We start from the raw sequence: 576716 nt of genomic DNA, 5'->3' as shown, positions 1-576716 counted from the left end.
CAGGCAGTCCCCCCACCATTGTTCATGTCAGTGGGTCATGCATGTAAGTTCTTTGGCTACTCTATACCTTATACTGTACTTCATATCCCCATGGCTATTCTGTAACTACCTATTTGTACTTCTTAATTCTCTCACCTCTTCACCCATCCCCCTGCCCCCCAACCTGGCAACCATCAAACACTCTCTGTATCCATGATTATGCCTCTGTTCTTATTTGTTTTTTAGATTCCATTGTTGATAAATATGTATTTTTTGTCATTTTATTGTTCATAGTTTTGATCTTCTTTTTCTTAAATAAATCCTTTTACCATTTCATATAATAATGGTTTGGTGATGATGAACTCCTTTAGTTTTTTATTGTCTGGGAAGCTCTTTATCTGTCCTTCATTCTAGATGATAACTTTGCTGGGTAGAGCAGTCTAGGCTGTAGGTCTCTGCTTTTCATGACATTGAATATTCCTTGCCAATTCCTTCTTGCCTGCAAATTTTCTTTTGAGAAATCAGTTGACAGTCTTATGGGAACTCCCCTGTAGGCCACTAACTTCTTTTTCTTGCTGCTTTTAAGATTCTCTCTTTATCTTTACCCTTCGGCATTTTAATTATGATGTGTCTTGGCATGGGTTTCTTTGCATTTGTCTGGTTTGGGACTCTCTGTGCTTCCTGGACTTGTATGTCTATTTCCTTCACCAAATTAAGAAGGTTTTCTTTCACTATTTTTTCAAATAGATTTCCAATTTCTTGCTCTTTCTCTTTTCCTTCTGGCATGACATGAATGACATGGATGTTGGACCTCTTGAAGTTGTTCCAGCAGCTGCTTATACTCATTTTTTTCATATTCTTTTTTCTTGTTGTTCTGATTGGTTGTTTTGTGCTTCCTTATGTTCCAAAAATATGAATTTGATTTTCAGCTTCATCTACTCTACTGTTTTTTCCTTTCAAATTGCTCTTTATTTCAACTAGCATATTCTTCATTTCTGACTGGATCTTTTTCATGCTGTTGAGGTCCTCACTAAGTTCCTCGAGTGTCATTATAAACAATGTTTTGAACTCTTCATCTAATAGATTTCTTATCTCCATTTTGTTTAGTTCTTTTTCTGGGGTTTTGATCTGTTCTTTCATTTATGTCATATTTCTTTGTCTCCTCATTTTGGCAGCCTCCCTGTATTTGTTTCTATGTATTAGGTACAGCTGCTTTGACTCCATGTCTTGGCAGTGTGGCCTAAAGTCGTAGATGTCCTGTAGGGTCCAGTGGCACAGCCTCCTCTATTACCCAAGCTGGGTATTTGAGGTGAACACTTTGTGTGGGCTGAGTACACCCTCCTCTTTAGTTGAGCCTTGGTTGCTATTGGCAGATCAATGGAGGGATTTACCCAGGCCAGCCAGCTACAAGGACTGACTATGACCACTGACCACCAACCTCCACCATCCAGTGGAGGATCGGCTGTGCAGGGGCAGGGTGGTGGTGCTCCCACATGGTCTATAGCTGTCTACTGGATGTGCTAACTCTGGGGTTTCCTGGGTGGTGCAGGACAAGGTCAGCCCCCACCTGTGTTTTTCTCAGGGCACCCTTCCTGAGCTATAAAGCAATCTGAGATGGCCACTACTTGTGCTGGGCTTGGAGTTTCCCGGGCAAAACCAAGCTATGTATCTAAGCTTGCTGCTGCTTGGTCTGGGGCTCACTGGAGCCAGCTGTTGCTTTTTTTCCTAGGGTTTAGGAAATTTTGAGGCATAAGCCAAGACTAGCCATTCATATGGGAAAGCAGCTTTGGTGGGCCCATGAGTCATATGGGATAAAGTCTCTGGGGATCTCCAAGGCTGGTCAAACAGTGTTAACCAGGATGATGGAGTCTTATGGCACCAGCTTACCAGCTCTGTAGGGGAAGGGTTTAGAAAAGGGACAATGGCCTCTGCTTGCCTTGATGCCAGACTCTTCAGTTTCTCCCTGTATATAACTGGTGCCTCTCATGCTGCTACCCTGGTGCTGGAGCTCAGAGGGTGTGAGTCTGAGTAGGTGAGTCCATGTGTGGGTATTTTAAGGGAAACTGCTTGGGGCTTCAGAAGTTTCTTCCACTGACTCAATCCCTGCTGTTTTTTGATCCAGAAGTTGTGGGGACTTATCTTCCTGGCACTGGATCCCTAGGCTGGAAAGCCTGGTATAGGGCTCTGGTACTCCTCAATCCTGAGATATCCTTCCTGAATTTTTATCTACCACACATGGGTATGGGACCAGCCCACTCCACATCTGTGCCCCTCCTACCAGTCTGGATGCATGTAGTTTCTTTAACAATAATTGTGTAGTTGACAAATTTCCATTCAACTCAATTTCATAGCTGTCAGACTTCCATTTAACTCAATTTCTGATGGTTCTGAGTGATGGTTGTTCTATATTTTAGCTGTAATTTTGATATGGTTGTGCAAAGAGGGAGCCATGTCTGCCTAGGCCACCAGCTTGACTGGAAGTTTTATTTTCTTTTTAATGGGTAGTTTCCATTTTTTTCATTACAAGTGATGCTCTAATGAACATCCCTGTACCTGTTTCTTGTATACATGTGCAAGTGTTTCTCTTGGGTAAGTGGGGCATGAATACTTTAAATTTCAGCATTAACTGTCACATTGCCATTTGGACGTGTTGCCTCCAAAGTGGCAGTGCCCACCTGAACAGGGAAGCAGTGTTTGTGAGCAGAGATGGGTTTAGTGTGGAATGTGTTGAGTCTGAAGTGTTGGTGGAGAGCTTCTCTACTTGAACACCTTGGAGGTGGTGGAGAGAAGATGGTGTGGAGATTTAAGGCTGGAGATGTGGAGTTTTAACAGGAACTCCATGAGATCTGTGTGAGAGAGGCAGGTGAGCTGAGCAAAGACTTGAATGATTTTGGGGCAGAGGGGAAAGCTTTCTTATTATGCAGAAAGAGATGTGAGAAAAGATTAAGTTAAGGTGACCAGCTATCTGGCTTTGCTGAGACTGAGGGAGTTCCCAGGACATGGAAGTTTCAGTTCCCAAACTGGGTAAGTCCCAGGCAAACCTGGGTTAATTTGTCACCTTCCTAAGTGGAGGGATCAATTTCAAAGAGGAGGGATGCCATGTTCTGTAAAACTGTAGGGAAGGAAGCTCAAATCAGGTGACTTAAAGCAGCTGGAAAATATACAGAATTTGAAGGGGGAGGTTTAGCTTCTTTGTTGGAAGGGATTCTGGAAGCACAGTGTAGCTGTTCAGAGTCTAGAACCCTGTGCAGTTTTGGTTAAAAGCCATAGAACATGGCTCTCACTGACTTCAGCAAGAGGAAATGTGTTGGAAGAGTCAGAAATTCACAGAAGGAGGAATGGCGGGGAGGCTGGCCTTATCCATACTGGCATATATGGAGTGGAAGCGTAGCTGCCATTCTGTGGCTGAGAGAGCCTGGTCAGAACAATGGTAGATAAACAGCACAGACTTGCCAGCACTTTCAGTTAAGTTCCGAGAGGGAGTACCCACCCAGCTCAGCCCAATTCCTTAGCAGGAGAGAGTAGACAGTCTGGTCATAGCCCCACAATGAATCCAAGAAGAAAGAGATGAATCCTCCAAAGGAAATTAGGATGTTGTCAGGAAGAGAAATTGGTACTAGTCCATCAGAAAGATGAGCAATTGTTCTCCTTTCACTCCCTAATGATTGGAGTTCACTTTCTAGATATTCCACGTGCCACATGTATATATTTATGCAAATGAACATGAATATATTATGTACATAGTAGATGCTCAGTACAATCTCATGGGAGGTATAAATGAATGAATACTCCTGCAGAGGCACATGTGCTCCAGTTAGTAGCAGGCAGGATAAACTGTTATTCTCATATAAATGAGGGACAAACCCTCTTCACCTGGCTGGTCTCACAAGAGAGAATATAAAATGTCTCCAACTTGCTAACAGGAGTTTGCCCCATAGATATGGGTCACTATGTAAAATGGGCATCTTCCTAGGAAGTCGTCCCTAAACCTATTTTTTTTTTTGGAAGAGTGAAATTTTAGTTTTAGTTGGGGAACTTATTCTTTATAGAAATACTAACTACAGCAAATTTTTATAGCATATTATTTACTTTATAAATCCAGGTTTTCTTCATAGGTTGGGTTTGTTTAAAGCAGAATAAACCCTATGTTGAGGGGTAGGCTAATCTGAGTTACTTTTTTTTTTTTTAAAGCTTTCAACTTATACTGAATTTTCAGATAACACACAACAGCAATAATTGCTGACCCAGGGTTTCTGAGTGGAGGCCCTGCAGGGCCCCTTGGGGGATTCTCTGCAACCCATTGGTAACTGGTTGTATCCACCTCTATTCCAACCATTAATGTGCCAAACTCCTTAAAAACAGTTTGTTCTTGTAATTCCTTTAAATAGGATTTGTGCAATCTATTTTGCTTTGCAAACCCTTTTGTTGTAGGTAATGCAAACATGAACTTTACTCCCATTGCAAAGGCCTGATTAACAAGATTTAGGTGTAATTTCAGATATCAATCCATGGTGCTCTTGACTCTCTGATCATGGGGCCTGTGGTTTTTCTCTGTGACTCCTCAGTCTGAGTTGAGGTGGACCCCTGTGGGCTCCCATTAAGGGGTACAGGCCTGAAGTCAAGTCTCTCTTGAATATATTGCCTCTCTTTCTTCTTTGGGTTAGATACAAAGATCTGCTCAAGGAAATTCTGGGTTTTCTTATGTGCAGACAGGCTACCTAGTGATTCTAGTCTGCTTTTCCTTTGATGTCACAGCATTTACTTTCACCATTCCCCTAATAGGCAGGATTTGTGTCATTTTGGCATTTGTCTGGTCCTTTGGTGCTGTCACTGGGGATTATGCATACATCCAGAAAATAGCCTCAGTGTCAAGATTCTGAACCCATCTAGGTTTTATTTGGTGTTTATGATTAGGCACTATAATATGTCCCAAGGTGCTTAAAAAACCCACAGCAAGAAGGTGAGATTATTGGGTAGTGTCTCCAAAGAACAAATAACTCCAAATTTGGGCCATAGATAGGACCTACATAAACCTTTGTCAAACTATACTTCTGGTAGCTGGAAGGTGTCCTCTTGCATACTTCCAAGCTTCTGACTGAGGGGCAAATAGAGCCTTACCAATTCTCTGCCCAGTTGAGCTTCTGCCTATCATGTGCCATCCCTGTGGCTAAAGGGGACAGACCTGTATAGCAGAAAGGGGTCTCCTCACCAACAACACTGCTGACAAATGAGTTCAGAGATGAAAAACACCATGCATAGATGTTAGGCTGCTCTTACCAGAGATTTGGCTTCTGGACAGACACCCCATGACACTCTTCCTTGATGAACCTAAAGGTGGCTTCACGGACCTCACTACAAGCAACCCACTAATTATGGATGGGTCTGTAAATTGAAACTTAATCAAAATCCTTGTTTAGGTCACCAGGGCTTGGGAAAAGGATTCTAACACTTGGCAGGAGATAGGCTCTGATGATATTGAGTATTTCCCTGTGATTCTCCAACTTGGTTGGAGCAACATCAGTGTGAACCCTCCTTTACATGAAAAGAAAACATACCCATTTTTATGGGATGCCTACCATGCTTTGCCAGAGACTCTAATTTTTCCAGCTTACCTCCGTGAAGCTGTGCAGAGCCCAGGGTGACCTTGCCCAGGTTGGCTCTTCTGTGTTAGATACTAACACTAGAGACCCATCTGCTACTAACTGCAGCTGCCACTCAGGGTGAACTCACCAGCTGATCAAAGCCCTCCTTCTGAACATACAATGAAATCTGAACAGTAAGGCCATGGTGCTGACACTTTTTGGGGCAAAGCCTTTGATGAGGGGGAGATGTCAGTGTTGCTGAGTCCCATTTCCATTTCGTTGCCTGAGCCCTCGCAGCCCAGCGGGCAGCTGGCAGCCACTGAGAGGTACCAGGAGTGGAGAAAATCAAAGCTCTCTCTTGCTACCAGAGAGTTAAACCCCAAAGGGCCTGTACAGAGTGATTACTTGAAATGCTGCAAGGGGCTTTTTATTCTCTTTCAGGTCAGCTTTGCTGATATCCAAGGGCTAAGTATAACTGTAAGCATGTGAATTTCAATAAATACATTTCCTTCAATTACCCAGCTGGACAGTTCAGTTCACCAGAGCCTGCAATCACACAAAAGCTGCCAGGGTTTTGTTGTGATTTAGATAATTTCTAATCTCCTCTCTGCTTAACCTGCAGGGGCTGTGGGCAGCTTCAGGCACCAGGGGATGGAGAGAGGGAGGTGCAGAGAGCCTGTTCTTATCAACCCAGATATGCAGGTCCTTGGCTCAGCCTCAAGGACTGATGGTGTGTCCAAACAGAGAGGCTGAAAAATATTGGGGAGGATGATGGGGGGGTCTGTGTGGACTGGTTCAGTGGGACGTGGAGAATGCAGAGCGGCCTTTGGGATGGTAGGACAGAGCTGCTATTTAACTTGGATGCTAAGAAGCAGAAGACACCCAGTGAGGACTCAGATTTCAGTCCCCGATTTTATATTCAGAGAGGCTGTCCCTAGTCAGCAGAGACCACCATTAGCACTTAGTGTTTATGAATATAATATGGTAGATCATTATCCACCACAGTATTACCTGTGATGTCTGCTTAGCTAAGCCCATTAAATATTCACATTTCTCTTTAAGTTGCTTGGTGGTGGTATAGGGGGTGGGTGGAGGGGGATGCGGAGGTGGGAGTTGGTTAATGGAACAAGGGACTCTTGGTATTCATGGAAAAACTGCCAATGACAGTGGAGAACCAGGTGGAGGCAGAGCCACTGTTGGGGGCTGAGTCGGCATGCTGTGACCTTGGATGTGGTCCATGGGGGCACATGTGGCCCAAGTCTGTCAGGATTCTAGTCTCCCAGAGAAAAGGATTCCTCCTACAGTGGCAGCATGTGTCTCTCCTCCCTCACTGTTTTCTGGATGCTTGGCCATTGTTTCTATTCTGAAGATTCCTCTGACTGCCTTGGAACCACTGTTTCTTCCTTGTTAGATACTATCTGAATGTAGTGTCACCAGGGCCCAGCCCTTCCATGACACAGGCTAGCCCAAGTGGGTGATTCATCCCTGGCAGTGAGACAGGACTCTGAAAGTGGTGAGTGTTCTGTGCATCTTGGAGGCAGGGGCCTGGCCAGACACTCCTGCTACGGGACCAGGGTGGTGCCTGAGCACCTGCCTCTGGGGCTGCTTTATTTTCTGCCATTCCCAAGCCTGACTCATCAAACTTTCCTCAATCCCATATGACTACAGTGTCTCTTGTGCTTAACTTAGCCAGAATTATGCATTTGCTGCAACTTAGATGCCCTGACACTCAAAAGATCTGGATCTGGTCCTTTGGCATGGCTTTTATTCATTTATTGAAGCTTTTATTCATCCTCCCCCCATGGGGGAGGGAATTTAGAGATTAAAGAATCCTCCATGTTTTTTGTTATTGTTTCTTACTTTTATTATTATTATTTTAAATCCTCACCCAAGGATATGCTTATTGATTTGAGGGGGAGAGGAAGGAAGAAAGAGAGAGGGAGATATCAATGTGAGAGAAATATTGGTTGTCACCTGTATGCACCCTGACCAGGGATCAAACCTGCAACCTAGGTATCTAACTGGGGGAGCCCACCCATAATCTGTTGGTATACGGAACAGTGATTTAACAAACTGAGCCACCTGGCCAAGGCTGTTTTTATTTTTTAATAGATGGGGGAACTGAGTAGTGAAGCTTGGGCTGACTTGTCCAAGAACCCATGGCTTCTTAGTGATAGGGCAAGGACTAAAACTCAGGACTTTGGTTGAGTCTGCTGCTCTTCATGCTACAGCCCACAGACAGATTCCTTGGCTTGAACATTCTGGTGACTTTGTGGATGGTGAAATCCACTGGTTTGTGTCAGGGAGCAGTGACAGGAGCCACAGGGCGTGACTTGGTGGGGGTGGGGTGCAGAGAGCACTGGCAGGGCTTTGAGGGAAAGAAGGAAGCACCTTCATCTGCCCTTCTGCTTGGTCAGAGGGTTCAAATTGGTACTTACAAGTTGCACACAATGAGAGGACATTAATATAAATGGGAAATAAATAAGCAATAACTATAGCATGCATCCTTCAGGGTCACCTTAGAAGAAAGCCCAGGGGCTGGGCTCTGCCCCAGTGAGGTTTTCCCCCTCTGCCTGGGTTTAACATTTGCCCTTACCTCAAGGCCCCGTGCTGCTCCCTCTGACACTCACTGCAGGCTCCTGGCAGCAACCTGCCCTCTGGCACTCACCAGGGCTCTGGGTGGGCACTTCCTCCTGTGAATAGCCCCCACTAATGAGGGTGACATTTTCACTTCCCTTCCTGTTGGCTTTGTCTTCCTGAAACATCTCAGGTCTGGTCTCCTGGGGCACCTCATTAAAGGGTTGACAGTGCTTTTTCCAGTAGTCATATTTGGAGCTGAATATCCTATTTCTATTACAGAAAAAAAAAGCATCTTTGTATCTATCTCGGGGGCCTCTGTTCCATATAGAGAAATATAGCCCACATCCTGCGGACTGTGGCTTAGAGGTGTCAGAGAGAGTCCCAGGCCTGCAGCCTCTGAGGATGACATGCCTTATATAATAGCACAGGATACTAGAGGGTGGTTTTCATGAGAATGCTGACTGCATTCATTTGTGAAATCAATTAATCGATTAAATGTGAGCTGCATTGTATGTGCTTGCTTCTGTGTTGGGAGGTAAAGCAGTGCAGCTGAGTGACAGGAGGAGGCCCCTGCTCCCCAGAGGCTCAGCTGCACTGGACCTTTGTTGCTTGTGGCTCTCAGATCATCTACTTCTCCTTCTTTTGATAATTGCTCCTTAATTTCCCCCCTCCCGTTTTCTACCCACAGTGATTTGGGGAAGGGACTGATTCCATTCCCTGATTCCGCAGTTGGGCAGGTGAGCAAGGCCTTGCCTACAGGGTGCACTTTCACTGTTTCTAAGCCACCTGATTGCTTTAGGAAGGAGACATTCCCCAAGTCAGTATGAGAGAGTCACTCCTGGAACTTTTGCTAGAACTCTTGAGATTGAGGCATTCTCCTTTTGCCAGTGTTGCTAAGAGGCAGGATGGAAGCCTAGAGGTTCTGTGGGTCATCCTTGCTACCATCTGGGGAGTTCCTGCTTGAGAATGAAGACAGACCAAAGGAGAATAGAACTGGAGATGCGACAAGTCAGATTTCTGAATGTGTCATATTGGAGCACCTAGATCCAATGGGGACATTTATACCTATGAATTTTGCAATTACACAGTTAACCAATTCTCTTTTTTCCTTAAACAAATTAGAGATGGATTTCTGTCTTTTGAAATAAAAATCATCCTTATTAATAAAACTAAAGTAGAGGAGCAAGATGAGTCAATCACTTATTATAACACATCATGACATAAAAAGCACAGAAATGCCATGGGAGTAGAGGGAAAGGGGAGCCTCACCCAACCTGAGGGGTTTGGGGAAAGGATTCCAAGAGAAGGGACTACTTGTACTTAGTCATAAAAAGTGAGTGGGAATTGTCTAGGGACATGAAGCATTCCAGGAAGGAGAAATACCTAAAAAGCTAAAATTCGTTGACCATATTATGTCTTTGTAAGTTGCATCACACATCAGAAAGACTTGGATCTGGAATAATTTACTTTAAAAAAGTTAGGTGTTCAAAAGGAGAAACTTCAGTTTTATAAATTGATCATTATGGGACAGCTCATTCTGCTAAGTTGCCACAGAACTGCTGGCTGCACTGATGAGCTAACTAGGCCCACACATACCCTTGTCTTTCTTTCAGAATTCTGGAAGGGAAACATGCCCACCTGAGCAGACAGACTCTACACCAATGGTCCATGGACCAGGATGTTCATCATTCTCTTGGGAGGATAAAAACATAGATGCTCAAGCCCCCCAGTTCTAACCAAATGCAACTCTAAGTGAGATTTAATGTTCTATTAAACTTCCTCAGCTAATTTTGACATGTAGCCAGTTTTGGGGTGTACAGAATCTAAAGGGAGGAGAAAAAAATATGTCGTGATAGAAAGCACCAAGATTTGGAAGTTGAGCATATGTAGAACTCTAGTTCATCATTTATTAGCTGCATCACAATTTATTACTTCCTTTGTAAAACAAATAATTACATTCATTGAACATTCATTATTATTTGTGGGATGTTTCCTAGGCACCAGGCACTGCACTGCGTGCTTCAGATATAACAGTGACCAAAACAGATGCTCTCTGCCCAGCAGAGACAGACTGTGAAAATAATTAAATGACTAAGTTATATGTGTGGTGGAAGTTAATAAATGCTATGGGAAAGAAGAAAAGAATAGAAGCATAAGGAGATCGAGAGTGCTAGGGGAGGTGGCTTGATTAGGTGGAATATCACACAGGGCTAGGTGCATTGAGGAAGCTATTTAAGCAAGGACTTGAAGGCAAAGGGGCTCTTAGCTAAATCATTACCTTGGGATAGAACATGATAAGCAGAGGGGTTGGATACTGGGTTTCAGACTCTAGTCAGAGATAATTCCAAATTTTTGGCCTGAGAAACTGGAAGGATGCCATATAGAGATAGGAAATTGGTTGTGGATGAAGAAGGTTTGAAGGGAAGATCAGCAATTCAGTTTAGAACATGTTTAATTTGAGGTGTCTATTACATCTGCAAGTGGAAATGTTGAGGATGCTGTTAAGTGAATAGGTTTAGAGTTCAGAAGGGTGGTCTCAGCTGGAGATAAATCTGAGATTCAATATACATATATATGTTTTGAAAGCCTTGGAACTCTAAAAGCCTGACAAGGAAGTGGGCGCAGAGAAAGAAGAGAGGAGAACCAAGGATTTCACCCTGTAAAGCTCCCACAAGGAAAGGTCGCAGAGAAGAACCAGTAGAAGGGACTGAGAAGACTACCCAGTGAGGTGGTCTAGAAGCCAAGTAATAAAGTGTTTTTAAGGAGGAGGGAGTGTTAAACCACGTCAGATAATGCTAACAGTGTGGTTCAAGTAAGACAAGGGCCGAGGATTGACCACTGGAGCCTTGACCAGAGAAGCTCTGGAGAATTGGAAGGGCCCAAAGGCTCATTGGAAAGTATAAATTTCCTTTCTAGCATTGTTGTGAGGATTATACAATAGCTTTAATGTTATGTAAGTTAATCATTCTCTTGGGTGGTATTTAGGAATAAATCTGAAATATTTTTGATCTTGAAAATACTTTCCCATGTCTTCATTCCCAACTAAGAGTACTGCCCAAAACTACAATACTTAACATAAATCCAGGAATTTTGATTGTGTTGAATCTATAGATCATATTGGGAAGAATCTGACATATTAACAATATAGAGTCCTCCAATTTATAAACACAAATTATCTCTATTTATTTAGATCTTAGATTTATCAGACTTGTTATTTTCACATTTGAATCAATACACATTTTCTTAGATTCATACCTAAAGATTTCTCCTTTTGTGTGCTATTGTAATTAGTATTACGATTTTAATACTAATTACAATAGAACAGAGAGAAAAATAGAGGTGAACATCTGAAAGAGGAAAAAGTATGTAGATGGAGCGAGTGCCTGAGCTTTACAGAGAACTTGGAGGTCTCACAAACACACTGGGAGAGAGCCAGATGGGATGGATGTGGCAGCAGAAAGAAGTTACTGTCAAGGTAACTGTAACCAGTTGAATTGTGCACCCCCCCAAAATTTATATTTTGAATCCTAATACCCAGTAACTCTGAATGTGATCTTATGTGAAGATACTGTCTTACAGAGGTATTCAAGCTAAAGTGAGGCCATCAGAATGGGCTCTAATCCACTCTGATTGGAGTCCCTTACAAAAAGTGAATTTTTGATGCAGAGATACCACAGAGGGAAGATTCCTTGTGAAGAGACATAGAGCGAAGACAGCCATCTACAAGCCCAAGAGAAAAAAATGGAACAGACTCTTCATAGCCCTCAGAAGGAACTGACCCTGCTGACACCTTGATCTTGGACGTTCCACCTTCAGAACTGTGAGAAAATAAATTTCTGTTGTTTAAGCCCTCAGTCTGTGGTAATTTGTTATAACAGACCTAGCAAAGTAACACAGTGATGAACCAGGAAAATCCTTATTTACTGGAATATTTAAAAAGTAAAGGAATTAAAGTAGCTAAAATAGTAGATCAAAGTGATATAAGAGATCTATCTCTTCAAGCTCATATTTATGTGGAATAGATTTTTCTGGTAAAAACCCATTTACTAGAAACTATGCCAGTTTGGACCTAGAAGGAGAATATAGACTGATATCAATGAATGATGATAATAGGCATTAACATGTGCCCGGTATAGCATCATATGCTTTAAATAAGTTATTTTACTTGATCCTTACAACCAGCCTGTGACTAGGTTAAATTAATTTATAGATGAGAATACTGAGTCTCAGAGAATGTTCATTTCTGTGCCCAAGGTCAGGCAGCAGGAAGGGGCCAAGGAAGAATTCAAACCATGTCACCTTTTCTTCCCTCCCTTCTCCTGCCCCAGTCCCTTGATATAAGCAGATGACCAGAAAATCTGTCCTAAGCATCACATTAACAAAAATTGGGAAGGATAGAAAATGGAGTCTCTTTCTTGGACTCAAAGACAATATATTCTATATATAAAATTAGCCCTGGCTGGTGTAGCTCATTGGATTGAGCACGGGCTGTGAACCAAAGTGTTGCCAGTTTGATTCCCAGTCAGGGCACATGCCTGGGTTGCGGGCCAGGTCCCCAGTGGGGGCCACGTGAGAGGCAACCACACATTGATATTTATCTCTCCTTCTCCCTCACTCCCTCTCTCTCTAAAAATAAATAAATTAAAACTTAAGAAAAAGAATTAGTGTTCTCTCTCTCTATATATATATTTCTGTTTCTTTTAATAGCCAAAAGCAGAGCCACAAATTATCCACAGTAAGCAAGTGACTGGATTTCTCTGAGCAGCAAGTTTAACTACCTGATATAAAATGTCCTCCATTTATATATGAAGATTTCCAGAAGGAAATGCAGAGGAATTGTTATCAGTGAGCTAGAATGAGGAAGGATAAGCATTAGAGTGGAGCCTGCTGACTACAGTTTGCTAGCTATAGGATCTTGGGCAAGTCAGTTGACAATGCTGAGCCTCAGTTTCTAAATCTCACCAATAATAGCTACCTCACAGAACTAAATATTTATAATTTAAAATACGAATTGGGTGATTTTATTTTCAGCTTTAACATTTAAAGAGCTTAGAAATCAGCACTCTTTTCCTTGCAAAGACAAAAAGCTGAACAAATTGAGAATTCAAAACATTTTTTGGAAGTTGCCTGGCAAACTACCCCCCAACACTGAGAAACATGAATTCAGAGTTACAGCTGAGATCTGCCTGCCTGGAGCAGATGCCTTCATAGCCATAAACTGATAGAGACACTTACATGGTAAGTTACATGAATTGCTGGAAGCTGAGTGTGAACTTCGAGAGTTTCTCAATCTTAAGCTAGTCCACACTCAGTTTCCAACAATTCTTCTTTGTTATGGGGGCCTGCAGTCTTGGGTGGGGGTAGAAACCACAATTTCATGGTTCTGTCTCAGTGAACTTAATTAACTAGGGACTCACAGTGGAAGAGATAAGGAAGTTCCCTTCTTGGTTCTGTCAAGTTAAAGGCAAGTTCTGGCAAGTTAAAGGCACCATTGTAACACACCAAGAGCCTTCTCCATTATAAGGAACTACTCTTCAGGGGGAAGGACATTATTAGAGCCTCATCCCACTTGGGGGAAGGGCTTGGGTTCAACTCTAACCCCTCGAGCCTTCTGCTCTCACATAAGAGTTAAAAAAAAATGAAAGCTAAGAAATCCTTGTCAAGGTCAAGACCAGGGACACACACCCATGGAAAACCAAGATTTAATCATAAGATTATAGAATATTTCCATTCCTCAACTTCTTATGACCCCATCAACAAGTTTCCAGTATAATAATGGCATATTACAGCTAAAAGAGATGCAAGATACAGACCCTGCTTAAGGAAAAGTGCTCAGAGAAGCCCAAAGGTAAAAGAGGTAACAAAAACAGGGGCTCTAGAGGAATGTGAAGTTTCTGGTACCTGTAACTGCAAGCCAGTTCCTTGCCCAAGTCCTTGCCAGATTAATGTAAAACCTCATGTTAGGGTTCATTGACCTCAGTCCCTATAACCTGATGTATCATTTCCACCTTTCAACAACAAAAAGACAAGCCATGCTAAAAGGTAATAAAAAATGCAGTTTAACAACGTGAAGCAAGTGTGAGAACCAGACACAGAGAAGACACAGATTTTGGAATTAACGCACAAGGAATTTAAAATAACTATGATTAATATGTTAAGGGCCTTAACAAAAAAAAGTGATAACATGCAAGAACAAATGGGTCATGTAAGTAGAGAGGTGCATCTCTAAGAAATAATCAAAAGTAAATTCTAGCCCTGGCTGGTGTAGCTCAGTGGATTGAGCGCGGGCCTGTGAACCAGACAATCTCAGTTGGATTCCCAGTCAGGACTCATGCCTGGGTTGCAGGCCAGTTCTCTGCAGGCCAGTTCCCAGCAGGGGACGCACGAAAGGCAACCATACATTGATGTTTCTCCTCCTCTCTCCTTCCCTTCCCCTCTAAAGATAAATAAATAAAATCTTTAAAAGAATTTTTTTTAAAAAAGTAAATTCTAGAAATCAAAAACTCTGTAACAAAATTGAAAGAGACCTTTGATGGACTCATCTGTAAAATTCTTAAATCCAAGATGGTTGAAGAAAAAATTAAGGAACCTGAAGATAGGTCAAGAGAAACTTCCCAAACAAAAATGAAAATACAAAAAGGGATGAAAACATTTTTTTTAAAAAGTCCAACAATGGTAGGACAATTTCAAAAAGTATAACACACATGTATTTGGAACACCAGAAGAAAAAAGGAGCAGGAGAAATATTTGAAATATTAATACTAAAAACTTTTCAAAATTAATGACTGATACCAAACCACACATCCCAGAAGCTCAGAGAATGCTAAGCAAGATAAATATAAAAAATGTATACTTAAGCATATGGTATTCAAACTGCGGAAGACAAAAGTCAAAGCAAAAATCTTGAAAGCATTCAGATGTACATTAAGAAAGGAAAAGCACTGGAGAAGGAATAATTAAAGGTAAAATAAATGTTATATATTTTTTATCCTTTTGTTTTGTTTTAATTTTTCTATTGTATTTTTTCAATTACCATATATCCCCCTTATACCCTCCTGCCCTGCAATCAACACACCATTGTTCATGTCCATTCTTTTATTTTTTAAATATATTTTATTGATTATGCCATTACAGTTCTATTTCCCCCCTTCATTCCCCTCCACCCTGCACACCCCTCCCCCACCATTCCCCCCTTTAGTTTATGTCCACCTGTTTCAAGTTCTTCAGATTCTATATTTTCCATACTGTTCTTGCCCACCCCCTATCTATTTTCTACCTACCGTCTACGCTATTTATTTTCTGTACCTTCTCCTCCCTTCTCCTTCTCCCACTCCACTATAGCTAACCCTCCATGTGATCTTCATTTCTATGGTTCTGCTCCTGATATAGCTATCCTTTGAGTTTGTTTTTATTTTAGGTGTGCTTCTTAGTAACTGTGAGTTTTGCTGTCCTTTCACTGTTCATCTTTTTTATCTTCTTTTTCTTAGGTAAGTCCCTTTAACGTTTCATATAATAAGGGCTTGGTGATGATGAACTCCTTGAATTTGATCTTATCTGAGAAGCACTTTATCTGCCCTTCCATTCTAAATGAAAGCTTTGCTGGATAGATCAATTTTGGATATAGGTCTTTGGATTTCATGACTTGGAATACTTCTTTCCAGCCCCTTCTTGCCTGTAAGGTCTCTTTTGAGAAATCAGCTGACAGTCTGATGGGGCTCCTTTGTAGGTGACTGTCCCCTTATCTCTTGCTGCTTCTAGGATTCTCTCTTTCATTTTAATCTTGGCTAATGTAATGATAATGTGCCTTGGTGTATTCCTTCTTGGGTCCAACTTCTTTGGGACTCTCTGAGCTTCCTGGACTTCCTGGAAGTGTATTTCCTTTGCCAGGTTGGGGAAGTTCTCCCTTATTATTTGTTCAAATAAGTTTTCCACTTGTGGCTGTTCCTCTTCCCCTTCTGGTACCCCTATAATTCAGATGTTGGGATGTTTAAAGATGTCCTAGATGTTCCTAAGCCTCTCCTCATTTTTTTGAATTCTTGTTTCTTCATCCTTTTCTGTTTGGTCATTTTTTTCTTCCTTCTGGTCCACTCCTTTGATTTGAGTCCCAGTTTCCTTTTCATCACTATTGGTTTCCTGTGCATTTCCATTCATTTCAATTAGTTTAGCCTTCATATGTTCCTCTAATTTGTGACTATAATCAACCAGTTCTATGAGCATCCTGATCACCAGTGTTTTGAACTGTGCATCCGAAAGTTTGGCTATTTCTTCATCGCTTAGATTTATCGGCTCTGGGCCTCTGAGTTGTTCTTGAGCCATGTTTTGATCTGTTCATGCCTGTTACGTACGAGGAGGTGTTCACTAGGGTGGGGCCACCCAGGTCGCTGGTTTGTGATGTTGTATGTGGAGGTGGGATCAGAGAGGGACAATTGCAGTCCCCTCTGCCACTTTCTGCCACTGGGGCCTGCACAGTTTGTCTCACCGCTTCACTCCTTCACTGGTTTATCTGCACTGAAATGTGTGACTGTGGTCAACCCTCAGCGGGTCCGGCTGCTACTCCACACCTGGGATCCGCCTATGGCTGCCGGCATGCCTGGGTTGTGCGCCTGGGTCACGTGCCCGGGTTGGTCTGGTGGATCTTTCCTGCCGGACCCAGCTCTGCCGCTGGCTCTGCCCCTCTTACCGGTTTGGCTGAAGGGTTCGTTGTTGTCAGACTTCCACGTAGTTCAATTTTCTGTGGTTTGGCTGCATTTTTGTTGCTAAAACTTTGTTGTTTTTAAACTTGGTTGTGTGAGAAGGTGCAGTACCTCCACCTATGCCTCCATCTTGGCAGAAGTCTCTGTCCATGTCCATTCTTAATTTATCGAAAAGTTGCCTGTTCAAAGTAACAATGGTAAATGTATTGTGTAATTAGTGTTTATAAATAAGTGGACTGAATGACAGGGATACACTAGGGATGGGAGAGAGCAATTAGAAATACTATGTTATAAGGTAGCTGTACTACATGGTAAGTGGTATAATGTTATTTGAAGTTGGATTTAGATTACTTAAAAATGTATATTGCAAAGAATAGGGTGACAATTAAAGTTTTTAAAAGTGTAATTGATATAAGATATAATGGAATCATATAAAATGTTAAGTCAACTGGAACTAGGGAAGCCAAAAATAAATAAAAATAAGAGAGAGAAGAAAGAAATAAAGAACAAATGCAAGAAATAGAAACAGCTGCAAACATGCTAGATATCAATTCAACTATATCAATTAGCATGTAAATGTTAGTACTCTAACTACATCAGTTAAAAGACAGACATTGCTCAAGAGGATAAAAAAAGAAACAACCTTTAAAGATAAAGACTCAGGCAGAGTAAAAGTATAACAATAATTATACACTGCAACCAAGTGGTATTTATTATAGATAGGCAGTGCATTTGAAAATCAATCAGTATAACTCAGCATATCAACAAACAGAAGAAGAAAAAAATCACCCAAATTATTAATTAATTCAGAAAAGCTTTCAATAAAATCTAATACTGATTCATGATAAAAATTCTCTGCAAATTAGAAATATAAACAACTTCCTCAATGTGACAAAGAACACCTACAAAAAACTTATAGCAAACATCACAATGGTGAGAAATTGGGAGTTTCTCCTCCAAAGGACTATCTTTACTGACTTTTTCTTGATCCATTGAGGGGAAATTTAGTCACTATTTGGCTGTTCTTATGTTTTTGCTGTGTTTGTCTTAGTTTTGAACAAATTCCAAAAATAATTCTTTGTAACCTGTAATTTTGTCTTCAGGTTGTCTTTTGTTTTTCTCCACATTGCTGGAACCATGACAAAAGATTCTCAGAATAATTCTGATTAGAGGATATTCATGACCACTCCAAAAAAGCCATTTTCTCCTCAGGCAGATGCATCGGTAACTTTGCATCTCTTAGTACTTTTGGACATAATAGGGAATTCATACATAAAATTGTCTTTGAAATGCTATCTATTTAGATACTTAAACATTTTGTTTAATTTATTTTAACTCAACAGGTATTTATCGAGCACCCACAATGCTGGGGATATCTAACCTATAAAGTGTGGATGCTGAGCACCCAAAGCTCCTGGTCCAGCAGAGAAGGTGCCTGCAGGGACCTAATGGACACAGTGTGGCAGATGACAGGCCAGCAATAGACATGAATTGCAATGGGATGTGATGCTGCTTAGTTTTTTATTTTATTTCACTATAAAGTACTCTGGAGCTTTTTTTTTTCTCTTGGAGTTTTAGGATCGCTACTGGCCCAGAGTATTAATGATGATTTCACTCAACCTCATGTCTTTCTGGTGCTCTCAGGATATACTTAAAATCCTCAGAGTGGACTACAGGGGCCGATGGGAACTGGCCTCTGCCCAGCCCTCCAGCTTGAGCTTGAGTCCCCCTATTCCTAGCAGAGTGTTCTCCTAAATGCGGGTGGTCTTTCAGTTGGCCCACACTCTATGCTGTTTCTCATACTGACGTCTGAGCACAGGCATCTGCCTCGAATACCCTCATCGACAGCACTCAGTAAACACCTCTGTTCCCTACGGCCTCCAGATCAAAGCCACTTCTCTAAAGAGAATGCTCTGGTTCTCCTCTGCCCATCTCGATTAATTCTTCTCCATTGTCCCACATGCCATCCTGTCCTTCCTTTCCCTTCAGAGCACATACAGTGCTTCTATTTGTGTGACCAGTTCTTTAATGTCTAACACTTCCACTGGATTATAAGACCCATGGGAGCAGGAAGTCCATTTCTTTTGCTCATCTCTCCATTCCCAGGACCATGCTTGTCACGAAGTGGGAGCTGTTGCAATTTGTGCCTCTAGTCTTTTATGTCCATCTTCACATTCTCTGTGTTCACAGTGATGAAGGGTCTCAGCTGGCAGTCACACTCTGGTCCTCTGGCTCCAATCTCCTTCCTTATGGTCCTAATCACATCCTGAGATAATTGGATCATCTACTTCTATGATTGGAGACACACTATTTGAAAATTATGTCTGGCTGTAGCTTACAAATTGTGATCCTGTGTCGACATTCATCCTCTTTTAATATACACTAAATTAAGATAAGCAGATGAAAGTGAATCACCTGAAGGTAAATTAACTCTTTGTGAGCAATGTACCTGTACTGAGAGTACATGTAACTAAGCAAATGGTAGTGTTTGTTTGGGATGATGTGAGTCCCATTTAGCAAACAGATTTTATCTCATGCCAGTTCTAAAAGATTATTGGTGGCCACCTGGAGTGTTCTGCTGAAGTTTCTGCACAAGCCTTGCCTTGCTCAGAGTGGGAAGAAAATGCCATATTTGATTAGCAATTTTTGATTGATTGATTTATCTATTGTGGGGATAAAGAGGAAAGGCAGCAAGGTACAGATGGCCTAGGAATTAGGTTAACTTACCAGAAAATGGAAAAATCTACTCAGTATTTGTAGCAGATGCCAAGCAATGTTTTATCTCATTATTTCAAATTTCTGTATAATTTACTAACAGTACAATCCTCTCTTTTTAGGGTAGAGTTATTCATGTTTTGACAAATACATACAGTCATGTAAGCACTGGCATCTAATAACAATACACAAGAGCTCCATGCCCCTCAGCTTCCCCTCTGTCCTTGTAGGGTCAGCTCCTCCCCTCATTCCAAGCTCTTGGGGACTATTGATCTATTCTCTATTCTTGTACTTTTGCTTTTGAAAGATTTTATATAAGGTGGAATTAAAAGCATATGTCCTGTGGAGTCTGGCTTCTTTCACTCAACATAATGCATCTGAGTGTCATCCATGTTTCTGCATATGAACAGAATTTTAATGCAACTTTGTAAAAAATGATCAATAAAATAGATTTTCATTTACATATTTAAAATATGCATTGAACAAATAGATGACAATTAATATGCCTTATAAATACAAAGACTATTCATAGCATGGCCTTTTCCCCTTCCAAATCTTTCTTTCTTTCTCTCTCTCCCCCATCTATCATCTTTATATTTGTATCTCAAGGTAAGTTATCATAAAACAAACTTGAGATGAATGCTTAAAGACAGCAGGTTCATAACTGGGGGTGTTTCCATAAAGTTGGTGGCATTGGCATGGACCTTGCAGAGCAGCTGAGACCTTCCTTCAGGAAATGCCAGGCATCACTGAGAAGGAATTTGTTTGCTTCTCAGGGTTCATCAAGCATCATCAAGTCTTTTTATGAGTAGACTGACCTTATGGCTAAACAGGAAAAAAAACAGTCTGTAGGCTGAGAGATATTACCCCTTTTTTTTTTTACTGTAACAAACATTTTCTAACCATTTAGTAGTTGTAAAGTAAAACACAAGATACCCTAGGGAATGTAATATTAAACAAGACATAGTTTCATTTACTTGATGTATTACTTATTATATACACCCCACTTTCCTTTATTCTATCCTCATTTTTCCATTTTCTCTCTTCCTATCTTGTTTCATAAACAAGAGATAGCTTTAAAAATACATGGAAAATAAATCATTGGAAATGTTAGGACAAAAAGATAATATTGGTCAGAAAACAATCCAGGGTTAAATTTACCTACCTGTCAGGAGCATGTGCCAAATGGGTTTATAGAGCTGGCAGATATGGGCCAGAGATTGGGCTACACATGTTTGGTAGACCAGAGTGGGCAGGGAAATGGGGTCAGTTAAAAGATCCAGATTGTCCACAAGGTAAAGGCACATTGGTTGTTTAGATGCTCTTTTTACACCTGTGAAAAATTTCTCCCTTGGGTCTTCATAAAGATTCAGAGAACAACATCCTGGATTTCATCCCAGTAATAAATACCGGAGCAAAATTTGCTCAGTTGCTTCTTACAGCATCCCTTGATGTGAGCCAATATTGAAACAGCAAAGTTCAAGTCTGTCAAGTAAATTTGACAACACTCAGAATGATGCCATCCAGATATGCAGCTCTCAGAAGGTATGATTTGATCCAAGGGTAAAATTTTTTATTTCTGGAGAATAGATGAATAGCATGTCTTGCAGTCAATCCTCCATAAATGTCTAATCTCATAAACAGGAATTTGATAAGATTTGGAGAACAAAGAGTTTATCTAACACATAATTAGAATACATCTAATTTAGTGTTTCCATTCAGGGCTGGTATGTATATTTTGACACTGATCAGACAGAAGGTAGGATAAGATTACTTATTAAAAATCGTGGACACTGTGTATGATGTGTTTAAATATAGGTTATTCCTCTTTGGCACAAAGGTGCATGTATTTTAATAACAAGGCAACATGCTAAGAACTCTAAATGTGTCTTATTATTTTAATATCCTAGAGCATTCCTATGTAATAGCTTCTCTGTATTTTGATCTCTATTTTACAGAAAAGCAAGCTAACACTTAGGACAGTTCAGTGATTTGCTCAGCATTACACAGCTTGTAAGTAACAGAGCCAGGATTCAAAGCCAGGCATCTCTGGAATCAGAAACTATACAAGTATTTGCTTTTGTTTTTATTCACTTAAAAAAATTTAGCACAAACAAATAAGGTATACTATACTGAACATCTATTTTCCATTGCCTTAGCTTATGCTATAAATTATTAGAAATAAAATTCAGCCCTGGCTGGTGTAGGTCACAGTGGATTGAGCGTGGCTTGTGACCTGAAAGGCTGACAGTTTGATTCCTGGTCAGGGCACATGCCTGGGTTACAGGCCAGGTCCCCAGTGGGGGTGAGTGACAGGCAACCACACATTGGTGTTTCTCTCCCTCTTTTTCTCCCTCCCTCACTCTTTCTCTAAAAATAAATAAATAAAAACTATTTTTTAAATTTTATTTATCTATTTTAGACAGAGGGGAAGGGAGGGAGAAAGAAGGAGAGAAACGTCAATGTGTGGTTGTCTCTCATGAGGCCGCCCTATTGGGGACCTGACTTGGCCAGCAACCCAGGCATGTGCCCTGACTGGGAATGGAACTGGTGATCCTTTGGTCCACAGGCCGGTACTCAATCCACTGAGCCACACCAGCCAGGGCAATAAATAAAATATTTTTAAAAATAAAATAAAACCTTCATTAAAAAAAAGAAATATAACTCACACTCCTGTATACTCTCCCCAATCCCATTCCTCTCTTTTCCTCAAGAGACAGCCACCATTCTTGAAATCAGTATCATTCACATGCGTGCCTTTAAGATGATTTATCTACAAGTATAGCCCTGAATAATACATAATATTGTTTTGCATGTATCAAAATATTAAATAGTTTATATCATATTGTGTGTGTTTTTTCCACTTCCTTTTTCATTCAACTATATGTGCTTTAGATTTATTTATTTTGATAGTTGTAGTTCACACTCACTCACTGTCACTGCCGGGAAACATTGCATTGTAGGGCTTGCATACGTTCCTCTTCTGATGGCAACTCAGGTCATTTTCCGTATTTTGCTATCACAACAATGTCAGTCTGAACTTTCTCTTACCTGTCTCCTGGTACTCATGTTTAAAAGTTTCTCTTGTGCAGTGATTCCCAGTGGATATTTTGGAAAGTTGTGGGTAAGGTTTTGTTTGTTACAGTGACTGGGGTATGCTGCTGGCAATTAGTGGGTGTAGTCAGGAGAAGCTGGGTGTACTGTGAGGTACAATATGCTCTTAACAAAACTTATTGTGATCACACGTCTCATGTGACTTTGGAGTGTCCTGCCTGATCTTCCAGTAAAACATCAGTTTGTAATTACCTGAATCTAGAAAATAACTATTTTACATAAAATATAAAGTATTCTGAATAACTTTAATCTAATGAGTTTTCCAAGGATGTAACTACTATAGAATAAAAAAACCCCATTTTGTTTGATTTGGAACTTTACCAAATATTCAGCATTTAGAAAAATCACATCCCCAACAACAATTCTATGGGGGCACTTGAGTTGCCCTACGTCAAGTCACGTTAGTAACTGCCATGTTTGTGGTGATTCTCCATAAAGATATGGTCCAGTTTTAGTCAAGAGTAAGCATTTTCCATGCAATGGGAGAAAACAGTTGCAATTATATATGACTGCAAATCACAATTATAAAGAATTAATGAGAAGACTATATAAAGAACTTCTATAATTCAACAACCACCACCAAATAATCTTTTTTTTGAACTAGTTCTGTTTATTTTTTTTAAATTTTTTATTGATTATGCTGTTACAGTTGTTCTATTCCCCCTTTCATTCCCCTCCACCCTACCCCCTGTCCCCACCATTACCCCCCTTTAGTTTATGACCATGTGTCTCAAGTCCTTTAGATTCTATATTTCCCATGCTATTCTTGCCCCCCATCTATTTTCTCTCTACTGTCTATGCTACTTATTTTCTGTACCTTCTCTCCCCTTCTCCTCCTTCCACTCCCCTGTTGCTAACCCTCCTTGAGATCTTCATTTCTATGTTTCCACTCCTGATCTAGCTGTCCTTTTAGTTTGCTTTCATTTTAGGTGTGGTTGTTAACAAATAATCTTATTTAAAAGTGGGCTAAGGACAATTCAAGTGATGTCTCTCCAAAAAAGATATACAAGTGACCAACAAACACATGAAAAGATGCTCAGCATCAGTACTCAATGGGCAACACAAATAAAAACCTCAGTGAGATACCAAATCACATTAGGATGGCTGCTATCAAAAAAGCAGAAAATACATGCTGGTGAGGATGTGGAGAAATTGGAACTCTTTTGCATTGGTGGTAGGAATGTAAAATGGTACAGTCACTGTGGAAAAAAGGTACGATGCTTTCTCAAAAATTAAACATAGAATTACCATACAATCCAACAATTCCATTTCTGGGTATCTAGCCAAAAGAATTGAAAGCGTCGTACCTTTTATCGTATGTACAAATACCTGACTTCAACAGGTATTTGTACATATAGGTTCATAGCATTATTCATGACAACCAAAAGGTAAAAGCAACTGAAATATCTATTCATAGATGAATAAATATCCAAAATATGGCATATACATATAATGGAATATTATTCAGCCTTGAAAATGAATTCTGACATGGTACAACATTCATAAATCTTGAAGACATTGTGCTAAGTGAAATAAACTAGGGTCAAAGGACAAATAATGTGTGCTTCCAGGTATATGTGGTACCTAGAGTAGCTAAATGCATAGAGACAGGAAGTAGAAGGGTGGTTGCCAAGGGCTGGGGGGCTGCGGGGATGGAGAGTTTTTGTTATGGGGTTTGGCATTTCAGATTGGAAAGAGGAAAAATTCTGGAGATGGATGGTAGTGATGTCCTACAACAATGTGAATATACTTAATGCCACTGAAAACTGTAAATTTTGTTATGTGTATTTTATCACAATAAAAATACATTTAAAAAACAAATCACTTACACATCAAATATTATTTTATAATAATCTATTTCCTTAATTAAAGTTAGGTATCATGTTGGCTTTTTAATGACAATATTTGTGAAGAATCAAGTAATATCATAGAATCATTTTTTCTTCTTCATGGGCTTAATTCTCTGCAAAAGAGAATGTTCCTATCTCTCAGGGAAAGTAAAGTCTTTTTAATTTAATTTTAACTTTATTTACTTTTACAGAAGAAAAGCAAGAGAGAAAGAGGAGAGAAACACTGATCAGTTGCCTCTCTCATGCCCCCAACTGGGGACCTGGCCTCATGTGTCCTGACTAGGTATTGAACCAGTGACTTTTCAACTCTCAGGCTGGTGCTCAGTCCATTGAGCCACACCAGCCATAGCTAAAGTTTTCTTATTCTCCCATCAGTTGCTCAAAATCCTGCCACAATTTAGTTCACTTTGTAACAAATCCTTCACTCTATGATTTAGATTGACTTTTTGAAATTAAGTGTGTAGAGAAATTATATTATTTATGAATTTCACGTAAGGATAGTAAAGAGAATGTTACAAACTCTTTATTATCAAAGAACACATGGTGCCTGATAGGGTTGTGAACTGCTGCTCTGGGATAGGTACTTGGAGTGGAATTTTTAATTGTAGGGCATGAACATCTTTAATTACTAGAAAACAACACTATTTTTATAATAATTTTTAAGAAGATTGTTTTTATTTATCTTTAGAGAGATGGGAAGGGAGGCAGAAAGAGAGGGAGAGAAACATCCATGTTGCCTTGTTATTAGAATAAATGCACCTTTGTTCCAAAGAGGAATACCTTCTGTTTAAAAATGCCTTACATAGTCTCCAGGCAAGTGGCCTGACTAGGAATCAAAGTGGTGACTTTTGCTTTATGGGATGATGCCTAACCAATTGATCCACACCAGCCAGGGCTATTTTTATAGTAATTTTATGAAGTCATGACCCCAGCAATATTTTAGTGGTCCTATTTGCTGTTTCATATTCTCACCAGCATTTGGTATCATCATACTTCTATATTTCTGCCAATCTCTGAGTATGATGCAAATTAGATTCCAAGTTTATTTAACTATGAAAAGTCAATTGACTCAGCTCCCATTGATTGAATTGTTTATTCATAATTCACAAATTCATGGCTATTATATATTGAATTTCTCTACATATGTAGATTTGTTCCTGAGATTTCTATTGTTTTGTTCTATTTGTGTATTCCACAGAAAGATTCATCTGTCTACATTACTATAGCATTGTAATAGGTCTTTAGAAAACTTAGATTTTTTTTAATGCTAATATATACTACCTCCAAAAGAAGTTTAGTATTTAGCAGTGTAGCTTTATGTGAACCCTCTAGGAAAAATTAGTTATAAATTACACACTGAGGTAAATAATTATTTAAATTTTGAATAAAAATGTTGGAGGTAATCTAAGTAAGTGAAATCAAATCTGCCAAATATAATAATTTTTATTTTAGAACAGTGGTGTTAGCTTTTTTTAAATTTGACAATGATGACCAAATTGTTTACCAAGACTACTTTTAGTAGTTATTATAACAAGATCAATGTGTATAGAAATACCCTTAACTTTATGCTCTCATTGGTCTATAGACATGCAGCTAACCTATCTGGGCGTTGAAAATGAATGATATATGTTATCCATTGTTATATGGATAACAATAAAAAAGGCACACACATGTAATTTCATTGTTCAGAACTGCCATTGATCTTTCCAGAATAAAACTCCTGATGACAGTGGCAAGGGCTGTTTGCTCAGCCTGCTCCCTTGGTGTCACCAGTCCAGAGACAGCTGCATATCATCAGCTGTATCGTTTGCTTTCGGGAAAGATAAATTATAAAAAGGACCTGCTTCCTTCTGGCTAATATGGCATCTGGCCCACAGCTTGATGACAGAACAGGAGCAGTAGGCTAATTTACTCGGCCCACTCACTCTGTGCAATGCACAACTTAAGAGGATGAAGACCAGATCACACATTTCAGAAGACAACGTCAACCTTAATAGCTGAGATATGTATGCATCAAGACAAATATAATTAAGTTTCTCAGTGAACAAAATCAGGACCAGAAGATTCCTATCATACTAACAGGCAAGCTTAAAAATGCATCCCCACCTTGATCCAAAAAAGTCTTGAGCTGTTAGAAGCAGTCATCCCTTCCCTCAAGAAAGCTGAGAACCAAAGAAAAATATAGATTTACAGTAAAGATAGATTTATACCAGCAATACTAGTGCAAGGCTGAGGAAGGAGCCTCAAATGTGTAATAAGGATGAAGAGGGCCAATGTGAAGTTTCTAAAGTGGTTAGCCTTGATGATATCTTACTAATGTGGAGTAGGAGGTTGTCAACACAATTCTAATCAATGATCATGTTTTTGCTTTCTCTCCTGCTCTCACAAGTCACTTGAGCCTAGTGTTAGCCAAGAATATAATCCTTCTTCTTGAGAAGTCAGGTAGGAAACAGATGTAGTGACTATATGCTGATTTTTTTCATAATTATGTGTGATTCCTACAATTGGTGGTAAGAAAACAGCTGGTGATGAGCAGTCTCTGGGCAGATGATGACCAGTTAGTTTGTATTTTAATTGGTGTGGTTATCATGACTTGCTCATGCTTATCTAGAGAGGTGATAAGTAATTCTGTTTGAAGACAAAGGGAATGATGCTCAGTGTCCCCTGAACAAAGTTCTATACATATAGAGAGTGTCATGGTGCTACTAAGGTGCAATGCCTCTCCAAAGGGGGTGCATTTGGGTGACTGGGTGTATTTTATTTAATGAGAATATAATAAATAAATACATACATAAATGAATACCTGACTCTCTACCACCTTGCCTCCTAGGACTCATCTGTTAATGCTGTCTTGTCTCACAAGATATGACACTTTGAGTGATATCTTGGGCAAATTGGGCAAAAATTACCTAGTGAGAACTTTCTCACAGTGTAGTTTCTAGGATTTTATCATGTGGTCCACAAATGTTTTGGCAGCTTCAGAGGAAAAGTTAACAAGGTATAGATCCCTTTATCATTTGTGAAAAATATGTGTATCACAAAAGCGAAATGTGTGAGTTTTCTTAGAAATCCTGTCACTTTAGAATTCATTAAAACCCATTGTTTCTTGGCCTTTTGGCTAAGATCAAGTGTAGAATTGATTAAAACTTTGAAGGCTGCCTGAGTGTCACAAGGAATGAACTGCTTAGTCCGTCCTGGCTGACACACCAATCATGGAGTAGTTATCTTGTCACTGTTGCTTCATAGTATTTTTACTTATTTAGGTTTCGTACATTTGCCTGTTACGCTGGTTTTTTTTTTTTTTTTTTGGTCATGTTAAATTGTGTGTATCCTAAATGCACAAAAATAGATTAGTGATTCATAGTGATTCATTGGGGTGTAAAAATAGTATGACGAGGCTTCCAGTTTAAGTCCTAATATGTAAAGAACCAGAAAATTGTCACTGTCATCCTTAAAAAAGGAAAAGCTAGCAAATGAAAACTTGATGATTTTCCTTGGTTGTAAGGGGCTTGAGGGAGGAAGTGAGGAGCTTTTGGTTAAGGGGTACAAAGTTCTGTTATGCCAGATGAATAAATTCTGGAGATCTAGTGTACAGCAATATGACTATAGCTAATAGTACTGAATCGTATACTTGAAATTTGCTAAGAGGGTAGAGCTAAAGCTGTTTCACTATACAAACACGAAATGGCAACCATGTGAGGTGATGGATTTGTTAATTAGCTTGATTATGGTCATTTCACAATGAATACACATGTCAAACCATCCGCTTCTCTATCTTAAATGTATAAAATTTCGATTTGTCAATTATATCTTAATAAAGGTGGAAAAAAATTAAAATGAGCATCAAGGCTGGCAAAAACCTAGATGAATTTTAAATGCATGTTACTAAGTGAAAGATGCTAGCCTGAAAAGTCTACACACTGCATTATCGATGACATTCTGGAAAAAGTCAAAACTGCAAGGCAGTAAATAGACCATGGCAGTGAGGGACTGGAGGGGAAGCAGCACTGAGTAGGTGAAGCACAAGGACATTTTTAGGGTGGTGAAAATTTCTGTATGATATTATAATGGTGGCCGCATGATACCATACATTTGTCTGAACTCATAAAGCTTTACATTACATACAAAGAGTGAACCTTAGTATATGCAAATCTAAAAATTCATTTAGAGTTTAAGATATCTCAGGGTGGAATGCAGATTTTAAAAAAAGAATCTAACTGTTTTGCAAGCATATGAAACAAACTCAATGACAGAGGCAAGGGGAAGAGGTGCTGATTTCAGTAGCTGGAAGTTAGTAGAATCTGTAAAATTAAAAGGAAAAAAATATGTATATAAATACTGTATTCCAGTTGGTGGCATATTTTCCCATGATGATTCAGGTGAAAAATTCTGAAGCCACTGTACATGTGTACTGGAGCCGACCAATTAAGTAAATGGATGATGAGTGTGGGAGTCAGCGGTTTCAACTGTTGAAATGAGAGATTACAGAGAAGCAAGAGGAGGATGTTCGCATGATCCATGTGGCATTGGATCAAAGTTGGAGATATCTGCATGAGCTCTAGTATAATTACAGATGGATACACATAAGAATAGCACAGCATACACACAAATACTCCGCCACTCTGTTAGGTGAGAAGGCCTGGAAACAATGGCACCCCAGTAGCAATGAACACTCTCAGTGGCTTCAAATACCACTCTCCAATAAGAGGAACAACAGCCTCATGAGCAAGTGGCTGCTTCTAGGCTGGAACAAGAAATATATAAGATGATTCTGCAGCATTTTGGAGTGGCCAGAAAATAAGGACTTGCTTAAAGAAACCACAATCAAAGGGGCATGTTAAAGGATACAGGAGTCAACTAAAAGATCTCTCAGTGGCCCAAGTTGAAATAAGTTAAAGAACAAAACAAAAAAATAGTATTGAGTTATGACTCAAAGTATAAAATAATCATGAGCCCATTCTGATATAAATAAATAATTGAGAAAATAAATAAATAGAAGAGAATAGACAATCTCCTGTGCAAAAGAATTCCAAATAATTTATGTAGGTAGTCTACCCTCAAGGAAATGGAGCATAAGTCCTTACATCTTAAGTATGGGCCATGCAAGGTAACTTCCTTCTAAAGAGTGCATTAGGGAAAGTGGAGAGAAAAAAGTAACTTTACACTAGAAACTCTTAGAAGCACTACCTTAGCCAGATTATCAAAGTTAACGTCAACAGTGATAAGTCATGTTAACAGCATAAATGAAAAAATTATTTATTTTTAGAAAGAGGTGAAGAGAGGGAGAGAAGCATCTATGTGAGAGAGAAACATCAAGCACCCTAACCAGGGAGTGAACCTGCAACCCAGGCATGTACCCTGACTGGAAAATGAACTGGCAACCTTTCCTTTGGTGGGGCAATGCCTAACCAACTGAACCACACCAGTCAGGTCAATAGCATGAATTCTTGATAGGATGTGAAAAGAATAACACTTTACCTCTGTGCACTTCCTCCTGGAAACCAATAACCTTGGTGTAATCATAAGAAACACATCAAACTGCAATTGAGAGAATTTTTCAAACTACCAACTGGGACTCCTCAAAATTGCCAAGGTCATCAGAAAGAAGCAAAGTCTGAGAAACTGTTACAGACAAAAGGAGCCTAAGAAACATGACGACTAAATGTAATTTGGCAACAGTGGTGGAAATCTAAAAAAGGATGAACTTCATTTAACAATAATGAATCAATATTGCTTCATTAGTTGAGACAAATGTACTATTGAAATGGGAGATGCGAGGAATAGGGGAGACTGGGTATGTTGTAAACTTGAACTCTGAATAATCTTCACAACTTTTCTCTAAATGTAAAACTGCAAAAAACTGTACTTGAAAAATAACTAAATAAAATTAATTAAAAATTAAATAAATAAATAAATAAAATTGGAAAAAAAATTAAAAAAGATAAATGTAAAACTGATCTTAGAAAACATTGAAAGGATTACTGAAATAGTAATAAAAATAATGATGGAAATACTATAACTCAGCATAATGTTATAAAAATAAAGAGTGACCAAGATTCAATGGATCCAGTGACTTTGGACAAGAAACTGCAAAGGAAAGGGTCATCGGGCAGTTTAATTATGTAGAAAGGCGACTGTGAGAGCAGGAGCCAGTCCCCTATGCGCTGTGCACTGTCTGCCACAAGTTGTGGTGTGAAGCATCACAGCTTGTGTGTTGTTTGCAAACAAAGCCCATGACCTTTTTGCTAAATTAATTGAATTTTTAAAGAACAAGGACAAATTAAAATCTTCTAGTCTGGTGGTGTATGGATCTTATTTTTAAGGCAAAAAAAAAAAAAAAAAGAAAGCCGGAATTACAGAGAATCATTCAAGCCTGCATCCCTGAGAGCAAAAACAGGTGCCAGTCACACCATTGCTGAGAATTATGTAAGCCAGATGCTAAAGGAGTGATGAATCTTAAGCTCACACAGAAAAAGCAGAACAAACTATTCACAAGTTTCTTTCCTTAGAAGACACTCCTGGCTGTCATAGGTTCTCAGTGGATAACACATGGAACCACTGCTGTTCTCTCATGTGTAACCTCCTGACCTTTACCTTATAGTTGCACAGAACCATGATATGCTGAGTAGAGATGGATTCTTGGCCTGCGTATGTTATACATGAAGGAGACATGTCCAACATTTTTTCTATTGATTACTGAAAACTTGTCATAGAAGGCATAATTTAAAAAAATTCACCATTTTTTGTGAGCCTTGCTAAAGGCTGCAGAGTGTGTTGGAGTGAGCCCCAGGGAGTGTTCATAGGGGCTGCAGCCTGATCAGATATCTGTCTTGAATTAATAGAGGTCACACTCAGATGTCAACCAGAGCTTTAGCCACTGATAGCCCTTTGTGATCAATAACATTTTCTTTAACCTTAATTCAAGGTTGAAGAAAATTGCATAAATTGTGCATAATAAACTCATGGCAACTTTGAGTTTGTGTCTTTGCAGTAGGCTGTGTGATGGGATGGGCAGGGAGCATGTTCACCTGTTCCTAACATATGCTGGTATAGAGAGAAAGGTGCTCATGGGAGCTTGTTGGCTTTTGTTTTTTGTTATGTTGCTTAATTGGTTTTAAAAAGGTAATCTTTGAATACGATGAAAAATTTAAATGTCCAAAAGGGAATCTAGGGAAAGTATGGATTCATCTCACTCTAGAGTCTCTTTCCTAAGAACAATTGTGGCTACCAGTTTCTTCCTGTAAGTTGCTGGCGTGATGGATAAAATAAAGACTTGACCTTGTGACAGCTTGTTAAATGTGTCAGCTGGAACGCATGCCTTTATTGCAGTTTCCTCCTAAAGCCCCTAAGAATTAAAAATACAGGAATTAAAAAGGCATGCACAAAAAGGAAAGAGTGAATGAGGAAGGAAATAGCAGTAACAAAATTTTTGCAAACTAGAGAGCAGACAAATAATTGAGAGCAAATATGTCCTGAGCCAACAATGGAGGAAGCCTAGAAATAAATAAGACTGTTAGCTCTGTGGGGCTTCAGAACCTCAGAAAGGGAGGTTTCACGCCCATGGGAAAGGGGGAGTTCAGGTGTAGCTGGAAATGGGAGATGTAGTGGAAATCCTACCTGAGATGCAGTTAGGTCAGATTCCCTTCCAAATCTCTGCTGTCAGGTGAACCATCCACCAACCTGGAAAGTAGATTAGGGGTTTCCTTCTTGGAGAGTTGAACCAGAGAGATCTGGACTCAGGAGTTTCAGGCCCAGCTATGGTTAGAGGGTCTTACTGAATAGAGGAAAAAGTAGAAACATACATACATTGAATGATGAGACAACTCCACTTTCTTATTCCCCTTGGCTTTCTGGAAGGCTGTCAGGATCCTCCTCTGGGGAGATAAAAGCAAGATCATCTCTCACAAGTATGAAGACATGAAGAGAAAAGATACCCTAAACTGAATAGCTGGGAAGCTCTCAACAAAACAACAACCCCTTCACCCTGGCTGGTAGCTCAGTTGGTTGGAGGATCATCCCCTACACCAAAAGGTTGTGGGTTCAATCCCTGGTCAGGGCACATATCTAGGTTGTATGTTGGATTCCCACTTTGGGCAACCAATTAATCTCTCTCTCTCTGTCTAAAATCAATAAACATATCTTTGGTGAATATTTAAAAACAAAATAAATAAACAAAAACTTCTCAACTACTCAGAGTGCCATAGTCCAAAGCTCTACTCAGGAACATACAAATTCCCTTTAGCTTAGCTGTGCCTCACTGTTGAGGATCACCAAGCCCTATCATGAAAAGTACAACAAAGCAGAAAGAAAGAGTCTGAGAAAGCAGAAACAACATTTGCAAGAGAAGTAAAGCTTAGAAAACTTTTATTTATATCCATGGAGACATAAGAACAAATGTTGTACTGTGAAACAGAGACAGGATGCTGTTAAAAAGGAATATTAGATAAGTAATAACAAACATTTGGGAGTTAAAAATATGAGGAAAGATGAAAAATTCAATATAAATTTTGGAAAATGGTGTTGAGAGACTCCCTCACAGAGTGAAAAGATAAAAAGGAATAAGAAATATAGAGAATCAGTTTGGTAAGGTTTGACAGCTGAGAAATAGGAAAGATCAGAGAAAATGGATGGAGGGATGTATTACAGAAATATTTTAATAAAAATTCCCCACATCTGATGTGTATGAATTTTCAGACTGAAAAGGCAAACAAAGTAACTATTTCAATAGATTAAAAAAAATAAAAAGTCAAAGATCCATCATCACATAATTATAGAACAAGGAGAGGATGCCACAAGGGGGGTAGGGGAGAAAGAGAAGGAGAGTAAGAAGAAGAAGAAGGAGAAGATGGAGAAGGAGAAGAAAGAAGAAGAAGGTGAAGGAGAAGAAGAAGAAGGAGGAGGAGGAGGAGAAAAAAGGAGGAGAAAGGAGAGGAGAAAGGGGAGGGGGAGGAGATGAGGAAGTTATATACAAAATATCAGGAATTCTGATCATTCAACTGACATCCTTCAACAACAACCTGAAAGCTAGATGACAACAGAATCAGTGACTTCAAAATTCTGAGATAAAATTTTCATTTAACAGTTTCCATTGCTAACCAAATTATTAATAGATGATAATGTGGAATGAACATAACTTAGATATAAAAAGCCTCATATGTTTTATCTCTGCCCACTTGCCTACTTGCTTAGGAAGTTACCAGAAAATGAACCTTATAGACACGAAGGAGTAAATGAAAAGAAGACAAAAACATGATCCAACAAAGCAGGGGATCTCATACAGTTAAAAGATGAAGGAAACCTTATAGGATGATGGTGACTAGAGCTCCCAAGGTCATTAGGGATAGGGAGCCAGGAGTCCTGTCTGGTTGGAGCAGGGGAAGGAAGGGCTCAGAGGGGTGTGGGGTGTTACAGACAGGCTGAAATGTACCGTGACAGAATGTACACATCTGGTAGAGAATTGGAAGTGAATTGGTGATGTGTGTTCAGAAAGCAAAGCAAACAAAAGAACAGTAAAAATAAAACAGTATTCAAGAAAGGATTATCTAGCTCAACTATGAATAATAGTCATGTAGTAAAAATATGGTAAGTAATAAAATACATTTAACTAAAGCATAATAAATCTCCACTCGGAAGAATGGAAGTGGGATAGCCTCTGTGTCTTTCAGGACAGGGAGACTTGTATCAGGAGAGCTAAATTCTCACCAGCTGCTGTGACAGTTCAAGAGAAAATATTTAAAAACAAAAAAAAAGTCAAAGTTTATAAGTACCTTCTTTAGAAAGTCAGAGGTAAATACCAGGAGGGGTGGGAAAAGCTGGTGAAAGTAATTAAAAGGTGTTACCTCTAGGAAGTTCTAACGAGGGATATTGTGAGGTGAAGAGAGCTTTGTTCTTTTTTAATTTTGTTTGTTTTTTAAAGGTTTTATTTATTTATTTTTAGAGAGAGGTGAAGGGAAGGAGAAAGAGAGGAGAGAAACATCAGTGTGTGGTTGCCTCTCATGCACCCCTTACCAGGGACCTGGCTCACAACCCAGGCAGGTGCCCTGAGTGGGAATTGAACCAGTGACCTTTTGGTTCATAGGCCAGTGCTCAATCCACTGAGTCACACCAGCCAGGGATAATTTTGTTTTGTTTTAAGGTATGTAGAGCTATTTGACCTTTTCAACAATCAATCAATAAACAAATAAACAAAATGAGGGGATTCAACTAGTGGAAAAACTGATATATATTGGTAACTTGAATAGATTGGTCTGAAGTGGTGTTTGTTTCTCAATGACTTATTTAGTATTTTGAGTAGCTTGAAATAGCACCTTTAAGGGTAAAATATCATAATTTTAAGGTTGGAAAATCAGACATCATGATTTTCCAAAAAGACTTAGTACAAATAATTCAGTCATCGAAAGCTGTCACTTTCCCATCACTGACCGATTTTCTTTTAAATTGACAAGAACTGACTCAGTGACACATTCTTTAAAACCATGTACAAAGGCTGAAACAAATGTCAACAATTACGGGTCATTGAGTCCAGTTGCAGCATAGATTTAGAAATCATTTGCCAGCACCCCAAGTTGTGGTGCTCAGCCTTTTAGCTTGGTCTTTTGTTGTCTTGATGTCTAGCATAATGTGGGAAGTAGTTTTCCGTGAGAAATCTTCCTGTAACTTCTCTGTCCACCTTTGATCCAATTATTACCATTTCTTTTAAAAATAAGCAATGCTGGCCATTCCTGATGACCTACCAGTGACAATTAGAACTGTGCTCTTTGGGAGAAAGCAAGTGCACAAAAACTGATAGGATGAAGAATTTGGCTGAGCCATTGTTAACCTGGGTAACCTGGCTAAGCACAAGATTGTAAACAATATTATCTCACCCTGTGATATGAAATAATATTATCAATGTGAAATATATTTTTAATTGTTGGAAAAATTTGTGATAATTTTTAAATTTTACTAAACACTATTAGTTCAAATGTTGAGCAAATGTACCCATTAGAAGGTCTATGCTGTCATTCAGTCAGTAGAAACACTGCATCCTATCAGCTAGCATGCTTTTTGATGCCAAGTGTCTGTTCTGATTGGTTGCTAGCTTGGAGCCCTTTGTTTTCCCTTGTGTTGTTGTTTTTTTCATGGTTAATATACACTTAGTTCTAGTAGAGGGGCTCCCACGAATAGGTCAGAGTTTTTTTTTATCAGCATCACCATTATTTATACAGTCAAAACAATATCCCCTCCTGCTTTTGTTAAGTGCCAAGGTCTACAGTGGTGATGCAGAATAAGAGATAGCAGTGGCTTCTCTCCTGCTTGGAAACTTTACAAATTATTTCTCCTTCCACTTCCATATTCCCTTCACTTGGTAGTTATGTTAAGTCTCTGAGGAAATGAAAAGCCAGTCTTCTTTAAAATTCAAATTGGGGAATTTCCTGCTAGGGCACTAACAGCTCTTCCCTCCTTTTCTGAATGAGTCAGATCCTCTAGTCCTCTACTGAAGGCTTGAGAAGGAGGCAACAGAGAACTGTACATCTGGTTTATCCTTCAGAGACTTGGCCATCAGACGCTCCACATGTAATAATTCTATATATGAAAACAAATGAGATTCTGCTTGGTTAAGCTCAGCAGAGCTGTAAAGTTTTAAAAACTAAGAAGATGTAGGGCTTGGTGTGCTGAGGGCTTAGTGCCTGGTGAAGTGGCCAAGATATAGTGGAAGGAAGGTGGGTGCCCATCTGTGCAGAGGAAGGGAAATATGCTAGAGTGATGGACAGTAGAAAGGCAATACAATGTTCAAGTAGTTGAATACCTAGTATGTAAAAGAAAGTCAAGCTGTTTTTTTCAGCCTTGCTCCAGAAGGCAGCAGCAGGTGGACCTATACTCAGTGGAAAGCATAGTGTTGCTAGGAGCATGGTCCAGCCGACAGGGGTTGCATTCCAGGATCTGTGGCTGCCTACTGGCCATGCCACTTTGACATTGGACAAGTTATTTAAACTATCTGGATTCCAGTGTCCTCATCTATCCATTGGGGTGATATTAGTATCTGTCTCATAAAATTTTTCTAAAGTCGAAGTCAGTTAACATATACATAACATTTAGAACAGTGCTGGGCTTGTAGTAGGCATTCCCAAATTATGGGCCTTATACCTGATCCTTATGGAGAGTTAGCATGCAACACAACGTATGGAAGGTGTTCTGACATTTTCTGCTCTGAAAAGTTTGCTCTCATTGTAGGGCTCAATTGGACTCTGACTGACAGCTTCATGGGGACACTGGGATGGGAGGATTTGTGCAAAATGCAGGTGGTAGGATTAAAGAAATTTTAGTCTTTTCCACTTCCATTTGAGGTCGTCAAGTCTGAGCCACGTGGTCTTAGTGGAAAGTCAACACTGGAGTGCTGGCTTTCAGACTGTCCCATGCTCAGAGCCACTATCAGAGTGTCAGCTAGAGCTGCTTTTCATATGCATGGGCATCGTGGGGTCCAGACCCTGTGTGCTTTGTTCAACCACACGGTGGAAAGCAGATGCTGGAATGGAAAACAATAAGAATGGCATTTCTCCTTCAGTTCACACACGGAGCAGAGTTTAGTGGTGTCCTCTGGGTAATGAGAAACTCCACATTTCAGGATGAAGTCCGTATTTGGAAAACAACAAAAAACAAATGCTTTGAGCAAGCTTCACAGGAAGAAACTGTGTGTCTCTTGGTACCAGAAGGCAGAAAGGTGAGAAGTACGATGCATTCTAGCATAACTGACTCACAGGCACAAACGCACACTGTCTGCTGGCTCAGTCTCTGGTATGCCCTGCTACCTGCAGGTGGGAATTGCTCTCACCACAGAGCAATGGGTCAGCTGCAGGTGCTGGGCTCACTCAGTGACCGTGTTCAAAGGCATTTTATGTAATGATATAATACACTAAAATAGCCATGTTACACTGAGTGCTGGGAGTAGTGGGATTTTTTTTAAATGCAAAACCTACATTTCAATGTTATGGAAAACTTTTAGAACAGAAGCAAACATCATATAAAATATCACTGCTCATATATAATTTCAATAATTTGTCTTTATTCACAATTTTTCCTGTGCTTATATATTTTTGTACAGTTGTAACCAGCCTTTTTACTTAAAATTATAAGAATTTCTCCAAGTTTGACATTAGTCTTATCACCTAAATTTTTTTTAAAGTTACTCAATACTACCTTATTTTTTTCATTATATTTTAAATGACTAATCATATACTCTTGGGCTTTGAGTTGTTACCAGTTTTGCACTGTGGTAACATTCATAGTTTTAGTTCTTCCTGTTTTTTAAAAATTATTTACTTACCTTAAGTGGGATTCATGAGTTAAAGAGTATGATTATTTTTATTACTATTAACTGTTTATTTTTACATACATAAAAGCAATGCCCTTTCAATTAAATATTGTGGAATTGATTGATCACATGTGTTTACCTCTGCTTTCTGCCGAGACCTCACCAAATGGGATGAGGGAAAGGAAGATAGTCCATGTGTGCAAGGCCCAAGGTGGAGACTGAGCTGAGCAGTGTAGCTACAGCCTGCTGGGTGAAAGTGTGTGGAGGGCCCTGAGGACATGTGCAGAGATGGGGAGAAGACTGCCCACCCAGAAAAAGCAGAACATGGAAAAGAAGAGGCCATCACAGAACATGGCTCAGTTACTCGACCTCTCCCAACATTGAATGTTGTGAGGCTTAATTTTACATGTCGGCTTTGCTAGACCAAGGCGAACCAAAATATGTGGCTAAACATGATTTTTGGATATGTTGGTAAGGGTGTTTCTGGAAGAGATTAGTACCTAAATCAGTAAACTGAGTGTGAAATAGGAAAGAATGGTAAGTGTAAATATACATTGGTCTCTGTCCCTGGCTCCTGGCACAGAGCTTTCGAAACCCCTGTAAATGGCTAAGTGTTGAGAGCATGGGGATGGGGGACAATTTCTTGTTCTTATGAGGTGATTCTGGGAGGCTTCTGGATGAGGGGCTGTTACATAAATGCCAAGTCAGGATTAGAACATTGGAACTTTCAGCCCTCCCCATCCTCCAGAGAGGGGAGAGGTGAGAAGAGAGCAGGGCTACAAACAGAGTAGTAAATCATTGATCACACCTACGTGAGGAAGCTTTCATGAAGTCTTGATTGTAGGGGGGGTGGGAAGGGCTTTCAGATTAGGGAATGCTGGAAGGGTGATGCACCCTAACTCCAAGGGAAGAGAGGCCCATGCATTTGAGTCCCTCCCAGACCTCCCCCTGTGTATTTCTTTATCCCAATGTTCATCTGTTTATTCCTTATCCTACCCTTTAACAAAGTGGTCAGCATCTGTGGTGTTTCCCTGAGTTCTGTGAGCTGCTCCAGCAAACTAGTGACCCCAAGGAGGGGGCTGTGGGGATCTCTGATTTGTAGCCCATTGGTCAAAAGCACAGGGGACAACCTGAAGTTGTCATCTGGTGGGGGTGGGTGGGAGCAGTCTGTGGGACTGAACCCTTACCTTGTGGGATGTGCTGCTTTCTCCAGGTAGACAGTGTCAGAACTGAGTTGTGTTGTAGGGTCCCAGCTGGTGTTGTGGAGAACTGCTTGGTGTGGGGAAAAACCCACAGACTCAGTGACCAGAATGTTGTGGGTGTTCTGTAAGAGCAGTAGAGAAGAGACACACAAAAAGACAGACTTTTTCTACCTCTGGGGGCCAGGGGTCTGTGTAATTTTTCTCTCTGAATAAAGCAGATTGCTTCCCCAATGGGGATAGGCAATGTCAGATTTGTTGAGGGCCTGAAAAAACAAAAAAATGGGGGAAGGGAGAATCTGCTTTCTATGCTTGACAGCATGAGCTGGGACATCAATCTCCTGCCCCAGGACCAGGACTTACACATTGTCCTTCTGGTCCTCAGAACTATACCACCGACTTTCCTGAGTGCCCAGCTTGCAGACAGCAGGTTGTGAGACTTAGCTGCTATAATTATGGAAGCCAATTCCTTATAATAAATCTTATGTGTTATACAGGATATATAATATATAAAGAATATATATAATATATAAAGAAATGTAATATGTGATAAAAAAGAAGCATCTCTCTCTATTTTATCTATCATCTATCTATTTACCTAAACATCTATCCATTCTATTAATTCTGTTTCTCTTTTTGGTGCTATAAACAATGACCACCCATGTGCATGCCAACTCCCTGGGACAGATTCCTGAGCGGACTACAGGGTCATGATGTTCCACGGTTTTCTCAAGGCTCTGAGCACATGCTGTCAAGTTGCCTTGGTGAAGGGCCCCCCACTCACACCCCTCCATGTTGAGAGGCTGGTGTCTGAGCCTTGGACTGGTACTATCTCACATGAGGTCACTGGTGCCACCAGACCTTGTCATTTCCCTGTTCTCTCAGCTGTGGAGTCTTCACTTCTGCCTGCCTCATGACATCTGTCCAGTGCCTTGTGTTTCTATCAAATCTCAGATAACCTGCCTCTCTTCCTGTCTCCCAAAATGCACTTCATCAGGAGTGCTCTTACATGATCTATCTGTATGATTTGGGGAAGAGCACTTAAATTCACTGGAAACCAATTCCCTCATTTGCAAAGTGAGAGAATTTTACACATAATTTGTAAGGTCCTCTCAGTTATGGCTTTATTTAATACACTGAATAATTAAAATAATCTAATTGTTCAACAACAATTTTTGGTTAAATAAATTACAATATATCCGGATGGTGGAATAACCACACATTAATTTTTTAATATATTTTATTGATTAAGCTATTACAGTTGTCACTTTTTTCTTCCCTTTATTCCCCTCTGCTCTGTACCCCCCTCCCACCATCATTCCCCCACCTTAGTCCATGTCCATGGGTCATAAATATGTTATTTGGCCTCTCCATTTCCCATACTGTTCTTAACCTCCCCCTGTCTATTTTGTACCTGCCATTTATGTTTCTTATTCCCTGTATTTTTCTCCAATCTCCCCAATATTCTTTCCCACTGATAACCCTCCATGTGATCTCTATTTCTTCTAATCTGTTCCTGTTCTACTTGTTTGCTTAGTTCGTTTTTGTTTTTGTTCTTTTAGGTTTGGTTGTTGATAGTTGTGAGTTCAATGTCATTTTACTGTTGACATTTTTAATCTTATTTTTCTTAGATAAGTCCCTTTAACATTTCGCATAATAAGGGCTTGGTAATGATGAACTCCTTTAACTTGTCCTTATCTGGGAAGCACTTTATTTGCCCTTCCATTCTAAGCTATTCTAAAGGATAGCTTTCCTGGATAGATAAATCTTGCCTTTCATAACTTCAAATACTTCGTTCTAGCCTCTTTGGTCTGCAGGTTTCTTGGAGAAATCAGAGGATAATCTTATGGGAACTCCTTTATAGGTAACTGCCTATTTTTCTCTGGCTGCTTTTAGGATTCTCTCGTCATCCTTATTTTTAATGTAGTTTTATTGCATTGCATGGGAATGACTTATGTTATCACATTCAGTGAAGGTAGAATGGTACTATTCTACTATTCCAGATTTATACATACAGAGTTTAAAAGAAACATAGCACAAAGCTAACAGTGGTTGTCTATATGATTGTATTATTGATAATACATAGTTAGAAAAAATGCATTTTTAAATTGTTAAGAAGGGTCAGCTTCAGCTTCTTGGCCTTTGTGCTGCTTTTCTTGACCCCCAGCCAGGACCAGGGCCTATTGTCATGTTCCTGTCATACCTAGAACAAACCTTTGTTCCAGCAAACATTATTATCTTGCACTGCAATTGCGAGCCAATGTGTCTGCTTCCCACTGAATTCTGAGCCTCCAGACAGCAGAGTCCTTGTCTTGCCTCTTGATGTAGCATGATGCCCGGCACTTAGGACATGCCAGACATATGTTAGCTAAATGTTTAATAAATCTGTCAATGAAATAATTTCTGTTGAAACTATAGACCAATTCACTCAGATTTCATTCTGAGGCTTGCTATTGCCTATTAATTTTCAGCTTCTATGGTAAGTAATATGAGCATCTCAGATGATATTTTCCCCTAAATTCTTTGTCAACAACCAGGGTGAATTGCCCTCAGGAGACAGGGCTGCCTGAGTGAATGAGTAGGAAATCTCCCTTGAGGATGTGAAAGCATTGGACAGCCACACCCAGTGGCACCAATTACCCATGCACATCTCTGTCCTCATTGCTGGGGTCTCTTGCTTACCATTCAACTTTCAAGTTGTAATCTGGCTTCTTGTGGAAATGTCAAAATGAAGTAAAAGTGCTCACTGAGCTAGAGGATGTGAGAAAGTGTTCCCTTTAGCAGATACATTTCTTTGAGTAAATTAATGAGTTGGCAAAATTTTGTGAGCTCAGCCTTTCTGAACTCAGTTAACTTTGGAACACTGAGGAAATTGGATTTGGGGATCTGCAAGACTGAGGGTGAGATTTTGGATTCTGGTGACTTAAATGGGGTACTGCCACCCCTTGAAACCTCTCAACATGCTTTATACTTAGGACTACATCTATCTCCTTTCTAGCATCAGTGGAGAAATGGAGGGCTCATGGTCAGCATTGCTATAGAGAGGCTGCCCAAGAGAGAAGGGAAGCTGCCTAGCAGGACTTGGGACACAATTTAATAACTCTGAACAAATCTCAGGTTTCAGTGCAAGAATGTTTTTCATCTGGATTAATTCTACAGATGCAGGTTAAATCATGCAATGATCTATTACAGTTACATATAAGGGGAAAATATTAATCTGTACCTATCCATTTACTCTCTGAATTGTTTTTTTGCTTGTATTATAACCAGCCTAATTATTTTTCATATTTAGCTGTTTAAAATATTGTTTTGTTTTTATAAAGAAGGTCTTTTAAAAAAGCCACTAAAAGCATCCCTCTTTCTTTGTTAATGGTTTCCTCTTCTTTCCATCCCTCCTCTCATAGTTACTCTTCACTGCCTGAGTAAGCTAATATGTCAGAGCATTATTTAGGTTTGCTTTTTAAACAGGTCTCTGCCATCAGCGGCTGTTCCTTAATCCATCTGATCCTCAAGCCTTGCTTGGCCTCTATGAAGCCCTTCCTGACATGCAGGCAGAATGAAACCAAAGGGTATTTTCTTAGAAGGCAAATAGGATCATGCGCCCCCCCCACCCCCTGCCATGTGTTAAAAATCTTTGACTCTCTGTGAGTACTGCATGAAGTCCAAATTCTTGAGCTGGTACAGAAGGGTCTTCTTACTGACACCATTCCTCACTACATTGCCCACAACCTACACACAGTGAGATGCTCAGATCCCTCAGGTATGGCTTCCTGCCTCATTGCTCTTCTCTGTCTTTGCACTTCCTATTACTTCTGCTTGGAATGCTTTCCCCTGCCTTTTTGAAAATGTTATTTGCATCCTTCAAAACCAAGATGATCCATCATGTCAGCAAGCACAGTTTCTTGCTCCTTCCTTTGGGTTTTCACAGTCCTTTAAACAAACCTATCCTGCAGCAATTATCCTTGGTATTATAAATATCTATTTGCACAGGCTCATCTGTTACTAGACGATGAACTTTTTGAAAGCTGAGACCTGCCATTCATCTTTGTGGAGCCAGTGCTCAGCACAGTGTCTGACTCATCATAGATCCTTAATTCATGTTTACTGAATTTATTAATTAAGCCATAACCAAGGCATCACCATCCATTTAATTGCAAATGAAGTCCCAAAGATTAAATTAACAGCCTCATTTCTATCAGCCTCACTGATAAAGTGATAAAAAAACACTCAGTGTTTTTCACAATTCCAGTCAATGTAGAGCAAAGAAAAGTATCCGAGGGTGTTGGCCCTGCCCTTGAATGACTTATAATGTAGTGGGAAACATAAGCTTTCCATTCACAAAAGAAACTAAGGACAACAATAGGAATATTTGAAAGTCATGTTTTTTGTAGCAGGCATCTGAACTGTCTGGGGTTTGGGACCAGAAGAAAAAAGAGCAGCCCACCCTCCCTCCTGGTAATGTGGTGGAAAGGTGGAGCCACTTGGATCCAGTGTGAGAGAGAGGAGGGGCCTTTATGTTCAATGCATTCAAAAAAATTCCTATGTGAAGCTAGATCAGGGCTACTATTGAGAAATATGTGGTTTTAGGTCTGGGGGAAGAAGTTTGGGGAAAAGCATTCTAGAAAGGAGAAATGATATGAGGAAATGCTAGATTCTGAGGTTAAGAGGCACAGGTAATCTAAATCAAATCTCTAGGCAATTCTGTTGTGTGAAGTACTCTGTTGGGTTGAGTAGCCAGAGAATAACAATAAAATAATTCTGTTTTTTGTCTTTTGTCCACTTTTACTGTTACACAATGTTTTTATGCATCCTTGAAGTAATCATTGGGTCCTTATGACAATCTTATCTGATTGCCCATTTAGGGCTTAGAGGCTGAGTCTACTTTGACTCTATCACACTATACCCCATCCTAGGTTCCATGCTCCAGAGGTCCCCTGAGCTTCCCTCTGACATGGCATGTCCACACACTACTGTGTCCATTGGTTTATTCCTGAGGAAAGTAGATGATATACTAATCTCTGCCAAGCACCTGAAATAAGATGGAAGCTCAGTGTTTGCTGAGTTAGTATTTGAATGCATGGATGTAATACAATACTGGCAATCTTACTTGCCATTATTATTGTCTGTATCAAATGTTTCATTCTCCACCTTAGTTCATAGGCTGCTCATCAAGTCCCTAGCAGTGAACCTAAAGATTCCAACCCATCTCAGAATCTCCAGCCCACCAAACATAGTTGCTCAGCCATCAACTAGATATGTCTCTCCTCCAAGTATGGAGTTATTAAAGGCTGGATAATAAAGATAACAAAGCTTTGAGCCTGACATAGTATGCCTCCTAGAACACACAAACAGACATAATCCAGTAGCTTCAGGCTCTGCTGATAACAAAGACTTTCTGAGCAATGGCGCTTCAAAGCAACAAATCAAGACAGACAGCCTGCCAAAAACATGCCAACCCAGCAGACTCAGAATCCCTTACCCATGGAGAAACAGCCCTCCCAGCCCCTCCATCACTTAGACAACTCAAATTAGATGGTGAGAGCATTGAAGAAACAGAGTCCACCTCTGTAGCTGTAGGAAAGCTCTCTGCTCCCTGGGCAACCTTACCCCAAGTACTCCCCTTCCCACCTCTCAGGAAGCCTGAGAAATAAGTACCCATAGCTGCTTGTAAGATTTCTATTAATCCTTCAAGATGCAGCTCCAATGCCAACTCCTGTGATGCCTTCACCCATCTCTGAAGAACACATTGGTAGGTCAAGAGTAGGTTTTGTTGTTGTTGTGGCAAACAGTCTCTGCATTACCCAAATTGTGATCTTGCGATCCATCACCTCTTCCCTAAAAGAGATACACACAAGGAGAAGCTTTATGGTAAACAAAGAACTTCTTAGCACCCAACACCCTGCTTCAGAGCTTTGTGAAAGAGTAGAATGGGATTAGAAAACTTATCTTGAGCCCCCAGAAGTGCTTTATCTCCCAAAGAAAGCCAGAATCTAAGTTCTGGAGCTTCTGCCCCTCTCAACATAGCAAGGATGAGTCTCCGGTATTGACCAGCACTCTATAAAAAGGACATAATACAACTACCACATAGAGGTGCTGTTAGTATTGAGTAGGCTATAATTTGTTATATGCCTATCACAGTGCTAAGCAGGGCACCCACTTTCAATCAAAGGTAGCCAGTGTACCTGTCTCTCACGTGTTGCTGCTGGGGCCCTTTGCACTCTGTGCATCTATCTCCCTGGTGCTCCTTAAAACAACAGGGCAGGAACAACACTATTTTGGACAGAGCATGATATGATAGAAAGGCCTGGCCCTGGGTGAGCTTGTGAGTCCCTGGGAGGCACAGGAACAATTCCTACCTTATGCATCTCTTCAGCAGAATTTGACACAGCTGTGATTCCTCCCTCCTGAAACTCCCTATTCTTATGGTTCCTGGCCCCCATTGGGGGCCAGTAATGGATAAACTCCTTTACTGATTCCTCATGTTTTCCCAGATCTCTAAATGTGAGTGGACCCCAGGTCTCTTCCCTCTCACCTCCAGAGACTTTCGTCATCACCATTTGCTGGTTGTTGAGGCCAAAATGCTTAAAGCCATTCTTGGCTCCTGCCTTTCCAACACCTTTTCTATGCAACCCATCAGCAAGTCCTGTCAACTCCACCTCAAAGATGTATCTATTTTAAAAAGAGTTGTTAGTGATAGAGGTGTTGAGAATGGATCAGAAATGGTTGCAGCATATGCCATATGCTGTATCTGAAAAAAAAGGAATAACACGAAAAATTTCCTCCATTCTTGAAAAAGATGCAGGGAACAGGCATCAATCATACTCATTCCTGTTACTAGGACAATGCATGCTGTTGCTGCCTGGGGTTTTGCATTTCTCTAGGACTCCATTCTTTGGGGTGGGGTGTTTCTGATTCCTTTTCCCAATGCGGTGAGGTGGTGGTGCTTGTCTTACCATTTTATTTGCTCCAAGGAAGATCTCCCACTGCTGTATGAAGTCTGGCTGAGGCACAGGTTCAGGAGCATGCCTTTCCATGTCCCCGCTAACCTCATTTGTATGTCTATGCCCCCTCCTCTGAGTCAGTGTCTTTACAATGTGATGTTCAAAGAAGGGCCTTCCATGTGGAATAAGTTGGGTGGCAACCAACAAACATATGCACCAGGCATAGGAGGTGTCACTTCTGCAGGATGGTCATCACACAGTTGGTTGGACCTTCTGGATGATGTCAAAATGGGGAGCAGCAATGGAGTTTCATTCTGGTGTTTGTACAAAAGGAGACTGGGAAGTCTGTGGGGGCTCATGTGGCTCCTACCTTGTTCCTGCATACTGGCAACATTCAGAGCTTTCTCTATGACATGGGGTGGGGGTTGGGTGACTCCTTCCTTTGACTCCATGTTTTTCATTCTGGTCCCTCTGGTTTTATCCAGACTCTACCTTTCTCTTTCCTTTCCTAGTGTGGGGTTGGGGGTGAGGGAGAGAGGAGCCTTGCTTTGACAAAGTCCAGACAAAATATATCGCTGGGACTCCCACATTGCTCCCCTTCCTCCTGACACCTCACATTTCAAATCCCAAGAGCAAGACCATTATTTTGTCAATCCTCTTCTGAGTCAAATACATGGAATATCTAGCTGACCGAATGGTGATGTATGAAAAAAAAGAAAAAGAAAAACTCATATTCATATCATGGACATTGATGACAGTGTGGTGATTGCAGGGGGGAGGAGGCATAGGGGTTAAATGGAAAAAAACAAATCCAAAATAATGCCTCACAATCTCTCTACCAAGATTGCTTTGTCATGGAGGAAGGCCCAGAATTATGAGGAATGCTATACCTGTAACTATGAGACCATTGGCATTTATAAAGTCTCCATGTACATAATCTCACTTAATCTTCACATCAATGTTGTGAAATTAGTTACAGTGAATATAGATAGATAGATGACAAAGATAGAGTGTAGGGGGGCTCTGATCACAGGCTGCCCCCTGACCCCAGTTGCCACTGATGAGAATAAGTCTACCAAGATATGATCTGCTTGGAGAGGAAAGGTGGCCGATCTCTCAAAGGAGAAGGGCCAGGAGCCTTTTCCTCAACAGGCTTTTATTGGGTTTGTTTTGTACAGGAATACAGGTAAAGCTCATTAGTCATTGTCAGGCAATAAGGATTAAACAATAGATAACAAAGACCTCTGAGGACCTATTTTGAGTCAGGGTCAGACAGCTAAAGAGCTATAAAACTTTGAGGAACAAACTCACTTTTTGCTTGGACCCTTATTTAATCAAGAGAATTCTAAACAAAGCAGGTTTCACAGGATTTTACATATTCTTTCTTAGCCCTGATTGCCCTAGGGAACCCACCCTTTCCAGCACAGGGCAGTACCCACCACCAGCATTGTTTCAGGCTTAAGGCATTGTCTCAGGCTTATGTCAGGCAGGGGTAGTAAGGCAGCCAAGAGATTAGGAGACTTCTTGCAGACAGAATGAGGACTCGGGCTGTGTCAAAGCCAAGGAGTGGGGGTCCATCACCCCCTTTTGCTATAGCCCCTTTTGCTATATCCCCCTTTTGCTATAGCCCCCCAAGTCCTTCCTTGGGGCCTCCATGTGATCATGCCTGTCTTAGGTTGTGCCCCCTTTGGGGAATCTTACCCATCATTGGCTAACTGATCAAGCATTGGGGGCCAGTAATGGATGAAGTAAAAGGGGCTGAGGCAGCACCCCTGCCAGGTAGATAAGCTTTGTCTCCTTAGTGGTTTATGGTCTGAAGGGCACTCACTCAGCCTTAGCCATGGGGTTTACAGCTTCTGAAACCAGGCAGGGCAGTTCCCAACAATAGAGAGATGAGAGAGAAGAGATGGAGAGATGGGAGGGAGGGAGAGAGAGATAGGAGCTGTATGGAGCTGGGACATAAATGTTGGTTTCCTGCTTAAATTCAGTGCATTATTAAATCCCAGGGGGAAATCTGGCAATGATAACAACCCATTCTGCGGACTGAACCCTGGTTTGGGCCTTTGACCCAAGTGACCTTTATTCATCTGAGTTTCCCTCAGATAGCCAAGTGAAGACAACTTCTCCCTCCCTGCCTCCCAGATCTGGACAGCTCTGTGGTGGGTGTCCTGGGCTTACTGCCCAGCAGGAGTTCTGGCATGTTGCTTTCCCCCATTTCTTGGAGACATGGTGTGATCTGAAGCCCAGGAAGGAAGATGGGTCTTTAGACAGAGGTGGGGAAGACTCGCTGGTGATTCTGATGGGCGTGGGAGTGAGTCACTGCTTGCACTTTATAGAGCAATGAACAAACACAAGGCATGCCAAGCATCAGCAATATGAAGAGGATGGTGCTGATTTTTTTTCTCCTGACATGTTTTTAATTTGATGTTTCCCAAGGCAGTGGTGGGAACCTGCGTTGCTTCTAGGAGAGTCTACTGGGAGCCCTTTAAGGACACGGTTGGTTTCTACCCTTCTTCTTATGGCTGAGAAGTGAAGGCGCTTTTTAAAAGGCTCATTTAAAAAAAAAAATGGGGGCAGGTGCATCGGGAGCCGAACTCCTCAGATTTTTGTGGCAAAGAGGCCACTTTTTTTCCTTCTCATTTGCAGCATGATAGAGTGTACATGTAGGACTGGGGGGTAGGGTATTTCTGAAGCTTATGTAATTTTGGGCCTCTTTTTTAAAAAAAGAGAAAACTCATCCTTGCCACACAGAGTTGCTCAAAGATGGAGGCTCTGGCACAGTTGCGAGCCAGCTTCATCCCTAACGATGGCCAAGGCCAGGAAGGCCTTGCTGCTGGAGGTGTAGTGGGCCTCTCTTCTGCTTTCCAAGAGGTGCTGAAGACCCAGCTACTGAAGACCCAGCTGCTCTGTGATGGTAGCAGAGGGTTCACAAGGCTGCCCCAGCTTGAGACCACACCCAGCCCTCCCGTCCGGGTGCACCTGCCTCAGAGCTGTGCCTGTGGGTGTCCAGTTGGTGTGCGCCCTCCGTGCTGAACATCAGATGCTCCCAGAGCTAATGACAAGAAACCCGAGGAATGGGCAGGTCTCTGTGTAATCCGCAAAGTGGGCGACCTCGGGAAGGTTGTTGGCTGCAATGGGTGGTGGTTAAGGACTATGGTGAAAAGTCTACGGCTGGGGATATAATATTGTGGAGGAGTACTTTAAATGTGAGAAATGAACAACTAAATTTGGCTTTTGAGTCAGAAAGAAAGAAAGAGAGAAAGAGAAGAAAGAAGAATTAATTTTAAGTGGTAGAACAAATATTTATTCAGAATGAAAAAACAGAACAAATTTCTAGGGCCTTGGGAACTGAGCCACTTTTCTTTTAAAATCTCTTCTGACAATTTACCAAAAAAAAAAAAAATCAAGCTTAAATAAATAGAACATTTTGTGATTACAAGCTGGTGCCCCCCACTGCCCTGGAACGATCAACAGGGATTCTGCTGGGGAGGGAGCCTGACACTTAAGAATGGGGGGGGGAAGATCTGCTGAGGGGCAGTAGGGAGAGCAGTCGTGTGGGAAGCTGCGGTGGGCATCACAGAAAACTGCATGTTACTGGGGTTAACTCCACTTCCTCCCACCTTGGGGAGGAAGCTGTGGCAGAGGCTGCCGCCCATAACTCACCATACACTGAATAGGCTGGGCATCTCTGCTCAGGAGTCTAAGAACCCACCAGCAGCCTAAGCTGACTGAGGGGAGCCTTCAAGGCCCTGGTACCTTTTCCAGAGCATCTTAAATTTTCTCCTGAATGGATCCCTTTGGGAACATAGTCTCTTTCCCAATTTTTACAGTGGAAACTTCTCTCAGTTTTTTTTTTTTTTTTTTTACCTCCATGGGAACTTCTGAACTCTCTACCTACCTCGAGTAGGACTGGGTGCAGGACCTTTGCCTCCCTGCCAATCCCACCTACAGGCTCCTCACAAAGGCAGGAGGCATTGCTAATCTGACTGCCCCCCATTTTGTGGGCATGTATAATTACTATAATGACAGGAAACTAGATCAAGGTAGGTTCCGCCTCCCACCCTTGCACCCCTAACCCTGTCCCTGGGAGGCAGGCCTGTGTAAGACCCCACCTGCCTTTCCTGGCCGGCAAGCCAGGACCTGTGTGTTTGTTCAGCATCTCCAGCTGCACCTGGGAGGATGAGGCTGACCAGCAGTCCTTGCTTATGTGGCCAATGGAACAAGAAAGCTTGGTTTGATGCACAGAACCAGGCATTTGTATAAAAGGTGGAAATCCTGCTGGGCTTTCTGGGCTCATGCGCCAGTCTGGGCTATCAGAGAAACTCTGCATTTGGAAGTATCGGATACTGGCTCAGAGGTTCTGGTTTATAGCCAGAACCTCTGTATTGAGTGCCTTGTTGGACTATTTTTCCTCAATTGTCTCTCCTTCGGTTGAGCACCTAGAAGGAAGAAGGAATAAGTGGCAGGCTTCAAAGATGGCCTCTGTGCCCCAAACATTCATGCAATTTGCACATCATTCAGGGGTGTCCGGGTCTTCCTAAGGGAACCAAGAAGATTCTCTGAAGCAGCACTTCTCAAACATGAACATGCCTATAAATCATCCTGGGAGTCTTGTTCGAATGCAGGCAAGTTCAGGAGGTCTGTAGTGGTCTCTAGAGCTGCCAGCCACCCATGTTTCTGATGAGTGGCATCTAGATTCTTGCGTATCAACAAAGGTGGTCTTGGGACTAGCAGGGTCAGCATTGCCAGGGAGCTTTTATAAACGCTGAATCTCAGATCTATGGCAACAGAAGCCCTGGCCACATGGGGCAGCTAATTACTTTCTCAATTTCCCCCCTGCCGACTCATCCAGGATTATAATATATAAACAGTTACAGCTGGCCCAGGCAGGACTTGGTTAACTTAAAGGTTGGTCAAATAGGAAAATCATTAATTTCCCCAAGGAGCCTCAGAGACGAGGCTGGCAGCTGGTCCTCCTCTGTGAATGGTCAGCAGCTGCAGATGGGACCTTGTGCAATGTTTGTGGAAGGTAATGTGGCTGAATTAATGATGATGCAGGAGCCTTCACAGAGGTGATTCTTGACTCTTTTAATTGCACCATTTCTCAGCCTTAATACTGCCTCACTGCCATTTCTGAGTTATATATCCACACACAGCCAGAGACACACACGTTGTAGATTAATTCTCCCACTCAAACTGATAAACTACCCAACACATAATTTATACTCATTTATCTTTGTGCTAATCTAGCCAAACTCTTTTCCTCCTGCTCTGTCAACCAGAGTGCTCTGAGAACATTCCTCTTTAGATTGCCTCCCTCTCTGTGCCATCAGCATAAGGCAGTGTCAGAGTTGCATAATAAAACCAGGGCTGGTTACATTCTAGGCCCCTTTCCGACTTAATTTCTAACTTCATCCTCAGGAGGCTCTTTAACCACCAGGATGGTTCGGCACTTCACATGCTGAAGTTTATACTGAGGCAGGAGCGTGCAAAAGCAGGTATATAGTGGTGAGTATGTGAAACAGAGTTTTACTCTATTATTATTTATTAACTATTGTATGATTTCCCATGTGAACAACTGTAAACCTACTCTGGCCCCACCCTGTATTTTGTTCCACCACAAACAAAGCACGTTTCTGTCAGGCTGCCCTTTTCCACATCCCTGCCCCACCTTTCACTACCACCCGCATCAGCCCAAGCTGTGCATCTGGACTTTTAAACTAGAAATGCTGTTTGCCCGTCAGTGTGTCCAGCTGTCTTCCTGGCCTTCCTAGTCTCATTTGGTCAGATACCTTCCCTGACTCCAGGACTGCAGTCACTAAGAACCCCGGACTGTGTTCCTTAGCCAGAAATGGTTCTTGTCTCCCCTGCTTTCCTGAAGCTCAAGGAGAAAATATCCACAGCTTTGATCCTGCCTCAGTGGTCCTACCCAAGTGGAAGTGCTTCTGACACTTCTACTTGCCAGGCACATGGCACTGTCTGGGACATGTCCTATCCCAGCTAACACTTGTGCTTGTGTCTGCCGTTAATCCTGGACTTTCTGAACTCTTCCAGGTCCCTCAGGTGTTTCTTGAAATTCTCTTCTTACCTTTAGACACAGCCTCAACATTTGTCAGTGTCTCCCAGTCCACTGGACCACCAGTCTTTCGTGCTCTCCCAACAAATCCTGTCCTGCTCTGGTTAGGGCCTGGCAGGCCCCAGACTTCCATCAGAATCCAGACATGAGCTTCCTTTTCCCGCTGAGCTCCCTAAGTTCTTATGACCCTCCCCAAGTGGAGCCAAGGGACATGGGGGATGCCAGGTGTCCTGTTTGTGACCATTCAGTGAGTGGGCCCAAGAAACTTACAATGGTAAACCAGCAGACTCTTAATTTGGGATGGAGGGTGTGGCTCTGGGCAGGGAGAGTGAGGGACCCTCTCTCTTCCACAGACAATCTGTTGAAGACTTAGGAATCAGCACAATGTTCCATAGTAAAACCAAGTTAAGAACTGATCCAAGTATAGGGCCAAAGAGTTTTTCATCTTTTTTTTTTCTTCTTCTTATTTCTTTACTAGATACAACCAAACATGGTAACTTCCCTAACTGTGGCAAATCATGGAAGAAAATCAACTATTAGCTTTGGACTGTATCAGAGGAGAGACATGGGGTGGAGGGTGGGCATGAAAGGCGAAATTTCCAGAAGTTGTTCACTGTGGTCAATTTGTTCCCTTTCAGAGCCTTAACTTCATGGTGAGTTCAACCCTAACTGCAAAATTCCCATAGAGTTCTTGACCTCTTTACCATTTACGTGGCTGAGCCCCTGCTCTCAATGAACAGCATAACCCCTTTTCCTGCTCTTGTCTACAGGCTCTTTCTAGGGAGAGTTATGAAACTGTCTTGGCAGACCCCCCCACAGATCTGAATCTCAATGAGGCTTCATGGCTACTCATGAAGGTTCCCCTTTGCCATGTAGTGGGGATCTTACTCCTCACTCTTCAAGCCCCTGACTTCATTCCCAACTTCACATTCTCAGCTGCTGACCTATGTCCTACTTTGCAAAAAATGAAGTCATCTTGAGTAGGGCAGAGGGGAAAGGAAGGAGAATGTAAGTGGGAAGAGTCAAGAAAGAATGCAGTGAGGAAACGGGGCAGGTTGAGGAGAGGGTTTGGCAGAATGGTGGTGGATCAGCATGATCTTCCCCATTTTGGGGTATGAAAAAGCCACAAAATGCTAAATGCTCACAGAAGCTCAGCAGCTGCTGGACTCAGCCTCCTGGAGATTTTACAGCACCCTGCTTGTCACCCCCACCCCACCTGTGGCTCAAGGTTTTTGGTGGAAATGGAGGAGACTTATCCAGTGGAAGTTGGAACTTAAGCATTAAAGACACACTGTTTCTTTATTAGTTTTTTTATTGGAGAAGATGATATAAACTGCAGCAAGGCCAAGTAGATCTCAGAGGAGTTCCTGACACGTCAGATGACAGAGTCAAGCATTAGAGGTGTCTGGCTTCAGATCTGAATTAGTGCAAGGTAGTAGCTGAATGCTATCTTCAAATGAGAAGAACAGATGCAAGAGTTTGAAATGGAGCCCAAGAAAATTGTTTGCTTGGCTGTGTGTGAGATTACAGGATCATTGAAGACAGGTGGAGGGGTGGGGATGGAGGTCCAAACCCTGAGGCATCATTCAAAGAGGGATGGTCTTATTTATTTCAAACAGTGCCCTGAGGGCAGAGAGTCCTGTGATAGAATACAGATGTCTCCTGAATTTATGTACATTTTCAATCAGAACTGACCTTTGCTTCTGGTGACAGCACATGTTTCTTCTTTCCTTCATCTTGTCCTTCCCCCTTTTTTTTTCATGATTTTTTTTCTTTGTCAGTGAAAGTCTAACTAGAAAAACAGACATCTTGCTAAATATTCTACACACAGGGAACTACTAGATGACACACATTCTGAAAGCATTGGAAGGGCTGATAGAGCCACTCAGAGGAAGGGGAGATGCCCTGGAGATTAGTAGCAGCCGGGAGCTACCACTCCAGGCCCCGGGACTGGAGGCACCAAAGTTTGAAGGTTGCAGAGCCCAGCAGCACAGCAGTGCCTGCCACTGCTGCTGCTGCTACAATTCAAAAAACGCATTTAAGAGGCCAGGCCCTGGAGGCAAGAGCTATCTGCCACTGCTGGAACCGGGGCCACCTGCCCCCGCATCTGTTGGCCGCTTTCACTCTCACCCACTCTGCCACTGCTGGGGCAGAGAGGAGTATGAGAGGTCAGGAGTTGTGCTGAGGCCAAACAGCAAAGTGACCAGCACACTCCCTCACACTGTCCACCTCTCAGTCCTGCCTTCTCTGGACCCTTTTTTTGCTTTTCTCTTTTTCTTCCCTTACCACATTTCTTTGATCAGCACTAACAGGGCACCCAGCCTATGCCAGAAATTATGCTAAAATTGGGAGTTTAAGGGAGTATATTCAGGAATATAAAGAGCAACCCGTCCCCAAGGTGCTTAGAGATCAGAAATAACCCCTTCCCCAGGCCTTTCTTTTTCTTTTCAGAAGATCAAGAACTGCTTCTCTTGCTTGGGTACTTTTTGTTTAAAAATCCTAGGGTAACCTCTGACTGATTAGCTGTCAGTAGACACATACTGAGAATTTATAATATACATTGGACTCTACTAAAGGAAAAAAATTATGCAAAGTCTTTACCCATGAGAACTTTCACTACAGGAGGAGACACAGTGCATGGCAGTGAAAAGAATGTTAATTGCAAAGAGCTGATGGGCTGACATCCTAAAGGCTGCTTGTAGGACATCCAGGGGTGCCATGGGGCGAGTGGGGTCTGGGAGGCCTAATGGGGAAAGAGGCTTGACTTGGATATGGGGAGTGGAATGCAAGACAAGATAGGAAGATGCTGCAAACTTAGGGATCTTGCATACAAATCACCCCTGCCTCTTGCCTCAAGGCTGCTGCCCTGATCCACTTCTGGGCTGTGGAAACATCCAACATAAAGAGGCAGAAATGCAAACAGAGTTCTAGTTCTGTCCTTTTCCACACAGTCTTGGTCCAGTGACCTTGGGAGTGTCATCTGACCATTTGGGGCCTCAGGGGTCTCCTCTGTCAAAGGGGATACTGATTCTATTCCTATTCAGGGATCTGGGGGTGGCCACATCTGTGGCAATGCCCTGCCTTCCATCTAAGACTCGATTGCCCACCTGGGTTTGGGGTGGGTCGAGGGGTCTGACTGACCTAGTGTGCCTGGAGGAAAGTGGAACACTAATGAGGACCAGCAGAACAGCTGGACCTTGTCTCGAAGGCCATACTCTCACTGTGTTTCCTCTTCTCCACAGTAGCCCCTGTCCTGAAGCTGCTGGAAAGCTGAGGAGAGCCAGCAGCCCAGCATCTTTCTTCTTCTGGCCAGGCAGTGTGCAGGCCCCACCGTGCCTGCCAACAGTGTGGAGGAGGCAAGCCCCTTGCTGAGCAGCCTTCCTCATCACCTGTGGGAGGAAAGGCTGCCCTGTGGACATGCAGGGCAGAAGCTGACCTAGAGATGGACTGACTCCTCTTTGTCCTCTGCCCCCCTTCCTCAGCCTTCTGCCCCAGCACAGCCCCCATCTTTTCTGTTCCCACAGGCCTGTGTGTGCTCATGGATGCCTCTGGATCCACTGGCCGTCCCTGTAATGAATAGTGACAGCTCATCACATTGCCATTTGCTTCTCTGGCAGGGAGGTTAAGGGCTGGGGAGACTCATCAGCATCTGTCTAGAAGGGGACCAGGCAGTCCTACTTGTCCTTCTCCCAGACCACCTACCCCCATCCCAGGCCGCATGCTAATAGTTCTCAGTTGTGTGTCTCCTTCCACTGGTGTGTCATGAGCAGCTGCAAAGAGGGTCACAGTCACTTGTTGTTGGATAGTAGTGATGGGAGGAAAGCATGTGCATGATTTGCTTTTTAGAAATGGATAATAAATTGAAGCAGTCACTTCCACTCATTAGTATTCCCAGATGCTTTACTGAGTGGGAGAGGAAAAGGCGAAGTCACCCTGAGCCGGGCTGATACCTTGTGGGCTTGTCTCTGGGAACGTCAATGTGCATGTCATCCATGAAATCTGTGGTCACTGAAGGAAGCCTGAGACCAGGCTGCTGACCGTCCTGCCTCCTCTCCACACTGTTAGCTGGGACAGGAGGAGATGAAGCTAGAATGTCATAGATCTTCGTGAAGCCAAGAGTTAGTACATCTCTGACTGAGGGTACCCTTGGAAACAGTGTGTCTGGACATGAATGCCCTAGAAATCTCCCAGGATCTTGTTAAAATGCACACTTTGATTCAGTAGGTCTGAAGAGGAGGGTGTTGGAAATTTTCAGATACTGCTATAAAAAATGGGGTTATTTTGGTGAGGCCTCCAGAAGAAAACCATCCATACCTTTTTTTAGGTCCAATGTTAGATGTTTTCTTAGATAGCCTCTTTTTCTAGGGCAACTAACTGGCTTCGAAGTGCAAATCCTCAAAGAGAAAGTCTCTGCAGGATGCCAGTGACCATGACTGGGGTTGGTTATGCACGTAGATTCTTGCATGCTGTCTTGGACTGACTGGCCTACGAATGAAACATAGTTACATCACACTTCTCCAGAGTTCATGGTAATCAGAGATGGATCAGAATGTAAAGCTGGAGGGGACTGTACAAAATCTTGAGTTCAATTCTTTTATTTTAAAGATGATGAAACTAAGGCCCAAATGTTTAAATTATTGGCCTAGTACCTAACACAGGTCCTGACTCATTAATATCGATTGACCCAGCTGATGAAATGTCCCTAATGATGTCTTGCAGAGCTCATCAGAAGATGGGCTTTTCTTGTTTTTTTCAGCTGGGAGTGGCAACTCCATGTCTGCAGGGCTGAGGACCTTGTGTGGCTGAGGGGAATGGGGCCGGTGGAGGCCTCAGGAGATAGAGAAGCCAGAAACCTAGAGTTTAGGTGCAGCCTTATTTTTAAGTATTGGACACCGATTCCAATTTAAAATAGAATACCACGTGGCCAAACAAGACAAGTTGCCAAGGCAGACAAATCTGTTTGTTTCAGCCTCTGATTTTCATGGAAGCCAGGGATCGAAAGTGACTTTAGTTCCCATGTCTGCTTGGGTGTCACAATGCAGAGCCAGGGCTCAGGAAGTACTTCCCCTGTTAGCTTAGTTGGAGAGAGAATTTCTCCCCTACACAAAGAAGGAACACAGGCTGACAGTCAGGATGCAGACGGTGGATCAGACCGTAGCAGTCTTTTTCCATGTATCCAGGGTAAGGTAGATGTTTGAGAGATTTAACTCCGCTTGGAACATGCTTAGAAATCATCTTCAGGATGGGCATTTTTGTTACTCCAAGGCAGGTGACTGGGGATTTTTTCTAAGCATAACTGCTCACTAAATGAGAAATCCACAAGTGGATTCTCTTACCTACATACACACTAGCTTAGGAAATCCTAACATGTTGTGATTCCAGTACAGTTGGATCAGGTACAAACCGTAGTGTCTGTGTGTTCCATGGAGATATTTTATGACTGTTTTATCAATGCACATACAGAAAATGTGCACATAATCTACACAGAGGAAAGTATGCCTAAAAAATTATTCAGTGAATTTTCACAAACTGAATATACCTGTAAACCAGTACCCTAATCAGGACAGAACATGGCCAGCACTCCAAGAGCCACTTAAGTCCCCTTTTCTAGCTATTCTTTCCCCCTTCCTCAATCCCAGCAGGGTGACTGTTATCTTGACTTCTACCAGCATGGATCACCCTTCTTTGTATATACATTGTATCTGGTTTCTTTTGCTCAACATGGTTTGTAAAATTAACTCATCTGTATTGCATGTAGTTGTGTTGCTATACTGTATTATTTCTGCATAGTATTATGTGTTCATCACACTATTCATTCTGCTATTGATGTACATTTTCAGGTTATTACAAATGGTAATATAAATTGCTGCTATGAGATTTCTGGTACATTTATTTTGCTAAACATATTTACACATTTCTTCAGGTGTGTACCTAGGAATAGAATTGCTGGGTCATAGGGTGTGCCTATGTTAACCTCTAGTAAATGTTGCCAGTTATCCAAAGTGATTGTGTCATTTTCCATTTCCTTCAGCAGTATGTGAGCATTTGCTTGCTCCACATCCTTGCCCAAACCTGGCTGTTGAAAGACAAAAGCTTATCTGTGTTTTTCATTTGGTGGAAGTATAGTGTTTGACCTTGGACAGTTGCTTAACCTCTCTGTGCCTCAGTTTCTGAGGGGTAATAATTCTGCCTTCCTTGTGATTTTCATGCGAGTGCTAGTTGTGTTAATCCATATACAAGGTTGACAACAGTACCTGGCACAAACAGTTCTAAGGGCTAATTAGTATTATTGGGCCTAATTTAATAAGCTAAGGGAGGAAAAAGAATGAAGAGGAGCAGGAGGAAGAGTGGGAGATCAGCGTGCTGCAAATGGTGGGGAGGATGGAGTGGAAAGGACAGAAAGAGGCACTTGATTCTCTCCAGCTCTTAAGTTAGTTCATGGATCACAGACTGTCCAAATACAAAAGCCAGAGAGTGCCAAGTCCACAATGGGAATGCAGGATACCAAAGCCAGAGCAGCCTGGAGGCACCTTGGTCATATATATTCCCTCACCTGGGGCTAGGGAGCATAGGCCACACTAGCACTAATTATTTTAAGCAGAAAATAGGTAATGAGCTATTTAACCAGTTAATATGAAGAGCAACTGTGGTTTGGAAAGGGCTTGGTTCTGCTGATGGGCCAGCAACTCCGTTTTCTGCTCCAGCTTCTAGGAGGTAGACCCCCTACTGGGACTGAGAGCAGACCTGGTCCTGTGGGGAGAACAGACACTTTACCTTGAGCCCAGGAAGCAGAGGCTTGAGGACCAGATCTTTCATGAGTTGAATTCCTCAAGAGAATTTCTAGAATTATGTATATCTCTTTTCCAGGTAAACCTCTGGCACATTTAACATAATAACATACTCCTTAGTTCAGAATAGAAGTTGGCAAACTCCATTTGTAAAACTCCAGACAGCAAATATTTTGTGGACCCTATGGGCTCTCTACCATTGTGTCATGAAAACAGCCATAGGATGATGTAGATCCTGGCCAGCAGGATCTGTGTGTTGTGGTGGCTATGAACAAATACACATGGACTACAGAAGTACTGTGTAGAAAAAGGGATGGCATGGCCACTGTCTAAGTGAGAGAGAGGGCCCTGGCCCCTGCCTGGACAGGCTTTTATTACTTTTCTGGGTACATTACATTGGGGATGGCCCTCATTTACTATGCACAGGTTCACTGTAGGTGATTACGTTTTACAGATAACAAAGGAAAGAATGTTGCTAATTACTTCAAAGAGAAGGATATTACAGATCAAGGGGAAAAGTGATTGAACTGGTTATACTCCATACTGGGGAGGTTTAGCACAGACTTTAGGAAGCTGCAGTAAGCACTTGTTGCCTCCATTCAGGGTGAGGGAGTTTTAGCAAAAGCAAGTCTCATAGCAGCCTAGGTACAATACAGGCCTGATTCCCCATAGGGAGAACCTGTCTGTGAGCGTGGGTCCTGTGCATCAGACCTTGCTCCGCATTGGCCTTTCTGAGTGGGGGCTGGGCTACATTCCCACAACATAGGAAATGGTTTCCTATAATAGGAAATATGTAAACAAATTAGTATGTCTGTGTTCCAATTAAATTTTATTTATGGACACTGAAATTTATATTTGATATAATACTCACATCACAAAATACTAGTATTTGGGGAATTTTTCCTTAACCATTTAAAAATGTGAAAACCATTCTTAGTTCGTGGACCCTGTACAATGAGGCGGCAGGTCATACTGCCCCAGGGGAAGTACCCTATGTCAGTCAGACAGTGGTTTCCAAAGTGGGGATCTGGGAAAGCGGCATCAGCTCACCTGGGAACCTGCCAGACACAAGATATCTCAGGTGCTCCCAGATCCACTGTGTCAGAGACTTGGGGGAGCCCTCCAGGGGATTCTGATACACTTTCAAGTTTGAGAATCACAGGTCTAGAGTTCAAGTTCCTCTACACTCTTATTCTAAGCCAGTTTTATGCCAAGACCACTTTTGCCTCTCTGTATCTTTTTACACTGGACAAGCCAATCCACCTGACACCCTAAACACCTTGGCCACAGCTGAATGGAGGCAAATGGCTCCAGAACATCACTGGCTGAGCCCTTGTTCTTTACCAGATGAGTCTGACTAGCACTGGACACACAATCAAAAATGTAGTTGGCAACCGGCTGTGAGTCATTAAAGCTCATCAGGTTCATCTTGTGAGGCTTCCAACTGGATATGTAGGTAGAAAATCATTCATTTCCACAGGGAGCCCAAGTGTAAAACCAAAATGACAGAGGGAAGGGGTGATACACAGTTTTCATGAGGCAGAAGGAAATATGAGGAGGCAACAGTGATGCATGTGCTGAAATTGTGGGGTGATTGTTCATCAACCAGCACCCACCCTTCCTGAGGAGGGTCTGGAGGCAAAGGAGAACTGAGTGACAGGAACAGCCAAGTACCAGACTTGGGATCAGAAGGCATCTCTCCTGAGGACAGCACAGATGCCAGGTCACTAAGCTGCTTTGTGCTCCAAATCATGAGTCTGCCTCCTGAGCCTGGGAGCCCTGGTCTCACTACAATGCCTGGTCCCATGTGAGTCCTACCAACAAACAGGGGTGGACTGTCTGTTCCTTGGCACCAAAGAGTAGAAACCTCCCTCGGTGAACAGGACACTCCTCGCCACTACGTGGAAGATTCCCTGAATACAGCACACACGTGTTTCCCTGCTCCTGCTGACCTCCTTGCCTCTCCTCTCCTGGACTCCCCTAACTCTTCCTCTCCCAGACCTCACTTAAAGGCATCTTCCCAGCTAAGTCTTGCTTGACTCTCCCACTGCTCTTCTCCATCTGCTGAAGCCCTCTCTTCCTCTGAGCCAGCATCCTGGTATCCACAGTCCTCTGCTGTGCCCTCTACCCTGTTTACTGTTACCCACTGCAGCTCTGCACAAGTGACTTGAAGCTCCAGGTCTCTCTGTGTCCCTGCCATTGCCAGTGCTGGCCTTGCACGTGATCCAAGTTTACTCACAGGTGGAGGAGACCACAGAGGATTCAATCACCCCACCTCAGCACACCCTCGGCACCCTTACTGCCACAGACACTTGACAGACCAGAAGACCGAGATCCAGAAGGGTGACAAGATTTGGCAGCATCCATTGAATAACACTCTGGGACAGGAAAGACCAGATGTCCCTGGTGGGTCCCCTTGCCAAGTCCCAGTCTCCTTCACACTTCTAACTCCCTTTTCCACACTTGAGCTGAGGGGACCCAAGATAATTTCAAGGGCTTTCAATGACCATTTGCAATTAACTGCTTGGGAAATATCACCAGTCAATTAGTGTTGGCTTGTTTCCAGGGCTGTCACCAACCTGCTCTGGAGCAATCAGACTTAATTATCTTGTTGTCTTTTCTTTTTAAAAAATGTTAATCTCATTTGTGAGGCTTTCTGTAAACAATTAAATAAGCAGAGAATTTTAATTGGAATGAAGCACATTTGAATGAAGCAACTGTATTTTACCAATAGCTTGAAGGCTTTAAAAACTTCAGTTAACTCAGTGTAGTCAGTATAGAACCTGTATCTCCTTCTAAAATCACAAAAATCATACTCCCAGGGAACAGACACTTGGATAGGCCCAGAAAGCAACTCACTGTGTTGTTTGTTTGATTTTTTTTTTACCACAACAGTGCACAAAAGAGGACCAAGGGAGGGGACAACTGGTGTTTAGTTGGATTTGACCTTTTTAGACCCAACAATAAATTTACTGAGTTGGGCTAAATAGCAGGAACAGCTACCATAGTTGGTGGCTGCCTTGGGAGAAAACAAACAATGTTTCACAAATGAGTTCTATGGAAGGTTAGTGGGAGTGGACAGTTGTTTGCTCGCTTACCCATCCATTTTCTCTCTGGGAATGAACGTCCTTATTTTCTTTAAAACTTGGTCTTCTGCTATTTTCAGGGAGACTGACTCCTCAACAGGCAGCTCAGGTTATGAATGGCTTGTCAATTGTACTGCACTGTCTAGCCACAGTTGGTGGCTTAGAATAAACAAACAACCAATGCCGCCTAAGGAGAGGCAATCACAGGATGTTTTCTGGACCATGAGGCAAGAGCAGCTCTCTTTCTACTGGCTGTAAGAATGAGTGTCTGGTTCTATCAGCACTCATGTGGCCACTTCATGAGAAGAGTCAGTTTCATGAAAATGAAGGAAATCATAGGAGACAGAGACAGAGAGAGAGATACTGGACTGAAGGGGTCTATTCACCTGCATGTATAAAAGCCCAAAAATACACAAACAGGAATTTGCAGCCAAGAAGGTAAAGATTTATTAAGAAGATGGTGCCATGCTCTGAGTCACAAGTGGCTCATGCTCGAAGATCTTGTCCCCTGATGCTTTCTAGGGGATAGATTATATAGGGAAAGAAATCATTAATCACGGTGACTGGTAGAATTATGGTTGTGGTCTCTATCAGTTGGTTTGTGCCAGGGTAGAAGGTAATTGATCACTGCATGTGGTCTTGATATCATCCATGGAGTTGTTCTGTCCGATTTCTCAAGGATTAGTTCTGTGGGATCATTCTGCTTCCTGGGTTTGGAGCTAAAGCACAACTAAGGTGAAGATACCATGTTTAGTTTGGTTGAAAACTCTGTCTCAATAGTCAATAGACCCAGGACCTTGTTTCTAAGACTACTGAATGCTGACCACAACCTCAATGTCCTAAGCAAGGGAGAGAGACATGTGTGAGTCACGGTGCTGAGTGAGACCAGTTTAAGTCAAAGGAAAAAATCAAAATAAAAGACCAAATTAAAGAAAATGAGGTTTCTGAGCAATAACAAGAGTAATATTCCTGATGCAGTGTTGGGTTGATAACCTGATCAAGCTACATCCTTGACTTTTCAGTTATTTGGCCAATAATTTACTTTTTCTTCTTAATCCAATTTAAGTTGTGTGTGTCACTTACAACCTAAAGAGTCCCTACAAATACATTAAAAAATATTTTCATGGTCAAAATCTGTGACTTAACTATTTATTGTCAACCATACATGAGCAGTAAAAGACCAATTTCAATGGAAGCTCCCTTAAGAGACTGAATAATGAATCAAAAGGACTAATTTTATGGAAGGAATAACTTGAAATTTGCTTTTGTTTCCCCCTGAGCCTGGGGAGCCTGTAGCCTTTTTCTTCAGAATCCTCAAGAATTTTGCCAAGATGGAGGCATAGGTGGAGACGTCGTGCTTTCTCACACAACCAAGTTTAGAGACAACTAAATATTAGCAATAGAAAACATAGTCGGAACACAGAAAATTGAACTTTTCGGAAGTCTGATAACAACAAATTCTTCAGCCTGACCGGTAAGAGGGGCGAAACCAGCAGCTGGCGGAGCGGGGTTGCACAGGAAAACTCGGTCAGACGGACTCAGGGGCACAGAACCCAGGCGCAGGGTTGCAACTGGTGGACCTAGGGAGCAGCCCCGCGAGCGACCTCCGGGAACCAGCAAGGGGGCAGGGCCGAGATTTGACTGTGGTTGCGCATTTGTGCACAGATAGACCAGCGAGGGAGTGGGTGGTTAGACAGGACTCAGTGGGACCCAGCAGGCCCCAGCGGTGAGCAGCAGCAGAGGGCGCCAACATTTCCCCGCTCTGACCCCACCTCCACGTACAGCATCATAACCCAGCGACTCTGAGTGGCCTGGCCCTGGTGAACCACCTAAGGCTCTGCTCCTCACCCAGTGGATAGAAACAGCAGAGGGGGCTGCCATTTCCCCGTTCTGACCACGCCCCCACATACAGTGTCACAAACCCAGCGACCTGGGAGTCCAAGGCTCCCCTCCTCATACTTACCGGGCACAAACAAACCAAAACATAGCTCAAGAAGATCTCAAAGCCCCAGAGCCTATAAATCTAAGCAATGAAGAAATAGCAAAACTCTCAGATGCACAGTTTAAAACACTGATGATCAGGATCCTCACAGAACTGGTTGATTATAGCCACAAATTAGACAAACATATGAAGGCGAAACTAATAAAATGAATGGAATTGCACAGAAAACCAATAGTGATGAAAAGGAAACTGGGACTCAAATCAATGGATTGGACCAGAAGAAAGCAAATAATGGCCAAACAGAAAAGAGTGAAGAAGCAAGAATTAAAAAAAATGAGGAGAGGCTTAGGAACCTCCAGGACATCTTTAAATGCTCCAACATCTGAATTATAGGGGTACCAGAAGGGGGAAAGGAACAGCCACCAGGGGAAAACTTATTTGAACAAATAATAAAGGAGAATTTCCCCAATATGGCAAAGGAAATAGACTTCCAGGAAATCCAGGAAGCTCAGAGAGACCCAAAGAAGTTGGACCCAAGAAGGAACACACCAAGGCATATCATCATTACATTAGCCAAGATTAAAATGAAGGAGAGAATCCTAGAAGCAGCAAGAGATAAGGGGACAGTCACCTACAAAGGAGTTCCCGTCAGACTGTCAGCGGATTTCTCAAAAGAGACCTTACAGGCAAGAAGGGGCTGGAAAGAGGTATTCCAAGTCATGAAATCCAAAGACCTACAACCAAGATTGCTCTATCCAGCAGAACTTTCATTTAGAATGAAAGGACAGATAAAGTGCTTCTCAGATAAGATCAAATTCAAGGAGTTCATCATCACCAAGCCCTTATTATATGCAAGGTTAAAGCGATTTATCTAAGAAAAAGAAGTTAAAAAAACATGAACAGTGAAAGGACAGCAAACTCACAGTTATTAACAAGCACACCTAAAACAAAAGCAAACTAGGAGGACAGCTAGATCAGGAGCAGAACCATAGAAATGAAGATCTCAAGGAGAGTTAGCAATAGTGGAGTGGGAGGAGGAGAAGGTACAGAAAATAAGTAGCATAGATGGTAGGTAGAAAATAGATGGGAGGGCAAGAATAGTATGGGAAATATAGAATCTAAAGAACTTGAGAATGGTCATAAACTAAAGGGGGTAATGGTGGGGACAGGGGGTAGGGTGGAGGGGAATGAAGGGGAGAATAGAACAACTGTAATGGCGTAATCAATAAAAAAATAAATTAAAAGAAAAAAAAAGAATTTGAGCAATGACCTCCAAGCTGCTTTCCCCCCCAGCACGTCTCTGATTACTTGGCTTCTTCTTGGCCACCTGGAGTCCACAGCATCACTGCTCCTATCTGACAGCAATGTGAAAGACATGGGGCAACACTCCTGAGATCTTGCCCCTGTTCTGCCCATCACTACTGTTGGATCCTGTGAAAAGTATGCTGTTCCCCTCACTCTCTGTCTCCCCAATTCAAGGTGGTTTCCTGGAGTCTACTCTGTTATATCAGCTTCTCCCAGTGTGAGCTCCTTTCTACATCTTTCTTTGAGTCCTTGTGTTGTTTCTGCCCAGTCACAGCTTCTTCTTCCAGGGGTCTCACACACATGCTCCAATGAGATGTCCAACAGCCCTGCCCACTGCAGCCTGGGTTCTGAAGAACTCCTGGTTTTGCCCTATCAAAGCCAGTGTTGGCTCACAGACTTCACTGTGAAGTGACTTTAGCTGTTGTGTTCATACTTGAGCTCCCCTCAGTGTTGGGCATCACTCAGAAAGCAGAAAGAATTCTAACCAGGTTTTTTTTTAAATCCTTACACCAAGGTATGCTTATTGATTTTACAGAGAAGGGAAGGGATGGAGAGAAGGAGAGAAATATAAATGTAAGAGAAAAATTTCCATCTGTTGCCTCTTGTACGTACCCCAGCTGGGACCAAACTAGAAACCTAAGCTTGTGGCCTGTCTGGGAATCAAACCTATAACCTTTCAGTTTATTGAATGATTCTCCAACTGAGCCACACCCATCAGGGCTCCACTCAGGGCTTTTGCTAGGATTGGGATTCTGGTCTCTTGGAGGCTCTGGGGTGAAAGGAGCATGGAGGGAGACTGGAGTTGGCTTTGTATCTATTTCCACTGATACTCATGCCACAATTAAAAAGTGAGCAAGAAAGAAACCCTCAGTGTTCATTGAAAGGCAGACAAGAGAAGAACTAGTGACAAGGCATATCCTTGTGGGCTGAGGCAGCCTGGCCTTTCTGATGGGAGAAAAACTTTAAGGATTCCCATGTATCCTGCAGGGATGAGAAAGATGCTGTGCCTTAGTGGGCTGGCCTCTGGGACATATGTCAGCCCCTTTTATACAGTGCAGCTGGCCATCCTGGCTCTGTGCCCAGCTCAGAGCACCTCCTGGGTCCTGTCTAGCATACTCTGGGATCGATAAACATTTCAATTGTCATGCTTCCAGGAGCCATCCATCACAGTAAATGTTGTTGCTCAATAAATGTCACCAGAGGGTAACAAAATCTTTCCTGCAGAAGACCCCCTGGCCACATTTCCTTTCTTGACTCTCCCACAGGAATCATCACTGGCTGTTCAAATTTAATAGATGGAAGGCTGCTTCTGATTTGAGGCAAAGGGTGGTCTTTTTTCTGGAGAGCCCGGCACCCAGGAGCAGGCTTCCTAACTTCATGTACTTTGAGGTCATCATCAGTGCTACTGGCCAAACAGTTCCTGTTCTCTGCACCTCTGGGGCATGGTAGGGTCACACTTCCTGCTCCATCCTCCTCCACGAGTGAATGCATCTAGTTCTGACCAATGCATGTGTCACTTTCATGCTGGAACATTTAATTGCTGATATGAGACCCTGTCTAGATCTCTTTCCCTTCTGCTATGGTGACTCAGGACTCTTGATACAGTGGTTCCTCCATCACTCTGAGTTCCTGCGAGAGTCCAGTGAGCTGAGCCCTCTACCATCCTCAGTGGACAGGCAGCATCAGCAGAAAATACACTTTTATTACTTGAACCTAGTGAAATTTGAGGAGCCTTTTGTTACTGTCGCATAACCTATTATGACTGATACAGGTGCCAACTTACTAAGATATTTGAGAAAAAGGAGTAGATACCCACATAATCCTTCCCCTCATCTGCCCTGGACAACAAAAAGAACTAGATAAACATTGCAGCAAGAGTAAAGGCTGCTCTTTAAACCTGAGTGGATGTTTCTGCATCACTGGAGAACTTCTGGTGGCTCTACAGCAGAGTGCTGGCACACAAAGGAAGGAGGTATCTTCCTGGGTCCACTGGTGCTCTCTTCCCAAGTGCAGCACACCCAGGAGAGCATCTGCTCTTGACATGCAATGCACAAAGTTGTCAGCATTGTGGAGTTCTGGCCAAGATGGAGGCATAGGTGGAAACACTGTTTCTCCTCACACAACCAAGTTTAAAGACAACAAAGTTTTAGTAACAAAAATGCAGCCAAAACACAGAAAATTGAACTATATGGAAGTCCGACAACAACGAACCATTCAGCCAGACTGGTAAGAGGGGCGGAGTCAGCAGCAGAGTGGGGTCAGGCAGGAGCACAAGTGGCAGTTGGCTGATTCCAGGTGTGGGGTGGCAATTGGTGAACTCGGTGAGGGCACAGGGTGGCCGGCTGACCACAGTCACACATTTGAGCGTAGATAAACCAAGTGTAGGAGTGAACAGTGAGACAGATCGCTCAGGCTAGGGCCCCAGCAACAGGAATTAGAGCCTGAAAGCACCATTTGGAAAGACTTTCAGGGTTGAGGTGCCAGGAGAGTTTGTTGGAGAGACCCACAGGGTCCTGGAGGGTACACAAGCCCACACACCTGGGAACCAGCACCAGAAGGTCCCAATTTGCTTGTGGGAAGCAGCAGAGGGGACAGAAATCTGAGAGAGAATGGAACAAATGCCATTGCCCCTCTCTGACCCTGCCCCCACATACAGCATCACAACCCAGTGACCTGGGTTGCCCCACCCTTGTGAACAGCTAAGGCTCTGCCCTTCATACATAACAGGTGTGAACAGACCAAAACATTTTGGCTCAAGAACATCTCAAAGCCCCAGAGCCAATAATTCTAAGTGACTAAGAGATAGCCAAACTTTCAGATGCACAGTTCAAAACACTGGTGATCAGGATGCTCACAGAATTGGTTGATTTTAGTCACAGATTAGAGGAACAAATGAAGGCTAAACCAACTGTAATGAAGGGAAATGCACAGGAAACCAATAGTGATGAAAAGGAAACTGGGACTCAAATCAAGGGAGTCAAACAGAAAGAAGGAAAAAATGACCAAACAGAAAAGTATGAAGAAACAAGAATTCAAAAAAAAATGAGGAGAGGCTTAGGAACCTCCAGGACATCTTTAAACATTCCAACATCTGAATTATAGGGGTACCAGAAGGGGAAGAGGAACAGCACAAGTGGAAAACTTATTTGAACAAATAATAAAGAGAACTTCCCCATTCTGGCAAAGGAAATAGACTTCCAGGAAATCCAGGAAGCTCAGAGAGACCCAAAGAAGTTGGACCCAAGAAGGAACACACCAAGGCATATCATCATTACATTAGCCAAGATTAAAATGAAGGAGAGAATTGAAGCAGCAAGAGATAAGGGGACAGTCACCTACAAAGGAGTTCCCATCAGACTGTCAGTGGATTTCTCAAAAGAGATCTTTCAGGCAAGAAGGGGCTGGAAAGAAGTATTCCAAGTCATGAAATCCAAAGACCTACTACAACCAAGATTGCTCTATCCAGCAGAACTTTCATTTAGAATGGAAGGACAGATAAAGTGCTTCTCAGATAAGGTCAGATTTAAGGAGTTCATCATCACCAAGCCCTTATTATATGAAATGTTAAAGGGACTTATCTAAGAAAAAGAAGATAAAAAAGATGAACAGTGAAAGGACAGCAAACTCACAGTTATTAACAAGCACACCTAAAACAAAAGCAAACTAAAAGAACAGCTAGATCAGGAGCGGAAACATAGAAATGGAGATCACATGGAGGGTTAGCAACAGGGGAGTGGGAGGAGGAGAATTGGGGAGAAAGTACAGAGAATAAGTAGCATAGATGGTAGGTAGAAAATAGACAGGAGGGAGGGCAAGAATAGTATGGGAGATATGGAATCTAAAGAACCTGAGACACATGGACATAAATGAAAGGGGGGGGAGGTGGAGGAGGGGTTTACAGGGTGGAAGGGAATGAAGGGGGAGGAATAGGACAATTGTAATGGCATAATCAATAAAGTATATTTTTAAAAAAGTTGTCGGCATTGTTTCAGGACTCAAGTGGAGGTGTGACTGCAGTTTCATTTGCTGGTCTTGAAAATGTGTCTAGAAAAGGTGTCAGGCTTGCGGAAGTGACATATGGTGGGGCTATGCCTGTGGTGGTGGCCCAGAGTTTGAATGAGGACATGAGGTTGCCCAGTGTTCCTCCAGGGAGCAGCTTCAGTCCCCAAGTCCCCGCCTCTGCTGGTAGTTGGGGGCTGAGCCTGTACAAACTGTGGGAGGGGAAAAGGCCTGTGTATCTGGTAGTGTGGGATGTAGTTGAGGGCAATGAGGATGCAGGGCATCACTCCACACCTGAGAGACACTGCCCAGGCACTGATTTTAAGATAGAAGGTGAAGGAAGGAAAGTGCTAACAAAGACCCAAGGCTGGGCCTTCTCTGATTGTTCCAAGCCTGGTCCTGTCAGGGAGTGTCCTCTGTTGGGTGGAGGAAGGCCCCTTCTCTACAGCATGAAGAACATCAGGTCTGGGCCTTATGGCTCAGCTCCCACTCTCAATTGCTCCAGAGACTCCCAGGATGGCCTAGGATGGTGGATCACTGACTCATGGCAGGAGTTCAGAGCTGGCCTCAAAGCATACCCTTGCAAAGTGCCTTTGCCATTATGGTGGCACTCTCAAGCCCCATTTCCCACAGGGCTGCAGGCTGTGCCTTTAGACTTCAATGCCAAAATGGGGGTGGGAAGTGGGAGAAGGCAGGAAAGCCAGCTTTAGCCTATTATCTAGGAGGGCATTTAAGACAAGGATGAAAGCTGTCCTCCTGGCAAGAGTTGTCATGTCATTTTTCTGGTTGTTCAGAAACACCACCTCCCTGTTTAGGCTCTTGCTGAGCCCCATCTCGACCTCAGCTTATCCACACCTGCTCACCTGCATGGTTCACAATCATTATTGCCAAAGGGGTGACTCCTGGGTAGGCCAGATGGCAAAGAAAATATATTCTGTTTTAAGATATATTAGCTCTAAGCATCCCGCAGAACCCCAAGGGTTTTCCAAGGGGCACATCTCTCTCATCTCTGTCCACCTCTCTCCAGCGGCAGCCACCATCAGCAACTCATCACAGACAGCCACACCCATGTGGCTGGCACAAGAGTTCTGGGCTCGTTCATGTGTCTGGGTCCCTGGGCACTGGGAATGCTGAGCGGGCTCCCCAAAGTGAACTCTCACATCTCAGCAGAGCTACATTTCATTCTTTTCATGACAATACCATTCATTTGCAGGAGTCTTTATACTTTTCACATCTATTTTTGCATTCACTTCTCACAGGCTTTTCAAAAATTGCCAAATGAGTTTCCATAGTATGCGCGCAGCATTTGCAGTTCCTTTCCTACCACCAGGAAAATGAAAACCATTTACACAAACATTCTGTTAAGGACATCATGGCTTTTTGTAAACACAATAAATTCATTTTTTAGATTTTTCCATCTTTTTTCTCTCTCTCTAATTTTCTTTTTTCTCTTTTTTAAAAATAATTTTGTTTAGTTATTTTTCAAGTACAGTTTTTTGTCTATTTCTCCCATCCCAGCCCCCCCCCGCCCCATGCTCTCCACCTCTCTCCCATTTCCACCCCCCTTAGTTCTCGTCTCTGTGTCCTTCATATTTGTTCCTCCAAATCCCTCCCCCTTTTCCCCCTTAAATTCTCTTCCCTCTTCCCTCTGGTGACTGTCCCCTCGTTCTCTATTTCAGTGTCTTGGTTTTTATTTTGCTTGCTTGTTTGTTTTGTTGTTTAGCTTCCTGTTAAAGGTGAGATCATATGGTATTTGTCTTTCAACACCTGGCCTATTTCACTCAGCATAATGCTTTCCAGTTCCATCCATGTTGTTGCAAAGGGTAGTAGCTCCTTCTTTCTCTCTGCTGCATAGAATTCCATTGTGTATATGTACCACAATTTTTTGATCCATTCATTTACTGATGGGCACCTAGGTTGCTTCCAACTCTTGGCTATTGTAAATTGTGCTGCTATGAACATTGTGGTGCATAGGTTCTTTGAAATTGATGTTTTGGGGTTCTTAGGATATAATCCTAGTAGTGGAATTGCTGGGTCAAAAGGCAGGTCAATTTTGATTTTTCTGAGAAAATTCCATACTGTTTTCCATAATGGTTGTACCAGTGTGCAATCCCACCAACAGTGAACTAAGGATCCCTTTTCCCCACACCCTCTCCAACATTTGTTGTTTGTTGCTTTGTTTATGATAGCCACCCTGACCAGTGTAAAGTGGTATCTCATTGTGGTTGCAATTTGCATCTCTCTGATAGCTAACGATATTGAGCATCTCTTCATGTGTCTCTGGATGTTCTGTATGTCCTCCTTGGAGAAGTGTCTGTTCAAGTCCTTTTCCCATTTTTTAATTGGGTTAGATGTCTTCTTAGAGTGGAGTCCTGTAAGTTCTTTGTATATTTTGAAGATTAAACCTTTGTCTGAGGTATCATTGGCAAATATGTTTTCCCATACAGTTGGTTGTCTTTTTAATTTAATACTGTTTTCTTTAGCCATGCAGAAGCTTTTTATTTTGATGAGATCCCATTTGTTTATTCTTTCCTTTATATTCCTTGCTCTAGGAGACATATTGGTAAAAATGTTGCTGCATGAAATATCTGAGATTTTCTTGCCGATGTTCTCCTCCTGGACTTTAATGGTGTCAGGGCTTATATTTAAGTCTTTTATCCACCTAATTAATTTTGGTGTATGGTGTAATTTGATGCTTGAGTTTCATTTTTTTTGCACGTAGCTGTCCCTTTCTCCCAATACCATTTGTTGAAGAGGCTATCTTTACTCCATTTTATGTTACTGCCCCTTTTGTTGAATATTAATTAACTGTAGAGGGTTGGGTTGATTTCTGGGTTCTCTGTTCTGTTCCATTGGTCTATGTGCCTGTTTTTATGCCAGTAGCAGGCTGTTTTGATTATAGTGGCCTTGTAATGCAGTTTGATATCAGGTATTGTGATTCCTCCTACTTTGTTCTTTCTCAAAATAGCAGCTGCTATTCGGGATCGTTTATGGTTCCATATAAATTTTTGAGGTATTTGTTCTATTTCTGTGAAATATGCCATTGGTACTTTAATAGGTATTGTATTGAATCTGCACATTGTTTTGGGTAGTGTGGACATTTTGATGATGTTAATTCTTCCAATCCATGAACATGGTATATGTTTCCATTTGTTAGTGTCTTCCCTGATTTCTTTCTTCAGGGCTGTGTAGTTTTCTGCATACAGGTTTTTTACCTCCTTAGTTAGGTTTATTCCCAGATATTTTATTTTATTTTTTTTGCTATATCGAATGGGATTTTTTCCTTGATTTCTGCTTCTGCTGATTCATTGTTGGTATACAAAAATGCCTTTGATTTCTGGATATTGACTTTGTATCCTGCTGTTTTGCCAAATTCATTAATTAGTTCAAGGAGTTTTTTGGCAGGGTCTATAGGATTTTCCATGTACACTACCATGTCATCTGGAAACAATGACAGTTTTGTTTCCTCCTTTCCTATTTGTATGCCTTTTATTTCCTTTTCTTGCCTAATCGCTGTGGCCAAAACTTCCCAAACCATATCTAATAGAAGTGGTGAAAGTGGACATCCTTGTCTTGTTCCTGATCTTAGTGAAAAAGCTTTTAATTTTTGCCCATTGAGTATGATATTGGCTGTGGGTCTCTCATATATGACCTTTATTATATTGAGGAATGCTCCCTCTATTCCCACTTTGCTGAGTGTTTTTAGCATAAATGGGTGTTGTACCTTATCAAAAGCTATTTCGCATCTATTCATATGATCATGTGGTTTTTGTCTTTGCTTTTGTTTATGTGATGTATTACATTTACTGATTCGTGAATGTTGAACCATCCTTGCATCCCCGGGATGAATCCCACTTGGTCATGGTGGATGATCTTTCTGATATATTGTTAGATGTAATTTGCCAATATTTTGTTGAGGATTTTAGCATCTATGTTCATTAGCGGTATTGGCCTGAGGTTCTCTTTCTTTGTTGTGTCTCTATCTGGTTTTGGAATTAGGATGATGCTGGCTTCATAAAAAGAATTTGAAAGTTTTCCATCCTTCTGAATTTTCTGGAGTAGTCTGTGGAGAATAGGGGTTAGTTCTTCCTTAAATGCTTTGTAGAATTCTCCTGTGAAACCATCTGGTCCAGGGCTTTTGTGTGATTGGAGTTTTTTGATTACTGCTTCAATTTCTTTTGCTGTTATTGGTGTGTTCAGATTTTCTGTTTCTTTTTCATTGAGTTTTGGAAGATTGTATTTTTCTAGAAATGTGTCCATTTCCCCTAGGTTTTCAAATTTCTTGGCATACAGTTCTTCATAGTGACTTCTTACAATCCCTGCTATTTCTGTGGTACCAGTTGTAATCTCTCCTCCTTCATTTCTGACTGTGTTTATTTGTGTCCTCTCTCTTCTTTTCTTGATGAGCCTACTTAAAGGCTTGCCTATTTTGTTTATCTTTTCAAAAAACCAACTCCTGAATTCATTAATCCTTAGAATTGTGCTTTTAGTCTCTATGTAATTTAATTCTGTTCTGATCTTGGTTATTTCCTTCCTTCTGCTTGCTCTGGGCTGTCTTTGTTGTTGTTCCTCAAGTTCTTGCAGGTGCAGGGTAAGGTTGTTTGTTTGAAATGTTTTTAATCTTCTTTAGGTAGGCCTGTATTGCTATAAACATCCCTCTCAGGACTGCCTTCACTGTGTCCCATAAGTTTTGGGTTGTTGTGAGATCATTTTCCTTTGTTTCCAGAAAGTTTTTGATTTCATCCCTAATTTCATTCTTGACCCATTTGTTGTTTAATAGCATACCATCCAGTCTCCATGATTTTGGGTGTTTTGGGTTTTTTCCTTTGGGTTTGGTTTCCAATTTCAGTCTCTAGTGGTCAGAGAAGATGCTTGGTATGATTTCAATTTTCTTGAATTTGTTGAGGCTCCTTTTGTGTCCTATTATGTGGTCTATCTTTGAGAGTGTTCCATGTGCATTTGAAAAGAATGTGTATTTAGCTTTTTTGGGGTGAAGGGCTCTGTATATATCAGTTAGGTCCATTTCATCAAGGGTGTTGTTTAATGTCGCAATGTCTTTGTTGATGTTTTGTTTGGAAGATCTGTCCATTTTTGATAGTGGGGTGTTAAAATCTCCTACTATAATTGTGTTGCTGTCTATATCTTTCTTGAATTCCTCTAAGATTTTTTTGATATATTTGGGTGCCCCTATGTTGGGTGCATATATATTTACGATGTTAATGTCTTCTTGGTGGATTCTTCCCTTGAGTATTATGAAGTGACCTTCTGGGTCTCTCTTTATGGCCCTTTTTTTGAACTCTATTTTGTCTGATATGAGAATTGCTACCCCAGGTTTTTTTTCTTGTCCATTTGCTTGGAAAATTTGTTTCCAGCCTTTTACTTTTAGTCTGTGATGGTCTTTTGTCCTGAGGTGAGACTCTTGTAGGCAGCATATGTGTGGGTCATGCTTTCTTATCCATTGAGCTATTCCATGTCTTTTGATTGGACCATTTAATCCATTTACGTTTAAGGTTATTATTGATAGGTACTTATTCATTGCCATTTTGTACCTGTGTTCCTCTCTGTCTTCCTCTTGTCCTTCCTTTCCTTAAAGCAGTCCTTTTAGTATTTCTTGTACAGCTGGTTTGGTGGCAGCATATTCTTTTAGACTTCTTTTGTCTTGGAAGCTCTTTATTTGGCCTTCTATCTTGATTGAGAGCCTTGCTGGGTAAAGTAGTCTTGGTTGTAGGCCTCTGGTTCTCATTACTTGGAATATTTCTTGCCATCTCTTCCTGCTTGGAGCATTTCCATTGAGAAGTCAGTAGCTAACCTTATTGGTTCTCCCCTGTATGTTACTTCTTTTTTCTCTTTTGCTGCCTTTAAGATTCTCTCTTTGTCTTGGAATTTTGACATTTTAATGATAATGTGTCTTGAAGTGGGCCTCCTTGGGTTCCTCTTGATTGGGACTCTGTGTTATTCCTGGATTTGTGTGACTTTTTCTCTCATCAAATTAGGGAAGTTTTCTCTCATTACTCTTTCGAATATATTTTCTATTTCTTCTTCTTCTTCTTCTTCTTCTTCTTCTTCTTCTTCTTCTTCTTCTTCTTCTTCTTCTTCTTCTTCTCCTTCTCCTTCTTCTTCTTCTTCTTCTTCTCCTTCTCCTTCTCCTTCTCCTTCTCCTTCTTCTTCTTCTTCTTCTTCTTCTTCTTCTTCTTCTTCTTCTTCTCCTTCTTCTTCTTCTTCTTCTTCTTCTTCTTCCTTCTTCTTCTCCTTCTCCTTCTCCTTCTCCTTCTCCTTCTCCTTCTCCTTCTCCTTCTTCTTCTTCTTCTTCTTCTTCTTCTTCTTCTTCTTCTTCTTCTTCTTCTTCTTCTTCTTCTTCTTCTTCTTCTTCTTCTATTCCTATTATTCAGATATTATTACGTTTCATGTTGTCTTGCATTTCTCTTAATCCCTCTTCATTCTTTCTGAGCCTCTTTTCCCTTTCCTGTTCTTTCTGTGAGGTGCTTTCTACTTTGTCCTCCAACTCACTAATCTGATCTTCTGTCACATTAACTATATTTTTAATACTTTCAAATGTGTTCTTCAATTCAGAAATTGTATTCTTCATTTCCTCTTGGCCCTTGCTAATAGTTTCCATTTCTTTTTTCCTGTTGATAGAGTTTGCAATGAGATCGTTGTAGCTCCCCTGTAGTTTCTGGTAGTCCATTGTGAGCTCTTGAACTTCCTGATAACCAGTGCTTTGAATTTAGTATCTGATAGTTGACTTGCCTCTATTACATCTAACATTCTTTCTGAGGGTTCCTCCTTTCCTTTCATTTTGGAATTGTTTCTTTGTATTCCCATTGTTTGTGAGACTCTTCTTGTTAGCCTCAGCTTCTTAGATTGATGTGTTTTGACACCCTGGGTTTATGTTGTGAACTTTTGTGGTGGAATGCCTGTGAAGTTCAGTGGTGAAGTCTCTTTCTGTTATCCTGTCATTCTCTGCTTCCACCTACTCACATATGCAGCAACTTGTGGCTTCACCTCCTACAGCGAAGTGCAATTTGTCTCTCTGACTCTACTGTTGGGAGGCCTCTTCTATGGGTCCAGCTCTGGTCTTTTCATATTTTCAAGTTGTTTGTGTCTCTTGTGGGTAAAGGAAAGAAAAGACAAGGAAAGAAATAAAAGGAAGAAAAAAGGAAGGTAGGGGAATGGAGGAAAGAGCAATAAGTTTGGAAAGAAAGGAAGAAGGAATAAAACAGAGAATCCAAAAAAAGAGGACAAAATTATCGAAAGATAAAACAGTAATAAAATTTAAAAGAACTAACAGATTACTTTAAAAAGCAAAAAGATAAAGAAAAGGAAAGGAAAAAGAAATAAAAGTTAAAAAAACCAAAAGAAAAAATAAAATAAAATAAAATTTAACAAAAAGAAAAGAGAGAAACAACAATAACAAAAAAGGAAATGTTGCTTGTTCATTTCAAACTGGCCAAACGGTTTTTTTCTGGCTGCATTTGGCTGAGGGTGGATTGTTGTGCCATCCCTCTCCCAGGAGCCAGACCATTGGCGCGTCTCCCGAGCTCCCTACAATGGGGAACCAGGACTTCCTCTCAGCACTCTTTTCCTGGGGGTTACCGCTGTGGGTTGGGTTGCAGGGTGCGTGCAGGTGCTTGCTCTGGCCAAGTTGCCTGGTTCCCAGTGCATTGAGCACAGAGCACAGACCTGCCCCCATTCTGTGGGGAAGCTCCAGGCCCTCTGCCCAACCTCAGGTTCGCTGCCAGGCTGGGTGTGGTGCTGACTGGGCAGTTGTGTCTATTGGATTCAGAACCCCACACTGTACCTATCAGATCTCCAGGGCTGGCAAGCACAGAGTCCTCAGCACCCTCTCTGTAAACTCTAGCAAACAAGTCTCTCCTGGTACCCAACCTTGCTTGTCCAGAAAGGGAGGGAGTTGAGGATCTCAGCTCTTTCCCCAGGACCCCTCGGCAGGCCCGTGGCTTCCAGATAGTCGGAGGGAGATGAACTGAAAGCTGGGAGTCGATCTGAGGGCTGGGTACCAGTGAAACGCTGTGCGCATGCACATCCAGGCACTCTGCAGGTTGTGTACTGATCCCCCAACTGTGCGCCGGCTGAAATCCCTTCTGCTCCTGTCTTTGTTTGGGTCCCCTGGCAGGCCAGGCCACAAAATCCTAGGGAGGGAGCAGCACGGGGGAATAGGGGACTGTCCTGGTCGCTGAACGTTGGCCCAAGAGCACCCGGCAATTGCCCAGACACACTGCGCACCAGGTACTGGACCCCCGACCTGTGCGTCGGCTAAAATCCCTTCTGCTCCTGTCTTTATTTGGGTCCCTTGGCAGGCCCTGGCGGAAAAATCCTAGGGAGGGAGCAGCTCGACTGGCACAAGCATGCCTGGCAATGGCCCAGATACACTGCTCACCGGCACTGGCCCCCCAACCATGCACCAGTTGAAATCTCTTCAGCTCCTGTCTTTGTTTTGGGAGGCGGCAGCCTCCAGATGAATCCAAAATAGGAGTTTGCTTGGGTCACCGGTCCAGAACACTGGGCGCTCGTCAAGGGGTGCCGTGCGCCTAGCACTAGTCCCCGGACTGTGCACCCCCCTGAATTCCCTGCTGTTCCTCTCTTTGCTCCGTCCCCGAGACTCTACTGTACCACTTCTGTCTCCCTACCATCTGGTTCCTCCGTGACCGTCGAGATTTCTGGTCCCTTATTTTCATATATGCTGGGAAACTGCTGGCTTGCTGGCTTCTCCTCCACCCACAGGTTTCTCTCCCTTGTGTACAAGGAACTGGAATCTGCTCCGTCCTACTCCATTGCCATCTTGTCTCGGGTCTCTCTCTCTAATTTTCCACAATGCAGTTTACCCTTTAGAATGTCCTTCTCCTGATTACATTACATATATTCCCACTTCGGGGATTCTGTGATCTAAGGGAATATTTAAGCCACTGTCCCTATTCTTCATTCCTGTTTTACTCTCTTTCATCGCAATAAGACACTGTAAATTCTTTCTTTTTTGAAATCATAGCTTACTTTTTTTCCTCCCCAGCCTGCTCATTCCCTGCCATTTCTTGACTTGCTCCAAATCTCTTGTAGCACTTTCAGATGGTCAGCAGTTTCCTGTGTACTCTTTGGGTACCATGGGTGTTTCTTTCCTTAACCTTCTTAAGGCAGAACTAGTTATTTATTCATTCAACTATTCAACAAATGTTTATTGAGCATGTACTGTGTGCTAGACACTGTACCAGATACTGGAGACACAGCAGTGAAGGAAGCAGGCCAAGTTCCCACCTTCATGATTTTAGGTTTTTATAGGAGAGACTAACAACAATTTAAATAATTGAAAACCATTATGCCAAATAGTGGGCACAGGCTCTGAAGGAAAATGAGGCAGAGTCAGGTAATAAAAAGTGAGGGGGATTGGGTATTTTTTAAAGCTGGTTAAGGAGGCCTTTTTGAGGAAGTGAGGTTGAGGCAGAGATCTGAATGAGCCTTGGAAGCAGCTGTTTCCTGGAGGAGGAAGAAGAAGCTCCACACGAGACCCACTGGAGAGTGGGAAAGAAGGAGTGGCATAATTTGGTTCATGTTTTAGATGGAGCTCTCTGATCTCTGGGTGAAGAATTGAGAGCATGCAGGAGTAGAGACAGAAGGAGTCCTGCTTCAGAGTCCATTGCAGAATTCCAAGAAAGACTTGGACTTCATGGTCCTTGGACAGGATGGTGCTGGTGGACGTCTGGAGAGAAGTCATTAGATTCAAAATATACCTTGAATGTACAGCTGATAGTCATTGCTCATAAACTATACTTTGGGAATAAGAATTCTTTTGGTGTTAGTAAAAATGGGTGAATGGTGTTACCATGAACCGAGGTGTGGCAATTAGTGGAGAAATAATGCAAGAGGGATGGCAAGCCATCAAGGGTTCAGATTTAAACTTTTTAGGTTTTTAATATAAACTTGTCAGGTTGTGTATTAGGCTTAATATAAAAATGGAGATGTGGGATAAAAGCAACCAGATAACTAAGGAAGCTATTGAGGCTGGAGACGTGGACCAAAGAATTGTCAGGGTATAACATAATGTTCAAAGTCATGATGAAGAGGATCATCAGGGACTAAGTGAGGAGGGGAAAAAAAGGTGGCCCAAGGACTTAGCCTTAGGTAACTTTAAATTCTAAAGGTTAAAAAGAAAGGTGGGAACCATCAGAGAAGATTTAAAAGAAGCAGCCAGTGATACAGGGGAAAAACAAGCAGACTAATGGCTCTCAGAAGCCAAGTGAGCAAAATATTTCAAGAAGGAATGCATGATTAATGGAGACAAGTCCTTTGCACATTGTGACACCACAAATCTTATCTGCATCACCAATCCAATCTGGGAGAGTCTTAGGGGGTCCATAGTAAAAACAAAGGGCAAAGCCAGCCCAATTATGCTTTTCTCTGGTGGCCTCAGTGGACACTTTAACACCCTTACAAGTGAGACAGAGAGATGTGCATACTGCCTTCCCTTTCTCTGCCTGGCCAACTTTCAGAGGGAAAGAGGACAATGATGTAGTTAATAGGCTAGAAGCCTCCATTAGCAAGTATTTGTAGCTTTCCAGGTGGTATGGGGTGGCCTCCAAACCAACACAGTCTGAGTCATGGCTGAGCAGAATAAGGGTCTCTCTTTGGTTTGCAAAAAATCCAAGGAAATCCCTTAGGAAGAAGATTCCCATTCTCTTATGTTTAACTAGTCAGAGTAGTGGGGAGACATAGGTCAGGGGCTATTTGAAGGGTAGGCTAAGTGAAGAAAGGGGAAAACTGCAGCTCATGAGGGTTCACTTGCTTGATTTAAATTGCTGACTTGCTTACTCTGAACCTCTAAATGGAGAAAGTACAACAGGAGAGGTGAATCATCTGATGATAGATTCATACGCATTTTGTTCATCTCTAAATCATACCCCATTCCTTCCACAGTGATGGCCAGAAACTCAGGGAACCTCATTCTCCTTCACCCCTCATCCTGGATCTAGCCTAAATCCTGACAGTTTTACTTCCTAAGTGCCCCAGAACTGTGTATCTCCACTGTCACTGCTGGGGTCCAAGCCCACATCACTTTCGGCTGGACTCCTAATAAGTCTGGCCACATGTACTCTGAGCCCTCAAACTTTTCCATGCTGAAAAGTCCCTTACTGCCTTCTTCTTAGAAATGTCCAATGCCTTTCTATTGATCTTGAAATGGAGGCCAAATGCCACAGCACAGCCCCACACTTCACTCTGATCTCAACTCAAGCATCAGTCCCTCAGGATGACCTAGTTCATCACGGACTCCTTTGTTATCTGCTCTCATGGAACCATATTCCTTTCCTTTATAGCATGACCTCAATTTGTCATTATAAGCTTAACACTGTTATAATTTGATTGATATCTGTTCTCAGCACTTGACATGAAGTCCCATGACCTGCCTGGTTTTGCTTTCCATTATACCCCTGCCCTATCTCAGTGGCTGCCATGTGAAAAAAAAAAAGACAGTGTGAAGGGAGCTGTGCAGAGCCCAGATGAACTTATTCAGAGAAGAGACAGGTATAAGCAGCTGTGACTGAGGACCCATTGTCCTTGGAGATCTGGCTGAAATTGCCATGGACACCAGTTAGTTTTGCTCTCTTCTCAGAGTGCTTCTGCATGTCCTAGTCTAGGTTCCTCTGAGTCCAATAAATTCATTTGCAAATATCTGTTTGCCCTGCCTCCCCATCATAAATTTCATGTATTTTTTAGGTCTCCACAAAAAGCCCACTCCCAACAGCCATGCTGTAATTTCAGTAAAACAGGGGCTCATGAACCCTGACTAGTGTGGCTCAGTGGATTGAGCACTGGTCTGCGAACTTAAGGGTCACCAGTTCAATTCCCAGTCAGGGGTATATGCTTGGATTGTGCGCCAGGCCCCCAATTGGAGGTGGACCAGAGGCAACCACACATTGGTGTTTCTCTCCCTCTCTTTCTCTCTCCCTTCTCATTTCTCTAAAAATAAGTAAGTAAAATCTTTTTTAAAAAATTAAAAATTAAAAAAAAAAAACAAAAAAAAACCATGGGCTGGTACAGAGGAGTCACCTCACAGATAGCCCTGCCAGCCTTGCTTTTCCCGTTTCTGTTCTGGATTTCCTGCCACTGCTTTCTGGATTATCTCTCCATGCTCCCTATCACCAAAGACCTCCAAAGTCTTCATTTTTTATAGGGAGCACTTTCACCTTTCAAATGCCACTTTGATGACACCCAACTCTTAGACTAGAGGGACGTCTCAACTTCTACCCTCACACTTGCATGAAGAAACCCATTGAGAACCTGACAAAAAAAAAAACAACCCTCTTACCCTTGGTATGAAATGAACTCCCTGCGGAACATTAGGGCTTGTAAAAGGGAAAAGACTGCCCTTCCACCCAGTCATCAAGACCAGCTACCACACAAGGCTGGTGGAATCAAGGACACTTTAATAAAAACTGCATAAGAGCTAGTTCTTCACCTGTCCTGGAACATTGACCTGGTTGTGACTTTACTGAAAACATAGATCCTTATAGAACCTCCTGGGGAGTTTTAACAATTAAGGCAGCTCAGGCCTCAGGGCTAGAGATTCTGGTTGAATTAGCCCAGATGGGCCTGTCAGAGGTAGGTACTTGTAGGACTTCCAGGTGATTCTGATGGGTAGCCGTGGCTGAGAACCTAGCAGAACCTCTCCTTTCTTTTAGAGTTGAGGAAATTATCACTAAATCTGCTGCTCAACCAATATATCCTATTACTCATAAGATTTTAAATGGTTTGAATGCTTACGATTTGTTCTTTTAGCATCTTCATCCTTGGATTCATCATGTATATCTTTGAATGTCTTCTTTCAGGAAGGATAGATATTACACTTTTAAATTCTGGCATAATGTTTTTTTTTTCCATTAAATTCTCACTTGGATGGCTATTTCAGTAATATTAATACAGTATTGCTGGACAGTCATGTGCATGTGAATTCCTGGGTTTTCAGAGTCTGACTGAGGTCTAGGTGGTGGTGGCGATGCTGCATTTCTGTTTCTAACATGCACCCAAGTGATGCTGCTGCTGCTGGTGGTGCTCCATGGACCACACACTTGGAGCAGTGAAAGTGGGTTGGAGTGTAACACTTACTGTCTGCCCACCAGACTTTCCAACTCTTTTTGTCAAATGCCTTTAGGGAATTTCTTAGCAGAATCCCATCCTTAACCAAAGGGATTGCTATGTGATTATTGGAGGAGCAAAATCCTATTTCCCCTGAGACTGTTAGACTGAGGAGCACGCTAGTAGGAGTGGTGAGGAAATATTGTGACTGCTATCTGGTAAGATTCTGTCTTGTAAAGCCAAGTATAGTCAAGGTGGGATATGGATAGAAAGAGTTCTGATATATGATGACATCACTTGAGCCTCTGAATTTAACTGTACCTAAAGATTTATCTACAGAATTTCCCAGGTATCTCAGTTAATAATTTTTTCTTCCCCCACCCTGCCTTTCCCTGAGCCCCTTTCTCTCTACTTTTACTCTGGTCTAGGTGAGTCTTGAAATCCTAACAGGGAACTGACTAAGCTGAGGCAGTTTCTAAGGTGACAAGGATGCCCCCAATTCTTGCTGAGAATTTGGCAATATTTATTATTCAGTAGTGAAACAACTGGTTAAATGTTATCTGTAGAGCTGGAGCCCTTTCTGTTTAGGACTTATTTTCAGTGCCTATTGAAATTGGAGCTTTAGAAAAATTTCAGAATGTTGGAATGGGCTGGCTTTGTTTTTGGTAGACCAGTCAATTTTCTCAACAAATGATCATGTTTTAGTCTCAGCTTCTTGCATGAAAGCAGGAAAGGAATATTATACAACTGTGGTAAGAGAGGACTCTCTACTGTGGCCAGCTATTGGGGACAGTGGCCAGTAAGATCGCCATATACCCTGACCGATTCTTTGCATCAAACTTGAGTTAATGCAAAGCAGGCCAGTGTGTGAGGAAGGATCTATTGATGCATAACAAATTGCTCCAAAATTTAGCAGCTTAAACAACACATTTATTATCTCCCGCTCTCTGTGGGGTAGAAATTCCAGTGTAGCATAGCTGAACCTTTGACTTACAGCCTCTCACAAGGCCACAAACATGGTATAACCAAGGTACAATCAAGGTGTTGACTGGAGCTGTGGTCTCTTCTGATGGCTCTACTTAGAGTACAAGGGATATTTGATTCTGACATGTTTCCTGTGGCTGGCTGGCTTGCCATGTGAATCTCTCCACTGAGTTGCCTCACAACATGGTAGCTGGCTTCTCCCCAGGTGAATGATCAAGGAAGAGCAAGAGATTAAGTGCCCAAGACAGGGGCCACAGTCTTTTTATAACCAAATATCCTAGAAGCAACTCAGTAAGCCCAAGCTACACTCAATGGGTGGATGTGATGAAAACCAGGAAGTAGTAATCATTTGGGACCATATTAGAAGCTGCCTACACAGAAACTCATTGAGATATATGAGTGTAGTCCTTGGAGGTGCACCAAGTTCCTACCAAATGCCTTGTGCTGTATATCCTTTGTCATTATTGAAGTTTTCCTTTTACACGGAAGAAGAAGCACATTCATTCTGCCTGAGCAGATGGTGATGGTCAGAGACAGCACCCAAGAATGAGGCTGCAAAGTTTGGTTCTAAGTCTTGATGACTTTGGCCTATTCCTAACAACCAGAAACAGCATGGGTAGGGCCCAGATTCAGAGACTGACTATACAGTATTCATTAAGACAAGTGTTGGTAATACAGAATTTCAGAAATCAAACTGATCAAAGTTAACTAAGTTATAAGAGAATTACAATGAGGGAAACTCCAAGCCTGAAAAATTCACAAACCTGTGTCATCTAGCTAGTAAGAAATGGTCTGTTAAATGGGTGTTGTCACTAATTCTCCTTTGTATCCTTGTCATCTGTGGCGTGAGAGAGGATGGCCAATAGAGACAGGCCACCCAATTTGCTGACTGAGAAGCTTGTTCCCCTATTAGACTCAAGACTTTCTGTTTCTCACCAAAAGGAGCTAAAGGGACACCTGAAGTTGTTTTCTCTCCTTCCATTTTCTACATCAGTTACTGTTGTATTAATCCTATTTTCTCTCTAGTAGTGAGAACAGTAGTCTTGTCAGAAGTGACTAAATCTATAGTCTTGGGTTGCAGGGCTTTGGAGGTCCTACATGTAGACTTCAGTGAAAGGAATGTGTATATTCCAGAGCTACTGAACTTGTATGTGGATGCAGTACCCAGATAAGATGTTGAGTTGTCTTCCTTTGGGGAAGAGTTGTGTAGGTATTTAGATTAAATGTTAAATTGTAGCATCACGTTACTTGGGACCCTTTTTTTGGAAAGGAATATAAAGGAAAAGGGCAGTGGAATGTGGGATCACAGGGTGGAACAGAGTGAAATGTGGCAGCTACAGATATGGTCTTTCTGGCAAGACCCCTGTCATCTTTGTCCCTAGTCCTCCAGGGAACTTCTTTCCTGTTCTGTGGGGTAGTTGTGAGACAGCCAATCAGAGTCTGTTGCTCCTCCTCCTCAGGGCTCTGTCTCTAGAAACAAGAAGCATTCTAATGAAAATAGGTACTTAAAGAGTGTTTTGGTATCACTGCTTTTCCTCTATAATTTTGGTGACTACATTTGACATGAATGTTTTAGTGGATAATTTTGAAGTTACTCTGTTTTTATAAAACAGAAAGTTAGATAACCTGTTAAATCTATCTCATTTTATTCTTAAGTTTCAGATACATCTGTATCTAGTGGGACTTTTAATATTTATTGAAGTCTTTTGATCTGCAGCTTTTCCGTTTAAGAAAATGTTTCTTTTATTCAATCATTGGTATTTGATTCAGCTCTATTTGTCTTATTCTCTCCATTGAAAATACCATTAATCTATATTTTGGATCTCTCTTTCTGGTATCTATTTGTAGCACTGCCCCTGTCATGATTTTATTTTTTCTTTTCCTCTTGATTTTGGGTGCATTACTCAAAACTGTTCTGTACATTGCTAATGTAATTTTTTTATGCTACTGATTCTTTTCTTACTTTTTATGCATTAAAACACTCTTTTTTTACATATTTAATAGTAACATTATCTTCCTATCTCATTTAGTTCCCTTTTTATAACTCCCTCTTAGCAGCTGCCTTTTGATCTCATTGTGTTGTCTTTGGTTTTCATGTTCTTGACAAAACAAGACAAATGGCTAAAATCTATGTCTGTTTCCTGAAGCAAATATTTTTAAAAAGTGTTCTATTGCTTGGCAGGTATTATACTTTCTACTTGTGATCTCTGTTTAGGATCTTTTCATAGGTCCCATATTATTTTTTCTTTCTTTTTTTTTTTGGATAAAGTGGGGTTTTTTTAAAGATTTTATTTATTTATCTCTAGAGGGGAAGGGAAGAAGAGAGGGAGAGAAACATCAATGTATGGTTGCCTTTCATCATCCTCTCCTGGAACTGGCCTGCAACCCAGGCATGTGCCCTGACTGGGAATCGAACTGCAATTGTCTGCTTCGCAGGCCTGCGCTCAATCCACTGAGCTACACCAGCCAGGGCTATTTTTTCATTTTTAAACAATAAAGCTTCTAGTTGTGTCTGCAATTTGTTTAGCAACCTGGAATTATCCGAGTTCAGTAAATGCTCACAAATGAATTGAGTGAGGAGACTTACATACCAATAAACAGCATTTTCAAACTTTGGGTGCTTTTTTGTCTTTGGCTCCAGAAAGACCCCGGTGGTTGGCTTGGCAGATGGCTGTGACTGAAGTGGGAACTTCAGCTCTTTCACACACTCTCTCTGTGCTACATACCATCAGTGACAGTCCTAGTTACCAAACCCCGGAGCAGCCACCCCTCCCAACACCTCATCTTCTGTTCTTCACAGGGACATGGAGTTTGCAATCATCCCTCCAGCTCCCAGCCAGTCACAAACATGCCCTGCTCTCTGTTCACTAGAAGAGGCCTTTAACTCTAAAAAGAAGACAATATGCTTTCTTATGTTCTTGTTGCTATAAAACACACTATACAGCAAGGTGCCTGTCTTCCTTTCCTAATGGAAATGGAGAATTAAATATTCCTCTCTGCTAGATATACTTTATTTTCACTATTTCAACCAAATGTCAAAGAGACAGGAGAATATTTCTTTTCTCTAAGAAATCCATCTAATGGTTTTGGAGGAGGAATTGAGATGAGAACTTGTAGGGGCGACTTTCCTCGCAAGTCCCCCCAGCTGCCACAGATGAGAGTAATCATGACTGAGACATGATGTGATCTTCTTAGGGAGGAGAAGTGGCCATTTTCCCAGAGGAAAAAGGCCGTGGGCAGTGACCAGTTCCTCAGGGGAAAAAGGCCAGCAGAGGCCAGTTTCTCCAAGGAGAAAAAGGCCTTGAGCCCCCTCCTCCAGGGCCTTTTATTGGGTTGTAATACACAGGAATACAGGGCAGCAAGGATCAAACAGTAGATAACATTTCAAAGAAAGCTGAGGGCTTAGTATGAGTTGGAGTCTGTCAGGAACAGAGTTTTAGGGTTTCCTGCTTGAACCCTTAACGTATGAATGAATGCACTCTTAGCAGAACAGATTTCACAAGTTTATCAGGAAGTCTTTGTGATGCCAGATTTTTCCCCAGGACACGGCTCTAGCCAGGCAAGGAGCTGCACCTCTCCCCATCAGGTATTCAGGCTTTAGGGGATTAGAACCAGGAAGCGCTACTCCCAGAGAACATGGGGACTCAGGCTTTGTCAAAGTCGAGAGGTGAGAGTCCATTGCTCCCTCTTTGTTGCAGCCCCCCCCCAGTCCTTTCATGAAGACCTCCCAAGTGATCGAGTCTGGCTTAGGTTGCCTCCCACTGTGAGGGGTCTTACCTGTCATTGACTTCTGACCAAACTTTGGGGACAGGGAGAGGAAACTGAGGCAGCATTTCCTACCAGAGTCAAGCTTTGTCTCCTGTGGCTTGCATTCCAGGGGTCATCCCTCACCCTTAGCCACAAGGAGTCGAGATACAATTCCTAGAACCAGGCAGAGCAGTCTACAACAAGGACTGCTGTTAATTATATTCCAGCTTTTCACAGAATTGAGTGGTACACTGGGGAGCTAGCTAATGAGAGGGACTGAGTGCATTTAGATGCAGGAAGTACAGCCAATAAACAAAAGAAGTTACTTGCCTTTTTTCTTTCTTCTTTGTGGATTTATTGAGATATAATTGTTACATAAAAACCTGCACATATTGAGTGTACATTTATATCTACATCTATATCTATCTGTGAAACTGCCACCATAATTAAAACAACTTCATATGCTATCAGAATCAAGGGTCCTATACCCATAAGAGCTAATAAATTTTGTCAATTTTCACCTATTTCATACATTATTTTTTGACACATGGTTTTTAAGCTCTTCTCAGGTGTCACTGTCTCTGTTACCATAACTGCCAATATTGGAGTGATTTATGGCTTCTCTCGAACAGATGCTGGTTAGTCTGCAGCCACTGAAGTTGCCTGTGTGCTGGGGGGGTAGGGGTCTTATTCACTGTGGTCCTGCATATCTTCTCAGGTCATCAGAATTCTCTGAGCAGCCAAGTTTTTTTCTGAATCCTGGGGAGGCCCTTCATCATAATCCAACCACAGCTCCAGTCCTGGGAATGTAGTGAGTATTTTTACCACTTCTGTTCCATGGAATCGTTCCCATGGCTTCATGACCCTTTGCACATGCTGACAATGAGTTCTGCCTTCCTCCCAATCATAATGTCTTCACTGACTACAGGGTCTTCAGGTTTCAGCTATTGTGCTAGCAAGTTTCTAGAGGTGATTTTGTTTGAACATAAACTTTCTCATCCTTTGATGAACATGAAAGTTTTGTTGTATGCTTGGAAGGCAAAGAAAAGAAATGATACTTTGGGTGATATTAGGGAATCTTATAGGTTTAACCAGAGTGCAGAATCAAAAGCCTCCCACCTTAAAATAAGAAGTTGTTACTCAGTTTCCCCACCTTCACAAGAGATAATTTATTTAAGTTTTCACAGAGAGAATATTAGAATTAAATAAGAATCATAGGGTCTCAATTACTTTGCAATCATTTGTTTAGTGTATATAATGAAGTCAGTTCTCCACAGAAATGTGAAAATGGTTTTACAAAACATGTTTGTAACAAGCAGGTCATCTATTGAGGCATGGAATTCTTTACACTCTTCTAGGTATGATAATTAAATTTTGACTCACCCTGTGTTTTGTTCCTGTGGTTCATTCACTGCCTCAGCTAGTCAAAGCTGGAAGAGGCAGCAAGGTCTTACAAAGTTTGGGGAGATCCAAGTGTATTTGAAGATACAGGTAGCTGAAAAGAGAGGGAGGGAAGGAGAGACCAAAATGTGTGTTTTACAGGGTGTCTAGGTGATTGTGATGCAGTCTAAGATGTGAGAATCATAGCATTAGACCATTTTTAATGCCCCATCTAACTCTAAGATCCATCAATACAAAATCCACATGATTGTTAGTTCCTTAAAGATAGAGTATACCCCATAGTTTTCTTAGTTTCTTATAAGGAACTATAATTCTGGAACATGTCAGATCAACAATAGGAGACCATTAATGTAATTCAAGATGTTGGACCAGAAGACTTGAAGTCTCATATTCCAGTGACAGAGACAGGCACCCCTTTTATTTTCTGCCCTTTTTGGGCCTTTCTTGAGGTTGCAGAATGAATAAAACAGGATTTTATTCAGTCTTCCAGACAGGAATCTTGTAAAGTTGCTGGAGTTGCCATCCTTAGGATATTTAGGCCCACATGAAGAGTTAGTACTCTTACTATTTTGGGATTTGGTTTACATATGACCATTTTGCACGCAGTTATGCATCACTGAATGATGGAAATACATTCTGTCTGACTTATTTATATAGCATAATACCCTCAAGGTCCACCAACGTTGTCACAAACATTAAGATTTCATTATTTTTTATGGCCCAGTAATATTGTGTAAATGCACCACATGATCTTTATCTGGTTGTTTATTGATGAACACTTAGGTTGCTTTCATATCTTGGCTATTGTAAATAACACTGCAATGAATATAGAGGTGCCAGATGGGAGGTGGGTTGTAGGATTGGTTAAGAATGTGATTATGAAGTACAAACCAATGATTACAAAATAGTCACAGGAATATAAAGTACAGCATAAGGAATATGGTCAATAATATTGTAATAAGTATGTATGGTGCCAAGTGGGTACTAGAATTATCAGGAGGATTACTTTAAAATTATATATATAATCATAATATATAATATATTCCATGATAATATATATACACATGTAATTACCTGAAATTAATATAAAATAATATTGAATTCCAACTGTAATTGAAATTGTAAAACCTTCATTTAAATACAAAAAAAGAAAAAGAAACACATTCTGAAAAATGCACCATTGGGCAATTCTATCATTGTGCAAACATCGCTGAGTGCACTTACACAAACCCAAATGGTATAGCCTGTTGCACATCTGGGCTGTATGCTGCAGCCTGGTGCTCCTAGGCTATAAGCCTGTATAGATTGTTACTGTGCTGAGTCCTGTAGACAGTTATAATGAAATGGTAAACATTTATGTATCAAAACACGTGTAAACATAGAAAACCTACAGTAAAGACATAGTATAAAAGATAATGGGCGTGTGGGTGGGGCACACTTACCCCAGGAAGCACACACTCACATTGGAGGGGCAGGGGGTACTGTGAAGGGCAGCTCCATGGGAGAAAGACTAGACATTAGGAGGAGAGAGGGAGGAAGTGAGAGAGGGGAGGAAGAGAAGAGGAGAGAAAGGGGGAGCAGAAATGGAAAGAGACCCTTCAGCAGAAAGATAAAGCTTGAGATGAGAAATAATAAAAGGGAGAGGGAGAGGAAGGAAAGAAAGGGAGGTTGGGAGAGAAGGGGAGAGAGAGAGAGAGAGCTGAAGAGAACTAGGAGGAAGGAGAGATAAAGAGAAACTGAGGGAAGGGAAGTGAGTTTATGCGCATGTATGCATATGCCATGTGCCTATGTGTGCAGGGGCAGGTGTGGAAGGGTGGAGGTGGGCTCCCCAGCCTTGTCCCCTCACTTTCTTACCAACTTGGGCCTCAGCCTAAGGTGGACTCAAAGGGCAACAAAGTAGACAGCATGCTGAGCCTCCTCATCTATTTAAACCACCCAGAACTAGCAGTAAATTCAACATTTCAGTAGGGTCCAGCCTTTTCATTCAATATCACAAACATTTTGCTTCTAAGCCATTGTAATTCTATGGCACCACCATCAAACATGTGGTCCACTGTCAACAGAAACACCATTAGGTGCATAATTGTACTTCCCAGAAGTAACACATGTTATGTCACTTGCAGTTCTCATTTTTTGCTCTGTCCCTGGATGGCAAATGCTAATGGTCAGCCAAGATGAAGGTGTTACGAAGGGTCAAAAGAGCCTATGGAGGTACTTTAGAGGTGTTTCCTTTCCCAGATGTACCAACCAATACCCCAAGAAGTGAAATACTTGGCCCAGGGTTAAACAGCTGTTAATGGTACATTCGAGATCTGACCCCAAGAAGATCTTGAAGATTTTCTGACTTCCAGAGCAGAACGTTTACCCTGATATTAAAATTTTCATAATAGAATGAGTGAGGCACATCTCCATTTAAAAAGTACAAATAAAAGTATTTGTCAAGTTGCTTTTCAGAGTTTAGCAACAGTGCTGTATGCAAGTTGCATGTCTTTATTCAGAAGATCTAACATGTCTGGATTAATCTTCTCTATTGTTACTTTAAGTAGAAATGACTAGTCATGTATTTCACTAACTGAAGCATATTGAAGTGAAAATAAAATCACTGCCCCCCCAGCTCTTTCTGACACTAATGTATGCATGTTTATCTTTGCCTTCACTTTCTACTAGACAGTTGTAGCTGAGGATGCTTCTAAAAGTGGTTTCACTTTCAGATTTAACTGGTGGTTTTTAGTTATAGATGGGATTAAAAGGGCCCGTGGTGATAATTCATGGACTAGATTTTAGAGTATCTGATTTGCCCAATGCCTGGATTGGGCTCTCTGAGCACCAAGCAGCTGCTAAAATTAATGAGATGATTTCCTAACTCTGAAGCCTCTACTGTTTCAGGTATTCTATTTATTTGAATTCATTCAGTGAATTTTTATTATAAGGGCTATGTGGCCTGATGAGTCAGAACGCACTACTGAAGTTAGATTGAGTTCTAAGCCTACCTCTTCACTTGCTTTGAGGCCTCAGACAATTTACTTATCTTCTTGGAGCCTTATTTTCCTCATCTGTAAAATAGGACATATCAGTCAGTTAGGATTCAGTGAGAGCAGCAGACCTGTATGCACCTCGAGGACCTGGCCTTATTCGATTGTGGGAGCTTGTTACAGTCTCTGCAAGGCTCTTGTCTTCCTGTCTGTTGTTAGTACTTGAAATCTGCAGGGCAGATGGGCATAAGGTAGAGAGGAGCAAGGACAAGTCAAAACCCACAGACGAACAGGAATTTCCCAGGACTGGCTCAAGCCCACGTCAGCGCGCACTTCCTCCAAATTCAGCGAAGCGAATGTCCTGCTGTGAAGCTGGCCCCTTTTGTCACACAGTTAAACACACACCTGGTCCATGATATAATAACACTGAAGGAGGATCTAGGAGAATGTGGGGCATTGCAGGCCCAGGGGCTGCCCAGGGCCAGCAGGTAAGCCCCCAGATGGATGACAAGGTGCGGGAGTGTAGAAACAAAATAGTAGCCACTTCACTTCCACCCTCAAAATCTGGCATGAAAACTCTCCTGTGGCCCACCATAACCAGAAACACCATAAGGGGGATCTGCAATGTACTTCAGCCTAGCCAGGTGGACACATCAGAAAGCCATAAGGTGGCACTAACAACAAGACCACCATCGCAGACTTGTTACAAGGATTCGACAAGTCTGAGAACCCAGGACAATACAGTGATTATTGACGATGATAACATGTGATTCCCACCAAGAACAATAATAGTCTATTTTAAGTTTCACAGAGACCAGAAATATATCCACCCTGTTCTCAAGTTCCTTGTATTCTAACATAAGGAAAAAAACATTATAGTTTTAACAATTCTTCACTATTACAATATCTCAGAAATTTGTCTCTATTGAATGAGCCAATTGGGGTGGGGGGGCTTGCCCTTTAAGAATTGAAACAGTTTCTTACTTTAATCATTTCAATGAACATCTTTAACAAAGCATCTTACATTTTCAGACATATTATGTAGCATGAAGGAACCACTTAAGCTTTCTTTTATGACTCAGAGTGATCACTGGAAGTCCAATTATTATATTGTTGTATAATGGGACCTGTCACATTTGGGGCAATGCAGGCTGATGTTAAATGGCCCATGATTGATATTGTTCTCTCTTGCACTCAGCTGGCACTTCTCACTATTTTCACTCTCCTTGCCTGTAGCCCTATCTCTTCCTTCTTTTAATTTGCTGCTTCAAATTTGCTATAGATTGAGAAACTAGATAACCAAGATTGTCAAACCATGCACCAAGCTCAGTAACATCAGCCCTAATGAGAACCTCAGTGAAGCTCATCTTGCATTTGTTCTCCCTTTCGTGGGAGTCCTGTCATTTCAGTGACCCCATGATGTTCCGGCCACAGAAAACAAAAGTACACATCCTAGTAGGTGAGCCCATGTGGTGCCCGGGCTCCTTCCAAAGCCCTCATGGAGAGAACCAGTAGAAGGATGGAGGGATCCATGCTCAGCCACATCACAGGGTGGGCGAGATACATAGGTTCACAAGGACCTTTCTGCATCAGATGGGACCATCGTTACTCTAGCTAATGTAACTTAGTTTCAACAAAGTGTCATCTTGCCCATGACATTTATGTTAGGAATTTGAGTTTAATTTTCTATTTGGTTCTTATTTAATTTTTAAATTGTATAATTGTAAAAGACCTAAAATCATGGAGACTTTGTTTGGAGATTTATTTAGTGTGTGTAACTGCAGTAAGCATCTATGTACATGGGAAAGAGTTCCCTTTGACAAGTAAAAATAACTCCCCATTAAGCTGCCGCTCTATCTGTCAAATTACTCTAATTCTAGTGTTCTGCTTGTGTTAAAGAGAAATCTTTCAATTCTGCCAGTCTCTGGGCTACTTTGCCTTTCAGTCTTCCCATTGGGAGCATTTACAGTAATTCTGTTTTGTGACACAGTCTAGCATAATGGGCTCTGGGGACAGGCAGCATGGGTTCTGGGTTTCAATCTCAGCTCTGCCAAGTTACTAGTTATATGACCTTGAGCAAGTGAACCTCTCTGTGCCTCAGTTTCCTCATTCGTTAAACAGAGCAATAAACCCTCTAGGGTTGTTGTAAGGATTAGATGAAATGATACATAAAAAATTTTACAAAATAGTGCCTGGCAAAAAATGAGTGCTTCTTAAATGTTGGCTGTTGATATTCTGGTTTTTCTGTCACTTTAGAGCCTGAAAGCCTGAAACGATGCTGAAGTGAAAGAAAAGGAAGAAGAACCAACCCATGAAAATTAATATTGGCACTGTAAATCAAATTTATTTAAATATATGTGTTGTTAATTAAGGTCAAAGGCAGATGGCCATTGCCATCAGTGATTGGCAGAAGGCCTGTGGTTGGGAATAAAGAAAATACAAGGTGTATGCAATGCTTTTATGATAAAAAAAAAAACAAGGTTGGTCATCAATTCAAAAATTGTTCAGGAAGGTGAAGCCAGCAGAGAAAGAAAACACTAGGATGTGGGGGAAGAAGGTGGCAGAGTAGGATGGAGAGAATTTCACTTCCCCCCACACATGGGAGAAAAACCTGGCCAATCTGCAGAGGAACATAGCAAATAGCCAACAGTGCCTCACCATATAGGAAAATAGAAGTTCAGAAATTGGAGTGGACACTGAAAGACCAGACGGTGAGGAGATGGCTATAGGTCAATAAGGTCCCAGGGACTAGCGCAAAGGCCACAGGCCAAGGCTGCCACCTCCACCGGCTGGGTTTCAGGGGCCCCGACCAGGTCTGCCACAGACTTTTTGGGAACCAAGGGCTGGCAGCAAGATCCTTGGGAGAGAGCTGGGCCATCAGCTCCTTCCCTACCCGTCCAGGTGCAGTTTGAAAAATACTGGGACAGACCTATTTGCTTGAACTGTCAGAGAGAGGAATGGGCACAAAGAAGCAAACAAGGGGGCCTTGACCACCCGTGGAGTCTGTGGTTGCTGGCTTGGGAGAATTGAGAGTCACCCTTGTGTTCCCTGTAACACTGGGAAAAGTTTGAGCCCAAGCCTGTGAGAACAGGGAAGCCTGGCCGGGAGCTTGCACCATCACCCTGGCCCACAGCGGTGAGTCCTGGGGAAAGAGTTCTCTAAGAAAGACCTGGATTTTCTTGGTGGGGTGCTGGGGAGAGGTGCCAGTCTGGATCTTGGGAGAGTGCTCATGAGACTGACTGAGCACACCAAGAAGGGAGAAAGACCACACCAATTGCCCCTCAGACTGTTGGAGCCAGTGAGACCAGTAAAACAGGTTTGGCCAGCTGGAAACCAATAAGAGGTGTTTTTTTTTTAAGTAATCTTTTATTTTTCAATTTTACTGTTGTTTTATCTTTCAATACTTTTTTCTCTCTTTCCTCCTTGTTTTATTCCTTCTTCCTTTCTTTCCAAACTTTGCTTTCTCCTCCCTTCTGTGGCCTTTCCACCCCCAGAAGTGAGACAAAGAACTTGGAACTGTGAAAAGACCAGAGTTGGACCCAAAGAGGGGGCACCCCAACAATAGAGACAGAGAGACAAATTTCACCTTGCTACAGCAGAGAAACTACAAGTTACTGCATATTTGTATTATTTTTTCGTTATTTCTTCATTATTCTTACATCTTTTATTTTAATAGTACCTTTGTATTCCTCCTCTTTCTGTATAGTATTCTTTGCCTTGGCTGGATATATTGTATCATTTGACAGGTTTCCCCTGTCCCCTTATTTATAGTCTATTGCTAATTTACTGTCCTTCACCTGTGCTCCATCAACACACTGTTGAAGGTCCCATACTGCTTGTTCTTGGTATCTCATAGATTCTGTCATAGGATTATCGCTCTAATTTTATTGTAAATAATAGCTATTCCATACTATTGTAAATACTACACAATACGCCTCCCAGATCTTAGCCCACTTCACTGTTTCCTGAACTATAATACTGTAGTGGTTAACTCTATTCTCTGACACACTACACCTATTTACTATCCATTATTCTCACCTTATCTCAGAATCTGACCTCCCACAGCCTCACTGCTTTCTAGATCCAACTCACAAACCTTCCTTCCCCAACCAGAGCCTTATCTTCTTTCCATCCTTTCTAAAAAGTGGCTAGTTGGGTTGAAGATTACTGTTATCACTATACATACCCAAAGGATCTCCTATCTCTTCTCTACTGGCTGCTACTGTAAATATCATAGAATACTCTCCTGCTGTCATAAACCATTTTGCCTTACCCTCCAACTGATCACACACACACATACACACACAAAGAGTAGGTGGTAGCGGTGAACTCCAGGATACCCACTGGAAGAGGAAACCCAACAACAAAGGAACAACCAACAGATAACAACAGAAGAAGGTGAAGGAGAGAGTGGAAACCACACAAACCTCAATCCAAGACCTATCTGGAAATACAACTAAACAGTAAAGAAACTACCCAGTGCAAACAACTGAACAACAGCAAAAGAGAATCCTCAAAACCCTGTATACACAGAAGAATGAGCTTCAACACAACCACTGTCCTCACCAGCACAACAAACTAAAATGGATGGTGGACAGAGGGACCATCAGTTCACCAGCTGGTGGGAAGGACCCACCAAAGAAAGACCCCCAAACAACCAAAACCCAAAGACAAACTCATAGCCAACATAAAGGACAGCAAAAGACCAGGAAGCTGGGAAGATCGAGACTACACCACTGAATCTCACACATATTATACCACAGAAGTTCACACCATAAACCCAGGAAGCCAGAACAAATCAATTTAAGAAGTTGAAGCTAACAAGAAGAGAATCACAAACAATGGAAAGACAAAAAAACAACCCCCCAATGAAAGGAAAGGAGGAAGCCTCAGAAAGAATGCTAGATGAAATAGAGGCAAGTCAGCTATCAGATATTGAATTCAAAGCCCTGGCTATAAGGAAGTTCAAAGAGCTCACAATGACCTAAAAGAAACTACAGGGGAATTACAATGAACTCACTGCAAACTATATCAACATGAAAAAGGAAATAGAAACTATCAGCAAGGGCCAAGAGGAAATAACAAATACAATTTCTGAACTGAAGAACATAGTGGAAGGAATCAAAAGCAGGATTGATAAAGCAGAAGATCGGATCAGTGAGTTGGAGGACAAAGTAGAAAAAAAAAACAGAAAGAGCAAGAAAAGAAAAAGAGGCTCAGAAAGAATGAAGAGGGATTAAGAGAAATGCAAGACAATATGAAACGTAATAATATCCGAATAATAAGGCCACTAGAAGGAGAAGAAGAACAAGGGATAGAAAATCTATTTGAAAAAGTAATGATGGAAAACTTTCCTAATTTGATGAGAGAAAAAGTCACACAAATCCAAGAATCACACAGAGTCCCAATCAAAAGGAACCCAAAGAGGCCCACTTCAAGACACATCATCATTAAAATGCCAAAATTCCAAGACAAAGAGAGAATCTTAAAGGCAGCAAGGGAGAAAAAGGAAGTAACATACAAGGGAGCCCCAATAAGGTTAGCTACTGACTTCTCAATGGAAATGCTCCAAGCAAGAAGAGAATAGAAAGAAATATTACAAGTAATGCGAATCAGAGGCCTGCAATCAAGGATACTTTGCCCAGCAAGGCTCTCAATCAAGATAGAAGGCCAAATAAAGAGCTTCCAAGACAAAAGAAGTCTAAAAGAATACACTTCCACCAAACCAGCTCTGCAAGAAACACTAAAAGAACTGCTTTAAGGAAAGGAAGGAAAAAAGAGAGACAGAGAAAAACACAGGTATAAAAATGACAATAAACAAGTACCTATCAATAATAACCTTAAACGTAAATGGATTAAATACTCCAATCAAAAGACATAGAATAGCTGAAGGAATAAGAAAGCATGGCCTGCACATATGCTGCCTACAAGAGACTCACCTAAGGACAAAAGACCTACACAGACTAAAAGTGAAGGGCTGGAAACAAATTTCCCAAGCAAACAAATAGGAAAAATAAGCTAAGGTAGTAATACTAATTTAAGACAAAATAGTCTTCAAGAAAAAGGGCCATAAAAAAAGACCCAGAAGGTCACTTCATAATACTCAAGGGAAGAATCCACCAAGAAGACATAAACATTGTAAATATATATATATATATATATATATACTCAACATAGGAGCACCCAAATACATAAAGAAAATTTTAGAGGACTTCAAGAAAGATATTGACAGCAACAGAGTTATAGTTGGGGATTTTAACACCCCATTGTCAAAAATGGACAGATCTTCCAAACAAAATATCAATAAAGATATTGGGGCATTGAACAACACCCTAGATGAAATGGACTTAACTGATATATACAGAGCCCTTCATCCCAAAGAAACTAAATACAAACTCTTTTCAAATACACCTGGAACATTTTCAAAGATAGACCACATGATAGAATACAAAACAAGCCTCAACAAACTTAAGAAAATTGAAATCACCCCAAGCATTTTCTCCAGCCACAAGGGACTGAAACTAGAAACCAGCCCCAAGGGAAAAAAACCCAAACACTCAAAATCATGGAGATTGAATAGCATGCTACTAAACAATGAATGGAAATTAGGAGAGAAATCAAAAACTTTCTGGAAACAAATGAAAATGAACTCACGACAACCCAAAACTTATGGGACACAGTGAAGGCAGTCCTGAGAGGGAAGTTCATAGCAGTACAGGCCTAGCTAAAAAAGATAGAAACATTTCAAACAAACAACCTTACCCTACACCTATGAGAACTTGAGGAACAACAACAAAGACAGTTCAGAGCAAGTAGAAGGAAGAAAATAACCAAGATCAGAGCAGAATCAAATGACACAGAGATGAAAAGCACAATTCTAAGGATCAATGAATCCAGAAGCTTGTTTTTATAAAAGATAAATAAAATAGACAAGTCTTTAAGCAGGCTCATCAAGAAGAGAAGAGAGAGGACCCAAATAGAAACAATCAGAAATGAAAGAGGAGAGATTACAACTGACACCACAGAAATACAAAGGATTGTGAGAAATTACTATGAAAAACTGTATGCCATGAAATTTGAAAACTTAGGTGCGATGGATATATTTTCAGAAAAATATCATCTTCCAAAACTCAATGAAGAAGCAGAAAGTCTGAACAGACCAATAACAGCAAATGAAATTGAAGCAGTAATCAAAAATCTCCCAACACACAAAAGCCCTGGACCAGATGATTTCACAGGAGACTTCTACAAAGCATTTAAGGAAGACATAACCCCTATTCTTTACAGACTATTCCATAAAATCCAAAATAATGGAAGACTCCTAAACTCTTTTTATGAAGCCAGCATTATTGTAATTTCAAAGCCATATAAAGATACAATAAAGAGGACTTCTGCCAAGATTGAGGCATAGGTGGAGACGCCTTGCTTTCTCACACAACCAAGTTTAGAGTCAACTAAATATTAGCAACAGAAAACACAGCTAGAACACAGAAAATTGAACTTTTCGGAAGTCTGATAACAACAAAATCTTCAGCCTGACCAGTAAGAGGGGCAAAACCAGCAGCTGGTGGAGCGGGGTTGCACAGGAAAACTCGGTCAGATGGACTCAGGCGCATGGAACCCAGGTGCAGGGTTGCAACGGGTGGACCTAGGGAGCGACCCAGTGAGCGCCTGCCAGGAACCAGTGAGGGAGCAGGGCTGAGATTTGACTGTGGTCGCGCATTTGTGCGCAGATAGACCAGCGAGGGAGTGGGTGGTTAGATGGGACCCAGTGAGACCCAGCAGGCCCCAGCAGCGAGCAGTAGCAGAGGGGGCCGCCATTTCCCCGCTCTGACCACGCCTCCACCTACAGCATCACAACCCAGCGACCTGGGAGTCCAAGGCTCCCCTCCTCATACTTACCGGGCACAAACAAACCAAAACATAGCTCAAGAAGATCTCAAAGCCCCAGATCCTATAAATCTAAGCAATGAAGAAGTAGCAAAACTCTCAGATGCACAGTTTAAAACACTGGTGATCAGGATGCTCACAGATATGGTTGATTAAAGCCACAAATTAGAGAAACATATGAATGCTAAACTAATTGAAATGAATGGAATTGCACAGGAAACCAATAGCAATGAAAAGGAAACTGGGACTCAAATCAATGGAGTGGACCAGAAGAAAGCAAATAATGGCCAAACAGAAAAGAGTGAGGAAGCAAGAATTCAAAAAAAATGAGGGGAGTCTTAGGAACCTCCAGGACATCTTTAAACACACCAACATCCGAATTATAGAGGTACCAGAAGGGGAAGCAGAACAGCCACCAGTGGAAAACTTATTTGAACAAATAATAAAGGAGAATTTCCCCAATCTGGCAAAGGAAATAGACTTCCAGGAAATCCAGGAAGCTCAGAGAGTCCCAAAGAAGTTGGACCCAAGAAGGAACACACCTAGGCACATCATCATTATATTAGCCAAGATTAAAATGAAAGAGAGAATCCTAGAAGCAGCAAGAGAGAAGGGGACAGTCACCTACCAAGGAGTTCCCATCAGACTGTCAGCTGATTTCTCAAAAGAGACCTTACGGGCAGGAAGGGGCTGGAAAGAGGTATTCCAAGTCATGGAATCCAAAGACCTACAACCATGTTTGCTCTATCCAGCAAAACTTTCATTTAGAATGGAAGGACAGATAAAGTGCTTCTCAGATAAGATCAAATTCAAGGAGTTCATCATCACCAAGCCCTTATTATATGAAATGTTAAAGGGACTTATCTAAGAAAAAGAAGATAAAAAAGATGAACAGTGAAAGGACAGCAAACTCACAGTTATTAACAACCACACCTAAAACAAAAGCAAACTAAAAGGACAGCTAGATCAGGAGTGTAAACATAGAAATGAAGATCTCAAGGAGGGTTAGCAACAGGGGAGTGGGAGAAGGAGAAGGGGGAGAAGGTACAGAAAATAAGTAGCATAGATGGTAGATAGAAAATAGATGGGGGCAAGAATAGTATGGGAAATATAGAATCTAAAGAACTTGAGACACATGGTCATAAACTAAAGGGGGGGTAATGGTTGGGACGGGGGGGTAAGTTGGAGGGGAATGAAGGGGGGGAATAAAACAACTTTAATGGCATAATCAATAAAAAATTAAATTAAATTAAAAAAAGATACAATAAAGAAAGAAAACTTCAGGCCAATATTGCTGATGAACATAGACACTAAAATCCTCAACAAAATATTGGCAAACTGCATCCAACAATACATTAAAAAGATTATACACAATGATTCAAGTGGGATTCATCCCAGGGATGCAAGGATGGTTCAACATTCACAAATCAGTAAATGTAATACATCACATAAACAAAAGCAAAGACAAAAAATTACATGATCATATCAATAGCTTTGGAAAAGCTTTTGATAAGGTAAACACCCAATGATGATAAAAAAACACTCAGCAAAATGGGAATAGAGGGAGCATTCCTCAATATAATAAAGGTCATATATGAGAGACCTACAGCCAACATCATACTCAATGGGCAAAAACTAAAATCTTTTCCACTAAGATCAGGAACAAGATAAGGTTGTCCACTTTCACCACTGCTATTCAATATAGCATTGGAACTTTTAGCCACAGTGATCAGACAAGAAAAGGAAATAAAAGGCATCCAAGTAGGAAAGGAGGAAACAAAACTGTCACTGTTTGCAGATGACGTGATAGTGTACATGGAAATCTTGTAGACTCAACCTAAAAACTGCTCAACCTAATAAAAGAATTTGGCTAAACAGCAGGATACAAAGTCAGTATCCAGAAATCAAAAGCATTTTTGTATACCAACAATGAAGCAGGAGCAGAAATCAAGAAAAAAATCCCATTCAATACAGCAAAAACTAAAATAAAATATCTGGGAATAAACCTAATTAAGGAGGTAAAAGACCTGTATGCAGAAAACTACACAGCACTGAAGAAAGAAATCAAGGAAAACACAAATAAATGGAAACATATACCATGTTCATGGGTTGGAAGAATCAACATCATCAAAATGTCCATACTACCCAAAGCAATTTACAGATTCAATGCAATACCTATTAAAGTACCAATGACATACTTCACAGACATAGAACAAGCACTTCGAAAATTTATATGGAACCATAAACAACCCTGAATAGCAGCTGCTATTTTGAGAAAGAAGAACAAAGTAGGAGGGATCACAATACCTGATATCAAACTGTATTACAAGGTCACTGTAATCAAAACAGCCTGGTACTGGCATAAAAACAGGCATATAGACCAATGGAACAAAACAGAGAGCCCAGAAATAAACCCAACTCTCTACAGTCAATTAATATTAGACATAGTGGGCAGCAACATAAAATGAACTAAAAATAGCCTCTTTAACAAATGGCGTTGGGAGAACTGGACAGCTATGTGCAAAAAAAATGAAACTCTAGCATCAACTTACACCATACACCAAAATAAATTCAAGGTGGATAAAAGACTTAAATATAAGCTCTGACACCATTAAAGTCCTAGAGGAGAACATTGGGAAGAAAATCTCAGATATTTCATGCAGCAACATTTTTAGTAATATGTCCCCTAGAGCAAGAAACATAAAGGAAAGAATAAACAAACGGGATCTCATCAAAATTAAAAGCTTTTGCATGGCTAAAGAAAACAGCATTAAAATAAAAAGAAAACCAATTATATGGAAAAACATATTTGCCATTGATACCTCAGACAAAGGTTTAATCTCCAAAATATACAAAGAATTTACACAACTCCACTCTAATAAGACAAGCAACCCAATTAAAAAGTGGGCAAAGGACTTGAACACACATTTCTCCAAGGAGAATATACAGAAGATCCAGAGACACATGAAAAAATGCTCAATATCACTAGCTATCAGAGAGATGCAAATTAAAACCACAAAGAGATACCACTTTACACTGGTCAGGATGGCCATCATAAACAAAGCAACAAACAACAAGTGTTGGAGAGGTTGTGAGGAGAGGGGACCCTAACCCATTGTTGGTGGGATTCCAGACTGGTACAACCACTATGGAAAACAGTATGAAATTTTCTCAGAAAACTAAAAATGGACCTGCCTTTTGACCCAGCAATTCCACTGCTAGGATTATATCCTAAGAATCCTGAAACACCAATCCAAAAGAACCTATGCACCCCAATGTTCATAGCAGCACAATTTACCATAGCCAAGAGTTGGAAGCAACCTAGGTGCCCATCCGTAAATGAATGGATCAAAAAACTATGGTACATTTACACAATGGAATTCTATGTAGCAGAAAGAAAGAAGAAGCTCCTACCCTTTGCAACAGCATGGATGGAACTGGAAAGCATTATGGTCAGTGAAATAAGCCAGGTGTTGAAAGATAAATACCATATGATCCCACCTTTAACAGGAAGCTAAACAACAAAACAAACAAGCAAGCAAAATATAACCAAAGGCACTGAAATGGAGAACAGGTGGACAATGACCAGAGGGAGAGGGGAGGAAACTTCAGGGGAAAAGGGGAAGGATTTACAGGAACAAGTATAAAGGACACATGGACAACAACTAAGGGGGGTAGAAATGGGAGGGAGGTGGGGAGCCTGGGAGGGGTGGGCTGGGATGGGAGTAAGAGATAGAAAAATGTACTTGAACAACATTTAAATTAAAAAAAAAGAATTAAAAAATCCTAACAAAAAATTGTTCAAAGTGAAATCACATTTGCATGACAAACAACACAGTGTCTACCAGTTAGAGTCATGTGTGCATGGCCAGAAGTGGAGCATTCCTGGAACCAAATGCCAATTGCCCACCACAGAACAGCACTGTCTCTTATTTGTCTTTTTAGTCCTAGCATGAGTCCTGGAACACAAAAAATGAACTCAATTGGTATACAAAGAATAAGTTAATGAGTGAATGAATAAACAGAGGAAAGAACAAATAGGAGCTGTCTACAGCAGGTGAGAGTAAGTCTTAAAAACTACTTGGCTGTAATTAAAAAAAGAAGAAAATCTTACCTTTTGTGGCAGTGTGGATGGATCTGGAGAGTATTATGCTAAGTGAAATAAGTCAGTTACAGAAAGACAAATACTACACAATCTCACTTATATGGGGACTCTAATAAACAAAATAACTTGCCAGGACTAGTGTGGCCCAGTTGGTTGGTCATCCTCCCACAAAATGAAAGGTCACCAGTTCGTTTCCCAGTCAGGGCACATGCCTGTGTTGCTGGTTCAGTCCACAGTCAGGCACATATGAGAGACAACCAATTGATAATTCTTTCCCTCTCTTTCTCTTTACCTTCTCCTCTCTCTAAAAATAAATCTTTAAAAAATAATTTGACAAACAAACTAGAAACAGGAGCAAAATACATGGAATGGATTGGCACCTGTCAGAGGGGAGAGAAGTTGAAGGATTGGGTGAAAAAAGATGAACAGATTAAGAAACAAATATACATATGACACATAAACACAGACAACAGTGTGGTGACAGTCAGAGGGAGAGTGGGTGAGGGGGAGTGGAAGTGGGTGAAGGGGGGATAAGTGGGGAATGAAAGAGACATGACTTTCGGTGATGAGCACATGATGCAGTGTGAAGATGTTTGTTGAGTTCTACAGTTGAAACCTGCATGGTTTTATTAACCAATATCACCCAAATAAATTCAATTTAAATAGTATATTGAAAAAGATAACAAGAGAGAAGATTGGTGTAAATCTGTGTTATTCTCAAGCTGCATGTGTAAATTGATCCAACATTGTGATTCTCACTTTGGCTAGCCCTCCGTGGTAACTGCAGGATCTGGGGTGGTAAAAATGGTGGTGTGACGGTTTGTAAGCAGTTTGTGTAGTTGTCTGTGCATGGGAATGTGAGCACCTTTAAAGTAATGCAGCCTGGATGTCTGGACCTCTTCCACATGACTCCAAATCACAAAAGCCAAGTTAAAGGTCCTTCATGACCTGTCAGTCAGTCATACCAGCTAGAATCTGCTAGCTGTCCCCTTGAAGTTCAGTTCAATCTTTCTCTAACTAGGACTATTCTGCTATCTTTTGATTGTGAATGGGATGACCACAAGTTCTGGTTTTGCTCTTCTGTGTCACTACTCACTTCTTATCTGCATTAGAGTTGGAACATAAAAGGAGAGGAAGATCCAACAAGCTAACCTTAGGATGGCTTCACAAGCTGCCTTCCTCTCTCCTCCCCTCTTCCCTTGCTGGGAGACCTCAGGGTTTACTCTCCGGAAGCTGCTGCAGATTTTTTGCAAGAGCCACTGGTACCTGGTTCTTTCCTCTAAGCCTGTCTTCCGCTCCATATAAACCACAGAAAATCCCAGATACCAGGTAAAGAGATTTCCCACTGGACACAGGTCCTAGATATTTCTTACCTTCAAGTTTTCCTATCTCTTATGCACCATCAGCCCCTGCAGAGATCTATTTGAACTGACAGGCATGCATGTCACTTCTCTTGGCAGTTGTTCATGTGCCCACGGTGGTGCTGATTCCCTGCCCACTTGTCCTCCTGCCCTGCAGGCCTTTCTGAACCAGTGAAGCTAAGGCTCAGCCACAGCCAGCCTAGGGACTTGACTGTGAACCTCCATCCTCATGCTGACGGACTGTCTCCTGGCACAAAGACAGTAAAGTAAGAAGTCCTGAGTTTGGAGCCCAGCTCCAACTCTGTCTAGCTTCATGGTGCCATAATCATTTTAAAGTTTTTTTCTGTATGGTAGGATGTTTGGACAACTTCAAAAAATATTTCTGGCTGGGGAGAAGACTGACCCTTCCTGGCTGTCCAGTTTTTAGGGAGAACAAAGGACTCAGCCAGAAGTAGGCCTTTGATGTGCAAACTAACCAGTCCTGAGCCAGGCTCCTCTACCAGGTCCTTTTACCCCAGAAGGTAACAGTCATTTGGCTGCCTGAATCACCCCAGGGCCACCAAGCAGGCAAAGGTACCATCCCAGTAGCCCAAAGCCCATTAAAATTATACAGCCTAGTCAGTTCTCAGTTGTCCACCTTGCCCTACCTTGCTTCACCCTCAATAAAGACCAGTGGCCTAAACCTCTGCTCACTTCTACTTCCTGACCAAACGTGGTATTGCTCCTGTGCCCTCACCTGCATAACAGGCTCACATCTTGTTTCCAGGGGGAGTGGGAGTTACATTAAGCTTTTCTTTCAATGGCATTTACCTCTCAGTGTCATTACTCAGTCACCTTTATAAGCTAAGATCTGGACACCAACCATGTGGCTGTGGACAAGTTACTTAACCTCTCTAAGCCTGATGTCCTTACTGCAGGATGGAGCCACTGTCACTGAAGAAGCAGCTCAAAATGCTCCTGTGCTGTTTAATGAGACACTGAGCTGCTCTTTAGAGACAACAGACCCAAACCACAAGTCACGCAGCAGGAGCATGTGTGCAGGAGAGAACTGACCTCCAGCTGAGCCTGGAACCAAAGTCTGCCCCTCTCTATCCTCTCCTCCACCAACAGAATCAAAGGACCAGGGCATAACCAGAACTTGAATACTGAAACACTTTCAGAAGTGAAGTTGTTTTTCCAGGAAGGCGTGGTGCTGACGCCCCTTAACATGCATGGTCAAGCTCCATGGTCCTCCAATTGAACTTGCCCCACCAGTGCTTCTGCATACCTGCTCCCCTGGACCTCTTAGAAACCTGCCCAAGGCCTGAATTGTGAGGGGGGTCCAGGCTTTCCCCATTCTCCTAAGTGGTGCCATTCATAATAAAATCATTCATCTTTCTCTACTGCAGTTCTCAGTGTTTTGTTTTTGGCTCTGCTTCTGCTAGGTGGCCAAATGGGGTTTTTAGGAGGATCAAAAGAGAGGACGTGTGTGACCCTCCCAATACTGTGCTTGGCAGAGCACCTGCTCCAGAGCAGATATGCCACTGTTAGGTCAGTCCCCGACTCCCCAGGGGCACTGTTTGCCATGCATTCCTCACACCATGGGTCCCAGAGACATAACAATGTTCTGGCACACCAGGAGAAAGAGAGGAGGAAGTTCAAGCCAGAGGGTTCAGCTGCCTCAGACCTCAGCTTTCACCACATACTTGCAGCCCCTGGAGGACCTGACACATGCCACCAGACCCCTGCTGGGGAAGTGTCAGCTGTATAGCATAAGCTGGGGTGGCAAGTGATCTCTGAGATGGGGTTTCCTGCTGTGGTCCTCAGCACCCCCTGCACCATCCTCCATGTGGCATCCACATCAAAGCCAGGTGACACTTTTGTGCACAAAGTTAGCACTCCATCAGTGTTAACTGTCATTAGCTTTACTGTTAGTCTAATTTTAACCAAGTTTGGGCTAGTTGTAGGAAAAGTACAAATTTGTTTTTCTGTCCATCACTGTTTTCAAAATGCTGTGCCAAATTTCCTCTTTGTGTTTCTCATTAATGCCTCTGTCAGATCTTTTAGTTTCCTGGTTATTCTCTGGTGCTGAAGGTTCCAGTGTGACTTATTCTTACTCCAGTTTGTGCTCACCTCTTCTTCCCTTCAGATGGTCATTCCTTAGTGTGAATGAGTACAAAGATATCTTTTTTTTTTTTTACTCCTTCTTCCTTCTGTTCTGGTGTGTTGGGATTTGCATGTATGGTCAGAGAAGGAAGAAGCATGTTTTTGTTTTTTTATGAGGTAGTCGACACTGCAGCATCTCTCTCTCTCTCAGCTCTCCTGGTGGCTCCTGGTGGCTCTCTCCTGTCCAGCATAGGAGAGGAGAGGAGAGGAGAGGGTAGAGGACAAATGTGTGAGTTTTTTGAGGGAGGCCATGAGGGGCCTTAGGTGAGGATAAACTCTGGCTAACCTCTTTGGGCTTCCTTTAGCTTCTGCTCCTTTGGGGACAAAAGTTCTTGCTGCTCAGGGACCCCTTAAGCCCACTAGCCATCCAGGATAAGGTAACAACAAGATCTCTTAAGCCTGGACTCTGGGATCCATCACATTCTTGCCATGGCAGCCTGAGGGTGCTGGCCACTCCACTGCTTCCCCACCATCTACCATCACCTTCTGGTGCTGCCCACCACACTCACCTTCTTCACAGGAGTGGAGAACAGCAGATAATAAGATCTCAGGGACTGTGCTGTGGACACCTCATTTCTGCCAATAGTTTCTTTGGTGCAACTCATCTCCTGATTTAGGGTGAGGGGAGGTATGGCAGATAGAGAACAAAGTCATAGCATTCTCCTCACAGGGCCACCAGCACCCTAGAGCCCCTCCCAGGATTCCCTCTGGCCTCTTGGTGGGTGATAACAGTGGAGCCAGGCCCAAGTTCTGGACTATCTACCCTTCTGAAGAGTTCTCTTTAAAATGTGAAAACCTTACTCAGCTGTGAAAAGGAATGAAATCTTACCCTCTGCAACAAATGGATGGACCTAGAGGATATTATGCTAAATGGAACAAGTTAGACAGAGATAGACAAATATCATACGTGGAATTCCACTTATATGTGGAATCTAAAGAACAAAATATATGAACAAACAAAATCGAAACAGACTCATATATAAAAGAACAGATTGATGGTGGCCAGAGGGGAGGGAGGGGTTGAGGGGTTGGGTGGAAAAGATGAAGGGATTAAGAAATACAGATTGGCAGTTACCAAATAGTTAAGGGGATGTAAAGTACACCATAGGAAATATAGTGAGTAATATTGTTATAACTCTGTATGGTGCCAGGTGGGTACTGGAAATATCAGGGGAAACACTTGGTAAAAGTGTATAATTGTCTAATTGTTATGCCGTACACCTGAAACTAATACAAAATAGCATTGACTGTAAACTATAATACAAAAATATGAGAACCTATTGTTCCCAGTCTTGGAACTTGACTCATAACTGTTAGGAAACAGAAACTGTCCTCCTCCCCAGGACTCCTCACACCCATTTCAGCGCATGTACTGCCTCTGGGAGTGTCCGCCAATGCCTGCCTTCCTCCTTGTCCACTCCAGCCCTTCCCATTCCTGCCCTTTGCACCCTCTGACTCCTTCTCTTCCTTGTCTTTGGAAGAAGTAAAAAAGTGTCACTCACAAAAGTCTTAAGCAAATAAAGATTATAATCTAAAAGATTTTTAAAAAGTCAGGGCAGAGTGGAGGGTAAATGAAGTCATAAAGCAGCAGAGAGAGACAGAGACAGAAAGACCATCATGTAGGGGAATTGGCATGAATTGCTGAAGCGAAGCGAAAACTGATTAACAGAGGTTTTGTAACATCATACTCTCTCCTCTGTTATTATCCACCCAGGTGACATATTAGTCGGCTCAGGCTAGACATTTTCATAATATTAAAACTTCCACTCCATGAACACAGGATGTCTTTCCACTTTTCTGTGTCTTCTTTAATTTCTCACATCAATTTTGTGTAGTTTTCAGTATACACGTTTCCCTGTCTCCTTGGTTAATTTTATTCCTAAGCATTTTATTCCTTTTGATGCTGTTGTAAATGAAATTGTTTTCTTATAAATGAGATTGTTTTCTTAATTTCCTTTTTGGATCATTCATTATTAGTGTGAAATATGCAGCTAATATTGACTTTGTATCCCATGTTGAGTTTTCATCCTGAGACTTTATTGAATTTTCTGATTAGTTCTAACCATTTGGGGTGTGTGTAGGGTCCTTTGGGTTTTCTCCTCATGCTTTCCTCTTCAGGAGCCAGGCTTTCCATCCCCTCCACTTCTGATTTTTCAGTCTGGAACCAACTGCACTTCTGCTTCAGCTTTTGAGCATGCTTCCTCTCTTCCCCTCCTGCCCTCTGATATCCACGTAACAGCTAGAGTAATCCTCCTAAAAGATAAGTCAAATCAGCTCCCTCTCTTCCTTGCTTAACACTCTCCAATGGCTACCCAGTGCTCTTAGGATAAAGAGCACTGACATCTAGTTCATTTGTGTAACAGCCTTGTCAGCCCCGTATAATCTGGCATTGACTCCTCCTCCAACATCACCCTCAGAACTCTTGTTCTCACCCTCTGTCTCCAGCTCCACTGGCTATGCTGAGCAGGTGCTGGAGTCTTCCTCACCTCAGGACCTTTGCACATTACATTTCTGCCCTAATGTCTGTCTTCTGGTTCCTCACACAGTGATGTCTTCCCATTGATCACTTCAAGATCAAATATCTCTTTGAAGTTCCTTTATGAAGACTCCAAGCCATTCCAGCACCCTTTTCAGTTACTGAGCAGCATAGAACTCTGTTACTTTTTTAAACAACAACTTCCCATTTAATTGTTTCATATCTGCTTACTTGATTGTATTCTGCCTCTCCAATAATTATGTAAGCTGAGTGAGGATAACAACTTTTTTGTGTCCTGTTGTATCCCCAATGCCTAGAACACTGCCAGAAAAATATTGGGTACTTAGTAAATAACTGATAAATGGATAAAAATATGAGGCCACAGTTACTACCAGGAAGATTCACTATGAGTTCAAAACTGAGCATCTGTGAGCTGACTCTTCTGGTGGCAAGTAGACAGAGCAAGAAAGATTGGTAAAATCTTTCTTTCTCATCTCTACACCTACAATTGGGTGAATAGTTTGGGGCCTCCTTTGAAAACTTAATCATATTAAATTCAGGGAGGGAAGCGGCAAGAGGCTTATGCTGTATTTCCTATTCAACTTTGCCAAAAAGCCCTACAGTGGGCATACCAGGTATTTGCCATCTATTAAGTAGTGATTATTATAATTGTTATTCTTATGTTGTTCCTAATATTTAGGACCCTCAGTAATATCTGGGCATTTATATGCCATAGATGTAATAACATCATAGTAATGAAACCCTACAATGAATCAATAGTGTATTCATGCCTGATCTGGAGCCAGACTGGTAAAGATTCAAGTATTTGGGGCCAAAGCACCACCTGGGGAGATCAGAGGTCTGGACCCAGGCCTGCAAGCCAACTCTGGCTGGGCTTGCTCTGCAGCAGTGGTGCCAGTCATGGGATGTAGCAGGAGAGAGAGCTGACTGGGGCCAGATGAGGAGTGTCCTGGCGCTTATGCTGGCTCCTGGCTTGGGTGCAGGATCCAGAGATTTTTCATGGAGTAAAGCGAAGTGATTTTGTTATCCCTAAACCTCAGAACATGTCTATGAGAGGCAGGTCTCTTACTAGAAGGAAGGGCAGGGAAGGCTCACTTCAAACAAGTTTTAGTAACAGATTGTAGGCTTGTGACTCCCTGTTCTTTAATTAATTCTCCCTATCTGCGATAAAGGGATTTCTAAAGAGAGATCCAAAAATCAAGACAAGAGATGAAAGAAGGGCCCTTGCTTGGGTGGCTTAGTTGGTTGGAGTGTTGTCCTGTAACTGAAAGGCTGTGGGTTCAATTCCCAGTCAGGGCACATACCTGGCTTGTGGGTTTGGGTCCTGGTCAGGGCACACACAATTCCCAGTCTGGGCACATACAGGAGGTAACTAGTTGATGTTTCTTTCTCACATTTATGTTTCTTTCTCTCTTCCTCTCTCTCTAAAAAGCAGTTAAAAAGTGTCCTTGGGTGAAATTTTTTTAAAGAAAAGAGAGAGGGATGAAAGAAAAGGGTGTCCTATGATTGGACTGGTGAATTAAGGTTGGAACAATCAGCAATCAGAGGAAAGACAAAGTGAAAGAGAAGCGTTCGAAGTGAGGCCTAGCAGTGTGATGGAAGCTAGATCAACAGGGATAGGGAAAGCTCCATGACATTGGTCTTTGGGGAATAACATGTGCAAAGAGATTGCACATGTACCAGAAACAGCAAAAGGATTGACTGAGAGGTGTATCTGAATTCAAGTGGATATTAGGAGGGTGATTCAAGATGGAGAGAGATATAATATACTGGTTATGTAGTGCTCCATAAGTCACTACTCCAAACTGAACATTTTAACCAACATGTATCACCTCATAGTTTCTGTGGGTCAAGAATCTGAGCATTGCTTAGATGGGTGCCCTGCCCCAGGGTCTGCCACATGGCTGTGACTAAGGTGTTGACTGGAGCTGCAGCCCACTCAAGGCTCAATGGGGGAGAATCCATTCCAAGCTCACCCATACCTTTACTGGCAGGTGTCAGGGTCTCAGGGGCCACTGGCCAGAGCCAACAGTAGCCTGTCACGTGGGGCTTTCCATAGGGCTATTTACAATATGGCAACTGGCTTCCCTCAGAGGAAGGGAGGAGCAGGAGGAAGGAAGTGTGTGAGAGAGAAAGATAAAGAGAGTGGGTAGGGCAGAGAGAGAGAGAAACCAGAACTATTTTAAAACCTAATCTCAAAAGTGACATCCATCGCTTTTGCCTCAGCCTATTTGCTAGAAGGAAGTCTCCAGGTCCAGCCCACTTGTAGGGGAGGGCTGTTTTAGAGACTGCCTACCACACACATGGAACATGAAAGGCCTTACAGTGTTTAGGTTTCATTCAAAAGGCAATGGACAGCCATTAAATAGTTTTAAGTAACCAGATGGTGTGATCAGATACATTTTTGAAGAAACAGACTTCGTTTTTACTGATCAAGACCGATGTAATCTTTTAAAATTTCCTTATTTTGTAGATATTTTACAATTTTGGTTGCTTTTCTCTTGGCACAGGGGTTATTAGTTCAAATTTTCTAGATAGTAGGGCTTTATTTTTTGTCTTTTATGTCATTGTTCTTTGATATGTTCAGGAAACACACTCTTGTTATTTCTACTCTTTGAAGTGCTCCATGGGCACTTGAATAGATTTTTTTCTCTGTTGACTCTGACATATTCCTCTGTATTACATGAGTCTTGTTCATTGTGTTGTTTGGCGTGTCTCTGTCACTGCACGATTTTGTCCTACTCCATTTACCAAACACCAAGAAAGGTGTATTAAAATCTCCAATTTGCTGTACAAATACTGGTGCTTTGCTGTTTAATGTGTAACAACTCATGAAGGACATTCTTTATGTTATAAACTATATTCTTATTATTATATAGACCCTTCCTTCCCAATGCAACAAGTTTCTCACATTTATTTATTTATATACCTATTCATTATTTCATTGACTATGCCTTTATTTTTAATTCTTCATATCATTTTATTTTAGATACTTCTCTTGGGTTTTGCTTTTTGGCACAGTCTGTTAATATTTAGTAAAATAAAAGACTTTAAAAGATGAATTTATTTGATTTAAATTTATTGATGAGACAAATCATTTTATTTTTGTCATCTTATTTTTGTTTTTTTATCCTTTCTATCTTAATGCTTCAGAAAAAAACATTTACTTTTTAGTATTTGTTTTCTTTGTTTTAACTCCCTTTCCCTTCTGGTTGTTTAGAGGGTTATAAACACTTTCTTATTGTTTTATACTAACTATCTATAGTATATTTTCAAGTTTTACCTTCAAATAATATCCAATGGTCCCCACTACATAAGATAAGAAACTTAGTACACCTTAGTATACTCCCCCTTCTCCTATAACCCTGACTTTCCTAACACTTGATTTGATTTGGTATATTGTAATTTCTCTTGTGATTATCTGAATAAATATAACAACAAATGTGTAACTCTACTATTTTATGTGTCACCTCTGTATACTATCTTTTGACATACCTTCATAGCATGCTATGAAAAACAAGGAAGTCAGCCCATACATATGACCCCTACTTTCTTCCTACATTTCAACTCATGAGTTTGGTTAACTATATCATTGTAAGTTTTCCATAGCTATTTAGCTTTAGTTTCACACTACACACTGATGCACAAAACAATCCTTTTACTTTGGGGACTACATTCGCCTCTCAATGAGCTGGCTGACATCTTCCATGTTTACTGGTTCCTTTAGGAAGTGCTCCAGGGCCTCTAAACCCTGCACTTTGAAGATGTGCAAATATTTTTTGTGGCCTTTAGAGTTGAATTTCAGTTTCTACACCCCTATACATACCACACCAAGAATTTGTAGCCATTGTTTCACAATTTTGCATCTTTGAATGTTGCTGTAGATTATCTCAGCACATGCCTAATTTCGATTTAATCCTTGTATATGATTTGATGTGTGTGTGTGTATATATGGGGATGTGTATTAAGTACTTCTAAGGTGGGCTACAGTGCTCTCCTCCTCTTAGTGTTCAGTCCTTTTTAAAGTCTCCAATCGATGGGTATCGGCTATACCTGGTGATTTGCTCCTAACAAATAGGATGTAGCAAAAGCAGTGGGATATCACTTCCAACATCAAGTTCCAAGAGCCTGTGATTTCTGCTTTTCTCATCCTCTCTAGCTCCCTTACTGACTCGCCCTGGGTAGTGTTGCCAGATTTAGAAGATAAATATACAGGATTCCCAGAAAAATCTGAATTTTACATATGTAATAAATAATCTTTTAGTATGTGTGTCTCATTTAGGAGTTCCAGACAAGATGGAGGCATAGATAGAAATCCTTTGCTTCCTTGCACAACTAAAAGGAAGATAACTGTTACAGAACAGACCTGGTGGGGCATGAGTAATATACTATTGCCAAATGGGCCTACTCTTGTGCTCTAGGGGTCTCGCTCCACCATCATGCTTGGTTCACCTTGGCCACTAGGGAAAGACATCTCTCAATGCTAGAGATTGGTGAAAACAAAAGGGCTTACTTATTTTAAAAGTTATACAGACTTAGAGTAATGACTTAGTATCCTCATTAAAAATGCAAACTAAGAGGATAGCTAGATCAGGAGCAGAACCATAGAAATGAAGATCACAGGGAGGGTTAGCAACAGGGGAGTGGGAGGAGGGGAAGGGGGGAGAAGGTACAGAAAATAAGTAGTATAGACAGTAGATAGAAAATAGATAGGGGGGAGGGTAATAATAGTAGGGGAAATACAGAATCTAAAGAATTTGAGACACATGTTCATGAACTAAAGGGGGAAATGGTGGGGGAGGGGTATGCAGGGTGGAGGGGAAGGGAGGGGGGAATAGAGCAAATGTAATGGCATAATCAATAAAAAAAAATACAAGTCCTTTAGAATACCCACAAACACACCATCCTTCCTTCTCCCCTTTGCCCAGTCTAGGGTATCATATCTCAAAAAAAGAAGTAGAAGTCCGTGGTTCAGGCAGCCCCTCGGTTCTGGAACCATTAGCTGTGTTGCTGCCGAGATATCCAGTTAATCCAAAACCATGTGGCACATTCTCATGGCCCACCACCAAGAGTCCTTTCACACCTTTTTTCCAGGCAAAGTCTCTCCTGCTTCCTAAACGATGTGGCAAAAAGGGAGGACCCTAAAGCTGCACAGTCCCAACTTTTGCCAAGGATGAATGGTCTCAAAAAGCTCCTGCATGGCTTCTGTACCTTGCTTTAAATCCCAGCGCCAATCTTCCTTGGTAGCAACATTTCCGACTCCTCCCACAATCAGTTACACCTGCCAGCATTCCCTTATTCTTCCAGCTTTACTGGGCTGCCATAGTAAGTCCAGGCAGGCACCACCCCATGGCATGAAGCCAATCATCTGCAAGCTTTTATGTAGGTGCTGTAACCAGAAGAAGTTGCCTCCCAGTTACATCATGGGTTGAAGTCACTCCCATCTTCCTGGCCCAAAGGCTGGTCACAGCTATATAACATATCTATGAAACCAGTTAAAGGTTATAGATATGTTAAATGACCATTCTAGAGGTTATCTGCAAAATTGTTGCTATTCAAAACAACTCTCAATGGCCCTGCTCCATGTGTCCCATACCCCAGTTCAGAACTGTGGGAGTGAGGACATCCTATATACATATTTTTCCTAATATTTCCTGGACACCCTGAGTTCTGGACCCCATTACGAATCCCCACTTGGCTTCCCCCCACCCCGCCAACTGCACCCTGTTACATAACAACCAATCTAAAATCAGTAAACAATCAGAAGTGCCAGAAAATCAAACTGCATGAAACTCCAACAACCATGGAATTATAGAAACAGTCAGACAGGACAACAAGACCAGTAGTGCCACAGCATCGCAGCAAAGAGGGTTGCCCTGCCCAGATGGAATACCTAAGGCCCCAACCTCTGACAACTTAACAGGGACCTCTAACAAAGAAATATGGCCAAAATAAAAGAACAGAGCAAAACTCCAGAAAGAGAGCTAAAACGATAAGGAGATAGCCAACCTATCTGATGGAGAATTTAAAGCCCTGGTAATCAAAATGCTCACAGAACTGATTGAGCTTGGTCAAAAAATGAAAGAACAAATGAAAGATACCCAAAATGAAATAAAGCAAAATATTCAGGGAACCAACAGTGATAGGAAGGAAATGAGGACTTAAAGCAATGATTTGGAACAAAAGGAAGAAATATACAGAACAGAATGAAGAAACAAGAATTCAAAAAAGTGAAGAGAGACTCAGGAATCTCTGGGACAACCTGAAACATTCCAATATCCAAATTATAGGGGTTCCAGAAGGAGAAGAAAAACAGCAAGAAATTAAAAACTTATTTGGACAAATAATGAAGAAAAATTTTCCTAATCTGGCAAAGGAAATAGACTTTCAGGGAGTCCAGGAAGCTCAGAGAGCCCCAAAGAAGTTAGACCCAAGAAGGAACACACCAAGGCACATCATCGTTAAGTCACCCAAGATTGAAAATAAGGACAGAATCTTAAAAGCACCAAGAAAAAAGGAAACAGTTACCTACAAAGGAGTGCCCATCAGGCTATCAGCTGAGTTCTCAAAAGAAACCTTACAGGCAAGAAGGGGATGGAAAGAAGTATTTGAAGTCATGAAAATCAGGGAGCTATAGCCAAGATTACTCTATCCAGCAAAGCTATCATTTAGAATGGAAGGGCGGAAAAAGTGCTTCCCAGTAAGGACAAGTTAAAGGAGTTCCTCATCACTAAGCCATTGTTATAAGAAATGTTAAAGGGATTTATTTAAGGAAAGGAAGATCAGAACTATGAACGGTAAAATGACAACAAACTTACAACTATCAACAAATGAACCTAAGAAAATAAAAGAAAGAAAAACAATGAAAACAAAAACTAAGCAAACAATTAGAACAGAAACAGAATCAGAGAAATGGACATCACATGGAGGGTTTTCAGTGAGGAGGGAGAGGGGAGGAATAGGCAGGGGAAGGTAGAGGGAAGAAGAAACAATTTTGGGGAATTAAATAGAAAGAGGTAAAAAATGGTATAGAAAACAGAGAACTCAAAGAACTTGTATGCACAACCCATTGACATGAACCAAGGCAGGGGGATGTTGGAGGGTTGGGGGGTTCAGGGAGGACCAGGGATGAAAAGGGAAAAATTGGGAAAACTGTAATAGCATAATCAGTAAATTCTCTATACCTTAAAAAATAAGTGTGTCTCATTTAATCTTTGGGACATACACAAGAACTATTCACTGTTTATATGAAATTCAAACAGTTGGATATCCTGTATTTTATCTGGCACCTCTAGCCCTGGTAAGTCAGCTCTCATGTCCTGAGCTGCTTAAGAAAAATGCCATGTGGCAAGGATCTGAGGATGGCCTCCAGCCAACAGCCAGAGGAGAATTGAAGTACTCAGTCCGCCAGCTCTCGAAAACCTGAATTCCTCCAAGTATCTTGTGATGAGCTTGGAAGCGACTGCTTCCCGAGTCAAGTCTTGAAATGACAGCAGCTCTGATCAAGCCCATGGATGTTGCCTCATTAGAGTCCCTCAGCCAGAGGCACCAGCTACAGAAACTATACCATGATAGACGTTTGGTTTTTTTAAGTAACTGAGTTTAGGGGTAATGTATCATAGATGCATCAATAGTGTTAAAGAGAAAACCACAGGCCCAAAATGGAATTATGCATGCTAAAAAGAAACCCAGGATATCAAACCTAGATTTAATACCTGATCTAATTGCAATTTCATCTTCTCCCAGTCTGGAATTTTCTACTCAAGCAATGGTAATCTGTTGCATGGACCTTCTCCAGATTCCTATAGAAAAAAGAGGCAATCTGCATAAGAATCTTTCTCATTTTCTCCCCACCCCCTCCCAGATGTTCCAGGCCCACCCTTCTTCTTACAGAAACCTTCCATTTTGTACAGCTCCTTGGAGCACCCTTCTAGTTGCTAGATGGGATGCTGTCCAGTTCATGAGTCATTTAATTAAGCCCATTAGATCTTCACATTTACTCTGTTGTATTTTGTTTTGTAAAATTACATATATTTGGAACATATTATATATATATACACTCTCTCTCTCTCTCTCTCTCTCTCTCTATATATATATATATATATATATATATATATAGCATATACTACATGTAACTACTATACAGGATATTTAGGTAGAATTTTTTCTTAACTGAATTCTCCCCTAACTTCATTAGGATATTATTTTCTTGCTGGTAGTTATTCATCAGCCTCTTATTCCCCATGGGAGGAATCTGTAGATATACTGAAGATTTTGCATCTTATCTTTGAACAGCTTTTCTGATCTATTTTATTGTTTTTTTTTCTTTTAAATTCTTTTCAAATTAATTTTGATCTATCTTCTCAATCTTATTTTTCATATTCTTGACTATGCTTTTGCATTATCCAGTTTTCTTTTTTACTGCTTTTGGTGTTAACCATCATTTCTGAAAGTGTTTAATTTATTTCCTGAGCTTTATAAGCACACTTTTCACCACCTTCTATTGTACTCTTATTTCTTTCCAGAGCCTTTGTATCTATTTTTTGTTTCATGCAGAACATTAGAGCTTTTGTTTCATTCTGAACATTACATCTTTTATTTCATGTGGAACTCTGGTCAGAATTTGTATCTGCTCAGTTCTATTTTTCAAAGGTGTGTCTTTTGTTAGGTTCCCCTCTTCCTTCCACAGGTTTGTTTGTTTTCTTTTTGATTGCTGCTCTTCCTGGATGGAGTTCCTTCTTCCTGAGTGAGCTGCTTAGGACAATAGTGAGTGGGAGGCTGCAAGGTTGAGAGTGGCAGTGAACCACCTGGAGTTCGGGCTGCTGTCTCTAAGCACTTCTCCCTTGGCATTTTCTCCTCCTGTAGACAGGCAATTTTCCTGGCCACCAGGAAACTCCAAACATCACAGTTGTTTGGGCAGGGAGGACCTAGCCTTTAATTTTCTCCAGCAGTTCAGGGTGGCAGTTTTAGATATACTTCCAACATTTTGGTATCTCCTCCGTGATGGCTGACTGTTCGCAAAGGTGGCAGGTACATATAATTTCTCAGTCAGCCCCACCTTCCTCTATTCTGTAGTGTCAACTTTCACAGAAGTGTCCTCAACTGTCTGCACACCCCAAACTCACATTTCTAAATGATGGGCCAAGGCACTATCTACATGAGAATCCTGTGCTCTGCCCACTCTGTCCCCAGACCTCAGAGGTAAGAGTTTTTCCTCATCCTGAGGGGTTTTACCTGTGTGCATTAGTCCTTACTTGTGATTTATAGTTTGAAGTTAGGATCATGTCTTCATTTCATCAAATATGTGATTTTCTCCTGTTCCTCATTCTCTTTGTCAGGTAGCTTTAAGGTGAAAAGAGAAGCAGAGATTCTTTTATTTGATTATAAAGAAAAATGTACACTTATTATAAAAAATTTAAGCTACACAAAAATATAGAGAAAAGGTAAAATGCTAGATGAATTTATGTCCATAATATACTACCTCCTTATGTATATAAATAAAATTTTTAAACAAAACCCACCATTCATAAGCATAAACATGTATTAAAACTTACCTTATGCTTCCTTCCAGGTCAGCACACACAGATACAGGTCACCTGGGTGTGAATGGACACACTTATAACTCAGTTTATTTTTCTGGAAACAGAAGCTTTGACTTTGTCATCACCACTTGGGATCACCGTAGTACAGACCTTGAAAAAAACACACTCCCAACGTGGAATCATTGACAAAGCCATTCCTTTCCTTTCCCATTCCCTGGAGTCAAGATGTGGATCTGGCCATAGACCCTTATGGTGCACAGTCCTAATGTCAAAGTATATCCACTGGCCTCTGATTTCCTGCTGAATTTAATACTGCTCTATAGGAGAGCATTCTGCGCAGTGTGGACCCAGCTTCCACTCAGAAAAGCTAGTGGAAAGTGAGGTCTGATGCACAGGACCCATGCCCACAGATAGGTTCTCCCATGGGGAATCAGGCCTTTATTCTACCTAGGTCACTTTGAGACATGCTTTTTGCTAAAACTCCCTCACCCTGAATTGAGGCAACAAGTGCTTACTGTTAACTTTCTAAAGTCTGTGCTAAACCTCCCCAGTATGGAGTGTAACCAGTTCAACCACTTTTCCCCTTGGTCTGCAACATTCTTTTCTTTGAAGTAATTAGCAGCATTCTCTCCTTTGTTTTCTGTAAAAGGTAACCACATAAAGCAAACCTCTGCATAGTAAATGAGGACTGTCCTCAACATAATGTGCCCAGAAAAGCAATAAAAGCTTTTCAAGGCAAGGGTCAGCATGCTCTCCTCTTGAGAGAGCAGCTGTGCCATCCCTTTTTCTCCACAGGACTTGGTAGTCCATGTGAATTTGTCTCATCTCAGCCACAACACTGTGGACCTCATGAGCTGGGGTCTGCATCACCACTCTGTATCCCCCCTGGGTTTCCTGGAACCAACTTGATGTTTGCATAAAACCTACACTCTGAGTCTCTTCCTAGCACCTTTGCGGCATTCCTGGCATGCTTTCTTCAGCCACTGTGGACCAGCACTGTCTGCTGTAATGTGAAACAGCAGCAGAGAGAGAGGGAGAAAGACGGGGTGGGGTAAACAGTCTGCTAAGTAGCAGTTAACCTGAGAAAGGCCAGTATCTCCCTTTAGCACTTATTGGCTTTTACTCTTCTAGCTGGTATGCAATGGGGGAAATAAATTCTGCATTACTCAGACTTTTTCTTTCTGTTGCATAGAATTCCATTGTGTATATGTACCGTAATTTTTGATCCATTCATTTACTGATGGGCACCTAGGTTGCTTCCAGCTCTTGTCTATTGTAAATTGTGCTGCTATGGACATTGGGGTGCATAGGTTCTTTTGAATTGGTGTTTTAGGGTTCTTAGGATATAATCCCAGCAGCGAAATTGCTGGATCAAAAGGCAGGTCCATTTTTAGTTTTTTAGGAAAATTCCATACGATTTTCCACAGTGGTTGTACCAGTCTGCAATCCCACCAACAATGGATAGAATGGAATTCTATGCAGCAGAAAGAAAGAAGGAGCTCCTACCCTTTGCTACAGCATGGATGGAACTGGAAAACATTATGTTGAGTGAAATAAGCCAGGTGTTGAAAGACAAATACCATATGATCTCACCTTTAACAGGAAGCTAAACAACAAAACAAACAAGTGAGCAAAATAAAAACAAAGACACTGAAATAGAAAACAGGGGAACAGCAACCAGAGGGGAGAGGGGAGGGAATTTAAGGGGAGAAAGGGGAGGGATTTAGAGGAACAAGTATAAAGGACACAAGGACAATAACTAAGGGGGGTGGAAATGGGAGGGAGGTGGGGAGCACTGGGGGGGGTGGGCTAGGATGAGAGTAAAAAACAGAAAACTGTACTTGAAGAATAATTAAATAAATTTAAAAAAGTATTTTTCATGAATATACATCTGTGTTTTAAATATTAAGTAATTCAGAAGTGAACATCACTTTTATGAATCAATGGTCTCCAAGGCAGTGCTTAAAAGGTATGAGTCTAAGGCTAGGTTTTCCCAGACCCAAATCCTGAGACAAAAGTTTGATTGGCAGGTGATCCCAGGAAGCATGGGAAGGGGAAGGTAAAGACTGGAAAAGGAGGAGCCCTGGCTGGTGTAGCTCAGTGGATTGAGTGCGGGCCTGTGAACCAGAGTATCGCGGTTTGATTCCCAGTCAGGGTACATGCCTGGGTTGCAGGCCAGTTCCCAGCAGGGGACTCATGAGAGGCAACCACACACTGATGTTTCTCTCCCACTCTTTCTCCTTCCCTTCCCCTCTCTCTAAAAATAAATAAATAAAATATTTAAAAACAAACAAACAAAAAGACTGGAAAAGGAGGAAGCAATGCAAGGTACACTAAAGAGCAAATGCATACTGTTGGCAACCAGCACTCAGTCCCATTGGGGACATCTGGGAGATGGTATGGAACATGCCTCCAAACTATCGCACCTAAAAGCCAGGAAGCAAGGCTATTTATTCTCCAGCTCCCATCTGTCATTGTCTAAGGGCTATTTCTGAAGGTAGAAACTTCCCCACATCCTCACCTGCCCTGAGTGGGTTAAGAGAAATTTCACAGGTGGAGAATTACCAGCGTTTGTTGTTGGATGCTATTGAAACATAAAGTGCCAAGAGTTGTGAGCAGGGAGCCAAGAGGATCTGCTAGAGTTGACCCCAGCATTGCTCAAATCTGCATGTTCATTCTTCCCAGACACTGCCTCTTCAAGGAAGCTATGTTCACAGTTTTCAAAAAATGACTTATACCAAGAGGCTTGGTGAGACAGACTATCTCTGCTGCTGGGTTGGTCCCAATTAAACATCTCCTACTTTTATATTTTACCTTTTATTTCAGATAAGAGGTAGCACCCTCAGCCTCAGTCAGTACTTCATTCTTGAGAAGTCTGAGCTTCTAATTTCCTAGATCCTTGTAAACTCTTCATTGCTGCAGTTTCTCAGCTCATGATAGTCATCAGGAATAAAGGCACCAAGAGGTAACCCAGTCAATCCACTGAATCCCAAACAATTGTTTATGCCTCTATCTCCTCATGATGATCTTGATCAATTACCCTTGCCAGGGTAGTAAATTCTTTCTTTGCCTGGTAATCTATTGAAGTGAGAAGCCCAAAATCATCAGGCATCAGCCATAGCATTAGGTTCATAGGAAACTTACTGTTTCTCCTGGTGGATCTATCCTCTCCACACTAGTAACTAGTACCTCTGGCTCAGAAGGGCCAAGAATTATGGTGTCAAGAAGCACAATTTTCTCACTCGGGTCCTTGGCAGTGGTGTTGAGAAAAGCCATTCTTACTCCTACCTCTGGACACAAGAATACACTACCTCTTAAAGAACAGCATCCCATCTCTTCAGAGACCACCTTTAGGCTGGTGAATTCGCTCAAACTTTAAGAGGCTGTTCCAATATTCTATTAGTTGAGCCACTTTTGGATAAAGTAGTATATGATAAGACAAGTGGATCCCATGATCATGTGCCTGTTGTCATAACTCCTTTGCCTTAAGGTGGGTCCCTTGGTCTAAGGTGATATTATTCAGGATCCCATACTGGAAAATCAGACTCCATGAGCCCTTGGCTTGTGATGCTGACTGAGGCACTGTAGTCAGGAAAGCACACACATACATACCCAGAACATATGCTAATTCTACTAAGGATAAATTGTTGCACTTTCTAGAAAAGAATGGCTCCAGGGTAATGAACTTGACATCTAGTGGCTGTTGGTCTCCTGAAAACCCCAGGCTCAGTGCTGGGCTGTGCTGCTCTTAGACTAGGAAAATCAACAGCAGCAGTAATTAGTTCAGCCTTGATGATTGCAAGCTCATGCTGTGGGGGCCATGAATACCCTTCATTATGGATGATGGACTCATTTTGTAGACACTGGGTGGCTGAGGGCAGAGGCTGGCTATGATCTACAAGACATCCCAACCACCTGGTTTTTTAGTGACTTACCAGTGGTGGATGCTTTCTAGTTGTCACTGATAGGAGATACAAGGAACCGTGTTTGCCCATTTCTGTGTGTCTATCCGTAATCCTACCCTTCCCCAGATTCCTTATTTATGTTTTTTCCTGTCCCCTGCACCCCAGGTCCCTGACAATTAGGCAAGACATTTTCTACTACTAAGGAATCTGTCTACATCCCTACTTCAGACCACTTCTCTTTCCGTGCAGAGTTGACAGCCTGGTGTACTAGGCTCTGCCCCATGAGACCATTTCCCCTACCACTGTTTTAGAGCCATGCTTGTGTTGTGTTGTAGTGTGGCAGCACTCTCATCTCTGTCCATACCTATGTGTGGAGCTAATCCCTTGATGCAATACAATGCAATGCAATGCAATACAATAACCACATAGCAAGAGCCTACATTTGTGTAGATCTGTTCCAGTAAGTATACTAAAATGCCTAACAAAGCGGCAGCAGTTGAGTCCACCATTTGGTTATAATTACAGTGGTTTACTATCATCTTTTATGATCCATCTGGTCTTTGCAAGGAAATGGAGATATGGAAGCCAATCCCTCTGCAATCCTTCGGTCTTTTAGTGTAGCACTACTTTCTGTCCTCTCAGCAGGGATAAGTTTTGTGTCTAATTTACTATCTTGACTGGAATGGCAAACAGTTTCTGGGACTTCCACTTGGCCCTCCTACTATAAAGGTTTTCACTCTGCAGGTCAGGAGCACAGGTGAGATTCCTTCCAGCTGCTAAGTATATTCAACCCAATTAAGCACTCAGAAACCATGAAAATTATCACAGCATGGGATGGCAGACTTGTCGGTATTTATGAAATGGACTTGGGCCAAAACTCAATTTATCATCTGGTTTTTATGCAACTACTCTAAGGTTTCTCTGGTTGTGGTGTCATCTCAAACCCTGATCCAATAGCTTTGGAAATAGCTGGATGATTCCCTTTCTGCAGTGCACAATGTGAGTGTACACTGTGGCTATTTCTCTTTCTGTAGAGTAGGCCCCTTTGGAGAAGAACTGGGGAATTAAATGCCATGTATTTTTTTCTGAGGTTTTGTAGGATTTTTCTCTAAGAGGTTTAGTCACAGTACCCTCAGTCACAGTATTCTGGATCTGGGAACTGGCTCAGATTTGAAAACCAGACTAGGAATTATTATATTCCATTGAACAGCCAACTTTAGCATTCCAGTCCTTTGCTCTTGGTCTATTTTGATTATGTAAGTTGAGAAATACCCTTGTTGGCTCCCCAGCTAGCTGCCCCTAGCAATGCCATGGTCTATTAGTCTTTTCTACAGAGCCCGACAGCTCAGGGCCTCCTGCTTGTTATTTTAGCATTGCTATCCATTATGATCATTAAACCCACCTTGCCTCTTAGGGTTGCTAGCCACCACCTTGCATCAGCTACTCTGGAATTCAAGCCTGGTCCCCTTCACTAGCACATTCCTTTTTTCTTTAACGAAAGTATTTCCTTTTGGCTTTTCCAGGAAATAGAGTCAGCTGGTGAGTTGGGTGGTCTTCCTTAAAAATTCATTCTAATATGTAGACCTCTGAGCTCACTGACATCTTCTTCAAAATTCCGCCAAGGCACTTCCAATATGTCTGCTTCATTTTCCGTAAAACATCCTTATTTCTAAGCTTCAATGAAAAAAAAACTTTTTCAGCAATATATTTTGTCCAGCCCCTGGTATCTTCCCTAGGATGTTAAGTATGCTATTATTGGAGAACTTTATCAATAAACTTTCCACCCTCAGACTTATATTTTATTTTTGTTGGCCCAGTGCCCTCCGGAGCCCAGCTACATGCTTGCAAATCACTCCAGTGCACGTTAGCCATGCTCCGTTAGAAAGCCATCATTCTCTTCCCATGACAGCAATAGCACTGCCCTGCTTGAGTCATGCTGAAGCTTGACCCTCATTATTAGTCTTGAAATAATGAGAGGGAGCAGAGGTAGATCTTGAGGAGGACAAGCCTGCTTTTCTAAGGTATGCTTCTCAGGAGTCCTCTTTGCTAATCTCTAGGCAGTAAGGTTTATCTCCTCTAGCAAGAGGGCAAAGGCCACTTCTGCTGAATCAGAGTCTTCTGATACCGTCTATGGAATCAGAAGACTCTAAGTCCTCAATAGTCAGCAAAGGAGACATACTGGGTTGTGTCTTTATAACACCTTTATAATGTTGCTCCTCTTACAATAAAGTCTTAGGCCGGATTTTCAGCACAGGTCACCTTCTGCCTGCAGGAGACGAGAGTCCCTTTAAATACTACCATGGATAACTTCTGGCATTCTCACCATGTGCTTACTGGGTAACTGGTTGACCTGAGTTTGTTATTTTCTTCCTGTAGGACTTCTATGGTAGTAGAAACCACCCAACTTTATAACCCTGGTAATTACTACTGTGCCCATATCTTTCAAGCACCAGAGCTTTTGAATAAGTGTATGTGTATCCCCTTCCACCTATTATTCTATCCAAATAAACCACAGGTGAAAATCTTACTAAATGTGAGTCTATAGTATAATGAAGGTTTTGACCAAACCCCCTTAACATCAGAAGTGGACACAGGATCCCTGGTGTCATGTGGTTGAAGTGGGATCCAACTTCAGAAATCCATCTGGACGGTCTGATTCCTAGTATCACTTCTTTTATCAACCACCTTAGGCTGGGGTTTCCTCAGAAGTAGATCTTTTTTTTTTTTTTTTACTTTTTTTTATTTAGTTATTTTTCAAGTACAGTTTTTTGTTTATTTCTCCCATCCCAGCCCCCCCGCCCCTGTTCCCCACCTCCCTCCCATTTCCTCCCCCCTCCCCAGTCCTCATCCCTGTGTCTTTCACACTTGTTCCTCAAAATCCCTCCCCTTTTTTCCCCTTAAATTCCCTTCCCTCTCCCCTCCGGTCACTGCCCACTTGTTCTCTATTTCAGTGTCTTTCTTTTTATTCTGTTTGCTTGTTTGTTTTGTTGTTTAGCTTCCTGTTAAAGGTGAGATCATATGGTATTTATCTTTCAACACCTGGCCTATTTCGCTGAGCATAATGCTTTCCAGTTCCATCCATGTTGTTGCAAAGGGTAGTAGCTCCTTCTTTCTCTTTGCTGCATAGAATCCCATTGTGTATATGTACCACAATTTTTTGATTCATTCATTTACTGACGGGCACCTAGGTTGCTTCCAACTCTTGGCTATTGTAAATTGTGCTGCTATGAACATTGTGGTGCATAGGTTCTTTGAAATTGGTGTTTTAGGATTCTTGGGATATAATCCTAGTAGTGGAATTGCTGGGTCAAAAGGCAGGTCCATTTTTATTTTCCTGAGAAAATTCCATACTGTTTTCCATAATGGTTGTACCAGTCTGCAATCCCACCAACAGTGAACTAGGGACCCCTTTTCCCCACACCCTCTCCAAAATTTGTTGTTTGTTGCTTTGTTTATGATAGCCATCCTGACCAGTATAAAGTGCTATCTCATTGTGGTTTTAATTTGCATCTCTCTGATAGCTAACGATATTGAGCATCTCTTCATGTGACTCTGGATGTTCTGTATGTCCTCCTTGGAGAAGTGTCTGTTCAAGTCCTTTTAACCTATTTTTTTAATTGGGTTGGGTGTCTTCTTACAGTGGAGTCTTGTAAGTTCTTTGTATATTTTGGAGATTAAACCTTTGTCTGAGGTATCATTGGCAAATATGTTTTCCCATGCAGTTGGTTGTCTTGCTAATTTAATACTGTTTTCTTTAGCCATGCAGAAGCTTTTTATTTTGATGAGATCTCATTTGTTTATTCTTTCCTTTATATTCCTTGCTCTAGGGGACATATCAGTAAAAAAGTTGCTGCGTGAAATATTTGAGATTTTCTTGTCGATGTTGTCCTCTAGGACTTTAATGGTGTCACGACTTATATTTAAGTCTTTTATCCATCTTGAATTTATTTTGGTGTATGGTGTAAGTCGGTGCTCAAGTTTCATTTTTTTGCATGTAGCTGTCCAGAAGTAGATCTTGAGACAAAAATTTAAGTTCAAGTTTTTTATTAGGGTGCTTATTCCAGGAAACCTGCTAGGGGAGGGAGGAAGGAGACAGGAAAGGGAAAACAGACAATCGAGGTTATGCTAATGAGCAAGTTGCTTCTATAGACAACTTAGAATAAATCTTTTTTTTTTTAAATTTTATTTAGTTATTTTTAAGTAAGTTTTTGTTATTTTTCCATCCGCCTCCTGCCCCTTGCTCCCACCCCCTCCCATTTCCTCCCCCCTTGTGTCTTTAATAGGAATTTCAAATTTATTCTTTTTTCAAAGGTCAAGAAACCTGCAGTACTGACCCTGTAACTCCTCTCTGTCCCTGGAAAATGATTGTCCCTTGGAGTATTAACAGACCCTTTGGCCTGACCTATGAGGAGCTGAATGGGGGGGTGCTGAAAAAAAGCCCTTAAATCAGGGGCCAGCAAACCTCAGCCTCTAGGTTAACTCCAGTCCACCTCCTGTTTTTGTAAGTAAAGTTTTATTATATTTTGCCTATTGGTTGCCTTCCCACTACAGAGAAAGGGTAAAATAATTGTGAGAGGGACTGTATGTCCTGCAAAGCCTGAAATGTCTACTATCTGGCCCTTCACAAAAACATTTTTGCTGACTCCTATTTTAGATAGTCCCAATGCTTGCAAGTAGAATGTCAATGGCATGTTCCCAAGCCCTGGGTTCTAAGTTGGAATGGATGGGCATCGTGGACAAATACTACTACAGCTGATGTAACTACTCGTGTTTGGTAGTTACTTAGACTTTTTCCCAATTTTTACTTTTGTAGAATTCTGCAAAAAAAAAAATCATCCTATATGCCCTGGCTGGTGTAGCTCAGTGGATTGAGGACAGGCCTGAGAATCAAAAGATCATGGCTCAATTCCCAGTCAGAGCACATGCCTGGATTGCAGGCTAGCTCCCAGCAGGGGATGTACGAGAGGCAACCATACATTGATATTGCTCTCCCTCTCTCTTTTCCTTGCCCTCTAAAGACAAATAAATAAAATATTTTTAAAAAGATATCACCCATATGTATATTTTGCATACTTTTAACATATTTTCCAGTTCTTTTTTTTTTTTTACCATTTTATTAGAGTATAACTGATATACAAAGAAATACTGCACATATTTAATGTATATGATTTGATTAATTGGGTCATACACATACATTCATGATGCCATCATGAACATGGTAATAAACATGTCCATTATCACCCAAAGTTTTCCTGTTATTTCGCTTTGTTTTTGTGTATGAATGTGTGGTAAGAAGGTAGATCTTAACATAAGATCTACCTTCTTAAAATGTCAAGTGCACAATGCCATCTTGTTAGCTATAGCCACTAGAATGAAGAGCAGATCTCTAGAACTCATTGCTCTTATAGCACTACAACTTTGTACCCATTGGATATACTTCCCCAACTCCCCAACTCCCCCACTCCCTGGAAATCACCACTGTATTTTCTACTTCTATGTGCTTAACTATTTTATTTGTCTCATATATAAGTGCAATATTTTACAGAATAGATACTTAAAAGTGGAAGGATAGGTTCAACTCAAGTACAATGCATAATATTAGATTTGGTAGCATGGCCAAATTAACCTCCAAAATTATACAGTTTAACATGCCTTATGTATGAGGATTCCTGTGTTATCACTAATGCTGTATGCAAGCTTTGCTCACAGTTTGGAAATTTGGGTATTTAGGCCTGTGATTCAGGAGAGAAAGTTGGGCTGGGGACAGATGTGAAAGCTGGGGACAGATGTTAAAGCTGTCAGCATACAGATGGTAGTTAAAGTTAATAGGAGTATTTGAGACCAGTCAGGGAAAAATATGTAAATTGAGAAGTAAAATGTGTAGAGAATGAAAAAAATTAAAACCTCTTAAGATTAGAAGAGCAAACTAAGGGATCCTGGAGAAGCCAACGTGGAAAGTACCGCAGGAAGGAAAATGCTGCCCAGTGGTGGTGAGAGGTGGAGGCTGTGGAGGCTCACAGGGCCTGTCACCAAGGACAGCAGTGGTGGCCCCAGAGAGGACGGTGTTCATTGAGTGGTGGGACAAGATTCTTTGCAGTTCACTTAATGTTCCAATTAAAATTACTCCCACCCCATTCCAATGAGACCCCCATTCTGCTCAGAGTGTCAGGAATACGGCCCTTCTTCTAGAGTGCCCTTTCTTCAGCCTTCCTGTACAACAGTTTTGTTTTATCTATAGAAAGCCAAGGCTTTGTTTTTTGTTTTTAAATTAGTTTTTTTTTTTCTTCTTACAGAAATTCTCATGCCTCCCCTTGTGGTCAGTGCTATCACTGAAACCAAGAGAGTCCCCATTCACACCAGTTGACTGTCTTTCAATAGTGTCTGTCCTGGCCTTCTTTTCCTTGTAATCTGCCCTCTGGGTACTCCCCCAGGCCAGTTAGGGTCCCATAATTATATCCTTCAAGACTTGATCTTTGCATTTATTTATTCAACAAAAAAAATGTTAAGTGCCTACTCTGTGCATAACCATTTCTTTGCTTGCCCACAGGAGAAGTTCTAGCATTCTGATACCTGAATCTAGGTTCTCTGACCTTCAGGTTCTCAGAATCAAGCAGGTGTACAGTCTGGTCATCAGCCCAGTTTTTGCCATACCGGGCTGTGCACTCAGGGTCTTGTGCCATCCGAGGCTGCTTTCACATTTCAAGTAGTCATTGTCCCCTAGACCATCTGACACATTTCAGTAATTCTGAACCTCAAAGGGAAGAGTTTGAGGGTGGTTTAGGCTCTACCACTTCTCTCCCAGAAAAGAGCCTTTGCTTCAAGCAATCAAAATATAACCAAAGACACTGAAATTGAGAACAGGCTGACAGTGACCAGAGGTGAGAGGGGGCAGATTCACCCCTAGGGAAAAGGGGTGAAGGGTTTGCAGGAACAATTATAAAGAACACATGGACAATAACAAGAGGCAGTGGAAACAGGGGTGGGAGTTGGGGAGGGCTGGGGAGAAAGGCAGCAAACTATACTTGAACAACAATAAAAAATGTTGAAAAAACGTACTCCGTCTCAGGTCCTAATTTAGTCAAAATGAATATATATCCCCCACCATAGGATAGGTGGATATAGATTTGAATTTTGTTCAAGTAAATCCCATTCTCAAGTTTTTATAAACACAAGAAAGTCATCTGAGTAATAAAGGTTTTTTTTTTTTGTTGCTCCTATTTGGGAGACCTCACTTTATCCCTGCTTCTTACGATGGGTCACATGTCTATCAGGGAAGCTGAGCGCTAACTCCCTTCTAAATAGAAGGTGTGCAGGACCCTGCCTGACTCTTGTCAATTTCCTCATCTGATGTCCTGGATGCCCTCCACACTCCACCTCCTTCTTCCTCCCGATGCCCTAGCACCTCCCTGCTAGATGTTTGCCGCTTAGGAGGCAAGCAAGCATTTGACCCTAATATCTCCAGGTGGCTCACCCCGTGGGTAATATGCAGCCCCTTTCCCTGATTTTCTAGCATTTTCCACCTTAACCAAGCAATATTTTCTTTCCAAATCACCAGAGTTAGATTACTGACCTGATTTTAGACTTCAAGGAAATAACTATTTTCATCTCAATAGCAAATGATAGAGAGGAGGGTGATAGGTCATTTTCCTGAATCTTTATCCATTTCTCCCTAAACACTTACATTTTGAAATTGGGTAGTGTCTCTTCTAAGTACAGGAAAATTTTAGGGGCTCAGTGATGCAGAGTACTAAGTTGTATCATCATTCAGTAGCCTATTCTGCTGCCCTCCAAATCTCCCCGTTCCTCTAGGAAGCCATCCTCAGTACCCTCCTTCCTCTGGGATCCCAGGATTCCCTGCATTCAGGTATGCACTCCAGGCATAACTGAATGGGTGGCTTTACCAAATTGTGTTATAGTCATTTATGAACATTCTGTCTTTCTGCTACTAAGTGTTTCATTCCTTGAGAATAGAAGCTTTCTTATAAGAATAATTTATAACCTTGAGGTCTAGATTTTGACTGCAAAGAACAGGTGCTCAATAAAAACATGCTGACTGGGGATGCTGGGAAGATGGCGTCAGAGTAAAACGGAGCTGATGCTAGCTCCTGTACTCATGGGTGAAAATCCTGGCAGATCTATAGAGAAACAGCACAATAAACCATTGGTTACCCAGCATTTATGAAATTAAAAGACCAGAGATTGTGACCAACGCTGAAACACTAGACAGCGGCAGAGTCAGCTACTGAAGCTGGGACACATGTGGCCCCTGTGCCACCGCCATAGCAACAGGCTGGGATCTGGGAAGTCAGGTACGGGAGCCGGACACTCCAAGCCCCTGTGACGGTCCTGGGTGACACAGGAATCAGGAACTGGAGCCGGGACATTCTCGGCCCCTGTGCCACTGCCTTAGAGACAGGACTGGACACCGGGGAGTCAGGTACGGAAGCCAGGACGCTTGAAACCCCTGTGATGGACCTGGGTGGCAGATGAGCCAGCTACAGGAGCGGGACATCCTCAGCCCCTGTGCCACTGCCATAGCGAGGGGACTGGACGCCGGGGAGTCAGGTACAGAAGCCGGACACTCCAAACCCTTGTGACGGCCCTGGGCGGCAGAGGAACCAGCTATGAGAGCCAGGACATTCCTGGCCCCTGTGCCGCTGCCGTAGTAATGGGCCTGGGCGCTTGAGGAGGCGGCTACTAGAGCCGGGATATTCAGCAGTGGTAGGCGACCAATGCAGGGACCAGCGCGAGGACCAGCATGAGAGTAGGTAGAGATGGAGAACATCAAGAAATTTCAAGGAGTCTGCACCACTGAACCTCACAAGGATCATACCACAGAAGTTCACACCATAAAACTAGGGTTTCAGAACAGATCAATTTTAGAAGCAGAGACTAACAAGAAGAGTCTCAAACAATGGGAAGACAAAGAAACAATCCCCAAATGGAAAAAAGAAAGCAGAAACTTCAGAAAGAATGTTAGATGAAATAGAGGCTAATCAACTATCAGATAGTGAATTCAAAGCACTGGTTATTACGAAGTTCAAAGAGCTCTCAGTGAACTATCAGAAACTACAGGGGAACTACAATGATCTTTCTGCAAACTACATCAACATGAAAAAGGAAATGGAAACTATCAGCAAGGGACAAGAGGAAATGAAGAATACAATTTCTGAATTGAAGAAAACAGTAGAAACTTTCAAAAGTAGGACAGATGAAGTGGAGGATAGGATTAGTGAGTTGGAGGACAAGATAGAAAGCATCTCACAGAAAGAGCAAGAAAATGAAAAGAGGCTCAGAAAGAATGAAGAGGGATTAAGAGAAATGCAAGACAATATGAAATGTAATAATATCCGAATAATAGGAATACCAGAAGGAGAAGAAGAAGAACAAGGGATAGAAAACATATTTGAACAAGTAATGAGAGAAAATTTCCCTAATTTGATAAGAGAAAAAGTCTCACAAATCCAGGAATCACAGAGAGTCCCAATCAAGAGGAACCCAAGGAGGCCCACTTCAAGACACATCATCATCAAAACGGCAAAATTCCAAGACAAAGAGAGAATCTTAAAGGCAGCAAGGGAGAAAAAATAAATAATATACAAGGGAGCCCCAATAAGGTTAGCTACTGACTTCTCAATGGAAACACTCCAAGTGAGAAGAGAATGGCAAGAAATATTCTAAGTAATGAGAACCAGAGGCCTACAACCGAGGCTACTTTACCCAGCAAGGCTCTCAATCAAGATAGATGGCCAAATAAAGAGCTTCCAAGATGAAAGAAACCTAAAAGAATATGCCTCCACCAAAGCAGCTCTACAAGAAATACTAAAAGGACTGCTTTAAGGGAAGAAAGGACAAGAGGGAGACAGAGAGGAACACAGGTACAAAAATGGCAATGAATAAGTACCTATCAATAATAACCTTAAACGTAAATGGATTAAATGGTCCGATCAAAAGACATGGAATAGCTCAATGGATAAGAAAGCATGACCCACACTTATGCTGCCTACAAGAGACTCACCTCAGGACAAAAGACCATCACAGACTAAAAGTGAAAGGCTGGAAACAAGTTTTCCAAGCAACTGAACAAGAAAAAAAAGCTGGGTAGCAATCCTGATATCAGACAAAATAGACTTCAAAAAAAGGGCCATAAAGAGAGACCCAGAAGGTCACTTCATTATACTCAAGGGAAGAATCCACCAAGAAGACATTAACATTGTAAACATATATGCACCAAACACAGGGGCACCCAAATATATCAAGAAAATCTTAGAGGATTTCAAGAAAGATATTGACAGCAACACAATTATAGTAGGGGATTTTAACACCCCACTATCAAAAATGGACAGATCTTCCAAACAAATAATCAACAAAGATATTGTGGCATTAAACAACACCCTAGATGAAATGGACTTAACTGATATATATAGAGCCCTTCATCCTAAAGAAGCTAAGTACACATTCTTTTCAAATGCACATGGAACATTTTCAAAGATAGACCACATGACAGGACACAAAACGAGCCTCAAAAAATTCAAGAAAATTGAAATCATACCAAGCATCTTCTCTGACCACAAGGGACTGAAATTGGAAACCAACCCCAAAGAAAAAAACCCAAACACCCAAAATCATGGAGACTGAATGGTATGCTATTAAACAACGAATGGGTCAAGAATGAAATTAGGGAAGAAATCAAAACATTTCTGGAAACAAAGGAAAATGAACTCACAACAACCCAAAACTTATGGGACACAGCCAAGGCAGTCCTGAGAGGGAAGTTTATAAAATACAGGCCTACCTAAAGAAGTAGAAACATTTCAAACAAACAACCTAACCCTACGCCTGCAAGAACTCAAACAACAACAACAAAGACAGCCCAGAGCAAGCAGAAGGAAGGAAATAACCAAGATTAGAGCAGAATTAAATGACATAGAAACTAAAAGCACAATCATAAGGATCAATGAATCCAGGAGTTGGTTCTTTGAGAAGATAAACAAAATAGACAAGCCTTTAAGTAGGCTCATCAAGAAAAGAAGAGAGAGGACCCAAATAGAAACAATCAGAAATGAAAAAGGGAGGGAGGGGGGAGACCGGACAGGGGGGTGGGGTGGGATGGGAGAAATAGATAAAAAAAAAATGTACTTGAAAAGTAAGTAAATAAAATTTAATATTAAAAAAAAGAAAGAAAAAGGAGAGATTACAACTGATACCACAGAAATAGAAGGGATTGTAAGAAATTACTATGAAGAACTGTATGCTAAGAAATTTGAAAACCTAGGGGAAATGGACACATTTTTAGAAAAATACAATCTTCCAAAACTCAGTGAAAAAGAAGCAGAAAATCTAAATATACCAATAACAGCTAAAGAAACTGAAGCAGTAATCAAAAAAACTCCAATCACACAAAAGCCCTGGACCAGATGGTTTCACAGGATAATTCTACAAAGCATTTAAGGAAGAGCTAACCGCTATTCTCCACAGACTATTCCAAAAAATCCAGAAGGATGGAAAACTCCCAAATTCTTTTTATGAAGCCAGCATCATCTTAATTCCAAAACCAGATAGAGACACAACAAAGAAAGAAAACTTCAGGCCAATATTGCTGATGAGCATAGATGCTAAAATCCTCAACAAAATATTGGCAAATCGCATCCAACAATATATCAAAAAGATCATACATCATGACCAAGTGGGATTTGTCCCAGGGATGCAAGGATAGTTCAATATTCGCAAATCAGTAAATGTAATACATCACATAAACAAAAGCAAAGACAAAAATCACATGATCATATCAATAGATGCGGAAATAGCTTTCGATAAGGTACAACACCCATTTATGATAAAAAACACTCAGCAAAGTGGGAATACAGGGAGCATTCCTCAATATAATAAAGGTCATATATGAGAGACCTACAGCCAACATCATACTCAATGGGCAAAAACTAAAATCTTTTCCACTAAGATCAGGAACAAGACAAGGTTGTCCACTTTCACCACTGCTATTCAATATAGCATTGGAACTTTTAGCCACAGTGATCAGACAAGAAAAGGAAATAAAAGGCATCCCAATAGGAAAGGAGGAAACAAAACTGTCACTGTTTGCAGATGACGTGATAGTGTACATGGAAATCTTATAGACTCTACCTAAAAACTGCTCAACCTAATAAAAGAATTTGGCTAAACAGCAGGATACAAAGTCAGTATCCAGAAATCAAAAGCATTTTTGTATACCAACAATGAAACAGCAGGAGCAGAAATCAAGGAAAAATCCCATTCAATATAGCAAAAAGAAAAATAAAATATCTGGGAATAAACCTAACTAAGGAGGTAAAAAACCTGTATGCAGAAAACCACAGCACTGAAGAAAGAAATCAGGGAAGACACTAACAAATGGAAACATACACCTTGCTCATGGATTGGAAGAATTAACATCATCAAAATGTCCACACTACCCAAAGCAATATACAGATTCAATGCAATACCTATTAAAGTACCAATGGCATATTTCACAGACATAGAACAAACACTTCAAAAATTTATATGGAACCATAAACGACCCAGAATAGCAGCTGCACTTTTGAGAAAGAAGAACAAAGTAGGAGGGATCACAATACCTGATATCAAACTGTATTACAAGGCCACTGTAATCAAAACAGCCTAGTACTGGCATAAAAACAGGCACATAGACCAATGGAACAGAACAGAGAGCCCAGAAATCAACCCAACTCTCTACAGTCAATTAATATTCGACAAAGGGGGCAGTAACATAAAATGGTGTAAAGATAAGCCTCTTCAACAAATGGTGCTGGGAGAACTGGACAGCTACATGCAAAAAATGAAACTTGAGCACCAACTTACACCATACACCAAAATAAATTCAAGGTGAATAAAAGAGTTAAATATAAGTTGTGACACCATTAAAGTCCTAGAGGACAACATCGACAAGAAAATCTCAAATATTTCACGCAGCAACTTTTTTACTGATATGTCCCCTAGAGCAAGGAATATAAAGAAAAGAATAAACAAATGGGATCTCATCAAAATAAAAAGCTTCTGCATGGCTAAAGAAAACAGTATTAAATTAGCAAGACAACCAACTGTATGGGAAAACATATTTGCCAATGATACCTCAGACAAAGGTTTAATCTCCAAAATATACAAAGAACTTACAAGACTCCACTGTAAGAAGACACCCAACCCAATTAAAAAATGGGTTAAAAGGACTTGAACAGACACTTCTCCAAGGAGGACATACAGAACATCCAGAGTCACATGAAGAGATGCTCAATATCGTTAGCTATCAGAGAGATGCAAATTAAAACCACAACGAGATAGCACTTTACACTGGTCAGGATGGCTATCATAAACAAAGCAACAAACAACAAATGTTGGAGAGGGTGTGGGGAAAAGGGTTCCTTAGTTCACTGTTGGTGGGATTGCAGACTGGTACAACCATTATGGAAAACAGTATGGAATTTTCTCAGAAAAATAAAAATGGACCTGCCTTTTGACCCAGCAATTCCACTGCTCGGATTATATCCTAAGAATCCTAAAACATCAATATCAAAAAACCTATGCACCACAATGTTCATAGCAGCACAATTTACAATAGCCAAGAGTTGGAAGCAACCTAGGTGCCCATCAGTAAATGAATGGATCAAAAAATTGTGGTACATATACACAATGGAATTTTATGCAGCAGAGAGAAAGAAGCAGCTACTACCTTTTGCAACAACATGGATGGAACTGGAAAGCATTATGCTCAGCGAAATAGGCCAGGTGTTGAAAGATAAATACCATATGATCTCACCTTTAACAGGAAGCTAAACAACAAAACAAACAAGCAAGCAGAAAAAAAAAAAAAACCAAAGTCACTGAACTAGAGAACAAGGGGACAGTGACCAGAGGGGAGAAGGAAGGGATGTTCAGGGGAAAATGGGGGAGGGATTTGGAGGAACAAATAGGAAGGACACAGGGACGAGAACTAAGGGGGGTGGAAATGGGAGGGAGGTGAGGAGCAAGGGGCGGGGGAGGCTGGGATGGGAGAAATAGACAAAAAACTATACTTGAAAAATAACTAAATAAAATTAATTTAAAAAAACAAATATGCTGACTAAAGAATATTGATGGGGTTGATTGAGTAGAAATTCTTCAGAAAAATGAAAAGTGCTGGTGCCCTATGACTGCTCCCACCTGCCTTTGTCTACTGACTGTCTCAGTCAGGAAACTAAGGCAGGTTCATGCACGTGCTGTAATATTTTTAAGTATTATGTTTACCATGCACATATTGCTTTATAGTTTTTAATTGTAGTAAACAACATACGATGAATAGTATGCCTGCCTTCTATGCCTGTTTCCAAGGCCCTGTTTTTTATTCCTGAGAAGGAACTGCCTTTAACTTCTTTCTAGTGGACTTTCCTGAGCTGCTCTATACACGTCATGGCATGTGTTAATCCCACAACCCTGTGTTCCTCCACAGGATCCTGCCTCAGGTGCCTGTGATCTCCAGACTGATCAGATCCCCCTGAGTCTCCACATGGCCCTTGCCCACTGGAAGCACCCTGAAAGTGAGCAGGAGGGGGTGCCACCCTCCCTGGGCACACAGAGAAACTGAAGGTCTGCAGTGGCACTGTGCCAGGAGAGGGAGGACAAAATCATCACTGCCTCAATCCGGTAAAAACCAAGTCTGCATAGACAGCTCTGCAAGGTGGAGCTTCATATGGATATTTTAAGCTCCCCGTCTACCATGCCCTCAGTATTTATTTGTTCCTTTTATTTTGCCAACCTTAGCTTTTCCCAGCTGGGATTATTGTGTCCCTGCAGTCCTGCGATGCACCAATGAGACCTGATGATTTCACTATGCCTGTTCCCAAAACACCACCCCTCTGTCTACCCCAGAAGGCCTCCTGGGCAGGCCTCAAGGTGACCCTCACCCATACCACTCTCCTCAGCCAATCTTGGCATGAGAAGGACACCTTGATTTGTCAGAGCTCTGGCACAATTTGTGAAAGGCTGGTTTTGTAGGAGTTGAGACTGTGAGGCAGCCATTGTCTACTGTATTTGAGCCTTGGCCTTCCTAATGGCATCCAGCCTCAGGCTTCAGGCACACACACAAAAAAACCCTATTTACTAGCATTCCACGGGCCTCTGGGTGTTATTTCAGATGCAGAATAATTAGCAATATCCCCAAGAAGCAACAAAGCCTTGAATGGTATTTAGTGACAATTATTCAGCCAAACCATTGCTTACTATTATAGGGGCTTATTAGCACCAAATTGTTTCGATAGGAAGTAGCATCAGCAATAAAAATAATGGCTGCAGCTTGCTGTGCAATCCCAGAGTCAGCAGAAGGGGCTGTAATGTGTGTACATCTCTTTCATATCCTCCAGAAATTTGGGGGACCTACTAGAATGTGTTGGTAGTGACAGGAACTAACTCGGGTGGCTCCAGGCAGAAAGCTGAAGGGGCTGTTGAAGGGCAATCACTAGCTCGTTTCTCTTGATTCTTACTGAGTCAGGGAGAAGATGGTGTGTGGAGAAGACTCCTCCATACACTGTGGCCCAGCTCCTTGTGGGGCAAACTGTAGGACACCAAGGACATTCTGGCATCCCCTGGCTCATCTCTCTTTACAATTCTACAACAGAAATTAAAAAATCCGAGGGCTGCAAAGCATTTCAGAGTAAAGGCCTGTATTTTATAGATCAAAAGAACCCACACTCAGAAATGTAGTTTACCTTATATAAAATCACACAGAAGGGCTGAAAGAATCTGTGTAGGCTAGGTAAGTCTCTTACCCTTCTGGCAGCCTGGGTCACATTTTATACTCTTGTCTGCTGCACTTAGAATGTATAGTCAGGTTGGCAAGTCAGCTCTTCAGGCTGCAAATGGATTGAATACATTGTGATTTCAAGGGGTGTGTTATATGCAGAACCAAAGACTCAGAGGAATACTTGTTATTCAATGAACTTGGCTCAGCTTCAACTATTTCCAGGTTCTCTAATCTGCTTTCCATCAGTGCCACATTTCAACTGTTAGGCAGATCAGTTTTTATGCCCAATCCGGGACAGTATTGCTTTCAGCCTCCAAGATGACTCAGAAACCTCAGCCTCCTTCAGCTCTCAGCCTTACAAGACTTGGGAACAATTAAAAAAAGTATTATGAAACAATATTCAAGATTCCTATAAATAAGAAGATTGAATAAGATGAAAAGTAATAGGCATAAATATAAATCTTCACATTTTGGTTTTAAAAATAATCAGTGCCAAAGTAAGAAGAGGAGCTATGTGACTGAGTATTGGGAGGTCTCATGATATGCACTATGTGAGTCAATATCTTAGTTTGCATGGGCTGCTGTAATCACATACCACTGGCTTGGTGGTTAACAACAGCAGATGTTTATTTCCTCTTCCCAATTCTAGAGGCTGGAAGTCTAAGATCAGCATGTCAGTGGAATGGGGTTAGGGTGAGGACTCCCTTCCCGGCTTGCAGATGGCTGCCTTCTCACTGTGTGCCATACTATACGGCCTTTCCCCATGGCTTGCACATGGGGCTAGGGAGTGGAACGATAGAGAGAGAGAGAGCTCCCTCTGGTAAGTATTGGCACTAATCCTGTCATAACGGCCCCATCTTCCTGACCTCACATATAGTCAATCACTGTCCCCAAGGACCTACCTCACAATACCACTACATTGTGGGTTCAGGCTTCAACCCAAGAATTTTGTGGGGAATTAATCTTTTAGTTCCTAATAATCAGGATTGCTAAGTAAAATAACATTTTAAAAGGCCAAATGTAAGCTTTTGTTTAATTTACATAATCTAATATAGAAAGGAAAGGAAGCGATAGACCACTTCAACCTTAATGGGTCAGATTTCAGTTGGAGTAAATGGCTCCCTTGCTTTACTAAAGCTTTGCTGAAATAATATTTGTGTGAGAGTCAGGCCTGCAAAAGTTAGTTACCCTAGTGAACTTATGTGGGCTGTAAAGAGTTTTAGGAAAAAAACAGTCATTTTCTTGAAGAAGAAAATTATGAATTAGAAAGTGAATATTCATACTGCTTTCAGCAACACATATACCAGAAAGTGAATACTGAAGGAAAGTTGAAATTTTAAACCAGACTAGCAATTTATCTCCAGAACAGCAGTATTTTAACTCCAGGACACACACCACACTGAGGGTCTTCCAGGATGGGCTCCTGGGACACTTGTGCCAGAGGCTTTTCTTGGACAACCACAGTGACTGGCTTTAAAAAGTAGACGTTATGGGCAGGCTAGGTCCATACCCTGATCAGGGCAACTTAGACCATATCACTGCAACTCACAGCCAGGCTCCTTTATTTTTTCTCCTTGTTTTTATTTGTAAACATTCATTTTTATTTTTTATTCTTGTTTATTCTATTATAGTTGTCCCAATTTCCCCCTTTTCCCCATTCCCCTCTCCCATAGCTCATCCCCACACTGTTGTCCATGTCTGTGGGTCATTCACATGTGTTCTTTGACTAGTCCTTTCATCTTCTTTCCACCATTATCTCCCTCCTCCCTTCTTTCCTCTGGCTGCTGTCAGTCTGTTCCATGCTTCCATATCTTTGATTCTATTTAGTTTGTTAGTTCATTTTGTTCATTAGCTTCCTCTTACAAGTGAGATAATATGGTATTTGTATTGCACCGACTGGCTTACTTCACTTAGCATAATAGTCTTCAGTTCCATCTATGCCGTCACAAAGGGTAGGATATTCCTTCTTTTTGTCTGCTGTGTAGTATTCCATTGTGTAATTGTGCCATATATTTTTAATCAATTCATCTACTGATGGGCACTTAGCCAGGTGAACAAAGCAATAGTTTTAAAATATCAAGGGCACTGAAATAGTTTCCATCTTGAATCATTTCAAGTTCTATTTTTATTCACTTGTCTTTGTCTTAACTTTTCTTGGTTTTGTAAGTTTTAAGTAGAAATGGGAATCATTTTCATGTTTCAACAAACTGATTAAATAAAATGATCTTTTTAGGAATAAAAAAGTGTTTTCCTTGCAAAAGAGTATAAAAGTAACTAATAAATCAACTAAATAGACACCATAAACCCCTGGTGGCTGTTACTATCATCACAGGTCTAGTGCCAAGAGGGGCAAAAGGACCTAGGCACACCCATCAAACTCACCGATTTCTTGCAAAGGAGGTTCATTTTCTTCTAGGGTAAAAGAGAAAAATTATGGGGAAATCATGAATTCTAAGCTCATCAAACTAAATATGATAAATAATAAGTTAAAATAAAAATCATCCCTATCAGAGCCCTGACTGGGTAGCTCGAGTGGTTAGAACATTGTCCCAATGCACCAAGGTTGTGATTCCATCCCCAGTCAGGGCACATACAGGAATCAACTAATGATTGCCTAAATAAATTGAACAGCAAATTGGTGTTTTCCTCCTCCTCCTCCTCCTCCTTCTTCTTCCTTTATATAATTAATAGTAATAATTTAAAAACCTTCCCATTGTCAATAAAAAGAAACTTGAAGTCAAAACCTTTGAAAAGTGCTAGTCAGAGAAAGAGAGATGGAATGGGCAAAGAGTCTGCACAGCTGGGCACATTATGACAGAAGTGGAACCTCTTCCCCTCATGTCCCTTCTCCTGGAAATTTTACCAGAGGTTGAGAGGAGGTGAAATGAAGGATAAATGAAACATTCCTACAAACATCCCATTAATTTCCTCCAACTTGAGGAGAGGTAGATGAGAGCTAGGCAGATGTCCCAGTGTGTAGGTGCACAAGACCGGAGGGAAGAAACTCTATGCCACCACCTTGGTCTCACCAGACACCAGAAAAACAGACAGGAAAAATGGAGTAATTATAACCACTGGGAGCTAATTATCCCTAGGAATACAAAGAGAAAGGATTTAGAAAAAAAAAAACAACAGAAGACAAATGCCTAAGAGAAAACGCAGGAGGCAGGATGCTCTGAGAAAACTGGGGGAGGAAAATGAAGAATATACAAAGACACAGACCATAGAAGAGTTAACAGCAGACTGTGAACCCTCTAAAGCCAGAAGGATGACACACACATCCCCAAAGACAAAGAGAATGGAGATCACATAGGAAAACAGATGAAAAGGAAAGACTTTAAAGGAAGAACATATAACAAAATATGAGGAAATTAAGATCATATTCATCTTTATATGAATGAAAGCTAATGATATAAACTTATCTATCAAAAGAAAAAAAAACGTTTAGATTACAGGGATCCAAACCCTCAACATCATGCCAGAAACTCATCTAAAAAAGTGAGTTTTTAATAAAAACATAATAGAAGTGAGGTGCATGTGGGAAAAGAGCAGGTGTAGAGACTCTGAGGTAGCAGGCTGCCAGATGTGTTCCAGAAATAGCCTGGAGGCTGCTGTTGCCTGAGGAGGGTGGATGAAAGTGAAAGTAGTGATGAGTAGTAGATGAGTTCAGAGTGGTGATGGACAGTTAAACCATGGTGAAGATTTTGGCTTTCAGTCTGACATGGCCAGTTCCTGGATGCTTTCTGTGCCTTGTTATAATTCACTTTTAACAGCACCACAGTGGCTGTTGCTTGCAGTGTATGATCTGGGTGACTAGGAAGAAACCATGAGCGAATAAGAGGGTTTTTGAAATAAGCCATTATGGTGGCTTAGACTAGGATGGTGGTAGTGGAGGTGGTGAGAAGCAGTCAAATCCTAAATATGTAGTGACATTAGCATCGACATGGTTTTCACAAGTGGAAGAGTTGGCCTTAGCTGATGCAAAAATGGCTCATCCATGATAACTGGAGAAACAAGGCAAGTTCTGGGTGTAGGAGTCCAGAGGTATATGGAGATAATGTTGGCAGGAACATGTGAAAGTTCTCGGTGCTGCTCTTTTCTGAGTGAAAAGGAAACAAAATCATCAGCCAATAGTAGGATGAGGAGGAAGGTGTCACAGATTTGAGAAGAGAGAAAAATGTTAGAAATAGTCATCTAAGAGAATGGGGAGAGTGGGTGGACAAGGAAAATACCACAGCATGGTCAGCAATAAGGGCCCATGTAAGGCTAGTGATCATTAATCTAAAATAAGACTAATCTACATGCTTGTGTGCCTTATTCCAACCACATTTAGATTGAGAGATGCAGAAATTAAATGGGTAGGGGGTTGAATTTAGTTAGGGCTATGGACTACCCAAGATACTATGATGAAGTAGAGAGGAGTAAAGAACTAGAGTGATCATTATGATAAACCATGAATTCAGACTGGATTAGGTTGCCAGTAGGAATCAAGAGAGTAAGATTTAATGAAAATAAGTCTCTGTGGAAGGAGGTTTCAAGTTGGGCACTAGAGGAAAAGAATCTGGAAAGATGAGAGGCAGTGGTTGTTGATGAAAAATTAGTTTATGGAGATATTACTTTAAGTCCATCAGACTGATTAAAATCTAGACTCTCAGATAGTGCTAAGTATTAGTGAGGATGTGAACAAATAAGAATCTTCATACTTTGCTGGTGTGAGTGTAGCAATTCTTCAAAGAAAACGGGCAGTGCTTAGAGAACTTAAGTAAGCTTATACCCCAAGATCCAGCATCCTGTCTATATCCACGAAAAGCTTCCCATTAGTCTATAGAGAAACTCACAGCTTAGGCAAGAAAAAGCAACTAGCTAGCAATAAATAAGGTGAAAGCTCATTTATAGGAAACACTTTAAATAAGAACATTGGGATGCCCTTTATTTTTATGCAAATAAATTAGGGGAAAAACTGAGTTAAATAATTTCCTAGAATAATATAAATGGCCAAAACTAATTCTGGAATAAATAGAAATTCTGAATATATTGGTAATATTGGAAGCAACTGAGAACAACAACAGCAAACACTGAAATGCTCATTTTCATGGACAACATTCTGACCTTCAAGGAAACCTGTAAGTCCAATACAATGTATTATTATCTAGATAATTAAGACTTAAAGAGAAAATTTTAAGTACGTATACTTAGTATGTACACTTAAGTAGTATATATACAAAATCACAGTAACTCTTATACCAATATCATGAACAAAATTTTATTTCAAGATAAGATAAAAATAGCACAAAGAAATCTTACTTACAATTATGATGGGGAAATCTTCAATAAAATCTTATCAAAATAAGTTAGATAAATGTCAAATGGATGGTATACCATTATGGGTTTTTGTTAGTTTTTTGATGAGTATAAAGATGCTCTTATGGGTTGAATTTTGTCCCCTCGAAAGATGTTTAAATGCCATTGCTTGTGAATGAGACATTTGAAAATAAGGGCTTTGTAGATCTAGGTCAAATTAAATGAGGTCATTAAGGTGCGTCCTAATATAATATGACTGATGACGATATGAAAGGGAGAAATGTGGTCATAGACACATAACACATAGGGAGAATGCCATGTGGAGATAAAGACAGAGATGAGGGCATTGCATCTGTAAACAAGAAATGCCAAAGATTACTAGCAAATCACAGAAGTTAGAATAGAGACATGGGCAGATTCTCCTTCATTGTCCTTATATGGTTAAAAAGAAAAACCACATGATAATTCCAGTGGACGCCAAAAGTCATTTGAAAAATTTAACATTAATTCTTGACAAACTACTTAAAATAAATCCTTAAGAAAATTATGTAATGAACTATATAGCATAAATCAAAAGCCGCACCTTGCTTTCTAGGAAGACATTCTAATAATGCTCATTCAAGTCAGGAACAAAATAGTATATTTAACACTTTTTTTGTAATTACTAACCGATGTAACTAGAAAAGAGAATAAAATCATAGGATGCAAATTGTCACTATTTCCAGATATGATTGTGTATCTTGTATGAGCAAAAGTGTCAACTAATAAAATTATATAACAAATTTCAGCTGGTTCTGGCCAAGATGGAGGTGTAGGTAGAAACACTTCACTTTCTTGCACAACCAAAAGAAGGATAAAAACCAATTTAAAAACAATAAACAACCAGAAGTGCCAGAAAAATAAAACTGCATGGAACTCCAACAACCAAGGAGTTAAAGAAACATTCACCCAGACCGGTCAGTAGGAGGGACAGAGATGGGAGAGGGTCAGCCAAGTGGAGAGGATACATGGCAAGGCAGCAGACTGCACAGGTGAGGTGGGTCTGACTGAAACTAAAGACTTAAAGCTAGCTGTAAAATATTGATGGAGTTTGCCATGGTGGGAGAAACTCCCAGTCTCACAGGTGAGTTTGTTGAAAAGTGGGGCTAGAGAGGAGCAAGCTAATGGCATTGTTCCCTCTCTGACCCCTCCCACACAAACAGCACCACACTTAGCACAGAGGGTTGCTCTGCCCACATATATACCTAAGGCCCTGCCCCCTTATAACATATCAGGTATGCCTAGACAAAGAAATATGGCCCAAATGAAAGAACAGATCAAAACTCCAGGAAAAGAGCTAAGCGACAAGGAGATAGACAACCTATCTGATGCAGAGTTCAAAACACTGGTAATCAGGATGCTCACAAAACTGATTGACCTTGTTTGCAAAATGAAGGAAGAAATGAAGCCTACCCAAAGTGAAATAAAGCAAAATATACAGGGAACCAAGAGTGAAGGGAGAGAAACTGGGACTCAAATCAATGATTTGGAATATAAGGAAGAAATAAATATCCAACCAGAACAGAATGAAGAAACAATAATTAAAAAAATAAGGAGAGGCTTAGGAACTTATGGGACAACTTTAAGTGCACTAACATCTAAATCAGGGGTGCCAGAAGGAGAAGAACAAGACCAAGAAGTTGAAGACTTATTTGAACAAATAATGAAAGAAAACTTCCCCAATCTGTCAAAGGAAATAGACTTCCAGGAAGCCTAGGAAGCCCAGAGAGTCCCAAAAACTCTGGAACCAAGGAAGAACACACCAAGGCACATCATCATTAAATTATGCATGATTATAGATAAAGAGAGAATCTTAAAAGCAGCAAGGGAAAAGGAAAGAGTTACCTACAAAGGAGTGCCCATAAGACTATCAGCTGATTTCTCAAAAGAAATTTTGCAGGCAAGAAAGGGCTGGAAAGAAGTATTTGAAGTCACGAAAAACAAGGACCTACATCCAAGATTACTCCATCCAGCAAAGCTATAATTTAGAATGGAAGGACAGATAAAATGTTTTCCAGATAAAGTCAAGTTAAAGGAGTACATCATCATCAAGCTATTATTATATGAAACATTAAAGTTATCTAAGAAAAAGAAGGTTAAAAAATATGAACAGTAAAATGACAGTGAACTCATAACTATCAACAACTGAACCTAAAGAACAAAAACAAAAACTAAGCAAACAACTAGGACAGGAACAGAACCAGAAAAATGGAAATCGCATGGAGGGTTTTCAGTGGGGAGGGGAAAGGGAAGAATGTGGGGGAAAGGTGCAGGGAATAAGAAGCATACTTGGTAGGTATGGAAATAGATGAGGAGAGGTTAAGAATGGTATAGAAAATACACAAGCTAAAGAACTTATATGTACAACCCATAGACATGAACTAAGAGTGGGGGAAAGACTGGAAGGTGGAGAGTACAGGGCAGAAGGAGGATAAAGGGGAAAAATAGGGAAAATATGTTATAGCATAATCAATAAAATATACTTAAAAAAGAAATTTCAATATACTATTTGGTTAATTCCCAAGGGGTACAGGACTCTTTAAGTAAATGGGATAAACTGTTTGAGAGGACTGAGGGCAGGTAAAATGAATGACAGTGTGCCAGAGTTGATACTTCCCAAATGTTGGCAGTAGATCCCTGCCGCAGTCTCCTCAGCTGCTCAACCTGTAGCAACCTGCCCACCTACAAGACTCGCCCACTGCATACTCCTAGACTGCCTTCCAATTCAGTGGCATAGACCCAGTGGAAAACCAACCAATAAACACCAGAAATAAATGGCTCTTTAGAAAAATCAACCCTGTCCCTCATTTACTAAACTTAGGATAAAAGCAGCAGCACTAAAAAGAAAGATTAACAAATAGAACAACTGATGACAGACATTAAAGAACTTAAAAAAATTAAGAAGAAAAGAAAGCTTCAATTAGTAACTTTACAGTGATTGGGGAAGATATTATAAACACAGAACAAGAAAACTATGTCATAAAATATAGTATTTTTAAAAAATGAAAGCTTTTAGAAAGTAAACATATCAAGGCTAAAATTAAAAAATTAATCAAGGGCTGGAAGGGACCTTCAAAAATAACTCCCAGATCACAGAGCAGGAAATCAAAGACATAAAAAAATCTGAGTAAATAGATGATAAATAGAGGGTAAATTGGGTAAATAGAGGATGAACAGGATCTGAGAGGTGCACCTTCCACGCTGAGGCCCAGAAAGGGAGTACAGTGTGGAGAAAGTGGAAGGAGCACTAACACAACAATAAATGGAAGTCAAAACATTTCTAAGGCTGAAAAGAGGTGTGTCTGAGGATTCTAAAAGGCCTTCTTAGTGCAGATCAGCATAAATTATGAGAAATTCACCCTGACACATATCATGTGAAATTCTAGAAAACCAAGGGTAAAGAGATAATCCTCAAGACTTCCAAGGAAATAAAAAGGCCAAAATTATCCAGTCAACAGACTTCTTATTAGCAACACAATGTTAGATGGCAAAGTTCTGGGGGAAACAGAACTTTGAATTCTATGAATTCAACAGAATTCTATGACCAATTATACTATCAAACAAATGGAGATGGAGAGACAAAAGACTTTCTGATTTGCAAGAACTTAACATTTACTTCTTGTAATCCCTTTCTGAGGAGCCTGAATATTTATTCCAGAAAAACATGACTAGAAGCCAAGAAAGAAGATAACATGAGTAACGAGAAACGAAGAAAGCTGAAGAGAGGAAATTTCAGGATGACAGCTGCGCAGCAGGCCAAAATCAAACAGAAACACGAACGAACTTCAAGAAGAATGTCTGCATAAAAGGAAATGGAAATTAATCAAGCAATGGAATGATTAAGTGGCTGCATGATTATAGCAACATGGTAAATACAGTGTGTTTCCTCAGTAAAAGACCTCAGAATAAAACAAACATATAAAAAATCATAATCCAGATATGAAGTAAAATAAAATGAGGCACAGTTTTAAGCTACTGATGAAGTACAAGCAAAGATATTCACTTGATCTGGGTGCTTGAAATAAGTTTATAACTGAGCACTGCAACATTTGTGGCATTGACCCTATGCATTTGTCAGGGGTCAACCAGAGAAACAAAACCAGTGAAAGAGTCATATTAAGAGATTTATTGCAAGAGTTGTGCAAATTTGGGGGGCTTTTCAGGCAAATCCAAAATTCAAAGGACTGGCCATCAGGAAGGGCAGCTGGAACTCTTGGGTGTGAATCAAAGTGTCTGTCCAGACATGGAAGTTCATTGTCAGGGAAATCTAGCTCTGCTCTTAAGGCCTTTCAACTGTCAATTCAGGCTCACCCAGGTTATCTATGACAATCTCTACTTAAAGTTACCTGATCATGGACTTTAATTATATCTACAAAACACCCTCACAGCAACACCTGGATTTGTGTTTGGGTGAGTAACTGGGGGCTGTAGCCTAACCAGGTCAGCACATTGAACTCTTACAGCAGGTAATGAAGGAATTATAACCCTAGGTCACTGTCTGACTCTGCAATAAACATGCCTGGTGCAGTCAGTCACTAGACTACCAGTACATTTGGTTGTTTTTCAACTTTCATAATAAGCTTTTAAACAAATAATTATCAATATTTTTGTGGATCTTAAGAGAAAATGTCATCAACATTGTCATGTCAAGATATGAATAAAGACACAAAAGAACATCAAGATGCTTGGAGGAGGATAGTTATTGTAGAAGTAGCTGGCAGGGAAAAACTGCAAAACCCTGATCATTTAATGGGAGTCAGTTAAAATATGATGCATTCTCTTTTCTGATATGAGAATTTCAAATTATACTATTAAGTAAAAAATCAAAGTACAGGTCACTGTATTTAGTGTGCAGAAATATATGTATATATATGCATACATAATTCTTTCTAGATCATACCTATGCAGAATACACACACACATATTCACACAGAAATGTATACGATCATGTGCTGCACAATGACATTTCCATCAGTGAGGAATCTCATATAAGATGATGGCCCCATGGCTTACAATGAAACACCCAGTGATGTTGTAACTGTTGTTGTAACACCTTACCTCAATGCATTACTCACAGGTCTGCGGTATAAAAAACCTATTGTGCTGCCAGTTGTATAAAACCATACATAGTATGTGCATTTATGTATTTACTGTATTTACTATACCATACTTTTCATCATTACTTTAGAGGGTACTCTGCCTACTTAGAAGAGCTGTGAAACAGTACTCTGGGTTATGCCAGCAGTAGCCTCACACACCTCATATTTACCACATTTTTTGATTGCGTAATTTTCTCTTGTGCTTGATACAATGTCGTGTTGTTTTATACAGTGACATGCTTGCTGTACAAGCTTGCAGCCTATGAGCACCAGGCTACAGAACATAGCCCAGGTGTGCAGCAGGGTATACTACGTAGGTTTGCGTAAGTGCACTCGGTGATGTTTGCACAGTGGCAAAATCACCTAACAGTATATTTCTCAGAACATGCCCCCATCATTAGGCAGGATGTAACTATACATACACATTTGTGTGACTATGTTTAGACATGTGTGAACATAGTTCAAATTTTATATAAATGTATGTAAATGTTCAATTTATATAAAATAGATACATCAATTTTTACAAAGATACTCATGAAAGAATTTTTTATTGAAAGGGGGGCTGTGAGAAGGTAGAGGAAGAAAAACTTTTATTTTTCATTTTTGGTACCATATAAATTTTTTTTACAATGTACATGGAATACATTTATCATTATTTTAAGGTTTCCAGTTTTATCTGTGTAGTGAAATTAAACACTATTGAAATTTTCCTTTTATTTTCCAGGTTAAGAAAAACCCCACATAGCCTAACAAATATTACACAAAGTGTTTGCTGAACACTTCACTTACTTTGTTATATGATAAGCCAAACTTTGTTAGGTATGTAAGAGTTTCTGTCTTGAATGAGTGCCTATGGAGGTGGGTAGTACATGTATTCAGACAGAACATTATAAAATATTGTATAATGTTAGAAATAAGTTTGGGGTCTGATGGGAGCACCAAGGCTCTATCTAGCTGAGTGATTTTCAACCGTGCGCTGCAAGAACTTTTAAAACATGCAAAAACTGACTATTTATTTAGTCATGGGCACTGACCTCTTGTCCCTTAGATTGTCAAATTAAAAGAAATGACAACAGGTAATAGCAATCCAGTACAAATGAATCAAAACTATACCTATTTTTGTCAGATCAGCAAAAAATATAATGTATTTTTTGGTGTGCCATAGAATTTTAGTAATTAGTTTCTGTGTGCCACGAGATGAGAGAGGTTGCAAATCACTGCAATGGCCTGTGAAAAGTCCCAATTATGCACCTGGAGAGCATCAGGCATTCCTGTCTTGGCCAGAGGAGAGACTGATGGTGTGCAGTCTGGAGAGGGAGGGACATGTCGTCATGTGACTGGACTCTGAGGTTTGCTTTCTTATCTACAAAGTAATGACTAAACACTTGCCTCGAAGGCTGCATACAGACAAAATGAAATCGTATGTATAAAAAGCCTGGCACATAGTGGCATTCAAATCTGAGGGCTTTCTCTTTCCTCGTAGTCATACCAGAAGCTGAGAAATTGCACTAGGTAAGAGTTTTCTTTTTTCCAGGTTAGAACCAAAGGAAAAACCCAGAGGTAAATGACATGCCCAGCATGACTGGCTGATTAGAGGCATAGGTGGGGCAGCTGCACCGAGCTAACACCATGATGGGTGGATGCTCCCTGTGGGGCACATACATGCATGGTACCATTTCACCCTCTCAGTCTCCCATGTGTTGTGACGGAGCAGCAGAGGTGGTAGGGAGAGCAGATGGGTCACAGAGACCCAAAGCACAGACTATAGTATGCTTCCTGGAAAAAGGCCAGGCCCCAGGTCTCCAATGAGCAGTCTACCTCTGGGACTCCAGAACCTTGAGCTTTACCTGTCTTTTCTTCCCCTCCCCCTCTTCTCGTCATCTAGGGTGAGCAGAGGCTTCTGATCTTCAGTTCTAGAGAAGCTACTGATGTATATTATCATTATCACATGTACATAAAACCAAGTACGTTTAAATTGTGTATGTGTTTTAATGAGTTAAATTTTTACTGAGAGTCCTTAGATGCCCAGTGTGTAATAGAGATGAAGGTAAAAAACCAATTTCTCCATTTTGTAGCACTTATTCACACAAAAGAAAAGAGGCAGGTCTTCAACAGCCAGGTCTTAAATTCTTTAAAAAAATTTTTAAGGGTAGGAGCTAACAAAATAATTAGTGAGGTACTTCTGAAGGGCAACCCCAGACAAAATGCACCTAGGAGCCAGATGGGCATCTGCACAAGCTAAGTTGACAAAAAGGCCTCTTCAGACGCTTCTTAATGAGCTAAATTACAGATTACCCTGCAGAGAGGAGTTCAAAATGGTGCTAGTTAAATGTTATACTTTAGGATTACTCTGTGTAAAAAGCTAAGGTTAAATTTTATTTAAAATTTTTTTTAATTTTTTAATTTAATTATTTTTCAAGTACAGTTTTCTGTCTATTTCTCCCGTCCCAGCCTACCCTGTCCTGTGCTCCCCACATCCCTCCCATTTCCACCCCCCTTAGTTATTGTCCTTGCATCCTTTTTACTTGTTCCTCTAAATCCCTCCCCTTTCTCCCCTTAAATTCCCTCCCCTCTCCCCTCTGGTCGCTGTCCCCCTGTTTTCTATTTCAGTGTCTTTGTTTTTATTTTGCTCACTTGTTTGTTTTGTTGTTTAGCTTCCTGTTAAAGGTGAGATCATATGGTATTTGTCTTTCAACACCTGGCTTATTTCACTCAGCATAATGCTTTCCAGTTCCATCCATGCTGTTGCAAAGGGTAGTAGCTGCTTCTTTCTCTCTGCTCCATAGAATTCCACTGTGTATATGTACCACAATTTTTTGATCCATTCATTTACTGATGGGCACCTAGGTTGCTTCCAACTCTTGGCTATTATAAATTGTGCTGTTGTGAACATTGTGGTGCATAGGTTCTTTGAGATTAGTATTTTAGGGTGCTTAGGATATAATCCTAGCAGTGGAATTGCTGGGTCAAAAGGCAGGTCTATTTTTATTTTTCTGAGAAAATTCCATACTGTTTTCCATAATGATTGTACCAGTCTACAATCCCATCAACAGTGAACTAGGGTCCCGTTTTCCCCACACCCTCTCCAACATTTGTTGTTTGTTGCTTTGTTTATGATAGCCATCCTGACCAGTGTAAAGTGGTGTCTCATTGTGGTTTTAATTTGCATCTCTCTGATGGCTAGCGATATTGAGCATTTTTAGATGTGCCCATTATTAAACCAAAAGACTGTTCTTTTTAGTAAAAAGTAAGTGAAGATTATGTAGTATTTCTGCTCTCCACAGTTTTTTAAACTTAAAGAAAATTCAACTCCTACATTGAGCTGCCATAGGCCTTTATCAGACAGACTACTCAGGGGATGAGTCAGTTCTCACAGGGCTTCTACAGGTACTGACTATAGATGTACATTCACAAGTGAAAGAACAGTTGAGCATTGTGCTTGTGTTACATCTTCCCAGAGTTCCTTGGTTGAGGAGATCTTTAATCCTTGGAGCCCAGATTATTCCTGAATCAGCAAACGGCATGTCTTTTGTGATGATCTTTCTGTTGTAGACAGAAATTGCCTTAAACAGAAGGTCAACTTTTCAATGTACTTCAAAAGGCTGGTGCTATATGTGCAATAGATCAGGAAATATTATCATAGATAACATCACTTCTACTTTCTGAGCACTCCTATGTGCAAGGTACTTTTGTGATTGCTATGCATGTATCAGCTCATTGTATCCTCAACACTTCGGAGTAAGTGCTATTATTATTCTCATAATAATTCTCATTTGCAAATAAGAAAATGAGGACTTATAAACAACTCCCCCATACTACTAACATAAGTATTAGTATATTAGCTATCTCTTGTTCCATAACATCTCACAGTTTAGAGGCTTAAAATAATAATAGACATTTATCATCTCACACTATTCCTAGGTCAGGAATTCACAAGTAGTTTAATGGTATTTCTGGTTCAGGGTGTCTCACGAGGTCACAGTCAAGGTGTTAGTTGATGCTGCAGTCACTGAAAGGCTTCACTGGGGCTAAAGGGTCTGCTTCCAAGATGACTCATTGAAATGACTGCCAAGCTGATGCTGGCTTTTGGAAGGGAGTCTCAATTTTTCACCAACAGGGGCCTCTACAGGGGATACTCTAATGCTTTGGCCACACTGCAGCTGTCTTTTTCCAGAGTGACTAATCCAAGAGGCAGACAAAGGTGGAAAACCCAATGTCATTATATTCCAGTTCCAGAAGTCACACACTGGTACTTCTACCATGTTGGATGCACAAGCTTACTGTGATTCAGTAGAGGAAACTCCTAAATGTGGAAAATCTCTACAAAGGAAATCTCTGGAGGACATCGCAGAGACTGATAGAATTTGAATATAAACCTGGGTCTACTCTCTACAAAGTTGTACTCCTGGCCACCCTGTGATATTGCCTCCTTGTAAAAATTCTTCCTGAAGTGTTCAAGATATTTGTATAGCCCTGAAAGAATAAACAATGATAAAATAAAAAATACTAAAATGTACTGAGTACCTACTATGACTTAAGCATTATGCTAAGTTATTTGCATCATTTCCCCATCAGACTCAGATGTTCTACGATTTGCCCAAAGTCTCAAAAGAGAAGTCGAAATTGTCTTTATGAATATGAGTTCTGTGTAAGATGAATGAACAAGTATGAATGGAGGCTACCTATGCGAAGGGGAGGAAAATGAAGAGATATGTAAGTAAAACCTCCAGTGTCTGAGAGAGTAAGTGACGCAATGAAAAATAACTAAAAAGAGAGAGAGTGACCCTGTGGGACAGAGCTGTGGGTGGCAATATAATTGATTCTAGTGTAATGATTCCTAATGTGCGGCCCAAGTGACAGGTAGGGCCACTGCTTTAAACAGAAGAAAGGCATAATGGGGATTGTCTTAAAGCTGTAGTGCAGGGGGTGGTTATGAGATCAAAAGTGCCATGGGTGAGCTGGAGGGGTAGGGGTCTTGCAGAACACCCAGAGATTTGAGGAGCCATCTCTTTAGCTAGCTCATCCCAGAATACAGGGTCCTATAAAGATGTCTATCCCTTTAATAATAAGGAAAAAATAGACATTTATACAGAACACAGATATGCAAGTAGGAAAAGTGAAGAGAAACTGAGAGTACTAAATTTTCTACCTTAAATGTTTACCTTTTTTTTTGCCCATTCACATGAAGGAAGGGAAGAAAGAAGCCAATTGGATTGAGAGAAGACTGGCAGCAGAAACCAGAGTTGGAGTTGAAAATTAGCTTCACTTGGACTACAGAATATCATCACTCAGTTGGAATTTCATTGAGCTAAACTTGAGAGTAAAACCTAAGAAACAGATAAGGTGAAAGCATTCTCAGGGCACCAGCTATAATCTGCAGTTAGTCAAATATCTATTGACCTCACAATCAAGTCCTGTTCAGCTGTGTAGACTTATCTTGTTCAGAGACATACATTTTAAAAACCAGGAGATAAGAGAGAAGGAGATAGAGAAAACTTGGTTTATGAATATCTCTTTAGACTACATATATTCATTTAAATAGAAAATTCCTTAAAGCCAAGTATAATTTTCACACTAAATGAGATTAATTTTTCATCATTATCCATAGTTTAACTAGTGGATAATGGAAGTTCCTTACACAAGTTTATAGATACTGTCCATGAAGCAATCAGAGTGTCAATGGGCATTTGCTCAGCACTGTTATAGAGATTTTTAGAAGTGTAGTCTATGCTTAGAGAAGCTTAGATTTATTTGGAGAGGAACACTCAGGCAGAGAACCCTCTGCATGCAACTCTACATAGCAACTATTTTAAAGGTCAGTTGTTTATAGAGGGAGAGTAGAGGGATGTTACCCTAGAAGGCGAAGGTAGTAGGGGGAAGAAAGGGTGGAAGAGGAGAGATCTGAGTCCTGTTTTGATGATGGTGCAGTTTGTATTGTTTTCCTCATGTATTTGTTGGGCTTCTGCAAAGATAAAGCCAGAGACAAACACTTGAGTAGTTTATTTGGGAGATAACCACCCCCCAAAAGAAGAGTAATGAAGAATACATATAGCAATAGTGAAACAGGGAATGAGGAGTCAATAAAGCATGAACTACCACTGTGGGGTTGCTCAGCTCTTTGAGGATCTTGGAGAAGCATACAGAATGGCTCCCAGAATCTTCTCTCTGAAGAACAGGAGGCTGGGGCATCAATTCATGGCTGCCATTCCTCAGGGTTTGAAGGTTAATCCCAGGGGTGTTAACCTCTCTGCCTTTCCTGATGGTGACAGGATGTGATCTGAATTGAATGTTGTGACTTTGCAGGAAATCCTAAGCCAAAAAAAAAAAACCCCACAAAACAAAACAAAACAAAAAAACCCAAAACAAAACAAAACAAAACAAGAATAAGGAAACACTGTCCCATGCCCCTGAGATAGCAGTGAGCCTGGATTCACCCACCACGGCTGTGGTAAAATCTGAAGTGGGTAGAGGAAGTGTGATAGAGGCACAAAAATTGTTGGCTACCATCAGAAAAATAAAACTACCTCCCTTATACCCTCCACTTAATTGTCATCAGCCAGAAATGTGTCACATGGCACCTCTAGCTGGAAGGGGACCTGGGGAACAAGCAGTTTTAGTGAGATAGTCTCTGAGTGAGAAAACAGCCTATAAGGAAGAAGTGGGATGGATAATGTGCAGGCCACTCACATGGTCTGCTTAGTGTCCTAACAGAGTAGCCACTGTCTTCTCCTCCCTTGGGTAGAGCTGACCCAGTTCCCCCCAAATATTAAGTCAGGCAGTGTGGAGACAGCTACATTAGGAGCCATTGGCCACATGTCCCACCAGCAGAGTGTCACCATTTCACCTTAGTGATTTTTATGTCCATGTGCTCCATGGAGTATATGAAAGAGGTGGCAGCCATACATGTAATTCACCATTCAAATAATGATGTATCCACCCTCTTCCATAAATTTAGCTCCAAACTGCAATCCTGGAGAGGAGCATAAGGTAAAGGATGGTTCGTGATGGTGGCAAGCAAGGGAAAGAGGTGTGGCCAGCAGCAGAGCTCTTGGCACTCACCTTTGCTGCTTGACTGTCTGATGGGGGACAATGCCCCTGGGGGAAACAGCCCCAGAGGGTAAGACTGTAAGACTCTTGGGACAGTGAAAACAGGAAGGTGAGCATGGCCTCTGACTTCTTTCTCTCATTCTGTGGTGGCTTTCCTCCAAGAAGGAAACATTAAGACTCTTGCAATTTGATTTACTCCTTTCAGAAACCTCCAACACAGGAAGAGTGTGCAAAATAGGAAATTTGGTCTTGTCTTTTACCCATTTCCTCCCATTCCTCTCTCTGCAGGGAAATAATTGTGCAGAGGCTGTTGCTGCTGGTGGCTATGGTAACAGAATAATTGACATACAGTCTGAAAGTCATAAACTTAATGAAACTATAGTTTTTATTGCACTTCCCCCTCATCTCTGATTAAATTGGATCTGCATTGTAAAAACATACTAAATTTCCACATTTGTCAGTTTCTCTCCCCTGCCAATGGGAAGAAAGCTCTGTTGTGAGGGAACCCTGCCAGTGGGCTGGGAACATAGGGCTCTGGATTTTATTGGAGAAATGGTTTTTAACAATTGGTGCTGGCTGGCCCACAAAACAAAGCAAACTTTTGAGAAATGGTTGGATTCTGGCTCCTTGAATATATAGCTGCTTTCCTCTGGCAGGTAGAGACTTTGTGGAGGTTTGGAAGGGTAACAGAGGAGGAAAGAAATGTCAACAAGGGACAGTGCAGCAAGGAGACATCAAGATTCAAGAGCTAGCTCCAGAGCTCTGGTCTGGTCTATACGTGTAAAAGATCTAGAACCAAGGAGAGGAATGGGTTGGAGCACCTGGTGCCTTCTTTCAACAAAAACCAACAAGAATGGGGACTGGGGACGAATCTGGACTGGCCAGACAGTAACCTGCTGTGTGACTGTGTTTCAAGCACTGTGCTAGGTTTTTCAGGAATTTAAAGATCAGTGCTACGAATACTTCAATGATAAGAGCTTTCACACCATTTGGGGGGCTGTGCAAACAACTACCAAATGAGAGCTAATGTGATGAAGAGACAAAGTGCTATGAACATGTTGAGGAAGGAGCAGTTACTTCAAGCAGAAGTGCTCAAGAAGGTTTCTTGGAGGTGTTGCCCTTGACCTCATACATGCCAGAGGTCCAGCAAATGCTTTACTTCAAGGAGACTTCATTCTCTTGAATTTTAATTTACCTTTATTTCAGAGGAAAATAGAGCAAAACAGAGAGGAGGGCATAATAAGGCCCAACTGGGGATGATTTTGCTTCCTACCCTCCTCCCAGAGACGTTGAGATATTTTTAAATCATCACAATTGGGGGAGGTACTACCAGCCTCTAGTGGGTAGGGGCCAGGGATGCTATTCAAAATCCTACAGTGCACACAACGGTCCCCTGCAACAAAGTACTGTCCAACCCAGAATTTCAATAGCAATGAAGTTGGGAAACCCTGGTATAATGAAAAAAGCAGTGCTATTAACAAGCTACTGATGCCCTTGAAGACCAGGAGGCAGGGAGTTCAGGATATTCTTCAGCGAAGTCCCTGTCATAGCAGGACAGATAAGGGATGGTCAGGGCCAGGGTCATGCCAGATGAGAGAGACCAAACCTCTGCAGCCAAGGGTGGAACAAGGGTCTGTGAGGTCAGGGTCTACAGAATCATACAGTAGCAATGTCATGCCTCTAATTAGGCCATAGTGTCATCATGTAACTGGTTAAGATTCCTTCTCCTCCCTAGTTTCCCCAGAAGCCTGGACACTCCCAGCTGAGGTGGGGAGCTGGGAAGGACTCACAGTTAGTACTGCTGACTTTACTTGCCTGTGCTTATGTGCCAGGGACCCTGGTTTCCCTTCCCTCCCACCCCTTGCATTTACCTTTTCCTCACTCTTCTCTTCCTTTCTTGGATTACTTTTCCCCCCTATTCTCTGTTTTTCCAAAGATTAAGCAGAAGGTAGATAAGGATGATATGTTTTAAGTCAGGAATAGAGAGGTGAGAGGGGGAAAGGGTTCAGTTCCAGGGCCTCTTGGCCCTATTTTAAGACCTTGAAGCAAAGGAGAGCTGCCATTCAGTTTCTCAAGTGAAAAAGAAAATGGGGAAGAAATGAGAAGACTAAACATGAAAGTGCTTATAATCCTTGAGCTTAGATCTCTGATTTTAATTTTTAATAAGTATTCAAGGTAGTTACCATCCATTAATAGATGAAGAAGTGAGGCCTCAAAGATATTAAAGAAATCTTCAAGAGCAACACAGCCAGCAAATGATTATCTTGGCATCCTGTTATATAAACGAGCCAAAGTTGGCCCTATACCTTGCCTTTTATTTCCTCACTGTAGTGAGACCTATTATCTCAAAAGCCCTGCTGGTGACAAACTCAAATGTTTACACATCTAATTGCTTTAAAAATAGCCCAAACAAGCAGATTTGTAGCAATTTAGAGCTTACTCCTTTGCATATCCCAGGAAACCCCACCCTACATCTCCTGTACAAGTAAGCCCCCCACCCCAAGCCACGAAGACCTCAAGGAGCCATAGCCCTGAACCCAGGCCTTTCAGAGATCTCTGACTTATGGATCCCCGCTTTGCTGCTGAGTGACAACCCTAGACATAAGCCCCTTCTGTGATCTTAGCAGGGAGTTCCCAGACCTCCTACTCTTCTGATTCCTTCTGACCGTCCATGCTGTAAAGAGGTTCCCTCCTCAAGTGACCCTGTCCAATACAGCTTGTCATGTGTTACTGTCCCTTGTGGCCGTACTTTTCCCTTGATGTGCCCCAAGCCCCCTATATGCTCCAAGTCAGATTATCAGACTCTGAACCCAGTAATGTTTCTCTCTACCCCACAGCTTTTACTCTAGTCTCCACCTTTTCAACAGATGAAGGTATACAGAAGACAGAGTATCCAAGCAATATTCCTAGAGAAGGACCAGAGCTTTGTCCGAACCCCAATACATTTGGCTCAGTTCCCCCAAACCTGGGAGAAGCCAGTGTCACCTAGAAAAATCAGAAAGTTCTTTTATAAAAACTTATTACCATTAATATTATTAATATTGTTATTGTCATGGCTGTGATATCCACATTCATCCTCTGAAAGGAAGAGAACAAGAATAGTACCCAAGAGAGTTGATGATAATCATCATATTGTTAATAACTCCCACTCATTGAGCATTTCTTCTGTGTCAGGCACTTACTGTGCTGTCTCACCACAGCTCTGTGAGGTCAGGGTCTACAGAATCATACAGTGGCAATGTCATGCCTCTAATTAGTCCATAGTGTCATCATGTAACTGGTTAAGATTACCTCTTCTCCCTAGTTTCCCCATGTGTTCTATCAATTGGCCACCTTACCTAAATTTCCTGATATAGTATAAGGGATTACCCCCCAAATTAACTCCAAGTCAGTTGATCCTGACTTGGTTTCTGTCCTGATTCACTAGCGGTCTGGTCACTGAGCTACTTCTGTCCTTCTTAGGACCAACACAGCCACTCCTCTGACTGAAAGGGACTCTACTAGAGAAAGGAACCAAGGCCTGTTAGCAGACTGAAACCAAGGCTCAAAAACCCCTGCAGATTTGGGAGTTAGTGGGTATTCAAGGGAGTGCTGGACAGCTGTTATTTTCTAAATTTCAGCTCTAAAACATGTTATGTCTTCCCAACAAATTTCTTGCTTCAGGAAACTCAACACACAAAACAGTGGTTATGAATATTGCAGGCCGCATGGACCACTGAGGACCACAAGTCTTGGCATGGTCCCATCACTTTGGAATGACAGAAAGTACCTCCCAAGGCAGCACTGGTTTGAAGGAAACTTCTCACTCAAAGCGGGGCCATGTTGAAGCCAATTCTAGGCAGGGCCAGGCAGTTAGTTTTGGGAGCTAATGAGAGACTGGTGCCTAGGGTGTGGCTGAGGGTTGGCCTGAAGGGGCTTACTATGGGTCCATATCTGGTTTCTTCCTGAATCACCTTGATGCTGCCCAGGAACTTGGAAGATAACAAAGGTCAGCCACAATGTCCTGTATCAAACTTCTACAGAACTGCCAGAAACAAAAATTGAGTCCTGTGATGATTAATTATTATGGCCCATTCTGGCTTGGGGTTTACATGACTAGCCCTTCAGCCTTGGGTTTTGACTTCTGCCAAGGTACAATGAACACAGTTCCTGCCAAAAGATAAATAGTGGATATTATAATAATCCTGTTTTGATGCTTTGTTGAAAGTGAGGTTTTTTTTCTGAGTGCCTTGCATGTATTTTTCACCTTTTAGATCCTCACAACAACTCTATGAAGTAAAGCTTATTATCTTCATTTGACACTTCAGATGTGAGGAAATCAAGGCCCAAAGATGAAACAATCTACTTACATGTCTTGATGGAGATGCATGGGAACCAGAGCTCATGTTCTTTACCTCACATATCATGCAACTTCAGGTCAGGGCCACATGAAATACTGCCTGGCCTTTCATAGATATGGACAACTGACAAACGATAGAGAGGAAATATGGAGGATGTGAGCTGATCTGTTTTCTATTTTCTCAAAACAAAATTCTCACATATAATTAAAGTAATATGTAAAGTATTAACCAACCGTAACTTTTTTTAACATATCAGGGAAAATAGAACCCAGGAAAAACTTAAACAGAAAAATGTAGCTATAATGTAAGACCTTTTTAATAAATTTTTAAAAGATTTTATGTATTTTTTAGGAAGAGGAGAAGAGAGGGAAATATTGATGTGAGAGAGAAACATCAACTGGTTGCCACTCATACCAGGCATGTGCCCTGACTAGGAATCAAACAAGCAGCCTTTCACTTTGTGGAAGCACACCAGTCAGTACATTCCTTGCCAAATGTTGGTGAAATGTTTTTTGTTCCTCATCTAATCTTTTTCTCTTACTGTGGTTCTGTAGCTAGCTGGTTTGAATCCTGTCTAGAAGACAGGACACTTTGGGACATTTGAAGCTTTCCAGTTTGAGTGAGTAATTTCATGGATTTGAAAAAGCTTTGGGGTCAGATCTTATAGCTAATATTTACTCAACTTACCTTGTCTTACTAGTAAGAATTATTGGGGGTGTTAGTTCAACTACTAATTTCAGGCTTTGCTCTAGGCCTATTGAATTAGAATCTTCAAGAAGAGAAAAGTCTCACTCCATGGTCCTTGGTCATAATGAGATCCTTATTTAGTTGTCCTGAAATGGTACTGAAGCTCCAGTGTGTCTTTAAGCCATCAGGTGATAACCACAAGCAGCTGGGGTTGGCCACAGGCTTAACCTCTCCACATTGATCTGTGGCTAATTATCCCGAGTAGTGGCTTTGCTCCCAGCATACGTCTGCCATGCTTTTTATTTCCAGAAAGAAGAACTGACAGGCCAGGAAGTAAAACAGATGCATTTAGTCCTTGCATCAGTAATTGGAAATTTATGAGATCAGTACAAGTGTTCCCTCCCTGGGGAAGCAGTTGAAGGACGAGTGACAGAACAAGGAACGGAGTGTGAAGGAAACTGCAGTGATGTGAAGGAAGATGCTGGTGAACCCTAGGAGATCAATTTCAAAGTGGAGGAGTGGGAACTATGGACAGGTCACAGGTACCATGAAGCAGAAGTCTGAGCTCAGCCACAGAGCTAGGGTCTCTGTGTGCAGGGAGATAGGGTGTGTGGCAGGGAAGGTCCAGGATGCTGCAGGGCAGCCTGGCCAGGGCAAAGAGCTAGTGATAGGTGAGGGGGGCTCATATGCAGGAAATTCAGACCATTACATGGAAGAAGAATCAGCAACTTCATTACAGGAAAAGAGTCTGGGTCTGAAGAATGAAACAGAAGTGAAGTGGATGGAATTTAAAGAAATGAAATATTGATCAAAGAATCCCTTAATGCCCTTTCTCTAGGGACAAGGTGCATTCTAAAATCTATGGAGTGGAAGAAAGTACTTTCACAGAAGGTCACAAGATAGGGAAGATTCTGCTTGGAGGTTTAGAGATCCCCAAACCACAGACCAAATAGAATTTTCTGTTGCCTACCTGTTACTCTCAAGATACTATTCAAAGCCTCCCTGCCAAAGGCTGCTCACTGAACATTCCTTCCTGTTTAACCTGGAGGTGTAAAACACAAACAAACGACAACAAAACCTGCTCACACAATACTTCTGGTCACCAAATGTCTATGGCTTTTTCTCACACCAGGCAATTCTCCAATTTTCTGACAACAATTTAACTCAGTTCAGAAGCTGTCTCTCTGCAGTGAGCACAGACCCCACAGGTTAGGGGCTCAGTCTCAAGAGACTAACCCTACTTCGGACACCAATCACAAGTCAGGGTAGTCACCTGTACTTCCCACTAGATATAAACCAGAGGTTTTTACCACCCCCTCCTAAGGTACAATTGTGTGCCAGAGTGGCTCACAGAACTCAAGAAGACAGTTTACTTACTAGATTACTGGTTAATTTCAAAGACCGTAAATTAGGAACAGCCAGATGGAGGAGATGTTTAGAGCTCTGGGAGAAACGCAAAGCTTCCTGCCTTCCCTGCGTGTGTCCTTTTCCCAATGTCCATGCTCTCACCAATTTGGAAGCTCTCTGAAGCCCTTCACTGAGGATTTTTATAGAAGCTTTATTATATCAGCATGATTGTTTAAATTATTAGCTATTTGTGATTAAACTCAATCTCTAGCCCCTCTCCTTACCCAGAAGGTTGAAGTGGGGGAGGAACAAGGAGGTGAAAGTTCCAACCTACTAATCATGTGGTTGGTTTCCCTGGCAACAAGAACCTATCCTAAGGGACTTCCCCAAAGTTACTTCATTAACCTAAACTTAGTGTGCCTGAAAGGAGCTTGTTATATATAACGAAAGATACCTTTATGGCTCTTATCACTTACACATTTCCAAGGGTTTTAGGAGTGTGCCAGGAATTCTGGGTAAAGACCAACATGTATTAATATATTTCTTAATATAAACCACAAAATCACAGGAGGCCACAAGTGGGCATGGTGCTCCCAGCATGCATGCATCCAGTGTGCACTCATCCATGTGTTCAGATAACTCACATCCCACACCTTCTATTCTGTCCTCCTGCACCCTGCTTGGTCTGGATCATAGGTCAGCCTGGGCCAGGTCCATTTGCAGCTGTCCTTGAGCAGGCACCAGCTGAGGACAGCATCCTCAAAGCCAGTGTCTCCGCTTCTCCAGGTGCCATTCACATGGCTCCATTCTGTGACTAGCATCAGGGAATTTATACCCTGTGTAAAAGATACCACATAGCTTAGGCTTGTTACTCATCGCAATGACATAAGGAGACACTTCTTTTATAAAATAAAGCAAAGACATTTGGGGAGAAATTATCTTCCTGAAGAATATTCTTGAAAACCAGTGAGACAGACAATGCAATCCTCTGAGCCCCAGACACATCCAGTGCCCACCTCTTTGCCTTTTCTTCTGTTTGTTGCATGTGATAATCTGAGTACCTCTGGCCTCCTCCAAGGGCCGGAAGGGCCTGTCTCCAGGAAGCCCCAGCACACTCTCTCAGAACCATAAGAGGATTCCAGCATGTGTTCAGGCACTAATGAAGTCTCCTTGTGCAGAACTGAGCACAAGTACAGATTGCACGTGGGAGTAGATGTTCTCTCAGTGTCTGCTCTAAAGGTTGTTTCTGAGTTAATCATTCCAAGAGAGGAAAATGAATGGGGATTGCCTGAACCACACTGGAACTGAAACAGATTAGTTAACCAGGAATCATGAAACTCTGCAGGAAGGTGTTTTCTTTTGCTCTTTTTATCCCTAAGATCTATGGATAGCTTAGTGGACCAGTCAACTACTCTTTGCTGGCAGACCTTTTCCCACCCTTGCACCTCCTCTGATTCTCCTGGATGTCTCCACTATGGCCACAGATCCTGGGCTCTGAAAACATTACATGTGGCCCCTGTCCCCAAGGTAGCAGTGACTTCCCATTGTTACTAGTCTTGGTTTCCCAGATTTCCTATCCCCTGTGTAACCAATTCCCTGAATTATCTCTGCCTGTTATAAAGACCTCTAGCTCTTCCTCTTTCTTAGTTGATAAAGTTCTTAAATAATATCTAACACTTTGGGAGCATTAGTAAATGCTTTTGACTATTAATTCAGTTAATCCGCATAACTTTTTTCATTGAGTACTACCATTATCTCCATTTCATAGATGTGGAGACTAAGTAATAGAGAGGTCACAGTATTTAGTGATGGAACTAGCATTTAAGATGGGTTCCGAAGTCCATGCTTTGAACCCAAACTAAAAATGCAACAAACAAAACACACATGTACAAATAACCAAAAATATCTTGATGTACTGAATTTGTGAAGCAGGAGCTTATCAGGGTAAACAGTTCTCAAAAAGCAGCTCCTAGACCAACAACATTAGTATCACCAAAAACCTTGTTAAAAATATAAACCTGAGGCTCTCCCCTGACCTATGGGATCAGAAGTGGGAGGAGAGAAGGGGGAAACATTGTCTTTTAACACAGCCTCCAGGGGATTCAGATGCGTCGTGATGTTTAGGGGTCACTGCTTTATGGCATGATTCTATTCTTAGACACTGAGGTCCTAGAATCGCTTCTTGAGCCACTGTGATTCTCTCTCCAGAAACCAATTAGTAGCTTTGCCTCCTTCTCACCTCTCCATCACCTCTTCTTCTACTTGGTAGGGCTCCTTCAGGTGTTTGAGTATATCCTTTCATCTTGGAGAAAATGCTGTGGTGGGCAGAAAAATGACCCCTCAAAGATGTCCCATCCTGATCTTGGAGATCTGTGAATGTGTTATGTTACCTTCCCAGGGGCAATTAAGGTTGCCAATTGGATGATCTTAAATTGCCATCTGTAACAACATGGATGGGCCTTGACAATATCATGCTAAGCAAAATAAGTCAGTCAGAAAAAGCTAAGAACCATATGATTTCACTTATATGTAAAATATAAAACTAAAACTCATAGACACAGACAACAGCATGGTGGTTAGCAGAGGGAAGGGGTGGAGGGTAGTAAATGGCAAAGGGGGTTAAATATATGATGATGAAAGATAATTTGACTTTGGGTGGTGGACACAGTACAATATACAGATCATGTATCATAGAAATATACACTTGAAAACCTTATAACCTTAACCAGTCTCACTCCAATAAATTTAATTAAAAAGGTACTAAAAAGAAAGGAGTATCCTGGATTTCCCTGATGTGTCCAAATGTAATTATGAGGGATACTTTTATAAGGGGAAGAGCAAGGAAGATAAATCAGAAGTAGAGATATGGCTGGTTTTGAAAATGAAGGAGGGGGCCACAAGCCAAGAAATTCAAGCATCCTCCAGAAGTTGGAGAAGGCAAGAAAACAGGTTCTCCCCTAGAGTCTCTAGAGGAAACACAGTCCTGGAAAACCCTTGATTTTAGCCCAGGAAGTCCATTTTAAGCAACTGACCTCCAGAACTGTAAAATAACAAGTTTGTATTGTTTGAAGTCACTGAGCTCATGGTAACTTGTTATAGAAGCCACTGCAAACTAATCCACAACCCATAAAAGACATTCCAGGGAATATTTGACCCTCACAGCTGTAGTCCTAACCTGCCTTTTCAACTCATTTTTCACATCTCTTCCCCTCTGTCTTATCCTAGTTTATAATACTTCCAAATCAGAGTCAATTTTTCACCTCTCCTCTTAGCTTAAATGATGTTATTGTGTCATCTGGAACTTCTACACTATGACTAGTTATCTCCACTCGAACTTCAGTCTCCTCTTGAAACATTCCTTACCTGATGGTGGACACTATCTGAAAGCCCTGGTGTCTCTGAAAGCCAATCAAGCAGAGCCTGAGTTTTCTTTCACAACCTAAAGCCTCAAGGTAAGGGAGCAGTGTCCATATTCTCCTAATTCACCATTGCCACCTCCAGACTGTCCACTCCCCTCCCTCCTGCAGAATCTTGTTCTTATTTAAAGTTTATGTTAATTAGCTCTATCCCTCTCTCACCATTCTCCTTCCTGCCATCTATTAGCCTGCCCATCATTTATTGAAGATGTTAAGTCTTACAGTTTTTATATCTACCATCTTCCCTGTCAACATTCTTAATGATAGAAACATCTATGCCAGTGACTCAGATAGTACCCTGCCCTCTCAGCTCCTTGACTCATCACCTCCAAACTCCATATCACCAACTCTGTTCCATGCTAACACCTATTCCTGGTCACCCCTAATAACCAAACTCCTCTTAAAATTAACTTTAAGAGTCTGACTCTATGGCCACTACTTCTAGGTCTTTTACTCTAGTATTCCCCCAATGCTACAACCCTTTGACTTCACTGTGACTTCCAAACTTCATTTTCACTTTTCTAATTGCTCAGCTACATTCCATGGCTCATTAATTTAATCACTTCTTTGCAAATATTCTCAGTCCCTTGATGCCCTGCCCTCCCACCCCCAACTCAATGCCTTGCTTACCTGGTAAACTCCAGTCCTGGCTGAACTCATCTATCTGCCTTTTACACACTGTCCCATGGGCACCTAAACTTTGGGTAAAAAAATCACAGACTTAAAGGTCATGGCTGTTATCTGCCTGATGCATCTGTTTCCCTTCGTTACTAAATCCCCTCCTCCCTACCCTGAGGTGGCTATCTCATAGGTTCCTTTTGTTCTAACTTCCCCCACTCATCTTTCCCACACACTTAGCTGCTGATGTCCCCTCATGGTTACTGAAAAATAAATTTAGGCCAGCAGATGGGAATGTTCTCAACTTCCCATCTGGAAACCTATGAGCCTTTATTTTCTTCATCTTCTCCTTTTCTCTCCTTGTGTAATGAAAGAGCACTTCGCCACTAACTCAAACAAAATCCTTCCATTGCTGTCCCCAGTGCCATTCCCTTCTGCTTACTCAAAGAACTTGTTGCTTTGGTTTTCCTTCCTCTCTCGTACATCATAGAACTTTCTGGAGGGACATCCATAGCTTCAAATGTTTTTATTAGGAATGAAGAAAGGTCTAAAATCAATTATCTAAATGTTCACTTTCAGAAATTAGATGAAAACTAGAAAAATTGACTGAAAATAAATCAAAATCAATAATTGAGATAAGAGCAAGATTCAGTAAATTTGAAAACAATCTACAAAGCCAAAAGTTAGTTCTTTTGACCAAAAGATTAACAAAACTGATAAACCCCAAGCAAAACTGATGAAGAAATAAAGGGAGAGAACACAAATGATCAATATCAGAAATGAAAAGATTATCATTACAGATTGTGTTTATCAAATGATTAGAAAGGAAAACCAAGAAAAATTTTATGTCAACAAAATTGACAATGTAAATGAAATGGGCCAGTTCCCTGAAAAACATACAAAAATAATCTTATATCAACAAAAAAAATTTAAACTGATTATCAAAAACCTCACCACAAAGAAACCTTCAGGCCCAAGTGGTTTCAGTGGAGAATTTTACCAAATGTTCAAGGAAGATTTGGTGTTATACAGCATCAGGTTTACACAACCTATTTCAGAAAGTAAAGGAGGGATGAACTACAATAGAGGTTACAAAGAAGCAAATGGAGTCAGACACAAGAAAAATATGGTTTTATAATTCTGTTTAAGTTCTAGAATAAATAAAACTAATTTATTGAGAGAGTAACTGGAACATGATGTTAGAAACTAGTGTACATTCTAGAATATAGGAATAGGTCACATGAAGGTCAAAATTATACAATATGCATTTCAAAAAGAGTAAATTTAATAAATAAATAAGAGGGATAGAGAGTAGATGGAGGTAGAGATGGACCAGACAGGCAGAAGTGGGTTGTTGGAGTTGGGTGATGGGTGAATGGGGGTTTATTACTTTATTCTGTATGCATTGTGTGTGCTTTAAATTCTCTATAATAAAAAGTTTTAAATGGAGTAGTCATGAAGTTTGACTTATAAAGTGAAATATTATACTTGTATGTCACACTATTTCAAACCTGCATGCTTCAGGTTTTCACAAAATGATGTACATTTATATTTCCTTCTAATCTTATTTTTTAAATTGTTTTAACCTGTACTGAATATGCAATTTTACACCCAGCTTTCCTAGTCACATTATGCCATAAGCATCTCTGCACAGTTTTACAGTCTTGTAATGGCTACTCCTCTAGCTTCTTAATACTGAAACTCAGATTTTATTTCATTATTTTATCTATATCGAATGTTAGTATTACTTAGAATAATATAGCTTGAGTGCATCCCTCAAGAACACACATTTAGACTTCTGGCAAGTTGGAGGAGTAGGTGGAAGCACTGCGCCTTCTCGCACAACTAAGTTTAAAAACAACAAAGTTTTAGCAACAAAAATGCAGCCAAACCACAGAAAATTGAACTACATGAAAGTCTGACAACAACGAACCCTTCAGCCAAACCGGTAAGAGGGGCAGAGCCAGCAGCAGAGCAGGGTCGGGCGGGAAAGATCCACTGGACTGACCCAGGCATGCGACCCAGGTGCACCAGCAGCTGTGGGTGGATCCCAGGTGTGGAGAAGCTGGTGGACCCACTGAGGGTGCTAGGCAGTGGACCCACTGAGGACTGATCGTGGTCACACATTTGCACACAGATGAACCGGTGAAGGAGCTAGCAGTGAGATGTACTGCGCAGGCCCCAGCGGCAGGAAGCGGCAGAGGGAACCGCCATTGTCTCTCTCTGACCCCGCCCCCACATATTCATCACAAATCAGTGACCTGGGTGGCCCCACCCTGGTGAACAACTAAGGCTCCACTCCTCATACGAAACAGGCATGAACAGATCAAAACATGGCTCAACAACAACTCAGAGCCCCAGAGCCGATAAATCTAAGTGACGAAGAAATAGCCAAACTTTCAGATGCACAGTTCAAAACACTGGTGATCAGGATGCTCACAGAAGTGGTTCATTTTAGTCACAAATTAGAGGAACATAGGAAGGCTAAACTAATTGAAATGAAGGGAAATACACAGGAAACCAATAGTAATGGAAAGTAAACTGGGACTCAAATCAAAGGAGTGGACCAGAAAGAGGAAAAAAATGACCAAAGAGAAAAGGATGAAGAAACAAGAATTCAAAAAAATGAAGACAGGCTTACGAACCTCCAGGAAATCTTTAAATGCTCCAACATTCAAATTATAGGGGTGCCAGAAGGGGAAGAGGAACAGCCACCAGTGGAAAACTTATTTGAACAAATAATGAAGGAAAACTTCCCCAATCTGGCAAAGGAAATAGACTTCCAGGAAATCCAGGAAGCTCAGAGAGTCCCAAAGAAGTTGCACCCAAGATGGAACATACCAAGGCACATCATCATTATATTAGCCAAGATTCAAATGAAGGAGAGAATCTTAGAAGCAGCAAGAGATAAGGGGACAGTCACCTACAAAGGAGTTCCCATCAGACTGTCAGCTGATTTCTCAAAAGAGACCTTACAGGCAAGAAGGGGCTGAAAAGAAGTATTTCAAGTCATGAAATCCAAAGACCTACATCCAAGATTGCTCTGTCCAGCAAAGCTTTCATTTAGAATGGAAGGACAGATAAAGTGCTTCTCAGATAAGATCAAATTCAAGGAGTTCATCATCACCAAGCCCTTATTATATGAAATGTTAAAGGGACTTACCCAAAAAGAAGAGAAAAAAGATGAACAGTGAAAGGACAGCAAACTCACAGTTATTAAGAACCACACCTAAAACAAAAGCAAACTAAGAGGACAGCTAAATCAGGAGCAGAACTGTAGAAATGAAGATCACATGGAGGGTTAGCAACAGGGGAGTGGGAGAAGGAGAAGGGGGGAGAAGGTACAGAAAATAAGGAGAATAGATGGTGGGTAGAAAATAGATAGGGGGAGGGCAAGAATAGTATGGGAAATATAGGATCTAAAGAACTTGAGACACGTGGTCATAAACTAAAGGGGGAATGGTGGGGGAGGGGGCATGCAGGGTGGAGGGGAATGAAGGGGGGGAATAGAACTGTAATGGCATAATTGATAAAATACATTTTAAAAAAAGAACACACATTTAACTAGTTATGTTCTTTATGCCCATCTTATACTAAGGATTTAAGTTAGCCTAAAAACACACAAAATACAAGATAGAATAAATTCAAAACAGAATACAAAAGACAAAAGATTGAAGATAAAGTTAAATTAAGGATATTTAAGGAAGAAGAATCAAACACTAATATTTACCAAAGTAAATTTCAACACACCAAACTCAGAACATCTGACTTTGAGCAATGATGTTTCCTGCGTGTATTGGTTGGGACTGAGATGGAGAAAGCTCAAAGATTAACTAACTAGTGTACAAAAGGGGGACCAGAAAAAAGACCCTCCTATAAGAAATTGCTATCTTTGAGTCAGTAAAAAGTTAGGGAATATCCACGCAATTGATAACTTTAGAAGAGTTGATGACTTCAGGAATATTTTAGAATAGCTTTTAATCTTAGAATAGCTGAGAGGCAGGGGAGAGGAATAGGTTTAAGTCTCCACTCTGCTGCTTTGCAACCGGTTATCTTGAGAAAATGACTATATCTCTCTCATTCTTCATGTTGCCTTTGTAAAATTGAGGCCAATAAACATCCACCTTATAGTACTGTTGTGAAGATTCAATGCAGATTCAACAAATACTGATGAGCCACACTGGGTGGCAGGCACCATCCAGCCCTATAGGAAGGGGTGGAAATTAAGTTTCCATTCTTATGAAGTTGACCTTTAGTGGGGGTGAAAACATAGGGCAGAGAAACAAATAAGTAATGCAATTTCAGGTACTAATTCTTTTATTTGAGCAAATAATGCTCATGATAGGACTAGTATAAAATGCGTAAAATATGCATTTTTTATCAGATACTGATCAAGAAATTCCTCTGGGAAAAGATTCTTTGATATTTATTTATTTATTTATTTATAAATATTTTATATATTTATTTTTTGAGAGAGGGAAAGAGAGAGAGGAGGAGAAACATCAATGTGTGGTCGCCTTTTGAGCACCCCCCACTGGGGACCTGGCCAGCAACCCAGGCCTGTGCCCTGGTGATCTGATTGATGTTTCCAAGCCACTGTGTGGAAGATGGATTGTAGAGGGGCAAGAGTAGAGGCAGGGAGACCTGCTGGGAGGCTATCACTTATGGGTCAAGTCATACGTCAAGTCAGCTTGAAATGTTTTGTAAATTATTCCTTTGTGGACAAAAGAAGAGGGTCCTTGGAGGAAAGGGTCTGTTTTTGTTTGTTTCTCCCACCCTTCCTCTGATTTCTCCCAGCCCCTACCTTCTGCTTTTGAAAGCAGTTTTGACAGTCATTGATCATCATTGCATAAACCACTTTACTATAAGTGACTATGTTGGGGTTGGCTGAGCAGAAACAGAGAAAGAGCCTAGGCCTTGTCAAGTTGGGAAAGCAGCTTAACTCATCCTAGGTTTCTCACCTGCAAATCCTGTACTCTGTGGGATAACCAAATGTCTCTATGTATCATCCTCTATGGACTCAGTGTTCTATTACTTGCAGCCAAAGGCACTCCTAACTGACAGAGCCCCTTTGTCCTTCCTTACTAGATCCATGCAGAATTTGGCCTCATCAGCTTCAAGGGCTGGACTCAGTTCTTCGTCCAGGCTGTTTTTGTTGTTTATTTTCCTTTTTCAATAATAAAGTTAAGATTTTCCTATATAAATTGCAACATATTTGTCATACAGAGAAGCAATCACTCCATTCTTTAGACACATCAAGAAAGGTATCATTGAACTTACTACTTAAGGTAACAATCAGTTCCCAACAAATAATCAGTTCTTCCATGGATGTTAGAATCCATAAGGTTTAAGTGATCATGAAACAAAACCAACATCCTGACATCCCAAATTTGCAGTGGCAGGAAAAAATGAATATATAAATAAGTTACGTTCAGTTTTTAAGGAATTAAATCAAAACAGGCCAAAACAAAAACATATATTACATATGAACCAAGAAAACCCTCAAAATTACAAAGATAAGGCTTGACGATTTGTAGTAACTCTTTGCAAAAGTTCCAAGGTTCATTTACTGACAGCTGGCACAATGAAGATTTAAAACTCTGAATAGAAGGGAGGAGGTGGTTTCCATCTGTGTTATCACCTGATCCTGCCGATTTCAACTGCCAAGACTGACTCCAAGGGGCAGGTATGTTTTACTTTTAATTTAAAAAAAAATAGCTTATTATAGGGTCTTTCAAACCCAGAGAGCAGAAAGTAATACAACATACATCCATGTACTCTCTGTTGATACTTGACAAATGTTCAGATTTTGTTATTTGCTTTGGACTTAAAAAATGAAATTTTACAGAAACTATAGAATATTTGTAAGAATCCCACACAATCCTCTCTCCTTATTTATTTAATTTGTATTTCATGGTGCATGTCTTTGCAAAATTAGACCACCTATACCCCTCAAACTTCATCCATATTAAGAAAGCTGCTATGTAGATGTCTGTCTTCAAAATGTACTTTGGTTAGTAGACTCAGCAGTGCCTTGGCCTGCGTAGACAATACCCTGTTTTTCTTCTAATGCTTGATAATCCACATTTTGCATTACAGCCCAAACCATTAAAACTACACCTTTCTTCCTTTGTCTCAGCATCTTTCAATTAACTGTGGATCTTACGAGTTTCAAATGACATATAAGATTCCTGGAAACAGTGCCTGAGGCAACCCTCAAGGCTATTTAAGATTCTGATCAACAGTTCTAATCTCTGGAGGAAAGGAGGCTTCGGGGGAGGTGATGGAGGGAGGAGGGGCATTACACTACAGCAACCAACTCTCCTCAGAAACGTTTTACTCCTTTTAAAGTAAGAAGTAAAACACATTCATTATACTCCATTTAAGTATACCCCTCATTTATTATAAAAGGATATGAATCAAAAACAGCCAGATGGAAGAGATCATAGAGGAAGGTGTGAGGAAACTGCTCAGAGCTTCCATGCCCTCTCTGAGCTTGTCACTCTTTCCAATGTCCATGTGCTCACCAACTTGGAAACTCTCCAAACCTCTTTTGCATTTTTATGGAGGCTTCATTACCTAGGCATGATTGATTAAATAATTGACCCTTCATAATTAAACTTAATCCCTCTCTTCTCACTACAGGTCAGTGGTGGAAACCCTGGTGTTCCAACCTTCTAATCAACTGGTGAGCCCCATCCTTAAATTATCTAGTAGCTTTTCAGAAGTCACCACACTGATATAACAAAAAGCACCTTTATCACTGTCATCACTTAAAAACTTCCCATGGTTTTAGGAGCTCTGTGCTAGAAACTGGGTTGAAGACCGAATACATACATAAGTTTATTATAAATCACAATATCACACTGGTGATCTATATTATCACACTAGTCTTTTTGGAAGAAGTTGGTTTGAAAGAGTGAAGTAGGAACCTGCTTCTCAGGATGCTGCTCAGCAGGTGAGAACCCTTCCCCTAGCTGGCCTCACCCTGTTTCACTCCAGGAATAGGACCTGATGTGAGATGACATCAAGGCCAACACAGGGCTTTGAAGGTGCAGCACAAGCCGTGGATGACTACTCCACCCCTCAGGTCTACCTCCAGGGGTTCTTTCCACATCCTGCTTCCTTCCTGGGTACCCATGTTTATGTCACCAGGACTGCCCACTGCCCCCATCGTGGTTTGTCCCTGCTACGGACTCACACTTCACTCTGTCTCTTTGATGTTCAACTTAAGCTTTATCATCTTAGCCCTCTCTTCTGTTCCCAATTCTAGCTCTCAAAATGCCTGTCCTGGCCACAGCCATATATAAAACTTTCACAGAAGCAGAATTTGGACATTTACAAGCTTACCAAGGAATAAAGATGTTAGCTTTCCCATGATATAAACAATCAGTGAGTGTTCTTCCACTGTCTATAAGAGATATGATTCTTCCAAGTCCTGATATGAGAGAACTGACTTCCTCTTAGAAACGTGAAATCAATACTTTCCAATTTCTGAATGTACTGATCCAATGGGTTTTTATTAGTTTGGCATTTCCTTGGATCAGCCTGACTCCCTCACCCTTTTTCTGGTAGTGTATTTGTTCTTTTTGGTATTACTTATAGGTGTCTTTCACTCTTAGCTCAACTGAATACTTAACAAAGCAAAGGGTCTCTTACTTTAGGACACCTCATACTTAAAGCAAATTCATCCTGTAGGACCTGAGGTATCAAAAAGCAGCCTCTACCAGTAAGTGATGCTTCTACCACCCAGCACTCTAGGAGCTGAGCCTTGCTCAATTCAAAGAGGAGATGAGAAGCAAAGTTCTGAAGACAGTGAACAGTGAGGAGCAAAGATTCCTCGGGTTACAATGACAGGCTCATCCGAATTCACACAGAACTTCCCTAGTTTTAGTACTGACAGTCCAGCATCCTGGTAAACCCACTTGTCCTGAGTAAACCAGAAAGGTTGATCAACCTATCATATGTAAAAAAGATTCTTAATCTTATTGCAGGTATTTGATAAAAAAAGGAATCTTGAAATTTGAGGTTTTGCAAAAGCTAGGGTTACCAGCTATTGCATAATGGGTCACAGAGAATTGAGGTTCAATCTGAGAACTAAAGGATGATTTGAAGTCATAAAGGCAAACAATAGGAGTGGCAGTGTGAGAACACCTTACAATGTCACCCCAAATTCACCTTTTGATAAGTGTTCAACAGAAGTGGGTAAAAAGGAGAGCCCTGGAACCTGTCACTACATGTTATGACATTGCTCCATTAACTAACAATGTGTTCAGTTAAGTTTATCTGCATCAAAATAACACGATCAAGGCTATGTTGCATCTTTTGCAGCATTTTATCTGAGATGCATTTATCTCATGCACTGAGATACTGCATTTTATCTTTTAGTTCCTTCATTTTCTGTAGTAGACCGCTCTGCCTGATTTTAGGAATTGTATCTCTACCCCTTGTGGCTAAGGGCAAGAGATGACCTCTGGAATGCCAGCCACAGGAGACAAAGCCTGTCTCTGGTAGCAAAGGCTGGCTCAATTCCTCTCCCTGCCCCCAGAGCTTTGTTGGAAATCAGTGATGGGTAAGACCCCTCAAAGCAGGGGGAAACCTAAGCCAGACTCAGTCACCTGAGAGGCCTTCATGGAAGGACTCAGGGGATGCAACAGAGAGCAATGGACTCTCGACCCCCAGCTTTGTCAAAGCCTGAGTCCCCATGTCCTCTGGGAGAAGTGCTTCCTGGCTCTAATCCCCTTAAGCCTGAAAATCTGATGGGGAAAGGTGCAGCTCCTTGCTTGGCTAGAGCGTGCCCTGGGGAAAAATCTGGCACCAAAAAGACTTGCTGATAAACCTGTGAAATCTGCTCTACTAAGAGTGCTTTCATTCATATGATAAAGGTCCAAGAGCAAATGAGTATGTCTCCCAAAGTTTCTGCAACTATCTTCCTGACAGACCCTCACTCAGACTGAAACCCTCAGACCTCTTTGAAATGTTATCTACTGTTTGATCCTTTTTGCCCTGTATTCCTGTGTATTACAACCTAATAAAAGGCTATGGAAGAAGGCGCTCGAGGCCTTTTTCTCCTCAGAGAAACTGGCCGCTGCTGGCCTCTTTCTCGCCAGAGAAACGGGCCACAGCCCACTCCTCCATCCCCAAACAGATCTCATCTTGTCTTGGCCATATTTACTCATTCACGTGTGTCCGTGGCACCGGGGGGACCTCGTGAAAGTAGTAGCCCCCACAATTTTTTAGACCAGGAATCCATTCAATAAAAGCGTGAGGTTTGTTTTGCAAGGTGATACAATTCTGATTCTCAGTAATCTTTAATTTCTTGATCAAAAGCTCACAACTAATTGAAACATCATGAATAAATTACATTTAAATATTCCATTATGGAATTTTGTCAAGGAGAAAATCTATTTCGAAGAATTTAGTACCTCCCATTTTTAAAAAGTCAGGTCAGTATTTGCCCATTCTCAGCATTCTGTCACCGTACCTATGCTTCATATTTTTTCACAGAAAGCATTGATTCTTCAGTAATGTCTGCACATCCCTTTGGTTTCGTGGCTACAGTGTGTAAGCTCCAGGCCCTCAGATTCCTTGAGACTGGCAGGGAGTCCTCTAACTAGCTTCCTTCTTATCTGGGGCTTTAATAGTTTCATACTCACGGTTAGTCTAGCCTTCTTGATTTGAAGATAATTTCTCTAATGAAGAAGAAAGGAACAAAACACAACAAAATAGAAGTTGAATAGCCTTTTCCCTGTCATCTGTTAAGATAATAGCATTTGTCCTCAAGCAGTCTGATTAAATGTAATTAAGAGAAACTTTGAATTCATTTGAATGGCATTTATATTTTTGGTGATATATTTTCATTTTTCAGCTCTTTTGAAACACAGGCTTAGATTTGCCCCAGAAATTGTACTGAGAAAGATAAAAATGTGTTAGTAAGGGAATGGCAGAAATTACTCATAAATTTAAAGGAAATTAATTCTTTATAGACTGATTATACATTTCTACTGGGGGGGTACAAAAGTAGGTTTACAGTTACAAGTAAACAAAACAGTTTATTCTTTTATTATTTATTAATTGTATATTTCCCATATGAAAAACTATAAACTTACTTTTGCTCCACCTCTGTATATATATATCAAGCCAAAACAATGATTTAAAGATGAGGAATTCAATTAATCAAAAGAATGTGTCCGCCCCACTACAATCTGCACCTTGGAGTGACTTTGATTTGCACATAGAGCAAACTGTGGATTTACCAGTGGGCTGTGAATTTACTTCAATTAGCCAATTCTCCTGAGGGACCCCAGAGATGTAGTTAATTCATCTCTTGGCTTTTTATTTTTCTGAGTAGATATTTAAGGATGAGTACCTGGGCCATATATTCCCTAAGCCAGTGCATATTTACTCTTTTCCCTTGGGAATGGTGGTTTTCCCGGAAAGGGCGTTGCTGAGAGACCTTGAAGTTTTCTAAACATTTCTTCATTATTTTCTGGCATTTAACATTGAAGAAAAACATGAAGTTGGCCTCATTTCTTCTTTGCAAGTGACCATTCTATCTGGATGATGGTAAAATTTTTTATTCTTGAAATAATATCCTCACCAAAATATGACTGGTTTCTTTTTGTTAATTTTGCCTGAGAATTAGTGAATTCTTTTAATAAAGAAATTCAGATCTTGCCTAAATTCTAGAAATTTTTATATGTCTTTGTAACGTTTGTGTTCCTTTTGTTTTGTTCTCTTCTTCAGAGATGCTGAGTATATATATTGTTGAATCTCCAATGTCTACCCTTCATCCATCATATCATTTCCGATAATGTCCATCTCTCTGTTCTCTTTCTTTGAATTATGGGTGATTTTTATCAAAACTGTCTATATCATATAACTCAATTTTTGCAGCTTTGATTATTTTATTGGCTTATAAGTTCTATTATAAACTGCAAAGTGAAATTATTTTAACTCTATCTTTTTGTTTAAGTTCTTCATATCACTTTTCTTCTTAACATATTATCTTGTCATCTCATTCTCACTGATTCCACTTTAAAAAATTCTGGGTAGCTTTAGTCTAAACTTTTTTCAGATCCTCAGGGTAAGTACATCAATGATTCCTCATGTGTTGCTTTCATGACTTTTATTTCCTTCTTTAGTGTTTTAAATATTAAAATAAGTTACATGTTATTATTTACTGTTTACTGTTCCTTCAATTTATTCAGATCCACCCAGACAGATGGTTTCACTCTGTTGGACGGGTGGAGGGCCTATGAACCACTTTTTATTTCCCTGGGTCCTGCTAGTCTGCATCGGCAGTTTAGTTGTTCAGTGTTCTGAGAGGAACAGGTAAGGGAGCTGAGGCCGCAGCAGTCCCATCAGGAGAGTTGACTTGCATGTCTTATTTTCTTTGTGCTCACCAAAACTACAGCACTGTGGACAAGCTTTCTCCGTAATATTTTTATTTTTGTGAGCTTCATTATGTGTATATACACCTCATGGCTTTATCTCCTTTTTGCCCTGGGGGGGGGTATATGGCATTGTCTCTATGATTCTGAAAATACCTTCTCAGTTTTAAGTGATCCAATTGGTTAAGCTAAAAGCTCAGTTTCTATAATGTTTCTCACCAGCTCAAGTTGAAGAAATGGCTGTCAAGAGAGTAATCCCCAAAGATCTCCTGGTTTGCTTTTCTTCAGACTTCACCTATCACAATAGTGGATGTTTCCCTGCTCCCTTCCCTTCCACCCACTGCCACATCCACCAGAGAAATCCTAAGCAATGTCAGAGAATTCACTACACAATGAGCTTTTTTTTTCCAACACACTAGCATGGTCTGGGGATGCGCTTAACACAATGGGGTAGCCCCCAGCTCTCCCATGATTTCTTCAGGTGTTCTAATTCATGGAATTCAGTTGGATTTGACTGAGTTTCTGTATCTATTTGTAACAAGGCTTCACAGCCTTCCCAGGCAGAAAAGTTACCTGCTCATTCACAGTGAACTTTTTGAGTTCAGTGGAAAGTGCTCTATATCCATAAGTAACTTTATATGATTGGTTGTCACCAAAAGTGGTTGATACCATGCCCTTGTTTCTGCCCAGAGAAAGGTTTTAAAGTTTTTCTTTTGTTAGTACTTCCTTTTGTTCAGTTTCTAGGACAGAAGTTTAGTTACTCATTTTCAATTTATTCATTCATTTCATAAATATTTCCTGAGGGCTTAATATGCAGAATTACAGTCAATCAGAGACTATGTTGTCTTGAATAGTCATCTTTCAGTTCCAAACCCTACCCTTTGTGATTCTAGGTCTTGGACTCTACACAACAATCTCCTTTCTCCAGTGGGTACCCTAGCAGGCTCTGCCAGCAGGGGTGCTAGAGAAAGCCTGGAAGGATGGAGAGGGCACCAGCTTCCTCCTGCTTGCTTCTCTCTCTCTCTGTCAGCCTTGCTACACAGGGCCTTTACCCTGACAGTGACAGCTAGTTCCAGTTTCCAGTTCTTGCTCCACACTCCCAAAAGCAGCCTTATTACCTCCCTACCATCACACCACCCGCCAGCCTGTGCACGCACCCATGCCTCCCGGTCCTGGCTCTATGGGGCCCCTCCTCCCAGTTGCTGCACATCGGCATTGGCTAGCCAATGTCCTCTCCTCAGAGACCTGGTTCCCCTCTGCAGGCCCCTCCTCAAGGCCTTCGGGTTTTAGGCCCTCAACCTCTTTCTTTCATTCCCCAAGCCCTACGAATGGTAGCTACTTCCATTCACTAACTACTCCCAGCACGAAGGTGCTGTTCCTGTGTCACCTTAGTGTGCCCCCTTAGTGTGCCCCTTTTCCCTTTTCTTTAATACCTATTTTCTTGACTCCCTGTATTAAATTCCTTATTAAAATTACTGGTGTTGAGTCTGTTTGTCTCACTAGACCATAGCTGAACAAAAAATACAGCAAGCCCTCACAGAACTTGTCTGTATCAGTTGAGTAAAAGATACAGATATGTAAGCCAATAAATACAGAACAAGATGTGCTTTGGTAAAATAAAGTTGGAGTGCACCAGAGGCACCAAAAAGGGGGCACTAACATACACTTTAGGAGTGCCATGAACTACTTCACAGATGAAGTAGCATCTAACTGAAATCTGAGGGTAGGTAGGAGTTATTTAGGGAATGAATAGAGGCAGAAAGAGTGTTCTGAGTAAAGTCCCAAGTCACAGAAAACATGGAATGTTTGAGTCCCATAGGCAAGAAAAACATGGCATAGTTGAGACCACGAGGTAAGAGAGCAACTGGGGTGATTTAAAAGTTTTCCTGTGTTGCCAAAACACACTGCATGAGGTTAAGAGCATGTCAGGAGATAAATCTGGTATGTTAAATAAATTTCAGACCAGGAATAACCCTACTGTAAGCCACCGTAAAAAAATTGGAGGCAATTTGGAACCATGGAATGGTTTCAGGCAAAGAAATGACTTGATTAAATTTGTATTTTAGGAGGATGGATGAGAAGGAGACATGAGTGGAGTCAGGGAGACTAGAGAGGAGATTGCTCCATTTATCCAAAGAAAAAATGTCAGTGGAGTAAGATAGGATAGAAGAGGTGGGGATACAGGAAAGAAAATAGGTTTAAGTGACACAATGAAGTTAGGACTCAGGTCTTGTTTGAACAAGGTAGGTCAGGCAGAGAGAGGAGTCAAGGATTCATTTTTCAATAAATATCCCTTCAGAAAGAACTGTATGGATGCATCAATGAACAGATGACATGTAGACCTTTTGGCTTGGAGAACTTAGTGGAGGATGGGGTAGTTTTCACTGAGTGAAAAGTATCTCTGGTGTCACATGAGATCTTCTTGTGGAATTTGCTCCTCCTTCTAATAGCTCCATAACCCATGAGACTCTGGAGAATCTTCCACAGTGTGTGCTAATTCTTAGGGACATGCCCTCTTACTATTCCCAAGTTTTTTCCACCTTGAATGTTGTCTATGCTCTTCCCCGTGTTGAACAAGATAAGAATTTTTATACTTCTTTGAATAGCTACAAAGTAATGTATTCTCCCAAAACCTTTACTGAGTAAGAAGGATATTATTGAAGATTGTGTAGATGAGGGTTTGTGTTACTCATCCTACAATAAATAGTTTTTAAAGCCCTGTTAAGTGTTTTAGTTTAACTTAGCATCATCATTAAACAAGTCTTTATCAATCATTCTTGTTCTCCCCCCTACGCTTCCCACAATGTTCATCTTCCTGGATTCCATACCCAAACCCCTCAGACAAGAGCAACTTTACTCTTCCTTCCATCAAAATATATTGAGTTTCATTTCCAGCTTTTACCTCAACACTTGCATAACAAACTCAACTTCATGATGGTGATTGCTACTTGCAACCCTTCCTAGAAAGCACCTGTAGTGATAAATAACCATTTCCCTCATCATTACTAAAGAAATCCAAGAGGAGCAGTAGTTATGAGAGGACAGTGGGCCAGTGTGAAGGGCATGTGGGAAACCCAAGCAAAGACATCAGTGTACAGTTGGGTTTGAGATCTGGAGCTCAGGAAAGTTATCTGGGCTGGCAAGATAGACTTAGAATTTATGGCAACTGAAGCCTTCATACACCATTTTTCCATAATACCTTCCACCCTTATCCTTCTTCCTTTTAAATCCTATTTAGTAGAGATGAGATGTGTTTTTCTGTTTGTTTGTTTTACCATTTGTTCACTCTTCCTTCAATCCACTGCAATATACCTGCTCAGCAGTCAGCTGTAACCACAGTACTGAGCCTGCTAATTGTGTGCAAGCTAGATATTGCTTCCAAGCCTGGCCCCTGAAAATCTCTTATGCCAGTTCTCAATGTTCTTTGCACTTCTGTCAGCTTGAGGCAGACAAACATGTAACTTTGAGAGCCACATGCTGAAGATGGTAGAATCACAACTGGGACGGAATTTGGGTGCCATTGCATCTAGAAGATGCACCTGCCAATTAGGGTCACCCACATCAAACTTTATGTGAGTGAAAAATAAACTTGTATTAAGCCACAGATAGCCAACTGCTTATTTGATAGAGGACCTGAAGTTACCTCAACTTACTGGCCATATGAGATGGGTTACATGTAATTATAGCTGTTTCTAAAAGAGAGAAAAAGACCTAGGTCAGACCAATTCAAGGGGGCATGCAAGGGTTAGATGGAGGGAGAGAAACACTACATTAACAAAACTTAATAGGAGAATAGCAGGGACACAGAAGAATACTGGGTCTTAATCATTTATCCATTTGACATTTCATGAATATTATGAGCAAACAAATATGCTATACTTTATGGTAAATAAAAATATCACAGACTAAAATTTTAGTTAGAAAGACATAATCTCAATATTAAAATAAATTATTAATTTATATATATGCTACTGCATACATTTATCAAAGTATCATCTTAATGTAATTGTCAACTAATCCCTGAATGTTAATAGAACTTCATTATCTAAGCTAACATTACTTTCTCTATAATCTGCCTCTTCGGATAGTTGAAACTCCTATATCTGATTTTTTCTAAAAGTTTATTTCACCCTCCAGAATTGTTAACCATTAAAAATAAATCAAATGGATATTAAATATACATTCATGTTATGTATTATCTTATAATTAAGATATTAAATATCTTGTAGAGACATAGGCAATATAATATCACAGATCCATAATTTATACACAAAGTTTGAGCAGCTAAATGTATTTGCAGGCAAAAAGACATAGGCATATGATTAAAGTCTGAGGCTTCATCCAAGTCAGGAAGTGTGAAGGTGGCATTACGAAAGGGCAGTAGGGCCTCAAGGCAAAGGTAGTATCACTGAAAAGTAGACCTAGACAGTGGAGATTCCTTGCCCAATTGAGTCTTGAAAAAACCCTTTAAGGTATTTTGGGGAAGATCTTCTAGGTGGGGGGGCTGGACACTCCCTGAAGAATCAGGAGGAAGGTGTGGTCAGTGTTACTGATTTAATTGGGAGCTCACCAGATATGCAAATTATCTGTCTATACAAATGGTATCTCCAGTTCTCATTCCAGGCTTAATTACCCTTGTCTGTGGGCTTCTCAGGCAAGGTGTTGCTGGCCTCCAAATGATAGAGTACATCATCCTATCCTAGGAAGGGTGCTGTATGATAGATACAATATTTGTGTCTGGTTGTATCTTTACAGCTTCCCTGTCAACTGACTGGGGATATATGATGTAAGGATCCAGATGCTTAGTATGTAAAGTGTGTTTGCTAACCTCTTAAAACCTGGGAGCCTGTGTCTGAGGATTCATTATGAAACCTGCCAGCTGTATGACCTCTATTTCAGTGATCCAGAATTTGGATAGTGTGCCACCAGTTACCTAAGACAGTATTCTGCTATTAAATATCCATGAAGGGATCCATTCTGTTAAAGATGGTCAGAGGCCAAGGTCTGAAGCTTGGCTGCCCTTGCACTCAGATAATGTATACTTTTATTGGCAGTATGGGTATTCCAAAAAATAAAATAGAGAGAAACTGTGATTCTCTTAGCAATTGCTATAAAAATTTGATTTAGTGAAATTTTGCTTCTTCCTGGGAAAATGATTGATAACATCCCTGTTGGGAGTAGACACTGAGCCTGATGAGCCTACTGAGCCAGGTGTCCATCAGCCTGCAATAGATACTATGGCACCCCACCCAGGTCCCCTCTCCAAAGTCAACATTTCCATTCACAAGCTGCTAGGAATATCATCTACCAATCTAACTGAGAATGGCCTTTGGTTTCAGGGATATACTTTGCACAGTTACACCCCTTCCAAGGGGACAACCCACAGTCAATGAATAGCTGGTACAAGAATACAAATTCCCAGTCCCTTGTACAATTTGGGACAAGCAGGAAGGAGCACCCAATTCCATGATTCCCCATTGGATCTGTTGAGACTCCAGTTGCAAACACAGTGTGGGCCTACTTCTCCTTTTGTCCAAACCTATTTTCTCACTTTTTTGTATCTTCTAAGAGCACTGCCTTAAAAACTTGTGTGTAGTTCTGTCTCAGAGTCTGTATCTGGGAAACCCAATCTAAGACAAAGGCTGAAGCTTCAGCATAAGAGGTAAGTCACTCTGCTCTATGAAGGGGAACTATGAGCCCAGGGAGGTGGAGGCAATGGAGAGAAGGAATTGTGGAGAATAAAGAAGAGTGAGTAAGGGGGCAGAGTGTGGGTGCAATGGAATGTTACTGCTTTTTATGACTCCCCAGGCTTTCGTTTAAGTCTATAAAAATCATAAAATGTTAAGGCTGATTAGATTTCTTGTGGGAATGATAAAGAGCCTGATTTCCGTATCCTGTTAACACAGGAGTAAAACAGATGGCTTGCTCAGTTGCTCAGGCAGGGGGACCCCAGTCAGGATTTGCGTTTCACTTTGAGACACCAGTCTGAATAGCTCAGATTAAGGTGCCACCTCCTACTTTATCTCAAATTAATTCTCTACCCTAGAACACACCAGCACTGCATGTTCACTGTGTACATTAAACTTTTGGACACATGGTAGGGGAATATAGATATGATGCCAAGGCTGGCCCTTTAGACCATGGAAAAGGTGCAAATCAGCTGTGGAACAGCAAAGTGCTCATGTCTGTATTGTTAATGGATTAAGACAAACCCTTCTAGGTGGGTGCCTATAAGAGGGCAGGTGGACCCTAACTTTAGTCAGAGTGCTAATCCAGAATTTCCATATCGCTGGGAAGCCCCATGAACAAGCACAATTTATTGGAATTGTGTTTATATCAGAGTCTCTGCCAGAAACAGAACTCCTTGCAGATGGTTCAAATGAAGAGAAAGACATGAAACAACCACTTACAGAGGAACAGGCTAGGTTCTGGGGACAGAAGAGGGTTGACTAGTTACCCAGAGACCACCAACAGGAGGAAGCTGTGGCCACTTCCCTTTTGCCCCTCTGGGCCGAGGCACCCTGAGGAGGGGAGATGGAACCCCACAGGAGCTGAAGCAGTGGAGGGGACTGATGCTGAGGGGAAAAGGAAGAGACATATCTCAACCCTTCTCCCCTCCAAATTCTGGTCTCCTACCAGTACTTCCCATTGGTTGAATTCAATCAGAAGCCATCTGGAAAAAGAGCCTGGGGTTATACAGGGCAAGAGCAGAGCAGAGAAAGTTGAAGAATGAATGTTGGAGGTTGAGGGAGAGGAATTGGCAGATGGAAAATAATCACATGTGCTGCTGTTTGGTATTAAGTCCTGCTTTTAAAAAGAAAAAAAACAAACCCTCAGTTGTCTCAAGTACATGGGTTTGCGACAAATTGTTCCAGCAGGCACATGTTAGGAAAGATTGGTTGGCAGGAAATTAAACTCAGAAGGAGGTCCACACAAGGTCCCCAGTCCGATCCAGGAGAATGGGCTTGAACAGGACTCCTGGAGAAGGCAGCATAGTGGGTTTGCATCCAGGCTGCGATATCCCATGTGACATGTCTGCATCTCACTCTCTGTCATTTCCAGGTTGGTCCACTGCTCTGTTAGGATGGGTCAGAGAGGGTTCTCCTGATATGCCCCTACCACTGGCTCACTGCCCCCATTATTGTGGTTGAGGGAAGTTGGTAAGAGTAGACTTTACTCTGAGTAGGCTTGTAAATTTGACTTGCTTGCAATTTCATGCTGGAAAGCTCTCTTGTTAGGTTGTGTCCCTCGTGGGGCCACAGTGTCAGGTCCTAAAAGAAGTTCATTTTATCTGCAAAAAGTGATCCTTAGTCCCCTGGGAAAATTCTCAGAGTCTGAAGAGGTAACTATGGCTATAATTTTCCATCTTCTGTCCATGTCTCCAAGGGAACACAATGTGTTGCTCTTGGGAGAATAGAATACTTTAAAGATGTCTTTCTGCTCCTTTAAATTCCAGGATATAATGTCATTTCCACTTCTTTAATATACCTCTCTCTGTCTACAATACCACATTTATGTCTTTCCTGAATTAAGACAGTGGCTTCGTAACTGGTCTTAATGTCTCTGGTGTGACCCTCTACCTCCTTCTCCTTATGGCAACTGAAGGGACCTTCAAAAAACGGTTAAAACCCCTTTAAGGGTTTCCTAATGAAAATTCTTGTAGATGCTTTGTCATCTGGCCATTGCATACCCTCAGTCTCATCATTCTACAATATCAGTTCTCCACCCACCACACACGCACATGCACACACTACCAACCACCACACACTATTTATTCCTATGTTTCAGCCCTACTGAACAACCCACATCCTTTTTAAAAGTTAAATGGCCTCTTGCAGTTTCTTACTTCGGTATCAAGATGTAGAGACCCATTTCATTAATCTGGGTTTCCTTTATAAACATCTTGAAAGAAAACAACCTGAAATGTTTGCTACAAATGAAGTATGTGATCTTTTCATTAGTTTTTTTCCTTTTAATCATTCTAAAAGGAGTCTCATAAGTCATGCTTAGGATTCACTGGGGATGCATAATAATGAAGCCAGTCTCCCAATTTAGCAACACTCCTGGGATTTCTCCCTCTCCCACTTCAAGGCACAGATGCTGTACTGATAACAGATCAAGGCAGAGGCTTGGAACCCAGAGCTGTCTTGTTGATGAATTCAAGTGGAAAGGTCAGATCAAAGTAACGTGTTCAGGGAAATTTCTTAAGTATTATCAGAGAATACCAAGACACTGGGTATAGTTGGCATTCTATTTGATTGCTATTAAGTATATAATCAGAAAGTAAAAGCTCTTCATTACACAATAAGAGCAAAATCTTTGATTAACACATAGTAAGGGCTATTGTTTCATAGAACAAATTATTTAACATCCTCAAAAAATTAATTTTTTAAAAAGATAATGTAGGACTTCCAGGAAAGATGGAGGCATTGGTAAACATGTTTCATCTCCTTGTACAACAATAAAAAGAATTACAACTAAATATCACAACAAATAACATTCAGAACTGTCAGAAAATTGAAGTGTATTAAAGTCTGACAACCAAGGATTTAAAAAATCCACATTCATCCAGATGGACGCCTTTTACAGGAAGTCAAAGCAGCTCTATCTACCACACAGAAACAAACACAGGAAGGCTGCCAAACTGAAGAGACAAAGAAATATGGCCCAAATGAAAGAACAGAACACCCCCCAAAAAAAAAACCTAAATGAAATGGAGATAGCCAACCTATCAGATGCAGAATTCAAAACACTGGTGATCGGGATGCTCAGAGAGCTCACTGAGCACAGCAACACTATGAAGAAAGAAATGATGGTTACACCAAATGAAATCAAGAAAAATATTTACAGGGACCCAACAGTGAAGGGAAGGAAGCCTGAATTCAAATAAATGATTTGGAACATAAAGAAGAAATAAACATTCAACCAGAGACAAGAATTCAAAAAATGAGGATAGTATAAGAAGACTCTGGGACATCTCCAAACATGCCAATATCCTAATCATAAGGATGCCAGAAGGAAAAGAAGAAGAGCAAGAAATGGAAAACATAAAAGAAACAATGAAGGAAAACTTCCCCAATCTGGCAAAAGAAATAGACATATAAATCCAGGAAGCACAGAGAGTCCTAAACAAGTTGAACTCAAAGAGGACCACACCAAGACACATCATAATTAAAATGACAAAGGTTAAAGATAAAGAGAGAACTTTAAAAGTACCAAGATAAAAGCAAAGAGTTACCTACAAAAGAGCAGCCTTAAAACTATCAGCTGATTTCTCAAAAGAAACTTTGCAGGCTAGAAGGGACTGGTAAGAAGTATTCAACATGATGTAAAGCATGGACCTACAAGCTAGATTGCTCTATCCAGCAAAGCTATCATTTAGAATTGAAGGGCAGATAAAGTGCTTCCCAGACAAGGTGAAACTAAAGGAGTTCATCATCACCAAGTCATTATATCATAAAATGTTAAATGGATTCATCTGAGAAAAATTAGAAGATCACAACTATGAACATTAAAAAGGCAACAAAGTCACAACTATCACAACTAAATAAAAAACACCTCCCAAAACAAAAAAAACTAAGCAGACAACCAGAACAGAAAGAGAATCAGAGATATGGAAATCAGCTGGGAAGAGGAGGGGGAAGAATGGGGGAAAAGGTACAGGAAATAAAATGCATAAATGATAGGTACAAAATAGACAAGGGGATATTAAGAATATTATAGAAAATGGAGAAGCCGAAGAACTTATATGCATTATCCATGGGCATGAACTAAGGGGGAGATTGCTGGAGGAAAGGGGAGGGGGTACCAGGCAGAGGGGGGCAAAGGGGAAAATTGGAACATGACATAGTCAATAAAATAAACTAAAAAAAAATAATATAAAAATCTCCAGGGTCAGGCACTGTTGTAGGTGCTGAGGAAAAGAAAAGTAACAAAAAAGATAAAATCTGTGCTGTCCTGGGACTGGATTAGGAGAAAATAAATAGACAAACAAATAATTATGCAATGCTCAGTCAGTTGTTGATAAGAGCTAGGATGAAAAACAAAGCAGAAGAAAAATGCTAGTGTGTGATGAGACAGGATGCCTCTCTCTAAGGCATAATCAGGAGAAGCCTCTTGGAGTAACTGAAATTTGTTCAGAGACCCGAATGAATATTTAGAGAAATAGCATGCCAGGAAAGGGACTGGCAAGGTCTAAGGCCTTGAAATATTTGAGGAGTGACACGGAAGCTGCTGTGGCCAGGCTCTGTGAGCAGGAGTGGTAGTAAACAAGATCAGGACTGGCCAGGGCTGAGATCCTGTGGGCCTTGCAGGCTGTGGTGAGGACTTTGGATGTGGTCAGAAGTCACAGGCAGACTGAAGACAAAGAGCGACACAGTTGGCTGGTGTTTTTAAAAGATTGCTCTGGTTTCCACATGTGGAGAATGAACTATGGAGAGAAGAGAGGAGAACAGCAGCAGATAACCAATGAGGATATTACAGGCCTGTATGAACCATTAACTTAGCTTGAACTAAGATATCAATAGGGTGGAATATGAGAAGTGGTTGCAGTCAAAATGTATTTTGAGGGCAGGTTGGTAGTATCTTCCACCCAATGAAATGAAGGTATGAGAGAAAGAAATGAGTGAAAGATAACCCAAGATATGTGTCCTAAGAAGTGAGTAAATTATGTTGCTATTTATTGAGAGGGAATACAATAAGATCTGCAAAATTGGGGTGAAAATTAAGAATATGCTTTGGATATTTAAGTCTCAGAAGCGTATTAGGTACAAAAGTAGAAAAGTTCATTAGGCAACTGTATATTCAAATCTGGAATTAGAGGTGGAAGATGGGGACTGGAGATTCTGAGTCAAATAAATTCAGGGTACATATCATAATTAAAATTATGGGTTTTAATTTTTAAAAATATTTAGGGTATAAGGGTAGGGAGTAGAGGAAGTCTGAGGTATCAGATAAGAAAGAAAAAAGAATGCCCGGGAAGGGACTGAGAATGAATGGTCAACATGGTAGAAAGAAATACACAGTGGAATTCTGAAAGTCACATGGAACCAATGTTTTAAGAAGGCAGGGGTCAAAAATAATGTTTTAAAAATCACATCCATCAGGATGGCTATTAATTTTAACAGTAGATAATAACAAGTGTTGGTGAGGATGTAGAAAAATTAAAATATGTGCATTATTAAAGGGAATGGAAAATGGTGTAGCTGCTATGGAAAATGACATGGTGGTTCCTTCAAAAATAAAAGAATTACCACATGATCCAACAATTCCACTTCTCAGTATATACTCAAAAGAACTGAAAGCAGAAACTCAGATATCTGTACACCTATGCTCATGGTAACATTATCCACAATAGCCCAAAGGAGAAAGACACCCAAATGTCCATAGACAGATGAATGGATAAACAAAGTATATAATATATCCATACAATGAAATATCATTCAGCCACAAAAACAGAAGGAAAGTCTGACATATGCTACAATATGAATGACCCATGAAGACATTAGGCTAAGTGAAATAAGCCAATCACAAAAGGAAAAATACTATACAGTTTCACTTACATGAAGTTCCTTGAATAGTCAAATTTAGAGACTTAGAAAGTAGAATGGTGGTTGTCAGGGACTGAAGAGAAGGAAAAATGGGAATTATTATTTAATGGGTCCAGAGTTTTAGTTACAGAAGATGAGGGTAGCTCCGGACGGACGGCGGTAATGTCTGTGCACCATGCATGTGTGCACTGCACCTGGGCTACCCTGAAAAAGTGAACTAACTCTAAAACTGCACTGAAAAAGGCACACTAAGAATCTTAGCCAAAACTGCACATTTTCTGATATATATATTTGTTTGGCACAATGTTTTCTTTAAAGGATTATTATTATTTTTTTTCACAAATGTGCTAGCCCAAGTATCAATATTTTTTAAAAAGTAAACTTAGATCTTTGTCTCACACAATAAACAAAATCAACTGAAAGTAGATTTTAGTCCCAAATTTAAGAGCTAAAATGATAAAATACCTTATGAGAAGACATAGGAAGAAATTGTATGACTTTGGGTTAAGCAAAGATTTCTTAAATATGACAGCAAAAATATAATTCATAAGATAAAAATGAATAAACTGGATTTCACCAAACATTAAAAACTTCTCTGAAAAGACACTGTTTAGAAATTTTTTAAATAAATTATACGATTAGAGAAAATATTGGCAAATTGTATATTTGGAAAAAGATTTATATCCAGAATATTAAAAAAAAAGTGTAATTCAACAGTAAGACAACACAATTAAAAATGGTCAAGAAAATTCAATAGATAATTCATTAACAAATATATATGAATGGTTAATAAACACATGAAAAGAAGTTCAACACAATCTAGTCATTAGATAAATACAGATTAAAACGACAATGAAAAATAACTAACATTCATAAGTATAACTAAAATCCAAAAGACTGACCATACCAAATGTTGGGGGGCTGTGGGAACTGGAATATAAGGGCACAGTGGTGGGAGTGTGTACCAGTGCAACCACAGACAGTTTGACCGTTTCTTGAAAAGTTAAATTTAAAATTACCAAAGCATCTATCAATTCCACTCCTAACTATCCACTCAAAAGAATAAGAAGTTATGTATATACAAAACTTGTAGAAATATGTTCATTGGAACATAGCCAAAAATGTAGAACAATCCAAATGCCCATCACCTAGTAAAAGGAGAAACACAATGTGATATATTCACACACTACAATACTAGTTAGCAACAAAAGGAACAAACTACTAATACAGGTTGTGACATGGTTGAACCTCAAGAGCATTATGTTAAGTGAAAAATGTCAGATGCAGAAAAACCCATTTTGAATTATTCCGTTTACATGAAGTATTCAGAAAAGGCAAAGCTATCTAAGTAGAACATCAATAACTATCTGTGTGGAGGTTGGAGTGCAGAATGACTGCAAATGAACATGGGAAAACTTCTGGTGACAGAAATATTCTACATTTGAATTATGGTGATGGTTGCACAATTCTGTGCATTTATTAAAAACTGCTGACTTGTGCACTTACTGTGGTCATGTTTTATATGGTATGTAAATTACACCTCAATGATGCTGTGAAAACATTTTTCAAATATTTTTTAAATCCTTACCTGGGGATATATTTTCACTGGTTTTAGAGAGAAAGGAAAGGGGGGGAGGAAGAGAGAGAAACATCGATGTAAGAAAGAAGATCGTATGTGCCTGGACCAGAAGTTGAACCCTCATCCCTTCAGTTCCAGGAAAATGTTCCAACCAAACAAGCCACACCAGCCAGGGCTTTGAAAGACTGAAAAGGAGAGAGCACTTGTGTACTAAATGCTGCTGGGAGATGCTAAAAAGGAGACTGACAAGAGGACAGGTGGGACATTAGTGCCTTGACAAAAAAGGTTTTACCTTCCATTCATTAAGTGTAACAAATTAACTTATCTTTTTTTAAGTATACAAATAGCACATATTCACATCAGACAAGCAACAGTACAGGTAATGTAAACAATAAAAAAGAAGAAAATCACACATAATCACACATTATGAACATTTTGGCTGATAGAAGATAGAATGGAGGCTAATTTATACATGTATAGGACTTATGTAAAAATATGTGTGTATACATATAGTGGTTTGTACTCCTTTTATCTGCATGTTGTAAACATAATAACAACATATTTAATGTTTGTTTCATGTTATTCTCCAAATTGCAGAACAACTATATTTCTGTGACTTTGTTATCAATGGTTCATTGCCATCAACTGCATATATGATTAATATGTCATGGGTGTGTTCTGTTTATATGTGATATGTCAGTTATATCTCAATAAAACTGGAAATTTTGTTGAAAGATACTAAAGAAAACTTATGTTTACCCAAAACCTGTAAGAAAATATACTCTAACCAAATCACACTTCTTGAATACCTTTATTTCACCAATGAAAATCTATTTTCAGCATTTGTTATGCTAATTACATAGATGAAAAATATTCATCAGAGATAACTGAAGCACTCTGGCAGGTGGACTTTCTGATTAGAATACTAGATCACCACTCATGGTGTGAGAACCCCAGGGTATTAAAGCAAACAAGTGCAGCTCAGGCAACATTGAACACATGCACACTGATGGTGAAGCACCACATTTCATAAATCTAAGACACTACAGGTCTCAAGGTACACTATCATTTTCTACACCTATGATATAAAGTATGTTGTCAACCATAACTTTAAGATACCACTGTCTGTAAGATACATCCCAGTATCAGAAGTCTAAAAATGTGAAAAACAACAATAACTCTTAGAGTTGAGGACATAGTTAAAACTGAATTAGAAGCATCGCAAGAGGAGACCTTGGTGTTTCCTGTCCTAAGCTGCACCCAGACATGCTCCCATGGTGTTCCCCTCCTTGTGCCAGAATCATCTGGGTTGCTTGTTCAAAACACAGATGCCCCAACTGCACTGGGGCCACTTCACCAGAATTCCTGGAGTAGTACCAAGAACCTGCATTGACAACGAGCCTCTTCCAGGAATTCTGATGCCTATCAGGTTAAGGACAACTATACTAAAAGAAACACATGGCTACTCCAGTGAAAATTCCCTTCTCCATAAAAAAAGAAAGAAGAACTATTACAGCTTAGTCACCATAGGAACACACATGTTCAGGGTGGAGACACTATTATTAAAGTGAGGCGGAGACTGGGGAGATGCACCCCAAAGCCATACCAGTTAAATTGCACTTCACAGCCCGCAGGTAGTGGTGAGAGGACATGCCACTGAGGTATGACCATGGAACTGTGGGTAGAAAGATCATGGGTCGTGTGCAGGCATGGCCCTAAATCTCTTGTGAGATCTCCCACTTCTGAAGATGTAGCTGTGCTCCTACGGTAAAGGGAAAATGGTAAAATCAAGGGGGAAGAGAATTCTGAGTAGTGGGGAAAAGAGAAAGCCCTGTTCACCGATTACAGAGCTCTACCTTGTGAAAAACAATGGGCAGATGTTCCCAAAATGGGGAAGCCATCAAGGGTGTGCTTACTCCTATCCCTGCGGAGTCTGCCAGTGGGTGCCTCTACCCCACCTAGGCCCTGCTCAGGAGTGTACTTGCTCAAGGAGCATTTGTAGTTAATCAGACCAGGACATTGTCGTCAGGTGGACAAGTCAGAGAAAGAAAGGGCAACCAGAGACTAGTTCAAAGAGATAAATTAAGAGGGAATATAACACCTCACACAAAATAAAGTTTGGGAAGAGGGTCTTAAGAAAATCATGGGAGAACTGTGCCTGGGAGAGGGAGAACTGATGCTCTCCTGCTGGCACACATTTGCCTGGTTAATTCCACCTAGTTTACACATGGACTGATATCACATCTTCCCGACTGGTTGGTGGCAATGACACAAGGACACAACAATTGGTGAATATTTTCAACATCCTTCCTGGATGGGGGAGAAAATACACAGGAAGAAATCAGAGTGTCTGGAAGGCCTGTTCAGAGCTGGTTGCATTCAGAAGGCAATGGAATGGCTAGAAGAGCCCCAGGGGAACCTGCAGACATCACTAGAGGGCTGTATGAGGGTTTCATCATGGACAGCTCTCTGTAAATGTGGGGCTCCTAACCTTCTCCACCCATGTGCAAGCCCCCTCCAGACCTCCAGGGTGGGGCAATCTAATATGCCATCGAGGCTGCCAAATACTTACAGGGTAATCTGCTAGGGGGTTGAAATATGGAGGACTTTTTGACTTTCAAAATAGCATGAAAATCACCAGATAAAGCCAAGTGGCTTAATTCTGATTATTCTTTGAAATTCCTAGCAAGTACTCTATGGTACAGTGTGGAAGACCAGGAACAAAGACTCTTGGGAAAAGTCCCCCATTGTCAAACTCTCTGCCAAGAACTGGCAGAAATAACTAAAAGACAGAAATCATGAGTCTCTTTCTAGTTCCAGATCATTTGCCAGTTTTCTCAACTCCATTTGTTAAATAATCTACCCTTGTTTACCAATCTGAAATGCTAACTCCATCATGAAACATATTCTCATATTGTCTTGGATCTATTACTCAGGTTTCTATTTTGTTTCTTTATTCCCTGTGAAGTACAAAGTTTGCAACATATCTTTTTAATCAAGCTAATTAATTATATCATTCAGCTCTTTGACTTTCCTATTTTTGCCTATTGATCTGTCAAAGGTTTAAAAAAGTATAATAACTTCCTTACCACCACTCTAATTCTGTCAGCTTCCCTGTGAATATCAAATATTTTGCTTTTATATATTTTGATGCAACATTATTCCCCAGAGAAAAGTTTGTGTCAATTATATGTTCACTGTGAATTGTAACTTTTATCAGAACAAAATGAGATTTCTGGCTTAAAAGTCATAGAGAAAAGGTGGTTTGGTTTGTGTTTTTTTTTCCCAAAATCATATTAAAACAACAAGAAGAAACTGAAATTGTATGTTTGATGAAACCAGAAGACTTCTACAACCCCAAGACAGTACTACTTATGTGAAAAGGGAGCATGGATGGATGGCAGCCTAGAGACTTAGCAGTGAAACAAAATAGAGGTGGAAACTGGTGAGAAGTTGATGGTATTGCCTGGCCAAGTGCTGGGAAGCGTTAAGAATTGGAGAAAACAAATACCAAAGAAACAAGAGAAGAGATACAACCAACAACCAGAGAATTCTGAAAATCTTTAGAAGAAGGAATTAGATCTAACATCCCCTGCCTTACCACCACTACCCTACCCACCGCCATCCTACATAGTCAGGCAATTATTGCCAATATAAAGTAAGAGACAAATACTTATTTAAATTGAACTTGAGAATCTTTAAACTAAGATACGTTAAGCATAGAGCAGGGCCAGGGTGGGATGGAAGACTGAAAATATGAGAATGAGGTAAAAATCTGCATCATGAATGATGAATGCATCTATCGGCTTCAGAATTTGGGGAGCAAGGCTGGAGAAACTATGGCTTTGTGCACAGAGCCAAAGAAAAGACCGACTACATGGACATTTGGGCTCCTAAAGGAAAACCTAGATGGCTACTTGCTTACCATACAACAAAGTCACTAACTTTCATCTATGTAGCTTTCAATTAGTTATTTAGCACTTTGTTCTTAAACATGAACCTTGAGAGTCAGTAGACCTCTGAAGAAAGCTTCTGGTATGAAAGAGTGAAATTAAACAAACAAAAAGGAAATCAGCAGAAATAAACACAATGCAGGGGCTTTAAAAATTATAACTAACATCCTCAGAGGCAATGGAATATGACGTAGCTGTGACCTAAGTGTAGGGGCTGTTTACAAAGCAGGGCAGCAATCTGAGAACCAGAAACAGTCTTTGGAAATTGCAAATGTAGTAAGATATAAGAAATATAACAAAGAGTTTGGAAGACAAAGTTGAAAAGTCGTTAAGAAATTAGAATAGCCCTGGCTGGTATAGCTTAGTGGATTGAGTGTGGGCTAAGAACCAAAGGGTCACCAGTTCGATTCCCAGTCAGGGCACATGCCTGGGCTGCAGGCCAGGTCCCCAATAGTGAACATGTGAGAGGCAACCACACATTGATATTTCTCTTCCTCACTCTCCTTCTCTTCCTCTCTCTAAAAGTGAATAAATAAAATCTTTTAAAAATTATGTGGGGACAACTACTTCGTTAGGTCCCCCCGGTGCCACGGACACGCGTGAATGAGTAAATATGGCGAGACATGCTGGATCTGTTTGGGGATGGGGGAGTGGGCTGTGGCCAGTTTCTCTGGCAAGAAAGAGGCCAGCAGCGGCCAGTTTCTCCAAGGAGAAAAAGACCCCGAGCGTCTTTCTCCATAGCCTTTTATTGGGTTGTAATACGCAGGAATACAGGGCGAAAAGGATCAAACAGTAGATAACATTTCAAAGAGATCTGAGGGCTTACTATGAGTCAGTGTCAGGAAGAGAGTTGCAGAAAATTTGGGAGACATACTCATTTCCTCTCGGACCCTTATCAAATGAATGAAAGCACTCTTAGCAGAGCAGATTTCACAGATTAATCAGCAAGCCTTTGTGATGCCAGATTTTTCCCAGGGCACGCTCTGGCCAGGCAAGGAGCTGCACCTCTCCCCATCAGGTTTTCAGGCTTAAGGGGATTAGAGCCAGGAAGCGCTTCTCGCAGAGAACGTGGGGACTCAGGCTTTGACAAAGCTGGGGGTCGAGAGTCCATTGCTCTCTGTTGCATCCTCTGAGTCCTTCCATGAAGGCCTCCCAGGTGATCGAGTCTGGCTTAGGTTGCCCCCACTGTGAGGGGTCTTACCCGTCATTGACTTCTGACCAAGCTCTGGGGGCAGGGAGAGGAACTGAGGCAGCATTTGCTACCAGAGACAGGCTTTGTCTCCTGTGGCTGGCATTCCAGAGGTTGTCTCTTGCCCTTAGCTACAAGGGATAGAGATATAATTCCTAAAACTAGACAGAGCGGTCTACAACAAAATTAGAATAAAATAAAAAACAGATACATTGGAGGAATCCAACTTCTAAATGTATTATAATCTCTAGAAACAAAAATCAAGAAAATGTAGAAGACATTACCAAGGAACAATAAAATTAACCTCTTCACAACTGAAAAGGTGGGAACTGAAGTTCTAGATTACTTCTTAGTAGATGCAAGCACAACGGATAATACAATACATCCATACACACAGCAGTGAAATTTTAGAATACTGGGTGAAAGAGAGGATCCTACAGACACCCAAGGTGGGATGAGAAACAGGTAACCCACAGAGGATCAGTAATTAGAATAGCATTAGACTTCAAAGTGCAGATGTTAGAAAGCAGTGAGGGTTCACTTAAAAAATTCATGAGAAACCAATTCCAGCATGAATCCTAGACTGGCACCATTTTAAAATAAGTGATAGGGTAGAAATACAAAAGTGTAAAAAATAATAGCAAGTACTAATTTTCCTCTTTTTTCTTTCCAGAAACCATCTAAAGGATGTGCCTCACAAAATTAGGTGGGAATTCAAGGGGAAAAAAAGACCGCTCTGAAAAGTGGGGGAGTGGTTAGTGGCCAGTGTGCCCAAGGAAATGTTAAAACATGCATTGCCATGCCCTGGCTGGTGTAGCTCAGTGAATTGAGCACGGGCCTGCAAATCACACAATGTGGTTCGATTCCCAGTCAGGGCACATGCCTGGGTTGCAGGCCAGTTCCCAGCAGGGGACTCACAAGAGGCAACCATACATTGATATTTCTCTCCTTCTCTGCTTCCCTTCCCCTCTAAAGATAAATAAATAAAATCTTTTAAAAAAACAAAAAACATGCATTGCCTGACTAATTAGCCAAGGGCACTGACCTCTTCTCCCTTAGATTGTCAAACAAAAATGACAACAGCTAACACAACAATAGCCATCTGATTTTGTCAGATTGGCAAAAAATATATTTTTTGGTGTGTCACAGAATTTTAGTAATTAGTTTATGTGTGCCATAAGGTGAAAGAGGTTGAAAATCACTGATCCAGAGAACCACTGGCCCAGACCAGAGCAGAAGGATGGGGGGCCCAGGTAGTGATATCTCCTGAAAAAGGCTGTAGTGAAAGCTTATTTAACAGATTTAAACAGCTGTAAGTTATATGGAGAGACATCTTGCAGAGTTTTTAGTATTTATGAAAAAGCCAAAAGTTCAAGAATAAAAAGTAAGTGAATGGAAACTAATGAGGCAAGCTGTGGCTCTAGGCAAAACAAACAAACAAACAAAATATACAAGAAAGAAAATATCTTATTGATTAAGCTGTTCGCATGATGTAGTGTTAATAAGAACACCCATGGCAGACAGTGCTGGTTACTTTGCCTATTTCTACACTTCTGTCTTCCATAGAGCAAAACTTCAACTGTGTTCTAGAGGCCAGGTGCCTACTGATCCTGGCAATGCACTGAGAGCTGGCCCCTTGCACTGAGAGCGGGCCCATGACACAGAGCCTTACTATGAGATGTTAAGCTAAGAGCCCCTGGGAACATTTTTATTTCTTCTTCTTGCTTCCTTTTTTCCTGCCTGAACAATGGATGCAGTGTCAGAGATGCAACAGCTATCTTGTGACCATGAGGACAAAAAACACAAACCAAAAAACAGAACAGAAAAAAGAGAGAGAGAGAGTCTAGGTTCCTAATGCCATCATAAAACTTGTGCATCGGCTCTTGACTGCTTGAAAGCTACTGTTCAGAGTGTTTTTTGTTATTTGCAGCCAAGTGTATTCCTAACTAACACAATATTGGATATAGATACTCCCCCATATTGTGATATAACTACATCAGAAGGATGAAAGCAGTTACAAGAACAAAAGCCCAAAACCCTTTGTCAGGAATATGAAAAGACAATATCACCTGAGATCAGTTCATGTCCCATAATTTTAACATGGAACTACATATAAGAAAAAGCTAAAAGCTGAAAAATGTTGCCCTTAGAAAATTGGTTGGCAGTGAGGGGTAAGGAACTAATACATTTGTTATATCTTTTTAGAATTCTTTTATGTTCTGCTCACTGAATTTCAGTGTGGTGGAGAGAGGTCCCCCCTCACTGGGTAAGCAGACCATTATCCAACACCAGCTACAGCTCAACTCAATTCTGACATTCTCTGCTTAGATGCAGTATCAGAATCTACAGGTTAAGGTTTAGTTCTACAAGACTGTCTTGATCCCACTTCTGACACCAGTTGCAACCTATACTTCTGACTGACTGGTTATAAACCAGAGGTTCCCAATGCCCTCCTTCTTGGATTTGATTAATTTGCTAAAGCAAATCACAGAACTTAGAGAAAACTTTTAATCACTAGATCACAAGTGTATTATGAAAAGATAAAACTGAGGAATAGCCATATGGAAGAGATGTATAGGCAGAGGGCACATAGCTTCCATTGGCCCTCTGTGTGAACCACTCCCCCAGCAACTCCACATGTACACCAGCCCTGAGGCTCCCCAAATCCTGCCTCTTGGGGTTTTATGAAGGCTTCATTATATAGGCATGATTGATAAAATCAGTGTTCATTGGTGATTGATCCCACCTCGAACCCCACTTCCCTTCTTGGAGCTCAGCAGTGTACAGCTGAAAGTTCCAACCCTCTAATCACATGGTTGCCTCCTGTAGCAACCAGCACCCATTTTCAGGTGCAGTTCAAAAGCCACCTCATTAACGTAGCAAAAGTCACCTCCTTTCTCATTACTTAGGAACTACCAAAGGTTCAGGAGCTCTGCCAGATGTGGGGCCCAGTACCAAACATGTACTTCTTACTATCAATCACAGTTTCAGAAGAATTTTTAAAAGATTTTATTTATTTATCTTTAGAGAGAAAGGGAAGGAGAGAAATATCAATGTATGGTTGCCTCTCCTGAGTCCCCCACTGGGAACTGGCCTGCAACCCAGGCATGTGCCCTGACTGGGAATCAAACCAGGGTCGTGTTCTTCACAGGCCCGTGCTCAATCCACTGCGCTACACCAGCCAGGGCTGAATTTTTTTTTAAGTTTAGACTATGCACATTTAAATTTTTTTGTTAAAAATTAAATGAATTATAAAGTAAAATAAAAAATATTTTGTCTCATATCCTTACTTTGTCTTCTATTAATATGGTAATCTCCATTTTCCATATTTTTCCTTTTTTAATGCTTCTGCCATGTCTTTGTCCATACTCCTGTCTTAGCCTGTTTTGATTCTTTATTCTAGGTGTGTAAATTTTAGACAGTACCTTATCAGGTTTGGAGTTTTAACCCCATCTGTCTACCTTTTCACAGAGAATCTTAATCTGTTGTTTTTACTGATACAACTCCTACATTTGATCTTTATGCTGTCATCTATTTTTATGCATTTCACCTTTTTATGTTTTTTTTTGCTTTCTGACTTTTGATAAATGGATTTACCATTCTTACAGATGAACTCCATTTTAGCTTTTCTGATTCTTATCTCTAACTTTTCCAAAAAAATTTTAAAGGCATTTCTTAAACTATGGCCTTCATTGTCTGCATAAAAGCTGAGCATTAATCACCCAAGTTTTACATTTAAAACAGTACATGGAATTTCCCTATCTTTTTTTTTCAGTTTTTCTTTTTTATCTTTTCTCCTCTCTTAGGAACACATTACCTTCTTTTCAGAGCTCACTTTGCGATTTTACTTTTCATCAACTCATTCAGTATTATTCATATAACAAACCTTGTTCCATGTATTGTTCTAGATAATAGGTTTTGAGAAAGGAACATCATTCTGGCTCTCTGGACACTTGAAGGCTAACAGAGAAATGATTATAGACCAGGGCGAAGGGTAGAGCAGAGGTATGCTTGTGTTATGGGAGGCCCTAGGAGAAGCACAGCACCTGGACTGGTTTCTGAGAGAAGACTTCCTGGCAGAGAGGACACTTGAACAGTAACTTACAGTGAGCTGCTGATTATTTAGTCCAAAGAGTAGGTGAGCTCTTCCTAGGGCAGAGGGAATAGCAGAGGTAAAACAAGAAGTAAGAAGACAACTTGGGATTCAGAAACGAAACATGGCTCAGTGCAACACCAAACCGGTGGCTGCTGTGAAAGGGACATGTCAGAGAGGTGCAACATGAGGTCATCTCAATGCGTCACAGATGGCCTTGAATGTCAGTCTCAAGAAGGGCATGTTACAGAACAGAAAGAGTTCATCCACTCAGAGCCAGCAGAGGCACACACTAGACCCCGAGAACTGCAGTGAAGAAAGATGGTGATTTTATTATCAGTTGCACCACCCAGGAGAATGGGGAGCTAATGGCCCAAAGCTGAAACTCCCTGATCCAGAGCTTGGGGCAAGTTTGTAAGGGTCTATGGGGCGCAGGTCTGTGGAAGCACAGAAGGGGCACGTTTTAGCTGGAGGACCTTGGATCCTGGACATTCATGGTAAGGGATGTCAGCACCAGTCTTCCTGGACAATGATGGCCCTTTGCTTCTTAAAAGGGGTTTGGTATTCAAGTTTTGGTTTTGTCCTGGTCCTTTGGTTTCATAAGGGGGAGGGTGCAGGGCAGACTTTGGTTCCAGGTACAGCTGGAGGTCCGAGTTCTCTCCTGTTCACAGGCTTCAGCTGCATGACTTGTTTTGTGGTTTTGATCCATTTTCTCTGAAGAGCAGCTCAGTGTCTTGTTGAACAGGACAAGGGCATTTTGAGCTGGTTATGTGGTTACAAGCTACCAAAGAACTTTAAGCATGATGCAAATGGGATGGGGGTGGGGAAAAGTAGGAAAAATGATAGAATGTAGTAGGCTTTTCTGAGGGCATTTAAAAAGAAGGTGATTGAAATGAAGAGAAAGTGGTGGAACAGGAGAAATAAGTATAGTCAGGATACCTCAAGACTCTGTCCTTGGAGGGAGAGCAAGGAGGGAAACTCTCCCTCTGCATGTGCTACTCCATAATCTCTGGTCCAGTATTCTCCAGCTCCACGCAGAGTTCCATTGGAAATGGAATGAGACTTCACTGTTTATACCATGAAGAAATATCAGCTCCAAGGCCTCCTGGTCACAGTCCAGCAGTTTGAACCAGCTATCTTTTGTGGAGTAGGGGATTCAGGCAGCAGATAAGAGAGGTAGAAGTCACCTCAAGCCCATTTGAATGAGGTTTATGAGTTTGCTGGGTAAGAACCACTTCCCCTGCCTCAAATTCTTGCCTATCCCCTGTGAAACCTTTCTTCTCTTAAAGAGAAATAATTTAATAAGTTATGGCAATGTTATCAGTTGCAGTTGAAAACATGGTTCTTTAATCATCTCTGGGTTTTGCAGGGTAGAATGATATGGTTATGTGGGTGGTGAATGAGTAGCACACAAATAGGTACAAATCCTTAATCTGGTTTTCCAAGTCAGGTATATTACAGTTTTTGTTATTGTCCCACAGTCCTTGGGTAGTCTGTTCTGTCTTTTTAATTCTTTTCTCTCTTAGAATTTCAGTTTTGGACATTTCTGTTGACATCTTTAAGCTCATTGCTTCTTTTCTCAGCTGAATCCAGTTTATTGATGGTTCTGTCAAAGGCATTCTTCACTCCTGATTTGGTGGTTTTGACTGCTAGCATTTCCTTTTGATTCTAAGTGTTTCCATTTCTCTGCTTACATTACCCATCTGTTCTTGCCTGTTGTCCACTTTTTTCTTTAGAGCCTTAGCATATCAATCTCATTTGTTTTAAATTCCCATTCTGATAATCCCACATCTCTGCCCTACTTGAGTCTGGTTCTGATGACTCTGTAGCTTCAGTCTGTGGGATTGGTTTGGTTTTGTGTTGTTCTAGTATGACATGCCATTTTCTGTTATAAGTTGGACATGATATGCTAGATAAAAAGAATGTGACCCTGATTACCTGCAAAGTTTGCTTCTCCTGAGCTTCACCTCCAGTAAGTTGTGATTCTCTGTGTGCCTGTATCTTTTATTTGGGGGAAGCAGTTTTATCTCTGTTTAAAGATGCTCTATGACATCAGTTTTCTGATGGATCAAGAGTTGTTGATTTTCAATTTGTGCATTTTTTTGGCTTCTTGTGTGAATGGGAGAGACGACTTTTAAGTTTCTTATATGTTGGCCTGGAAACCCAAAGAAGTCCTTAATTTAGATTTGTATTTATCAGGAGATTATAAACAATATTAAGAAAGCTGGTTTTAGAATTTTAGAGTTGGGCTCTTAACCACTCATTTTGATTGTTTACTTGGTGAATGTCAGGGAATACCTAGGCTTCTGCTTTCAAATGAGGATGTTAAGCTAGATCCAGGTCTTTTCTCCCAGACACATAGAACTTCAGAGAACTCTCCCTCCTATTACACATAAGCCCACTAAGAGTCAAAGAGGCAAGGTGAGCCCTGGCTGGTGTGGCTCAGTGGATTGAGCACCAACCTGCAAACCAAAGGGTCAGCAGTTGGATTCCCAGTCAGGGCACCAGCCTAGGTGATGAGCCAGGTCCCCAGTAGGGGGTGTGCAAGAGGCAACCACACATTGATGTTTCTCTCCCACTCATTCTTCTTCTCTTCCCCTCTCTCTAAAAATAAATTTTTAAAAAAGAGGTAAGATGATTTTCTCAAGATCCCACAGCCAATGACCAGTTGGGGCCTGAGTCCATATCCCATCCCCTGATGGCCAGTTCAGCCAGTTCAGTGGTCTTTCCATGGCTTGTATGTCTTCATGGCCTATTCTCCTGAAGACAATGGGGTCCTTTAACCTTCACTCGAAGAAGAGACGATAACAAAAAGTAGAGAGGAGGGCCGCGTGTGGCCTTATAAAAGGGTAGGTGATGAAGAGGAAGTACTAGGATGATTCAGAACAAGGAATAAATATGCCAAATGGAGGGAGATATATTTTGAAAAGAAAAAAGAATTTGCTGGTTATAGGAATGTGAGCATCATCTTTCTCTATCTTTCTCCTTCCTCCCTAGAGCGCCACCACCCTGCCCAAGTCCAAAGATTGTCTGCACACTGATGCCCTCTAGTGGTATGAAGAAAGAGCTCCTTTTCCTAAAACTGACTACAGTGGAACCGTGAAGTGAGGACCCTGCGATCTAAGTGTGAGGATGGGGGAATGGAAGCCATAGAAACACACATGAAGCACATACCTATGGTGGATGCAGACTTCGTGGGCATTACAGGTTATAAAATTTTAGAAGCTCCCTTTGATAAAAAAATATTGAGAATACAGATTCAAAATTAAGTTTGAAGCATTGGGTGAGTCCCGCACATCAGTTTCATGGTGAATAATCCCCACACATGCCCACCTGCCCAAGCACACACCGTGGGCAAGTGAAAGTAGCATGCAGAACCCTTTTTACCCTTTACTATGGCTCCTGAAATCCTATATATAATGAAATTGGTCCACCCTGTGAAGTCACCTTGGAGAGCTGGACACTTAGTCTTACGGGGTTACCATCGTTTAAAATATATATGTAATTGTTCCTTGAAATTGCCCTGAGATCCTGTGATACATTCCTTGGAATATCATTAATAATGACAATTTTGATCATTTAAATATATGTTGTTGTTATTTTTCTTCTTCTTCTTCTTCTTCTTCTTCTTCTTCTTCTTCTTCTTCTTCTTCTTCTTCTTCTTCTTCTTCTTCTTTTGCAATAGCCAAATTCACAGAGCCATTCCCAATAAGTACCAAGACAGATAGTCAAGCTGGACAATGTTGTCCAACATTGTCAACAGTAGAGTCTTTTTTTTAAAGCCATCCATCTCTCTTGCCCTTTCATTGCTTCTATCTTATCCTGTGAAAAAGTTTTTCTGAAAAGGAACTCCAAAATGCTTTTAACAATGAAAGAATCACTGAACTAGGTATAAACATATGGTGGCCACAAGACTGTGCCTCGAAGTTCTCCAGCTGCAGGAACGACAATGGACCAGGGGCCCAGCTGTGGGCTGCACAATTGATTCACTGGTTCACCGGTAGGCCAGGCCTTCCAGCCCAGAAATGCTTGCAGCAGGGACAGGAGGGCAGGCCCATTCCTGGATGGAGCACCTCTGGTGGCTGACTATGGTTCAAAGACATCCCAAGACTTTGCTGACCTTTTATGCCACTACCTGGCAGCCTAGGAGGTTTCCATCAAACCTTCTCTTTCTTTGTCTTCCACTTGAGGTCACTCTGGCACTGCAGTCTGATGACTCCTCCCGATTGTCTGGACCCCTCCCTACACTTCCCTGATAGGCATCTTGCCTAAAAATCGTTGCATGGTTAATCCCATCTTCATGTTCGATCCTTGCAGGGCCAGACCCATCTTTCTAGTAACCACTTTGAAGGACAGCATCATCTTTATTTTCTCTAAAATCTAGGCAATAAAGAATCTGGTCCCACTTTTTATGTCTGACTACTGACAGCTTTTAAGCTCCAGCCCTCCCCACATTTGGAAAAACTGATAAGAAAATCTGGACACTCCTTCCTTGGCACCAGCAGGGAACTCAAGTCTCATTAGCTCCTGCACCTTCTCAGGAACGGCCACATTGGCCCCATTCCCTAACCACCATAAGTAAAATGCAACCCAGGCTCCTTCCCTCCATCCCTCAGGTTATTTTGGACCAGCTTGAGGGGCCTGCTGTGCTCTCCCTGGGGATCTCAATCCTAAGTAATACACATTTTCATACTCTCTTGGTGAATAGGTGGCATTATCAAGTGTTGACACCCAAACCCAATTTTGGGAGGGGGATGGTTCATCTACCTTTGAAGAGTGGTCACAACAGTGACACAATGGTGGTCAGTTGCCCAGTATTGGAACTGGTGACATAGGTCCATGACCAAGAATAGGCGTTGCAAATTGCCCACACTTTCCCAAGAGGATCACCCACTTCATGGGCAGCCTCCTTCCTTAGGGTGTACAGAACAGTGCCACCCAGTCCCATCAGCCCTGCCCACCCACTCTTCACATAACACTGTGAACTACAGTAGGAGATCTGGGGGAGAGGAGGTAGCATTTTGAAGAAGTGTCATGCTCATGAAAAGTAGCTCTTGCCTTTTCTTTCCAAGCTAAGGTGGGGGGGTGGTTACCAAGAGAATCACACTCCTCACAGTGATCAAAAGAATCAGTCATAAAGTGGGTTGTACCTGACCCTCCCTCTCTTCACCAAGCTGGGAACAGGGGATCATTCTGTCTGAAAGTCGACAAGCCAAGGGATGGGTAAAAAGGTCCACTGCTAGGGCATGTCAGAGGTGACAGAAGAGAGGTGGTATGGCCAAGATAGAATATGCCTGTGGGAGAGCCATCTGTCACACTGTGTATGACAGAGATGTATGTTTTTTGAGCAAGCATAGATAGCTCCACTAGTATGGCGTGGGGCCTTTAAACAAGCTATGGTGGGCAGACTGCCTGGAGTGGGTATGGAGAAAGAAGGGAGGCACTTGCACTGAGAGAACAGTTCAGGGAAATGTTCAGAGGACAGGGCCACCTAGGGCTCTCTAAACACCAACACATACCCTCTGTGGGTTAGTCAGTTCTTTCAGAAATGTGACGCACAGAGAGCCAATGGCTACTCAGTATTAGAGAAGAAACAGCAGCCAAGAAAAGAAGCAACTGTCTACTGGGCAGCCAGTAAGAAGACACATCACCTCCACCACCCCCCAGGGGGACCCACATCAGTGTGGTAGGTGCCACCCCCTATATTTCAAGCCACTGGCTGAAAATTTAGGTCCTGTGTGTTAGGTTGGAGTCACTCAAGAAATCACACGGATGCAGCGAGCTAAGAAGCAGGGTTTTTATTTGCGGGGAATAAGAGCCAACGGAGGGAGGTTAAGACTCACTCACTGGCTTGTTCTTAGGGTAGGGTTTTTAAGTGCAAAAACCCACGAAGGGTAACTGGTTGGGGTGTCAGAGTCTGACTGGCTGGACCTGGTTGCTGGGTGCCATTTCTGTGACCATTGTTCTTGATGCATCTTGTCAAGCTCAAGTTAAAACTGCATCCTGTTATGCCAGATAGGCTGACCCCAGACCCCAATCTTAGCCAACCCTCTGTTTGTATTGGGTAGGATCAGCAGGCAGTTTCCCAGGCTACATTTCCCACAGTATAGTTTTCCCGCCTGGTGATTTTCCATGCCTCCTGGGCCTACCTAGGTCTGTCACCATGGTTGGGGGAAGCCACTGCAGAAAGGCTGAGGCTGACTTTGAAATAACTATGAAATTAGCAATTTAACCAAAAGTGTCCAAAGAGTCATACAATTCAACTACAACATCATGAGAACTCACTATCACGTGGGGTGAGGGTTGGAGGTGACTGCAAACCAAGTAATGGCAGAAACGGGAAAACAGAACAACTTTATGTTTTCATGCCAGTGAGTTGATATCCTTCTCTAAATAAGCTACATTGAAATTTTTTATACAAAATCCATCTTTATTTATATTTTAATATATATTTTTTAAATTTCTTATTTAGTTATTTTTCAAGTACAGTTTTTTTGTCTATTTCTCCCATCCCAGCCCACCTGCCCCATCTCCCCACCTCCCTCCCATTTCCTCCCCCAGTCCTCATCCCTGTGTCTTTCATACTTGTTCCTCAAAATCCCTCCCCATTTTTCCCCTTAAATTCCTTTACCTCTCCCCTCTGGTTGCCCACTTGTTCTCTATTTCAGTGTCTTTGTTTTTATTCTGTTTGCTTGTTTGTTTTGTTGTTTAGCTTCCTGTCAAAGGTGAGATCATATGGTATTTGTCCTTCAATGCCTGGCCTATTTCACTCAGCATAATGCAAAAAATTATGGTACATATACACAATGGAATTCTATGCAGCAGAGAGAAAGAAGGTGCTACTGCCCTTTGCAACAACATGGATGGAACAAAATCCATCTTTAAAAGACACAATTAAATGTCATTTATAATTGAACTTCTGCTATATTAAACACAATTAATCGCTTTCACAAATTTAGATAATGGTTATTTAAACTGTAGGTTATGCCTGTTATTTCTAACCTCTGTGATGTGCTTACACTGTCCTCTCCCCTTGGAATATTAGTCCTTCTCCCACTCCAGCTCCTATGTCTCAATCCTGTCTCTTCACTTCAAATCGTCTGTTAGAAAAACAAAGCTCTCCTTTTCCTCTTCCTTCAGAGAGTCTGGGAAAGAGAACAGCCCTTGGCTAAGAATTTGATCCAGTTCATTGAAGAAGTAATTACAAAGCTCTGGTAGGTCTTTGTGTCACAGGCATAAAGCTGGAAAATGGGCCTGTTTCTTATTCCAACAGGCCAAGGGTCACAATTTGAAAGGTGGGGGCACCTACACTGTTTCTTATATAATTTGGGACTTACACTACACCTTATATAATTTGGGGATACCAAATTATATAAGGTGTTAATTACACATAGAGAGGGGGCTTTGAATACTACAGGGACATTAGAAAAATATTTCTCGTCTAGCTTATGGGTTTAGACTGGAGTATCTCTGACAATCAATATTGGTTCTTGGGAAATATGTGTGTGTGTTGCTGGAGGAGGAATTGGAGAGGAATCCCACAGCTCTCCAATGAGCAATCAATAGAATGGGAACTGTCTGCAACCCACTGTGGTGTGGAAACCCCTTGGGAGCTGCAATGGGAGTTTCTACAGCAGCCCTGGAGAGCTCAGCCTGAGGCAGGTGCATGAGAACCTAGGGAAACTCCCAGGCAAGGGCCGATGAGGAAACTGAAACAAATGGCTGAAGAAATGGCCTGAAGCCTGAGCAATTAATAGCTAGCTGATAAATCACAAGGCTCTATCTTCTCTAACCAAAGATACCTAAAGCAAGTGGTTTAAATCAACTTAGGGAGATAGATAATAACAACAACAACAACAACAACGAACAATTGGAGCCAGACCTATTCAAGGTAAAGGTAGAAGTAGCCAGAGAATGACCCCAAAATGACCCTCATTTTGATATATCAGCATTCTAAATGACACACCTGGGAATCTAATGAATATTCTTTTGAGATCCTCCCCTGGGACATCCCCTAAAATTCCTGCCTATAGAAAATAGATAAAACCCTCAGGACAAAGGGTGCCAGGGCTAACTCTTCTTTGACTACACTCATGTCCCTCTTTCCTTGGGCATGTACTTTGCTTCTTCTATCCAGATCTCTAAGGGTCCCCCCCAGAGACCAGCACCCAGGGGAGCAGTGGGCAGTGGCAGTGTGTCCTGGGCTCACTGCCCCCACCTTCCAGTGGGATTCTGTGTGCAGGGGCCCATGCTTGGCCTCACTATCCCAAGCTTTAGTAAACTTACTCTCACTATCACCTGGACTGGTGCTGTAAAACTTTTCCTGCACAAGTCAAGACCCTGGAGGTCACCAGATCTGTGGTGAAAAGTTCCAGCCCATGCAAGGGCGAGACCAGCCCCCAGCACAGAAGCAGCCCTGTAACAAGAGGAATGTGGACTGCCAGGGGCCACCAGTGACTCTTGCTGGGATGTTGACAACAGGGAAATGGAGCCACAGAGGCTCCAGGGAAATGGAGCCACTGAGGGCTGAGGGAGTGTTCTTTTGGCAGGAGGAAGGTTGTTACTGGGTTCAGGTCATTCCCTGTGGAAAGCTAGGCCCTGGAGCATGAGTAGAGAATCATAGGAAGGAGACAGTTCATGGAAGTTAGGGGGCAGACCATGAAACAAGAGAGCACAGCTGTGGGGGGATGTGGGGGTGATACAAGGTATGTGGAGAAACGGCTGTACCCCATTAGGGCTACAAGGACTACAGAGATAGTAAGACCAATTCCCAACACATTTATGGCTTAGAACCAACAGAAGACCAATTTGATCCAACATGTTGACTAATTTCACCCTAGCCTAATTATATGTACATTGTAATACATTAGCATAGTAAAGGACATACATACCCTGAGCCACTGAGATCAGAAATGGAAAGCCCATATAAGGACACAACGTGGCCAACAAAGCTCTTCTTAGAAGTCTCCACCCCTTTCCCCCCAAAAAATCCTGAATATTTCACTCCTTCACTGAATGCCCTACCCCTCAATTAAATGAACTTCAATGAAAGAAATAAAACCCACCAGAGAGGAGCTGCTCTGTCTGTGGAGTAGCCACTCTCTGTCTCACTGCTTCACTAAAAAACCTAATCTCAATTGCAACTTCTGGCCCAGATGGAGGTGTAGGTAAGTACACTTTGCCTCCTCACACAACCAAAAGAAGGACAACAAATTTAAAAAAGACAATCAGAACTGACAGAAAATCAAACTGTATTGAAGTCCAACAACCAAGGAATTAAAGAAATAATCATCCAGACCAGTAGGAGAGGCAGAGGCAGGCAGCCAGGGCAGAGAGGATTCTTGGCAAGGTGGCAGCTGGAGGGCTGGGGCAGGCATGGCAGCAGCTGTCGAAGCAGGTGAGGTGACAGCTGGCAGAGCAAGTGGTCTTACATTTGCATGCAGATAAACTGGAGGAACAACTGGGGAGTGAGACAGACTGCGCAATCCAGGGGTCCAGCACAGGAAAATAAAGCCTCAAAACCTCTGATTCAAAACCTCTGACTGAAAAAAACTGTGGGGCTTGCAGTGGTGGGAGAAACTCCCAGTCTCACAGGAGAGTTCATTGGAGAGGCCCACAGGGTCCTAGAATGTAAACAAATCCGCCCACCTGGGAATCAGCACCAGAAGGACCCAATTTGCTTGTGGGTGGCAGAGGAAGTGACTGAAAGCCAGTGGAGTAGAACAAGCGGCATTGTTCCCTCTTGGACCCTCCCCTCCATACAGAGTCACAATGCAGTGATGACATGGGTTGCCCCTCCTTGGTGAATATCTAAGGCTCCACCCCTTACTACATAACAGGTGTGCTCAGACAAAAAAAATGGCACAAATGAAAGAACAGATCATGAACTGCTAGAAAAAATACTACTAAGCAATGAAGAGATAGCCAATCTATCAGATGCAGAGTTCAAAACACTGGTAATCAGGATGCTCACAGAAATGGTTGAGTATGGTCACAAAAGAGAGGGAAAAGTGAAGGCTCTGAAAAGTGAAATAAAGGAAAATGTACAGGGAATCAACAGAGACAGGAAGGAAACCAGGACTCAAATCAACAATTTGGACCAGGAGGAGGAAATAATCATTCAAACAGAACAGAATAAAGAAACAAGAATTTTAAAAAAAATGAGGAGTGGCTTAGAACAACTTTAAATGCTCCAGCATCTGAATCCTAGAGGGGCCAGAAGGAGAAGAGGAAGAGGAAGACATTGAAAAATTATTTGAAAAAATAATGAAGAACTTTCCCAATCTGGCAAGGAAAATAAACTTTCAGGAAGTCCAGGAAGCTAAGAGAGTCCCAAAGAAGTTGAACCCAAGGAAACACACACCAAGGCACATCATAATTACATTACTCAAGATTAAAGATAATGAGAGAATCTTAAAAATGGCAAGAGAAAAGGAGAGAGTTACCTATGAAGGAATCCCCATAAAACTATTAGCTGATTTCTCAAAAGAAACAATGTGGGCAAGAAGGGGCTGGAAAGAAGTATTCAAAGTCATGAAAGTCAAGGACCTACAAGCTAGATTATTTTATCCAGCAACCTATCATTTAGAATGAAAGGGCAGATAAAGGGCTTCCCAGATAAGGTCAAGTTAAAGCAGTTCATTATCACCAAGCCTTTATTATATGAAATGTTAAAGAGACTTATCTAAGAAAAATAAGAAGATCAAAAATATGAATAGTAAGTAAAATGACAACAAACTCACAACTACCAACAACCAAACCTAAAAAACAAAAACAAAAATGAACTAAGCAAACAACTAGAACAAGAATAGATTCACAGAAATGGAGATCATATGGAAGGTTATCAGGGGATAAAGGGAGGGAGGAGAATGCAGGAAAAGATACAAAGAATAAGAAGCATAAATGCTAGGTACAAAATAGACAGGAGGAGCTTAAGAATAGTATGGGAAAAGGAGAAGCCAAAGACCTTATGTACATGATCCATGGACATGAACTAAGGGGGGAGGAATGCTGGTGGGAGGAGGGGTATAGGGAAGAAGGGAATAAAGGGGAGAAAATATGAGACAACTGTATTGGCATAATCAATAAAATATATTAAATAAATAAATAAGTAAAATTTAAACTCTGTTGGCTCCAATTTGAATTTTTTCCATTTAGAGGCCACGGACCCACAGTAAGTCACAGACCTTTGGGTCCTAGACCCCTGGCACACCTACCTCTAGGACATTGCCTGTGCGGGCCTAACGTTGTGTTTTGCCTTGTATGGGTATGAAAGTCATATCAGAGTTTTAAGTGTTTGTGCTCCTATGTTATGATGCCTTTTGGTTACTATAATCCTATATAACAGTTGAGATATGTATTGATATATCATAGAGTTGATATTTATATATACTTTCATATAGTAGATATACATATTTAAATAATACTTTCACATATATAATATTAACCATACAATATACAATAGTGGTTTGTGAAGGAGAAATGAACTGACAAAAGAAGGGAAGCAGAGCCTGGCTATTTCACTCTTAGAAGCCTCCTAAGCAGAACCTGCTTCCCAGCAAAGTTTTCTGAGGAGCTAGGTACCATGGGAAAGAGAGCAGGCTGGCTTGGGAACTAACCCTCCTTATTCCCAGGATGCATAAAAAGAGGGTGACCTTTCAAAGTGGGAAAAGACTGGTGTGTGGGTTACTCTATTCTCTCCACAAGGCCACCTTCTGAAATGCCGCATCCTTTACTGAGCCTTCCCTGAGCTAATCAAGCTAGAAAAAAATCCTTCACACTTCCGAAAGCTGAGAGCCATTGAGTTAGGTCCCACTTATAGCTCCAAATGCTGGTTTAAATGAGTGTTATTTATAAAGTAACTCTTTGCCCAGATACCTTTGGTTGGTCTTTACTTCCCCTGCCACAAGCAATCCACTCTTCCCTATTCTCCATCTTGCTTTTGTCAGTAGGATGCAGGGTTGTATACAAAACACCAACAGACATCCACACTCTCCAGCTTCTGTTGGCCCGTGGGGTGCTTTTTACAGTAGGTGGGAGGGAGGTTGGGATATTTCATCCCCTGGTTTTTCCCTGCGAGGTCACTTCAAGGTGGCTACCTCTCTCAACTGAAAGTCATTCCTTTCAAGATGCCTGACACTAGGAGACTCCACCCCTTTCTGGGTTCCAGGACCCACTAGATACCTCAGTTCTGTAGGGTTTAGGGAGGATAGATAATATCTGCACTGCTACTAGCCCAGGTAATTTCACTGTTCCTTATGCTTTCCCTATATTCATTGCTTTTTCAGCTTATCTTATTCCGTGTGAACCAAATGTTCCCATTGGGACCCTGACTGATACACTCCCTCACTAAATAAATCAAGAGAATAAAATGCATTTGGATTACCCTTATTTGGACCATAGTCTTGCATGTTATAGGTGCCCAATAAACATTTGTGCAGTGAACAATATGCCAACTTCTCTACCTCTAGAATGGAGTTTCTCACCACAGCACTGCTGACATTTTGGGACAGATAATTCTTTGTCCTGCTCACTACAGGATGTTTGGCCACATCCCTGGCCTCTGTTCACTAGATGCCAGTAGCACCCCAACCCCCGTTATGGCAACCAAAAATGTCTGCGGACATGGCCAAAGGCCCCTGGTGAGCAAAGTCACCCTCAGTTGAGGTTCACTGTCCTAGACATCTGTCTGCTATGCTTGTCATTTCAGCCTTCATGCTACAAAAAAAGAAAAGAAAATCCACAATAGCACTACTTCATAATTAACAGTTTATAATATGCATGTATGTACCCACATACTAACATGTATGAGCATGGGAATCCATAAACATGAAACCCTCAAAGTCACTCCATAGTGTGATCTATATGAATATATGTGAACATATAAAAATGCATTTGAAAGAAATTTTCAAAGTTAGGGATCAAAGACAACTTTTCTTTTTTTTAGAAAAAGAAAATCTTTATTATCAAGTGAAAAAATTACCCACAAATTTGAGATAACATTAAATGAGATTTCTTTGACCTTTACAAAGATTCATGTGCTTAGATCTTCAAAAGATCATAGACACAAGTACACATGTAGAAATGCTGAACATAGTACATGAAATGGAAAATTATCAAAAGAAACAAGGTGCTTCCAGGGACAATGACGAGAATACTGGTGTCTAATATTCACCCTCCCCCAACACCCAGGTATTCACAGAAATGACCAGGGACTTGCAAGCACAAAGAAACATATTAAAATGTCTTTTCTTTGGCTGCCTGCAAGAGAAGTGTGTTGGGGACCTCAACAGTACAAAAGGCACTTGGTTGGTCTTGGGATATTGTCTCAGTTTTTTTTTAAATTTAATTTATTTATCTTTAGAAGGGAAGGAGAAAGGGAGAGAAACATCAATGTGTGGTTGCCTCTAGTGTGTCCCCTGCTGGGAACTGGCCTGCAACCCAGGCATGTGCCCTGACTGGGGATCGAACCACGATCCTTTGGTTTGCAGGCCCCACTCAATCCACTGAGCTACACCAGCCAGTGCTATTCTCTCAGTTTTCATCCATCTTCTTCCTTCTTTTGTATCTGTTTGCTTCCTATCCAGTCCTTTGTTTCTCTCCCACCAATGGATATTGTGTCAGTGCCACCAGTTGCAGATATCCAGTGGACACCTTTCATTTTCTTTTTGGCATTTTTCTAGGCTTGAACACTCTCTCTTATTAACAAATCAGTACAGTGCCACCTAGTCCCTTGCCAGAGGGGCTGAAGCTATCTTGGTATTGTTTGGAGAAGTATTTCAAAGTTTGGGTGGTCATAGGTAACAGAGAAAAGTTTCCCAGGGTTTTGGTGCATGGCCTCAGGCACAATCACTGGAAAATCTGTTTTAAGACTTAAATAAGCAGCTTAACATAGAGATGCCAACTCACAGTGCTGGATGTACAGAGGAAACATAAACATAGAATACCACTGACATCAGCCACCAGGGATCCAACAAAAGAAAGGTAGGGAATCAATAAGAAGCCTGGGGTCATTCTTGAGCCTGAAAGAGTTCAAGAGCCAAGTACAAGGACTGTGGTGGCTTTTTATACAGTTCCCAAAGCAGCAAGAGGAATGCATTAGATTTTAAAGGATAATAATGTAAAATCTGCGATACTAATAACAAGAAGCTTGATTGACTTTCCACCAATCACACGCACCAAAGTGAGACTTTGACTGGAACCCAGGCAGGTATGAATCACCCACTTCACAGAGAAAGATAATGGCACCAGCTTTCTAAACATGGCCAAGGGAATAGTAGGCTCTGCTCCCTGTTTCTCACCCATCATTGTTTCTGGAAATTTAATGTACAACTGGTTCTACCAGCATCTCCAAAGATGTCCTAAGTTTATTATATAGTCTTTAAAAAATTCTTCCTGCTTAAGGTAGCTAGAGAGATGGTATGTATGGCCTACAACTACAAAGACAGTGGATTTTAATTCAAGCTGTGTGTGTGTGTGTGTGTGTGTCCTGAAATAACACACTCTACACTGCCATGAATTTGGATAACACATGGTTGGTGTTTGGGCACTCATCCTCTGGCAAGCCCCAAGTTGCAAACAAGAATGGCTAACTTTATTATCTTTTATTGGAGAAAGAATACAGTAAGAGGTGAAAGCCTTGTAAAAATTTTGGAATTTCTTATTTCAGTGCACAGTTAGTATTGTACAGTATAAGGTAATACAATATCATGGTAATATGGATTGGCCACAAAAATACTGATTTCTATTAACCTACATGGTACACAACTGAATTTTAGTTCCCACTTATTGCTCTATGATAAGTTACATATGTAATATATACACATGTGTATATTGTATATACGCATATGTATACACATTTGCTATAAGATAGTTGATTTATTATGATACCTCCTGATAACAAAAATTACATTACAAATGTTTCATATAAAAAACCAATCTCTTCAGTACTCTTGTTTCTCTTCAGAACGCACAAATCTTTCTCCTTTTACCAAAACTCAATCTCTCCAGAAACTGATTTGCAAAAGAAGGACTCTAGTAGAAAGTTTCTGACCAGGAGGCAGGTAAAAACAAAGCTTGGGAAGTTAAGAATCAAGTTTGCGGTCAGTTTTTGCTTGTGGGTAATTTCTGATTCCCAGAGGGTGGCTGAGAGAGTTAGAAGGTTAAAGATGAAAGTCTGGGGTCCACTCAGCTGGGCTCTTATGATGTCTGTCACTTTGGACTTAGATTTCAAAGTACAGGATCCTAGAAATCAGACTGTGACCAGAAGTAGGTAAGTCCTTTCAAAAAGGATGAAGTCCATCTTCAAGCCATTGGTATCTCTGATCACCCCCTGGGCTACCAAGTTCCTGGCAGTTGTAAATGTAAGTTATGTCTATAGAAATATGTCCAATAAAATGTCTACCACACAATAAAAACTGCACAAAAGATAAAAACCAATATAAACAAAACACAACAAGAATAACAAAGGATTAAATAGACTCATGTGGCTCTAGATTTTTCAGTTATTAGGCACAGACTTTAAAGTGCACATGCTTATTATGTTCATGACAGTCAAAAACACAATTGAGAATTTTGATGAAGAATTAAAAACCATGAATTGAAAGAACCAAGTAAATATTCTAGAATAAATCTAAAAAGTGGCATTAAGAATCCAAGAGTTAGACTATGATTAGATTAGACACAATAAAATAGAACATGGAGACACTATTCAGAATAAATCTTGGAGAACAAAATGGCAGAAAATACAAAATAGAGGATAAGATAAAGCGAGGAGAGGAACTCAGGAAGGAGAGAAAAGAGAGTGATGGAGCAATATTTAAAGAAATAAAGTGGCAATGGTGGTGAGAATTTGAAAGATTGGTTACCAAGTAGATGAGGACAGGGAGCACAAGTTTGTAAATTTATGAAGAATAAAAGTTGTGGCAACCACTTTGGAAAACTGTTTGACATTGTCTGCTAAGTTGCATCCCCTATAACCATGCAGTACCATTTCTAACTACATACTTAATAGGAGTGTGTATGTGAGTGCATTAGGAATGTGTATTCTATGTCAGAATCATGTACAATAATGTTCAGAGCAGCACTGTTTGTAATGGCTCCAAACTGGAAATAACAGACTGTGCATCCACAGTAACAGTGGATAAATAACCTGCAGCATAGCCATCCACTGAAATACCATACAGTAATGAAGTGAAACCAAATGACATGAAAACACACTGTTAAATGAAAGAAGTCAGACATGATAGAGAGAAATACACACTGTATAATTTATTTATATAAAGTTTAACAAATGGCTACAACTAAAATGTAGCATTAGGTATGTATACATGATGTTTCATATGTATATATCACACACATGTACACATAAGGGATACCAGTAAAAATCAGGAGAATGATTCCCTTTGGAGGGAGGGGTGGGGAGGGATTGGGCTTAGTTATGAGTGGGGCTGCTAGGATGCTAATGAGGTTCCATGTTCTGGTATGGGATTGGGTTCAAGGGTGTTTGGGTATTTGCTCAGTGATACATTTTTGAGCTGTCCATCTTTCCTTTTTGCACAGTTTCTTCTGGGTGCTGTATTTCACAATTTCTTTTTTAAAGGTTTATAAAAATAAATGTTTCAATACAAACAATAAGTAGTTAGGGGGTAGATCATTTCAGACTGACAATAAAAATTTATGTGTATGGCAGTTTTAATAATAAAAGTACTTCCATAATAATAAATCTATTTTTATTGTAAGCCGAAAAGAATAAATTTGTGGATAAAAATGGACCAAAACACATGAAATGCCTCTGTGTTTGTTCTTCAGCCCACACATGCAGGGTTCTCTGGTCTTTGCAATTTTGCCTGCAGTACTGTGCACTCCCCTTTTCCAAGGGGCTGAGGATCAGTTGGTGGGCTGCATTCATGATGAACCCACCCTGCCCAGCAGCTAGAAGCTGCTCTCAGGGGCTACATCCTAGAAGGAAACACTGAAAACACAAAGTGGGCAGGTCAGCAAGTGCTACATGCTGTCAGGGAAGAGACTGTTTTGCATACAATTCCCAGAAGGAAACACATGATGTAGGAAAAAATCCTATATTATTCCCTACATTGATATATTCACAACATATTCACACTATCATAGAGTGGTTTATATAATGAAACTTTCCTTTTCCATTTAAATTATGCTATGAATATCCTTCCATGTAACAAACACACATGCACATCCTCTGTGGAAGCCTGGCACCCAGTATCCACCCAAATGGGCCTCCGACTTGTTTTTGTTTGGTGCCTGCTGGGCCCTACCAGGAAGAGGTGGTCAGTACCTCTGCTTTCTGAGGTTTTCCTCTGTCCTGACTCTTTACTTGCTTTCTCTGCTCATTTCATGCTCACTCCCCAGCTGGTATGGATGTGACATGATACTGTTTGTCACAGCACCCACCCCTGGTGTATCCCCCACTCCTTTCTGCTTCCTGACACTGTTTCCTGGTTTGCCTGCTGGTTTCACAGGATCCCAGGTTGTATTTTGCTCCTTCAGGAAGCATTTTCTTTCTACAACACAGCAACAGTGGACAGCAGAAACCAAAGGCATTTGGAAAAACAGATTGAGGAACCGAGGGTCAGAATTGTGCAGGGATTTGTCTAAGTCCCTGCAGCCCATTACAGGTATATTTGAGGCCTGATTCCTAGTCCAGGGCTTTCTCTCTGTGATGATATGCTCTATCCCAAACCAACAACCCAGAGCAACTTTACTCATAATCACAAAAGTCAGAAGAAACCAGGATGTTCTTCAGTAGGTAAATGAATAAATTGTGGTACATCCAGACAATGGGACATTATTCAGTGCTATAAAGAAATGAGCTATCAAGCCATGAAAAGACATGGAGGAAACTTAAATGCACATTACTATATTAGCAAAGCCAGACAGAAAAGAGTATATACTGTATGATTCCAATCATAAGACTGTGAAAAGGGCAAAACTGTGGGGACAGTAAAACTCAGTGGTTGCCTGTGGGAGGGGGAGGGAGGAATAAATAGGTGGAACACAGAGGATTTTTAGGACAGTGAAACTACTCTGTATGATACTATAGTGGTAAAAACATGTCATTGTACATTTGTTCAAACTCATAGAATTTACAATACCAAGAGTGAACCTTAATGTTAACTGTGGACTTTGGATAATAATAATATGTCAGTGTGTTACCATCAGTGTTTAGCTAATTATTTAGAAAAAATAGAGGAAAGGGACTTAGACATGAAACTTAGTAAAATGGGGAGCCTGAGCCTGCTTGCTGAGCCAGGAAGCTACAACTTTTCACTGTCCAGGGACCGCAGCATGGTGCTCTGCCAAGAGGATTACCACTACTCCCTCCCCACTCCAGCATCACATTATTAGGGGGAGCAGAAGCTGCCAGGCTAACTAAAGGATGTGGACCCATCCAGAGCCCATGAAAGCCTGGGAAACTGGTCATTTTGAAAAAGCACCTGGTCTGTCCCAAACCCAATATAATCCCAGGGGAACAAAGAAGTCCTCTCTCTCTTGCCCATACTTGACCCATGGACTTGCACATTTTCTCTCCATGGCCATGTGGTCTTAGCAGCCGCATGGTTGGCAGCCATGCAGGCTCCAGGCACGAGCCTAAATAACTGAGCACAACAAGGGACTACAGCTGGAAACACATGGTAAGTCAGCCAGATGCTGAGCTGCACTGAACTTCAATATAGCACAGGATCTCTGGACATTGACTCTCTTTATGACCCTGATTTTCCATGGATGGAGAAGGAACCCAGGGGCAGCCTTCCACACAAATAAACCATCTAGCCTCCTCACAATCTCCCATGTGTGGGTCCTTGGAATGCTTTCTTTGAGATCCCGTGGAAGAGCATAATTTCTACCAACAACAAATGTAAGTTCGTCAAGGTGATAGATGACCATTCTGGTTTGGTACATTGATGGTGGGAGAGGTTATGCATGTTGTGGACCGCTCTGCCTGACCTTTGGAATGACAGCTACAGGAGACAAAGCTTGTCTCTGGTAGCAAACACTGCCTCAGTTTCCTCTCTCTGCCCCCAAATCTTGGTCGAAAGTCAATGACAGGTAAGATCCCTCACAGTGTGGGGCAACCTAAGCCAGACTTGATCACTTGGGAGGCCATCATGGAAGTAAGTACTCAGGGGGCTGCAACAAAGAGCAGTGGACTCTTGCACGACTCCCCCCCCTCCCCGCCCCCGGCTTTGACAAAGTCGAGTCCTCATGTTCTCTGGGAGAAGCACTTCCTGGCTCTAATCCCCTTAAACCTGAATACCTGATGGGGAGGCAGTGCAGCTCCTTGCTTTGTTAGAGTGGTATTGGGGTAAATCAGGCATAAGAAAGAACATGTAAAAATCCTGTGAAACCTGCTTTGTTTAGAATGCTCTCATTTAAATAATAAGGGTCCAAGCAAGAAGTTGGTTGGCTCGTTAGCTATCTGACCCTAAGAATAAGCCCTCATAGTTCTTTAAATGCTATCTATTGTTTGAACCTTACCTGTATTCTTGTACAAATGAACCCAATAAAAGCCCTTTGAGCAGGGGGCTCTTGGCCCTTTTCATTTGAGGTATTGGCCACCCCTCCTCCCCAAGCAGATCACATCATGTCTCAGTCATGTTTACTCTCATTCATGGCACACGGGGGGACTTGCAAGGAAAGTCGCCCCCATAGCATGTGTATGTGGTGGAGAACACAGGATATATGAGAACTGCCTGTGCCTTTCTCTCAATTTTGCTGTGAACCTAACACTGCTCCAAAAAATTAAGTCTATTAAAGCAACAAGAATAGAAAACATTCTTTCTCTCCATGACCGAATGTTGGCTCTGGGGAGAGTCTCAAAATTCATGTTTCTAGGATTTCTTTCCTGGCATTTTTCTGTATCTAGGAAGCAGAATCCTTTTCTAGGCAAGGAAAGGATGGCTAGACACCTGTCTGTCCTTCTCTTGGTGTCCATGGCATAGAACGGTTTTCAGAGGCTTACTGTTTCCTCGGGGTCCCAACTCATTTCCTGAGCTGCTCTATCCAAGTCACTATGCGTCTCACCATGGGAGCCTCAGTGGATAAAATGACTCCATAAGGAGCTTCCCCAGTCCTTGATTGGGGTTTAAAAGGTGCTGTGGCCTCCAGGACCCAAGCTCCCCTTTCTGCAGCTGGAAGCTTTGGAAGACTTCCATGAGGAAAAAGGCCAGCTGGGCCACAGCCGCACTGCCTTGTCAAAGTCAGGAAAAAGGAACCAACTTTGTTCGGTAGCTACTGTGTGTTAGGCTCCGTACCAGGCACTTGACATGCTTTATCTTATTAGATTTTTGTAACAACCCTTCAACAGCAATGTTATTCTCATTTTATAGTTTAAGAAACAGGTGCAGAGCGGTTACTAAATACCAAAGATGGGTAGTAAGTTGTAGAGCTGGGAAGCAATCTAAACATCTCTCACTTGACCACAACACAACAAAGAGCCTTTGTCTTAAAGGGATTGAGAATAAATGATGTTGAGATCAGCAGTTCAAGAAGAGTGTATGGGAACCAAGCCCCATCTTTTAGAGGATTTCTCACTTCTGGTTAGCAATTCAGCAATTCAGCAATTCAGCCAGTGGGGAAGAGGCTGCTGTTCCACAGACCTTTAGTCCATACCACAGAGCCAGCACTGCCAGCCTTTCTCTCCCTCCACACACTCTCTGGGATACCCTTGGATGAACTCTTCCCCCTTCAAGGTCACCAGTACTATTCTGTGATGGTTCAGGAGTGCCCTTACTCTTTGGACCTCTGCCTTCTCCTTAGTGTCGCTCCCCTGAGGAAATCAGAGTTGTAGGCTACAGAACAAGGGTGTGAGGTTGTTCAACAGTTAGCCATTGCAATAAAACTATGACCATTTGTCCTAAGCATGTCCGTCCTCTCATTAGGATCCTTTGGTATTGGGACCTAGCTGATCCTGGAGAGAATACCTCTCCTAGAGCTAGCTGATTCCTAGAAAAAGCAAACAACTAGCCCGTGTGCACCTTTCACGTGCAAACTAACCAATCCAGATTCCATTCTCCCCAATTACCTCATTTGCTGAACTCCCATTTATTGAGCTCTTACCCTCCAGAACTGAATGCGCCTGCTGTATTCATCACAGCCACTACCCAACCTGCTTACTCTGCTTCACTAGTCCTTTCCTGTAGAAACCACAACAAAGGCTCTTGCTCACAATTCCCTTTGCTCCTTCTGCCTGCTGACTGGCCCTGGTGCTTACCTGTGTGGCACACTCACTGTACTCCCTGCCTCCTGTTTCTGAGGTCTGTGAGTATAAAACTTCCTTCCTTATGACAGGCATTTCTGTGTCTGCGTGTAATACCATACCCGGTTAGAGCAAACCTGCTTATTAAAGCAGGGCATGTATTAAAATACAGTTACACAAAGATACTGCCCAATATCAACTGGTTTCACTTCGACCCCATTGAAAGCTCAGGAGCACCACTGGTCTCAGACAAATATGAGATGAGGATTGATGCAAAATAAGACCAGAGCCCATATCAGGGCCACTGAGTTCTGTGGTACCCAGGGTCCACCATGCAGAGGAGGGAGTTAAATGATGGTGACAACATGCCTCCCATCCTCTTGTTCAGCACCTATATTTGGAGGAAAGTCTGAGTTTGGAAAATGTGAGGGTATGTAGAGAGGGATTACAGCTCAGCCTCACATAGTCAAGCATCCTGGGTGTGGGATGGTGATATTTGCATATCTCTTGGCACAAACCGTTTGGAAGGTGCCTATGAGGCAGAAGGACTTTCCTGGGAGGGAAGGATGTGACAGAGATTTACTGTGGACCGGTCCTGATGTCTGCTCTCTCTCGCTGCTCTATGGTCAATGTCTAAGCCTGAAAAAGGAGACCAGCTGTGAAAACAGAAGCAACTGCTTCTATTTTCAAGGGTGTTTCGAGACTCAATGGACAAAAGAAAGCAGGGGAGGGGGTGCTTGCTCCCAGTGTGAGTGGAAGCCAGCCTGGCCCTCATGCTGAGGGCGAGAGTAGTGGGGGGCTCTGGGAAGGTGCACTGCCTTGGGAGCCCGGCAGCCCTGGCCCAGCCATAGACAGTGTCCAGGACAGACGGTGAGCAGGACAGACGGCAGCACTCTGACAGCTTCCTCAGTGGTGGCAGGGCTCTGGTCGAGCTGCCATGTGAGCACACAGATCAAGCAGAAGCTCAGGGACAAGAGGGCTACGGGTGGTGAGCTCCTAGGGCTGAGGGGGAGGTTACAGGAGCAGAGAGCCGCAGTCAGCAATGCCAAGTATCCAGTGCACACTAACGCAGCCTCATTTGTAACCATAGGATGGGACGCCAGGGGACAGCAGCAAGGAATTGAGAAAGCCCCGGGCTCATCTTTTATCAGTGAGCCGTGGAAAACGAAGGCAGCTCCTGAACCTGAGATCTCTTGGAATTCTATACCTTCCCTTGCCCCTGCTCAGGAGACCTCTCCAAAGTTGCCCTCTGAAAGAAAAATGAGAGTGCCTCACAGCCTGCCCCGGCCAGTAACTCTTTTGGAAACACTGTGCTTTGCCGATCTCTCTGGTCTGGGTTGTTTGCCGGCACCCCAGTTGGAGCGGATCCGAAGCGAGTGGCGCTCTCCGGGAATCTCATAGGCTGTGCGGTAGGAGACGGCGCGTTTCCATGTCTGCGTTAGCCGGTTGGGGGCCAATTACAATAAAATGAACACAGGGCTGCTAGATAGGCAGCTCCCCACTCCCCAGTTTTTCTGGAAAAAAGTGCTGCTGGGAAAGCGGTGCTGGACAGAGGGTGTGACTGCTGCTGCTGCTGCTGAGACCACAGGCCCTCAGATCTTCGATTCCGGTCACATTCCTCTCCCCGCAAACACCACGTAACAGAACGCACCCGGTACCTTCTGCCCTGGAGTCCCACAGTCCCTCTCTTTGTCCAGCACCTCTCAGGTGAGTGGACTTGCTAATACACTAATACTTCTTTCTCTAAAAGGAGTGGGCTGCTTGCTTGAGTTGCGTCCGCTGGAACACGCTGTCCTGAGGGTCCCATTTCTGATTCAGCTGTGCGTCTGAGCACCATCAACCAGCACACAAAACCTCCACTTCAGAAACCCTAGCATAAAATAAACTACTTTCCCATTCTTAAGTCTGTGCCAGGGCTGTTTTTCTTGCTAGGAATACTCATCTCCTTCCAAACCCCTATTGCTTTAAAATTGTTATTTTATTTTATTTATTTTTTAATTTATTGAGTTATTTTTCAAGTACAGTTTTCTTTTGTCAATTTCTCCCATCCCAACCCCCCCTCCGCCCCGTCTCCCCCCCTCCCTCCCATCCCCCCTCCCCACAGACCTCATCCCTGTGTCTTTCATACTTGTTCTTCAAAATCCCTCCTCGTTTTTTATTTTAGAAAAAAAAATTTTTAATGGAAATCAAAAAGAGAATTCACCCAGAATTGTACCAAAGAACTTATCCTTTACTTTCTTCCTTTTTTTCCATTCCACATTCGTAAGTAGAGAGTTTACAGAATAATAATCATGACAGATACTATGTTATTCTGGAATTGTCACTTTAGCAAACTTCAAGTTATTACACAGTTTTTCTAATTATAACTTTAATGACCATATAATATTCCATAGAGCAGGTAGTCTATAATGTGTGTAACATCTACTCAGTGAAACTGAGTTGCTCTAAAGGTGCATGTCCAGTCCTGCGTCTCTGGGGACCCTTGCGTGGACACCTGAGGTTGCAGACAGGCCCCCTCCTCCGAACTGCAGAGGACTCTGTCTGCCAGGCCCCTCACATGTGTCCCTTATATATTTTTTAACAATCCCGTGTGCAGATGTGTTGTTCTTCTTTCCAGATTCTGATAGCCTTGAAAACAAAACTAAGTTATTTCATTTCTTTATCACCCACACCTAGTTGAGTACGTGACATTTTATGCTGATCAATAAAAGTGCAAAGTTAACAATAGTGAAAATCCAATAGTGTGGATGCTGTTCATCACAAACCTCAGAAACAAACCAGCTCTGGGAAAGGATAACAAAAAAGGAGCTGATTAAAATTAAACATCTAACTTATGACCCTGCAATTTCATTCCTATGTATGTACCAGCAGGAAATAAAAACATCTGTCCACAAATTTTAAAAAAAAACCACTTGTACAAGAATGTTCATGTCAGTCTCATCTATAATAACCAAAAACTGGAAGACAGAACTTGTATCCATTAACAGGAAACTAGATAACAGATCTGCAGTATGTTCATACAACACAAAACTGTTCAACAATTGAAAGGAACTTGGATGGACCTAAAATACTTTACCCTGAGTGAAGGAAGCCAGATGTGGAAGAGCTCAAGAACAGGCAAAAGTAGCCTAATAGAGATGTTGCCTCATGTGCTTTGATATACATGGGAAGAGCTCAAACATTACTGAGCATACTAATCACTGTAGGGCAGGTGGCTGCTATTGAGGCCCTTTCAGCTGGATTATGTGTTGTTCCCTTGATTCTAGGGAAATATGTCAGCGTATCAACTGAATGACCCCTGATGACTGCAGGGGCATCTCAATGAGAAGACTTCATTGAAAGAATAACCACAATTGTAGTTCTGTCTGTGTTGGCAAAGATCCTTGGCACTCAGGGAACTGAAGTGGGGAGAGAAAAAGCACAGATTGCAGCTTGGTATGGAAGCCAGCAGCTGGCAGTGTGACCTCTGGTCTCTATAATCCCTACTGAACTCTGTTTCGTATACCCTGGTGGGATGTAGCAGTATGGGGGTCATGGGCATGTGGCATAGAGTGAGATGGACACCAGTGTGTTGAGGTACCCACCAGGGGATCCCTGGGTTCCAAGAGAAGAGGAAGAAGGGGGCATGGCTTTCCTATTGGCTGACTTAATCCCCACCTTGGTCTTGACTCTCATCAGTGAATGTCACTGCTTGTCTGGGTTGAGCCCAGCAGCTAGAAGTATATGGACAACAGACTTTAATTAAATGTAAGGTGTTCATCAGTTAGAAATGAACAATTTATTGCTTGAATTGATATCATCTGGATGGAGAGAACTGAGAGATTTTGCCTAGGCTGGACATAAGCGTTTCTAGTACCAGGAAGTGGAGGCTGAACTATCTTTTCTTCATATTTCATATATGAACCCATCATTTCCCATAACAGAAAAACTTACATTTTATAAGCCCCCCTGAACTTTGGAGACAAGTGAGGTTATCTAATGAATGACCTGGGAAACTCAGGTTGTATTGCAATGAGCTATCTAAAACTGGGGGCTCCCCCACTTCCAGTGAGGAGAGTTTGCACATGATCTCAACTTCCTCCAAAGTCTCGAGGGCTATCCAGCTGGCACATCCAACCACCTCTATGTATGACTGGCCCAGTTAAACTCAGATTTGGTTCCCAAGTCCATAATGTTTATCTGCTGCCTACAAAACCACTCTCAAGCCTGAGGTTCTTTCCTTGGTGCATGACCCCATAGTACATACAGCAGGTCTTGTGCAGATCTCAGCATGATGGGATGAGATCTGTAGGATGATGGAGGAAGGGATGACTTTGAAGGAGCTGAAACTTTTGCCCTTGAATCTCAGCATGTAGCAAACAATGCTTGCTGATGTTCACCTAAAACCAATGCAGATAGTTCTCCCACCAAGACCCAAAAGTGGAAAATGTCTCAGACATAGAAAGAAATGTAAATGATGGGCAGCCAAAAGAAATGGCAATTATTCATTAAATTTCTCATGACTAGAAGGATTTGGAGAAGAGTCCTTCAGAAAGTTCTGGTCAGTATATATGTTATTCAATTCAATTCAGTTCAGTATCACTAAGTCAACTTTGAGCAAGGGATTTAGTGTCAGAGATACTTGAATTTCAATTCTACACTTGCCACCCACTACTTGTGAAATCTTAAAATTGTTACCTAAACACCACGATCTGCAGTTTACTCATTTATAAACTAGTAATGATAACATCTACTTTAGCCATGTGTGATGCAACCTAAATAAAATAACCTAAGCATAGCACTTAGCACAGTGACTGAGAAATGGTAACTTCTCAATAAGCGGCAGTAATTAAGCAACATGAACAAAGGCAGTGAGAAAAGGGAAAGTAGTGAGTGTACAATGCTGGGTCCTGAAGGACTGGGTCCTCAAATCCATCAGATGTCTTCAAGCAGCTTCCCTCCTGAGCATGGGAGGGAACTGTGATTTACACATCCACACAGCCCCACAGAAACTGCCTGTTCCTGCCAGTGGCATCAAGACTTCATCTGTTCAATGACTTGGTTCTGGTCTCAAGCTTCCATCCCCAATGATGATAGAAAATGTAATCTTACTAATTCAAGGCACAGACTAAATTTAGTCTGAAACTAAACTAAATTTAGTTTCATTTAAGTAAATGCTCATTTAGTTTTAGGACTTTTCCTCATCTTGCTTCATCTTTCCAGGCATGTAGGTGTTTTCAGTTCATGAGAGGAGATGATGATTGGGGCATGTCCCCTCCTGGCAGGAGCAAGGCACCCATGGGACGGGTAGCTGCAGCTGAGGGAAAGCTGATGTTTCCCAGCCTTGGACATCTACCCCTGTTCCCCCAGGACTCATGGATATACACAATGGTGTGCAGACCCATCTGTCACTAGAAGGCTTTGACCCTTCCATCTTCTCTACTAAAACTCAGCTGCTCTTCTTCCTTTTAGGGAAGGATTTGGCTCTTCCTCAAATTCCTTTGCAATCTATTATTTACGAATAAACTTTGCCCTCTTATTTCAGACTTCACCTCTTAATCTTTTAACCAAGATTTCTACAGTTCAAAACATCACATCTATTGTTTTCCCTTTCAAGCACCTAGTTCTTCAAATAAAAATCTGTGGCATTCAAAGTTATTATATTTGCTATAGATTTACCAAAAAATTAATTAAAAGTTCAAAAGCCTTCAACCTTGCTCTTTTGTTCACTTTATGCCATTGATATTCTATGTGCAACATTTAGGGAAAGCCTTTCTTCAGTGATAAAGGGATAGGTAGAGGGTAATAGGAATCAAACTAAATCACTTATTTTAATATCAATATTACTTACTGTAAATAAGCTACTTTTGCTCATACCTTCTGCCTGTAGCCCAGCGCTATCCCAAAGGATGGCTCAGAAACTAGCCCCTTGGGAATCCCTACATACTTTGCATATGTTCCACCTCCACAAGTCAGGTACCAGATGAGAGTCAAAGAGTTTACCAAGTGGAATATGGAATGTGCATGATTGGGGGCATATTAGGGGGTGTCTGCCATGTTTGTTTCTGAGCTTGAAGAATGGGCTAAACACACCTATGATAAGAGTGCAAAACCCCTCCTTACCAAGGTTAGACAAGAAGATGTGGATGAAAAATTAGGATGTCTTCTGCAATTCAGAAGCCACTTTGTGCTTAGCTAATAATAGACCTCTTCCTTTCTACGTGTGGCAAGAGGTTGGGAGATGGAGTCTGTCAGACTCAAACCATGAGCAATGAGGGGCTGCCTTGGACTCTGACTGTCCTCTTTATTTGAACTTTTCTACCCAACCTACCTTGTTGAATGCAAGGGAGTCTGCTGCAGATATAGTGCCCTGTGATAGTCAGATTCTCCAGAGAAACAATAAAAATCGATAAGAGAATCATAATCAATAGGACATTATGTTTTAAAACTTCTTAATAAGAATTATAATCACACATGCAATTATGGAGGCTGACAAATTCAAAATTAGCAGAGCTGATGTCCCAGTTCAAGTCTGAAGGCCAGTAGACTGTAGAACCAGAAAGAGCAAATGACCCAGTTCTAAAGTGTCACACAGGAGAATTCTCTCTCATTCAGGAAACAGTCAGCCTTTAATTCTATTCAAACTTTCAACTAATTAGATGAGACCCACCTACCTTAGGAAAAGCAATCTGCTTTACGCAGTCTGCTGATTTAAACGTAAAACTCTTCTATAAAACACCATCACAGACACACCTAAAATAGTCTTTGACCAAGTATCTGGGTGCCCTGTGACCCTGTTAGGTAGACACAAAAATTTAACCACCATGGGCCCTTTCTCCCCAGTTGTGCTGTCAACCCAACCCCCTCAGTCAGTTGCAGTTCTCAGTAACTCCCAGCCTTGAGCATGAAGCTCTTTCTCTAGGTCAGATGAATGAATGTCTGTGTGTGAGTCAGTATGCCACGTTATGCCTCTCTCTGTCAGCGTTACTTTCCCCAGTGCCCATACAGCACCCCATTCTCCACAACCCCGAACTTTTTTTCATCCGTCTTCCAGCACGAAGTCTTCTGGAAACTAGCACACAAAATTGTCAAATCCAACTGGGAGGGTCCTTGGGAGGGAAGGGTCGTGGTGGGACCAAGATTTGAAGACAGAGGTCCTAACTCCAGGCCAGGAATCCTTTCTGCTGTGTCAGCCTAGAGCTCCCAATGTTTAGATCTAGCACAGTTCCCCCACCCCAGAGCAACCAAGACAAAAGCCATCTGCTGGACCCTCTGCGGGAGGCTCGGCAGCAGTTGCACACACAGCCTTACAACAAGCAATTGGCAGTGAGGCTGGGAGCGATTACCAAAGCTTGGAAACATCAGCTCAGATAAAATTAGATTTGACCTGAGAGATTGTTCCAAACACCAACTCAACAGCCTTTGATGTTCTGAATCCCATCAAACTGCACAGAGCTTTCTCTTCCTGGCTTTAAAGTCAGTCAGTCTCTTCATCAGAGAAATACAAAGGCCTGTTTTTTGTCAAAATCTTTAGAGCTCTTTCCCTGGAGGTGTTGTGGCAAATGTATCATCTGCTAGTTGTATCAAACCCCATGGCACTTTAGGCAGGGACACTAGCTGACTTATCACTTTGAAAGATGCTGCCCAGAGACATAGAATGTTGCCAAGAACAACAGTAGAATTAGTGGGGTGACCACATTTTAAGGTGCAAAACTATCTAATCACTACATTGTGTACCTGAAACCAATATAATCACTATAATATCATATACCAGTTATACTTAAAAATAAGTAAACAAATTAATGCACTCAGGAAAAAGACATAAGAAATGGACAACACAATAGCACCCCCTTGTCTTTGGGGGATATGTTCCAAAACCTCTAGTGGATACCTGAAACTGCCCATAGCACTGAACTCTATGCACACTATTTTTTTTCCTGTATACATACACCCGATGGCCTCTCTTTGGCACATCTGAAATGCCACCATCACTACTCTTGTGATTTTGGACCATTATTAAGTAAAATAAGGGTGACTTGAATGCAAACACTGAGATACCACTACAGTCAATCCAATAACCAAAATGGCTACCATGAGGCTAATGGGCTGGGAGTGTCTACAGTGGAGACACACAGGACAGAGGGATAATTCATGTCCTGAGTGGGACAGCATAAGGCGTCCTCATACCACTCAGAGTGGTACACAATTTAAAACATATGAATTATTTATTCCTGGAATTTTCCATTTAACATTTTCAGACCACAGGTAATCACAGGTTACTGAAATGATGGAAAGTGAACCTCCCTACTGTAGTTGCATTTTATAGATGGAGATATTGAGGGCCAGAGAGATCGTGTGACTTGCATATGGGTCAAAATGCCAGAGCAACACCCTCATTCTAGGTTTCTATTCCTCCTGTATTGTCTTCCTCTTTTATGTTATCCTAATGTGACTTCTCATATTTGAACTTAGAGATTTCAAAATTTGAGGAAGAGAGAAATTAATTGAGAGAGATAGGAATTGAACCCAAAAAGCTTGATATCAGAATCTGTTGCCTTTTCTTGTTATAAAAGGTAAAGGATGCTTGTGGCAAAGGAAGGTAAATCAGCAGGAGTGCAGAAAGGCAGTGGGCAAGAGGGAAGGAGAGGGAACGTTCCCTGAGAACAAAAACATGTCTGTCCTATTTACTGCTTTAGCCTCAGCAGCAGCCCAGTTTCTGGCACATCGTAGGTGCTCAATGAATATTTGTGGAGGAAGGAAGATTGAGAGGAAGGAAGGGAAGAAGAAAAGGAAATGCATAGGCTATTACCTGATGGCATTCTTGCGCTGAGTTCATGGGTTTTATAATCACTTCTTTCAGCTAACGTTGTTTTTCTTTAAGTCCTTGGGATTTTTTTGGAGGGGGGGTTAGTTTCTATGAATTTTTTTTTCATTTTGAAGTTTTTCTTTTTTTTCAAGTTAAAGAGATTGGGATTGCCAGAAATCTAACTTCTGGGTAAGTGCAGCATTGTGATTTTGGTTGGGTTATTTTTGTTGAGTAATTGTCCAAACTCATGTAATTATAGAACTGAGAGAAAGAAGGGTGGCCTCCATCAAATTACATAGAGTTCTATTCCAACCTTCTTCCCTTACAATCCTCCCTGTTGCTTTCAGGGTCTTTTTTTTTTTTTGCTCCAAGTAAAATCTCCCTGAGCTACATATTATACCCTCTGCGTCCAGAATTTCAATTAGAAAATCTCACTGAAAGGCCCAAGTTGATATTATTCATCCACTAATTCATTCATGCATTCATGCATTTATTCATCCACTTAGTCATTCAAAGAATATCTATTGTGCTTTTGTGTCACACATTTTGCCAGGTGATTCTGAAATGAATGGGACACAATTCTTGACCTCCAGCCCAGACAACGAAGAAGGGAAACAAAGATATATACAACCAATAATCAGTCTGAAGTGCCAAGAAGGTGGGATATAATTTTTCTGGTAATTGAGAATAAAGACATCATAGAAAAATGATATTAGAATTGACTTTGAATGGGATTTGAGTGGGTTCTTTTTAGAACAAGAGTTGCCAGGTAAGGAGAAATCATTCTAGGTAAAGAAGAAACCTCACCAATTAGAATGCAATCCAAAGTTCTTCACATGGCTTGTATCATGATTTGGTGCTTGTCTACTTGTCCAATCCCATCCTGTGTCACATTTACTTTTTTTTGGTATATATCAGACACATGAGCCTTCCTTTGGTGACTTGAATCATCTAAGTTTGTTTCCATCACAGGACATTTGTATACATTGCTAAAATATCCATCTCCAAAATATTCATCTTCATGAGGATGTCTCGGTTAGCATCTAGGTCTCAGCTCAAATCATCCACATGAAAGAGGTCCTATTAGAAAGAAAATCCTCACTTCACAAATCAGGAACCATTCTGTAATGGTTAAGTAACTTATCCAAGTCACCCAGCTAACAAGTTACCATGAATTCAGCCTAGGCGGTTTTCACCAAGAGACCCAGTTCGCATCCATTGCTCTACCCTGCCTCTCTCATATTCCAAGCTGATCTTATTTATATACTTAAGTGTTCCCCTCTCCTTGCGCTAATATACAGCCCATGACGGCAGGGGCCTCATCTGTTTGGGTCATGATCTTATCTCCACCATCTAGCACAGGTCTTAGCATGTAGGATGCACTCAGAACATATTTTTTGAATGAATAAATGAGCAAAAGCTAAGGGAAGAGAGTGTGCATAAGGAAAGGAGATTAGGGGTATGCTACTTATAGATAATGAAATAATAAGGAAGCTTATTTAGCTGTCACTTTGGAAAATTATGTCCATATTGTTATCCTTTCTCTCAAGGTAGTGACAGAGCTGTTGGAAATATAGAACATGTAGGGACAGGCACAGTGGTTGAGGGAAGTTAAAGGCTTTGGGGGTTGGGTAGAACCCTTGCAGTATATCCCAAACTGCAACACATAATGACTGCCTACTCCTAACCCAGGAAGGTAATGAGTGTCGTTTCATGAGGAAGAAGAGGTCCCTCCCACACAGCAGTGATCACTGAACAGCAGGAAAATAACTTCTTACAAGGTCTCCATGGTGTCGATAACTTAGGGGTTCTCCACAGCTGACCAGGTCTGGATGGCCATAGCAGATGGCGTTAATGAGCCTGAAATGACTTGGGTGTTTTCCATGCTCTGCTGCCTGCCAGACCTCACTCTTAGTCACAGGTCACTGATCTATTCCCATCAAAGTGCCAGGACTATGTCACCCATCTGGTAGGCTTTGCATGATGGTGGTTGTTGATGGTGAGAGCTGCTCAGGCATGGCCCAGACTTGCTGTGCTACTGAAGGGAGGGGCCTGGACTGGTACTTTGAGACTGATTCACATCACAGCTCATTCCTCCAGCTGTTCAGCACATCCCTTTCCCTAGCCTCCAGAGGAAAGTCACCTGACCTAATGGCTGGCCATTCTCCCAGCTTTCCAGCAAGTGGACCCTCACAGCTTCAACTGAAAAAGCAATGATGGTTTGGATTTAAAAAGTTATAGTGTGGCTTAACTATCCAAAATTGTAACTACCATATATTGATTACTTCTTTCTGTGCTAGAGACTTTTCTAAGCCCTTTACAGACATCATCTTATTGAATTTCAGAGCAACTCTTCAGTATAGAAAGTTTATTATCCCCATCACACACATGAAAAACTGAGAGATAAAAAATTATTAAGTGTTGCAAGGTCTTGCAGGCGACTAGTGGCATAACGTATATCTGTCAAATTTCAGTTGATGTTCTTAATAACTATTTTGCTGTATTGACATGTCCATGACTTTCAACTCTCCAAATGTACCTTAATCTGGGAGTTGAAGGCACATATCATGAGCTGTCATTGTACCTGTTGTGTTTGAAAAGGATTTCCAAAGGTTGGTTTCTTCTTTTAAAAAAATAATTGTTTCTTAACATGGAAACCTCAGCACCTGAAACCAAAGATACACAGACATCATTACTCCTAGCCTTGGGCAGAATTGATTTAAAAACTAAGTGTCACAAAAAATGATAAGTATTGCTGTGTGGTCCATTTACCAGATAGGTAGAGCACCATTAAATTTCAGATAAACTCTATTAAATCCAACAGAGATGTAATCTAATGGGGGCTTTCTAACTGTGCACTTCCTTTGCATTAGATAATACAAGGGATACAAAGGAGTATAACAAGGTGCAGTAAATATTTTATTTCTGGAGGGGGGGTGGGGTGAATCTAAGATTGATCAAGTTCAGCCCTACCTTAACTAAGAATATAGGGTTTTTTTTCCTAAACTACCACCATTTCTTTTGTTGTCTAAACCACTATATTACCCATCTTAGAGAGCTTCCAAGAGCTCTGAGTCATTCTAGGAGGACTGTCCACATGGCAAGGTGGAGAGGGCTATATGGAGTGTTTAATGCAGCTGGACATCACTCCTAATCAACGAGCAACATTTTGGCAGCTATTGCAAAGATTACTCACTGGATGGCAAAGAGAGAAAAATTCTAACAGTTCCTTGGCATACAGGATGTTCAGTTCTCATGTGAATGAGAAGGGAAGATCTTCAGGTGATGAATCAACTCTTACATGTCACTCTGGTACTAGGGACAGATGGAGCTCATTTGGGCATAGGATGAACAGTCTCTTATTAGTGGCTCAGCTCCTCTCTGTTTGATCCCAACCCAGGGTATGTTTGTCTAGTCTGGGACTGGGAAAAACTGTTTTGTGTATTCTCCTAAATCAATTGGTATTATATCCTGAATCCTGGCTTTAGAAATCTAAAAGTCAAAAGTTTGGTTCTGTTGTTTCTGCTTTGACAACCCTCCCTTCAAGTGAAAGGTGCCCCAAGTCTTGCTGCTTAGACTGGAAGAAAATTCTTCTATATGTGTTAACAATTGTCTTCCTAATATTTCCCTTCCTGACTAGGTACAAATACTCCCAGTCATAGGCACAGGTTGTGAACCACTGGCCTCCCCCTTGGGGGACTATCTCGTAAGCTTAAAGCATGGAGAGACAGAGAATGTATGCTCCTGGCAAGCAGGCTGAGTGTCCTCTCCCAGACTTGCTAATTAGACAGTTATTCCTGTTCCTCTTACGATGAAAATTAAGAGAGTGGAGAGTGGTATTCCACTCCTCTCTTGAAGCTTGAACAGTGGGAGTAGATACCACTCCTCCTTCATGTTCGGCACCAGAGTGGCAATGGCTGCACTAGAGACATAATAAAAGTCTACGGCTCCACACCAAAGATGGTTAATTTTAACTAGGAGGTTCTAAAAGGACAAAATGAAGGGACCATCCCAAAGTAACCCAGAGCTCCTATTTTTATTCCATACACTTAATTTCTACCACCATCTCAGAATGCCCCATTATAAATAAATAATAAAATGAAACAAAGCAGAAGATTAACTAGATGGAGTATCATGCTGTGTGCCTCTTTCCACAATTTAAAGACTTCTCTGGAGTGGACAAAAGATGTGCTGATGGGAGCCCTCTGGGAATTTGGGCGACAACTTTATCTGAGGTCTCCTAATCAGTTTATCAAGTGATCAATTAAAATGCCCTTACTGAACACCTCCTATCTATCAGGTGAGTATTGCCCTTAGCTGTGGTTGAACACAGAAGTGAGGTATTCAAAAACTGAGATTAGTATTTTAAAAATTGGAAACATTAGACAGAAAAGATAGTCACCCACATAGCATGTTATTATAATAAAATGACTGCATTTACTGAAGACCTACTATGAATCAGACATCATCTAAGTTAATCAAAGAGGAGGAATTGTACTTGATTAGCAAATTATAAAAATGAAGTTAAAGAGGTTAATAATTGTTTCAGGTTTAATAGTAAGTAAGTGAAGAAACCACTGAAGACCAAGTCTACTTAATTCTTCAACCCAAGTTCTTGTTTCTCCTACAGAGTGAATTTCCTTCTGTGGGGAAAGGAATTCTCTGTTGGTGGTTATAAAGCAGTGGTTTTCACACCCACATAATTGTTGGTCATATTATTATATGTTTTATATTTTTTAAGCCTGCTCACTAATTTAGCTTAAAAACAGAAATAAATATTTACTACTATACTCATGAATATGGTGTCATATCATAAATGGTGTAGCTGGAATTTGAACCCAATCGGGAGGGTTCAAGTCGACACAATATCTTACAGCTCTGTTCAGGTATAACAAGTTAGTGCATGGGGTACTATGTCCATTTTATCACATGCTTTGACCATGGGTTTATACAACCAGTAAGTGGTAGTTGCACAGTTCTTCCCTGAGGCATCAACCATACCTTATCTATTATTCAACTCTCTTAGATACACCAAAAACCCTGGTGATTATAGTTGGTGCTCCATAATAATGGTCAGTTACAATGATGATGATTGTAAATCATAAATGGTGATTTGCAATATGGTTGAATACAGCAGTTAACTGAACAAAGACCGGAAGAAGACCTGGGCTCACTAACTTAGAGTAAATACCTGGATAAGTCATCTACATTCGTTGTACCCCACTTTCCTCACCTGTAAAGTGGGTGTGTTATCTTTCTCTCACATGACTGCTGTGGGAGTGGTTTAGGGAACCAATGTAAACTATTCGAAAAGGGCAAAGACCTATGTGGAAAAACATTTGTGCTTAAAATGTAATTTCTAGGGCAAAAGACTTAAACCCATAGTTCATTAAAAAGATATCCAGTGCCCAAAACTTTTTTCTCACTTTTTCAATTTTATTAATTATGAAGAAAATGCAAACTGTAGTTACCTGAGACACTACCACACACCCACCAGAACAGCTAACATAAAAAAATAATAATAAAATGCCACGTTTGGGTGCTAAAATTAAGCTACTGGAGCCCTCATACACTGCCAGTGGAAAAGTAAAATGGTGCCACCACTTGGGAAAAATTTTGGCATCATCTGCTAAAGATGAATACATGCATAACCTATGACTGTGTATTTCATCAAAAGACATATAATAGAATGTTCATCACAGCACTAGTCATACTAGACCATCATGGGAAACTGGACACTGCCCAATGATAATAAAATGGATAAATATTAGTACACTCACACAATACAACACCACACAACAGTGATTTTCGACCTGTGTGCAGCAGAATTTTTAAAACAGGTATTACTTGACTAGTTAGGGGCACCAACCTTTTTTCTCTTAAAATATCAAACGAAAGAATGGAAAGAACCAACACAGTAGCCATCCAGTAATATATATGTGTGTGTGTGTGTATACACACATATATACATGTATGTGTGCATATACTTTAATTTATATAAAAGTCAAAAATAGGCAAAACTAATCTATGGCATTAGAAGTCTGGAAAGTGGGGCACAAGGTTGATTCTTGACATGCTGGTAATATTGATTCTTGCTTCAGGTACTGGCTACATTGCTGTGTGCAGTTTATGAAAGTTATTGATTTGTATAGTTGTGTGCTTTTCTGAATGTATAGTACACTTTCATTAAAAGTGCACACAGACACCCAGCCACACACTCAGATGCACAGAGACACACACAGATTTACACAAAAGCTTCATTCTCCCTGCCTCTCAAAAAACCAAATGGCTTCTGGGTATTAGCCCCTGACTATCTTTAACTTCCTCACTGAAATACCTATTAAGATAGTAAATAATAATAATAACAGTAATAAAAATGAGAAGAAAAATAAAAAAAGAAAAAGGATGCTTGCCATATTCCAGGTCTGTCAGTCAAACCTGTTGCCCCCCACCCCCCGGGGGAAGTTTTCCCTGTGCCTCCAGAAGGCTCCAGTAGGACTGAAGACAGTCCTGGTGGACCACATGTGTGATGCCACAGGTCAGTTTGTCCACTTGAAAATAGATGAAAACACATTTCTCCCTTCTTCAATGTCTTTACTTAAGACTTGCATTGAAGGGAACACTGAGCTCTGTTTCCTGCTCCAGTGTGGGGGCAAGATGGGAAAGTGGGGTCATTAACCTTGTAACAATATAAAAGGAGTTTGAATGGGTTTCCTCATTTGGTTTGGTTCCTGAATTAGGAATCCCGTTCTCTATCTATGCTCAGGTGAATCCTGTAGCCAGTGGGGGGAAATTAGGTCTACCGTGCTTTATTCAGAAAGTACTTTTATTCTTGGAAATGTATTTTTCTGGGAAATAAGTTTTCTTGTGCCATGTTGTCTACCTCACAATTCTTAAGTTTGTTCGCTATTTGAAAAGATTGCTGGTATTATTTTGTTATGCCATTTATTGGCAACAGTTTAACTATTTACATGTTTGGCACATTATACTGGAACTACTAAGTTAAAATTTCTAATTTTTGCTACCAAAAGAAAATTCTTCAAAAAGCAATATGCTTATATTTTCATTGTCTAGGAACTTGAGTGGAATTTTTCTGTTTAATTTAAAACTTACATTGATATAAATTTTTCTAATGCATAAAGTGTTTCTACAAATAATTAAGAAAATACATAGTCCAAAATAAAATGGGAAAAGGGTTAGAACAGCAAATGACAGGATAAGTGAAAGTGACCATAAACATAAAAGATATGAAACCTCATCATTAAAACTGTATTTTGCCATGTGTAATGTGCACCCAGGTTTTTGGCCCAAACTTTCAAGAAAAAAATATTTTGCTTTAATTTTTTAATTTCATATTTTATTTATTTATATTTAGCTACCTGTTTCTTATATTATAAAGGAATGTTAGCATTTATTTTTGAACATATTATGGTACAAGAAATTTTATGCAACAATAATTACAAAACACAAAACAGATACAAGATATTTCACGTACTACCCATGTGTAATGTGCATCCTTATTTTTCCCTCAAAAATTTGGGAAAAAAGATCATACTATACATGGCAAAATATAGCAAATACAAATTAAAATAATACAGTGGTATCCCCCCACCCCTGTCCTTATTCATGGTTTTGTTTTCCAAAGTTTGTTGTTGGTGGTCAAACATGGTCTGAAAATATTACATGGAAAATTTCAGAAACAAACAATTTATAAGTTTTAAATCGTGTGCCATTCCTAGTGATACAATGAATTCTCACTCTGCCCCACTCCCCCCTGCTCAGGATGTAAATCCTCCCTTTGTCCAGAGTCTCCATGCTGTGTCCATTCCTTGCTTATTAGTGACCTAGCCCTCTCTTTCATCAGATCTATTGTCAAGATATCACAGTGCTTGTGTTCAAGTCACCCTTATTTTACTTAATAATGGCCCCAAAGTACCGGAGTAGGGATGCTGGCCATTCGGATATGCCAAAGAGAAGTCATAAAGTGCTTCCCTTAGGTGAAAAGCTGAAAGTTCTCAACTTAATAAGGAAAGAAAAAAATGTATGCTGAGGTTGCTAAGATCTATGATAAGAATGCATATTCTATCTGTGAAATTGTGGCAAAAAAAGAAATTTGTGCTAGTTTTGCTGTCACACCTCAAACTACAAAGTTATGGCTACAATGCATGGTAAGTGCTTACTTAAGATGAAAAAGGTGTTAAATTTGGGGGTGGAAGACATAGACAGAAAATGTGTTCTGATCAATGGCAACGTGTCACACCAGAAAGCATTGAGCCTACATGAATAGCTCAGCAAGGGATTCCCTGAAATTAGAGACAACAAGCCATTCATTTATTGCAAGTAAGGGATAGTCACACCAATTCAGAAATAGGTTTTTATTATTTCATATTATCACAAGAGGAAGGAGGACTCTGGCATAAGATATTTTGAAAGAGAGACACAGACATCATTCACATAACTTTTATTACAGTATACTATTATAGTTGTTCTGTTTTATTATTAGTTATTGTTGCTAATCTCTTACTGCGCCTAATTTATCAATTAAACTATCATAGATATGTATGCATAGGAAAACACATAGTATATATGAGGTCTGTCCAGAAGATATCCAGCCACATAAGATACAAGAAATATTGTACATAGGACACTTCAGCCCCCTTCAAAGTAGGTACCGTGGAACCTTACACAGCTCTACCTATAGTCATAAGCTGGCCTGTAGTATTTTCCTCATCTTGTTGAGACTGACCATCTCATCGATGGTCAGAAACTCTTCCTTTTCAAAAGCAATTTTACTTTTGGAAAAAGCCAGAGTTGCAGGGTGCCAAATCTGGGCTGCAGGGGTGTTGAGTCACCTGAGTGACTTGATGTTTTGCCAAAAAAATCTGCACAAGAAGTGATGCTTGAGCAGGCACCTTGTCATGATGAAGCTGCCAATCAACAGTTGCCCATAGCTCCGGCCTTCTAAATCATCCAAATAGTTTCTGCAGAGGACTGTTCAAGCTTAATGCAAAATTCGACGCAAATTCTTTGCTCTACTCGCTCAGTCATTTTGAATGTGACAGTCACACAGTACACATGCTCACTCAATGGTGTCTACGGCCCCACTGACTAGCACAGTGAAGTTGTCATTGTTCACACATGCACATTCCAGTCCACTCTCCTTGGCTTGCAGGTTACATCAATGTTGCTGAAACCATTCTTGTTATATTAACAATGGCTGGAATTTTTTCAGACAGACCGTGTATAAGGTTTGGTACTGTTCATGGTTTCAGGCATGTACTAGGGATCTTGGAATATATTTCTCCCAGATAAGGGAGGACTACTGTGCTGAGATTCTTCGTTATCAGTTTCAAATATTAAAGATACTGAAAATATCCAATGTTGTCCAAGTAAGCAATTTCACACATCGTTAGTGAGTGGGACCGAAACATCCCCTCTGAAGGCAATATATCTGAAGACTTAAAATGTACATTTATTCAACATTGTAAAATTCTGAGTCTTTCAACTCTATTGTTTCTACAGAGATACTTATGCAATTTTGAAAAGACATGGTTAAAAGGATATTCCTTGCAAGTGTGTTTGTAATAGAAAAATGGGAAGAAACCTAAATACCAAACAATTGGAGATTTTTAAAAATAAATAATAGTACTGCCATATTAGATCATTAAATGCAAAAATGTATAGGAGAAGAGAGTATATGCTATATTCCAATTTTTAAAAAATGTTTAAATATATAAATATGCTTAAAAATTCTGGAAGGATACACAGAAAATTCTTATCAGTAGTCATTTTGTAGAGGACATAAAGGCAAGAGACTTTACTTTCTAGTTTACATATTTTTGTCTTATTTAGATTTACAGTATGTTTATACAACTTCTACAATTAGGGAGACAATAAAGATTTTTAGCACTATAAAATATGCAACAAATGCTAACAATGTTATGTTTAAATAATGAGAATTTGAATGATTTTAAATTTTTTAATTATATTTTTGTTCTTTCTAAAATTGTCTACAATGTGTATCAACTCCTTTGCATATCAGAAAAGAATAAGTAGAATTTTAAATCCTAACCATATACATTTTAAGCTATAGCATATGACCAAAATCATGTCTAAAACATGGACAGCAGAAAGCTTCCAAAGGACATGTATCTAAAAGTCAATGGTAATTAAATGGGTGGCCGAACTATAGATTTTTTCTTACTTCTGTTCATTTGCAATCAAGAGCTGAGTGATATGAAGATCAATGGTTGGAATGACAGTAAGTTTATCATTACTGTAATTGATGTGCTCATTAGTACCTAAGTACTCTTTCCTCTGGTTTCCTACATGCTTGTTAATTCCACACAACCATGTTAATTATGGTGATAAAATGCTAGAATAAATGGCTAAAAGTGAATCCAGTGGCACCATGGAGACAAAGCTAACAGAACGGAAAAGGGTCTTTATAGTTCCTTCTGTCCTTCCTCCTACCTCAAGAGGAGTAGATTTTTAAATCACTCCACACACGGAGTTGTGCTTGTCCTAAAAACACCCAAGGAAATGCACAATCTGAATACTGACATTCCAACAGCTGCTTACAATGAATTCAATCCTAAAACTAGTCCAGTCATCCACTACATCATGCTTTTCTTCTCTTTTATAAACAAAACTGATCAACGGTTGTAGGTCACTACTTTCGAAAACAAGATCAAAAGTTTAATGTTTACATTTGGAAGGAAACGCCTGGGGCGGGGAGGTCAAAATCATTTTCACCTGGGGCCACATCAGCCTCATGGTTGCCTTCAAAGGGAGGAATGTAATTTTAGGATTGTATAAATGTAACTATTACTTAACAGTTCAGGGAGGGCTCAGCGGCTGTGGCTGGGTAGAAACGAGGAGCTGGGCCGGAGAAAACAAGGTGGAGGGCCTGATTCTGCCCTCAGGCCTTGTGTTTGTCACCTGTGGCCTAGAGTGAGGAGGGCAGCTCCCTGGGCTCCAGCCCCAAGGCCACTTACCTTTCCAGGGTCTCTGCTGCTGATTCCCACTGCCACCACCACTGCTGTGTTCGGCTCCAGGAAACACTGATGCTTTTTTAACAGCCCAAGAAAAAATAAACACCTTTATTTTTATCCCTTTAACAGAATAGAATTTTCAAAATATTAATATAACCAGATGAGCTATGAAAAGAGCAAAGGCCACAAGGTTTTACCAAAATGTTAGCAATGGTTCTAACTCTGGTCAGATTCTGTATTATTATTTTGGCTAATTATTTTTTTCTAGGTTTAAAAAAATGAGGTGTATACATTTTTATTGTGCAGTAAATCTTTTACTATATGTAAGTCTTTTTTCATCTTAAGAAATTTTTCCTCTACTATATTTTTATTATTGTTTATAAATTGTTTTATGTTTTACTTCAAAACTAATTATTATCTGCATGCTGATTTATATCCTCTATTCTTGGTATCTCATATTTTGTTAATTGCATATTTCCCACATTTCCTCTATAATTTGGGGTATATTCTACAATTTGCTCCCTGTGTTACTTCTATGATTATTTTCTGCAGGATTAGTTTTATTATTTTTTCAACTGCTATTAAAATATTAGCTTCATTGCTATATTCTTCCATCTCCTTGTTTTTTTATCTTACCTGCTGCATTTTCATTTACCTCATTCTCTCCTTAAGGACACTTTTATCATGTGTCAGAGAAACAATGGCTTGTATTCTATTGTAAGAATAGAATTCTTGTAAGAATTCTCGTAAGAATTCTATTTTTGTAAGAATGTCATTCTTGTAAGATTGACAACTTACTTCCTAATAATTTGTCCTTGATTCTAAAATACATCACTTGTAGATAAAGGTTCTAATTTGTCTTTGGCTCGATATTACCATTTTCTTCTTCAGCAGCATTTTTCACAAATGGTTACTAAAATTTCTCCTGAAGCCTTGAAGTGGCATTCTGTGCATCTGGAGGATGATTAAAGCCCTTTGCTCAGACCTGTGGCTTCAGCAAGAGGTAACAAGGACGGTCCTTAAGCCAACCTTCATTTGGATGAAATGAGCTGCTGGGGAGCATAATCTGGTGCTGCTGAAACGGAGCAGCAGGAAAAGCCCTGGGAGATGAGACAGTTTCAGAAAGTAAAGAAAGAGTGCATTTTAAGCAAACTTTATCTTCTTTGCAAATTAGCCCTGGGCAGGCATTGGCCACTGGCCTTCCTTCAGGATCTTAGTGTCTCTGAGACATATGTGACAGGAAAAATTTTATGCACTGTGAATAAAGGTGATGAGGAAAAAAGAGGCTTGTGTGGTCAAATACTTGTAGGAAACAGGATTAAATAAACTTTAAGAGGTTTGTTTATTGTACCAATACTCAGACACTCAAATAAGCAGAATGCATTGTAAATTTCTCTCTCTGCTGGGCAGCCGTTTCTCACACTCTGTTGACGATGGTAACTATGTTGATGGAGTATCTTACTGAACAAACATTTCTTGAAAGACGCTTTGAGAAAGCATTCTCTTAAACAATCCCACCTCACTCACTCCCTTTCTCCACCTGCACAGGTAAGGTAAGGAGGACAGCAGAACAAGCTAGTTACAACATGACAGTTCCATTAGACTCCCTAGAAAAACCTGGGAGCATCTGAGGGGCAGCTAAGCCATGACCAGCTGTACATGGCAACACAAAGTGGAGAATGGATGTGCTCTGTGTCAATGGATGATGGTTAAGGGAAGAAACACATCCAATAACAAAAAGTCAGTAGCAGACAGCTCAGTTGTACACAAGACCCTGGGTCCCCTTTCCTTTTCACTTGACTTTGGCAAGAGAGCCTAGAAGCAAAGTATATTACTATTGAGTCTGAGGAAGTTATAGCATAGAGATATCCCCTTGATCTGATATGGCTTATAGGTTCTCATAAAATTAAAAAATTATCAGATTAGAAGGAAATAAGGGGCTCATTAATTACAATATAATTAACGTACAAGAGGAGAAAGTGTGGTCCTGCGAGCTAACAGCTTGTGATAGAGCCCCCAAAAGACCAGGGCAGAGGTGGAACCCCACTCTCCAGTGCTCCTTCCATGAAACCACGATGCCTAGTACGTAACTTCAAAAAATATGAGTGTGCAATTGAAGATGCGATTTTTTATTAAAAGCTAAATTTTTATTCTAAGCATTTTAGTCATCATTCTAAAACAACCACAAAACTTAAAGTTTTCTCATCCTCCCATTTGGCAGATAAAATATAAATTGTTATTTTATTTATTCACTCATTCACTCGTTCATTCATTCAATGAGTGTTTACTCAGCCTCTAAACAGCATGCCAGGCTTGGAGTATAATTGGACATCATATCAGCTTACCTTTTAATGAGGGAGCCATTAAATATTATCAAAATAATCACATAAACAAATATTAGGAGGTTGCTTCTGACAAATTGTGCACTTACTAGACACATGTAGATACATAAAGTTACACAGTAATTATGACTAGAATAAGCAAAATTAATACTGAATTGTAAATACAAAGAGTTCAAGTGGACTAAAAATAAAATTGTTTTCATGACCCAGGGATCCCATTTGCTGAATAGGTAGAAGCAGAAATTAAAATACTGACATTATCCTCTTGTCTTTGCAAGCGGCTCTGGGTAGACCCAATCCACATGATTGGTTTCACACTAATTCCCTATTTGGTAAACCCAAATGGTTCTCTTACCTCCTTTAGCAACACAGCTTCCTGATAAAGCAATAGTCATTTATAATTGTGAATCCTAGTAAAATTGCACCAGTGAGCCGAGGGCATAGATGCAAAGAATCTCAAAAAGTCTGACAGTCTTTATAATGCTTGCAGGAAATTCACCTTTGTGGATAATGTGTGTGGAGGAGAATTCCCAGCTAGAAGCCAGAAGCTGCTCCTGGGCAGCGCTAGGGGAGTGGAGTCCCTTTCATTTCTAGGGAAGGTTTTCCATTCTCCACTTCTGAGCACTTGTGTAGATGGGTTGGAGTGAACTTTCCAGATTTCACCAGGCTGTGGAATAAACAGCTGGGTCTTTGGAGGGAGGCCAGACAGCCTTCCTCCCATTGGCTCTTCCACTTTGCACTGTGCGACATTGTGCAAGTACTTCATCTATGTAGAGCCCTAGTGCCCTTCCTTTAAAAAAGCCCCTACTTGGGTGAAGCATTTTTCCATGCACTGAAAGATTTCAGGTTTGATCCCAGGATGGGAAGCAACCTATCCTTGTTTCTTTCTCATATCAATGTTTCTTTCTCTCTCCCTCATTTGTAAAATCAATAAACATTATCTTTGGGTGAGGATAAAAAACCCCACTACATGAAAATTAAATGAGATTACAAATTTTAAGTCTGGCACATAGTGATAAAAGAATGGACCCGTTGTGGGGATACAAGATACTGTTACTGGATGAAGCCCCACTCTCTTGGGTTACCCCTGTACTAGGTTTACCTTGCTTGCTGCCCTTAGGAATTGTGGCTCTCAGTGCCAGAGTTTGGTAAAAAGGAAAGGAACTCTTCACTCAAAATTATACAGACTTAGAGTAATGACTTACTATCTTCATTAAAAACCCAAAGTCCCTTAAACCACTCACAAACACAGTCCTTCCTTCCACTCTTTGCCCAGTCAGGGGTACCATATCTCAGGAAAAGAATAGAAGTCTGTGGTTCAGCTAGTCCCCAGTCCCTCCCAATTATCCATGCTCAGTTGGCAGGACTCCTGTGGTTCCCACCACCATCAGCTGTGTCACTATGATCTCCAGTTCTTAAGCCAAACCCATGTGGCACCTTTTCATGGCCCACCAGTGAGAGTCCTTTCACCCCTTTCCTTCTTGCAATGTCTCTCCTGCAATCTTCCAAACTGCTAAGAGAGAGCCTGCATTGCTGCTACATCTTGTTTTCCTCCTTCCTAAGCCCCATGGTTAAGGGAGCCCTAAAACTGTGTGGTTAGCCCCCAAAACTGCATGGTTCCAACCCAAAACCTTGCGGTCCGAGCTGCAAGGTTACTGCACCAGGGTTTAAATCCTAACACAAACCTTCCTCTGCAGGCCCATTTCTGACTACTCCTGACAGCATTCCTGTATTTTTCCAGCTTTTCTGGGCTGCCATAGTAAGTCCAGGCAGGTGTGACCTCTTGGTGTGGCGTGAATCATGTCCAAGCTCTCACACAGGCGAGCTGTAACCAGGGGGATTTGCCTCACAGTTACTATGTGGGTTGAAGTCACTCTCATCTCCCGGCTCAAAGCAGCAGTTATAGGTATATTTTTGCATATCAGATATGAAAGTGGCCAACTGTTGATCTGCAATATAACTCTCAATGGCCCTGCTCCATGTGTCCCATCCCCTAGTTTAGACTTGTGAGAGTGAGGACATCCTACATTTTTAATATTCCCTGGAAACCCCAAGTTCTGAATTCCATTACAAATCTCTTTTTTGGGGGGGGTCTGGCTGCTCCTTGTTACAATAATAGGAGTTCAATAAATGTTAGTCTCTTCTTCCACACTCCCCCTGCCTCCTAAATTAAATTGCTTCCTAACTTTGTGATTAAATGCCAGACCCAAATTTATCTGGGTCCCAATTTCATTATTTGCAAAATAAGAGTAGGGCATGAGATTATTTCTGGGGTTCCTTTTAATTCAACATTTTCAAATTTTATCATCTTAATTGATGTACCACATAGAGAAGAAACAGCAGAAACTAAGATTTTTTTTTGACTTTGGTCGTTAGGGGTGAGTTCCATGAGACTCCCAGCACCAACCATGACCTATGTATGCAAAGATGAGAAAAATAAATGACCAGGAAAAGTCCAGCCAGCACTGAGGTGTGCATGCCTGCGAACAATTCACAGGCTAGTGGAGGGGCTCTGCTGGAAACCAGCGTTTCATTTGCAGCAGAAAAGTTGGTATCTGCAATGATGTCAGTAACCTGACAGTTGGGAATCAGTGAGCCATCACCAAACAACTAATTTTCACTTTGCAAGTCAGAATGACCCCTCCAGTGCTTTTGTGCCACCAGGGAAGGGAGGTGTAGATCTCTGTTGGGACAAGTTTGGGCAGGGAGTCCATAGGGATTTCAGATGGCTGTTTCTGGCCTGTAGTTCTTGCCACTTTGTAAGCTCTTCACACCACAAACACATAGCTTTTCTTGTCCTGGGAGCTCTCTGGAGCCTACCTGTCTTTCCTAGAGTCAGAAAGAGAAGGGAGAAAGGCAGGCAATGAGAAAAAAGGAAAACAGGAAGATGCGGCTATTTGGAGCAACAAATAGAACATCAGATGGCCCCAGGAGTCCTGGATATTCTGCTCACATCTGCCACAAGGCAGCTGCATGCCCACAGCAGTCACTTCCTCTTTGTGGATGCAGTTTACACAGGTGGGAAGGGTTGAGGTTAGATGAGGTGGTCTTGATTCAGCTTTCGTCTCTTGCGGCCTATGAAGCAATTATTCTAAATGGGGAAAGATGAAGAAAAGGAGGAAATGGAAGAAGAGAACAAAGTGCAAAGCAGGTGGGTGAGTCTTCTGAAAAAAAGGAGGGGAAGAAAAATAAGGAGTACTGCCACAATAAAGAGGAAAACAACACAGAATTGCATAAAGTATTCCTCTCAGAGCTATAAGTAATCTCAACAGTAATCTTGATTACAATCATTATCGTAAACAACTGAAGTCCCAATTAACTTCTGAAAGGGCAACATCCTGCAGATGATTCAGGAACGCTCTCCCTCAGATGCCCCATTCTCTAGAATCCACGAGGTGCGAAGGGAAAATGGGAGAAGCACTTGGGATATGAGTCTGGCCAATTGGCATAGAGTTGCCCAGGGCTGCCCAATGAAAAGCAGGCCCTGCAGAGACTGGATTCTGAGTATGGGCACCCACTCAGATACCACCAGCATCAGCATCCCAGTGAAAAAACCTGCATATCACACTGACCAGCTTAAAACTGGTTTCTGCTCCCTCAGAGCAGATCAGTGACTAATGAAATCCTTGAATTATCTTATAGACAACACTACGCATGTGCCACCTCTGTCCTCCAGCTTCACCCAGAACCAAAGTCTCACCCCTCCTCACAGAACCAAAGGATCACATACTATTGAAACTTGGACACCATAACCCTTTTAGAAGTGAAGGGTCTGTTGTTCAGGATAATTCAGTGCTGATGTCCTTTACCATAAATGCCCAAGTTCCAAGGCCATCCAATTAAAACTTGTCGTACCAGCTTTTCACATTACCTGTTCCCTCTAACCCCTAACACCCTACCCTGAACTCCAGATCAGGGAGTCGGAGTTTTGAGCAAAAAGTTCCTGTTCTCCTTGTAGGGTGCCCAGCAATAAAGCAACTCTAATTTCTTCACTACAGTTCTCAGCATTTAGTGTTTGGCTCTGTTCTGTGCTGGCTGGATGAACTCTCTGTTTGGTAACACCATCCAGGGACTCCCAGCTACTTCCTTAAGCCTTTCGGACTATAGGCTAAAGCCTTTTCTTCCATAGAAGAACAACTTGTGATTTTCCTGCCTACCTTGTTCTGTTATCATTCTTATCTGGCTTTGCTTGAGCTATCCCCATCCGCCATTACTAGCTCATCTCCTACCTGGCCTGGCCCCTATGGCGTGTACTGGTCTCTACACTTGGATGCCCTTCCTTTTGCTTGTCTCAGAACTAACCCGGCCTCTGCTCCCACAACCACCCTCCCCCCAGCTCTGACCTTCAGAGCTCCTTGTGTCTGAGTCCTCTATTAACCTGTTTCAGGAATAGCTTATAGATGGCCCAGAATACCCTGACTCTAGCGAAGTATGAGAAATCCAATATAGGTCTTCAATTTGAAATTCATCTCCTATACTAAGATTATCTTGATAAGATTGAGAATGGTGGTAGTGGGGAGTGGGTATGGGGTCTGTCCATAAAATATTCAGCCATCTACTATGAAAAATCGGGACATTTATTGAAGAAGATACAAAGAGACATTGCACATAGGACAATGACTCCTCAGTCCCCTTCAAAGTAGGCACCTTGGGACCTCACACAGTTCTCCTAGCATCATGGGTAGCGGTTTGAATCAAATCATTACCAACTGCAGCATGATGTTCCTTCTCCTCTGGTAGCAGAAGCCACAGAACAAATTTTGCCATGACAGGTTTCATGCCAATATTCTGTGTCAAAATCTTGGACACAATAGTTTTTGGAGTTCCCAGATCAGCTTCTAGTTCTCAAACTGTCAGTCACTGATCTCTGTGAACTGCATCTCCTACACATTCAACATTCGCAGGTGTTCTGTTTGTTACAGGCCTTCCAGAATGTGGGTCACTGTCAACAGATTCTTGACCATCTTTGAAGCATTTGTGTCACACTTCTATTTGCACTGCACTTATTGAATCATCCCCAAAAGCCTTCTGAATCAGCCAAATAGTTTCTCTGGAAACTATTTGGTTTTCTGTTCAGCTGAATACAAAATTTGATACAGATTTGTTGCTCTACTCAGTCATTTTAAATGCGACAGCCCCATAGTAGACATGCTCACTCAACGGTGTCTACTGCCCCCACTGACTAGTACAGTGAAGTCGTCCTTGTTCACACATGCACATTCCAGTCCACTCTCCTTAGCTGCCAGGTCACAGCAATGTTACACAAACCGTTCTTGTTATATTAACAATGCTGGGCTTTTGCCGGACAGGCCTCACATATAACTGTGGGAGAGGGAAACAGTTTCCTTCTATTCCTTTAGGCTCTTGGCTGAGACCCCCCCCCACGCACACACCCATAATATAAGACAGATTAATGGGAGAAAGACATAGAAGTTCCATATGCGCAGCAGGTATTCACAGGAGAGACCCCTGAGAATGGAGTAACTCTCCAAAATGGCCCAATCCACCAGTTCATATATCAGTTCCAGCTTAAGACAGAAAGAAGTGTGTGTGTGTGTGTGTGTGTGTGTGTGTGTGTGTGTGTGTGTATGGAGGGGGCAGTAATGGGAAGTGACTGGGAAAAACACAGTGAGTAAAGGTAAGGTTGTTATACAAATTTGGGTCTTTGACTTCTCCACTAGTTAGAATCTAGAGTTTGACTCATCCTCTCCCTGGTACCTTACAAATGGTAAGAGAAAGATGACCTTACAAATGGATATTTTCCTCCATTTTCAAAGCTTCTCCTGTTTGCTGTCTTTAAAAGTAATCACCCTGAAATAATATTTAGGCCAAAAAGATATATTATTTTGGGATAGCGAATTCTGTTCCCCTTCATAATTAATTCAAAGATAGTCTCCAGAAATAGATCAGGTTCAAATAAAAAAAACAAGTGATTTTAGTCATTATAATTCTTCACAAAGACCTGCAAGTGTTTTGGGATTCTTCTGTAACCTGTTGCAAGGAAAACCCAAATTCAGGATAAGATCATCCTAGGAACTGTAATGGACGAGGCCATATTGGTTTATAGTATCTTGGGAGTAGGGAAAATTCCTTTCTTTCCCTCTTGATTCTTATAAGTGGTCAATAATTAAAATGAAATCATGGAAATTAAGAGGAGAAAAATCAAGTTTTCCAAAGACAGTCAGGCAAAATGAAGTGTGTGTGTGCCATTTGGGACTAAGGAGAAGCAGGTACGTGTCTGGGATGTCAAAGGGAAGTTAGTAATTCATAGTGTTGTTGGTAAAATTAGGCTCTTCCATGGGTTCACAAGGAAAGCATTGCAAGGACCCACACATGGGAGACTGTGGTGTGACCTGGTTGATTCAAGTGGAAATAGAAGCTGTCCCCTGGGTTTCCAATGTTCCATCTCCCCCTGTCCCACCATGGAAACAGTCCAACCATGTCTGCAGCAAGGCCAATGAAAGCCAATGTCAAGAGCTTCTGCTTCATATTAAATCTTGTCCTTTGGAGCCCACAGGCAGCTGCTAAGCAGTCTCAGGCCCCAACCAGGTGGATTAGCTTATTCCTGACTTGCTCTGCTGGTAAGTCCACATGACTGCTGGCCATGCAGCTGTGAAGGCTACATGGCTATGGAGAGAGAATGCACAAGTGCACAGGGCAAGCACATTCACAGGTGGAAGAGGAAGAGATAGGGCGAGGGCAAGGGCGAGGGTGAGGGAGATGGAGAGGGAGAGAGAGAAAGAAAAGAGAAAGAGAGAGAGAAAGAGAAAGAGGAAGAGGAAGAGGAAGAGGAAGAGAGCTTCTTTGTTTCCCTGGGGTCTAACCAGAAGTTTGGGTGTGGGAGAACCAGGTATCTTTTCAAAAGAAATGATCGACTTTCCAAACTTTCGTGGGTTTGGATAAGTTTACATCTCCTAGTTAGATTAACAGGCCTCTGTGGTACAGCACCTTGCCCTGTGCCCCCTAACAATCCTGTATTGGAGAGGGAGGGAGGAGTGTTAATCCCCCTGGCAGAGCACTATGCTGTGGTGTCCTGGAGTATGAAGTTGTAGCTTCCTGGTTGAGCAAGCACGTTACTGCTTCCCAGTTTATTAAGGTCAATGACTAGTTCCCTTTTGCTCCCCTTTTCCAGCTAAGTAGCAATGATATCACTGTTGAGGTCCAAAACAGATGTTGAAAAGGGACAATCCGATCGATCCCCGGATAAAGTTAGGCTGACCAGGAACAGGGAAATTTTTACTTCCTAAAAGGGCTAACTGCCAACTACACAAAGAGCCTTTTGAATTTCCCTAATAAGCCAATGGCAATCAGCTGTTTAGAGCTAGCCAATAGCTAACAGCCACATCTGCTTCTGTTCAAAGCTTGCTTGCATACTCCTATATAAGGACATAGCTGTAAGCGCAGGGGCGCGGCTCTCATCTGCAGCTCTCCTGAGCATAGTGTCCTCGGACACTCAGCTTGCCGCTGCGCAGGTAAAACTTGGCCAATAAAGTAACATTTTGAAAATTCTGAAAGTCTCCGAACCTCTGTTTCTCGTGACGGCGGATGCAACAATCACTAGAGAGTAAACAAATGTTTGTTGGGCCATCTAGAGATGAGGAGTCACAGAGACGACTTTGATCAGATGGGTCTTGCTAGGTTCCTCCCTATCACACCCATTTCACATTACGCCATGGTTATCTACGGTAATAGCTTCCTTCCTGGAACAGGCCCTCTAAAATTCTTTTAGACAGTTTGGGGGAAGGTCAAAGGTTCTTCCTGAATCTTTTGTTTCTTAAAAATAAAAGATTCTTCATGCCAGAGAAACACATTTAGGGGTGGCAAATTTTGCTTTCCTACAGTGTCTTGACATTGTCCAAAGGAAGGGGGAGTGATGAGTATGAATCAGAGAAAAATAAGTAAGAAAAAACAGTATTAAACCAAAAGCTGCCCTGGCTGGTGTAGCTCAGTGGATTGAGCGCAGGTCTGCGAACCAGAGGATCACAGTTCAATTCCCAGTCAGGGCACATGCCTGGGTTGCAAGCCAGTTTCCCACAGGCCAGTTACCAGCAGGGGATGAACTAGAGGCAACCATACATTGATGTTTCTCTCCCCCTCTCCTTCCCCTCTAAAGATAAATAAGTAAATAAATATTAAAAAAACCCCAAAAGCTAAGGTTAGAGTTGGGGTAGTTACCTCTAAAAAATGCTACCTGGGACAATTTAAAAGCATCCCCAATGATTACAGAAAGCACAAGCAGACTCCCCTCCCCCCACCAAAAAAGTCCATGATGTTGGAAAAAGATTTTTTTTGACATTTCTTTTTTTTTAATTTATTTTTTAAATTTATTTTTATTGATTATGCCATTACAGTTGTTCTATTCCCCCCCTTCATTCCCCTCCACACTACCCCCCGTCCCCACCATTACCCCCCTTTAGTTTATGACCATGTGTCTCAAGTTCTTTAGATTCTATATTTCCCATACTATTCTTGCCCCCCATCTATTTTCTATCTACCGTCTATGCTACTTATTTTCTGTACCTTCTCCCCCCTTCTCCTCCTCCCACTCCCCTGTTGCTAACCCTCCTTGAGATCTTCATTTCTATGTTTACACTCCTGATCTAGCTGTCCTCTTAGTTTGCTTTTGTTTTAGGTGTGGTTCTTAATAACTGTGAGTTTGCTGTCCTTTCGCTGTTCATCTTTTTTTAACTTCTTTTTCTTAGGTAAGTCCCTTTAACATTTCATATAATAAGGGCTTGGTGATGATGAACTCCTTGAATTTGATCTTATCTGAGAAGTACTTTATCTGTCCTTCCATTCTAAATGAAAGTTTTGCTGATTAGAGCAATCTTGGTTGTAGGTCTTTGGATTTCATGACTTGGAATACCTCTTTCCAGCCCCTTCTTGCCTGTAAGATCTCTTTTGAGAAATCCGCTGACAGTCTGATGGGGACTCCTTTGTAGGTGACTGTCCCCTTATCTCTTGCTGCTTCTAGGATACTCTCCTTCATTTTAATCTTGGCTAATATAATGATGATGTGCCTTGGTGTGTTTCTTCCTGGGTCCAACTTCTTTGGGACTCTCTGAGCTTCCTGGATTTCCTGGAAGTCTATTTCCTTTGCCATATTGGGGAAATTCTCCTTTATTATTTGTTCAAATAAGTTTTCCACTGGTGGCTGTGCCTTCCCCCCTTCTGGTACCCCTATAATTCGGATGTTGGAATGTTTAAAGATGTCCTGGAGGTTCCTAAGCCTCTCCTCATTTTTTTGAATTCTTGCTTCTTCACTCTTTTCTGTTTGGCCATTATTTGCTTTCTTCTGGTCCACTCCATTAATTTGAGTCCCAGTTTCCTTTCCATCACTATTGGTTTCCTGTGCAGTTCCATTCATTTCAATTAGTTTCACCTTCATATGTTTCTCTAATTTGTGGCTATAATCAACCAGTTCTGTGAGGATCCTGATCACCAGTGTTTTAAACTGTGCATCTGAGAGTTTTGCTATTTCTTCATTGCTTAGATTTATAGGCTCTGGGGCTTTGAGATCTTCTTGAGCCATTTTTGGTCTGTTTGCGCCCGTTAAGTATGAGGAGCGGAGCCTTGGACTCCCAGGTCTCTGGGTTGTGAAGCTGTATGTGGGGGTGTGGTCAGAGCCGGGAAACAGCGGCGCCCTCCGCTGCTGCTCGCTTCAGGGACCGCTGGGTCCCAGTCCAATCGCCCTCTCCCTCGCTTGTCTATCCGAGCATGAATGCGTGACCACAGTCAACCCACAGCCCTGCTGCCTCGCTGTTTCCCCGAGGTCTCTCGCTGGGTCTCTCACTGGGTCCAACCCTGCGCCTGGATTCCTCGCTCCTGAGTCCGTCTGACCGAGTTTTCCTGTGCTACCCCGCTCCGCCAGCTGCTGGTTTCGCCCCTTACTGGTCAGGCTGAAGAATTTGTTGTTAACAGACTTCAGAAAAGTTCAATTTTCTATGTTCTGGTTGTGTTTTCTGTTGCTAATATTTAGTTGTCTCTAAACTTGGTTGTGTGAGAAAGCACAGCGCCTCAACCTATGCCTCCATCTTGGAAGAAGTCTGGAAAAAGATTTATAATTCATAATTTAGGACTAGGAGAATACCTGCAATTTCATTAGGCAGATATTAAGAGCAACTGCAGAAGTAAGGGAATAAAATTTGTTTTAAGTTTTTTCATTCTGCAATATTTCTTTAATGTTATTTTAAATTTTATATATAAATATAGTCATTTTTAATCTCTGTTGTTATATTAATAACTTGTTTTTATAGATTTTGAAGCCTCGACATTTTGAATTTTTATATCTGTATGGTATTCATTTTTTCAGAGAACACAACAGTGAATGGACTTATGCCCATTTAAATGGGCTTACGCACTTAAATTGCATGGTGGCAGCTGCTGGGAGACTTTATACAGGCCGTTAGGTAGAGTCCTTAAGAGAGTGGAGTTGTGCAATCTCAGCATCAGAAACACCTGAAATACTTGTTAAAACTATGTATTCCCTGGACACTCAAAAGTGTTGGACTGAGACCCAGAAATCAGAATCTCTCAGAATGAGGCACAAGACTCAGATTTTAAACACGACTGTACAGCAAACTGTTTTCCAAAGATAGCTGCATTGATATCATCAAGCTGTAGGTCTGTGTTCCCCTCCCTCTTTCAATCGGGATAGGCTTGTGGCTGCTTTGAACTATAGAATGCAGTTGAAATGATACTGTGTGACTTTCCAGACTGGGTCAAAAAAGGTTGCAGTTTCTGGTTTGCTCTCTGAGGCACATACACTTTGAGTCCTGAAACACTGTATCAGACCAACTCTGCTGAGACTGCATTCTGTGTGGAAGCCAAGCTGCCTGAACAGGCTCATGCCGGTGTTCTGGTAGATAGTCCTATTCTTCAAGTCATTCAAAATATCAGACATTTGAGTGACAGTGATCCAGGTGATCCTGCCCTGGAAGATAAGCCTCCCAAGTTCAATGCTATTCAGAAGACAGGTGATAATACGTGAATTGAAATTGACATGAGAGTTAGTTTTAATATAAAGAATGATCATTGTTCACTTACTCTTATTCAACAAAATATTTATCGATTGCCTGCTATTGTCAGATTGTTTTAAAATTCAGAGACAACAGCAAAGACCAAGAAAAATCCCCCAGTGTCATGAAGCATATGTTTCAAGGGCGGCAGGACAGGTGTAGCTGGGTGGTGGAGAATGAGGAGTAGATAAATAAAACACGTAAATGAATACATTAACAAGATATCTTATGGCTATGTTCAGTGTTCTAAAGACAGTAAAAATGATGATGTGATGGGAAGACACTATTTTGTTTATTTGTATTTTTTAATTATTTTTTATTTTTACAGTTTTTATTTTATTTTTTATTTTTATTTTTTAAATTTTATTTAGTTATTTTTCAAGTACAGTTTTTTATCTATTTCTCCCATCCCAGCCTCCCCCGCCCCATGCTCCCTACCTCCCTCACATTTCCACCCCCCTTAGTTCTCTTCCCTGTGTCCTTCCTATTTGTTCCTCTAAATCCCTCCCCTTTTTCCCCTTAAACTCCCTTCTTTCTCCCCATTGGTCACTGTCCCCTTGTTCTCTATTTCAGTGTCTTTGTTTTATTTTCTGCTTGCTTGTTTGTTTTGTTGTTTAGCTTCCTGTTAAAGGTGAGATCATATGGTATTTGTCTTTCAACACCTGGCCTATTTCACTCAGCATAATGCTTTCCAGTTCCATTCATGTTGTTGCAAAGGGTAGTAGCTCCTTCTTTCTCTCTGCTGCATAGAATTCCATTGTGTATATGTACCACAATTTTTTGACCCATTCATTTACTGATGGGCACCTAGGTTGCTTCCAACTCTTGGCTATTGTAAATTGTGCTGCTATGAATATTGTGGTGCATAGGTTCTTTGATATTGATGTTTTAGGATTCTTAGGATATAATCCCAGCAGTGGAATTGCTGGGTCAAAAGGCAGGTCGATTTTTATTTTTCTGAGAAAATTCCATACTGTTTTCCATAATGGTTGTACCAGTCTGCAATCCCACCAACAGTGAAGTAAGGACCCCTTTTCCCCACAACCTCTCCAACATTTGTTGTTTGTTGCTTTGTTTATGATAGCCATCCTGACTGGTGTAAAGTGGTATCTCATTGTGGTTTTAATTTCCATCTCTCTGATAGCTAATGATATTGAGCATCTCTTCATGTGTCTCTGGATGTTCTGTATGTCCTTTTTGGAGAAGTGTCTGTTCAAGTCCTTTTCCCATTTTTTAATTGGGTTAGATGTCTTCTTAGAGTGGAGTCTTGTAAGTTCTTTGTATATTTTGGAGATTAAACCTTTGTCTGAGGTATCATTGGCAAATATGTTTTCTCATACAGTTGGTTGTCTTTTTAATTTAACACTGTTTTCTTTAGCCATGCAGAAGCTTTTTATTTTGATGAGATCCCATTTGTTTATTCTTTCCTTTATATTCCTTGCTCTAGGAGATATATCAGTAAAAAGGTTGCTGTGCGAAATATCTGAGATTTTCTTGCCGATGTTGTCCTCTAGGACTTTAATGGTGTCACGGCTTATATTTAAGTCCTTTATCCACCTTGAATTTATTTTGGTATATGGTGTAAGTCTGTGCTCAAGTTTCATTTTTTTGCAAGTAGCTGTCCAGTTCTCCCAACACCATTTGCTGAAGAGGCTATCTTTACTCCATTTTATGTTACTGCCCCATTTGTCGAATATTAATTGACTGTAGAGACTTGGGTTTATTTCTGGGCTCTCCATTCTAATCCATTGGTCTATGTGCCTATTTTTATGCCAGTACCAGGCTGTTTTGATTACAGTGGCCTTGTAATACAGTTTGATATCAGGTATTGTGATTCCTTCTACTTTGTTCTTCTTTCTCAAAAGTGCAGCTGCTATTCTGAGTCATTTATGGTTCCATATAAATTTTTGAAGTGTTTGTTCTATGTCTGTGAATTACGCCATTGGTACTTTAATAGGTATTGCATTGAATCTGTATATTGCTTTGGGTAGTATGGACATTTTGATGATGTTAATTCTTCCAATCCATGAACAAGGTATATGTTTCCATTTGTTTGTGTTTCCCTTGATTTCTTTCTTCAGGGCTGTGTAGTTTTCTGCATACAGGTTTTTTACCTCCTTAGTTAGGTTTATTCCCAGATATTTTATTTTTCTTTTTGCTATATTGAATGGGATTTTTCCTTGATTTCTGCTTCTGCTGATTCATTGTTGGTATACAAGAATGCCTTTGATTTCCAGATATTGACTTTGCAACCTGCTGTTTTGCCAAATTCATTAATTAGTTCGAGCAGTCTATAGGATTTTCCATGTACACTATCATGTCATCTGCAAACAGTGACAGTTTTGCTTCCTCCTTTCCTATTTGGATGCTTTTTATTTCCTTTTCTTGCCTGATCGCTGTGGCTAAAACTTCCAATACTATGTTGAATAGAAGTGGTGAAAGTGGACATCCTTGTCTTGTTCCTGATCTTAGTGGAAAAGCTTTTCATTTTTGCCCATTGAGTATGATATTGGCTGTAGGTCTCTCATATATGGCCATTATTATATTGAGGAATGCTCCTTCTGTTCCCACTTTGCTGAGTATTTTTTTTATCATAAATGGGTGTTGTACCTTATCAAAAGCTTTTTTTCTGCATCTATTGATATGATCATGTGGTTTTTGTCTTTGCTTTTGTTTATGTGATGTATTACATTTACTGATTTGTGAATATTGAACCATCCTTGCATCCCTGGGACAAATCCCACTTGGTCATGGTGTATGATCTTTTTGATATATTGTTGGATGCAATTTGCCAATATTTTGTTGAGGATTTTAGCATCTATGTTCATCAGCAATATTGGCCTGAAGTTTTCTTTCTTTGTTGTGTCTCTATCTGGTTTTGGAATTAAGATGATGCTGGTTTCATAAAAAGAATTTGGGAGTTTTCCCATCCTTTTGGATTTTTTGGAATAGTCTGTGGAGAATAGGGGTTAGCTCTTCCTTAAATGCTTTGTAGAATTCTCCTGTGAAACCATCTGGTCCAGGGCTTTTGTGTGATGGGAGTTTTTTGGTTACTGCTTCAATTTCCTTTACTGTTATTGGTGTGTTTAGATTTTCTGCTTCTTTTTCATTGAGTTTTGGAAGATTGTATTTTTCTAGAAATGTGTCCATTTCCCCTAGGTTTTCAAATTTCTTAGCATACAGTTCTTCATAGTAATTTCTTACAATCCCTTCTATTTCTGTGGTATCAATTGTAATCTCTCCTCTTTCATTTCTGATTGTGTTTATTTGTGTCCTCTCTCTTCTTTTCTTGATGAGCCTACTTAAAGGCTTGTCTATTTTGTTTATCTTCTCAAAGAACTGGATTCTTCTCAAACTCCTGGATTCATTGATCCTTAGAATTGTGCTTTTAGTTTCTATGTCATTTAATTCTGCTCTGATCTTGGTTATTTCCTTCCTTCTGCTTGCTCTGGGCTGTCTTTGTTGTTGTTCCTCAAGTTCTTGTAGGCATAGGGTTAGGTTGTTTGTTTGAAATGTTTCTATCTTCTTTAGGTAGGACTGTATTGCTATAAACTTCCCTCTCAGGACTGCCTTCACTGTGTCCCATAAGTTTGGGGTTGTTGTGAGATCATTTTCCTTTGTTTCCAGAAATGTTTTGATTTCTTCCCTAATTTCATTCTTGACCCATTCGTTTTTTAATAGCATACCATTCAGTCTCCATGATTTTGGGTGCTTTGGGTTTTTTCCTTTGGGGTTGGTTTCCAATTTCAGTCTCTAGTGGTCAGAGAAGATGCTAGGTATGATTTCAATTTTCTTGAATTTGTTGAGGCTTGTTTTGTGTCCTATCATGTGGTCTATCTTTGAAAATATTCCATGTGCATTTGAAAAGAATGTGTATTTAGCTTCTTTGGGATGAAGGGCTCTCTCTCTATATATAGCAGTTAAGTTCATTTCATCTAGGGTGTTGTTTAATGCTGCAATATCTTTGTTGATATTTTGTTTGGAAGATCTGTCCATTTTTTGATAGTGGGGTGTTAAAATCCCCCACTATAATTGTGTTGCTGTCAATATCTTTCTTGAAGTCCTCTAAGATTTACTTGATATATTTGGGTGCCCCTGTGTTTGGTGCATATATGTTTACAATGTTAATGTCTTCTTGGTGGATTCTTCCCTTGAGTATAATGAAGTGACCTTCTTGGTCTCTCTTTATGGCCATTTTTTGAAGTCTATTTTGTCTGATAGGAGAATTGCTACCCCAGCTTTTTTTTCTTGTCCATTTGCTTGGAAAACTTGTTTCCAGCCTTTTACTTTTAGTCTGTGATGGTCTTCTGTCCTGAGGTGGTCTCTCTTGTAGGCAGCATATGTGTTGGTCATGCTTTCTTATCCATTGAGCTATTCCATGTCTTTTGATTGGACCATTTAATCCATTTACGTTTAAGATTATTATTGATAGGTACTTATTCATTGCCATTTTTGTACCTGTGTTCCTCTCTGTTTTTCTCTTTTCCTTCCTTCCCTTAAAGCAGTTCTTTTATTATTTCTTGTAGAGCTGGTTTGGTGGAGGCATATTCTTTTAGACTTCTTTTGTCTTGGAAGCTCTTTATTTGGCCTTCCATCTTGATTGAGATCCTTGCTGGGTAAAGTAGCCTTGGTTGTAGGCCTCTGGTTCTCATTACTTGGAATATTTCTTGCAATTCTCTTCTCACTTGGAGTGTTTCCATTGGAAGTCAGTAGCTAACCTTATTGGGGCTCCCTTGTATTTTACTTCCTTTTTCTCCCTTGCTACCTTTAAGATTCTCTCTTTGTCTTGGAATTTTGCCATTTTAATGATGATGTGTCTTGAAGTGGGCCTCCTTGGGTTCCTCTTGTTTGGGACTCTCTGTGATTCCTGGATTTGTGTGACTTTTACTCTCATCAAGTTAGGAAAATTTTCTCTAATTACTCTTTCAAATACATTTTCTATGCCTTGTTCTTCTTCTTCTCTTTCTGGTATTCCTATTATTCGGATATTATTACATTTCATATTGTCTTGCATTTCTCTTAATCCCTCTTCATTCTTTCTGAGCCTCTTTTCATTTTCTTGCTCTTTCTGTGAGATGCTTTCTACTTTGTCCTCCAATTCACTAATCCTATCCTCCTCCTCATCTATCCTACTTTTGAAACTTTCTAATGTGTTCTTCAATTTGGAAATTATATTCTTCATTTCCTCTTGTCGCTTGCTGATATTTTCTATTTCCTTTTTCATGTTGATGTAGTTTGCAGAGAGATCATTGTATTTCCCCTGTAGTTTCTGATAGCTCATTGTGAGCTCTTTGAACTCCGTAATAACCAGTGCTTTGAATTCACTATCTGATAGTTGATTAGCCTCTATTTAATCTAACATTCTTTCTGAAGTTTCTGCTTTTTCTTTCATTTGGGGATTGTTTCTTTGTCTTCCCATTGTTTGAAACTCTTCTTGTTAGTCTTAGCTTCTAAAATTGATCTGTTCTGACACCCTGGGTTTATGGTGTGAACTTCTGTGGTATGATACCTGTGAAGTTCAGTGGTGCAGACTCCTTCAAGTATCTTGATGTTCTCTGTCTCCACCTACTCTCACGCTGGTCCTCAAGTTGGTCCCAGTGCTGGTGTCCTACCACTACCGAGTGTCCTGGCTCCAGTAGCCGATTCCTCCAGCGCCCAGGCCCATTGCTATGGCAGCGGTACAGGGGCCGAGAGTGTCCCTGTTCCCGTACCTGACTCCCCAGTGCCCAGGCTCGTCTCTATGGTGGTGGTACACGGGCTGAGAATGTTCCGGCTCCTGTAGCTGACTCCTCTGGCGCCCAGGACCATCACAGGGTATTGGGGTGTCCGGCTCCGTACCTGACTCCCCTGCTCCCAGGCCTGTTGCTATGGCAGCAGCACAGGGGATGGGTGTGTCCCAGCTCCCGTAGCTGACTCTGGTGCTGTCTCATGTTTTAGCGTCGGTCACAATCTCTGGTCTTTTAATTTCATAAATGCTGGGTAACCAATGGTTTATTGTGCTGTTTCTCTATAGATCTGTCAGGATTTTCACCCACGAGTACAGGAGCTAGAATCTGCTCTGTCCTACTCCGTCGCCATCTTCCCAGCATCTCCTATTTTTTATTTTTTAATTGCAGTTGATACCTACCTTGTAAACAACATATGTAAGGGTCTTATTTTCTTATTCATTTAGCCACCCTATGTCTTTTGGTTGGAGCATTTAATCCATTTGAATTCATCATAATTATTGATAAATATATATTTATTACCATTTTATTATTACTATTTTTATTATTTTTTCTTCTTAATAAAGATACTGTAACATTTCTTTTAATACTGTTTTTGTGGGAATGAAGACCTTTAGCTTTTTCTTATCTGGGAAGATTTTTATCTGTCCTTCAATTCTCTATAATAGATTTGCCGAGTAACCTTGGTTGTAGGTCCTTGTTTGTCATCATTTTGAATATTTTGTGACAATTCCTCCTGGCCTGCAAAGATTCTGTTGAAAAATCAGCTGATAGTCTTATGGAAGCTCCCTTTTAGGTAACTGTTTTTTCTCTTGTTTTTAAGATTCTTTCTTTGTCTTTAGCCTTTGGCATTTTAATTATGATGTGTCATGGTATGGGCCTCTTTGGGTTCAGGTTTTTGCAGACTCTGCACTTTCTGAGCTTGTCTTTTTTCTTCAGCAGGTTAGAGAAATTTTCCATCATCATTTCTTCTCCTTCTTGTACCCCTATGATGCAGATATTGTTACACTTGTTGTTGTCCCAGGAGTCCATTAATCTATCCTCATTTTACTAAATTCTTTTTTTTTCCTGTTCTGATTAGGTGTTTTCTGATGCCTTGTATTCTAAATCACTGACTTGATTCTCTGCTTCATCTAATCCACTGTTGGTTCCTACTAGTGTCTTCTTCACTTCAGTTATCATGTTCTTCATTTCTGACTGGTTCTTTCTTGGGATTTCTATGGGGTTTTTTTTATGGCATTGAGGCTTTTACTAAGGTCCTTGAGCATTCTCATAATTATCGTTTTGAATTCTGCATCTGGTAGCTTGCTTGCCACCATTTCATTTTGATCTTTTTCTGGAAATTCCTCTTCTTTCATTTCAGACATGTCTGTTTGTCTCCCCATTTTGGCTGCCTGTCTGGTTTTGTTTCTATATATTATGTAGATCTGCTTATCTCTCAGTCTCAGTAAGGTGGCCTTGTGTAGTTGGTGTGCTATTGAGCTCTGTAGTGCAGCCTCTCCTGTCACCAGAACTGGTTGATCCAGGTGTGCCCACTTGTGGGGGCTCTGTGTGCCCTCCTGGTATAGTTGAGCCTTGATTGCTATTGGCAGGTCAGTGGGAAAGATTTACCCCCAGGCCAATCTGCTATGGGGACTGGCTGCATCTACAGCAGAGGAGCAGCTATACTACAGCTGACCCCCTGGAGCAGGACTCACTTCAGTGGGGCTGAGTCTACCCCTTGAGTGTGTTTCTCATGGAGGTAGTTGGGTGGTGCTCCAGTAGTCTGAAGCTAGTTACTGGGTGCACTGACTCTGAGGGGCTGCACTATTCTAGATTGTGTGGTCAGTGAAGGCCTCTCACAGAAAGTATTATTTTGAGTATTAGTAAACCCGTATTAGTTTCCTGGGTCTGTCAAAACAAAGTGCCACAACCGAATGGCTTCAACAAGGGAAATGTATTGTCTGACAGTTCTTGAGGTCAGACGTTGTTAGAGTTGATTCATTCTGAGGGCCATTTGGGAGAATCTGTCCCATGTCTCTCTTAGCTTCTGGTGGTTTGTTGGCAATCTTTGCACAATTTTGTTTTCACAAGGCATCACCCTGACTCTACCATCATCTCCACAGAGTATTCTCCCTGCGTGCATGTCTATCTCCCGATATTCTCTTTTTATAAGGACATAAACCAGTTGGATTAGGGGCCTACACTACTCCAGTCTAACCTCATTCTAACTTAACTAATTGTATCTGCGATGATCTTATTTCCAAATAGGTCACATTCTGAGGCAGTGGGTGTCTTTATGATATGAATTTTGGGAGGGCATAGTTAAACCTTGAACAAGACCTAAAGAATGAAAATCTGGCTTGTACAGTAATCTTGAGCTGAGCATTCCAGGCAGAGAACACAGCAAAAGCAGAAATAAGTTCGATGGTCAAGGATCAGACCAAAAGTCAATGCTGGAATACAGAGAGGAAGGGGAGCTCAGTATTAACTTTGCCATCATTGTGAACATTCCCTTACACATCTGCATCAACAATGTTCTCCCCAGAAGTCCCAGCTGCCCTGCCATTATGTACAATCATCAGGCGTCCTGTCAACTGTACCTCAGACACATTGCTCATAACCTGGCCCCTCTCTTCATCCACACCATCATGGCTTGGAGTGTGCATTTATTTCTCCCTTATACTGTTTCAGTTGTTGTTTCATTGATCTTCCTGCCTTTAGACTCTCTACCCTCCTATCCATCCTTTGGAATACCTAAAGAATTATTTTTTAAAACAGAAATTTGACTCAGTCTCACTCATTCTGTAAAAAGAGTCCTCAATTTTCTTTCCATCATTTGCAAGACAAAGAACAAAAATCTCCAGCATGTCACAAAAGGTTATACAAAACCAGCTTAGCTTCCACCAGCATTTCTAGCCTTTCTGTATATTTAACTCACCTCCAATTCCCCAGACTCACTGTGTACTTTCAGGATATGTATTTTTGTTCAGCTTTCCCACTCTTTCTACGATTTTCTTGACAAAAACCTAATCTCTCAGAGGCCACTTTGCTACTCGTCTCCACTAAAAAATAGTTATCTTTCTCCACTCTTTCCTGAAAGCCTCCCCACTCTCTTGTGTCTGAGATGGGATTAATTGCTCCTTTATTTTTGTTCCCATAGGACTTTGCTCAGCATTTATCATCTTGGCTTACAATTATTGGTTTGAATACTGGTCATTCACCTCCCTTGCTAAACCATGAGATCAGTGACAGTGCCTAGTTTAGTAACTGTTCAATAGGGGTTCACCAGACCAAATTAACTGGAATACTAGCAATGGCATGAGTGCTGGCCTTCAGGTCCCCTCTCTCTTGGTCATTAACACACAGAACCAGGATCTGTGCTAAGAGTTACATCCCCATGTTGATGTGTCACCTTCAACATAGCTTAGCATATTTGGCATCTAGGTAGGAATTCAAGTTCCAGCACTGTCAAGGTCACAGGACTTCTCTTGGAACCTTAATCTCTCTGGGCCTCAGTTTCTTTATCTGGAAAATGAGTCATTTAGACCTGATAAGTTTTGGCTTGCTGCAGACCTGGCATTAACCCTATCTTTCATACTGGAGTCAGTTTCTGTATTAATTGTATCACCATCAGCGTTAACATCAACCTCCCTCGCTCTTCCTTTGCTCAGTTTCAGAGAAACAGGTGTGGGGCATGTTCCACTGTTACTCTCCCTCCCTCTCTCTTGTTTTTTTTTGGCAACAGCTCTTTTGACATTCCTTTTATCATTGTTTTACACTTGTGCATTAGGAGGACATAGTTTATAGTTTTGTAAATTTTTTAAATATATAAGCTCCTGTGTTATGATAAATTGAAGAGTTATTTTGAAACTGTGCCACACAGGAAGCTGTGCTGAACCCATGGCCTTCTAGACCCTCTTCCAATAATTTTCTTTAATTCTCATTAGCATGTTTCCACTGCAGACTCACTTGGAAGCAGAGAGGAATTCTTGTACAGCTAATTTAACACCTGCAGGTTTGAGAGTTAGTAGAGAAGCCACATCAATAAAATAATCACTTGCTTTCTCAGAGATTTTAAATTTGAACCTTTTAAAGGTTAGACTTTCCATATGATTTCTACTTATGTTTTTATATCAAGTCATATGTTAATGCACTTGTCTTTTCAAATGTATAAAGAGGGAAAAAATCTGAATGAAACCACTTTCAGTATATGAATGGCCACAGTCAGGAAAGTGCTCTGACATTTTGGGGGCAGATATGGCCTTTCTCTTCCTGGTACCACAGCCTGCCTTAGAAATCCCCAGCAAATCTAGGGGCTGGCTGGAGGGACAGGCAGGTGGGCACAGTCTGGGAGCTGTGTTAGGTTCTATTGTTTGGAGATTAGTCAGGCAAAGATGGAAGCTCTGTGCTCCATTGAAGTGCATGAGCATGAAGTGTAGCAAGAAGGGATAAGCAGGAGAATCATCAGAGGTTTGAAGTACAGCATCTGTGGGGAGTAATTACTCCTCTTTACCATGGGGCAGGGAGTTTATACATGTCCCCTTCAGAAAACCAACTAACCAGACAAAGAAAAACAAGGTAGAGGTGGGGAAAAGGGTTCCCAGAGCATCACTAGAAGGGACCAACAGGAAGAAGAGACAGGTGTGACGCTCTGGAGCTGGATGCCACCCTTGGATTAGGGCACTGTGAGATGATTCTGGAGAGAATCTTACCATGTCCCTGTGAGTGCTATGGTCACAGACATAGTTCTCTGGAGATTTCAGAAGGTGAGAAGCTTGCAGGAGGAGCCCTCAGCAGGGGGGCGCGGGGCTGTGGTGCAGACTGCATGACAGAGGGTGGAGGGGCTGCACCCCCAGTCTCAGGCCCTGCAAGAATTAGAAGAGGCACTTCCTCATAGCAGGGCATCACCTGGAGGTGATAATGGAGAAATTAAAATGGAATAAGCTAAGAGGGTCACTAAAAATGGAGTTGGGAGACCATTGAGAAAGTGGGGACTATGCACATCTTATGTGACAGTTCCTGAAACTATGTTAAGTTACTCACCTATGGCTAACCTTAGCTCAAGGTCAAACAACAAACATCCTGGGTCCATGACTGCTACATGGTCATTTATGGACTTTACTTCCTTCTCACCATGGTGACCAGACCACCTGCATTCTCCACCTCGAAAGGAACCAATCCATTTCAACAACTGGCATCCCCCATTTACATAGTGGGCTGAACCATATCCCAAGTGCCCCAGCCCAGGACCTCCAGTTGCATGGAGGACCTCAGTGAGAGTAGCTCTCATGGTTTTGCTAGTTATATATCCTGCCTTTGTTTTCGGTTCCCTTCAGAGCACAATTTGAGTTGCTACCTGAATCTGTGCCCTAGACTGCAAATCTTTTGCTCAAATGAATATTTTTATTCTTTACTACAGCCTATTTGTCATTGTTGTTGTTTTTGTTGTTAACAGAAGATTGCCTTAGAAGACTAGTAGATAAATATTGAGGGTATGCCCAGGGCTCAGCGAGGCAAGTATGGCAACACCCATCAGGAACAGGTTGAAGGGCATGGACCACTGGCAAGACCAAAGGGAGACAAGAGGAGCTTCGGTGACACAAGAGGTGAAAGTGAAGGTGCATATTCCCTTAGGAAAACCCTGTGTGCCTCTACACAGGTGGCACCATGATGAGATGGACCAAGCAACATCAGGATTCTTCACAAAGCTGACCAGTTAAGGTCATTGCTGATGTCTGTCTCACTCCTTCCTGCTCTTCCAGAGAAGTGGAACCTAGAAATGAGGTGAAAAGAAGAGAACCCAGGAGACTCTGCCCTCATCCTGCACTGCAAGGCTGGAGTGAGAGATTAGAACCCCCTTTCTTGGCCGGGTGGCTCAGTTGGAGCCTCGTTCTGTACTTCAAAGGCTGTGTGTTCAATCCCTGATCAGACCACATATCTAGGTTGTGGTTCAATCTTCAGTCAGGACATGTGTGGGAGGTAACCCCTCAGTGCTTCTTTCTCACATCAATGTTTCTCTCTCTGAAAACAAAATCAATAAACATATCCTCAGGTGAGGATTTTTAAAAAACACCAGTTCAAAAAAAAAGAAGACTAGAACCCCCTCCCACCACACCACTGCAAAGCTCCAAACCTGATTTTGGAGGAGATAGAGATTTTAAAATACAATATTTGATTAAAGCCATAAACCAGAAGAACTTTTAATAACCAAAAGCAACCAGAAAGTCTGCAATTTGCCCAAGTTGTGGCTAAGGGGACAGAAAACAGAATTAACAGGAATACCTACGGGAAAAATAAAGCTGATGGTGTACAGAACCTACCAAGTCTGACTTCTAAGGAAGCTTTTATAAAGTCATAATAAGGAATAAATATGATATTATTAAACATACACTTAGCAGAATTAAACTTCTTAAAAATTCTCCTTGTCCTAAATTTTCTTTCCCCAAACATGTGGTAGTGGGTTTTGTTTATTTGTTTGTTTAATTGTCCCCTGACTTTTGCTAGTAGTCCCTTCACTGTTGCACAGCCTCCCTTGGAAAGCCAACACTTCCCAACACTCCAAATCTACACGCTCACATAACCCTGAAGAGTAACTGGAATCCTTCTGCTAGGGCTGAATTTCTAGGGAGCAGGAGACCTATGAGAAATCTAGAGAATGTCATTGTCCTGTTGTGTTCTGACTGCTATAACAATAATGCTATGGACTGGATGGCTTAAATAACAAGTGATTTTTCTCAGTCCTGGAGGCTGGAAGTCCAAAATCAATGTGCTGATGAGTTTGGTGTTTGGTAAATGCTGTTTTCCTTGTTCCTAGATGGCATTCTTACCACTGCACTTTCATATGGTAGAAAAGTGAAAGAGTGTTCTCTGGGGTACAGTCAAACCTAGGTTCTGAAACGTCTCCCCTCTTGAATAATTCAGTTCTTGACCAAGATGTTCATGGAAAAAAATGCCTCAGTTGTCAAAAAAAAACTGATTCTTGACCCAACAATCCTTTCATGCTGATACCTGTATGATCAGTCTCACTTCCCCCAGGCAACAGAACAAATCTCTTTTCAGTCTTCTAGAATAAATTAAGTTCCAACAGGAGGCTCCACTGTGTCCTTTCTAAGGGCATTAACCCCATTCATGAGGACTCCACCCTCTTTTCAAAGGGCAGTAATCACATCCAAAAGCCTCATCCCCTAATTCCATCACATTGGGGATTAGGATTTCAATGTGTATGCTTGAGAAGGAATGCCAACATTCCATCCATAACAGTCACCCTTTACCTGGTTTAATTTTTCTTCTTTTCTTGGGACTTACCCATTCAAAATACTTGCCCATGTTTTAATTTTTATCCCATTAAAATTGTCTTATTAAAGTGCTTTTTATACTGAGAATATTAGTCCTTTGTTATATGTGATACAGATATTTATTCTGATTTGCTATTTATATTCCCACCTTATTTTTGTTGTTGAACAATTTTAAGTTTGAGTAACCACATTACTCAGTCTTCATCATTTCTCAGCAATCCACTTCAATATAGTCTCTGTTAATGTCATTCTTGCTTCCTCTATGTCTAAATTATACTCACCTGCTTCAACTCTGCATTTAATGTTGACCTTCTCCTGAAGTTGTGGGAGCACTTTGGTAAGTAGTCTCTCTACATATAAAGTGCACAGGTGACACACTTGCTGGATTCTTGTTTGTCCATAAATATCTTTTTATTTTTTGTCTCTGCATTTTATTGATAGCTTAGCTGGGTATAGTGTTCTAGATTCAAAATAGTCTTTTTTTGGAAGCTTGAATACATTGATCCTCTGGCTAAAACTCTGTGTTGCTGACCAGAAGTGGATGTCAGTATGCTTACCTTACACTGAGAGTGACCTTTTTCTCTCCAGAAGCTTTAAGGACATTCACTCCATCCTTTGAGTTAGGAAATTTCAGCAGAATATTTCATAACATGGGTTATTTTTTCACTTATCCTTCTCTATAATTAGTCAATGCTCAATCTTAAGAATGATGTATACTCTCAGCTAAGGGAATTTTATCTTTATCTTTAATGTCTATCAGAATATTTGACCTTCTTAGGCTTCTATTCTTTCCTGTAAAGTCTATTAGATGGCTGCCAGGCCTCCTAGATTTGTCATTTGTGTTTTTTAACTTTTTCCTTACATTTTATCTTTTTTGCCCAAAGTTCCAAAACATTTTTTTATTTCATTTTCCAGATCAAAAACTTAATCTTAAGCTCTGGCTGGTGTAGCTCAGTGGATTGAGTGCAGGCCTGCGAACCAAAGGATCGAGGTTCGATTCCCAGTCAGGGCACATGCCTGGGTTGCAGGCCAGTTCCCAGCAGGGGACACACAAGAGGCAACCATACACTGACATTTCTCTCCCTCTCTCCTTCCCTTCCCCTCTAAAAATAAATAAATAAAATCTTAAAAAAACCCTTAATCTTAATCTCTGTCCAATATATTTAATCTATCTAGTGAAATTCTTACTCTCATTGTAATACCTGAATTTTGAAAATTCCTTCTTATTCTCTGATTGGTACTATTTCAAAAGAGACTTCTCTTCGCTTGTGGCTTCACTATGTGCCCAAACCTGTAGGCAGACATTAGAATAATTTTTTTCAGAATGTTTTAAACAGCTCTTGTATTCTCCCTAAATTATCTCCTTTTTTCCTCTTCCGGATTATACACTTTGTATTTACTTATCCTTATCTTTCTCTTTCATGATTCTCAGTTCTTAAAAATAGCTTTGCAGTATATGTTTGCAAGTGTTTTTAATGAAGAACTACTTTTTAATATGTGCAGATAATTGGTGTGCACTTCCTCAGCATTGTGTATGTCTCTTTCATACCAGATCTCTTTTTTAGATAGAAGGATGAAATGTGGACTTCCAGTCAGCAAACGTAATTACAGGCAGGCCCTCTTGCAATGGTTGGGGACCAGGAACAAGAAAATAGACTAGGGACCCTATCATCGCCCATGCAAAGCCCTCTGAAAACAGAGTTCTGGAGTGATGCAGTTTTGCTCTGTTTCTCTGCAGTCTCCGATGCCTTCAACGGGAGCTCTCCTAGGGCGGGTGTGGCTCATTTATTTGCTCTTCTCATTCAAGGTGGAGTTTGATCCCCCCTTTCCTTGAGTCTCTAGGTATCTTGGACTGTTTTGACCATTGGAACACATCTGAAGTGACACATCAGTTTCGAACCTGAACCAGATCTCACTTCCTGTTGCGACTCCACCAGTCCCAGTCCCATCTGCTGGCACCTACATGAGACAGAGAACTATCAACCTGGGCCCAGTTGACAGAAATATAGAGGTGGTAATACATAATTATTTTTAACCATTAATTTTTGTAGTGATTTGTTACAAAGCAATAATAATAGATCCCCTATTTCTCATAGCAACAGAGCTCTTGAAAGCAGTTTTTAGCTTCAGCCTGAGCTAATACTGTGGCTACCAACAACTCTGTTAAGAGAAAAGGATTAACTGATACAATTGAAGTGCAGTTCTTCAATAAAGTCTTAAAGATGATCTCTAGGTCATTGTTCTTTTGGGGATTCTAACCTGGACCTCCTCGACCCCCTCTGAGAGGACTATGCTCAACTCTGGTGCCTTGGACTGCTGTTTCTTCTGCTTCTTATCTGTCCATCAGATAAAAACCATACTTTGTCTTCCAGATAGTCCTTAACATTTGAGTTACTAATGGCATCGATTTCTCTGTCCCTACTCTGTCATTGTGTGTGTGTGTGTGTGTGTGTAATTTCAGTGTCATCTTGGAAGAATATGTAATTAGCAACATGTCCTCAGGCAGCCATCTTCAACTAGAAATTTATTAAGTTCCTGAATAGAACTCAGTAGTAAGAGGGCTCATCTTGTATTTTAGACAGTTTGGGGGGGGGGATTCTGAGCAAGTAAATGCACCATCTGCTAATATCTCATAACAAGAAGTACCTGGGGGGAATTTATAAAAAAATGCACTTAGGTGAATATTCCTAAGGCAGAGTGGTACATTCATCCATGTTGCCAAAGGCTGCCCTTGTCTCTCACATATACACTGAAGCAGCTTAATGGGCAGCATCTGAGGGTGGGGAAAAAAGTGACAGGATTTTATGGCCAGTGTGAAAACTTTAGAGCCAAGGTGTCTATATTTCTGTGAGTTTAAAGTTTGTATTTTATATTGCAGGTTCTTTTGGAGATGGGAGAGGGAACACTGGAAAATTAACTGACTTTTTGCTTGGGTAAGTAGTTGAGATGAGATAAATCTTTCAAAGTTAAGAGACATTAGGCAAGTGTTCACTCTGAGTTGTGTGGTAGGGCTCAGAAACACTGGTGAGGAGAGAGAAGGTACTAAGCAATAGCCTGAGATGACATTTCTGTGTGAAGCCAGAAGAGCTTGTCATGCTTGTCAGATACTTCTTCAGAGATGCAAATAACTCTTATTTAAGGTTTTAGGGGATTAATTGGCTTCAGTTTCTATTTTTAAGGCAAGGACCCTGTGGTCTCTAAAGCCAGGATGAAACCATAGGAGAAAATTTCCCAAGAATGAAAATGAAAAATGAAAGAATTGGACAGTTCTGATGGGCCACACTGAAATATACAGGCTTTCTGGGAAAGTTACAGATTTGGTGGCTCTTAAAACTGATATAATTTGAGTATTTGTTAATTCATCTATTATAAGCACAACCAATTATATAGGTGGTGAAGCCATGATAGAAGGCCACAGGCATTGGGTCTAGACTATTCTCTCATCCAGAACATGGAGCTTTGGCCAAAATTTTGAACAATCCATGCAGAAGAACGGAATCCTTAGAGTTTACCATACTCAATCTCCTTAGAAGGCCATGGATTGTCATCATAATTTTCATCATCATCATTGGTATTGTTGTTATTACTTGGACAAACTTCTTGAAATATTTTCCTGTAAAATACTCACTAGATTACTCCTTCCAACTTACATTGCTGTCATTTCTAAGAACATTGCAGTAAACACAGTATTCTCCACTTTGTTTTATTTTCAGTGGTGTTTTAGTGGCACTGCTGGGCTAGTGCCCCATACAAATGTTCCACTGGCCTGCCTCTTAATCTGGCTATGTTCTAGCCTGACTTTCAGAATGAAAAAATCTTAAAAGATGAGTCAGGGAAGGCTTAAGAAGGCTCAGACATAGCTCCGCTGAAAAATCAATAGAGCTCAAGAGACACCATTGTTAAAAAACTTTCAAGACACCTTCTGTGTGGGTAGGCTCATCAGGATTTTCCCCCACCCCTCTGTCTGTTTCCTGTAGCAGTTATTGTCAAATTTCAATGAGTTTAAAAATCACTTTGGAATTCACTAAAACGTCAGATCACCAGAAATTCTGATTCACTGGCTTCAGAATGAGACCTAGAAATAGCATTATTAATAAGGACCCCACCTGAAGCAGGTAGAGCCTTGACTTCACACAAAGAATTAATAGGCATGCATTACATAGAATAAATCTTACATGATCAAGAAAGCTGGATGTATTTATTCAAGCTGAGAAGGGGATAAAAAAAGATATTGTTCAGCTACATCCTATACCAAATGACCTGCAGAGGCAAAAACCCTAGAGATAGAACTGAATGGTATTACCAAAAAGAAGGGCAAATTAGTGATTCAATGGCCATTACAGATTTGGGGACAACTGGTCAGGTTTAATAATAATTCTTGGAGGAAATGCTCCAGTAGGAGGCACCTGAGAGCCATTAGAATTACTTCACAAAGAAGAGGATTTGGAGATTGCCTAGTTCAGCTTAGTGGCTGAATGAGACACCAAATGGATTGTGTCCTTAGGAGAACATCAAAGAAAATGAAAATGGGAGAGGATTAGGCAAAAATTTGTTATGTCAACTAGGTTTTATCTTTATTTCCAAGTCTGATCAATCGGTAGTGGCCCCTTGAAGCACTTTGTCAGAAGAGATTGTGAAGTTATTTCTAGGCTTAGCAGAAAAGTAAACCTTGATTGATTAGTTATGTCTGCCACTGGCAAGGGTAAGAAGAATTAGATGCATCCTTGCAGTCTCTGCCTTGGCAGTGATTATAAAGTTATCTAAGTTTCACTCTAGTAGAAAGACTCTGTCATTCCTGGCACTACCTTCCCCCTGCTATTTCCAAACACAGAAAGGTTCACTGGGTGCACAATAAGATAAACACATGGTGAAGTTATGTTTACACTGGTAAGGATGGTTGCTATGCTAGAACATCTCAAATACTTACCTGGCACAAATCCAGGTCTGTTGTCCTTGCTTATCCTCCACCACAGACTTTCTTAATCAGGCCTCCCATACTATTTGCTATGCCCAATTTTCCAAGAGAGAAGGAAGGACAGTAAGCCATTGTGCCTCTTTCTTATTCCCTTTAATACCTTAATAGCCAAGCATTGCCACTCCTACCCCAGTGATCTCAATATTTTAAACAAGCAAAAATGAGCTGTACTTCATAAAATGGGTAGGCATGCTTGCCTTCAAAGAGCAAACACTTTTTAAAGTATCTACTAAAAATAAAAATAAAAAAAGATTGGTATACTTATAAATAATTGAGAGGCTAACTGCCAGTCAACCATATCTGTGCATTCAAGTTGAGTACCTGTCAATACTTTGTTGGCCTAATTTGAATTTCTGGCATGTGAAAGAAATAAAACTGAAGTATAGAATATTTTTAAAGAAATTGAGATTGACAGTCTTCTATAATTTAGATTTTTCTCCAGGTCAGATTTACCTTCCAGATTTACTGCAGTAAATATTTTCTGGTGGCTTTCTTGTCTGTTTTCACACTCTCCCACCTAGGCCAGGCCTAGGCACTTTCTTTTTTTTTTTTATCATCACATATTTTTAAATTTATTTATTTATTTATTTTTGGAGAGAGGGGAAGGGAGGGAAAAAGAGAGGGAGAGAAACTTCCTAAGAACTCCCAGGCTTTGGTTGGGAATATATGCTGTCCTAAGGAAGTGGATTTCTCTCCAGTTCTAGAGATCGAGCACATGACCAGTTGAGGCATTTGTTCAGTCTGGCCATGGCAATTGTCTTAATGTTGGCCATGTCATCTTTGCCACTCCAGTTAGAGTGATTCTTAGGACTTTTGCTGGGAATGAGGCTTTAGGAGAATGTAACTGTGAAGGAAACATAAAAGACCAAAAAAAAAAACCCAAAAATCCTGCTGGCATTATCAAGCTGTTCTACCTGTGGAATTTTCAGGCAAATGAATCATATTCATTCAGAAAGTGAAAATATATTTTCTCTATTGTTGAAGCCAGTTTTAATTAGCTTCTTCCTTCTCTGTTCCTTGTAACACTAGCTGATCCACCTAGTTAATCTGAGGTGAGAGAATCCATCTCATCAGCACTGCCTTGTTTTCCGTGACTCAGCTTTTCTAATTTTCTTCTATGAATGAGATTTGGGAAGCTGGGTAATAGACATCTGATAATGATTACGATGAAAATCTCAGTCTTGTTTCACGGGGATGCTTTGGAGAAGAATATGCATCTTCTGAATCAATACCATTTATATGATACTAACAGGAAGGGAGCAAGGAATAGGCTGGTTTTGTTGTAGAAGAAAATGCCTGCATACTATGGGGAGGAATTAATTATGCAAACTAGTGAAATATGTGCAGACAAATGCTAATTCATCAACCTGTAAACTGAGCTTCCTAAATCTTAGCTTGCAATAAGTCGAGTCATTTTCAAATATATTAGGCAAATGAGCTGAAACCCTAGTGTGATATATGTATCTAACCCTGATGTCCATGCAGGTACTACTTTCTATGCAACAGACCCTGACCTTCAAGGCCAGATTTTACTACATCTCTTGTGAATACATCTGTGAATTTTGCAACTTTTTCTTTCTGCCACAGCAACAGCATGGATGTCAAAAGAATAAAACAGCATAATGAAATAGAATTGCATGTAAGGGGGTGCAGAGAAGAGTCTCTCACCTGGAAGAGTCCTCCAGGTGACACCAGAAGTGGAGGCAGTGACTGTTGATCTAATGCAGCCTTAGGACTTTCTCCTGCAAATCACAGCAGAAACTGTAGCAGGTTCTCTGAGGACAGTTTTGGAATGAGTAACTAGAGACAAGCTTCTGCTGGGCAACTAACTTCAGAGTCTTGTACAAGAGGAAGATAGCTAACAGCTGTTGGCTTGGAATTGCTGTTACTCACCTCAGCAGTACAGTTAGCTGTGTATGGATGTCACGGTCTAGACCTAGATGTGTTCTTTCTTCTCTGGTCTTACAAAGCCAAGGAGACACTGAGGGCCAGGCTGCTGGCAGATACTCTGCAGAGCTGGATCCTCTAGATCAAGAACCTTTCACCGAGAAAGAGGCCACGAAAGACAGAGCTGTCCAGAATGCCTGTCCTAGGGGAGATGCAAGGGAAACAATAGTTGGAGTAAGAGCCAAAGGTATCTGTGCCTCTCATTTCAGGAAGAAGACACATGTGAGGGGTCAGTGAATGCACCCAGTGCACCATGTCAGGATGCAATGATATGTGACCCAGAAAACACAACAGAAGGTCTGCGATTACCCATTTTCCCTTTTTGTGATAAAGCAAAAGATCCACGCACCTCACCTGGAGACATTCCCACTTGCCCCAAGGACAACAGGGCACCATTTGGACAGGATCCTGTCACTGGATGTCACCCTGCAGGTGTTTGACTCTGAGGCCTGTGGCTGACACTGCAGTCTGCTCTTTTTCAGCTGGCCTTGTCACTGTGACAAAGGCCTCCTTTTGTTCTTGTTGGAGCTGCATTTCTCCCCAAGTCTCTGCTCTATATGGCCCCTGACCAAGGTGCCCACCACTCATCGTCTGTGTGGGCAGCTCACTCTGTGCCCAGCAGGCTTCCAGGCATTTGGGGCTGTGTTCATACCCCCTGGGGTTCAAGGGCAGCTTAGGGGAGCATGCGAGATCTACGCATAACCCAACCAATGTCTTCACCTTCCCAGCTATGTAGGGATGCTCCGTGATGCCTTAATTACATATATTGTAATTAAACAGACATTCTAGAAGGGGAAATACAGTTGCCTAATGGGCTCTAGAATCTCTTCCCACTCTCTATGTCCTCTTTTATCTTTGCCTTCCACTCCCACCATCACTCACATCAGAAAGAGCAAGTTTCCCTTTAATGCCTTTCCCACCTCCTATACTTAAAGATCTCAGAGTCTGAGCTGGCCTTATCCTCAATGCATTAAGTGGGAGCTGTGTGTTTAGAACATTGGTCCTTTCCCAACAATGCTTGGCTCTCAGGCCTATTGTGTACTTTGCACAGCACACTGTGTTGAAGGTCAGAATCTTCCTCTTTGCCTCTCTTCTCAAATGGTCCTTCTGCATTCCCTCCCTCTCAAATCAGTCCTCTCTCTCTTCCCTAGGTGGGCTAACACCTCAAGTCTGTCAGGCCGGCTATGGGCATAGGAGGACAAAAGAGAAAAGCACACTAAATTTTTTAAAATCTTGCTCCTACTACACACAAAACGGAGAGCTCTCTTCCATCAACACACGCATACCAACAACTCCCCTTTCTCCGTCCTGCTGAACCCTCTGGGCACTTAGAGACCAGGGCAGAAACCCTTGAACAGCAATGTCAGAGAAAATCTCAAGGTTTTTGTGGGAGATGAGGAGGTGGGCTTCTATGTTCCTGAAAATTTTGTATTTCTCAATCTGGATACGGTTAATAAAAAGTGTAAGAAGGCATCCAGGGCAGGAAGTCCTGCTGAAGCCAAACCTCTCTTCTGGGAACCACACTGGCTCTTGCCTGAGACTATGGTTGCTCAAAGACTATGGCTTTGCTGCACAGACCTGCTTCTCCCAGTCCTACCTGGGCCCAAGAACAGTGGTTCTCCTTGTCCACATCTCCACCCCATCTTAGATCCTTCCATCATTCCCACACTCCTCCCCTGCTTACTGCTTTGCATGATGACTGGCATTCCTTGCTCATTCCATGGCCTAGCCCCCTTGCTCCGAACTAGAATGGATTAATCAATGAGGACACCTGCAAGCTTTCACCAGACCCAGCCTATCTCTTCAATTCTAATTATTCAGTTTTGACAAGAGCCATCTTGGCTCATCCGCATTCCAAGCATTGCCTGGAATTTTATCACCAACCCAGGCTAAGTGACAGGCAGAAAAGGATAGAAAGAGAAGGGAGAAAGATGAGGTGGTGATTGTTGGCTGTATCATTTTGAATTAGACAGTCCTGAATTTAAGCATTTTAAAAATATATACCTTTTCTTTGAAAAGATAGACAACAAATCTAAAATAGTAGTTGCCTCAGAATTTTGGAAGGAAGAAGTATAGATAGTTTTGGGAAGGAGGTGGTATTCTTGTTTAAGGAAATATTAGCTTAATCTTTAATGTTTCATTTTTTAAAAAGAAGAATATATTCACATAGAATTTGAGAAATGACAAGATAATGAATAACTGGTCTACTTGTTTAGAAATGGAAGACTTTTTTGAAAAATAAAAAATGGATAAAATCCACAGAGTCTATGTGTATAACATAATGTGTAAATGCTGGTCTGTCCACTACAAATAACACATAGTCTGATGTCACCTGCTCATAGTCTAATGTCATCTCAGCACCGGACTGTGGGCTGTATTGGATGCTCCTTTGTACCTCTGCTATGACCCATAGATGTTGGTGTGCATTTGACCCTCAAGGACTGTTTGTTGAGCCAAACTTAAAGGCAATCACATGGCCTTCTTAAGGGTGGAAATCTGAAGAATGGAGAGTAAGGAACTTAGTGGAAGTGCAGAGAGAGGGGTGAGTCTCCCTGGGATCTCTGTTATTTTCCTGGAAATGAACAGCAAGGTGCTAGGGGGCTCCCTGCGAGCTGGGATTTACAGGGAGCTCATCTGGAACAAGTCTTCTGCAAAGTCCCTCAGCACGATGGAGAGTAAGAATTCCTGCCAGTTATAAGGAAATGTGTTTCTGGAGCCACCAGTTCCAGTTCCCTGAGCTGCTGCTACATTCTGACAGTCTGTATGTGCCCTGTTCCAAAGTGTACCCAGATTGGGGGTGGGGGTAGTCACCCCCTCCTTTTAAACTGCTGTTCCTCTCCATTTGTTGCTGCAAATGCCAACACAATTCTTGGTGCATTAATTTGGCTGGGAAAGGGAGAAAATGGCAGCAGCATTGATTAAAAATAATATGCCATCCAAGACATAGCTTGAGCTCACTTCTCTTAGTATTTCTCTGTACTGCTTTCTTTCCAACTTATAGCTCTCTAGGTGACAGGGAGGGAAAAATGTGATATTCAGTAGAAATGTGAATGAAAAGTGATAGATATTAGAGAAGGGAATCCAAATGTCATAGAAAATCTTCAATCTTAGAAGCATCTGTAAGGCATATTTTAAAGGAGCTAAAGAGAATAGTAAAGAATCAGGGGGAAAGAATTGGATTCCTAAGGTTAGGGTAATAATGGAGGAATTGGGAGAATACGTACACAAATCAACCAATGAATGCATCAATAAATGGAACAACAAATCTACGTCTCTCTTCGCACACGCACACACACACGAGGTCTGTCCAGAAAAAGTCCAGCCATTGTTAATATAATGAGAATGATTTGCACAACACTGATGTAACTTGGCAGCCAAGGAGAGTGCATGTGTGAACTGGAAAGTACATGTGTGAACAATGTTGACTTCACTATACTAGTCACATGTTCACTCAACAGTAGACACCATTGAGTGAGCATGTATACAGTGTGACCGGCACACTCAAAATACTGAGTAAAGCAATGAATCTGAATCAAATTTTGCATTAAGCTTTAACATTCCTCCACAGAAACTATTTATTTGAATGATTCAGAAGCTGCAGCTATGGGCAACTGGTGATTGGCAGCTTCATCACAACAAGGCACCTGCTCATGCATGACATCTCCTACAGAGTTTTCTAGTGAAACATCAAATCACCCAGGTGACTCAGCCCACCTACAGCCCATATTTTGTGCCCTGTGACTTCTGGCTTTTCCCAAAGCTAAAATCATCTTTGGAAGGGAAGAAATTTCAGAACATCAATGAGATTTAGGAAAATACATTGGGGCAGCTGATGGTGACTGAGAGAACTGGGTGAGGTCCCAATGTTCCTACTTTGAAGGGGACTGAGGCATCATTGTTCTATGTACAGTGTTTCTTGTATCTTGTATCTTCTTCAGTAAACGTCTCTATTTCATATTTTGTGGATGGATACTTTCTGGGCAGATCACATGTGTTTGTGTGTATATATCCCTTCCTCTCTCCCTCAAATCAATAAATTAAAAAATTAAAATTAATAAAAAAGAGGAAGAGAAACCCTGTCTGGGTGGCTCAGTTGGTTGGAGTGTTGTCCTGTGCACCAAAAAGCTGCAGGTTTGATCTCCAATCAGGGTGCAAACGGGAAGCAACCTATTGATGTTTCTCTCATACATTGATGTTTCTCTGTCTCTCTCTTTCTTCTTCTTTATCTGTAAAATCAATAAACATAGCCTTGAGTGAGGATTAAACTTTTTTTAAAGGGAGAGAGAAGTAATGTCATTCTTCAGTAAAAGGAACCAGAACTTCTTGAAGAAATGACTGAGTCTAGTACATGACATTAGCCTGGAATGTCTTATAGTGCTGGGAAGTAAGGAAGCAATCAAGAACAAAACAAAACAAGAAACCTCTCCACCTCGCCCATGGAGGAATGTCAAATGGACGCACGAGCCAACTGAAAGAGCTGCCAAAGACCTTGCTGGGATAATATGAGCAAGAAATGAAACCATGGTATTGGATTATAATCTAAAGTATACATATCCATGAATCCATACTGATATCAATGATTGAATATATAAATGAGTGTAGGAGCAGAAACAGATCTCCAAATAATTTATGTATATATGTCCCCTTCGTGGAGGTAGAGGGTAACTACTTACTCCTTGTAGGTGACCTACACAAAATGAGTTTCTTCCAAACAGTGCAGTGTGGAGAGAGAGAATAAAAGAGTGACTTCGTTGTGGAGAAATAGGACAAAGGCTACCTCGGCAGGGTGATCGAGGTTAACATCAATCTTGTTCTATCAGCTCCATGGCAGGTATCCTTGATATGAGAAGGGCGAGATACCTCAGTGGTCTTCCTCCCCAGAACCCACATCTCCAATCTAACCATGAGAAAAATCACCCAACAAACCCAAGTTGAAGAACATTCTACAAAGTACCTGACTATTATTTCTCAAACTGGTCAAGGTCACCAAAAACCAGGAAAGTCTGAGAAACTGTCACAGTACAGAGGAGCCTAAAGAGATGTGACGAGTAAATGTAGCATGGTGTCCTGAATGGAATCCTGGAACAGAAAAAGGTGCTAGGGAAAAGCTAAAGAAATCAGAATAAGGTATTGACTTTAATTAATAATAGTCTATCAATATCGTTGCTTGAAACCACAAATGTAACTACCCTGTGGAACTGGGTCCAGGCTAAAGAGAAAAGCCTTCCTGGTGCCATCAGAGCCTGGAACCTTCACAATCACCTTGAGAGGCACATTCACCTCGAAAAAATTATAATGCTTGCAAGCTGTGGTTTTAGAGTTTAATGTGTTATAAATGCCGACTATTTCAGTTAACCTCCTTTGGAAGTTTAAGCAATATTTTCAGCTATCCAACTTATTTGTTCTAGTCTCCTTGACAGAGTAGGATAACTGAGCCACAGAAGGAAAGAAGCAAATTAGGGAAAAGATCCATGAAGTTGAGATATGTATTATTGAAAATTAATGGTCCTCATAAACCCACATCTCCAATGATGCATCCTATGAAATGTGATTTGTCTTTTCCTGATATTCATAAGACTAACCTTTTCCTCTTAATGCTGAATTAATAAAGTTATTTTGATTTCACTATCTGTGCTTTAAGGGGACTTTCTAATAAATTCAGTTCTTAGGAGTTAGAAGCCTCCTTCTGTTTCACATTTTGTTTCCTGTGTGGCCTTTTGTTTCCTAATCAAAATCACAACTTCTAAATTAAGTGAGAAAAGGATTTTGTTTTCTCAATCCCATTTGATATGTGAGCAAATCAGAAGCAAGCATAAGGCTGCCACCTCTTTATTTGTTGTGTTAACCAATTAAAAGGTGTTACTCTCTTGATAATAAAGTATAGCCTTGTCCCTTGGGGTCCTGACTCTGGCCTCTTTCCATCTGACTCCTTGTTCAATTTGTTAGCTGGGATCACTCTGGTCTCTGACTCCAAAATCATCTGGACTCCACTGAGGTCAAAGCCCTTCTTGGTTGGAGGGAAAATATGGAACTAGCCCATCTTTTACTCTGAACTGGTTATCACTACAGCTGGGAGCAAAGGGAATGCCACTTAGAGCTAATTTCAGAAACCTCTTGGAATTGTTTTGCTCACAGGGCAGCTGTCCACTGAGTGACAGTAACATTCCCTTAGTAATGGTCACACACCCAAAGGGAGAATAGGGTCCAGAGAGCAACAGTGAAGCAAGAATACAGAACCACATTTGTCCAAATTTGCAGTTAAATGATTTAATGAACTGGGTAGCTGCCATGATGCTTCTGATGTGCACAAAGCTAGAGAGGAGCTTGGTGAGACTTAAATATCATCGAGGACACACGCGTGCTTGGAAAACAGCATGTCCCTTGCTGCCAGCACTGCTTTGGTTTGACTTTTGATCCATCCCTTATGTTTTTGCAATTTGGCATAATAAGAAAAATAAACACTTTTATCAAACTTGGGAGTTTCCAAAGTAATTTATCATCTGCGATCTCATTTGATTCTTATGACGTTGTGTTGTATGAGAAGACAGAATGACCTTCTCTACAGCACAGGATACCTTGCCCTGGGACGTCATGAACCTGTAGCTGAACTAGTAAAAAGTAACCTTAACACAGGGGTTCAGGTCCTATGAATTTGTTAGTGTTTTTATCCCACACATGTTTTTTCCCTTCTGGGATTTGAATTCATTTGACTATCTGATGAACTGTATCCTAAAAAGAGAGCATGCACATTCACGTGGTGTGCATGCACAAACAATTTTCTGTAATTTCAAGAGGGTCACCATTGTCCCAGGTTGAGAACAACTGTTGTGCACTATGTAGTCTCTATAAAGGTAACAGGGCAAGAAATAGGAAAATTCTGAGAGGACAATAACCACTATGAAGATAAGAATTAAGACCAAATTCCTAAATTCTTTTGCCAAATTTTCTCTCTTCTCCTAGAATATATTATCTCTCAGAGGGAATGGCATATCCTGAAATTAAATGTGTGAAAAATACCCTAGGGAATATATGCAAAAATGGGAACATGTTGATGGAAAAAAAAACTTGAGAAGATATCAGACTGAAAGAATGGGATGAAGGGCAAAGTGAAAGGGAAAAAAATAGTAGTCAATTAGAGAGTTTCAATAATGAACATACTGTACACTTGCATGAACTCCATCCAGGAGCTAGGGGTGGGACTTGTGCTGAAGGAACAGAGAAGGCTTTGAGTGCTGTCAACCAAATGGGATAATAGAGGCCAAGTTAGCACAGACCCTCATCACAGTTCCCTCAGGTCAGTTACATCTCTAGCTATTTTCCCCTGGAGATGCTCATGCTTTGGGATCAATAACTGCTCATGCTGAAAACTGAGAAGCCATTTTTTGGCCAGGGTCCTTGTCATTGTGACTGGGCCCAGTGGCAGTATCTTGCCCTGTCTGTCAGTTCTCATGGATGCCCTTCTTCCCAACTGCTGAATGGACACTGAATCATCACCTTTCCTGCTCCAGTCTTCTATGTCTGCCGGGTTTAATTCGCCATCCTGCCTTGACCTCCTTCTCTGGTGCAAGTTCTCTGGGCTGACTGCCTGGTTCTAAATGAATCCTCAACTTCATTTTCCAAGTGTGATTTCACTGAGTCTGTGCTCATTCTAAAAGGCCTGAGCACAACTCCAACATTGTGTGTTACTAGCTGTTTCTGGTCTCAGTTTCTCCCTTTGATCTGTAAATTGTCCACAAGGCTGCCTCCATCACCATACCAACACCACCATGACCTTGTTCTTCAACCCTTGGTAACTCATCTTGGTAGAAGAATTTAGAGGGAGTTCATCTCCTCTCCCCAAGCTCAGGCTTCTAGAAGTTGAAGTTGGAGCTGGGGGGTAGGGAATGAGCAGAAGGGTAAAATGAGCAGGGAGTATCAGGTGCTGAACTAGGATTTGAAAAGTAGTTTAGAAAACCAGACTGACCCTCAAACAAATGTCGAAAAAATGGTTCTTCAGCTCTCTGGCCAACTATTCCTGGAAATTCTCTTGCTAAGCATCTTCTGGCCAGCCCCTCCTCTTTAAATTGGTACGCGGCTCTAGCAGAGGGGTTATCCAATATCTTGATAAAGACTCAGGATGTCAGAATGCATGTCTGTCCACTGAAGTAATTCCAGGATCAAGTTAGTAATTTTGAAAATTGATGGAGTTAACAATAATAAAATTACTCTATTCCAGCCTGGTCTCCTCAGTTATTTTAATTATGGCATTTATCTATTCAATGACTGACCCTTAGCTTGGCACTCAACCAACACCTGGTGCATCCAGATAGTGTGTATATTCTGACACAGAGTCAAGAATTGATGTTTATTCATTTGGTTGTATTAATGACCAATCTGTGCATGGTCAACTGGATTAGATCAGTGGGTTAGATCCAATTGGTTAAATCTATTTTTTTCCTCAAAGAAAAAAATGAAAGCCACAGAAACCATTTTTGGTGGGTTTTTAAAAATCACATGTACCTAGTCTGAAGAAGATATCTATGGCATGTTTAATTAACTTCATGGAAGTCACAAACAGAATTCAAGGTGACCCAAGTGATAACAGAAAGGTGAGGCAAGAAGAATGAAAAACAGTTTATGCTGATCTAGAAAACAGTCAATACAAAGTGAATGCTAAGAAAACATCACATCTCTACTGAAGGTACTCATGGACCTCTTCATTTTACAGGGAAGCATATTTTTGTAGATTAATGCTTGGAGGTTTGAATAAAATATCAATAAATTCCAACCGAAGAGAAAAATGCAACAGTATTGCACAGAATACTGGAGTGGCTGTGTGATGATTATCTCTGGTGCACTCTTCATTATCACTGTTCAGAGGAAGTGCTAACCCAAGTGTGCATTTCTTTGGGCTATAAACCAGTGACATGTTTCAGCAAAGAGCACACAGGAACCATCGATGTTGGTGTGCCTTGTAATCTGACCCCCTTCCTTTCATATATGTTTCAGTTTGGGGCAAGAACGCTAGAGAATTAAGAAAGAATTCTAAAGCCATATCTACCTAAAGTAATAGAATTATGCTTGAACCATTCTGACAGACTCTTTTCATTGAACTGTTAGGCAAATGGGATTTATTCCTTGTGGCAATTTCAACTATAGTTAGTCTCTTCTGGCTATTTGGTGTTTCGTGTGTTGAATGGCTCTCTGAGGCTATCACTGGTCCCAGGAGAATAGGGGTCCATAATTGATTAGTGATGTCTGACATGAGCAAAGGAGAAGGGCATTTTAGCATAGAACACTGTTCTAGCCATGGGGAGTGACTGGCTGCAATGCTGTGTAAAGAAATCATATTCCATAGATCCAACTAAGTGTGTCCTTTGAAAATGGCTCAGTGCAAGTTCATCCCAAACACAGACAACTAAAGTGAGCTGTTTCATGACTCCATGTATGTTTGGGGGTACAGAACTGCTTTATATATGTTAGAAAGGGAAAAAGAAAACAAAATTCTCAGTCATTTCATGCTGTAAACTTACTTTTAAGATAGACACAACAACCAGATCAATTATAAGAGCAGGGGTATACATTTTGGAATTAAATATATAAAAGAGCAAGCACATTTGCCTATTATGGCTAATGATGTTTCAATGAACACAAAGAAAACTACATTTTAGGGTTCTAGATGATCACAGTAGAAAAGCAGCCCTCTCTGCAGGGATATTTCTCAAGAAGCCATGAAGAAATTGAGCTCATGTGTGGCCCATGTGCCAGCCTCTTCACTTGTGTTTCCAGGATGTCTCCTGAGGTGTTCAGAGTCTCTGAGGCATCTTCCTACATGAGGTTCATGACCTAACTGACCTAGGTAGCTGGCAAATATTCAGCTAGGGGAAAAATATTTTTGAAGTCCTCTCAGAAAGGCACTTGTATGTTTCAACCTCTGGTGTCTTAGTTAGCTTAGACTCCCATGACAAAATACTAAAGACTGAGTATTATCATTTATGCTGCCAATCAGTCCTTCGATAAATATTTAATGAGCCCCCACTATGTGCTAGTCAGTGTGTGGACCCCAAAGTACAAACAAATAAATTGCACTTTCTGACTTGCATCTGTAATCCAACTTAGAGCCTCATGGAACTACCTCCTATCTACCACATAGCAGATGTTATCAACAGAATGTTTGTGCCCTTCAATTCATACATTGAAACTCTAGCCCCCAATGTCACGGTGTTTGGAGGCAGGGCCCTTGTGAGGTAATTAGGTTTAGATGAGGTTGTGAGGGTTGGGCCACAAGGATGGAGTCAGTATGCTTATAGAAAGAGGAAGAGACTAGAGCCTTTTCTGCCATGTGGGATACGACAAGAAAGCAGCCATCTGCAGCCCACCAGTCTCAAATGTCATCACCAGACCCCCTAGGAGTTTCTTTATTATGGTTTTGCAGACTGAAAATCCATGATCGAGGTGCCAACAGGGCGGGGGTCTGGTGATATAAGCATACTGACTCCATCCTTGTGGCCCAACCCTCACAACCTCATCTAAACCTAATTACCTCACAAGGGCCCTGCCTCCAAACACCGTGACATTGGGGGCTAGAGTTTCAATGTATGAATTGAAGGGCACAAACATTCTGTTGATAACATCTGCTATGTGGTAGATAGGAGGTAGTTCCATGAGGCTCTAAGTTGGATTACAGATGCAAGTCAGAAAGTGCAATTTATTTGTTTGTACTTTGGGGTCCACACACTGACTAGCACATAGTGGGGGCTCATTAAATATTCATTGAAGGACTGATTGGCAGCATAAATTATAAAGAATGAATAAATAAATGCATAAAGGAGTTAATCCTAGGCCATACTAGCCACAGAGATAAGTTGAGGTCATTCTTGTCCTCACATGACTAGATATAAGCTCAGGAGAGTCTAGAGGATATAAATTCATGCACACTCATTCAATTCTGAAATGCCACAATTCTAGAGTTCCAATTATGCGTGACACCAGCTCCCTTATCTCCATCTCTAGGTAGGAAATGCCAGGGGAAGACATTCCCTTTCCTTTGCTTCCTATTTGGAATCTCTCTTATTTCACTGAGCAATTCCTTTGAGACTTGAAAAGGGTAGAAAAAATACCAGTCATTTCTAGTATAACCTAAACTGGAAATATCTAACATCTCTCTCATAATAAATGGTGGCAAAGATGACCTTTCTTCCTTGTTTTCTCATTTGCACACATTTTCATAATGTTTTATATAGACCACATCATTTAGAAGGTGTTATGGGTTGAATTGTGCATCCCCCCAACCTTTAGATTCGTGTGGTGAATTCCTAACCCCCAGTAACTCCTTATGTGACCTTATTTGGAGATGGGGACTTTAGAGAGGTAATAAAATTAAAATAAAGTCATTAGAGTAGATCTTAATCCAATATAACTTGTGTCTTTATTAAAACAGGGAAATTTGGAAACCATACTGCATACAAGGGGAACATTCCAGGAACATGAAGGTGGCTATCTACAGCCAAGGACAGAGACCTGGGAAAGACCTTTCCTTCATAGCTCTCAGAAGGAACCACCCTGCCAACAGCTTGACTTCAGTCTTCCAACTTCTGGAACTGTGAAACAAAGAATTTTTGTTTTATAAGCCACCCAGTGTGTGGTACTTTATTATGGCAGCCCTAGCAAACTAATACAGCAGCTATGAAAAACAGCTTCAAACATCTTGTGGACTGATGCTGGTTCTAATACACTTCTGCTTAGAGACTGCTATAATATGTAGATGGTGCTAACTGTGTACAATGTTGTAACAAACCATCATAAACACTTGCTGGCTTCAAACACTTAAAACAAAACAACAAAAGACTTTTACTTCTCAAGATTATGTGGGTTGGCCTGGGTTTGGTTGCATGGTTCTTCTTCTGATCTCCCTTGGGCCCGATTCTATGAGAATCAGATGTCAGAGATGGCACCTCATCTTTCTTCTAGGATCTCTCTCTACATGGTCTCTCACCATTTACTATTCTAGATAGCCCAGGCTTCTTACATGGTGGCTGGACCTCAAGAATGCAGAAGTTTTCAGGCTTCTTAATGGTTAGATTTGGAGTTCATGAGCATCATTTCTGCCACATTGAAGTCAAAGTCAAAGCAAGTCCAAGGCCAGCCTAGCATCAAAGGGAGGACAAATAGATTCCTTCTCATGTTAGGAGTGGCCATCAATAATCTGTCACAAAATGCTATTTGTTTCCTTGCCTTTGCCAGTGCTCCCACTCCTCTTAAAGTTGATCCCCCCACCCCATGTCTCACTACTGGTTTTGCCTACAGGATCTGAGACAGAAAACATGGCAGTGGCTTGGGTCACCTCCATCCATCTCAATGCCACTCTCAATCTCAACTAAGAACTAGCCATGGGTTCCGGCTCCCATGTTACTCCTCAAATCTCTGTTACTGTCAGCCACACAAGGGAACAAACCTCCCAGTTGAACCTCTTCATGCACCTCCCCATATTGGCTCAGTTGGCTAAACCTTTTGATCAGAGACACTGTCTAGATCCCCAATTTTGACTCCCCAGCATGGCTCTGACAAGACTCCATGCTGCCACCAGAATTAGGGCCCTGCTCCTGACCAATCCACTCTGTTGCTTCTGTGTATAATTGCTTAGATCCCCCAATCTTGTACATTGACTCTCTTCTAGTTATCTGAAGGAATAGTGTGTTTCCAGAAATTTCCAAAACTGATGTGTCCCTTGGACACTGGGTTTGGTAAGCTTGGTTGTACCTTGTAATAATCTTCAACAGCTGGTCATTCATTCCCATCTGACCTTGTCCCACTCTGATGTGGGTTTCATGCCAGGAACAAACTTGTCTGTATCTACACCTTCTTCAAGCTGCTTTCAGTGAACTAGATGACATAGCCTATATTCTCTGTTTAGAGGCACCTGATGACATTGGCTATGAGAGGCCACCTATTACATCTCCAACATGTTGACCTGTCCAGCTCCTTTCATCCCTAGCCCCCAGCCCTCCTCTGCTATAAAACAGAACAGAGGATGTGCCAGATCATTCAGAAAAGGGCAAAACCACTTAAATCAACTTAAAACTTTGATCGTGTTCATCAACTGTGAGGTCAACTGTATCAGTTAGGACCCTTCTAGTTGCAGAAAAAAATGCAGTAAAAAGGAGTTTAACTAGAGTAAGAATATATTGGCTCTGGTGATGTAAAAGTGCAGATGTAGGCAGGCTTCAGATGAAGCTGAATTCAAGGTTCAAATGCTGCCAGCAGAACTATGCTTCCACCATCTCTTGGTTCAGCCTTGTGTTCTGCTGGCTCCTTTCTCAGGCTTCTTGCGTGGCCCTACAAGCCCTGGGCTCTGCCTTCACAGGACAAGATAGATAACATGGTGCCAAGCATACCTCCTTCCAGGGAAAAGACTGAGCATCTCTCTCAGTACTGTCTACACAATTCCTGTGGGTCATCTGACTGGAAGACCTTCTGCCTCTGACTTACTCTGTCTGGATTTTTGGACTAAGGAGTTAAGATATGTTGTTTAAATTATATGTAGGTTATATGGAACCTCATGGAGACCCCAAGGAATGAGAGGGATGGAGGGTAAATCTCTGAATAAAGATCAGAGACCGTGGCTTAAAGAAAGGGGGAAGATTGCTGGAAGTTGAGGAATGAAACACCCACTATGTCGACAGAAATAGCATATTGGATGACAGGTTCCTAAAAGGCTTAAAGGTCTGGAATAATAGGCTCAAAATTTAAAGGTGACTAAAATATGTATGAAGCATTTCACATGGACACAAAAAGTCATCCTAACTAGCACAGGTGTGAAAAAGACTCTAGTCAACAATAAGCTCAATATGAACCAATAAATTGATTTGCCTATGAGCAACAATAATGAAACCCAATATACTCTTTCTATTAGAACTATTTAACATTGGAATTTTGTGGCCGTAGGAGATAGTTTCTAATTTGTAACTAGATGTACTAAAGCAGAAGCTATATAATCATTCACAGAGATGCCACTAAGGAAATTTGGGGATTATAGACTCATTCATTCATTTACCTATTCAACATATACTCACTGGTTGCCTATGTTGCAGGATTGAATATCTTGTAGCAGAAGCTGTGACAAACTTCAGCATGCAGGCTTGGCTCATTTTCAGAGATCAGCACTTGTGGAAATAGGAGAGGAAGCAGGAGTGGGTAGGTGCAATACAGACCCATCAAAGCCTTTGCCTCAGTGAGCTCTGGAACTTTGGAGAAAATACAGTTTGTCGGAGTTTCTGCATTGAGCTGAAATGGCTGGGATTTGATACCTTCAACTTGATTAGTCTATGGATGTGGACCACCCAGGGAAGGATAGCTGTGTTCCCAGGATGTTGTAGACTGCTCTGCCTGGTTCTAGGAATTGTATCTCAACCCCTTGTGTCTAAGGGTGAGGGATGACCTTTGGAATGTGAGCTGCAGGAGACGAAGCTTGTCTCTGGTAGCAGACTCTGCCTCAGTTTCCTCTCCCTGCCCCCAGAGCTTGGTCGGAAGTCAATGACAGGTAAGACCCCTCACAGTCGGGGGGCAACCTAAGCCAGACTTGATCACTTGGCAGGCCTTCATGGAAGGACTCAGGGGGGGGCTGCAACAAAGAGCAATGGACTCTTGCCCCCTGGCTTTGACAAAGCCCAAGTCCCCATGTTCTCTGGGAGAAGTGCTCCCTGGCTCTAATGCCCTTAAGCCTGAATACCTGTTGGGGAGAAGTGCAGCTCCTTGCCTTGCTAGAGTGTGTCCTTGAGAAAAATCTGGCATTGCAAAGATTTCCTGATAAACCTGTGAAATCTGCTCTGCTGAGTGTTTTCATTCATATGTTAAGGGTTCAAGCAGGAAACCCTAAAACTCTGTTCCTGACAGGCTCTGACTCATGCTAAGCCCTCAGATTTCTATGAAATGTTATCTACTGTTTGATCCTTGCCACCCTGTATTCCTGTGTATTAGAATCCAATAAAAGGCCCTAGAGGAGGGGGGCTTGAGGCCTTTTTTCTCCTTGGAGAAACTGGCCACTGCTCACGGCCTTTTTCCTCTGGGACAATGGCCACTTCTCCTTCCCAAGCAAATCACATCATGTCTCGGTCATGATTACTCTCATCCATGGCGGCTGGGAAGACTTGCGAGGAAAGTCACCCCCCCACACCAGGAGAGACAAATTGCTATATCTGAAGCTAACCCCCAAGGAGCTGTCAACTGGAGATGAGTCTTCTGTGTCTATCATAGCCTACTGTACACTAAGCACTGTTCTAGGCACTGAGAATCCAACAATCAAGACAGACAACAAAGGTCAAACAAGAATAGACATTCCAGTGGAAGATGAGAATAGAATTGTTTAAAACACTTACATGAAAGTTTATCATGAGCCAGGTGGCAAAAGACAAATACCATATGATCTCACCTATAAGTAGAACATAATGAACAAAACAAAACAAACAAATCAGCAAAATAGAACCAGAAACATGGAAGTAAGGAGCAAACTGACAGTGACCAGAGAGGAGGGGAGAGGGGGAAGACGGGGGAAAAGGGGAGGGGTCTAGTCAGGAAATATGTACGAAGGACCTGTACGAAATATGTACGAATGGACAACAGGGTGGGGACTGACTGTGGGATCAGGGAATGGGTGGGGCAGGGGAGAGCAATGGGGGAAAATTGGGACAACTGTAATTAAACAATGATAAAAAAAATTTTTAAAAGGAAGTGTATCTGTTGGTGGTAAATGCCATAATGAAAAATGCCTTATGACAGGGGAAAGATAGTTTATGATGGAAGAAGAAATGTTAGGTAGTGCTGTGATAGTTGTGCTATCTTCATTAGGATGGTCAGGGAAACCTCTTTAATCAGTAGTGTTGCAGTAGAAACTTAGAGACCTGCACTTACCTGGAGCCTAAAGGGGGTCCAGACAGACCACAAATGCAAAGGCTTTGAGGAGCAGGGAGGACACCAGTGTGGCTGGTGGGAGTAAGAAGGGAGCAGTTGGGTGCAGCTCAGAAGGACAGCGGAGGACCAGACCGTGTGGGGCATGGAGCCATAGTAGGAAGAGGCAATAAAAATGGCTTGTTGGAAAACACTCCATGCACGTAGAGGAAAAACTAAATTCCATACAGGAAATATGAGTAATACAAATTTGCATAGCTAGGCAGAAACCCTAGACCTGGAGAGCAAATTTGAATGGAGATGAAAACATATGTGTCCATTAGGATGACTTTGGCTACTTCAAAGAGAAACTCTGAATTCAAATAGGATTCCACAAGTGTACATTTTTAAAAATTGATTTTAGATCAAAAGAGGAACGGAGAGAGAGATTTGTTGTTCCATTTATTTATGTATACATTGGTTGATTCTTGTATGTGTGCTGAGCAGGGATCAAACCTGCAACCTTGGTGTTTGGGATGACACTCCAATGAACTGAGCTACCCAGCCAGGGCCCACAAATGGACATTTTATTTCACATTACTGGAAGAGCAGAGTTGGGAGAGCCCTGGGCATAGTTCCACGAGTGGCTCAAAAATGTTCTTTCCATTTTCCCATCTTCCATCTTCAGTGTATCAGTCAGGATGGGGTTGGATATGGTGTGGTAACAAACGCCCATTCCAGTGGCTTTAAGGATAAATAGTTCATTGGTACTCACACTACATGTCCACAGTGGGCTTTAAAAAAAACCACCTGTGGGATCTACTCACTGTCATCATTTATAGTCTGACAAAGCCACTTTCACAGAGGGCATTGCAGATCACTATGCCAGAAGAAAATGAGAACTTTAAAGTGTCTTGAAGTGGCAGTTAGGTGCTCTGGTTCAGAAATAACACACATCATTTCTACTCATGGTTTGCTGACCAGTTAGTACTAAGTCACTTTCCCCTTCTACTCACAAATCAGTAGAATTGCAATTCTACTATATGCCTGGAAGGTAGAGACAGTGAGCAGGACTAAGGACTATCACATTCACTATCAGTTTCCATTAATGACTGGTTTCTGCCACTCCCTCCCCCATCTCAAGGTCATACATCCTGAGAAACAACAGTCAAAAAAAAAATAGAGGAATCACCACTAGTTTTGAGAGCAAGGAAAATCTCCCCAGAATCTCTCAGCAGTTACCTTGCTTTGTATTGGACAGAAATGAATCACGTGTTCATTCTTAATCAATCATTGGCAAGGGGAATGAGATTATCATGGTTGGCTCAGACCAACTAGAATCTATCTTCTGGAGCCAGGGATTGGGTCACTCTCTACAGAGTCTAAGGGCTGTCTGAAGTTGGTTTAGGTGTTTAAAAAGATGATTCTTTCCTGGAACTTTTTAATGAGTCAAATCCACAAAGGAAGGACAGTTTCCATACTGTCAACAATTCAGGTATTGAAACTAGAAGTAGAAAGTAGAGAAATGGGTGTTGACAGGCAACCAACCTGGGCTACTATATAGGGGGCAAACCAGGAGGGCTGGGAGTGTCAGTAAGGGATCAAGAAGTACAAATTACCAGTTACAAAACAGTTACAGGGATGAAGAGTACAGTACAGGGAATATAGTCAACAGTATTGTAACAACTATGTATAGTGCCAGGCAGGTAGTAGACTTATCCGAGAGATCACATCAAGAGTTATATAAATGTCTAATCACTAAGCTATACACCTAAAACTAATATAATATTGAATGTCATCTGTAATTGAAAAAAAGGAAATACAGTGTATTGCAGCACGGGTTGGAATAAATAACCCTTAAAATCCTATCCAACTCTTTGACACTCTTATGTGTGAGTCTGTTGATGCCACTATTTGTGAGCACAGGGCTTCAGAACATATTTGTGGGTGGTGGTGGTCTGAGAAACCAAAGCAATTTCCCTTACTCACTGCCACTGATCAAATCTGGATAGAGTCCCACATGACAAAGACACACTTCTACCCACTGTGAGGATGCTTGCAGGTGTGAAATTCTGGAATAATGAAGAGGTGAAAGCTCTGGGAAGAGGCATGGCAGGGACTAATTTAAAACTTGCATACAATATGAGGGTCAAGAGAATATTATGATTGATTCCCAAACACATGTGCTTTTCTTATTTGCTCTCTTAAGCTTGAAATCCTTGTGCTAGATAGCTTCACTTAGAGCTCTTAAAGCCATTTCAACATGTCCATCACTACCGCTGTCCTGAACCTACTCTTTTGACTATGCTTGTCATTTGCACGATGAGAACCGACTACCAGTAATTTGCTGCATCCCTTCACAGACTTTTACCTGGGCTGTCAGAGCAACTTCCTTATTGCTCTTCTCCCATCCAGTCTTCTTTATTCCTGTTGACTTAGAGAGCCAGCAAACATGTAAGTTTGACAGTGTCTTCCCCTTGAGTAAAGCCCACCAGTAATTCCTGTAGAATAAATTCAAGTTCCTTGGCAGGGGATCAATGCCCTTCTGCCAGCTTTATTTGGAAGACTCCATCAGAGTTTATGCTAATCTGCTCTATCCCTTGCTCACAAGGCCCTCACTACTTCATGTCTTCCCGATTTTGCTAATGATGTTCCCCTCTGCTAGAAGTGTCCTTCCACTCTTGTTTGATGTATTAACTCTTACTCATTTTTCAAGATTCTGCTCAGCACCAATTCAAGAATGTTGCTTTTGACTCCCACCTTTCCTGTCCAAGGCTAGGGGGTACCTGTTACCTGTGCTCTCAGAACACTGTGCCCACCTTTATCATGGGACATAAGCACGATATGGTGATCATTTCCTTATCTATCCCGTCCTTGAAGAAAGGGACTGTCTTCTTCATCCATTATCTCAGCACTGACCACAGTGCTTGGTGGAGAGAAGGCACTAAATACATGGTTCTAGAACAGAACCATTAAGAAGAGGGTGGCAGCTGAGAGGAAGTCGAGGGAATGGGGGGGAGTACAGAGGGAGAAGGAGAGAACGGAGAGACAGCAGCAAGTGCAGGTTTGTGTACTGCCCGGCGAAGGATTAATGTCTCCTTCTTGTGCCTTGGGATCTGCGTTCTTGCTCCACTTCATCCACTGTGCAGTTCCCAGGAGACACCCTCTGTCCTTCCCTGGTGGAGAATCTTTGGTTGGGGTCACAAACCCCTCTGTCCTGAATGGACAGCCTTGAGAACAATTTCTAACCCCCACACTCTCACTTATCTGCTCTCTGCCTTCAGCCTAAGCCCTCTGGACCTCGTACACAAGGCCAGGCAAGCAGGATCTGGACAGTGGTCACTACTTATTGTCCTTATTTCCTCACCTTCTCCAACGGCACACCCAAAGAGGATCACTGTGACTCTCTCTTAGGATGGCCTCATAATGTTGAGAGTTAGACCTGGGCCTCATTCCACAGACCAGATCAGCAACCATACAGGAAGAACCCACCTCACTCCAACCCCTTCTGGCTACCAGAGTCTTAGTGGCTCAGACAGCTTTTCTAACTCTGCCCCAATGCTCAGTGCTGGGTGGGGGTACTCCTGGGAACAGTGAGTAAGAGGGGTCACCCAGTGCTAAGGCTGTCTAGTGCCTGAGTGCATGCTAGAGGCGGGGCGGTTAGCAGAGTACCCAAGGGGAAGAGAGTGCAGGCCCTGCACACTGGTATCTCCACGACTCACACAAGCCACCGGAACCTTGGCCTCAGTTTAGGAACCTGTAGCAATGGGTTTGACCTCATCTCTCCTCAGCCAGCGTCGCCGCTAGGGAGTGGCAAAGGCTTGTAGAAACCCCAACTCCCGCTCTGGCAGCGCGCGGCCGGTAGGGCAGGACTCGCCGCCGGGGCTGGACCCGGCACAGGCACGGAAGGTTTGGTCCTCCGCGGGCCAGCCACAAAGGCTGCACTCCCGCCCTACTCCCGGCTCCCTCTTTGCCTGCTTGGTTCGCCTTGTTGATTAACGGGTGTCCTGGGCTTTGGTGATGCGGATCTTCAAGTACCGCGAGGGGTAAGAAGCAAAGAGGAGCTCCCCCTCTCACTCCCCGGGCGTCCGCGCGTGTAAACGTGGGCGGCAGTGAGCGGCCACCCTCCCCCTCTCCCCTCCGCTCGCGGCGCTCCCGTGTGTGCGGGAGTGTGAGTGCGTGTGTCTCCTTCGCTCCTCTCGAATACGCTCCAGCACCAGTGCAGGCGGCAAGCCCGTGGCTCCCGACTCACTGGCTGCGGTCGCTGCGCTCCCGCCTGTTCGCCGCCTCTGCAGTCACAGCCCGGCATGGTGAGTGAGTGAGGTTCAGCAGCCGCGCTCCCCGAACCCGCCACCTGACCCCAGCTGCAGCCGGTTTCGTCCCGGAGAGCCAGCCTGCGGCGGGAGCGCGCCGAGGGGCGGGCGGTCTGGGGCTCCGGCGGCGGAGCAGCGGCTGGTGGGGCGGCTCGTGCGCCCTCGGTGGCCAGCGCGCGGGCCGAGGGGCCCCGTCTCGGGAGCGGGCTCTGCACCCCTCCTGCCCCTGAGCCTCGCTCCTCGAGGACTGCGCGCTCCCTCCCCGGTCGCAGCTCTCCTCCCACCTCCGGAGCGCCGGTCGCCCCACCCCGTGACCAGCTCCCTTTCTTGTCCCGCAGGACCCGCTCGGACGGGACCACGCCGCCGCCGCCTCCCGGAGCTGCGCCTCGGGTCCTGCCTGAGCCAAGCTGAGCGCCGGGCCGTGCCGCCGCCGGCGGGGGATGGGGCTTCCCGGGAGGCGCGCCGAGCCCGCAGGGGGAGCGCAGAGCCGGCACGCAGCGTGAGAGGAGCAGAGCAGCCCGCGCCCGGCCGGTCTGTGCGCACGGCGCGCCCCGGTCGCCGCTGCCGCCGCTCGCGCCTCGATGGCGCCCTCTCCTCGGTGCCACTGACAGCCCCACGCTGCCGGTCCGGCCCGCGCGGCCGCCCTCGGAGCCCGCCGGCCGGGGGAGCGGCCTGCCGTGAAAGCTTACCCGCGCCCTCCCGCCCGGCCCCGCCATGGCGCCGCGGTGCCTGCTGCTGCTGCTGCTGCTGCTGCTTTCGCTGGAGTCCCTGGATCTGCTGCCCGGCGCCCGCGCCGCCCGCGGCCGCGCCGCCAACCGGACCCTGAGCGCCGGCGCAGCTGCCGTCGGGGGCCGGCGTCCCGGGGGCGCCTTGGCCCGGGGCGGCCGCGAGCTGAACGGCACCGCCCGGGCGTCCGGCGTCCCGGAGGCGGGGAGCCGGCGGGCACAGTCCGCCGCGGCGGTGGCGGCGGCCAGCGCGGCCGTCACCTATGAGACGTGCTGGGGCTACTACGACGTGAGCGGCCAGTACGACAAGGAGTTCGCGTGTAACAACAGCGAGAGCGGCTACCTGTACTGCTGCGGCACCTGCTACTACCGCTTCTGCTGCAAGAAGCGACACGAGAAGCTGGACCAGCGCCAGTGCAACAACTACCAGAGCCCGGTATGGGTACAGACGCCCAGCACCAAGGTGGTGTCGCCGGGGCCCGAGAACAAGTACGACCCGGAGAAGGACAAGACCAACTTCACCGTCTACATCACCTGCGGGGTGATCGCCTTCGTCATCGTGGCCGGCGTCTTCGCCAAGGTCTCCTATGACAAGGCCCACCGCCCTCCGAGGGAGATGAACATCCACAGGTGAGAGCCCCCAGGCTCCCGTAGCCTGAACCCCTCTCAACACTCCCGCCTTGTCCCCTTCACTCTCCGCGCCGCCACGACTCTCCCGACTCTGAATTCAGTCTCGCCCTCCCTTCTCTGACATGCAGTAAATCAGCGCCTCTTGTACCCTCCTCTCCATTTCTTCGGAACTGGGAACATATGCTTGGGGTTGTAGGGGGATTTCTAAAGTAAGGACTGGTGCGGTCCATGACGTTTGAGTATAAGAATTTTACAAAATCTGTATTCCCGGATGGGGGTCCAAGGTTTAGTTTTTAGGGCATGTGGGCACTTTGGTGGAGGCTCTTAGTACATTTGGTTTTCTGAGTTAAACTAGTTTTTAGGGCATGTGGGCACTTTGGTGGAGGCTCTTAGTACATTTGGTTTTCTGAGTTAAACTGTAGCATCGACTTCAATCAAGGAAATTGGCCAATGGTTGGAACCTTACTGAAGAGAGTACCAACTGATTTAGTGTAAACCGGATGGTGTTAGAAATGGGAGCACTATTCAAAGGATGCCTCCTGGGGGAAGAAGGAATAAAGATTTATCCCTTCCATGTTGACCAAGGGCAGATGGTGTGTCCACACATCCTGTGGAGTGGGCTGCTTATCTTCCGTGCTGAGCCCGGAGGACTTGTTCTTTTAAACCCTGTAGGCAGAACTCTGAATTAACACTTCTTGCTGTGCTAACCTGCTGGGCATCTTTCACTCCTTACACTAGGGAGGTGGTGGGGGCTGCCGCCTACCAAAATGTATGCCGAGAGCTCAAAATATGGTAGGTAGTTTGTGTTTCACCCTCACTGCTTCCTGCCCCAAAGCCCAGAGAACAGGAAACTGGCCTCTTCTTACAACTCAAGGAACCAAGCACCCAGGGGATGTAGACTTAGCTTTGCTTCCAGTCCCCTTGTGATGATGGATGGCTGGACGTGGTTCAACAGAGACCTTTCAGGGAACAAACGCTGCCCTAGGGAATTCCTCCATTTCTGACACACAAGGTGTGCACTGCCCCAGTACCCAGGACCACCTCTCAGACCAGTCCTGCTTCTGAGTTCACGTAGCAGCACCCCCACCCCAAGCCATAGACCTTTAACTCATCTCTGCACTCTGCTTGCTCTCCTTTTCTCCTGAGAACCTTCTTTTCTCACTACTGTGGATGTTAGTCACCTGTACCTTGATGAAGAGAGGCAAGTAAACATTTCTGGGCATATTTTTCCCCCTTTGATACTTGGGATGTGGAAACAATATGATACTACTCCCTGGCGGGTCTAATTGAGTCAAGTCTTCAAAGTGTGGGTACTTCAGTACTGACAAGCTCAGGTGTTGGAATTAGGATGCTTCCAGGAGTCCTGTGGATAATCCTCATTTGTCATCACTGGAAGGGGCCACTGCCCTCCATCCCAGGCCCATCCTGTTTCTCAGGTAGTAAGGCTTTGACTGGACTAGTTCTGGGAGCTGATGGAGGAATCGTGACAAATGATCTGTGGTCAGAGCAGGTTCTCAAATGCAGAAGGCAGATGGGATGGATAGCAAAATAAGGACAAGATGTTCCCTTCTTCCGGTCTTGTCTGATAAAGAATTCTGTTTGCTCACCTTGGGATGCAGAAAAGGAACTGCCTGTGAGCAAGCAGATATACCTGGTCCTTACCATCCTGCCATCTCTGTCTTCAGCCCCAGATGGCTGTCTCCTTTCACGTTCTGTGGTCCTGGCTTCTTATCATCCCACTGTCCACTCTGGCTGTGGCCTTCTGGTTGATTTGCACAAGCCTTTCTTTGAGATGTTGTTCTCTGCTCTCTCAGAGAGAGTTGCCCCTTGCCCTGACCTTGCTACCTCCTACTGAGTTTATTCATCATCACCTAGAAGGATACTGATGGTGTTTGGATGCTGGCCTTGGCCTGGGTTCCACTGGCTTCTGACCCTGGAGATGTCATGGTCCCTCCTGGTGTTTTCTCCCCTCCTTACACCACTGATCTCCCTGCCCCGCACTAGGGTGCATAGGTGTATGGCTCAGTGATGATGCCACTGGGAGAACTTTTTCTGTGAAGTCCGGAAAGAGAGGTAACTATGGGAATGGAGATGAATTTCAACCCTTGGACCATTATGTAAATATGGAATGCTTCTCCCTCAAATTCAACTTCTGATTTTATTCAGTTCACAGCACCTCTTCAGCAGCTGCAGTTGTGCCTGATCAGTGCTTTGGAAACCATCATATTGGTGCTTGTTGAGTAGGGGACAATGCCCATCTCCGTGTCGGGGTTTGGGGAGGGAGACAGCATGAGAGAGCCATCTAGAACACTCCATGAGTGACCTTGGGCAGGCGGGGGGAACTTATCTTTTAGTTTGGGGTATTTCAGGCATACAGCATCTCCTGGAAACTTCCTCCCAGGCATGTCAGGGTGAGTGTGCACATTTAAGGGAGCTGCTCACTGACTCATGGGGGTGCAGGTTACCATGCTCATCTCACTTTTCTCACACTTTACAGGTCGTTGTTTGCTATTTTGAAGAGCAGTATGTGCAGAGTGTCTTGCTGGGGAATTGGGGTAGGAAATGGGAGAGAGTGACAGAGAATGAGGTAAATATTTGCCCCATGATTAGTTTTCCCTGAGGAGAATGGGGGATATGGAGAGTGGAGAAAGAGGAGCATGCACTTGGTTACATAGTCCTTGAAATAGTTCACCAAAGACATTTCCTTTCTGAAAAGGCAAGGAGCTTATTCCTGTGTGATTCTCTCTGAAGATGGTAGCTGGGCACACAGGGGCTCAGTGAGGACACTGGCCTCAATGAAAGGGACATAGGTAGGAGTGTTGGAAGGGGTGAAAAGAAAGATGCTGCCCCAGGACCAACCATCTGCCTCCTCCTGGGTCCCAGGCTGGCTGGCACACCCCAGCCCCCCACTCTGCTCCTGCACATGCCCATGCCTTCCTTAGGTGTCGGCTCTTCCTTTCACTTCTGTTCCTTCAGGAAAGAACCGATTTAGGCTTTTCCAGAAGTGATTAGGTGTTGCCATCCTGTCTGTAGGAGAAAAAAAACTACAGGGTCTGGCACAAATAGCTCCCCTTTTTTATTACAAACTCTTGTTTCAAAATCATAAGCATGTAATTCTGTAACATAATATCAGACTCAAGCACACTATAGGACATTTTAGGTGACATGTGTGAATAGCAACAATTATTGCACCCATATCATTACCCTACTGACCAGCAGGGCCCTACTTCTGCTGGACCCTCTATCAGCTCTGTGGTGATCCTAGCAGACGGGCACACTCACACTGAGTGTGAGCAGGGAGGAACAGACGGGCACACTCACACTGAGCAGGGAGGAGACAGAGCCCCGCAGAGGAACCCACGCTCTGTACCTGGAGAGCAACACCGGAGAAACAAGGGCCCCGCCTTTCCCAATCGAAACCTCTTTTCCCACCAGGATTCCTGCCTCGTCTTCTCTTTTTCACTTGCCCTGGCTGAGGCTCTAGCTGCTGGGCCACAGGCATCCACTGATTTTAATGCCTTAAAATTTTTTTATTGATTTGAGAGAAAAAGAGAGACATTTTCTTGTTCCACTTATTGATACATTCATTGGTTGCTTCTTATATGCACCCTGACCAGGGACCGAACCTGGGTATTGGAGACAACATTCTAACCCACTGAACCACCTGTCCAGGCATCCACTGATTTCCGTTTGATGAGCAGCTTCTACAGTGCTTCCCTGGGGCTGTGTGTTCAGTGAGGGGCTGTTGATATTTTCCAAGGGCAGGGTTTCTGCTCAGGAAATGCCCCAGGAGCCTGGCTTTCTTTTGACATTCAATTCCATAGGAGCTGTCTCACATTCGAACCTGTTATCCACGTCTCGCCCTGAGTTGATTCATTAGTGTCTTGGAGATGAGAATCATTCTAAGGGAGGAACTGTGAGCTTTAAGAAATGGCTAATTACCAGATGGGTCAGGAAGCTGTTAGGATGCTTTAGATGCTATTGGTGAAGTCAGAGCTGCCCTGCACAGTGACCGGGGTGGATGGGGCAGGGGGTGGGATGGGGTGGGGATGGAAGAATTTAGGAGTGCTGGTGGAGAATTGCTTGAGGCTGTGGAGAAAAACCCTGAGTAGGTGGATGGTTTTCGGCAAAAGGAAAAAAATATTAAGAGGTGACCCCTATAGTTGGCAGGAGGGTCCTTCCTCTTTGGCTTCCTCTGTTTATTTCTAGAAGAATCAGGGTGTACTTTGTTCCACTTTTTCTCTCTCTAGAAAGTAATTACAAATCCGAAGCTCTGTTTTTTCCTCACCAGGTTACATGACCGCTGAACCACTTTGCTGACTGATTTAGTGAGTTCTCTTCTTGGGTTCTTGGGCAATGAATTGTCAGATCACTCCAAACCCTCCATTTGTTGAAGCACCGTGGGCTCATTAGAATGAATTCCTCTGAGCAGAGAGTCAGCTGGGTTTTTTGCTTCAAATATAGCAGTTGGAAGGAAGAACGAAACCATCTTGCCTTGGACTGAAGGTCTTTGTCTTGCATGTTTTCCATTTTCTTTCAGCAAAAAAAAAAAAAAAGGTAGAAAAAAGCATGTAGGAGAAACAGTGAAATTGTGGAAAATTTAAGAAGACATATGGAGGAGTGGTTAGGAAGGACACCAGGAGAACAGAAAGTAGCAACAGTAGTAGCAGTAGGAAGGAAATCGGGTGCGATGTGGGCGGCATTGCTCAGAGGCTGTGCTCGGTTTCTGACACGCCTGCAGCCACATGCATACGTGTTCGTTCAGCAGAGGCGCCCTGCTCCCATGCTGTGGGCAGGATATGTTGAAACTGTAAAGTGGATGTTTGTTATCTTGGACACATGAGGCTAGCAGGGTTCATTCTTAATTCAGCTGGTCAGCCATGCAAATACTTTTCAAAAATTCCTGGACATGGCAGTTCTCCCAGGTATGTTACTTGCTGTCTTTGTGTCCTCTCCCACCCAGCCCCATGGCCAGAACGTATGCACTTTTGTCCCTCTTTCCCGCCCCAGGCTCAGAACACATGCATTTGAAGGAACCCACTGCTAAGATACCAAGAGGTTACCTACAGTTCCAGGTTGCCAAGGCACAGGCAGAGAAAAAGTCCAGTGCATTCTTTTCAAATCTATTTTAATGAGAGATCAGATTGACTGTGCAGTCGATCCAGATCAATTGTGTGGGAAGCAGTGGTTAAGACACTTGAAAAAGCGAACTGATAGAAAGCAGCTTATTTACTGGCCCTAGCCAGACATGCCCATGGATCCGAAAAGAAGGGACCCACACGAAAAGAAGCTTCATTCTTCTGGTTTCGCTGCCTGGTTTCTCAGGGCCTGGCAGGATCGCCTCTACATCTTAACTTTCTGGCTTCTTTCCTGTAGTTGGCGAGAACCTCAGCCTCTTGTTGGAACTAATGCCCAGCTACTGGCTACTGGCGGTTACTTCTCTTCTTCCCTGCCACACTCTCCCCATTCTGAGTCCTGGGTGATCTGTTTTTGGAATTATGGTGAATTCAAGTGCATTGCCTTATAATCTCTGTTGTATCCCTTGACAATATGCATCTTGTGGAACCACAAAATTATGGCTTGAACTTTTGGGTGTAGAAGATGTCTGCGATTGGCGATGAGGAGAGGGGCTCTGACAGACTCTACTAGGGACCAGGTTCAATTCATTTGTAAAATGCCTTCTGCTGTGATTTTTTTCCTCTTTTTTTCTGTCTTGGGAAACTCAAAGCCATTATATTTCCCTGAGTCATGTTTGTGACCTCGTGTGCCTAGTATCTTCTTTTGCAAATAAGGCAGAGATGAGAGCAGGGTTGGTGGAAGAGTTTACTAGTGAACCCCCAGAGGGTCTCAGTCCCTCAAGAGCAGGCTCATTTCAAAGCCATTCAGGACAGATTGCTAACCTTGTATATTATAGTTATTCTTATTCCTCTTCTTCTTCTTCTGTAGAAGTAAAAGCAGAATATTCTGAAAAGGCAAGGAGCACTCTTCTCTTGTCATCCATTACAGAATCATAGCATTTTGTTTTTTATTGTTGACACTATTACAGATGTCCCCCATTTCCTTTGCCTCCCTCCACCCAGCCCCTCCTTCAGCCTTCAACACATTGATGTCTGTGTCCATGGGCTATGCCTACATGTATATATGTTCTTTGGCTAATTTCTTCCAGTCTCCCCCACCCCTCTCCCCTCTGAGATCTGTCAGTCTGTTCCACGTATCCATGCCTCTGGTTTTCTTGTACTCATCAGTTTATTTTGTTCATTTGATTTCCCATATAGTGAGATCATATATTGTTTTTCTCTGACTGGCTTATTTCACTTAGCATAATAGTCTCCAGGTCCATCATGCTGATGCAGACGGTAAGATTTCCTTCTTTTTTTTTATAGCCATGTAGTATTTCATTGGATAAATGGACCACATCTTTTTTATCCACTCATCTGCTGATGGGCACTTGGGCTGTTTCCAGATCTTGACTGTTGTAGATAACACCAATATGAACATAGGCACATAGAATTTTTATTGTAGTTGTCAATTAATCTAACTTCCTATTTCTGTAAGTGAGACAACCGAAGTGCAGAAAGGCTGGATTCCAATGTCAACATTTCCCAGCTCGTGGTGAGTGAGCTCGTCTAGAAGCCAGGGGCCAGCATTCCTCCCACGGTACTGCACAGCCTCGTCTTGCCCAGGGCAAACCTATTCTGCTTTACCTCACATGCGTATTTCTTAGTCATCATGAAACAATGTGCAGATTAGAGATGTGAGTGACAGCTTGTCTACATTTTTTAGCCTTCCCTCCTTCAGGTCTTCCAGCCAATAAAATGATTTCTGTTAATCTTATCTGGTCTTTTTACAGTTTTTCTATTTATCTTTTTAAAGGGGCAATAGCCGATCTAAGTATCGTCAGATCTGAGTAATATAGACCATTGAAGAAGGAAGACATGGCACAAGCCAAAGAATTGTGGACCCTGGCAGTGGGTCACTGAATACAACCATGGGCAGAAATCTTAATTAAAACTGTGGTTGTGAATGCTCGCACATGCGCTCGTTCTTTCTCCCTCCATCCCTCCATCCCGCCCACCCCCCTCCCCCTTCCTGCCTCCCTCCAGAAATGGGTGAGAATACTGAGACCCACCAGAGCACTGAGTTTCAGCTTTCCTGACACCAGGCACCTGCATGTGGATGATTTCAGGCTTTTCCTCCAGGATGGCCCCTGCATGTCTAAGACAGCGTTGTAAGCCACAGATGTGCATCCAGTTGGGTCAGTCCTGCCCTTTCTCAGCTCTGGGCGTGGACGGCTCAGGGTCCAGGTGAATACAAGGTAAGGGGAGAGAAGTTACTGGCAGGATGGCTAATGAAGCTGGACATTTGGGTCCAATCGTTATGTGAAATTAATCTCCGTGGCATGCATCTTGAGGCCTTTGCTTGCAGTGTACCTGATTCTTCCTTTGAAAGAACCAGGGCATACAAATCCTAATGCGTCTTTCTTCCAAGCAGTCACCTTGGAGGCTGCACACTGATTCTTCCCAGGGAAATGTTGCCACCGTTCCACTCTTGGAAGTGCTTTCAGAGCCCATGGCACATCATTGTGACTCTGTATAATGGTAGCATATTTTTATCCTCTCAGGGTAGATTTGATTCTTGTAAGTAGCAATAAGTCATGGGGCTGAGGCCAATGAATGAAATAGGTGATCGGCTGGTTATTCATCAGAAATAAAGAGTTCCTCCAGTAATGAGACCCGCTCTCCTAGGAGCCACGTCAGCTGTCTCCAAAGGCAGTCGCCTAGAGGAGGCATTCCCATAATGAACAGCAACCCTGCAGACCGGGGCTTGGCTCTCCATGGGGACCCCTCGGAGGGGCCACTTCTCTTGTGGAAGCATAACTACTGACTGGCCTGAAGGAAATCAGCTTTGTGCTGTATCACTGTGTCGGGGCCAACAGTGGAGAAATTAGGAGAGGGGAAAAGAAAAGAGATGAATGTGCAGAAAACAGCCCGAAAACTGCCCAGAAAGGGTGGGGAACAAAAAGAGAGAATGTCCCACATTCCTGCATGAGACAATGGACAGAGAGCTCAATTTAGATTCCTAATTTAATTCTGAGGGTAAAGGGACCCAATTTTTCTGGGATGCATGTAGCCAGGTGTGGGGTCAGAGCTGGATGTTCTCCATGCTCCCTCTTCTGTCCATCTAAATGCCATTGCCTCTGCAATTTGGCATTCAGATGAGGTCACCACTTGGGCCAGGCAGCCATCGATGAAGTAAAAATGTTGGCAAACACAGGAAGATGGGCTCCCAGGGGGCATTGCCAGTAGATCCCTAATGTGCATTGGTGGTGCCTCCCCACGGCCTCCCAAAAGTTCCTTCATTTTACAAGATTGATTACAGCAATGGAGCCGGCGTGGGAGAGCTGAGTTCTGGGGTAGGTGATGTGGGGCCTCCAGGCGCCACTGTTGTCAGTTCTCATTCTTCTTTGCAGCTGGGGAGCAGCCGGCTGTGCTGCTATGGGTGGGATGGTGTTCCTTCCTCTCCATCAGGGTTAGTGGGAGGGGTGGGGCTGGGCACAGGTGTCACTGACACTGCATGGGCTGGGGCAGAGCCTCTGGCCCTGCTGAGCCCTCAAAGGGCACTCCCGGTCATGCTGGGTGGAGTCAGAGCTGCTCTGTGACTGGGGAGCCCCTTTGCCTCTGCTCAGGTGAAAGGAAGCATCTGCCAGATACTTACACAAACTCATCACCCTGCAACCCCAGAAAGCCGATGTTGAGGAGAATCTGAGATTTCAGTTAGGTGAGGACTCAAGTCATGTGGATGCAGCAGGGAGGGAAACATTAGAAGAGCTCCCATTCTCCAGGGCTTGCTCTATACTGGTACCCTGCTAAGCACTTGACTGGTGGTGTCTTATTGCATTTTTCCGTCACCCTCTGAGTGTAGGTGCTCATTTAACAGATGAGGGAATCAACTCAAAGAGGCTTAGTGTCTTGTTAAAGGTCATACAGCAAGTACGTTGCTGGTCTCCATTTCCTTGGGGGGCCAGTAGGACAGCTGGCTCTCATCTACCTGGATGTAAATCGTCAGTGATACTCAGATTACTTGAGAAAGCAAAGACCCACCTGCTTGTGCCCTGGGACAAGTTGTCACCATAGGGGATCAGAAGACAAATGGCCTACTGATGAGGTGCCTCAGAACTAGGATGATGACCTCACTTACACTGAGGTGCTGGGCACAAAGGGGCCCCGGGTGGCCTAAGAGCTCTTTTTCAAGAATGGATATTGGCTGACGATAGTGAAAGCAATATAAAGAAAATGTAAAAGCCCAAATGAAACACCCTGATTCTGATTGAGGAAAAAACCCCAAACATAAACTCTTTTACAGTATTTAAAGAGCCTGGAGCAATTCTGGAGGAGCCCTAGCTCCTCCAGAATAGGGGAGCTAGAGAAAAGCATGTGTGGGGAGAGGGTGAACCCTGGGCCCTTGCCAGTTTATTACTGCAATGTACAGCTCACAAACGGCTCCACTGATCACACTCCCCCTCACCCCACTTATAAAATCTAGCACTGTGCACACGAGACACAATTTCAGCCAGCTCACTTCTGCTTCTCACTCTGTCTCTGTTCTTTTCCTGTCTTGATCCTTTTTGCCCTGCTTTCCAATTCCTTGCTCTTTTCGTGCTTGCTCTTGTGCCCTCAAGCCCTCTGTCCTGAAAGGCAAATGAAAAGGAAGATACCCCAGGGAACCCCATGAGCCCTGGGTTCCACTCTCAAGCTCCTCTCCTCGTGGTCGGGGGTGGGGCTCCGGGGCCAGGGCCCCTGACCAGGGTGCTTATCCAACTGAAGTGGCTGTAGGCAGCGTTTCCTTGGCTCTCCCCAGGACCGTGGGCTCCTGTGCACTGTTTTCAGCCCTGACCCTGGCTCATTCCCCTCCTGGTAAGAGGGCAGGAGAACCCCAGTTCCTCCTTGTGGAAAGCGACTGTTCTCCGTCTCAAGACTCTTGCAGCCTGAGTTTGACCAGGCTTGGTGACTACAGCCTTGGCCCTGCTCCCCAGTGGTGTTTGGGAGAAGAGTCGCTGCTTTCTGCAGCCTTCCCAAACACTCTCATTATTTCTTGTTTTTTTGGCATTTGGTCTTGTGTTCCCATTAGCTCCAGCATTAAAGTCTCATTACTTGGGACATCTGTCCTCTGGACATATTTGTGATTGCCTTAGCCAAGTGTCCTCTTCTGGGAGGTATGCTTTCCATCCATAGTCACCTCTTCACTCTTCTCTGGGTTCTGCTGCTCCCAGGAGGAGGAATCTGGACCTGGAGAGGGAGTGCCTGGGCAGGAGGTGTGGCTGTTCATTTTGAGTGATGTCTGAGAGTGTGTGGCAGAGCCTTTGGAGCTCCTGGGAAAACAGGTCTGCAGGGAGGGGGCTGAGTCCATAATAGCAAAGAAGTTGCCAGGACAGCTTTTCTTCTCCAGTCCCAGGATCAGTCTCAGATCCCATCAGTAGGGAATGCTGATTTCCGGGCAGCTTTGCTGAGCATGGAAGGGCCACAGTAGCCCACCTCTCTGAGACGACAGGGCCTGAGGCCCAGCCCAGGTGCCGGGCTGCTCTAGGACATGCAGAAGAACAGGATTCCAGCCTCCGTGTTGGACTAGCAGTTGGCCCTCTCTGACTTTTTACTGGATCCTGAGAAATTTGCCTAAGCTTTCCCAGGGTTGCTGTCCCATTGGCCTGGAAAGCTCTTTATGCTATGGGAAATTACACAGCTCTTCTCTTCTCAGGTAATCAGCAGCCAATCTCACCCACCCCTGTGCCAGCCCCTCCTCCCCACCTCCAAGCATTTGCAAAAAGAATCCAGCAAGTCTTTAGCAGATCTGTCATTTCTGCTCTCTCTCAAGTTGCATCATTAAAATGTTTCTTCTTGTTCTTTTCAGTGTCTTTGTCCACTGTCACTTCTGTCTCCATCTGTCCTTCTTTTGATTCTTGCTCACTTCTGTTGAGCGTGTCCCCTTCCTCTCTCCCTCAGGTCTCCTTCTGGAACTTGTCCTGCTGTAACTGCATCAGCTTGGACACTGCACATTAAAAATTTCTCCACCTTGGACCTGGGGAAAGTTGTTTTCCTTTTCTCTCTCTGATAAAAAGCTGCGATGAAGAGATTAATGGCTCAGACAAGACTGCAAGGATTGCGCAGGGCTTGTACAGCATTCGGAAGGACAGATTTTTTTTTTCAAGCAGGCTCCTCCATAGACAATTGGCCTGCTAATTACAAATCATTCTTATCTATTCAATAGAGTAGCTCTCCAAAGATCAGGTGTTTTGTTTTGTTTTGTAATCCTGCAATGGCTCAGGAAGCAGTAAAAATGCATTTCCTTTAAAGTGTTCTGTAATTTCCATGTCTGTTTCATTGATTGGGATTAGCCTGCCCCCATTTCTGCTGATTGGTGATGCTTGACTCTAGGTTGCTTCGAAATCCCTTTTTAATTCCTCTGGGGGGGGGGGGCGCTCCTGCGAATTTCCCCTTTTCTTGTTTCTTTTCTTTCGTATTTTTCTGAGTTTGTAGAATCCAGAAACTCACTCTCTTTTGGCACTGGGAATTCTGTTACAGATTATGCCACAGCCCCTCAATGAGAGCTAACTTCGTTCTCTCCTGGTAGAATGACCAGGTGGGCAGATGAGTTTAGGAACCTGGGAACAGAGTTAGCACCACTTGCTCTGCCTCTGGGGCATAAGGGGACACTGAGCTCTGTCTTTCTCAATTGCCTGTGCTGCCTGAGGAGCCTGCTCCTGCATCACTGTCTCCAACACCCGTTTCTGGATTCAGGAGACAGCATCACGCCTACTGCAGGGTATGACAGGATGCACTTCTATTGTACCTGGGTCCTTTACGGAAAGCACTTTGACTCCTCTCCCTTTGCCTGCTTATGTGGCTCTTGAGGAACACCTAGCAAGGCAACATGTGGGTCTCAGCCATTCAAACACAATTTAAACATCTAAAGTTTTATTTGGGGGGAACTTGGCCAGTCTCCAGCCATTGGCACCAATCCATCTCCTCCACCACAATGTCAAGGGGACAAGTGTGTTCGCCTGTTTTGTTCATTCCTGTAGTGTGGTGACTAGAGCAGTGCCTGGCACAAACTGGGTGGTCAGCGATGACTGAGTGAATGAATGACTTAATCAAAATGGAGAGGATTTGGGGTGGTCTTTCCTCATACATCTCATTCTTCTGGTGGTTGCACTGATATGAAAGTACTTGAGCTTGGAAATGACAATGCTGTTTATAATTTTTTTAAGAAAGGAAGGAAGGAAAGGCAAGGAAGAAAGAAAAGAAAGCAAAAGGGAGGTGGGAAGAATAAAGAAAAAATAACTGAATCCTTTGGAGAAAATGTTGCCCTGGCCAATTTGATCCATTTGCCCTTTTATGCCCCAATAAAATCCTGATTTGTTTCACTCATGATGTGAATTCCTTTGCCTTTCACTGGGACTTTATCTCAAGGCATCCTTACACATTCTTGGAAGCACAACTTGTGATGACCTTTCAAAGAGAAGCAAACAGACACTCTTTTTGCATTTGGCTCACAAAGTCCAAGTTCAAGGTTCACCAAAAACTAGATGCATTTGCATCTTTGGGCCTTAGTAGGAAATATGGGTGTGACCAGTCCCTTCCAGGATGACCCATGGCCACAGCCATGCCATGTGGCAACTTACTCTCCATGCCAAGAGTTTTGCCATCTGGCATTGTTGAGTCAGTCTTCCAAGACTTCCCCTCTTCCACCTGTGCTTTTGTTTTGGTCCCAAAGGCTGATCCTCTGTAGGCCCTGGGAGATTGTATTTGGATGTATTTAATTAATCAAATACTTACATAGTGCTTACTAGGCACCACATTCTGTTCTAAGTGTTCTATAGATATTAACTCACTTAATCCCCATAATAACCCTAAGAGACCAACATTATTTTTGGCCTTGTTTTTTCAATGAGAAAACAGAAGCAGAAAGTACTTAAGTAGCTAGTTAATAATCAACACTGTATCCAAGGGGCTGGGGTTTCAACCTAGGCACTCTGGCTTCAGAATCCACATGTTTAACCACTAGGTTATACCACCTTCATTTTTCTTACCTATAGATTTAGGTCCATGCCCAGAGCATATCAAGGAGATGACACCAACAGTAACAATAGTAACAGCAGCAGCAGGTACATTTATTAACTCATCCATCACCAGGCTGCCGAAGTGATAGAACAGATCTTGGTAATATCTCTGTTTCCTCAGTGGGAGCTGCACTCGACACATCCAGATCTTTAATTTGTTCTCAGACAAATAATCCAAATATTTCTGAAAAGTCTGCGCATCTTGTTGACGTGACCCAATTTCCCAGGCCTGGGTGAATTTTTCTATGATTGGTGAGTCAAGGAATGGAGTGTGTGGAGATGATGCTACTGGGGGTGAGTGGGGCCCCAGGGGACCACATCCACCCTGCCTGGGTTGTGGCTGGCATGGAGTGACAGCCTCGGGACAGGCGCCTATCAGAATGGAGTGATTAGTCCTGCTTGCATGAAAAACAAAGCAGGCAGGCTGCGCCTTTGCTTGCTGAGTTCTGTGATGTTTATTGGCCACGAAGAATTCCAGTTGTGGGGGCACAACTCAGACCTGCAGAACAGCTCAGTGCAGATGCACAAACATTGTTACCACAACAAAGAGAGCACCCCATCCCTCTGGAGTCTGTCTGCCCGGAGAGCGGTCTTGTACGCACACAAAGCCGGCAGCTGTGTCTTTCAAGTGGACTGCGAGAGAACCGGGAATAAGGAGAACTAAATTAAGCCATTCTCCTTGGGCCATGTTTATTAAAAATATATTCACTTCTCTTATTCAGGGTGCATACTTCAGAGAAAAAAGGCCCCTGGCTGCCCAGTAGAGAAGTATGAGGACGAGGTTACAGAGAACACTCACGGTTCCCTGGGTATCAGTGTCAAGTGAAAACTCAGTTTCTGGGACTCACACAACCAACGTTTATTTAACTGGAAGAGGAGCTCTACACTCTACTTTTAGGAGAAAGCCAAATGAAGTAGCTATCTATGAGAGGTTTACTTAAAGGAAAAAATACAGCCTTCCATGGCTTGTCCTGCAGTTTTCATATGAATAGCCTCATTTCCTAAATTGTCTACATTTTACTTAGTTTTCTCTGTGAGTAGAACTAAAAATTAGACTGGTGGCTCACTCATGGAAGAACCTTGCATTCTTTAAAAAAATGTCTATTCAGTGTACTCAACTTAATTAGACAGGAATGCTTTTAGACAATTCTTCAAAAACAAGAGTGTTCTCATTAGTCCTTAAGAATAGGAACATTAACCAGGATAGTGTATTCAGGGAGTTCGTGTATTTGGCCTTCTATCATACCTATCCAACGGCATAAATTGCTTCCTTCTCCCGATGAAGAGAAAGTGCATGATTAGAGGTCTAAGCGAACCAGCTTGCCTTGCCCTTGGGACCGGAAAACTGACTGAATAGTAGCTGGACTTCCTTCCTCCCTTTCGTGTTATTCAAATGGTTCAGAAATCCTGACATCTTGGTAAGGAAGCTGGTTTCCATTTATTCCTCTTTAGTGACCAGTGATATTTATGGGGTTCCCATGGAAAGCATTTAGTTCAGATCAAAAAGTTTAGCAGATGAACTAAGGATCCCCAGGTTCCCAACTTAATTTGGGGGAACCTAAGTATCACCATTTGATCACTGAGTGAAAATTGTGACAAAAAATGCAAGGTTTTTAAAAAATATTTTATTTATTGTTTTTAGAGAGAAGGGAGTAGAGGGAGAAAGAGAGGGAGAGAAACACTGATGTGAGAGAGAAACATCGATCAGTTGCCGCTCATACATGCCCCAACTAGGGGTCAAACCTGCAACTCAAGCAAGCACCCTGACTGGGGATTGCACCTTTTGCTTTGCGAAATAACACTCAACCAACTGAACCACACTGGTCAGGGCCCGAGGTTTTTTTGTTTTTGTTTTTCTTCTTTTTGCAGGGGGAGGGCATCTTTTTGTTACATTTGTTTTAAGCTTGGAGTCTCTGTGAAGCCTATGGATCACTGGCTAGAGAGGGCAAAAGCTTGGTAAAGCAGGACTCCTCGCTTTGGTCTCATGCAGAGCAAGGGTCTAGTGAAGTATATTGGTGTTCTACCCAAATTTCATTTGACAAAAATGTTGCCTGGTAAAACCATGTAAAAACTTTCAAAGCTGTTTATGTCGATGACTCACTAAAGTGAATAGAACTGGGCAGTTGGAGGCAGCTGAGTTCTGTCTGTGTAGATTTTTTCCACTGCAGATTGAACACTCTGAAACCTTGTGTTCAGAGACCATTGCGGGGGTACAGGAGGTGAAAAACAAATGTGATTAAGTGATGGACTGTTAGAATGATGGGTGGGTGGGTGGGTGCGTGGATGGATGAATGAATGCATGGATAATTCAGTGATACAAAACCAGCGTCTGTAGTTTAACCTACCTATGTTTGAAATCTTGATTTACCATTTACTAGGTGTGTAACTTTGGGAAAAATAGCAAATCTCTCAAAACCTTACTTTTCCTCAGCAGTAAAATGCAGCACCTGCCATAAAAGGTTGTTGTGGGGATTCTATCATATACAAGTAAGAGTTTAGCATAGATAGTAACTGACATATAGTTTCTGACATAGAGTAACTGCTTAATGAGTGATAGCCTTCAATTTCCCAAGCAGGCAAGGCTTTCAACATTTTGCAAAGCAAAATTATGAACAAGGTTTTGTTTATTTTCCTGTTGTTAAGGGGAATCATGTGCTATTTTCAGAAAGATTTCATGTCTTGAATGCAGGTGGCAGCACATCAAAATGTTGATCGGCTTGGTCCCTGGTGTTGGGACAACTCAACATACAGGAAATTCAAGTATATTTTCATTTCCTTGGGACCACTGACAACCTCAAACAAAGTTTCAGGCAAATAAATAATTGGCTTTGACCAATTTACTAATTGTTTCACCATGCCTCCAAATTAACTAGCACATGCTAAATTAGCAGGACCAGGTGGAGAGAGAGACCAGGCGACTCTGTTCAAGCTGCGGGTTCACAGGAGAGTGTGATGTATGTGAGAGGTAGTCCTGGTGAGCAGGAAACCCAGACTCAAGCCATAAGCCCTGGGCTCAGATTCCTGCTCCACCATGGCCTAGTCCTGGGGCTGGTCTGAGCCTTGGTTTCTCAGTAAAAATGGAGGTGATGATCAGTAGTTACAAAGGCCACAGGGTTGGTATGAGCATTGCAGTGGATAAGGAAGATGAACGAATGTAGAAACTGTTATCCAAATGGAAGGTAGCCATGTCAGTTATGCAGGTGGTTAGTGTACAGATGTACTGAAGGACACTGACATTTCCTGGCCTGAAAGATTAGAACGACTGTTCTCCTTGCTCGGATTTGCTGCCCAGTTAATTTACTTTCCCCAGCCCATCACACATCAACACAAGCCAGCCGAGGTATCCATGTACAGAAGGGAGCTGAGAACGAGGGAGTTATCCAGATAATTCAGGCAGAAAGTGTTTTTTTAAAAAAAAATACATGTAGGTATTGTAGCCAAAGTGGCACTGCAGGAGGGGAGATGGGAACAGGCAGGACACTGAGCTGGTGGGGGTGGTGGGGACCCTGTCCTCAGTTTTCCCTTGCCCACCTCTGTCTCTCTCCCTTCAATTTTCTTTCCCCCAGTGTCTCTCGCCTTCTAAATCACTTTGTTTCTCTGAATTTCTCCGGGACTATTACTCATTTTGTCTCTCACTCCTTCTACCTACTTCTCTCTGTCCCTCTGATTCTGTGCCCCCCTCTCTCTCTCTCTGTGCCTCGCTCCTTCTCTTTCCATCTGTTTGGCTCCACTCTGTTCACCTCTGTCCTCCTCTTTCCTTTGTCTGTCTCAACCTCTTTCTTTCTGTCTCTCTCTGTCACTGTCTGTCTGTCTTTCTCTGTTCTCTTCTTTAGGGAGCCTGTGCCTCTCAGACCTGAAAGCTGCTGCCTGCTGTTTTATAGAATCTGTTCCGTTCCTTGGTGACCGGTTTTTTTCCTGTGGTTAGAAAGTAGCTCAGGCCTTAACCCATTTCCTCTGGCGTATCCAAATTAATTAGGTGAGACTGGGATCACACATTTCAGAATTAGAATAATATTTATCAGCCTCCCTGGAGAGAAGAGGATGGAAGATGGAGAGGAATGGGAGCAAGGAGAGGGGTCAGGGAGCTTAGAGTTGGAGGAGGGGGCTAGCAGGGGGGTCACTTCTAACGACACACCCTCTGGGAATTAGAGCCACCTTTCCAGTTGCCAGAGGGCACTGGGAAAGGATGAACCTTGGAGGATGTTCAGACCTGAGGACACACTGACAGCCCAGAGACCAGGCTCTTTCCTCCGGGATGGTCATTTCAGGGTGCTCAGCTCCACTGCTTGGCAGAGCCCATCCCTGCCTCCAGTCTCCATTTGGGCGGCTCAGGAGGCCCTGTCAAACTGGACTGTGTTGAGCCCTCATCTCAGACCCACTTCATCTAGTGCTGTAAGTCAGGGTTCCTTCACCCCTGCCACTGTTGACATTTGGGGCCATGCAATTCTCTGTGCCGGGCTCTCCTGCTGGACATTGCTGTTGTCCAAGGTCGGCATGGAGGATGACTAATGTAGGTTCAGGTTTGGCCTACTGAAAGCAGTGTACTCAACCGCAGGAGTCCCGACAAACTTGGGAGATAAGAAAAAGAAAGAAAGAAAAATAATACAAACCTTTCCTTTTGTAATATTACCTTTATTGATATATATATGTGTGTATATATATATATATTTCACATACCATAATATTTACTCTTAAATTTTAAACTGTACAATTCAGTGATTTTTGTGCATTTAGAATTGTCAAGGTATCAGTCATTACTACCTAATTCTTGAACACATTTGCCTTCCCCAAAAAGAAACCCTACACCTCTTAGCAGTCCCTCTCCATTTCCCCCTCCCCCAGCCCTGGGAATGCAAATCTGCTTTCTCTCTCCATGGATCTGCCCAATCTGGGCATTTTACATAGATGGAATATTTACGATGCGGCCTTCTGTGACTGGCTTTTTTCACTTAGCATGATGCACGATGCATTCAGAGTTTATTCATGTGACAGTGTGTGTCAGTTCATTGTTGCTTTCTAAAGGTCCAACAACAAATAATCCATTATGTGAACACAACATGCTTCGTTTATCTGTTCATCAGTTAAGGTACACGCAGGTTGTTTCCACCTTTTGGCTGTTATTAATAATGCTGGTATAACCCTTCATATACAACGTTTATGGGGACGTATGTTTTTATTTCTCTTGGCTGTATACCTAGGAGTAGAATTGCTAGGCCATATGGTACCTCTATGTTAAACATCTTGAGAGTCTGCTCAACTCGTTACCAAAGGGCCCTCACCATTTCGAGCTCCCTCCAGCAGCTTACAAAGGCTCTGACCTCTCTGTGTCCTTGCCCAGCCCTGCTTACAGCTGTTTCAGTGGGTCTGAGGGCATCTATCATGGGTTCCATGGACATTTTCCTGGTGACCGAAGGTGCTGAACTGCTCTTCATGTTTACATCTTTAGAGAAATGTCTGTGTATATCCTTTGTCTGTTTTTAAATGGGGCTGTTTTTTTATTGTTGGATTTTAAGAGTTCTTTACATATCCTGGATATGTCTCATCAGAAATATAATTTGCAAATATATTTTCCCATTTTATGCGTTATCATTCATTTTCTGATGCAGAAAACCTTATGATGAAGTCCAATTTGTCTTTTTTTCTTTTGTTGTTTGTGCTTTTGGTGTTGTAGCTAAGAAACCATTGCCAAATTTATGCTACAAAGACTTACATTTTTTCCTAAGAGTCTTTAGCTCTAATATTTAGACCGGTGATCTGTTTTAAGTTACTTTTTAGGTAAGGTATGAATGAAGAGTCCAGGTTTATTCTTTTGCTTGTGGATATGCAGTTGTCTAAGCATCATTTGTTGAAGAAATTGTCCTTTACCCACTGAATGATTTTGACACCCCTTTGGAAAACCAGCTGTCCATAGGTATAGATGGGTGTATTTCTGAGCCCTCAGTTCTAGTCCATTGGTCCATATTTCTGTTTTAACTTTTTATTCACTCTGTTCTGACTGTGTAGACATCATAGCAGGAAGGTGTGGTTGATAAACAGGAGGATGGAGGAATCAGGTAACTTGCCTACATGTGTAGTTTTAAAAATAAAATATCACATTTTGAAATTAGAAGACATCTTAGAGGTCATGCTAGTGTAAATCCTTGTTTTGCTAATGAGGGAGAAACATTTAAAATATAATTTTATTTATTTATTTTTGTCCAGTTAACATTGGTTAATAAAAATATGTAGGTTTCAGTTGTACTTTTCTATAAAACATCCTCCACATATTGTGTTGTATATTCACCACCCCAGGTCAAGTCTCCTTCCATCATCATTTCCCCGCCTTTAGCCACATCTTCCTCCCACCCTGTCCCTCTGGTCATCACTGTACTGTGTGCCTATAAGGTGTTTATATATTTTTTGCCTAATCTCTTCATCTTTTTTGCCCAGCCTCTTAACTGTCCTTCCCTCTGATAGCTGTCAGTCTGTTTGTTCTCTTTAATACATTTTACTTTTACAGATTAAGAGATCTGCCCAAAGGCTCATCAGAGGTAGAGCTGGGATGAGAGCCCAAATCTCTTAACCATCAAGGCCATTCCTTTTTCTTTTTCCCAGGCCACGCACCTCAGGTCTGTGATTCAGACCACGGGTCTGCCTGAACTCCCTTTACCAAAACTAACGAGCTTCTGTATTCTCCCCACTGCTGGTCCCCTGGAGAGCATGGGGGGTGGCATGAGTCTACTCCTCCCTGCACCACTGAAGGAAGAAAGCCATCGAGGGGGAAGCAATTGGAAAATCTGAAATTGCTGTATAAATGCCACTGAATGAATGATAAGATTGCCAGTGTGATGCTCTTCTCCCAGGAAGGTTCAGTGTGTCGGAGGCAGCAAAATGGAAGGAAACAAGTCATTTCCAGGCATGTTTTTAAACTGCCAGCATTGTCACTTTTCAATGGCACGTGGGAGCTGGGATCCAGGTGTGAATGGAGCCTTGGGGTGGGCTGGACTGGCTGGGAGGGGCCTGGAGGCCTGCCACCTTGTCCCACACCTCAGGGCCACCCCTAGTGGAGAGAAGAGTTCTGCGCCAGCTCGTGCAAAGCAGGTTCACTCAGACCCGGGTGCCTGGCCCCAGAAGGATAATATACAGATCGTGGTCTCTTGAGACATGTCTCCCTCATCCATGCCTTTCCAGAGTATCCTAGTGTGTCTCTTTTCTCTCAACACTGCTTGTCTCATGTGCCACACCACCGAAGTGGGTCCGGCTTGAAATCAGGTTGTGCAGTGATTTCCCCTAACTGTGAGCCTTCAGATGGCAGGAACTGGGTCCTGTTCACCTCTCTCTGCAGGGACAGATGCGTGCTGAGTGCTCAGGAAATGTGGGTTTGGTTGTTGACTGAATAACAGCTGCCCTCTGGGTAGCTGGGCCTCCTGCAGAGGGGTGGGCCACTCCAGCAAGGACTGTGGCATCTCTGCATCTCTCCTGCATCCTGAGTATTTTCCTCCCTGTGTTTGTAATTGTTCCTCCTCTGAGCTCCAGTTGTGCTCTCTGTTGGCACCATCCATGCATTCTGATGTTTATCTTTTTATCTGTACATTATCTTTGCAGCTAAATCACACCTTTCTTTGATGGTGGGAGGTGTGGGTTTGTACTTATTTGAGTTGCCAGCACAGAGTGCATGCTACTTGGTGCTCATTGTTTGATGGGGAGGTTGGTAGCTCTGATATTAGTAACCTGCTGCTGAATTTGAGGACAACAGTATCAGCCTCAACTGCAGTGGCCAGCTGCTATAGATACCTGTGGGGCTTGGGGGGAATCGGGGGAGGCCAATATTTTGAAAGGGCTGAGAGTTCCTTGATTGAAATGAATTAAAGAAAGAATCTATAATCACCCCATTCTAGTGCCCGTACCCCCAGACATGGCCACCCCTACCCTGTTCCTCCTAAGACCAGCCCCGATGAAGCTGTGGCTGTGGACTGAGTACCCTGGCTCCATGTGTTAAAGGGCCTTTGGGGCTATGTGCACTTGCTCAGGAATCTCACCATGTGATCTCCTCTTCCTTTAGGGCTCTGGCCGACATCTTAAGACAACAGGGACCAATCCCCATAGCACACTGTGAAAGAGAAACTATCTCGGCTATAGATACCTCCCCCAAAGAGAACACGCCAGTCAGATCGTCCTCCAAAAACCACTACACCCCTGTGCGCACGGCCAAGCCGACTCCAGGTAAGTGTGAGCTGACCGCCTGGAATCTTTGCTGAGGCTGTTGAGAAGTTTGGGGATGTTGCTGCTCCTGTGGGGAAGGTCATGGAGCCTGTGCCGTGAGACTCTCTAATAAGCAGATGAACTTATGAAAGAGTCTGGGGACTGTCCCCTGGGGAGATACTGGCATGGTAGAGATTGCCGCCAATGAATGTCCAGGCCAGAAACATGTTGATTTCGGGCATCTGTGATGTAGTGAGTGGCTGGTGTAATTGTCCTGTGTGAAAGGGAGCTTGTGGTGGTGGAGTCTGGTTACCCACTCGACCACGTGGGGCAACGTGTAGGCTGCCTAGGATTGCTCTGTGACAAGAAATTGCTGCAGGCCATGGTAGAGACTTCTCAACTATTAGCATTTCAAAAAGCACTTGCGAGGGTAGGGGTTATGTCTGTATGTCAGGGTGACCCTTCTCTGTGTGTTAGCAACTCCTGGATGGTTGATGAGCTGCCGTGGAATAACAACATACCTTCTACCCTCTACCTGGTCGCTGCTATAACTGTCTGAAGAAAATGGAGCAGGGCTCATGTTCCTTGTTGTGTGGAACAACAAATGAAGCGCAAGGAAATTCAATGACTTGGACAAGGTCACTACGATGTTAATAGTAGTAAGACATCATTAATGACAGTAATATAATCTCACATATATTGGATCTTGCTCTGTGCCAAAGTATTATGCAGAACATTTTGCATGTATTTCTCACTCTTCACAGCAATCTTCAGAGGATGTATATTGTCTCTATTCCATATGAGGAACAGGACAGTTCAGTAATTTTTCTCAAGGACACAAGGTTGTAAGGAAGAAAGCCAGGATTTAAGCTGAGGCATAAAGCTAACAACAATCAGGTCTAGGAAATCCTAATATCCTAACACAGTGGCAGACATGAGCCCTAAGTATCTGAATGGAGAGACTCCTCACAAGTACAGCTGGAGAAGTCATTTCTCATTATGAGCTTTACCAGACATCCTGGTGCTGACCCCAGTCTCCGACACAGCTGCAGTTTTGATACTTGGGTCTGAAATCTTCGCATCTCTCACCCTTTTCAAAGGATGGGTTATATAGTCTGAACTAAACCTGCAATAAGGATATGAAACGCTAGGTGGCAGTGGGTGTCTTACAAATTCAAAATAATAGTGACTACGCTGTTGGGATCACATTTATTTCTTATGCATCCCTGAATTTTCTTAAATGTATTAAATCAGAAACCACCTACTTGCCTTTAAGGTAATAGCATTAAATCTTTTGAGAATATGATAAAAGTTAAGGACATTCTCCTCAATAAATATACCTATATGTAGATAAATGTATTCATCCAACATTTTGCATAGAATTTAAGGGAGTTCACAGACCTTTCCAAAGTTAGAGTTCCCTGATTTAAAAGGACAGGTGAGAGACTCATCTTTGCAAAAAGTTTAAGATACATTTTTAGCCTTAATATGTGAGCAACAGAAGGAATCTCAGCAAAAAAAGAAAAAAGGAAAAATCACATCTGGGCCAGAGCTATCTACTCAGATGTACTTTATTTTTTTGTTTATTTAAGTAGTTTATTTTTTATTGTATTTTCCAGATGTACTTCAGAATCACCTGGTAAGCTATTAAAAAATGCTGGGGCCTGGGCCCCCCAAAGTAACCAGAAAACGTAGGGATGCTGTTGGCATCAGTATTGTTAAAACTCTCCGCACGGTGATTCCAGCATGTGGGCAGGATGCAGAACCATGGGGCCAGTGGAGTCTCTCATTTTATGAGTGAGGACACAAAAGGACTATGCCAGTGGTTCCCAACTTTGGCTACACATTGGAATTACTTGGGGAACTTTAAAAATTAAGGGGACCCAGGACCCAGTTCCAGAGGTTATGATTTAACTGTTGTGGGAGTGTGGCCTGAGCATGGTAGAGGGTGATGCTTAGAGCTTCCCAGTGATTCTAACGTGGAGCCAAGTTTAAGGCCCCCTGGGCTGTGGGAATGGCACCGAGGTGCCATGCTAACTAATCCTTAAAATCGTTGCTCACCGTTGAACCTAACCTTGGTATTTTGACTGCCTTTGAGTAGGGCATTATCTTTCCCTGAAGATTCACAGCTTGAAGTCAAGCTTCTTCAGAACCTTGTCTGCAATTACAGCACTTCAGGTCACTCTGGTACCCAAAGCATCCTTGGGAGTTTACCTTCACCTGTCTGCTCCAATTTTCTTTGACTCATTGATAAGCCAGCTAGTTGCCAGCCACTGAGTCAAGACTGATTAAGCAGACAGTTTTGATTTGCCTTTAATGCCTTTCACGCAGCAGGAATATGTGTCATTTCTTCTTGGTTCTATGTATATCCTCTCCTCTAGTGATCTGAAAAAGAAAGCAAGCTTAGAGTTATATGATTCATTCTTATGTTTGGAGAAAGCCCTGTTGGTTTTTCTAGGTTAGAACTCTTCACTGTACTTTCAGAAGTGGGGGTTGTTTCTCTGGTCCATGAAGCACTTGAATTTAAAAGCAATTTCATAACAACTCACAATATCTATAGATTATGATGGACACAACTGCTTTTCCAAAGAGCTGATATCCTTTGCCACAAAATATTGCAATTTGAGAAGAATTTAAACAGAACTTTGCCCAGTTGTTCAAAGTGGAGATTGACTGATTTTGCCCTTGACTGTGGTTCTCATATGATCACACCACCAACTGAAGGAGTTTGGTGGTGAGAGGCATTTAGGGGAATTTTAAGGAAGATATCCAGAAATATCAGGAAGCATCATAGCACATGGGTGGCTTTGCTACACAAAATATTCTTCAGGGCGACCCTTGAAGCATCATCTAGGAGTTTGTGAGAAATGCAGACTTGCAGGCGTCTCACCTGCTGATTGCAACCTGTACTTTAATGAATTCAGCAAGCGAAGTTTGAGAAGCACTGGGCAAGCATGGACTCTGCAATGTATCTCCTCAGTTTGTTTTCTGGCCCTACCTGCTGCCTAGCATTGTTTTGAGGAGGTAATGAGTTAAACCAATGACAGCACTTAAACAGGTCCTAATGTGTAGCAAACACTCAGTGTTAGCCATGATGGGTTTACTGAAGGCTATGTCCCAATCAGGGCGAATGAATCAAAATGAGAGAAACAGAGGCATGGGTGCCCTTCAACTAGGCAGGGGCCGTGGGGTTGTGTCTGAAACGAAAGCCCCTTAACCCACACTTTCCTGTGCTTGGCCCTTGCCTGGGGCGCATCCTCAGAGGATGAAAGCGCTTTGTAGGGCTTTGTACCACTTTCTCAGGGTCTTGGACATTGGAAGCACATGCTTAATAGATGTAGGAGAAGATCTTGCCTTAGTAATAATAGAAACAAGGATACCATGAGCAGCACAAGCACCACTGTGGAGTGCCTACTACGTCCTGGGTACTTTATATGTGAGCGCAGGTCCCATATCATTTCTTAGGTATAGAAGCCCCTGTTCCCACTTTGGCAGAACCCTCTTTCCTTCTGTAAAAGCCTTTCATCCTAACTCTTCCAGCAGTCCTTTCCAACTTGAAAGGGAGTTTCCTAGCTGACAGTTACTTTGGATGTAGAAAATCAGAGAAGCCCCCTTTCATGCCCATCCCTCAAATCTGGCTGCCTCTACTCAAAGCATGGCCCAGGGACCGGCAGTGCCTGTATCCCATTGCAGCTTGTTAGAAATGCAGAATCTTGGGCTCTTTCCAAAACCTACTGAATCAGAATCTTCATTTTAACAAGATCTTTAGACAATTTGATTGCACTTTAAAGCTGAAGAAGATCCCTTCATCACAATGATCCTCAGCCCTGGACACACAATGGACTCATGTAGGCACTCCTGAAATACTGATGCCAGGCCCTCATCTCAGAGATTCTGGTTTAATTGGGCTGGGGTAGAAACTGGACATTGGTACTTTTCAAAAGCTTTCCACATGGTTCCATTATTTGGCAAGTAAGAGCTGAAGCTGTCAAGCAAGGAAAATTCCTGGAGGACTGTAGAGCTTGGGTTCACATCAAGACCCATAGGATGGAGCCTGGCTGGTCTGGGTCAGGGGGCATAGAGACAGGTCCTGTCCATGGCAGGCAGGCAGAAGGGAATGGAGGACTCAGGCTCATCTGAGGGCAGGAGTCAGTTTGCAGCTGTGAATGGGGATACCTGGGCAGCAGAGGGCACCAGGAGAAATACTGGAATTGACTAGAGGGCCCTTCAGAGCCAGGCACAGGAAATATACCACATCTGGGGTTGCAGGTCTCCTGAACCCAGGATCTTTAAGCCTTGCAGTGAGCTTACTTGGTGTTTATGGATGGGAGGGTTGGAGACCTGGCCTGTTCACCTAGTCTGACTCTGTGACTCACAGCTGGCGGATGCTGAGGTCCCCATTCCTTGCAGTAGCAATGACATCATTTGTTGAAGGTTCCAAAGCTGATGTCCAGCTTCCCATTATCAAGAGTGGCTCCAGTTGGAGGAAATAAATATTTATGCTCCAGCTACACATCACTGGAAGTTGTATAAATGAGCAATCAGTTATCCTGATTCTTGTCAAAGCCATACGCTTTATTGGCAGACTAAGGGAGCCAAGGGATGTGACTTGAGGCTTTCTGGAGATTGATAACCAAGGCTGGACAGCTGACTGGGGGCGGGCACTGTGTCACACTCCTGTGTGGCCTGGCCCTTCCACGCTTCCTCACCTCAGCCTATTGCCCACTGCATCTGTTGTTGGAATCCAGGCACCCTGTCCTTCCTCGCACCACACATGCTCTTTCCTGGTGGAATTCCCCACCCCCTCCCTGTCCCACACCCTGTGTGGTGGCCAGAAACTGTTTGACTGTGGATGTCCATGCTGTGAAATTTGATGCTCAGACAGCACTACCTTTCTGAACCTCCTCATCTGTGCCTGTCCATCCCCTGCCTTATTTTCTTCAGCGCTCTTACACCATCTAACAACGTATATTTGCTGGTTTGTTGGTTTATTATCTTTGTCCTTTTCAGAATGTAAGCTTCATATAGGTGAGGGTTTTGTCTGTTTATTCACTGTGATATCTTGGCCCCAAGAAGATTGCCTGGATGATCATCATAGTTGCTCAATAACTCTGTTCAGGGAACAAATGAACGAGGACACTGTCCTTTCCTTGGGTGAATGTCAAAGTTGAGGCACAGGTATTGGTTGTAGCTGCGTTCAGAGAAGCTCTTATTAAGTCTTTGTGGCCCTCTGTGTAAAACTGGCGTGGTATAGGTCACTTGGACAGCCCAGCTGGTCATCTGGTAGTGAGCTGAGCTGAAGGTCCTGGTTTCTTCGCCAAACCCCAGGACTCTCTTCCTCCTTTCTTGGGATGACCCAGGTCTCTGTGGCTCCATGTGTCCAGAGGCTGTAAACCTTACTTCCTGGCTGGACTCAGAGTGGTCGTCACCCAGAAGACCTTGCCTGTTCTGCTTGCTCTTTCTAGAAAGACTACTTCACAGAAGTCTTGCCAGTCCAGGCAGCTCAGATTCCGTTTCCAGGCACAGGGTTAGGGCCACAGGTGAAGCCAGATAACCTGGGCATTATACCCAAACTTTAGGAAACGTCTAGTCAACCTCGGCCTCTAATAGAAAATGGGAGTTTTCTTTTCTCAGCTATCCCCTGGGGAATAGGGCTGTTTTTTTTTTTCTACAGGAGGCTGAGATTAGTGGCCTCACAAAATTTGGGTCTGTAAGGTGATGGAGAGATCAGATGACCCAACCTGTACTTGACCTGTGAGGAAACTGAGGCACATTGAGATTACCTAGGTGAGAGGAGGCAGGACCATGTCTCAGCACCCAGCCTGCAGTGTTGGAGATGTGGTCTGTCTACCCACTTACAAGTGTCAGGATCCCACTTACAAGTGTCAGGACTCAGGCTCCATTGCTTCAATTCCACATTCGTGAAATGGGAATGACTAACAGCCTCCTCAAATGGGGGGTTAAGGAGTTGAATGAAATGGTCCATGTATTTTAAGGGCTCAGCTTGGCTCAGGGTTCCTGCTCAGAAGTCATCTGCATTTTCATCATAATCATGAACACCATCTCTGTTATCAGCTGCATCTTCTCCATCTCTCTCTATCTGTTCTTTCCTTCTTTCTGTTACCTACCACTGCCCCGCTCTGCCTATGTTCCTTTTCACCATTTCCCTGGTTATATTGATCCTCCTCTCACCTTGGGGTTCTCAGCTCTTCTGCTAACACATGCACTAACTTAGCCTATGGTGGTCCTGCCATTTCATTCCTAGGTCTGCTTTCTTGGACATCCCTTGTCACTTCCAAGTTTTCTCTTGGCGATACTTTCTTTCTTAATCTATACCTGTTGTTTGGACAGTCTCCCAGCAGACTGGCATTGACCTTTCCCAAGTGGAGTCCTGTTACTGTTTGCCCAGATGTTGGGTTACCCCCATTGCCTCAATACCATACCCTTCTTCTTGCAGTCACTGTACTTCCTGTAGGTCTCTGCCTGGAGATGACCTAGGGTGACCAAAGGCTGACCACAGCAGCCACAAGAGTCAAATACTCTTTGACTATTGTCTCCTTACAGGTTCTGAAAAACCCAGAAAGTCCACTGAGTCAAGGCTGGTGGTAGAGGAGAAGTATCACTAATCCTTGATAATAGGAGTACATTAATTGGTGCTTATAATATAGTTAATGTGAAGTACTAGGCACCACTATATGTGCTTTACTCATATCATTTAATCAGCACAACTCTATGAGGTCAAATCATAGTTATCTATATTTTACAGATGAGAAAATGGAGGACAGGAAGACTGGAGGGAGACCTTGCTCCAAGTTCACACATGTAGTCCTTGGTAGAGAGAGGATTCTGGCCCATGCCTGGGCTTCAGACACTGCACTGTTGAGCCTCTCTGTTGTTACTGGCTCATTATACTTCACTTTGTGTTAAAGTAGACAGCAGCATATCATTCATCTCAGCCTCACAAAGAGCCTGCCATTATGTTCGACCCAAGCTTTAGACATGGCAGCATCTGCCTCTGAAAGGACCTAAACTGATTTTGTCTCAGTGTTTTTAAAAGACAAGGTAATTGCTACATATTACTCTGTATTCCCCAACAGTTCACAGTGAGCTTCTCATGTGGCCAGTGCTGTGTTGGTTCCTGGGGGTCCATGAATGGAGCCCTGAGGAGGTGCTGAGGAGCATATAGACATTCTCACGCAGGGTGCGGGTGCAGAGATGGGAGCGGGAAACCCGAGACTCCAGGGAAGCTGGAGTGCTCTAGTGGGCCAGAAGGACGCCTGGGAGTCCAATAGGCTGAAAAGGGTGGGCAGTGGGGAGTGAAAAAGGTGCAAGCAGCCTGCTGAAATCACAGGGATGGTAAATAATGCTTGGGAGGAATGTTCTGAGAGAGGGATGCTCTCAGGGGCACCCCCCACTCCCCGCCACCACATTGCAGAGCTCCAAGGGCTCTAGGGTCAGCTTCTTATGCTTTGTTCTTGTTGTTTCCTCCCTTGGGTTCAGGCAGTCAACTTACTCCTCAGCATGCCCCCTCCCCTTTCTTAGTCAAAGCTGTGTTCTAGGCTGAGCCGGCAGGCAGGCAGGCACGAGTCCCCAGGCCCTGACCAACTTCCTCAGTGGAAGGGCCTGCATTTTACCCATTCTTTTACATCAGTTTTGGTTGTTCCAATAATTTCTTTTCTTGCTTCCCTCTGGGTTTAGGGGACATTTCAGTTCAGTGTCATCTGGACAATGAGACCTTTACATGGTCTATTTCAGAGCCAGTCCCTTTGCATGGTTTTTAGTGGTTCTGTGTGATACTGGATCTTTTTGATGAAATTCCAAGAATCAGCAGCAGTTTAGGTGGTGATTAAAAGCACAGACTCTCAAATCAGACTGTTGTGAATCCAGACTCTGCCTTGATTTCCCCCATTGTAAAACAGGGCTAAAAATGGTATCTTCCTTCTAGGGTTACTGTGGGGGTTAAATGAATTTTAATATGAAGTGATCAGGGCAGCATCTGACATGTTACATGTGACACAGGGAAAACACTGTTTTAAATATGCACCTTCTCATATGTTGGTTACTAGGTCACATGTGACTATCGAGTGTTTCAAATGTGGTTCAGAGTCTTGCAAGATTTCAAAGAGTTGGTACGGAAAAAAGAATGTAAGGTATCACCACAGTTTTCACATTGATTACGTGTTGACATGATAGTATTTTCCATACATTGGGTTAAATAGAGTCTATTTGTGAAGTTAATTTCACCTGTTTTTATTTTTTAATGCGACTATTACTTAAAAATGTAAAATTGCATGTGTGGCTCACATCGGTGATTCACATGATATTTACATTAAACAGAACTGATTTCAGTGTTCGTAGTATTGAGTATGTCTACTTGAGTTCACCTTTCAGTCCTGAACAAAACAAAGCCTCTTGTGTGGGAGGAGACATCAAGTAAACAATGAAATACCTGCCAAGAATGCTAGGTGCTTGAGGCACCATCAGGTGATAGTGGAGCCTGGGGAGGAGCAGTTGCTTCTGATAGTGTGGTCCTAAAAGGTGGCATTTGAGCTGGCACCTGGCTGATAAGGAGGGGCCAGACATGGGGAGATCTGGAGGAAGAACATGACAGGCAGCGGAAGCATCATGTGCAAAGGCCCTGAGGCAGGAGCAAACCTGGCATGGTTAAGGAATAGCAGGGAGAGACAGGCATCAGGTGGTGGGTGAAGGACTGGGTGGTCCATGCTGAGAACACAGGAATAGACACAGCCTCAGAGGCCACATTAGGGAGAGTGGATTTTATTTAACTATGATGATCTTATTTCTGTTTGCATAAGATTGCCCAGTAGTGGAGATGGGCTTTGTTGAGAAGCAGGGTAGCCAGTTAGTATTTCTAATAGCAACATGGTTAAGAAGAAAAGTTTCTCACTTCCCCCTCCATAAGAAGACACCCTGTAAAGGGCAAGGCAATGCAATGCTGTGATAGCCTGTAGGTTTCAGAGTCAGACAAACAAGGTCAAAGTCCCAGCTTGGTTTGCACAAGGCCATAGACTTTAGTCCAGGGCTCTTCAACAAGGGTGGACACACTTTTCCTAAAAAGGGTCACCTTGTAACTGTCTCTGTTGCACTATTAATTTGTGCCATTGAAGTACAAAAGCAGCCACAGTCATGTGAAATGAATGTGCTCAGCTGAGTTCTAAGAAAATATTATTTACAGTAATAGGCCATGGGCAAGTTTTGGTCCTGGGGCTCTGGTTTATTAACTCCTATTCTTAGTCCTTCTCTGAAAGCCACAGGCATCTTCCAGGTGACATTTACTTCCCTGTGACATGTGAATGGAGACACATCCCTCTCCAGGAAACTGGGGGGGAGTCAATGGCAAAGCAGAGTCAGGAACCCAGGAGGTACTCCTTAAACAGCCCCATTTCCCTCCTTCCTTTCCTGTGACTCTGGATCCCAGTTTTCCATCTGGTGGGACAGGGCCTAATAAGGGTCAATGAAGTAAACACAGTGGGCACCAGGGTCCTCAGCACTGACCTTCTCAGCTTTGTCTGTCACCAGAGTCATGGTGAAGAAAGTGTGCTTATTTTTATTATATTTTATTGATTATGCTATTACAGTTGTCACCACGTTTTCCCCCTTTGCCCTCCTCCACCCAGCCCTGCCTCAAGCAATACCCTCACTGTCTTCCGCATCTGTGGGTCATGTGTATCTGTTCTTTGGCTATTCCTTTCACCTTCTTTCATCCAGTCTCCACCTTCCTCCTCCCCTCTACAGCTGTCAGTCTGTTCCATGTTTCTGAGCCTCTGTTTCTATTTTGTTCGTTAGTTTATTTTGATTATTAGATTCCACATATGAGTGAGATCATATGGTGTTTGTCTTTCTCTGACTGGCTTATTTCACTTACGATAATATTCTTCAGGTCCATCCATGTCATTGCAGAAAATAACAGCTCCTTCTTTTATACAGCTGTGTTGTATTCCATTGTGTAAATGTACCACAGAAAAGTACCCTCATTGTATTTGCAAGTGACATACCACTAAGACAGTCAGTCAGCACCTCCTGGGTGATGTCAGACTCAGGGTTCACAATGTCTTCATGTATAGACACCCCAAGGTCATATCAAACAAGCCTGCTTCTGCTTTTCAAAGTTCATCCTTCCACTGGGATCTCACATCCCATTTATTTCCAGTGCTCAGACACCTTGCTCTCTCATCTGTGTCCCCTCCCTTGCTTCCCACTGTGGTGCTCTCCTCCCCGACCTCAACACAGAGGGACAGCCCTCCCTTCATTTTACACCCTCCCACCCCCTTTTCTCTCCCTGACAGTGGAATTTTGCAAAACACTTGTCTACCCCTGTTGCCTGCCATACTTCCTCCTCTCCCACACTCTGTTTAGTCTATGGCCAACTGGTCTGGCGGCCTCCTTCATATAACTTTGGGGGTTCAAGGAGCAGCCTCCTGCTTGGCTCTGTAGCCAGAAGGGAACTCCCACTTCTTCCTTTATTGAAACCAAAGCTCTGGCCACCCGAACCCACTCAGTTCCTGAGGTCACGTTCTCCCACACATGCTGTGCTGTTCTCTGTGTTAGGAGCGTTAGTTTTTGTCCGCTGTCTCTCACCCTTGCCTGCTCCTCCTTACCTCCTAGGTCTCAGCTTAGCTTTCGCATCCCCCAACTCCCCACCTGGGTGAGCCCCTCCTGAGGTGCCCATGACAGCTGGGCTCCCTGTCAGTGCAGAATCAGTGGAGTGGGTAAAGAATGTTGGACCCCAGTTTGGAACCCAGCCCTGTGTCTTCCTACCCCTTGACCAAATTATCTAATGTCTCCATGCCTCAGTTTCCTGGTCTGTAAGTCGTAATAAGGGTATCTCCTCATGTGCAGTGAGGAGTAAATGAGCAAATAACCTCTCTGTTATCTGGTCTCCTAAGGCACATCTGGTATCGCCCCAGCTCACTCCTCAATCCCCAGTGCCTGGCTTAGGGCCTGGCACGCATGAACTACAGAGTGAATGGCACCTTGAAAATCCTGTCTGGGTCAGAAGGCCCAGGAAGTGCCACATGGGAAGCAGTAGTTCACGGGAGAGTCTCAGGGGATGTAGTTGACTCTGTTTCATGTGAACCAGCACAATCAGTGGGTAGCTGTGGAAGCTGCTGTTTTTAGGCCGCAAGGGAAGAAGCTTGAATCAAGGTTAGGGAAGTGACACACTCACTCTGCTCCTGGCTGGTGTGCTACCCTGTGCTCCTGTGTCCTGTTGTAGACACCTGTGCCCTGTGCGTGCCAGGAGGGGATAGGGCTGCTTTGAATGATATTAACAACGGATGCTACTTGGTAAAGTATTCCCCATGCACTAATTTATTTAAATCGAGTAGCAGCCCCGAGGCAATCCCTATTGTCAGGCCTGCTTTGTAGACGAGGAACCTCAGGCTGGAGGGTGGGGAGCTTTAGAATCCTGTCCAAATACACAGCCAAGAGGGGCCGGACTGGGTGCTGAATGCCAGCAGTCCGACTCCAGAGCGAAGCCCTGCAGTCAAACCATGCAGGAGTGCAGACAGGGTGCCCAGCCCTGCAGCTCTGTGGAGTCAATCCTGTGGTTGTGGGTCTGCACCTGCTCCTGGGGGTGTGTGGACTTGGACCACAGGGAGGACACCAGAGGAGGCCAGTGTTTGCTCAGCCCAAGGATGGTTGTTCTTTGGATAGGAACCCTCAGCTCCAGTGCAGACCACCTTGTTGAACTGGGCCACCCACCCCAGGGTGTGTTAAAGCAGCGGAGGGGTCACCGGGTCACTGGGCATTTTCAGCTTGGATGGGGACCCGCCTTGCCACTTGTACAGTTCTCCGTTTCTGAACCTATACTGGGAGTGCTGCTGGCTTGTGTTGAGGCCTGACTGTGCTCTGAGTTTATTCTCTGAGTCCCTAACTAGCCTGGCAGACAGAGGCAGCAGGGGCAGGGAGTTGGGGGGGGCAGGGGCAGCCCCCACCCACTGGTGCTAAGCTTGGCAGTGGCAGGCTGTGGGTCTGACCCAGGCTCTGAATCCCAAGCACACTCTCTTGCTCGCAATACCAACTTGTCTTTTTCTAGGAATTCTGTGGCCCTCAGAGCTCAACTGGGCCAAATCACCATCCCAGTGCCAGGCTCATCATGAGAGGGACAGTTCATTCCCTCTTCACAACTTCATCCCACTTATAGAGGGAATCTCAGGCCCCTGTATTTTATTCCTAGTGGGTGAGGGGGGACAGCAGGGAGGGGGCTGGATGGTTTTCCCTGTACAGGATTGCTTTAAGAAGGGGCCTGCTTGGACAGGGCAAGGAGCTTTCCAGAGCCAGAGGCACTGCCTTTGCCCCAGCCAGGCCGTTTGTGCCTGAGGGGGTCCTGCCTGCCCCCAGGGCCTCATCCTCCCTGGGATCTGCATGGCTCAGTCAGCCTGGCCAGAATGGAACCTCCCCGCCCCTCCCACCAGGGAAGCAGCCCAAGTGGGGGGCAGATGGAGCCTGATTTCACCATATGGCCAGCCCACTAATTACCCACACCTCACAGGAAGCAGGAGAATTTAGGGTACATTCTGGCTGTGACCAAAATGAGGAGCAGGGGAGAGGGAAAGCCAGAGTGCTGTGGACAGGGTTCGAATTCACAATTACCTCGGTGAGTTGGCAAAACAAAGGGACCAGCAGAGCATGGTGCCATGAGGACAAGAGCAAGAGGGTGCTGGGCAAGGGAAGCAAATAGCTGTTCCGCTCCAGGGAGGGTGGCCCAGGCTCAGGCCCTTGGGCCTTCGAAGGGTAAGAGCTTGAAAGGGGAGGGAGGCTTCCAACCCCTATCTGAGTGGAAGTTTTTCCCTATGCGGCTCCAAGTTCATTGCCCACAAAGTAAAGGCTCCCACTTCATAGGAACCTCCATCTTAGGAACCAGAGATAGAGGAGGAGGTGGCATTGAGCCATCCGCAGCTAGATGGGAAGCACCCACTATATGCTGAGTACCCCCTTAGGGCCCATGGGAGCAGGATGGTGGGTAGGATACAGTCCTGGCCTCAGGTGCAGAAAGACCAGGCTGCCCTACCGACCCTCCAGGCCATGTGTTCTGGAGGCTGCGAGAAAGGCTGTGGTGTTCAGGTGGCATCACCAGGCACCTTGAAGGGTGGGTAGGATTAAATGGGCCAGGAGGATGGTGGAGGGGGCTCCTGGCTGCGAACTGAGGGCAACAAGAGCCTAGAGGGCAGAACTGCTTGTGGGTCTAGCAGTTTGCATAGCAGAGCAGTGACTAATTACTTTGGAAAGGCTGGTGTGGCTCTTCTGTAAATAGACAATAATGATTAGAGAACCAAGGAAAAGGCCAGAAGGAACTGGAACTCTGTGTCCTGCTGGAGAAGGCTGCTGTGCGCAACAGACATTTTTTCCATCTTTAAACGTAGGGACTTGTCCCTGGGGAAGCAGGGATGTGGGCAGAGGGGGTGCCTATTTTGGAAGAGCCGAATGGCTAAGTTGGGCTAATGATGGGGGATGGGGCATGGCTGGACTCTGCAAGGGAGCCCAGAGAGTTGGGGAGACCTAAGGTGAAAGGTGTACACAGGAGGGGGTATAAGGACCACAGCCCATTAGCAGCAGGTTAGGAGGAAGGAAAGGGCGAGGCAGGGTAGGGCTCAAGACACTGATCCCTTTGTTCACACAAAAATGATTTTGATCCTTTACTGGGTATCAGCCACCAGGGATATGGGAGTGAACAGAACAAAGTCCCTGCTCTCAGTGCACTACCTCAGTAAGAGGAAACAGAGAATAAACCCATGGACATACAACATAAAATCAGGTCACAATAAGCACTTGGTAGAGATTTAGAGCAGGGAAGGGAAGTAGAAGGTCAGATGGGCGGTGGTAGAAAGGAGCCTCGTTTGGAGAAGGACTGAAATTACTAAAGCAGAGACTGAGTGCCGAGAGAACAGGCCACGAGTGACTGACCGTGCACGTTCAGGGTAGAGCTGAGGTTGTGCCTGGTGTGGCTGGGAAACTGGGAGAGCTGAGTGGCTGGTGAGGAAGGAGCCAGTGTGGGATGCCACAGTGGGCGAAGTCAGAGTGGGGGCTTGTGGGCGGTGACAGGGTCTTGGGTTCCATTCTGGGTGTGATGGGAGCCATTGTGGGGTTTGCAGCAATGGACTTTTGTGATCTGAGTTGTGTTTTACATCATTGCTGTGGCATTCATGCTGAAAATGCATCCTGGAGGGGCAAAGGTGGAGGAAAGGTGACCCTGAGGAGCAGGTGGAAGCTACTGTATCACTTGGGTGTTGGGAGGGAGATGTAAACTTGGACCAAGGTGGCAGTGATGGAGGATATAACAGAGACTTAGTTAGCTTCAGGGAATATTTATTCATTTCTAACTTCTTATTTTGAATAATTTTAAACCAATGAAAATTTTTGAAGTGATTGAATGATACAGTGAACACCTGCATGCCTTCACCAGCTGTTAACATTTGCCTCTCTCTTTCTCTTCCCCCCTCTTCTTCCTTCTCATTATCAACATCATCATCATTATTACCACCACCATCACTTTCATCATCTTCATCATCAGCAGCAGCAGCAACATCATCATCATGAGAACTGAATTAATGTGAGAGTAACTTCATATATCATGATATCATTACTCTTTACTCCTGTGTACTCCATCATTATCTTCTAAATTCAAGGATATTCTTTTATAGAACCATGAAACAATTACTAGACTCATGAAATGCATCTTTGTTACAATACTAGTATCTAATAAAGAGTATGGGATTTATCCATAAGTAGCAATGATAACATTTGCTGATGGAACATAGGGAGTCACAGGTGACTTCAGTGATTTTGGCCAGAGCAAATAGTTGGTGAGACTGGCCAGGCCAGGACCTGGAGTGAATACCTGAGAGCTCTTACCAGGAGAAAATGAAGAAATGTCTCAGCGTTGGCTGATGAACTAGCCTGAGCTGGGCTGCTAATTCTCCAGTGGATGTTGCCACAGCAGTTATAAGGTAAGTCAAAGAATCCTCTCTCTCTCTCTCTCTCTCTCTCTCTCTCTCTCTCTCTCTCTCTCACACACACACACACACCCACACATGGGCACATCTATATGTAATCAGACTTCCTTATCCCAGGGATGTAGACCTGAATTTAGCCCTAGGTATATATCACTCTAACTAAGCAGAACCAATATCCACCCATTAGGCTGGGAGTGCCTGAGGACAGAGACATGTCAGCTTTGCTTAATGTATTCACAATGCACATATCTTGGCACTTAGCAGGTATTCAATAATCATCTCTTGAATAAATGACGGCATGAATGCTCTCATTCAACATAGTAGATGAGGTGCAGCAATAATGAGTTCTTACAAATGACAAAATACCTAAAACTACAGTTGCTGATGCAAAAGAAAAGCTCCCCTCTTTTCTGTAGAGGAAGTCGGTGCCCTATGCTGAGGCCGCACAGTGTACAGAGCGCCTTCTACCTGGTGGCTCTGGCTTCCTGTGCACATGGCTTCGTGTCACAGCCCAAGATGGCTTCTAAGCTCATGCTGTTGTGTCTGTGTTCCAGGCATCATGAATAAGAAAAGACCATAAAAATTACATTGCCCTTCTCTAAGGACACTTGCTTGAAGTTGCCATACCACTCCCACATACATCATATTAGCCAGTGTGGCCTTTATTTTTGGATGGCCATGAGATCAGTTAAAATGTGGGACCTCTTTTACCGGAGAAAAATGACTCATGGGTGACAGTAACCAGTGTCACAGTGTGGCCTGGAAGGGGGCTGGGCTGTGGGATGCTTTCCACCATACATGATCAGTCTGGAAAGCCATCACATGTGGTGGGTCACTGGCTCCAGGGTGAGACCACTGAGGTGCCCCTGGAGAAGGGTCTGAGCACTGATGGGGTTGTGTTTCCCTGCTTTCGGTCCTGACATGGAAACCACAGACTGTGACCTTGGTAATGAGGCCAGCACATTCTGGAAAAGTTCTGTGGAGACTCCCCAGCTCCAAGTCCCTAGCTAGGAGCTCCTTAGACTGAGGCCGTGTCCTGTTTGGCTTTGGGTCCCTGTGCCGTCACTGCCAGGAACTCTGAGCTGTCCTGCCCCCTGTAGCCTAGCCCACAGTAGCTGGATGAGGAGAGGGCCACCATTTAGATCATTCAGGAGTCTTATAAGAGGTAACAGAGCCAATCTTTCCTAAATGGAATGTTTGTGGGGGTTTGCTAGAACTCTCTAGAAAGTATGTCATTGTGGACATTGCCTCAGCCCTGCCACCTCCCCCTGCAGAAGGACCCCTGCGTGGATGGAGAAGGCAACTGGTAGCTGGGCTAGAGCTTACCACGCCCCCCTGCCTGCCCCACCACACTGCTTCTTGATTCTGATCTGTATTCAAGCTTCATACTTCCCTTTGTGTGTGTTTAGCTCAGGGATTTATCACCGCAGCTTAGATTTGTGATGAAATAGATAAGCCTGCACTTTAATAAATGTGGCATTTCTTTCCCCATAAGAATTAGATGAAAGGAAATGGGGCCTCCAAAAAGGCCAGCAGGGCAAGCCAGGTAGAGCTGGGTGACCAGGCATCAGGCGATGTTCCTGGCAAAAAGGCTCCAGGATGGAGAATGCTGGGTCCCAGTGTACAGTCATTTTATGGGAGGCAGTAGGACATTGCTGTGGTGGAGAAACAGCCCTGCCTTTCCCATGGAAAAAAGCTATGGCAGCAAAGTCTTAGGCTTGTTATGAACCCTCCCTGGAGTGCAGGACGAGCAGCTTGGGTCTCGGACTTGACTCTGGGTGCAGCTTCTGACACTTCCTCATCCTTTGCGAAGGGCATGGGTATGAGTTCAGGGGTTGCAGGCCTCCATCAGGCCATGGCTTCAGCCCCACGGCCACTAGAGAAGTGCTATAGTAGTACAAAGACCAGTTAAGCTGCATGACCTTGAGCAGAGACATTGTGAAACATCTCTGGACCTCTGTTTGCTTTTCTGTCCACAAGGACTCTAAGAGCCATCTGTAGGATCCTTGTGGAAATAAGAGGCTATAAATATAAAGCAGCTAGCCCAGTCCTGGCACCTGTGGTGAGTAAGCATTGGTATTATTATTCTGGAGCTTGGATGAGTATTGTATAATAACTTTAGACTTTTCATTCCATTGCTATAGGATGGAGAACTCTGTAGTCTCCTTTGGTCCGTGGGAACTCGTTTTCCTAAGGGGCAGTTGCATAGGAATCCTGTGAAGCTGAGATGTGATTATCCTTTTTGTCACCTATCAGATGAGAGGCTAACTGACTTGCTCAAGGCCACATGGCCTGTATGTGGCAGTGCTAGGAGCTCTTACAAGAGCTGACACAGGCCCTCTGCATCCTCTCAGTTCAGCCTTGTCCCCAGCGCTCCTGTTATTTTTCATTTGCTGCTATCAGGTCACTGAGACCACGAATCTCAAAGAACAGAGAGTGCCAAGGCTGGGGTGGTGACCTGCATTTTCAGTTCTCATTAGCTGGCTCATGCTCTAGGTGCTGCTCTGGGCAGACACCTGGCTCCTTATATTTCTCTGTATGGGAAGTTCACAGTGACTTTGAGAGCTGTGAAGATTTAGCTGAGGCTGGCCAGCAACCTCCTGCGGGTTGGTGTGAGTGAGAAGGCCGGGTGGGTATCCTGAACCTTGTCCTTCTGTATGAAGGAGCTAAAAGTCTTCCTTTATAAGGATTCTCAAATGGAAGCCACGGCAGACACAAGCCTTGGTATCATTTCTGTTTACATTGTTGCCACATGAAGCTTTGCTTAAACCCTTGACACCTTTTTCTGGACACTTGCTCTAAGGTGTATGATGGCTGTGATTGGAATTTACTCCAGGTAGATTGAGATGCAATAATACACTATTTGTCCATCATTCTCTGAGTGCTGGCCATGTTCCAGGTGCTGTGGAAAGAATAATGGGACTCCACACCCATGCAGAACCTACAGTCTAGCTGGATAAGTAAGAGCTGTGCACATGAGGAGTTCCATAACAGTACGAGTTAAAACTGCACAGAATTATGATTAGGGAAGTGTTCGTGTACTTTCTTTAGAAATAAGGTGCTGCACTCAGGCCTGTGAAGAGAGAGTTTGAAATACAACATACATGAGTTGTGTGTCGGCATTACATAAATAGAAGCATGCTTCCCATTTCTTCATTCTCTCAGGCTTTGCTGAGCACCTGCTGCATGCCAGGCACTGTGCCAGACTGGAATGCATCAGGAGGTATCAGGACAGGTAGTGGGTATTGAATTTGACTTGGATGGGTAGATAAGACTGGGATGGTCAGAAAGTTGGGGAGGGATAAGCCAAGGTAGCACTCGTGGTAGATAACAAACTTAAAAAAATTAAAGGAATTTAAACACTGAAATTAAACAAAAACTTGTATAGCCTTTTCTCATCTTCTTTGCTCTCAATGCCTTATGCATATATCCACAGAAGCTGCTTCCCCAGCCCTTTCCTTTCTCACAACTCTTCCCAATTCAGCCCACTTGCCTCTGCAGCCCACCCTCCACCTTTCCTCTGTAAATCAGCTCACCTTGTCTTGCTCTTTGGAATTCTCTTTTTCACCTATTACCCAGTCTTTGAACATTAGAGTCAAGTTCTATAGCTGACTAATTGAGGTGCAAAGTAGAAGCAGGGGAAGGGGCAGAGGGCAAATGATTTGGACTGAACATGTTCTCATTTATAGTAATTGTATTCACCATTGTGACCCAGAGGTATAAGTGAACAAGCACCTTCCCCTGCACAGTCAGAGGGGTACCTGTCAAGGGCAGGTGCAAGCAGAAGCCTCCTTACCCAGCCTCTGAGTTGGCGAACTGGAATTTAGATGGAGGCATTCCCTCCGTTTACCCCTAAAAGCCACATTCCACATTCAGGTGTATAAAGTGGAGAGAGAGCTCCACACAGTTTGAAATAAAAAAAAAAAAACAGCCCTGCTGTTTATATGTGATTTGCTCCAGGATAGTTTAATTGAGCTAGCAGAGTGCAAAAACCATTGAACTTGGAACAGAAGACCTGGGTTTTTTCCCCAGCCAAGTCTTTAGATATTCCATTTGATAGATGAAGATAAAAATTCATACTTCTCAGGGTTATTGAACTCCACAAACTGTCCTCACAAAAATATTACTGTCAATGTAGGTAATAAAATTAAGTGCATTCATATGGCACTCTACAAAAGCAAATATATATATATATGTGTGTGTGTGTATATATGTGTATGTATACAAGTCAGTTAATCACCACATTGGTCTATTGAGGAAGAAGTAATTGTTTTTATTTTATAGGTGATTCTGTTTAATTATAGTATCCACAATCACACACGTTATAGGCATGAAAACCCAAGCTTGAACTCAGGTCTTCTGATTCCATGTCTGTGTTCCTTTCTCCCTCTCCATCCTGCCCATTATAACGCAGCCACTCATTTGTCTGCTACAGAGTTAAGGTCAAGTAGGTCTGAACCTCATGTTGAATAAACCCATTCACATGCCTGCTTTTCTGGTTTTTGAATCTGTATTAGGGAAAATAAGCTAGTGACACTGAAATGGTGTCAGTGGGTAGTGTCCACACACATACCCCATCACCATGCTTTGGGGACTCAGTATGTGCTGAGTGCAAGGATGCAGCAGATACTGAATCCCCATACTGTTGGAACAGGGAAGGAGATAGAATGGAAGAAAGGTGCAGTTTTGGATTTCAACAACATAAAACTTAAGCAGCTGATGAAGAAATCCCAATTTTGTTTTGTGCTGTGGGGGAACTTATATTTCTGTTGCTATTAGGGAAGCATAGCAGGAAATACTCTAGAAATTTCTTTAGCTTTAGCTTTTTTGTGGGGTTTGCACTTTAGATTTAGGAGTTTTGTTCATGTGTGTGGGATATTGCCCCCCCCAGTTCCTTTTTAGTTCTCCTAAATTTTCCTCACTCAGAAAATCTTGTACTTCCACCAAAAAAACCTCCACCAGAAGACTCTGACTCCCACCTAGCCACTGCAAAATCACATACACACACACACAGTCACACACCCCCTTACCTCGTAAGGAGTGGGAGAAGTGATTTGTATCACTTGAGATTATGTTGGGCTTCAAGTAGCAGGAAACTGACCACCCACGGCTGAAACAAGTACAGGCTGATTTTCTTACCTAGCCACAAGCCCCGAGGTGGGCCATTCATTCCTGGAGATGGTACAGCTGCTCAGCAATGCCCTTAGAGCAGGGGTGTCAAACACATTTTCACTGCGAGCCATATCAGCCTCACGGTTGCATTCAAACAGCTGAAATAATTTTAGGACTCTATAAAGGTAACTACTCCTTAACTGTTAAGGAGTTGAAATTACTTCTTTTTCGGTCCTTTGAAGACAACCACAAGGCTGATGTGGCCCCAGGTAAAAATGAGTTTCACACCTTTTCCTTAGAGAATCCAACTTTTCCCTTCTTTCCCTTTTCCTTCTTCACCCCGTGCTTATTCCCTCTTGATTGCAAAATGGCTGCCCCACATCCAGGCTTTTTATCTACATTTCAGGCAGCAGGAATGGGGGTAGGGCAAGAGCAGCAACCTGTATTTAGATGGATATACTGTTGCCCTAAATAATACGTGTTTTGTTATCAAGGAAGAAGAGCGACAGATTAACTATTGGGTGAATAACTCATAGCGTCTGTTCTATCTTTTGGGTATAGTTTCTTCTGTCTTGTTATGGGCCCTAAAAGGATTTATTCATTGGGGAGTTTCTTTTGGTTATGTGCTCACTTTAGCAAATCTCTGTAATAAAATATTTGGATGTCCCTTGGAATTCATTCTATTTTTACAACTTCATTAATGCGATATTATACTTCTACAGCACTTTATATTTTCACTAACATGGTCCCATTGAAACTCACCAACGGTCATGAGATACAAATATTATATTATTGTCTGCATCTTTCAAGGGAGGAAACGAAGCCCCCCTCATCCCGGGTTCCATCCTGTGCTGTTCCACTGTACTTCTCCCACCCACAGTGGCTGTGGCTCTGAGCAGATGCTACCCAGGACGACCTCAGTTCTTTGGTTTCTTAAATGAGCCCTCCCAGCTGGCCCAGTGGCCTGCCCCTCAGCTCAGATTGCTGAACGTGGAGCTGTTTTTTAGACATGTGGCATTTTTCCCATATGAATTCACCAAGGGGAAAAAGTCCTGGAAAACATCCACCTAGTTTTTGGTTTCACTGATATACGCACTCACACCCACACATGCACCTTGAAGCAAATCATAGATGAGGCTCTGTGACTGGAGTGCCTGCTTGTTCCAGTTTGGTCCAAAGAACTGCAAATGCACTATTAGAGAGTCTGAGCTGGAATTCGGTTTGCACATCTGGCTTGGTGTGTCACACAGGCGGAGACAGGGGTCTTACCCCGAGGCTGGCAGGTGGCGTGTGATTGTTGAGCGACTTGCTGCCAATTTCTTCCTTCTCCTCAGCTTGTTGCAGACACTCCTAGGAGACAAGGGGTGATGTTTTACATATCCCACCACTCCTTTGGGCCCTGAGAGGAGCTCACCTTCCCTTGCAGTTAGGAAAGCACTCATCTTAAAAGGGGGAGGATTCCTTTCTTTGTGTGAAACAATGATGTTGACACCTTGTAAAAAATGAGTGTGATAGCTCAGGGGCCTTTTAATGGGGAATTAGTCTGATACGCTATGCCTTTCTTGAGAGTTTAGTTTGGGCAAAGCAACAGTGGAACTGGGATTTCCCTTTCCTTCAGCGGGCACATGCTGCCTGTGCACCCATGCTTGCATGTTTACTGTTAAAATAACAAACAAAACCGGCAGAAATGGGTATTACGGTGGTGGGGAAGTGGCTCTGGAAACCTGTGTAGAATCTAGTGGCCACAGTGACAATAGTTGGAATGAGAGAGAGCGTGGCAGCTGGGTGTGTACCTCTTACTCAGCAGCTGGAGGTGAGGCTCCTGTGTGGGCAATGCATACTTTAACTTGAGCTGTGCCACTCACCGCCACAACGGGAGCAAGGGTGCCTCAGACAGGGAGGTCCTGTGTTCTGGTGGTCACCTCTTACCACACACCCACTACCTGCCCATCCTCATCCCCAGGCCTTGTCACTGACAAGGGGGCAGGGTACATGTGTGCGGTCTTCTCTACTGGAGCTTTAGGAAGAGATGGTAAGGGCACACATTCTTACCTCCTGAGCTTACACAAGGCTGCACCTTGTTTTTGCTATTCTCAGTGCCAGCAATTCCCTTCTTCCCTTTGACCACCTGTGGAATTTTTGTCATTTCCACCCCCCCAACAAGCATTACTTGAAATGAATGTCTCTGGGAAGCCTTCTAGGCTACTCCTCCTCCCCGTATCCACATCAAAGTTATCCTTCCTCTCTCCCATCATGCTGCCTTTTATCAGAGTTGTGTCTGGATGTTGCTGGAACATATCCAAGGAAAACCCTATCTGTCATTGGGAATAAAACATTACTGGTGAGGCAGAGAAAGATTTTTCTTCCATGACTAACATCGGCTTCCCTTTAGAGGAATCAGAACACTATCCAGGACAGACTCTTATTAGGTGAAATGTCTACTTAAACCCCACTGGACCACAAGGACATCTTGTCCAGACTCTCGTAATCTGTTAGCTAAAGGGACATGAATGTGGAACCCCTCCGATGCAGAGCCTTGGCAGCAGGATTCAGGAGAAAGAAGCTCACAGTGTTTATCAGAATGGTGAAAAAGAGAGGTGATAAGGTGATATCCTGAAGGTCTGATGCACATGGTTTAGTTTATGTTTATAGACTGGAGGAAAGAAGCATCCCAACTAGAAGATGTGACTATTCTGTGCTCTTCAAGGACATGGCTTCTTTTGGATTCCTCCTCTCTTTTTAATTACTCAAGTAAAATATTTTCATTATAGAAAACATTGAAAATACAATGAATAAAAAAACACTCATAACTTTACTCATAATCACTGGTTTACATTTTGGTCCTTATTTGCATATATATCTACATTTTTAAAAATAAGATTCTACTCAATGCAGTGTTTCAAAACCTATTTTTTCCACTTAACAATGTATCATAAGTACCTTTACATACTAATGAAAATACATGTAGAACATAATTTTTAACAGTTTTTTCTCTTTTCTGCTGTGGAAAATTTCAAATACATAGACAAGTAGAGGGAATAATGTGTATAATGAACCTCATGTACCAATGCTCAGCCCCCCAGATTGTCAGCTCACAGCTAACTCTGTTCATCCACAGCCTCTGTGCTACTCTGCACCTCAGCACACTCACACACACATTCATAACCTCATTATCTCTCTTAAAGAAATGAAGAGTACTTCCTTAATACTGCCAAACACACAGGCAGTTACAGAATTTTATTTTGTAGCTGCATGAGACCTGTTCATAGACTGCAGCCTAATTTGCTCATCTGGTGCCCTGGTGCTGGCTGTAGAAGATAGTACTCTTCCAGCAAATAACTTTGACAAAGAGTTTTGCCAACCTGTGTAATTATTTTCCTAGGATAAACTGTTAAAATTGGCATTGTTGATCGAAAGCTATGTAGGTTTTTTAAAGACTTTTATTCTAAAACACTAGTATTTTATTTCAGTTGGTTATGTTCATTTACACACTGACAATGTGTGAGTAGTGCAGAAGGCTGTCCTGCAGTTTTACTTTTATTCTTCTGTGTAAATCATTGTTTTGTCGAAATAAAAGTACAATAGAATTATTTTTTGTTTTTATTGTATTTTATATAATAGACTATTTTTAGATTAATTTTCATTGTAATACTAAGAATTCCCTTCCAAGAACAAGCATTTTTGTCCTTTAGTAAATATATTGAGTTTTGTTTGTAAGATTTCCCCATACTTCTTTCAAAAGACTATGTGTTTTATATAATTTTTTAAAAGATTTTATTTTATTTATGTATTTTTAGGCAGAGGGGAAGAGTGAAAGAAAAAGAGGGAGAGAAAAATGAATATCTGGTTGCCTCTTGCACCCACCCTATTGGAGACCTGGCCTGCGACCCAGGCATGTGCCCTGACTGGGCATTGAACTAGCAACTCTCTGGTTCTCAGGCCAGCACTCAATTCACTGAACCATACTAGCCAGGACATTATGTAACTTTCTATAATTGTTAATAGGATCACTATTTTCTTCCCTTACTCTTCTCTCACCCCCAGACTAATTTTTGCTGGTATAAAAGATTAATTTTTGTACATTTAGGAAAGATTAAATTTGTACCTTTTGTACAAAGTTATTGAAAACTCACTTTAGTTTGTTTTTTAATCAATTTTCTTAGATTTTCTAGAGTGATATCCATATCATCTGATAATAGTGATAATTTGGCTCTTTCTTATATATATTGTTACTTTCATTTGTCTGCCTTGTTTACTGAGCCAGTCAGCTCTGTAACCGAGGCTCACGATGATGAGGACCATTGGGGATGCTTCCCTTCCAACTTGAGTACAAGGGGTTCTCTTCATGGATCATATTTGCCTGATGGTGACTGCTGGTTTGTAATTAATCTCAGTTGAGGAGTTAATAAATATTGTAAAACATTTAACAGAGAACCTTTCAAACAGTAAACATGCAACAGATGTTTTTGTTATTCTATTTTTTCACAAAAAGAGGTATATTTTCATTTTCTTTCATTAAGATTTATTTTAAAGTTAAGACTGGATGTTGACTTTTACCAACTGCCTCCTTGGGGGCATTTATATAAATAATTACTTACATTTTTCTCTAAGATTATAGATAATGTATTAGCATTGATATATTTTTCATTCTTGGAACATAAGGTGTCCTTTTAAAATAACCTAAGAACTCTGAAACACCAATCCAAAAGAACCTATGCACCCTGATATTCATAGCAGCACAATTTACTATAGCCAAATGTTGGAAGCAACCTAGAGGTCCATCAGTAAATGAATGGATCAAAAAATGATGGTACATTTACACAATGGGATTCTGTGCAGCAGAAAGAAAGAAGGGGCTCCTACCCTTTGCAATAGCATGGATGGAACTGGAAAGCATTATGCTGAATGAAATAAGCCAGGCAGTAAAAGACAAATACCATATGATGTTACCTTTAATAAGAACCTAAACAATAAAACAAGCAAGCAGCAAAATATAACCAAAGGCACTGAACTAGAGAACAGGCTGACAGTGACCAGAGGGGAGAGGGGAGGGAATTTCAGGGGAAAAGGGGAAGGGTTTACAGGAACAAGTGTGGGGGACACATGGACAAGAACTAAGAGATGGAAGTAAAAGACAGAAAACTGTACTTGAACAACAATTAAAATAAATTAAAAATAATGCTTGATTCTATTTTTTAATATTTTATTTAGAGTATTATATGCATATAATTTTATGAGTTAAACTGACTTTTTTCATTATGTCTTTTTTCAGAAGTGTCTGTGTTAAGGTTTGAGATCAAGGTTATGCTAGCTTAGTAAAATGAGTTGGACATCTTTCTCCCTCTTCCTTTACCTATCCCGATATTTTGAAGGAGCTTACTCTGAAATTGTGCTGGTCAAGAACTTTAAATATACACATATATTTAATTTTTGTCAAATATGTATTTTAAACAATATTTTCAATTTCTTCAATGCTTATTACAACTCTTAGGTTTTCTACTTGTTCTTGAATTAATATTGGCAATTTATGCTTTCAAACAAAATCATTCTGATTTTGTTGGGTTTATTGGCATAGAGCTACAAAGCAGCCTTTCATTATTTAAAAATAGCCCTTCTGGATCAGCAATCACGGTACATACCTTTTTTCATTCCTGTCGCTGGGTCGCTGTGCTCTTTTGCTTCTGGCTGCCATTGTCAGAGGTTTCGTTAGTCGTTTCTAGAGACAGCTAGTGCACACATTAGAGTAGGATTCCCAGCTCTTTAAATTTTATAAGAGAACATAAAGTTTTAAATTCTTCTCTATAGCAATAACTGAATTCTGAAAGTTGTAATATTTTTGTTATTGGTGTTGTCAAAATATCTGTGGTTGCTGTTTTGGATTACATTTTTACCCAAATATTACTTTTATCCAAAGAGTGATCTTCAAGATTTTGACTTCATTTCTTTTTTTAAAATATTTTATTGTTGTTCATAGCAGCATTCTTTTTTATCTTCTGTGAATTTTATTTAGTTATTTTTCAAGTACAGTTTTTTGTCTATTTCTCCCAACCCAGCCACCCCGTCCTGTGCTCCCCACTTCCCTCTCATCTCCACCCACCCCCAGCTCTAGTCCCTGCATCCTTCATATTTGTTCCTCTAAATCCCTCTCCCCTTCTCCCTTAATTCCCTTCCCTCTCCCCTCTGGTCACTGTCCCCTTGTTCTCTATTTCAGTGTCTTTGTTTTTATTCTGCTTGCTTGTTCATTTTGTTGTTTAGCTTCCTGTTAAAGGTGAGATCATATGGTATTTGTCTTTCAACACCTGGCCTATTTCACTCAGCATAATGCTTTCCAGTTCCATCCATGTTGTTGCAAAGGGTAGTAGCTCCTTCTTTCTCTCTGCTGCATAGAATTCCATTGTGTATATGTACCACAATTTTTTGATCCATTCATTTACTGACGGGCACCTAGGTTGCTTCCAACTCTTGGCTATTGTAAATTGTGCTGCTATGAACATTGTGGTGCATAGGTTCTTTGAAATTGATGTTTTAGGATTCTTAGGATATAATCCTAGCAGTGGAATTGCTGGGTCAAAAGGCAGGTCGATTTTTATTTTTCTGAGAAAATTTCATACTGTTTTCCATAATGGTTTACTAGTCCATAGCAGCATTCTTTACAATAGCCAAGTGCTGGAAGCAGCCTAAATGCCCATTAGTAAATGAGTGGGTCAAAAAACGGTGGTAGCTTTACACAATGACTTTATTTATTAAATATCAATTGTTTTGCCTTTTTGTTTGTTCATATTTTATTATTGACAAGTAGTTTTGTTGCCCTTTGGATAAAGTGTGCAACCAATATTATTTTCAATTCGGGAAACTTTCAATTTTTTTTGTATGTGTGGTATTTGATATGATCAATACCCGTAAGTATAATGTGGACATTTAAAACTATTTATGATATAATTAATATATAATAATTAAAAGAAAGTCTTAATCACATCATTCAAATCTTTTCTACTCTTTTGTTCAGTTGGTCAAAGTTGATAAGAGCCTTAATTCTGTGATTGTGTTTTAATCTTTTTTGTATCATACACACAATAAATTGTTAGTTTTATAGGTCAAAATAATTAAATATTGTCAATTCCCTATAGCTTAACACATACTTACAATATTTTAAGTACATATATTTATGTTTGATATATAAGGGTTCATCGGGCCTATACATAGAGAGAGTGGGTCATAACCTCTCTTAACTCTGATGCTCTGCTTTTAGTGCGAACTCAATACAACGTCAATACAACATTCTTATTGCCAGGCCTGACTCTGAAGTTTTGCATTTTCCTTAAATACTTTTGCTCATCCCTCTTGTTAATCTCCTTATATAATTTTATTTTGTGTACAACTCTTTAATGCTCCTTATCTTTACAAATTTTGTCTTGTGTCTCTACATGAGAGGCTTTTATTGTAGTAGAGGTGTTAAGCCTATGAATATTTATTTAATAACCTATAATATATACTTGATTTTTATATATATTTTTATACTATTTGTTTGGTTTCCACTTCAAAAAAAGCTTTTCTTACTGTTCCTCTTTACTCCTTTTTCTATTTTTGTCTCTTTTATTCTCTAGTGATTTGGAACATATCCAGCTAATTTTGAATCTATTGATGACTCCCCTTTACACCCTCTCTTCCTCTAGTTTTTTTTTTTTAAGAATAAACTAGAGTGGAGAGGCCTGTGTTTGTTTACCCCTGGATATTTATTAAGGGATTTCTGCATGCTGTGCTCTGCTGTGGGCAATGCGAGCTAGTGGTGATCACATCCTTGCTTTTATGGAGTTCTAGTCTAATAAGGGGAAAAAGTAATAAGTAAGCAAATAAGGATATGATCAGAGTGTCCCTCCTATGCACACGAAGTAGGATGGCGTGGTAACAAGTTGCTAGAGGCTTCTTTAAACTGAGAGCCCAGGGAAGGCCTCTGTGTTAGTTTGCTCAGGCTGCCCTAACAAATACCACAGATCAGGTGGCTTCAACAATTGAAATTTATTTTCTTATGGTACTAGGGCCTTGAAGTTCAAGATCAAAGTGTTAGCAGGGTTGGTTTCTTCTGAGACCTTTCTCCCTGTTGTATATGTGGTCATTCTCTTCCTGTGTCTTCATGTGGTCTGTGCTCTGTCTGCACGCTTGTCTGGTGTCTAAATTTCCTCTTTTTATAAGGACACCAGACATAATAGATGGGAGCCCATCATAAAGAGCTCATTTTAATTTGATCATGCCTTTGAAGACCCTGTCTCCCAAATCACATTCTGAGGTATTGGGTGTTAGGGTGTCAATATAGGAATTTGAAGGGAGACATAATTCAGCCACGACAGCCTGTCTCAGGAGGTAACATTTACACTGAGATAGTTTTGGATGGGTTCTATTTGAGACATTTGGGTGGAACTGTTCTGTATGCAGTATGGATATGTGTCTGTAGAGCTCAGGTGCTCACACATTAGAATATAAATGTGTGAGTTATTTGCACCTAGAGAGAAACAGAAGTGGTGGGGTAGTCACTTTAGTAGAGAAGTATAGGGAAGAAGGCCAACAACTATGTGCTGAGGCACCCCAACACTTCAGGGTTGGTTAGAAAGAAAGAATCATGGACAGAATCATGTGAAGGAGGCAGAAGGAAAACCCAGAGTAGGGTGACCTGGGAGCTAGAAAGGAGAGTGTTTCCTCCCTGTCCAAAGCTGTGAAAGAGTCAGATAAGATGGGAACAAAAAGACACCCACTGGGAATCATCAGCATCCTCAGAAAGTGTAGCCTCAGTGGGGCTGAAGGGACTGAAGGGAATTTGGGTTGGTTGTTAAAAGAGATGGGTGAGGGGAAGTAGAAACTGTATACAGATGACACTTTCAGGAAGTTTGTTTAGAAAGATATTGCAGAAATGGTGTTGGAGGGGATATGGAGTCAAGAACGGGTCTGGTACAGGTGGGAGATACTAGAACATGTCTGTATGGCTAAATTCCCAGTCTGTTAGACAATAGCAAATTGGAGGTGGAGAAAGGACAGAAAATGAAATCTTAAAGAAATTGAGCATATTAATTAGTATATGATTTGGCTATGTGTATTGAGACTGTTAAAAATTCTAGCTTAAATAAGACAGAAAGTTATTTCCTTTTCAAATAATAGCCCAAGATAAACTTTCTAGGGCTGGAATGATGGTTTAACTGCACAAGGTTGTTCAAGTATCCAGCTCCTCCAGTCTTCTTGTCCCACATCTCTAGGGTCCTTGAGTTCAGGGTCCAGATAATCTATATCTGTATCCACATTCCAAGCATCAGGATGGGCACAGGGATAATGAAGGGGCCATCCCTGCCCTTTGTGAGGTTCTATTCAGGATGCAGCACACATCACTTCCCCTCATTCACACTAGCTAGAACTTTGCCACACTACCATGCCTAGCTACAAAGGAGACCAGGAACTATAGTATTTGTTCTTACTATCCATCTGGTCAGCTGAAAATGTAAGTTTCTCTTACCGTGGAATAAGTAGGGGGCAACTATTAGGAGTCTTCCTCCTTCACAATCTCCAACAGTTTCTGTTTCAGTCAAATAGAAATAGAATCCACAGGTAAAGTGGAGGAATTAGCTTTCAGCAAAAGGGTACAGTTCCTTTGTGTGAGCGGAAGAGGAAGTGAATGTGAATGCTGGCAGGTTTGTGAACCTTGCTCAAAAGAGGGCAAGAAAGTGACTGTCTTTTGAGGTGAGGCCATTAGCCAAGAGGATGGAATGCTGGAGAGTTTGGGCAAGTGAATAATATTGTTTTTACTTGTGGAGGCCTTACTTTGTGTCAGTCTCTGCTCTAAAATTTTTATGCATATTACTTGACTTCACCTTTTGAAGAACAGATGGGAAGCTGAAGCCCAGAGAGCTTTAGTTACTTGACAAAGATCCCACCGCAGGTGTGTGGTAGTCTGGGGCCTTGATTTCAGCACCTGTTTCTTACCCCCAGTGCATCCTGCTCCTAAGACGGAACCAGAGGTGTGGTACAGGCTTGTCCAAAGTAGGCCTATTTCAAGGCCTACTTGTTAAGACTGAGTGTTTAGTGGAGATCTATAACCTTGAATTTCCAGTGAAACCACAAAGCCCAATTGCACAGTTGTCTCTGAAGAAGTTTCACTGCAGAGTATAGGTATGGAGAAGGAAATAGGTAGATTTCAGCAAAATTAGGGTGTTCTGGGTGAGTATAACAAGGGGAGACACGGCAAGAAACTTGAGACTGTTTGCATTGCAGATATTATAATGCTAGATTATGAAGTGCAGGCCAGGCCAGCAGGCAAGGCTGCTGATGAGAAGGAGATGATGGCTGGTGGGAAAGCAGTGGGTCCTTTTTAATGAGGTTGAGGAATGTGGCAGCTGGTGGGGAAACTAGAGCAGCTGACCTTGCTAGGAGCTGGTGCCAGGGGGTGTTTGAATAGTGTTTTTTTTTTGAAGGGGTTTAGATTCTGGCCCCAAGATAGCCTTGGATGGGGGTGGCTGGGGAATGGCTCAGTGAGAACCAAGAACACTGACAAGAACCAAGAACAATGGCTCCCAGTGCACAATCCATGTGCCAAATTCGCTCTTGGCAGCCAACTCAAGGAAACACAAAGCTCATTGCTGAGCTAGGTAGGAAGGGGGCCAGCTTCTTCTCCTAGTTAAGGTGCTGTCTAAGGACAGGTTGACCTTAACGGTAGATTTATCTAGGGAGAGCAGAATATCACTAAGCTGCTGAATGTGCTTCAGTCCTAGCCTCTGTTTCCTCCTATGATCTAGAAGAGTTGAATCTTCTGTAGCTTGCATGTTCCTTTTGTAAATAAGAAAACTACTTGGTAGTAATGAGCTAAGAATGATCACTTTTTCTCATTGTGTCGTTGTGCACTATTACATATTACATGTTAAGGTCTATACTTTAATGGTCTCTCCTATAAAGTAAAGCAGTTGGACCAAGATACTCAAAGCTGATGTTTGTTTAGAAATCCTGAATGCCAGATGCTATTTTAAGTATTTTAAATATATTAGATTACATTTGATTATCCTGACAGCTCCATCTGAGGTGGATACTATTATTATTTCCATTCTTCCAAGGACGGAACTGAAATATGGAGAATAAATAACATGCTTTATTAGTTTCCTGCTACTGCCTTAACAAATTACTATGGATTTAGGGGCTTAGGATGATGCAAATTTATTCTCTTACAGTTCTGGAAGCCAGGACTCTGAAATAAGTCTTGCTTAGTTAAAGTCAAGATGTTGACAGAGCTGGATTGTTCTAGAAGCTGTAAAGGGGAATCCAGTTTCTGCTTTTTCCAGTTTCTGCTTTTTCCAGCTTCCAGAGATGTCTGTATTCCTTGGCTTGTGGCCCTCTCTCAAAATGCATCACTCCAACTTCCACTTTCCTCACCCCATTGCCTGCTCTCTCTGATTCTGACCTTTCTGTCTCCAGTTCAGGGGGACTCCAAGGTCACATTGTGTAGGATAATCCCCCATCCCAGGATCCTTAACTTAATCCCATCTGCAAATTTCCCTTTGCCCTAAAAGGTGACAAATTCACAGGTTTAGAGGTTAGGATGTGGACATCTTTGAGGACCATTATTCTGCCTGCCACCCAAGCTCAAGACATGGCATTCCAACCAGTGTGGTCCCAGCCCTGGGCACCACCCTGCTGCAGAATCAGAAAGGGCCACATGGCACGTGAGCCACCACTCCTGTTCTCGTTTCATGGAGCATCAGCAGTTTACTGCTGTTTGCCCTCTTTTCCTGAGAATCCAAATGCAGCTTCACAATCCTCAGCACAGTTTTCTAGGCATCCCCATCAAGGGACCTGAATTGTCATGCACGATGAAGCCTCTGGGCCATTCTCAGTTTTGCCCTCTAAGGTCCCACTCATATCTGGTAGCCAAGACTTCTCTGCATCTAGTGAGAGTTACAGAGTGACTTGTCACAAGCCTGTGTGCCCTTCTTGGGAGAAGACACATTTTTTTACAAGTTCAAGGCCATTTGTTATAACTCACCACCTCTGGGTATAAACATTAACTTCTTAAGAGGAGATGACTGTAGGACAGCTGTCTCCTTATTCTGATTCCATGGCTTGCTGGCTGGAATCACAGCTCTGTCTGAAATGTTAGTTGATCATTTCAGAGTTTGGGCTGTGGGGGAGGTACCAGAGCCCATGGGAAAGCCCAGCTCGCCCCTCCGCCCCATCTGCCTGTGCTTCAGGGATATACTCTCATTGCTGAGCCCTGTGTGAGGAGGAAGGAGAAATTACAACATGTTCAGCCAGAAGAGCAAGCAAACAGACTTCAGCATCAAGCAGGGAAAACACTTTTAAAGAGTATTTGCAAGGCCTGAAGCCAAAGGAAGTCCCAGCTGGGCTTACTACTCAGTGGCATCCTCAGCTTTACCTTGGGCCTCTGTACTTGCCATCGGAGCCTCCCCACTTGCTGGGTTCTCTTCCTGGAAGCCCTTCCTACACCAGACTTTAACATGCAACCAGAATCCCCATTCATTCTTATTTCCCTGCAGCCTGTAACGTGGTGGGTGCGGAGTCAGGCTGGGAATGCTATACTCTCAAATGGGAGCTGCACTGTTTACTCCCAGGGTGTCCTGCAACCTTCCGGACCACTTCATTAACCACACATTCCTCGGAGCATCAGATTTCCAGGTGGGCAAAAGTCCCATTTCAATCAGAGGGATGGTGCATTGACCTTCATTTCCATTTCTCTGTCCAGTTTCCCACCTCTTTGGGGAGCCCCAGGCTTTGCTACAGCTTCCTACGCTAATCCAAATTATTGCCGCACTTTGGGGTCAGTATCTGCCTTCATTCACTCCTTTGCAGGGTGCTGGCTAGAGCACTGTGGCAGCTGCTTTCCACCCTCAGGTCACACTGTGCATGAATTATCCTGTCTTCCATTACAGCATACTTGGTCTGAGCTCACTGCTGCTCCCTCCTTCCTACCTCCTCCAGCCAGGGGTGGCTTCCAGAAACATTCCAACATTTCCTGCATTTCCCATGGAGTTCCCTGCAGTCTGGTGCATCCTTGCCGTTCCACAAGTCAAGGTCATGAAGGTAGAGAGGCTAGGAATGCAGGTATGGCATGGTGAAGGAAAGATGCCACAAAAGGGAAAACTGTGAGCTGTTGGGATCCCCTCCCTTTGCATGTACTTGACTTTAGGGGCCTGAGCCAAACCTAAGGCTTGGAGTTTCCTGAAAGAATTTTTGTCAGGCTCAGTTTCCTGCCAGCTAAATTTCAGAAGTTACAGAGAGTGAAATAGATCACAGAGCATTATGCTGGAAGGCACCTTCCAAGTTCATCCAGTGTAAATCCCTAATTTTATGGATGAGGAATTTGCCCAAGGGCCAATAGCCAGCAAAGCCTGTGGCCAGAATCCAGGTACCAGGACATCCAGATCTTTCCACATGAGCACCTATGCCTCTGCTTTTGTACGTAACAGTGTCTGAAACAAATGAGCATTTCCTCACCAGACGCATATATGCTTTTCAAAGGAGGGGAAGAGAAAGACAGAGAGAGAGAGAGAGAACCTGATGCTGAGGAACTAGTCTGAGTAGGTTGGTGGCCTTTAGAGCATGTGGGCTGGTCCAAGTCCTATTTTGCTTCCAGCGTGAATGGAGAAGCCCCTGGGCCACAGCATGTGTATGTGGCTATAACCCAGACACTTTATAGGTGGGGCCAAGAGGCAGCCCCCAAGGTCCGAGCTCTCGGCTGCAGCCCTACCCAAGTTGCTATAAAAATTATGGGGAGGGGAAGAAAGAGAAGCAGAGACTTACCAAGATAGAGTGAAAGGAGAAGTTTGACATTTGAGGCTTCTTGCTGGAAAGTGGAACTTCTGCAAGCTCCGCTGAAGGTCAGTGGAAGACTGGAGACTGGTCTTTCCCACAAGAGGTGCTGCTGCGGCCCCATCTTCATGAGTCTGGGGCCTCCTGGGAAAGGACATCTGCAAGGAATGTGGTCCCAGGGTGATCAGGGCCCCACCCTAGTGCAGTGCTGTGACCTGCCTGCGTACTTCTGTGTGGGTTAGTGTGGGACCTGTATACAGTGGTGTCCTTGTGTGTGACTGTGGGTGTGATTATGTGTGATTGTATGTTTGTGTATGTGCATGAGTGTGATCTCATCTTACCCCACCAGGAGGGAGTCAGAAAACTGTCATCTGTGGGAGACCTATGCAGGACAGGGCTGTATCCAGAGGCTGTCTCCAGGACTCAGAGCTGGTTCTGTAGAGGCCTCCAATTTTGGTTGGCTTTATGTCCCCTCCAGAGAGCCTCCTCTGCCCTCAAACACCTGCAAACCCAGAGGGCAGAAACAACGCTCCTCAGTGGAGCTGTCTCCTTAGAGGAGTGTCTTGAGTTGGGTCCTTGAGACTCAGGGACAGAGTGGGGACAGGGTGAAGTATTAGGAATGACACACTCTTTCCATCTGTCCATTAAGCCAGGTTTCAGGTGTTGGGATGTGGACACAGGAGGCGGAGGATAGGATGGCCACCAGGGCAGGAGGTGGCATCCTAGACAAATCTTCAGCAGGGCTTGGGAAGTGCTCTCTGAAAGTGACTGACTGAAGGCATTCCTCCAACCTTATTTCCAGAAGAACAGAGAGGGGAAGGCATTCAGGAGTGACTTTTCCTTGGGCAGAGGCACCCTTCCCTGGGAAGCCTTTGGGCATTTTGCACTTTTCCTGGTAAGTGATGGGGTCCTGATAGGGCAGCAAAAACCTGATGGGTGACCTCTTTGCTTGGAGTTTTGGCCTCATGGGGATTTGCCCAGCCCTAAGGACAATGGGTGGGGTAGGTAGAGGGCAGCACTGTGAAGTCATGACAATGAGAAGGAGATGAGATGTAATAATGACGAGGACAGAGGGATCCAGTCAGACAGCCATGTGACATCTCATGCCTTGGAGTCAAGACCTCCCTCCTCCTCAACAGACTGGCTCCTAACATGTTGGTCAGGTGGGCATGAACAACATGTTGGAAACCTCATTACTAGTATGCTATAGGGAAGCCAGAGGAGAGAAGCAAGGGGCATGCATGCTCTAGGAGGTATGAGGAAGGACATTTTGAACTGATTGCAGAGGAAGTGAGTAGGGGACCCTAGAGGGCCAGGTTGGGGGGGTTGAGGAGTGTCAAAGGCGGAGATGAGTAAGGCCTGAGCTGAAGCCAAGACACAGCCCACTGTCAGTTCTGCCCTTTAAGGTGAATGCATCCATGATGATGCAGAAGAAGGACTGTCAGTGAGGAGAGAAGAGGAGAACTCAGAATCCCTCTGGGGACCTTCCAGGGACACTGCAGGGCTGAGTGCAAGGGGGCTGTCCTAGGACCTGGTACAACTGCCTCTGGCAGGGGTCTGGAATGAGGATTGTGCTCAGCTGGTCTCACAACCCCTGGCCTTCAGCAGGAGACCTCTCCTTCCTGCTTGGCTGCTGAGTGATGAGTTGGTTGGAGACCAGGGGGAACCAGGAACAGTTGCTAGGACAGTTGAGTTTTCAGACCGTGTTTTTTCCATGGAGAGCCACTTGTTGAGACTTTATGTGGTTTAGAGCCCTTCAACAGCCAACAGCCTAGCTGTCTCGTTGGCCTGTGGTGGCAGGGAGGCTTTCAAGGCTCTTCTGCATTCATCCCGTCTCATCCCTGGCTAAGCAAACTACTTGCCAGTGGTGTACCCTGGGGCAAGTTATTTAATACCTTTTGTACCTCAGTTTTCTCATATGAAAAACAGGGCTCCTGAGATTGACCTCTCTGGGGATATATTGGTTGCACTGCATAAGCAAGCATTTATAAAGCACTGAAGGTGATGTCAGCAGTCAGTAAAATAGCTATTTTATTAGTCTTTGTACAATCTTACTCACTCTAAATTTCTATTCACTGAGTACTGTGCCCTCACTGATTGCACACTGAAGCTCCTTGAATCCAGATTCAGATTCCACAGGTGAGGAAACCAAGATTCACTGGAAATTAAATAAACTTCCAAGAACAGTAGGCAGCACACAAGAAGGGAAAGAACAAAGATAAATAAAACAACAAAAGAATAGACTGTGCTGGGAAAGCTGTGCAGTGTGGAGGCAGGAGCGCCCTCAGCTGGGCTGCAACACCCAGGTGCCATTGCAGACCTAGGTGCAGCAAGCTGAAACTAACTGATGAGACCCCTTGGGATGCGACACAAGACCTGAAAATGCATTTTGGAGTAGAAGTTTCTGTCTGTCTTATGACAGTTCAAGTTAGCGATAGGCAGGAGGCTGTGCCATTCCCTCAGTCTAGAATGTCTTTTGTGTGGTCAAAGGTGGGTGGCAGCCACTTGTGCTCTGGGCCTGGGAATGAAGGAGAGTGGAGGAGGAAGACCTTCCTCCCTCCCACAGCCTTGAGTCTGGGTGGAGCCATCCTACTGCTTACATAGGTTGGGGGCCCCACGGCCAAGAAGGCTGAGAAATGTGAAGTGGCCAGTCCTGAGCCAGGCTCTGATTTTATTAGCACAGGGAGAGGGGTGGGCAGCTGGCAGGGTCCACCCCCACAGTCTGTTCCTCTGGCCACCAAACAGCTGTACATATGCTTCTTACAGACAACACACTCAGTCCTGCCCCAAGGAAAACCACACCAAGTCTCATCTGTTAGCACATCCAGGTCTGATCCAGGGTCCCTGATTCCTGGGCAGTTTTCCTTTCATGAGGTCTGGATGAATGTGTTCATAGTTCAGCAGTCTAGACACTAAAATAAGTGGTCTGAGGCCTTTTCCACTGAAGGCCCTCACCCAGCCTGCTCCCCCTCCCCTGCCCCCCACACAATATATGATGGTGGGACAGAGTCAGAAAACTTTCCCAGTAACAGTTTCTACTCAGAAAAGAGGGGATGGGGAGCCACAAGCTGGTGGACAATAGTGATGAGGTTTTGCTGAGGGCATTGTGAAGCCCATTTGCCTTGAGGAAGATTTCTGATCGAAAGCATCTTCCTTACCCATTCTGCTCCATGCCTGTCCCAAGTGGGCATTGGGGAGCAGACCCTCCTGGTGGCCTGAGAGCCTCACCACTTGCGTCCTTCTTGTGCACAACCAGGGCTTTGGTGGCTGTTGTAAGCATAGAACAGTCAGGCAAAGAAATAAGCAAAGAAACAAGTCCATGTTTCTTTGTCAATGCAATTCTCACAAAATCTTAGTAGGCTTCTTGTCTGCTTACTTCCAGTGAGTTCCATGTTACAGTAACCATACTTTGTATTCTTTCCTGGACATAGTTCCTAAGTCTATTGTCTTTGCCTCTTTGGACCTACATCCATTACTTTCAATTTAGTGGTGGCTGTCTTAAGGCCATCTGAAACAATTGAGGTTGGTGGGAAGGTGGGGGGTTGCCTGCATTCTTAAATGGATCTTTGCCAACGACAATGATGCTTTAGTTTGACTGAAAAGTCTTTTTTTTATTTTAATTAATTTTATTTAGTTATTTTTCAAGTACAGTTTTTTATCTATTTCTCCCATCCCAGCCTCCCCCGCCCCTTGCTCCCCACCTCCCTCCCATTTCCACCCCCCTTAGTTCTCGTCCCTGTGTCCTTCCTATTTGTTTCTCCAAATCCCTCCCCCTTTTTTCCCTTAACTTCCCTTCCTTCTCCCCTCTGGTCACTGTCCCCTTGTTCTCTATTTCAGTGTCTTTGGTTTTTTTTTTCTGCTTGCTTGTTTGTTTTGTTGTTTAGCTTCCTGTTAAAGGTGAGATCATATGGTATTTGTCTTTCAGCACCTGGCCTATTTCACTCAGCATAATGCTTTCCAGTTCCATCCATGTTGTTGCAAAAGGTAGTAGCTCCTTCTTTCTCTCTGCAGCAGAGAATTCCATTGTGTATATGTACCACAATTTTTTGATCCATTCATTTACTGATGGGCACCTAGGTTGCTTCCAACTCTTGGCTATTGTAAATTGTGCTGCTATAAACATTGTGGTGCACAGGTTCTTTGATATGTCTTAACAGGTCTTACAAAGAGACTTACTTAGAGGAAATCAGTCTGTCCCCTGATGTTCAGGGTATGGAAGCACATGGGTCTGACATTTCCATGCACTCCCAGCCATAATTTCTGGAAAGTTTTTATTCCCTGATATCTCTGTTTGCAAAATAACCACTGAGACAAGTGCCATCTCTTTAGCAATCTGCTTTCTGTACCAGTTAGAGTCTAAGCTGCTCTACCAAAGAGACCAACAAAATAACTGTTGCTCATTCACCTGTTTAAGATTCGCAAGCAGCCTCTGTGATGGCAAGCACCATCATGTGATGGTGTTGGGACCCAGTTTCCTTCCATATTGTTTCTCTGCCTTTGTCAAGTCATGGGCCTCATCTGCATGGCCAAAGCAGGGCTCCAGCTTCAGTCTTGTGGCTTTTTGGAAGAGGAAAGTAAGTGGGAGGAGGCAGGTCTACCTTGTTTCAGGCTTCAGACCATGAGTGGCATGTGGTAGTCTTACCACCTACCCTCAATGAGATCCTATATGCATGGCATACCTGGTGGCCAGGAGGGGGGGAAATGGAGTGGGGAGAATGGACTGAACTCCTAGTGCAACCTCTCACTTACCACATGAGAATATTTAAGGTGATATAACTGTCAAGTCTTTAATAATCAACAAGAGAATGGAGTATCCTTGAAAAGGGGTATTTTTTTTTCTGGCACCTTCCAATAATCCGCAAAGTTTAATGTCTGAGCTGTCGTCTAGCCTAACCTGGGATGCAGGAAGGATGTGGGCATACGGAGCTAGATGCTCAGGCTACTAGAGTTTTATCATGAAAAGGCAGGGTTACATAGACACTTAGAAAACCTAGTCCAACTTCCAGTTTTACAAAAGAGAAACCTGATGTCCAAAGGGAGGAATCTGCCTTGAATCTTGCCCAGTGTTCCGGCTTTTCCACAATTCTTGGGCAGGAGGATGGCCACGCAGAGGGCAGAGCAGATGACATGGAAAAGGCACAGTTAGTGGGTCAGGACTGCTGGAATTCTGTCAGTGGGACCCAGCCCCCTCTGCACACACAAGCATCTGCCTGTGCCCAGCCTGCACTCTCCATCCCATGTGTGCACACAAGTGCAACAAAGTGACTTTGCCTGATGGAGCCATGAACAGGGGTTTCTCCTTCCCACACCTAAGGGCACCATTCCCCCTCTACCTGAGTCCAAACATTCCAGGCTTCCCAAGTCTAATTTTAAGGATGTTTTATTAAATAGCTCACTAAATACCCCCAGATACTATACTTGCCTGTGTTTGCCCCCTTGTTTTACAAGCTGATCCAAAAAGCAATCAAGTTTGTCCAGCATGATTTGTTCTTTAATAAAGAAACTCCGTGATCTCACAGCTGATCTTTGCTCAGGGCTCAAGCTGCAGCCAGAACTCGGTTTCTGTTTGGTGAGTATCCCCTAGGGAGTCTCTTCTGGCCTGGTGGCTGCAGTGCAGGCCCCGGCTGTACAGAGAATGCTTGTTACTTAGAGGGAGGAGCAGACAACTGTGGGGACAACTTTGCCTGCAAAGTCCCCCTGTCTGCCACAGTTGAAAGTGAAACTACCAAGACACGATCTGCTTGGGGAGGAGAGGCGGCCAGTCTCTTAGAAGAGAAAAGCCAAGAGCCCCTTCCTCAATGGCTTTTTATTGGGTTGTAATACACCCAATATAGGCTGTATTGCCAGGAATACAGGCAGTAAGGATCAAACAGTAGATAACATTTCAAAGAAATCTGAGGGCTTAGTCTGAGTCGGTGTCTGTCAGGTAAGGGGGTTGCAAAAACTTTGGGAGACATACCCATTTCCTGCTCAGACCTTTATCATATGAATGAAAGCACTCTTAGCAAAGCAGGTTCATAGGACTTTAGGAATTCTTTCTTACACCCATTCACCCCAGATCCCACAAAGGGCTGTACTGCCTTCCCCACCATAGGTTTTTAGGCTTAAGCGGATTAGAGCCAGGAAGTGCTTCTCCCAGATGGAAATGGGGACCCAGGCTATGTCAGAATAGCCAGGGGGCGAGGGTCCATCACCCCCTCTTTGCTGAAGTCCCCCAAGTCCTTTCTTGAGGGACTCCCAAGTGATCGTGTCTGGTTTAGGTTGCCCCTCCTCTGAGGGGTTGTACCCGTCATTGACTAACCTACCAAGCATTGGGGGCAGAGATGGATGAAACAGAAGCAGCGCTGCTGCCAGAGACAAGCTTTGTCTCCTTAGTGGCTCGCAGCCCGAAGGTCACTCACTCAGCCTTAGCCATGGGGGGCAGTTACAACTCCTGAAACCAGGCAGAGCAGTTTTCAACAGACATCCTTTCAATGTGGGGTCTGAAGGCATGGTGACAAATGACCGTAGTAAATATGTGGGCTATCAGTGCCAATTTCCACCTGATACTGAACATTCAAAGGTTGGTCACTGCTGGTGAAGCACACACTGGCCGTGTGGTCATTTTTAAGCCAGGTGTTTGATTCTAGACACTATACATAATTAATTCACTTTCATCCTTTAGTTTAGGGAGAATTATGATGCTGTTTATGTTTAACTACAAATTGATTTCTGCAATAACTTCAATTGACTCATTTATTTTCTCTCACCTGAGCCTGTGTCTGTTATGCCTGATCCCATTTTGTCAGCGGTCTCTCTGTTGTGTTTCTTCTTTGGAGGCAGGAGGACCCCCATACACCTGGGTGGCTCGTTTCTAATTTCCCTAATTTTTGCTTTGGCTTTGGCTTTCATGCTCCAATGCCTTGATGTGTTAATTTCCAATGTTAGGTTTTTGCTCTTTGTTGGGCCAAAGGTTGCTGGGTTGTGTTAGGTGGCTGTGCTCTAAAGGATCATTGATAATTTACAGAGTGGTTTGTCAATAACTTTATTTGTCATTAAATCAGGGCTATAGAGGATTCCTATTGCAAGAATTTGCCCTGGACTTCTGTGATGACTTTCTTAATTCCCTTCACAAACAGCCCTTCTTTCTCCTCTATGAGTCTTCCCATACAGACAGATTCCTGTGGTTTATCTTGGTTTTGGATTTCCCTTTCCCTTTCCCAATCCTGGAATGGCAGTGTCAGGAGGACTGGTTCATTCATCTATCACTCTGGCACATTGAGGCATTGTCCTCAGCTGCTTGGCCACAGCTGGGCTCCAGCATCCATTCTCTACCTTTTGAAAGGGTAAGGGAGGAGGCAGGTCCACCATCTCTCAGGCTTCACACCAGAAGTGGCATATGGTACTCCTGTCACTTTAGTGGGAGCATAAGCACATGGGCACACCTAATGGCAAGGGAGATGAGGAAGTGTTGTGTACCTATGTCAGGTGTGTTGGGCTGCAGGTCTCTTCCTCTGGAAGTTGGAGAGAATGGATTGTGATGGGCAGCTAGTAACTTTCATCGTGCATAATGTTTGCAATATGTCTCTGCCCTCATGAAGTTTACCATGACTTGAGGGGGTGAATGCATATTCAAAGTTATAAGTTCACACAAAGACACTGTGCCAGACACAGTTTTTAGGCTGAGATTACAAGAGTGAGCAAGATGAAGTCTCGCTCTCATTGGTTCAAAATGATGGACAGTAAAGAGGTAATCAAGTACATAATATAACTTAGTGTAATGGCAAACTCTATGAAGGAAATAGTGTAAGGGGGTGCAGGATAATCACATTTACTATGTAGATAGGATGGTCAACAACAACAGAGGCAAGGAATGCCATGTCTTGAGCCTGGATCAAGGTTGGGTCCGAGGAACACCGAGAAGTCTGGAAAGGCTGGAGCAGAAGGAAGGAGCATGGTGGGAGAAGTAAGTGAGGTCAAAGAGGCCACTGGAGTCCTCATGAAGGGCCTTGTGGGTCAGAGCAAAGCTCGAGAGTTCATCCTTAGTGAGGTGGGAAGCTTTTGGAGAGTCAGGAGCAAGGGAGAGACATGATCTTACTTATACTTTCAAAAGATCACTTCTGCCTCCTGTGGAGAGGCAACTAGAAGGTATTTGGAATCTTTGCATTCATGTGTATGGCACTTGGTCTTTGGTTTTCTTGTTAGTGTGGGATATTGTCAGATTTCAAAGTCATGGTTATGCTAGTAGAAATGCATCTTAATTCATGCTATTACAAATCCATTGTCATAGGATACTAGTCAAATGAATTGGGATGCGTACCTCTTTTTTTCCTATTGTGAGGATAATTTAAATAGCATAAGTATGATATAGCTCCTTTGAAGTTTCAAAACTTCATTTCAGCAGAATATGAAAGATTTTTTCATAGTCAATAATAGCCTGTTTAAGTTATGTATTTTTTAAATTAATATTTCTTCTTTTGAAAAATAACACATCTATTTTATTGACCATCAGTTTTCGAGTGTATTATTGTCTTCATCAATTTTAATCTTCACATTTTAGTTATATTTGCTTACTCATAGATATATATAAATATATATATATATGTTAATGACATGTGCTAGTTTTACTGATTAAACTGAATTTTTCTCATTGAACTAGAAGTCTAGGACTTATTTATTATTATACTTTCCATGTTTTATAAATTTATTAATTTCTGCTTTTATGCATGAACCCTTTTTTCTCAATTTCCCTGAGTTTTATTTTCTGAAATACTGAGTTGAGAGCGTAATTGGTTAACTTGTGTTTCTGATGGAATTATATAAAGAAATTAACTCCTTTCTTTCTGCAGCTTCTGCCATGTTCCGTAGTTTTGTGCTATGTATTATTTTCTTTGTCATGATTTTTAAATAGCCTATAATTACAGTTTGATTATGTCTTTAACCCAAAAGTTAAGATTATTTTTCTGAAAACAGTATCTGATGCTGTTTTGAAAGTACATACAATTTGTAAATTAATAAATTAAAAAGCAAAACCCACCCACAGTCTTTCCTTTATTTGCCCTAAGGAACACCTACAGTTTGGAATGCATCTGAGTAGACCTTGTCCAAACACACATAAAACATTATACCATCAGCATATACAATTTCTTAAAATAAGATAATATTTTACATGTCCTCCAAATTCCTTTTTATTCAACAATAAACAATAGCAGTATCTGTAGATATAACTCATCCTTTTTAAAAGGCTATTTTATAATATGAAATAAAATTAATCACTTCCTTACTAATTGGCATCTACATGTTTAGATGGCCTATTTTTTAAATTTACTTTTTGTGTGCACGTGCACAATAATTTCTCCAGGAATTCTAGATCAAGATTATGCCCCGTTTTCCTTTTGATACATGTAAAGGCACTGGTGTGCTCATAAACTGGCTGTCACAAAACAAACAAGCCAATAAAATCAACCATCTGATTTATAGCACTTGCTGGTTTCTGTGGTGTAAACACTGCCACTGTGGCCAATTTCAATCAAGCAACTGCTCTCCAAAAAGTCCTGAATATTTAACTGTGGCTTCTTGTGAGCTGGCATAAGCCAGTTCAAGCTGGTTCCAGCATACCGCTGGGAAAAGCCAAATTGCCTTCAAAATTATTGGGCTCATTTACACTCCTGCAGTGTGTGGTGATGGTGCACTTCTCTTTATAACCTCAATAACTCTGAATATTAAGAATCTTTCTAATTTTTTTCTAACTGGATAGATTAAAAATTATATTTCTTTTATTTAGTTTATATTTCTTTACATGGGTTAAATACTTTTATTTCTTTTATAAATTACCTATTCATATTTTATTTTACCCTTTTCCATTAAAAAATTGATGCATTACATTTTATAAATGTAAAGATACAGCTTGTGACTTTGATCCACTTATATGTTATAATAGGATTGCCATTGAAGCAATATTTATTACATTACAGCATTGTAGTACAATATTGTTGTCTGTATTCATTATACTGTGCATTGTATCTCTGTGGGTTATTTTACTACTTGTTGCAAGTTTGCACCCTGGAACAACATCAATCTTTTTTCCCCATTCCATCTTCTGTAACCACTATTTTACACTGTTTTTTTCCTAAACAGGTTTGATTTTTTTTCTAGATTACAAATGTAGTCCTTGTCTTTCTCTGGCTTGTCTTGCTTAGCATAATGTGCTCAAAGTCCATTCACGTTTTCACTGATGGCAGGATATTCTCTTTTTTCATGACCGAACACTCTTTCATTATGTATGCAAAACACATCTTTTATTATCTATTCATCCATTGATGGGCAAAAACATTTTAATTGAGCACCTTCTACATGCAGTGCATCTCTCTAGCTGCTAAGGATACAGCCACAAACAAGACAGAATCTTTTCTCTGTACTAGCAGCGTTTACATTCTAGGGAATAAGATAAAATCATTGCAGGTTGACAACAAATTAAGAAATTAACAACCCAGGGGCTAAGCTAGAAAATAGAAGGGGCGCCTCTTTAGATATGACACCTAAGGAAGGCTTCTGGGGAGGTAGCATTTATGTTAGGTTTAAAGATACGAAGGAGCCAGCAGGCCAATGGCATGAGTTGAAGATTGGAGCCTAGAGATAGTGTTGATAAGCTTTCTAAAGAGCAGCAATAGCTATGCAAAATCTCTGAGAATCCAGGGAGACTTGGGAAGAAGATCCCAGAGGCTGGAGTATTGTGAGGGAAGAGGAGAGACAGATGAGATGAAGTAGGGAAGAGAGAAAAGGGCCCTGCAGACCTTGGAGAGGGACTGGATTTTGTTCTGAGTAATCAGATACTGTTTCAGGTAGAGAATTGTTGTAATCCCATTATAAATATATAAGTATCTCTTTCACTGCTCTGTAGAGAATGGAAGACAGGCAGGCAAGAGAGGAATCTGGAAGTCAGTTAAGAGGCTGCTGTTGTACCAATCCTGGTGAAAAGCATCTGCATTCCAGACCAGGATGGGCATGTTGCTCAACTTCAGGGGGCATTGTTGAAACTGCATTCTGTGCTCTGTTGTAACTGGCAGCCCTGTGGGTGGAAATGACGAATTGTGTTCTCCTCAGTGAAATTTAGCTATCTTTTGGATAATAGATACACTTTGGTTACTATATATGTTGTTCATATTTTTTCACAGTTGGTTATAACCCATTTCATGATTCAACGTATCACAGTTTTAAATTTTCATAAAGTTGGATTTGTCCAACTTTAAAAACAAGATTTGTCCATCTTGTTTTTTATTGCTCCTGAGTTTCTTTGTCATGTTTCAGACCTCCCCTTTTGAAAATTTATAAGACATTACTTCATATTTTCTTCTTGCAATATTTAGATAAAAAACATTTCTAAATGAATCTGGAAATTACTAGGGTATGTAAAAAAGGTAGGATAATTTTAATGTATATTTTTTCCCATGTACCTTTACCTCATTCATGCTGCTTTTTGAATGGGTCCTCTGCTGTGCGTTTTGATGTTTGGGGGTGCACCTCTCACATCAGACTCTCTTACAGAATGTGACTAGCTGTTCGTGTGCATTCACTTACCTGTGTGAGATCTGCAGTCAGCTTGTCAACTTCTACTTTTAACGAATGAAATTTCAAAAGCACTTAAATGGAATTCATGCCTTAATTTGGGGAGAATTAACATTTTCAACATTTTCAGTTGCTCTATCCAGTAATATGGTATGTCTTTTTGGTTATCCAGATCTTCTCTTTTTTATTCAGCAAAGTTTGCAGTTTTTATAGTACACTAGAGTTCTGATACTTCTGTTGTGCTTATTACAAGGTATTTTGTCTTTTTAAAAACTAAATAAATAGATTTATTTTTCACTGGATTTTTGCCTGTGTTTATGAAAGCTATTGATTTTTGTATACATTCTATCTGGTCACTTAATAGAACTGGTTCAGTTAATTGCCTTGTATTTTATAGGTAAAGGACTATATCACTTACAAATAATGACAGTTATATCTCTATTTCAACATTTGTTTCTCTTACTATTTTTCTTAGTACATTGAGTGTGACCTTTTTAAAAAAGAGAAAAAATTGTAGTGCTATAGGCACTCCTTATAGAAATGTCTTTTGGGATTTTTCATTAAGTTAAAGCTTGTCTTTTCAGGTTACTAAAAATGATTTTAAAATGATGCTTTTGTCACTTGAGGCAACAATTTAATGTTTTTTTCCTTCTTATGGTGTTTGACTTATGTAATTTATTTGATTTTCCACTGTTAAATTTTTTCTATATTTCTGGAATAAATTTACCTTGGCCTTGATGTTTTCTTGTATTAGTATACTGAGATTTAGTTTGCTAACATTTTATGTAGACTTTTTGCATTGAAATTTATAAGTCAGATTGGTTTAGAACTTTCATTTTTCCTAATATCCTTGTTTGTTTTCATATGAGGAACCAGAGCCTGACACTTCTCTTGTATTAATTATAAGACATTTATCACTTACACTTAAAAATGACTGGAAAAAAATTTAAATCTCTTTCTCTGTTCTGATGTAGTTTACATAACAAAAGTTATATACTATTTAAAAGTTGGGTAAAACACAGTCATGGTGAATTATGAGGCCAATATCTCTTTGGCTATTTTTTGCTTAATATTGTGTTACCTGATACAATATGTCCAGTCCTGATTCCTTATTAATAATAAATGTATAGTTTATCTTTGTTAATTCCTTTATTTTCTTCATTATCATTTTGTTTACAAAATATATATATAATGTTGAACTTGTTTTATTATTTCAGGAATCCTTGAAAAAGTAATTGAATGAGTTTCATAGAAGCAGTATAAATAATTATTTGGGTTTTAAAATTTTTACTGGTTTCTTTGCTGTAGTCCCTCCTTCCATTTTTCCTTTCTTTGTTTTTGTTTTGGTTATGTCTCCCTTGCTTTTAAGAAATAGATATATAGGTGGTAAATCTATTATTGTATTTCTGAAAAATATATTTTACTAGTCTAAATTTTAATTTTAACTGAAAATTCTGATTTTACTTTTTATTATAGAACACTTCAAACATGTGCAAATGTATAGAGATTAATATTATGAACCCTTTATCTGTATCTCTCAGTTCTTGTTTTCTCTCATTTTCCCCACCCCAGCCTCACACCCTCACACTGGGTTATTTTTCATCAAGTCCCAGAGATCAGATAATTTCATCTAGAAATAGTTAATAATTTAGTATGTACTTCTGAAGGATAATAACATAAAGAAGTTTGGAAATAACCACAATGCCATTATTGTACTAGAAACATTAATATTACTGCCCTAGCACTCAAGTTAGAGTAAAATTATTTGAGCTTCAATACTTGGAAGTCATTGCTCAGTTGTTTTCTCGCACCTACTTTTGCAGATGAAAAGTTCATACTGAGCTCTCTTGTAAATTAACTTCACTTTTGCTTTTTGGAAACTGGCGATATTTGACTTTTGTATTTGGGATTCACAAATTTCATACCTCTCTTTCTTTTCAGAGCTCTGACCACATTGCTTTGCTTTGTTTTAGTGTGTTATCTTGTCATGTCCTGGGGCCTTCGCACCAGTTGCCCCCTCTCCTTAGAATGCTGTTCTGCACATTCAGCACCCTGCCTCCTCCTGCTTGTGTAGCTCTGCATGAGCTTTAGGAGGGGCAAAGGCACCTCAACCCCGGTGTGCTGCCTGGGTGTGCTCCTGGCACTCACTGCTGCAGTACAACGTGCCTGTCCTTCCTCTTATCAGACTGTAATTGTGCATTTATTATGTGTTTTCTTGCATAATGTCTGTGTTTCCTACTACATCATAAGACTAGCTCCATAAGGACAGGGACTGTATCTACTTTTGGTCCTCATTGCTTGTGCAGTGCCTAACATAGTGCTTTGTACACAGTAGATGCTCAATAAACATCTATTAAATGCTTGAATAAATAGTGAATATCTTTATAAGGTACTCATTGTATCTTTATCTGAATATTTTTGGATTTTTTTATTCTCGCTTATTGTTTCTCTGCTTCTGAAATTCTCACTGGGTGGATACCAGATTTTACTCAAATTGTTTACTGTGGGTTCTAACTTGTCCTTACAATTTTACCCTGTTACTCTTTTCCGTAGAGTTTAGTAATTTGTGCTTCTGACTTGCATTAGGTTTTCTGGGATTGGTATTCAACTTTTTATGTGTCTTTGTTTTTATTATATTTTATTTTGCAAGAACCTTACTTATTTTTCTTGACACTGTATGCATATATAGATGTTCTCTCAAATATCTCTGAGGAGACTGATGTTACTTATTTTAAAGCTGTTGTCTATTTCTTAGGTTAACTGTCTTCAGGAATTATTTAATTTGTTTAGTCTGGCCCTTCTTTCTTATGCTAGTATTTTCCTCAAAGGGTTGAAAAGTACAGGCTACCTTCCCACTTTTAAAGTTAATATTCCAACCATCTAAGTGAGTCATTTTCTTTTACAAATGGAAGGAACATGAATGGTATATTAGCTTTATGATTATTCAGATTATTCTATTTTTCTAACCTTGAACATATAAGGATTATTTTAAATGTATTCATCAATTAAAGCATTTAACTAACATTATTTGAGTATATATTTGTTGTTGTTTTATTCTTTGTTTGGGTTCTGTTTCTTATATAGATTTTTCAGATATACATCCACATAATTTTGTGTGTGTGCTTGCTCTAGGTTTTACAGTATGCATCCTTAATCTGCCAGTATCTGCCATTACCATGAATTAATATCACATCCTTTGTGTATCATGTAAGGCCTTTAAAATACCATAATTTAATTTCATACTGAAAACTCTTGGACCCATCTGACACTATACATAGTTATTACAACATTATTGACTGTATTCCCTGTGCTGCACTTTACATCCTCATGACTGTTCTCTAACTACCAATCTGTACTTCTTACTTCCTTCACCCACTCATCCATCCCCCATCACCCTCCCATCTGGCAACCATCAAAATGTTCTCTGTATCTGTAAGTCTATTTCTGTTCTGCTTGTTTGTATATTTTACTTTTTAGATTCAATTGTTGATAGATATGTATTTATTGTCATTTTATTATTCATATTTTGACCTTTTATTTTCTTTTTAAAGAATACTCCTTAACATTACATGTAATACTGGTTTGGTAGTGATAAATTCCTTAGATTTTTCTGTCTGGGGAGGTCTTTATTTGTCTTTCAATTCTAAATGATAACTTTGCTGGGTAATCTTGGTTGTAGGTCCTTACTTTTAAACTATTTGAATATTTCTTGCCAATCACATCTGCCTACAAAGTTTTTGTTGAGAAATCAGCTTACAGTCTTATGGAAGCTCCCCTGTAGATAACTAATTCCTTTTCTCTTGCTGTTTTTAAGATTCTTCCTTTGTTTTTAACATTTGGCATTTTAATTATGATGTGTCTTGGTGTGGGCTTCTTTGGGTTTATCTTGCTTGAGACTCTCTGTGCTTCTGGGACTTGTATGTCTATTTGCTTAATCAGGTTAGGGAAGTTTTTAGTTATTGCTTTTTGAAGTAGGTTTTTGCTCTCCCTCTTTTCCTTCTAGTACCCCTATGATGTGGATGTTGTCGAACTTGATGTTGTCTCAGATGTCCCTTAAGCTATTCTAATTTTTTTTCAGTCCTCACCTGAGGATATGTTTATAGAGAATGGGAGCAAAGGAGGGAGGGAGGGAGGAAACAAATGAGAGAGGGAGGGAAGGAGAGGGACAGGGACAGGGATGGGGGAGGGAGAGAGAAGCATCAATTAATTGTCTCAAATACACACCCTAACCAGGGATCAAACTTGCAACCTAGGTATGTGCCCTGACTAAGAATCTAACCTACAACCTTTAGGTGCACAGGTTGATGCTCCAACCAACTGAGCCATCCAGACAGGGCTATTCTCATTTATTTTAGTTCTTTTTTCTTCTTGCTGTTACAATTGTTTGTTTTCTGGCACCTTGTCTTCCAAATCACTGATTTGATTCTTTGCTTCATCTAATCTACTGTTGATTCCCTTATATATATTCTTATTTCAGTGATTGTATTCTTCATTTCTGACTGATTCTTTTTTATGTTTTCTCTCTCCATTTTAATGTTTCCTATCTCTTTACCAAAGTTCTCATTAAGTTCATCTACTCTTTCCCTAAGTTCATTGATAATCCTTTTAAGCAGTGTCTTGAACTCTGCATCTACTAGATTGCTTGTCTTCATTTCAGTTAGTTCTTTTCTGGAGTTTTGTTCTGTTCTTGTATTTGGGACATAGTTTCCTTTCTTCCCATTTTGACAGCCTCCGGGTGTTTCTTTCTGTGTGTTAGGTAGAACTGCAACATTTCCATGGCTTGATAGAATGACCTAATGTAGTAGATGTTCTGTAGGGTCCAGTGACACAACCTCTCTGTTCATCTGAGCTGGACATTCCAGGTGCCGCCCCATGTTGGCTGTGTAGACTCTCCTGTTGTAGTTGGGCCTTGATTGCTGTTGGCACATCAATGGGAAGGATTTACCCCAAGGCTAATGGCTACAAGTAGTGGCTGCAACCACTGTGGAGGATCAGCTGTGCAGGATCCCACCCTGTGGAGCAGATCTTACACCACCAGAGCTCAGGTGTCTGCTGAGTCCACCCTTGAGTGTGTTGCTTGTGGAGGTAGTTGAGTGATGTTTCAACATAGTCTGAAGCTGTTCATTGGGTAGTCTGGCTCTGGGGCCTCCTGTGAGGTGCAGTCCAAGATCAGACACTATCTGTGCTTTGCCTGGGGGCACCCAGAATGAGCTACAAAGTGACCTGCAGGTGGCTGCTACTTGTACTGGGCTTAAAGGTATCTAGGTGAAGTCAAGGTGTGAACCAAGGCTGGCTGTTGCTAGTGTCAGGCTTGGGTCACTTAGCAAGAGCTATGGGGCATGCCAAGGCCAGATGCTGCTTGTTTGAGAGATTTTAGGAAAGTCTGAAGCATGAGCCAGGAAAGGCCATTTGTATGGGAAAGACACTGGAAACAGTTTGGGTGGTCCAGAAAGTTGGGGTAGGGCAGGACCTCAGGGAATCACCAGTATGAGCTAGGTTGATGGAGTCTCAGATTTGGGGCCTGCCTGCCTGCCAGCTCTGTGGCACTGTGAGAGGAGAGCTTAGAAAAGAAACAGTGGCTTCTGCCAGCATTTCTGTCTTGGAGAAAGTTGTCCCCTAGCTTTGGCCCTGATGCTGGACAATATAGTTCCTCCCCATATGTCTCTGATGCCTTTCAATCTGCTGCCTCTGTGCTGGAGCTCAGAGGGAGTGAGTCTGGGTAAATTTGTGTTCGGGCACTTTAACAGGAATGTCTGGGACTACAGGAGCCCTCTCACTCAACCACAAACCCTGATGTTTTTTGCAACCAGAAGTTAAGACTTCTCTTTCCAGCAATGGAACCTTGGGCTGGGGGCAAGTTGTGGGCCTGGGACCCCTCCCTCTTCAATGGGGAACCTCTGCAGCTGGGATAGCCTTCTCAATTTTTAACCACTACACATGGGTGTGGGACTAGCCCCTTCCATGGCTCTGCCCCTCCTATCTGTCTCAATGTGGCTTCTTCATGAAACCCCTAGTTATAGGACTTCCATTCAGCTAGATTTCAGGCAGTTCTGAGTAGTGGTTCTTCTATAGTACAGGTGTAATTTTGATGTGGTTGTGGGAGGATGTGAACACTGCATTTACCTATGCCACCATCTTGACCTGAAGACTCTTCTACATATATTTTAAACTCCCTTCTACATAGTTTTATTTTTCCTTCAGTCAATTCAGGAGTGTAACAAAAGAAAGAGAGATAGTCTTTATAATTTATTTGCATATTTTTCATTTCCAGGGGCTGTTCTTCCTTCTTAGAGATACAGATTTCTACTTAGTACATTTCGTTTTAGTAGAAAATTTCTTTACAATTTCTTTTTTTTTTTAAATCATCTGTGATATCGAGTGTGATGATTTTTTTAAAAGATTTTATTTATTTATCTTTGGAGGGGAAGGGAAGGAGAGAGGGAGAGAAATATCAATGTATGGTTGCTTCTGGTGCACCCCTTGCTGGGAACTGGCCCCTGCTGGGAACTGGCCTGCAACCCACGAATGTGCCCTGACTGGGAATCGAACCGCGATTGTCTGGTTCGCAGGCCCACACTCAATCCACTGAGCTACACCAGCCAGGTCTTTACAATTTCTTATAGAGTGAACTTATGGGTGATAAATTCTTTCACCTTGTATTGATCTTAAAATGTCTTTTGTGCCATAATTTTTAATGTTCTGTATATCTTTTTCCTCTTCATCTTAAAATAATCATTTAATTTATAACATCTCTGGAATTGCAGAAAAGTTGCAGATCCTATGTAAGGAGTGTAGTGTGAGGAGATCCTATGTGCCCCACACCCAGTTTCTCCTGTTATTAATTAGTATCTTACATTACTATGGTTCTTTTGTTATAGTTAACACATTGATTTATGATTACTACTAAAGCTCATGCTTTGTTAGATTTCCTTTCTTTATTTTTATCTGAAGTCCTGTTCTTGCTCTAGGATTCCATCTATGATACCATGTTACATTTAGTTATCTCATCTGCTTAGGCTATGACAGCTTCTTAGAGTTCCTTGTTTTTTATGCCTTTGGTAGTTTTGAGAAGGACTGATTAGATGTTTTGTATTATGTCCCTCAAATGGTATTTGTATGGTGTTTTCCTTATGACAGGACTGGGGTTGTGTGTTTTGAAGGTGAAGACCACAGAGGTAAACTGTCATGTACATTACAACAAATCAATGGTGTATATTATCAATATGACTTACTACTGTTGATGTTAATCTTGATGACCTGGCTTAGTGTTTGCAAGGTTTCTCCACTGCCCAGGTACTTGTCATTTCCCTCTATTTCCACCCTGTACTCTGTGGGAGGATGTGACTTTGTGCAGCCACATTTAAGAAGTGAAGATTTAGCACTGGCAGGGTAGCTCAATTGGTTGGAGCCACTGAAATCGTTATGGGTTTGATTCCCAGTCAGAACACATACTTAAGTTGTGAGTTTGATCCCCTGTCAGGCCATGTATAAGAGGCAACCTCTTGATAGTTCTCTCTTACATCAATGTCTCTCCCACTCTCTAAAAGCAATGAAAACATATCCTCAGGTGAGGACTAAAAAAAAAAAGAAATGGGTATTTATACACCACCTCTTTTGGAGTGGAATATCTCCATAAATTATTTTGGAATCTCATACTTGATAGATTTGTTTATTCTCCTCCATTTATTCATATTATTATAGACTTGTGGGTATTTATTTTATACATTTGGTGATATAGGTTATAATTCAGTACTACTTTGTTTTCTTGGCCAAATTGTTACAACTACTTTGCCTTCATTATTGAAAGGTATTTAATATTTATAGAATTCTAGGTTTACATTTTTCTTTGAACACTTTAAAGATGTTATTCCATTGTCTGTAGCCTTCATTGTTTTCCAATAAAGTCAGTGTAGTCTTCTCTTTGCTTTTTTGTACATGCTGATATGTCATTTCCTTATTCTGACTGCTTTTAAGATTTTTTCAAGTTTGTGGTCTTTAGCAGTTAGACTAGGATGTTTCTATGTATTATTATTCTTTTAATTTATTCTGTTGAGGGAATTGGGTTTCTTTTATATGTGGTTGCTTTTTAAAAAGAAAAAAATGAAATAATTTAGCCAATATTTATTCAGATTTTTTTCAGGACTGTTCTTTCTTCTCTCCCTGTTTGGCTCCATTTGCTTATATGATAGTTTGCTTGATATTGTTTCATAGCTTACTTAGGGATTTTAAGCCTTTTTTCTTGTTTTACTGATTAGCTCATTTCCAGTGAACTGTCTTTGAGCTCACTGACCCATTCTTCTTCTGTCTCCAATTTGTTAAGCACATTCATATCTTTTTATAAAAAATAGAAACATTTATTGAAGAAGATACAAGAAACATTGCACATAGGACAATGACACCTCAGCTCCCTTCAAAGTAGGCATCTTGGAACCTCATACAAGTTCCCCCAATTGCCATCAGCTGGCGTAGTGTGTTTTCCTGAATCTCACTGATGGTCTAAAATCTCTTACCTTTTAAAGGCAATTTTAGTCTTGGGAAAAGCCAGAAGTCATGGGGCACTACATCCGGACTGTAGGTGTCTTGAGTTACCTGGGTAAGTTGATGTTTTACCAAAAAACTCTACACGAGATGTGATGTGTGAGCAGGCCCGTTGTTGTGATGAAGCTGCCAATCACCAGTGGCCCATAACTGTGGCCTTCTGAATCATCCAAATAGTTTCTGTGGAGGCATGTTTTTTTAATTTTAAGTGTTTTTTCAATTAATAAATTTTTGTGTCACTTTTTGATTCTAGAATTTTCATTTCTCTGCTGAGATTTTTATGTATTATTTATTATCACTATATATTTTTTTAGTATTTGAACATACATTTTTTTATACTTACCTGAGGACATTTTTTTCATTGTTTCTAGAGAGAGAGGAATAAAAAGAGAGAGACATCTGAGAGAGAGACATTGATTGGTTGCCTCCACAATACGTGCTCTGACTGGGATGAAACCAGCAACTTTTCAGTTTATGGGACAATGGTCCAACCAAATGAGCCACACCAGCCAGGGCTGGAACACATTAATAATAGATGCTTTAAAGTCCTTGTTTTAAATTCCAGCTCTTGGTGTTTTCTGTGGCTAGTTTCACTTCACTAGTATTTTCTTTTGGTCATTTCCCAATGCTTCCCATGTCCAGTAATTTTTATTTATATGTTACATATTTTGGATACTATGTTGTTGAGAATTTGACTTTTGTCATTTTTTAGAGGACGTTGATTTTTATTCTTGCATGCCTTAGTTTGCTTGATCTTTTTGAAGTTTGCTATATATTTTTGTTCAAATACATCTAGATTAGAGAGTAGTCTGGGCCTAGAGTAGTCTCATTCCTTGGCTGTGGCCTTTTTAGCCCAGGTTGTGCAACAAGGAATCTTTGTTGTACACAGAACTCCTAAGTCTTTTAGTACTGTTCTGCACTTGGAATATTTTTCCAGCTTACAGCTCCCAAGCAGCTGTTCACTGTCAGGCTTCATGGACTCTCACCAGGTTCATGTGCATCTTGGCATTTGACCAAACCCTATACAGATTATGGGAACTTCTCTGTATTGTTCTCTCTATTCTAGCAGCCTTGCCCTGGACTCTGATCTTTCCAAGTTCGTTGAAACCCCTGAGCCCTGCTTGGCTTCCTCATTGTTCTGCAATCTGAAAAGTGCTAAAGGGAAGAAAACTAGGTGAGCATATGGGCTTCATCTTGTGCATTTCTCAAAAATCCAAACTGCTGCTTTATATGTTTTGTCTAGTTTGATAGTTGTTATAGCAGGAAGGCTAATCCTGTACCATTAATTACTTCATCATTGTTCTCACTTTGTTTGAGAAGGCTTAGTTTCATTTTGAGGTTTTAATCTCATGTATGTTTCTGAAATTTTTTCTTCTTTACCTCCCTCCCTAACATTTCCACTGTTCCTGGGCATAGGCTTAGACTATGTTTGGGTTTTTGGTTTTTATTTGTTCTCTTTCTTCTTTTTTAGTTTCCATGTATCTTCGGAAACTTCCCATCTCTTCACTCATAATAATTAACTTGGTCCAAAGACTCTTTAACACATTTTAGAGTTCTTTTTTTATTATTACAAAATCTAAGTCATTTATGGATTTGCTTTCATTAACTGATCTTTCTTTTAAATATTGATCAAGTATTTTTGCATGTGTGGTAATTTTTCATTGTATCTTGGATATTGTGAATGATGCACTGTAGAGATTCTAGGTTCTTTTATTTTCTGAAGAGTGTTATGTCTTGTTCTAGCAACTAGTTAGATTACTGGTGTATCAGGAACTTGCACAGGCTTAGTTTTGCACTTTGCTGGCCAAGTCCCTTGGTTTTGCCTTTAGTCCTGAGATGCAGTCTTTACCCATAAAGAATGGCCTTTCTGGGGTTATGTGAAAAAGTCCAACTTGTTGAGAGTCAAATTCTGAATTTGGTCTCCCCTGAGTTGGGCAGTAGCTGAAATCTTCTGAACTTTTTAACTTTACAACTCCATGCCCCTTTCTTTTTTTTTCATCTCCTTGAAGTCTGGTCTTTACATGTACAGTTCAGGGTTAGCCAAGGGTTTAAGGGGAACTTTTGTGAAAATTTGGAGGGGGTTCTCCTTCTGTGGCATCTCATTCCCAGGATCCCCCATTTCAATTTCAGCCCCTTAGAAGTCCATCCCAAACACAGTTCTCTGACTCAGGCTAATGATACTTGGGTTTCCTGCTTGAAATCCAAGTGTGTTCAGCCATGGGGTCTGGGGAATCTCTGGGAGAATAAACCAGTACAAACATAATTCACCAGACATGATTTTCTTCTTTCAATAATCAAATCCCTTTTATTTCCTTTATCTGGTACCTTCAAATAGTAGGGGTTTTTTAAATTTTTTCTCTTTTTGCTCAGAGATTATGATGAGTTAACACAAGCCACATTGGAGTTCAAGACTTAGGACACTGGAATCCAATTCTGTTTTAGTTATACTAGAATTCAAAACCTAACTTTTATAAATTAATTTGCAATATGTCCTCCTCTTCTTAGGGATACTGACCCAGTATATTTGATCTACTTGGAGGGAATTCACTGTATTTATAAATAGGTTCGTCCAAATGTAAAATGTCGGGTTTCTGTCAGAATGCTTTAATCAAATATCTTACTTAAAGATTTTTAGCTTCCTCATAAAAATGTGGAGTTACATCCATTCTTTAAAAGGTAAATTGGGCATGAGGATATCAGTATGATGCTCATTTTAGACATTAATTTTGAGTTTTAGATTTTGGGGGAACAGTTGAAGGTTTGAGGGAGAAAGAGTTAGACTAGAAGGGAGGAGTGACTCACTGACATTACTGTTTTTGAAAAAAAATATATATTCAAGTCATGTTAATCAGTCTTCCTCACCCTATGCCCACAGGAACAAATGTTTCACAAGTCCTTCATCAAGAAAGTTCACAAAGGATCTTGGAATTCCATTCTGTTCCTTAATCTGTCACTGAAAATGGGGTGAGTGAGTTCTTTAAAACTCACACAGTTCTAATTTTATCCAAACTTGATTAGCTTGTCTTAAAACAATTCCCAAACCAAAGAGTGAAAGAAAGCTAGCACTCTTCACATGCAACCACCTTTATTTTACTAACAAGGAACCTGAGACTCTAGAAGGGATGCCTCAATGTCATGATACTAGTTAAGTGGCTGACTTGGAACTTGAACCTGCAGTCTTCACTCTCTCTGGCCACGGTGTCATGTGCTGCAGCCATGCCACACATCTCCTGTCAATTCTTTTCCCTCCTCTTCCTTCTCCTTTATCCTCCAGGGACCCTGGCATGAATTTAGTTCCCTGATCCACAGTCCCAGCTTTACCGGGGTTTCACTTACTTTTAGAATATATATTTATGATTTACATACTATACAATGTACCCACTTTTAATTTAATTTTTGCTATCTGAAATCTGAATCTCATATCTCAGAATGTCGGATAGAGAAGGAAGGTGATTTCGACAAAGACAGTACGGTGTCCTAGACACCTAAGGGTGCATACCCAGAGCACCCCTCTGTCCTAAAAGCAGCAACCCAGGGAGGCCCATGCTTCTAAGTTTCTAAGCCCCAAATCTCTTGGAAATATTTTCCCACCCATGTGTGGCTCTTCTCAGCTTTGGGGCCAGGTTTTTCCTCTTACTTAAAGATCCCAGGCTTGTGCAGGCATGCCAGACTGGCCCACATAGGCTGTTGAGTCTGATGCCTGTGTACAAGGAAGGCTTTCCAGTTGTCTGTCTGTGACACCCTTCCTTTCCCCTGTAATGCAGCATGTGGAAGGGAAGTCAGCTGTGAGTTTCCTTTGGCATTACAGGGAAAGAAGAAACTCAAACTAATTTGTTCCTTCGGTAAAGAGTTCGTGGGCACTGCCTGAGTGTTGCAGCCTGTGCTGGGCACAGGGGATGTGCGGTGACTCAGACAGACTGAGGCCCTGCCCTCACAGAGCTCCCAGGAAAAGGGGTGTCCAACTTCCAGGTGAGTAGGAACTCTTTTTATTTGGAAATTCATAAATGCCCTTGGGTGGTGGGTGGGGGAGTAGGGCCAAAAGGACCCAGCTGTGCCTTGATTGAGAAGTGGAGACCAAGCCTGCCATAATCCCCCCTCTGCTTTAGCTCTTCCAACCCCACCTGGGATTTTCCACAAACTCTTGAGCATCTGGCTAGAGGATCTGTAACTAAATTCTGGAGATCTGGAAGGTGTGAATTCTAGGTTTACTTCAAAATCTCAAACTGTTGTCAGCTACCCTGCCCCCACCATTATGTAATAGGCCTTCTTAGTTTACAAATAAGGAAGCTGAAGCTTGGAGAGGTGAGTAGAGTTATCCAGAGTGATGTGGATAATTAGGAGCACAGCTGGAACAGGACGTCCAGTCTCCTGCCTCCTGGATCCCTGTGTGCGACCTCCCACCCTGCCCCAGGCCCAGTGGTTCTGCCCTGTACCTTCCAATCACCACCACTTCTACTGTACCCAGCCCAGTCCACCCCGAAGTCCTGGCTACTGGCTCCAGTTCCTCAACCAATAGGGTCTGAATATCCCTGAAAATATTTCGGAGAAATGTGCCATCATCTCACATAGCCACATTGATATGTTAGAATAGCCTTCATCCAGCCCAGGATCCCATCAAAGGATATGAATACTCAGGGGTGAGTTGAGGCAGGCGGGACCGTGGAGGCAGGGCTGTGTGTGGGCTGACCAGGCAGAAGGGGCAGCAGGGCTTTGTCAGGCTTCACTGCATGAGCTGTAGAAACAGGACAGTGCCAATACTTTTCTAGGACTGCATGCGATAAACTGGGACATCTGCAATATTTCCTAAGCAAACTAGGTTACCCTCCCGCTGCTGCGGCCACCCGAGGGCATTGGGCAGCTGGGTGACCCAGAAATGGTCATCTCCTTGTCCTCATCCATCTGGAATTCCAGCCCCTAATTCCAGGGCACTGACAGTCTCTCTAGGTGGAAGCGAGCTTTACAACAGCAAATGGAACCAAGCCCATTCTTGTTGTTGGAAGCTTTTCCTGAGCAATAAGGGAAAGAAGATTTCTGACTGAAAAAAAAAAAAAAGACAAGATTAGGAAGTGAAATAATAGTAAATCTTCCTCATCTACCTTTATGTTTTATAGTCTGGAGAAGCAAAATAATGGTAGGAAAGTGTTCCATTTAGAGGGGGAAAGGCTTGATGTCAAAAGACATCGATTTGGGTCATTAAACTTGGAAAAAAGTCCTTCCCAGGGCCTGTTTCAGTGGTAAAATGAAGGGGTTGGCTTAGATCATCTTGCAGGGGTCTTGCCTACTCCAAAAGTCTGTGATGCCACAGTGTCTTTAGGGGAGAGTGCCAAGGACCAATAAGGAGCACAGCCACAGCTGGGATGCCCCTCCTCCAGCCAGCAGGTGTGGATATCTGGTGGGTGGGGGACCCCACAGAGCATTACTGGAAGCCCCAGACAGGGCTTAGGTGAGTCTCCTCCTCAGCTTCCCTCCTGAGATGTGAACACTGCCCACTTTCCTCCTATTTCCAGGTACTCAGAGCCCTGTGTCCATTCGCTTGTGTATAGTGCAGCATAAGGGGGTCCTGAACTCTGAGTGAGGCTGATAATAAAGGGGAACCAGCAGCCAGTGACTTCCATAGATGATCACCAATAGGGCAGTCTTAGGGCTGAGGCCGATCTTACTGGCTCATTCATTCACAACAATATGGCAGCATTTTGGGCCAATTGCCCAACTTTCTGAATCTTAAGTCACCTGCCTGTCTTGATTAGCTTGTTCCAGAGGGCTCTGTGCTCAGACAAATATTTCAGCAAACATATGTTGAGCCTTATGAGAAGGCTTTGAACCCAGACCTATGTGCGAAGTGCCTCTGGTCTGGGAGACAGCGAGACCACCCATGGAAAGTGTTGAACTGCTCATGCTAAGAGTGTAGGCAGACTTCAGAGTCCTTTTCTCCCAGACCACATTTTCCTCTCCCAGCATCCCAAGTGTAGGGAGCAGCCCCTGGCATATCTTACCACATATAAGCTAATGAGGTCCCAAAAGAGCAAACACAAAGGCCATCTTTTCCATAAATGCAACAACTTTGATCCCTTATTTCTCACACCAAAATGCCCACTTATTAGCACCACCGTCCAAACATGTCCTTGCTCCAGAACTTTGGATGTTTTAACCCTGTGGATGAGAGCCAGGGGTGCTCTAGGGTTGGAGGCACCTACGACATGTAAGAGCATCATTTACCTGGGATTTATGCCCACATAAATGATGTTGAGGGTACATGAGTCTAAAAGCCGAGTGTTTGAAATTTGGGATGTAGGGTTGAGACCAGAGTCACTATCATCTCACTTCCAAACTCACCCAGGACATAGGAATCATTCCTAGGGAGTATGCCAGGAAAACACATGGATCTGTAACGGCCTGGCTCTGTTCTGAGTTAGCGTGATATGGAAACAATGCTACATTAGGATTTCTGCAGCCAGTGTGTCCACTGCTCACTAGCTTGATGGCCTTGGACCAGTCATTTCACTCCCTGACAATCAGTTTTCCCATCAGACAAATGAGAGGGCAGGACTCCAAGAGGAGGACAGAGGAGCTCAGTCTGCTGGGGAATCTTTGTCAGCAGTGGCAGCAGTAAATCCCATACATATCCAGGGGCACTGAAGGAAAGAGGCATAAACTCATGAGAAAAAATAATTAAAGTGGGAGATCTTCCAACCAGACTTATTCCAGAAGCATTATACACACATGTTTTAATACATTTAAATCATGTATATGTTTTAATATATAGAAAATGCATTCACTTTGGTGCTACTTACAATTTATTTTGAAAGCACTTTGTTGATTAGTAGTTTTGTGATCTCATCATGGTCTTTGAGCTCCCTAAACTTCAGTGCCTTCATCAGTCTAGTGGAGATCATGAAAACTGTCAAGGGGTTGATGTTGGCAACAGTGAATTTACAAGGAGCTGAGCATATTCATCAAGAAATGGGTCCTGGCTCCAGCCCCATGAGTGCCAGCAGGTTCTCATTGTGGCCTAGTGCAGTTTCCTCAACCATGGATGTGGGTCCCATCATCAGTAAGTAGTAATAATAATCGATAATAATAATAGATCCAAGAGCATCCTTCTGCATGTGGTGAGGTAATGAGGAACACAGCTCTGGAGCTAGACTTGTCAGGGTTCTAAGCCCTGCTCTAACACTTACTAGTTGCATAACCTCAGGTACCTTAATTAACTTTTCAGTGTATTGGTTTCTCCATTAGAAAATGGAGTGGCATGGTGCTCATCCTATGGGGTTTATTTGAATGCGTAGAAAGTGCTTAGAGCAGCTCCTGGTACTTAGTAAATACTGAATAAATAGATTATGTACAAGTGTTTTGTAAAGTATAAAACAGTCAACCAGAGGGATTTAACAAAATCTCTAATGAAAATTATAAGTAATAAAATAGTCTGTGATGGAGCTTATGTTCTAGAGGAAAAGGTCAGATAATACACAGGTAAATATGTAGACAGTAAGTAAGGTGGAGGTGAGGATGACGAAGAACACAGAGCAGAGGAAGGAGGGAGATGGAGTGGGTACCCTCGTATTGTCTTCCCCCAGAGGGTGGTCTTCTTAATAAGGAGCTCAGTGAAGTTGAGGGTGAGCCATTAAGCCATCTGGGCCCAGCACTCCTGGCAGAGAGAACAGTGAATGCTAAGACCCTGATGCTGAAATGTGATTCAGCTACTAATGACAATTGTGACAGTAATGGTAATAATGATAAAAGAAACATTGTGATTAAACCATGATGAGTGGATGCTTGGGACATTACAAGGCATATTTGCTCCTCCTGGCCATCTAAGGTGGTGTCATCAGCTGTGTTTTATTCTGAGTGGCAGGGCAGAGAAAAGATGGCAATGCTTTCAGCTGTTGCTGCCAACCCACCAACAGCTCTGGAACAGCCTCTTCCAGCTGTCTACCAGGAGACTTAGGCAGACCCAAAGTATAGCCACAAACAGACAACTGGACACTGGGCCTGGGAGTCAGCCTGCCATCCCAATCTTAGCAGAGTCCCAGTAATTACAAAGTTGTTCGCATTGGATTAATAGTGTAAATGGACATCAAATCTGTGGAGTTAAAGTATGTAGGATTAGCATTCACTGTTACTCAGTGAGTGCCCATTGATGAAGAAATTCTTGTTTCTAGACAAACTGGGCCTTTATGCTTTCTCCAAGTGACAAGTTTTGGGATTTTGCCTTCCTGAGTCTTCACCACAGACTCCAAAAAGCAGGAAAGGGGGAAAAATGGGTAAAGGCACACAGTACCTTGGAAGATACAGTCTCCACACCAGTGAAAAGGTTTAGGTAGGAGTAGGGTTAGGAAGAGCCTTGGGAACCAATGCTCTGGCCATTGCAGCTTTTTTGGACTGTTCTTACGAAGGAAGTCTTCAAGGACAAGTCCATGGGAGCAGAAGAAAGACCCATCCATCACGGTCCGGTAGGACCATCTGGAGTCTCAGTGGACATAGGGTAGAGAAAACCAACTTACAACTGGTTAAGTGGAGGAGGAATCTATTGGCTGATTGTGAGTAATGAATCAGGAACACCTGGGTCAAGGTCCTTGGGTGATGTTTTCAGATCCCAATCTCCCACCTTCACCCTTCCCCTCCCCCTCTCATCCCTGTCCCTCTCCTCTCTCTCTGCCTCTCCCACTGCTTCTCCCTTTGCCTCTTTCTCTCCCTCTCCATTTCCATCTCCCTCTTCTCTTCCCACTCCCTCTCTCCCTCCAAGTCTCTGTTCTTTTTTACTTCATTCTTGGTCAAGCTGTTGCCATATAAGGGGAATGTGGCCTCTATCAACTCCCAACTTGCATAATACTTACAGCTTCACATCCCAGAGAAAAGTGAAGCTTTTCCTTGTATTTCCAGCCCAAGTCCTGTGATTCTGGTTAGTGCTCTGGTAAACCTGTCTTGACTTGCTCCACATCTAAACCAATTTCAGGGGGATGAGATCCTCTGATTGGTCAACTGGTACGTGGTCACCTTTCAGGAGCCTGGGGAAGGGGAGCCAACCCATCTGAACCACATGGAATTGCAATGGGAAGGGGCTAAGTGGTTCCCTGGAGTTGGGGATTTTAGGCAGACACAAAGCTTACATCCAGGCCATCCACCATAGACCATGCCAAAGTGAATAAAGAAAAGTCTATTTAGTGACAAGGAGGGCAAATTAAGAATTTTTCCAAAAATTCTAAGGGTAATGCTAAAGATGAGAGAGAGAAAAGATTATAGATAGAAAGGACAGAGAAAAGGCAAACATTAGAGCTGATCCTGAAGAAACTCTACAACAATTTACGACAAGTAAGAAACAAAGATACAAACAGATTACTTTCCCCGAGCCTCCCCAGAGTCCATGTTAAAAGAATGCTCCTCATTACAGGAAAAATCCAAAGGAAAAGACCCATGGCCAGAGAACCTTGCCAGATCACTGGAGTATGTGATCAAAGTCAAAAAATTCAGTGAGCATCTAATATTTTAAGATAATTAAAAAATTATATATTCAAAGTATAGGCATTCCTAAAGAGATATTGCAAGTTTGGTTCCAGACTATTGTAATAAAGCAAGTTATTTTTTTTGCTGGTAAAAGGTCTTGCCTTCAATTAAAAAAACACCCGCAACATCTGTGAACACAGCAAAATGAAGCCAATAAGAGGAGGTCAGGCTGTAATAAAGTTCAGTTGGTCTTGGTCTTCTGTCTGGTATCAAAGGTCAGAAGACAACAGAGACATGTCCCACTGTTTTGAGTTTGTCAGCCAGGAACTTGATGCCCAGACCTACAGAGACAATATGAAGTCATTCTTGGATATACATAGTCTTAGAAAATAGTAAATCTGAAGTTCTAGCCAACAGTGGGACCAGTGAAGTTAGGAATACAAGCAGAGGTTTTGCTTCTAAGAACAGCTGGCATTCCTTGCAGCAAGGAGGACACACTGTCCTTGCCAGGCCTGGAGGGGAAACAACTGTGCAGTAACCCTGACCTGGGATGAATGAGCCACCCCTCAGGGACGTGGAGACTTGGGGCCTCCTGTCCCATTGGCATATGGATGAAGCTTTAAAAGGAGGGGTTTCATAATTCATCATTACTCTTTATTCAATCAACTCTGTGATTGAACATTGGAAATTCTTTTAGAAAAGCTTCTTCATCAGAAAAGTATAGGCCAAAAAATATAATGTAAACTGGCCACAGCATTTATTGCATGCTTACTTTGCAAAACACTTCATATGGGTTATTTCAGGTGAATTTCACCACTGAAGTCAGAATTCCAATTAAATAGGATTTATAACTACATTTAAGAAAAATGCAAAGCCTGCTTGGGATAGGTCTATGAATGATTTCTTCCTCCCTCCAGTTTTCTATGTATTCTTATTTCTAATGACTATGTACTACTTTTAAAATTAAAATAAGCAATATACAGTTTAAATAGAAAAGATGGCTTGCATTAACAAAACACATTGATTGAAGCACACACACATACATGAACTCACACACACACAGTAGCTGCCTGCTCTCTCCATCCTCACAAGCTTCCTTTATTCCTTTTCCTTCTCTCTCTCTTTTTCTGTTGCACAACTCACACACACAGTTTGTTCTCTGTTTCTCTGTTGCTTTCTCTCTCTCAAACACACATGCGCACAGACACACAGAATCTTTGGTGATTTCCTTATTTCCATCTTTCTCTTCATCCAGCTGTTTCTCGCACACACAAGCCTCCAGTCCTGAGGTTGCCCTCTGCCTCCTCCCTCTGATCCTCCCAGCTCTGCCCACAAACACAGCCTTCAGTAGCCGCTTCTCCTTCTCTGTGTCTCATTCATTCACAGACATGCACGCTTCCAGGCCGACCGCAGCCACTTCCTTTCTCTCTTTATCCCTTGATTTCCATCCAACTCACTTACATTCCCCCACCTCCTGCTGTCTCCTTTTCTCTCTAATGCACACACTATCCTTGATTAGTCTTATACACTTACAACTCTAGGAGTTATGGATTTAATTATCCAAACACCACAACCCTCCCCCACTCCTCTTGAAAAGTGAAGACAAGTGAGCATTCTAATTAAAATGTTGCCTGTCTCATTGGAACAAATAGAGGTGCCAGGGTTCAAGACACATGGAAAGACAATAATGTGTTTACCTTCTCCCAGCTGGATGAGTCATCTGGGGCCTCCCCTGGTTTTACACCGGCTTACTGACTCTTTGGACACCATAGACTGGGGACAACTTGCTTTTTGTCCCTCCCTCTGGGCAAAATGGTGAATTCTTTATGTGGACACTAAGTAATAAACACACACTGTAATCACAGGTTGGCTCAGATCCGTGGACCCGCAAAACTTGTGAAAAGGCCTCTTTGTTCTTTGTCAGTTATAAACTAAGCACAGCTGTAGCTGCTCTTGCCTGCCATGATGCAGGGTGGACATGAGCCATGGTAGATGAGAGTGAGAGCACCTCAGCCCCGTCCATCTCTTTTGCTTCCTTACTCCTGGCCTCTCTGCTCTCCATTGCCTTTGGTATTTTCTCCTTTTGTGTAACCACCTCCTCTGGGTTCAGAGTGCTTTAAAGTGGATAAAGTATGTCCCTGCAGGGCTTGGTGCCATTGTCAGATAGGTGGTTAACGCACCTTCATTGCTTAGGAAAATCATGAGTACATTAGTGGAGAGATGTGGCAGGGGTTCCCATCTCCTGACATTCCTCTGGAAGCCTGTAGACGTGTTTTGGAGCCATGGCCTCGCCAGTGGTGGCTGAAGCCTGTGTAGCTGCTACAGTGTCCCTGAGTGGTTCAGATGGTGAGATGGAGATACCAGGATGAGCTTCCAAGGGAACTGCATGAAGTGTGTGTATACCATTTGGCCAGTGGATGGCCTGCCACTTGATGTCATGGGAACACAGTCCGGGCTCCCTCATGGTGTGCCTTGAGGACTTGGGACAGGTCCTTCATTATAAGAACTGTTCATGGCCCACCTCAGGATGTTCGGGGTGGCAAGATGGATGGGTTCCTTTGGCCCATATGGAGAGGGAACCTGCGAGAGCCAAGGGTCTGGAGAATGTGGCATATTAAGAACTATATATTTAGTTTGTTTTCAGTTCCTGACACAGAACACCAAAAACTTCTGTGATTTTCTGAGTGTTGGGGGTGATAGAAACATCTTTGTTTTAATGCCATGACTTTTAGGGGGCCCCTAGATAGCTTAGAATGGGGGCTGATCATCAGAAAGACCAAACTATGATAAGAGGCTTGAACTTCTGCTCTCTGCACCACCCTCCAGAGAGGGGAGAGGGGCTGGAGAGTGAGTTCAACCCCCAATGGCCAAGGATTGATTCAGTCCTGCCTCTGTAGTGAAACCTCCACTGAAACCCCTAAAGTCTGGGGTTCAGAGAGCTTCTGTGTTGATGGACACTTGAGGTGCTAGGAGGACGACCTGATGGGGGAGGCTGTAGAAACCCTGAGCATCACCGCCACCTCCCCAATTCCTGCCCAGCCTGTGCATGGCTTCTCTTTGGTTGTTTCTGGGCTGCATCCTTTATAATAAACTGATGGTGATAAGTAAAGGGTGTTCCTGAGTTCTTTGAGCTGTTCTAGCAAATTATCAAACTGAGAAGGGAGTTGTGGGAACCCCTGGTGTATTGCCAGTTGGTCAGAATGACTGGAGGCCCAGGACTTGTGACTGGCACTGGAGGAGAGGGTGGTCCTGTGGGCCTGAGCCCCTAACCTATGGGATTGGACAACCACAGGTAGTTAGTTAGTGTCAGAATCTAATTGAATCCCTGGACACCAAGTATTGGAGAATTACTTGGTGTAGAAAACCCACGCATTTGGTAATGATAGAAATGCTGTGAGTAAAATCAGCTCATTGAAAGTACATGAGAACCAGCCCCCAGGGCCTGAAAATCACCATCTGCATCAGACTCACAAGGTGGCCCTGTCCCCTGAACTCAACCACGTGGGAGCAGGCTCCCCTAACAGGATGCTGGTGGCTTCGATACAGCTTGTCCAGGATGTCCTGGGTGTGCACATATAGGTTTCAGGTTTGAGGCTAAAGCCAGGCTGCAGCCCTGGCTGGGATTGGCTCTCCCTACAACTGGGATGCTTGTCTGAGGGCAGGGAGGGCAGCAAAGTGCCACCATCATCTGCCACCAGAGCACTGAGGGGCTTCCCTGGCAACCTAGCTCCCTGTCAAACAGCAATCTTTCAGACCCTGAGGCTCTGCACAGGGGCTGACGCCATCTTGGCCTTGGTACAATGCACAGTGGGGTCTTTGAATACTGGGTGGGCACCAAGAAGCACCTCTTTAGGATTTTGTAAGAGGTTGCAGGGAATAGCATGGCCTGTACTCCTTTGAAACAAGGACAGACAAGGTTTGGGCTGACAAGGTTTGAGTGCAGGACTCTTCCCTGTGTTGCAGAGCCCAGTTCTCCACTGGCCTCACAGGTTGGTCCTTCCCTCCTGGAACACCTGTCCTGTGTTGAAGGGCTGTGAGGAGACACTTACTGTGCCCTTGGGATTCGGAGTACCAGCCTCCGCACATGCCAGCCTCCACATGTGCCAGCCTCCCCACCATGTGCCAGCCATATCGCATGTGGAGACACTGGAAAATGGGTGTGGGTGCACAAATGAACAGATGAGTACATGAATGAAAATGCCCCCTGAATGAAGTGCTTGACTTCAAGGACACAGGGTGCAGTGGAGCAGGAGGGCCTCCATGCCAAGAGGAGTTTCATCAGGGCTCAGGGCATTGGAGAGGGATGAGAGTAATGATGCTCCCGACACAGAATTCATGGTTCCTCTTCCCTCATCTCCCCAGGCCAGCTTGTAGAAGGGCCCTGTGGCCGAGACCTAGAATCTCAACAACTTCCCTCTCAAAGAAAATGGATGAGGTTCCAGGGAGTCTAGCCGTAAGACAGGCAGACTGAGGTTCCTCTTCTGGCAACTACTTCTGGCTGGGTGGTTTTGAGTTTGTCAGGCAACCTCTCTGAGCTTTCTTTTCCCCATTTGTAGAATGGGGGTGCAAAACTGTTTACCTCACAGCATCACATCGAGGTGCAAAAGAGGTGTGAATGGTGCCTTGTAAACCCATAGGGTACAATGACTCTGTAAGTCTCTTGTACAGCTCTGGTCCTTGAATCTTTTTTTGCCTAAATAACCTTAATGTGGGTGTGGGATGGGTACTGGTAGCTTAAGAGGCAGAGGGCAAAGCCATTGGAGGCAAGAGGGAGGGGAGAGGGTGTGCTGAGGGGTTTAGAAATCACACAGCCCAGGTTGAACCTTCCTCCAGACACCCCAGCATCGAGCTCACGGGGCACATCCTCCAACTACTGCCCCAGGGTATCTGTGCTCCGACCTCATGATAAAGCTCCTCCATGTTACACGTCTGGGGCTTGAGAGGGCCCATGAGGAGGGAATAGGGAGAAGTCATGCTGCCCCTTCTCTCCTCTGTTTTGCCAGGAATGAGACAGGAACCGGACCTGAAGCACAGCCTTTCCCTGACCATGTCCGAGGAACACCATGCAATTAATGGCCTGACAGTTGCCATCTGTCCCATCCTTCTCCAGTCGCCCAGGGCATAGGGATTCATAGCTGGCACAACGTGATACTCTATGGGGCTTGTGTCACCTCTGATTTCTTCCCGAAAGTCATTAAGCAGACCTGTGTGGGAGCTGCTGCAGCATCTGAAAGCTTCCTTCAGGGCACATTGCACAGAGGTGGTGAGAACACACTAGGATTCCTCAAGTTCAAGGGAGCAGAGCCTGTATAAGGAGGGATGAGAATAGTGAAAAGTCAGACAAGGATAAGCCAGACTTAAACCCTACAGGGACTTCTTTTGCTCTTTCCTCCTTAGCTCCCTTGATCTAAGGTTGAGCTCCAAATTTTCCTTAGGACCCCCAAAATCACAGACAGCATTACAGTGTGTCTTAGTTTAGGTTTGGCCAAAAGCAGAGTCTGAGACCAGAACTCCGCTGCAGATAGTTGTTTTGGGGGGTGGGATCTCAGGGGCATAAGCGAGGGAGTAGGCAAAGTGCAACTGGGCAAGAGGAGAGGCTGGTCATAGGCTAAGGGTATGGGCTGGTCATCTTTAGTCATGTGGAATCCAGCCCCTGGCAGACCCTCAGCAGTACCATGCAGAATATGTCTCAAGGCTGCCAAACTAGGAGGTGGGAGGTGGCCATTTGGCCACCTGTTCCTAGCTCCCAAGTGCATTAGTTCCCAGCACATCTAGGTTGCACCTGCACATCATTGGGCAAAACACTGTGTCAGTGAGACAGAGACATTGGGCACTCTTGATGTGGGTGGCTGGCAACTTGCAGAGAGCTGTCCATCATAACTGCACCAAGACTAGGGGACATGGGGGTACAGTGTGGCGGATCATTAGCATCAGCTGTAGAAGCCAGAATTCCTCCTGGAAAGGGCAGCTTCTACATCTGGGTACAAAGTGGCAGGGATAGGGATCCCTTTGTCCTTCCCTCAGACTCATTTCTCCTCTGAGAATCAACTCATGGGTTACCTATTCTGGTTAACCTTGCTTGGCCAGGTACAGTGAGCTGCCTCTGGACTCCTCACCATATTTCTACCTGGCTCTAGAACATTCTAGAGCACTGTATCCCACTGCTCTCTCACTGTTGGTTTGCCTGACCTTCTTATCAGATGTGAATCCCTGAAAGACAAAGAGCCATAAGTACCTCATCTTTGTTCCCTGAGACCCTAGAATAATCGTTGGTTTACTATTTATTTATTTATTTATTTATTTATTTATTTATTTATTTATGCATTCAACAGTGCCCATTCCAGAAAGTGTTTTTACTCATTGCCATTGCTCTTGGTTGAGCAGGGGGGTAGCAGGCTCTGAGCTTTAGAAGTCCTGAAAGAGGAGTACTGGAGAGCACTGCCATAAGTTGGGGATCAGGAAGAGGTGATTGCAGACTGCACCAGGGTGCAGGTAGGAAGGAACAGTGTAGGAAGATGCATTGTGGAGGGAGAATCTTCTGGATTCAGCATCTGATTTCGGTGTGGTCTTTAGCAGTGGGTGAAGTGCACAGAAACATGGTATTCAGCAGCTGCACACAGACTGGATGAGGCCTGGGCATCCAACTCCTCCCTCCCAGCTACATAGCAGTTTGGGCCAGGAACCAATTGCTAATGGACAAGCAACCTAGAATCTGTATACTAGAGCCACAGCATGCTAAGCAATTCCTCTGCATACCAGAGGCTTTTAGTGAAAGGTTTAGCAGACTATTAAGTGGTCATCCTGTGTTTCATGGTTCAAGGTGACTTTGAATTTTAACAAACAATGCCAGTCTTGCTCCCTTACAAATTACTACTGAAACTGCAAATATACATAAAAGAGATATTGTGCTGATTAAATAATTGAGGAGCTGTTAATAACCTAAATGTAAAATGATAGAGATTATTGAATTAGTTGAATGAGGTACATAAAACTACAAATATACATGCATGTTACCTACAATGTTGTTTAACATATTTGAAAACAGGGACAGCCTGAACCGCTGTGGCTCAATTCATTGGGTGCTGTCCTGCAAAGTAAAAGATCGCTGGTTCGATTCCTGGTCAGGCTGCATGCCTGGGTTCAGTTCCTGGCTGGGGTGCGTATGAGAGGTAACTGATCAATGTTTCTCTCACACATTGATGTTTTTCTCCCTCTTATTCTCCCTCTCTTCCCCTCTCTCTAAAAACAAATGAGTAAAATCTTAAAAATAAATAAATAAAAATAAGGGCAATCTAGATACCCAATGACAAGGGACTTACTAAAAAAAAAAAAGAAAAGAAAAAGAAAGAAAGAAAACCAACCAAACAAAATATCCAGGTGTGTGTGGCACATTCAGACACATCTGGCATTAAGTTACCCCATCCTATTAAATGTATGTGTGTACTTGTTAATATAAAGGTGTATTCATAGTATACTGCATGAAATAATCAAATTAAAATTAATATACATACCATGATCAGTTGTTTTCACCATAATCATGTCAATATCACTAAAAAGATTTAGAGTAAATATCTCTGAATGTTTAACATAGTTATTTCAAAGTGATTCAGTTGCCACCCCCCAAGTGTTTTTTTGGGTCTGTGATTTCTAATTTTTTAAAAATAAACTTGTTTCCAGCCCTGGCTAGTATATTTCAGTGGATTGAGCATGGGCTTGTGAACCAGAGGATTGCAGTTCAATTCCCAGTCAGGGCACATGCCTGGGTTGCAGGTCAGTTCCCAGCAGGGGAAGCATGAGAGGCAACCACACATTGATGTTTCTCTCCCTCTCTCCTTCCCTTCCCTTCCCTTCCCTTCCCTTCCCTTCCCTTCCCTTCCCTTCCCTTCCCTTCCCTTCCCTTCCCTTCCCTTCCCTTCCCTTCCCTTCCCTTCCCTCCCCTTCCCTCCCCTCCCCTCCCCTCCCCTGCCCTCCCCTTCTAAAGATAAATAAATAAAATCTTTAAAAAAATAAACTTGTTTCCTGTGTGTGTATAATAATAATAACTACTTTTGAGAGATAACTGAAAATTAGCATCGCTGTAGATATTTAACCAGTATGGTTTAGAAATATTCTACTCACCCTGAAGTAAGATAAAAAAGCACAAAAGCTGTCTGCATGTGCGACATCTAGAAAGGTCTTCATCAGTGACCCTTCTTCCCTCCCCACTCCTGTGCTGACACAGAGTGTGCTGGTGAGGATTAAGGTTCAGGTGGCAGTGAGGCCAGGCTAAGAGATTCAGCCAGTGTGAGTCCAGGAAAGAATTTGCCTTTTGGTATATGGTAGCCATTGAGAGACAGGGAGGGAGGGAGAGAGGAGTTCAGACTTGGGATCTGGAACTGGGAACTGGGCTCAAAGGCCTTTGTGGGTCAAGGAAGTAAAAGAAAAACATTTGAACTGAAGCTCGGGTAGAATAAGGTAAGAACTTGCCAGAAAACTTGAGATGTTCAAGAATTACAGTACTACTAAAGGAGAGCCCTAATTGAGACCCTGGAGAGAAACAAAGGAGCAACCTGTTAAAAGCTAATTATTATTTTAATTGTGTCAAGCTAATTAAGATATGAAACTGGGTACCTTTGTTTTGCCTTCCTGTACCTCATTCCCTTGGCTGCCTTAGAAGTTGAGAGCACCTGCATTCCCAGTGACCATGTGAATATGGCAGTGCCAGCTTGGGCACAGATGCTTTGAGTATGGGTATGGGCTTGGGGATTGGTGTATCAGTCAACTATTGCTGTGTCAAAAAATGCTCCCAAGACTCAGTGAATTAACACTTTACTATTTCTTGCAGTTCTGGAGTTGGCTGGATGAATCTTCTGCTGGGTTTGCCTAAACTCACTGCAGTGGTTGCATTCAGCTGACGGAGCATTTGGGAGCTGGGGTTATCTAGGCCCTAGAAGGCTGGGCTGCAGTGTCCTGTGGCCTCTCCTCATTCAGTAGCTTAGGCTAAGCTTCTTTGCATGGAGACTGAAGTGTTTCAGGAGGGCTAGTGCAGAAGCTTTCAGGTCATTGAAGACCTAGATCCAGACCTGCAGAGCACTGCTTCTGCTCGTGGTGCTTGGTCAAAGCACGTCACAAGGCCAGCCCAGAGTCAAGGGGGCAGAAAACAGACACCACCTCTTAATGAATTAGCCATATGCATGTATGGAGACAGGAGGAATTATTGGCAATCATCTTTGCAGGCAGTCTAGCATGGAAAAGAGCCACTATGTCAGCAGCTCATAGTCTCCCATGTCATCTCCAGTCCAAAGAGATGACAACCCAGCTATGTGAAGGCCACCAAACAAGAGTGGGATCGCAACCAGAGGAGTGGACACCATGCAGTGACCTATGGAAGGAGTGCCCTAATAACCATCTGCCTCAACCAGTCCCCAGGGGGACAAAAGGGAAAAAATGAGGGAGACAAGTTGGATCTGGGAGGAGGCAGATCGTAAAAAGTCTGGGAACTATAGCACATTGCTGTCGGCTGCAGGCCCAGCAGTGGCACTTAGCCAGGCAGGATGCTGCCCTAACACACGTTCGATCCTCTTTGGTGGATAATAAGTGCAGAATGTCAGCAACCATCCTGCCCTACCTTTTGAAGGAGAGCTCTATTGGCAGGTCATGGCTGGGGAACCTTCACTTGCAAGACACTGGAGATGGGTATAGGAGCATCCTCTGAGGGGGTTATGGTTGAGAGTGTCTCCAGCCGTAATTCCAGCACCTTCAGTGTTAACAAAACAACAGCTGTGATGGTGACAACAGTGATGGTGGCAAACACTTGTGGGTCTTCCATCTGTTGATTCTTTGAATCCTCAAAACAACCCTAACAAGCGGACGCTATTATTAGGCCCATTTTATCAGTGAGAACATAGAGGCTCAGAGAAGTGAAGCGACCTGCCCTCAAAAAGCCGCACTTTTAACCCAGACAGCCTGGCTCCAGCGTCTGTGTTCCGCTGACATGCAGGCTCTTCTTTCTCTTTTATTCTGTGATCCAAGTGCCTTTGGCCACAGAATGCACTTGGTGATCTCATCTACAACAGATTGCCATGATATTTAGCTGGTGATTAATTATACACGGTTTTCTTCCAAAATGGATTGGATGCTTCCTCTGGGGGTTTTGTTATTGGGTCTCTCTGCCTACAGAGTCTAGAATAAGAGGAAATGGATTTGAGGGGCAGCATGCCGAACCCCAAATCTCACCATCAGGAAGTGAGAACTACAGCGCACAGTTGCAAGTGACTGAGGGAGACAGCAGATTTATGCCTGAAGACAAACCAGCAACTGCTTTTCATCTGTTAGCCTGGATTTTTAATGTGGTTCACCCTGAAGCCCTAGGGGTGGGTTAGGTAACTTCCACCCTTTCTCCCGCCCCCTCAGGAGCCCATGTTCTAGCGTGTGCTGGGAGGAAACAGTGGAATCTGGGACTGGCAGTGGGAGCCCTGCCTGGCAATAAAGAGATCTGTGGGCCCTGAGCCAGCCTGAGCCGTGGCAAAAGAGATGGGGTCCTCCTGCAGCCCAGTCTCTCTGAACCTCCTCACCCCACCAGAACTCCCCAAAGGCCAGTGTGTCCCACCAGGCTATCCTGTTTCTCTAGTTAATTTCCATGTGGATTCTTGAATGACCCCCTGCCTGTATTGCCACTGAAATGGAGCATGTGGGGGAGAAGTCCTCTCCCACTTTGCTGACTCCCTTTCCTTGCTGACCCCAGAGCCTCCAGATGTCCTGCAGCCACTTCAAGACCCCAGAAGACAGAGGTGTCTACCAGAAAAGCAAGGTGCACAGAGCTGTGGCCTTAAGACACAAATATTAAATCAGCAAAGAGCCAGAATCCTCAGGGAGGGATAGTCTCTGAGCAGGGAGAAGCCGGGGAGGGGGGCAGTTATCTTGGAGAGACTGTGATCTGAGGGGATGAGGAGTGTGGGGAGGGAGGGAGGAGGGGAAGAAGGAAGGAAGAAAGGAAAGAAAGGAGGGAGGGAGCAAGTCCAAGGCTTGGCCAGCACTTAGCTGATGCAGAGGGCCAGGCTGTGACCTTGGAGGTGCAGAGAGAAAGAAGAACTTGGAGCTGACCTCGGGGTTTTGTTCTTGATAATAAAGGGAGAGGATAAAGATGCTCCCAAGGGCACAGGTGATATTTCAAAACCTGTTTCCTGTAAATAGAATAATATATTATTCCAGTAGTGAGTATAAGTTAGAGGGTTACCCCGAAAGAAACAGCCAACCCCCTCTGCTGGAGTATAAGACAGACCTGGGTTCTGACAGGAATTACAATTTTTATTTCTCATGGGAAGGGATACATTGATTGCACAAGTATTTATACAAGGGCTATTTTGTGTAGGAGTGGGCCATGGATACTGGCCATGGGAACCACAGGCAAGGCCCTGGTTCTGTGAAGTTCAGCTTGTTAGGGGTCAGGGGGAGGCAGCACAGGACTGGGTCGATATTGATTTTGAGTATATACTTAAACCCATTTCCTGTGTATTTTTTAAAGCTGTATGAACTGCCCATCTTTTCAGAAACAGGACCAGGGACAGTTTGGGCTTCTTGTCCAACCCTCACATTTCACAGACCTGGAGACTGAAATACACCCACAAATTCGTGCAACAAAAGACAGAAAATGCATCAACTGGTGCTAGTAGTGCTTGTGAGAGAGTGCCCAGAGTCACACAGCTGGAGTCCCGACTCACAGCCCAATCCTCTTTCCCCCTGAATCTTGTATGTGATTTTAGCTAGGAGACAAATTAATAATTTATTTAAGCTAGCAACTGAAAATGTGTGTCACCCCACTGTCGACATACGGGAAGGGGAGCATGGAGCCCCTCAGCTCCCCTTCTCAAGCCAGAGTAATCTTTCCACTAGACCTCCTGGACCCTCCCTGGGAGGAGGGAGCTGATGTGTTGGGTAAAGGGGGTGGGCACGTTTAGCTCATATTCACAGGGATCAGTGAGCTTTAGGCTCTCCTCCCCAGAAGGAGAGCCTAAAACAAGGGATTGTGGAGGTCTTGTGTTTAGGAGCATGATCCCACAAGCTGGAGGACTGAGGGAGCAGACAAAGGAGAGAAAGCTAATCCACGGATTATTATGCTGGTTGTAACTGTGGATGCTGGGAATTTGGGCTTACTGAGAACATGGGAAAGGACTCTGCAAGTGTCTGCCTGAAATGCTGAACTACTATGTCTCTCAAATCCCACACCTAGGGGAAGTTAAATCCCCTCACTCAAGGTCTACAGAGGTGCTGGGAGGCTCCAGCAGCAGTGCAGAAAGCTCCAGGGCAAAAAGCAAGAGGTGCTGGTGCAGCTGGGATGAGGGGCCCTCCAGACACACCTGTGTGCAGCCAGCCAACTGCTTTTGTAGCAGCCAAGCAAAAATGAAGGACCAGAGAATGTGAGATGGGGCATAAGAAACAGCCCACTCCTGCATAGAAATGAAAGCATTGCCTTCATTTCTTTGCTTCCCTATACTGGGAACCTGGCCAGGCAGTTTTGGGATCCTGAGACATGGGTCCCCCAGCTTTAAACTAAACTTACTCTGTATCAGCATTATCTAGTACTTTCTGGTAAATGGATCACTTGGCCTCATCTTAGACTTTCTCATTCTTTGAGTCTTGGTTTGTCTGAGAACTTGCATTTCTAACAAGCTCTTAGGAAATAGTGATTCTGCTGGTCTGCAATTCACTGGGATAAGCCCCTCTTCGTAAAGAGTTCTAAAAAAGGGCTTTGGGCACAAATCCAGTTAATAAATCAGCCCCTTTTCTTCAAGTGCTATTGGTCACCATGAGCCTCACATGGAGCAGGGTAGGTGGGATGAAGCAGGATTGTAACAGTTGTAGGCATAATACCATCAATTAGTGTCCCAAACTTTAGTATTACCCCTTAGAACATCAAAAGCAGCATCTGTCATTACACCCATTTTCAATGGATGCTGGATTTGACTGCAGCTTTTGATGTGGTAAGTAAATAAGGTATCCAACATTTTTTAAAAAACAGGTTTATCAAGATACAGTTTACATACCATAGAATTCACTCACTTAAGGTATATAATTCAGTGTTTTTTGGTATATTCAGAGTTGTGTAACCATAATCAAATTTTGAACAAGTTTATCATCCTGAAAGAAACCCTGTTCTCATTAGCAATCTCTCTCCATTTGCCCCCACCCTCTCTCAGCTCCAACACTAGGATAGAAATCTATGAGTTGGGATATTCTGTATTCAAGCAATACATTGTCCTTTGTGACTGGCTTCTTTCATTTAGCATGTTTCCAAAGTTCATCCAAATAATGTTCTATTGTATAGAAAATCCCATTTTGTCTATTTACCCATCAGTTACTGGATATTGGGGTTTTTCTACTTTTGGGCTATTATGAATAATGCTGTTATGAATATTCATGTACAGGTGGTTGTATGAACATATGTTTTCAATTGTCTTATGTGTAAAAGTTAGAGTAGAATTGCTGGGTCATATGGTAACTCTATGTTTAACATTTTTAGTAACAGCTAGACTGCTATCCAAAGTGATTGCATCACCAGCAGTGACAGAATTCCAATTTTTCCGCCTCTTCACTACCACTTGCTATTAATCTGTCTTTTGATTGTAGATAGTATCCTAGTGAGTGTGGAGTAGTATCTCATTTTTTAAGGATTTTATTTACTTATTTATTAAGATTTTATTTATTTATTTTAGAGAGATGGGGAAGGGAGGGAGAAAGAGAGTGAAACATCAATGTATGGCTGCCTCTAGCACACCCCATACTGGGGATATGGCCCGAAACTCAGGCATGTGCCCTGACTGGGAATCAAACCAGTGATGCTTTGATTCACAGGCCTGCACTCAATCCACCGAGCCACACCATCCAGGGCATCATTTTTATTTCAGTTTGTATTTTCCCCATGGGTAGTGATGCTGAGCATCTTTTCCTATGCTTATTGGTCATTTGCATATCTTATTTGGAGACATTTATTTAAATCCTTTGTTTATTTTTTAAATCAGATTGTATTTTATTTTTGAGTTGAAAGGGTTTTTTTATGTAACTGGATATAAGTCCTTTATCAGATGTAGGATTAGCAAATAGATTATCCCATTCTGTGAGTTGTCTTTTAACTTTTCTTAGGCTATCTTTTAAAATGCATAAGTTTCCAAGTATGATGAAATGTACTTTATCTCTTTTTCTTTAGTCACTTGTGTTTTTAGAATTGTGTCTGAAAAGCCTTTGTGTAATCCAAGCTCACTAAGATTTACTGCATATATTTTCTTCTAAGAGTTTTATAATTTTTGCTCTTACATTTGGGTTTTGAGCCAATTTCATTCTTTTACCTGTGGATAGCCATTTTTGAAAAGTCCGTGTTGTCCTTCAGATTACTTTCTTGGTACCCTTGTTGAAAATGAAAAATCTTGACCATAAATGTAAAGATTTATTTCTAGACTATTTTCTAATTTCCTGGTCTATAGGTCTATCTTTATTTCAGTATCACATTGTCTTACTTACTGTAGCTGTGTAATAACTTTTGAAGTTAGGAAGTCTGAGTCCTCCAACTTTGTTTTTTAACGTTCGAAATTAGGTTGGCTCTATTCTAGTTCCTCACATTTTCATATGCATTTTAAAGAATCAGTTTGTCAATTCTTTTTTTAAAAAGCTAGTTGGAATTTTGATAGGGATTACATTGAAGCTGAAAATCAATTTGGAAAATTTTACCATTTTAACAATGTTAAGTCTTCTGATCCAAAACATGAGCTCTTTCCACTTTACTCATAGGTCTTCTTCAATTTCTTTCTAGAATGTTCATAGTATTCAAGGTAAAGTCTTACATTTCTTTGTTGTTTATTTTTTATGTTATTATAAATGTAATTGATTTCTCTTTTAAAAATTAAAAAAAATTATTTATTTATTTTGGAAAGGGGAAGGGAGTGAGAAAGAAAGAGAAACATCAATGTGTGATTGCCTCTTGCATGCCTTTCTACTGGGGAGCTAGCTCACATCCCAGGCATGTACCTTAGACTAGGAATTGAACCAGTGACCCTTTGATTCACAGGCCAGCATTCAATCCACTGAGCTGCACCAGCTAGAGCTAAATATAATTGATTTCTTAATTTTAATTTCAGATTGTTTGAAGAAATGGTGGCTCAGAAATATTAAGTAACCTGCCCAAAGTTTATCATAGTTGCTGGTATATAGAAATATAATTTATTTTTATATGTTGATCTTCTGCAATCTTATTAACTTGTCTATTAGTTCTAGTAGTTTTTCTAGTGAATGCCTTGGATATATATATTTTATATATATTATATAATATATATATATATAATATGTATACATACACATACACACACACAATCATGGCATCTGGAAATAGAGACAGTTTAATTTCTTTCTTTCTTCTCCCTGTTGTCTAGTTGTCCTGGCTGGAACCCCTAGTACAATGGAAGTTATGAGTGGACACTGATGTCTTATTTCTGATCCTGTGGTGAATATTCAGTGTTTTACTGTTAAGTATAATGTTAGCTGTGAGTGTTTCTTAGGTGGTTTTTTAGTCAGGGTGAGGACTTTTCCTTCTGTTCTTAACTTGTGACGTGTTTTTAATCATGAAAAAGTGTTGAATTTTGTCATATGCTTTTTCTGCATCTATTGAGATGTTAGTGAATTTGGTGTTTTATTAAGGATGTTTACATCTATATTCATATGTGTCCAAGAAGTTTTGCCTCTCTGAAATTGCTTTAAGATCTAAAGAATGATTTAAAAAGAACTTTCAGCTATTGCAAAAACAGATGATTGCTTGAAAAATTAGTTTTACTTTGAAATTTTGGTTCTGTTTGAGAGTATTCTAAATTCTAGACTAGTAGAGTAAATCTTAATTCAGCCTGAGATGGAATCATCTAAGATAAACCAGTAAATCAATATTTCTGGAGATAGTTAAAGACTGAAAATACTAACTTCCCCAAATAATATACCACCCTATGTTTGTCTTTTGTAGTCTAGAATAATATTTCATTATGATAAAATAATTGTCACTTATGCCCATAAACGTTTATTTGATATGAATAGAAATGTTCATCTTAGTCTCAATGATAAAGTCAATATACCAATCATGACATATTTATGAAATACATATAATTTGATGTGATGAATTGATATTCTCATTTGATACTCAATAATATACTCATGGTATAGTCAGGACACTGATGATATTTCCATGAATACTTACTTGGTTTGTACTATTTGATGCAGTGAGTTGTTCTTTGAGGGACAATGACACCTTTACCTTTCATAGCGGTGAAACTGTAACTTAAATCATACCATAGCCCCAAAGTTCATGTGTGTAAACATTTGAGTTTGAGATAGTAATGACATGTTCTCCATATATGGATATTCACAAGGATGTTGGAAACTTAACTGAGGGTAGAGGTCAGGGCTGGAACTAAAGATTGAATGTCATCTTTGGAGGGAAAAAAATGGGATACCAGTAGAGGAGTAAGGACTGATCATTGAGAGATATCTACATTGGCAGGAGGAAAAGAAAAGGAAACAAAATTAGATGGTGAAGCAAGAGCAATCAGAGAGGCAGAAGGGAAGGTCCTCTACCAGTGGGCAGAGAAAGGCCAGGGTGGTTGACAGTGAACAATAGGAGGACTGAGAACAGGCCTTTGGATTTGCAATCTAGTAGGTCATTTGTTCACCTTGGAGAGCATGTTCTCAGTTATAACTTGAAGAGAGAACCTAATGTGTTTCAGAACCTAGATTACATATTCCACACATCATATTTTAATAATGCAATAACTTGATGAAATAGATCTTATTATTTCCATTTCATAGATGAGGGAACAGTAGCTGAGAATTCTTAAGTAACCTGCCCAATGGTAAAAAAGAGGAAATTATAAGCTGGAGTACAAAGCCAGTCTGACTCTGAAAGAGGGAGCAGGGGATAAGAAAATCAAAGCAGCATGGGTGAATGCAGGAAAGATCCAGAACATACCAGTGATGGTGGGAGTAGATTCAGGGAAAGGAGAATTGTGTCCAAGGGTGAAAGTGGACAGAGCTTCCTTCCAGAGCCCGGGGGTGGGGTGGCAGCAAGGACACACCACACAATGCTGCATCTGGCTTGTGCTCATGAGGCTCCTCCCCTGTCACCCACTCTACTCTTCTTTCATGAATTGACTTGCCCTACAAAGAAATATCCGTGGGCACTTATAAAATCAAAACATGGAGCTAAGTTCTGAGAGTAAACAGTATTTTTTTTCAGACTAGCAGGGCTAAGGATTGGTGATCCATAACAGGGTGTAAAATTCTATTTTGTTTGCAGAATATAGTGACTCTGTACAGCATAATAGTGCCATAGGAAATGTGTCCTAGCTGAATTAACCAGCATCCCCATTCCTCCACATGTTGAGAGTACATATGGTGAAACAGCACTTAATTGGGCCTAATTGCTTTGATATTTGGGAAAGTCTGGACAGGAGCTAGGTTAAAACTAAGCCTTGCTCTATTTATGGAACCAGAAAAGATTTTGTAAGTTGTTTGTTTATATAAACATGGATAGGAGTGTTATACCTCCCTATGAAAACATAAACAATCTTCCAGAACTTAACAATAATCATGTACCTACAAGATGCAGATATATAAAGTCATTTATATGTGGGTATATAAATAATGTTTTGTCTTTATTGAAGCATGTCTCAAAGACCTTCTTGATAATTGTTGGTTAGTTAATGATACTTATCACCATACGTGTTAAAAACAAATGATTATTTGAATCAACTACTTAATTAAATAATTACATAATCATATAATTTCTTTAAAACATTCTATGATCCCAATGGACCTCTTCACTGTTTGTCTGAATTCATGAGTGAAATTTTATTTATTTTTTATTCTGTTGGTGCTCTGCAATGTCTGACTAAGCTTTTTCCCCTATCTTTTTTTCCTTTTAAAGAAACAGTTCCTTTTGAGTCTATATTTAGCAGTCTACCCAATCTGTATATTTTAACATTTGAAATACTAAGTAGTAAAATAGAAGCTATACTTTACGTTTGTATCAAGATTGCTCATTTCCAAACCTCATAATTATTTTGTGAGAAACTTATTCTTCATACTGATGAAAAGCGTAGAACAAACATAGATACAAATTAGAACTGAAATCAGGAAAGCTGGCCACCATTTTGCTTCTCCTATTCATCTGTCTCTGCTTTCACTACAGAGGGGGGCACACTTAGGTTTACTGATCCCCGATGTAGCACCTGCAAGCTTTGATATGTCATTAAGAAAGAGGTCCTACACCAGAGCGTATATATGATAAGCTAACAGCCGCATGTGGCCTGGGGCCCTTCGGTTAAGTTTTGAACACTGGAGAAGTGTGCTGTCAGATAAATTTTTACCTTTCAAAGAAGTGTAAAACCTTGGCTGGCTATGATAACTTTGCTAGAGGTGCCACCCCATTAATTTATTATTGATTTCTCCATCACGTCTCTTGGTCATGGATCATCAAAAGAACCTGGCCTAACCTACTACCCACTGGTATTATTTCGTTCATATTGCAGCTCACATTGGGTCAGAAGGAAACTATTGATTAGCTTATGGCTTAGACCTGTAGCCTCTCAGGTTATCATCTCTTGGAGTTGGTTTTAGAATAAGTACACTAGTGTGGGATTATTTGCATGGTTTCTGTGCTTGGTAGGCACAAAGTCAAGAACAGGGCTTTTTTCACCTACCTACATAAGAGCGATAAAAGCTATTTCTGCTATGAATTTTATGGGTCAACACTTTGGAAGGCAACTACATGCCAGGGACTATACCTCCCTGGGCCTGAGTCCTGTACCTGAGCAGCGTGGAGGGGGATGTTCAGGCCTTCGTGCTAAGAGAACCTGTGTTCACACATACACAGTGCTTTCCCCTCTCTCTGCTGGCCCCAGCAGCAATCTCCCTGTCATTTAGCTTCAACTATCTGTTCAGTTGGGTAACTGATGCAAAGGAAGAAATAAAAAAAGGTTTAAAAAGTAAGGAGTGAGTATTCAGACTAAAAGTTTCCAATGACTAGATTTGAGGCAGCTGAAAATGAAGCATGTGGGAAGTCAACGTGAGCAAGCATGGAAACTGTCATATGGACCTTGTGCTGGGCCTCCTCTCAGGAGCTGTTCATGGGGTCCCACAGTACCCAAGCACAACCCTAAGGAGAATATCAAAACATAACTTTGCTTATCTAAGTGAATATTTTTTGGCATTGTATTTGCTTCCCAATGTGATAATGAATGGCTTACTTTTCACCATGGAAAACAATGTCCTTCTTTTCTTAAGTAACTATTATTCACTGACAGCTGAATAGCTCTATGTGGTTCTGGTTACCACATGTCAAGAAGAAAGAATATGAATATAATTGATGGAATGGAGGTTGGCCCTGCTATATTGAAACAGAAACATGGGGTTAGTAACCTTTAGTTTGCCAAAGACATAGATTAGGGAAGGGTATTAACAGAATTTGAAAACCATGAGCAATGTGGATCAAGTTAATAAAAACTGTTCACTTCTTTGAATGCTAATGTTTATCCAAAAAAGAGGGGCGGGTGGAGAAAGGCTGTTCCTTTCCATCTGGCTGCAGCCATCAGGTAAGCCAAGATGAGCAGTTACAGGTCCACCCAGGAGCTATGGAGGAGGAAGCAGTCCCATGTAATGCACTTCCTTCTTAGGCTGTGCTGCTCTCTGCACTCCACAGTGTTCCCTGCCCTCCCCCTTGGTGGAAAGTTCAGGCTGAGATACAAGGCCAAGCAATATTATGTCATACATAGGATTTGTGTGCATAGTGGTGGTTTTAAATGCCCTGTTCCTAAGGGTGTGACCTACAGCAATCTTTCCATCATGGTGTTAACCAGCTGATATTTGCTGGGAGCTCTTAGTCTATTGCTGAGGAGCAAGCTGGACACCACTTTGGATTCTGCATGTCCTGAGTTCTTACTGGGATAGTGAAGTTTTCATGTGCAGATTCTTTACAGTTATCCTCTTTGATCCATCATATAAGGCTATCAGAAGGGATCCTGACGCCTAATGGATTACCACACTGGTTCACAAGCACAGGCGGAGAGGGAAGAGCTGCCCTCTGCAGGCAGCAAGAGCCGTGGCCTAGGGGCTGTAGTCCCACCACACTGTCTGTTGTTCTTGTTGTGCAGCTTCGAGAAAGCACAGTACTCTCCAGCTCCACTGTTACCACTCATGGAAGTAATGTTTGCAAAATTCTCACCTCATAAACAATTTAGAAATTAAAAAATACATAACATCACCAATATCTGTGGCTATCCCAGGTCTATTGTGGTTCCATACAAATTTTTGGATTATTTGTTCTAATTCTGTGAAAAATGCCATTTGTGTTTTGATAGTGACTATTGAATCTGTAGGTTGCTTTGAGTAATGTGGAAATTTTATCATTGTTTATTCCTCTTATCCATGAGCATGGGATATGCTTTTATTTGTATCTTCATCTATTTCTTACTTCAGTGTCTTATAATTTTATAAGTACAGGTGTTTTACCTCATTGGTTAAATTTATTCCTATAATTTATTTTTGATGTAATTGTATATGAGATTAATTTTTTAGTTTCCCTTTCTGATAGTTCATTATTGATGTATAAAAATGCAACTGATTTCTAAATAGTAATTTTGCATATTGCTAGTTTACTAAATTCATTTATCAGTACTAATAGCTTTTTGATGAGATCTGTAGAGTTCTCTCTGTATATAGTATTATCTCATTGGCAAATTATGACAGTTTTACTTCTTCCTTTTCAATTTGGATACCTTTTATTTCTTTTTCTTGTCTGATTTATGTGGCTAGGACCTCCAGTACTATGTTGAATAGAAGTGGTGAAAGTGGACATTTTCTTGTTTCTGATCTCAAGGAAAATGCTTTTTAGGTTCTCCTGTTGGGTATGATGTTAGCTCTGGGTTTGTCATATATGGCCTTTATTATGTTGAGGTATGTTTCCACTTTGCCAAGAGTTTTTTAATCATAAATTGATGCAGACCCCAGCCTGCAGAGTCTATGTGTTGTGGATGTGACAAGCATATTCACAGAGACTACGGAAGTCCTGTGGAGAAAAATGGATGGCATGGCCACTCTCTGAGTGAGAGAGGGCCCCCACCCCTGCCTGGACAGGCTTTTATTGCTTTTCTGGGTACATTACGTTGGTCCTCATTTACTATGCACAGGTTCACTTTAGGTGGTTACCTTTTACAGATAACAAAGGAAAGAGTGTTGCTAGTTACTACAAAGAAAAAGGATATTTGCAAATGCATGGGGAAAGGTAGTCAAACTGGTTACACTCCATACTTGGGATGTTTAGCACAGATTTTAGGAAGTTACTTCAAAGATATGAAGTAAACATTTTCTGCCTCAATTCAGGGTGAGCGAATTTTAGCAAAAACAAGACTCAAAGCAGCCTAGGTACAATGCAGGCCTGGTTCCCCATGGAAAAACTGATCCGTGGGCTCGGTTCCTGTGTGCTGACTCACTCCCCATCGGTTTTCCAAATCAGGGGCGGGGCTCATTCACCATACCATGCAGATCGTTTCTCTATAATAAATAGATGTTGGATTTTGTCAAATGTTTTCTCTGAATCTATGATCATATGATTTTTATCCTTTGTTTTGTTTATATGGGGTATTGCATTAATTAATTTGCAGATATTGAACCAACCTTGCATCTGAAGAGTAAATCCCACTTGATCATGGTGTACGATCTTTTTAATGTATTGCTGAATTCGGTTACTAACATTTCGTTGAGGATTTTTGCACCTATGTTAATCAGGGATATTGGTCTATTTTTTTTTGGTAGCGTGTTTGTCTGGGTTTGGAATTAATGTAATGCTGGCCTTCTAAAATGAGCTTGGGAGTCTTCCTTTCTCTTGAATTTTTTGGAATAGTTTGAGAACAACTGATGTTAATTCTTCTGTGAATATTTGGTAACATTTACCCATAAAGCTATCCAGTCCAGAAATTTTGTTTGTTGGGGGGTTTTGCTTACTGTTTGGACTTCGTTGGTAGTAATTGGTCCGTTCAGATTTTCTATTTCTTCTTGATTCAGTCTACCTTCTTATAACATATATAAGAATAAACTGAAAATAGATTAAAGAAGTAAATGTATGACTCAAAACTACAAAACTTCTAAAAGAAAACAGTAAACTCTCTGACATTGGTCTCAGACATTTTTTTCTAATATATTTTATCAGGCAAGGGAAACTAAAGAAAAAATAAATGAATGGAACTACATCAAACTAAAACATTTTTGCACAACAAAAGACAGCTTACTGAAAGGAAGAGGATACTCAGCAATGACACATTCATTATAAGGGGTTACTATCCAAAATACAAAGAACTCATACAACTTAATTAACACCCAATACATCAACAACAGTCCAGTTGGAAATGGACAAAGAAGCTGAATAGTCATTTGTCCAAAGAGGACATACAGATAGCATACTCAGCCATAAAAAGAATAAAGTCTTATCATTTGAGATAGTGTGGATGGACCTAAAGTGTTTCATGCTAAGTGAAATAAGTCAAACAGAAAAAAACAAATATTGTATCATTTCACTTACACATGGAACCTGAAGAAAAAATAAATGAACAAACAATACAGAAAAAGAGTACAAACTGGTGGTTGCCAGATGAGACAGGGTTTGGGGGACTTAAAGGTTAAAGAGGGGAAGAGGTTAAGAAGTACAAATTGGTAGTTACAAAGTAGTCATGGGGAGATAAAGTACAACATAGGGAATATTCAATAATATTATAATAACTCTGTATGGTGCCAGGTCAGTACAAGACTTAATTGGGGAGTCATTTTGTAAATTATATAAGTGTCTAACCACTGAGCTACACACTTGAACCTATTATACAATAATATTGAATGTCAACTGTAATTGAAATATAAAATTTAAAAGAAAAGAGTAATGTCAGATGGAAAAGGTCAAAAACCATATGATTTTATTTACATGTGGACACTAAGACCAGGAAATACAAACAAACTCATAGATACAGACTACAAAATTGTGGTCATTAAGGGGCAAGAGCATGGGAGGAGGATGACATGGGTAAATGGATCAAGCATATGGTAGTGGAAGGAAGCTAGACTTTGGATGGGGAGCATGCAATAGAATACATAGATGTTATAATCTTATATGCCTGAAAATCATATAATATTATTAACCAGTAATACTCCAACCAATTTAATTTTTAAAAAATTTACCTGTTCTTTCTCCCTCCTCTCTCCCTTATTAATATATTCTATCCTCATGGGTCTCACTGTCACCTCTGGGTAGGTCCTACTCAAATCCATTTCTTGAGCTCAGCCTTATTGCCTCTGCTCTAGGTCTACATTTCCAACTTTCTGATGAATATCTCCATACAGATGTCCCCCTTAAAACTTAAATATCACCCTGGCTGGTGTAACTCAGTGGATTGAGTGTGGGCCTGCAAACCAAAAGGTTGCTGGTTTGATTCCCAGTCAGTGCACATGCCTGGGTTGCAGGCCAGGTCTCCAGTAGGGGGGCACACAAGAGGCAACCACGCATTGATGTTTTACTCCCTCTCCTTCACCCTCCCTCTCTGTCTACAGAAATAAATAAATAAATATTTTTTAAAAGCTTAAATATCATATTTAACCTTAAAGTTATATCTCTTTCTGACTTCCTTTTTCTTTCCCCCACCAAAGTACCAGTTTTCAAGTCTCAAAAACCTGTGGGTTATTGTTGATTCCTTTTACTATGTAGATTTTCACTATGCCTTTGTACTGTAACCACAGAATACATTTTTTGGATTCTCCTATTTCATATGACACTGACGATTTCATCTTACTAAACTGTTTTATTCACTCAACAAGTATCCTTTGAGGTATATTGGGACCTATGCCAGGGGCTGGGGTTACAAAGAAGAATATGATTATTATCTTTATGGAGTTCAGGGTCTAATGAAGTAGAGATGCACAAATGAAACAACTATAATAAAATTTGATCATTGCTATAATGAATATACAATTAAGAAATAATAAAAGAGGCATAATTGTAGCCATTGGAAACATCAAGGTAGGTTTCACAGAGGAAGTAAGACTCTAGTTGAAACTAAGGATTAGTAGAATTCTTCAGGGTTGGCACTTTGAGGACTAGGTAGCCTAGGAAAAAACAAGTAACAATAAGACACACAAGATCATTGTTTTTAGACAATTACACATGACTTTGGCCTTTGGATATTCAAAGATAAGTTTGACAGGAGATGAAGGCAGTATAATATCTGATGTTTATGCTAAGGAGTTTAACATTTATCCTTTACTCAGTGGCTCATTTAAGGAATTTTGAGCCAAAGAGTGGCATGACCAGATTTAATGCTGAAGATTGTTCTGACCACCCTGTGATGATTGATTAAGGAGATGGGCAAGACTAAATGCATAAAAATCAGCAGGCACAATATTTCAATGGTCCAGTAGGACATTATTGACAGAGGACTTAAGGAGGAGGGGATAGGCTTGAGGAACAAGAAGAAAGAATCAATAAGACTTGAGGATTTTGGTTTGGTTCTTCCAGAATCTGACCCTGAAAAGGGTCCTCAGCATCTGTGACAGAAACCTTAAAGCTATATCTCCTTCATGGCTTAAACCATTGTTGGGGCACTGTAACCAACACGTAAGGCAAGTAAGTGCCTGGATTGAGGTGGTATGTTAACTGGGTTCAGTGTGGTCTACCTCTGGCTCTAGGAAAAACCACACAACAGGTCTGCCTGGAACCACAAGGACTCTTGCATCAGCATGGGTGTGCTCACAGGGCACCATGATAAACATGAGGACATAATAGATGCTCTGAGGAGTGAAGGAAAGATCATTTATTTGTGCATAATTTAGATTTTAATGTTGTTTTAAAATGGAAGACATCATTCCTGCCTTCTGGGACTAAATGCTAGAAGGAGACATCTGTTTATAGTGTTGTCCCTGGGCATGTTGTATAAATTCATGATTAAATAATTTCAGGTAAACTCTGAGGAAGAAAGGAAAAGAGAACAGATCCCAATGTACTTCTTCTTTTCCTAAGAAAACTCTGTCCCAGGGAGTTCTTGACCTCAGCACTATTAATATTTGGACTGGAAAATTCTTTGTTGCTGGGGATGGGGGTTCCTGTTCTGTTCCTGTGCATTGTCAAATATTTATCGGCCTCTCTGGCAACCCCTGCCTCCCCTATTCCTGTTCGGTTGTGATTACCAAGAATATCTCCAGGCTGACAAATGTCTCTAGAAATTGACAGATATCTCTATAGGGACAAAATCACTCCTGGTATAGAACCACTGTTCTAGACTAATGCTTCTCAAATGTAATGCCTATGAATCACCTGGGGACCTTGTTCAAGTGCAAATTCTGATTTAGTAGGTCTGGGGTGGAGAATATGCATTTCTAAAGGAGTCCCAGGGCAGGCTGCTGCTGCTGTTCCTCCGGGGACCTCACTCTGAGTAGTGAGGTCTTCACACTGCCCCACTTTCTCCTCCTGCCCAGCCTACCACCACACAGGGGAGAGCAGCAGAGAACCCACCAGGGGCTTCCTCCTCATCTCAGCAAGATCGCCCACCAGGCAGGGTCTTCCCTGCTCCACATTCTTGTTGGGGGCTCAAAGGGCAGATGGGAGTAAATTAATGAGACACATTTCTACTGCATTGTTAATACCTCTGATGTCACACCGGAAGCCTTGGGCGTGGAGTGACTGGAGAGGCCCCAAGTTGCTCACACAGTTGCCAAGGCAGCTGTGTCTCAGTCCATGGGGTGTAGTTCAGAGGGCACAGCCGCTAATGGGACCAGATGGTCTGTGCCTTGTTTGTGGGCACGTGCCTCTTGCATGCTCACACAATGATTTCCTCATTTGTTCCTTCCCTCTGGAAACAGAATAGACATTTTTAAATGGAACAGGGCTGAAGGCTCTCTTTCTTCTCAGTCTGTGTGCCGTTGAGCCTTCAGATGTGAATATGTTTCATCATGGAACTTTCCTTAAAAGTGCTGGCAGCCAGCTTTATTTGGAAGCCAAGTAGGGTCATGATTTAGAGCAAAACAAAAAGGTCCCCCCACCTCGCCACCCCTGCTCCCTGCCATGCACTCATAAAGGGATTCTATCCAGGACACTATTGCATTATACCCCTTTAAGTGCACACCATTACAGGAGATGTCATGTATTAAGCCCTGAATTGTTAACACATTAGGATGAAGCCATTATTAAACCTCCCCAGTAAGATGATTTAGAGCCTCTACACCAGGGTTCCAGGCCCCTGCACCCCAAAGGTTAGCAAGAGGGCAGAGCCCTTTGCAGATCTGTCTGTTATCGAGCCCCAAAGAAACTAAGACAGGCTTTTGTTTGTTATCCTGAGGTGAGTCCAGGAAATTGAGATTCGTCAAATTTGTAAAATCAGATATATGCTTCTCGTGGTTAATATGTGCTATTTTATTTCAAAATAGACCGGTTTTTTTTCAACATTGAAAATGAGGCCAGAAGCACCCCTCACACTACCATGTTGGACTTCCTAAGCCACAGGGAGCCCTGAGCACCATGGCTTCAACCCACTGCTTTGCCTCAGTGCGGAAGGTAGGGGGTTACATTTCACACAGCCTCAGACCCGCATCTCTGTCCAGGCTTGTGAAGGAAGCTCCAAACCTGCACTTTCTTTAACAAATTCAGGACCATGGCCAGTGCATGACTGAATGTGAAGGTGATGGACATAAAGCACTGCTGTTCAGTAGCAGGGTGGCCGTGGGTGATTTGCTTGCCCTCTCTGAATCTGATTTCTCCCTGATTGAATGTATGTGATGACACTTTTCTTTCAGGCTGTTGTGAGCAGTAAGGAAGACAGGGTCAGAAGGAAATTCCTGTTTGCTGAGTGCCTATTTGCCAGGCATAGGGTTTCAGTCCAGTGGGATTTGGGGAGCTCAGTTGGACTCAATTAACCCTCCACTCCTGGAGTGTCTGACCCTTTCCAGCCTTATCGTTTTTCTGACTCTTCCTCAGGCAGGACATCTCCCACAGAAGCACACTTGGAGAAGGCCCCCAGCACCTCTGAACGAATAGCTCTGATGAGGCACTGAATTGATTCTTGCTGGCCGAAGCACTTTACAAAACTCCAGCCATTTGTGAATAGGGTGGCGAGTGCAAATGCTACTCCTCTATCTGAGGTGGGGCTGAGAAGGAACAAGCTCTGCCCAGCAGGCTCCAGGCCCACAGGACTGCCTTAATAAGCACAAGCCTGCTAATTCTGTCTTTCCTGGCGGGTGCAAGCTCAGGGGCCAGGCTGGGCAGTCCATGTCACTGGAGCTGGAAGCAGCAGTGCAAGCCAGCCAAACCCCAGCCCACCGGCCCTTTGCAAGGGAGCAGCTTCCAGTGAGAACCCTCCAGGCTCTCCTAACCAGCCTGCTGTCTCACTTGCGTGAAGCCAGGTCCCAGGGCTGCTGTTTTCCTATACAATTACTCTCTTCCCAGCCATGGCAAAGTAGCCTCCTCGACACACTGCAGTTGGAACATCTTGTTTAAAGTTCACATCCGAGGAGATGAGGGTATTGACAGCTTATTTCCCCTAAATGAACAGAGAATTGCCAACTCTCCTCCCCCTAGCTGATAGCTGTGGGGTGTGTCCATCTGTTTGACCCCACCATCCTCAATGCTGTCCCTTGGGGGAGGACTACCTTGAGCCAGCTGCCCACAGCACTGCACCCCTCCTGTTCACTCAAGGAGGGTAGCATGCCATCTGCTGACTTCTGTACACAAGCCCCAGGGGTGTCCTCTTCATGTTGAACAGTTATGTCACTGCTGAGCAAGTAGGAGACTGATAGTTTTCCTTCCCTTTCAACAGCTCACAAGGGAAGCAGTATGTGTGGTAGGGAATGAGGGCCCTCTTGGATTCCTTGGCTGGCACAGAGGCTTCCCTCATCACTGTGCCAGGAGAAGGAAAGAGCAAGAAGCAGGGAGGCTGTGCACATTTTGGGGCCTTTGGGGGTCAGAGGAGGCTGTGGCTATATTCTGCATGGTGACTTTTTTGTTTTGCTTAATTTCATAGTAACCCCCTTCCATCAAAATGTATTTCATTTTGAATATAGAATTAGTTCTTATTATAAAAGAAAAATTTGACTTCCACCAAGATGGAGGCATAGGTGGATATGCCGTGCCTTCTCACACAGCCAAGTTTAGAGACGACTAAATATTAGCAACAGAAAACACAGCCAGAACACAGAAAATGGAACTTTTCAGAATTCTGTTAACAACAAATTCTTCAGTCTGACCGGGAAGAGGGTCGAAACCAGCAGCTGGTAGAGCTGGGTAGCACAGGAAAACTCGGTCAGATGGACTCGGGCACGCAGAATCCAGGCGCAGGGTTGGACCTAGTGAGCTACCGAGTGAGTGACCAAGCGAGTGACCAAGAGAGCGACCAAGCGAGCGACCGAGGGGAAACAGCGAGGGAGCAGGGCTGCGGGTTGACTGTGGTCACGCATTTGTGCGCGGATAGACAAGCGAGGGAGTGGGTGATTGGACCAGGACCCAGCGGGTCCCCACAGCAAGCGGCAGGGAGGGCGCTGCCATTTCCCCGCTCTGACCACGCCCCCACATACAGCGTCAAAACCCAGCGACCTGGGAGTCTAGGGCTCTGCTCCTCACACTTAAAGGGCACAAACAGACCAAAAATGGCTCAAGAAGATCTCAAAGCCCCAGAGCCTATAAATCTAAGCAATGAAGAAATAGCAAAACTCTCAGAAGCACAGTTTAAAACACTGGTGATCAGGATCCTCACAGAACTGGTTGATTATAGCCACAAATTAGACAGACATATGAAGGCGAAACTAATTGAAATGAATGGAATTGCACAGGAAACCAATAGCGATGAAAAGGAAACTGGGACTCAAATCAATAGAGTGGACCAGAAGAAAGCAAATAATGGCCAAACAGAAAAGAGTGAAGAAGCAAGAATTCAAAAAAATGAGGAGAGTCTTAGGAACCTCCAGGACATCTTTAAACGCTCCAACGTCCGAATTATAGGGGTACCAGAAGGGCGAAAGGCACAGCCACCAGTGGAAAACTTATTTGAACAAATAATAAAGGAGAATTTCCCCAATCTGGCAAAGGAAATAGACTTTCAGGAAATCCAGGAAGCTCAGCGAGCCCCAAAGAAGTTGGACCCAAGAAGGAACACACCAAGGCACATCATCATTACATTAGCCAAAATTAAAATGAAGGAGAGAATCCTAGAAGCAGCAAGAGCTAAGGGGACAGTCACCTACAAAGGACTTCCCATTAGACTGTCAGCGGATTTCTCAAAAGAGACCTTCCAGGCAAGAAGGGGCTGGAAAGAGGTATTCCAAGTCATGAAATCCAAAGACCTACAACCAAGATTGCTCTATCCAGCAAAACTTTCATTTAGAATGGAAGGACAGATAAAGTGCTTCTCAGATAAGACCAAATTCAAGGAGTTCATCATCACCAAGCCCTTATTATATGAAATGTTAAAGGGACTTATCTAAGAAAAAGAAGACAAAAAATATGAACAGTGAAAGGACAGCAAACTCACAATCATTAACAACCACACTTAAAACAAAAGCAAACTAAGAGGACAGCTAGATCAGGAGTGGAACCACAGAAATGGAGATCACATGGAGGGTTAGCAACAGGGGAGTCAGAGGTGGAGAGAGGGGGAAGAAAAGGTACAGAAAATAAGTAGCATAGATGGTAGGTAGAAAGTAGACGGGGGAGGGCAAGAATAGCATGGGAAATATAGAATCTAAAGAACTTGAGTCACATGGTCATAAACTAAAGGGGGGTAATGGGAACGGGGATGTAGGGTGGAGGTGAATGAAGGGGGGAATAGAACAACTGTAATGGCATAATCAATAAAAATAAATAAATTTTAAAAAGAGAAAAATTTACCCATTGAAGAAAGTTTGGAAAACACAGAAAAGTGTAGAAAATCACTCACAATCCCAACAAACTCCTTCAGAGAAACTGAATTATCCTCTAACCCTTGTGTATCCCTCTCCCTTTCTCTATCTTCCCTTTTTTTTTAAACAAAGACATAGTGAGGCCCTGGTCCCATGGCTCAGTTGGTTGGAGTGGTGTTCCTTACACCAAAAGGCTGCAGGTTTGATCCCTGGTCCAGGTGTGTACTGGAAGCAGCCAAACTGTGTTTCTCTCTCTCTCTCTCTCTCTTCCTCCTTCTCTTGCTCTCTCTTTCCCCCACTCCCCCATTCCTCTCTCTAAAGTCAATTAATATATTCTTGGGTGAGGTTTTTTTTTTTAACTTTAAGATATAGTTAGTACCTCATATGTTAAGTATAGATCTTTTGCTCTTTGATGATGCCTCATGAGAATTTCCCACAGCATTAGCATATTCTACAGAAGGTAGAAGGGCATGGCCACACAGCATCCAGCCTTTGGGAGCAACCTGTTTCAGTCAGCCATTGGATTCCTCTGTCGGTAACATTTGGCTGGAGTCTAGTTTTACAGTGTTGTAAATAACACTGTGATGATGGTCATTGTACATAATCTCTGCTGTCTGTAGTTATTCCTCTGGACAGATTGCCATAAGTGGAATTACTAAGTCACAAGGTGTGCATGTTTGAAGGCTCTTATTATATATCATTGTATTACACTAAAGAGATCCTGTCTCATTTTATTTCTTCTTTTCTGCATTGCCTATTCATATCCATGGTCTGTTTTTTTCCTTGAGAAGTTTATCTCTTCTCAATTTGTAGGAACTTTTTTAAGTATATACTAGAAATATTAACTATTTTGGAAACTTTAAAATATAAAAAAACGCACATAAGATTTACCATCTGAACCATTTCTAAGTGTACACATCAGTGGTGTTAAGCACATTCACATTGTTGTTGCAGCCGTCACCTCCATCCATCCCCAGAACCTACTCATCTCCCAAACCTGAGACACTATAGCCATTAAACCACAACTACCCATTTCCCTCCCCTGATTCCATGGACCACCACTCTATTTTCTGTGTCTGTGAATGTGGCCACTTTAAATACCTTATACATGTGGAATTGTACAGTGTTTATCTCCTTGTGGCTGGCTTATTTCTCTCAGTATAATGACCTCAAGGTTGACCTACGTTGTAGCATGTGTCAGAATTTCCTTGCCTTTTAAGGCTGAATAATATTCCATGGTATGAATATATCAGATTTTGTTTGTCCATTCCTCCATTGATGGAAACCTGGGTTGCTGCTGCCTTTTGGCTATCATGAATAATGCTGCTATGAATATGGGTTTACACTTGTGGTGATATTTGACACAAAAAATTCTAACAATTTTTATAAAATCTGACCCATTAGTTCTTCCTTTTGTTGTGCTTCATCTTTGCTTTTAAGTTTAAACTTGTTCTAGCCACAATTAGGAAAATACTCACACACATTTTCTTCTGTTTCTTTTAGAACCTTGTTTTTTTTCTTATAACATTCTAGACTGTAACTAGAACATTTTTTAAAATATTTTTTTATTTATTTTTAGAGAGAGGGGAAGGGAAGGAGAAAGAGTGGGAAAGAAACATCAATGTGTGGTTGCCTCTCATGTGTCCCCCAGTGAAGACCTGGCCTGCAACCCAGGCATGTGCCCTGACTGGGAATCGAACCGTGATACTCTGGTTTGCAGGCCCACGCTTAATCCACTGAGCTACACCAGCCAGGGCGAACATGTTTTTTTGAATGGTGTATGTTGTACTCAGAACATGTTTGTTGGTAGGAAACACAAACCCACTGTTGCAGGAAGCTTCTTTGGCAAAGCAGGGAATCTTGTGGCTGCAGAACAGCCAGGCCTCCTGGGACCTAGGCACAGAGTGTCTCTGTGGTGCCTCATCTCTCTGCCACAGATCTGCTCTCTCAGACCAGGTGTTTCTGCTCAAAAATGGTTTGGGAGTGCATAGAATTTCAGATAAAGTGTGTGACTTTGAGGCATCTTCACAGGGACTCCAGCTCCAACATGATGACTTTCCATGTCCATGTGCTTAGAATAGAGGATTTGAAACTCTTAAGTCATATTCTTGAGAGCAGAAACTGACTGTTTTTTATTTCTGTCCCAATCACCCCTGGCCAGGAAGTCAGAAAGAGTCAAGTAATACAAAAAAACAAGGCTTTCTAGGCCCACCCTCCTTTTCAGGAAATTAGTGTTGGGCTTCCAGTAGGGTGTGTGGGCTGGACAAGTACCCTAATGTGTCTGAATGAGGAGAAACCACAGACATCACTTTTATTTTTCCCAAATAGACAACCAGTACCCTTTGTTCTCTTTATTTTCTCCACTGATTCAGATACCATCTTTATCATAACCTCATTCCTTAACTTTACTAGGATCCCTCTCTTGGGTTTCCCATTTTGCTCCATTGATCTATTCTTAGGTAGGTACCATACTGTTTTAATGACTGTAGCTTTATATGATATGTAATATCTGGTATAAGTTCTCTTTTATTACACTTATTTCAAAATGTCTTGGCTCCTCTCTTACATTAATTTTTCCCAGATAGACTTTAGGCTCAACTTGTCAGCTTTTTAGTTCACATATATAGAGTTCTCATTAGAATTGTTTTAAAACCACAATTTAGTTTGAGGAGAATGTAGATTTTCACTGTAACTTATTTATGCATTCTTTCCATTTAGTTTTAAATAAAAATTAATTTAATTTAATTAGAGGCTTTTCATTTTAAGGTATGATGGCACCTCAGAACTGGATCTGTCTCATCACCAAACAGAGATGGGGCATTCAATGTTAATTTCACCCAGCACTCTGCTGAGTGAATGAGTAAGTGAATTTTATCCATGTCCCTGGACCTTGACTTCAAGGGAGTTAAAAAGCTATGATGATTATGTGAATAACTTAAGGGGAGGCATCTTTCTTGGGAGGTCTTGCTCACCCACTGATGGGTCCTTGTGACAGTTTAATAACAAGTCAGCACTTCCCTAAGTGCTGATAAAGCATGAATTTCCATGACTCAGACATTAGAATGATTAGAACATGAACACAAACTGGTGTTTGTTCATTAACTCAACAAACAATTAATGAGCACCCGTCATGAGTCAGGCGCCGTGCTGGCTGCAGGGTGGTGGTGAAGGTGGAACTTGGTGTTGGCTGTGCAGTGAGCAGCATTAGACATGCTCACCAACAGTCATAATGAAGGTGACATGGGAGCAAAGGACAGGGCCAGGGCTCAGAGATGGGATCAGGCCACAGTCAGCTGGATTCAGAGGGTCATTCTCTTCTCCAGTTCATGTGCAGGATGGACATACAAGCCATAATCAACTGATGTCCAGGTTGAGGGGAGGTGGTTGTCAAATGGTTGCACAAACCCAGAATATTGGTTGCAGCATTTTTTCCACTTCTCATCATTGAGCTGGAGTCCTTGACTGTTCTCTCTGATGCTTTTATCATTTTTGCTGTCTTGCAATTGACTGTATTTTTATTTCTCATGGCAGCCTGATGATGCTGAAACAACCACAGGCTTTGAAGTAAAGTAACATTCTGCTCAAATTCTATCTACTTATACTACTAGCTATGAAGTTTGGGACAAGTTATTTAAAATGAGGAAGAATTTATTTTTCTTATGTGCCATATGGGGATAATGAATACATCCTTTGTGAGGTTCTTTCAAAGATTCTATTAAATGAGATTTTATGTAAAATACATAGTCATGTGCCACGTTAGAAGTGGTGACCATTTTATTAATAGCTGTCTTTCCCTGTGGCTCAGAGGTTTCCTAAATGTAGATATTTATCACATTTCTTCTGGGTTTAGCCTGACTTCACCTTTCAGTGAAAATAATTCCTTTTTCTTAAATCACTACTTTAGATGGAGTTCTGGACCTTAAACTCCTTGTCACTGTTGTGCTGAGTTTATTAGCAGAATAAATGTCCTTGGGCCAGCTGCTGAAATGAATCCTCTCTGCTTCCTGGCATGTACAGTGCCACTTTCTGTTGGAATCTCAATCCTCATCGCTCACCCTGCGTGAGCAGGCCTAAGGGGTGCAACTTCATTACCACTGAGCCTCTGCTCTGAAGCTGCTCAACAGTCTGTGCCCGAATCCTCTCTCCTTCCTTCCTTCCCCACCGCTCCAGGGGGCATTCTTTTCCTTCCAAGGAAACCCACTGGGCTGTTCATTATTGTAGGACAGTTCTCCCAGAGTTACAGCCCAAATCTCTGTGAGTAGTCTTGCTGACAGAGATGCTCTTTCTGAGCAGTGCTGTGTAGAGGAAAGAACCTTAACAAGACTTGGAAGTAGGAGATGGGCTGATTAAGCAAGGCCTGCCCTTTATGAGTGTTGTAAGTTTACAACTCACTTTCTTCTTCCAGGTTGGCTCTGTTTTTTCTAATGAGGGGCATCTCTAAGTTCCTTTGCAGCTCTGCAGGTTTTGAGATTGTCAACTTAATTAAATATAGACATTCAGGGGACTAGAAAACTAATATAGTTGTCTTCCTCTTGGTGTTGTTATAATTGGGGAAAATAAGGGTCAATTTACTACAAAAACATGGATTTTTAACATTGAGGTATAACATAAATCTTAAAATATCATATCTCTCTCTTATCTATTTACCCACTACCTAGCCATCACCATCCCCTATCCAACACCCTATAAAATATAGAATATTTCCATCACCCTGTAAAATTCCCTAACATCCCCCTTTCAGTATATATTTAACCCCTGGAGGGAACCACCATTCTGCTTCTGTAACTATCAGATAGTTTTGCTTGTTCTCTTGGAGTCGCCTTCAAAAGAACTTGGTCTTGGTCTTTATAGAAATTGAATCAAATGGCAGGCACTGTGTGTTCTGTCTGGCTTTTCACTTACTGTAATGCTTGGAAGAGTCATCGGTGTTGTTACATACTCCATTTCCTGAATGCACCACAGCATGTTTATTCAGTCGCCACTCAATGGGTATTCCGATCATTTCCAATTTTTTCAACATTTGGTATTGCCAGTCTTTTTAATGCTAGCCATTATAAACTTGTTTTTGAGCCCTAGGTCAGCCACCTATGAAATATGCGTATAGGAGCAATTATACCTTAAGACTCCGAGATTCAGTTTCCTCAACTACAAAATAAGGGTTACTCTTGCCCACCTCCAGGAGTTTTATGAGGATTAAATAAGAATGGTTACAAAGCAGACAGTCTGGCTCATATAAATCCTAAGTGTTAAACAATAACCATAGTGTCTGCTGTGGTTATGATTATGACTATTACTGCAGCTGCTATAATTCAGGTCAAGTTATTCCAGTTATGGTTCTCCCACATATAAAGATATTACTGATTGAAATTGTCAAAACATAAGCATGTTTTAATGGTCTCTAAGGCAATTGGCATGAATTTATGAAGATGAAATTAGAAAAATAACTTCATTTACACATTGACAAGTGTCCAGTAGGTACAATCTAGGTGTCCAGCACTGTTTTAGACACTGGGTTTTCCTTCTTGTGGCATGTGAACTCTGGGGTGTAACAGGGAATAAACAGCAGTCAAATAGGTGAATAAGTTAGTTTTATATAATGTTTTTTGCACATGATGAAAGTAAAATACTGTGATAGAGAATGCTGGGGGCCTACAGAAGATGGGGGGATTAGTGAAGATCTCTCCTAGGAGTTAACATTGGCAATAAGACCTAAATAATTAGGAAGGATCTATGCTTGCACAGATTGGAGGGCAGAGTACTCCAGGTAGCGGGAACTGCAAGTGCAAAGCCTGTAAGACGGGCATGAGCTGGGCATCCTGAAGAACAGAAAGAATCCAGGGCAAGTGGCGTGAGCCTGAGACCCTGCGGTGCCATGGCATGGAGCATCTTGCAGGTGGCTTTACATTTTCAATTTGAGTGCATTAGAAGCCTTGAAAGATTTTAAGAAGAGGCATAGCATAATCTGATGTCTATTTTTAGAAAATTACTTTTAATTATGCTATGTATAGAACAGATGGTAGTAGATAAAGAGTAAGTAGGAAAGTTGGTCCTACTGCTGTAGGTGGGAAGGGATGGTTGCTTTGATGAGGAGGTGGCAGGAAAAATGGAGAAGAGGGGGTGATATGAGACAGATTTTTTGTTTAGTACTTAGGTAGCAAGACTCTGGGATTGGTTAAGTGATGACAAGGAAGACTAGAGGCACTTTTGGGGCTGTATAAATAAAGTTCTCTTTTGACCATTATTATAGGTTGAATTGTATCCTCTAAAAAGATACGCTGAAGTCCTAATTCCTGTACCTGTGAGTGTGACCTTATTTGGAAATAGGATTTTTTCAGATGCAGTCAAGTTAAGATGAGGTCATACTGAATTAAGATGGACCTTTGATCCATTAAGACAATGGCTGATGCTGACAAGAACAAGAGAGTGAGAAAATGAATAAACAAGTCAGACAGGAAAGAACTGAGAACAAAGTGTGAGGTGAAGAAGGCTACTTACTGTTATTGACTCTTTAGATAACTGCTGTGCCGGGCGGCAGAGAAGTAGGGCAGTGCCCATGATGGGGACAGGGCTCAAGAGCCAGTGTTGCATTTGGAGATGGAGAGGCCATACAAGTTGAAATGTTAACTTCAGGAGCTAAGTCCTTGAGGAGAAGAAAGGGGATGGATGTTAGTGTCAAACAGGAACAAGGGCATTTTGCTCCCTTCACTAGCGGTGCCCACAGAGAGGGTGGATGTGCATTCCCCATAAAGGAGAGTTTTCACTTCTTACTGCTTCAGTTTCTCCGTGGAGTCTGAGGCACAGAAAGCAGCTGAAGAGCAGGAGGTGCTGGAGGTTCCAGGAGCCAGGGGAAGCCATAAAGACATTTGAAAAGTGGAAGAGCAAACATTCCAGGGAAGGAGAGCAGAATTACCAAAGGGTCGAGAGGCTATCAAAGAATTTTGGTCATTAATTCTAAGGGTTCTTGGGCAGTGACAATGATAATAGCAAACATACAGTGCTTAACATATTCCAGGCATTGTTCTAAACTCTTTATGTACATCTTTGCAATCACCCACTGAGTCAGGTTATACTATATTCCCCATTTTGTTGGTGAGTAAAGTGAGAGGTTCAGCAATTTCTCCTAAATCACACAGCTAAGAAGAAATGGAGCTGAGATAGACCCCAAGTGGTCAGTTTGACTCCAGAGTGTAGACCTTTTCCTTATATGTTGTGATTTTGTGCATGGTTTTGCCTGGCCAGGCTCACCTGCTCAGGCCTTGAATGGCAGTACCTACCATTTATTATTTAGTGTACCTACTCGAGATCTTCAACACTTTAAAAGTATTAATTTGATTATCAAAAAACCCTCATTAAGTGGTATAAGTCTCCTTTTCAAATGAAGAAGTTAGGGTTTGAGAACAGTGAGTGAAATGGAGGCCAAGGACAATTACGAAGATGGACCAGGGAATGTCAACTGAATAAGTGAGGGAAGGAAGACTCGGGATGGAGATGGGTGATTTATCAGAGTCTGGGCAAAAAACAGATGGTACCCTTAAAGGGGGGTGATTTAAGAAGAGTTTAACAAAGCTATTATTAAGAAGAAGTAAGTAGGGCTTAAAGAACCTAAGAGATAGTGTAGTTTCTTAGGCTAGTGACCATGGCATGCCATTCCACTGCAGGGCTGAAGGGACAAGGGGAGGAAGCAAGGACAGGAATAAGAAGGGGGTGCTGTGTGGAGAGAAACTCCTACAGCCCATCTGCGGAGGGGGCCAGGGTACAGCTGCACTCTCCAGCCCCCCCTCTCTCCTGTGGATGCCTCACTCTGACCAAACTAAGTGGGGGTCAAAGCATCCTATGATGCAATTCACAAAGGTCAAATGAAGGCCCTGCTACTCCACATTCCTAATCCAGCCTTGGGAACCCACATGGGAGAAGCAGGGTCTGCAGGGAAAGCACTTAGCTGAGCAGTCTTGAAGCCACTCATGCTCTGCCTCCCACCCACTCACTAAATGAAAATGGCCAAGTGTCCCAGAGTGGGGGATGGGGGGAGGGGGCAGGCAGGGCCTGGCAGTGCTGCTGATAGGGGTGCGCCGTCAGCCGGAGAGGGCTAAAGAAGCACACAGACTTCCCTTGGGAGTGGACCAAGAGCCTGGGTCATGGTGTGCACTAATAAAGTCACCATACCAACAGAGGAATGTGGGGAACTGGAGGCCTATTTAACATCTCGCCTATCAGATGCATCCATGCCTCTGCCCCAGGGATGGTGGATTTGAGGATAAAGAACATAGCAGGAGCTTACTCCCAAGAGCAGACTATGCTGGGGCAAGTTCAAGTGAATGCTTTCTTATATAGGTTCCCCTGCTGCTTTCTGTTCTCTTAACAGGAATGTAGCTGCCCCTCCCCCACAACTTGCAAGAGAGGAGACTGGATGCTGATCAGAGTATGTCATGCACCCATTGAGGTTGCTGCCCCCTTCTCCCCATCCTGCCTTGTGGCTTCCTTGGGTATTTTCCTGGGACTGAGAATGGGCAGTCTTGCTTTGCTCCCAGGAAGAAACATCTGGACAGAGTCACATGTGCCATTTACTCAGTCAATTCTAAGGCTGCATGACACCTTCTGCTCAATTTCACTCCCTTTATATTATATTCTCATCTCAGATTTGTCACACCACCTTATTCACTGTGACAACAAATACTTAACCCAAATCAATGTAAAGAGGCCCAAATTTGATTATGAACCTTCTCTCATTGATAACTTCTCAGAGATACAATATGTGATAGTCCACAAATTAAATTGTCCTCCCTTTGGGAGATAAAGTCTCAAAATAGTTATAGCCCCTAAAAATCGCCCCTCTCTAATTTTTTATTGTGCTCTGTCTTAGCCAGAAGGGTATCCCCTAGGTGTTTGGGAAAAGGTGGGGTTGCTTGAGTAGCTGCTGGAAGCACGGCTTTGCAAGGAGCATGGGAGAATGAAAGGAGCACCCCAGTATACAGAGTGCGAGAATTTAGGTCCTGTCCTAAATCATGGGTTGGCCACTCTGTGACTTTGTATAACTATTTACCCTCTGTGAGACTGTTTAGTCACCTGCAAAGTGGAGACAGTATTAATATTTGTCTCAAATATTTACCTCTAGGTAATAAGGAATTCACTGCTAATGTCTCCCTGGAAAGGCACCCACCATATTGTATACATCGCTAGAGTTTTTCAGCATCATTCCATTGCCCCCAACTCATGTAGATGCACTCATAGGAGGTGCTTTGTGTGCAGAATGTGAGAAGAGGAAAGAAACAGAGGAAAACAGATCTTAGTTGCTCCATGGGCCACACCACTCTAAGTCTGCAGGTGACAAGAGGGGATTTGACCAATTCTCAGATTTCTAACTGACCTCTGAGGTCTGTCCTATTCTCAAGGGTGTTTGGGGCAGGGAAGGAGTCTCCCTCCCTGCGGAGAGCACCTGCCTCCTTTGCCTCACCTACCCAGGCCTTCTTCAGGATGCCTCTTGGCCAGGGTTCTGCTGTCAGGAATGAAACAGAGCAGAAATGGTGATCCCAGAGACTGGAATTTGGTTAGACTCTGGGTGCCTTTCTAAGGGAATTACAGCCAGTACATCTGAGAAGAAAAGAAATGGTGCGCAGGAGCCCCCTGAAATAGAAGTCAACCTCTGCACTGTTTGCCTCAGCACAGAGGAGGCCATGGGCCAGGTGGTACACCAGAGAGGGCTCTGTCTGACCCAGGAAGGGTTAGTCACAGCCAGAGGTAAGTACCTCCATGACCTTGGACTGTGTTTTTCCTTCCCAGCCTTGGTTTCTTCATCTGTAAATACTTAGTCTGGAAAAGATGACCTTGAACACTCTTTCAGTTGTAACATTCTCTGATTCCCTCTCAGCAGTAGGGGGACAGGAAGGGTATAGTCTTCATAAAATCTCTGTAGGTTAAAGCCACCACCATTGCTTTAACCTCTGTAGCTTAAAGCAATTCTTTCTCACTCTCATTGATCAACAATTAGAGTGCACCAGAGGTGTGGTTTCAATACTTTAATTTTGAGCCATGTAAAGCTTTCTTTAAAAGAACAATCTTACCCTGGCTCATGTGGCTTAATGGATTGAATACCAGCCCGTGAACCAAAGGGTCGCCAGTTTGATTCCCAGTTAGGGCACATACCTGAGTTGCCAGCCAGGTCCTCAGCAGAGGGTGTGCAAGAGGCAACCACCCATTGATGTTTCTCTCCCTCCTTCCCTTCCTTCCCCATTCTCTAAAAATAAATAAACAAAATCTTTTAAAAATACTTCCAAAAAAATCTTATCCAGCCCTGGCCTAGTGGCTCAGTTAGTTGGAGTGTCATCTGCAAGCACCAGAGTGTTGTGGGTTCTATCCCTCGTCATGGCACATATCTAGGTTGTGGGTTCAAACCCTAGTCAGGGAGCATGTGGGAGGCAACTGACAGATGTTTCTCTCTCTCCTTCCTCTCTCTCTAAAATCAATAAACATATTCATGGGTGAGGATTTTTTAAAAAGTTAACATTTAAAGAAAATATTACCCAAAAGCCTGTATAATATACAAGAGACCACAGCAGAGCTTCCCTGTTGCAGTGGATAAGGTTGGCCTAGAGCTTGTCCTTGGCTACAGCTGGAGACATCTGTAGAGTACCTATTTATGTTTTCATTTGTTGGTTTGTTTTGGTTTCAAACACAAAGTATCAGCTTTCTTAAATCAAAATCAACAAAGCTGATGGTTCGGGGGGGATGCTAATTGAAATTGAAGGGGGTTGGCTAATGAATGACTTTCTGGAGGATCCGCCCCAGTGCAGGGATCATCAAACTGCATTCCAAGTCCTGCCCTCCACCTGCCTGGCTTGTGATGCTCATTCTTCTGTGTCTGCTGAGCACTCCTGCTTTTCTAGAGCAGAACAATGGAAAGCACCATTTTGAGAGTCGAGAGTTGGGGTTTGGTTTCCATAACTATCTTTCTGGCCATGAGAAAACCTCTATTCACCCTCTCTGGGTTTGTGTTTCCTGCTTTGTCAAATGAGAGTGTGGGGCAAGGTGGCTCCCAAAATATCCTGGCAAAATGGGATTGTTAACCCTGAGCCCTCACAGCTGTGGACATGTGGTCTTCACCAGGTGTGCAGCCCACCTGGTGACAGTCTCTGGGTCTCTGGCTGCAGAGTCAGCAGGGGGAGGATGCCAGAGGGCAGACTGGTGGGGTTACCCAAAGTATTTACCAAGGGCTCTGCTCATTCCATAGGCTGTGGAGGAAATAGCCACCATGGGCTCATGAGAGAAAGCACTACAATTGTGACATAAAATAAAGCATTCCAAGTAGCTACTCTCTGGAGATTTTTAAACTAATAAATAGTCATCACTGTCAGTGCCATCTGCAATTAGACCTGGCCCTCACCCAGTTTACCTTGGTGGAGGAAACTCAGAGCTGCCTTATTCACTCAGCAAAGAGTGACAGCACAGAGGAATGTAGGCCTCCTGGCCCCCAGCCCCTTTTGCTTTGTGGAGGCATGGTGTGGGCTCTAAGGACTGGGAAGGAGCCTTGTGGTTTCCCAGGGAAGAGCTGTCAGGACGGATAGCAAAGCCCCCAGGGAGTTCCCTGCATGGGAAGAGGAAAGACCATAGCCTTGGTGTGAACAGCATCTCCCATGTATTGTGGCTTATTGCTGTGGAGTAAATGATTTAGAACAGGATCTTATTTAATCCCAACCACCCTCTCACCAGGCGAGTATTAGTGTCTGCACATGATGAATGCCTTGTCATTTACCCAAGGAAAAGTGCCCTGCTCACATCCTGGCTTCCATACTTCTTCTTATAAAATAACATTTGTTAGAGTTTTGTCATACAAAGAAACACAAAGAGGAAATCAAAGAGTAGCATGTGATCCCACTCCCTAATTCTAGATGAGCTCTGTAAATAGTACAAAACTTAAAATAACACATACACATGTTTAGAAAGCTCAGTGAAGAGTAGTAAAATAATAATAATTTATCATGTAAAGAAAATAATGAAACTCAAAGGTAAATACCTCTCTTCCTTCATTCCAGACCCTTCCCCCAAAAGAAAGGAAGTTTTAGTACTTTGTATACATGATTATTTCCAGAAAAAAATATTGTTTGTATAAACTGTCAATGGGTTTTTACATATTGTTGTCTACATTATTTTTATTCTTATTTATATAAATAAAAGGGATCATACTGAAACATTACTCTATACCTTGCTTTTTTTTTAACTTTCTATATCTTGGAGATTTTTCCATATCAGCACGTATAGCTCTGCCTCATTCTTTTTAACAGCTGCCTAATATTCAATCACATGGATTCCAGTGTACTTAACACCCCAGCCCCAATGACAGAAACTGTTATGATCCATGCTGTACTGTCTAGCCTGGTCCATGTAGTATGGGAAAACATGAGAGCATGTATGTAGGGTCAACTGGCAATGAGATGTAAAGTGAAAAGTGCCAGGAATTTACACCTCACACCAGCAGCCATGAGAGAGCCCATGTCCTGGGCATTGGGAATAACCAAATGGGTAAATTTGGCCAAACCAATGAGATTTTTTTAAAAGGTTCATATTTTGATTAGCATTTCCTTAATTATGAATTGAGGTTAATCATATTTTTATGTCTCCAATGGCCTTTAAATTGTTTTTCTTTTTTTCAGGGGACAATTACCTGTTCATATTCCTTGTGCATTTTTCTGGTGTATTATAATTATTATTGAGTTTTTTTATAAACAAAGGGAAAACTTCTTTTTCACATGATTGAAAGTATTGTCTTAGGGCTTAACATGTGTTTTGATTTTTGTTGGTGGTGTGTTTTTCCATATGAAGCTCAGCAGTGAGTGAGTGCATAGCACACCTGAGCCACCCGAGCTCCCTGCCAGCCTCTCAGAGCCCAGCTCCACGTCCGTTCTAGGTGCTTGCTCTGCATTTCAAGCAGGCTGGAAAGATGGAGAGTTGTTCCCCATCACAGAAGCTACTTTTGGTTTTATTTCATCACAATCATATACTTTTATTGGTCTGTTTGCATACCAAATATCCCAAGGCAGCTTTAGTATCATTTACCCTTATTTCTGTACTAAAGACAATTTGTTCCATGTTAAAAATGTGTCCCATAATTTATCAGTATTTTCTTAATAAGTGAGGGGGTTTGTATACTGCTTGAAGATTATAAAAATGCATCCGTGATTTTAGAAATTCTATGGTTTTGCTTCTTATTTGGCAAATATCATCAGGTAGCTTTTCCTTTCCCTCAGTGAAGACTTGTGAAGTACTTTGGTCTCCGAGGTCTTAAAAAAATTGATACTTTTTGTTTTCTTTATTATTAAAGGATAATTTGGCAGTACATAAAATCCCTGGGTAACAGCTACTTAACCAAAAACTAACTAGCTAAGTAATGACCTATCAATCCTATCAATCTATCATCTATTTATCCATCCAGCACCTATCTATTCATCTATCATCTATCATCTACTATGTATCTATCATCTATCTTCTATCTATCATCTATCTATTATCTATCTATCTATCTATCTATCTATCTATCTATCTATCTATCTATCTATCTATCTATCTATCTATCTAATCTCCTCAGCTCTCTGTCATTAAACAAAATCAAATAAAGAATCCTTTAACAGTCAAACATCTCCCCAACTATCCAGCATAGGAAATAAAACACAGAAACACCTTATGTGCCCTTCCTCAGTGCACTCCCTCCTATCTCCAGACGTATCTGTTTTCCTGAAATCAGGATTTATCACTTCCCTAACTTCCTTGTACTCGTATAACACTGCATGTGCACATATCCTTCAATAGCACAGTGTTGTGGTGCATGTTTTTTTAAAACTGTCTCTACGTGGTGCCACCCTGTTTTTCTTTGGCTTACTTAGTGTACTCAGCACTAACTGTGAATCACTGTGTTGATACTGAGAGCTCTGGCTCATTCTCGTTTGCACCATCATAAAGGACTACATTGTGTGAGTATACTACTATTCATCACTTTGCTCTGGTAGGAATATGGGCTCTGTTCCCGGTTTGTCTTTAGTACAAATATTATTGAATATATACATGTTTGTGCATATTTCATTATGCACTTATGTGAGGATTCATCAGGGGCATATACCTAAAGGTAGAATAGCTGGTTTTAAGATATATCTGTCTTCAGCTATATTAGCCATTGCCAAAATACTTTCCAAAGCATATGTACCAATTTACACACCCACCAGAAGTGTGCAAGAGTTCTCGTTCCTGCTTATCCACGATGATAGTCTCAGGCATTTCTGTGCTCACCAATTCACTGGGAGGGAAATGATAGCTGTTGTGGTTTTGACTTGACTTGCCCTGATACTTGTGAGATTGAACATCACTTTATGGGTCTTGGCCCTTTGAGTTTTCTCTCTTCTGTGACTTGCCTATTATCTCTTCTGCCTAATTTTTCTATTGGGTTGTTTTACTTTTTCATTAATTCAAAGTTATCTATGAGTCCTGGATATTAATGTAAATGCATATTTCTAGTGCTTGACTTGTAGTTTTATGATTGCTTTTAACATAGCACAGTCTTAACATTTTTCAGTTGTTTCTGCTCTAGCCCATACCTTTTCATTCTTGTTTAAAAACCTTCCCTAGCTTTGAGATCATTAATGTTTTTCCAGTATTCTTTTGTAACAGGGTTAAAGTTTTATTTTTCATATTTAGGTCTCTAGCTTTCCTTGAATTGATTTTTGTACTTTTCTGTATTTGCATGTGTGTGTATATTTTTCCAAATTGTTCTACCTCTATTAAATAAAAGTCTGTTTTTTTCTTTTCAAAGAGAGTTTTTCTATCATTCCTTCTTTTAATTATTTTCAGTGAGCTTTAGAGGAATGGAGTAAAAAAAATCTCTACTCAAAAATATTAGCAAACCCTTAAGTATCATTGAGTAGTATTGCTCTAAATGCCTTATATATATTAGTTCATTTAAACTTTTTCAACAGCTTATGAAAAGTGTATTATTATTGTTTCCCTTTTCCATTTGAAGAAACAGATGCATACAAAGTTTTGAATCTCGTCGGCCAGGCTCCAGGCTGTGTGTCCTTCAGCCAGTACACTGTCCTGCTTCGATTTAACAAACTCCTTAAATGGCTGCTTCACTTTCTGTGGGTTCAGTGTTTTATCAAGATGGCTTTTTAAATTTATTTTTAGTAGCATTCCACTAGAGTATTTTTAGATATTAATCCCTTTTAATCAAAGTCCGATAACTTGATTATATATATACATTTTAAAATTTTATTTATTTATCTTTAGAAGGGAAGGGAAAGGAAGAGAAGGGAAGGAGAGAGGGAGAGAAATATCAATGTATGATTGCCTCTCATGAATCCACTGCTGGGAACTGGCCCACAACCCAGGCATGTGCCCTGACTGGGAATCGAACCACAATCTTTTGGTTCATAGGCCTGTGCTCAATCCCCTGAGCTACACCAGCCAGGGCTGATAACTTGATTATATTTTTATCTAAAGACTAAAGTCTTCCATCAGAAAAAATATATGAATTGTAATTATGCTTCAAAATTATCCCTTTTGTCTCTCTTCTGAGAATACTATTTGAAAGAGTAGCTTCTAGAGTTATCCTCTGTGTCCTCTTTTCTCCCATTGTTTCTGCCTTGGTCTTGCCCACTGAGTAGCCAGTATCTCTCTCTCATTGGAATTTTCTTCACTAATTTCATTCAGCATCCACTCTGTTGTCCATATTCAGGTAAACTGTCCTGATCAGTTTGTTTCTCTCCTGTGGCTATTGATCTAATCTCACAGATGCAAAATTCTCTTAAATCAACTGAGATCACCATTCAGATATTACCTCATTCTTTGTCTTCTGTTTCTTGCAGCAAATCTCTTTTGCACAGAAACTTTCCCTCAGTCACTCAGGGCTGCTTCCTGCTCAGAGCCTCCAGCAGTGCATGGCTCCAGGCACCCAGTCTCGGACTCCTCTGTAGTTCTACCCTGTCTCCTGTCTGGGACCAAGGTCCAGTGACTCAGATGATGGTGATTGTGGGAGGGCAGCAGCAGTACTGGAGGCTGAGAAGGTGTCTAGGTACTGCTGCACACAGTTAGGCTCAGGCAGTGGCAGGCACACTCCAAAACCAACCTTGTTCCTGGTCAGAGGCTGGGTCAGAGGCCGGGTGTTTGTCAGTATAATGACCTGGGCATACTCATGCTCTGAACAGGTGCTCACAGAGCTCTAGCTTATTTATGCCTGGAGCTCTGCTGGATATGTGGCTGCGTCTTTGGAAATGCAATTCAGGCACCGTTGGCATTCCTTTGGCTTCCTGCCTCAATGACAGGCAGAAGGGCATACTGGGGCTACTTGCTTCCAGGCAGTGAATGGCAGAGTATACTGTGATGTGGCTAAAGAATTACATGGTATCCATTTATACCATTAGCTGATGAACTTTGTGCATCACCAAGGCAAAAAAGAGGAGGCATTGGCTCCCTCTGTCTTCTGACCATCCATCTGTGCAGAGCTTCACTTTTACTAACCATACTTCTCTTCATGCTGCCCTTGTTCAGGCTAAATCAGTGGTTCCTTTGGAGGGTACAGAAAATGTAAATCATTCTAGACCTTGACCTCCTGGCATTGGCTCTATTCAGCAGAAGAGTGGCCTATCCATAGTTTTCTGACACAGTATTAATGAAGTGTGGTCTTTGGACCTGTGGTTATCATCAGCATCACCTGGGGACTGTGGAGATGCAAATGACCAGTGTTCAACTTGGACCTTCTAAATGAGGAATTCCTGGGCTGGCAATCCGTGTGCCACCTAGGTGGGTCTGATACGGTCAAGTGTGAGGATCACAGATCAAGCAGAAGCTGAAACTGCCTTGGTGCCTTCTCTAAAAATGTCTCAAGAAGTGAATTTGAATAGTATGAAGACTCCCGGGAGAGTAGGATGCTCATTGGCAGGTCCTAGACTGGGTTTTTGTGTTTACTTTTCATTTCATTTAACTCAGTGTTTTCCAAACTGATTTGACCATAAATTCTTTAGTTCCATAAAATGCTCTTGGTCCCCACCCCTCAATATATCATTTCTTTTCCCCAATTCAAAACCTCGGTACTTGAAGCTAACACTTCCGAGCTCCAACGTCTACAAACTTGTTCATTACTAAGTGGACTTCTGGCTTAGTATTTCCCACGGGTCCTGGTTGAAGTCCCCGGGCTGCAAATGCACTCATTCAGATCACAGGGTGAGCCTGCTAGAGTGAAAGTTGTAGAAAGATTATAGACGTTGGCCTCAGTTTTTTCATCAATAAAATGGGAGAATAAATAATAATAGACAACTGACTGAGCAGTAGTGTTTCAAATGTTAAGTAAATAGTATATGTAGAAGATCTTTGTAAATTGTATCATGCTACAAAGTGTTCACAATTATTATGCAAAAAAATTAAGTTTGTGTTTTCAGGAGCCCTGCCCCTTTGCCTGGCATGTAATAGGTGGTCAGGAAGTTTTGGTTTCCTTTCGAATGTCATGGCCCCAGAGCAGCAGGATAATGCTTAGTCCTGCGGGACCTTGTTTCAGCTGACAGATAAGAATAATTGTAAGTAGCACAGACACTGTTTTATGTTCTGTCTTCCTCAGTATTGATTTGTTTATCAAAAATTTTATTTATAAGAAGCACAAAAATAAACCAGCCCAAATTCTGCAGGATGTGTCAGGTTATGAATTAATGAGATCCAAATTTAAGAGGGCTCTGAACTGTTACTTCCTTTCTGACTCTTCCATTGTCAGGAGGTGGGGTGGGGAGAAAGCAGTGGCATCACAGGACAAGGGTACCCCTCCTCCTGGGACTGTTAGTGCACCTCTCCCCACAGCTTGTTTCCTCTCTTTTTCACCCCTGATGAGGACGAATTTTTCCAAGTACTAGAGTCTGGTTTCCAGAGCTGTGATGTGGCTTGGGGTATGGGCAGAAGCCTCTTAGCTCAGCTTCAGTAATTCTTTCTGTTCTATGATATTGTGGGTTGTAACACAGTATTTTATGGCAGGAGAGTCCTTACAGAAAGCTGTGTGCCCCAAGGAATGAGGTATTTACTCTAGAGTGGAGGGTCTGAAGGAAGCAGTGGTAGCATTTTCTTATGTTCCTGTTGTGCCAGGACCTGGTGCTCAGTTTGGTCTCTGGACCTAGCAGTGTCAGCATCCCAGGAGACTTGATAGAATTGTAGAATCTTGAGCTGCATCCCAAGTGGACTGACCCAGATCTCTGGGAGCAGGGCTGGAAGTCTGTTTTAATATGCCCCCTGGCTTTTCTGATGCATACTCAGATTTGAAAACCACTGATCTGGGAGAAGAGGGGAAGAGGGAGAACCATGGAATTTGAAACTGATATGTTGGTTGATTCTGGGCATCCAATGTCCCAGCAAATGGTCATTAAATCCATGTGAATAAACTAAACTTAGATTGTGTCTCCCTTTACTCTAGGGCAATGGTTCTTCCTGCTTGTGATGCCTAGAGACCTTCTTGAAAATGCATTTCCTTAAGCCCAGACTCTGACACACTGAGTTGAAATCTTGGAGTGGTATCTAGACAGCTGTGTTTTTAAAAGCTTCCAGATAATTCCAACATGCACTCAAGTTTGAGACCTACTACAGCACAGGGTGCCCTGCTAAGAAAAAATGAGATATAGGTTTCCTTTCCATTTATCACATGTTTTCCATTAGAAATTTATCTTACTTGTTTATATTATGAAAATTACATATTCATAATAGGAAAAATGGGAAATAGAGAAAAGTTGAAAGGAGGGAAGAAAAAAGATTTGTGTTCCAGCTATTCAAAGACAGTTGTCAGTGTCGGGTGTGTTTTCCTTTAATGTTTTTGCCTGATGTGAATTTTTTATAGAATTATGATGATATTTACTATAGCATTTTCTGGACACTTTTTAAGTTAACATTACATATTCATTCATTCTGCACATTGTTGTAATTTTAAGTACAGTTTAATATGCTCTTGTGGGAGTATTACAGAAACATGGCTTCTGCCCATTTTCATATGCACATACCCTGGGAGGGTGTTTGGTGTTCTTTCTTTCTCGACAATGTCAGTATTTCAAGCATATTGTGAAATCCTATTACAAATGTCAGAGGCAGAACATTAACTCTCTTTCTCTTTGAATGTCTTCTTCCTGGGTTCCAACCTGCACTGTATTTTCCTGCACCACCCCCCAGGTAGATGGGTACATTAGACTGCTAAGGGATCAGATCTTATTGCAGATATTCCAGACAAGAGAGCACAGAAATCTTTTTCTAATGTTCTCTAACCATTATTCCACTTGGCATCAGATGACAAGGAGTTTCCCCTGGCTCGCAGCTCCAGTTCTGTAGGACGTGGTATGATTCATAAACATACACATATGTAGAGCAGTTCTGACCAGACCCTACCTCTGTATGTCAGAAAGAAAGAAAACTAATGAAAGAGGCAAGAAAGGGAATGAAGGAAGCTGAGGCAGAGGAGAGGATGATAGGGCAGGTAGACTGGTGTTCAATATGCTCAGTCAGAAATGCCAAAGTCACACCATGTGTCTCCCTTTCCATTCCCTCTGCTTTCAACATAACCTCCCAGAGCTTTCTTTGTTGTATAGTGTGTGCATGTGTACACACACACACATATATTCACTTTGTTGCACGGTAATATATATCTAAATATATTTATATATTTATATAATATATGTTAGTATATAAATATTTATATGGTAAATATATACTTTATATATATTTATAAAATATATATTATATAGCTGTATAATATATATTATACATGTATATAAATTTAGAAAATTATATGCACATATCTTCTCTTAACTGCTTCTACCTTCTGACTTAACTGCTGATCTGAGTTAAGTTCAGCGCTGTGGTCAGGTGAGCTGGAGCTGCAACCTTTGTCTTCTTGTGGTGTCATGGATGCGCCAGGTAATTCTGCCCCGTCTTCTTGCAGGACATTATGGGAAGGATGCTTACCGAAGTGGAGGAGCTGATCTCCATAACTTCATCTCATCTGGATTTGTCACATTAGGAAGAGGACACACGAAGGGTACAGTGGAAACCATTTTTTACTAACATACAGAGGTTACCTAGGGAAACCCCCATCTGAACGTGAAGATGGTGTGGAGGCCAGAGGCTTGCCTGGGACAGGAATAAATGGGGTGGTTCAGTTGCGGCTTGTGCTGGTGAATGCATGGCTCTGATGGGAGTGGCCAGGAGGTCACAAGCATGACTGTAGAGGGCAATAATAGACTTCCAAGAGACATGCACCCTGCTCCGCCCACAGAGTGGAGAGGACACAAGCCACCGGCTCCCTGTGGGAGGGGCCGCAGGCTGGCGGCGTGGTGGAAACACTGCCAGTGGACATGGCAGCCTTTGCAACGTGTTCCTTGTCTTCTTGGCTATTATTCCTTTTTTTTTAAGCCACATTTTATAAACTGATGTCAATGCTTTTTACTGTGGGTATTGAAGCCAGCAAGCATGTCGAGAGTTTCAGCATCCTACATGTGTCTGTGTAAACTCTCTCTGATGTGGACACAAAGGGGTACACAGACCTTCGAGCCACAAGCTGAAATAACGTAGCATTTCTGCTGAGCCGCTTTGTGACCTAGCTGACAGCTTGCAGAGCATCTGTGCAGGGGGGCTAGAATCCTCCATTCTGTCTTTTGTTTCAACAGAGTCCTGCTAGCGTTGTGAGCATTCTGTCATGTCAAGAGTAACTGGCTCTCTAACTCCTTTGATTACCTCCCAACACCTGTGTACTGTTATAGAACAACTGTGAACTCTGTGTGGGGATGGCACATCCCTGTCTTCCTCTGAAACGTGTCTGTTTTAAGTGTGAGTGAACAAGGAACTCTGCAATATTTTCTTACATTCCATGCACCTACTTTTTAAATTCCCTTTGTGATGTTTGCTCATCCTATAGAAAAAATATCTGTATCTATGTATGTATTTTCTGTTGTGTCTCTTTGTGTCTAAATAAAGTTTATTGAGGATACAGGTGGCATTTGTGGCTAAACAAGTGTTACAGAATCAAATCAGGACCAGTGGCTGCAGAGGAGAAGTCGGGCTGTCCAGCGAACCACTGAAAGGCACAGTCCTAGTCATACCTCTGTCCCCTCACACTTGGGCCGGCTGGCCCCCATGCCATCCACTTTGTGATAATTATCTATCACCATGAAACCATCACTCTAAAATGTAGCATTTTAAAGTGGTAATAAACATTTATTAACCTGAATAGTTTTTGCAGTTCAGGAATCTGGGAGCTGCTGAGCTAGGTGTTTCTGGCTTAGGGTCTCTCACAAGACCGTAGTGAAGGTGTAAGCAGGGGCCACATTGCCTCTGAATGGGGCCAGGGCTGGGGGACCTGCTTCCGAGATGGTTCTCTCACATGGTGCTGGCTGTGGGCAGGGGCCTTCATTTCTTCCTGTGACTACTCAAGTGTCTTCACAGTATGGTGTTGGGGCCTCCTCAGAGTGGGCAATCCGAGAAAGAGAAAGACAAAAGCCACAGTGTCATTTATGAGCATCATTTTCACAGTAGTCTATTGATTATACAAGTCATCCCTATTCAGAATGACAGGAGACTACATGAGGGTGTGAATATCAGGTGCTGAGGATCATTAAGGGCCTCTCTGGTAGCTGGCTGCCATACTCCCATGACCCCAAGAACAGAGCTATGCACGTGGATCTTTCAACAGAGCATAGCAACTCTTACTCGGGTTTACGAACTGCAGTGGTTTCTGCCCTAACCCCTCCTCCTTGTAGGTAGGTGGTCACCCTGAAACACCAAACAGTTCAATCAATGGAACTCATTTTACACACACACACACACACACACACACACACACACACACAGAGTTGTGGCTCCAGTCCTTTGTGCTATTTCACAGACCCCGAAGGCATCAGGAGATAGAAGCACATACTGGCTGCAGGGAGGACGGCTCCAGTTTCAGAGAGCGCTTGCTCTCCCTGTGTTACAGGAGAAACACTGAAACTAGCACGTCCCAGTTAACCTGCCCAGGGAACATCAAACAGGTAGCCTTGTTCTGTTCCAAATCCAGGCCTCTTCCCTAGGCTTCGACTCCCAGATACTGGGTGTCCTGCCTTTAAACAATGGGAGGGGATGAGGCAGTGTTTGGGCTGAAGCTCCGTGGGAGCCACACCTTGGTGGGCACTCAGTAACCAATGGCTGTTTCTTATTAGAGGTACAGTTTGCAAGACAGGAAGTGACAAAAAGGACATGGACCAGGAAGTAGAGCATTAACAGAGTGTTAGCACGGTCAGTCCTTTCAGAAAGGAAGTCTATTCCCCTCTAATAATTTTTCAGGGTCTGTCTATACCTACAGAGAACCTCTCCCATTTAGGGAGTTTTTTTTAAAATCTGTCCGGCTGTTTTTTTTTTTTCTTGAGTCTGGTAGAAAGAGCCAGAAGAATCTTTTCAGAAGCCCTTACACATCAATAGTGTAGCTCCAATGACCCCACTAGCACTCCGCAGGCTGCCTCAGGCCTCAGTCCTGAAGAGACTAAGTGCAGCACTCAGTGTGGCTATCTCCTGCCCTCAGGCAGTTTGCAGAGTGTGATGGGTGGGTTATAGCCATCCCTCTTCTAGTATTCTGCTCTGTTCACTACATCCTTTCCACCCTTCCAGGGGCCAGTGAGATGGGGTTGTTTTTATGGGTGAGAGAGGGATAGGGAGAGAGATCTCAAAGCCTTTGTGAAAAGGAGGGAGCTCCAAAGCAGTTGCCCCTCGTAGGAGGCAAACACTGTTGCCTGTGTAGCCGTTCATTTCAGGTAAGCACATAGGCTGAGTGTGCCAGACACTGTCCTAGGCATTGAGGGTGCAGCAGACAGTGAGAGACAATAGAAATCGAGAAAGAAAGAAGTCAATATGTCAACATGGAGTTAAGAACTATGGAGCAAAATGAGGCAGGGAATGGAAAGGCTGACTTCTCAATTTTATAAGAGCATCCAGAAGGGTTCAGAAAAAGGTGACATTTGAGCAAAGACTAAGGAAGCAAAGGGTCAAGGCAGCTGGCTTCCTGGGGAAGGTTATCCCAGGCTGAGGGAGCGGTGGTACAGCACCCACCTGGCTTGTCTGGGCACAGTTGTGAGATAGGAACAGACAGAGCAGCAAGGGTTGGGTCAGAGAAGGGCTGGGGCCTGACCACACAGGGCCTGTGGGGCCATTGAAGGAACTAGATTCCAGGTAGGGCCAGAAAAAGTGCAGAACATTTTCCACCTGAGGCATTAGGAAGGTGGAAGGCTGGGAGAGACAGGGTTTGGGCAGAGGTTGAGGGTGAGGTAATATTATTCTGACTTCATATTAGTTTTAGATGCTTATTAATAATCCATGTGGTGCCCTGGTTGGCATGGCTTAGTGGATTGAGCACCGACCTGTGAACCAAAGGGTCACTGGTTTGATTCCCAGTCAGGGCACATGCCTGGGTTGTGGACCAGGTCCCTAGTGAGGGGCGTGCAAGAGGCAACTACACATTAATGTTTCTCTCCCTCCTTCCTCCTATCTCTAAAAAAAATACATTTTTAAGAATCCATGTGGAAATGTCAAGTTCACAGGAGATGTCCTGGCTGGCAATATAAATGTGGGTGTTTCCCTTTCATGAAGCCAGGAGTCTGGGTGAGATCAGCGAATGAGGAGGGACCCCGAGAGGATACTAGCCAAGTGTGGGGAGCCAGGAAGCAAGAAAACCATGGCAGACTTGTGTCTTGGACATCAAGTGGAAAACAAACGAGGGGTTCCAAGGGAGGGAGCAAGCTGCTACCGTGTGGCATAGAGAGGTCCGATGAGATGAAACCTAAAGTGGACATGGGTGCAACATGAAGGTCACTGGAGGTCATCGGTGACTCAGGCAAGAGTACTTTTGGGGTGGCAGTGCACACATCTGCCCAGATGGATGCAAGAGAGATTGGGTAACATCTGGATGTGATTCTATGTGACCTTGGCAAACCGAGTAATGGGAAGAGAAGGGTTCACTATGCCAGTCTCTCTATTTTGGGATATCTTTGAAATGCTTCACAATAAAAAGTATAAAAGATTTTAAAAATAAGAGAATGGAAGAAGAGGAATAGGAGATGGCAGGTTTAGTCTACAGAGTTTTAATGAAAAGGAGAGTAGAAAATGAGGGCAGTAGCTGGGGGGCGTATGATTAAAGAGTTTTTGTTTGTTTGTTGCTAAGATGGGAGAAATCACAGTATACTTGTATGTACAGGAATGATCCAGTAAAGACAGAAAAATTGAAACTGCAGGTAGGGAGGGGGCTTCAGAAGTAGTGTCCTTGACAGATGAAGCCTCTGCCACCCAGGTGGAGGGGCTGGCTTTAGAGTCACAGATGGGAGGTGGAGACTATATGACCACAGTGCATGTGCAGGGACATATATGCGATCGGTGCTCAGTGATTTTGGAAGCAGGTTCATCAGCTGTCAATGAGAGTTAGAGAGACCAACCATCCCTGTTTGCCCAGGACTACTGCAGTTTTAGCAACAGAAAGTCCTGTGTCCTCAGACACCCCCTAGTCTCTGGTAAAAGGGGGTAGCTGGTCACCCTCATGAAGGTGACTGAACAGGCCTGCCTGCACAGCATCTTTATCACCCATCTCTAGAGCCCACAGTGGACTGAAGACACTGCTGCCTTGGCCTGACACCTGCATAGCCTCTGAGAACTCAGAGCCTTCAGACTAGATTTCCCTGAGCGTGTCACCTGGGAGATGGAGAGAAGCCTGGAGAGCAAGAAGTGCTGCCCTGTGGGGACCATTCCAGACCCCAAAGAAAGACCCTGAATAGAATGTCTTCATTTTGTCTAAATGATGCCCCCTTGGGGACTAGGCTGGATATGGGCCATCCCCCTGCTTAGTGACTCCCCATGGGGCCTGAGGCAGCAGGTGAGGGAGTGAAGTAAATGCTGAAGTGGTGGGGGCATTGGAGCAGGGGCTAAGAGCAAAGCTGGAATGCCAAAATCCTGATGCCAATTTGGAAGTCTCAGCAACAAGGGCAGTTGCAAAGATGGAAGCCTGGCAGCTTGAGTCCCCAGATCTGAGAAGGAGGAATGGTGGTCCAGAAGGAGGTGTTGGAGAGCTGTTTAGGCCTAGGTCCAGAGCACCTCCTGGCTGAAATGAGAATGAAGCAGAGGTGGGTTCTAACATTCAGAAAACATCAGGTGTCAGTGATGAGTCTGGGCAAGTGATTTACAGGAAGAAGAGGTCAGGGCAGGGGAAAGCAAGAACCAGAGCCTTTTTTCATGCAATTAATTCTCACCTGAGAACATTTTCCCCCTTGCTTTTAGAGTAAGAGGCAGGGGCAGAGAGAAGCAGTGATGAGAGAGAGAAGCATCAGTTGATTGGTTACCTCTTGTTTGTGCCCAGAATGGAGATCAATCAAACACACAATCCTTTGGCTATGGGATGATGCTCCAATGAATTGAGCCACACTGGCCAGGGCACACCAGAGCGTTTTGGTCTGTGTGAGGGGTAGGAGATATTAGAGGGCAAGAGGTTGGGGAGCACTTGGTGATGACAAGGTCTAAGGGGTTTTATGAAGGGAAGAAGCAATCAAAACTGAGGACAGGGCCCTGTTTCAGCAGCTTCATCAAGTTCCATGTGGGCTGTGGAAGTCCCAACAGTGTCATCTGTTCTTGTCATCCCTCAGCCCTTTCTTCAGGCCCACTGCTGGTCTGAACCCTGTGCACCCCCTGGACTTATACTCACCTCTCCCAGTGGCCCATTTGCCTGGGCACTGCCATGGCTGTATGTGACACAAGTTCAAAATTAGGTCTCTTCCAGAAAGAGAGAGAGAGAGAAAGAAAGAGAGAGAGGGAGAGAGCGGAAGGAAGGAAGGAAGGAAGGAAGGAAGGAAGGAAGGAAGGAAGGAAGGAAGGAAGGAAGGAAGGAGCACATAGGCTTCTACAGAACTGTAGGCTGCCACCGCACACCAGTATTTGAGCAAGAGCCTTCAGACCATCCTGTGAATACAGCAAGGACACCCCTGAGCCATTTGGCTAAAGAGATCCAGCTTGTATATTTTCACACTCGGTGGGCCCAGGGGAGTGAGTGGATTTGACTAAACCAAGGTGTTCACCGGCTGGACTCCAGATAAAATGTGGAACTCAGAGGTGTCTGGTGTCCATGGCAACAGTGAACCTGGAAGCAAGAGAGAAGGAAGGCTGGGTTTGCCCTTCCTGAGGTTGGCCTCTGAGCTGTACCACCTGGGAGCATTCCTTCCTGTACCTCTGCATGGGCCAGGGAAGGGCAGGAAGGAGTGGGCTGAGGGCACCTGAGGTAGAAGGTGTCTGCTGGCTCTGATCTGCACACACAGGACAGCTGCCTCTGTGACCTCTGTGCCCTCTTTCTGTGCCCACTCACTGTGCCCGCACCATCGAGAACAAGGCATTAAGTTGGTGGGCTCAGATTTACTCCGAGGTATTTCTCATGCCCCAGGCCAGCACATGTAGGCTATCCCTAAGCCTCACTCTCAAGACAATATGTGATGTCAGTGCAATTACATTTTTTGTTAGAAATGAGTCACAATCACAAGGGGACTAATTGGTTTAAATGGATCGCAGCAGAGGCAAAACTACGTCTGCACGAATATTGATTTTGTTGCTTACCCAGTGAACCTGTTTCTCCTTGTAACTGCTGCTCAAACAAAATAAAAGGAAATAAAGCAAAACGAACCCCAGTGCAATACCTTTGAGAGTTTCAGAATTGGATACTTACATTTGCAATCTCAGCCATGCTGCTCAAAGGCAGCTGTTCTGCCAAACCCCCTTTCTCACACTGGCCCTCCAACGAGAACACCTATAGCCCCTCAGGAACCAGACAGGGAACTGGCCGAGGACCTGGCTCCACCTAGATGAGTTTCGGCAGCGGTTAAACCTTGCAGTTTGATCTGAGAAGCATGGTGCTTTGGACCCACTTCCTGAGCCAGCCAAGAGTACACCTCTAAGGCAGGACCACCCAATTTGACATTGAGAGACCCATTCAAGGCACTGAGGAGGTTGTCCACATTTTCCATACCCCTCTCTGACTCTCCTCATTCTAATAACAGTCCTTGGGTTGAAATGGCACATTGATAGGTAACGTGGTGTCTAAACTATCACCCAACTCCCACTACCTGGGTAAGTGGTGGCACAGAGAAGCATTCCCAGGAGTCCATGAGGCTGTTCACTGAGTGCTGAACCATACACATCCTTGTTTAATGCTTGCTTGTGGGCCTGCTGCTGATAGCCCATGCAGGGTGCTGGGACAATCTGCTGGGCAAGGTGTAAGGAGAGGAGGGAGGGCATGGGGCAGAGGGGGCAGGTCAGGAGACACCATAAGTCTCCTTGCCTTGGGAAGTTTCAAATTTTACCCATGGGAGATGAGGATGTTGTCAAAAGAGGAGTAACCCAGGTACAGGTAGGTACAGCTGGAGAAAAGTCTTTTTGATACACTGAGATCAGGGAAACATCTCTTACTCCTCAGCTGCTGCCAGCCCAACTTTCCTTCTCTGTGCAGGCAGGAGCAGAAGGCACATAGGACTCTGTTGGCACCCTGAGACTTTGTGGTCTCTTTACATCCTCCTCGGGAGAGGATAGAGGATTCTGAGTCTAGCTTACCCAGCTAGAGGTCAAACAGCTCAAAGCTGTGTGCTTCTTGTTTCCAGTTGCTTCCTAGTGCCAGACCTGAGCTTTTTTCTGCCATGACCTATGGCTCAAGTGGGCCCAGGGGAAATGTGTGGCCAGTACAGTCTCTTCCTAGCATTGCTTTTGGCACTAACTTGTCATCTGAGATCTCCCCTTCCCATGAACCAGCCCTTGGCTTTCCTTATCCTCTGCTGCTCACTGCCCAGTCTCAGAAACCCTGACAGCTAAGCTAGGTAGCTGTCAAGCCCCAGGACGGTGGTGAGAATGCTACCTCTATGCCAGCTGGAGTCTGTGGTCGGGGAAGGACAGTCTCTCAATCAACATTTACCAGGATTTCCTGGTGGCCTAGAAGTGGGACAGCATCCTGATGCCTTCAGGTTCTTAGGACTTGACTCTCTGGAAGACAACCACATAATTCCATGTCTCTGCAAATTATGTATGTGGCAGAGTAAAGAAATCCAGCCTCAACCTCAGTTTTGCTCCCCTCCCAGTAGTGATGTGAACTTCCCTTATTAGATGGTTAGTTGTAGGGGAAAAAATGGTTAGAAGAGGGTCATTGGAATCAAACATGCTTGTCCACTCCTGGCTCTACCACTTGCTAGCTGTGTGACCTTAACCTCTATGCCATTTATCTATGAAATAAGGTAGCAGTAACACCTACTGCACAGGGATAGTATGGAATTGTATGAGATGAAGCATGCACCAGAGCACTAAGCACTTAAGCAGTAGCAGCTCTTCCTGTCAGTCATGGCTCCAGAGTGCTGTAGAACCTTATCAGGTGAGGGTAACATGGAAATCAGCAGCATGGCCTTCCTCTGGCAGCCAGTGAGACGTGGAGACTCTGGGATCCCACTCTGACCCTACTGAATCAGAACCTGCATTTCAGCAAGATCTTCAGGTGACTCCTGTCCACATTCAAGTTTGAGCAACATTGCTGTGGTAGAATTTTTGCTTTAAGTGTGGTTCCTTGATGGTCTTCCAGTTTACTTCCATTTTGGAGATTCATTAGCCATGAAGTCTCATTTGATATGTAGCTGAGGAGGGAAGAATAATTTGAGGGGGAACACTGAGCCCAGAGGGGTAATGAATACAGACCTTCTAAGACTCCAGTGTCCTGTCCGAGATGTCAGAATCATAAAGTTTTGTCTCTTTCAATAGAATTGAAGTATGAGTTGAGCGAAGATACTTAAAACAGGGCCTGCCTTCCAGAGCCAGAGTACGAATCCTGCCAATCAACAGGAAGTAGATCCTGAGGACAGCCAGCAAGCAGCTTACAGGAGGAAAATACTGCCCCTGAATGGTAGGGTCCTAAATGGCTTCTGTCAGGGGGAAGGATTTGAGATGGCCCTTGCAGGACAGGAGACAGGATGTGATGCACAAGAGTGAGTCAGGGTGGGCATTTCAGAAGGGGTGCCTCCAAGGCCTAGAAGTAGAATTGCCTGTGTGAGGGGGGTGCAGGAAAGTGATGAGGCCACAGGACACCTATGGAGGCAGCAGGAAATGGAACTAGAAAAGTGAGTTGGAGACAGTGTCCTGAATCCTCCCAGGTGCTCAACAGGGGCTGAGTTCCTAATCCTCGTAGACTATCACCTTTTTATTCCTCTGCCTTTCAGAATAACACTAAGAAGCAAAACAAATATGGCCTCTGTGTGAGGCTGACTCCACTAGCAGAGATGGACCTAGCAAATGTATGGTCAGTTCCCAGGGACCTGTTCCCACCACCCAGAGGGCCCTCCCTTGTGTGAGTCAGGTGTGGCTTATGCTTCAGAGCTGAAGGGGGTCAAGTGGGCTCCAGGGTTCAGGGCAAAACTCTGCCCCTGACACTGAGTCTCTGACTTAAGGTATTGATATTGTGTCAGTCCTCAGTTTTCTTGTGTAAATCAGCATTGAAGGTGGATATGACCCTTTGTTCTCTGATATTCCGGGGTTATTTCAGGATAAGGCATGTCCTAAATGTAGAATGACAGCATAAAATGTGCCAGGCAGCTTTTCCCACAGAGGAGGGCATTGATTTTAAACACCCCACACATTCACAGAGTGGCCTGTTCTGCTCACACTGTAAGATTCTTGCAAGGGACTGTCCAGATATGTGTGCAATACTAGAGAGAGGTGATTTTCACCCCCAAGATTAACAGCAAATTGTTCAGTCCTGAAGGCCCTTCCATTAGCAATGCATAAATGAACACCTTGGGTCCAGAGGGCCAGAGCTTGTAAAGTGTTTATTCCTTGAGTAAGACTGATAGTATTCCTTATTCTCTTCATCTGCTTTGCAGTGAAACATTTTGGTTGCCCTGGGAGGGTAATTCTGGGGAAGCATAATGATTTTCTGTTTTGTTGTTGTTGTTGTTGTTTAACTAAGAGCAATTGGACAAAGATGTCTGAAGCCTGACCCCTGAATCCATTCAAATGAAAGACAGGGGCTGTGGCAGGGATGCCAGCTAAGCCCAGATCAGATCTTGGCCAATTTGGCAGAAGCTTATGTTTGTGCAAATGAAGGTGGGGGTCCCTTAGCAGATGTGGCACTCCTAGCTACTCGGGTGCTCAAGTAGAACCCTGTGTGCTGTCCTTAACACCTTTCTTTCTCACATCACCCACAGCTAAGTCTATTACCATTCCACTTGGTTCTCCACTGGTTGCCCTCTTCTGAGCCAGCTTCCCAATCCACAGCCTCCCTCCCTTCCCATCTAGACAACTTGCAAAGACCTCCAACAAGGAGTTCCATTCTTGCCCCAACATCCTGTCCTCTACTGAGCAGCTAGAATGGCCTAACTTACTCTAACCTAGTTCAACCTGACTTAATCCTAACCTAATTACCTAATCTGACTTAAAGCTAGGCTCTATTATCACCTCTGCTTTATTAAACCTCAGAGGCTCTCTACCGCAGTCAGAGTCTTAAATATTAACCTCATTCATTGGAATGGAGCTCACCCATCATAAAAATATTGGCTGAGTAAAAAAACTCTTAAATGATAACGTATGCATACTCTCCCTCCCCATCTGTTTGGCCATGGACATGAGTCAGGAGCAAAGCAAATATGTGGCATGCAAGGCCTATGCCATCTGGCCCCTGCTTACTGCTGGGGCACTTTAAGATACCGTTCTCCTTCTTGTTCAGCACACTGTAGCCAAAATTGGTTTGCTTTCTACATTTCCTTTGTAGGGCCTTTGCACAAGCTGTTTCTTCTGTCTGGAGTTTTCTCCTGAGTCCTTAACAGACCAGTCTACTTGTTGTTCAGGTCTCTACTTTCCCTCACATGGAAAGTAGATCTCCCATTATGTTTTCTAATTGCACCCTTAATATTTACTTTCTCATACTCTTCAAAAATATTTTTAATTTATATGATTTCTTGCCTAGTATCTGTCTTTGCCTCTAACTCTGTGAGTAGGACCATGTCTACTCATGTTTACCACTGTGAACCCTGTGGCTGGCCCAGTGCCTGGTGCATAGTTAATGTTCAATGGATATTTGTGAATGAATGAGTGAGGACTGAGTGGATGAATGAATGAACTGAAGCAACACTTACCTGGGAGCCAAGAAACTTGAGAAGCTGTTGCAGATGAATGTGATCTTGGGAAAATTGCTTCACCTGTCTGGGCTTATATCTCCCTACCTGTAAACTTTTTCTGCAACATGGTCTCTGGTCCCAATGTCCCAGGACACGTGCATGTGTGCTAAGATCCCAGATCAGAGGTGGTGTAGGCAGTTTTCCATGTCCTTTTCTCAGTCACCTTTTCTCAGCTGTTCTCCACTCCCTTACACCTCTGTGAGAAGTGGTCCCCCTTTGGTTTTCATTTCACTGTACTCTTTATGGCCCCAGTCATGTGCATTTTAAACAGAAAAAAGGATACATATAGCCACCATTTTGCATCTTGCTTTTTAAACCTACTGTGGCTTGGAGATCATTCAATATATGCACAGATAGATCTAGCTCAATCTCTTTTTCCCATAAGGGTTGCTAAATAATTTATCCTGATACAGCATCATTTATATAACCAATGTTAGGCCCATCACTTCCTTTCTTTTTATTGCTTTATATTTTTAAATGTTTTTATTGAGAAATAATTTCAGAATTATATAAACTTTATAAAAGGGGGTACAAAAAATTCCTGTATACCCTTAAAATTCTTCAAATTTTGATATTTTATTACTTTTGTTTTATCACTGCATTTCTTTGTTTCTGTCTCTATATGTGTGTATACATGTTATATGTATGTAAACTATACAAATATACATTTTTCTAAAAATAATACACATGTATGATATTTTAATCTTAATTTGAGGACATGCTTATTAATTTTAGAGAGGGAGAAGGGAGGAAGAAAAAGAGAAAGAGAAACTCGATGTGAGAGAGAAACACTGATTGTCTCTCATATGCGCCCCGACTGGGGACCGAACCCGCAACCTAGGCCTGCACCCTGACCGGAAATCAAACAGGTTCCCTTTCAGTTTATAGAACAATGCTCCAACCAACTGAGTCACACTGGGCAGGGCATGTAATTGTGGGTTTTTTAATATTTGAGAGCAAATTACAGATAGGATGGTCCCTTTCTCCTAAATACTTAAGTATGAATTTTCTAATATCAAGGATATTCTCTTATATATCCACATTATGATAATCAAAATCAGAAAATTAACATTGATAAAATGCCATTACCTGATATAGTTTCTATTCAAATGTACCACTAATGTCCTTTATAATAAAAAAAAATGATCTTCTTGGCTCAGGTTCATGTGTTTTTTGGTTTGTAGTTGGGGTTTCTGTACCAGTTCATCCATTGACTGGTTAGGTTTTTGTACATGAAGGCTGTTGATGTCTGTGTGTTATTATATATCCTGCTGTCAATTTATTTTATTGTTTGAGTTATTTTCATCATTCAAATTCCAGGTACACTCCAATGTCATATACAAATGGAAGTAGTTTTGCTTCTTTGTTACTTTTATCTTGAATTGATTTCTCCTGTCTGATTGCATTGCCTTAATACCACTGTGCTGAATAGTAATGGAGATAGATGGTGTCCTCATCTTTCTTCTGACATTAGTGGAAATGCTCTATAGCTTTCTTATTGCCGTTTTTAGGACCAGAGTACACAGATATAATAGATAAATAGATAGATGATAGATAGATAGATAGATGATACATATATGTTGATTCAGACTAATTCACAATAAAATGTATCCCTCAATTCTGATTTTCCTAAGCTTATAAAAGTCAAAAATGAGTACTGAATTTTGTAAAAAACTTTTTAAGTGTCTATGGTAATAATTTATGCTTTTTCCTTTAGACCTATTAAATTGATTAATAAAATTAACGGCTAACCTAACATTGATTCAATCTTGCATTCCTAGAATTACTTGATGTTGTTCTATTATTTTTTAAATATGGTATTGAATTCTATCTGTTAATGTTCCATTTAGTGTTTTGTGTCAATATTCATTAATGACACTGGTCTCTAGTTTTCTTTCTCATGCTACTGCTATCATGGTTAATATCTACATTATAGTTACTTAGTTAAAGAAATTGGGATTTTTCCTTCATTTTCAAAACTCTGGAATCATGTGTTCAACATTGGAACTGCCTGAAATAATTCTCCTATAAAACAACCAGAGTCTAGTGATTTTGGAGGGTAGTTTATTAATAACTTTCACTACAAGATGTATGCATTTTACTTAATTAATTTTTTAAAAATTTGGTATTTAAGTTGGTCTATATATATTTTTTTCTAGTAGTTACTTTTTTAACTTAATGTTTTATGCTCCTTAGTCTCAAATGTTTATATTTAACCTTTTTCATCTAGTTAATCAGTTTTTATTGAATCTTTTTACTTAATACCTTTTGCCTATACAACAACTAATATATTTATTATACTTTCTCCCCCCATATTTTAGTTGCATTATTTCTACTTTGGCACATGTAGCATCTGTTCATTAGTCATCTACTCTCCTAACAACCTGTGCTTTGGTCTTTGAAATTAGATATAGATATTCATAGTGATATGGATGTAGATATATCTGTATTCCCATCATGAAGTTTTCCCATTCACCTCATGGCTGAATGAAGTGCAATCTATCTTTCAATAGATTGCTGAGGAAGGGCTCATGGATGCAGAATTCCCTGTTGTAACTTGAAACTATTGTTCTATAACCCTGACACTTGTAAAGAAGTTTGCCTACTGATAAATTCTAGGTTCACACTTTCTTTCCTTGAGGTTTTTTTTTAGTGTTTCTCCACTGTTACCTTGCTTTGTATGTTATTTTTAATTTATTTTTTAATTTATTTATCTTTAGAAGGGAAGGGAAGGAGGGAGGGAGAGAAATATCAATGTATGGTTACCTCTCATGCTTCCCCTGCTGGGAACTGGCTTGCAACCCAGGCATGTGCCCTGACTGGGAATCAAACCTCAATCCTTTGATTTGCCGGCCCACGCTCAATCCACTAAGCTACACCAGCCAGGGCTGTATGTTATTTTTTGAGAGGCCTGATGGCAGATTAATTCTATTTACTTTGTAAGTTATTATATCTTTTTGCCTGAAAGCCCTGATAATTTTTTCTTTATCTTTGAAGTCTCTTAGTTTTACTAGGACATCAGAGTTGATCATTCTGAGTATGTTTTCCATTGATTTGTTGGGCTCTCTCAATATTTAAAGAAAGCTTTATTGAATTATACTTTATATATAATGTTATCTTCCATAGTTTTATTTTTATTCTTGAGAGACTCCAGTTACAGATATGCTGTTTTTTTCTTTCCTGTCTTCCCATGAAACCACTTCTATTGAATTCTTTTTGCTTTCATTAGTTTAATTTTTGACTGCCCTAAATTGTTTATGAGGTGACAGTACAAACATTTCTATGAGTGGTAATGGTGGAGCTGGAGCGTACTCTGCCTTCTCCAGGCTACAGGGACTGTGTGGTGAGACTGTGGTCCTATCCAAGGCCCCAGCTCTTGTCGCCTGAAGAGGGCAGCCCTTGCCTCTCCGCCTGTGCTTATGGACCAGTGTGGTGATTCACTGGGTGTCAGGAGCCCTTCCAACAGCCTAATGGAATGGATCAATGAAAATAATCTCAATGAATCTGTATGTGGAATCTTCACCAACCTAGTAAGAACTCAGGATGCACAAAGCCCCACAGTGGCGCCCAGCTCGCCCCTCAGCAACAGACTGAGGGCTCCTATCAAACATTAGCTGGTTAACACCATAATGGAGAGGCTTGCTGTAAGTTGCGTTCTTAGGAACAGGACGTTTGCAGCCAGCACGCACAAATCTGTTATGTAACATAACCTTGCTTGGCCTTGTGTCCCAGCCTTTGTGCTTTATCAGGCAGGTTGGGCAGGGGACCCTGTGAGATACACAGAGCCGGCCATTCACACGCTGAGAAGAAAGAGCATTATCTCAGACTGCTTCCTCCTCTAGAGCTCCTGGGTGTACCTGTAAGTGCTCACCTTGGCCTACCTGATGGCTGCGGCGCGATGGAAAAAGACCTCACTAGTTCATTTTTATTCTCTTGATTGCTCATTGTTGCTTTCATCAATACCTTTGGTAAATTTTATTTTGACTGTGTCTTTCTTATGCATCTTGTACATCAGTCTTTATTTTTGTCTTTTTCTTTTATACCTTTTCTGAGTTCAGTTAATTCTCTATAAATTTCTATTTCCTTTTTGCCACTGTTTATAGTTTTTGAATTTTTGTTTCAAGGTTTTTTTTATAGCTACAAATATGTTGTTAAAGTTGTTTAATTTATTTTAGAGTGTTGTATTCCATTTTCTTCTTCTTAATGGTTATTATTGTGTAGTGTTGGGAAAAATTGTGATCAGTAAAGGTTTGGGAAGTCTCATTTTATGTTTTTAACGGGATATTTGTATGCCTTTATTCACATTTCTTCTGTCCAGTTCTTGATTTGGTGTATTATAAGAGTCCTATATTATTTTTAAGTCTTTTTTTATTTTTCATTTTTAATTGACTTGTATTTTTTAAGCATTTTATTACATTTATTGGGGTAACATGGGTTAAAATATTACATGAGTTTTAGTTATACAACTTTATAATATGATGCCATATACTCTATTGTGTGTTCACTACCCAAGGTTTAGTCTCCTTCCTTTTCTACTACTATATATAGAAACTACCATTTCTCTAATGACTTATTGTTATCATCATTGTTGTTGTTATTATTAGGAAAGCAATATGTGTCCTCTCATTTTTTTCCTTTTATATTACAGAATCCCAACCCTCTTCCCTGTGCTTCTTTTCCCCCTTACCAGCCAGTCTCCCAAGAGAGCCTCTCTCTTCTTTGTCACCTTCTTCTCATCTAGAAGCAGTGTGTTAGAAGGCTGTCATGTTGAATTGCATTTAGTCAGCACTTGGACCTACCAGGACACTTTTTCAGTGTTTTCACACTTAGGGTGAATGTTCTTGATTGTAAAAACTTTTCATTAGGCCTGTTGCTATCTCTCTTCTTCTCTCTTTTACTTAGTTTCTTTCTTTTTTTTTTTTTTACCCTTGACTATCTTTGTTCATCTTAGGTCTGTATCAGAAGTCAAACATTACTTGTTGAGAGTTATTTATTTTTATTAAAAATAATTTAAAGTATGAACATTTTCTGATTTTGCTGAGCACATATCTAGAAATGACAGGGCTGGAATTAAGGCTAGAGCTGCCTGATTAGAAAGCTTTCAGTTGCATTATATGATAGAGAAATGGATGGGGGTTGTGGAGTGTGCAGGGGTATGGATAAAGCCGCACATGTGAAGCAAAGTCATACTTGTTCAGTCATAGTGCATGGCATTCTATAGTATAATATAGTCATCACTTCCTACTTTTGCTGCTGACTGTGGAAAGCCCTAATCAGTTAGTATTAATTCTACTAATTGGGTGTAGGACTAAATAGTATATCACTGAAAAGTATAGAATTCTACGACCACCTCATTTTTCATTTTCCTAGAATGACAGGCGCAGGACAGAAACCAGCATAACTTTTTTAGAAATGCTGAGCCATGCTGAAAGTGAGGGTTGTTAGCCTATGATGATGAAACTCTTCAGGCAAAAAACTAGACTAAACACTATTTCCAAAGGTCCCTGATAAACATTAAATCTCTAGATCTAGAAACTTGCATTAGTCTTCATTCTTCTTTTTCTTTTGCTCCAGAATTTGTTACTATGGACTTCCCACTTTTACTTGAAATTAATTTTCCTTGATGCCAGATTACAGTTTTTCTTTGACCATGCCTTCTTTGTTCCCTTTTCTGGGTATAGTTTCCTTCCATTGCTCTACCAATATTCACATTTTCCAAGCTTTGTGTTAACCCTCTATTCTTCTCTTTCTTGAAACTTTCCATTAGAGGATGAACTAAATGCATTACCCCTGTCATCATTATTTTTAAACCAAATATCCCCAAATCCATAATCTCTAACTGCCTTTGTCTTTTTGGTGAACTCCACTGATAGTCTGTAGCACAGCAGTGGCAGTGGAAAGAGAGAGACCTGATTTCATTTTCTGCTATTGCCTCAAATTCATCAAGTCCTAAGTTGAATCTGCATCTTTCTTCCAAAACCAACTTCTATTTTTAAAATACTTTATTTATATATTTTTAGAGGGAAAGGAGGAGGGGGGAGTAAGGGAAGGAAACATAGATGTGAAAAACATTGATTGGTTACCTCTTGTATGCACTCCTACTGAGAACTGATCTCCAGCCCAGGCATGTGCCCTAACCAGGCATAGAACTGCGACCTTTCACTCTGTGAGATGATTACCAGTCCACTGAGCCACACAAGTCAGGGCCCAACTTCTATTTTTGATGAAAATTTGTTGACATAATTTTTGTCTAGTTGTCCGAACTGCAAGCGTGACATCAATTTTGCTTGACTTTTCTGATCCATGATCCTTCCATCCTTAGTCTTTTGATATATCTTTAACACATGCTTTGAATCTTTCACATTTGTTCCCTTTCCTTTTACAAACTGTTTCAGCTCACTTCCAATTTAATTTAATAGCTACATAATTGAAATCTCTGCTTCTACCCTCTTTGCTCTGCACCTTCTCACGTGGCCCAGTGACAGATTAATTCTTCTTCAATATCATTTTCAGCAAATCATACTCCTGCTCAGAATCATAGAGTTGGTCCCCATTTTCTCTATTTCTTCCATTATCAAGACATTCAAGTTGCTATCTCTTCCTGGTCATGCTGATTTCCCTCCCCTCAGTTCAGACTGTATATGGGTAGCCTGGCTGGTATATTTTACCTTTCATTGAATGTACAGTTTTCTCGCCTTGCACTTTAACCTCCAAATTTTTCCCCACATCCAAGTTCCCACATCAGGTCTATAGGGGGGCTCTGCTTAACCCTTCAAGATATATATAATCTAAAAGCACCTACTTGGCTCCACACACCCCACAATGTGGTGGAATAGTGATGGAGAAACCACAGCAAGCTGAGTTTGGAAAGGGGAGGAAGGGCACTGGTCCTTAGCAATTTGGAAATCTCTCTCAGCAAGAAATGTGAGGGGCCCCTGATCTGGGTTGGGGAAGGTTCCTTGATTAGGCTGCTTTTCTGCTTTCTGGAGGGGCTTTCTCATCCAGTGTCTGCCATGGATCTTGGCTCTGCCCCCAAGGAGTTCCTCATTTTTCACTATCTTGTTTGGCCATAGCTGAATGGTCATTGGGGAATATGCCCTCCTTAGAACCTACACAACTTTCTCAGCCCACTCATTCCCCATAAAAAGTCAGTGGTCCAGGGGTTGCTTAAGAACATCAGGTTCCCTGTTCCTTGAAAGTACAACTATGTTAAACAGGAGGTCTCTTACCCATTTTATTCCTGTCAACTGCATGTGCTACAGTCCTCAGAACTGCTGATTCATTTGCTTTCTGGTCTCATACCACTTTCCCCTGCTGAATGGGATGTATTCTGAGACTATCAGAATTTGTAGGAGAACATATCCTTATGTTCTTTACTCTCTGTCACTTTATCCAATTAAAATACTGACCTCAGCTACTGTGGGAGGGGAGGAGGAGCAGGAAAAGTGGCACATCAGCTTTTAACTGTTCCCCTTTAATGTCATACATGTGACTTCTGCTCATTTGTTATTGGTCAAAGCAGGTCAAATGGCCATGCCAGACTTAAAGAGAGCAAAGACATGTATTCTGATTCTTGCACTGGGAAGGAAAATCAGATAAAAGTGTGAATAGTATGGGTTGTGTCACTTTGGGTGGAGACTGTAGGCTACTGCTGTGAGGCACCAAGGCAATGAGCAATGGTATCTGTCAGAAGGGAATGAGTGGTAAGGGAATGAGCAAGTGGTATCTGTCAGAAGATGCCAGAAGGGGCCATTTCTTCTTTTGGTCAAATTCTTGGAGCACTGGTAACTACATCCTGTGGAAAGAATTGTACTCTGCCTGGAAGCTTTTGGATTGGCTGCCTCATAGCCTCTCATCCTTTGCCCTTGGTACCCTGAAGCAACTCCCTTGTGGAGAGAGAGATTTGAAAGAGAACTCAACTTATGTGGCTTGAGACCCTCAAGAGTAAATGCCCCTAAGAGACCACATTTCTTGGTAGTTATGCTAATGCAACTAAGGCTTCACTACTTAAAATACACACTCACTGGAATCACTCAGTTTGCTAGAGAGCAATTACTCCCAAGGCTCTGAGATGATTGGAGAATGTTCAAAAGCCATTGGTGAACGGTATGGAGTTTAAGCGGGTCTTTGTGTGGATGCAGTTACTTCCTAGGAGCCACTTCCTAGGATACAAAAAGTGCTAAGAATCTGTTTGTGTGCTTATTTGCTTTGCAGTTGGGAGGTTCAGGGCCCATTCTGGAAGTTTTACAAGGGGAGCACAACACAATATGCCCTGGTATTGATAAGATGGATTCTTGGGAGCGAGATCAAAGACTCAGTGACCTCAAGTCAACACATCATGGGCTCTGGAAGTGCCCAGGCAGAGTGGGCCTTGCCTGAATCTAGGTTGTCATTTGGGTGGGTATAGTCACGGAGTGGCTAAGACAGGTGCTGAGGCTCTGCCAGCCTCTTCTTCATTTAGATTAATTGCTTTCTCTTTAGTTTTATTGAACTTGACAGAGCTGATTGTGGCTTTTTGTGGTTGACTACCCCCATAGTACCTAATTACAGAGGAGATTTTTAAAATCAACAATGAACACATTTTCTAAATATGTTCTCAATCCACTCCCTCCCTGGGTAATCAGAGGCAAAGAGAAAGGAGGGCTGGGTGGTATCCTCTGAGGCCTCTTGCCAGTGAGTCCCAGGCAGGTTCCACTGGGGCCACTGAAAGCACAGTCGCCTGGAAAGTTCATGGCAAGGTATGCTCTGTGGTCCTGAGGCCATGCCCCAGGCATATGAAGCTCTCGCACCTGCTTTCTTCCTCCTTCTCAGGAGCCGAGGCACTGCTCAAGAGCTAGGTAGAAAATTATACACTTCTACCAAAGAAGTGAGGTGTTCTGTCAAAAGAAAAATAGAAATATCAAGCAGCTTCTCGGGAGATCAAAGCCTGATTCAGTAAAAAACCCCTGGCACAGGTGATTCTGAGACTCTTTGTTGTTGGTTTTATTTTTAGTGAAAAGAATAGATGCAAGAGAAATAACATCTCTTTATTCATCCACTTCATTCATTCATTCAGTCAGTCAATCAGTCAGTCATTCAATGCACTTGACCCAGTATGAGACACTGGAAGATTAACTTGGCAAGGATCTCATGGGGCAGGAAAGGGTACTGCAGAACCTGGAACAGGGTCCTGATCCAGCCAGCTGAAGACCAGATAAGGGTAAGGATAGTCCAGAGCCTTTGTGCCTCTGTATCCCAACCCCCTGCTGGCCCAGACACCAAATTGCTTCTCATTCTCTCTCAGTGGAGGAAGAGGAAAGACAATGAGTGTGGCTAATTCACATGGCTATTTCATTGTTTGGCCATGTGAATTAGCCACACTCACTACATTTACTTGTCACTGCTTATATGAGCCTCGAACTCTACCAGTTACAAGCTGTAGGCCAGACAGTGAAGGAGGTCAGTGTGGGGCATGAAATTACAAGTGTTTCTCAACTGGCAAGACTTTCTTATAAGAACCAAAGGATGTCCGACAACACACAGTAATGCTCTGTTGCACTACACATGCATGTGCACACACAGACATGAGAGCAGGGAGATTTAAACCCTTTGCCTATCAACTCTCCTTTTGGAAAATCACATTGAAGTTGTGAGTCATTTTATAGCACAAAAGAATGACCTCACCTTTGGGCTCATTTATTATTTCCATCTATTCCCTCCACAATTACAAGGGCTATGCAGCCCCTCCCACAAAAAACCCTTTATGTGAAAAGAGGGAGCATCTGACTCCCCTCTCCCACTTTTTGAACAAAAGCAATCTCACCAAATCCCTTATTTCATGGGCCCTCTGTCCACTTTTGTCTGCACATTAAGACAGTGGTTTTCAACTGTCTTCCTTTGGTTTTCAACCAAAATCTAAAAAAAATAAAATAAATGCAGTTGAAAGGCTCCACCCAAACACCTCCTGAATTATAATCCACAGAAGTGACATTCTATAACTTTAATAAGCTTCCAAGGTAAATCTGATACACAGCTACAGTCAGTGTGTCTCAAACCTTCATGTGCATTTGAATCACCTGGGGATATTACAATATTGATCCATTAGATGTGGGGTGGACCTGTGATGCAGAATTTCTGACAAGTCCCTTGGATTGCTGTTGGTCAAGGAACAACTTCAGGTAATAAAGGTATATACCCTCGTCCTTGGGTACACATCAGAATGATCTGGGGAAATTTAAAAAATCTTCCTGCTCAGGCTATATCCCCCCTAACTATATCATAATTTCTAGGGCTGTAATTCAGACATCAGTAATTTCTAAAGCTTCTCCGGTGATAACTTTGTGCAGGCCCAGTTGGAAACCACTGGTCCAGGAGCTTTTTCCTACCAAAGTGGGCCTGTGATTTGACTGCTGAGCTCCTATCCCTCCATCTTTGAGTTGCTGTCATTTCATACTCTTTGTTCTTCCTTAAGAACCCTGAAGGATTAGGCTCTGACTGGTGTGGCTTAGTTCATTGGCTGTCATACCACAACTGAAGAGGTCATCTTTCAGGGCACATGCCGAAGTTGCAGGTTCTATCCTAGGTCAGAGCACATACAAGATGCTTCTTTCTCCCTCTTCGCCTAACTCTAAAAATAAATAAATAAAATCTTTTTAAAAAACCCAAATAATTAGCATCTTGCTTTCCTACCTCTTCTACCTCCTGCAGTGTCATCTGTATCTCTAAGCTTCTATACATAGCATTGCTCAAAATGTGTTTGCCCACTTGTTGGCATGGCTGGCTTTTTTTTTTAATTCTCACTCATGGACATTTTTCATTGCTTTTTAGAGAGAGAGAAAGGGAGAGAGAGAAACATCAATGTAAGAGAAACACTGATTGGTTCCCTCCCATATGTGCTGGGACCAGGGATCAAAACCACAACCTAAGTACGTGCCCTGACCGGGAATCGAACCCACTACCTTTTGGTTAGGAGACGACGCTTCAACAACTGAGACACATCGCCAAGGCCTGCCTCCTTCTTGTCATCTAGCTCTTTCTTTCTTGACTTTGGAAGGACCTCACCTCCCCAGACCAGGATAGGCACTGCAGTTCTAGACAACTCCTCTGGGCTCCTCCAGCAGCCCATGGAATGTGTATTATAACCCTTAGTATATTATGCAATATTTGCTGATTTTTCTGATCTGAGCTCCATGAGAGCTCCCCACTAGACACTGAGCTCCATGAGAGTGGGAGTGGCTTGCCCACCTCTGAATCTACATCATCTTGCACAATGCTCAGAACATACCGAAAGCTTGAGCAACATTTATTGAATGAATCAATGGTTTCTGTCCTTTCTCTTTCTTTTTGTTTTTCTGGTTTCTCTATGGCGTTCTGTTAAATATACAAAAACTGATCTGTTTTAGCATAATTCTGATTGGTAGCATATTTGCTCAAACCAGTCCATAGCCAATGAGAGTATAATTAGAATACCAACTCCTTCCAAAACCCTGCCAATCATTCTGCCATGTAAATAGGCACAGGTGATTGGTTCTAATCAAAATCATTAGTTCTGGAATGATCCTGCTGCCATATGTAGATAATTATGGCAGAAGTCTAAATTTTGGATGTTAGCCAATCTAAATAGCATTAGCATGAGGAATCTGCATGGAACAAAGGGAGAAGGTTGGAACAGTATTTGGACATAAATAATAATAGCATTTTTTATGTGCCAGGCACTTCTCTAAGTAGTTTATATATATTAACTCATTTACTCAACATAGCAGCCCTATGAGAGAAATATTGCTACCTGAATTGTATAGGCAAGGAAGCTAAGGCCCAAAAAGATTAGGTACATTGGCCAATGTTATACAGCTAGTAAATGGTGGAGTCTCTGTTGGGAACAGGTAGACTAGCTTCAGGCTATTCAGAGCTCCACTGTTGTAGAAACTGGGCTTCTTCTAAGGTACAACATTAATCAAATTTCTCAATATGACTGTTAATATTCCTCCTAGTTTATGTGTTATGATAGTGAGTAGAGACCTAACCTGAACCCTAGAAGCAGAATGGACCATTTGCTTTTTCCATCTTATGAAGATAGCAGTCCTCAAATTTTAGGTATATCCAGTTCATTTTTTCTATCAAACACATGCGCATATGGAACACTCATCTCTCAGGAAATAGAGACTTATCTTGGAGGTTGTCCATTGGAGGAAAAGGAACCTCCAATGGATGACTGCTCTGTGTATGCAAAACCAAATTTTCAGAGTGAGAACAGTGCTGTTATTTTTCTAAAGTTTTATTTGCTTTTGAATGTAAGACTGAAATGCTGAAATAAGAAGTTTGGCTGATAGTTTCTGAGTCGGCCAGTCCTGTAAACACCACCCTTTGTTCTCAGCTGATGGCTCTTTGGGGGTTAACCAGGACCGAAGGCCCCTTCCTGTACTTTCTGGTGTGTGTCCAATTCCATTCCTCCATGAAGAAAAGTAGAGTGAGGGGTCCTTGTCATACATTTAAGGGCCTTCCTGTGATATAAATCTGCCGTCATTCCTCAAGTTCTTCACTTATTTTGTGAAGCAATTCATTGGGGACCTCACATTTGAAAAACTAAGACTAGGAATTGATATTTTTGCATAACCATTTCTCCTAAGATATCATCTCTGTGGCGTCTATAAACCGATAGGACCTGATGTTCCCATGGCTACTTCCCACATCTGAGCTTAGTGGGGGAATCTGTGAAAGAAAATTATCCAGCATGAGAAGGACTTCTGTTTTCTCAGTCTGCCACATGGGAAACCATTAAACTTAATTTTTAAAAATAAAAGTGGTATCAGCATCTCTAAAGCAGTGGTTCTTAAAGTGCAACGCCCAGACCAGCAGCAACAGCACTACCTGGAAACTTGTTAGGAATGCAGGTTCTTGGGCTCTACTTTGGGCTTTCTGAGTCTGAAGCTCTGGGGGTGTGGATTAACAATCCACATTCTGAGAAGCCCCCAGGTAATTCTGATGCATAGTAAAATTTGAGAGCCACTGTCATAAAGAATGAAGATGTATAACTAAAACATGCTTCTTCATGTATGACTTCACCCAAGTAGGCTGACACAAAGGATGCATCATTTAAGTATCTTGTCCTCATGGACATCTCAGCTGGTGTTACCCAGAAGCAGAGTTCTGTACTAGAATGAAGCTTTGGTCAAATTGTAAAGAGCTGTACCTACACTGCTAGAAAATTGAAGCCATCCATTCATTACTGACCCTAGAAAACTACTTCTCCATTGTATAAACCATTGTTTGCTCCTTGATCAAGGCATGTTGTTGAAGACTGATGATTAATTCAGATGGTTCTTACCTGAAAGAGCTCAGCTGTCTTCCTTGCTCACAGCTGCCTTATTGAGGCTGTAATATTAAAACTGAAAATTCTGAGAGCTAATTCAACCCACTGACTTTAATCACCCAAGGTGACAGGGCACACTGAGAGACCCTGAAGCCTGCGGCTTTGGTCAAACGCGAATGTTATTACTTTGACTGGGGACACTGCAATACTAACAGAACAAATGGAAGAGGGACAGTGTGGTCTTTAAAATTAGTTACAAAGATCAAACATTAAAAAGCTGGAGTAATTTTTGCTCCAGCATGAGCAAAAGCAATGAGTGAAAACTCATTCTTTCAGAAATCATTAATTTAATGAAATTATTCATTAGACCCATGTGTCACTGTGTCCTTATAGTTAGAGTGTCTACAATAACTTTAGCTTTTCTTTTTGAAGAAGCCAATACAAATTCTAACTTGCCTTTCTGGTACTACTCTATGAAGAATACTTTTCCTCCCAAAAAATTGGACATGGGTTTTCCATGCTGGATTAAAGGTAAAAGAGAATGTTATCGAACTCAAGAGGACCCCATAGTTCTAGGTTCATGGGGTTGATGTCCAGAATTGTCTTTGTTAGCAGCTGACAATGTCATGTGTCTATTTGAGAAATTTAGGAGTTCTTGGGAGACCATCCCAACCATGTGTGGATAATATCATTAAGGGTCAGAGCTCCAGTGTCCCCTTTGGTGACATAACAATTTACCTCCATAGACCATTGTTGGTTTGACTTAACGTTTTGCTTCTGATACACATATCTTTGATCGTATTCCTTTCCCAAAGTTCAGGAGCACCAAAATGAAAGGGTAATATGGTGCTGGAAGCAATGTGGTAAGAGCTCAGGAGTGTCACACAATCCTTAGTGTTGGTGGCAGAGTTCAGCTCTCCTCACTCCCTGTCAGTGGCAGTAGACACAGCTGTGGCTTAAGACCCAGATATCAGGAGTCTAAGAACTATCCCTGATTCTCTGACCCCTCTTTAAATAAGCCTTGGCTCCCCAAGCTGCAGTTTATAGGGTCAGGCAAGGAGGAACAACTGAAATTGGTCATGACCTCACCGTTCCAGTGTGAAAACCCCAATCAATGACCCTCAGAGAAAGCTGGATGACTTTACCCAATTCCCTGGGGGGAAAAATTACTTCTTGAACATCACTTTGTGGTATTTCACCTATATCTGCTTTAATCCTCATAACAATTCTACAGGGTCGGTACTATGATCTCCCTGCTACAGACTAGGAAAATGAAGTTTATTGAGATGAAGTGCCTTGCCCAGTGTTGCACAGCTATTAAGTGGCAGAGCTAGTATATGAGCTGGGGTCCAGTTAGAGGACTAGTGTTAGAGTCCTTTTATTGAGCTCCAGACATAGTTTAGAGGTGGCGGTAATCAGAGTGTGTCCCCTTGACCTGCAGCTTCAATGTCACCTATGAACCGGTTGGAAATACAAATGATCAGGCTTCATCTAAGACCTTCTGAATCAGAAACTCCAGGGGAGGAGCCTATCAATCCAGTTTTTAGCAAGTTGTCCAGGTGGTTCTCATGTAGAAGGAAGGTCTGAGAACCACAGTCTAACACATTCGTACAGACTGAAACAGGGAAATAGAGATGAATTTGGTTTATTTAGTCTCCCCTATTCTCTCCCTCACTAATTTTCCTTCACATATTTAAAACATTTCTTAGATTGGTTTTGAAGGCCCGCCTAGTGGTTTCCATTTGCCAAAATCACCTTTTACTCACTGAGAATATAAAAACTGCCCCTCCCCCAACCCAAGCCTGACATGGAGAGCCTGGGAGGCAACACCTGTTTCCTCGTCTTGCCTCTCTGGCCTTGCCAGGGAGTCTGGGTTTTCTGCTGGGCACCTGGAGCTTCAGTCACTGCACACAGGCCCCAGGATGCCAGTGGATGTGTTCAATGGTCTCCAGGCTTTCTGGGGTGCAGTGACTTAAAAAAACAACAAAAAACTCTGCCATCTTCCATTTTCTCTAATTAATGAGTGCTTTCCACTTACCATTTTTATGACTCCCTTTTTGAAAGGCAATGCGATTTTCTTTTCCCTTGAGGATATCTGGAGAAGAGTTTTTTTTAAGTGTTGTTTCTGAATATATGAGACTGTTGCTTATTAACAGCAAGTCATAGTGAAAAGATGAGCTTTCGAGATCCGTGGAGCTGGGCTTAAGTATCGTTTCCACTCTGCTAACCTGGAGGCCTTGGAAAATACATTATTTAAAATCACTGAACTTTAATTATTTTCCTCTTTATTATAGACAAAGTAATAACACATAGGGCTGAGAATTATATGAATTATGCTAGTGAAGTGCCTAGCAAAGTGCTTGGTGTATCGTAGGTATGAAATAAATAACAACTATTAGTATTGTAAAATGAAATGGTCTCATTTCCCCAGGGAAAGGACGAAGGCATGCCAGGCCTCTTGAATCCCAGCCTCAGAACCTGGCCGGCATCACTTTGTCTCATTCCGTTGGCCAAAGCAGGTCACAAGGCCAGTTCAGCTTCGAAAGATGGAAAAACAGACCCCACCTCCTCATGGGAGTAACTACAAAGTCACAATGCAAAGACATGCATGCAGGGAGGGCTGGGGAATGAGGCCATCTGTCTGCTGCAGACTCATTAGTCAAAACTGAAACCAGCAAAATGAAAGCTTTGTCTTGGCTTGGCCGCCTGCCGGCCCCTTCCTCACTCCACCTACTCCTGCTCTCCTTTTCCTCTCCCTTCTCTCTCTCTCTTTTTTTTTTTGTAAGCTTCCACAGACTGTTTTAAAAAGACAGGCCACAGAAAAGGGTGCTGGGAGAGAGTGTTAGAATAAGCCACTAGGTGGTATCCGCCACACCTTAACCCTCCTTCTTGACTATGGTAATAAAGTTCTTGGATCAGCATCTCTGTTAGACTGTCAAGAAGCCTTGGCCCTGATGCAGCCCTATCAGCACATCCCTAGAAGCCTTCGTTTGGACCCAGGCAGCCCTCCTAATGGCTTTGGGTTCCTGTTGAGGTGTCAAAGGAAGGTGAGTGATACAGGAAATGTGCCTCTTTTCTTCTCTTGCCCCTCCTGCCACTGCCACGTCAGTCAATACAGACTTGCAAAGTATATGTGAGCTCAGGAGGGCCAACCTGCTTCTCTGTCGCTTTCTTACTTCTCCTCAGAAACATACTCTGTGATTCGATATGAAAGGAGACCTTCAAAAACCTGCGTACAATCGATCTCCCTGAGGATTTTTACTAGAATTCCAAATGATTTGCAAATGGTATGCAGGTAAATATCAACCTGGATACAGAAACTTGCTACCTTTGTTGCTATAAAATATATACCCCAAGGATAAAAAGGTTATTACTCACAAAAGAGAAAAACAGGGAGTAAACTCATGATCTGAACTTCATAAAATACTAGTGAGCACTTATTGAGCATTTATTATGTGCCTGGTAATGTGAGATGCATTTTATATAATATCATTTAATCCTAAGACAAGCTAATGAAACAGAAAATGTCCTCAGTTAACATAGGATGAAAGTGAGGCCCAGGCAGGTGCAGTATCACTTGGAGAATCAATATTCAAATTCATTTCCATCAGACCTTGCCCCTAACCATTAGAACACATTGTACTCTATTTATTTATAATCCTTGGTGCAAAAGTAATTATGAATCAGCCTAGAAAATAATGTATGCTTTGTAAGTATAAGCTGACAGTCTTGACTGACTGAGCCTACACTCTGAGTGAGAGCCAAAGCAATTAAAGTCAAAGGAATGTGCGGTTGCTCACAGGCTCCGATGGCCATGGTGTCACTTAATGAAGTAGAATCTACCACTTAAAGCAGATGTTATTGATAATTTCAAAGGTGTAAACAAAATCTTCATTAATGAAGTTGTTCATTAGCTATGTCATTTATGTACATTTTCAGACCTGGAGTTTGTTGTGGGTTTTTGCAGCTGTTGTTTATTATTTGTTTTTTTTGCTGTAGAATTTTGGTCTTACCTAACAGTGTCCCCCAAACTGTGTTCCACAGAATATTCACTCTGTTGTGTGCTTAGATGTCCCATGAACAAAAGGAGTCCCACAGTCAAATATATTGGTTAAAAGTAGGGCACATTAACATTTATTTAGTTTGTCTGTTTAGTGCAAGGCTTCTCGGAGTCTTTCGTGTATTGTAATCTGCATCATAGGTCTCCAGGGTAACAGTGGAGTCTGATTTGTTGGCCTTATGGACTGAATGATGAGAAAGCTATTTGACTGCCTGTTAACCCGATCTCATTGTGGGGGCTCAGAGGTCACTAATGGCAACAGAACTTTATAGATCTCCAATTCCACTCCTTAATATCATATTTTTCATGTGTTTTTAAAGTATTTTCCTCCCATTCTTCTAAAAATTATTCACTCTAAAAGAAAATTTCTTTTAAAAGTTTAGAATTCCCTGTGTGTGTTTACCTAAAGACAAACACAAACATAATTTGTATTGGCTTTTAAACACCCAGCAATATTACATAGTTCACAGACTCAGACAGCAAAACTGAAGATCCAGGCTCAGACGCTCTTCAGGAATTAGCAGAAGGTAAGGGCCAGAACTGCCACTGTAACCTGCCACATGGAAGATGCAGTTGGGCACTGGTACTGCCCCAGCTGGTCCTGTTGCCACTACCAGTGGCCCCAGAAGGAGTTGACACTGCCACCTCCCAAATAATTCTAAATGGTGTCTTGCACTGTAGCATTATTTGCTGTGGGTTCGAAGTCTCAGGTGGGACCATTCATAGCCAGTATGCTGAGAGTGGGAGAGTCTAAGCCTTTGAACTGCCATAGAAAGCAAGATTCTGTCTCTTAATCCCCTGAGATTTCTCTTCACATAGTGAGGACATGCTCAGAAGTCATTTTTGAATAAATGTGGATTAACATGACCTACTCAAGGGCCACAAACTATTGCTGGCAGGACTAAATCCTGTGTCTCCTCATTCCCAGTCTCTTAGACGTTTTCACAGTTTTGTGTTTTCTCATATAAGCATGTTTAGTCTTTTAAGAAATATTGAATCTTTCCCATATATCGAGCACTGTGGAGGGGTTCTTCTATCTCTCCTTTTCAGAGATTTTATGATGAAATGTTTCCACATAGCATTTTTCTGGTGATAAAGTGCTATGTTAAGAACACTGTTTTCATAACGAAATTTTAGAGAGCATCAAATGTAAAATGAAGATTATTATCAGAAGTATCCTGCAGATTCAGCATAGAGGCATGGTTGGAAAAGATAATTTGTTCAACAAAAAGAAAAAGGAAGTAACAGCACCAAGGGAATTTCTCGGGCCCCATCAATGTCCACTATTAAACTTTATTATGTAAGCTTAAGGGAGGGTTGCATAAGTCAAGGACTTACAGTCCATCACATGAATCTAGAAGTTGGCTTACTTCAGCACTTCTACTGCAAGCGATTTCCATACACAGCCTTCACTGTGCCTGTATCCAGCACCAAGATGTAATATGGCCACAAGGTAGAAAGAATGGAAGCTTTGAGAGTCAGATTCAGGCTGATGTCCGCATAAAAAACAATGGAGGGAACGTATGTTTTTCTAGAAGAGGTTTACTGCCCTCCCCCAGTGGTTCCAATTATTGCCTGATTAGAAACATAGAGGGGTGTTACCAATTCCATTTAGGTGACAAAAACACATCCTAGCCTGAGTTCCCTAGAAAATGGGGCTCGAGGAAAATTCTTAGAAAGTACAACTCTGGGGTGGGGGCAAGGGAACAGTGTGGTTAAAACAGGAATCAGGAAAGGCAGGAGAGCAAATTTAAGGAATCCTATCAGAGCTTTTGTAACAAGCACAGTTGTTTGCTGAGTCTCAGGATATCTCTAGGGAGGCTGTTTGGAACCACTGCATGTGTCAACAGTCCATCTTAGAAAAGGAAGAGAGGAGAATTTTTTAAAGATTTTATTTATTTATCTTTAGAGGGGAAGGGAAGGAGAGAGGGAGAGAAATATCAATGTGTGGTTGCCTCTCATGCGTCCCCTGCTAGGAACAAGCCTGCAACCCAGGCATGTGCCCTGACGGGGAATCGAACCATGATCATGTGCTTCGAAGGCCCGCACTCAATCCACTGAGCTACACCAGCCAGGGCGAGAGGAGAATTTTTATGCTAGCTCTCATCTGTCTTTGGTCAAAGTTGTCCCCTATGATATCAACTCTCCTGCATCTGGTTTCCCTCCTAGGGCCTCCAGTAGCCACCTGGGAAGCCAGATCTTTGGCAACTAGGAAGGCAACATCCATACCACAAGCCACAATACTCAGGCTGAGCTGGTGACAGAAGGGAGTCAGTGACATGACCCACCTCTCCATCTTGCTGGGTCAGAGAGGAAAGATGTTGCATGTGTCAAAGAGCCCCACAGTGTCTCATGCCTCAGTAGCAATGGGAAGGCCCAGGAGTGAGAGGCATGAGACATGCCTATGAGGGACACGAAGGACTAGGAGCAGTAGCTGCAGAGACCCTCATTAACTAAGCAAGTAGACACCATGAAGGAGAGCACAGAGATGGATGCATTTCTTTTGCATATACAAAAATTCATTTGGGCTAGGAGATGCTCATGGAAGCTTTAAGTGTCATCAACAGAAAAACATGACTACAGATATCCAGAGAGAAAAATACCCTAAGATAACCTGAAAATCTTTTCACCATGTATACTAAAATTTCCTAGGTAGAATACAAAGAAATTAAAATGCACAGCTGAATTTTAAAAGAAGAGAGAAATTCCTGGATCCAGAAAAAAACAAAGAAGAAAAATTAAAACCAGATTAGTAAAAGTATGGACTGGTTTTGTAGTTACTCTGAGAGTGTACAAAGGAGTATCTTGTTTTGTTTTTGTGTTCTTTTTTGTGCCAATAACCTAAGGGATTGAATTATTTTTCTTCCACATAGAGAAAGAATACAAAACCTTAGGCTTGGGGAGAGTGGAAAGCATAGCATTAAGCAAACTTAAAAACCTGCATCCATATTACAACTATAAAAATATATACCCATCAGAAAAAAGGCAGTGACAAGGGAACTTTTCTCTCACTGCTTGCATTTGGTTAGATGAAAAAAACTTTCTTCTGAAAAATCAAAACCAGGACTGTAATTCTTAGAAGTTTGAAGCCTGATTTTATATTGCTGGAGAGGGACAGGAAACTATCAAGGTGAAAATGTATCATAAACATAAAAATTGATTGAGACAGTGATAAACCTAAGGTGCTCAGTAGACACAAAAAAACATAAATGTAGTGGAAAATCAAACCACAAGATTTCTGAAGGAAAAGAGAACATCCCACAAAAGATCAGCTCACTGTGCAGCCACACAAACTATATAATTAGACTTCCAGAACTTGAACAGAACAGTCTGAAAAATAAAAAATAAAACACACACACACACACACACACACACACACATATATATATAACTTAAAGTTAAAACAAGGATTTATCCTACTAATAAAATATTAAAATTTAATGAAAAAAGAACAGGTAACTGAAGAAAACCATACAATTTCTACACATGGAAAAAGTAGTAAGTAAAATTAAAAGTGAAGATGTTAAATAATAAACACCATCAAAGAGAGAATGGGCATATTGGAAAATAATTTTGAGGAAATTGTATAGAATGCCAAGCAGATAGAAAGTATACAAAGGAAGAATTAGGCTAAATACTTTAAAATGTGTAGATTCTACATATAACCAGTATTAATTACATATTCCAGGAGGAAAATCTATAGAGAGAGTATGGGAGGAACAGTATTTGAATAGATAATGGTAAAGTGTTTTCCATCATTGATGAATGACATGAATTTACAGATTCAAGAAACACCTTCAGATTCAAGTGATCTTCAAACAGGTGAAATAATCAAAATCCAGAATCACTGGTAACATTTTAAAGCAGATAGAGTTTAATCACAGGTTCCTTACACAGAAACAAATCTTAACTGGCAGAAATCTCAACACTTACAATTATGGCAGATAATCCTGTAATGAAACAAATAACATTAAATTAAGAGTGTATTAACCAGAGTTCCAGGCAAGATCACAGCATTGGTAAATGCAGTACTCACCTCCTCCCAGGACCACATCAAAATTGCAATTAAATTACATCATCACTCAGAACTGCCTAAAATCTAGCTGAATGGAAATCCTACAACTAGGGAGTTAAAGAAGAAGGCACATCAAGACTGGTAGGAGGGGCAGAGATGCACAATGGGCTGGTCCCACACTGACTAAAAATTGGGAAGGCTATCTCAGCTGTCGAGGTTCCTCATGGGGAACCAGAGGTCCTAGCCCCACACCAGGCCCCTCTATCTCAGGGTTACAGTACCAAGAGGAGAAGTCCCCATAACTCCTAGCTGTAAAAACCATTGGGGATTGAGGCCAAGGGAAATGGCAGGCTTCTGGTATCCCAGGAAGTTCCTCTTAAATGGCCCCACAAGGAGTTACTTGGACTCACTCTGTGCTCCAGCACTTGAACAGCAGTGCATAAAGCACCAGAAACATATGGGGAGCAACAGGATTTTCTGGCAACAGGGTAAGAGCTCAGGAGACAGCTTCTCCCAGTGCTGACAGAGGCCATTGCTTCTTTGCTGAGCCCCACAGAGCCAGTAGGCAGGAACCATATCTGAGTCTCCATCAACCTGGCTCACACTGTTTGCCCCATTCTCATGATTCCCTGAGGCCCTGCCCCACCCAGCTTTCAGGCCAATCCAATATGTTTCCAGTGGCTTTTCCAGATAAATGGCCTGTCTTTGCTCATGCTTCAGACATTCCTAAAATCTCTCATACAAGCAGTATCTGGCCTCAGTGAGCCCTGTACTTCTTGCTAAGTGGCCCCAGGCCTGGCACTAGCAGCTTCCACCCTTGGTTCATAGGTTGGCCTCTCCTGTGATCCTCCAAGCCCAACACAAGTAGTAGCTATCTGCAAATTGCTTTGTAGCTCAAACCAGATGGCCCCAGACAAAACCCAGGTGGTAGCTGACTTTGGTCTGGACCTCTTGGGAGGTCCCAGAGACAGTACCTAATGTACAGCTTCAGATCACATTGAAACCACCACCTAACCACCTCTACAATTGACACAGTCAGTGGACACCAGGGACCTACCTCAGTAAGTCCTACTCTGCAAGGTGAGCCACTGCACAGTTGATCCTCCATGATGGTTGGAATTCAGTGGTTGGTAGCCACAGTCAGTCCTTGCAGCTGATCATCCTGGTGGTAAATTCCTTCCACTGATGTGCCAACAGCAATCAAGGTTCAACTATAATAGCAGGGTGTACACAGCCCACACAATAGATGGAGGGGGTACACTTGGAGTACACAGCTTGGGTGATCAGGGAGGCTGTGTCACTGGATCCTACAGGACACCTACTACATTAGGCCACTCTTCCAAGCCCAGGAGACATAACAGTTTTACCTAATACATAGAAACAAACACAGAGAGGCTGCCCAAAATGAGGAAACAACAACAACAACAAAACACCACATGTCTTAAATATAAGAACAGAACCAAACTCCAGAAATGAACTAAACAAAGTGGAGATGAGCAATCTACTAGAGTCAGAGTTCAAAATACTGGTTATAAGGATGCTCCAGGAACTTATTAAAAACCTCAACAGCATAAAAAAGGAACAGTTTGAAATGAAGGATACATTAACTGAAATGGATAATTTACTGGCAATCAATAGTGCAAAAGCAGTAAATGAGCCTGAGAATCAAGTCAATGATGTGAAATATAAGGAAGCAAAAACACCCAATGAGAACAACAACAACAAAAAAGAATCCAAAAAATGAGGATACTGTAAGGAGTCTCTGGGACAACTTCAAGCATACTAACATTCATTCACATCATGAGAAGCCAGAGGGGAAGAGAGAGACCAAGAAATTGAAAACTTAGTTGAAAAAATAATGACAGAAAACTTCCACTTGGTGAAGGAAAATGGACACACCAAGTCCAGAAAGTACAGGGAGTCCCAAACAAGATGGACCTAAAGAGGTCCACAGCAGGACACATCATAATTAAAATGCAAAAGGTTATAGACAAAGAGAAAATCTTAAAAGCAGCAAGAGAGAAGCAGTTAGTTACCTATGACGGAGCTCCCAAGGGATTAAGAAATACAACAGAAACTTTGAAGGACAGAAAGATTGGCAAGACATACTCAAAGTGATGAAAGCAAGGACCTACAGTCAAGATTACTCTACCTAGAAAAGTAGCATTTAGAATCAAAGAGCAGAAAAAGAGCTTCCCAGACAAGAAAAAGCTAAAGGTGTACCAGACCAGTATTATATGAAATATTAGGCAGTCTTCCTTAAAAAGAAGGTAAAAAATGTGAACAATACATGGCAGTAAATACATATCAATTAACAATTTAACCTAAAGAAAACAAAATAAAGAGCAAGCAGGACAGAAACAGACTCAGATTCAGAGAACATTTTGATGGTTGCCAGATGAGAGGGTGTTTGGTGGGATGGGTGAAAAAAATGAAGGGATTAAGAAATACAAGTTGGTTGTTACAGAATAGTCACAGGGATGTAAAATACAGCATAGGGTATATAGTCAGTAATATTGTAATAACTATGTGTGGTGTCAGGTGGGGATGATCACTTAGTAAGTTATATAATGTCTAATCCCTAGAGTCTACACCTGAAACTAATATAATATTGTATGTCAACTGTAATTGAAAATAAAAGTAATCTAATAATTGAAAAAATTAATGAAATTTTAAATGAAAAAAATTAAATAAAGAGTATATAACCAGCTAAACTATCATTCAGGAGGTAAGGCAAAATAAATACATATTTGTATAAATAAAGACTAAGAAATCTACTCCTGTTAACACAAATAGATCTTAAAACCCAATGCTGATTGAGAAAGGCAAACTCCAACAGGATATGTACAACATTATTGGCATAAAACTAAAAGCCCAACACTGAATTCATGTATTTAAAGTACACAGCAATATTAAGAAAAACACAACCACATTTAAGATAGCAATTACTGCTGGGCAGGATAGAAGAGAAGCAGAAGGAAGGAGAAAGGCAGTAAGACTTTGGCTGTAGCTGCAGTGTTTTATGTCTTTCTTTCATGCAATAAAAATCTGGAGGAAAATGGCAAAAGATTGTATTAACATCTGTTAAATCTAGATGGAGGTACATGGTGTCTGTTATTTTACTTTTGTACTTTGTGCTTGAAATATTTCAAAATAATTTTTAAAAGAAATAAATCTACATCAAAGAGGAAAGAAAGGAGGAACAGAGAGGGAAGAGGGAGAAAAGGGTGTCTCACCATGGTAATTTCTTTTTTTTTAATTTTTTAAAATTTTATTTAGTTATTTTTCAAGTACAGTTTTTTGTCTATTTCTCCCATCTCAGCCTCTCCCACCCCGTGCTCCCCCCTCCCTCCCATTTCCACCCCCTTAGTTCTCGTCCCTGTGTCCTTCCTATTTGTTCCTCCAAATCCCTCCCCCTTTTTCCCCTTAACTTCCCTTCCCTCTCCCCTCTGGTCACTGTCCCCTTGTTCTCTAGTTCAGTGTTTTTGGGGTTTTTTCCTGCTTGCTTGTTTGTTTTGTTGTTTAGCTTCCTGTTAAAGGTGAGATCATATGGTATTTGTCTTTCAACACCTGGCCTATTTCACTCAGCATAATGCTTTCCAGTTCTATCCATGTTGTTGCAAAGGGTAGTAGCTCCTTCTTTCTCTCTGCTGCATAGAATTCCATTGTGGATATGTACCACAATTTTTTGATCCATTCATTTACTGATGGGCACCTAGGTTGTTTCCAACTCTTGGCTATTGTAAATTGTGCTGCTATGAACATTGTGATGCAGAGGTTCTTTGAAATTGATGTTTTAGGATTCTTAGGATATGGTGATTTCTTGAGGGTGATTTGACACAAATGGGAAAGGACACTCACGACTCACCCTTTTAGAATGTGAGGGTCCATTTCAATATAAGTGGGAAGAGGTGACAAAGAAAACTGTGTGTCAAATCTAGGTCCTTCTACCACTCCTACCATGAAGCAACTAGGTCAACACCTGTACAGACTCCCTGACTCTTTCCTTATCTTTTTATTAATTAGGTTGGAACTAGTTAATCAACAACATCCTCTTTATTTCCAGCATTATTTTTATTTGCTTCAGTATTTCAAATGACCACATTTTCAGGCATAAAAATTGCTTTCACTAATGCAATCAGCCCTTACTAAAGTAAGGACTCCTTTAGTCTAATGTGATATAATTTAGCCCAAACTGGCTTAAGGAAAGTGAAAAATTATTGGTTTATGTAAGATGAAAAACTCAGAGCTAGGTCTAGCTTGAAGTACTGCTAGATTCGGTTTTCAAAAATACTATCACATGCCCCAGGTAATTTTTAAATCTTCTATACTTTGTCTTTAGTTCATTGTCTTCTTTCTCAGACATCAGGTGATGGGCCAGGTGGTAGCTGTAGCCAGATGGTGATGGGAGCTCCAGCCAGCCCCTAAATTATGTGTTTTCTCTGCCTCAAGAAAAACAAAATCTCCTTTCCTCTGGTCCCAGTGAAGTATTCACTGGGTCTCACTAGCTTTGACAGATTTCTAAACAATGCAAGGAGCCACTCATTGTAGACAGGGCAGCTATCACTATCAGCTCAAGCTCTGAACATGCTACCACCAGGGACACAGCTTTACCACATCCTTAAAGGCTTCAGAGTTGGGAAAGTGTCATTTCCCAATGAGAAACCAGTGTGTGGCTACCAGAAAGAGGAAGGGTGTTTATAAGAGTGGCAAAAACAAATGCCCACTACAGGTAACCAGCAAAATTATAGGAGTAATTTCCCAATGACAGTCCTAGAATTTTACTTTCTCTTTAGACAAAATGACAAAAGATAAACGGGAAATGTTAAAAGTAAGGTGCATTCTAAGTATGAAAAGAGACCATGTGATGACAAATGCATGGCAGCATCCAAACTCCAGTGTTCATGACCTAGGCAGAGGTTTGTTTTGCTGGGAAGATGTAGTTTTAGTGAAGGGAGTACTAATTATAACGACAGGTAATGATCATGGAAAATATGGGTCCGGAAATGTTTCCCAACAGCAAACATGAAAAGTGAGTGGTTTGAGAAGGAGGCATGGAGATTTGTGGAGGACAGATTGTGATGCCTCACCAAGAGGTGACTCAGGCCTGGTACACACCTCCCCAGAGTGGTGCTGGGTGAGGCAACTCACAACTTCTCCCACATGCCTCTGTCAGACACAGAATGTGAGGTTATGAAAATCATTTATCCTCACAGCACTGCAAGGAAGAAAATTATCTTTGAACCACTCTCAAAACTCAATAAATCCAAATAGGTATATCTTAAAATAAAGATAGGTATGTTTATATATAGTACACATCAAATATTTGTTGGATATTAGTCCCATAGAATTAGATAATTCTTAAAATGATGGCAGGGGAGGGTAAAATATGGGGAAGTATTTCTCCATCCTTCCATTTTTAGCTGTTGACCCAGATGTTACAGATCTTCCACCTTTGTCATCTAACTTGCTTCATCCTTCTTTCCCACACACCTGTTCAGTGAATAACAGAAACCACATTATGATTCTGTGCCAACCCCTCCAATGGCTACAAAGATGTTACCAGAAGCAACCTAGTGCTATATGTTGTGCATTAGGAATGTGCTCAAGAAGCCTGAGGATAGTGCAAAAGTTAGTTCTATGGCTGGTCTGATCCCCATCAGTCACAGCACCCAGAACCTCTCTCTCATCTCCTTTCCTTTTCTACTCTCCCCACCCTCCAGACCCACACTTCATTCTGCCATTTCCTGTCCCGACTCTCCTACTGATACCTCCCAAGGCTGCCTGCACTGGGGAGGGGAGGCAAGTCCTGCTCCACCCTCAGCCCTCACTGTTCAAAGTGAAACATTTTTTAATTAATTAACTAATTCATTAATTAAGGAATCAATTATTTAAAAAATGTTCTCTAAACAATTTGCTTTTCAAAGTTGTGTTTATAATGTAACTTACGTGAATTGTTAGGCTAAGGGAGTCCTTCCTATTGGAGGTAAGCAGTGTATGGGCCAAAAGGTGGTGGAGAGAAAAGAGAACTTCAGTCCACCCCATGAATGAAGCAAAATAAAACCCCAATCTGAAGCATGCTGGCATCTACCCATAACACTCTGTTCTTGGGGGTAGGGGAGCAGCAAATAAATGTAATTGAGCTGAACTGTGACCATTCATGGCCTGGCTGCCAGAGTTTACTGACATAAATCGAGTGTGATTGCTAAGACTAGTACTGCACTGAAAGAGTATAGCTGCTCACCTGATACAAACACACTACCTATAAAGTGAGCCATTAAGTCTGTTTCATGAGAGGTAACGTCTGTGGAGTGCTTATCCACTTTGCAGCCTTTATGTGTAATACTTCACTGTACTCTCAGACAACCCCAAGTGCTGTTTTATTCCCTATTTACACTTGAGAAAGCTGAAACGCAGAAAGGTAACAGAATGTTCCCAAAGGCCCACAGTTAATAAATAGTGGGATAGAGCTCAACACTCAGGTAATCTGATTTTAACCATTGCACCCAACTGTATCCTGATAAAAGAACTGGAGCCAGGTGTGCTCAGTCTTTTCTAACAGTGAAAGTTAGAGTTCAAGCAGGGTGGCGATCTTGGGTTTTAGGGAAGGCTTGTGTGTGGTCTACAACAGCACACTCTGAGCATGGTCAGGCTGGACTTAATGCAAATTCTGTTTCTGCTTAAAGGACTGAGGCCAAGTGTGGGGACCAGGTGGTGGCAGCAAGACTGTGTCTTTAGTGAAGGCATATGTGCTACCCATTTGCAGCTGCTACACCTAACAGAATGGCTGGCATATAGCTAGAATTTGTATTAGTTATCTATTGCTGCATAATAAATTATTCCAAAACTTAGTGGTGTAAAACAATATCCATTTATTACCTCACAGTTTCTGTAGATCAGGACCTCAGGCATGGCTTACCCATGTGCCCTGGCCAAAGGTCTCCCACAAGGCTGAAATCACAGTGTCAGCCAAGTCTACAGTCTTCTCAGGCTCAAGTGTGGAAGGATCCACTGTGAAATTCACTAGACGTTTGTTGGCAGCATTGAGTTCATTGTGGGCAGTTGGACTGAGTCTCAGCCCCTTGCTGGCTGTTATCTAGATACTGCCAGTCCCTTGCAACTTGGACCTCTCTAACAGAGAAGCTTACTTCATTGGAGCGGTGAAGAGAGGGGGCCAGGGACAGAGAATACCAGCAAAACAGAAGCCACAGGCTTTTTAACTAATCTCAGAAGTGACACCTACCACTTTTGCAAGTCAAGAGGTCCAGCCTACACTCAAGGGAAGAGGATTCCACCAAGGTATTCACATGAGAGGGTAGGAATCATGGGAGCCCTTTCAGAGGGTTTTACCCCACGGCATGCAAAGCAAGTCTGTCCAAGTGAACTTTGCCATCAATATGCAAATAGCTCTCATAGGAGTAGAAAAACAAATAAGTGAACTTAAGTTGTTATCTGCACTTACCCTTCAGGTTGAAAGTGATTAATGAATCATGTCCATCAGGATAGTAATCTGTGTCCCTGGTCATTGTGGTTCAATTGGTTGGAGCATTGTCCTGTACACTGAAAAGTTGTAGGTTGATCCCCAGTCAGGACCCACACCTAGGTTATGGGTTTGATCTCTGGTTGGGGCAAATATGAGAGGTGACCAGTTGGTGTTTTTCTCTCACATCTATATCAGTGTATCTCTCTCTCTCCTTCCCTCCCACCCTCTCTCCTTGCCTCCATCAGCACTCCTTTCCTCTCTCTGTAGAAAACAATGAAAAAATATCCTCAATGAGGATTTTAAAAAGACAATAATAAAAGATAGCTACCTGTGATTAGGTTAGGTGCTACCTGACCCCCTGGGCCCACTGCTTCTGAAGTACATACTATATATGGGCATCAATACAGAAAATTGTATCTGTTACAGTTGTTTAGCTTCAGGCAATGGAAGCCGACCCTGCCTAACTTAAGGAGAAAAGGAATTTATTGGAAAGGCTAACTCATATAAACAACAAGGAAAAACAACCCAAATGTTCATCAACTGATGCATGGATAAACAAAATGGACTATATTCATACAAAGGGGTGTTATTCAGCCATAAGAGGGGTGAAGTAATAACATGCTACAACATGGACAACACTTGGAAAAATTATGCAAAGTTTAAGAAGCTAGTTCCAAAAGACCACATATTGCAGATTCTATTCATATGAAATGTCCCAAAGAGGCAAATATGTGCAGGCAGCAAGTAAATAAGTGGTTTTCTCAGGCTGGAGAGCAGGGTTGGGTCAGGGGAATGGACAGTGACTGCTAATGAATGCCAAGTTTCTTTTGGGGTGACAGAAGTGGTCTAAAACTAGTTGTGGTAATAGCTGCACAACTCTGTGAACACACTAAAAACCACTGAACTGTACACATCAAATAGGTGAATTGTGTAGTATGTGAATTACATCTCCATATAGCTGTAATACTTTTTAAAAAAGGATTACAATCAGAAAATCTTCAAAAAAATAATAGAGGGGGCTGCAGATCCTGGGTGAGAAATACTCAGGACTCAAGACAGTCCAGAAGCTATCCCCATGGACTGAATGACCTACCCCCACTTTTGCCTTGATGTCTGCTCACTCTTCTCAAGATGCAAAGCTTTAGGAGGCCACCTTAGTGATTTACTCAGGGATCTGCAGTCTAAACAAGACTATATCAAGTGGAAAACAGGTAATCTGTTTTGGCAGGTAAACTGCCAAAGGTTTATATATCACGAGAGGCCTTCTTTTGGATTTTGTCCAATCACGTGTCCAGACTTATGACAACCCACATATTTTCCTCCTCAGTTTTCTCACCAGAATTATCTTCTGGAGGTTGGGCCCTTTGTAGGACAGGCTTCCTTGGCTAGGTGAGTGTTCTAGTATCCCATTTGTGTCAGTGTACCTACCAGCTGGCATTGTTGTGAGAGGCTGCGTTTGGCTTCAGTGGAATTTCTTTTTTTTATTCTTTCAACATGTTTACCCATTTCATGATGGATGATTTACAAGCACACATGCCAACACCATGCTGTGTTCAGCAGTTTTTGACCATAAACAGCATGAACCCAATGCTTCACCCTCCTTATTCACCCAATCTTGCCCCAAGTTGACTTTTTTTGTTTCCCTGGATGAAAATAAGTCCTCAAAGGGAAACATTTTGTTGATTGGAAGAGGTAAAACAAAAAAAATGGCAAAAGCACTAAAAGGCATCAAAATCATTGAGAGTAAGTTTTTCCTCTTTTCCATAAGCATACTGGCACAGAGGGGTGGAACACTGGGTGGGGCCATTTGGCAGCCAGCTAGGAGAATGCCCCCCATTAGCAGCAAAACATGAAGGTTTGAATCTCCTGGCCCTCAAAGTAGGGTGCCCAAGGTGCATTCCACTCCATGAGCTCACATGCTTCTCTGTAATGCCAGTGTCCCAGGCGCTTCTCTTTTTCATTTTCAGATTATGCAAGTGAGCCTAAAAGGTCCTTGTGAGAAGATGTAGTAGTGGATTCGGTTTGAGGAGCAACCATCACATCCCAGGCCTAGAGAAAATTAACAGTGGCTTTGCAATACTGGAGCTTGTAGCTACTGTTGCTACAGATGAAGGCAGCGCTGCTGCTGTGAGCATTGGCAGTGGTCCTGTCACTCATTGGGTAATGTTTCAAACCCTTGCAGTTGAAGTAGGGTGGGTGAGGATTTGTGTCATACCATCTTGCACCCTTTCTCCTAGGTTCCTTCATGCTACACTGCCCCCTGAGGGCCACCTCTGATCACCCACCCCATGCTCAGTACAGGACAGATGCTTGGGACATGCTCTTTTTAAAATGATCAAATAGTCAATTAGTGATTTGTTTTAACCTACATATTACTTTCACATATTGTGTTGTCCCTGTTTTCATCCTCACCTTTCTCCACACATTAAGCTGTCTTTAGAAACCTAGGGCATACCATTAGTAACTGCTTAGGCTGCTATGATGAAATAGCAGAGGCTGGTGGTTTAAACAACAAACATTTATTTTCTTGCAGTTTTAGAGGCTGGAAATCCAAGATCAAGGTGCCAGCAGGGCTGCTGTCTGATTAGAACTCCCTTCCTAGTTTGCAGTCAACCGTCTTCTCACTGTGGCCTCATGTGGCCTGTCCTCTGTGAGCATGTCCAGAGAGAAAGTCAGAGCTCTAGTGTTTCTTCTTATAAGGAGTCTTATTGGACTAGGGAAGTTCAATAAGAACTTATGACCATGGGCCCCATCCCATGACCTCTGTCTGGAGGGTGGGGAGAGTAGAAAATCTCCATGTGCAAGTGATTGACTAAGCAAGTTTCAGAAGAGACTGGTAAAGGAACGGGGGAAGCAGGGCAAGGAAGGAGAAAGAGGAGGGCACATATGCAAAATCAGGCAAAGACCTGAGGACAGGTACTCCAGGGAGCACTGGAGTGCTACTTACACCTAGAGGTGTGCTGATCTGGGGCTGGGCTTTTCTGCTCCCAAACCTGCCTGTCATCTTCTAAGGGCTTGCCTGGGAGACATGCATGAATTTCCAGACAATTCTAATGCTCTGACCCAAGAAAATCCTTCCAAGAAAAGAGGCAAATATGTCTATTGGAGACAGAAGCACAGTTAACTTAGGGGAGGGTGCACAGATGTGGAGAAGGGAGTCTGAGGAACAAAGGTGGACCATCAATACAGTGTACAGTGTATGTCAGCATGGCTGGAGGAGAGAGGAGCCAGCATCCTGGGCAGCACTCAGCCATCTCTGCCAGCCACTTCTCAAAGAAAACGCAGGAAGTCCTAATATGTAGCAATAGAGAGCCACACACTTCATGGGTGAAATCTTTTGAAAAACACCCCCAAACTGCATGGACTGGAGTCAAGCATATTCACGTTGAATCCTGGATTTATAACTTACTAAGGGAGTGCCCTTAAACAACTGGCCATGTGACCAAGTCCAGATAATCCTGAACGTCACCTATAGGATGAGGGCATCATATAAATAAACTGCTAGGAAAGCACCTGCACTTAGTAACACTCAAAAAAACAGTTTCTTCTTCTGTTATCATCCCCCTTCCTTCTGAGTCATGGCATGCTTAGTTCTGAAGACATCTGAAGGCAACTACACTTCCCCCTCTTTCTCTTTTGGTCTGAAGTTTTTAGCACTTGGGGAGAGAGGGGTTTATGGTCTAATGAGAGCTTTTCCTTCCATGCTTTCTGGCCCTTTACTGAGAAAAGAGAAGATTCATCCCCTTTGATGATTAGAAACATACTGAGTGGATGGACAGACCCTAATTGTACTTCAGTTAGGGGGCAGGTAGAGCAGGGTGCCCACCAAGAATATAGGAGGTGGCTTGAGGGCCCTCAGTGTGTGGGTGTGGTGAATCCAGCCACTTACTCTTTCATTCCATAATTATCTAGTACCTGCTTAATATGGAGTGGGACACAAAAAAGACCAACGCTGGGAACCTGCCCTGCAGGACATGTCTGTCCTTTAGCAGACATGGACAAGGGGAAAGATACAGAAATGGAAGATTGGTGGTAACCAAAAGTAAATATTTGCTACTTTATAATTTGCGCTGAACTCTAGCCAACAACTACTGCCATCCAATGACTTTGTGGGTTTCTTTGAGAGGAAGGGAAGCACAGAAGAAGGATAGGGGAAAATGTAGTTTATAACAAGAGAACATATCAGTCCTCTATTCCTGCTTTCCCTTCCCCCTGCTTCTGCCGCGTTCCTATGGGATCAGGACTTACTCCAGGAGTGAAGGAAGAAGCAGTTGCAGTGTGGCCCTGAGAACAACAGCTTTTGATGTGCATCTAAATATAGCCTTGGGGCTATTTATTTAAATCTTACTACTGCATTACTTACCTCAATGTGGATTTGGACAAGTTTCTCATAGTTTCTCTAAGCATTAGTTTGCTCATCAACATTGAGGATAAGAATTGGGGTTGATGCAGAGCAAGTGCCTGAAATATAGTACAATGGTACCCACATAATGGAGGTGCCTTTGTTATTCTTCCTACCAACACTCAAATGCAGCTTGTACCTAATAGCTGGAGCATATGCTTGGTCCTTCCTCATCTCACACATGCGAGAGATAGGAGAAGGGAGGCCAGGTAAAGATAGTGTAGGTACAGAGACGAACATCTGATCAGGAGAAAAAGAGAAAAGTGAAGGACTTGAGGAAGTGGAAAGGACAGCAGAAGGAAATGCAGAAATAGAGGAAGGAGTAAAGGAAGAAATGAACTAGTGTTGCTCCCTGCCATCTTCCCCAAAAGCTTCAGCCTCTTCTGAGGAGTGAAAGAGCTCCCTTCTCACAAAAGCCCAACTCCACACCCATCTCAAATCTTTCCCAGTTCTTGGACTGACAGGAAGCCAGACTGGAGACTCTGACAGGACCTCCCAAGAGGCTGCTACCCCTGAAATAGCCAACTTAAGATAAATTTGGAGAGGAAATTGAAAACTTTTCAAACTACCCCCATGGTGAAGGATTGGAAAAAGAAGGCTATGGAGGTAGCCACATGAGGGTGTTTCATTTGGATAAGAAATTAGATATTCTAAAAATCAACTCCTGTAGAACTGTCAGGGATAGAAGCCCATTTGGACTCTGTGGCCTAAGGAAGGTGGAAAGCCAGCCAAACCACCAGGTGGAGGGGCCCATCTCTATCGGGCATGAAGTGCTTGTATGTAGACATTCTAGGACAGGAGCTTAGTGAGAAGCTGATGAGGGGTGTCATTAAAGGTTTTAGGAATCACTTCCGATTTGCACATCTATGACCGACAGTAAAAAATGACAAAAGTTACTCTTCATAAAGTTCTCTGTGGTGGGTATGTATATGGTTTGGAGTATGAAGGCAAGTATCATCATAGATTTGAGATTCGAACCCAAAATCTATTCATACCCACTATGACTTTCATAGTATTAGACATTTCCACCTACATTAAGTTGACATAGGTCCAGCATTCTGCCACTTTTTCACTATAACTTCCCTTCTGTGGCATGTGAGCTGTGTCTGGTCCCACGATGAAAGCCACTGACACAGTGCTAGGAACCATGTATTAGAAACTTCTGTGAGCAGCAAGCAACTAATGAACTCCTCACCTTTGCTAAGTGAGGGAGTGCTGGAGGCCTTTGTTCCTAACAAGTGCAGTGCCCAGAGCAATTCCTCTGAGGCAAGGGGCCAAAACCAAGAAGAAGGTATTGAAAATGCTGCCTCATTTCCCTATTGTGGAGCCCTTCCTTTCTGCCCACTCCTTTATGGGTGTATAGTGCCTTTATCACCATTGTCATCATCACCTTCACAACTCTGGGACCACACTTCAGGGATGCTCATTGATATTTTGGCACCTGAAGCTTAGAATACTATAGTATCTCAGCTATACCTATAAAATAGGGTAACTTTACACAGCTAAAGAAACATCCTGCCCTGGCCCATGTGGCTAAGTTGGTTGGGCATCATCCCACAAAGCCAAAGGTTGCTCGTTTGATTCTCCATCAGGTCACGTGCTTCGCTTGTGGCCCCATTCCTGGTTGGGGCACATGCGAGAGGCAACTGATCAGTATTTCTCTCTAACTTTGATTTTTCTCTTCCTCTCTTTTTTCTACTTCCCCTCTCTCTAAAAACAAATAAATAATGTATATATATTTTAAAAGAAACAGCCTCAGGCTCAGGGTCACAGTGATGATACATGCATGCTGGACAACCAATAACCAGTTGTCCTACCTGGGTCAGCCTGCATCTGACCTCCTTGGATCTGCCCACCAGTAGAACCTGCTGTGTTTCTTATCTATTCCTTTCCCTCCCAAAACCTACCTGTCCTTTTTGTGACTCCATCAGAGCCCTGCTCTTGAGTGACAAGTGGAGAGCACACTGTGCCCTGAAGAGCAGAGCATCTGGAAGATCTGTTCAGGAAGATCTGTGTCCCAGTCCCAGCCCAGGTCTCACTATGTGACCTTACACAAAGCACCTGAACATCTCTAAACCTTTATGTCCTCACCTGCCCATGGGACTAATAATAGCACCTCCCTCAGAAGGATGTCGTGTAGATTAAGTAACACACATAAAATAGTTCTCTCAGTGCCTGACACACACAGGTGGATGGTACTGTCTAAATGAGTGATGTTCAACCATTTTCATCTCATAGCATATGTAAACTAATCACTAAAAGTCTAAAGCACATCAAAAAATATGCTATACTTTTTGCTGCTCTGAGAAAAAATAAGTATAATTTTGATTCATTCACACTGGACAACTATCATTTTGTTGGCTATTTTCATTTTTAAATTTGACAATTTAAGGGAAAAGACATTGGTGCCCCTGATTAAATAGTCAGGTAATGAATGTTTTAAAAGCTCTTGCAGCACACTGGTTGAAAATGGCTGATCTATACTAATGGAGTCCAGTGATGGAAGTTTGCCTTTGGACAGGATCCTTCTACAGATGGAGCTCTCAGCTCCTGTGAACATACTAGGGGGAGCGGGGGTCATAGAGGCTTCAGGGCCCTGGGCACACAGCAGAGCATGTGTGGTAACAGAACTGCTTGGGGTGAGCTGGTCTTGAGTGTCCACTCTAATGATGTCTCACCTGTTCTTTTAGCCAAACCACTACTTATTAGCACTTCCCCTTGAGCTCAGACAAGGCAGGTGGAGGAGATAGGGCTAACTCCTGTCCATCTTGTCACTTCTTAGCAGAAAAAGCAAACCGAGAACTAGATCAGAATTGGGTTGAAGCTGAAGTGCCCACGATTACACTGAGGTATGCTGTGCTCTCTCCCCTGCAGTCTTGGGTGTTTGAGTGGAGGTGGCATTTGACAGTTTTGACATGCATGCTTGACCCAGCCTGAGAAGCCCTGTCATCAGGAATCCTGAAGGATGCTCTGGGATTTGAATGGTTTCTTTTCTATTGCAGCTCCCTGAGGCCTCAGACAAAGGCTGCACATCTTAGCATAAAGCATATAGCCAGGAATTTGCACACCAGGATTCTGGCTTCAGCTCCAGCTTTTCTTATGTCAGCCTCTCCAACTCCATCTCGTAAATGGGCAGGACGATACCCTCACAAGGAGAGAGGGATAGCAAACGTATATAGATAGACTCATTACTCAGCATTTATTCTACAAATATTTATTAGGCCTTAAACTATGTTCTAGGCACTGGGATGTACTAGGAATGTTATAAATCATAATATTTCCACTACTACTACCAGTAAGAATAGCTAATAGGAACTAGCATTCATCCGGTGGTTACTCTGCATACCAGGCTTTACTTGGCTTTTCTTTCTTGATCTTCACAATGACCCTATAAGGTAGATGCCATTATTGTTTATTCTTCAGAAAAAGAGACCGAAGCACAAAAAGTGTATGTAACGTGTCTAAATCCATGCTTCTACTGAGGGTGGGCCCTTGCAACACAAAGATAATGGGGCACATCACTGGACTTCAAGAAGCTGATTCTAGGGAAATTCTTAGCCATGTGATAAAACATTACCACATAGCCACAATTTGTGCTGTAACAGAAACAACGATAGGACAGAACTGTTCTGAGAATGAAGAGAAGGGAGGTGGCCATTCAGCCAAGTGAGGCGGATCAGGGAAGCATACAGTTAGGAAAGATCCGCAGAGTTGGATACATTTGAGCTGGACATAGAGGTACTTTTCTTTCTATGGAGAATGTGAGACATTATACTACATATGACAAGTATAAAGTCAAGTCAAGGAAACAAAAGAGGACTAGAAAAGTCAAGATAAAGAAAGGAGGAAGAAAATTAAGTTTTTGTCTGTTTCTGTTTCCATATTTCATGAAAACGTCTGCGAGGCATTTGTTTTCACACAGCTGACAGAGTGTGCACGAAATCCCTCTTTTGGGGGCCATTTAAGAAACTTCAGTTATATTGATGGTCCTCCCCCAGAGATCATTCAAGACCTGTGAGTCATGAGGGATTGGCTCTGTTGATTCTGATGTTCTGGGCCAAAAGAAAACTAAACAAAAGTAACATCAATGACCAAAAAGAAAATCAGTGCCCCAAACCTGAAGTCATTAAAGGAGAAGCTTGCAGTTGCAGGCATAGATCTGGGTGGAATGCTTATCAGACAGGCAACCCCTGTGGCTTACACCAAGAAAAGAAGGAATGGAGATTTGTGTAACAGTGGCTTAAGAGATACCAGGAAGTCAGAAATTGGTGAACATAAGGACCCAGAGTCAGTAAGTGAGCATCAGGTATGACTCTGAGTTCCCTGGCAACCGTGTTGAGAAGGAAAAGATGACAGTTAGGTACATCTGTTCATTAGAAAGACAGAGGCTTGCCCATTGTGTAGAGGAAACTGGGATTTTCTCGGTGTCAAATTCTAAAATAACTAACTTTGGCATGGTGCAGATAAGCTATGTAGAAAGCAGTGAGTGACAGTTTTATAGAAAATGCAGGGGTAGAGGGGTTGGTTTTAATACAAGTTTTTAAAAATGACTGATGAAGCTGGAGATGCAACACTACAGCAAAGATGCACAGGAGTTGGCCAGATTGAGGAATAGGAAATGAGCGAGGATGATGCTTGCAGAGGGGACAGCATGAGTCAAAGTATTTAGAAGAAGATCTGCAAAGCACTTAATGCTCATGAAAGAGGAGGTGTAATTGTATGTAAAGCATCACTATACACATCCCAATATATCCATGTAAAATAAGGGTATATTGTTAAGTTCAGATTAACAATGTTTTAGCAATACAAGTATACTGATATTAGTCAAGAATATTCTATCCTAGTTATTTGATAGTTTTGCTTATGTATATTTTACCCTCAGCCATGGGACAGTTATTCTTTGAAAGCTTCACTTACATGCAGCAATGATTGAGCCCCTACTATGTGTCAAGCACTATGCCAAGTACTAGAGATGCAGAGGTATAAGAGACAATGTCTTTGACCTCAAAGAGCCCAAAATCTAAGGAAAGCAATAGCAGTGAAGAGGCAAGAAGAGCTGTAAAGAGGTAGCAGAGAAAGTGCTGGGGGCCCAGAGGGAGTAAAGAAGCTGTCTTACCCACAAGTAGACCAGAGATGAAGCAAGCTGATTAAAGGAAATGACCTCTGGGCTGAATCTTGAAAGATGCACAGGAGTTGTCCAGACTGAGGAATAGCAAGTGAAGGAGGATGGTGTGTGCTGAGGGGACAGCATGAGTCAAAGCAGTGTGCTGGGATGGAACTGCAGATCAGTGGTGATCACATGAACCTACCAGTGGTAGAAAGGCAGAGAATGAACCACACATACAGACACACATGCACTGCCTTTGTCAATGGTGTGACTGATCTCAAAGACAAAGACTCAGAGCCTTGGGAACTATAGACACTCAGCAGTGCTCTGCCCTTGTGGCACATGGCCACCACAGTTCAAGCACATTTGTGCTAATTAACTATGGTTCTGACCTTTACAGTACAACATTCCTAATCCAGTTCCTCAACATTCATCTGTGAAAGGCTGCTTGTCAGGAAAACGCTCACAGACTAATTAATACCTAGTGAAATGGAAGTGTAGCAGACAGGTACAGATGAAAAGCACCCATGGGTATCCGTGTTGGAATAGACAGTTTCCGACTGTGTCCAGCCTAGGAGACATGTCATTCTGTCTGGATGTCTTTGAGCAGCCACATTATCCAGCTCTTCCTGACCCAGCTTCCATGGTGTGAAGCCCAGGAAACTTTTAATCTTGTGTCTGCCTTTGTGATTTTGTGCAAGTCACTTAAATTCTGAGCTGCAGGCCCCTCATTTGAAAACAGTAGTAATAGATGCCTGCTCATGTTCCACAGATGTGAGAGAAGCCAGTGAGATGTGGCTTCCAGAGCCTTCTATATCTTTCATTCTGCCCATCTGAAGAAGCATTACCAGCATTTGCCTAGCTAAAATTCTTGACTTTGTGAGCTTGCTCCTCTCCAGACTCCTGGAGTCCAGCCTGAATCTGTCTTTTCTCAACCCAGCCTCCACTTTGCTTCTTCCACAGGAAGTGGAGAGCCATTGCTTTTGCCCCAATAATAATCAACTACCTTCAGATGTAAATAAAGCCATAGGCCTGTTAAACAAGTAACACACATTTAAGCACAAGAAATGGTGTCTGAAGGTGACCTTCAGAACCAGAGACCTACAGCATTCAGTTTTCTGAGGACAGAAGGTAAAAAGGAAATAAGAAATAGGAATCTCTGAATCAAGGATGATATCCTCAGAAATTTAGGACTGGACTAATTCACCCAATGTGGGGCTATTGTCTTTTTCCCAGAATACTCTGGGGAAAGTGGTGCAATAGGTGGTAATAATGAGCAGTTGAATATTTTAGCATAACTGCTGCTGACCTCAAAAAAGAACCCCACAGCACTTCGGAAGCAGCTGGATCAAGCCTGGGAATGGAGCCACCTCCCTTGAGTTAACACAAATTTCTTAATGCCAGATTCATTAACAGCTCACCCCACTCCAGCCTCCACACATCTTTGTTTTTTCCCAAGTAAACCTTTTCAGAGAAGAGGCAGGCAATTTATACTTCTCCATATACAGTACCCTTGCTGATTTGACAAATTCCTCCTCATTCCCCTGTGATGGACTCACAGGAGAGCTGCCTCATTAAAGGCCTCATCACAAGGTTTACTATTATATTCCCCCAATGAATTTTTCTTCTTCCTGCTTTCTTCCACTCTAAATCCAAGTGTTCCTGGCTGGCACATTCACTTACTGAGAGAAGGACCCCCTGTTGTGTGGGAGGGGACTTGTTATGAAAACCAAGTGCTGACAGGCAGGAGAAGGCTTAGGACAACTAAAGACAGCAGTGGGCAGTGGACATGGGCCACTGCATGGGAAGGACACTTTCCATTCTATGCTGGCTCTTTGGACTCTGCGCTGTCACAGTCTGCTGTGCATCCTCAGGATTTGGTGTGTTAGGGCACACCATGGGAATGTAAGGACTTCCTCATTGATCATTTCCCTGGACCAGAAAGAAAAATGAGTGGCAAAAGGGAGTTCTACCATGGAGTGCCTCCTAAGCACTGAGAAAGTTGTCTACAATATTTTATTTAGTTCTCACAAGTGCTCTGTGATCATCCTATTAAAAGCGAAAGAAAGGACTTTCTTAAGAGTTAAGTCATCTCAAGCCAGTGTGCACATGCCTCCATCAAGATGTACTCAGCACACTTTGTGCCTTTAGCTTTCTCATAATGGTCTTGAACTCTGTGGTTTGAGTGTTTATTTTGTATCCTACCAGGCTTATTGTTTTGGGTGCCATCATGCAAATATTTAAAAAAATATTACCTGTACCACAGAGCTTACGGTCTCCTTATGAAGAGAAATAAACTACAGGAAGGGAAGGAGGAAGAACTAAGATTTATTGCCCACTCCTTGATCATCAGGCACTCTTTCTATATCATTTTTCTCAGGTTGCACAATGATCATTTGCAGTAGACATTCTCTTCCCCATTTTATTGATGAGGCATCTGAGACTCAGAAGGGTTAAGAAACTTCCCAAATTTCATAAAACTGAACTGGAGATGGGCTTCCCATCAAACTCTAGGGCCTCCCAGTGATAGAATAAACTTCACCAAGGGCTATATAGCCCTTTAGGCCAAGTTTAGTAAAGATCAATAAGATGGAAAAATAGTGGTTGACACCTTGTGTCATCTTTCTTGTGGAAAGATGAAGTTTGAGACCTCCTTAGAGATGAGTTGTGGGTGGATGGAAAGGAGAAACTGACTGGGCATTTCATGTGTCAAAAATACTTAAGTAGGACTTCTGGTCAAGAAAGGCATAGATAAATACTGTACTCATCTCCTCCCACAACCACATCAGAAATACAAGAGCTACAGAACAACTATCATTCAGAACCACCTGAAATCTAGCTGAGCAGAGGTCCTACAACTAAAGATGTAAAGAAAAAGCCACATCAAGACTGGTAGGAGTAGGGGCACAGACACGGAACCCACATGTGGCAGATAAAAATTGGGAGGGATATCTTGGCTGTGGAGGTCGCCCCCAAGATCTAGGGGCCCTAGTTCCACAACAGGCCTCCCAGTCCAGGCTTCTAGTGCTAGGAAGAGAAGGCCCCTGTAACTTCTGGATGAGCAAACCAGTGGGGATTGAGGCTAAGGGCACTGGAGGGCTTCTGGAGTCCCAGGGGTTCCTCTTAAAGGGCCCAAGCACAGACTTACTCAGACTCACTTCCTCTGAGCTCGAGTGCTGGGACAGCAGCTCAAAAGGAATCAGAGACATACAGGGAGGAACTGAAGTGTCTGGCATTAGGGCAAGGACTAAGGGACAGCTTTCACCCAGACAGAAGTGCTGGCAGAGGCCAGCACTATTTCTTAAATGAGCCCTCCTCCACAGAGCCAGCAGGCAATGCCATATCTGAGGCTCCATCAACCTAGCTCACACTATTTGCCCCACCCTGGTGATTCCCTGAGGCCCCACCCCACCAAAATGCATACCCACCCAAGTTGCACTTGGCCTTCAGAACTCTGTGTGATCTGGTCCCCATCTACTCTCAACCATCTCCCCACTCCCTTCTGCACTTTCTCTGCTGCAGTCAACTGGCTTGTGAGTTTCAGATAAGCCAGGTACTCCCCACTCTCAGACTCTGTGGACACATGGTCCTGTTGGTGAGATGCTTTTCTCTGAGATTGGTGCATTTCAGCTCCTTTACACCTTAGTGTAAATGCCATTTTCACAGGGGACCTTCATCTCCATCATGGCACTTACCCAAATTGGTTCTATTTACATATTCATTCATTCACCCATTTCTTATCTCTTCCCAAATAAAACAGAAGCACCTTTAGAAGAAGGAACTGATCTGGATACCACTAATGCTGGGCAGCTCCTGGCACATATTGGGTGTTTTATGAACACTCAGTGAATAAATGCAAGGATGACAGCCTATTCTACTTATTAGAAAATAAAGGAGAAGGTGCTTGTGGAGATTTGATATGGGATAACAGTACCTGCCTCATAGGATTAGGATCAAATAATTCAATACATCTAAAGCCCCTACAACAATGCCTGGCACACAGTAAACATGATGTAAATGAGAACTTAAAAAATGGTAGTAGTCCAAGCAAGTTCATGAGAGAGGAGTTTTAACATTCTTAGGAGAACAAATCTCTTCATTTCTTCAACAAATATTTACTGAGTCTGCATGAGCAGCAGAAGTGTGTGCACCAATGTAAGCATCATGTCAAAAGGTGTTCCTCGTGAGAACAGAACATAGACCCTTCATGGTCTGCTCCAGGGACAGCCCAGAAGCTGTGGTCCTCACTGTCCCACCCCCACCCCAGAGTTCTCTCTCCCTGACATCCCAACATCCCCCAAAACCATGGGAGGGTTTGCACCCCTGCTTTTTGAAGTGTCTATCTCCACAGCAGGCACTTCACCGTGCTGTTTGTGTCTGCAATGGTGTACCACTCACAGGCCCTGCCAGACATCTCAAAGCTCTTAGAGGTCTCTTCACTCAAAACAATAAACACTATTTTAAGAGATTCTCCAAATCACCTTTGTGTTCGAGCTAACCCATTTTATCCTATTGATCATAAAGGATTGCAGTTTGGCAGTAAAGATCCAAACAGAGAAGAGTTCATTAAAAGCAATTCACCCTCAGCTTCTGCCTATCTCTTACCCTGATTCTAGCAGTTTCAAACTGTCATGGTTAGAAAAGCTCTTTGTAAGTGTGTACCCATTACTTTCTCTGGCCAGTGGTATTCCTTACCAGATGACTCAGGAAGGTGTCATAATGCATTAGTAGATGCTCAGGAAACATCTACTAATGCACATTTTTGAAAAAGTGAATGAGTGGAAGGTAGAAGAGTGGAGGAAAGAAGGAGGATACATAAATGATGCTATGGACCCCACCAGACCTACTGCTGAGTCCTCACTAGTCACTCTGGATCATACAGGTTGTGTTCTGCACAGAGGCACTGGCCAGAGGGAGCCTTTCTGCTCAATGGGGCTGTGACTACCCAGGGGACTCCCTTTTTTCTTCATTCATCCAAAGGCATCAAGTGAGCTGGAAGCAGCTCCAAGAACAACTTGCTTTGCAGCCAAAAATATGCAGAAAACAGACTGGGAATGAGCAGAACTGAGTCCTGGGCTGGATTCTGCAACTATGTTACAATGACTCTTCTCATCTTTGGCTCCGTATAATGATGAGCGTGGGTGAGAGAGTTGTTTTTCATAAATTTTATTTGGTATCTGCCAAGCCATGTCCTCTTGATGAAACTGTCCTCAGGAGCCAGTAAGTAAAGTGAGTAATTCTGAGAACCTACTGTAGGACACACAAAGGGCCCTGCACTGTCGGTCACCTGTGTGGCCATGCCATGCCTCTCCACATGTGGTTAAAAACCATAGGAGTTGGTGTCTGTCTTTAATATTCTCTCTAGCACTATATTTACATGGTTTTATAAGAACCTGCCAAACAGGAATATAACCCCTAGAGATTGTAGACAGGTGCACACAAATGGAAATAAGACCCAGAGTTCCACTGTGTGGCAGGGCTATTCAGCTGAAGGATGCTTTTCAAGTCTTCCAAGCTGACCTCAGTTCCTGCCAGCTGTCACTCACCAACTTGTCTTCACTGAAGCTTCTAGCTCTTTGTCTCCACCTATGACCCTGTGCAGTTCTCTGCTGTGGTGTGTGTTTCCTTGATATTGGGAGATTCTTAAAAGAAGTCAGTCCCCCTGTCAGTTCCAGCTCCCTCAAGAACCTATCTGAAAAATCTCTGCTTGGTTAAATATTCATGGTGACCAACTGAATATTTATTATGCCAAAAAATGCTAACTAGGACTCTGTCTTCTCCCCTGTCTACACACAGCCCTTCTAAGGCATGCAGCCTGCCCTGGGCTGTGGCTGACACCCCTAACCCTTGCCCCCAGCACTATTTCCACCACTCCTCTCTGTCATGCACACCTCCTCCATTGCTGTTCATCTCATCCTATCCATCCTCTATGCCTTAGCTGGCCTCAGTCTTCTAGAGAAGCCTTTTCTGAATTACAGCCCCACCCATACCTACCATCATTACAACACAGGTTAAAACACCACTGGCAGAATAGAAGCTTTCTGTAAACTTTGAGGGGCTAATTTCTGCACTGGGGAATCCCACTTTCCCATTGCCTTTTATAAAGGCAGGCGTGATGCTAATGCTCAACAAAAGCAACATCATTGACAAAACAGCCAAATTTATGGAACATTTACCATGTGTGAATAATTGCCATAAATTCTTTACAAGTCTCATCTTTCTTGAGTCAAGCTAGTGAGTATGTACTGGGTAGGAATATAAGTTTTTCACACTTTAGTTTTTACATCTGTAAGACAGAGAAAATGTCCACCTATTATGTTGTTACATGGATGAAATGATGAAAGAAAATAGCTCTGCAAAGGTAGTGGGCATGAGAGTAGTTCCTCCTTCTCCCCCCCGCCCCATTTGTTCTTTGCTGTCACTCCTATGGGTCTGTTGTCAGGGAATAAGAAGCTAAACAACTCAGGGTGTGAGCTTGGAGCCCTGTAGAAACAGACACTGAAGGAGGAGCAGCTATTTCTGTGGCTGTCCTGTTGAGCAAGGCAGACCATGTGCTAATGAGGAGAGATGAGGCTGCATGCCAGACAGGGTTTATACTCCCACAGGAGGCCAGACACAGAGTTATGGTGGCCAGGATGGGGAGTCCTTCTGTGAACTGCCAGACTGTACCAGGCCCCCTCGATTAGTGCTGAAGCCTTGGTGTCCTCGGACTAATTGGGCATCCCCTGGAGGACCAGCCTCTGATGCAGTGACTTGCCCTGGCCCACCCTCCTTTCCAAGAAGCAAGATGGCATAAAATAGCTCCTAGATTTAGACAGGCCCATGTAGACCTACAACCTACCCTCTGAGTGTTCTTCAACCAGTCACCCAACCTCTCTGAACCATGATATCCTACTAAAAAAATGGGCATACTTTCTGCCCATTTCATCACCTGGTTGTGAGAATGAAATGGAGCTTTGGTGTGAAACACATTAATCCAAGACTAATTCCAAGTGTGCCATCCTTCACGGAGCCTTCCCCTACCCTTCTACATGGAATTAATGTTGTGTTCTTCTGGATTGCCTCCTGAATATTAATAATGTGCCCCTGTGATGACATTTCTCACATCCTTCCCTGGGTAATTAGGGCAGGATCCATGGCCTGCTGGACCATAATCTCTATGGGGGGAGGGTATGGATCTTACTTGTCTTTACATTCAGCAGCATATGCAGCACAGTGCCTGTCACATGGTAGATGCTCAATAAATGTTTAATGGAGGAAGTACTGGAGGTTCCTCTCTGCCTGGACTCAGCCTATGTATTATCTTTTATGTGCTATTCAGTGTCAGGAGGTAGGATATTTCTATTCAGGTCCACCCTCCCTAGCCTGGGGGACAGGCCCCAGTTAAGCAGGGTGGTGCTGTAAGTGGGAAACAATGGGAAGAACAGAGGGTCTGGATATGAAACATGGTCCAGCTCCTTCCTTCCATCAATTTCCTGTGTTTGGCAACAGAACACTTCGAGGGAACTAGATGGAGTCTTCAAAGCAATTGGTTCTTATCTCTGAAATTACTTCCTTGTCTTCCGAGTAAATTTCTGAAATGGCTTCAGAGCCCCAGCTGTTTAATATCCAGCCCACTGATAGGAGTGATTGCTCATCAAACCCCAGAACTCAAAAGAGTTCAAGAGGGCCCATGGACAATCTCGACTACAGAGGTATCAGACAAATGACTGCCCAGTGGATCAGCCAACATTAGGCAACAAACATGATTAAAGGCTGGAAAATAGGACCTGTGAGGGAAGGATGTGACCATCTGTGTGATTTATCGTGGAGGAGAACAAATAACAATGTGCAAATATGTGGAAATTTTCTATAAGAAGGATGGCTATGCCCAGTTCAGTGAGGTCAAAACAAGAAGAATAAGGCCAGGAACAGTTTCACATGGGTACTTTGTTCAGAGAGAGTAAGGAAGACCTGTTCCACTGCCTGGAAGTTGGCGCAGCTAGGTGCCAGATGGTCCCACAGAAGCAGTTTGGGACCTGGGGAAAACAATGGGCCCAAGTCTAGCCGAGAAGCCCTACAATTTTGGTATCTGGGGCTGCAAAGAAAAAGAGTGATGAGCTTTTAGAGTCCTCCCATGTGAATCAACCCAGGACTCCAGGGTAGCTACACAGGCAGGGTGTGTGGGGCAGCGAGTCCAGAGGGACCTGCAACATCTAGTGTATGGCTAGGCAAAGCCCATATTTTTGGCATGGGTCTTGCCACTGGCTTGGAGCACAGGTGAGCCTGCAGAGAGGTGACAAGTCCCTGACTGTCTCATAATCAGCTAATGGCTGACAGGAAGCCATTATTAATTGATTGCAACTAGGATAATAGTGTGTTGTGACATAAAGAGATCTTTTTTTTGGCATAGAGTTTTATTAATTAATTCATGAATGCATGGTCTTTATCAGGAACTGTTAGTATATCTAAATAGCATATATTGAATGTGTTAAAATAAAAATACTTATAATGGATATAAAAGTTATCTGTTGATATACAGTTCAATAGAAAATACTCTTGTTTGAAAATATACTTAGGATTTGTTTTACACGAAGGTATTATAAGACTCGTAGACATGGAAATGATTGTCATGAAAGCAGAAGTTTTTATGCCCATAGATGGCTAGAATCAGAAGGCACAGTGTGCCACTTGGGGCCACAGGGAAGCACCACACCACTTAGGAGGCAGGAGGGATGGGGCAAGGCAGGTTGATTTGGGGGTGAGGGAGTTGTAGGCCCTGGACTGAGTGGTGTACCTATGAACCACTACTCATAGGCAAGTCATTCACTATTTCTAGAAATTAGCCACCCCTAGGAGGGGTTGGCTTTGCAGAGTCAACAAGGCCCCAGGTGCCAGACCATCAAGGGTACAGAAAATAAAAAAGTAGATCTAATACAACTCCACCTCCAAAGGTTTTAATTGGGTAACCATTTGCAGTCATGTTGTTGGTGGTGAGCAATTGGAAATTAGTGAAACTTAGATGCAAAAAAAATTCAGGCAAAGCCATATAAAGAAGGCAGGGAAAGACAAGCTTGATAGGAATGAGAGAAAGCAAGTTTAGAGAAATAGGGTTAAGGGACAGAGAACAGAGATTAAAGCTTGCCATTCCTGCCATTTTTCTGCTCTTCCATGGGAGGGAGGACAAAGCCAGAGTGAATCTATGGTTTGTACAGCAGGCCAAGGAGGCTGAATGGCTTTTCTGGTTAGGAGGTATGTGAGGGTGCTGCTAGTCAGGGTTTCTCCCCACAGTGGGCCCAGAGGGCTGTCTGTGTTCCAAGATCACAGATCCTCATCTTAACCCAACTGCCCACCATGCATGTATAGCCAGGGGGAATGGATCAGGCAACCACTGAAACTTTCCCACCCTGAACCCAGGACAGTACTGTGCTGCTACCAGTGTTAATATTGTTAGCAGGATCTGCTCCACAGCCATCACTAAGAGCAGTGCCCTCAGTCAGTGCTTCCCTTTACATCCCACCTTCCAGCAGTAATAAATACAGCTGACAATATTGTGTCAATTACAATGCCCTATGTAATTTTAAGAGCCCACTCATTCATTGGACAGTGGATTTGTTGAACACCTACTAGATCTAGGCATGGTGCTAGGTGCTGGGATACAGCAATAAACATGAAAAACATAGGTCATTCCCTTGTTTAAAAGAGAAAGATAAATGACAACTAAACAAAATAATTAGTTTAGTAGTTTGGTTAATTGTACCCATTGTGACAATGAAGTGACAGAAACAAATGGGGATGTGTGGAAGAGAAAAATCAGATGGGCCTATTCACAGAGACCAGGTTTTGCTTCTCTGAAGGGGAATCATTTAAATCATTTAAACTGAGACTGAGAAGCTAAGAGACAGCCAGCTTGATGGTGAGCAGAGGAAGCCCCCTACACAGGTAGATGGACTGGGAAGCATTAAGGAGGGAAGAATGTGACTTGTTCTAGGAACTGAACTCTTGCTTAGAGCATTGTCCAGCCATGCTAAGGTTGCTTGCAGGTTCAATCCCTTTATCAGGACACATAGAAGAATCAACCTATAAATGCATAAACAAGTAGAAAAACAAATACATGTTTCTCTCTCTCTCCCTCATCAATAACAACAACAACAAAAAATTTATCCCACCTGGGTAGCTCAGTTGGAACTGAACTTTGAGGAGCCTCAAGGAATTAGGATTCTCTTCCAAGGGAAGTGGGAGGCTTTGCTGCAGGGGCATGGCATGATTGAACGAATGCCTTTTAAAAAATCGGTTTGGCATCTCTATAAATGGAGACTGAATTTCAGGGAGGTGAGATGGGGAAAGACCTAGCCATCTAAGAGAGTGTTGAACAGTGAAGCCCAGAGAGAGATGGGTGCCTTGGGCAGCTGTGTGTGGGATGCAGAATGCACTTTGCGATGCCAGAACCAGCAGTTAACTAGGATCATGGAGGAGGGGAGGGAGGAGAAGAGGAACCAAGGCTAACTTTTAGGGTTGGACATTGGTTGGTGGTGCCACTTTGGGGATGGAGAAGACTGGCAAAAGAAGAAGCTTGGGTAAATTGGGTTTTATATTATCACTACAATCATCATAATCATTGTTAATGACGCTCAGCTCCAACTGAGGTCTCAGGAAGGGTACTGAGTATCAGCACTCGGTTTGGCCTTGATGCATCACATTCTCTCTCCCCAGGTACCTGTGTTCTTACTCTTGATTGAAGAGTAGACTTGCCTCAACCCTGGTACTATTGACATTTGGGGGAGGGATAATTCTTTGCTGTCCTATGCACTGTAGTATGGTTAGCAGCATTCCTGGTCTCCACCCACTGGAATCCAGTAGCAACCTCTACCCTAGTTACAACAATCACATCTCCAGATATTGCAGATGTCCCCTAGGGGACGAATGGCTCTGACTTGAGTGCTGCTGCTCTAGAAAGGTAGGTCTGGAGCACACGAACTGCAAAGAGGACACATAAAAGTTCACTTGGGAAGATCAGACTACTCATCAGAAACATGGGGAGTTCTGATCTTTCTGTCTCCCGAAGCAGGGCACATCCTGCAGCTCCTGGGCAAATGGCAGTCTGGGCTGGGAGAAGGCCTCAGTCAGCAGCAAAGAAGAAGAAGGAGGAGGAGGAGGAAGGGGGTGGGGGAAGGAAGAGAAATAAGGAAGGGAGGAAGGAAGGAAGGAAGGAAGGAAGGAAGGAAGGAAGGAAGGAAGGAAGGAAGGAAGGAAGGAAGGAAGGAAGGAAGGGAGAAAAAAGAATGCACCAAAATAAATGTAAAGCACCCATGCCAAGTTCTGCCCCATGACTTTCTCACTTAATTCCCATGACCACTTAGTCTGTGAGTAGGAAGGCAGAGGCTCATAGAGGTGGAGTTGCATGCCTGTGACCATGAGGTCATTAGATGGTAAAGGCAGGTTTTGAACTCCAGTGTTTGATGCCAGACCCTGTGCTCATCCCCTGTCATCACAGTTGTTTTTATTGGGGATTGTGGCACAACTTAAGATAGCATTTGTGTCTGAGGAGGCAGAAGGTGTGACCCCTACTGTCACCAGTTATACTGCTGTTCTTCCAACTTGACCCCCAGGCCCAAGCTTATGGCAGCTCATGGATGAGGGTCCTGTGCCATCCCTGAGAGGTCCTGCGCCATCCTTGAGAGAGATCCTCTGGCTGCCACACCTCAGCATTCGGGCACCACCTACCTCCACAACAGTTCCAGGATCCTCACCTGCAACCGAACCAGTCCTCTCAGCTTAGGTCTTCCACTAAAGCACAGGCACACTATCATTGAAAGACAGCAGGCTTACAGCTGAACAAAGCAGGGTTTTTTCTGGGCTTTATTAAAGCCTGGGTCGCTCCCTAATAAGAGCCAAAGAGGCATAATCTCCATTCCCAAGGTGCCCTCACCTTGGTGCACAATTCCCAAGCACCAGATATACAAGCTACTGCCTCATGGGGCGTTTCCCAGCCATGTCCCTGAGGCCCCATATGGAAGGAAGCACCTGGGCCCAGTCTCTCAAGGGGTGTGAGGGGCATTGGCGTCCACCTCTTCATAATAGTGACTTTAGCCAGTCCATCCTGGGAGCCATGTTACAGTGACAAAGGCTAGTCTTCAAGTTTCTTGAGAATTACCTAATACTGTTTAGTGTTTCTAATAGTTCCTAACAATTCCCTTATAGGCCATTCTCTAGTGTTTGCTAGATTGATAGATCACATGGGAAAATGAAAAGACAGATGAGTACATGGGTAGGTGAATGGTTTGATGGCAAGTTGAATGGCTGAATAGAAAGAAAGCAAAAATGGAGGGAGGAAAGGAAAGAGAAGGATAGAAGGAAAATTCAGAGGTTTTCAACTTCAGGTCAGTTGTTCTACTTAAGCTCATTCTTTCCATTCATGAAATCTCATTATACTTAATACAACCAAGGTTATGACTTTTGAGGAAACACCAGTGGGATGGCATATAGGGTTTAAAAACTATTTTATAAAACAATATGTCATCCACTTGAGGTAGTGTAAAGAAAGGGTAAAGGGGAGTACAAATTTAGATATGGTTTTTATGAAGTTGATCATCACACCATTCACTCTATCATATGCCTATGATTTAAAAATACTCTTTAGTAAAAAACAAAATTAAAACACAGTTATTTCCCTTTTCAAGTGATTTTTCAAGAATAGGGTGCCATTTGAAAGTAGCCTATGAAGTGAACACACACACAGGGAATACTGGCTCTTCCACATGCTGACCTGGAGTTTCCAGCAAGTCCTCCGACCTTTCTAAGAGTGTTGCCTCATCCACAAAGTGGAGATAATAATGCAATCTTCTTCAAAAAGGGATTGAATCAGCAAGATGAGGTGTGTGGAGCTCTTGACACAGATCATGGCCCATAGCTAGTATTTAACCAATAATAGCTGTTATTATTCTTCACTTTACTAAATGACTCCTTTAAATAGTGAAAACCCTTTATGAATCTCTTTAAAGGTTTTATTTTTTAAAAACATATGGAAGAATAAAAAGAAAAGTTCCCTCAAATCCCATCATGTATAATGATTAAAGAAAGAAGGGGAAATCACAGCCTCTTCTCCAATCCCACCCTCCATTACTTAAATGCCTTTAACATTTCGCTATGTTGTATTGCATCTCTATGGATGTAGATACACATATCTTTTTACATAAAATCTAAATCATGCAATCCATGTCGTTCTAGAACTCATTTCACTTGATAGGTCATGGAGAGTGTTCTTGGTCAGCTTGTTCAGATCTATCATGTGCTTCTTTCAATCACTACATACAGGGTCTGGAAGAAGTAATGTAGGCTTGAGTGTGGTTGGTAGGGTAATAATATGGGTGTAATAATTTATAGTTTTAATTTGAACATTTTACCTAAAATGTCACATGGTATTCTTGAGTGTGTAATATTGTTATATTACAGAATTACACGCTTTTGATTTTGTAATAAAATGGGGGCATTATTTGTGCCAGACCCAGTAGTATTTCATGATATAAATTTACCCTCACTTACATAGCCAGCCCCCTATTGATGGATATTCAGGTTGTAAGCCTCAGAGGTCTCAAGTGTGATAGGATGTGAAAAATCTCCTGCTTTATACATTTTGTGCATACATGTCAAACACCTTCTTAAGAATTTAAGATTGGTTTTGTTTGCATTTATGATATACCCTAAGCTATATGATTAATAGGTTTTATGGCTTTTTTCCCTCCTATTTGGGAACTGTGACTGTTAATGTCATCATTAGCTCAGTCCCTAGGCCCAACTGGGCCCTAGCCCCATCATTCAAAGGAGAACATGTTTCTTATGAATTTGGGGGACTAAGGAGCAGAAGACTTCATTTTCCATCCTGATTTTCCAGTCTTATCATCTTAGGAATGATACGGTATGAGGCAAAACTGGCCACCTACCCTGGTAACAGCTTTCCTTTGCATGTGGGCCCCATCAAATGCTCACTTCCCCAAAATAAATGTGTTGAGGTCCCTCATGAAGCTCAGAGTCCCCTCTTAGTGGGGGGAAGGCCTGTCCAACCCCTGGCAAAGAAAACATCAAGCCAAAGGGACATTCTTTTTTTTTTTTTAAGTACTGGATACAGTCTGCTTGCTGAAGGAATCAAAAAGACAGCACTTTGATAATGTGTCTACTCTTCTCACATATTTCAGTTGCTCCTCATTACTCATCAAAGCTTCATCTCAAAGCTTCATCTCCACAAACCAGCACTCAGGCTTCAACTACTTGGCTTCCTCTCCCAAAGGACTGGTCCAACTCTCTACCCCACTCATCTTCCCAATACACTGTGTACCCTTCCTGCCTCCCCCACAGCTCTCTCTGCCTTCCTGAAGGCATTCAGGACCTAGTGCAGAGACCACCACACAAAGAAACCTTAGCAATAACAATTGTGCCTGTCTCTTATATTATTTTAATATTCATGATTCCTCTCATTCAGCCTTGCATTGTTGCTGTTTGCATATATATGGCTTATGTCCCATTAGATTATCAGGTCCTGGAGGACAGGGATCAGGCCACATGAAGCATTTTTCATTATCTACTGTTTCCTGTATAGAATAGGCACTTAATGCATATTTTAAAGTATTACACTAAGTTAAAAACATTATTTCTAGCCACATTGTTCATTTTTTGAGGCATGTTTTCTGGCTTTTCCAAATCAGTACCAAGTTGATCAGCTTTCTGCTCTGTGTAGAGGAGATTAGACCAGGTAGGCTTCCCAAAACACACCACAGCATTCTGGGCCTCCAGGAAAGCTGGGGCTGCTATGGGTGTGGGGCAAGAGTAAGTGTGGTTCTCAGCCAAGTGAGGGCAGGGGCAGCTGGGAGAGCCAGGTGGTTGACATATGGGAGGGAGCTCAGAAACGTGTCACTGAGACTGTGCAGGCAATTTCCTCAGTTTCCTGTGTTGAGTTGTTCTGGCTGCCTGCCTGCAGAAGTGAAAGCTTTTCTAGAAAGCTGCTGGAGTCATGCCACACCCTCCACCCTCATTCTGGCCCACCTTTTTCTGCTCCTATCCTTCCCACCCACTCCCACCCTGGCTTCTCCTCCTTCACCTCCACTTCCTTGTCACCCCAAGAGCCAGCATGCTGTCTTTTTACTGACCAAGCCCTGAGCTTTTTGGAGCAACCTTGGGAGTGGTACTGCTCTGAAGTTGAGCTTCACACTGCGACACCTTGCCACACTCTTCATTAGAGTGGCAGCCTGACACAGCTGTACTGCACAGGGGCTTGGAGCTCTTGCAAATGTGCCTTCCATGCCTTTCTCCTCCCTCCCTCTTTGGAATAAACATCCTTTAAGGGAAAGCTGATAAAGGGTCTTGTTGACCTTTTTGCTGTGAATTCAACTCTGCTAATTGCAGAAACATTTCTCCACTACCACCCCAAACCCAGTATTTACAAACTCAACCAAGGAAAATTCTCATGGGAAAACACATTCATCAGCAATTTGTATGCTTGATGTAGAGCCTGAAAGGCTTAGATTCCATCAGACAGAAGGGTCTGATCCAAGGATGATAGCTGGGGAAGAAATCTTGAGATGGTAAACAGGCCATGCAGTATAACGGAGCTTGAGGAAGGGGGAAATACTCCTGAAATAGAGAAAAAGTCCCCACACCAAGGAGCCCTCTTGGTTAGTAGTAGCTCTATCTGCAAAGGTCATTTATTGGTGAGGGGGATGGCTACTAGTGCCTTCAGGTGAGAGGTCAGGTGAGAGGTAGGATGAAGCTGGGGCTTCATCCTTGGCCAGGACCTTTTTAGAGCAAAGGGCACACCTTTCAAAATGAGCACTCTGAGGCTCTGAAGTGCACTCTGCCTGGTACTAGCTCTTTGTGAGTGGATAAGTCTTTATTTCTAGCTTTGGGGAGTCTTGGGATGGGGGCATTTATTTCCTTGCCTTTCTCATCTCCCAGAGACTGTCTGCATTCTGTGGCTTCTGACCACATGACCTGCAAGCTCTGCTTCAGTCATCACATCTGCTCTGAGTAATCTTCCCACCCCAACTAACCTTCCAGTTCTTCTCTTACAATCAACCTGTGATAACAGTGGGCTCTACCAGATAGTCTAGGGTAATCTCTCCATCTCAAGAACCCTAACTTAGAGACATTTGCAAAGTCCCTTTTGTTTTCCCATACAAGATAACATAGTCACAGGTTTCAGAAACATCCTCAGGGACCTCTATTCAGCCTGCCTTCTGTGTGTTTGTCCTTGTCCATTCCTGAGTCACACTGTAGTGAACACCTCCACACACCTGTCCATGACCAATCCTTGCTCCTCAGTCAGAACTTCTCTTCCTCTGGAACATCTGGAAAGTGTTGACTTTCCATCCCTCTTTTCTGTTTATCCTCCAAAGGCCCCATCACACCAGGCTTTGCAAGTACTTTCTCTGAAAATTTGGGAGTAGGAGGGCAAAATAGAAGCAGACAGCAAGAAATAGTTTCTAAATGCATGCTAGACATTATCGATCCTATGAATTTATTGACTACTGTTCCCTATAGGAACTTTCCTCCCAGTCCATGTTTTCCCTCTGAGCCAGCCCCCGGGAACTTGGCTTGTCCCTCTTCCTCTCTGCTTAGTTATGACTCTTTTATACAGGTTAGGCTATTCACCCCATCTCTCCATCCTAGGTTTGCTTTTTTTTAAAAGACTTTATTTATTTATTTTTAGAAAGAGGGGAAGGAAGAGAGAAAGAGAGGGAGAGAACATCAATGTGTGGTTGCCTCTCATGCGCCCACTACTGGGGACCTGGCCCACACATGTGCCCTGACTGGGAATCAAACCAGCAGCCCTTTGGTTCACAGGCTGGCCCTCAGTCCACTGAACCACACCAGGGCTAGGTTTACTTTTTGCAACCTCAAATGTCATTTAAATTCCTGCTAAACAGAAGGCCATGTCTCTGGGCATTCCATCTCAGCAGCCACAAAGAAATATCAGAAGCTTTGAAATTACATTTTTTTCTTTAACATGGGATGCCCCTCTTGCTAGTTTCAGTGATCTTATGGGGAACATTACCAAGATGTATTTTCAAGGCATTCATAGTTAGTTTTGATAGGTGTGAAGATTTATCTCCTTCCTAATTATGTATTCCTTTATTCAGTGTGTATTGAGCATCAACTGTGTCCAGGTGCCGCTTTTGGCCTGAAAGTTACAATGATGAATAAGTTAAAGGCAGTCTCTAAATAGTTCATGTTTAACTTCAAGTATAAGGCACTTCTTCCTAATTTTTGTCACCTTGACCATAATATGACAATGGTCCTCAAAGACTTCTCAGTCTCCTCTGTTATTTCTTAGATGGCAAACACACATGCCAGATGACTTTGTCCCTACATACAAGCAGAAAAGCTAGAGGAAGGAGGGGCAGGAAAGGACCCATTACCATGGTTGCCACGACCAAATGTAATGAAATTCAGAGCCTCCCAGTTTTGAGTGGTACCGGCCCTCATCAGGGCTTTTCACAGGGAAAGCCTTTGTCCTCTGTCTTAACTGGTCTCACTTCTTTGGAAAGTGGAAATATGTTATGGATTAAAGGGCCTCTTCTTATGGCTCCGGTTGGTATAAGAAGAAAACAGTATACGAGTTCTGAGAGCTTAGTTGGGCAGAATGGATACAGCAAAGGGCCTGAAAGTAAGGATTGCTTTGGCTAAACCTTCTCTCAGATAATGGAGAGCCAACTATTCACTTTTCCCCATAGACCTTCCAGTGTGTGCAGCAAACATCCTTGTTCCTGCTAGATACGGCTTCTAAACCCTTTAAAGCTTTCAAAATCTCCTTGATATTAGTGGTTGGTTTATTCTTTTCCCCAAAAGCTTATAGAGGCATAAAATTTTTAAGCTGGAAGGGAGCTTGGAGAACAGATGCATTATTTAATTTATATTTTTAATTTTCCCAATTCAACAACTTGGGAGAGATGAGTTCATCCTGTTTCCCTTGCTCCCCAGTCTGTTCCACTCATTGCCCTTACTCCTGCCAACCCCTGCTTCCCAGGCCAATTCTCTCCTTGAAAACCATTCTCAGGTGCTCCTTGCTTTCCTGGAACATTGCCCACATGGTGCCAAGGGTTTTCTCTTCTGTCCATGGTTCAAGTGCAGCAGAGCTTCATCTGCTCAAGTATCTTCAGTGGATGTCAGAGAAACGACTGTGTACAGGGAGGGCCCAGCCTTTGTAAGTCAGGGGAGGAATCAGCCAGGAGTATCATGCAGGGAGCAGCCTGCTTGCAAAGGCTTGGGAGAAAACACATTAAGGTGCCTGAGTCACTTAGGACAGTGATAACTGAGCAGGGCTGGAGGCTGCTTCCATCTGAACATTCACCTTAGTAGAGGGGGAGCCCTGTCACCACAGGGCTATTCCCAGAGGAATCACAGGACTGTGCCCACTTTTTTCAGCACACAGCCTAATCCAAGATGATTCTTCAAAGGGAAGCTGGACATCCATTTTTTTCTTTTAAAAGGAGAAGGGGCAGGCTAAAGCCAGAAGCTACAAAGTCAAACTACCAACTTCTCATGCCCATGAGGCTCCTGTCCCCAATGCAGGTTAGTGGCATGGGAAGGGGTTGAGGGCACTTGCCCACCTTTCTGCAGAAGAACCTCCCTTTTCTGCACGGTGTCATAACCCACATGGCCTGGGATGCCTTGGGATCCCTTTTTGAGCCTTCCTGAGTTTTAGAGCTAAGAGCATGTTTGACTGTGGTGAGCCAGCTCTCTGAGAGAGCTGGGGCTGAGGCTGGGACTGGGGAGAAGAGCTGCTGCGGCCTCTGTCTGGGCCCCCAGGGGGTTGTTCTTCATGTTCATCAAGCCAGGATTTCATTTCCAAACCCACCTAAGCAGGAAAGACTGTTCCTAGAGGCCTCATCCAAGACGCTGTCCTGATTTAGACATCGTGACTTATGGCATTTCCTGGGAAGACAACTTTAGGACTCAAGCAGTGTGAGCCCCCTGTTGTCCCAAAGATGTCCACAGCCTAGTCCCTATACCTATGCACACAATATTTACAGGGAAGATTATCCTGGATTATGCAGTTGTCTGACTGTGATCACAAGGACCTTACAATAAGGACAGGGAAGCAGGAGGGCACTGTCAGGAGAGGGACTGGAAGGCTCTGTATTGCTGGCTTTGAAGATATAGGAGGGGTTGGCTGTCAAGAAGACAGGGAGCTTGAAGGGGAAGGAAACAGACTCCCTAGAGCCTCCACCATTGATATGAGCCTTTAACACCTTCACTTTAGGCTAGTGAGACCTCCGGACTGTAAGAGAATAAACGTAGGCTGTTTCAAGCCACCAAGTGTGTGGTGGTTTGTATTAGCAGTTGTGGGAAAGTAAAGCATGTCCTAAGGAGGAGGAAAACAGAGCCAGCACTGGAGTGTCCTGCCACCTCATGGGTAAGAGTCACTTGATGAACCAAGCCTCACTGGAAGTGTTCTCAGAACTCCAACCCACTGGATCCTCTCTTTAGGGCTCCACTTCCCTCTGCTTACCCCCTTGGACTGCCCAGCAGAGCAGCCATTCCAGCTGTATAGCTGGGGGAGCAGGCCACTTCTTCAGGCTCTGCTGGGCCTCAGCCACAGACCTTGAGCAAGGACACTGCTCCTACTCGGACAGCCCTATTCTGGCTCTGGGCCAAGCCTGTGCTGCCCTTGGCTCTGGCCATGCAGTGGTGCCACATCAGAGCACCTCTGTTCTTTCCTTCTTGGAATTTCTCCATTTCAAATGGTAGATTATAATCACCCAGTGAGAAGAAGGTCAGAGGTCTCTAGGGAGGGTTTCTTACAGGTCTCAGTCCCCAGAGGCACATGCAGAAAACAGCTGATACTCTTTGCCGTTCTCTCAGTCAGGAATAATGTCTCCTTCATGGGGACCCAACATTTTCCCCAAGCCCCATCAGTTTGGATTCCCTTCCACAAGGATAATAACACATTCCTTAGGAAGGGCCAGGATCCATCCTTGCAGATGAGCAGGCATTCCCTTCTGAGGCTCCACCAGCAGCTGGTAAAAGAAGATGAACATGAATAACGAGGCCAAGGGAAGCAGTGACTCATTCCAGTGAGCACTGAAGTCATGATTGGGCATCTGAGGACTGCGTGGTGGGAAAGCACAGCATAGTCATCTGTTTTGCCCTGACAGATGCACAATGTCATCATATGCCACTCTCTTCTGGCAGGAAACAAACAGGGCATCAGCACTGGGTTCCTGAGGAAAGGGTGAGCATAGTCAGGGAAGCTAGCAAGGGACAGTGCAGTCCCTGCAGGCTGACAACAGTGGGGAGTTATTGCAAACCTGACCAAAAGGGGCAAGGGGAGAGTGGGTCCCAGACACAAAGAAGGGTTGGAAAGGCCACAGAGAGGAGCTGGAGCTGGAGCCAACCCCTGTGACACGTGGGCATGAGCTGGGGAAATAGGGACCCCAACTGAATTCCCTGTCTACCACCCCCACACTGCAGTCTCTTGCTGGTGATCCCCATTGACCAAGCCCAACTGGAAACCAGACTGGGAGTACACAGAGGAATGAAGGTGAGGGTGAATTTAGACAGTTATGAAAGACATCAGCCCTGCTCCAGTGCATTGGCCTCCTTTCCATTCTTCAACACACCCAGCTCCCTCTCAGCTCTGGTGTCAGCTCCTCAGGGGAGGTTTCACTGACCCCTGGATCTGCAGTCATGGCACTTGATCTTATGCATCTTCCACAGAATTCCCCACAGGCTGTGATAGACTTCTGGCTGGCTTCTTACTCCTGTACTGGGACACTGTTTGACCCACTGGAATGAAAGCCTGGGTAGAGAACATTGTTTTTCTCTTTCTCAGTCACATTCCTAGCAACTAGCACTATGCCAGACACTTATTCTCAAACACTTGGTTGAATAGATCAAATAACTAATGTTCATTGAAGGAAGGAAGGAAGGAAGGAAGGAAGGAAGGAAGGAAGGAAGGAAGGAAGTCTAATGGATGAGTAGGAGTTATCCAGGTAACATCATACCAGAAAGTGGCCAGAAGCGGCAGAACACAGCCAGGTTCACCACAAAGTCACAGGGCTCTCTGTCCACTGGGCTTCCTTGACTCTGCGCAGTGCTATCCCCACGGCAGTGTGCTTTCCCTCAGTGTTCTCCTGCCCATAGGCTCCAAGAAGGGACCTGATGCCTACCCCCAAACATACATACTGTTTCTTACAGGACAGAGAAAGCTAAGCCTTGGTTGTAAAAAAGTGGCACAGCCATCACAGTTGCGTGCTGGAACTGTGCACAGTTGTGTGTAACCTTATAGAAGTTTAGGGTCTGTGCAGAGGCAGCATCCAGGACAGGACAGAGGGCATTCCCAGGAGACCCTCATGGTAGGACTTCTGGGGCTATTCCAACCTGAGATGGTCATCTTATTCCAAGACAAGGCAGCTATAGGGTGTGAAGGACAGAGTGGGGCAAAAGTCGGTTTACAGTTCTTTGTGGGGGTAACTTTCCTCGCTAGCCCCCCAGCCACCACGGATGAGAGTCCTCTTATCTATAACACGCCTGGGGGCCTTACAGAAAGGTGCCCCTGGTCCCTCTGGGGATGATGCACTAATTTCCGTCCACTTAGGCGTGCTGTCCCTGGCGAAGTGGATCCAGGCCTCTGGCCCAAAGGAGGTCCCAAATCCATTCAGGTCCCTGTTTGGGTGTGAGATGTGGGGGCGACTTTCCTCGCAAGTCCTCCCAGCTGCCACAGATGAGAGTAATGACTGAGACACGATGTGATCTGCTTAGGGAGGAGAGGTGGCCATTTTCCCAGAGGAAAAAGGCTGTGAGCAGTGACCAGTTTCTCAGGAGAAAAAGGCCTCGAGCCCCCTCCTCTAGGGCCTTTTATTGGGTTCTAATACACAGGAATACAGGGTGGCAAGGATCAAACAGTAGATAACATTTCAAAGAAATCCGAGGGTTTAGTATGAGTCAGAGTCTGTCAGGAACAGAGTTTCAGGGTTTTCTGCTCGAACCCTTAACATATGAATGAAAACACTCCTAGCAGAGCAGATTTCACAGGTTTATCAAAAAGTTTTTGTGCTGCCAGATTTTCCCTTAGGACACGCTCTAGCAAGACAAGGAGCTGCATCCCTCCCCATCAGGTATTCAGGCTTAAGGGGATTAGAGCCAGGAAGCACTTCTCCCAGACAACATGGGGACTTGGGCTTTGTCAAAGCCAGGGAGTGAGAGTCCATTGCTCTTTGTTGCAGTCCCCCGAGTCTTTCCATGAAGGACTCCCAAGTGATCGAGTCTGGCTTAGGTTGCCCCCCGCTGTGAGGGGTCTTATCCATCGTTGACTTTCAACTAAGCTTTGGGGGCAGGGAGAGAAAACTGAGGCAGCATTTGCTACCAGAGACAAGATTTGTCTTCTGCCACTCACATTCCAAAGGTCATCCCTCACCCTTAGACACAAGGGGTCGAGATACAATTCCTAGAACCAGGCAGAGCGGTCTACAACAGTTCTTCATATGGAAAATCATAAAATAATACATAATAATACAAGAATAAACTCTGTGTTGCACATACTCACAACTATAAACCTACTTTTGCCCCACCCTGTCAATTCAAAATATGGAGTATATAAAAAGATAAACAGAGCATTCAAGAATTAGAGATAAAAATGATTTTAAAATATTTATAACATACATAAATATGAAATGGCATTGATTTTAATTAAACTAAAAGAAACCATACACTTAATAACACATGAGATAAAGCAGGAGGTAATAAAATGACAGGCTGAAGATGTTTTTAAGGGCATGGTAGCTTAAGGAAAGAATCAAAGGAAGCAAACAACACTGAAATTGGCATTGGAAATGGCAAGGAGCACAACAGATTCCATTTAAAAAAATGTCACAAGGATATGCAGGACAAGTGAGAGTTACTCCCCAGATGATAAAGCAAAAAGGAGCAAGAGATGGAAGTGGCTGGAGCAAAGACCTTGGGGCTTCAGTTCAGAGAGTGAAAACCCACATGCAGTTCAAGGTGGCCCTTCATGAAGAGAAAAGGGAACTCACCTCTTTAAATGGAATTGAATCAATGTAAAGGGTACAGAACAGAGTAGAAGAAAAGTTTCCTGAATTTAGAAAAACATAAATGAGTAGATGGAATGGGCTCCCCGGGTTCAATTAGCTATTGAAATTTTTTTTTAATTTCAAGGTTGAAGAAAGAATTCAACACATGTCCAGGCAGGGAGCACAAGTTCCATTTACCATGGAGATCTCTGTAATGTAAGATGATGTAAATTCCAGAAGAGAAGTATTTAAAAATAATAATAATTTAAAAAAGAGAGAGAGAGATGCTACACCAGTTAGGGAAAGGTTTTCACCCAAGAACAAACCAGCCACCAAGCTGTTGTCTTCTTTTCAAGGCAACACAAAGGCTTTTTCAGATCTGTAAAAATTCCAAAAATGTGTACCTGACAACCAAGAAGAGATGAGTTAGAGAGCTCACAAGAGAAGACTGTGGCACTCCTTCAACACACAGGTCTAAAAAATTATTATCAACGCAAACACAAAACAATCCAAATTTCACAATCCTTGAGTGCAAAAAAAACCCTTATAAGTATAATTATTTATCAATATTAAACAGGGCCAATATTTGATAGTCTACCCAGTAATTATCAACCAATATGCTGCAAGAATTTTTAAAATATGCAATACCTGACTATTTACCCAGGAGCACAGACCTCTTTTCCCTTAGACTGTCAGATAAAAAAATGACGATGGTCAACACAACCATAGCCATCCAGTACGAATAAATGAAAATCATGCCTATTGTTTGTTAGATTGGCAAAAAATACATTTTTAGCATCCTACAAAATTTTAGTAATTAGTTGATGTGAGATGACAAGTTGGAAATCAATGGGCTAAGAGGTAAATCTGGGAGGAAGAGAAAAGATGTAAAGTGATAACATTTTCCTTCTGTAAATATATAAGATATTAGGTACCTTTTCATTATAGATTTGGGTAATATAAAAATATTGGCTTGACAATATTTATAAAATTGAAAGTAACTACTAGTAGGACTAAAATAAAATTATAGGGGGAAAAACAAAACATGGTCTGATAAAGGTAAATGTGAAGTAAGGATCAGAAAAACAGAAAAAAAAACCCCAGAAAGCAAAACAATAACAACATTGATAAGGCAAAAATAAGAACAAGCCAGGTATAAGATAAAAACAAATGGATTCAAGTAGTATGGAAAAAAAGGAAAGAAAAACAGACTTTCAGAAATAAAGCTTCACTTATGTTACCTACAAGAAATACACCTACAGTGTAATTACTTCATTTTTCACTGATGAAGCAAATAATCTGTAATAAAGATCTAATAGACATCTCTTCCTGCAGATAATATCACATCAAAATATATAAAGCCAAAGGAGTTGGAACTGAAGAAAAAACAAAAATAATAAGGCCATAATAATATTCCTGGAGTGATCAGGAATTCAAAAAGTAAATAAGGCCATAATTATCTGTACAAATATTTAATAATTAAAAATGTATATCACTAACCTACAAAGAGGTCAAAATACTCTTTCTTGTGACCATGGAATATTTACAAAATTTGACTATATACTGAGCCTTAAAGAATACATAAAAGTGACTTCCAGCCAAGATGGAGGCATAGGTAGACACACTGTGCCTTCTCGCACAACCAAAATTAAGGACAACAAAAATTTAGAAACAAAAAACAACCAGAACTGACAGAAAATTGAACTGTACAGAAGTCTGACAACCATTCATCCAGACCAGTAAGAGGGACAGAGTAGGTGGCCAGTGGAGAGGAGTCTCGGCAGGAAAAAGCAGTGGCTGGCAGACCAGGGCAAGGGGTGGCAACAGACAGACCCAGTGAGGCACACAATATGGCTGGCTGACCATGGTCACACATTTGCGTGCAGATAAACCAGATGAAAATTGGCAGTGAGACGGACCACATACCCCAGGGTCCCAGCACCAGGAAATAAAGCCTAAAAGCATTTATTGAAAACTCCTGTGGGAGTTGAGGTGCCAGAAGAGACTCCCAGCTTCACAGGAGAGTTTGTTGGAGAGACCCACAGGGTCCTAGAACATACACAAACCCCAACCCACCCAGAAACCAGCACCTGAAGGGCCCAGTTTTCTTGTGGAAAGCTGCAGATGGGACTGAAATCTGAGAGAGAGAAGTAAATGCCATTTTTCCCTCTCTGACCCCACCCCCATATACAGTGTCACAACCCAGTGACTGGGTTGCCCCACCCTGGTGAACACCTAAGGCTTTGCCCCTCACCATGTAACAGGAGCAACCAGACCCCCCAAAATGGCCCAAATAGAAGAACAAATCAAAGCCCTAGAGCCAATACATCTAAGCCACCAAGAGATGGCCAACCTATCAGATGTACAGTTCAAGAATTCTAGAAGCAGCACGAGATAAGGGGACAGTCACCTACAAAGGAGTTCCCATCAGACTGTCAGCTGATTTCTCAAAAGAGACCTTATAGGCAAGAGGGGGCTGGAAAGAAGTATTCCAGATTATGAAAGGCAAGGACCTACATCCAAGATTGCTCTACCCAGCAAAGCTTTCATTTAGAATGGAAGGGCAGATAAAGTGCTTCTCATATAAGGTCAAGTTAAAGGAGTTCATCATCACCAAGCCCTTATTATATGAAATGTTAAAGGGACTTATCTAAGAAAAAGAAGATAATAAATATGAACAGTTTGCTATAAGACAGCAAACTCACAGCTCTTAACAACCACACCTAAAACAAAAGCAAACAAATAGGACAGGAATAGAACCACAGAAATGTAGATCACATGGAGGGTTAGCAACAGGGGAGTGGGAGGAGGAGAGAGGGGGAAAAGTTACAGAGAATGAGTAGCATAGATGGTAGGTAGAAAATAGACAGAGGGAGAGTAAGAATAGTATAGGAAATAGTAGATGCTAAAGAACTTATGACACATGGACATGAACTAAAGGGAGGAAGTATGGGTAGGAGGCGGTGTGCAAGGTGGAGGGGAATGAAGAGGGAAAATGGGACAACTGTAATAGCATAATCAATAAAATATATTAAATATATTTTTAAAAAAGAATACATGAGTGAGTTGAGTGAACAAAAATGAATGAAAACAAATGAATTACCCATTCATCTGTTTGAAATATAAAAAATCTAAAAGAATTTAGAAATATACAATTTCTACAAATATACAATTAGAATATATAATTACAAGTATACAATTAGAATATATATAATTCTAAAAGAATTTAGAAATATACAATTAAACAAATCCTTGGAAATTAGCAGGTCATAATTTATAAAAATAAAAGGAGAAATTAATAAACTACAAAGCAGAATGAATTAATTGATCTAAAATTGTGGCTTAAACAAAATACAAATAAATATCCATAAGTACTATCCACATTATTGAGAAAGAGCTAGGGAGAAAGATATGCATATACCATGCATATCAAAAAGATATCAGAAAGATGTGCATATCAAAATAAGGACCAAAATAGGATAGGAAGTCACAGATGTAGAAAACAACTTTTTTTATATATCCACAAAAAGAACAATTTTCTAAGCAACTGAAAATTATCAAAATTGACTTTTTAAAAACTTTAAATGACTGAATAGGTAAAAAATCATGGATGAAATAGAAAAAAACTATTAATTGACTGCCCTCTAAAAAGCAGTGGAGCAGAGATAAATCTGCAGACAGTGTTGGAACCTTATGCTACATAACATTATCAAAGCACTCCCATTACAATGTTCACTTTCCACCTGAAAGAGCTTGTATTTTATCCTCCTCTCTCCGATATCCCTCCATAAGTATGATCAGTGGGACAAAATTATCTTCCACTCTCCACATGTTAAAAACAGACATAGCCATTTTTATTACTAGGACAGGTTCAAAAGAAGGAAAAGGTGCCCTGGGACGAGAGATCAGGTTGCACAAAGAGGAAGGCACAGGCCTGGCAAAGCCCTGGCGGAAGAGGGGAGGGGACCCAGAGACTGCAGGGGAGGATGTCTGGGGTGTTCATTTAATGCACCCTAAGCAATGGGGGGAGCTGACTCTGCCAAGAAGCCAAGAGCAACCTACTGGTGGGTCACCCTGGGGAAAGTCCTGTGGGTGCACTTGTTCTGGGACCCTCAGCATCCAGGCTGCTGGTGATGCCCTCTCTCATGAATGACTTGCAGTTGTCTTTGTCAGATCCAAGGCACAGAGATCCAGAATGTACTAGAAATCTCAGGAGACTGTGGTGGCCCAGAGCTCTGGCCCAGGTGTGTAGCCTTGTGCCCCTGTGCCCTGGATGAGACTTCTCTGTGAGAGGAGGAGGGGAGTTTTCACACAATTATTTCAATAATTGTTGTAATGGCCCACAAGAATGAGGGGATTCAAGTTGGCCCCATTCCTTAGTGACAGGAAGGGGGAGAGAGGCAGGAGGACTGCTTCGCCAGCACTTTTTAAAGAACATGCCTTCCAAATGCCTCTGGATTTGTGTTTTTCATTCAGACTGGATGTGCTGAGGCATTTTCATTTTGCCTCCTCTCCCACCCTACCTTCCAAGCAAATCCCATCCCAGCACTGTTGATTTCTGTCTTGCGACCATTATGGAAATCTGGCTTCATTTCTCCTCCTAATTTATGATCTTGTTAACATGCCCGCATGCCAGATGGTCCTGTTCTTCAGGTTGGGAGATAATGAGATAAACAAAAACTGCTGTAAGAAGCGAATAGGGGGAGGTTTTTTCTTTTTCTTTTTTTCTTGAATGGGCCTCTCTTCATTTCTACAAATGTGCTTGGGAGGCCTCTGCCTCAGCTCACTGTGATCCCCCAACAGGTGAGAGAACTCACTGGAACACAGGTGGCCACCAAGAGGTGCCTTATTCATCCCATGCCCTAGGATTCTGTACCAGAAAGGGACAGGGCCTTGGTATGTTGGTATCGCCCCCTCTCCAATCAACGCCTAGGCTTGAACCTGCTTGTCCTCCATAGAACTGTTTGCTTAGCACTATCTCAGCACTTAACACATGGAACATTCATTGTTCTTTTTTATTGTGAGCTACTACTCTGTGAGCTTTCTGGTACCACAGACTTGTTTTTTTTCCTCTGAACCCAGAATGCCTAGCACAGGGAAGGCATGATGCATAGTTGGCAGATATTCAACAAATAATTCTGAAACACCTCTTCTATAAATATGCTAAAGAGAAACAGGAACTGAATGAATAAATATACACTACAAAGTAGAACAACCAACAGAATCAATCAGATGGTCTGTCAGATACCCCAGCCCTGGGTGACTCTGTGCCCCATTACCTTTAAGGCCCCCACCCATGACAACAGAGACACTGCCCAAAATGAGACCAGAAATAGACACATTGACCAAGAGTTTCCCATCATCCTCCCTTCACTCTGAACTCTGTCATCTGGGTCCTAGGAGAAATCTCAAGGGGCCTTCTCATCTATTCTTCTTGTGTCTCCATCCGCTGCACTCATACCTTTCCAGGAAAGTGGCTATCCAAACACCCACTATAGAAGAAGAAAGAGATTGTTGCTGAGTTTACACCAGTAAACTAAGTCACTCAGTGAGCTGTTGTCTTGCCTGGGGTGGGGGTGGGGGTGATACACTAGTCCAGGGCCACGTCTGGTGCACCTGCTTTTGTAAATACAGTTTCACTAAAACAGAACCATGCCATTCATTAATATATTTCTATGGCAGCCTTCCAGCTATGATGGCAAATTTGAGTAATTGTAGCAGAGAACATAGTCTAAAATATTCACAACAGCCCTTTACAGGAAAAGTCTACTGACCACCAATTTAGGGGAAACACAGGCAGCTCTGTTTACCTACAGGGCTTGCAGAGCACATCACCACCTTCACTATTGGGAGGCACCAAGAGCCAGGACAATGAATGAATGTATGAATGAATGAATGAATGAAGCTCCCAATTGTAGCAAGATTCCTTCCTCCCTCCTTGGGCGCCCAGAACATAGTACAATTGTTGTGCCTGAAAGTTAGGGTAGAAAATTGATTTCTGTTGTTGTTTTTCATTATTTGCAAAAGAAACTTTCCCACTAGCTTATCATTATTAACCATAAATTGTTCCCCCAGGGAATGACGTGGGATTTGATTGGGAGGGGTGCTGGAGGCAAGGGAAGGGCCAGCTATAGTCTCGTCGTAATCTAGCCTTGTACCCAGGAAATATCATTAAAGGGAAGAGAACAGGAAAGAAAAGCAGCTCCCTGTGGTAATCCACCCCGGAGATCAGGCTTGGGCCAGAAGAATGCGCTGATAAAGTTCCAAATAACAGGATTAGCCTCAGCCAGAGTGTACTAATGCCCCTCTTTCTAAGACAGAAAACATTTCAATTTAGCAATTTGCTAATGCCAGGGCCCTTTTGTGAATATTCTCTTTGGTCTGACAATCTCTTTTGAATTCCAGGCTGGAGTAAAATTAGCTTCATTGCCCCCTCCTGAAAACCTGGAGTCTAGTCTTAGGGTTGTGACCCTTCTTGATAGCAAATCACAAGTGATAACTCACCCTCAGACCAGATGCCCTGAAGGCCATTAAGTGCCTCTCAGTGATGACTATTCGGAGCCTGACTACCTGTTTGCCAAAGTTGCTTTAAAAAGCAATATCTCATTCAAAAATTTCATTTGGAGTCAAGGGCAAAGGTCTGTCATCTGGTCAGTTTTTGTTTTGGCAGAGAGCCCTGGGATTAAAGAATACCATGTGGAGAAGGAGTGTTATGTCACTATTGGAGAAAAACTTCCCTGACTCAGTCTCACACTGTGAACCCTCGGTTTTCTGGACAAACATAACTAGAAGCTGCACACAGACCTGAACAGTGTCCAATAACTGGCCTCAAGGAAGATGGGGTGCTCCCTGTGTATAGGCTGTAGTTGTCGGTAATAGAGTGGTCAGAATCATCACCTCTAGTCTTGGGAAGGGTCCTTCAACACTGTCTCATTCAATATACTCAGAGATGAGTCAATGAAGGTGAGATGACTTCCTATAGCCAAGATTAGAATTCCTGCTTCTTTTTTTAATAATAAGATTTTATTTATTTATTTTTAGAGAGAGGGGAAGGGAGGAAGAGAGAGAAACATCAATTTGTGATTGCCTCTCAAGCATCCCCTTACTGGTAACCTGGCCCACAACCCAGGCATGTGCCCTGACTGAAAATTGAACCAGTGACCCTTTGGTTCATAGGCTGGCTCTCAATTCACTGAGCCACACCAGCTAGAGCAGAGTTCCTGCCTCTTAAACCAACCTTTTCTGCCAATTTATCACACTGCCTCTCTGTATTATAAGGGTATCTCTGCCTCTTTGCCTATCTTTCAACTGTCAAACTGGACTTAAAAATAAAATAATTTGTGGCCTCATTTAACTGAAAAATCTTGGTGTACTGGAGTTCAAGCATGGCTGGATCCAGGTATAGAAGTGGTATCAGTATTCTCTTTCTCTATTCATCTCTCTGCTCTGCTTTATTCTGTGTCAGTTTCTTTATCACATGGGCTCCTTTACATCCTTCCAGTTAGCCACCTCAGTAGAGAGTGCATCCTTTCCAGAGATGTACACCAAAGTCCCAGGACTGATGCTCTTAGGCTCTGATCAGCCTCATTTGATTATGTGCCCAGCCTGCACCTGTCAATGCAGTTGGGATGTGATACTCATGTCTATTCTCAAAGCCACATGGACAGCAAGTGGGAAATGGCTGATTCCCCAAAGAAGAGTCAGGCTACTGTTCCCAGAGGAGGGATGAAAGACTCTAGAGAACAGAGTCAGCAATATCTATGTTGCTCCCTGACAAGTCTGTCTCAGAAGCTGTCTCACTGTATTAATTTGGGGTGTGTTAATCCTGGTTTGGAGCCTTCTCGTTCAAGTTCTTCTCCATGCTCACTCCCCTTGACTAGCTGAGGAGTGTCTTCCAGATCTCCCCCTCACCCTGATCTAGCTTCACTTGCCCTTCAACCCTGAGCTACATATCCTTTCATTGACTCCCCAAATCATTCCCTCCAGTTAGGGAGAAGTCCACCCCAGGCAGATTGTTAGCCTCTTATCCATGTGCTTTTGAGGACCCAGACATTTTTCTGTTTGCATTTGCTTTCATGTTTTCTTCCTTCTCCCACCTGACTGCTGAGTCCCTTCCTTCCTCCCTTTGCACTGTTCTTCACAAATACTCCAATCTAATCAGCTGAATTTCTGGAGTGACTTATCTATCATCACTTAAAAATAACTCTCCCTTTGGTATTCAGATTTAGTCTTATTTACTTATAATAATAACGTAGTATAGTTAAACATATTTTCTATAATGTGATGTGGTACTTTATAGTTTGCATCTCATTTGTTTTTCGAATTAATCCTGCAAAGTGGGCAATGGCCCCATTTGTCAAGTGAAAAGGCAAAAACAAACTCAGAGAGTTCACCATGCCAAAGGGTAGACATAGGAAGACAGGGTGGGAACTGACAAGTGACAGATGCTGGACCCAAACATCAGGCCAGTGTGCTACTTTGCAACCACACAGAGGCCTAAAGGGGAGGCTAAGCACTGACAGTGGTTCTCAAACCAGGACACTTTTGCACCCCTGAGGGCTTTTGGCAATGCCCGTGGACACTTTTTCGTAGCACAGTGGGGGAGGAATAGGGAGGACATCAATTTGTTGGCATTTCTCAAGTAGACATCAAAGATGCTGATGTCCTCCAATGCATAAGACAACACTACCCACCCACCCCCACACACCACAAAGAATTATCTGGCCCCCAAATGTCAATAGTGCCAAGGTTGAAAAACCCTGGCTTAGGAGTATACACAGATAAGTGTTTCCATCCATAGCCCCTGTCCTCAGCCACAAGCATGCCAGACCAGCCATCACAATTATTTCTTCTTTATTGGAAGGGGTTGGACATACATTGGAAGGGGCAGCATACAAGGAGCCACTGTGAGCTAAAGGATTCCTCCTCTTCCCATTAATTCTAGTTTTCACATGACCAGAGCATGCCAATGCCTTGGCCTGTGCTCATAGTTTAGGAGCAGAAAGACAGAATAGATGCATAGCTCTAGGCTGTGGTATTCCTGAGAATGTGGTGACAGAAGGAGGGAGAGGAGAAGAGATGAGGAAGGATGCAGGAGAAGGGCAGAGTGGGAAGGATGTATGTACTTGGGTGGAATGAGAAGAGCATCACAGGTCAGGAAGGAGGGATGGAGGCCCTCACACAGCTTCTGAAAAGCTTCAGGGAGTGTGATTTTAATGGGAGTCTAATTAAGTCAGAAGCAGTTCCAATTATTCACACTCTGCTCCATTGGTGTCTGAGTCCACACGATTTACTACGCTTGAGAAGTTCAATCAGCGGTGGTAACTACGGACCCATTTCTACCATGGGGAAAGGGGAAGGCAGCCTGACCCCCAGCTGCAGGTGGTCAAGCCTGGTTGGAGGCCTTCCTGATGTTCCCGTCTTGTTTTCTCCAGATTGTGCATGAGCAGTGGTGGTAGTGGGGACACAGAGGGGCATCTGCTGATGAATTTTGTGGGGTGAATTTTGAGGGAGACATGTTCATCCAGAGATATGTTTAGTTTTTATGACCTCATGTGTTCAGCTGATGTCCCAGTGAAAAGAAAGGGCTCACCAGTGGCTTTGAGGTATGTGCAGCAAACTTTGTCAGGTGCTCCCAGAAGAAGTAGGACAAGTGCAAATGGAGGACTCACACTCAGGACTCAGGACTCCTAGCCTCTCTGACCATGGCAGGTGGGAAAGGATTGTTCTGGGTTCCTTTGGAGTCCTTTCAGCCCAGTGCTGCTGTCTCACTGGGAAGCAGTGTCCCAGTATCAGGATTCTCTGGGCCTAAGCTAGGGCCAGGGCAGTAAGGATGGGGCGATGGAAGGGAGGGACCAAGCCCGCTAGCTAACCTACTGAGTGACCTGGAGAGACAGGCCTATTGCCAGCAGAATGAACCAGGTAAATTTTCATGTAAATAATGGCCTCAGGTGAGGATTTTGCCAGTAGGAGCTGGGTCTGGTAAGGGAGAATTTTGAGTAAATGGAGCCCTTGGTGTATGGAGCAGTAATGGGAGGAAGAGGTGGAAGGGCCCACTGAGCCCAATGTGCAGGGACTTAAATGCCAACTTACAGATTAGTGTCCAGTATAGTGCAATTCAAAGGAAATTATTATAGGTTTCAGAAAGTGAAGTGTGATGTGATTAGAGTTCTGGATGGGAGATGGGTGTATGGTGGGGTTGGCGAGGGCCATCCTGCCTGGACCTTCACATTCTGCTTGGAGCTTTGCAAGAATGCCCAATAAATGAGGGATGAGCAGTATGAAATGCCAAAAGGCCACAGAAGGTTGAGAGTACAGATTCCAAAATGTTTTACTTCTTATTATCAGATTAGGGCCTAATTGCACCAGTCACTGCAGGAGCACTAAGTGAACAGCCCCTGACATTGACAGGTCAGAGCCATCAATGCATTGGCCAGCAAGCTGCCCAAGCCTTGGTGATACCTAGAAGGTGACCTGGCTTAGGAATCAGAAAGACTTCGAGTTGAAGTCTCAGCTTTCCAGTTACTACAGTGGGAATGTACTGTGGGTAAATCATTAACCCATCTAAGCTGCAGTTTTGTCATCTACAAAGTTAGGGTAGTGATTAGCACCCTTCAAAGTCATTGTGGGAGTAAGAGCACAGAAATGTCTACCATACATCATGATGCCTGGTGAGGGCTCAATAAACCCTGTGTGTTCTCTCCACCCTGCCGCCTTTGCAGCACACCACTCTGTGCATCCAGACCTGGCATCCCTTCACCTAGGTGTCCCTTCTCCTGATGATAGGCCCAAGCAAGTGCAGCTTCCTCCCCAAAGCCCAGTGCCCTGCATGTACACCCTCCCCAAAACAGACTCTAGTTCAGGCGGTCTTTGTGTTCAGGCAATATTGGGGTTTCCAAGTCCCAAGACCCACTTCACCTCCTCTTCTTCTTTTTGCTTCTTCATTATCACACACTGAACTTTCTTCCCAGGCCTCCATTGCTTTATAGTGTCTTCTATCCCACAATCTCTCTCAGTCATAGTAGCTTTCATTCCTGTCACTGGTCGAAAGGAAAGTGGGAGGTTGGCCCATCTACCCTCAGCCACCTTCTGGCAAGTGGGGACCTCCCCTTGATCCAAAAGGCTAATACTTATTTAACTTTTCTATGAATGTGAAGAATGTTCAGGAAGTTCTGGCTTTGTTGTGAGTTTAGGAGCCCTCCCTCGTCTATGCAGCAGGTCATCTCCTGATCACTGTAGCCACTTAGCTGGTCAGCTAAATGTAATTCCTGCAAAAAAAAAAGCAACTGCCACTTGTTAGGCATTTCTCTCTCTCTCCCACTACTGAAAACTCCATGGTTCAAGAGAAGCCACAGGTCCTTCACCTCAGACCTGTCAGCAGGGGCCAGGCACACGGGATGCATTGCATACCAATCATGGATCAGCATGGCACCAAAGCAGGAGAGGCATCTTAGGGCAGGGGATTCCCAACCTCCTCGACCCCGGAGCCTGTGGGCTTCTCCCCCACCCCACAACAGTGGACGGGGAAGCAGTCCCTCAGGGTCTCTGGCCTTGGGGCTCCTGTCAGATAGGTGGAATGGAAAAGGAAATAACATTTCACTGTGTGGAAAAACTCATTTAAAAATGTTTTCTTTACTGAATCCTGTTCTCCCTCTTATTTTGCCCTTACTTGTTCCTTTTTTTTGCCCACTAATTTCTCATTTGAGTCAAAAATTATTTCACCAGAGAGGTGGTGATTAAATCTGATGATTAGAAAAAATATCAATTAAGAATTAAGTCAGGCTGCACAGGCAGGAGTCAGTCCTTGTTCCTATCCTCAGTGGAGACGGGCTCAGCCGGGGCTCTGAGCTCTCCCCACAGTGTTGCTGGTGGAAATGAGGTCCTTTCATAGGGTTGAGAGGAAAGCACTTTCAGGGACCCAGGCATGGGAGGCTGAGGGATTGTGGTAAGATATATTGGGATAGAAATGGAAGGCTGCCCCCAGGTTCCCTTCCCAGTGTTTCCTCTCCTCTCCTGTCCTACTGTGGAAAAAGTCCAGCTCCCCCCATCCAGACACACAAACCACACTTCAGACTCCCAATTGCAACTCTAGGTTGTCATCTGTGCTTCTGCTCCACCAGCTTACATGGGAGGTCCCTATGACCCACCCTTCCCCTCAGATCTCATGAATTTGCTTGAGTGGCTCACAGAACACAAACATTTTACTTACGAGATTACCGATTTATTATAAAGTGATATAACACAGGAACAGCCAGTGAAAGAGATGCATAGGGCAACATCTGGGAAAGGGACTGGAGCTTCCATGCCTGCTCTGAGCAGTCCACTCCTGGCACCTCCATGTGTTCACCGAACAGGAAGCTCTCCAACCCCCTCTTGGGTTTCACGGAGGCTTCCTTACACAGGCACTAGTGTAATGATCAAATTACACTAGTATGATCAATGATCAAATCACCAGCCACCGGCAATTGATTGAACCTGTACCCCACTCCCCTCCTGTAGGTCAGAGGGGTTCTTGTGGCAACCAGCCCCCAACCTGAGGTGAGATCCAAAATTCATCTCACTAACATAACAAAAGACATCTTTGTCACTCTTCTCTTAGCAAATTCCAGGGTTTTAGGAGCTGTGTGGCAGTAAAGGGGAGAAAACCAAACATATTTCTTATTTTAAATTACACGTCACAGAGGGACATGGATGAAGCTGAGCAGGCGATGGGCTGACCTAACAACAGTATCAGGCTGGATTCCTCAGGCTAAGTTGGTGGTACCTGGCCACGGCTATGCAGTAGGATCCTCTGTGAAGCTTTTAAAACTCTCAGTCTTCATGAGGGCTGAAGTCTAGATTAATTAGATGGAGTTGGGAGCCAGTCGTTAATATGGTTCAAAGCATCCTATACAGCCAAACTGAGGATTAGTGGGATGGAGGATGACATACTTTTTGATCAGGACAATGAACCATTCTGAGTTTTCCCAGAAATGAAGTGTTCCTGGAACATAGGGAATTCAGGGGTAGAACCAGGAGAGGTCTGGGTAAGGCCAAATAAGGTGGTCTCTCATAGACTTCACAGACCTCTGCCTGGGAGAAACCACAGGGTGGAAGCATCTTGTCCACTGTCAGGTCTTTGAAGGTGTATAATCAAACAACAGCATGAGTCTTGGCATCAGAGAGCCAGGCTCCATCACTTATTAGCTCTGTGACCTTGGGCAAGCTGACTTCTCTACAAAGCATTTCCTTACCTTTTCTCTCTCCTTCCTTCTCACCTTCCCTCAGGGGCATGCATGGAGCTGCTTTTAGTGGGCTTTGTTCTCCAGCACATGTGTCTGGATGGAACCAAGTTCCACAGAGACCAAGAGACCTGGGGACTCTTGATAGGTTGCCAGTGAAGCACAGTGGGTAGGAGAGAGGGAGAGATGAGGAGGTCTGCCCATGTCCAGGTGACAACCAGCCTGTGGGTGTGCCCTGTGCCATCGTGCTTGACTTCTCTCAGCTCCTTCCCATGCTGGTTACCAGGATTTAGCAAAGAGGAGCCCCGTGCCCAGGATCTTTACTCAGGCCTCCTGTCAGGGCAGCTGTCAGCCTCTCTATCCCTAGTCATGCCCTTGGCCTCTGCATGTCCTATGAAGACTGCCAGACTGTAAGGACTTTGAACTCTCTTCCACTGTTATTGATGTCAGTGTGGCCACCACACCATCCCCCGAGAGTTAAGTGAGCATGTTGGCTCATATGTTTTGTGTTCACATTCTTTCAGCCCCTTTAGTTGCCAACCACCAGGGGGTTGATTTATCTATAAAATGTGTAACAGTTGTGCTGTCTGGCTGCAGGCCAGACTTTTTAAATCACACAGTTAGAAGCAGAGGGAAAGAACTGTCAATTATTAAGGAAGGACGCATCTGGAAGATCCCAAGAGACCTCTCCCAGGGTGCATATTTCATGTCTGGTCCATGCCACCACTCGGCCTGAACAAAGCGTGAAGTCGTGACTAAAAGTCTGTGTATCCATCCATCCATCTACCCATCCATCCCATAAGTGTTTATTGATGATCTACTATGTACCAGAAATGAACTGGTTCCTGCTATTCTGGTACTGACAGTCTATTGCAACAAAACTTAAGATTTTCTCAGTGTCACCTCTTGGAAACTGACTGGATCTCTCTTGCTAAGCAAGGGTGTCTAACCTGGTAATCATCCAGATCCAGAGAAGGAAGCCCCTTCTCTTACCACTGCTTTTCTCCCAACCAGTCCACCTGAAACTTCTTCAACACCCTTCGGTACATCCCCAATGAGACTTAAAAGCAAGCTATCTAAGAGTTAGCAAGACATTGACCAAGCAAGGGTGCAAACTCAAACACTATAAAAGCTAGGCATAACATGAGATAAAGTAAGGTAGGTGGAAAACCCTAAGGAGTGGTATGGATTGTGGCGAACTGGAAGCATAGTCCCATTTAAAAGAGCCAGCCAATTACTTACCTTCCTCCAGTCATTTCCATGTGGGAATGCAGATCCTGTGTGACTGTAATGTCTCGCTTTTCAAGAAAAGTCAGGAATCTAAGTTTTGTGAATAACTTTCTAACTTTTAAAACAATGAAGGCCAGTGCTGGCTGGGTAGCTCCGGTTGTTTAGAGGGTCATCCTGATATACCAAGGTTGTGGGTTGGATCCCCAATCAGGGTGCAACTGAGAATCAACCAATGAATAAATTTAAAATGTTAAAATAATAATAAAAGCCCTGGCTGGTGTGGCTCAGTGGATGGAGTGCTGGCCTGCAAACCAAATGGTCCCGGGTTTGATTCCCAGTCAGGGCACATGCCTGGGTTGCGGGCCAGGTCCCCAGTAGGGGGCATGTGAGAAGCAACCAGACATTGATGTGTCTCTCCCTCTCTTTCTCCCTCCCTTCCCCTGTCTCTAAAAATAAATGAATAAAGTCTTTAATAATAATAATAATAATAATAATAATAACAATAAAACCATGAAGGCCGCAGAAATACCCTTGCAGGCCAGGTTTAGTTGGCCTGCTCCCTCCTGTCACTGTAGACCTTGAACCACAGACCTCAGCAGCAGAGTCCCAGGACCCCATCCTAAGTCAGGCCCCTTTAGATCCTTCCCACGGGATCATGTCTGATAGGGGTTGCCCTGAGGCCTTGACCCAGGGAGAAAAGAAGAGAAGAGAGCATCCGGGGCAAAGAAAATGGGCGAAGAACAGGAACCTGTGCCCGGTCATTTGGTCATTCATTTGGTCTGTTGGGGGAGGCCAGCTTGGCTCATGCCCTGAGGCTGCCTGCAGAAATTCTTGTCTATCAGCTGTCATTTCTAAGTGCCCTGATTTTCATCAAGCCTGGGGTCTGGGAGGGAAGTGATCTGATCTGTGAGTGAAAACAATCACTCTGGCTACTGTCAGGAGAAAGTGGGCTGTGGCAAGGTGCCAGTGAAGACAGGATGGTCACTGGACAGGCTGCTGCAAAGGCCCCGGCTAACCCCAGGGACGCTGGTATCACAGGCACTCGGGGAAGCTTCCCCAGATGCTTCAGGCTCCTGGCCTTGAATACAGCAGCAAACTGGTCAGGCCACTCAGGGAAACATGCCACTTCAGGAACCAATATTATTACCCTATCAAACACTGGCCCTAAGTCTTTCCCTAGACCCCAAAGCTGGGTAGAAACTGTCACCTGTCATGTTTCCCCCAACCTGGAGCTCCCTGGCCTGTTAAATGCGTCATCCTCACAAGATCCTCCGACGGACCACCTTCACTTCTCTCTCCTCCTGGGAGTGTTGTTGAAGTGCACGTCTTTTGCTGACTTACAGCACCAGACGGTGGGTATACCTGCTCCCAGCCTGCATTTTGAAACCTTGGGAACAGGTGTTTGGCTTTATTTCTTTATCTATTCATCTCCTAGCACCCAGGAAGTACTTAATAAACACAGTGTTTGGCCCTGGCCAGGCAGCTCCATTCATTGGAGCATCGTCCTGTACACCAAAAAGTTGTGGGTTCCATCCCCAATTAGGGCACATGTCTAGGTTGTGGGTTAGATCCCTGGTGGGGAGGCAACTGATTGATGTTTCTCACATCAATGTTTCTCTGTCTCCCTCTTCCTCTCTTTCTGAAATCAATAAATATATCCCAGGATGAGGATTAAAAAAACAGTGTTTGTAGAAAGAAAAGAAGAAGGGACTTAGGATGAGAAGTAGGGGACTTAAAGATTCTAGCCCTTGTGAAAGTTGTTTCCAAGGTAGAAAACCCAGGAACAACTGTAATAGCATGAACAATAGTAAAAAAAATCCTAACCTAGCAGTACATCACTCTCCTTTTCCATTTCTCTCCCACACAAATAGATCCCGCAGGTGGGACATCCTGGGGAAACCAGAGCTGTTGCACCCAAAGAGTAAGCATCTTTTCCTTTAGACTCTTCCCTGAGGGCCCCTTCTTCCCTGAGCTGCACCCTCCCCCTAATCATCCCCACATATCCACACCCACCCTTTCTCACACACTCTGTTACAATCATCTGTGTGAGTGTCTGTCCCCGCCGAGGACTGGCCTGAGTCTTTCACAACACAGAAGTGGGGGAATGGGCAAAGCAATAAGGGGAAGAAAAGAACAAGAACCAGGGAGAGAGGAGGAGGGGGAGGAGCCTGGATTGTGGAATTCCTGGTCAAGCACATAACCAAATGGGTGGCTTTGCTGGAGTCCCTTTACCTCTGAGCCTGTCCCTGCCATCTTGCAACAGTTACAGAAGATTGGCTGGGGGATTCAGTGTGGAGTGGGTCTTGAGGGCTTAGCACAGAGCCTGGCATAGTCACTCAATACATGTTTATTACTTTTACTTCATTGTCATTATTATTATTAAGAAGGAGAAGGGAAGGGGGAGGGGGATGGATGTTATAGTGACACTGTCCTGCTGTCACCAGCATGTTCTAGAGGTCCCGGGGGGAGTTGGCTGGCAACAGCTGTGGCTGCACCCCTTAGCAGCCACACATGGGCTGGCTTCCTACAGATGCACAATTAACCTCTAACCAACTGGGCTTTTCTCTTCTGAAAACAAGGGCAAGAATCCAAGCCCCAGGGTCCCCTCCAGAACAGGAAGTTCTCAGGGCCTAGAATTCACTGCATCACAGAACTGGGAGCCACTCCAGGACTTAGAGAGGAGGTGGAGGGGCGGCTTCCTTCATCCTCGCATGGGGCCAGCACTGGGCAGAAAGGGGAGCACCATCGTCCCCTCTTCCAGGACCTTCTAAACTACTTCTGCGTGCACCCCACAAACACACACACAAGCATCAACCTCTGCTTCCCACCCAGGTCCTACCTAGGTCTTCCTTCTCTAGCCCTGACAGGTGCCTTAGCAAAGCAGCTGTCAGCTAGTTAGCACTTTAGAGAATGGGCTAATTTGTGTGACTGTTAATTCTACTAAGACTGCATATACACTCATTCAGTGCTTTAATAGGAAGCGATGCTTTACATTAGTTCCTACTAAACAGTGCTATGAACAATTGCAGTGTCTGCAGTCTGAGATCAAGGCAGAGAGCTGGGCAAATTTGCCCCAACAGAGGGGAGCTGACCTAATGCCATATGCATGCCCTCTTCCCCTCCTGCCCTCTGTCCCCAGCCCCTCACAGTCTGCATTCTGGGGTGGCCTGGAAACCCCTCCTGACTTGCAGGGGTATCAGAAGAGGCAGCTTGGAAAATCAGCCTTGTCAAGCCCCAGAATATTTATCTGTGGAGAGAGAGTGTGAGGTTGCAGAACTCCAGGGGGTACTCTTTACATTGTAGTCTCTGTGAATGTGCTTCTGTCTGCAATAGTGCATGCACAGCCCATGTGCTTATATGCAGCAGCCCTGGAAGGGAGGGATCTTGAAACATGGATCAACTACCTGACTTTATACATAAGTAAACTGAGGCATGGAGGTGAACTGACCTGCCCAAGGCTCCATGTAGTATCAGGTGGACATCCCCATTTGATACACTTTCCCTTGTTTGTTTGAAAGGCCAGCACTTCCTTTGGGCACAGCAAAGATATGTAGGTAGGTAGTCACTGGTCCAAGTGTGTGTGTGTGTGTGTTGTGTTCACATACACATCTCCATGTGTACTCATGCAGCCATTGGATGTGTCCAATGTGGTGTCCACTTAGCACATGCAATTTAAATTTCAATGAATTCAAATGTAATAAAAAACTTTCATTTCCTGAATTGTACCAGCCATATTTAAAGTATTTGGTAGCTGTGTGTGATTAGTTCCATTATTTCAGAAGTTTTTTCTGGGTGAATATAGCTGAACTAGAGATTATACTTGAGTCTACAGGATTACTGGGTGTCAAGGCAAAAAGACCTGTTTTTATTTCTTTCATGTTTAATGTGTACAGTGTGCCAAGCATCATGGTAAGCACTCTGTAGGAATGGCCTCCTTCAGTCTTCACAAGTACTGTGTTGCATTGCTCTCGTTAATCCCCTTTTACAGCTGAAACCCACAGAGTTAAGTAACTTGCTGTGATCACACAGCCTGTAAGTAGTGAGCCAAGTCTCCAACTCAGGTCTGTTTGGCCTCAGCAGCCAAGCACTTCATTGATGATCTCGACCACTTCCAACGGTCAGCAAAGGATCCAGGCTGAAATGTTGTTCCAAACTAATGTATGAACCAAAAGTATGAACAGTGCAATTGTTTAGTAGGAACTAATGTAAGGCATTGCTTCCTATTAAAGCACTGAATGAGTGTATATGCAGTCTTAGTAGAATTAACAGTCACACAAATTAGCCATTCTCTAAAGGGCTCCGAACTAATTACAGGAATTGCTAAGGCTTGTTTGGCAGTAGAAGTGAAGACCAAGGGGTGATGTAATTGAATCCCTGGGAATGGGGGATGGCTCTGCAGGCTGTGCGTGGGTGCGACAAGCTAGAGAAGTCACAAGATATGAAGCAAAGACAATTCAGGCTGTCACAGTGTGGTGCGCCTTGAGTACTAAGCAATGGAGAAGACAGAGAATGATGACAGCTGCCACCCAGAGACAGTCACAGAAGCAGCTTCCCATTACACGCCCTTTATAGTCCCCACGGTGCCTACAGGCAGAGGACAAGAAAAAAAAAGATCGTGTTGCCTCTACTAATGGTGGAAAAGGGAGGGAAAGACCAAAGGTGATGGTAAAGCAATATCTATGTCCCCTGGCCAATGGTTGGTATTAATTCCTGGATACCAGATCACTTTGTTTTTCCTTATTCCTATCTTGGTTTGTTTTTGTTTGTTTGTTTGTGGTTCCTCTACTCTCAGGAACAAAGGGAGAGGCTGAAATGTTTGGTAGTCAAACCCTACAGAAATTCGTTCCAACCACTCTGGCATATAAAGTTGCCAATGGTTGCCCTGGTCAGGTGGCTCAGTTGGTTGAAATGTTGTCTCATACACCAAAAGGTTGCAAGTTTGATTCCCAATCACAGTGTGTATGGGAGGCAGCCAATCAATGTCTTTCTGTCGCATTGATGTTTCTCTCTCTCTTTTTCTTCCTGTTTCTCTAAAATCGACACACATATCCTCTTGTGAAGATTTTCAAATATTTCTAAAAGTATCTTCTCTTTGTCAGGCATTGAGTTGGGATATTGGGGCTTACAAAGCAAATACAATGTCATCTCTACCTTCAAGGAGTACACACTACTTTACTTCTAATCCTGAGAAGTCTTTCCTGAACCAAAAGTAGCTTCTTGGGATGGGTTTAGCACAAAGCCAGGTCTCAAGGTGACTAATTGTTGGGTTTCAGGATCTATTCTCTGAGGGTAACAGTGGGGTCTGGGTAGACGAGGAGTTGGGAAGTTGGATTACCTTTGTTCCACCATTTATTTTTTGTTTTATTTCTCCTTCAGAAAGAGGTGTCGTTAAAACTCACCTTAATTTCCCTTTATAAGAGCTGGAAGGGGTCTAGAGGTCATCTAGCCAGCATCCTCATGTACAGATGAAGAAACTGGGACCCAGAGAGGTTAAGTGACTTGTTCAAGATTGCTCGGCCAGTTGATTGCAGAGCCAGGGCTAGACCCCAAGTTGGACAGTGCAAGGCTTTGAAGGTAGTTCTTGCCATGTGCTGAGTATCCAGTGCTGGGAACTCAGTCACCAAGCAAATCAAAAACAGGTGCCTGTTTGGTCATTATCAACCCCTGGATTTCCCCTGCAGGGCTGGAAAGTGGAGGTGGAGCTGGGGTGAAGTGTCTAGAATCAGGGGTGTCCAATCCTCAGCCCACAGGCTGCATGCAGCCCAGGATGGCTATGAATCTGGCCCAACACAAAATCTTAAAACATTTTTTTGCTCATCAGTTTTCATTAGTGTTGGTGTATTTAAGGTGTGCCCCAAGACAATTCTTCTTCCAGTGCGGCCCAGAGATACCAAAAGGTTGGATGCCCTTGGTAGATGGAGAAGTGCATTTGATCCTCCAGATATCGCTGAGGTTCTTAAATAATGTGTCCCCCCAACCTCTAACTACCCACATTGTTCCTGCTTCTCGGCCTGACAGTCAGTCCTCCTCCTCTTGTTATCATTGTGGTCCGCCTGCTTTTCCCTTCCCTAGGAACTCTGCTTTGGGACAGTCCTGAAAATCTCTTTGAGTTTCCATAGACCTTTTGCCCCTTGGAGATGTAATAAGGCTTTGTATGCTGTTGTCAAATGTAACACCAATGGCTGGATTTTAATTGATGATGTTTGTCACTGACACTTGCTCTCTGTACCCTATATCTGTCCTGTGTAGCAATGTGTACCTGATGCAGCCAGCACCCCTGTGGCTGTTCACCTGTATTCTCTGTGTATTTGTGTGCCCCGTCAGTCTTTCTGTACTCCTTCTCTATGTACAAGTATGTTCATGTGTATGCACTCTGCAGCCTTCTGATGTCTGTCTCTGTGTGTATTTAACATTGTACTAATGTTCACAATATAATAAAAACAGAACAAAAAGAACACACACCTTCTGGTGATTTTTAAACATAGGGGACATGCTTACTTTTGGGGATGGTTACCTGTGTTATTACTGAAAGGCAGTACATTGAAAAACTGATTTCTCATTGACCTTGGAAGGATCCGTGAGCCTCTTGGCCCTCTACTAAAGGTAGGCAGATAAGAAGGTGCTCATGTGCAAGGAGGATAAGAGAAGGCTGACTTCACAGATCTTGCAGGTCATTCATTCCAATCCAGGTTGTTCTGCATGAGATCTCAAAGTACAGAGCAGACATGAGACAGCTGTTAGCCAAGTGAATCTCCTGGTGTCAGTGGAAGCTCCATGGCCCCAAATATTTGGTAGAATTATTAAGGCTCTCTGCAACATTTCACCTTGAGAAATACTCTTTCATCAGGAGGAGAAGACTCTCCATCCGTCCTATTTGGCCTGATCATAGAAGCCCAGGGAACTTAATCCATTCAAGAAAGACTTGTCTCAGGTTCTGACATGGTTCTGTTTTTAGGGAGTGAAGCCAGCATCCCTGGCCTTGGCTTGAGGCTTGAAGGCATGGAGAAGGAAACTGTCTCTCCAACCACATGATGAGTGTAGACAAAAAAGGTGGGGGTGCTTCAAGAACAAACAGGAGAATCCATGGGCAACATGACCCCATGGGCCTTCTAGCTTCTCCTGAGCTAAAACATCAGGGTAAAAGGCATCAGGGATTCCACAAAATAACACACTGTTGGGAGAATGGGAGGGACACACACTCCCTCACATTCCTTCTGGGAAAGAGACAAATTCTAGGGACTTGGAGGTACTAAGATTGAAATGGAGCTGATGGTCCCACACATGCAATACCACTAGCCCTTAGCAGGGGCCAGAAGACTCCATACAGAAGGTAAATTCAGCACTTGTGTCCCAAGAGGCACCTGGGGTTTTATAAAGGTGTTAAGCCAACATGTGTCTAACACTGCCTTTGAGCCGTCCTTGTCCTTACTGGCCAATGCCAATCTTGGATTCCTGAGACTGGGCTTCGAAATTTCTGACTTCTCTGGGACTGGTGGGCTTTAGCAGAGCCTCCTTGTGCAGGGGCTGGAAATATCTGACCAGGCCTTTGTCTTTTGCATTTTTAGGAGAAAATTTCCAGAACTATCAGAAAGTGTAGGAAACTCTGCCTCTCTCCTTTTTCCTCCAGAAAGGAGTTTACAGTGGTTATCCCTCCTAAACAAGAGGCAAAAGTGGGGCTTACCTCCCAAGATTTGGGCTTCTACACTACAGCTTTTAGGACAAGTTCTTGCCAGGACCATCCCTCTTGGACATACCTGAGTCCATGAATAAGTTCCAGAAATGGAAACCTCCCTGTCCACTGGCTTTGTACAGATAGATATGGAGTGGGATGTAACTCTGTGGACTCCAGACACATGCTTTAGTGTAGGAAGACCCCAGAGTGCCTTTCAATTTTCTGCTAAGAGTCTTCCTACACTAGGTCTCCCTGGGCTGACCATTTTAGATATAGTTTAGAATAAAATAGAAACACTGCCCTGGAAGTCAGCCCTCATTTTCATGCAGAACTGGGTCATTGACTCCCAAGCCTGTGGGGCTACCCAGAACTTTGGTGTGGGTGGGAAAAGATGGGGCTATGACTCAGCCTAGATGATGGGGTTCTTTTATGGCTATGTTACCTTTATAAAACAAAGTCCTAGATAATGTCTTTAAAAATTCTTTAAACTAAAAAGTGTTATTCATTTAAACAATATTGAGCAGCTTCTTTGTGAGCCAGCATGTTTGGTGTTGTGGGGGGCAAGAGACTCTAAAACAGTAAGATAAAGATTTTGCTTTTCAAAGATGATATAAGATCAAATGGAAAAGGCACTGATACATATTATACTAACACAAGATGATCCATGATCAGTTCTGAAAAAGTAGTGCAATCTAAGGAAAATGGAGACTTCAGGGAGAAGACATTTATTCCAGGGAGAAGAATCTGGGAATGCTCCCTTGAGTGGTCTGATTGGAGATGGACTGAGAGAAGGACAGTGGCTCTCTCAGCTGCTTCATAACTAAGGGTCAGTTGCTTGAAAAATGTAACAGGCAAAGAAGACAGTGTAGTGAAAAGTGAGAGGGTGGAAAGCATTTGTGGGTCTTGGGAAATGGTAATTATGGTGTGATGACCGGTCACTCCTAGTATAGGTTTCCACTGCAAGAGGAGATAGAAAAAAAAGCATGTGCAGGGGATTATGTCCTTGATTGAGACATTAAAATTCATAAAGCTGATGAAAACCCATTCTCAGAGTGACACCTTAGGAAGTTATCATAACATCTTATTTTTTTACCCCAAATATCATCATTTCTTTTTCTTTTATTTTCTGGCATCCTGGCATGTCTTCTCCCTTTCTTTCTTTCTGTCTTTTTCCTTCTTCTTGTTCACTCTTTCCTCTCCTTTCTTCATTCCTATCTGTTATCATTTTGATGAAACACAAAATAGCAGAAGGAGTCTTTAATTCAGGTAGGGATACTTGGAAACCACACACATTGCACCAATTCTTTGATCGTGATCTCTTTTCTCCCCTGGAAAAATAGACATCTTTCTTATTTTTCCTAATCCTTCAAAACTACCAATTATAATCAATCATATGAGAATTTAGGCAGGTTTGAGCTTTGCAAAGTTAACCTATATGTTGGCCCATGCTTTTATAATTAGGTATACCAATTGTACCCAACTGGTCCCCTGGGATCATTCTCAGCCTTGATGGAACACTGAGTGGGAATGGAATGCTCACCTGAGACCTTCTGGACTGGTCACTACTTGAAAAGCAGTTACAATATGCCATTTAAAGTAATCTGCCAGGATCTTTTTAATAAAAGTGCTTAAAACCAGAATCAGAAGTGCAAACACACCTTTCCTCCTATGCCCACCTCATTTTATATAGCAACATTTAGCACCTAGGACAGTGCCTGGACATCTATTAGGGGAATGAGGATGTTAGGAGGTCAACACCATGCTGCCTCAAGGATGGAAGAGGAGAGGCAGTATTCAGACTGCCTTCCAGTGAAGTGATGATCTTAGAGTCTAGGCTTATTCAACCTAATGGTTCACGGTGGGGGTTCAAAATCTTAGCTGTGCCACTCACCACCTGTGGGTTTTTGGTGAGTTACTGCCTTTCTCAGCCTCAGTTTTCTAATCTGTTAAAATGGGGAAATAATTATGTCTGTCCCACTTATAGCTGATGAAGATTTGATAAACTCATGTGTTTAAAGCACTGTGCAATATAGATTGTGTGACTTTCTTGGCCTTGGTGATGTATGAAACAGAGCCATCTACCACCACCTCTGCCTTCTGCTCAAGGGTTCCTTCTACCAGACCCCAGGGATATCTCTCCACCCTTCTTAAACCAGCTGGGTATAGTTCAGTTTGCACTGCCTCTTGCATGAAGAGATCCCCTATGTTTTCCACCTTCTGGGAAAAGTAACCCATTCTCTTACTTCTCTGCTTTCCTTTAAATAAGTGTGGCTTCCTCTTCCCACTTTCCCTGGGTCTCTGAGAGATGATACTCTCTCACTCTCTCACACAGTACAGAAAAGTACCACCACCCACCTGTCCAAATTTGTTACTTGAAAGATCATTTGGAACAAATTAGCCTAGGGCAAGTACTGCGCTCTTCAAACACTCCTGTAACTTCAACAGTATGGTTTCACTTGTGTCCCTTACCACTGACTTAAAAGTACATCCCTTTTATCAAACAATAAGATTCCTTAATTTCTGATCTGTAGTACTCTGTCCAATCTCATAATGTTGTTTGTATTTCCACTTGAAATATATGTTCAAATTCCACTTAGTTGTGACTTGCAAGTATTGATACCCATGTCATCTCCCACACATAGGAGACATGAGGCCTAAGGGAATGAGTTGTCCCCAGGATCCCACTAGCCAGTTGCCTAAACTTCCACCATTTATGCAACTACTTTTTGACACACTGGGGGCCTTCTCTAAGCTTTCTGTCAAAACAGCTTCATTATTCCTAAGGCTTTGGAGGCAATGAGTTAAAGAGAAAAAATAGTGGCCTGGAATTCAAGGTTTAATTCTAATCCTTGCTCTGAAGCAGACTGTGTGATTTTGGGTGAGTGCCTGAAGTTCTTTGAGACTCATTCCCCACATATTTTAACAAATAAAGAATTTAGACCTGAATATCTCTAAGGCCCAGGTGCCTGTGACCAAATCCTCAGGTTCACCAGTGGTTGAGCCAGCCCCTGTCAGTGTCCCTTTGTCCATCCTGCCACTGCTCCTCAGTCATGTCTCCATAGGTAATGTCCACAGATGGATGGTACATACAGGATGGTCGATGGTGCCCTCGCTGGGTAGCTCAGTTGGTTAGAGCATCTTCCAAGTGTGCCAAGGTTGTGGGTTTGATCCCTGGTCAAGGGCACATACAAGAATCAACCACTGAATACACAAGTAAGTGAAACAACACATCTATCTCCTTCTCTATCTCTTGCCCTCTCTCTCTGTCTCTTTCTCTCCCCCCTCCCTTTCTTCCTCCCTCCTCTCTTGAAAATCATAGTAATAAGAACAATAATAATGATAATAATAAAAGATGGCCAACAGTGTCTGGAGGGCCAGTTGCTTCTCTGCTTTCTTCCTTGGCTATGTACTCTTGTGGCCCTCTCTTTTGTTTATCCAGCAAATGTTTACGGAATTACTTGTTATGTATCAGACACTCTTATGGGTGCTAGCAATACAAGCATGAATAAGACAAATATGGTCCCTTCCACCAAAGGGCTTGTCCTCTAATGGGGAAAAAATTAATAACCAAGCACATTAATAAGACAAATGTCATATGCAGCAAGGCTCATGAGGCAAAAGAACACAAAATAATGACATAAACACACTGTAAATATGAGTCAAAGAAAAATTCCTGAGAAAGAAAAATGTGTGTTTACATATAAATGGCAGAGATGAAGTAGTCTTGAGAATAGCAAGCAGAGGAAGCCCATGGACAAATGCTTTCAGGTGGGAAAGAGCTTGTTATGCTTGAGGAACAAAAACTGGACATGTTTGGCTGGAGACATGTTTGATGAAGAAGAGAGAAGGTGAGTTCAGAGGGGAATACAGGGCTCAAAAGATTTGGCTGTTGTAAGCCATGGTAAAGAGTGCAGGAGTTATTCTGAGCACAAGGAGAAGCCATACGAGGATTCTGACCCTCCCAAACACCCATGGACTGTGTTTTATACTTATAGCCAATGCTTTGAAAAGTTGGTGAGAAGGAAGACAAGAGTCACAGGTGGATCAAAGATGACCTGAGCAGCTGGATGAAAAGTGGAAGCTCTTGAAATCTATTCTTTCTTCCCTGAGCATCTCTGAGATATAGCGCATTGCCCACTCCATCCTCCTATTCTCCCCACTGCCCTCTCCTCTCTTCACACAGACACGACTTCAAAGTGGAAGGAAGAGAGAGAGAGAGAGAGAGAGAGAGAGAGAGAGAGAGAGAGAGTCTACAGCCTTTCACAGGATCTCTCCTACACTCTGTCTGACTCCTTACTTCTCTGGAGGGACTCTCTTTCCAGGTGATCAAATTAAGTTTCAATGAAGCACTCATTTGTCTAGTATTATATTAAAAGAATCTAAATCAATGAGCACTGGGGACAAAATTGTATACTTGAGTGAAGTAACAACACCATCTTAAAATCCCACCAGGAAGGTTTGACTGCATAAGCATTCACTGATTGATTCTCAAAGGATGGGCAGGTAGAGGGAATTCAGACTCCACTCCTACACAGCCTTAGTCTCTCAGATAATCCAGGTCAAAATAGCACAGAATGAAAGCCTAATTCTCTGTATAACCTTCACAGTGTGAAGTACCCAGGGCATGGGTGCAAGTTTCTCAGCCACTAGTAAAAGAGCCTTCCTCAGATTTTTATCCCCAAAGCCCATTAGCAATCCTGAGTGGGGACCCCCATCTGAGTGAATTCACCCAAAAAGCATACATCCATTGTCCGCTACAGCATCATATCAAGCCCTGCATGCCTACACAGGGCTTTGCCATTTACAAAGCACCACTTACTTTTCACTGATATCCCATTGGAGGCTCACCACAACTACATGAGGCAGACAGGAAATGGAGCCTTGGGAGCTCACAGAGGTGCCTGAGGCAACCTTGCTTTTGGGGAGGAGGGTAACCAGAATAAGCCTTTCTGCTTACTGTGGAGAGCTGTTTGCCACATAGGTGAAGATGTCCTCCCACTCACCTTTGGCACCACCCCCTGGCCTGGAAACTCCCTCCAGTTTAGGGAGACCACACCAAGCACATTAACTCCTATAACAATGAGAAGCACAAAGCAAGGGCTTCCCCAGAGGCAATAGGGTGAGTTGAAGGTAGAAGGCAGAAGGTAGCAAAAGGCAGAAATCAGGGTGGAGAGAGGATGCATAACTTCCTAATAGTCTATGGTCCAGAGGAGGCTTTGTGCACATTGCTGTAGGTGAAGGAACACATGTGGTCTTATTGATACTTTACACCTTTGGCAAGAGAAATATGAAAGCATGGGTCCATGGTAGACTTGGAGTGGGAGAAGAGAGGAGAGCATGTGAGGAGCAAAGGGCACATATAGGGGAAACTGGAGAGGAAAGCTCACACTCTGCCTGCAGCTTTGTTCACAGCTGAGCCCTCAAGAGACACCAGTGAGTTGGCATTGTTCCAACCTGGGAATTTCTGTCCCTCAGTCACATCACTCACTTTGCCAAAGCTTATTCCTCTGGTTCCTTCTTGATATAACAGACCAGACATCACCTTCTCCAGGAAGCCTTCCCTGATACATTCCCCCTCCAAAGGGTCTGTGTTCCCCAACCAGGATACTGCAGAACAACTGTGTCCTCACCAGTCCACCCACTAATCTGAGGTCTGAATGGTGGATGAATCCTGGGGTGGTGAGCATTAGCCTCTATTCTTGTTTCAACTGAGGGCCTTTCTGAGTTGGACAAGAATTTTCCCAAGTCTCAAAGAACAACCCACCTGACCTTGCCAAGTGATAGGGCTGGTCCACAGTGAAGGAAGCTTTCCCATACCCAATGACAGTCTAGGTAGAGCTCAAGCCACAAATCTCAGGATCCATCCAAGACATGAGTAAAATCCTTGCCCTACCTAGTTTCCACACAAAGGTTCAGAATGTGTCTAATTATGGGCTCTCATTCCTATATAGGTCATAGTAGGAAAAGCACAGAAATTAAAGGACATGGATTTCAACCTAAGTTTCATCACCCACTAGCTGTTCTAGCTTGGGTTAAGTAACTTACATAAGTCCCTGAATCAAATGCAGACAGTACTCACTAATCAGCAGTATGGCAGGCATCACTATTCTTGTTATTGCTGGGGAGTCCATGTAGTTGTTAGCTACGGATTAGAGTTTAGAACAGACCTTCTGGGTTTGAGCTCTGGTCCTGCCACCTTCTAGACATGTCACCAATGACAAGTGAATTTCCTGCTGTGTGCCTCAGCATTCTCATCTGTTAAATGAAGGCAGAAAGAGCCTCCACCTCCCAGGTTTGTGCCTGTGAAATCAATGATATATAAAAAGTGCTTAGAAGTGTGCCTGGTGTTTCTCAAGCACCAGAAAATGTTCAATTAGTACTGTCAGGCTTGCTGTTATTAACTCTTAATGTTACACATATTTTCAAAGCAATACAAAATCAGGCTATAAAAAAGCAAAATCACCATATAACACTCTCATCTCACGCATAATTCCCTCATTCATTGCAAATTTGTGAGCCCGCCCCCAAGTGCCTCTACATGCAGGGGAGGGACAAGATCCCAGACTTCAAGGAGATCCTGATCCAAAGAGTGGATCAGACACAAACACGGCTGACAGATGGCTGGAAATAGCCAGCCCAGCCCCGGATGCACAGAGGCATGGAGGTCTGAGACTTTGGGGTATGCTACAAAGAGCACTAGGCCAGGAGTCAAAGGAGTCTAGTCCCATTTCTCCTGCTCACTATGTGAGTTACTTCACTACTCTGACCTCAGTTTCTTCAAAGGAGTTTGATTCCCCAAGGTTACTCCTGACCGAACTGAACACTCACTGATTTCAAACTACAATTTTTACCCTCTGTTTTTAAAAGAAAGTTCTGTTCAAAAATTTCCTCTTTGGATGAGATTTTGATGATCTATAAAATAAAGAACAAATGCATTATCTGTGGACCTTAATACATAATAATCCTGTCTCACCTTTGCACCTGGAAGAATCCACCCCTTAAATGAATGTTTGCCTTCCCTTTTAGCCAAATAAAAACAGTCTCACCTCCTTGGCTCTTCTTTTGCCTTAGCTACCAGACACTCAGAGCAGCACGCAGTCATGGTAATCAGCTCACCACACAACCCCATAACAGCTCATGTTTCCTCTTCCTGTGGTGAAATCTGTTCTTTGTTAACCTTACATGTATAACTTTATAACCATATAATTACACCTCATAAGTCAAATGAAGTATATTTAGAAATTGGCAAAATTTATACTTTTAATTTTTTGAAATTAGAAGTTACTTTTTACTATTGCAACAGTACAAGTAGATTTTAGATCAATTAGAAAATATAAATTAATCTACCCTGGCTGGTATAACTCAGTGGATTGAACGCAGGCCTGCAAACAAAGAGGTGCCAGTTCAATTCCATGTCAGGGCACATGCCTGGGTTGTGGGCCAGGTCCACAGTAGGGGGTGCCTGAGAGACAACCACACATTGATGTTTCTCTCCTCTTTCTCTCTTCCTTCCCCTCCCTCTAAAAATAAATAAATAAAATATTTTTAAAAAAGAAAATATAAATTAATAAAAAATGTCAATGATCTTACCACTTAAAGATAACCTTTTATTATTTATACTTCTAGATTATTTACTTTACATATAAATATTTCATATACTTAAAAATCATATTCTATTATGTAATTTCCAATCTGCTTTTTTTCACTTAACATGCATAAGTTTGTTCACTATCTATATTGTACATTGTAAAAGCTGAGTGGTAGTCTATTGCTTGGAGTTCTCTATTTTATTCAACTAATTGGCTATTGAGCACTGAGGTTTTTTCCAATTTTTTATATTATCAGCAATTTTGTAATAAATCTGCTTGATTATTTTCTTAGGTTTCATTCCTATTAAGGAAGTGGCTAAGTGAAATACTCTATTTATTTTAAGATTTTTGAGGCATATTACTGGATTTATTTCCAGAAGCTTTGTACTAATTATATAAGAGTAGCTATTTCCTTTCCATCTCCCAAAAAAACTGTGCTATTTTATTTATGCTATATATTTTTCTTAAACTTTTTAATCTAAGAGAAGGAAATATATTTCATTGTTTAATGGACATTTCTTTGATCACTGAGGCTGGATATTTTATTGTTCATTGGTCAATTATATTTCATTCATTCAACAAATATTTATATTGGTAATTGTCTTCTATGGCCCAAGCACTCTGCTAGTATTTCTTCTATGAATTCCTTTAATGTAAAAAGATATGACTTTACTTCCGGCCAAGATGGAGGCATAGGTAGATACACTGTGCCTCCTTGCACAACCAAAATAAGGACAACAAAAATTTGGCTGGCTGATCAGGTGGTGGTCACACATTCCTGCACAGATAAACCAGGTGAAACTAGGGAGCAAGACAGACCAAGCAACCCAGGGTCCCAGAACCGGAAAATAAAGCCTCAAAACACTGATTGAAAACACCTGTGGGGACTGACACACAGGGAGAGACTCTCAGCCTCACAGGAGAGTTCATTGGCATGATCCACAGGGTCCTAGAATGTATACAAGCCCACCCACCCAGGAACCTGCATCAGAAGGGCCCAGTTTGTTTCAGGGAAGTGGTGGAAGGGACTGAAATCTGACAGAGAGCAAAGCGAGTGCCACTGTTTCCTCTCTGACCTTGTCTCCACATACAGTGACACAACCAAGTGATGGGGTTGCCCCACCTTGGTGAGAATCTAATGCTCCACCCTTAAGTATGTAACAGGTGTGACAGGACAAAAAAAATGGTTGAAACAGAAGTATAGATCAAAGCTCCAGAAATAATACAACTAAGTGACCAAGAGATAGCCAATCTATCAGATGCACAGTTCAAAGCACTGGTGGTGATCAGGATGCTCACAGAATTGGTTGAATTTGGTCGCAAATTATATGAAAAAATGAAGGCTACATTAAGTGAAATGAAGGAAAATGCACAGGAAACCAATAGTGATGGGAAGAAAACCGGGACTCAAATTGATGGAGTGGACCAGAAGGAAGAAAGAAACAACCAAACAGAGAAGAATGAAGAAATAAGAATTAAAAAAATGAAGAGAGGCTTAGGAACCTCCAGGACATCTTTAAATTTTCCAACCTCTGAATTATAGGGGTACCAGAAGAAGAAGAGCAACAAGAGGAAAAGTTATTTGAACAAATAATAAAGTAGAACTTCCCCAATCTGGCAAAGGAAATAGACTTCCAGGAAGTCCAGGAAGCTCTGAGAGTCCCAAAGAAGGTGGACCCAAGAAGGAACATACCAAGGCACATCATAATTACATTAGCCAAGATTAAAATGAAGGGGAGAATCCTAGAAGCAGCAAGAGATAAGGGGACAGTCATCTACAAAGGAGTTCCCATCACACTGTCAGCAGATTTCTCAAAACAGACCTTACAGGCAAGAAGGGGCTGGAAAGAAGTATTCCAAGTCATGAAAGACAAGGACCTACATCCAAGATTGTTCTATCCAGCAAAGCTTTCATTTAGAATGGAAGGGCAGATAAAGTGCTTTTCAGATAAGGTCAAGTTAAAGGAGTTCATTATCGTCAAGCCCTTATTTTATGAAATGTTAAAGGGACTTGTCTAAGAAAAAGAAGATAAAAAACATGTATAGTAAAGTGACAGCAAACTCACAATTATTAACAACCACATCTAAAACAACAACAAACTAAGCAAACAAGTAGAACAAGAACAGAACCACAGAAATGGAGATCACATGGAGGGATAGCAACAGGGGAGTGGGAGGAGGAGAGGGGGGAAAAGGTACAGAGAATAGGTGGGTAGCATAGATCGTAGGTAGAAAATAGATGTGGAGGGCAAGAATAGCTTGGGAAATGTAAAAGCTAATGAACTTAATACACATAGACATGAACTAAAGGCGGGGAATGTGGGTGGGAGAGGGTGTGCAGGGTGGAGGGGAATTAAAGAGGGGAAATGGGACAACTGTAATAACATAATCAATAAAATATATTTAAAAACAAAAAATAAAAAGATATGACTTTATATAACTTTATATAAGTGAGCAATTGCTTCTCAAACCTCTTCGTTTTCAACCTATACCATGTCTCTAGGTAACAGATTCTCTAAGTTCAGTTACGTAAATTCTCACATTCTCCATGGAGATTATGTGCCTGAGACCTTATTGTTGACTTCCCTTAGCCGGCTCTTCTCCTGCCTCTTCACCCATAAGTATAGACATTTGAAGGAAAGGTCCTCCTGCAAGGAGGCCAGTTAGCTTGACCACAAGGTGATCCTGGGGTGAAATCTACATCGTCATAGAACTCACTCCACTGTTGAGATGAGAGTCCATCTTCCACATGCAGAAGCTTAATCTCATCAGCACCCCAGAGCTGATCCTAAGCAGCATCACTTGTCGTGGCTAAACTGAAAGGGGACCTGAGTCTAAGTATATGAACCAGAGAGCCAACTCCTTTATCTGTGATGAGAAATAGAACTGTTGGGCAGACCAGACACTTGCTGGATTCTCCAGTACAATCTATCCCTCAGGCAGCTACAGAAGCAGATCGACACCTCAGAAGGGTGCTTCCTGAGCATAAAAAGACAAGAAAGGGAGTAAGTTACAAAACTGGGAGGTTTGCTAGCTCCAGGCTCTGATGTGTGTTCCTGTTTCCTGCACTCTCCCCTGGGCAGCACCCAGGTGGGCACAGCCAGGGTGGGCTCTGTGCTTTGTGGCTGACTGGTACCCTGACCTCCTCATGGTCACCCTTTCCTGCCCTAGCTGTGATGGCAGCTTCAGGCCTGATGGAATGCCTTCATGATTTTTAAGGGAAAGTGAGTAAGCAGTTCTAATGATGTCCTCCTTTGTGGAATTGCTTTTAAGAAACTTTGAAACAATGAGGTGGGTGCCTGTCCCAGACCTCTCACTACCTCAGCGCATTTCTGCTTTCAGCCTGTACTGCAGGGGACAGTTCCACATGACCTCAGACTTTCTCACAAGGCCGGCATCCCAACTTCTGTACATGTTTGTGCTTTGAAAGGCCATTCCTGATACAGCAGGAACCCAGAAACACTGGGGGTTAACATGCCTGGGGTCAAGTCTCAGCCAGTATGAAATGGGAGCCATCACATATGTGCTCCAGCCTCCTTTCCCTCCAGTGGATGGTGCCTGGAGCCCCCATCTTATTTCTCAGGGGCTCTTGCACACAGCACATGCCCTACTGCACAGAGCAGCAGTCTCAACTCTGTGCTCTAATATAAAAGGCCAGTTTCCCTTTCTTAACTCAATTTCCAGCATTACCACTCAAATGAAAAGCACACACCCACATCCTTGGCTCTACCCATGTTTTGGAGAGGGTGTCATGGAGGCCGGGACCTGGTCCTACAAGGAGCACGGGGAGCTGCACATGGAGCCATTCGGACCTCCCTCGGGTGGTGATGTCACTGCCAGCAAGCATCAAGTCTCACCAGGAAGACTCAGAATTCCCGAAATCCTTCTCTGAAAATATTAGGGAAGTAGTGTAACATCGCAAAAAAAAAAAAAAACCAACAGCAAGTAACCATTAAGACTCCCTGTATTCTTGCATCTCTAGCAGAGAATAATTTTCCTTATTAAGTTGGGTTCCTTAAAAGCTAAGGCTGAGATGGAATTCTGGGGCAAGTGTCTGATTGAGGGAGTTTTTTCAGGGGCAGAGGAATGAAGGCATCAGGGCAGGGTAGGGGAAGAAAGCTATGCAAGGGTTTGGGCCAGCTGACTGTCACCTAGCCCTGTGGGGAACCCTGGTACCAACTGAGCAGTGTGGATCCTGCCTGAGGCAAACAGACTGGCCTCAGGCACCCTTGACAGTCAGACATGGACTGAGGCAGCCCCCGCCTCCACCTCCCTAGTACAGTGGTTTGCGTTCTGAGCAGGGAAATCATCCCAGGAGCTAGGGGTAGATGTAGCAGATCAACAAAGTGGCCTTTCCTGGGGAGGTACTGGATGCACCCACTATATTCCCCTAAGTAGGAGCTCCTGAAGCGTGAGGATGTCCATTTTCTTTCAGCCTCTTAGTGATGCAGTGACTTCTGCCATTTATGTACTTGGATGCTTTCCTTGCCCAGAGCTCTGTTTAACCTCTGAAAGCCTCTCTGTCTCTCTTTGTCTCTCTCTCTTCTCTTCATTCAAAATAAAGTTCCAGTTGAGAGTGCTCAGGGGAGTGCCAGGGATTCTTTTCAAATACTGATTTTTATTTTTTTACCCTCATCAGAGGACTTTTTTTTTCATTGCTTTTAGAGAAAGAGAAACATTGATTGGCTGCCTCCCATACACACCTGGACCAGGGACCAAACACACAACCTGGGCATGTTCTCTGACCAGGAATCAAACCTACAAATTTTCAGTTATGAGACAGTGCTCCAACCGAGCCATACTGGCTAGGGCACAAATCCGGACTTTTAAAAGTTATAACATCATCCCAGTCATTAGCATGAAAAGGCTCAAAAGTCTCTCTCATTCCCATGTGCAAGGTTGCACATGGATAATTAGGAATCTTTTGATAATCTGAACACCTAAGCATTTCCTCATGCATCCATCATATTGCTTCAGAAATGAAACCTCTACTTCACTGTGAGGAGCTCTGACAGGACACACAGGTGTCCACTGGGACAGCCCAGGTCTTGGTGGCAGATGGCAAAAGGACAGCAGCGATAATACCTCAGGGCCTAATGCCACACCATCTTCAGGCCTTTGGTTTAAGACACCGTGTTCCAATTCCAGTTCTGCCACTCACTGGCCAAGTGACCCCTTGACAACTTACTCAACTTCCTTCTACCTCACTGAGCTCCTTCTTCAGGGTGGAATGCGGATTAGGTCCCAAATGAAAGTAACAGTACCTTGTGACAACCAGGCACTAGGTCTGTGATTTCCTGGTAAATAGGGGTGGGGCTCCTCCGAGAGGGAACCCTGATTTTGCTGACTATAAATATTCCCACTGTGGCTGATTTCAAACTACCCATTACTTAACAGCCATTTCACAAAATTCCTGATTGAAAATCTGTCCAAGGAGCTAGTGAAGGCAGCTTCAGCATCCTACTGCTAAAGCCACCAAAATAGTGGTTACTGGTACCACCCAGCCTTGTTGGAGACATGGCTTAGGAGAGGGGCCACTGGGACTATTCCCAGTCAAGGGACTGTCTCTGCAGGATGTCTAAAAGGGTCTTGCTTTGATGTTCATCCCAAACATTAGACATGTTGATAAAAATTCCCCAGGCCTCCACTGATTCTACAGCCAAGACCAACCCAAATTCAACACTTTCTGGTATGGGCATTGTGCTCAAAGATGGTGCTGGGACTTCCAGTCTTTGAGGTTGTGGTGTCAGTACCAGTGGTGGGAGTCTGGTAGCCAGGAAGAGACACTGGCTGGGGGATTAGGGGGTCATACTCTGCTTAATAAGCTCACTGGTATAAGTATCCAGGAGACCCTGGAAAATGTAGCCTGAACCCTAATGATGTAACCCAGACACAACTGCCCTATGTTTAGTTTGCTTTCCAGCCACTCAATCATACTGTAGAACCCAGCATCTGGTTACCTTCCCCGGAAATAATCCACTAATACCCAATGACATGAGTGGGTAAGATTCACAGATAATTCTATGGAAAACCAGTGTAAGATTCACACTGGTTTGACCAGTGTAAGATTCACAGACGATTCCATGGAAAACACACAGGGTAGGTTTCCAAGTCCACCTGTTGCCAAAGTCCCTGGCTCACACCACCTCTCCTGGCTCTTCTTTGCACCCCACTCCTCTAGTACACTGAGAATTTCTGCTCTGCCCTCAGGCTTTCACTCCCAGCTCACCCCCACCCACTTCCCATCCACTGGGTCCACCCCCCATTTACAGTCAATCGCAGGTGCCTGGTGGGGCCTGCTCTTCACCAGAGGGTTTATCAGAATATTTCTTCTATCCCTGTAAAGTGTCCCCAACAATTACATTCTTGTCAATTCTGCTGTCTCCATTTCACATGGCAGGAGAGACAGGGCTGGAGGTACGTATTTTATAGGTGGTGCCGTGCTCGAGAGCACAGACTGTAGGTCTAGTCGTCCTGGTCTCACCACCCACTATCCCTACACATGAACCATGTGCGTGTTGACAGCTGCCTGATTTTATACTTGTGCCTCTTTGCTTCTTTGTAAAATGAAGATGGTGATATTTATAAGGACTGAAGGAATTAATAGATGTGAGGCAATTCAGTGTCCATCAGCAAGCATGAGTAACCAAAGCATGCCATTTTGACATGCTCTGATTTGATGCATACTACAACATGGGGAACCTCTCTGAGGCTCCCCACACCCCATTTACCAGCATTATGCTCAGTGAAATAAACCAGTCACAAAAAGCCACATTGTATGATACCACTCACAGTCACAGATACAGAAACTACAACAGAAAGATGGTGGCCTGGGGTGGGGTGGAGGATGGGGTTTAATTGGTATAAGATTTCAGTTAGGGAAAATGAAAAGAGTTCTGATGGTAGTGATAGCTACACAGCACAGTGGGTATACTTAGTATCACTGAACTGTACATTTAAAATTGGTCAAGGTGGTAAATTTCATGTCAACTGGACTGACCACAATTTTAAAAAATAATAACAATAACCATAATAATAATAATAGCTGTGTATACCTGCTGTCTCCACTCAAACCTCCCATTTGTCCCTCAACCTACAACCACACTGGGCTCCACTTCCCCACCCCACCACTCCTGCTCTGGCCAGGGTCACCTTGACATGCATGTTTATAGATCCAGTAAACACCTCCCCTCACTTAACCTTGCTGAGACACTCAGCTCTCTGCCTAAGATGCTCTCCTGGTTTCCATGACACCAGAGTCTCTAGTTTTCTCCTCCTAATGGTGCCCTCTTCCCACCCTGCCTTGTGAGGCCACCGTGCTTAGGTTGTAGGTTTAAGGGTTCCTCAGTTCTCCCTGGACTACCTTTCTCCTCCCTGTGTATGCACTATTCTTTTTCTAGGGGGGGATTGTGTCCAGTCATCATTTTAAATATGTTTAAACATGCTGAAGACTTTCACAGCCACCTCTCCAGTCCCAGCTGTTTCTCTGAACCTCAGGCTTGTACACTCCACTGCCTACCTGACACCACCCTTCCAGCATGTTATGGGCACTCACACTGCATGTCTTCCCAATGGAGCTCTTGGCTCGACCTCCTCCCTCCAAATATGCATTCAACATTCTTCCCCTTATCAGCAAAGGTTGCGTTGTTCAAATTTGTGTAGTATCCCTAATTCCTCCCATTTCCTTATTTCCCATGGCTAATGCATTAGCAAATCCTGACAGTTCTTCTTTCAATACATGTTTTAAATCTATCCACTAGTCTGCAGGCCCACTACCTCTTTGGTCTCAGGTACCACCAGCCTCTCTCAGCTATGCTCTTCTAGAAGCTTTCCTTACTGGTTTGGTGTCCTGACCAATTTGTTTACTTTCAGCCTCATCTCAGGCATCTCCGCCCCTTGCCTTTAGCCACTATGCTCTAGCCATACCACTTCTTTAGTTTCTCAATTACATTTATGTTCCACTTAATTCACTTCTTTCTTATGCACACACACACACACTCACACATGCTTCCTTCTCTCATACTTCTCTTCCTCACCCTGTTTCCACTGGCATGGCTAGACCTTCTCATCCTTAGGATCTCTGCATAAATGTCACTTCCTCAGGGAAGCACAACCTTCCTTGGACACTCTGACTAAATAGGCACCACCTTCTGTTATCAGCCATTCCTTCTGTCTAGTTGTTACCTTCTTAGACTTGATTACTGTTAGCAATTATTTATGCTTCTTAACTCATTAGTGCCTGTATCTGCCAAAAAAATTCTTCACCACATGAGCGCAGACTCTGTCTGCTTGATTCCTCACTATATGTCTAGATATCCTTGATAGCGTCCACCTGGGACACACGTAGGACACTTGGTAAATGCTTGTTTGACAGACCAGGGTATGGGGCCTTCATGGGACAAGATGCTTTGGATTTAAAGCCTGGGTTCAGATTAAAATAGAGTTCTCTGGTCATGTCCAGATATTCTAAACCTGAATATTCTTCATTTTATTTACTAGCAAAGATAAATGTCTTTATTAAAACAGCTGATGTTAAACGATGTTAACCAGTGGATTATATTACTCTCCAAAGCAAGCTTTTGAGGATAATAATTAAATACATATTTTGTACTTAGAGCAAGATTTTTATAGAAATGAGTACTTATTTTATATTTTTGCAGAAGTCCCTCATATCAGTTTGTCCTCATTCTTAACTTAGGCAAAACCCTCTTGGGACTTGAGGTTTCAGATAGGCCTGATTTCTAAAATATTTGCAGTTTATTTGGGAGTTATTGGCACAAACTTGTAGAGATTCTTGCAATGACTGCCCTTCAGGAAGTAGTCCTGAAGAAACTAGACAGACTCTAGCTGTTCTCTCCCAGGTTACCTCAGCTCTCTTGGAAGAGACAGAAAAGGAGCATCAAAGAGGACAAAGCCACTCAGAGAGAGATGTAGTTTTTATACTGAGTTAAAAAAAACCCAAAACTTATAACTAGGCTCTGTTGCATTAATAGATGACATAGTTCATGTTATTCAGACTGAGCCTATGTTCCACATTCCAGTGAAATGTTTTCTTTTTTTAATAATATATTTTATTGATTATGCCATTATAGTTGTCCCATTTCCCCCCTTCATTCCCCTCCACCCACTCTCCCCCCCTTTAGTTCACATTCCATGTGTCATAAGTTCTTTAGCTTCTACATTTCCCACACTACTCTTGCCCTCCCCCTATTTTCTCCCCACAGTCTATGCTACTTATTCTCTGTACCTTTTCCCCCCTCTCCTCCTCCACTCCCATTGCTAACCCTCCATGTGATCTCCATTTCTGTGGCTCCACTCTTGTTCTAGCTGTCTACTTAGTTTGCTTTTGTTTTAGATGTAGTTGTTAATAACTGTGAGTTTGCTGTCCTTTCACTGTTCATATTTTTTATCTTCTTTTTCTTAGATAAGTCCCTTTAACATTTCATATACTAAGGGCTTGGTGATGATAAACTCCTTTAACCTGACCTTATCTGAGAAGCACTTTATCTGCCCTTCCATTCTAAATGAAAGCTTTGCTGGATAAAACAATCTTGGTTGTAGGTCTTTGGATTTCATGACTTGGAATACTTCTTTCCAGCCCCTTCTTGCCTATAAGGTCTCTTTTGAGAAATCCGCTGACAGTGTGATGGGAACTCCTTTGTAGGTGACTGTCCCTTTATCTCTTGCTGCTTCTAGGATTCTCCCCTTCATTTTAATCTTGGCTAATGTAATTATGATGTGCCTTGGTGTGTTCCTTCTTGGATCCAACTTCTTTGGGACTCTCTGAGCTTCCTTCCTGGACTTCCTGAAAGTCTATTTCCTTTGCCAGATTGGGGAAGTTCTACTTTATTATTTGTTCAAATAACTTTTCCTCTGGTTGCTCTTCTTCTTCTGGTACCCCCATAATTCAGAGGCTGGAAAATTTAAAGGTGTCCTGGAGGTTCCTAAGCCTCTCTTCATTTTTTTGAATTCTTATTTCTTCATTCTTTTCTGTTTGGTTGTTTCTTTTTTCCTTCTGGTCCACTCCATTGATTTGAGTCCTGGTTTTCTTCTCATCACTATTGGTTTCCTGTGCATTTTCCTTCATTTCTCCAGTGAAATGTATTCAACAAGAACTTCCTTATACGAAGTTGCAGGCAATTATACTTTACATGTAAGTTTCCAGAAACTTCTTTGCCTTATCAAGTCCCCAGACATGCCTTGAGATCACAGATTGCCTTAGATTCCATTTTCAGAGCTGTTTTTCAAAACAAGCAGTATTCTTTGCTTGAACAAAATTTTTTCAACTATATTTTCACCAATATTAGACACCAGATGTCTGCACTGGTTTCATCTCAGATACTGACTCTGAGCACTCCCTAAGCCTCTAAAACAATGCCATGGTAAGTTTTCTAGGAGCCACTACCTAGAAAAGTTGTTAGTTAACAACCAGAGACAATATGTTTAGGTCCATTCTGGAGCTGAGCAGAGAAGCTGAAGAGATTTAAAGAAAGAAGAAGAAAGAAAACAAGGTGGGGGGGGAGCATCCTGTTTGCACAAGAGCTGCAGCTTTATCGTTTTCATTTCTGGCCATTTATTCTTCCCAGTATCTGTGGGAAGAGGATTAGAGTCTGCAAAGAGTGTCTGACAAAACACCAGAAAGTATAGCTGAATAAAAATGCTGAAAGATCAGTGCAGCAGCAGGCAGATGTCTCTCTTGTGAGCCAGGGAGAGAGATACACCTGAGAGAGGAGAAAGGAGTATTTGCCCAATGCCTCAGTAAGAAGTCACAGTTACGGAGCTTGGGGTTTGGCTACCAAGAGTCAGGCTGACACTAATCACACTAATTATGATAGTCTCACATTGTGTCTGAGTCTTCTATGAAAATGGGAGGCTTTGATAATTATTTAAAATGTGCTTTTATGTATCTGCTTTATCCTCTCCATACAATTACTTCTTGGGTAGAGAGCAGTAAGGAGCTATAATTTCGAACTCTTTGAAAAGAATATGCATACCTCCTGCTTGAATCACACACTGAGGCTACACTTGTGCCATCTGGCCACAAGGTCCCAAACTTCTGAGAAAGAGACTAAACCCTACTTTTTCAGTTATGAAAGGGCAACAATTAAAATTATGAGACAGCAACCTATGGCAAAGTGGGGCAGAAAAAATAAGTATTCTAGGTCAATATGGTCCAGAATATGGTCCTAGAGTAGGTTGGCTAAACTCATAGATTACAGATGAGTTCTGTTTTTGTATTTTAAGAAACAAGATAATTCTCTGGGAAGTGGGCTTATAGGTAGCTTTTATTTGTTTCATTTTGTTTTTATATAATTTCTGAATATTTGGAACAATATCACTTAACTGCTATAATCTGATATTTTAAAAATCTCCTTTTTCAAAGAAGAGGTTAGGGATTTTTTGGCTCTATTGTATTTAGACCACCATCTTGAGAAGTAACTACACATTCTAATGCCTGGAGCACAGGGTGGAGGGCTGTCTTATGCACAATACATGGAAGACCCATGGAGTTCTGTTGTTGCTACTTGATTTGATTTTTCTTGTTGCTCATACATATTTCACCATGTCTCAGAAGGAATTGAAGGGGCCTCACCAAAGAAAAGAGGGAGAAAAATAAAGCAAAGGTGGGGAATGAGAGATGTCTACCTACTGGTATGCAGATAGGCTTCTTTCTCCCAGTGGTTTTCTTAAAGGAAATGTTATAATGTCATGAACAAGGTTATTCTAAAAGATGAGTTTCATAGGGCTGTTCCACATACCAATCTTCAATAGACTTAACAGTAAATGTCAATAAACAAAAATGCTGGTGACACTGTGCTGTGAGCTCCCTATTCCTGATGACTTGGTTGGCCCAGGTATGGTTTCAAATATGAGGATGAGTCAGTATTTCCTTACTACTGTTGTTTCTTTTGACCAAATAAATATCACAAGGTAAAGAGCTAGAGACTGTCTGTGCTCCTGGGTAGCGTGAGTACTCTGCATTGTGCAAAGACAATGAATCTGAGAGCAGTTCACATCAGCTTATGGAAACTGAGAAATCTGGCAAGAATGCTTGCCTCCTTCTAACGTGGAACACCACTGCATCCCACTTGCCCCACATGCTTACAGTTGGGCCACCAGAGCATCACCCTTGCACCTCACAAAACAGGGACAAATACATTTTAGCCTGCAGACTTTTTTAGAGCATGACTAGCTACATGCCTTCCCCAGACAAAGTAAAAGTCTCAATGCAGACTTTCTAGTTTGAACACTGCCACATCACCTTCAGGGATAAACAATTTACAAAATTAATAAGTTAACTCATATAAGATATTGTATAAACTGGTTAAAATTGGGAACCACCTACACAAATAACTTCAGAAGTCTAAAAGGTGATCTATGTCAGAGGTGGGCAAACATTTTTATAAAGGGTCAGAGTCAGTGTTTTAGGCTTTGCAGGTCATACAGTCCCTCTCACAATTACTCAAGTCTATGGTCCTAGCATGAAAGCATCATAGACATTATATAATATGTAAACAAGTGGTACAGCTGTATTCCAATAAAACTGTTTGCAAAATTGGTGGCAGGTCAGATTTGGTCCATGGACCAGTTTGCCAACCCTGGGTCTATGTTGTTCTTTCTGACAATAATTACCCAGAAAGATCAATTTCTCATCAGATTAATCCTAATAATCTAATAAACAATATTTAAAATATAAGAATGATCAACCTTCTCATCCCTATACATGGGTGAAAAACACATGCATATAAATCATCCAACAGTAGACCCACAGTAGTAATAAACAAGACAAAATCCAAACCAATTGACTCAGCTGATTTTCCCAACTCCTTTAGTAGTTTTACAGTGTACTTTTTATATTCCATCTAAACCAAAAATCTGTGGAATTCCTATAGTATAACCCTTCATTGGTTTCTGTCTATAAGCCCATCAAATCTATATGTAGTCTTTTAGCTTCCTTTATAGATTTCCTCCCAAGTAGGAAGACAGACATATTCCAGAGGTATTTATGAATTTTCAAGACTAACATCCACCATTCATATGAACCATTGGTCTGGGGAGACCCAAACCTATGGCTGATAAACTGAGAAGCTCATTCTTTGGGTAAAATGTCCAGGAAAGGGATAATCTGTAACATGGGGTGGTAAAAGATTGCCCTTGAGAAGATGGGATTCACTTTCCACTCAGTCCAAGCAGGTTGGATGCTACCTGGAGCACTTTGCTTGTTAAAGTCAAGAAACTGGTGAGGAGCAGAGTCCATCATGCAGATGGTCCTTAAACAAACACCTTCCTTCAATGGTCCATTCTGGTTTGTTTTCAAACTCAGCTTTATAATGAGGAACCATTGCCAGACTCTGCAGCTGGAGGTAAAAAAAAATAAATGAATAAATCAGCACAGTTACCTGGATTAAGAGAGCCAGGTGGGAGCCTCCTGATGTCATTCACAATTTGAGCACCCACAAATTACCTTACACCCCCAAATCAGACCACCTGTGTGATCCAGTTGCCAAACTTATCATAGGCCCCCACCCCTAAGGTGTACTTCTAACTATGTGCTTGCTGGCTTATCTGTTTTGTTTTGTTAAAAGATGAAGAATTTTAAATAAACTTTAAATATTACAAAGTCCCAGGGGATTACTTCCAAATTTTAGAGGGTTTTTTTTGCTAAGTTATAACTCTTTAAGTTGTTTTTGGCTACTTAATAGTATTTACCAATCTGAACACTGATATCCACTATAAAAATATGCAATAATTAAATATAATTGTTATTTAAAATGCTCAGGGTGTATATTAAAAACAACAACTATTTACTAAGATACATAATAAAAGGTTTTAAATAAGTGGAGGATACATACCATGTCACTGAATAGAAAAAAAATTCAAGTATCCTCCAAATAATCCATATATGTGATGTAATTCCAAACAAAAAATCTGAATTTTACAAAATAATAGTAAAATACCACTGGAGAAAAAAATCATGGAAATAATATGTACATACAAATATGTAAACATACAGAGGGATATTCCACTGCCAGATACTTAGTCACTTAAAGGTTAATTTAATTTTGATGATTAAAACAGGGTGAGAGTGGTACCAAAAAGACTACATAAGCAGCATGGGGCTGCATGTGTGGTAAGTTCTGGCCGACAGGGAAAGCCTTCAGACACAGACATTTGGGGGAAATCAACACTCCCTTAATGACAAAGAACATGCTGGTGCTTCTGTTCACAGTGCGGACCCTGGGACAATGTCAGGGATACTCAGAGACTTCCAAGTGCAGCCATATCACGTGGGGGTGCCTGTGGGCCGCAGACCCCAACAGCCTGCAGGAAGCCACTCCACCTGGTCTAGTGTAGCTCTCCTCTTCCTTTTGCATCCAACTACTGCTTAATAGTCTATGAAATAGACTCCCAGTCAAAATCATGACTTCCCCTAGTTGCCGCTTTACTATCAAACTATTCTCAAAACCATGGAATCATTTCTGGATATAAGTTCAGACAGTTCACTCTGCACTGGGCAACCTCACACTGGGCAACCCTTCCTTATTATTGTTAATCTAAATAGCCTGTGAGCTTAGCTGCCAAACTCTGCGATGGGTAATTATGTCGTATAAGATTAAGATGGATTTGCACAGAAGTAAAGAAAGGCTGTGTTGGACTCCATAGTTAACCACTTGAAAGTAAATTAAATTCTTATCTTGTGATATAATACAGTAAATTCCAAGTATATTGAAGATTAAAATGCCAAATTGAAACTATAAAAGAATAGGAAAAGCAATATTTGTGCCATCTGGGAATAAGAATGATCTCTCTGAGCATATCCCAACACTAGGCCCAGAGTCTGTGCTCAAAAATTGGTTTTTGAATTATAAATTAATAAATTGCCAAAAAGACAAAACAGAGAAAAACACAGATAATCTTAACTACATTTGAATTTATTTGTAAGTCAAAAATTAAATTAAAGGACAAATGTTAAAAAATTGGGGAAAATGTTGTGATATATAAATACACATAGAATGTATATATACCCTTTATACAGAGTGTTCTTAAAATTAAGAAAAGGATAAAATTATGAGCTGGCTGGGTGGCTTGGTTGGTTGGAGCATTGTCCTGTACACAGAAAGGTTGTGGGTCAATCCCCAGGTGGTGCACGTAAGGGGCAACTGATCTCTCTCTCTCTCCACCCCCTCTCTAAAATCAATAAAAACATATCCTTACATGAGGATTTAAAACTTTTTAAAGGATGAAAGTAAGATAATCATCCCAATGGGAGAGAAATAAGCAAAAGAAACTATCAAAAGTATTGAAACATATTTCCCCTGTCAAACAGAGGAAATTTTAAAAATGATTCTTCTCACTATTAATCAATGAAAAGCAAGCTTTTACCTTAAGAATAATCACTCTCCCCAAAAAGAAGATGGTACTCCGGTGCTGCTCAGAGTGGAGGGAAGTGGGCAGCGTACTCTTGTGCAGAACTGAAAGAGGTATACATCAGCACATTTCTGTCAGGAAGTTAAACCAAAGTCTTTAAAACTACACTTTCTAATCTAGAAATTCAGATTCTAGAAATTTTCCCTATGGAAAACAATTAAGGACATGAACAAAGTTCTGCCTGTAGAAGTATAAAGTATTGTTTATAATATCACTGAAAGGGAAACAACTTCAATATCTAACCATGGGGAACTGGCTTTAAAAAACAATTGTGATGCATCCATGTGGCTGAATGCAAAGCCACTATTTACAATCATCACAGAGGAGTTCATCATCAACTGAAAGTATTCAAAATACTTGTTACTGAAAAGATCACACCATCAACCAGTTCCTATCCCATTTGGGGGTGAAAAAATAGCATCTTTTTAGTTCATTTTTATTTTTGAGTCTTTCCACAATGACACATATTAATTATATGAGTAGAGACTTTAAAAATTAAAAACAGTAACCACTGGAGTTATCTTCAGAGTGGAGACAGAGATACTGCCAGAGACATCTGAGAGCCAGGCTGAGGAGCGCCGGAGTGGCACGTGGCCTTTGGGCTCCTCCAGCTTGCTCCTCCTGAAGGAAGGTCTCAAAACACCCTGCTCTCAAATTCTGGCAGCCTCACTGACATGTCTGTGTCATTTCCTCACCGGATAGTCATTTATCTAAGATGTTCTTCCTAGCAGAGGCTTTCCATACTCATGAGGAAAAGAATTCATGTATGAATTTTGCATGAACAAAGCAAGGATATGATGGTAGACATTTCCAAATCTAACAAGTGAATTTGCTTCACTGAGGAATAGTTCGTACTTCCCCTTTGGGAATATCAGCTGAGGTCTGTTATTTTCCTGCAATAGTCATATGGTCAGGATTCCCAGGAGACCAATAAAGTCTTCTCAGTTGTCTTAGTAACTGCTCTGAGTCAAATGTGCCCACGACAAGATGCCATTAAAAACTGCCACCTTTCTATCCACCTTTCTGGCTACCTTTGCCAGCACACTCCTTCTGTCTAATCCTAACCATCTGTCCTACAAACTCCACTGTCTTTATTCTTGGATTTCTTTTACATGAAACAATTGCCTACGTGTGATTCCCCCCTAACTCAAAAAACAAGGCTCTTTGTGGCCTTGTGCAAGGTTTCCCTTCTTTATGAAGCCTTCCCTAATTATACTTTACAAAAATATTCAAAGTATTTTATGTGCCATCTGCAATTATAGGTATGTACATTACTTGATTCAAAAATATGTGTTGAACACCTATTGTATGCAGATAGATTGTGTCAGATTCACCTTCATATATCCCAAGTGTTTAGGATAGTGGACTCACTTTTTCATCTTCATATGCTTATTGAGTGAAAGCACTGTTAGGCAGCTTGGGAAACACAAAGATGAATCCTCTATCACTCACAATCATCAACCTATAGTAACAGTTACAGCCTTTTCAGAAGAGATGGGGCATGTACACATCTAATTATAGCCCAGTGTAGGAAGTGGTATGTGCCCCCAAGAATTTACAGGGCATCGTAAGAGAGTACACAGTGAGGAGAGATGGCCTGAAGGGTTGGAGAAGGCTGCAATGGAGGGGGAATCTTTTCACTGGCTTTGAAGAGTGGATGAGAATTTAGCAAGTGGCCAAAGGGGAAAAGACTTTCCAGGGAGAATGAATCAGAGTGCAGGGCAGTGATGGCATATGGCTGCATATTAGATGAGACTAAGAAGGTCATGGGCACAAGAGTGAACATGGGAGGGCAGGTCACCATACTCCAGGGGACCCTGACTCACTGCCTGAAAGTGGTGCTCCCCATGGTGGTCCCCAGAAAAAGAGCACTTGCTGCCTTAGCTCCTGCATTCCTAAGTGTCTAAGAGGCAGGCACTGATTGGATGGTGGTTTTTAGATGAAGGAACCAAAGGGCTGCCAAGGAAGGTTAAGATATGCCAGCAGTCTGGGACAATGCACAGACAGATGAGGAAGAACTACACTGCTCTGAGCTGAGTCGGTAATAGTCTTCATGGAGGTGGATGGGTGGGTATGAGAATGGGTCCTGTAGATCAGAAATTGCATGAGATTTTCTCCAGGTATCAACCATTTATTACCAGGTAGCAGATCAAGAGAACCTAAGTCCTCCTAGAAACTCAATCTCCACTAGAAATTGCAGCTGTGTAGTTGATGCTGCACATCAGCCTACGTTTGCACATTCCAGCAAAATGATAGTATAGTGTAGAGTTCAAGGACACTGCATTTGGAGGCTTTAGATGTGAGTTTGAGTCTGGGTTCAGCCGCTTACTTTCTGAGCAACTTTGGGCAACTCTGTCATTTTATAAAATGCGAATGATCTCATGGAACCATTGTGAGGTTTCAATGACATGATACTTGTAAATTACTTAGCACAGTAACTTACAATACATGATAACAGATAGAAAAAAAGATTATTGTCTTTGTCTTTACTGTGTTTACTCCCAAACACAGTAAAACTCCATTTATACTGGGGTAGGAATGCTTGTGGTTTCTTGGGTCACACACCAGGCTTAGAGTGTCCTCCAATTGGTCTTGCAATGTAAAGAATGAATACAAAGGTTAAAAATGGACCCAGATCACAAAAAAGGATTTACTTCCTAATCAGAAATATAATACTGTCAGATACACTTGTAACACCATATTACAGGATATACGCAGAACCTCTGCTGACCTACTTTGTATCTGAAATATTTTGGGGTTTCCCCTAAGGCTAAATGCCCTCTAAATATCAGTCATCCCTCCGTTCCAGTTATTTCATTTGGAGTCACCTTTTACAACATTGGGCCACTCTGTATCACCCAGTAGCTTGCTGTCCCACTCCCAGGTAATCCCAGGGCACTGGGAAGTCAAGGCTGACTTTCCAGGGTATGATTTAAACAGCTCTCAGGAATATGCTCAGCCCTTATTGCTAGAAGGATGATTGGTCCCTTGGAGCCAAAGGGATGGTAAATACACCTTCTGTGGTGATTAAAATAACAACTAGCAGAACAAACACAGCTCCAGTGCCTCCAGACTCAGAGAAGCTGAAGTTGTCCCTTCTAAAGAGGCAGCAGGTGGCAGGCAGCTCTTAGGGAAACCTAAAGTTTGTCTTTTTCAGTGAATCTGGCAGAAGACACATTGTTTTTTCCTGTGTGGGCATAACAACTCATGCAATGACATTTGTTTCAGCAGGATTGAAAATGAAAATCCTTGCCCAAAGTGGGGAGGTCAGGCAGGCCCCTGAGGGAGGCACTCACAGGAAGTTGGGTTCTCTGTGGGGGCCCAGGAGACTCAAAGCCTCTGCAATTTGAGGAGCAAACAGAGGCAGAGAGGAGGAGTGAGTGTGGACAGGAAGGCAGTGACTGATGCTCTCACAATGTCACTGGCAACCAACCTGTCATCTTGGGAGGAATCTCATCCTCTGACACCATGACTCACAGGCCCACCTCTCTCCACTGACCTTTTCATGCCACCAAGATTAAAGGGGTTGTATCGGATACATTAGAATGTCAATGAATCCTCAAGAAATGTTCAGTGTGTGTTGGATTTGAGGTGGGGAGGAAGGGGTGCCCCACTCCTCCTCCACACACACTCATATCTGGACACAGGTAAACTATTACAACCCACAGATGTGGCTACAGGCCCAGAAAATCTGCCACTCTGAGCCTGAGTAAGGGGGTAGAGGATAGCAAGAGAAAGTGGGATAAGCAGCCAAGCCTCATCAGTGGGGCCTCTTGTCCATTTTCTGCCACTGCAAGAGTGGATTGATTTACTTATTCATTTAAAAAGTTGCACAAGTGCCCCCCAAAACTCATCCTAAGGAATATTAGGTTGAGGTACACAAAAAAGTGTGATCAGCCTTCATAAATGTTCAATGTATTAATAGTAGAGGAGAAATGCCATACATGCAGAACCATCTTCGAATAAGCAAATGAATGTGACAGAGAAGTAAAAAGCCAAAATAACACAATTAAGCACCAAAAGCAAAGGGTGTGGTAATAAATGCTCCAATTATCAGAAGGGCAAGGAGGAGCATTTTGCATCAGAGGACTCAAGGATGACTTTATAGAGATGAAACTGGAGTTTCACCTTCAAGAATTGGAAGAGCTTGGGGTAAATAAGGAGGAGAAGAGCAAGTTAGGTGGAAAACATTCTTGAGCAAAGCACCAAGGTAGAGATGGGGGTTGCGAATAGCAGAGGGAAAATCAGTCCACATGACTCAGTGATGTGTTGGTTGAGATGAAATGGGCCTAGACTACGGGCAGCTTGGAAAATTCAGGGTCATCTACTGCATTTCTCAAAGCATGGTCCACATTTCAGCTACACAAGTATTACCTGGGGCTGGTCTCAGATCACCTAAATCTTAATTCATGGGGTGGGTGAAGGATCCAGGATTCTTTTTTATGAGTTCCTTTTCCTAGATCCTACTAGTTTCTTAGGTATACTAGTTCAAAATCTTTCGGCCTTGGGCATCTAATATTTAAGCTTCTGGTAGTTTATAACATTTGCAGGCTGAAGGCTGGGATGAGTTAGCATTTTAGAAAGGCTAATCTAGCAGGAGTGTGCAAGGTGGACCTACAGAGGCAGAGACCAAAGTGGCAGAAATTAAGTTGTTACCATGGCAATTGTAGACTGTGGCAAGGAGGCCTAAAACTTGGGAATCTGTAACCAATATGCATAGTACTTTACTTTGTACTCAGGATCCCATTGATCAAGTCATTCTTTGTGTCTTTGGGTGTTATTTGTACCTCACAACCTTCCTATGCCTCACTGAACAGAAATTACTTTTGCTACATCTGTCATTGAATTTTCACCAGGAATGTCCAACACCAGATACTCTTCTCTTTCACCCTCTCCCACTCCCACACACACATACATAAGCAAACACACACACACATACAGACACATGGCATGCACACAGTTTCTGTGCTACACAGAGAAAGCTAGTCATTTCCCTTAGCAGGTAAACCAGACACCAATGCAAAGTACTCACTGTCAGCTCCAGCAACCTTGCAGTTGTTTCCAAGAGACCTGTTAACTCTTGATGGTCCACAGAGGTCCACCTTGCTTCTCTGCTTCCTTCAGACAGCCTCAGAGCTCATCTAGAGATAGATAGCTTTGTCACTTTATACTCTTGTCAGCATATTGATCAATGAGCCCTGAGCAATCATTAAGAGTTGTGTTCTCCAGCCCAATCCATCAGGACACTGAAGGCTCTGACTGGGCACTGTGCCAAGGCCCAGAACTCCCTGAAGAGGGAGAGGGAAGACTGATAATTGAAGGAGTGAAGATGTGATCCACTGATACTTCCAGGGAGAGACAGGATGCCAAATCCAACAGATCATATACATATCACCATACACAGGAGCTCCAGGGTAACCATTAAGCCTTCCTGTTCTTTGTACATCATGAATTCTGCTTTTCTCCATCCTGTAACAGCACCTAACACCTAATTCCAAACTCCATTCATTGCCTAGAACACCATCTGCCTAAACCCCTACAGACCATCTTTAAAATGTGCTAGAGTAGCAGTTTTCAGAGAGGGTTAATAAAAACTGTGCTGCATTTTTCCATTTGACCCTCTATATCTGTTCTCCATCCTAACTCAGTCTCCTGGATGCTAAGCTTTATGGATTGCTTCTTTGGGTCCTCATGTTCTATGGATGTTTATTGGGTTGGTAAACAGGCAACCCTGGAAAGAGATCAAAAGGATGGAGGCTAGTGAAGTTGGGGTATACTTATTTCCCAGGCTATCTTCTGGAACATTCATGAGGGATTGGATGTGTTCCTCAACCAAAGATCAGGGGGTCGTGTCTACATAGATCTCTCTTCCTTTGGGTCCCAGAAGCCACTCCCTTTACCACTCAGGCCTGGTTTGGATAAAGCCTGTCACTTTTCCTAGTCCCGAGGCACTGTACCATCCCTTATGGGTTCCCTACTTCTTGGTCACACCTTTGAAAATAGTCACTTTATTAAAACCCCATAAAACACTCACATGGACATGTATCTGTTTTTTGTTTGTACCTGTGTTAGGTGAAAAAAGTTCCCCACAGTCAAATAACTAGCAAAATAAATTATTTATGGCTAGACCTCTCAGAGCCTTTAACATGCATCATGGGTATCCAAGAAGAAGGGTATATAGTGTGTAGTATCCAAAGCTTATTAATCCAGAACCACACTCCATTCTGCCCCCGACCAATTCCGGAATTCGGAGTAAGTATCTCAGGGAAGTCAGATGAACACTGAGAGCCAAATGCAGCTAGCACATGAGGGCAAAGCTACTAAACAATACATAGATCCTGGGCATTTCCACTAGAAGACACAAGAAGGCTTTGTGAATAGCATGCAAGCTTTCATGAAAGCAAGACAATGCTTTTGCAAGGCAATAACACAGTGTGAAAAGAACACTGCCTAAGACCTAGTCCTTTCTCAGCCACTAACTTTGTGATCTTGGTCTGGTCACTGCATTTCTCTGTGCCTCTTTTCTCAACATAAAAAGAAGTAGCTGAATTTGATCTGCAGATTTTTAAATATATAAGCACTGGAACTATTTCTTCAAATGAAATCTCAGGAAGAAACCCAATCCAGAAGACAGATGAAAATCAAACTGCTCTGGATGAGGTGAGGTTGAAGGGACTGTGCTGAGACAACACTCCCTAGACTCTGCTTCTCCAACAGTGGCCCTCGAGGCAATTCCAAGGACCCCACATGGTTTCCCAGATCCAGTTTTAGAAGCACTATTCTAGAGGTCTCCTGAAATGCATGATGGGTGGGACCACAAGGTAGTCCTCACATGTAATTATTGCCAAAGACATTAAAGTGGTAAAATATACAGAGACATACCATGCTCATGGATTGAAAAACTCAACAGGATAAACATGTCAGTTCTCCCAAAATAATACAAAGATTTAACATGATTCCTATCAACATCCTTGCAACACTTTTTTGTAGATATAGACAATATTATTGTGAAATTTATATGGAAAGACAAAGGAATTAGTAGAGATAAAATAATTTTAAAAAGGAAAAATAGAGTGGGAGGGGTCAGCCTACTTAATTTGAAGAAATATATAGCTACAGTAAGCAAGACTGCCTGGTATTGGCAGAGCATACACATCTAGATTGATGGAAAAGAACAGAAAAGGCAGAAATAGACCCACACAAGTATGTTCAACTGATTTTTTGACAAGTGTGCAGAAGAAATTAAATGGAAGAAAGAGGGCCTTTTTAAGAAGTGATGCTGGAACAATTTGACACAGTAAGAAAAAAAACTCAACCTAAACCTAAGTCTCCTACTTTATATAAAATTTAAAGCAAAATACATGGTGGATTTAAATGTAAAATATAAAACTATAAAACTTCTAGGAAAAACAGGAAAAATCTTTGGGATCTAGGGTCAGGAAAAGTTTTTTTAGCACAGCCTATAAAATAAAAAATTAATAAATTGGACTTCATCAAAATGAAAACTTCTGTTCTGCAAAGACCCTGTTAAAAGGATGACAGGACAAACTCAGCTGGGGAAACATTTACACACTATATTCCACAAATAAGTATTACCTAGGATATAAAAAAACTCTCAAAATGTAACAGAAAAAATGCAAACAATACAATTAGAAAGTGGGCAAAAGTAATCAAGAGACATTTCACTGAAGATTTACAGATGAAAAAAATGAGCACAATGAAAAGATGTTTAGCATCATTAGCCATCAAAGAAATGCAAATTAAAGCTACAATGAAATATCATTACTAAAAAGAGCTAAAATTAAAAATAGTAGCAACACCAAATGCTGGCAAGGATGTGGAGAAACTGGACCATTCATTCATTGCTGGTGGGAATGTAAATTGGTGCAGCCATGCTAGAAAGCAGTTTTGCACACTCTTAAAAGCATTAAACATGGGGGAGGGAAGATGGTGAGGGAGTAGGATGGAGCAGATTCCGTTTCCCCTACACAGGGGAGAAAAATCTAGGGAGGAACAGAACAAACAGCCAACAGTTCCCCAGCATATATGAAAATAAGAGACCAGAAATTTAACGGACACCGAAAAACCAGACGGCTTCAGGACAGTAGGGTCTCAGGGACCAGAGCAAAGACAGGAACAGCAGCGGCCTTGGCCGGTTGTCTACCACGGACTCTTCAGGAGCCCCGGGCCTGCCGAAGGGTCCTTGGGAGAGAGCTGGGTCATCAGGTCCCTCCCTCCCTGGGCCAAGCCAAGCAAGGTTGGGCAACACCAGGAGAGACCTGTTTTCTTGAGTTTACTTAGAGGGTGATAAGGACAAAGGGCGGTGATCAAGCTTGGACTCTGTGGTTGCCAGCTCAGGAGAATTGAGAAGCGCAGTGTCGGGCTCTGACTCTAATAGTCACCGGTCTGGCTGGGGGATTAGGCTGGGCTGAGAGGCAGGCTTTCTTAAGGAGAAATTGTTTGGAAAGTAAACTGAAGGATTCTCCTGAGACAGCCCTTTGGCCTGCTCCCCACCCAGCCTGGCAGCGATCCAGAGGTTGGGTGGAAACCCTCGAATTCCCCCACAGAACTGGGAAGGTCTGTGTCAGATCCCGTCGGATGCAGTTAGCCTGCCCACACCCCAGCCCACAGCGAGGACCCCCCGGGGAAAGTGCTCCGAAGAGGACCTAGATCCCCTTTGTGGGGTGCTGGGGAGAGGCACCAGGTTAGCTCTTGGGAAAGTACTTGCAGAAAGACCACACAAATTGCCCCTCAGCTTGCTGTAGCCATAAAAACTGGTTCAGCCAATTTGAAACCAACAAGAGATTTTTTAAAGTAATCTTTTATCTTTTTAATTTTATTATTGTTTTATCTTTCAATACTTTTTTTCTCTCTTTTCTTCTTTCCTGTTTTATTCCTTCTTCCTTTCTTTATTCTCACTTCTTTTGTATTTTAATACTATCTTTGTATTCTTTCTCTTTCTTTATAGGTGTCTTTGCCTTGGCTGGTTATATTGTATCACTTGACAGGTTTCCCCTGTTCTCTCCTCCACAGTGTATTGCTAATTTTCTATACTTCACACCACTTGTTTTTGTTTAGCACACTACCTAAAGTTCTATACCCCCTATTGATGTTACCCTGATCACATAGAGTCTGTCATATGATTGCTGCTTTAATATTATTGTAAATAATAGCTGTTCTATGCAACTGTATATACTTCACAACACATCTCCGGGATCTTAGCCCACTTCACAGTTTCCTAAATTCTAGTACTGTAGTGATTAACTCTATTTGCTCACACACTACACCAATTTACTATCCTTTACTCTCACTTTACCTCAGAATCTGACCTCCCTCAACCTCACTGCTTTCTAGATTCAACTCCCAAGCCTTCCCTCCCCAACAAGAGACTTATCTTGTGTCCATCCTCTCTTAAAAGTGGCAAGTTGGGTTGAAGATTACAGTTAACATTATATATAACCTAAAGATCTTCTGTCTCTTCTCCACCAGCTGTGACTGTAAATATCATAAAATACTCTCCCGCTGTCATAAATCATTTTGCCTCCCCCTCCAACTGAACACACACAAAAAGGAGTAGGTGGAAGTGGAGAACACCAGGAAACCCAAAGGAGACTGCACCATTGAATTTCACAGGCATTCCACCACAGAAGTTCACACCATAAACCCAGGGAGTCAGAACAGATCAATTTAAGAAGTTGAGGCTAACAAGAAGAGTCTCACAAACAATGAGAAGACAAAGAAACAATCCCTAAGTGAAAGGAAAGAAGGAAGCCTCAGAAAGAATGTTAGATGAAACAGAGGGAAGTCAACTATCAGATATTGAATTCAAAGCACTGCTTATCAGGAAGTTCAAAGAGCTCACAACCAGCTACCAGAAACTGCAGGGGACCTACAATAAACTCACTGCAAACTATATCAACATGAAAAAGGAAATAGAAGCTATCAACAGGGTCCAAGAAGAAATGAAGAATATAATCTCTGAACCGAAGAACACAGTGGAAGGAAGCAAAAGCAGGATTGATGAAGCAGAAGATTGGATCAGTGAGTTGCAGGACAAAGTAGGAAAAAACACCCAAAAAGAGCAAGAAAAAGAAAACAGGCTCAGAAATAATGAAGACAGATGAAGAGAAATGCAAGACAATATGAAACATAATAATATCAAATAATAGAGATACTAAAAGAAGAAGAAGAGCAAGGGATAGAAAATCTATTTGAAAAAGTAATGATGGAAAAGTTCCCTAATTTGATGAGAGAAAAATCACACAAATGCAGGAAACACAGAGAGTCCCAATAGAGAGGAACCCAAAGAGGCCCACTTCAAGACACATCATCATTAAAATGGCAAAACTGCAAGACAAAGAGAGAATCTTAAAAGTAGCAAGGGAGAAACAAAAACACAAGGGAGTCCCAATAAACTTACCTGCTTACTTCTCAATGGAAATACTCCAAGCAACAAGAGAATGGCAAGAAATATTCCAAGTAATGAGAACCAGAGGCCTGCAATCAAGAATACTTTACCCAGAAAGGCTCTCAATCAAGATAGAAGACCAAATAAAGAGCTTCCAAGACAAAAGAAGTCTAAAAGAATATGCTTCCATCAAACCATCTCTGCAAGAGATGCTAAAAGGACTGCTTTAAGGAAAGGAAAGAAAAGAGAGAGACAGAGAGGAACACAGGTACAAAAATGGCAATGAATAAGTAGCTATCAATAATAACATAAAGTGTAAATGGATTAAATGCTCCAATCAAAAGACATAGACTAGCTGAATGGATAAGAAAGCATGACCCACACATATGCTGCCTACATGAGACCCACCTCAGGACAAAAGACCTACGCAGACTAAAAGTGAAGAGCTGAAAACAAATTTTCCAAGCAAATGGGCAAGAAAAAAAGCCAGGGTAGCAATACTCATATCAGACAAGATAGACTTCAAAAAAAGGGCCATAAAGAGAGACCCAAAAAGTCACTTCATAATACTCAAGGGAACAATCCACCAAGAAGACATTAACATCATAAATATATATGTACCCAACATAGGAGCATCAAAATATATAAGAAACTCTTAGAGAACTTGAAGAAAGATATTGACAGCAACACAATTATAGTAGGGGGTTTTAAAACCTCACTGTCAAAAATGGACAGATCTTTCAAACAAAATATCTACAAAGATACTGTAGCATTAAACAATGCCCTAGATGAAATGGACTTAACTGATATATATAGAGCCCTTCATCCCAAAGAAGCTAAATACACATTCTTTTCAAATGTACACGGAACATTTTCAAAGATAGACCACATAATAGGACACAAAATGAGCCTCAACAAATTCAAGAAAATTGAACTCATACCAAGCATTTTCTCTGACCACAAGGGACTGAAACTGGAAAACAAACCAAAAGGAAAACACCCAAAACACTCAAAATCATAGAGATTGAATGGCATGCTACTAAACAATGATTGAGTCAAGAGTAAAATTAGGGAAGAAATCAAAAAGTTTCTGAAAACAAATGAAAATGAACTCACAACAACCCAAAACTTATGGGATACAGTGAAGGCAGTCCTGAGAGGGAAGTTCATAGCAATACAGGCCTACCTGAAAAAGATAGAAACATTTCAAACAAACAACCTAACCCTACACCTAAAAGAACTCGAGGAACAATAACAAAGACAGCCCAGAGCAAGTAGAAGGAAGGAAATAACAAAGATCAGAGCAGAATTAAATGACACAGAGACTAAAAGCACAATTCTAAGGATCAATGAATCCAGGAGATGGTTTTTTGAAAATATAAACAAAATAGACAAGCCTTTAAGTAGGCTCGTCAAGAAAAGAAGAGAGAGGACACAAATAAACATAATCAGAAATGAAAGAGGAGAGATCACAACTGATACGACAGAAATAGAAGGGATTGTAAGAAATTACTATGAAGAACTGTATGACAAGAAATTTGAAAACCTAGAGGAAATGGACAAATTTCTAGAAAAATATAACCTTCCAAAATTCAATGAAGAAGAAGCAGAATGCCTTAACAGATCAATAACAACAGATGATATTGAAGCAATAATCAAAAACTCCCACCACATAAAAGCCCTGGACCAGATGGTTTGACAGGAGAATTCTACAAAGCATTTAAGGAAGAGCTAACTCCTACTCTTCACAGACTATTCCAAAAAATCCAGAATGATGAAAGACTCCCAAACTTTTTTTATGAAACCAGCATCATCCTAATTCCAAAACCAGATAAAGACATAACAACAAAAAAAAAACTTCAGGCCAATATTGCTGATGAACATAGATGCTAAAATCCTGAACAAAATGTTGGCAAATCGCATCCAACAATACATTAAAAAGATCATACACCGTGACCAAGTGGGATTCATCCCAGGGATGCAAGGATGGTTCAATATTTGCAAATCAGTGAATGTAATACATCACATAAACAAAAGCAAAGACGAAAATCACATGATCATATCAATAGATGTGGGAAAAGCTTTTGATAAAGTACAACACCCATTTATGATAAGAACGCTCAGCAAAGTGGAAATAGAGGGAGCATTCCTCAACATAATAAAGGCCACATATGCGAGACCTACAGCCAACATCATCCTCAATGGGCGAAAACTAAAATCTTTTCCAATAAGATCAGGAACAAGACAAGGTTGTCCACTTTCACCACTTCTATTCAATACAGTATTGGAAATTTTAGCCACCGTGATCAGACAAGAAAAGAAAGTAAAAGGCATTCAAATTAGAAAGGATGAAACAAAACTATCATTGTTTGCAGATGATGTGATAGTGTACATGGAAAATCCCATAGAATCTACCTAAAAACTGCTCAACCTAATAAATAAATTTGGCAAAACAGCGGGATACAAAGTCAATATCCAGAAATCAAAGGCATTTTTGTATGCTAACAATGAAACAACAGAAGCAGAAATCAAGAAAAAAATCCCATTCAATATAGCAAAAAGAAAAATAAAATACCTAGGAATAAACCTAACCAAGGTGGTAAAAGACCTATATACAGAAAACTACACAGCACTGAAGAAAGAAATCAAGGAAGACCCAAACAAATGGAAATATATACCATGTTCATGGATTGGAAGAATTAACATCATCAAAATGTCCATACTACCCAAAGCAATATACAGATTCAATGCAATACCTATTAAAATACCAATGGCATATTTCACAGACATAGAACAAATGCTTCAAAAAATTATATGGAACCATAAACGACCCCAAATAGCAGCTGCAATTTTGAGAAAGAAGAACAAAGTAGGAGGGATCACAATACCCGATACCCAAGTGTACTACAAGACCACTGTAATCAAAACAGCCTGGTACTGCCATAAAAACAGGCACATAGACCTATGGAACAGAACAGAGAGCCCAGAAATAAACCCAAGTCTCTATGGGCAATTAATATTCGACAAAGGGGGCAGTAACATAAAATTGAGTAAAAATAGCCTCTTCAACAAATGGTGTTGGGAGAACTGGACAGCTATATGCAAAAAAAAAAAAATTAAACTTGAGCATCAACTTACACCATACACCAAAATAAATTCAAGATGGAGAAAAGACTTAAATATAAGCCATGACACTATTAAAATTGCAAAGGAAAACATTGGCAGGAAAATCTCAGATATTTCACGCAGCAACATTTTTGCTGATGTCTCCCCTCGAGCAAGGGACATAAAGGAAAGAATAAACAAATGGGATCTCATCAAAATAAAAAGCTTTCTTTGCATGGCTAAAGAAAACAGTATTAAAATAAAAAGGGAACCAACTATATGGGAAAAATATTTGCCAATGATACCTCAGACAAGGGTTTAATCTCCAAAATATACAAAGAACTTACACGACTCTACTCTAAGAAGACAAACAACCCAATTAAAAAATGGACAAAGGACTGGAACAGACACTTCTCCAAGGAGGACATACAGAGGATCCAGAGACACATGAAAAGATGCTCAATATCATTATCTATCAGAGAGATGCAAATTAAAACCACAATGAGATACCACTTTACATTGGTCAGGATGGCCATCATAAACAAAGCAACAAATGTTGGAGAGGTTGTGAGGAAAAGGGGACCCTAATCCATTGCTGGTGGGATTGCAGACTGGTACAGGCCATTATGGAAAACAGTATAGAATTTTCTAAGAAAACTAAAAATGAATATGCCTTTTGACCCAGCAATTCCACTGCTAGGAGTATATCCTAAGAATCCTGAAACACCAATGCAAAAGAACCTATGCACCCCAATGTTCAGAGCAGCACAATTTACAATAGCCAAGAGTTGGAAGCAACCTAGGTGCCCATCAGTAAATGAATGGATCCAAAAAACTATGGTACATTTACACAATGGAATTCTATGCAGCAGAAAGAAAGAAGGAGCTTCTCCTTTGCAACAGCATGGATGAAACTGGAAAGCATTATGCTGAGTGAAATAAGCCAGGCAGTGAAAGAAAAATACCATATGATCTCACCTTTAACAGGAAGCTAAACAGCAAAACAAACAAGCAAGCAAAATATAACCAAAGAGACTGAAATGCAGAGCAGGCTGACAGTGACCAGAGGGGGGAGGAGAGGGAATTTCAGGGGAAAAGAGGAGGGATTCACAAGAACAAGTATAAAGGACACATGGAGAAAAACTAACAGGGGTGGAAGTGGAAGGGAGGTGGGGAGCACTAGGAGGTGGGATGAGATGGGAATAAAAGACAGAAAACTGTATTTGAACAATAATTAAATAAAAAAATAACAATCACACTGAAAAAAAAAGCAAAACGACGATGGTATGACACCTTATACCTGTCAGAGTGTCTATCATCAATAAATCAACAAAAAAGTGTTGCTGAGAATGTGGAGAAAAGGAAACTCTTGTGCAGTGTTTGTGGGAATGCAAATTGATATAGTTACTGTGGAAAACAGTATGGAGTTTTCTCAATAAATTTAAAAATGTAAAAAGAAAAGCATTAAACATGCTACTAGCATATAACCCAACAATTGTGTTCCTAGGCTTTTATCCAAGATAAATGAAGACTTATGTCAACACAAAAACCTGCATGTGAATGTTTATAGCATCTGTACTCATAATACTCTAATGTTGAAAACAACCCAAATGTTCAAATAAACAAACATCCATATCATGGAATATTGACTACATGGCAATAAAAAGGAATAAATTATTGGTACATGCAACAGCCTGGATGAATCTCCCAAGTATTATGCTCAATAAATATCCAAGGTATTATGCATTCCTAAGGATCACATAATATATAATTCCATTTATACAACATTCTCGAAATGACAAAATTATAGACACGATGCCAAGGGTTAATAAAGGGGTGAATGCAGAGAGGGAGTGGGAATGGCTATAAACAGGGGTCATGAGGAACCCTTCCCATGATGGAAATGTTCTCTACCTTGACTGTCAATGTCAATATTCTGGTTTGGATATAATACTGTAGTTTTACAAAATGTTACCACTGGGAAAACTGGCTAAAGAGTACACAAGGTATCTGTATTCTTTCTTATAGTTGCATGTGAATCTACAGTTACCTCAAAATAAAATCAGTGCAGTAAAGGCAACATTTATTTCACTTTTAAATCCTCAATTTGGGTAGGGTTCAGTGGGTATTGCTTGTCTCTGTTCTGCTTGTTTGATTTTGAGTGGCCAGAGGGCTGGAGGCTGGAGCCCTCTGAATTCCAGCTCACTCATTTCTGGCAGTTTCATGACAGTTGTTGATGGGTACCTAGCTGGAGATATCAGCTCTGACATTTGGCCTCTGCACATGGCCTGGACATCCTTCCAGCATGGCGGCTGGGATCCAAGGTAGAGTGTGCTGAAAGACAGAGCCAGGTGAGAGCCATCTCACCTTCAGCATTGTAATCGAGGAAGTCATACAGTGTCACTTCTGTGCACCCGGCTCACTGGAACAGTCACAAAGGCCATCAGTTCAGAGGAGAGGGAGAAAATACTCTGTCCAGTGGAGAAATGGGGAAATTATGGGAGAGCACTGGAATTAGAAATATAACTGTGGCCATCATTATAAAATATAATGTGTCAGCCTTTAAGGACCTACTTTTTCTCAAATCTATAAGATTGCCCATGTTTTACCTATTTTCCATGGGTCCAGCTGTGAAAAGAGCCCATATTTATTTCTTATAATGATTCCTAATTTCTGAAAAAGGCGCTCTAATGGCCTAGGGTGAGTCAGGTATTCACACCTGGCCAGATCAGCCATGACCTAGAGGTTGGGCCATGTGCAGGGGCACAAGGTCATGTTGTATTACAACTGTAACAGGGAGTGGGGGGACATTGGACTAGAAGGGAGGGCAGTTCTCTGAGAAGAAGGATTCACTTTAACTACCAAGGCAACCCAGAATGTGCCAAAGCACAAAGGTAGATTTTCCTTAAAAATGAAATGCCATGCACAAAGGCTACAAGCATAAAATAATGTGACCCAGAAAGTGTAAATATAAAAGGATGGTCAAAGTTGATCAGGCAAAAACAAACAAACAGAAAGGTGGGTTGGCGATGTAAGTATCAGATTAACAGGACTTAAAAGGGAAAGAAGGCATGAAATAGGACAGAAAGTATTACTTAATGTTGATAAAGGGTGCCAGCCCCATAGAAGACATAAGAATTGTGAGCCTTTTGTATTGATAATGCAGTTATGAAATACATGAAACTGATTCTATAACAAATACAAAGAAAAAAATGACAGGAGTGCAAGCATAGCAGGACACCTTAACACATCTCCTGCTGTGTTAAGACCCGCAAACACAAGTCTTTGACAGATTAAGTACCCCAAGAATAAATTTAGGATAGAGAGGAGCTGAATGATGTATTTCATTTGTCTGAATTAATAAATATATGTCAGTTTTGTATTCTACAAAAAGAGAACATACCTTTACTTCAAGAACTCACAAAACATTTACAAAAATTGATCGTGTATTAGCCCACAAAAGAAATCTCAACAAATTCCAAAAAGCAGAAACTGAACAGGCCCTGTTTTCTGACCACAAGGTGATAAAACAGAAAATTAATGGCAAAAGTTCAAACCAACAAATCCAAACACTTTGAAAGTTAGCAACACTTTACTCAGGAACTCTGGGTCAGAGAGAAAATCCAGGCTGCAATTACAGATCATTCTGGACACAACAACATTAAGAACATTCTGTATCCAGTGCTCATGGGATAGTGCCAGAGACAAATTTAGAGCAAAAGACCTTATATTAGCAGAAAAGAGTAGGAAAAAAAATGGACTAATGATTCAGACCCAGAAATTAGAAAACTATAACAAACCAAACCAAAGAAAATTAGGAGGCAGGGATGAACAAATTCAAAAGCACAAAGTAACAATGTGAAGACAACAAACACACAAAAATTGATATGTATAAGAGGCAGCTCTTTGAAAAAACAATAATACAAATAAACTGCTTAGCAACAAAGCATGAATGCAAGAAATTAAGAATAAGAAAGGGGGTATAATTTCATATATAGAGCTTTTTAGGGAATGTTACAGTTTTAAACTGATAAAGTTTAAAAGGTCCAGTGGATTTAAGAAAAAAGAAATTACAAATTTAATTTATAGTTAGAAAACTTGAGTAAATCAACGTGCAAGGAAAAAGTTGCCAAGCATGCAAAGCAGTATGTATAATGATTAAGGACGTGGGCTGTGGCACCAGCCTGCCTGGGTTTCATCTCCAAGTCACCTGTTGGACAAATTATTCTACACCTCCAACAGTCAGTTTCCTTACCTGTAAGTTGATGATACTATCTATGTCCCAAAGTTTTGTGCAAGAACAGAATCACAAGTCAACCTCCTACCACTGTATGACCTGGACTCCCCAAATAAGACACCAGACATATTTTTTATTACTTGTTTCCTTCAAACTTCCAAAGAACAGATATTTTACATGCTGCATTAATAGTTTCAAGGCATACAGAAAGATGGAACCCTATTCATCAGACTTTACAAAATCATTATCTTGATATAAAAAGCTGACATCTTAGCACAAAAAAAATACAAATTTTCTTTATGAATCCATATAGATTAAAAATATGTGCAAAAGGAACCCAGTGTTATAATGAAAGGATATGACACCAGAATCAAATAAGGTATTTCCCAGGGATAGGTGGGTGATTCAACGTGAGGAAATCTATCAATCCACTTTGTCGCATTGCCAGGTCACCAGCAGTGCATTGACTCAGAAATGTTGCTTTTAGTTATTTGCTTAAGGAAATGAGACATGACCAAAATCTGTGTTTAATGTTATTTGGTGCAACATTACTAAACTTTTAAACAACCTCAATACACAATAATAGGGGAGTTCTTAAGTACATATACTAAATAAACATATTATATTTGTTATCTATAGAAATACACAATAGATTGTTCAACAGAAAGGATGAGTGTAAAACCACCTAAAATATTTAAAAGAATATTCTAAAACATGAAAATATATTCAAGACATACTTCCCACTAAGTGTAAAGGAATTGAGTTAAAAATAGTATCTATAGTGTTCTTATATATGTAGAAACTATACATATTTATCTATATATGTATATGTACATATATGTATGAACATGTTTCCTCACATGTTTGTTATTTTGCATAAGTGTGATAATCAAATCACCACATTTTTCTCCATTTTAAGAGCTATAATCTAATTCTCACTCTTCTTAAAGTGAAAAATGCTACAGGTTATTCACAGCAATGTTAGAGAGAGAGAGAGAGAGAGTGTGTGTGTGTGTGTGTGTGTGTGCACAGGTGTGAACATACATACAGTGTTTTATAGGGGATGGGAAATAAAAGGAAATACAATGAAATGCCACTATGGAAATTATGACTCTATGAATGGAACATGAGAAGTAGTTATGTCTAGTTGATGCATTCTACCCTTCAACCTGGGTTCTCTCACTTCTTGGAATGGTCTCTTTGATGCTGCTATATTGGCTAAAAAGAAATAAACCAAAATAACAACAACTACAAACCATGAAACTAGTTTTCTCCTTTCCTCTGGAGTATAAGCAGAATAATCTCTTCTTTATCTCCCTTGTTAGATTCTCTCTCTTTGCTTACATCCAGATCCAGTATAGAATTGATTCAACCTTGGGCAAATGCTTTTTTCCCCTGGATATAACTTAATATTCTGTCTTAGGAAAGAAGAATATCTTCATTTAAGAAACTCTGGCTTGCTTCCCAAACTCACACCCCACTGGATTGTGTCTATGGCTATTTAAAGTGTGTGTTCTGACCCGGTGGAATGATGTAATGATTCCATGGATATGGAAAATTTTGTCTGTTAGGAGCAAACAAGATGATTTGTCTTAGAAATGACCAGAGATTAGAGCTAAGAGAAATCTAAACAAGAAGATATATTGTGGGTCTGGGTAGAGGAGATGGCTATAAGAACAGTATTTGGGGACTCATTAAATATGGAGGATGAAGGGAGGGGAATGGTGAACAATAGCCAAAGTTTTGCATTCCAAGCTCATGGAATAATAAAACATTTTTCTTCAATGTTCATAGACTGAAGCTTGAACATTGAAGAAAAAAATGAAGATCTCACTTTGGGCTTTAATAGCTTGGGCTAAGGGCAGGAATTTCAATCGGACATCAATAAGCATTTTAAAATCTAACTCCACAGACCAGATGGACATCAAGTTAGAAATGCAGATTTGAGAACTATCAGTTTGGGCAAGAAGGTAGAGCCCAAGTCTTTGAGAAGATAACTGAACCTTATGAAGCACTGGTGTTTAGAGAATAGAAGAGGAAAGGGGATCTAGTGAAGGAGCTGGAGAAAGAGTAGCCAGAGGATATAATGCCCACGGTAGGAAAGATGGTTTCAATAATAAGACATAAGGAAATAAAAACAGATCTAGCCCTAAAACAATCGCAGAGCTATAATTCATTGTTTTTTTTTAAAGATTTTATTAAAAAATAAAATTTTTAGAGAAAGGGGAAGGGAGGGAGAAAAAGAGGAAGAAAAACATCAATGTGCAGCTGCCTCCTGCATGCCCCCAACTGGGGACCTGGTCTGCAACCAAGGTATGTGCCCTGACTGGGAATCGAACTGGTGAGCCTTTGGTTCACAGGCCAGTGCTCAATCCACTGAGCCACATCAGCCTGAGCTATAATCTATGGTTTAGATAAACTAAAGCAAAGACCTCATGTCTCCTCTTCCTCTGGTTTTAACTGAAATTAGATGCTTGTACATTTGGTAAACAAAAATGTGATGTTGACTTTAAGCAATAATGTCTCTGATGTTGGAGTGATCCTCCACCATGGAAGAAAAGAAGCAAGGCCCTTTCTTAACCCATTTTCACTTGCAACCTTTCATTTGGACTCTGGACTTTGGCTACTATGACTCTATTAATTTTGTGTCATGTTCAGTCCACATGGACTTTTGCATTATTAATTAAAATACATGTTTATTTTTTAAGTATCAGGCTATGTCATTTATAGGTAGGACACAACCTAGAACCCAGAACTCCTCACCCCAGGCAGCGGACAGTTCATGTCACCTTTTAGCATCTCAGGACACACCCAGACACCCAGAGACCTGGGACAAATCAAAGCCTCCTAAGATGTAAGCACCTCAGGTTAGGGTGTCTTCTTCCTGGCTAACCACACCCGAATAACCCCTCCCTAAAGAGGGACCCCTCTGCTGCTGTGTTGGAGAGACAATGGACTGCCTGAACCTCTTCTTTAAAACTTTCTTTTCTATGATTTTCAGGTGATCGTCAGTATAACCATCCGATTTTAAGCAGTGCTACCCAGACCCCTACCCATGGTGAGAGATGACTCTGCATTCCGGCCTCATTCCAGGTGGCTCCACTCTAACTACAGCGGCCTAAACAGGCATCAGAACTATGGGCACTGACTCACGAAGCTAAGGAGGTGTAAGGAGTCAGGTGTCCACCTTCCCTTAGGGCCACGGTACCTCACTCTCATATGTACTGTTGTTCCCTTAGTGTCCTGTCTCTGATGTGAGAGTGGTCTTCCACCATGGAAGAAAAGAAGTGAGGCTCTTTCTTAACCCATTTTCACTTGCAACCTAGATCACATCTCACAGCCATCAATTCTATATGTCCACAGCAAGGAGTGAACACTCTTCTCTGCCCAAGGCTACTTGTGGTACCATTTAAAAGCGACATGAGACTCAGTAAACTATTGATCGTCCCCAACCAAACTAATGAAGATTGGATAAAATACAAAACCAAACTGTGTGATTTGAGCTTCAGCTAGGGAAGAAGCTAAATGCTAGAGAGCCCAGGAATGTCAGCGTAGGGCCAGGGGATTACAGAGCCACCTTTCCTTCTTAGTTTATAGCATCCTCCCACCTGATCACAGCCTCACATATGCCATGGCAGAGCAAAACTATTTTTGGCACTTGCTCAGAACTTAACAGAACATATGCCAGCCATGCCATGTAAGTTGTGAACTGTCAGTCATTCTCTCTTTGCTTGGAAGAATGTGAAAACACCATTCAATTTTAGTGAGAGAAAAACTCAAAACAAAGATAAATTCTAAGCCTACCTGGCAGAGAGACCTGCCACTCTCGTGTAAGATTACTCTCTGCCTCAGCACTGAGACCGAGGAATATTGTAATCAGGAGGCCAGAAGTGGGCTGGTTTGGTGTCCCTCTCCAGTACTGGGCTCCTAGGGAAATATGTGATGTTTAAAGCAGTGACTTGATAGGATGTCTCAGGCTGTGGAGTCTAGGAAAATTAGAACAGGAAGAAATTTAAGAAATTATTTAAAAGAAATTGATGCCATTTCTCATTCATTACCATTTCTTGGAGTGGTGATGTTGATACTGGGAATAGAAAGAAGGGTCCACATATAAAACATTCAGGAAAAGAATTGGGAAACCTTAGTTACTAACTGAATATGGTCGACAAGAGTCAATTATGAGTGAGCTATGATTAATAGGAAGAATAAGGGGGTGTCTTATTCACACAATCTAAGGAATAAGGAAAGCAGTTGGTGCGTACAGGAGATGGAGCTATTGGTGGCAAGTTTGCATCTAGAACTGGGTATGATCATAGGAAACACAAAGAAAACCATTGAACAAGCAGTTAGAAATGCATGCACGAAGTCTGGAGGGAGGTTACAGCTGAAGATGTAAGTTATGCTTCAGAAGCAGTATCAGAAGCCTTGGGAGTAGGAACAATCTGTGCAAGAAGGCTGAGAGAGAAAAGCAGAAGGCAGAGAGCCTGGGGGATGCCCAGGGCAATGAAGCAGCAGCAGGAAGAGGAGCCACAAAAGGCCAGCAAAGAGTGCTTCCCTTGCTTAGTAGCATTCTGAAGGAATATCCATGTGCTGGTTTTCCCCAGGAGGAGCCAACATGAGCACAACCTCCTGGTTACCGAGGGAGAAATCATTCTTTCCTCCCCCTCTTCCTACTTTCTTTTTCTGTCTGGTATCAGGAGATGGGGGCCAATGAATGAGACCTGGTCCCTGCCCTTGAGCAACTCACAACCTAGCAGAGGCAGGGTTTTCTCTGGATTCTTTCTTTGGGTGCCAATGCTTTTCCCAGGAGCTGGCAGAGCAACTATTAAGAGAAATGACCTGTGTTCACTCAATTAACCAAAGAGCATTAATTGGATCCTTATTTTGAGCCAAGCACTGTGAAGGCATCAGAAAAATTAGAAAGCAAGAATTCTGCTGGCAAGGAGTCAGCAATCTTTGGAGATGAAGATTAACTTGAGTGAAATGAAGGGAAATGATGGAGACATCAACGGAGTGACAAGGCCTTGAAGACTAGAAATCACTGTGGACTGAAAAGACGTGACATTGTCATAGAGAAGTCTTGAGTGAAGGGAGAATATGGCTAGAGGAAGAGTGAGAAAGGGCATTGTAGCATGAAAGAAAGCAGGAGCCAGGGGCCAGGGCCATCCTAGTGATGGCAGAAGGCAAGGGAGACCTGGCCTAGGCTCGGTGGCCTGTTTTGGAGAAGAAAGCAGGCTAAGAACACTCAGAAGTGTTGCATTTGAAAGTGGATGAGTTGAGTAATGCTTATGGATGCTCTTGGCAGCCAAAGGTGAAGAAACAAGAGCTGAGGGGCTGGTGGCTACTCCCCAGCTGTGGGTAGCACTGCTCTCAGCATCCTGCTCACTTCATTTCCTGGCATCTATCCCTGTGCATGCCAGGGAGGCTCTTGGTGTACAGCATGTTCTGATCTCTCAGGGATGCTGAGCATGCCCCAACCCCTCACATACATGCTGGTGTGAACACCAGCTCATTGCCTGAGCTTCTCTGTCTTTGTCCCCAGTACCACAGGAACCAGTGAAGGCAGGACAGTTCAGAGAAGCTGGGAGTTGCCTATACTGAAACTACCCTTAGATTAAGCGTAGGAGTGCCTCTCTCTGTCCCCCAGTTCACAGAATTCTTCTCTTCTAAGTGTTAGCATTCACTTTGCCAAGAGGCACAGGCAGCCACAATCCCCTGTTACTTTTGTCCAAAGTTAGAGCTTTCCCCTTCACAGGTGTCCCAAACCAAAGTGGATCAAGTGATAGGAGAGCCACTCACCTACCTTACTTCTGGGAATGGTACCACTACTTACTTCTTCATAAATACCTGTTGACTTCTTGCTGTGCCTCAAGTCAGTCAAGCACCAGGACATATTTGTCTTCCTTTCCCAGGCCTGCATTCCTCTCCATCAGGCTTACATCCCTATCAGACAGTGCAGTGGTGTACCAGGGGATAGTTTGTCATTCAGGGAAGGGTAAGCTGCCAACAGAGTCAGTGGCGGGAAAGGTAGCACCTGCACCCAAGCTTGTTGACAGCTGGAACTGAGCATTAGGGAAAGTGAGTTTCCAGCACCGTCTGTGTCCTAGCACCTGGGGCAGTAAAGTGGGACGGGGATGTAACATAGAGCCAGGACCCTCTCCCTCCTGCCTCCCCAGCCCGTGTCCTCACTAATGCGATGCATCCCTCCCTTCTTTTGCAGAGAAGCCACGGATGAACAACATCCTGACATCAGCCACTGAGCCCTATGACCTGTCATTCTCCCGCTCCTTCCAGAACTTGGCCCACCTGCCCCCATCCTACGAGTCTGCAGTGAAGTCCCACCCCAGCAAGTACTCATCCCTAAAGCGGCTAAGTAAGTGTGGTTGTCCTGGGTCTACCTCTCAGCAATCATGACACCCTCCTGTGTCTCACTCTCTTGCCCTACACTTGAGGGACTGGTGTGGAGTCCCAAGAACAAAGAGTGAGGGTAGCACAGAAGAAGACAATCAACGAGTGCCTTGTTTTTGTTATATTGGGCCTAAGTTCATTCCCCATGGATAGAAGAGGCTGTGGCATGCCCAGGTCTGTGTGCCCACAGCTGGCATGCAGGAGAAAACCCTCCCCAGCCTTGTCCCACCTACCACCGTCAAAACCATGGGCTTCCTCACTCTCAAGGTCTTGGAGGAGAGGCTACCAATACCAGCACTTTTTGGGTTTCATCATGGAGACCTGGCTGTGGAAGGGCCCATAAACCACCCTCTCCATAACCCAGCCAACCCTGTCTTGAGAAGCTGAGGCTCCCCACTCCCACCACACACTCCATTTCATCACTTGAGTCCAGTTCATCCAGTTGTCTCAGCTCTGCATCTGAGTCTGGGGAGGCTCTGGGGACTGAGGGGTTGAAGACATTACAATGACTAAAAGGTACATGGTGGAAGAGATTTTCTTTCCTAGCTTTCCAGCCCTTGGAACTTCTCCCCTCATGTCCCCGAGTCTATTTTCATGACACCCAACTTCAGGCTGAGTATTTGCTTGAAGCTATACATTAACCTGCCATGATATAAGTTCAGCCCATGAGTTCATATCAGCCACCTAAAAGGTGGAATGGTACATGTCTATGGCCAAAAGTGGGAATCACCAATGATCCAAGGAATCAGATGTATGCCCAAGGTGAGAGAATATATGGCTCAGGAGGCAAAATCTACCCACTGGTTACCCTCTGGAAAAACTAAGGAGCCGTGAGCATTCCCATATTCTGCAGAGATATAAAAGTCTGTCTGTGGGAAGCCAAACAGGCTTATGTACATCCTGGGTAGGAGGTTCAAGAGTTCGGCAGGCCGTGTGATCTGGGGATGGCCACCTGGATGGCAACAAGGGCGGAGCATCTGCATGAGGTGCACCGTTACTCTGGCCTTCTCCCGCTGTGGGCACAGGGGAGGTATGTGTAGGCTGGATTCTGTGGGATGCCCATGTGTCGGCTTCCTAGGCATTGGCTCTTACTCCAGAGAAAGTGTTACTATGTTACTAAATTACCAGTTAAACATTTTCGTAAGTGCCTCTTGGGCTGGAGCATCTTTATTCTAGCAGGAGTCTGGTTCTGCAATCCACCTTTGGAGACAGGCCCCGATTCTCATGTAAAAACTGCTGGCTGCTCCCTGGGAGCCATCCTGTCTCAGGACATGTGTGGTGGCAGCAGGCCTGGAGCAGGAGTTCAGAGGCCAGGGCTTGCCTCCACTTAGCCATGAACTCCCTGGAGAGCTCCCAGAAGCCCCTTAGTCCCTGCACACATGAGGTGATGCTGGCCGAGGCAGTGGCATTGCCAGGGAACATACTCTCCAGCCAGCCCCCCACATGGCAGGTCTGAATCAGAACCTGCATTCAAGTTTAACAAGCCCCTAGGGACCCATCTGCATATTTATTGGAAAAGGACTCCCTCCACCCTCCACCTGTCTGGGCTGCAGTCCTGCCTTCAGTGTAGTGTCACCTTGTCACCCCAGCTGGTGTCTCTCTGTCTCTCCCCTGCAGCCGACAAGGAGGCTGATGAGTATTACATGAGGAGGAGGCATCTGCCAGACCTGGCTGCCCGTGGCACTCTCCCCCTCAATGTCATCCAGATGTCCCAGCAGAAGCCCTTGCCTCGAGAGAGGCCCCGGCGGCCCATCCGTGCCATGTCGCAGGACAGGGTGCTGTCCCCGGTGCGAGGCCTGCCAGATGAGTTCAGCGTGCCCTTTGACCGAATCCTGTCCGATGAGCAGCTGCTGTCCACCGAGCGCCTGCACTCCCAGGACCCACTGTTGTCCCCGGAGCGGACGGCCTTCCCCCAGCAGGCCCTGTCCAGGGCCCTCTCACACACAGATGTCTTTGTGTCCACACCCATGCTGGAACGCTACCGCATGACTAAGATGCACTCCCATCCCAGTGCCTCCAGTAACTCCTATGCCACGCTGGGCCAGAGCCAGACAGCGGCCAAGCGCCAGGCCTTCGCCTCGCGCAGACACAACACGGTGGAGCAGCTGCACTATATCCCCGGCCACCACACCTGCTACTCAGCCAGCAAGACCGAAGTGACCGTGTGACCACCTGGACAGGGCCAGGTACCTGGCAGAGCTGGGCAGGAACAGGAGGGGTCGGGAGCAGAGCTTCGAGCCCCGAGTCTCCCTTCCCTTGTCCCCTCTGGAGGAGGAGGGGGATGGGCTCTCTTTGTTCAGAAAGCCATACTCCCCGGAAGGATGCAACCTAGTGGCCTGGCAAAGCACACTCAAACTGGGACCACTCACTCTCGCAGGAGAGTCAAGGGGAGTGAGCAGAGGCCAGCCTCACCCCTGCCACCATCACCAACTCCCTTTCTGTTCCATGTCCTCTCTCCCCTTCTGGGGCTTAGCTGCAGGTCACTCAGCCAAGAGTCCCTGGCCTGACCCTGGTCTGAAGGTGCCTCGGGTTTGATCTGGCCAGCAGGTGCAGTCAGAGGGCTGGCAGAGCAGGCTACTCGGTCTCAATTATGTACCTAGAACCACATCATGGGAATCTTCTAGTGCCTAAAAACTGCCTGCTCACTCTTGCCCTTGGAGACAGGGAGCTGCTGAGTCCATAAGCACAACAATGATCTCTTCTGCCAGCTGGAGCTCTCTGGTCCCCACTGAGTGGCCCTTCTGCTGACCCCTTGAGGACCTCCCTGCCCCTCCCCCAAGCCATGGGGCAAGGAAGGGCTCTTTCCCTTTACCTCCCTCCCCATTGCTGGGAACCCTGCCCAGTTCCAGCTGGTGCCCCCACCATAAGGTCCCCTTGGCCCAACTTCTGGGGGACTTTGCCCCTCCCCTAGCCCTAGGTGTTGTACCCCTGAGTTCCCCCAGGGCTTAGCTCTGGCCTTCCTGGAAGAGAATACCAAGGAGGAGCAAGAACTTTTGGGACACCCTCCCTGGCAACCTGATTATCTCCATACTTCCTCCAGGCCTCTAGGTCTGAAGGATGACAACCTGCCACTCAGGCCTACCTTCCCCTCCCCTACTCCGCTCCCTAGAAGCATCTGCCCATGGCCAGAGAGCTGCAGGTAGGGAGGCCACTGTGATGCCCTAAGTCTCAGGGGCTCACCATTCCCATCATCCAGGGCTCCACCTGCCTCCCACCATGCACACTAGGCAGGATGGAGGCAGAGTTTTCTAAAGAGGGGCAGCTCAGCCCTCAGTCCCGAGGGCCCGAGGCAGCTGTCCCGCACCATGTGCACTCCTCTCTCCCCATCACTGCCCACCTCCCTGACTCTTTCTTGGAATAGAAATTGCTCTCTCTGCCTGTTTCCCCTTTCCCCACCTCCAATCCTCCTGCAGCTCCATTATTCTCTGCTTCAGAACAGTGGCTCTTCTGGATCACAGGGACAGAGACCCTTTAGCAAATGCAAATAATGGTACTCCAAGCTACTGGTCTGGGGGCTAACTGATAAGCCCCCTAGTCTGTGTTCTGCAGGGGATACTAGGGCACCAGGCGGATGAATTCCCTCAGTTCTGTTGGGGGACAGCCCCTTCCTTGCCTCCAAGGGGGTAGAGGGTGAGGATCCAGAACGACAGCATATGATAGCCTCGTGAAAAGTGGATAGTGAGCTAATACTCCTTCAAGACCAGAGCCAGGTGGGGAGAGAAGAGGGTCCCCCATTCTCAGGGCCAGGGCACCTTCCTGGGCTGGGACTGGGGGAATCAGCTCCAAACTAATGGGTGGAGATTAATACTAAAAAGGTGACTTGCCAAAGTCAGACTCTGGAAACAATGACCTTGAACTGGGATTTTAGATTCCCCCACTTCTGCATATACTATGTATGGCCCTTTAAAAGGGAGGTGGGGATGGGGCAGGGAGAACTCCCCACTGTCTGGGAATTTTTAATCTAACCAAGTTCACAATCCATAGAGAAATCAATTGACTGATTTCTCTTATTTATTTCAAGAATTCCAAAGCTCTTGTCCCTCCCTTTCCCACTAAAAGACTCACCATCCCATAATCATGAGGGTATTAAGGTTCAGGGTGATGAACACAGCCCTCAGCTTCCCTGCTGAGGTGTTGTCACTGGTACTCTGTGGCTGTGAGGACAAGGATAACTCTGTCCACTTTCCTCCCTTACAGACACATAAACCCTCTCAAGGGCTGGTCCCTAGGGGTTTATGAGAGTTTGTTTTAGAGGGATGG

General features: G+C 42.3%; 1 protein-coding gene across 1 annotated transcript; it reads left to right on the top strand.

Annotated features, from left to right (window-relative positions):
• Nucleotides 1-295363: 295363 nt before the first annotated feature.
• Nucleotides 295364-574889, top strand: SHISA6 (shisa family member 6). The gene is made up of 6 exons (XM_037143347.2): nucleotides 295364-296004; nucleotides 317160-317320; nucleotides 430556-430651; nucleotides 569050-569106; nucleotides 572269-572421; nucleotides 574074-574889. Exons 1-6 carry the CDS (start codon nucleotides 295364-295366, stop codon nucleotides 574622-574624), a joined length of 1659 nt encoding a protein of 552 aa, XP_036999242.2. The 3' UTR covers nucleotides 574625-574889.
• Nucleotides 574890-576716: the final 1827 nt, after the last annotated feature.

This window comes from Artibeus jamaicensis, unplaced genomic scaffold, assembly GCF_021234435.1.
Source record: "Artibeus jamaicensis isolate MK-2021 breed Jamaican fruit bat unplaced genomic scaffold, CSHL_Jam_final contig_781, whole genome shotgun sequence".
Classification (NCBI taxonomy): domain Eukaryota; kingdom Metazoa; phylum Chordata; class Mammalia; order Chiroptera; family Phyllostomidae; genus Artibeus; species Artibeus jamaicensis.
The sequence above is the reverse complement of the archived record's forward strand: the minus strand, read 5'-3'. Positions and strand labels throughout refer to the sequence as shown.

Coding starts and splice junctions, on each gene's coding strand:
- SHISA6 (XM_037143347.2), top strand. CDS start 295,364: ATGGCGCCGCGGTGCCTGCTGCTGCTGCTGCTGCTGCTGCTTTCGCTG. Junction 296,005..317,159: donor AGGGAGATGAACATCCACAG/GTGAGAGCCCCC, acceptor CTCTTCCTTTAG/GGCTCTGGCCGACATCTTAA. Junction 569,107..572,268: donor TACCCAGACCCCTACCCATG/GTGAGAGATGAC, acceptor CTTCTTTTGCAG/AGAAGCCACGGATGAACAAC.